Below are 444529 nucleotides of genomic sequence, written 5' to 3'. Positions count from 1 at the left end.
AACTCGGTGGGAGGGGCGTGAGGGGGCCTTGAACTGGAAGGGATGGAGGAGGGTCTGGAACTCGGGAGGGAGGGAGGGGGCGTGGGTCTCAGAGGGGACAGAGCGAGGGAGGGAGGGAGGGTGGGGGATTGCCTTGCTAGCGCCTGTTTCATTGCCTACCGAAACAGGCCTTCTTTACTAGTTTGTTATAAATCGTAATCAATGTGTCATTTGGAGGGGCTGGTTATAGAGACTTCCTAGCATGTGTTGTATTCATGCTTTTTTTTTCTCCTGGTAAAGCACCACTAAAACAGACATCATGTTATTAAAAACAGACATTATGAGTTTCTATGTATTTCTTTATGACATTTATATCCCACATTAAACATTAATTAGGTTGAAACCTGGGAGCATTTAAAATCTTGTTTTCTCCTGTGCCTAGATCAAAAGAGAAAGATGGTTTGTGGGAACTTAGTCCTTTTGATTTGTGGAATGCAATGGTAAAAATACACAATATTGTTTATTACTACTATTTATAAGAGAGATATTAAAGTATATAGATGCATCGTGGGAATAATGAAGGCTAAAGGAAAGCATCAGTAAAAGAGTTGGAGCTGAATGACAGGAACAAATATGGTGGAGTGGAAATGAGTCAGCATGAGTTCAGCAAACACATTCTAGGCTTAAAACTCTTAGCTGGTTGATATTCAGCAGACGTTATCCAAGTTGACTTCAAGCTTCCTAATATGATTTGATAACAGCATTTTCTCAGTTATTACCCAAATGCGAACACAATTATAATGTAAATTATATGTCCATGTCGGCCTCTGATGGTGGTTAGAATAACCCATACAATAATAGGCACAGTTCACAATTTGGTAATTGTCACATGTTCTTTACTTAGGTTTCATAAGAGCCCTTTCTTCATCAGTGTTGAATTACTGCTATTCGATGTAAAGATTTTGTCCCTTCACGAACTGCAGTTTTGTGCTCAAAGCATTTCAGGGAAGAATACTTTGACAGAAGCAGCTTGGTAGTTGTTCGTTTGCATACAGGAGCTGTGCCAAGCATATTTGATGCTTTTTCATCTTATCTTCAAACAGTCAAAAAGACCCAAAAACCTCCAAAGTCACACTCATCTAATACACCACCCAAACCAAATCCTGATAAAGAAATACACTTGCCACTTCCTGAACCTGCCACTACAGAGGTAGTTCTGTTAAATAATCAATATATGTCCCAATCATCTAATACACCAGCCATACTAAAAACTGATAAAGAACTACACTTGCCACTTCCTGAACCTGCCAATATTGACCCTGGTTTGTTAAATAATCCAGATACACCATAAGTACATAAGTAATGCCATACTGGGACAGACCAAAGGTCCATCAAGCCCAGCATCCTGTTTCCAACAGTGGCCAATCCAGGTCACAAATACCTGGCGAGAGCCCCAAAAAAGTACAAAGCATTTTATGCCACTTACCCCAGAAATATTTTCCCCTAGTCCAATTTAATAATAGTCTGTGGACTTTTCCTTTAGGAAGTCGTCCAAACCTTTTTTTTTAACTCTGCTAAGCTAACCGCCTTTACCACATTTTCTGGCAACGAATTCCAGAGTTGATTTATGCGTTGAGTGAAAAAAAAACTTTCTCTGATTCGTTTTAAATTTACTACTTTGTAGCTTCATCGCATGCCCTCTAGTCCTAGTATTTTTGGAAAGCGTAAACAGACTCCACTCATTATTTTATAGACCTCTTTCATATCTCCCCTCAGCCATCTTTTCTCTAAGCGGAAGAGCCCCAGACGCTTTAGCCTTTCCTCATAGGGAAGTCGTCCCATTCCCTTTATCATTTTCATCATCCTTCTCTGTACCTTTACTAATTCCATTATATATTTTTTGAGATGCGGCGACCAGAATTGAACACTATATTTGATGTGCAGTCGCACCATGGAGCGATACGAAGGCATTATATTGTCCTAATTTTTGTTTTCCATTCCTTTCCTAATAATACATAACATTCTATTTGCTTTCTTAGCTGCAGCAGCACACTGAGCAGAAGGTTTCAACGTATCAGTGACGACACCTAGATCCCTTTCTTAGTCAGTGACTCCTAATATGGAACCTTGCATGACGTAGCTATAATTTGGGTTCCTCTTTCCGGTATGCATCACTTTGCACTTGCTCAAATTAAATGTCATCTGCCATTTAGACGCCCAGTCTCCCAGTCTCGTAAGGTCCTTTTGTAATTTTTCACAATCCTCCCGTGATTTAATTACTTTGAATAACTTTTGTGTCGTCGGCAAATTAAATTACCTCACTAGTTACCCCCATCTCTATGTCATTTATAAATATGTTTATAGCAGCGGTCCCAGCACAGACCCCTGGGGAACCCCACTAACTACCATACCCTTCTCCATTGAGAATACTGACCTACTCTCTGTTTTCTATCTTTTAACCAGTTTTTAATCCACAATAGGACACTACCTCCTATCCCATGACTCTCCAATTTCTCTGGAGTCTTTCATGAGGTACTTTGTCAAATGCCTTCTGAAAATCCAGATATACAATATCAACCAGCTCACCTTTATCCACGTTTGTTCACCCCTTCAAAGAAATGTAATAGATTGGTGAGGCAAGATTTCCCTTCACTAAATCCATGTTGGCTTTGTCTCATTAATCCATGCTTTTGAATATGCTCTGTAATTTTGTTCTTTATAGAAGTCTCTACCATTTTGCCCAGCATCGATGTCAGACTCACCGGTCTATAATTTCCCGGATCTCCTCTGGAACCTTTTTAAAAAATCAGCGTTACATTGGCCACCCTCCAATCTTTATGTACCACGCTCGAGTTTAAGGATAAATTACATATTACTAACAATAGTTCTGCAAGTTTGTTTTTCAGTTCTGTCAGTACTCTGGGATGAATACCATCCAGTGCAGGAGATTTGCTACTCTTCAATTTGTCAAATTGCCCCATTCATCCTCTAGGTCTATAGAGATTTCATTCAGTTTCTCTGACTCCTCAGCTTTGAATACCATTTCTGCCACCGGTATCTCTCCCAAATCCTCCTCAGTGAAGACCGAAGCAAAGAATTAATTTAATCTCTCTGCTACAGCTTTGTCTTCCCTATCGCCCCTTTTACCCCTCGGTCATCTAGTGGCACAACCGATTCTTTTGCCGGCTTCCTGCTTTTAATATAGCTAAATAAAAATGTACTATGTGGTTTTCCCTCCAACGTAATTTTTTTTCAAAGTCCTTCTTTGCCTTCCTTATCAGCGCTTTGCATTTGACTTTACATTCCTTATGCTGTTTATTATTATTTTCAGTTGGTTCCTTCTTCCATTTTTTAAGGATTTTCTTTTAGCTCTAATTGCTTCCTTCACCATTAATGCAAGCTCTATAACATGCAGAACCAGATCTTTCTTCAGCACATAAGAAAATGTAATTACTGCTGCAGGCCAAATGTAGTTCACAGAAGAAAGCAACTCATTCCAGTGCAGTCATATCTGATCTTAAGAAGTATGATATGCCAGTCTGCAAATCCTTTAAAACTGTAGTGGTGGCATTGGAAATTTGCTTAAAAGACAGATAGCCTAGATTTTATTATGCAGGCAAACAATACACCACAAACATACAAAATAGCAAGCAACACAGTATTAGCCGCCAAGTTCATACAAAGTTAATTATTTCCAGAAGAAATTAAAGCTATTAAACACAAAGGCAAAACCTAAGAGTGGTTAAACAATTTGGTATAAACTGTGTTGCTTATGACTTTACTTCTTTTGTAATGTTACAGCATAGAAGGCAGCCATGTTGTTGTGCAGGGCCTGGGGGGGTGATGGGGAAAGTGATGTAGTGAGAGGTGTGAGTAAGGAAAGCATCCAGGAACTGAGTGAGACAGTTTGAAATAGAAGCCTGGGTGAGGCCTGTGTTAACAGCTAATACAGACTGGAAATTATCACTGGCCAGAACAGAGAGAGATGCAGTGATTTTGAGGTGGGCAGGGATGGGGTTATTCCTACGGGTCCGGGGCTGAAGGAGGGGTTGCAGCTGCTCACAAAGCTGCTGAATGGTCGCCCTATCGAATTGGTACCTTGTCAGACACTGCTGGTCAGTGAGATCTAGGAAGGTGGTGCGGGCCCTGAACACTCGGGACCGTGAGTACCTTCTGCAGTGTGTGGCCTCTTCCTCTAACATGCAAGCCGCCAGTGAATTTAGTGCCTCCATTTTCCCACCAGTGCAAGTAGTAGTAGTCAAACAACAGCACCACACAGAATCTCACTCACCAAACACGAACACACAGCTGCAGCAGTACAAGGAACACAGAGACAAACGGAGGTAAGGGAATACAATATAAACTTGGGAACAGTAAATGGTGAAGGGAAGGCCTGAAAGAGGAAGGAGTATGGAGGTTTGGGGGCTAGAAAGGGGTAGGGAAAGGTGAACAGGTAAAACAGAAACGAGGCAGGTGAGGGAGAAAACTTTCCGACCAGGGCACACAAAGGTAACAGGTACTCAACACACTCAGCTTTCTCTGGAACCAACAATTCAGCTCTCCCAACAACGATCTTGCCACTCTCCAACTCCACACAATCACTAACGGGTCTAAAGACGACTTCCCCCTTACTCTGGACGCTTTTATTTCGGGTCTACCCAATGACGCCCATGTTCGCGCCCATGCAAAACCATTTCGCTATCCGTTATATGTTGGAGGCTGCCCCTAACACGCCCCTGACATGCCCCTTGATAGGGCATCCATAGCTGGGTGTACGCGCGCTGAGGATGCACTGAAAGTCGTGTTTTGATTATTAGCTTTGGGCGCCCTTTGCTCATGGAAACGTCTATATGCCTTTTGGGTCAAAATATGGGCGTCTTTAACTTTCGATTATGAGGCGGATAGTAATCTAGTGTTGTCAGCACCATATCTAGATTTTATGAAACCTACTTGATCTCTATGTATGAGCGAATTATGTTCTCCAACCTGCAGCATAAAAGCTTTGTATAGAATTTATAGTCTGTATTTAACAATGAAATTGAACTATAATTTTGCACTAAGGTACAATCTCTATTAGATTTAGGTAAAACTATAATGTTGGCATCTAGAAAATGACCTGGGGAGGATGATTCCAATAAAGCATGGTATTATGTTTTCAAATGAAGCAATAGAGAGGTAGAGAATGATTTGTATAATTCCACTGGTAGTCCATCTGGGCCTGGTGCTTTTGCTGATGGTAATTTCTTGATTGCAGAGATGATCTCATCATGGGAGATGGGTTGGTTTAGTAGTTGGTTAGTTTGCTGTTTGGAGAGGCGGGGGAGGTGTAGTGATGTAAGAAACTTGGAAATGTCGAGATCATTAGCTGCGAATTCTAAGTATAGAGTAATGTGTAAAATGTCTTTAAAGCTTCAAGGGTTTGAGGTGAAGTTAAGGAAATGCCTGTAGATGATTGAATTGTAGCTATGTGGTGTTTTGTTCTTTTACCTTTAAGATAAGATGCTAAACATTTCCCAGCTTTATTCGATTCTAAATAATTCAAAGCACTTTGTTTAAAGGTGATGACATTAGATATGCTTAACAGTAGAGAGTTATGCTGCATCTTGAGAGATCTGAGTGTGGATGTGTTTAAAGTCAATTCAAGTTGGTGAATTTCCTTCTCAAGATTAATAATAGTAGCATTGTTGGTTTTATGAAGATGAGATGCATAACTAATTATTTCACCTCTCAACCATGTCTTAATATGCTTCCCATATTGTTATGTAGGATGATACAGAATTATCAGTGTTAGTGAAGAATTCAGTAGATTTATGGGAAATATGTTGCAAAAATGCTGCATCAAGTAAAAGATTTCTTATTGTTAGAAGACCATGTGAAATCACATGATATTGCTGCATGGTCAGAAATAGATATTTCATGTATCTTTGCAGCAGATAACATAGGAATCAAGTCTTTAATGCTCAAAAATAGTTTATTCTAGAAGAGGTGCAGTGAGGGGCTGAATAAAAGGAATAGTCTCTAGATGTTGGGTTAAGTAGTCTCCATAAGTCAGACCAACCATTGGATTGCATAAGCACATTTAAAGCTGTGTGAACTTTAAGTTTAATAGGTCTGCAGTTTGAAGATCTGTCCAAGTAAGGGTCAATTGGAAAATTAAAGTTTCCTTCAATGATGGCATGACATGTAAGAGCAGTAGATCCTAAGGTACTACTCTTGTGAAAAAAGTAGGATCATCAGAGTTTGGGGCATATGCATTGATTAATATTATAGGTTTGCCTTTTAAAGTGCCTTCCAGTCTAGACCATCTGCCCTCATTGTTGTGGACATGAGAAACTAGTTAGAAAGGTAAAGACTTTCTGATAAGCATGATAACACCATTTTACATCCATTTGCAGGGCCCACAAAGTACTGGTGGAACCATTTGCCTAGAAGCTTGGAACCTTCCTGTTCATCTAAATGAGTTTCTTGAAGAAAGCAAATGTCGGAGCTTTTCTTTTTCAAATATAGTAGGAGTTTCTTCCTTTTGATAGGGTTGGAGATCTCTTTGATATGAAGGGAAATCATTCGTATTTTCACCATTAAATAAAGATAAATTTTGCATCCAGCGAATCAGATCATTATCAGCAGTTATATGCATGGTGAGAAAATTATATATGATTGGCAAGTTTGTAGTCCTCAAGAGCGGGGAAAAAAAAGGCTGGAGCATAGAGCAAAATAGACAATCTCAGTAGACGTGGGAGAGAAAACATAAGAAAAAGGAAAAAATAAATACAATCCAAAAAAAGGAAGTGTAGCCAGTTTTGGGGCACATGCAACCAGAGCAGACACTGGGAAAGAGCTTAGGCCAGCATATAATAACATGGTATTGAAAAGACAGTACATAAAGCAGTAAGTAAATTCTGCGTTAAGTAATTAGCCAGAGAATGTTAGCGAAGTGCTTATAAGCGTACTGAGCAGAAATAGTGTCATGAAATACCAGAAGCGCTTTTGTCAAGAAATTTCTGCAGGGTTGGTATAATGCTTGGTATTATTTTGAAAGGTTACGTGCATAGTTGCAGAACAAAAGAGTCCATACTGAGCACCTATGGCTTTTAGCTTGGGGCACATTTCTAGAAACATTTTTCTTTTCTTAGCAGTAGGCTTGGAGAAATCTGTAACCAGGAGAATGTTAGCTCCAGCATACATTATTGGAGATTTTGATCGAGCAGTTGTTAATATAGACATCATTTGATCATGCCTAAGAAATGTAACAATTATAGGACATGGACATTTTTTTCCTGGTGCAGACTGTGACGCAATGCGGTGAGTGCGTTCTATGTCTAGAATTGTGTCAGTTAGGAGAGCAGCGATTTTTACAAAAAATGTGCACAGAAATTGAATCATGCCCTTACCCTCAGTGTTTTTGGGCACTCCTAGTATTCGGAGATTATTCCTTCTCATTCTATTAGATAAGTCATCGATTTCACGCTGCATGATTTCAACTTTGTTCAACTTACGGTTCATCTACAGGTGAAGTGCATCATGGGCTGACATGCGGTCCTCAAGAAATTAAATTCTGGCAGTAAACTGAGTAAGTTGAGTAGAAATTGCAGTTAATTCTGATTTAATTTTGGAGGTTGCACTTAAGTTTTGTTGTATAAGGATATGAAGAACTTTAATATTGTCAGCAAAAGACTCGGCTTTGTTGCATGGTAATGGCGATTTCAAGGCCTTCTCTGGTATGGTAGGATCGGTTTTGTTCCTCTTCGAGACAGAATGAATAGAGAAAGAACCTTCATTCCTGTTGGTTTTTGATGCCATCTTGTTTAGGTATGGTGGGAAGGAGGTTACAGCACAAAAGAATGATAATGAGCTGCTATAATTCAATATCAAGAAAGCCGGCAGGAAAAAAAGCTCTAAGCGTCCATGCTGGATGAGGTCACGTGACAGCCCCAATAGTTGGCTTAAACAAATTTATCCCTCTGTTTACTAAGCCACAAGGCAATGCCGACACAGCCCATACAAAGTGAATGGCCTCTGTCGGCATTAGAGCACAGCTTAGCAACTTAATACATTCACTCATGACTGAAGTTGTTACTCTTCCATATCAAACACTTGTGACTTTGTACCTTTATCGCATTCAGTTACATTTTTGCCTATTGTAGCATACCTTTATCTTGATTATTACATTTTTAGACTAATTGTCCATAAAATGAATTAACTTTTGGACAAATTAGACTGTAGACAAATTGTATCCTTAAACCAACTATCATTAGACCAATTGTCCGTTAGACAAACTGTAATTAGACCAATTCTATCAAACCCATTGAGAAGCATAGTGGGAAGGATATATGTGTCTTGAAAGATGTAATTCTTCATTAGCTGTTTCAATCTCACCCTCTCATGTCAACCTTCCACAGTAAAACAACAATTATGTTGCCAAGGGTCATTATCTGAGCATACTGACCCCGTTTCTGGTTTGCAAACTTGTTGATGAAATTCTTATTTTATTCCAGCAAGCCACATTTAGCGATTTTCCATTCTTTCTTTGGAGATATTTTAAATAAAGAGACAATATTTACATAATTCTAATACAGCAGATGTTGGAAAACATAAAAAAATAACAATGTCACACACACACACACACACACACACAGCACCATGGCATCGAAATACCCTCCCAGGCTTGCAGTCTGAGTCTCAGCACTGTGATGCTTGTGGCCTTGGACTCTATAGTTTTTAGCTTTTAGGCCTTGTTTCTTTCACTGAATGGACTCGTGGAAGCTACTTGAATCTGGAGTTTACCCCAGCTGAGGTTAAAAATTTGATCATGGACTTCTTTGGAGAGGAGTGCCAGAAATTATACAAGCTTGTCTGAGTCCTTGTGGCCCTTAATAAAATTCTGATACTACTGTAGCAGTGCTCCACCTCATAGGAAGGGTCTAAGCAGAGAATGCATACTTTCTATCTATTGAATAGTCCATTTTCTTATTAAAGCAGGGTAACAATTCATATGTTTTTATGGATCCTACACATTCAGAGTGCTTCGTTGCTGATAATATAGAAGTTTCTAAATCTAATGTGTAAACAAGTATTTCAGTAGGGGTCCAAAATATAGTAGCCTACATATTATAGTTTTTTTCTTTTTTTCCTTTTTGTATTTTTCTTTATATTTGCTTCATTTGGTTCCTCGTAACATGGGCTAGTGGGGATTAATGTGTATTTTATATTTTTTTCCTTTGTTATTCATGATTTCTTTTCCTTTTCCTGATAAGGTATTGTAACAAATGTAGACATTCTGAATAAAAAAAAAAAATTTCTCTGAGGACAAGCAGGCCATCGTATTCTCACAGCTGAGTGACATAATCTGCCGGAGCCAGATGCAGTGAGATCAAGAACCTTCTAGCAGTGTCCCACCACACATGCACTGGTGCCTTTCTGACCAATGTGCAAGTGTGGGAGCCTCAGTCTTTGTCTTTTTTTGCGGAGCAGGGAGGATACATCTTTGTGTTCTCCACAAGTGCGATTTGTGCTTTTTGTATTGTGCCTTCTTGTGCGGGTTTTCAAGTCCCGCACAGCTTCCATTTTAATTTGTTTTAGTTTTTCCACCCTTGAAGTTTCCTTTATTTTTTCATTTATTACTAGACCCTCCCAATGTAATCGGGTGATTTCAGTGATGGACCCACACAACTAGTGCATCAGGTGCCTTGGACCTGACCATGAGTCCAACTCTTGCTCTCTGTTTGCAAATGCAGCTGAGAACACAGAAAACACAGCAGGTTCAACAGGATAAGCTTTTTTTTTGATCCTTGAAGGCTGATACATCAACATTGGCACCGGCAGCATCAACCTTGATGACTGCCAAGCCTTCAGCATCTACTGGGAATGTAACAGCATCGAGGAGGTCTCCACCTCTTTCAACATCAGGCGGAGAGCCTGGTCAGCATCAGATCTGACACAGAGGGCATGTAGGGGTTCGTCGTTGTCCTAATTGCCACTGAAGAACTGCAATGCTGTGCATCAGGGGAAGCCCAAGAAGCATAAGCATTTCCAATTTTAGTGCAGGTTGTACCCAATGAGGTGAATACGTAGTACTGTATTCAAAAGGCTCTCGGATTTGAGAGGGCTCAGCTGCCACACCATTCTCTGTTGATTGAATCTGCTCTCAAAACAAGCTAGGAGCTCCAGGACTCATGCCTTGGTGCCCCCAGGTAGAGGCCAGGACACTAGACTCGGAGAAAAAAATTTTCAGGCCTCAATGCTCGTTGTCTGCATCCAATCCTACCAGCTGTACACCAGCCTTTACTTGCAGTATTTGGTCCCCAGTACACTAAGGGGGAGATGCTCAAAACTCTGACACTGTTCTCTACAGTGCCTGAGGGGTGCACCGATTTGTAATTTTTGTTAGCGACCACTGCTCACCACTAACAGCATGCAAATTATATACATGATGTTAATTTTGAGCATTGGTCGGTAAAGGGCTCGAAACTTCCTGGCACATGTCCAAAAGAACTATGCAGTAGACACAGCTCTTGAGCTTATGTCCAGTGAAGGGGGGGGGGGGGTGGGGGGAAGCAAGCAAGAAAACTTTTCAGCTGTGGCTGGAAGTGAAGAGTTAAGTGTGCAGGGGAGAGAAAAAGCTGCTACTGCCAGAGGGGAAGAGAAGTTATGAGGCAAGAACAACTGTAAAGGTCACCCTGCCTAACAACTAAAAGCTACTGTCAGCTCAGGAGCTGTCAGTAGGTTTTAGTTGTTAGGGCAGAGTTTCCGCGTGCCGTTGTTCAGTGCATTGCACAGACTTGCCAATGAGCACATTTTAATACAAGCAAACTCATTAGCATAAGAGTGTTGGTCACTGCTTCCATGCACGGTAAAGAAGGCTGAAAGTCTCTATGCATTAGCAGCAAAAAACCCATTTAATTTAGACTGGCTAAAACCAGTCTAAATGAAATGTTCCAATCCCGGTTTCCATTGAGCATCAGACCCTAAGTCTTGCGGTTCTCTCCTACAGAAGCAGGCTGAAGAGCTCCACCAGTTGGCCAGCAAGCAGCTGAAGTGTAGAAAATATCTGGCCAGGGGTGCGTATGATTACTTTGATATAGCGTCAAGACTCTCTACTTTGGGTATGGGGACATGCAGACTCTCATGGTTGTGTGTCTCCGATCTAGAACTGGCAGCTCAGGAGATGTTGGCAGATGTTCCTTGCAGGGGTGATAACTTCTTTGGAGATAAGGTGGAGGAGGTCGTCGATCTTAAAGAAACATACAGACATCATCCAAATTTTGTCTCAGCACCCTCTTACTCACAGAGGTTTTTGAGCTGGCCTAGATGATGAACTTACTACTCTCAAAGATGTAGGTTCATGCTGCCTTTCCACTCTGCCCAGCAGCCCCAGGCCCAACGTTCACGGCCTTGCCAACACCATCCTCAGAAACCCCAGTCGAAGTAAGGGACGAGCTTCTGACTGGCTCCAAGAGATCATAGCAGTATTTTAAAAGTAACTATCCCAGACACCCTACCAGTAGGGGGGAGGCTGAAATTTTCCATCAGAGGTGGTCCCTTGTAATCTCTGACCAGTAGGTTCTTCAAATAGCCTGTATTGGTTATGTCCTGCATAATCATCAAAGACCACAAAATTGCCCACTGAGAGCGTCATCACTCAGCTCTCACTAGAAACAGGTACTTATAGAGGAAATCTCTGCCCTTCTACAGGCCTATGCAGTCGAACCAGTGCCACCAGGGAAAGAAGGAAAGGGTTTCTATTCCAAATACTTCCTTGTACCCAAAAAGATGGGAGGATTTCATCCCACCCTAGACCTAAAACCTAAGGAGTGTCCGAGTGGTTACAGCACCAGTCTAGCAATCCAGAGGTGGCCGGTTCAAATCCCACTGCTGCTCCTTGTGATCTTGGGCAAGTCACTTAACCCTCCATTGCCTCAGGTACAAACTTAATTGTGAACCCTCCTGGGACAGAGAAATATCCAGTGTACCTGAATGTAACTCACCTTGAGCTACTACTAAAAAAGGTGTGAGCAAAATCCAAATAAATAAATAAAGGCCTTGAACAAGGTCAAGGAAAAGTTCAGGTTTATTTCCCTGAGCATCCTTCTCCCAATGATTCAGGAAAACGATTGGCTATGTTCTTTGAACTTAAAGGATGCCAACACCCACATTTCAATACTTCCAAGTCACAGGAAGTATCTCAGATTTCGAATAGGGAAACACCATTACCAGCATCATCTCCCAGGGTCTTCATCAAAAGTCTAAATAGAGGTGTATCTACACAAGCTGTGAGTGTACGTCTTTCCCCGTTTCCCCATCTGACGACTGACTGGTCAAGAGCACACGATAGGAGGAAGCATCAGAGTCAATGCGCCTGATTATTTGGGTGTTGGATTTACTAGGGCTCGCCAAACTACCCCCAAGTCCCATCTTCTCCCAATATGATTGGAATACATAGGAGACTTGCTCGATACATTGCAGACTCAGGCTTTCCTTCCAAAGCGAGAGCAGAGACTTTATATCAGTGCTTACATAGCAAGTCTGAAGCGCAGGTCACATCAACTAGGAGAAAATGATCAATAATCCCAAAGACACTGGATTGGTGGTCAATAGGCAGCGGAAGGTAGTGGTTGTTGGCAATTCTCTTCTCCCCGTCGGTTGTAAGAGAAGTTTAGTCAGCTTGAGACTGATACCCCTGACAAGTATGATCCAACTGAGTGGTTCCTGATGAAGCCCTGTTATGGGTGAAACGAATTGGGCCCCGTTGAAAATCAGCAGTTGAAATGTGGGGTTGTCAAGCCAGCATTTATTAAGCTAAGTTGATGCATGCTACGCTGTAGCTTGAACCGTTTTTGTTATTCAGTTGCTCTTAAAATTTGTGCTCTACTATGGGCAATTTTGTATGATGCTCCTATATGGGCAACTTTGAATGAGTGAAGCAGGGAATATTTACCCCATGAAAGAAACTAGATCACGGGCACAAAGTCTTTTATAGATAATAGTGTCTTGTTAACCAGACCTTGGCGGGAGCTTTGGTTTCTGAGGGTATTTCCCACTTTACTCTTTTCTTTACATTCATTTTACACAACCCTTTGGATTGTGTTTGGCTGTTTTGTCAGTTCTCTGGAGTATTAGATTACCTGATTAGGATCAACAGCCCATACTGTTTTTTTTTCATCAGAGGGTAAAGTACCCAGATGCTCAGGCAGCATTTTCATCAATCTTTCCTACTGAAATAAAAGTCTGAATAAGGGAAGCTCGCATCCTGGAGCTAAATGTGTGGCTTTGTGGATGGTGCTGACATGAGAGTCTTGGTTTCTTAGACCACGGGGTGATTTTCCAAGAGCTACTGGGCAGCGATGGTATCTATCTTTCAAGGAAGGGACGAAGTGTCTTCAGTAACAGACTGGCTAAAAGTATTAAAAAGGTCTTTAAACTAAATTTGCCGGGGATGGGTGAGAAAAGCCCTAAGGGAGAAAATATTAACATCTGGCGAGCCTTGTATACCAATATCCGTAATATGGGAAAGAAGTTTCTGGATCGAGGCTGCAATGATAAAAGCTGACTCGGATTTAGTAGTGGATACAGAGACGTGGTTCAGAGAGAGCCATGACTGCCAACACCAACTTTTTTGAGTTGCGCTGAAAGGGGGGGGGGGGCTTGAGAGGGGGTCCACCAGACCCTATCTCAAGGCCCCCATGCAACTAAAAAAAACAAAACAAAACTCCATGGTGGCCTAGCTTCCCTTCCAGATATTCCCTGGTGCTCCAGTGGACCCTGACTCCCCCTGAACCACCTCCCAGTCCCCCTCCAGCAAAAATCACCCTGGTGGTCTATTGACCCCCCACCCTGCCCATACATATATCTCTGTTGGAGGGAGGAGGGCTGGAGCAACAACTCTTCACTCCTGCCTCCACCAGAGGTATGTATGTGAGGAGGGGAGGAAGTCACTAGACCAGCAGATATTTTTTGCTTAGGGAGGCCAGGATCCACTATACCACCAGGATACTTTGCTTGGGGGGGCACCTATTGAAGAAAAGGCCCTGATGAAACCTGTAAAGAACATGTGACAATTACCAAATTGTGAACTGCGCAGTGGCGTACCAAGGGGGGGGGGGCGGTCCGCCCCGGGTGTCGGCGGGTGGGGGGTGCTCCGTCGTCTCCTGCTACCATCCTGCGTTTTTTTTAAAAATCCATGCAGCGACGCAGGCAGCGCCTCGTGTCTGCCCTGCAGTGTGCTGTCAAAAAAGAAAATCGCTTTGCCGGCGTCGGGCCTTCTCTCGCTATGTCCTGCCCTCGAGGAAATAGGAAGTTCTCCAAAGACAAGCAGGCTGATATTCTCACAAGTGGGTGACGCCACGTCGGCCCCGGAGGATTTTAAAGCAAAATCTCAAAATCTCTTTACGGCGTTCCGTCACGCGAGCGATCGTACTGCGCATGTGCGCACACCTCTTCCCGCTCGCTGTGCGGACACGCCCCTCAGTTTTTCTTTTTCCGCGTCTGAGGAGACACGGAGTTTGTTAGGGCTTCGTGTTTTCATCAGGTCCTCAGAGTAAAATCTCTTTTTTTATTTTACCCTTTTGGGTGTTCTTTATTTTTCATTTGTACTTTTCATGGCAGGCTCATTGTGGCTTATATTTATACAGGTTCTTTTTGTACCTGGGGCAAGAAAAAGTTAACTAATTGCCAGAGTCACAAGGGGCTGTGCCTGAAATGAAAACAAAGCTTATAAGCTTCTCTTTTCTTTTTTCTTATAAAAGTGCTGGTATATTGTTATCTGTGGGCTCTCTCTCGCCAGCAAATAAAACAAGCCCACATTTTTAGATCCATTTATTAAAACTTAAACAAATGGCTCTCGAGAGCTGTGAGAGCCTGCTTCAACACAAGTGGTGAAGGTGTATGTTAAGCAGGTGCATCCCTGCTCAGCCACTGAATGGGCAACCTGGTGACACAAAATCAGTGGTGTCACCTTTGAAGCGAGTCTCCACCCGCCTTGGCGTCTCCTGCTCTGCAGGTTATTCGGGCGCATCGGTGGACGTGTCTTGGGCCGGATCATCTCCCTGTGAAGCGCAAGTAGTGTCTCAAAGACGAGACTTATGCTACTTGTCAGGGATGCCCAATGGAGATTCTGGCGGATCATCTCCCTGTGAAGTGTAAGTAGTGTCTCAAAGACGAGACTTATGCTACTTGTCAGGGATGCCCAAAGGAGATTTGGGCGCATCGGCGGATGTGTCTTGGGCCGGATCATCTTCCTGTGAAGCGCAAGTAGTGTCTCAAAGACGAGACGTATTCTACTCTGCCAGGGATGCCCAAAGGAGATCATTCTGGAGTCCGACAGAGACCGATGCACGCTGGGTATAGTTATGCATCGAATAGGTCTCCACCTGCCTCGGCGCCTCCTGCTTGGCAGGTCATTCGGGCGCATCAGCGGGTGTCGGTACCATCGGTGCCCAGAGCTTTGCTCCCTCTGTTATGGAGGTATCGGGGCTTCACATCAGTCGGTGCCGAGAGCGTTGCTCCCTCTGTTATGGAGGTATCCTGGCATTGGACGTCGATACCGGTACCAGGTATCAACGGTGCCATCGGTACCGGGTATCATCGGTTCCGTGGATATCATCGGTACCGGGTACCATGGGTGCCGTCGGTACCGAGTATCATCGGTGCCATTGGTGCCGTCGGTGCCGAATGTCATCGGTGCGTCGGTACCGAGGAGTATCGGTGCCAGGAACATTGGTACATGGGTCCCGTCGGTACCGGGTGTCATCGGTGCCGTGGGTCCCGTCGGCACCGGGTATCATCGGTACCATGGGTACCGTCGGTGCCGAGTGTCTTCGGTGCATGGGTGCCGTCGGTACCAGGTGTCATGGGCACCATCGGCACCAGGTATCATGGGCACCATCGGCCATCGGTACCAGGTATCATCGCCCATCGGTACCGAATATCATGAGTACCATCGGTATCGGGCATCATCGGTACCATGGACAGGTATCATGGATACCGTCGGTACACGAGTACCATCGATACCAGATATCATGACCAGGTACCATCGGTACCATGAGTGCCATTGGTACCAGGTGTCTTCAGCACCGTCGGTACCATGTGTACATCGGTACCGTCGGTGCTGTTGGTGCCGGATATCATGGGTACCATCGGTACCACATGTCAAGGGTACTATCGATACCAGAGTATCGTGGGTAAAGTACCATGGATTCCATTGGTACCGGGGGTCATCGGTACCATGTGTATCATCGGTACCGTTGGTGCCATGGGTACTATCGATACCATCGGTCGCATCTCTGTTATGGAAGTCACCTGGCAGTCTGGTTTCGATTCCCTTGCATTTCCAGATTTTGTCCTTGGCTTTGGGACCATGGGTACCATTGGATGCCATGGGTGCTACCGCCTCCTGCGGCATCTAGCTTTTCACCTGGTCTCCTTCACCGATGCTGCCTCTGGTATGGGTGTTCGCAGCCTACTGGGGCAACTTCTTGACCCCGTCGTAGAACTTACCGCGCCTCCATACCTTGGCTTCCAGGCCCAGAAATGCATGTTAAGAACAGCCAGTTTGCCTACAGGAGAACATAATTTTCCATAGCTGTTCTGGTATAATTGTATGTATGACAGTTGCTCTATACTGGTCAATGTTTGGATCTGAGCTGCTCTGTTTGAGTAGTTAGCTCAGTTCAATGATGGTTCATCTGATGAACATGAAGGTCATGGGGTTTTCTCTGCTGAGAATCCTCTAGATCTTCTATCTGTCTTGACATTACAGTCGAGATTGTGAATCAACCCAATGCAGATGCTCGAGGTCCTGGACTACCATCTTCATCTGAGTCTTCTGCCACTCAGAACAGATAGGAGTTCTAAGAACTTGCTTCGGCGCCCCCGGGGCCAGAGCATACATCCTTAGCCTCCTTTGGGGAATGGCGTACCAGGCTGGCATGATCGCGTCCAAAACCAAGTCCTGCCAGATCTATATGAGCATTCCCACCGGAGTAGGCTACACCTTTTCACCAAGTGGTCAGGTGGCACACGGTGTGTTGCAAGTTCCTGTCCAATGGCATTTCGACACTTGTAATGTAACACCTAGATTTCTGCTCTAGGTACAGTGATGCGCAGACTCTCATGACTGTGTGCCTCTCACCTGGAGGAGGAGACTCAGCAGAAAATTGTAGATATGCTGTGCTTACACTTCCTCATCTCGGAAGTTCTTTGAAGAGAAGAGTAGTTTTCCTTGTACCTTAAGGGGTCGTACGTATACTCTTACTTCTCGACAGCCGGTTTAGGCTATGCCTCAGCACGCTCATTCTAGTTAGCAGCGTGCACCTAATCAGACTCCTGCAGCTGTTCCGCAGGACATCACGTACTTCCAGGTTCGTCACAAACAGCACTGACCAACCACAGGATAGCAGCACGAGGCACAACCTCAACGTCTACAGCCTTCCCTTCGAGTTTGTTCCCTCAGAGTCCCGCCCTCGCGGAAAGAGGAAATGACGTCGGCAGGCAGGAGGGAACGAAGTCGAAGGGAAGGCTACAGACGGGCAGGGCTTCAAAGGTGCGGCCGCTTCGACGGAGGTAAACAGGGGAACATAAATTCTGTTGGAGGGGGGGGCAGGGGGGGCAAGGACAATCTCTGGGTGGCTGGAGGGGGGCAGGGGGGCAAGAAGAATCTCTAGGTGGCTGGAGGGGGAGCAGGGGAGAGAGGACAATCTCTGGGTGCCTGGAGGGGGGGCAGTGGAGAGAGGAGAATCGCTGGGTGGCTTGAGGGGGAGCAGTGGAGATAGGACAATCGCAGGGTGCCTGGAGGGGGGGCAGGGGAGAGAGGACAATCGCTGGGTGCCTGGAGGGGGGGCAGGGGAGAGAGGACAATCGCTGGGTGGCTGGAAGGGGGGCAGGGGAGAGAGGAGAATCGCTGGGTGGCTGGAGGAGGGGCAGGGGAGAGAGGAGAATCGCTGGGTGGCTGGAGGGGCAGGGGAGGAGACTCGCTGGGTGGCTGGAGGAGGGGCAGGGGAGGAGACTCGCTGGGTGGCTGGAGGGGGGGCAGGGGACAAAGGAGACTCGCTGGGTGGCTGGAGGGGGGGCAGGGGACAGAGGAGACTCGCTGGGTGGCTACGGGGGGGGCAGGGGACAGAGGAGAATCGCTGGGTGGCTGGAGGGTGAGAGGAGAATCGCTGGGTGGCTGGAGGGGGGGGGGCAGGGGACAGAGGAGACACACTCGCACCCAGCGGTCTCACTCTCTCTCTGTCACACACACACTCGCACATTCACTCTCTCTCACACACTGTCACTCTCATACACACTCTCTCAAACATACACACTCTGAGAAAAACCTTGCTAGCGCCCGTTTTATGTGTGTCAGAAACGGGCCTGTTTTACTAGTAAATAAAGAAAGAAATACATAGAAACTCAAAATGGTTTTTCCTAACATGGTGTCTGTTTTAGTGGTGCTTTACCAGGAGAAAAAAATGTCTGCACAAATGCAACACATGCTAGGAAGTCTCTATAACCAGCCCCTCCAAATGACACAATGATTACGATTTATAACTATGCTACCTGTGAAAAGCTATTCCATTATCATACTTCCTCTGTGTGCAGCTGTATCATGCACAAGTTGGCATGTTTGAAAATATAAGTGAAATTAAATAAAAATGCTACCAACAATAAAGAACAGCTTATAGGTTTGTTTGTTTGCCTTGCTTTGAATGGACACAGAACAACGGCTGCACTGAGAAGGGGAAACACAGACTAACCTAAGTGGCTTCTGAAATGAATCTGACTGGGTGATCAAAGAACTGGATGAAGGACATGTGCTAGATGTAATCTACTTGGTTTTCAGCAAAGCCTTTTGATACAGACCCTCACAGAATACTGAGGAATAAGCTGAGAGGGCTGAACTTAGGACCCAAGTGGTGAACTGGACTGGAAACTGGTTGACCGACAAGCCACAGAGGATGGTGGTAAATGGAATCCGCTCTGAGGAAAGGAAAGTGAGTACTGGAGTGTCCCAAGGGGCCGGTGCTGGGGCCGATTTTGTTTAATATATTTGTGAAAGACATTGCTGAAGGATTAGAAGGAAAAGCTTGCCTTTTTGTGGATGACATGAAGATAGGGAGTAGAAACCATGAGAAGAGATTGCCAAACGTTGGAAGAATGGTCAAGGATCTGTCAGTAATAATTTAATATGAAGAAATGCAGAGTGATGCACTTGGAGTGCAGAACTCCAAAAGAGATGTGTCAGATAGGAGGGGAAAGATTGGTAAGCTTGGCTCAGGAGAGGGACCTGGGGGTGATGGTTTCTGAGGATCTCAAGGGAATGAAACAATGGGATAAGGCGGTGGCTGCGGCCAGAAGGATGCTAGGCTGCAAAGAGAGGAATATAACCAGTAGAAAAAACAAGGTGTTGATGCCTCTGTACAAGTCGTTGGTGAGGCCCCACTTGGAGTATTGTGTTCAGTTTTGGAGGCCATATCTTGCTAAGTCTTGAAACAGTTCAGAGAAAAGCGACAGAAATGGTATGGGGTTTGTGTAGCAAGACGTGTGATGAGAGACTTGCTGACTTAAACATGTATACCCTTCAGGAAAGGAGAAACAGGGGTGATATGATACAGATGTTCAAATATTTGAAAGTTATAAATCAGCAGACAAACATTTTCCAGAAAAGGGAAGGAGGTAGAACTACAGGACATTGAGGTTGAAAGGGGGCTGACTCAAGAATAATGTCAGGAAGTGATTTTTCACAGAGAGGGTGGTAATACCTGGAATGCCCTTCCACAGGAGTTGGTGAAGATGCAAACGGTAATGGAATTCAAAATGCATGGGAGAAACACAAAAGAATCCTGTTTGGAATGAATGGATCCAAAGAAGCTTAGCAGAGATTAGGTAGCAACACCGCTAATTGGGAAGCAAAGCCAGTGCTGGGCAAGACTTCTATGGTCTGTGCCCTGATCATGGCTGAATAGATTTGGATGTGCTGCAGTGGAGCTTTTCAGGGGCTTTGAAAACAGAAATTTAGAACAAGGACAGTGCTGGCCAGACTTCTGTGGTCTGTGCCATGAAAGTGGCAAGAACAAATCAAGATCAGGTATACATATGAAGTATCACATCACACCATACATGTTTATCTTGTTGGGCAGACTGGATTGATCATACACTGCCTTATCTTTATCTGCCGTCATCTACTATGTTACATACGTATCCTGATGCTGTCACAGTTACTAGTTTCTTTTGCCAGTGTGGCATTTGGGGAGACAAAATTCACTGGGGAATTATGGGGGAAATTTCCTTTAATCATTTTAGTGGAGCGTTGCTCAACAGCAGCTGTTTCCAAAATTCTAAACATGCTTGGTAGCAGGAGTAACTCCCAATGTCTATTTTTTAGGACATAAGACATTAAGGTCCCCGTTTACTAAGCCGTGCTAGAGGCACGTTAGTGCTTTTAGCGTGTGCTAACCATTAGGGCACGCTAACTGTGTAGGCGCCCACAATATTCCTATGGGCACTTACACAGCGTGTGCTAATTTTGTGCATGCACTAAAAACACTAGTGCACCTTAGTAAACAGGGCCCTTAGTCTGCTTCTGAAATGGGGAATGTCTATTGACTCAACATACCCAGACCACACCCCCTTTCCATTTGCACACACTTGGGTTTGATATGTACATATCTCGGCTTTGTAAAACATAACTTACACTAAAGCTGTAATTTGTAAGAAATATAAATAATATGCAAGATAAACATTTGTGCCAGTTTATGCATGTATCAAATGTGCGCAAGGCTTATAAAATGAGGGCCAAGATATGTAACATCTAGAAAGGCACAGTACTTTTTACCAAATTAAGCAATCAATCTTATTTTCAAACTTTAGAACTCTTTATTTAGTAGGACGAAAGCACATTTACTTAAAAAAAATATATTAATTTTACTGCTGAAAAAGGTCCTCTGTTAACATGGCCAATAAAATTTATTAAACATATTTACAAATATTTACAAATCCTTTTATAGGAAAATATTAAAATAGATAATTTAAATTTTAGAATTTTCATTCAAAGGTATTTTGTTAAAAAGAAAAATAGGCTTTACGACAAATTCAACATTTAAGATCAAATATTTTTTTTCTTTTTTAGTTTAACAAAAATATCTCAAGCAATAATAAATCATAGGTATATAGCATGTGCACAGACTACTATAAAACTTGGTTCTTATAACTGGTTAAAATGGTTTGAGTAAGATTTACTAAGTAACAGGGTGGAGCTGAGTGAACCATGCAGCACGATTTTGTTGTAAACCTTTATAGCCATGGTAATGACACAGACCAGTTAAAACACATGCCTTAATTAAAACAAACGAACACCCCCCCAAAAAAACAAAACGTTTCTAACTAGAACACACACCACTCAAAAACTACAACTTTGGTCCATTAAAACAGACAAAAATGATTTTACAGTTAAAATATCCATTTCTTCTGTACAAGCTTTAAACAATAATTACAAAGATATGTACATTTGCACAGTATGTATAAAATAAATTATTTAAAAAATGAACACAATATTGCATCTGATCCAAAAAGAAAGCTGTACAATCCATTTACACATTACTATGAGCTGAACTTATGCATTTTTGTATATATGTGTGTTCATCCATTAAGCTTTTTGGAGATTTTCTGAGGGGCTTCCACAATAAAAGTACAACTGTTACAGCCCTTGGTGAACACTTTTAAAGGCTAGCTTTATTAAAAGGCGCTGTCATGTAACATGCGTTAGTCCCATTTCATGCACTGGAACCTATTTACTAATAATGCACCTTAAGAGGTGCTAGCGTGCACTAACACAGTAGCACACTTTAGTAAACCTAACCCTTGCTTTTGTGGCTGCCTTACTTCTTGCTAGCAGCTTCCCACACTGTTAGCTGCAGATCAGCACCTTTAACCGAATGCCCGAAATATACTGACTTTACACTAAAGCTGTAATAAATATAAATAATGGTATTCAGCAAGAAAGGACCCTCAGAGCTGGCATCCAAACCATGGATGGGGTAGGGCTAGATTTAATAAACCACACTAGTCCCATTAATATGCACTATTTACCGCAGGCTCCTTTGTATGCAATGGGACTTAATGTTCATTAACAGCATTAACCTGTGCAAGCATATGCTAATGCAAAAGCGCACTTTAATGGATCTAGCCTTCTGTGTCACTACATGATAAACTACATATAGAGTTCATTTATCACCCTGAACAAGCCAAACTCCTGTTCCTCCTCCCCATCTCCTGCCAATGAAAGGATGACCAGCATCAAGAAGGCGGCAGACTATTCATTCCACATAATTAAGTGCTTTAGTAACAAATGTACCACTTCTCATTAGACTAAAAAAAAAAAAAAAAGGAAAAAAAAAAGTGCAGATAGCAGTTGTCATATAGGTGTCAATTCAAAGTCGTCATTGACATCAACAAGGGGAACAGAAAACTCTTGAATTTCATAAATACTAATAGATTTATATGTGGCAGGTTCAAGTTCCTGTAGTTTAAGTTGCCATTCTAGTCTCTGAACAGCGTTTAAAGCTGCTGCTTCATGCTGCTGCCGCATCAGAAGGCATGTCTGAAAATAAGAATGAAGATTTAATCAACATTCATAATGACAGAAGAAATACTTACTATACTAGACAGGATAAAATTCTTAGATGCTTGAGAATGACAAAAAATATTATCTATATACACACACATTATATATATATATATATATATGTTATATTTTACTTATAGATTTATAGATTCTCCAGCTAGATATGTGACAATTTGCTCATTAAGAACATTTATATCAATTAGAGAACCCAAAGGAAAAAATATATTGCCCATACCCTGAGCCACTGCTGCCCCATCCCTTGCACATGCTGAGTTTGCATGCGCAGAGGCTAGCTGTGCCAGCAGCTCGGGGACACTCCCACCAATTGCACAGGGTATAAGCGTTCCTTCTGCCAGGAGGTCTTTGGCTGGTGGGGCTTGTGAATCTCTGCCAGCTCAGGTGTTCTGGTTTTGGAGGGTGCGAGAGGGGTGAAAGAGGGCAGGGAAAAGATGGAGTTTTGGACCAACCCTCTTTGGGCTTAGGTACACCCTAAATCAGCCATTAGGCTGCTGGCCTACGCCACTGATACAGATGATACAGAGATAATACCACAAACGGAAAAAGTTGTATGTCTCCAGTGTTCTGGAAACCCTTCTTTAGGAGGAGGAAGAGCGGGGGCCACCTTGGAAGACTAGGTAGGTGAAAGGTTGATGGTACACTCCTCGGCCGTACTCGGGGGAGGGGGGGGAAGACTAGGATTTGCAAGTGATATCAGACACTGGCTTGCATCTGATTGGGCCCGGACTTCCAGTCCCAGTTCAGCTGTTTCTGGGAATGGAATTTTGGACCCAATCAGCTGAAAGCTGGGTCTGACTGACATCGCCTGTAGAGAAACAGAGGTATGGAAAATACTTTCTAAATTTGTACTTCATTATTAAGTTCAAAAGTACAGCTTACTTATAACTCGTTACAAGTAACAAGTAATGTAAAAAACAAAAAAACCCAACCAGTTACAAGTAAAACTACTGCCAACTACATCTCTGCCTGAGGGGTGGTGCCACATATTCAGTACAGGTTTGTGCACTCTGACCCATCCTATGATATACAGTTGCTGGGACAAAGTTGTCTAGTTCACATTACCCTAGCTCTTGGAATAACAACTGCGCTTTGCTGTATAACAAATATAGTATAACAAATATATGAATCCACTGTATTACAGCAGATTTGGTTTCACTGTAATAATAATTTGCAATGCAATCATTTAAAGAATGTGCAGTTTCTGTTAGGGAAACAAGTTACAGTGTGATTCCTCTGACCTTGGGATGAATAGAAAAATAAATGTTTAATGCTGCTGTGTATTATGTTCAACAACAAGAGAAAGAAAGAAGCACAACTGGGCTGGACTGTGACAAACAGTTTAAATGAGCTCCCCTTCCTGTACATTTTTATTAAGAAGAACATATATAGCTTCACCACAACGGTATATAGGAAACCTACTGACAAGAATCATTTTCTTAATTTTCAAAGTTATCATAACAGGAACCTTAAAGAAAATCTGCCTTATTCTCAGTTTTTGTGGCTAAGACTGTGCAGCAATTACTCTGAATCTGAACAACAGGTGGTGCCTATGCAGGGCTTTTTTTGAGGGGGTACTGAGTACCGGCACCTTGTTTATTGTCTGCTAAAATTGACCCATGGTCCTCAAGTTTTAATGAATGAGCTCAGGCTCTACACACCAATTCTGCCTTGTTATAGATTCTGTGACTGGTTGCAGGGGGCCTGGCTATTATGGGGTGGGTCCCTCAGTGATCACCCCATCCCGAAGGGTGGCCTGGCATTTGAGTACCGGCAAATTTATTGCTAGAAAAAAATGCACTGTGCCTATGGCTACAAGATTCCAAGATAGAGGTTACCCTATGAATTTATCACCAGGGATATATTTAAGGCTAAAGCTGCTGATAGGGATGAGCTACTTGCAAAGCATGAAGAGCGAAGGAAGCCTGATATTGTCTGTAGCCTGAGATTTTCAAACCTCTTGGTAGATATAAAGAAAATATTACAAAAACATTGCCACATATTGGAGGGCATCGCTGTTTCAAGATAAATGGCTGACTGTTGCCCATACTCATAGTAAAAGCAGTAAAGAGATTGTGGCCCCCTCTGCTCTTCCTCCTGTACTGCCAGCAGTACCACCAACTTCAGGACATAAGCCCTGCAGGTCTTGTTCAGTATGCTCATCATCTATGTCAATTACTGTGTTTATTCATCCACGTACACAGAAAGCTTATCCCTTGAGACATAAATCTGATTGTAATACAGAAGGTGTCATAGGAGCCAACTTTTCAAAATTATTGGGGGAGGGGGGGGTTAAGCCCAATGGAAATAACTCCTCCCTGGACACAAACAACAAATTTTCTCAATATTGGGGATGCTCACGCACCCACAGAGTTGGCACCTATGGAAGGTGTATAATATGTCTCATCCTATGTCCTTGTATGTTGGTAAAACTACCAGGAAGATTAAAACAAGGATGATTGAGCACAGAAGCAACATCAGGAAAGGCAATACGATAGCACCCCTAGTAAAACATTGCTATAATTTCTCCCACAGTTTTACAGATCTGATTTTTTGTATTTAAATTAGTGAAAGCACCATGGCGGGGAGGAGACATTGATAATATTTTACTACAGCAGGAATAAAGGGTTATTTTTGAATTGAATACTGTCCCTCTCGCAGGTCTAAATGTGGAACTGGATCTATCAGTATTTATATGATTATTAGACATCAGAAACTTATCGCTTGAGAATACCTTGGTTATCATTTCCAGTATTTCCCTGTAGATTTTTACACATATAAGACCCTATCTCATCAGACCATTCATTTTTATAAGAACCTTGTTTTATTAATGCAATATTAACTGAATTATGTATATGCATGATAGAGGGCATCATACTACTAGGACACTCAATTCTGGTTATTTATAGAACTATAATATGTTATTTTACACCTTTAAGCGCTCTGTTTGTGTATCCAATCTAATCTTATCTCAGCCGGTTTTTCTTATTTACAATCATAATGTATACTTATTGCTGTTTGGTTTGATGTACAGCATATTATGATATTTTTGATTTATAATATTATATATATATTTTTTAGCGCTCTCTCTTCATATGGTGCCATTACAATGAATCCACCTGTATATCTTCTGACAAATGCTATATCGCTCAGTACTCTTTTATATCCTATTAGTTCCCCTTTTTTCTACTATGGTTTTGAGCACACATTAGGTTATTATATCACTCACTTACTACGTCACTCTATGACGTTCCAGCATGGGTTAAAAGGCAATCGACTGCGCATGCACACTTTCACTTGGTGTTTTTTTTCTAACAGTGTTCATCACGAAAGCTGAGTATAAGCGTTTGCTTTTCTTTAGGTAAGCCATTTAGTATTTCTAAAATGTTTTTATTGTTACGCTCTTGTACATTTTTGGGGCATTGTTCACCTTTTAAATATTGTGCTTCTTATATGCAGCATTAGCAGCCCCAGTAACAGTTTATGAATATGCATATCACATTTGGTTTTATAGTAGTACTGACGCTTTAGGCTTATATTTTAATCTTTTTATTGAGATGTTCTTATTCTTATAGCTGTAACCTACATAGCAGTAGGTCATAGATATTTTTCAAGTTTTTACTAATGAGATGCTATATCACTGAGGACTGCTCTGACTCACTTCTATTATTTTATATTATGGTTCCTTTGTTGTTTCAACGTTACAATATATTATAGATACCCTTTTTCTTCTTCTTTCTTTTACTACTGAGATATTATACTATGGAAGTTCACTCCAACGCTCTTTCAGTATATAACACAGTAAACCGGTGTTTTCAGAGTTTGAGCCGGGCTTATCAATCTCTTTAACAAAAGTTGAGCGATACATGGTTCGCTCCATGAAATGATCTCTGGTTGATCTTACATTATACATTATCCCTTGTTGACAATGCCTCTTCATTTTCTGTCTAATAATGAATGCGCCCTTGTTTCATCTATATATACACATTTTTGCCTGTTGATATAATGCCTCTTCACTTTATGCCTATCAATGAATGCGTTTTTGTTTCATTTTTTTTTATACCAAATGAACAGCTGCCACTTTTGATTATTTTCTTTTTCCTTTATTTTAATCAGTAGGAGACATGGAGGGGCAATTTCGAAAGAAATGTCTAAATCAGAATTTGGACGTTTTACAAAGATGTCCAAATTCCGAACAGGGAAGAAGGTCATTTTCGAAAAAGATGGACGTCTATCTTAGAGCTTGTCCTATCTGTCTCCAAATATAAGCCTTGAAAGAAGAGATCAACAAACTCAAGAAGGAATTAACTACAATTAAAGAAGCGTCCAGGATTACTCATTTCCCAGCTAATTTACCACCACGACTGCCTCAGAGAATGAAACATCAGAGGAACAGATGGGTCACAGTAGGCTCTGGTAGACTAAGATCTGTGACACAGAAACACTCACCCTTCCAAGCTTTGCCCCTGTCAAATTTTTTGGCTATGCTCTCTGGACTTAAAGGATGTTAAAACCAATTAGGCCAGTCTCAGTTTCCCCTTCCCCGTGCAGCTGTCATCGCTGCATTCCCAAAAGAAAGCAAGCAAACCTATGAGTTGCTGCAGCCACGTTGTCACTCTTTATTATTGGTAGCATTTGTATTTAATCTCACTTATATTTTCAAACATGTCGATTTGTGCAGTATACGGATGTGCACAGAAGTATAACAACAGAATAACTTTTCATAGGAAGAGTAGTAATTTGTTATAAATCGTAATCAATGTGTCATTTGGAGGGGCTGGTTATAGGGACACTCTAGCATGTGTTATATGTAAGCCACACTGAATCCGACTTTGCTTGGGATAATGTGTGATATAAATGTAAAAAAAAAAAAAATCCTTTATCCTCCACGACACTGCCTATCCTGCTGGATAGTGATGGCACAAGGAAAGCGAGTTTGGTCCAGTGAAGACTAACTCAAAATAACTTGTTCCTTAGCTGGGCCCTAGTATTAACATATTAAAAATGCAACCATACCATGCCTCTGTGGCTATGTTCCACTAATGTTAAACAATTAAATGGATTTCTTGAAAGGACTATATAAACGTAGGATGCATGACTAGGGACACAAACATATACTTATTTATCCAATATCACTATTCCTCATGTACTGCCACAAAACAACTTTTTGGGGGTGGATTGTGTTCCTTTTATTATCAACCAGATAGAGGTAAGAGTTTTCAGTTTTGGCACAGTATAAGTCATCATAAGAACAAAATATAAGAAAACAAATGAACTGCATTAGGGGCTTATTGCCCATTTATGTTTAAACAAAAGAGATCTGCATGAAACAAAATATTTAATTTTATTTATAAAATCACATGCCCCTGAAACATGTTAAAAAAATAGAATAATCCATTTGTGTATCTAAAAGATAAACTTCTACAACACAGATGAAGATGTGATTCCATTTGCCCCAATGAAAGGAGAGTTTAATTCTACTTCCATTTAATTTCAGTATATTCTATCATCTGAAACAGCTTTAGCATTTTTACAGATGGACCAACAATAAAGAATGACAACATGTATGCAGCAGATTGTAAGTTTGCTTGCTTTGAACGTCAACAACGGCTGCACAGGGGGGGGGGGGGGGGGGGGGGGAGTGGAAAGATTACCAAAATTGGCTTCACCCTATCTTCTGCCCGTCTCTCCCGTCCTGTCCGCGTGGTCACTTTTTACATCCCTGAAGCCTTCTCCGTCTCCCTCCTGCACAGCACCAGCGATTCGATTCATAGTCAGCCTTCTGCCAGCGTCGGGGCCTCTCTCTCCTTAGGCGTGTCCCGCCTACTCTATTGCAACTTCCTGATTTCCGCAGAGGTGAGAACACTGGGCCAGGGTGTTCCGCTTCAGGCTAAACAGGGAAAAAACTCATTGTCTCATCCTCTCGTCCACGCACGCTCATGTATCTGACACAATGCTTCCAGTTCTGGGCTCTGCCCTCCCGCTTGCCAACAGCCTGCGGCTTTTAGGAGTGCATCTGGACTCGCATCTCCAGCTGGTTGATCATGTACACTTGGTCTCCAAACTAATGTTCCAGGCCATGTGGAGGCTTCGGCGCATCAGATACCTCCTTCCCAGAGACTTGTTTCGTACCCTTGTCCACTGGCTTGTCCTATCCCATCTGGATTACTGTAGTGGAATTTATGTGGGTTGCCAGGCCTCCTTATTGAAAACGTTCCAAACGGCTCAGAACAGTGCGGCGAGGCTCATCCTTAGAGAAAGGCGTTTTGCACACGCCGAACCCCTGCGCTTTAAACTTCATTGGCTGCCTGTACAGGAGCGCATTGCTTTTAAGATCTGCTCCCTAACACATAAAATCATCTATGGGGCTGCCCCGGATTACATGCTCCCCTTGATCGACCTTCCGCCTAGAAATGCCAACCCTGCTGCTCGGACCTATCTCCACCTCCATTTTCCGAATTGTAAGGGTGTCAAGTACAAGAAAATCTTCGCCTCGTCCCAAACACTGGAACACGCTACCTCGTCACCTTAAAACTCAAGTGGACCATGCCCTTTTAAAGAAGTTGTTAAAGACATTCCTCTTTGCTAAGACTTACCCCCCAACTTACCATGTTGATTGATGCTTCCCTTGTCCCTTACCCTGCCTAGTTCACGCTGTTAGTTTCTCCTCCCCTATTTGCTTCTTTTATGCTTGCCTAAGCTTTTAACTTTGTACTCTTATTTAATTCTCTGTAAGCCACATTGCGCCTGTATGAGTGGGAAAATGTGGGATATAAGTAACCCATAAATAAATAAATAAATAAATAAATTTGGAAAATAGAAAAATTGGCCATTTTACCTTGGCAGCAAAAATTACCTTAGCGCGCAGGAATGACCCAAATAAGGATGTGCTAAGGTCACTTTTTACTGCAGTTTGTTAAAAGAGCCCATATATGTGTAAATGGTCTCATAAGATCAGGTCATGCCTAAAATTACATGTGGTGCAAGCAAGTGCATACTTGTAGAGTAGGCAGGCTCAGAGCAAAGTTTGGGCAGTGTATATATTAAATGCTAGTATTTAGGTTTGCTTCGAAGGAGGTGTAAATGTCAGTGCCCATTATCTAGGCACTATTTCTGCAGGATCTATGCTAGTATACAGAAAGACACAGGCACTTGTGTGCCTTTATAAAATAGGTGCCTTCTTGTCCTATCAACTTAGGTACCTTGTTATAAAATTACACTCAAAGTGTCTGTGTTTTTACAATCAAGTAATTTTATAAGCAGAAAGGCAATCTACTTGTCTTGGCAGTTTTCTGCATAGTGGCTACTACTTTGCTCCATAAATTGTACAATGTTATGACAATTTATAATGTACAAATTTTCAACTGTTGGGATATAACACTTTGTGATGTCTTCAAAAGCCATTTAGATACATACCTTTAACTTGTCAAATTTGTCATCCACATCTTGTAGCCAAGACATGAACTGTCTTGCATTGAATCGATCCCTAACTGATGCTTTACCATCATCCACCTGCAAGAGACAGGACAATCATTATAAACATCCACTGATTATATCAGTTTCTTACAATCTAATATACAGGCCTGTACCTACATATCTGGGTCTTAATCATATATCAGGTAGGGCTTATGATCTTGGATATTTTGCAAGGGTCAGAGCCTGACAAGAATTTGAGAGGTGGTAGCACCACAGACTCTTCAGAAATAACTCATACACCTGAACGCAGCTCAGATTTGGAAGGAGTACTAAATATGAAATCCAAAAGAAGATGCCAGTAGTTTCAGCAGCATTACGATTTTCACAGTTCATGGATCAACAGAATCTTTTAAATAAAAATCCATAAAAATCATAAGGTTTATCATCTGGGTGTAAAACAGTGGCTTGCATATTTACTTCTCTTCTTTTCTATAGGGTAGTTAATACAATTTTTTTCTGTAGCTATGAGAAAAAATGTTTTCATGAAAATATAAATTATGGTTGAGCAGAGACAAAAATTCACTACAGATTAGAGGCATTTCAGAAATATTCAACTAAAGTAAGTTTGTGTCTGTTTCAATTTATTATTTCATTCAGGTACTGAAGAAACAAATTACCAAATTACACAAACCAGTATTAACAGTGCTTTATAGATAAAAGTATGAAAACTTATACATGTAAGATACTGCTATAATGTAACACAGTTTATTTGAAATGCCCTGATGCCATAACTCCTAAAAATGATGCATACATGTGTGCTGAACACAAGTGGATTTTCTGAATGGTGTACTAGGACTATCATCCTATAGATCAGCAATCAATCAGCTGGATCAGATGTCAATATCTACTGCAGATAAGACTACTGGAATACCATCAGATCAGAGAAAATCTGTATCCACTATGATGTGCTTCACTGGAATGCTGTCTATGTATACCCTCAAACAACAACAACAACAAAAAATAACTGGTAGAAAAATGAATATGCTTAAGAGTACAGGTCTTTATCTGCCGTCATTTACTATGTAAATCTTTTCATAAATAAGTGTTTTTTAAAAATTTGCTCAAGTCATTAAAAAAAGAAGAAGGTATTTCCTTTTCTTAAATTGAGCATTTAAGATCATATTCCCAGGCTTTGCATAAGTTTTAATGTTTACATTTCTCTGTGTTACTAGGGAAGGGTTAATTTTGCACAGAGACACTAAAGTTTTAAATTCTTACTTTGCATTGCCATCCTAAAGAAGACCTGCAGATATCCAGATCAGTGTTTTTTGTTTTGTTACATTTGTACCCTGCACTTTCCCACTCATGGCAGGCTCAATGCAGCTTACATATTGTATACAGGTACTTATTTGTACCTGGGGCAATGGAGGGTTAAGTGACTTGCCCAGAGTCACAAGGAGCTGCCTGTGCCTGAAGTGGGAATCGAACTCAGTTCCTCAGTTCCCCAGGACCAAAGTCCACCACCCTAACCACTAGGCCACTCCTCCACTTTAAAATAATCCCTTATTGATACTGTAAACATAGCAACTGTTAAAAAAACAAAACAAAACATGATATACAGAAATTCTGAAGGCCTATGTCCAGTCTTCTAGATTGATAACTCTGTTTCATACTTTCCACTTTGTAAATAAACTGAGGGCAAAACATTTGTTTTTCAATAAAACTGAACAAAATTATAAATTAATGTTATAAACTTTAAAAAGTACAGTTGATTACCTGTAACTGATGTTTCATGTGTGAACAATGTAATTCAACAGTGCCAAGGACAGCATGCTACTAGCTAGAGTTAGAAAAGCCAAGTAGGGCTTTTTTTGCTCATGTTTACAATATATGGATTGCAATTGACCTTGAGCTCAGATTTGGAAAAGGGCACGTAATTAAATCTAAATGACAAAGAGCAACCCCTGCACAGCTGCATCTACCACAAGACTTCCACAGGCATATAATCAGAGCTTATAAAAAAAAAATTAAACGCCTACAAGAGGTGGGAGGGTATGTAAAGCCAATTTATTCTGCTCTCCACTGAAAGCATCAATTAAGGAAAAAAAACTGTATTTTTGCATGGACAAGAAGGATGAATCACATATTGGGATTCTCAGGCCAAAAGTCATCTTCAAGTCCCTTATTCACACTTTTAAAGACAGCCCAAACAAATGGGTTTTGGCAGGACAAATATAACAAGTGTAAAACAGCTAACTTTTTTCTTTTTTTTTTTTAACAACATTGTGTGTTTTATATGGCCATCTTACAAGATGCCTGCTTTGTTTAACAAATAGAAATATGGAACTAAAACCAGCCAATGTAATAATGTTAATTTAAACAGGATTTTGTATAAAAGCTGTAATCTCGGAAGATCTGCAATTTGGAGATTAAACTACAAATACCACCCCCTATGTAATGGTTCTGATTCTCTACCTCTGGCCAAAATATCAAAATTGCATCCATACTTAAGTACTAATAATTTTTTATGGTTTATTAAAAGTTTCTAGACAGCTTGACAAGAACAGACCACAGTGGTTTACAATAAAATGAATACAGATACAGAAGAAAGGAACTCCACTGGCAGAAAAGAACTTAATACAGTCAAGACAAATATTTATTTATTTGTAACATTTGTACCCCACATTTTCCCACCTATTTGCAGGCTCAATGTGGCTTACATAGTACCGTGAGGCAGTAGCTACCTCCGGTGGTGAAACAAATACAGAGTGATGTTGTAGTCAGTGAGATAAATATATTACAGACACCTAGAAGGAGAGCATCACCCTGGTGAAGTAGGAAGTACTCCTGTAGCCAGGACCTGCCCACCAGGGGATGTATTATCCTTTCGCACCGAGGATATATCTCCAAATGTTGCCCGGGAGGGAAAGGTTAGGACAGCTGTTGTACTTGGTGATTCGATCATTAGGCATATAGATAGCTGGGTGGCTGGTGGACGTGAGGATCGCCTGGTGACTTGCCTGCCTGGTGCGAAGGTGGCGGACCTCACGCGTCACCTAGATAGGATTTTATATAGTGCTGGGGAGGAGACGGCTGTCTTGGTACATGTGGGTACTAATGACATAGGAAAATGTGGGAGAGAGGTTCTGGAAGCAAAATTTAGGCTCTTAGGTAGAAAGCTGAAATCCAGATCCTCCAGGGTAGCATTTTCTGAAATGCTACCTGTGCCACGCGCAGGGCCCAAGAGACAGGCAGAGCTCCAGAGTCTCAATGCGTGGATGAGACGATGGTGCAGGGAGGAGGGCTTTAGATTTGTTAGGAACTGGGCAACATTCTGGGGAAGGGGGAGCCTATTCCGAAAGGATGGGCTCCATCTTAACCAGAGTGGGACCAGGCTGCTGGCATCGGCGTTTAAGAAGGAGATAGAGCAGCTTTTAAACTAGAAATGGGGGGAAGGCCGACAGTCGCTCAAAAGAGCATGGTTCGGGATAAGGTATCTTTCAAAGATATCACCATAACAGGGAAGATAGAGTATCCTGATAGTGAGGTTGCAAAAGAGATTGTAGTAGATCGGGTATCTTTAAATAACAATAAAAATCAGACAAAAGATTGCCAATTAATACTGTCAAGTACTAAGCATGATGTACTTAGGAACAACAAACATAGTTTGAAATGTCTATATGCGAATGCCAGGAGCCTAAGAAATAAGATGGGGGAGTTGGAATATATTGCACTAAATGAAAAATTAGATATAATAGGCATCTCTGAGACCTGGTGGAAGGAGGATAACCAGTGGGACACTGTCATACCGGGGTACAAATTATATCGTAGTGATAGGGTGAATCGGATTGGTGGAGGGGTAGCATTGTATATTAACGAGAGCCTTGAATCAAATAGATTGAAAATTCTGCAGGAAACAAAACACTCCTTGGAATCACTGTGGATTGAAATTCCATGTGCAAAGGGGAAAAGGATAGTGATAGGAGTGTACTACCGTCCGCCTGGCCAGGACGAACAGACGGATGCGGAAATGTTAAAGGAAATCAGGGACGCAAACAAACTGGGCAACACAATAATAATGGGGGATTTCAATTACCCGCATATAGACTGGGTTAATGTAACATCTGTACACGCAAGGGACATAAGATTTCTTGATGAAATCAAGGACAGCTTCAAGGAACAGCTAGTTCAGGAGCCGACAAGAGAAGGAAAAATACTAGACTTAGTCCTTAGTGGCACTCATGATCTAGTGCAGGGGGTAACGATACGAGGGCCGCTTGATAACAGTGATCATAATATGATCGGTTTTGATATTGGCATTGAAGGAAGTGAAACTAGGAAATCAAGTACGCTAGCGTTTAACTATAGAAAAGGTGATTACGACAAAATGAGAAAAATGGTGAAAAAAAGACTGAAAGGAGCAGCTCGCAGAGTAAAAAACTTGCATCAGGCGTGGATGCTGTTTAAAAACACCATCCTGGAGGTTCAGGACAAATATATTCCACGTATTAGAAAAAAGGGAAAAAAGACTAAACGTCAGCCGGCGTGGCTAAACAGTAAGATAAAGGAAATCATTAGAGCCAAAAAACAATCCTTCAGAAAGTGGAGAAGAGAACCAACTGAAAGTAACAGGATAGATCATAAGGAATGCCAAGCCAAATGCAAAGCGGAGATAAGGAGGGCAAAAAAGGACTTTGAGAAGAAATTAGCGTTGGAAGCAAAAATACATAGTAAAAATTTTTTTTAGATACATTAAAAGCAGGAAACCGGCCAAAGAGTCGGTTGGGCCGCTGGACGAAAATGGTGTTAAAGGGGCGATCAAGGAGGACAAAGCCGTAGCGGAGAAATTAAATGAATTCTTTGCTTCGGTCTTCACCGAGGAGGATTTGGGGGGGACACCGGTGCCGGAAAGAATATTTGAAGCGGGGGAGTCGGAGAAACTAAACAAATTCTCTGTAACCTTGGAGGATGTAATGGGTCAGTTCAGCAAGCTGAAGAGTAGTAAATCACCGGGACCTGATGGTATTCATCCCAGAGTATTAATAGAACTAAAAAATGAACTTGCGGAGCTACTGTTAGAAATATGCAATCTGTCTCTAAAATCGAGTGTAGTACCGGAAGACTGGAGGGTAGCCAATGTTACTCCGATTTTTAAGAAGGGTTCCAGAGGAGATCCGGGAAATTATAGACCGGTGAGTCTGACGTCGGTGCCGGGCAAGATGGTGGAGGCTATTATTAAGAATAAAATTGCAGAGCATATACAAAAACATGGACTGATGAGACAAAGTCAGCACGGATTTAGTGAAGGGAAGTCTTGCCTCACCAATCTAATGCATTTTTTTGAGGGGGTAAGCAAACATGTGGACAATGGGGAGCCGGTTGATATTGTATATCTGGATTTTCAGAAGGCATTTGACAAAGTGCCGCACGAAAGACTCCTGAAGAAATTGCAGAGTCATGGAATCGGAGGTAGGGTATTATTATGGATTAAGAACTGGTTGAAAGATAGGAAGCAGAGAGTAGGATTGCGTGGCCAGTATTCTCAGTGGAGGAGGGTAGTTAGTGGGGTCCCGCAGGGGTCTGTGCTGGGTCCGTTGCTTTTTAATGTATTTATAAATGACCTAGAGATGGGAATAACTAGTGAGGTAATTAAATTCGCCGATGACACAAAATTATTCAGGGTCGTCAAGTCGCAGGAGGAATGTGAACGATTACAGGAGGACCTTGCGAGACTGGGAGAATGGGCGTGCAAGTGGCAGATGAAGTTCAATGTTGACAAGTGCAAAGTGATGCATGTGGGGAAGAGGAACCCGAATTATAGCTACGTCTTGCAAGGTTCCGCGTTAGGAGTTACGGATCAAGAAAGGGATCTGGGTGTCGTCGTCGATGATACGCTGAAACCTTCTGCTCAGTGTGCTGCTGCGGCTAGGAAAGCAAATAGAATGTTGGGTGTTATTAGGAAGGGTATGGAGTCCAGGTGTGCGGATGTTATAATGCCGTTGTATCGCTCCATGGTGCGACCGCACCTGGAGTATTGTGTTCAGTACTGGTCTCCGTATCTCAAAAAAGATATAGTAGAATTGGAAAAGGTACAGCGAAGGGCGACGAAAATGATAGTGGGGATGGGACGACTTTCCTATGAAGAGAGGCTGAGAAGGCTAGGGCTTTTCAGCTTGGAGAAGAGACGGCTGAGGGGAGATATGATAGAAGTGTATAAAATAATGAGTGGAATGGATCGGGTGGATGTGAAGCGACTGTTCACGCTATCCAAAAATACTAGGACTAGAGGGCATGAGTTGAAGCTACAGTGTGGTAAATTTAAAACGAATCGGAGAAAATTTTTCTTCACCCAACGTGTAATTAGACTCTGGAATTCGTTGCCGGAGAACGTGGTACGGGCGGTTAGCTTGACGGAGTTTAAAAAGGGGTTAGATAGATTCCTAAAGGACAAGTCCATAGACCGCTATTAAATGGACTTGGAAAAATTCCGCATTTTTAGGTATAACTTGTCTGGAATGTTTTTACGTTTGGGGAGCGTGCCAGGTGCCCTTGACCTGGATTGGCCACTGTCGGTGACAGGATGCTGGGCTAGATGGACCTTTGGTCTTTCCCAGTATGGCACTACTTATGTACTTATGTACTTAAGTAGGGGATTGTAGAGAAGGGGAGTTATATAGAGTTCATTATAAGTTTTTGTTTCTTTGTGTTGCTGGGTTAAGGCATTTAGGTGCGGTCAGTAGGGTATGCCTTTTCGAACAAGTTGGTCTTTAGTGATTTCCGGAAGTTGAGGTGGTTGTATGTTGTCTTTACGGCTTTTGGTAGTGAATTCCAGAGTTGTGTGCTTATATGGGAGAAGCTGGATCCATAAATTGATTTGTACTTAAGTCCCTTGCAGCTAGGGTGGTGAAGATTTAATATACATGTCATTTGAAACTAAAAGAGAAAATAAAAATTCCCAAATTCTAGAATTGTAAGGGAAAGGAGAAAGAATTTGATATACCACCTTTCTGTGGTTACAATCAAAATGGTTTACCTGTATATTGTATACAGGTACTTATTGTGTACCTGGGACAACAGAGGGTTAAGTGACTTGCCCAGAATCACAAGGAGCTGCACTGGGAATCGATCCCAGTCTCAGGCCACTGCACTAACCATTATACAGTGGAGGTTACTCCTCTACTGTATAAGTCTGTAGAATTATAATTTTGTAATTTCTGCAAGTACCTAAAATGAAAACCATCTCAGTTTCCAGGAACGGGTAAACTGAAGGCATCCATAAAATAGAAGGCCATTAATAATGATTTAAATTTTTTTCAGCAAGCTCTCAGCCCTAATTATACTAGGCAGATTATTTCACCTGCCAACCCCCCCCCCCCAAAAAAAAAACCCCACTCTGATTGGCAACACCAATCTATAATGTGTGTGTGTTCTTAACTTTCTATGAGGTACCTGGGGTATGACCATTGTTGCCAAGTAAAATGATTCACCCTCACAGTACGTCCTATGTGCCAAGACCTATAACTTAAACTGATAACTAACTGGATGCCAATAGAAATGAATAAAATATGATGATAGACGACTGTACTTACAGACATTGTTTAGCATCCAAATAGCAGTATTCTGCAGTGTTTGTAATTGCCCAAGTTTATATATTTCAAAACCAGCATATACAATATTCCCAAAGTATAAACACAAGATTACAGGAACTTGCATCAAAGTATGTAATGCTTAACAGAACAAATCTGATATATGACATAAAAACCTAATGCGCAAGAAAACTGTTCAGAGTAAGTTTAGAAATCAATCAGAACACTCATATGAAAATACTCATAACTGTCACTGGTATACCCAGTAATATTAGGAACCACTGAAGGGCAAGGAAAATGTTCTATAATCCATCAGGCAGTAATCTTAGCAATATTCAACACTAAACGATGCGTATGAAGCCAACAAGCTCTAGTATTAAGGCAATTCTGCAAGAGGCCATTGTCCAATGTATCTGAGGAGACCTTGATCACCAACAAAGTATCATCTGCGTAAGCACAGACACCAATTCCAAAACCCTGTATGATGGTGAGGTTTAGAAATGCATCCCACTGCAACTGATAAAGTACATTCGATTAAAGAGGTAAACCATTTTAAAATCGTACTCTCAATTCCAATAAAGCTAAATTGAGACAAAAGTTCCATCAAATCAAACACTGATGCTTGATTCAATGAAACAGTTAAGATTATCTGACCATTATTTAATATACTAGTAAATCAGGCCCGTTTCTGACACAAATGAAACGGGCGCTAGCAAGGTTTTTGTTGGAGTGTGTATGTTTGAGAGAGTGCATGTGAGAGTGACTGTGTGTGAGACAGGGAGAGTGAATGTGTTTGTGACAGAGTGAGACTGCTGGGTGTGAGTGTGTCTGCTCTGTCCCCTGCCCCCCCCCCCGTCACCTAGCGATTCTCCTCTCTCCCCTGCTCCCCCTGCAGCCACCCAGCGATTATCCTTTTTCCTTGGCCCCCGCCCTGTATCCACCCAGTGATTCCCCTCTCTCGTCTGCCCCCCCTCCAGCCACCCAGCGATTGTCCTCTCTCCCCTGGCCCCCCTCCAGCCACCCAGCGATTGTCCTCCCTCCCCTGCCCCCCCTCCAGCCACCCAGCGATTGTCCTCCCTCCCCTGCCCCCCCTCCAGCCACCCATTGATTCTCCTTTTTCCTCTGTCCCCCCTCCAGCCACCCAGCAATTCTCCATTTTCCCTTGCCCCCCACCAATGCTCTTCTCTCTCCTGCCCCCCCCCCTTCCAGGCACCCGGCGAATCTCCTGTCTCCACTGGCCCATCGATTCATCGCTGTGCATCCGCCCTCCCACCTCTGGTTTGTCAGCTGTTGCGTCCACGTACGTACCCAGAAGTACGGTACGTCAGACGTCACTTCAGGAGCGCAGCGCACGGAGGCTTCAGGCTTCAGTTCGAGACGTCACTTCAGGAGCGCAGCGCACAAAGGCTTCAGCTTCAGTTCAAACGTTGGAGGTGTGTTTTATTATATTAGGATTGTGAATCTCACTTAGAGATGCTGTTAACAGAGTCTCTCTGCTGTGACCTGCATGAAAACCCGATTGCCTAGGGTGTTATATTGTAGATTATTCCACGTGTGTCAATTATTTTTAAACTAATTTTGATAGAAAGTATGTGTCTATCATTAGCAGGAACATCTGTAGGACGGACCAATGCACATTTCCAAACAGAAGGCCCTAGCCCAGAAGACAAACTGATTCATCATTACAAGCATCAGTGGTAACAATGAATTGGTTATCTAAGGAAAGCAAAGGATCCAGCAGGCAAAATGTCCCGCTCATGGAAGAAAACAACTTAGATAAGAATATCAGTTCAACTGGCTAGAAAGATTGCCAGCTACATCTGACCTGGTTAATCTCCCAAGAAAAAATGCCCGACAAACTTCAATCATATTAACTGAATCAGTCTTTTCCAATCACATTAGCAAACAAGTTATCTTCTACAGAGGTGATTCAAATGGTGTGTAGAGTTCATTCTCAAAGGACAAGCAGCAAAATATTCTCACGTGGGTGGTGTCATCCATGGAGCCTGGTGTGGACTCTGCCACAGAGCACTGTCACTTTAAAACTTTGAGGCAGTGTCCCCACTGCACATGCATGGGTGCCTTCCTGCCTGATGCGTGAGCATGGGACCAACAGTCTCTCATTTTCTGCGGAGCAGAGAGGTTGTTTTTCTAATCTCTCCTCAGCTCGTCAAACTTTTGCCTTTTGGTGACTTCCCTTTTTGTGAATTGTTTTCTTCACATTCTTGTTTTTCTATATTAATTTTGTTCAATTTATTCATTTTTAAAATTATTTTTAATTTTTTTAGTCTTTAGGGCCTCTGAACCCTTCCTTTTGCCCCAGAAAGCATCAACCATTTTTGAGTATGCGACTACTTGAGCTACCCGGGCCATAGAGCCTTTTGATCTTGTGTTGGTCATTTTTCCCTCCATGCCAACAAGGGAGGTTGTGGTTTTAAGAAGTGTAGTCAACGCAATAGGACTATTTCAGGCACAGACCTGCATAACTGGTGTGTTCAGTGCTTGGATCCAGAGCACCGGCACATATAGTGTAGCTTCTGCCTGTGCATGCGAGGACCCTTAAAGCTTGAGTCCAGAGTGAAAAACGTTTTGGTTCTGCACAGGGGATTCGGCACTCAATGTGGAGCCTGAATTGGCATCAGCATCAACATTGGATGTACCGATGCAACACAGACGGTCCAACATTGGAATCGGTACCGCAATCACGCAAGGGACTCTACATAATTTTCATTGGTGCCATGTACCTTAAGACCTTCAGTGTAAAAACCTAAGAAGCATCACAATCATTCTCCTTCCAAGCACTCTGCCAACACCCTCCCATTCATAGACATCCTCAATGCATGGGAAGAGTCCATGTCAAAATGACCACTCTCCTTCTCTCTAACTTATTTGTCATTGAGAGCCTTCTAGGTCTTGGTGTTTTTAGATATTTCTGCTGCATTTGATACCTTGGAACATGAAATATTGTTACAGCATCTACATAGTTGTAGCCTTGCAGGAGTTGTCTTGAAGTGGTTTGTATCTTTCCTCTATGGCCATAGACAGAAGTGCATGTTGAGGATAAAATTTCCAAGGCCCATTTGTTGCATACTGGGGTGCACAGTATTCGTCTTTGTCAGCATTACTTTTAAATGTATATCTTTTGCCTTCGTGTTGTTTGTTAAGTTTTTTTAGGGATTCATATTACATATATGTGGATGACATCCACTTTTTCGTTCCACAGACAGTTGACGTTCAATCTGTAGCTCTCAAGTTGCAGACTATTCTGGACAAGGTTTCAAATCAGTTGAAGGATAATCAGCTTTCTCTGAATGTTGATAAGACTGAGTTATTGTTTTGTCTCAGCTGATGAGACTTTTGAAAGTCGTTCTGAAGTCTCTATTTCAGGGAAACATGTTCAGATTTTTAAACAGGTGTGTAATTTGAGGGTATTTTTAGATTCCAGCTTGTCTTTTAGAGCTCTGCGGTGATAAATTCTTAATTATGTTTGGTAAGTTCTGCCCTTTGTTGGCGTGTATTCAAGCTGCTTTATGGTCAATTATTATGATCAGTTTGGACTATTGCAATATATAGCATACCTGGGTTTGCCAGCCTCATGTTTTCAATCTTTGCAGATAGTCTAGAATTCTGGAGTGTGATTGCTGAATGGTTTGTCAAGGTTTGAATATGTTGCCCCGTATTTGATTTCACTGTATTGGCTACCTGTAGCCTACTGAATCAAGTATAAATTACTGCTGCTTGTTCATATGTGTTTATACCAGGACATCTTGCTATTACTTGCAAATCAGTGGTTCTGGATTTTTGTGCTTTTCGCCTTGAAAGCACGAGAAGGAGTATTTTCACTGTTGCTGGCCCGCTGGAGTGCAACACACTGCCATTGGTGATTCGGCATGGGAGAAACCTGACAGCTTTCAAGTGTTTGTTGAAACAGCATTACGTCTGGCATATGGTTTGTCCTGACTGGGCTAACAACTGCCATTTCTGATTTATTGTATCTGTAATTCTGCTTTTTGTGAAGATTGTCTTTTATTGTTGTTTGTATTGTGTATGTTTTGCTTGTTCTCCACTCTGGATAAGGGCGGATTATAAATAATAAATCTAAATTTAACCTCCTACACTTGTACAGGCTATAACTCAGGCTGCGTCCTCAGAGCTTTCTCTACTGTTACAGACGCCTACTCTACAAGAAACCAGGGCTATGCTCAAGGAGAAGTTCTCAGGGCTACTGCATTCACAGTCTATACAGGCTTACAGGGTGCGTGTGCCAGCCTCAGATCAGCCTGTCGATACATCCAAGTGACAATCATGGAAGAGGTCCTATACACTGGCTTGGTACCAAATCTCGGGGGCAGCAAGAACCCAATCGACACATGCATCGACATCGGCAGAGGAACTTTTTCCAAACTCAGAGACTCATCTGCCTTGATGCACCACCGATGCTCTAGTCAAAACTTTTTTTCACATACCTCCCAAGAACAGTACTTTGAAGAGTCAGAGTTAGACCTCTCCTGCGAGACAAAACAGGACCCACAGGACCTCTTAGCTGAGGAGTCCTATGTCATCCCATCTGATCCTTCTCTGCCACCTGAGAGAAGTATGTCTCCTCCAGAAAGTGTATCTTTTCCTGGCTTTGTCCATAACAAAAAAACAAAAAGGCACACAACTGCTTACAAAACAGTAGATAAAAAACAACAAAGCAGTGGAATCAAATGCATTTATTGGAACAATACCGGACGTGGCCACGTTTCGCCCTCAGGCTGCGTCAGGGGTACAAACTATCAAAAGTGTATATAAATATATCATATACACTAATAGTGGGATGAGAACCGTTATTCCAAAAATCTAGTTCCACTTATCTGCTACTTCCAGCTGAACTCCACTGATAGTTCAGGTAATCCCAAAGAGAATTGATATAATGTACAGGATATAGAAATCCAATGGATTTGAGAAAACACAATTACCCCATCATTGCCTAGTTGTGGAATCTGCTTTAAAATGCACTTACATAAGTATATAAGTATTGCCATACTGGGACAGAACAAAGGTCCATCAAGCCCAGGATCCTGTTTCCAACAGTAGCCAATCCAGGTCACAAATACCTGGCAAGATCCCAAAAAAGTACAAAACATTTTATGCTGCTTATCCCAGAAATAAGCAGTGGAGTTTCCCCAAGTCCATTTTAATAATGGTCTATGGACTTTTCCTTTAGGAAGCTGCCCAAACCTTTTTTAAATCCCGCTAAGCTAACTGCCTTTACCACAGAAACATTTTCTCCAATTCATTTTAAATTTACTACTCTGTAGCTTCATCGAATGCCCCCTAGTCCTAGTATTTTTGGAAAGAGTAAACAGAAGCTTCACGTCTACTCTTTCCACTCCACTCATTATTTTATAGACCGCTATCATATCTCCCCTCAGCCGTCTTTTTTCCAAGCTAAAGAGCCCTAGCCGCTTTAGCCTTTCCCCATAGGGAAGTAATACCATCCCCTTTATCATTTTTGTCGCCCTTCTCTACACCTTTTCTAATTCCATTATATCTTTTTTGAGATGCGGTGACCAGAACTGAACACAATATTCGAGGTGTGGTCTAACCATGGAGCGATACAAAGGCATTATAACGTCCTCATTTTTGTTTTCCATTCCTTTCCTAATAATACCTAACATTCTATTTGCTTTCTTAGCTGCCGCAACATACTGAGCAGAAGGTTTCAACGTATCATCGACGACGACACCTAGATCCCTTTCTTGGTCGGTGACTCCTAACATGGAACCTTGCATTACGTAGCTATAATTCAGGTTCTTCTTTCCCACATGCATCACTTTGCACTTGCTCACATTAAACGTCATCTGCCATTTAGACGCCCAGTCTCCCAGTCTCGTAAGGTCCTCTCGTAATTTTTATAAACCTCTCACGATTTAACAACTTTGTATAACTTTGTGTCGTCAGCAAATTTAATTACCTCACTAGTTACTCCCATCTCTAGGTCATTTATAAATATGTTAAAAAGCAGCGGTCCCAGCACAGACCCCTGGGGAACCCCACTAATTACCCTTCTCCATTGAGAATAATAACCATTTTAACCAGTTTTTAATCCACAATAGGACACTACCTCCTATCCCATGATTCTCCAATTTCCTCTGGAGTCTTTCATGAGGTACTTTGTCAAACGCCTTTTGAAAATCCAGATACACAATATCAACCGGCTCACCTTTATCCACATGTTTGTTCACCCCATCAAAGAAATGTAATAGAATGGTGAGGCAAGATTTCCTTTCACTAAATCCATGTTGGCTTTGTCTCATTAATCCATGCTTTAGAATATGCTCTGTAATTTTGTTCTTTATAATAGTCTCTACCATTTTGCCCCGCACCGTGAGGCTCACCGGTCTATAATTTCCTGGATCTCCCCTGGAACCTTTTAAAAAAATCGGCGTTACATTGGCCGCCCTCCATCTTCTGGTACCACGCTTGATTTTAAAGATAAATTACATATTACTAACAATAGTTCCACAAGTTCATTTTTCAATTCTATCAGTACTCTCGGATGGATACCATCCGGTCCAGGAGATTTGCTACTCTTCAATTTGTCAAAGCCCCATTACATCATCCAGGTTTATAGAGATTTCATTCAGTTTTTCCAACTCATCATCTTTGAATACCATTTCTGACACTGGTATCTCTACTAAATCTTCCTCGGTGAAGACCAAAGCAAAGAATTCATTTAATCTCTCCGCTACGGCTTTGTCTTCCCTGATCGCCCCTTTTACCCCTCGGTCATCTAGCGGTCCAACAGATTCTTTTGCTGGCTTCCTGCTTTTAATATACTGAAAAAGTTTTACTATGTGTTTTTGCCTCCAACACAATCTTTTTTTCAAAGTCCCTCAGCGCTCCTTATTATTTTCAGTCTGTTCCTTCTTCCATTTTTTGAAGGATTTTCTTTTATATCTAATAGCTTCCTTCACCTCGCTTTTTAACCATGCCAGCTGTTGTTTGGTCTTCCTTCCTCCTTTTTAATACGCAGAATATATTTGGCCTGGGCTTCCAGGATGGTATTTTTGAACAGCACCCACGTCTGATGTAAAGTTTTAACCCTCAAAGCCGCTCCTCTAGGGTTTTTTTTTCCACCGTTCTTCTCATTTTATCCTAGTCTCCTTTTTGAAAGTTAAATGCTAACATATTGGATTTCCTACGTATACTTACTCCAAAGCTAATATCAAATCTGATCGTATTATGATCACTGTTAACAAGCAGCCCCAGCACCATTACCTCCAGCACCAGATCATGTGCTCCACTAAGGACTAGGTCTAGAATTTTTCCTTCTCTTGTCAGCTCCTGTATCAGCTGCTCCATAAATCAGTCCTTGATTTCGTCAAGTAATTTTAACTCCTTAGCATGCCCTGATGTTACATTTACCCAGTCAATATCGGGGTGATTGAAATCATTCATTATTATCGTGTTGTCTAGTTTGTTAGCGTCCCTAATTTCCTTTAACGTTTCTACATCTGTCTGTTCATCCCGGCCAGGTGAAGAGTACTACACTCCTATCACTATCCTTTTCCCCTTTACACATGGAATTTCAATCCATACGGATTCCAAGATGTGTTTTGTTACCTGAAGATTTTTCAGTCTATTTGATTCAAGGCCCTCCTTAACATATAGTGCTACCCCTCCTCCAATTCGATCCACCCTATCACTATGATATAATTTGTATCCCGGTATGATAGTGTCCCACTGGTTATCCTTCTTTCACCAGGTCTCAGAGATGTCTATTATATCTAATAGTACGAGATCTCATGCTTCTGCTCCTCCAGGCAGGGAAGCTAGAACATTGGACTCTTTTGGCAGAAAAACATTTCAAACCTCAATGCTAGCCAATTGAATATTAGATTGTTAACTTTAATCTGCAATATACTTGAAATCACTAATACAGAGTACTCTCACCTTTGAAAAATGTTTTAATCTGCTGTCCCTTGTCGTGGAGATAATTTGTTTGGTGACAAAGTCAAGGAAGTGGCTGACCTAATTAAAAAATATTCAGGTACTAATAGCTCTCTGGTCGCCTCTTCTCCTATAGTTATCATCCAAGGAACCACTGAGCTTAGATCCTTTCCCAACCCTAACACAGAATGAGGGATCCTGCCTCCATTCAGACCCTTACTCTCTAGCCCTGACGGTTGGTTTCTGGCAGAATTACACCTTCCTGACAGAGTCTCTAGGATATTCCTAGCTTCTAGGAAACTGTCTACACAGAAATGTTACTGTTTCAAGTGAAAAAGATTTTCCCTTTAGTGTGCAGCCAGGGCGCTTGATCCTGCTAGGAGCTCTCTGCCTACCCTTATGGAGTATCTCCTCCATCTTTCAGATTCTAGCCTCAAAACTAACTCAGAGTACACTTGAGAGCCATTAGCATATTTCAGTTAAAAGTTAATAAACCAGTTTGTTCACCCCTTGATAGTAAGATCCATTAAAGGGTTACTTCATACCACACCTCCTCCTGTGCTTTGGGATCTAAATGTAATCCTCACAGATCTCATGAAGCCTCCATTTGAGCCACTTCATTTCTGTTCTCTGAAGTTCCTCACATATAACAATGTTCGTCACATATAACTTGAAGCCCTTGTAGCAGACCACCACCTTACACTAGATTCTACCACGACAGGGTTGTATTCCGAACCCACCCCAAATTCCTCCCTAAAGTAGTATCTGAGTTTCACCTCAATCGGTCCATTGTAATATAGTAATGTAGTAAATGATGACAGATAAAGGATAAAGACTTGTACGGTCCATCCAGTCTGCCCAACTATGTTACAATGTTAGCTTGGTAGCTAGTGAATCCCTCATGTGAGAATATTATACTTGCTTGTCCTCGGAGAAAGCTAAGTTACTTATCTGTAGCAGGTATTCTCCGAGGACAACAGGCATATATTCTCACATCCTTCCTGCCTCCCCTTGAAGTTGTCTTCTTAGCTTTAGTACTGTACAGCTGGTCCCGTGCTCAAGCCTCTGGCAGGAAGGCACCTGCACATGTGTGATGGGAGCACGGTCCCTAAGTTTTAAAATGCACTGTGGCAGTGTCCACACAGGGCTCTGTGGATGACATCACCCACATACGAGAATATATGCCTGCAGTCCTTGGAGAACACCTGCTACAGGTAAGTAACTTAGCCTTCTCTCCACAAAATGATTAGCTAGAATATTTGCAGTTGATTACCCACTTAATTTTGATTTTGCACCATTTCTTAAATCCAAGACCATGGAGGAGAATAACTTTTGTGCTGGATTGTCTGTTGAACAAGATTGGGTGGCAGAGCTGGTGGTTGGGAGGCGGGGCTAGTGTGGGCAGACATATACGGTCTGTGCTGGGGCTGGTGGTTGGGAGGTGGGACTAGTGCTGGGCAGACTTATACGGTCTGTGCCGGGGCTGGTGGTTGGGCGGCGGGGATAGTGCTGGGCAGACTTATACGGTCTGTGCCAGAGCCGGTGGTGGGTGGCAGGGATAGTGCTGGGCAGACTTATACGGTCTGTGCCAGAGCCGGTGGTGGGTGGCAGGGATAGTGCTGGGCAGACTTATACGGTCTGTGCCAGAGCTGGTGGTTGGGAGGCGGGGATAGGGCTGGCCAGACTTATACGGTCTGTGCACTGAAGAGGACAGTACAAATAAAAAAAAGTAGCACATATGAATTTATCTTCTTGGGCAGACTGGATGGACCGTGCAGGCCTTTTTCTGCTGTCATCTACTATGTTACTATGTATATTGGAATAGTAGTTTTTTGGCTTTCATCAACACGTTCTAAGCTCCGACATATGATATTTTTGCAAGAGCAGTTCTACACGTCTTGCTTGTTTATGCAACACCAGAAGACCACTATGATACCATCAAACATATAAAAGGCGAGTGTCGTACTCACTCGCAAATGCGCAGTAGAGACTTCCCTCTCTGCCCCGCCCCTGCATCAATACGTGATGAGGGGGGCGGGACAGAGCGGGAAGTCTCTACTGCGCATGCCGCAGACGTACTCGCAACCGCTCCGCCCTCCCCCTCCCCCCCGAGGTCACTGCTACCGCTCCCCCAACCCGGCCCGAGCACTGTCTTTTATTGAACTTACATCGTACCACGCAGACGCAGCAGGCACATCAGCAAAGCTGCCGTCGGGACGGACTTCCTTCTCTGCCTGTGTCCCGCCCTCTCCGCTTTACGACACACGAGGGTGGGACACAGGCAGAGAAGGAAGCCTGTCCCTATGGCAGCTTTGCTGATGTGCCTGCTGCGTCTGTGTGGTGCGATGTAAGTTCAATAACAGAGAGTGCTTGGGCCGGGGGGGGGGGGGGGGGTGGAGCAGCAGCGACCTCGGGGGGGGGGGGCCTCGGAACTCCCCCCCCCATTCCAAAACTAGCCCGTTTACACGGGCTCAACGGCTAGTCTTTTAGATTTTCTCAAAGAATAGGTATTCTTATACCTAGGTACCACCTTAACCAATGCCTCACCCAGAACTGGTTTTCTCCCGGACCTGTCAAACCTAAGCCCACCTCCCCCAAACACTAAAAAGACCCCAGTGGGACCCCTAGTCCCCACCCCCAACACTGAAGAGACCCTGGTGGTCCAGCAGAACCACCCTCCTCACCTGCACCCCCCCCCCCCGCAGCCTACCTCGAAGTTGGAGGGGGAAGGGACTATCACTCCCTCGCTCCTCAAAATGGCAGCGCCCTGCCCAGTGTATCCTGGGATACTCTTGGTGGGCTTAACTTCCATATAAGGGTTACGCCCCACCCAGCTCGTTCCAGGCTGTACCGAGTAGGGGACCGCCATTTTGAGGAGAGTAGGAGTGCTAGTCCCTCCCTCTAACTTTGAGGTAGGCTGCAGAGGGGGGTGCTTGAACCATCAGCCAAGTTTAGCTGAGATGGTGTTGAAAGAGTTGGTGAGTGAAATTATTATTATTTTTTGTTTATAATTTATTAGATTTTCAAAACTTAAACAGGTTACATCTGTCAAGTGAAATACAGCCAAAAATTTTTCAAATCAATAGATAATACATTACCAAAATCAATAAGGCTTTCTTAGACCTCAACAATTGGAGGAGGGGTAGGAATTAGTGAAGATTATAAAGCATATTTAACAAAATTTAACAAAATTATGGCGCCATATTTCTCAATATTTTAAATTCTCTCTCTCTATTGCTGTTTTGAGTCAAGAAAAGATTTCAGCTGTTCAGGGATATAGAAAACGTATTTTATCTGATTTAACAGGAAAGTCCCTCCTAATTCTAATATTCTTGCCTTCAGAGAAAGAAAAACTGTCCTCCTTTGCTGAGTTGTCTTTGTGACGTCAGGGCAAAGCCAAATTTTTTCACCTCCGAAGTTATAATTAGCTGATTTAAAATAAAGTCTCATAATTGAGTTTGGATCTTGCTCAAAAACAAAGGAGACAATCATTGTGGCTCTTTCAGTAACATTATCAAGTGATTGTTTTAATATTGCTGTAATATTGTCCACATCAATATCGTCTTTCCCATTGTCTTTTCTAATTCCATCTGCATTTTTAATCTTGTTTGGTATATATTTTATTTATTGGCGGTATAGCTTCTTGCGAATATTTTAAGTTTGCCTTAAGGAATCACGTAAATAATTCTAATGGAGTCACCCCAAAAGCTTAGGAAAATTTAGCAGATGGAGATTTAATCTTCTATTATAATTCTCTATTTGTTCTATCTTTCTTCAGATGTCCATATTGTCCTATATTACTGTTGCTTTAAATTCTTGTATATGTTCTACCTCATTTTGTAAAGCAGAAACCTTTGAAGAAAAATCTTGTTTAACCGATTCTACGGTATCTTTCAGTTCTTGAATTTTAGAGTTTAAAGCTTTTACCTCTCCTGAAGATTGGAGTAAGGTCTTGTCCATTTCAAGTAATTTCAACCAAATCTTTTCTAGGCTTGCCTGCGATTCTCTTTCCAAGGACACAGAAATCTTCTGGTCCTTGGGCCTCAGCGACGTCTGCATCGAGCCGGGTTCCCGCTGGGTCTACCTACAGACGCACTTCCGGAGTCTGTTTGGATTACCTCTCGGCTTGCAGATGTTGCTGGGCACGGAGGAACTGTGGAGATTGGTGGTGGTGGGGACAAAGATGTTTTGTTTTCCCGTGGAGGATCTGCTTCACCGGGTCCAGCCGCAGCGGGATCTACCCCTCTCGCCGTTTGAGAAACCACGGGGAAAAAGCGCTCCAGACCTGGTCAAGTCGGCGTGGAAGTCACGGTAGGCGGGGGTACTACCCGTAACGTTCCTTTTCTCTTAGAATGTGGCATTATTAATTGAGGAAACCTCTCTCCCGGTCAAGACTCACTGGAGCAGCTTGCAATACACCCGTTCACGGTGCCATCTTGACACGCCACCCCCCCCCCAGGAGTGAAATTCTGTTGTTTTTTTCGATAAAAGAAAACCAGGAATGTGTGTGGGTGCTGAGAAATACTGGTTCATGAAAAAAAAAAAGAGAGAAGAAGAAAAAAAAACATTCTCCTTGGACAGGAAAGGTTTCTGATTTGTGAAAACACATTTTGCTTCACTGAATTTGCCAAAGGTCAGAGTGAGAGATTTATCAGTGAGGGATAAATATATAATCCTCACATATTGAAATTTGATTTAAATTTATGTGTCTATTCTGACCCTTTTGAAATCTGTGAAGCTGTGGGCTATGAGAATGGGGTTCAGTTTGGGAAAGGCAGGGGAGATACTAGTGAGGAAGGAGAAAGAGGGAGCAGTGGAGGATCCAGCCTCGACTTGTAAACGGGTCATAGCATTTTTGGACATTTTCAGTCCTAAAACTGACCTTGACTTATACACGAGATCAACTTATAGACAAGTATATACAATAAATAAAGGGTAAACAGCAAGTCCTTGGATAAATCCTTGTGTGATTGCTACTTAAAATCACACTAACAAGAACTCTGATTACCAAATTGGACCTGCTAAGACCATCCAGATAAATATGGTCAGAACCACACCGTACATCAGAACCAATTCCAAAACTGTTAAGTCTGAATAGAACAGCTACATGTAAAACTTGAACAAAATGTAACAGATACATTTAAGCATGTTACAAACATCTATGATTCTATACTCAATAAATTGTTGGAATTTATTGCAGTCTGTTTAATAACCTTAACCAGAAACGGAAGACTTGAAATCAGCTGATAGCTATCCAACTCTGGATCAGCAGCTGCTTTCTGTAATGTTCATGTTTATTAAGATTTACTATACCATCTCATCTGGCCACAGGTCCAGGCAGTTTATAAACAAAATAAATTTGTGAAAGGAACTACAAGATGATAAGAAAGAAAATAGCATTTGCATTCTTTCATCCAGATCAATACTTAAAAAGCCTAAATAAAATGAAAACAAAAATTAACTACAATTATACAGTTAAATACAAGACTAACAAACGTAAACAGAGAAACAAAAAACAAACAAACAAACAAAAAAAAGGCAACTTATCAAATACATGCTAAATCACAGCTCTCTTAAGAGAAGGGATTAAATAACCTTGAATAAAAACTGTATTTATCAAATTAGAAAGTTTGGCCAAATACAACTTACTACATTTTAGAACACCTCTGTACTATATACCATCAATGTTTACTATACTGCCATTTTTCCAGAGGGATTCAAAGCGGTTTACAGTAAGTAGAAAAGGCTCCAATAATAAAGAGAAAATAATAATCTAACAAAATTACAACAATATAACTACAAATTAAAAATCCCAAACTTTATTGTTCAAATACATAAGGGGTCCCTTTACTAAGATGAGCTGAAAATGGCCTGCGCTGGTGTAGATGCGTGTATTGGACGTGCGCAGATCCATTTTTTCAGTGCACCTGCAAAAAAGGCCTTTTTTCTTGCCGAAAATGGACGTGTGGCAAAATAAAAATCAGAGCGCGTCCATTTTGGGCCTGAGACCTTGCCGTAACCCATTGACTTAGCAGTAAGGTCTTATGCGTTAACCGGGCAGTAGTCGTCAGCGCACGCACACTGCCAATTACTGCCCAGTTAGTGCCATGCGGTAGAAAATAGAAATTATTTTCTGCTGCGCATATTGGATACATGTAGAAATTAGAATTATTCCCAGGGGCATGCGGTAGCTGGGCAGTAATTCTAATTTGACGCATGTTGTACACGTGTATGTGCCTACACATTTTAGTAAAAGGGCCCATAAGTTTTTAACATTTTCCAAAAGGAAAAATAAGAAGGGGCGAGCTTCAGTTTCAGAGGTTGTTTGCTCCATATTCTGGCCCCGATAAAAGGAAAAAGATGCCTCAAAAACAGATTTAAATAGTATATTTTTTAATGAAAAAAAACAACAACCCAACTTCAAAGTTCTCAAGAAGCCGAGGTTTCTCTCTACAGATGGAAATACCAGTAGCTCACTGAAACCCTCAGAATTCAACCCAAATATTGGATTTAAAAATCAAGCAAAAAGTCAGTATGTTTACTTATCATTAGCCAGTATGCTACTGCGGTGAGAAGACTAGGAACAGTTGGAGACAGGGTCTGTGAAAATAGAGGATGAAATTGAAGATACTTGCAAACAGTCTTAACCTGCTGCAGGGTGAAGGGCGCTGCCATAGGATAGAGAGCAGGAGGAGGGAAAGACCGGGAGGCCAATAGGAGCGGAGCAAGGGAAGACAAAAGAAAAGAAAAGAAAAGAAAGACACTGATAGGCCAGGCGAGGGGAAATAAGGAGGATCCAGGGAAACTTGCCGGGGCATCCGATCCCATGCGGGACAGGAGACGGGGTGGAGAATCCCGGAGCGAGCCAGAAACCAGGTAATGCAAGAGACACTGCAGCGCGAAAGCGCCGAATAAGCGCAGGCCTAAGGGAACCAGCAGCACGCGCTGTGCTGGTCAAGAAGCGGACGCCGCGTGCATTGAGGTAAGGAACATGACACATCTGAGTAGTTTGACAACTTAATACCGAAATGTATAATCTGAACAACTTAATACCAAAAAAAAGAATTTGAATAAAAAATGTCTCAAAAAACAGAAAGACACCAAAAAGGCAAAAGTCTGACATGCTGAGGAGAGATTAAAAAGTCAACCTCTTTGCTCTGCAGAAAAAGATAGACTGCTGGTCCTGTGCTTGAGCGCTGGGAAGGAAGGCACCATCGCATGCGTGGTAGAGGCACTGCCTCAAATATTTAAAGTGACCGTGCACTTGGCAGTGTCCGCACCGGGCTCCATGGATGGCATCACCAATATGAGAGAATATTCCGGCCAATAGTCAGTTTTAAAATATACTCGCTCTGTCTGCCTGTCAGCTCTAAACCCAGATATTCAATGCCCGGCTGTTTCCAATGACCGGCGTTGAATACGTGGGGGTTTTCTTGGCTGGCTTAAACTTAACTGGCCATGTAATAATCAGTGCTGGCCAGTTAAGTTTATAGCAGCCAAACATAGGCCTACTATTTGGGTGGCCTAATTTGGTTGCCAAAGTTAGTCTGCGATACGCTGAATATTCCTGGCCAGTTAAACAGAGCTGAAGATTGGGTGGATTATGCCTACTTGGCCTCGGAGAAACAGAGATTAAATGGAAAATAGTACATAAAATCAGAGTAAGGCTAACATTGACAGCTCATTCCATAAGAAAATATTTCTGAAATAATCATGTCTTCAATAATCAATGGTATAAGTTTGACATCATAGTTTTTATGGTTCAGCATTCCATATTTATGGATCAGTACCAACCATACAAAACTTCTTCATAGACTGCTAACTGAATGATTTGGTACCAGGTAATACTGCTCTAAATTATTAACCGAGTGTAACTGTCAATTAAGAATACACCAATCTACATATATAATGGAACCAGGCCAAGCAAAATCTTAAACAGAAAATTTAATAGTTTAAATTGAATCCTCACTTCAACAGGAAACCAATGAAGAGATAGTAAACAAGGACTGGCTCTATCCCATTTTGATTTATGAAAAATTAATTTTGCGGCAACATTTTGTAAGGTTTGTAATCTACAAAGTTGATAATCCCATAACCCCACCAACATAACGTTCAATGATCAAATGTAGATAGCACCACAGCCTGAACAACTGATCTTAATTATTATTCAGCGAAGTAGGCTCTAATTTGTCTTATTTGCTGTAATTGACTATAAGCCTTTTTACTTAAAAAGTTTATATGAGGTTCCATTGCCAAGTATGGATCAACAAGTGCTTTCAAAAACTTAAAAGGCTTAATGGGACTGTAACTCCGCCAATCAAAAGAAATTCAGATGGACACATATCCAAGTTTGTCTCCCACTCTTGGTTTTTCCTAGATTTATCCTTAGACCATGATTCTGCATCCAAAAGATGGATATAAAAGAAAATCAAATCTATAAATCTAAGTTTCAACAACAGAAGCTGGCATAAGAAATATCAAAACACTGCATGTTACTTTTATGCTGCTGATATTTTCATACTGTTGAATAAGTTTCCTCAAAAAGCGGAAGTAAACATTCAACAAGATAGAAGAGAGCGGAGATCCTTGCTGAACTCCATAAAACAATCTCCGATCTTTGCAAGCTCTCCTTTACATTTTATCCTCATATCATATAAAAAAAAACCCCTAAACCATTGTAATACCTTAGAGTTATGCTGTGGTACAACCAAAGTAGTTTACATATTATATATGGGTACTTTCTCTGTTCCTACTGGGCTCACAATCTAAGGCAGTGTTCCCAAACCTGGTCTTGGAGGCACCCCTGCCAATCAGATTTTCAGGATATCCACAGTGAATATTCATGAGAGAGATTTGCATGCAGTGGAGGCAGTGCATGAATATTCATTGTAGATATCCTGAAAACCTGACTGACTGGGGTGCCTCCAGAACTAGGTTTGGGAAACAATGATCTATGAAGAGTCAAGTGAGCCAAAGTGGAAATACGTGTCAGATTAGATCATATTTATCTGATGATGAAGTTGATGGCACTGTGCCAAAATAAGTTGGATATGTTTTGACAAATATGGGAACCCCTCAGGAAATAGTGGGATATTCCAAGGACTAAAAGGGGGTAGAAATGTGTGTGTGAATGCCTGAAGAAAAACTGAGTTTGGAAAACTTCTGGGACTGTGGAGGGAGAAGGGAGGGAGAATGAGGAGATAAAAAGATACATTGAAAAGGAGGACTGTCAGGATAGAATCCTGATAAAGCTTATTTAGTTGGTTTTATGTTCAAGGTTGAGATGTTGAAAGGTTATGCTGTAGCATGGATACTCTTTGGAATATTAATAAAAATTAGCAGATGGATACAATCATATGGGAGGAGTGAAGTGGCCAATGTTTTCCTCCTCTCTTGTTCCCAGCAATACTGCTATGACTTCCAACTCTCCCTCTAACCTTTCTCCCAACCTGTCCCACCACTTTCTGCTATATCTCCCATTCCATCACTCCTACTTCCACTGTCTCAAACTCTATCCTTCATCCAGGCATTGACCTGCTGTTCTCTACTTTCCCTCCCAATTATCTATTATTCCACTCCTACCTCTAGCCATCATAGTCCCTCCAACACCAGATGCCTCTAACCAGCTGACTTTCTGCTCTCTTTGCTCTATCTAGGTCCTCAACCCTCCCCACATCAACCATACTACTTCAAATCACATTCCTGATGGCACCATCTTGCTCCTCTACATTCTTTTCTGTGACACATCCACCTCCATTCTGCTGCCACCAAACTGAAATTGTTTGCTGTATATTGCTATTTCAGACTCCCTCTGTTATCACTTATTTTCCTTCTCTCCCCTTTTCACCACCAAGTATCTCTCTCCCTTTGCAGGATCTCCATGCATCTACTATATACGTAGCTTTACCACTCTACCAGTGTTGCTGCACCAAAATCCCTTCTATTCATTGTTCCAAATCCCTTTGCTTATCATTTACCCCAGCCTTATCCTATGTTTATTAAGCAAACCTCATCCCCTTCTGAGATGTTTCTACCTCCTCTACATCCAATTCCATGCTATGAATTCACCCTTTCCTACCATTGCTCTTCCACACATCCAAGCCCCTTAGGAAACAGTCCTGCATTTGACCTATTGTTTCTATACCTCTGATATTTCCCATAGTCTGACATTCTCATCCTCATACATCTTGCCTTCGCAACACTCCCTATTCCCCCTGCACACTTCCGCTTATCCATGCCTACTCTGCACACTGCTATCCATCTTATTCCCTTGAAAACTTCCACTTATCCACATTCACCTTGCATACTGAAGTCTTCCTATCCAGCTTTCTTTCTTGCATGATTCTACTACTCCATTTTCTTATACCTCCCCCAACCACACATCAACTTTCATTTTTTTACATTGCCCTAAAGGGTTGTGTTAATACTAGCATTTGCTTAAATTTAAAACCACTGAGACCTCAAAATGTGTCATGTCTACTTTATATATGTTTACCTGAGAATCTTGTGGCACATTATATACTTCTGCATCAAGCAAAACAGTGCAAGCACTGAAAGGTAAAGACTGATTAGCTAATGTTCTTGCTGCTCGGTAATGGACACGCAGGACTTCTTGTTCATTAGACACAATGAGCTTTTCCTAAAATTTAAAAAGAAATTATGTTATTCTTTCTAAATTACAATTATTTGAATTTAGAGAACAAAGGCAACATCATGTTACTACAACAAAAATAAATTTGTTAAAAGAAAAAAAATTTATAGTATACAGTACACTTTTAGTCTTTTATTGCAAAAATACTGAAAATGCTGGTTTGCTAATATTTCCATATTATTTTCTAAGTTGCTTATCTTTTCTGTGCTCTTTTCTCCTCTTCTGCATTTTCAAGTAGCAGCAGCAGGCTGAGAACTGGGAAAGCTAGAGTTCAAATCCTGCTTCATCCACTGATATGCTTTTATGACTCTGGGCATGTTACTTCTGCCTCTATTGCTTCAGGTACAACAAATTGTAATCTCCATATAGCAGGGAAAACACTATATACCTGTTCAAAAGTTAAAGCCAAGCTACTTTCAAATACAGTAGGTTTTTCTCTATCTCCAGAAGGCTTATAATCTGTTTGTATCCGAGACACTGGACATTTTAGGGCCCCTTGTACAAAAGGTACGCTACTGTTTTTAGCATGCGCTAAATGATAGATATGCCCATATATTCCTACCGTCTTTTGACAGTTGGTAAATTGTGTCACACTTTTGGTTGTGTGCCTACAAGACAGTTTTTGGTGATAGCTATTAGAAACATAGAAACATGACAGCAGAAAAGGGCCAAATGGCCCATTCAGTCTGCCCAGTATCAGTAGCCACTAACTCTTTTTCCTAATGGATCCCATGTGCCTGTCCGACGCTTTCTTAAATTCTGACACAGTCCTCGTCTCCACAACCTCCACTGGGAGCTCATTCCATGCATCCACCACCCTTTCTGTGAAAGAATATTTTCTCAGATTCCTCCTAAGCCTATTTCCTCTTAACTTCATCATATGTCCCCTCATTCCAAAGTTTTCCTTCATTTGAAAAAGGCTCACCTCCTGTACATTAATGCCATTGAGGTATTTAAACGTCTCTATCGTATCCCCTCTCTTCTGTCTCTCTTCCAGTGTATACACGTTGAGGTTCATAAGCCTGTTCCTATATGTTTTATGACCAAGACCACTTACCAATTTTATAGCCGCACTCTGGACCAATTCCATCCTGTTTATATCTTCCTGTGGGTGTTGTCTCCAGAACTTGCACACAGTTCTCTAAATGGGGCCCCACCAGAGACTTATACAAGAGCACCATCAACTTTCCTTGCTGGTCATCCCTCTCCTTATGCACCCAAGTATCCTTCTGGCTTTGACCGTTGCTTTTTCTACCTGTTTGGAAACCTTAAGGTCATCAGACACAATTACCCCTAAGTCCCACTCTTCTTTCTTACACAGAAGCACCTCACCCCCTATATTGTACCGTTTCCTTGGATTCTTGTGACCCAAGTGCATGAGCTTGCATTTCTTGCATTAAATCTTAGTTGCCAATTATTGGTCCATTCTTCAAGCTTTCCTCATGCCATCCACACCCTCTGGGGTGTCCACTCTATCATCCACAAAGAGACAAACCTTACCAGACAGCCATTCCGCAATATCACTCACAAAGACGTTAGAAAAGAGCCGGCCCGAGGACCGACCACTGATTACATCCTTTTCCTCAGAGCAAGCTCCATTTACCACCACCCTCTATCTCCTTCATTTACCCAGTTTTTAACCCAGTCAATCACTTTAGGTCCTATACTGAGGGCACTCAGCTTATTTATCAGTCGCCTGTGCAGAACTGTGCCAAAGGCTTTGCTAAAATCCAAGTACACCACATCTAGGGTCCCTTCCACATCCAACTGTTTGGTCACTCAGTCAAAGAAATCAATCATATTTGTCTGACATGACCTGTCTCTAGTGAATACTCTAAATGATAAGTTAGGGCTTGGATAATCTTCAATAATTATCAACGATAAAGTGTATATCTGATATCCAAATAATAATTGAGTGATCTGACATCAGGCTTCATAAAGGAAGCCATGTTGGCAGCACCTACAAAGAATAAGAACTGCAGCATTTAACGTAAGGAATATGTAACGTTACAAATGGAGGTCGCCGTGAGTGAAATGAGTGATACGATTATATCTTATCATGTGTTTTCTAGCAGTACAGCTAGTCGGTTGATACCACGGGCCCTGAGGCAGTCACTGAAACTCGGGCCGAAGTCGGGCCGTGGACGGTGGATACAACTTGATAGCTGTCCTAAGATAAGTGCAACTTAGAGCCATTAAGATTTAATCATCAGGTTCAAGTGTGAAATTACAATTGAAGAGGTTTTTTTAGCCCATGATGATTGGGAGGTGGCTCCCTTAAGTTGGCTGTCCAACATAGGAGTTCTCCTCGGTAATTGAGGCTTTTTCCTCATTCAAAATTTTGCATCACTCATAATTATTATTTGGATATCAGATATACACTGTCTCTAGTGAAGCCATTCTGCCTTGGGTCATGCAGTCCATTCGATTAGAGAAACCTCATAATCTTCCGCTTTAGAAGCGTTTCCATTAGTTTGCTCACCACCGAGGTCAGACTGACAGGTCTGTAATTCCCAACCTCCTCAATTCCACTCTTGTGCAGAGGGACCACATCTGTCCTTCTCCAGACCTGTGGGACCACTACAAACTCTAAGGAAGCACTGAAGAGGTCAGACAGTGGAGCTGCCAGAACTCAGAATTCCTTGAGTACCCTCAGATGTATCCCATCAGACACCACTGCTTTGTCTACTTTTAATTTAGCTAGTTCCTCACGAGTAGTCTTCTGAGAATCTGTCCTGGTCTACTATACATCCATCCCCATTAGCATTTGTTTTCTGTGGTTCTATCCCTGGCCCTTCAACCGTGAAAACATAGGCACCCAGAGGCTTGCCTGACAAGTCTTGCTGGGGCAGTAGAACACTATGCATGCAAGCAGCATAGTCAGCACAGAAACAGAATTAGATGCTGCAGCCAGCGGGACCTGTCACTACCTTACTGACAGCCAGCCCCGGGACTCCTGTTGTTCCCTCTCCCCCCAGCTCCGACTCACATACTAGTGCTGCCCGCCGCCGCTGACAACGGTCTCCACTCTAACAAATACTAGCAGGGCTGCTTCGGGACTCGGCCTTCTCCCTATGATGCGTTCCACCTCCTCTGATGCAACTAACTTCCTGCTTCTATGAGGGCGGGACATGCCACAGGAAGAAGGACGAGTTTCGAAGGCAGGCCTGCTATGATCACTAGAGTGCATACCACAGCAGAAAAACATCAAGGGCTCAAGGCAAGTATTTCCACTCCCCCGCGAAGTCGTTATACAGAACACTCAAAACAAAGCAAGCAAACCTATGAGCTGCTGCATCGACTGTCATTCTTTATTGTTAGTCCATCTGTAACAAGTCTAATAAAGCTGGTTCAGTTGGATAGGCAGTGGCACCTTAAAAGGTGAAGGAGAAAAGTTTTTTTTAACTTATTGGACAGCTTTTTAATTTATTTGAAAGCTTTCCATATGTAGAAATAAATATCATTGCTATAAATCACTGCCAGTTTGTAAATAAAGCCTGTATTCTCTCACAGTTACATCAAGAATGTAATTCTTAAACAAAAGAAACCTCAAACCTTCCCTGTGAGGCCATTCAATATTGAATAACTGTACCATTTCTACTACTACTAATCATTTCTATAGCGCTACAAGGCATACGCAGCGCTGTACACCATACACAAAAAAGACAGTCCCTGCTCAAAGAGCTTACAATCTAGATAAGACAGGCAGACAGATTGGGTACAACTCAACTGCATGTGGAGCAAGATCATATCATTGGCTTCTATAATAATGATAGGGGAAAAAAAGAACCAATGCAAAAAAATCCTCCAGAGGAGGTTTTTTTAGGAACCAAAGCCTTTTCTCCTTTGTAGGAGTGTTTTGCATTGGTTCTTTTTTTCCCCTTTTGATATTATGGCATGCTGTGGTCACATTTTCAATATGGTAATACTAGGGCCCAGCTAAGGAACAGCTTATTTTGAGTTAGTCCACTGGATCAAACTTGCTTTCCTTATGCCATCACCATCCAGCTGGAGAGGCAGTGTCTTAAAAGATGGAGGATAAAGGATTTTTTTTCACATTTATATCACACATTATCCCAAGCAAAGTTGGCTTACATTTTAAAATACAATGAGATACATAGGCGGTCGGTGGTCCAACTGTTTGGGGAGGCTAAAGGGGGCGTGGTTAGGGGTGGGGCTTAAATCCATGATTGTCTGATAACACACAGAAAAAAATAAATTAAATAAAAATAAAAGTCACAATTAATACCTTTTATTAAATTTAGATATTAGATATGCATCATATGTCAAAAAATAAAGTGGTTGCTCAAAGCATATTCTAAGCACAATCGCTCAACTGCAAAACACTGCACAACTTTGTGCAAAAACACACTCAGAACCTTACTGTACCATAAACATTACACTGGGCAGAACCTAATACACCAATATACCACCCATACGGAAAATGCAGACTGTCAAAAATATGAAACAAGGGATCATATCATCACAATTCTCATGTAGAGCCACAAAACACCCTAATTCATGTTTAATGTGGGATAAAATGCCATAAATAAGTAATAAATATAAACTTTTAATGTTGAGCACCTGATTCTCAAAGTGGACATATTCCAAACACTATAATGAAAATAAAATGATCTTTTCTACCTTTGTTGTCTGGTTGTCTGATTCTGCTGCTATCTGTTCTCAGTGCAGGTCAGGAAGTCATCCTCATTAAATATCTCCCTGGCAACACAGGCCACCTCCAGCCACCCCCCCTCCCCTGCTCTCCCCAGCAGTAAGGTAAACAAACCATAAACCAATTTCTACAATTGGTTACACAAGGCTAGAGGGCTTTCACTGCAGCTCCTGCTGTGAGGATGGAGGTAAATCAACAATTTAAACCTCTCAGAGCATAGCAGGGGAGGCTTAGCCTGTCCAAGCCTCTTATACCGGGCGCCTATGATGAGATAGAATGATAGAATTCAGTTATATCATGGGAGCAGATAGATATGTCTGAAACATTTAACATAACTGAGATTAGCATATATACCCGACTGGGCATTTAAAAGTTTATCCTTTAATGGAAATGTAGACAAAACAAGAAGAACATAATTCTCACAAAGTAGTCAATGTAACAAAACAGCGCTTTGAATGCACTTCTACTTGAAAAAAATGTGTTTTATTAATGTATACTATGAGATTTTTGCATTCATCCTTGGACTACTCTGACTCTTTCTAGGTCATCCTTGCTGTTTTGTTCTATTAGCTTTTGGAAATGTGTATTCTGATCTTTTGGATTTGTTTCTGTACATATAGTATTGCTGTATGCAGAGTCTGACTTCATGAGGTTTCTAGATCTGTTTTTTTTTTTTTTTGCCTTCATATCTCTATTACTGATCTGTGGTCCCTTGCTCATATTGTTAATCTGTGTTTTGCATATGCTATTCTGCTGAGAAGTTCTGAGAGAAGAGGACATTTCTCTGGTAAGTGAACTCTAAATTGCTTTATGCTTTGGGAACTAAAAGATTGGGGTTTAAAGGAGGAATTGTAGGTTATTGATAGGCAGAATAAAAATATAAAAAAGCAAATTTTATCAACTAATCTCCATAGTCTTTCCCCCTTAGTTTTAAAACTTGAACTTTGTACCACAGCATTAACAGATAACTAGATCCTGCAGTGCCTGCTAGAGGCTTAGTATTAAGGGGGGAATAAAAAGAGAGAGGTGGGGGGAAGCAAGCAGGATCTAGTTTAGTACTAAGGGGGAATAGAAAGAGAGAGAAAGAGAGGAAGAGAAAAGCAAGCATTATTAACCAGTTGCTATACAGTACAACCCTTTCCCCATAGTTTTAAACTGAAACCTTTTCTAGAGGTAGAAACTTAACAGCAAAAAACTTTAAAAGGCTCAAATCTTGTTCTAAAAGACAGTTATTTTCTGTTCTTTGGTTGCTGGAGAGGTAGCATGGCCAATGACCTCAATTAGGTGTTAACTAAGGTGTGAGGAAGTAGAATATTTGCATAGGTTGCTGAGTTAGCTTCAAAGAGTCTGTTTTGAAAAGGTCCCCTTAGATTCAAAACTATATAAAGAGGAAAGGTTCCACTGAACTTTCTTTCTGAGAAGTTCTGAGAGAAGAGGACATTTCTCTGGTAAGTGAACACTATTTTGCTTTGTGCTTTGGGAACTTAAAGATTGGGGTTTAAAGGAGGAATTGTAGGTTAATGATAGGCAGAATAAAAATATATAAAAAAGCTAATTTTATCAACTTTGTACCACAGGCACTGCAGGATCTAGTTTAGTCTTCCCACCCACCCTCCCCAATACCCATCCACCCCTAGGACAACTCTTCATTTATAGTCAGTTATTGTAACAGCAAAGAGTGCTCTTACAGAGTTTTAAACAATATTTCATTACCATCTAAGCGAATGCTACATACCTGTAGAAGGTATTCTCCGAGGACAGCAGGCTGATTGTTCTCACTGATGGGTTGACGTCCTCGGCAGCCCCCTCCATCGGAAAGTTTACTAGCAAAGGCCTTTGCTAGTCCTCGCGCGCCCATGCGTACTGCGCATGCGCAGCCGTCTTCCCGCCCGAAACCGGCTCGAGCCGGCCAGTCCAGTATGTAGCAAGACAATACAGTTCAAGGGAAGACTCAACTCCAAAGGGGAGGCGGGCGGGTTTGTGACAACAATCAGCCTGCTGTCCTCGGAGAATACCTTCTACAGGTATGTAGCATTCGCTTTCTCCGAGGACAAGCAGGCTGCTTGTTCTCACTGATGGGGTATCCCTAGCCCCCAGGCTCACTCAAAACAACAACCAAGGTCAATTGGGCCTCGCAACGGCGAGGACATAACAGAGATTGACCTAAAAAATTTACCAACTAACTGAGAGTGTAGCCTGGAACAGAACAAACAGGGCCCTCGGGGGGTGGAGTTGGATCCTAAAGCCCAAACAGGTTCTGAAGAACTGACTGCCCGAACCGACTGTCGCGTCGGGTATCCTGCTGCAGGCAGTAATGAGATGTGAATGTGTGGACAGATGACCACGTCGCAGCTTTGCAAATTTCTTCAATGGTGGCTGACTTCAAGTGGGCTACCGACGCAGCCATGGCTCTAACATTATGAGCCGTGACATGACCCTCAAGAGCCAGCCCCGCCTGGGCGTAAGTGAAGGAAATGCAATCTGCTAGCCAATTGGATATGGTGCGTTTCCCTACAGCCACTCCCCTCCTATTGGGATCAAAAGAAACAAACAATTGGGCGGACTGTCTGTGGGGCTGTGTCCGCTCCAGGTAGAAGGCCAATGCTCTCTTGCAGTCCAATGTGTGCAGCTGACGTTCAGCAGGGCAGGAATGAGGACGGGGAAAGAATGTTGGCAAGACAATTGACTGGTTCAGATGGAACTCCGACACGACCTTTGGCAGGAACTTAGGGTGAGTGCGGAGGACTACTCTGTTATGATGAAATTTGGTATAAGGAGCCTGGGCTACCAGGGCCTGAAGCTCACTGACTCTACGAGCTGAAGTAACTGCCACCAAGAAAATGACCTTCCAGGTCAAGTACTTCAGATGGCAGGAATTCAGTGGCTCAAAAGGAGGTTTCATCAGCTGGGTGAGAACGACATTGAGATCCCATGACACTGTAGGAGGCTTGACAGGGGGCTTTGACAAAAGCAAACCTCTCATGAAGCGAACAACTAAAGGCTGTCCCGAGATCGGCTTACCTTCCACACGGTAATGGTATGCACTGATTGCACTAAGATGAACCCTTACAGAGTTAGTCTTGAGACCAGACTCAGACAAGTGCAGAAGGTATTCAAGCAGGGTCTGTGTAGGACAAGAGCGAGGATCTAGGGCCTTGCTGTCACACCAGACGGCAAACCTCCTCCAATGAAAGAAGTAACTTTTCTTAGTGGAGTCTTTCCTGGAAGCAAGCAAGATGCGGGAGACACCCTCTGACAGACCCAAAGAGGCAAAGTCTACGCCCTCAACATCCAGGCCGTGAGAGCCAGAGACTGGAGGTTGGGATGCAGAAGAGCCCCTTCGTCCTGCGTGATGAGGGTCGGAAAACACTCCAATCTCCACGGTTCTGCGGAGGATAACTCCAGAAGAAGAGGGAACCAGATCTGACGCGGCCAAAAAGGAGCAATCAGAATCATGGTGCCTCGGTCTTGCTTGAGTTTCAACAAAGTCTTCCCCACCAGAGGGATGGGAGGATAAGCATACAGCAGGCCCTCCCCCCAATCCAGGAGGAAGGCATCCGATGCCAGTCTGCCGTGGGCCTGAAGCCTGGAACAGAACTGAGGGACTTTGTGGTTTGCTCGAGATGCAAAGAGATCCACCAAGGGGGTGCCCCACTCTTGGAAGATCTGACGCACCACTCGGGAGTTGAGCGACCACTCGTGAGGTTGCATAATCCTGCTCAACCTGTCGGCCAGACTGTTGTTTACGCCTGCCAGATATGTGGCTTGGAGCACCATGCCGTTCCGGCGAGCCCAGAGCCACATGCTGACGGCTTCCTGACACAGGGGGCGAGATCCGGTGCCCCCCTGCTTGTTGACGTAGTACATGGCAACCTGGTTGTCTGTCTGAATTTGGATAATTTGGTGGGACAGCCGATCTCTGAAAGCCTTCAGAGCGTTCCAGATCGCTCGCAACTCCAGAAGATTGATCTGTAGATCGCGTTCCTGGAGTGACCAGCTTCCTTGGGTGTGAAGCCCATCGACATGAGCTCCCCATCCCAGGAGGGACGCATCCGTGGTCAGCACCTTTTGTGGCTGAGGAATTTGGAAGGGACGTCCCAGAGTCAAATTGGAGCAAATCGTCCACCAATGTAGGGATTTGAGAAAACTCGTGGACAGGTGGATCACGTCCTCTAGACCCCCGGCGGCCTGATACCACTGGGAGGCTAGGGTCCATTGAGCAGATCTCATGTGAAGGCGGGCCATGGGAGTCACATGTACTGTGGAGGCCATGTGGCCCAGCAATCTCAACATCTGCCGAGCTGTGATCTGCTGGGACGCTCGCACCCGCGAGACGAGGGACAACAAGTTGTTGGCTCTCGTCTCTGGGAGATAGGCGCGAGCCGTCCGAGAATCCAGCAGAGCTCCTATGAATTCGAGTCTCTGCACTGGGAGAAGGTGGGACTTTGGATAATTGATGACAAACCCCAGTAGCTCCAGTAGGCGAATAGTCATCTGCATGGACTGCAGGGCTCCTGCCTCGGATGTGTTCTTTACCAGCCAATCGTCGAGATATGGGAACACATGCACCCCCAGCCTGCGAAGCGCCGCTGCTACCACAGCTAGGCACTTGGTGAACACCCTGGGCGCAGAGGCGAGCCCAAAGGGTAGCACACAGTACTGGAAGTGGCGTGTGCCCAACTGAAATCGCAGATACTGTCTGTGAGCTGGCAGTATCGGGATGTGTGTGTAGGCATCCTTCAAGTCCAGAGAGCATAGCCAATCGTTTTGCTGAATCATGGGAAGAAGGGTGCCCAGGGAAAGCATCCTGAACTTTTCTTTTTCGATAAATTTGTTCAGGGCCCTTAGGTCTAGGATGGGACGCATCCCCCCTGTTTTCTTTTCCACAAGGAAGTACCTGGAATAGAATCCCAGCCCTTCTTGCCCGGATGGCACGGGCTCGACCGCATTGGCGCTGAGAAGGGCGGAGAGTTCCTCTGCAAGTACCTTCTTGTGCTGGAAGCTGTAAGACTGAGCTCCCGGTGGACAATTTGGAGGTTTTGAGGTCAAATTGAGGGTGTACCCCTGCCGGACTATTTGCAGAACCCACTGATCGGAGGTTATGAGAGGCCACCTTTGGTGAAAAACTTTCAACCTCCCTCCGACTGGCAGGTCGCCCGGCACGGACACTTGGATGTCGGCTATGCTCTGCTGGAGCCAGTCAAAAGCTCGCCCCTTGCTTTTGCTGGGGAGCCGCGGGGCCTTGCTGAGGCGCACGCTGCTGATGAGAGCGAGCGCGCTGGGGCTTAGCCTGGGCCGCAGGCTGTCGGGAAGGAGGATTGTACCTACGCTTGCCAGAAGAGTAGGGAACAGTCTTCCTTCCCCCGAAAAATCGTCTACCTGTAGAGGTAGAAGCTGAAGGCTGCCGGCGGGCGAATTTGTCGAATGCGGTGTCCCGCTGGTGGAGAGACTCTACCACCTGTTCGACTTTTTCACCAAAAATATTGTCCGCACGGCAAGGCGAGTCCGCAATCCGCTGCTGGATTCTATTCTCCAGGTCGGCGGCACGCAGCCATGAGAGCCTGCGCATCACCACACCTTGAGCAGCGGCCCTGGACGCAACATCAAAAGTGTCATAAACTCCTCTGGCCAGGAATTTTCTGCACGCCTTCAGCTGCCTGACCACCTCCTGAAAAGGCTTGGCTTGCTCAGGGGGAAGAGCATCAACCAAGCCCGCCAACTGCCGCACATTGTTCCGCATGTGTATGCTCGTGTAGAGCTGGTAAGACTGGATCTTGGACACGAGCATAGAGGAATGGTAGGCCTTCCTCCCAAAGGAGTCTAAGGTTCTAGCGTCCTTGCCCGGGGGCGCCGAAGCATGTTCCCTAGAACTCTTAGCCTTCTTTAGGGCCAAATCCACAACTCCAGAGTCATGAGGCAACTGAGTGCGCATCAGCTCTGGGTCCCCATGGATCCGGTACTGGGACTCGATCTTCTTGGGAATGTGGGGATTAGTTAATGGCTTGGTCCAGTTCGCAAGCAATGTCTTTTTCAGGACATGGTGCAAGGGAACAGTGGACGCTTCCTTAGGTGGAGAAGGATAGTCCAGGAGCTCAAACATTTCAGCCCTGGGCTCGTCCTCCACAACCACCGGGAAGGGGATGGCCGTAGACATCTCCCGGACAAAGGAGGCAAAAGACAGACTCTCGGGAGGAGAAAGCTGTCTCTCAGGAGAGGGAGTGGGATCAGACGGAAGACCCTCAGACTCCTCGTCAGAGAAATATCTGGGATCTTCCTCTTCCTCCCACGAGGCCTCACCCTCGGTGTCAGACACAAGTTCACGGACCTGTGTCTGCAACCTCGCCCTGCTCGACTCGGTGGAACCCCGTCCACGGTGGGGGCGTCGAGAGGTAGACTCCCTCGCCCGCATCGGCGAAGCTCCCTCCGCCGATGTAGTCGGGGAGCCTTCCTGGGAGGTGGCCGCGGTCGGCACCGCACGCGGTACCGACGTCGGGGACCTCAACCTGGGCGATGGGCCAGCCGGCGCCGCGCTCGACGGTACCGGAGGCGCAAGCACCGCCGGTACCGGAGGGGTAGGGCGCAACAGCTCTCCCAGAATCTCTGGGAGAACGGCCCGGAGGCTCTCGTTCAGAGTGGCTGCAGAAAAAGGCTGAGAGGTCGATGCAGGCGTCGACGTCAGGACCTGTTCCGGGCTGTCCAGAGTGGAGCGCATCGACACCTCCTGAACAGAGGGTGAGCGGTCCTCTCGGTGCCGATGTCTACTGGGTGCCGAATCCCTCGGCGACCCAGAGCTCTCGGTGCCGACACGGGGAGGAGACCGGTGTCGATGCTTCTTCGACTTCTTCCGAAGCATGTCACCGGAACTCCCCGGCACCGACGAGGAGGACGTAGAATCCATCCGTCGCTTCCTCGGGGCCGAGACCGAAGAGGGTCGATCCCGGGGGGGCTGTACCGCAGGAGCCCTCAGGGTAGGAGGAGACCCACCCGAAGGCTCACCGCCACCAGCAGGGGAATGGACAGCCCTCACCTGCACTCCTGACGATGCACCTCCGTCCGACGACATCAGCAGACGAAGTCTCGGTACCACCGACGTCGATGCAGTCGCCCGATGCCTAGGCGCCGATGCAGAGGTCCGATGCCTCGATGCAGTCGATGGAGCGGCAGCCAAGGGAGATGGTCCGGACGCTGACGACGTCGATGCACTCGATGCCTCCGGTGCCGATGCCGACGAAGAGCCCGAGAACAAAACGTTCCACTGGGCTAATCTCGCTACCTGAGTCCGCCTTTGTAACAGGGAACACAGACTGCAGTTCTGAGGGCGGTGCTGGGCCCCTAGACACTGAAGACACGCAGAGTGCCTATCAGTGAGCGAGATTACCCGGGCGCACTGGGTGCACTTCTTGAAGCCGCTGGAAGGCTTCGATGTCATGGGCGGAAAAATCACGCCGGCGAAATCAAAAGCCGAAATGGCGAAAATTGAAGCACCAAATTTAGAGGGAGAAAAATCTCGACCGAGGCCAAACTAGGCCTACCCCGACAACGAAAGAAAACTTACGGGGCAAAACTTGAAAAATACGGGAAGGGCAGAAAACCCGACAGGGTCTTCCGGAACACTTCCGGAGCGCTTCCCAAACTTTTTTAGAAGAAAATACACGAAAAACACGTCGAAAAGGACGCGCGAGGTCGACTCTCTGGGGCACGAACGGCGTAACACGACCGTACCGAGCGCGGACGAAAGAAGACTGGCCGGCTCGAGCCGGTTTCGGGCGGGAAGACGGCTGCGCATGCGCAGTACGCATGGGCGCGCGAGGACTAGCAAAGGCCTTTGCTAGTAAACTTTCCGATGGAGGGGGCTGCCGAGGACGTCAACCCATCAGTGAGAACAAGCAGCCTGCTTGTCCTCGGAGAAAGAAGGAAACACTAAATAAATCACACAATATACTATATAAACTAAAAGACATTTTTATATTGGGCTAATATCCTTAATACTTTAGCAAGTTTTAAATTACTGGAAAACTCAAAAATACTAAGATGGCGTTAGCAGTCCAGCAGTGAGAGGGGTGCTATCCAGTCTTTTGCATTCAGTGTCACATGTATGATTATCTCCCAGTTGGTGAGATGTCATATGTGTGTGCCCGATGCAAAGAGCTCCTAGCTCTCAGAGAATGTGTCCGTTCTCTTGAGGCTAGAGTAGCAGACTTGGTGGAGCTGAGGGAGATAGAGAGGTACATAGAGGAGACCTACAGGGATGTTGTAGAGAAGTCCCACCTCCAGTCTTTTAGCCCCTGTGCTACCTTGGAGAAGGGAGGTCTCCTAGAAGGAGAGCATCACCCTGGTGAAGTAGGAAATACTCCTGTAGCCAGGACCTGCCCACCGGGGGATGTATTATCCTCTCACACCGAAGATATGTCTCCAAGTGCTGCCCAGGAGGGAAGGGTTAGGACAGCTGTTGTAGTTGGTGATTCAATCATTAGGCATATAGATAGCTGGGCGGCTGGTGGACGTGAGGATCGTCTGGTGACTTGCCTGCCTGGTACGAAGGTGGCAGACCTCATGTGTCACCTAGATAGCATTTTAGATAGTGCTGGGGAGGAGCTGGCTGTCTTGGTACATGCGGGTACCAATGACATAGGAAAGTGTGGGAGAGAGGTTCTGGAAGCCAAATTTAGGATCTTAGGTAGAAAGCTCAAATCCAGAACCTCTAGGGTAGCATTTTCTGAAGTGCTACCCGTTCTACGCGCAGGGCCAAAGAGACAGGCAGAGCTCCGGAGTCTCAATGCGTGGATGAGATGAAAGTGCAGGGAGGAGGGTTTTAGACGTTAGGAACTGGGCAACATTCTGGGGAAGGGGAGCCTATTCCGAAAGGATGGGCTCAACCAGGGTGGGACCAGGCTGCTGACATGGGCATTTAAAAAGGAGATAAAGCAGCTTTAAAACTAGAAACTGGGGGAAGGCCGACAGTTGCTCAAAAGCGCATGGTTCGGGATAAGGTATCTTTCAAAGATATCACCAAAACAGAGAGGGTATCCCGATAATGAGGTTGCAAAAGAGACTGTAGTAGACCAGGAGGCATATTTTCAAAGCACTTAGCCTTCCAAAGTTCCATAGAAACCTATGGAACTTTGGAAGGCTAAGTGCTTTGAAAATATGCCTCCAGGTGTCCTTAAATAAAAATAAGACAAAGGATTTCAAATTAATACTGTCAAGTACTAAGCATGATGTAAATAGGAACAGCAAACATAGTTTGAAATGTCTATATGCGAATGCCAGAAGCCTAAGAAATAAGATGGGAGAGTTAGAATATATTGCTCAAAATGAAAAATTAGATATAATAGGCATCTCTGAGACCTGGTGGAAGGAGGATAACCAGTGGGACACTGTCATACCGGGGTACAACTTATATCGTGGTGATAGGGTGGATCGAATTGGTGAAGGGGTAGCATGAATGTTAAGGAGAGACTTGAATCAAATAGATTTAAAATACTGCAGGAAACAAAACACGTCTTGGAATCTCTATGGATTGAAATTCCATTTGTAAAGGGGAAAAGGATAGTGATAGGAGTGTACTACCGTCCGCCTGGCCAGGATGAACAGATGGATGTAGAAATGTTAAAGAAAATTAGGACGCAAACAAACTGGGCAACAGAATAATAATGGGTGATTTCAATTACCCCGATATTGACTGGGCAAATGTAACATCAGGGCATGCTAGGGAGGTAAAATTCCTTGTAACAATCAAGGACTGCTTTATGGAGCAGCTGGTACAGGAGCCGATGAGAGAAGGAAAAATTCTGGACCTAGTCCTTACTGGAGCGCATGATCTGGTGTGGGATGTAATGGTGCTGGGGCCGCTTGATAACAGTGATCATATTATGATCAAATTTGATAAGCGCTTTGAAGTAAGTATACATAGGAAATCCAATACGTAGCATTTAACTTTAAAAAAGGAGACTATGATAAAATGAGAACTGTGAAAAAAAAAAAACAAGAGGAGTGGCTTTGAGGGTCAACAATTTACATCAGGTGTGGATACTGTTCAAAAGCACCATCCTGGAAGCCCAGGCCAAATATATTCCACGTATTAAAAAGGAGGATGGAAGACCAAACAACAGCCGGCGTGGTTAAAAAGTGAGGTGAAGGAAGCTATTAGAGCTAAAAGAAAATCCTTCAGAAAATGGAAGAAGGAACCGACTGAAAATAATAAGAAACAGCAAAAGGAATGTCAAGTCAAATGCAAAGTGCTGATAAGGAAGGCTAAGAGGGACTTTGAAAAAAAGATTGCGTTAGAGGTAAAAACAAATTATTTTTAGGTATATTAAAAGTAGGAAGCTGGCAAAATAATCGGTAGATGACTGAGGAGTAAAAGGGGCGATCAGGGAAGACAAAGCCGTAGTGGAGAGATTAAATGAATTCTTTGCTTCGGTCTTCACCGAGGAAGATTTGGGTAGGATACCGGTGCCGGAAATGGTATTCGAAGCTGACGAGTCAGAGAAACTTAATGAATTCTCTGTAAACCTGGATGATACGTTGAAGCCTTCTCCTCAGTGTGCTGTGGCGGCTAAGAAAGCAAATAGAATGTTAGGTATTATTAGGAAAGGAATGGAAAACAAAAATGAGGACGTTATAATGCCTTTGTATCGCTCCATGGTGCGAACGCACTTTGAATATTGTGTTCAATTCTGGTCACCGAATCTCAAAAAAGATATAGTGGAATTAGAAAAGGTGAAGAGAAGGGCGACGAAAATGATAAAGGGGATGGGACGACTTCCCTATGAAGAAAGGCTAAAGTGGCTGGGGCTCTTCAGCTAGGAGAAAAAACGGCTGAGGGGAGATATGATAAGAGGTCTATAAAATAATAAGTGGAGTGGAACAGGTAGACGTGAAGCGTCTGTTTACGCTTTCCAAAAATACTAGGACTAGGGGGCATGCGATAAAGCTACAAAGTAGTAAATTTAGAACGAATTGGAGAACATTTTTCTTCACTCAATGTGTAATTCAACTCTGGAATTTGTTGCCAGAAAATGTGGTAAAGGCAATTAGCTTAGCAGAGTTTAAAAAAGGTTTGGACGGCTTTCTAAAGGATAAGTCCATTGACCATTATTTTAAATTGGACATGGGGAAAATATTTCTGAGATAAGCAGCATAAAATGTTTTGTACTTTTTTTGAGGATCTTGCCAGGTATTTGCGACCTGGATTGGCCACTGTTGGAAACAAGATGATGGCTTGATGGACCTTTGGTCTGTCCCAGTGTGAACTTATGCAAGCACGTATTATCTTTGTAGAGATCTTGTTGCAGTTCCGTTTGCTCCGTTTTCTTATTGGGTTGTGTAATGGTGTATTAGGGTCTGCAAAGTGTAATATTCACAGTGCTGCCTTTTCATGCATAACTTTATTGCTCTTTGAGTCCTCGGAGTTAGTGTTATGGTACAGTAAGGTTCCGAGTGTGTTTTTGTACAAGTTTGTGCATAGTGTTTTGCAGTTGAAGGATTGTATGTTGGCCTTAGTGAGGTGACATTAACACTTTAATTTAATTTTAGTCAGTCATAACATCAGACATAGTTTTAAAATACTTTGGAGGATCTGATGTTGAATTGATCCATAGATGTGTATGCGGTTTAGTGCTGGTAAGTGCTTGAAATAATTGAGTTTAAAATATATGTCATTTATTATATCTAAATCCATTTTTATACACATAGAAGCATTACTTATCAACAACCAGCAGCCCTTCCTTGGGACTTGTCTCTTCTCCACCATGACAAATTTATATACACTGCAAGAAATACACTGCAAGAAGTCTTTCACCCACTAACCTTCAAGGTTTGAAAGATCTTGAGCAAGAGGTTGCCATGGTGCCAGGAAATTGGACCTTCAGGAATATGAATGGATCAAAATACACGTCTCATCTTGCTACTACTCCAAGACAGCTGCTGCTAGAGGTCACAGCAGCTATTTGTATACAGAGCTGTGATGAGCAGGAATGAGTGGGGATCACTCCTGCCCCAATGACCTCCATGGATCCCAAAGATAGACATTGGGGGTAGGGGGAGAAGGGAAGTAGGGGGATCAGAGCGGCAATGGGCCTTCGCTTTCTGAAAGGGAGAGTGGGGCAGGGACGGGCAAAGCAGGCCATAAACATTTCTGAGGGTTCTGGCTCATATTCAGCAACAGGACAGCAAATCTGCTGAGACTATTCTGCAAGAGAAAGGAAGCAGCCTGTTGAGCAGTAGCATCCCTCTGCTGTACTGGGCATTTGTTTAGGAGTGATGTAAACATAAGTGAACAGCTAAGAGAAGCTGCAAAAAGGTGTTCTCTTAGGTTAGAATCTCTGCACTGTAGAAGGGTTGTGTACCTGGAAACAGGCTTGGTGACAAAAAACAAATGTATGTTGCTCTATGTAGAATTGTATAATAATGGCACAACTTTGGTATACTTTGTTGCCCAAGTGATCCTGGATTGCAGGTCCCTTGCCAGGGAGCACTATATGTGTAGATGTGATAATACTTTCTGAAGTGAAACCCCACTGCTTTCACATCATGTTGAAAAGATTTTGGGTATGCACTATCATTAGCTTGTAGAGATGAGACATGGTGAATATAATCTAGTACTAGAAAGTTCTTGATGGTTTGAACAACCCCTTAGCATAAGGAGGATTATGGTAACAAATAGCCCTACTAAGATGTTGAATGTAAGTTTAGAGTATGTTGACTCTCAGATCTTGAGGAGAGCAGATCTCTATGAGCAGGAATCACACTTATAAATGGTGGCACTGAACTGGCATGTTGATGTTGAAATATCCCTGCAGTATTATTTATCACAGTCATTGACCAAGATACAGAAAGCACTGCAAAACCACTGGTAATGAAATCAATGCTGAAGGTCTGGAGGTTTGTACCACTGGTGGAGGCCTAGGGGAGGTCTGAGGATTCTTTATATAAATGTGCTGCCAGTTAAGAAAACCATTTTGTACTGAAGAAACATACAGCTAATCTGCACTGAGAGTAAGGAGGGAAGAGCGCACTGGCAGAGACTGCCATTCTGTACTGATATAAAGGAGACAGTAACACTGACAGGTCACTGTACTGTTGTGAGGATGGGCTTGTTGGGCAGACTGGATGGACTGTTCAGGTCTTAATCTGCCGTAATTTACTATGTTACTATGTGAGTATATGCATTCAGGATGTCACCTGGAAGACTGTAAAAATATGACTACAGTGATTCTTAGGTACTGAAAGGGCTACACAGGACATCTAAGATTCTGTGAGAATGATGGGGACTAATGTACTCCATGGAGCTTTTCTGAAAAGTAGCTGGTGCACACTCTTGGTCCTTTGTTACTGAATCCGAGAAGCCACAACACATGGATATAAATAGAGATGTGATACTGCTATGTTTACAGGGATATGGAAGCACAATATTCATACACTATTTGGTATGGTCAAAGCCCAGACAGCTTGAGCAAATGGTGTGGATATCAGCTTTCTGGAGGTTTCCGCTACAACACAAGTGGCAGAAAACCCTCAACTCTGACCAGAATATGACAAAAAAGTAACCTTAATTTAAGATAGATGAAAAATAGTGAAGAATACAAAGAGGAAAACCTATTAATATTTGAGAAAAAAAACTTTATATTTGTATCTGTTTAGAAGTAGAAAACAAAAACAAGGAGCCGAGGAGACTGATGTGCCCATCAAAGTAGTGTTTAATGTCTATGTAAATGCACTGTAGCTCAAAACTCACTGAAGTAAGAATCAGCACTACTGGCCTGCGACTACGAGGATGGCCACCAATGTAGGACTGTAATGAAAGAAAGAAATCCTGATCTGATCTGTCCAAGCTAGAATCTATGCAAATATTCCAGTCACACTTTCAAAAGATGATTATTTTGCATGCCCATCAATGCGAAAAGCAGCCTGTTAAAGAATCCTGTATGTCCTATATTAGATTCAAAAACATTAGCAATCACCAGTTTTTAACAAACCCATATGTCATCCAAGCCCTCAGCCATTCTGGCTATCAGTGTAGGCAGGAATTTGTGGATAAGAACGCAAACCTCCCTACTTCAGGTACTGAAGAATACCTGTCCCAATCAGGACTGGCTCTGGTGTTGGTGGTACTCTAGGCAGAAAGTAGATGTGTTCCCCTTAGGTCCCCATGGACAAGAAATGTACCATCTTCCCCTGGAAGCAAGTAGAATTCTTGCAACCTCATTTGCCATTCTGTGTATGTGTGGCAGTAGTAGTGGCATCAAAAAGTATTACAACTGCAAAAGAGTATTACAATATATCATAAATCTAAAACTATATCACTCTTCTATTCACTATGCAGTGGGACTAGAAACCTCGACCCTTAATGAGTCCTATATAAATGTAAAATAGCCTCAGCGGCCCAGGGAACCTCACACTAGGACTCCACTGAAATGGCCAACATCATAGGCTCCTACCGCCTTCCAAAAAAATTCACAGAAATCAAAAAACTCCCTAACATTACATTCTTACTGGGAGAAAAAGATTCTGTGACCAAAAAACGGAAAACGGTAATGCTTGCATTAACAAAGTTTAATCAAAGTCGCTAGTCCACACTACTGTGGGAATTGATGGATCTGAAAAACTGCAGAATCCTTCCTTAAACTTCCTTAGAAAATAATAGACTAAAGGAAATAGAGGACAACACGCACAGATGCACTGTCAGGCGTTTATCATGTGACAAAAATTTAAAAAAAGCTCAAAAATATGTAACTTAGCTTGAAATGTTATTTTGTAGCTTCTCCACAATCATGCTCAATCGAATTGTATCCAATTTTGATAGTGATGTTCAAAGTTGATGCCTCCATCTAAACAGTCACATTTCCAGGAAGTTCTTCAGATCAGTATTGGCTTCTCATACCGATCTACAAAGTGGGTATTATATTTTCTGTTCTCAATATTAATTGTTTTCTCGACAGCAAGGGACCCCACTGTTTCGCAATCTTCATCAGGAGAAATCCCAAACACGCAAAGAAATGCTTTTTTTTTTCTCTTTAATCCATCGCGAACAATGCCCCAAAAATGGCGGCCGTTCATATAGGACGCCGACTTAATGGCTCCACCCTTTCAGTATTACATAGCAGGCCCTCTCGTCCAATCGCACACCCGTGCATGTGAACGCACCAAAATAATAATACTGAAAGGGTGGAGCCATTAAGTCGGCGTCCTTTATGAACGGCTGCCATTTTTGGAGCATTGTTCGCGATGGATTAAAGAGAAAAGAAAAAGCATTTCTTTGCGTGTTTGGGAAAAAAAATGTTTACATAACACATTATCAGCTTCCTTAGACCACTATAAATGTAGGGACTTGATTGTATTAATAGTTGTTGTTAAGTAGGAATTAAACAATTTAGGAAAGACTATGTGTGATCTCCCTCTCCGTATTTATAATCCAAATTTAAATCCAACATTACTTTTTCAAATCCAAGAATGCTCTTAATTGTTCAGGTGAATAAAATATATACTTTACATCAAGATATCGAATCAGACATTTACACGGATAGGCTAAGAAGAAAGTACCCCCAAGTTCCAAAACCTCTTGTTTCATAGCCAGAAAATTTTTTCTCCTTTCTTGGATCGATTTTGTGACATCTGGATAAATCCAAATCCTATTTCTTTCCACCAAAAGGAGTTCTTGACTGTTTGAAGTAAAGTCTAAGAATAGCCTTGAGATCTTGTTCAAAAACAAATGCCACCAAAAGAGTAGCTCTCTCAGTACAATTTTCTAGTGATTGTTCCAAAATAGCTGAAATATTATTCACATCTATATTCGAATCTATACCTCCTCTGTTTTCTCCTTCATTAACTGGGTTTTTAGGCAGGTAATAAATCTTATTTATGGGAGGAATTGCTTCTTGAGGAATTTTCAAATTCTCTAACAAATATCTTTTAAACATATCATTTGGAGAAGTCCCAGGAACTTTAGGAAAGTTTAATAAACGACGATTCAGACGTCTGTTATAATTCTCTCTTTGCTCAATTTTTTTGTGGAGAGCCAATTTATCTTTGACTGTTATAGAGTTAAAATCTTGAATTTGTTTTACTTCAAATTGTACTTGTTTAACCTGGGAAGCAGGGGCGTAGCTAGATACCCAATTTTAGTTGGGTCTGGGTCCAATATGGGTGGGCAGAATAATTCTACCCTGTCCCACAAGTGATTTGGTCTCTCCCTCTCTCGCCTGCATGCCATATGGACTCTCTACCAACCCCCTCCTCCACATACCTTTTAAAAAGCCGATTTTCACTGGCAGCTAGCAGCAACTAATACACACCGTTCATGTTGGCCCCACAGCCTTCCCTCTGATGCAACTTCCTGTTTCCGCATAGGCGGAAATACATCAGAGGGAAGGCTGTGGGGCCGGTGCAAACAGTATGCATCAGTTGCTGCTTGCTGTAGGTGAAGATCTGCTATTTACAAGGTATGCAGGAGGGACAGTTGTTGAGAGTTTTCTGCTGGTGGGGCTTGGGGATCCCTGCCAGCCACATCACAGGTGTGCTGCTACTGGGTGGACCTGGGCCCACCCAGGCCCATCCTTGGCTATGCCACTGCTGGGAAGACAAATCTTCCTTAACAATATCCACTTTACTTACTAATTATTTTTGATGCAAGGTAGATATCTCACCTGATGATTTTTGTAGAATTAAGTTCATTTCGTTGAGCATTTCCCATATTTGTCCAAGGTCTACCTCCTTCGTTGTTTCCGGGGCTGTGGACAATCCACAGACCTCATTTTCCAGGCGCCATTCCTGCAACGATATTCCCCCATTAGGAAGCTCAAACGCTGCACTTCCGGTAGCATGTGTGCTTTCCTTTACCGAAGCAGTAGAGGCCGGACAAGGAGGATTGGAGTCTGAGGGAGGCGATAATGATGTTTCTTGTCCCTGCGGGGATTCCGCTCCTTCGGTACTCTCCGCTACGGGATTTGCCCTCTGATTCACCGGAGAGGTTCCGGTGAGGAATCGATCCAACCTCTGCTGGACAGGGGACGATGTCGAGGTAGGAGGGGGAACAAACCTCACGTTCCCTTTTCTCTTAGTAAGAGGCATAAATTTTTGCCAAGGTAAACGTCGAGCAGCAGGCTAGCTTTCTCTCACCGAAGCTCACACTGCCATTTTGCCACGCCCCCATGGATTCTCTTTTCCAGTTTGTGTGCTCTCTCTCCTACTTTCATGGCACCAGTCCCAGCTCAGAGCTTTCAGCAGTACCCCTTTATTGTACTACACCACATGAGATTGCTTTACTTGCCCTATCCTAAATTCATTCACTGCCTCACCCTGTTCATTTTGAGTTTCTGATGCGCAACATTAGTCAAGTGAGTCTCTTGAAGCATTGTTAAATGTACTTTTTTCTTTTTGAATAATTGCAGATTTATTTCCTTTACACTGGAGATGCCATATCCCTTATATACTTTTACTCTCATTCTCCCATGTTCATATAATCAAAATATATTCATGTGGTGACTCACTCAGTGCCTGGACTAGCTTGTTGCATACCCTGTAACTTAGACCACTTCTTCATATCTTTTATTTTTAATTATTATATTTATTAGTTTATCTTTTTACCAAGCATACACTTGAAATTTGCAATACAGGAGTAAGAAAAAAAAATAGTAAGGCAAATTATTAAATTTAAGTACAAATTTTCCTTCTTTAGACCACAAAATTGGATTCATTAACAGGGGGAAGAGACCATATTCCAGGAGAGGAAATCAATTAAAATAAGGAAAAAAGAAACAAAAAGCTTAATTTAGCATAGCACTACGCTCAGCATAATATTATTATACAATCCATTTTTCATTAGACAGTAAACTACCAACTACTTTAACACTTTTTTATGATTAATGAAAGCTTTCAGTTGTTCTGGTTGAAAAAAAGACATATTTCAAGCCTAGATATTTGACCACACATTTGCACGGATAATTCAGGTAAAAAAAAAGCGCCCAACTCTAAAGTGTCTTTTCTCAGTGCTAAGAAAGCTTTCCTTCTTTCTTGTGTTTGTCTAGTTACATCAGGATATAACCATACTTTATTCCCATAAAATAGGGATTGTGAGTTTTTAAAGAACAATCTCTTAACAGCATCCATATCTTGTTCGAAGACAAACGAAATGACCAAAGTTTGCCGTTCAGTATCTTCTGTTATTGTAGATTCCAAGATCTCTGTTATATTCAAAACATTTTCCTTTAGATCTTTTTGTGTAGAGGGTATCTCCACAGTTTCTCCATCCTGATTCTTTTTAGGAGGCACATAATATATCCGGTTTATAGGGGGAATGTGTTCTGAAGAATAGTGCAAGATTTCCACTAAATATTTTTTGAAGATATCAAAGGGAGCATATCCCAGACATTTAGGAAAGTTTAAGATTCGCAAGTTCAATCTGCGATTGTAATTTTCTATTTGCTCCAATTTTCTATGAAGAATAGTTTTATCTTTTATAGTCACTACAGAGAACTCTTGGAGTTTCTTAACATCATCTTTTATTATCGACATCTGAGTTGAAGATTCAGTTTTAAATGATTCTAGCGATTTTGTTAATGAATCAACCGTTGCCACTAGAACAGATATTTCTTGCATAGAATTGGATAGTTTAGTATCTAAACTTTGGAGAACTTGCCATATTCGCTCCAAAGTAACCGGCTCCTTAGATGGAATAGTTCTAACAATAGCCTGTTGACCCAGGCCTCCGCATGCATTTCCCCCAACAGCGCCTCTTACCTGAGGCCATTCTACTCCAACTTCGGGATTCGAAGACCTCAACTGCGACGGGGAAGCTGCGGGTGGAGGTGGTAGATTGATTTCCGGGGGGGAAAGGGTGACATCTAGCCCCTGGACGAAGGATTCTCCTCCTCCTAAGTCAGCGGGGTCACTCCCGGTTTTAGCGCTGGGCGTCACCACCGCGAACCTTTCAATACTCATCTGAGAAGGCGACGAGGTTGTAACCGTTGAGGCTCCGGTTTTAACCAAGCCTTTTCGTTTAGTATGCGGCATAGTCGAAGAAACAAAAGCTATACTTCCAGATTGAGAAAAGAGGCTTTCAAGCGAGTGAAGTGCGTGCCGCCATCTTAACTCCGCCTGTGATAATTCAACCCAGTCCCTACCACTTCTTCATATCTTGTTTAACTGTACATATTAATTGCTTTGAGTTTAGCCATCCATCTTGTTCCCATCTATATATCTGCACTTGGACCCTGGCTACATAGTTAGATGTTATTGTACTACAGGAATAGAATTGGTATATCTATGTTATTCGAATGTTCTAATGTTTGCTTATTAGGTGTTACACTGCTAGTACACAGACATCATATTATATCTATGTTATCTGAATGTTCTACCACGCTATTATCGTATTGTTTGTATTGTACTAGCATTTATCATACCCCTGGTATCACTGTTCCATAGTGCTATTAAATATGTATATTTCTGATACTGTTATATGTTAATTTCATTATTAGGTTTCAATTCACTGTTTCCAAGTTTACCTCATTGATTGTACTTATGCTTTTATTTGGTCATTTTACTACTGTCATGCTGTTAACAAAATTCTAATCCAATAACCTGGGTTCTGGCACACAGGTGCAGGAGAGTGACAGATTGAGGGAGAAGCAGACGCAGCAAGGTATGGGGGCAGGGGTGGCGGCTGCCCATGTGTGGGGGAATGAGGGGCAACAGCGGTGGCCTGTATGTGTGTGTGTGGGGGTCAGGGTAGAGGCAGCCCAAAGGGGAGGGGGGCGCAGCTGTGGTGGCCTTGCCCAGGCCTGGCTCCATCTCTTGGCGGCCCTGGTTAAAATCCTAGGCAGGCATATTCTCCCAGGCTCATCTCATCTCTTATTACCTTCACCTAGGCCCAAGCTGAAAAAGTGAGGAGGGGGAGAAACCCAGTTATTGTTGAGCCCAGAAAGTCAAGTTATTTACCTGTAACTGGTGTTCTCCATTGACAGCAGGCTATAAGTCTTCAGAAATGAGTGACATCAGATGGAGCCCACATCAGAAAAAGGTCTCTCCAGCTAGAAAAATTCTAGAAGCTTTTGCAAGCATACAAGTTCCTGCTTCTTGTTGTTTGGCAAGACCTCCTCAGTCACTGAGGGGGAGAAGCACAGAACTCCAGCGATGTTCCCTAGAGTGCCGGAAAATACTGGCTCTCACAATGAGAAACAAATAGCGACCACTGCTCAACACTAACAGCATGCAAATTATATGTATGATGTTAATGTTGAGCATTGGTTAGTAAAGGGGTTGGAACGTTCTTGATACATGCCCACCAGAGCTATGTAGGTAGACACAGCTCTTGTGCGCATGTCCAGTGAATTGAGGGGGGGGGCTCCCAATGTGCTTAACTGTCTGCTGCTCCTGACTCCCCTCTACAAAAATTCCCTGGTGGACCCTTCCCGACCCTCACCCCCCCCCAAAACAAAAGATAGCCTGTGGTCCAGTGGGCCCACTGACCTGACCCAGCAGGACACCGGTCAATCTGGGGCCAAGGCTGACCCCCTAGTCACCATCAACCCTGGTGGGTCTAGTGGAATGCCCCCACCCCTACTTACCTTTAGTAAGAGGCAGGAAAGATGCCTACTCTCTCCTGCCTCTGCCCAATGAATTTTGAAGAGGGCGGGCTGGGTCAGGTCAATTGGCCTGGTGGACCACCAGGCTATTTGTTTTTGGGGGGGGGGGGTTGGGAGGGGTCCACTGGGGATTTTGTTTTAAGGTTTGGGGGGGGGGGGGGGAAGTGGTCCACTGGAGGTTTTTTGGTTGGGGGAAGCGCAGGCTTGGGGAAGGGTTTGGGTGTAAGCAGCCACAGCATGCTGCCATTTTGACTTTCCTGTCAGTGCCTGAGCCAATCAGCGTTCAAGCACTGACATGAAATTTAGCACAGGACCCATTAAATGCTGCAAGCCCAGTTTGCTTTGAGCATCTTCTCCTGAAAAAAAACTAAATTAGGAGCTATTCTCAGACACTCAATACAGGTAAACAACTTGGTTTTCTCCAAGGATAAGCAGGATAAGTTCTCACAGATGAGACTTTCTAGCTATAGACTGACTTCAAGAGATAAAAGGGGAAACATACATGAAACAGGCAGACACCATACTTGTTTTTGGTGGCTGCCAGCCTTTTTGATTTTATTGATATCTTCTGGAAGGCAGCCTGGAAATGAAGAAAATAGCTCTATGGTGGACAGAGTTGGATTTGAAACCTCAAGGAATTCTAAACAGCAGACTGGGCAATACAGCAGTAGAATCAGGATTAACACAGATGCAACACAAGCAGTATGGCAAGCAAATTGGTTTATTCTTGTAGAAACACCGGCCGTCGTGTTTCAGTCACTGACTGCATTAGAGGTACAATAAAATCACTAAACTTTGTTTTAAGTTCTAATACAATTCAGTTCTTGTAAGCACTAGTGTTCAGACAAACACAGAGTAAAAATGTCCCTCTATGCTGAGAACGCATGACATCTTGTAAGCTTAAATACATGCCTTCCTGCCCTATCCTAGGTGCTCTGTCATAACATTACCACTTTTGTTCACAAAATTGCATAACATATGGGAATCCTTAGACAACGTCAGCTCAGCAGCTGAATGCACTATTCCTGTTAACAAATCTCTGGTACTAGACAGTATAAATCCGTAGGCATAGTGCCGAAATTTCTCTCTAAGGCGGCTCTGACTGCATTATTCATATTGCCTGTACAGACAAATACTTACAGGAGGAAGTAAACTAAAAGTGCTGTCTGGCAAACAGAATATAAAATAGTTCTTACCCTTTCAATGCTGTGCTGCAAACGCAGTTTCATTCTTACAACTTCCTGCTGCCTAAAAAGTTCTTTTAGTGGCTCAGACAGTGAAGGAGGAGGTGTAATCTAAAAAAGAATACAGAGACATATTTTTGAAAACATGTCTATATAAATATTGCATACATGAGTTATCCTGCACAGTGGATATGAAACTGTACAATGTAACTGACTGATGAGAAAATTCCTTTTTTGCTACAGAAAATAATTGTTAGTCAAACAGGTGAAAATGTTGGTGGGCTCTAAAAAGAGCAGTGTCCCATAAGCTCTTCTGATTTTCAACTCCAAGTGAAAATGATAACAATAAATATATGCCTTCTCTTCGATCCCCAAAATATAATCTGTCAACAAATTTACTACAAGCGCTATTTTCATACTGCTTGCATAACTGCAAAGTCCACAAGCAATTCTGTACCAGTTTTAAAAATTAAAGTATGTACAAGAAAATGCCTATAAAGTCCTTACGCGGTGGTACTACACACCGGAGAGGTTGAAAAAAATGTATCCAGGGACATCAGACGGGTGTTGGAGATGCAAGACACAGAAAGGCACATTTCTTCATGTGTGGTGGACTTGCCCGGGGGTGGTACCATTCTGGCAAACAGTGATGAAAGTACTAGTCCGGATTATGGGGACCTCCATGGTGTGTAGTCCGCAGGCATGCTTACTGGGAATGTACAATGAACGAGAGGTGTGGGAAGAGAGCAAAATGCTGTGCTGGGGACTGGCAGCGGCTAAGTGTCTTACTGCGCGCTGCTGGAAGTTAGTGGACCCCCCAGATATAGCGGATTGGAAGGTTAAAGTACGACAATTGTGGTACATGGAGCGGCTGACGGTCTATAGAAGGGAGAGTGAACTCAAACACAAGAAGGGATGGACAAGAGTACAACACATGATAGAGCAACTCTAAAAGGGTTGGACACGCATTCCAGGGAAGGGGGAGGGGGGATAACCATATATTAGTAAAAAAACATTTGCATGACTAATGAGGGGGAACACATAGGGGGCATTAAAGATGGAGGAAGGGTACTAGGGAATCAGGGGGGGATTACTGAGTTGAACATGGGGAGAAATTCAGCAATTAAGGGAAAGTTTACCTGTTGCAATAAAGTTAAAAGACAAAGATAAGAAGAACGGAATATGTTATGGGTTGATGGTTGTAAATGTAACTAAATGGAAAAGAAGTAATTTGAAATAGTTAATCAGTTTGTATGTAGAGGTAAACTTGTGAGATAGCCATAAAATTGATGTTTATTCAAGGCTAAATGTTATGAATGTAAATATATGACAAAATGCAATAAAAACTTTAAAGTTAAAAAAAAAAAAATTAAAGTATGTGTGTACTTAAGTCAAACATTTCTTACTGCAAATGTATGTGTACTACTTGCACCTCCTTTTGCTATGGGTATGCTTCCTGACCATATAAGTTATAGAAGGTGGTTTTCCACAGTAAATAATAAAACAGTGTTTTTGCACCAATTAATTCTGTAGAAGAAAATTTGTTGTCTAATTGTCATTCCAACCAAACTATTTTTCCAGATTCTATCATTGATCTACACAACATGCTCTATACTTTCAATAAGAAAAGATTATGCACATATTAAAAAAATTAAGAAATCAAAATCTTAACTATATAAGTATTACATAACCCCAACTCAATACTTTCTGAAGCCTCTTTTGCAGCAATAGCAGCTTTGTAGGGTAAGTGTCCAACTTTGCAAAGTAAGATAGTGCAGTTTTTGCCCATGCTTCTTACAAGAGCTCATTTTCATTCAGGTGTGATGGGAATCATCTGTTGACAGCAATCTTCAAGTCTCGCCACAGATTTCCTGTTAGATCCAATTTTAGGCGCTGTCTTGGTCACTCAAGGACACTAACCTTCTTCATGAGCCACTCAGTTGTTGCTTTTGCTTTGTGGTTATGATCACTGTTCTGCTGAAAAGTGAATCTTCTCCTCAGTCCAGGTCTATGCCAAACTAGAACAAGTTTTCTTCCAGATTCTGTTTGTACTTTGCACCAGCCATCTTGTCCTTGACCTGCACCAGCCATCTTGTCCTTGATTTTCACTAACTTTGCAGACCCTGCTGCAAAGCATTCCTACAACTTAACACTGCTCCCACCATGCTTTATTACAGGGCTGGTCTTAGAAGGGTATGGGCCAGGCACAGCAGAAGGAATCAGCAATACAAAGTCGTCACAGGAACTAGAGTGTGGTGGGCCAAAAATGGACCAAAAGATAGAGGAAGCAGTATTTAATAGAAGACCTGACAAGGTCTGTGTTTTGGAAAGGTGCCTGCATCAGAGGTCTAAACATGTAAAGAAATAATAAAATAAAATCAATCTTCAGTATAAGAACTTGTGTGTATATATATATATATATATATATATATATATATATATATATGTGGGCACTAGTGGCTTCTAGCGCTCACATTTACTTTTGATCATTGGGACCCAAATGTGGAAATTCAAAGCCCCGCCCACTCTACCTCCTCACCAGAGATGACATCATCAGTTTAAATCTATTACATTTCTTTGGAGTGCAACCCAAACCCTTGATCCAACTAAGTATATTTCCTCCGATCCCAAAGTAATCTAGGAGTCTTAGTAGTATATTATAGTTTACCATGTTGAATGCACTAGACATGTCGAATTGGAGGAGAAGTATGCTTTTACCTGTTGCTATTTCCTGTTTGAATTTGGCTAGGAGAGTAATTAGTACTGTTTCAGTGCTATGGAGGGGGTGGAACCCTGATTGTGATTCATGTAATACTGAGAATTTGTTTATATAATCAGTAAGTTGTTTGGTTACCATGCTTTCTATCAATTTGATTACCAGTGGGATAGATGCTACTGGGCGGTAGTTGGTGATTTTGTTTGTATTTTTCTTGGTATCTTTTGGTATTAGGGTGAGTAGGATGTTGCCATTTTCCTTAGGGAAGACACCTTGTTGAAGCATGTAGTTTAGGTGGGATGTGAGGTCTGCTATGAAGCGGTCAGGGGCGGATTTTATTAGGTATCTAACAAATACTTTGAGAAATCAATGTAGAAAATGTGCAGAATTTTTATAACAAGTGAAAACATTCAACCCCCCTACCCCAAAAGACAAAAATCCCTTACTGTTCTGATACCATTAGCAATGATGGTAATTCAACTTGTAAACTGTTTTGTACAGTTCATGATTCATTGTAAAGTTCACCCCCTAGTGATAACAATGCATTACCTACTGTCAATGGCGTAGGAAGGGGGGGGCGGTCCGCCCCGGGTGCACGCCGCTGGGGGGTGTCGGCTTCGCGCTGGTGCACTGCCCTCTCTACCCCGGAACAGGTTACTTCCTGTTCCGGGACAGAGAGAGCAGTGAACCAGCGCGGAGCCGACACACCCCAGCAACGTGCAGTCGGGGCGGATCGGCCCTCCCGCCCGTCCCTCGCCGCAGGTATGCGCTCTGGGGGGGGGGGGGGTGCGCAGCGGCGACCCGCCCCGGGTGTCAGCTCCCCTCGCTACGGCTCTGCCTACTGTTGATGCTTTGATGAAGAGTTTTTCCATCTAAAATAGATTTTCAATGTTCTGTTGTTCAGGAGGACATACTGAGGAAGCTGCAGCTACCTAAGACAGTAGCTCTGGAGGGTAACAGACTAATTGGACAACAACGTTAGCTTGACGGAGTTTAAAAAGGGGTTAGATAGATTCCTAAAGGACAAGTCCATAGACCGCTATTAAATGGACTTGGAAAAATTCCGCATTTTTAGGTATAACTTGTCTGGAATGTTTTTACGTTTGGGGAGCGTGCCAGGTGCCCTTGACCTGGATTGGCCACTGTCGGTGACAGGATGCTGGGCTAGATGGACCTTTGGTCTTTCCCAGTATGGCTGTACTTATGTACTTATGTACCCATTGGCTGTTGGCAGTCATTTAAATTAGCACCTTTAAAATCCAGGGTGTACTCTGATGTGACTAATACCTATTATTTGGATACCATGCCATCAACTTGGATCAGATGTTCAATTGATGGTTTATTGCCTCTGTTTTCTATGGTGAATCAAAGTTTGTCTTTAGTTGTGGTACCATCTTATTGGAAGCATACAAGGATTAGACCAGTATGAAAGAACACATCATTAAATCAATCAGCAGATAATATAGTTATAGGTCTAGATCAAATCTGTACTTTGCATTTAAGTTGGTAGAGAGTACAGTTGTAGAACAGATGATCACTTTTGTGCAACTATGAATGTTCTACATCTAAAACAGTTTGGATTTCATACTGGGCAGAGCACAGAGACAATCTCAGCTGTGTTCCTTAGAAAGGTCCATTCTGTTTTGGATAGCAATAATTGTTAGCCGTGCCATTAGATTTGGCAGACCACTGTTTACTTCTCTTGAAATTACAATCTATAGGATTTAAGGTTACAGTACTGGGATGGATTCAATCATTCTTACAAGAATGACTTATTTGCTGTTTCTATGGGGTCATTGGTATCAAACTCATACTCGAGTTTTGGAGTCCTCAAGGATCAGCCCTGTTGCCTATTTTAATACTTTGTTGAGTCCTTTAGCAGCTTTGATTTAGAATGCTGGGATTTGTGCAGACTTTTATGCTGATATCTTATCAGTAGCCAAAGTCTCCCCTCAAACCTTACAACATTATCTCAAAGTTATATTTGATTGGATACAGAACAGCGTTTGGTGTTAAATGTTTCTAAAAGGGCTGCATGCCGGATTACAGGTCATGCTTGTCACCCAGATTTGGTACCAGTTTTGCTTGGATCATCAGTAAACATACCTAATCTGTCACAATACCCAAATATTTGAAAAAATCACCAACTGATTTTCTCAAAAAGATTTCTAACATGTCAGAGAAAGGTTTTTACGTCCAAGGCAATTATGTTCTTTAAGGGACCTGTTAGATGCAAGTGCATTACACTCAATTTCGCACATGAATTAACTTGAAACAACTACAAGCTTTACAAAATGCAGTGGCAACATTGTTGGGCAAAGCTAGACAATGGGATCATGTGATCCCTTTGTTTATACATTTCCATTGGCTACCAGTACATTATAGAAGTGATTTATTAGTACTTGCACATAGGGCCTATTATGATCAAACTCCTATCTGCCTTCTACTGCTACTACTTATTTCTATTGCGCTACTAGACGTATGCAGCACTGTACACTTGAATATGACGAGACAGTCCTTGCTCGAAAGAGCTTACAATCTAATCAGCACAGACAAATCGGACAAATAAGGGATAAGGGAATTAATAAGGTGGGAAAGAAAAAATATACAAGTGAATAAAATCTACAAGTGAATAGGGGTTAGGAGTTAAAAATAACATCAAAAAGGTGGGCTTTTAGCCTAGATTTGAAGACGGCCAGAGATGGAGGTCACTTTCAGATCACAGGATCGTTATACTTAAGCCAACTAAGATCCGCTGGGAGACAACTAGGGAAAGTGCATTTTTCTGGCTTTTGCCTTCACTTTTGAGTATGTTTCTTATATCTATTTGTGCAGAACCATGTATAAAGAAATTGAAGGCATTATTAAAGACTCATTTATTGATAAACCAAAAGGTCCTACTACAAAACCAAATTAGAACCGGACTACAAAGATATGAAGAAACTATTCCAACTCATAAATAAGATGCTAGACACCACCCCTATCACCACAACCAACACAGACATCCCACCTGAAGACAAACTTGCTAACTACTTAACGAAAAAATAATAAAACTACGCAGCACACTTCCTCATCACAATACCGATATCAAAATCTTCTTCAACGATCTGGATCCATCCTCCAAAGGATACCCAGCTGACCACATTTGGACAACATTTAATCTCCTCAGCACCGAATCAGTTACACAAGCGACTCACAGGTTCGCCCCAAGACCCACTGCAAACTGGACACATGTCCCAATCATCTACTCAAGTCTGCCCTAGACCTCTTCATAGCAGACCTTACATCCCATCTAAACTTCATGGTGGGTCTGAAGTATACAGTTCTTTAAAATGTTCCTGCAATAGCTGTATTATCTTATCTGGAGCGTTTGTGATTATCCCTTCTGTCTCAGTGGTACCTGCCAGTGAATTTTTGCCCCTACTAACTGCCTCAACCAGACTGGCAAAGACCGTAGAACAAACAGAACTGTCCAGGCAAGGAGTCCTGCCAATAGTTCTCATACACATAAGAGAAAATGCCAGTGCTAAAACTGGACTGAATCTTTGTAAATCATGTTTCTTTGTTCTCCGTCAACTCCGTTCTGTCCGTAGATATTTTGAACAATCCACACTTCATTCTCTTGTTCTCTGTGCTTTTTTTATAGGAAAAAAAGGTACCGGTACTCATTATGGGCGGAGTCACTATCTATGGCTCCATCCCTACATTAGCCACACCCACAGTAGCCACACCCCCTTTACCAGCCATGGCGCATATAAACAGGCAGCATTGAAAATATTACACCAGTACAGAAGAAGAAAAATAACTTGTGACTTTTTTTAAATTATAATTTCTGTAAACTGTTATAGCTCCAGTATACCCAAAATGACACAAACCAAATTAGCACACAGATCAGGAATTAGGAGAACAGTCTTGCCAAATCTGAAACACGTTACCAAAATCTCAGAACCACAAATAGATCCCTATTCAGACACTACCTTGCAGTCACACACGCAGAACAGAGATAGCCTCTCTTCAAAATCTTCAAAAATCAAACTGAAATCCTAAGAAGCTAGATGCTGCATGCAGCAAAATTCCAGGAAAACAAAAAGAAATATGATTCCTCCTATACAGTGCAAAATAAAATGGCAGATGTAACTTCTCAAAATGGACATATTCCAAAGACTAAAATGAAAATAAAATGATTTTTTTCTGCCTTTGTTGTCTGGTGACTGTTTTTCTGATCATGTTGGTCCCAGCCTATGATTCTGCTGCTCTCTCTCTCTGTTCTCTTAACTCTGTTTCTAGGGCTTCCAGTCCATTTATTTATTTAACTTTCCTCCTTTCTTCTTCATTTCATGCCCTAAATCCATAAGTAAAAGCTGGGTTCTCCGCGGACTTGATTGGAGGGAGTATACAGTTGATCCAGCTTTTGCCTATTTTCTCCATTCATGTGCAGTTTTTCTCCTCTCTTCCCTTTCCCTCATCTCTATCCATGTGCATCTTCTTTTCCATGTCCAGCATTTCTCCTCTTCCCCTGCCATCCCCTCCATCCATTCATGCCCAGCAATTCTCCTCTGCACTCTCTTCTCTATCCATGTCCAGTTATTCTCCTCTCTTGCTGCCCTCCATCCATCTATATCCAGCAATCTCCTCTCTCCCCTGCCCTCCCTTCCATCCATGTCCAGAAATTCACCTCTCTCCCCTTCTCGCCTCTCCATCCATGTCCAGAAATTCTCTCTGCCCTGCCTTCCCCTCCCATCCATCCCTTCTCTCCCCTGCCCTCCTCTCCATCCATTCATGTCCTGCAATTCTCCTCTCCCCTGCCCTCCCCTCCATCCATGTCCAGCAATTGTCCTCTCTCCCCTTGCCTCCATCCATATCCAGCAATTCTCCTCTCTATCCATGTCCAGCAATTCTCCTCTCTCTCTGCCCTCTCCTCCTATCCATGCCCAGCAATTCTCCTCTTTCCCCTGCCATCCTTTCCCATCTATGTTTAATGAATCTCCTCTGACCCGTCCTCCCCTCCCATCCATATCCAGTGATTTTCCTCTCTTCCCTGCCCAACCCTCCCCTCCATCCATGTCCAGCAATTCTCCTCTCTCTTCTGCCCTCCTTTCCCATCCATGTTCAGCTATTCTCCTTTCTCCCCTTCCTTGCTGTTTTTACAATACCCTACTTTCCTGCTCATCTGCTCTATAAATGGTTCTCCCTACCCCTAAGTCAGCAAAACTTGAATCCATTCACCACCATGCTTTCTTTGTTTACTGTGCCTTTCTACTGGAACTCTCTTCCGGCAGAACCTTCTTTGAAGAACTTCACGACAGACCCAAAAACTTGGCTTTTCAAACAGGCCTTTTCACTAGAATAATCTGCCACTCAGGAATTACATAGATTGTCACCACTCCTCTTCCCCCCTTCCTTTCCTCTCCCACTTACTTCTTGACCCCTCCCATTCCCTCTGATTTCCTCTCTCTCTCTCTTCTGTTTGTCTTTCCTTTGTTGACATTGTCCTGGCACCACTGGTTTTACCCTCTTTCCTACTGAATTTTGTAGTTCTTTTTTACTTGTTTGTTTTTATTGATTGTCAACTGCCCAGTTCTACGAGTCAGCTTGGACAGTATAGCAAGTTTTAATAAACTATTTGAAATAAATCACAGTACTCAGACTTCCCACTGCAGACTTAAAGAAACACAGTTATACTTTTTAAGTGACTTTGGGGCTCATTTTCAAGAGAGAAAAATGTCCCAAAAGTGGCATAATTCTGCAATTGGACAGTTTTCTCACAAAAACATCAAAATTAGTATTTTCAAAACCAATTTTTAGTTGTTTTTTGATGAAATCCATCAGAAGTGTGTTCAAATCACAAGAGGGCATGCCAGGGGCATGTTAAGGGCTGGATCTGGACGTTCCTAACACCTGGGTGTTTTTCTGCCGAAATGGAACAAAACAAACATCCAGGGCTATAAATTGACATTTTAGTCTAGACTGGTTTAATTAATAAATAAATCTAAAAAAAAAAAGTGCTCTAAATGACCAGATGACCACTGCAGGAATAAAGGAATGACACACCCTTACTCCTTCAGTGGTCACTGACAACCTCCCACCCCACAAAGATGTAAATAAAACAGTACATACCAGCCTCTATAACAGCTTCAGATGTTATGGACAGGCCTATTAGAGCAGCAAGTAGGTTCCTAGAATAGCCTAGTAGTCAGTGCAGTACACTGTAGAGAAGGTGACCCAGATCCATAATTCACTCTAACTATTACACTTGTGGTGGAAAGTATCAGCCCCCCAAAACCTATTGTACCCACATATAGGTGATACCTGCAGCCATAGCGACTACTGTAGTGGTATATAATTGAGTACAGTAGGTTTTTCATGGGCTTTGAAGGGCTCATCATACAATATAAGGGGGGTAATTGTGGGAAATATGTACCTACGACCCTTTATGTGATGTCCACTGCAGTGCCCCCTAGGGTGCCCCACTGCTTTGCTGGGATGCCTGTGGGGTCAGTCTACTAGGAAAGCTGGCTCCTCTTACATCCCCCAATGGCTTGATTTTGTGCGTTTTTTTTACTTGAACGATTTTTTTTTTTTTGGGGGGGTGGGGGGGGAGAATGGTTCAAAAAGATAGATGTACTAAGCACATTATCTAGCAAATGGTCATTTTCAAAGGAAAAAAAAAGACATTTTTCTGGTTTGAAAATGGTCATTTTCACTACTTGATTTTTGGACATTTTCAGAAAAACATCCAAAGTTGGATTTAGAACTCATATTGAAAATGCCCCTTTTTGTAATTATAATGTTATCAGCTTACTGGCTGCTGCTGTGTCATTTCAGAATAGGTGAAAAAGTGCAGTTCCTCCCTCCTTCCCAATATGAAGAACTAGCTCATCCCTTGGAACTTGGCAATTGGATCTTGGATCCAGAAGTTTGGGCCCAATATTCAAAAAAGCTGAGCGCCTGAATTTATATTCCTAAGGTAGCCTCCTAAATTTGTGACCTATTTCAAACTTAGGAGCCTAAGCTCTCAGCTAAAAATGTATCTTAATTTAGGAGCTTAAAAATTATACTGTTGAATTTAGGTCTGCCATTCATTTACTTAGATTTATGAGCCTAATTATGAGCCTGATGTGGAAAATCAATGCTAAGTTCCTAATTTGTTTCCACCCTGTTATCACTCTACTAGTGTTACACAAACAGTATCACCCCCCCACCTCAAAGGTTTGTATGTATTTTTCCTTACATGCAGTGGCAGGTACAAAATATCATAACAGTCAATTATCTTTCCTACTAAACCCTCCCCTATCCATTCCCCCTTCCAAACAGTTAGAAATAAGGTCAAAAGAACATCCTCAAGCATGCCTGCTGTGAAAATTAAGGAATTAACAATAACTGCTTATTTAACAAACATGTGATTTAGCCAAAAGTGTTTTAGTAAGACTCCTAAATGGATTAGTAGTTTTTCCACTGTAAATCCCTTTTGACATCTACTGCTTAACATTCTATATCTAATAAGGATGTCATCTGTATTCACCAATGGAGCAAAGATGGTGCTTCTAGAAGTGTCCAAATGCTTTCCTCAAAAGCTTCTGGATCCCTTTGGTTCCAACTCGGAAGAACTCTATTACCAAATACTAAGCTAACTATAAATATTATATTAATATTAATACTTAATATTCCCCCATAGTGAGTACACAATTCACAACAGAACTGTTGAACGAAAATTGTGACCAACACACATGCTTGTCTCGGTTAGTGATGTGTGTCCAAGTAAGATCAATGTGGTGAAATTGATATAAGCCTACAAGTGAATTTTATATTGAAGTAAAACGTCATAGATTTGATATGGGAAAATTAGGTTCTTACCATGATAATTTTCTTTCCTTTAGTCATAGCAGATGAAGCCATTACGTATGGGTTGTGTCCATCCACCAGCAGGGGGAGATAGAGAGCACTCAATTTTTCACAGTGCCTCATGGCCAGCTAGCTCCAAAGACTCTTCAGTATTTGAAGCTTCCAAAGCAGTATGACAAACCGCAATGGGAATAACATGAACTTTCCTCACAGCGAACGATGGCCCCTTAACAAGGGCATAAACTCCAAAAAAAGGAGGGAATGAACTCATCCTCCTGGAGGGAATAAACTCGTCCTCCACTTTGTATAAACGGAGGGAATACTTGCATCCTCCTGGAGGGAATAAACTCATCCTCCCAAAACATGAACTGGAGGGAATGAACTCATCCTCCTATAACTGTAACAAGAATCCTGATGACTGTTTTCTGACTCCCCAAGGAAGGAATATAACTTCAGGAAACAAGAACAGCACCTAAAATCAGAATCACTGCAATACAGACAATCATACAGGGAGGGCTCATGGCTTCATCTGCTATGACTAAAGGAAAGAAAATTATCATGGTAAGAACCTAATTTTCCCTTCCTTGTCATCAAGCAGATGAAGCCATTACGTATGGGATGTAACAAAGCAATCCCTAAATAGGGTGGGAACAAGCCACACCACGCGCTAGCACCTGTGCTCCAAAACGCACATCCCTCCTGTAATGTCGGGCGAAAGAGATGTTGCAGCACTGCAAATCTCATGAAGAGATAGTGCTCCAGTTTCCACCCAGAAAGAGGAAATCGCTCTTGTGGAATGTGCCTTAAAGGCTTCAGGCAGAGCCCGGCCAGAGATATGCTGAAAAGATAGCTTCTTTGAGCCAACGGGCAATAGTGGCTTTAGACGCTGAAGACCCTCTGCGAGGACCTGCAAACAGCACAAAAAGATGATCAGAGGTCCTGAAAGAATTTGTGATTCGCAGATACTGCAACAGAGTCCTGCGCACATCCAAAAGGTGCAACTGCCCAAATGAATCTGGAAACTCCTCCTCAACAAAGGAGGGAAGAAAAATAGGCTGGTTTAGGTGAAACGCTGAAACCACCTTAGGCATGAAGGAAGGCACGGTCCGAACCGTGACCCCTGAGAATTGCAGAAAAGGGTCTCTACAGGACAGCGCCTGGAGCTGACACCCGTCTCGCTGAGGTAATGGCCACTAAAAAGACGGCCTTCAGTGTCAAATCTTTCTCTGAAGCACGCCGAAGCGGTTCAAAGGGAGCCCCCTGAAGGGCCTTCAATACTAACCCCAGGTTCCAAGCTGGACAAGGTGCCCGCACGGGAGGACGGAGCCGAAGCACCCCTCTAAGAAACCGTGTGCCACATCTGAATGAGCAGCTAAGGACACGCCTTCAACCTTTCCACGCAGGGAGGCCAATGCTGCCACTTGCACCCGCAGGGAATTATAGGCCAAGCCTTTGTGTACACCATCCTGCAAAAAGTCCAGAATCGGTGAGACAGGAGCCCACAATGGAGAAAGTGCTCTTGAAACACACCAGACTTCAAACTGGCGCCAAATCCTGGCATAAGCCACGGAAGTGGAGCGCTTACGGGCCTGCAGGAGAGTGGAAATTACCTTATTTGAGTAGCCTTTATCTCTCAATTGCGCCCTCTCAATCGCCATGCCATAAGACCAAAGCGGCAGGCATCCTCCATGGCCACCGGATCCTGTGACAACAGGTGCGGAATCAGAAGTAACGGAAAGGGAGCCTCCAACAGCATCTGTCGGAGGTCCGCATACCAAGGCCTCCTGGGCCAATCCGGGGCGATGAGCACCACTTCTCCTGGATGCAGCCGAATCCGCAGGAGCACTCGCCCTATCAAGGGCCACGGAGGGAAGACATACAGCAAGCCCAGGGGCCAGGGTTGAGCCAAGGCATCCAACCCGGCAGAGCGAGGATCCCTCCGTCTGTTGAAGAAGCACGGGACTTTGGCATTGGAACTGGTCGCCATAAGATCCATCAATGGCTTGCCCCATTTGGCACATATCTGCAGGAATACATCGTCTGCTAATTCCCACTCCGCTGGATCGATCTGATGCCTGCTTAGATAGTCGGCTTGCACGTTGCTCTGACCTGCAATGTGAGCTGCTGACAGGGGCTGTAGATGCAGCTCGGCCCAGTGGCAAATTTGTTCGGCCTGCGCGGCTAGAGCTCTGCACTGAGTGCCGCCTTGTCGATTTATGTAGGCCACTGCTGTTGTGTTGTCCGACATCACTCGGACAGCCAATCCTTCCAGGGTCACTTGAAAGGCCAGAAGAGCCAGAAACACCGCTTTCAACTCCAGGCGGTTGATAGACCACTTCGACTCGTCGGGCGTCCACAGACCCTGGGCATGCTTCCCCTGGCAATGTGCGCCCCAGCCCTTCAGGCTGGCATCTGTCAACACTAGGCACCAATCGGGGAGCACCAGCGGCATTCCCTGCCGCAACATGCTGTCCGAGAGCCACCACTCCATACTGAGGCGGGCCACAGGGAGCTAAGAAAGTCTGCACTGATAATCCTGAGATACTGGAGACCATCGTTGAAGTAGAGAATACTGTAGAGGTCTCAGGTGCACTCTCGCCCATGGCACCACTTCCAAGGTGGCCGTCATCGATCCCAACAGCTAGACAATGTCCCAAGCTCGTGGGCGGGGCATCCTCAGGAGCAGACGGACCTGATTCTGAAGCTTGCACCGCCTTTGCTTGGGAAGAAACACATAGCCCGAGGCTGTGTCGAACCTGGCTCCCAAACATTCTAGAGATTGCGAGGGGGTCAGGTAACTTTTGGCCATATTGACGACCCAGCCCAGAGATTGAAGGACTGAAACCACTCTGGCTGTAGCGAGATGACTCTCTTTTTCTGAGTCTGCTCTGATGAGCCAGTCGTCTAGGTACGGGAGAACCCGGATACCCTCTCGCCTGAGAAGGTTCGGGGAGCTGTGGCGAGGCCAAAAGGCAAGGCCTGAAACTGGAAATGTTTTCCCAACACCACAAACCGCAGAAACTTCTGGTGCGGGGGCCAAATTGGTATGTGCAAGTAAGCTTCTTTCAGGTCCAGAGACGTGAGAAACTCTCCTGGCTGTACTGCCGCAATGACTGACGGAGTGCAGGGTTTCCATGTGAAAATGCCGCACACTTAAGGACTTGTTTAGCTCTTTTAAGTCCAGGATCGGGCGAAAAGACCCGCCTTTTCGTGGCACCACAAAGTAAATGGAGTAGCGGCCTAGACCTTGTTCGGCGGGAGGCACCGGGGTCACAGCCCCTATCCGGCAGACTGTGCAAAGTCTCCTCTACCACTGCCCGTTTGGCGGCAGAACCGCATCGGGACTCCACAAACATGTCTCTCACCGGGGCATCGAATTCTATTCGGTATCCGTCTCTGATCAGGTCCAAGACCCACTGATCTGCGGAGATTTTGGCACACTCCTCGAAAAAGAGGGAAAGTCTTCCTCCGATGACAGGAAATGAGGAGGGGGCCGGCGCACCATCATTGAAAGGGTCGCCCCTGAACTCCAGGCCTTGAACCGGCGGCTGCGGAACGTTTTTCCTAGCGAAAGGAGTTTTTCTGCTGAAAGTGGGCACGCGAAGGTCTGTAAGAGAAGCGGACCGCCTGACCCTTAGAGGAAGGCTTCGGCCTATCTTCGGGCAAGCGGTGAGGTTTGGAATCCCCCAGGCCTTTAACAATGTTTTCCAGCTCCTCACCAAACAGGAGAAAGCCTTGAAAGGGCAACTTCACCAACCTTTGCTTAGAGACCATGTCCGCCGCCCAATGTCGTAGCCAAAGAGTGCGGCGAGCCGCCACTGCTACAGCCATTTGTTTAGCTGAAGCTCTGACCATATCATAAAGGGCGTCAACCAAAATGGACAAGGCCGACTCCATCCACGGAGTCACTTCAGATAAGGTCTCCGCTCCATCACCAGGCTGTTCCACTGCCTGCTGTAACCAAGCCAGGCAGTCTCTAGCAGCATAACAACTGCTTGCGGATGCCCGAACAGTGAGACCTGCCAAATCAAAGGACCGCTTCAGAGCTGAATCAAGCCTGTGGTCTTGCCTATCCTTCAGGGCAACACCTCCTTCAACAGGGAGGGTAGCACTCAGAGGTTACAGTCTGACCCAGAACAACAATGGTCCTCCAACGTGATCATAGCAGGTCTCACTGGTTCAAACACAGCTAAGGCATTTCCAAACTGAGTTTCCATGCCTGAGGGTTCTGCTAGCTCCAGTTTGCTCACCATACTTTGGATGGTGTTCTTTACTCTGGGCTAACTTCCTGCTCATGTATAGCCCTGGTGGTGGGGGGGGGGGGGGGGGGGGGGAACAACCAGGAAAGGTGGAGGAACACTCAATCCCTATGATTGTAGTAAGTAAAACAAAAAGTAGGGTAGAAGGAATGGCACTTCCAAAGGACAAGGGAGACTGGATGATCCTTATGTGTGATCTTTATTTGAAATACACCCAAAAACTCGATATGGCTGCTGTGTTTCGGCACATAGGCACCCACCTCTGGAATCTCTTCTTCTGCGACTTGATGTGATTCTTTCATTGGCATTGGTGTAGAACTCCAGTTGTACAGTACCTGCATATATAAATATGCAAACACTTGTAGACTCCAGAGGCAGGCACCTATGCACCAAAACACGGCAGTCATATCTACTACTACTACTTATCATTTCTAAAGCGCTACTAGATGTACACAGCGCTGTATATCACATCATCTTGACACACTGTCCCTCCTTTGGGTTCCAGGGCCCTGTCCTCTCCTGGTTCTCCTCTTATCTCTCCCATCGTACCTTCAGAGTATACTCTCATGGTTCGTCCTCCTCCCCTATCCCGCTCTCTGTCGGAGTTCCTCAGGGATCTGTCCTTGGGCCCCTCCTTTTTTCAATCTACACCTCTTCCTTAGGCTCCCTGATCTCATAAGTACATAAGTACATAAGTAGTGCCATACTGGGAAAGACCAAAGGTCCATGTAGCCCAGCATCCTGTCACCGACAGTGGCCAATCCAGGTCAAGGGCACCTGGCACGCTCCCCAAACGTAAAAACATTCCAGACAAGTTATACCTAAAAATGCGGAATTTTTCCAAGTCCATTTAATAGCGGTCTATGGACTTGTCCTTTAGGAATCTATCTAACCCCTTTTTAAACTCCGTCAAGCTAACCGCCCGTACCACGTTCTCCGGCAACGAATTCCAGAGTCTAATTACACGTTGGGTGAAGAAAAATTTTCTCCGATTCGTTTTAAATTTACCACACTGTAGCTTCAACTCATGCCCTCTAGTCCTAGTATTTTTGGATAGCGTGAACAGTCGCTTCACATCCACCCGATCCATTCCACTCATTATTTTATACACTTCTATCATATCTCCCCTCAGCCGTCTCTTCTCCAAGCTGAAAAGCCCTAGCCTTCTCAGCCTCTCTTCATAGGAAAGTCGTCCCATCCCCACTATCATTTTTGTCGCCCTTCGCTGTACCTTTTCCAATTCTACTATATCTTTTTTGAGATACGGAGACCGGTACTGAACACAATACTCCAGGTGCGGTCGCACCATGGAGCGATACAACGGCATTATAACATCCGCACACCTGGACTCCATACCCTTCCTAATAACACCCAACATTCTATTCGCTTTCCTAGCCGCAGCAGCACACTGAGCAGAAGGTTTCAGCGTATCATCGACGACGACACCCAGATCCCTTTCTTGATCCGTAACTCCTAACGCGGAACCTTGCAAGACGTAGCTATAATTCGGGTTCCTCTTACCCACATGCATCACTTTGCACTTGTCAACATTGAACTTCATCTGCCACTTGCACGCCCATTCTCCCAGTCTCGCAAGGTCCTCCTGTAATCGTTCACATTCCTCCTGCGACTTGACGACCCTGAATAATTTTGTGTCATCGGCGAATTTAATTACCTCACTAGTTATTCCCATCTCTAGGTCATTTATAAATACATTAAAAAGCAACGGACCCAGCACAGACCCCTGCGGGACCCCACTAACTACCCTCCTCCACTGAGAATACTGGCCACGCAATCCTACTCTCTGCTTCCTATCTTTCAACCAGTTCTTAATCCATAATAATACCCTACCTCCGATTCCATGACTCTGCAATTTCTTCAGGAGTCTTTCGTGCGGCACTTTGTCAAACGCCTTCTGAAAATCCAGATATACAATATCAACCGGCTCCCCATTGTCCACATGTTTGCTTACCCCCTCAAAAAAATGCATTAGATTGGTGAGGCAAGACTTCCCTTCACTAAATCCGTGCTGACTTTGTCTCATCAGTCCATGTTTTTGTATATGCTCTGCAATTTTATTCTTAATAATAGCCTCCACCATCTTGCCCGGCACCGACGTCAGACTCACCGGTCTATAATTTCCCGGATCTCCTCTGGAACCCTTCTTAAAAATCGGAGTAACATTGGCTACCCTCCAGTCTTCCGGTACTACACTCGATTTTAGGGACAGATTGCATATTTCTAACAGTAGCTCCGCAAGTTCATTTTTTAGTTCTATTAATACTCTGGGATGAATACCATCAGGTCCCGGTGATTTACTACTCTTCAGCTTGCTGAACTGACCCATTACATCCTCCAAGGTTACAGAGAATTTGTTTAGTTTCTCCGACTCCCCCGATTCAAATATTCTTTCCGGCACCGGTGTCCCCCCCAAATCCTCCTCGGTGAAGACCGAAGCAAAGAATTCATTTAATTTCTCCGCTACGGCTTTGTCCTCCTTGATCGCCCCTTTAACACCATTTTCGTCCAGCGGCCCAACCGACTCTTTGGCCGGTTTCCTGCTTTTAATGTATCTAAAAATATTTTTACTATGTATTTTTGCTTCCAACGCTAATTTCTTCTCAAAGTCCTTTTTTGCCCTCCTTATCTCCGCTTTGCATTTGGCTTGGCATTCCTTATGATCTATCCTGTTACTTTCAGTTGGTTCTCTTCTCCACTTTCTGAAGGATTGTTTTTTGGCTCTAATGATTTCCTTTATCTTACTGTTTAGCCACGCCGGCTGACGTTTAGTCTTTTTTCCCTTTTTTCTAATACGTGGAATATATTTGTCCTGAACCTCCAGGATGGTGTTTTTAAACAGCATCCACGCCTGATGCAAGTTTTTTACTCTGCGAGCTGCTCCTTTCAGTCTTTTTTTCACCATTTTTCTCATTTTGTCGTAATCACCTTTTCTATAGTTAAACGCTAGCGTACTTGATTTCCTAGTTTCACTTCCTTCAATGCCAATATCAAAACCGATCATATTATGATCACTGTTATCAAGCGGCCCTCGTATCGTTACCCCCTGCACTAGATCATGAGCGCCACTAAGGACTAAGTCTAGTATTTTTCCTTCTCTTGTCGGCTCCTGAACTAGCTGTTCCATGAAGCTGTCCTTGATTTCATCAAGAAATCTTATGTCCCTTGCGTGTACAGATGTTACATTAACCCAGTCTATATGCGGGTAATTGAAATCCCCCATTATTATTGTGTTGCCCAGTTTGTTTGGTCCCTGATTTCCTTTAACATTTCCGCATCCGTCTGTTCGTCCTGGCCAGGCGGACGGTAGTACACTCCTATCACTATCCTTTTCCCCTTTGCACATGGAATTTCAATCCACAGTGATTCCAAGGAGTGTTTTGTTTCCTGCAGAATTTTCAATCTATTTGATTCAAGGCTCTCGTTAATATACAATGCTACCCCTCCACCAATCCGATTCACCCTATCACTACGATATAATTTGTACCCCGGTATGACAGTGTCCCACTGGTTATCCTCCTTCCACCAGGTCTCAGAGATGCCTATTATATCTAATTTTTCATTTAGTGCAATATATTCCAACTCCCCCATCTTATTTCTTAGGCTCCTGGCATTCGCATATAGACATTTCAAACTATGTTTGTTGTTCCTAAGTACATCATGCTTAGTACTTGACAGTATTAATTGGCAATCTTTTGTCTGATTTTTATTGTTATTTAAAGATACCCGATCTACTACAATCTCTTTTGCAACCTCCCTATCAGGATACTCTATCTTCCCTGTTATGGTGATATCTTTGAAAGATACCTTATCCCGAACCATGCTCTTTTGAGCGACTGTCGGCCTTCCCCCCATCTTTATGCTGACGACACCCAGCTGTATCTCTCCACACCAGACATCACTGCGGAAACCCAGGCCAAAGTATCGGCCTGCTTATCCGACATTGCCGCCTGGATGTCCAACCGCCACCTGAAACTGAACATGGCCAAGACTGAACTTATTGTTTTCCCACCCAAACCTACTTCTCCTCTCCCTTCACTCTCTATCTCAGTTGATAACACCCTCATCATTCCCGTCTCATCGGCCCGCAACCTCGGTGTCATCTTCGACTCCTCCCTCTCCTTCTCTGCGCATATCCAGCAGACAGCCAAGACCTGTCGCTTCTTCCTCTACAACATTAGCAAAATTCGCCCCTTCCTCTCTGAGCACACCACCCGAACTCTCATCCACTCTCTCATTACCTCTCGCCTTGACTACTGCAACCTACTCCTCACCGGCCTCCCAATTAGCCACCTATCCCCCCTTCAGTCCATCCAGAACTCTGCCGCACATCTTATCTTCCGCCTTGACCGATATACTCATATCACCCCTCTCCTCAAGTCACTTCATTGGCTTCCGATCAGATACCGCATACAGTTCAAGCTTCTCCTACTAACCTACAAATGCACTCGATCTGCAGCCCCTCCTTACTTCTCTACCCTCATCTCCCCTTACGTCCCTACCCGTAACCTCCGCTCTCAAGACAAATCCCTCCTTTCAGTACCCTTCTCCACCACCGTCAACTCTAGGCTCCGCCCTTTCTGCCTCGCCTCACCCCATGCTTGGAACAAACTCCCTGAGCACATACGCCAGGCCCCCTCCCTACCCATCTTCAAATCATTGCTCAAAGCCCACCTCTTCAATGTCGCTTTCGGCACCTAATCACAACACCTCTACTCAGGAAATTGAGACTACCCCAACTTGACATTTCGTCCTTTAGATTGTAAGCTCTTCTGAGCAGGGACCGTCCTTAGTTATTAATTTGTACAGCACTGCGTAACCCTAGTAGCGCTCTAGAAATGTTAAGTAGTAGTACTGTACACTTGAACATGAAGAGACAGTCCCTGCTCGACAGAGCTTACAATCTAATTAGGACAAACAAGAGATAAGGGAATATTAAAGTGAGCAAGTGAATAAGGGTTAGGATTTAAAAGCAGCATCAAAAAGGTGGGCTTTTAGCTTAGGATTTGAAGACGGCCAGAGATGGAGTTTGATGTACCGGCTCAGGAAGTCTATTCCAGGCATATGGTGCAGCAAGATAAAAGGAATAGAGTCTGGAGTTAGCAGTGGAGAAGACGGGTGCAGATAAGAGAGATTTACCCAGTGAACGGAGCTCCTGGGGAGGAATGTAGGGAGAGATGAGAGTACAGAGGTACTGAGGAGCTGCAGAGTGAATGCACTTATAGGTCAATAAGAGGAGTTTAAACTGTATACGGAAATGGATAGGAAGCCAGTGAAGTGGCTTAAGAGGGCTAATATGAGCGTAACGACACCATGATTCTCAGGTAACACTAATGAGTCACCCTGATAGGAATGTGAAGCCAAGGTAAGCCTCTGTGAGATCTAAGGAAGTAAGAAACGCTCCCTGCTGAACAATGGCTATCATGGACTTTAAAATCTCCATTGAAAAACTCGAGACCTTCAGAAACTTGATGAATACTTTGAGATCTAGAATGGGTTGGCAGGTCCCTTCTTTCTTTGGGACTACAAAATAAACCGATTAACAACTTGATTTCTTCCCAAGGTGGAACTGGGAGAAGGTGGAAATCCAGAGCCCTGATCAAGACTCATTTGTTTTCCCAGGCTTTTCTGGGATACCCGAAGGACTAGTTAACCAGCATATAGTGCTTTGATCCACTACCTTACCTTTCTTGTCTCTTCCCACATCCTCCACACCCACAACTCTGTTGCCCTCTCCTACTATGCTAGGCTCGCCTTTGACTGGTGGCATTTTATTTTGTTCACTGCTTTGATCTGCTGTGAAAGGCAGTATATTAAATACCTAACAAACAAAAAAATACCACTTGTAACTGGACCAGCCTTTGAAGAGTCTGACAGATCGCATTTACTTTTACATGGGATAAAAAAAAGGAGATTCCAAAAAAACTTCAGGAACAGGGTGAGCAAACGCCAAAGCATAACCATCACAAATTACTTCCAAGACCCAAAGATCTCTCTCTCCTCTCATATGAGGAAAGACTTAAGCGGTTAGGACTCTTCAGCTTGGAAAAGAGAGACAGCTGAGGGGGCATAAGATAGAGGTCTACAAAATCCTGAGTGGTGTAGAATGGGTAAACATGAATCAATCATTTACCCCTTCAAAAAATACTAGGACTAGGGGCACTCAATGAAGTTACATGGTAATGCTTTTAAAATGAATTTGAGGAAGTATTTTTTCACTCAATGAATAGTTAAGCTTTGCAACTCATTACCAGAGGATGTGGTAACAGCAGTTAGCATATCTGGGTTTAAAATAAAGAAGGTTTGGACAAGTTTCTAGAGGCAAAGTCCACAGTTCGCTATTGAGATAGAAACGGGGAAAGCCACTGCTGTCCCTGGGATCAGTAGCAAGGAATCTTACTACCATTTATACCAGGTACTTGTGACCTGGATTGGCCACTGCTGGAAGCAGGATACTGGGCTAGACAGACCATTCGATCTGCCCCAGTATGGCTATTGTTATGTTCTTATTTTGGCCCACTTCTAGTAAAACAACAGTTGTCCCTCTATAGGAGGTAATGGAGAGCAGGCCCACTAACCTTCATTGGGAGGTCTTGTGATTTAATACCAAAATATGCAGAGACTCTAGAAAACAAAACTTCAAAAAGAAGTGCGCTAAAGTGGAGAAAAACCCTCAAAAACCTGAGGCAAACTGTTGATACTGCAATTTGTGTTGTCTTTTCAGGTCTTGTGATTTCCTACAGAGGTGACTGAAAAACCTCTGCCAATTCTACAGGAGAACTGAAAGGACTGTCCCCAAAAGGAAAATCTTCATCATGGAGTAGCACTTACTCTGCCAGGTCTATATCTTCTAGTCTCAGTAAAATAACCCCAGCTGGGGAACCCTCTAGCTGTAGAAGGGGCAGACTGACCTGGGCAACCAGGCAGTACCCAAGAGCCCAGATGCTCTGCACGGTTGCCTGCTGCTGCCATAGCATATTGCAGCCCTCCCCTGACCTATCTTGAAGGGCCTAGTGGTCTAGTGGCCTCTGTAGGGCAGGAAAGAATCCCACTATTTCCTGCCTGCTGCTGCTACTCTGCAAGGCAGTGCCGGCACTGCCGTGTTTTAAAAATGGCTGCCGAGACTACAGTGGTAAGTCTCGGCAACCATTTTGAAAAACATGGTGGCGGTGGCGCTGCCGGGCACAGTAGCAGTAGCGGGCAGGAAACAGTGGGGTTCTTTCCTTCCCCCCAAAAATCCACTAGACCACCAGACCCTTCAAGGTAGGACCGGGAAGGGCGGTAGCGCTGGTGGTACGGGAGGGGGGGGGGGGGGTGGCAGGCAGTGGCCAGGGGCCCAATGACCTTTACTGCTCGAATGCCCTGACCACTGTCAGTCTGCCCTTGAGCTGTAGACACTCTAGTATGATTTTCTGGCAACCTTGGCACTTCTGACTCAGAGAGTCTTAATCAACTTATCCAAATAGGAAACCTCCTTTAAAAGGCAACTTACTGAGACTTATCAATATCTGCCGACCAATTACAAAGCCACAATGATGAATGGCCATATTCTTTGCAGAGGCCCTAATCAAGTTATATAACATAGTATCCAAATCCAAGACGGTAGAAGGAGCAGCATCTCAAGAAGAAGACTGCAAATAATTCGCCATCAATTGCTCCACCAATCTAAAACAAGCATGTGTGACACCTCAAAACAAGGAGAGGAAGATACCCAACTTAGTATCAAATACCAGTTAGCAAAGAAGTCGATTCACAGTCAAACTTGGCTGCCTTTTTTTTTTTTTTTTAAGTTCCCCATATAAAAAGCCCCTTCTTAATTTCACTTTTTAAAAATTAGAAGTACAAGACAACAGTCCTACTGGATCACCACAACTGACCAAGATATCCGACGTCTTTACCTGCTGGCAGAATGATATACCTAAGCATCTGGACTGGTCTGGTGGGATGAAAAGGAACCTCTATTACAACAGGGCTTAGCTTCAAAGTTTAAGAAATGTCATTTTCCCTTTCTAATTAAAAGAACAAAGAAACAAACAACAACTTTGCTCCTTAATTCCCTAATAGAAGGGAGTTGGGTATCACCTGGGAAAAAATATACTCAATTATTAAAAAGAAAAACTTTCCCTAGGAGTGCCATATGTAACCCTGGTCTCAGTCACTCCACTCACAAGTACCAGCTAAGCTCCTCAGATCACGCACCCCGGGACCAGGATGTACAGAGATCAAGATGTCGAGCTGGGCATAGGTCGTGGAGTAGTCCGATTACAGGGCACACACCGATTCATTCACACACAAAATAGGCAGCAGTCTCTGTATTTCAACTTCAACTTGCTTTACTAACAGTAACTTGGGAAAACAGTTCATAAACTTGTCAACTTTGTCTGTACATTTCAGAGCTTTTCAGATGGTCAACACAGCGTCAAACAATCTCCAAATAATACCAGGATATTCAAAATCAGTTTGGTTCTATCTTAAATCGCTTCCACTTGTGAACCAGAACACAGAACTTGGTTATCTCCCACTAAATGTCTTATAGTTTCTCAGTCATCTCCACATGATTATCTCAGTTCTCTCTCTCCTATCCCTTTACACATACAATGAAAGCCATGCCAGAAGTGAGGCACTCCTGCTCCCACTTCCCCTACTTGGAGTGTCCTTTTCCCCCAAGCACTCTTATTCATTCCTAAGTCAGGAACACTCTACAGGCACCCTCTGCCCTGTGGCAGGGGCTTCAGTCACCACCCACCATAAACGCCTCTTGCCTTGGTTCCCAGGAATTCCCTCTCATTGCTCAGGGTCTCGGCGGGGATGGGCAACCAAAGACCAGAATTTTCGTCATACGATCCCTTTCATTACCTCCTGTCTCTGCTAACATGGCTGGCCCTTCCCATATCTATCAACCAGGCCTACTGTCTTAGTGACCTTCCTGAAAATCCTCCCACCTTCCGCCTGTAGCTGAGGCATTTTTCAGATGGGGGTCATCTCATATAGACTGAACAATAAGGTTGATAGCACTGAACTGTGGGAAAACCCTCAGTGCACAGGAAAAGCTGCAGACAGCTTATTATTTACTTTCACTACTTGAATTCTGTTCAGCAGATATGAGGTAAACTAGGCATTCAGCAAATATGAGATAAGTTAGGAATTCATATCTCCTCTAACACATTTCTTTCATTCTCTTTCAAAGCAAAATTAATTAAATGGTGTGAAATGCTGCACTTAGATCTAGTATAATCAAGGGAACATATGACCCCAGATACTACTGATGATTCAAGATCATTACAAGTACAACTTTTTCTCCAATAGCTCTCTGTGAGGGAGTGGATGGTACATGACTGTTTTCGTAGGTTCACTCCCTCACAGGTGGTCAGAGGGTTGGGGATCAAATACCCTAAAGCAGATCAGTTCAGGGAGGTCCAGAGTGAAGAGATTTCTGGGAAAGAGGCCCTGAGTCGAGAGGTATCTAAACAAGTGGCAACTGAGGCTACAGTACCTGAGGGGAGTGCCAGAGCCAATATTTCTGGGGGGGGGGGGGGGGGGGGGGGGGGGGGAGAGAGAGAGAAAGAGAGACTGCTTAAAAGGACTAAGCCTGTGAAGTAACAGAGTTGACTACAACCTCTTTTATGCACATAAATAAAATAAAGTACTTTTGACTTTTACCTGCAACATGTGTGTAAGTATGCCACATTCCTCTTGCTCAAAAATCTTGCAGTTGAAATAAAACTATGTTTCAATTATTTTAGTAAAATTGCTAAAATCTCAATTGGGCTACTTCAGCAATAGTTTAATCATCACCTTCAAGAGATGAAAAGTCCCCCCCCCCCCCCCCTTGAAAGGTAGTCAAATTTCTCCTCCCAGCTTCACTAGACATGAGGGGCAGGGGCATAGGAGCCAACTATTCAAAATGATTGGGGGTGCTGGACATAACCTAATAGTCTCCCTCCACCTGCCACCAAAGAAGAAATAGTCTTAGATTGCATTAAAAGATAACATGAGGCTCCATTTCCTGAACTTTAGCTTGCACACTATTCCTTATTCCTAAGACATTACAATCAGAGTGGAGGAGTGGCCTAGTGGTTAGAGCATCGGTCTTGAAATCCAGAGGTGGCCGGTTCGAATCCCACTGCTGCTCCTTGTGATCTTGGGCAAGTCATTTAACCCTCCATTGCCTCAGGTACAAACTTAGATTGTGAGCCCTCCTGGGACAGAGAAATATCCAGTGTACCTAAATGTAACTCACCTTGAGCTACTACTGAAAAAGGTGTGAGCAAAATATTTTAAAATCCAAACCACACCTTAAGACATCTTTAACACTGTACACAAACTGGGAACAAACACATTCAGAACCTTACCATACCCATAACAGTGCTAACTCCCAGGACATGCAGCGCTACAACCTCATGTGTGAAAAGGCGGAACTATAAATACACCAAGACAACAAAACAAACAAGATCTCTACACAGATATTACATGATAGCAGAATACTGCACCATGGTCACACATGAAAAACACACAACACAACAAATATATCACAAGGGACCAAAGGTCAATATGAAGGCAAAAAAAACTGAACTGGAAACCTCAAGGAGTCAGAGTTGGCATACAGCAATACTAGAGTAATTGCAACTAAAATGCAAAATATCAGCAATGTGCATTTCAAAAAGCTGACATTTTCTATTTAATACATAAAGTACTTTTTTCTACTTTTGTTGTCTGAGAATTTTATTTTTCTGTTCCCTTTGCTCCCAGTATCTTTTGTGCATCTATTATTTTCTTATCTTTGCTATGGTCTGACCATTTGACATTTCTTCTCACTCCATGTTCACCTTCCTCCTCCTACATCCTAACATCTCTCCTCTGTGTCCTTGTCCCTTACCTTTCTCCATTTTCAGCATCTACCCTCTTCAGTGTCCCGATCCAGTCCTTATATTCAGCATTTCCCCTCTGTGTGCGCCTTACCCTATCCTGCATTTCCCCCTTTGTGTCCCTGTCCCTCCCCCTCTTATCAGCATTATCCTCCACCCCAGTGTCCCTATCCAGTCTCCCTCCATGCCCAGCATCCTTCCACCCCTTGCGACAGGATTGTGAAAAATTACAGAATGACTTTATGAGACTGTGAAACTGGGCGGCTAAATGGCAGATGACGTTTAATGTGAGCAAGTGCAAGGTGATGCATGTGGGGAAAAAATAACCCGAATTATAGCTATGTCAAGCAAGGTTCCACGTTAGGAGCTACGGACCAAGAAAGGGATCTGGGTGTCGTCGTCGATAATACACTGAAACCTTCTGCTCAGTGTGCTGCTGCGGCTCGGAAAGTGAATAGAATGTTGGGTATTATTAGGAAAGGTATGGAAAACAGGTGTGAGGATGTTATAATGCCGTTATATCGCTCCATGGTGCGACCGCACCTTGAGTATAGTGAATGATACATACCTGTAGCAGGTGTTCTCCGAGGACAGCAGGCTGATTGTTCTCACGACTGGGTGATGTCCGCGGCAGCCCCCACCAACCGGAAGAAGCTTCGCGGGCGGTCCGCACGCGGGGCACGCCCACCGCGCATGCGCGGCCATCTTCCCGCTCGTGCGTGACCGTTCCCGCCAGTTGAATGACAAGCAAGAAAACAACATGAAAACGCAACTCCAAAGGGGAGGAGGGAGGGTAGGTGAGAACAATCAGCCTGCTGTCCTCGGAGAACACCTGCTACAGGTATGTATCATTCACTTTCTCCGAGGACAAGCAGGCTGCTTGTTCTCACGACTGGGGAATCCCTAGCTCTCAGGCTCACTCAAAACAAGAACCCAGGTCAATTGAACCTCGCAACGGCGAGGGTATAACAGAAATTGACCTACGAAGAACAACTAACTGAGAGTGCAGCCTGACCAGAATAAATTCGGGTCCTGGAGGGTGGAGTTGGATTTACACCCCAAACAGATTCTGCAGCACCGACTGCCCGAACCGACTGTCGCGTCGGGTATCCTGCTGGAGGCAGTAATGTGATGTGAATGTGTGGACAGATGACCACGTCGCAGCTTTGCAAATTTCTTCAATAGTGGCTGACTTCAAGTGGGCCACTGACGCTGCCATGGCTCTAACACTATGAGCCGTGACATGACCCTCAAGAGCCAGCCCAGCCTGGGCATAAGTGAAGGAAATGCAATCTGCTAGCCAATTGGAGATGGTGCGTTTCCCGACAGCGACCCCTAGCCTGTTAGGGTCAAAAGAAATAAACAATTGGGCGGACTGTCTGTGGGGCTGCGTCCGCTCCAAGTAGAAGGCCAATGCTCTCTTGCAGTCCAATGTGTGCAACTGACGTTCAGCAGGGCGGGTATGCGGCCTGGGGAAGAATGTTGGCAAGACAATTGACTGGTTAAGATGGAACTCCGACACCACCTTCGGCAGGAACTTTGGGTGGGTGCGGAGCACTACTCTGCTGTGATGAAATTTGGTATATGGAGCATGAGCTACTAGGGCTTGAAGCTCACTGACCCTACGAGCTGAAGTAACTGCCACCAAGAAAATGACCTTCCAGGTCAAGTACTTCAGATGGCAGGTATTCAGTGGCTCAAAAGGAGGTTTCATCAGCTGGGTGAGGACGACGTTGAGATCCCATGACACTGCAGGAGGCTTGATAGGGGGCTTTGACAAAAGCAAGCCTCTCATGAATCGAACGACTAAAGGCTCTCCAGAGATGGCTTTACCTTCCACACGATAATGGTAAGCACTAATCGCACTAAGGTGATTCCTTACTGAGTTGGTCTTGAGGCCAGACTCCGATAAGTGCAGAAGGTATTCAAGCAGGTTCTGTGCAGGGCAAGAACGAGGTTCTAGGGCCTTGCCCTCACACCAAACGACAAACCTCCTCCACTTGAAAAAGTAACTCTTTTTAGTGGAATCCTTCCTAGAGGCAAGCAAGACACGGGAGACACCCTCAGACAGACCCAATGAAGTGAAGTCTACGCCCTCAACATCCAGGCCGTGAGAGCCAGGGACTGAAGGTTGGGGTGCAGCAACGCTCCGTCGTTCTGCGAGATGAGAGTCGGAAAACACTCCAATCTCCACGGTTCTTCTGAGGACAACTCCAGAAGAAGAGGGAACCAGATCTGACGGGGCCAAAAGGGAGCTATCAGAATCATGGTGCCGTGGTCTTGCTTGAGCTTCAGTAAGGTCTTCCCCACCAAAGGTATGGGAGGATAAGCATACAGGAGGCCGGTCCCCCAATGGAGGAGAAAGGCATCCGACGCCAGTCTGCCGTGGGCCTGTAGTCTGGAACAGAACAGAGGCAGCTTGTGGTTCGTCTGAGAGGCGAAAAGGTCCACCGAGGGGGTGCCCCACTCTCGGAAGATCTTGCGTACCACTCTGGAATGAAGCGACCACTCGTGCAGTTGCATGACTCTGCTCAGTCTGTCGGCCAGACTGTTGTTTACACCTGCCAGGTATGTGGCTTGGAGGAGCATGCCGAACTGGCAAGCCCACCGCCACATGCCGACGGCTTCCTGACACAAGGGGCGAGATCCGGTGCCCCCCTGCTTGTTGGTGTAATACATTGCAACCTGATTGTCTGTCCGAATTTGAATAATTTGGTAGGACAGCCGGTCTCTGAAAGCCTTCAGTGCGTTCCAGATTGCTCGGAGCTCCAGGAGGTTGATCTGCAGATCCTTTTCCTGCAGATCCTTGCCCATCGACATGAGCTCCCCACCCCAGGCGAGATGCATCCGTCGTCAGCACTTTCGTGGGCTGCGGAATTTGGAATGGACGTCCCAGGGTCAAATTGGTCCGGATGGTCCACCAGAGCAGTGAAGTGCGGCAACTGGTGGAGAGGCGGATGACATCTTCTAGATTCCCGGTGGCTTGAACCCACTGGGAAGCTAGGGTCCATTGAGCAGATCTCATGTGAAGACGAGCCATGGGAGTCACATGGACTGTGGAGGCCATATGACCCAGAAGTCTCAACATCTGCCGAGCTGTGACCTGCTGAGACGCTCTGGTCTGCGAAGCCAGGGACAAGAGGTTGTTGGCCCTCGCTTCGGGAAGGAAAGCCTGAGCCGTCTGGGTATTCAGCAGAGCTCCTATGAATTCCAGAGACTGGGTTGGCTGGAGATGGGACTTTGGGTAATTTATCACAAACCCCAGCAGCTCCAGGAGTTGAATAGTGCACTGCATGGACCGGAGGGCTCCTGCCTCCGAGGTGTTCTTGACCAGCCAATCGTCGAGATATGGGAACACGTGCACTCCCAGCTTGCGAAGGTACGCCGCTACCACCACGAGGCACTTTGTAAACACTCGTGGGGCAGAGGCGAGCCCAAAGGGCAGCACACAATACTGAAAGTGCCGTGCGCCCAGGCGGAATCTGAGATACTGTCTGTGAGCTGGCAGTATCGGGATGTGAGTGTATGCGTCCTTCAAATCCAGGGAACATAGCCAATCGTTTTTCTGAATCATTGGCAGAAGGGTGCCCAAGGAAAGCATCCTGAACTTTTCTTTGACCAGGAATTTGTTCAGGCCTCTCAGGTCTAGGATGGGACGCATCCCCCCTGTTTTCTTTTCCACAAGGAAGTACCTGGAATAGAATCCCTGCCCTTCTTGCCCGGGTGGTACGGGCTCGACCGCATTGGCGCTGAGAAGGGCGGAGAGTTCCTCTGCAAGTACCTGCTTGTGATAGGAGCTGAAGGATTGAGCTCCCGGAGGACAATTTGGTGGCAGAGAGGCCAAATTCAGGGCGTATCCGCACCGCACTATTTGGAGAACCCACTGATCGGAGGTTATGAGAGGCCACCTTTGGTGAAAAAATTTTAACCTCCCTCCGACCGGCAGATCGTCCGGTACGGACACTTTGAGGGCGGCTATGTTCCCGTGGATCCAGTCAAAAGCCCGTCCCCGGCTTTTGCTGTGGAGGCGCAGGGGGCTGCTTAGGCGCACGCTGTTGACGAGAACGAGCGCGCTGGGGCTGTCCCTGCGCCTGACGAGGCCTTCGGGCCGGCTGGGTGTACCTACGCCTTGCAAAGGAATAGGGCACAGCCTGCCGGGCCCGGGAAAAACGTCCACCTGCTGAGGTGGATGCTGAAGGCGCCCGGTGGGAGAGCTTGTCGAGGGCGGTTTCCCGCTGATGCAGTTGGTCCACTAGCTGCTCGACCTTCTCACCAAAAATGTTATCCCCCGGCAAGGGACATCGGCCAATCTCTGCTGGGTGCGGTTGTCCAGGTCAGAGGCGCGCAGCCATGAGAGCCTGCGCATCACTATACCTTGGGCCGCAGCACGAGATGCCACGTCACAGGTGTCATAGATACCCCTGGACAGGAACTTTCTGCACGCCTTCAGCTGCCTGACCACCTCCTGATAAGGCCTGGACTGCTCCGGCGGGAGCTTATCGACCAGGTCCGCCAGCTGCTTCACATTGTTCCGCATGTGGATGCTCGTATAGAGCTGGTATGACTGGATGCGGGTCATGAGCATGGAGGATTGGTAGGCCTTCCTCCCAAACGAGTCCAGAGTGCGAGACTCCCGCCCCGGGGGCGCCGAGGCGGTATCCCTCGAACTCCGTGCCCTCTTGAGAGCAGAATCCACGACCGCCGAGTCATGGGGCAATTGTGGCCGCATTAACTCTGGGTCCGAGTGGATCCTGTACTGGGACTCTGCTTTCTTGGGGATGGTGGGATTAGATAATGGTCGCATCCAGTTCCGAAGCAGTGTCTCCTTGAGGACATTGTGCAGCGGCACTGTGGTGGACTCTCTAGGTGGTGATGGATAGTCGAGGACCTCGAGCATCTCAGCCCTCGGCTCATCCACAGAGACCACGGGAAAGGGAATGCAAATAGACATATCCCGCACAAAGGAGGCAAAAGAGAAACTCTCAGGAGGCGAGAGCTTCCTCTCTGGTGAAGGCGTGGGGTCCGAGGGAAGACCCGCAGACTCCTCGGAGGAGAAATATCTGGGGTCCTCCTCTTCCCCCCACGAGGCCTCTTCCTCGGTATCGGACATAAGCTCATGTAGCTGAGTCCTGAACCGGGCCCGGCTCGACGTCGAGGCACCGAGACCTCGATGTTGTCGAGCGGTGGACTCCCGCGCCGGCGGGGACGAAGCTCCCTCCATCGACGTCGACGGGGACTCCACCTGCGTGGCGGTCGAGACCGGCGCCGCAAGCGGTGTCGACGGCCTCGGCACCGGGCTAGAGCTCGCCGGCGCCACAGTCATCGGCGCCGAGGGCGCAAGCACCCCCGGCGCCGGCACAGCCTGGCGCATCAGCCCTTCCAGGATCCCCGGAAGGATGGCTCGGAGGCACTCGTCCAGGCCCGCTGTCGGGAAAGACGTGGGGGCCGGTAGAGGCATTGGTGCCGGAAGCTGCTCGGGTCCAGGAGACTGCACCGAAGTGCTGGGACCCTGACGTGGCGGTACCTCCCCCACCGAGGGGGACCTCTCCTCTCGATGCGGATGCTTCGGCGTCGACTCCTCTCCGGTACCGAGAGCCGGATGCGTCGAGGGCGACCGGTGACGGTGCTTCTTTGCCTTCTTACGGTGCCCGTCACCGGTGCCGGGTGGTATGGAGGAGGAGGAGGTCGATCCCCCTCGGTCCCGAGGAACCGGGTCAGACAGGGTTCGGTCCCGAGGGCCACGGGCTGAAGGAGTGACCGGGGCCGACTGCCCACGCGGTCTCTCACCTCTACCCTCACCGGAGGACCGGCGGGCCGACGGGACCTGTTCTCCTGGGGTCGATGCCATCGATGCCGATTTTTCGGGCATCGATACCGGTACCGAAGGACCGGGCGTCGATACCGATGCCATCAAAGTCGACGTCGAGGGGCCGGCGCAAGTTCCAAAAAGACGGTCCCGCAGAACTTGCCTCGCAACCTGAGTCCGTTTCCGGAGATCGAGACACAGAGAACACGACTTGATATTGTGCTCCGGCCCGAGGCACTGGAGGCACCAAGCGTGGGTGTCGGTCTGCGAGATCGGCCGGCTGCACCGACCACACTTCTTAAATCCACTCGGGACCTTCGAGGACATCGACGGAAAAATCGCGTCGGCGAAGTTAAAGTCGTCGATGGTGGCGGAAATCACACCTCGAAAAAATAAATCGATCGCGCGGCCACAAGGCCGCAACGCGACGCCCTCGCTAGAAACGAGGGAAAAAGGAGCGCGTGCTCTTTTTTTTTTTTTGAAGAAAAGAAAACTGGAGCGCGCGGCAACCGAATAAAACAAAAATTAAACAAAATCGCGTAAACGCGACGGTCTTTCCGGGGCTGCGAAGGGAGAGCGGCGACGGCACGACTCTCCCCAGGCGCGGAAAAGAAAAGACTGGCGGGAACGGTCACGCACGAGCGGGAAGACGGCCGCGCATGCGCGGTGGGCGTGCCCCGCGTGCGGACCGCCCGCGAAGCTTCTTCCGGTTGGTGGGGGCTGCCGCGGACGTCACCCAGTCGTGAGAACAAGCAGCCTGCTTGTCCTCGGAGAATGTGTTCAATTCTGGTCGCTGCATCTCAAGAAAGATATAGTGAAATTGGAAAAGATGCAGCGAAGGGCAACTAAAATGATAGCAGGGATGGGACGACTTCCCTATGAGGAAAGGCTAAGGAGGCTAGGGCTTTTCAGCTTGGAGAAGAGACGGCTGAGGGGAGACATGATAGAGGTATATAAAATAATGAGTGGAGTGGAACAGGTGGATGTGAAGCGTCTGTACACGCTTTCCAAAAATATTAGAACTAGGGGGCATGTGATGAAACTACAGTGTAGTAAATTTAAAACAAATCTGAGAAAATTTTTCTTCACCCAACGCGTAATTAAGCTCTGGAATTCATTGCCGGAGAACGTGAAGGCGGTTAGCTTGGCGGAGTTTAAAAAGGGGTTAGACGGTTTCCTAAAGGAGAAGTCCATAAACCGCTACTAAATGGACTTGGGAAGAATCCACAATTCGAGGAATAACATGTGTAGAGTGTTTGTACGTTAGGGAAGCTTGCCAGATGCCCTTGGCCTGGATTGGCCGCTGTCGTGGACAGGATGCTGAGCTCAATGGACCCTTGGTCTTTTCCCAGTGTGGCATTACTTATGTACTTATGTGCTGCAAACTACCTTGATCGCTGTTGGTAGAGGCACCATGGCAATTGAAAGGTGCTGTCTTGGGGCCGTGAGAAGCAGGAGAACTGCTGGAAGTGGGGCAGTCACAGTGCATGAACTGAGAATCAGGAGGGGTCCTCTTGTGAAGCGCTGCACTTAACTGGCAGCAGTGAGACAATCACACTGCATGAACTGAGAATCATTGGGGGGGGGGGGGGGGGGGGGGTTCCTCTTGTAGAGCGTTGCACTTCCTGTGCCACCTATGTTAGGCCCCAAAATATTGAGAGTGCTCAAGCACCCACAGAGCTGGCGCCTCCTAAATTTCATTGTCTCAAACACCATCCTTTTCTCCAGCCATAAATATCTTTTCACCATCTGTATATACCAATCTACCTTCACCTTCTTCACAAACATTTCCTCTACTGCAGGATCAAATTCTTTCCACAGAGTGATAAAAAAAGATAAATTCTGCAAACACATCACTACTCTATCCCCCATTAATTCTCATAAGCTCCCCTCGGAAGAGCAGAGGGAGGGGAAGGACACACAATGTCAAAACCTTAAACACTGTCACCCACATTACTAGATGTCTCAAGGTTTTGGAAGAAAACTCTTTTCTTTTCTACAATTTATTAAGACACTAGTAAAAAAGGCCCGTTTCTGACAGAAATGAAACGGGCGCTAGCAAGGTTTTCCTCAGAGTGTGTATGTTTGAGAGAGAGTTTGTGTGTGAGAGATGGAGTGTGTGTGTCAGAGAGAGAATGAGAGAGGCAGAGACAGAGTGTGTGTGTGTTTGTGTGAGAGAGTGTGTTAGAGACAGAATGTCTGTGTGTGTGTGTGAGAGAGACAGACAGACAGACAGACAGAGAGACTGTGTGTGTGTGAGAGAGAGATAGAGTGTGATAGGCAGACTGGTCTGTGTGTGAAAGAAAGAGAGAGTGTGTGATACAGAGTTCACTCTCTGTGTGTTGTATTTTTTTTTCTGTTGTGTTGTGTTGCACCCCGTTGTCCTTTGCCTGTCAGTCTTGATTGATGTCTCTTTCCGGCTCACGGGCTCCCTGCCATGTAATTTTCCTGAATTATAATAATGTCACTGTTTGTGTTTTTTTTCTATTCTGTTGTTTCCTGCTTTTGTGTGACATAGTGAGAGAAAGAGAGAGTGTGTGACACATTCTGTGTGTGTGTGACACAGAGACAGTGTCTGTGTGTGTGTGTGTGTGAGAGAAACAGTCTGTGTGTTTGTGAGAGACAGAGTGTGTGTGTGTGTGTGTGTGTTTGAGACTGGAAAAGAGAGTGTTTGTGTGTCTGACAGAGACACAGTGTGTGTCTGTGTGTGAGAAAGCAGTGTGATAATTACCTATTGATAGGATAACTGGCCCATCGTCTGACGCAGGTTTAAAAAAATGTATGTCAATATTTTTACCTATTAAATAATTCTAACATTCTGCAGTGACAGAAATTAAACCTCAAACAGATTTATTAATTTCAGTCTACCCTGCAATGCTGGATTGCTGTATACCTGCAGCTCCACTTCCTGGTTGCCTTTGATCAGCTGACTTTCAGTGACTCTGATCTCATGACCTGCTTCCCCACCTCTCTGTCTGAGTCTGGTTCCTTCAACCAATCTTATGAATCTTACAGCCGGTATGGTGGGGATGGAAGGAGCCAGCAAGGAAGTTTAAGCAAGGGTGTTGAATTCACCAGTAGCCGATGTCATAAAGCTGAAGCCAGTTTGGTTAGTCACTGTTTCCCATTCCCCGCGTGCAGGCAGAGAAGGAAATCTTCTAGTTAAAATTAAATTAGAGGTGATGATATCTTTATTTACATAAGTACTCTCAGTTTTGAAACACGCAGTGTCTTTACCTGAAGACTTCAGTAAAGCTAATGGAGACCGCTCCTTTTTCTTAATTGGGATTATGTAATTATGATCGTTGAAGTTATTGTGAGCTTTGGGGAAATGGAGAGGAAGGACTGCCAATAAATACAGTAGCTGGGCAGCATTTGAAAGGAAAACCCTGTAAAACTCGTTTTATTATTTAGTGGTGGCTGTTTCTTAAAGTTTTTACCTGCTGCTGCGCCAGCAAAAGTGAAGGGGAGCATTGACGGACGCTGCTTCAGAGTGCCTTCCCTTTCGCTTCAGTGTCAGCTGTTTGAGGGGCTGAATCTCGAGTGCTGTAGTGGCGAGAGCAACGTCTTTGTTATTGTGGTCGCGCGCTTCCTACCTCCCTGGTAGTCGCCTCCCTGCTGGACAGTGACGTCAGGAGTTGTCTTATTCGAACGTTGGAGGAGCATGACGTTGAGGGCGGAGCGATGCGATTGGTTGAGTGTCATTGCTCCGCCCTCGACGTCATCACGTTTGACGCGTGGGCGGGGCAGACACAAAGCGATCTCACCCCCTTCACTTTTAGAATAAGTGAGGCTTCATTAGAACGTTGGAGGTGCGTTTTATATAGAGAGATAATTTATATACCCTCAAATTGTTCATGTTGAAAGTATTGTGTACATTACCTTATGATCACAGACTGTGCAGTGTGTGAACTTATGACCTGCTACTTTGTGAACTGCATTGCGGGTGTAGCCAGCAGTCTATTTTTGAGGCGGCCCCAGGGTGGACTAGGGAGGTGGACCTACACAGTTTTCTCTGCTCTCTCCCACCCTCTTTTAAGAATTTTATTTCTGCTGGCAGGGATGCCCAAGCTCTACCTGCTCAAAAGCCTCGCGGCCCAAACCTCCCCCACTGCAAACAGTGTGCTTTCCAGCCTCCAATGATGCCACTCCTTGTACATGCGTGCAAACTGAACATGCACAAGAAATGCCAGTGTCTGCCAACTCCTCACACCAGGGGACGTTTGAGCCATGGAGCTCTTTGGGTGGTGGGGCTTGAGCATTCCCGCCAGCCATTCATGGTACTGCAGTTTGGGAGATAGCCCAAGCCCAAAGTGGGGGGATGGTGGCGCAAGGGGACTACGCCACTGAACTGTATATCATGAACAAAACTAATACCAAATTTCTAAAGCATTGATTTTTGGGTATAGTTACACCACAATGAGAATGGAAAATGTTGCTATAAGAGACGTTGTTCTTTGTTAAATACTATCGACAATGTATATGCAAGGCCCTGCTATTGAGACATTGGGACCACCGCACTTAAAGCAATTACTTAGTCACAAAAAAATGAAAGATGCAAACAAGTTCTTGTCCCCAAAGCCTCTCTCTCATAGTAACATAGTAGATGATGGCAGAAAAAGACCTGCATGTGCTACTTTTTGTGTATACCTTACCTTGATTTGTACCTGTCCTTTTCAGGGCACAGACCGTGTAAGTCTGCCCAGCACTATCCCCTCCTCCCAACCACCAGCCCCGCCTCCTACCACCGGCTCTGGCACCTAATTCTGCTGTGAATACGACTGGTTCATGAAAGAGGATTTACGATTCATTTAGCAGGTAGTAATAAGCTTTGGTACTTGCCAATCAAAGGGACCATTTGTTAGAATCCTAACTTCTGCATCTTAGCAGGATAAAGTCATGGGAAGTTTTAAAAATGAACGGAAAGACAAAGGCTGGGCTTTTACCCCTTCTACAAGGGCTTATGCCACACAATGCCCTAAGATTTAGTGCAAGCATTCATGCTTTGTACTCTCTCTCTCCCCCCCCCCCCATCGTTTGCCATCCAGTGGCATAGCCATGGGTGGGCCTGGGCTCACCCACTGTGGGCTCGGGCCCACCCAGTAACAGCAGACGTATGATGTGGCTTGCGGAGATCCCCAAGCCCCACCAGCTGAATATTCCCACCTGCATACCTTGTAAATAGCAGATCTTCGCCTACAGCGAGCAGCGACTGATACATACTGTTCACACCAGCCCCACAGCCTTCCCTCTGATGTATTCCTGCGTATGTGGAAACCGGAAGTTGCATCAGAGGGAAGGCTGAGGGGCCAAAATGAGCAGTGTGTATTAGTTGTTGCTCGCTGCCGGTGAAAATCTGTTACTTAAAAGGTGTACAGGAGAGGGGGATGTTTGATAGAACATATGGCATGCAGACGAGAGAGGGAGAGACCAAATCACTTTTGGGACAGGGCAGAGTTCTTCTGCCCACCCAAAACTGGGTGTCTGGCTATGCTCCTGTTGCCATCCTGTGGGTCTATGTACAGACCCAGCCCAGCTTGTGGTTTTCCAGGAAATTAAAACCTGCTGGAGCTCTGAGGCCCAGATGCACAAAACCTAACGAGCCCACAACTTGCATTTTAAACTGGTTCCAGCCAGTTTAAAACGCAAGTAGTTCACCCCGGGCATGCACTAAGGGCATTTTCCCTGCCACGGTAGCAGGCAACGAAAACGGAATGCAAATGATTGAAAAGCTATTATAATGAGATGCACTACCGTTTTTCCGATTCCCTTACCGTAGGAACCCTAACGAGATGTCTGACCTCTTGTTAGGGCTCCTGTGAGGGAATCAGAAAGGAAAAGGGCCCCCAAAAAAGGTAAAAAAAAAAGCAGGGAGCGCTTGTGAGGGGCGTCCTTTAAGGACGTACTCTCCCTGCGCTTGTGAGAGACGTCTTTTTTTTTTCCGCAGTTTTTTGCTCTGCCGGCGCTCGTGTTTTTTCCCCCCTTCTATTTAGTCTTCGCCGCGCCACTTACCCCTCCACAGCGAAATGTTTCTATTTTCCTGGTTGCCGGAGAATCGGGACGTCCCTTTAGATTAGGCTCCTCTTCCTGGTCTCTTCAGCCAATCAGAGCGCGTTTCGCTGACAACAGCCAGCTAAGCCCGCTTTGATTGGCTGAAGAGACCAGGAAGAGGAGCCTAATCTAAAGGGACGTCCCGATTCTCCGACTCAGGTACCGAAGGACTAGAGAATGCAAGTGAGCTACAACGAGTAGCTCATTTGCATTCCCTATCGTTGATGCATTCCAGTTCCCTACCGATTCGCTATGGAATCGGTAGGGAACGGGAATTACCAATGTCTTTAATGCATCTGGGCCTGAGTACTGTAAATTCTGCTGCAAATCTTGGAGTGAAAGCAGCACTGAGGACAGATGTGTCTTCTTTTGTGACAGCTGTCTCCAAAAAAGATTAGATAAGGTTGTGTTTAGTTACCTTATGGCTTTGGAGTTAGCTAGAGAGATTCCTGCAGCATTCCCAGTATTGTGATATGTTGTTTCACATTTTCCTAGAGAAGTTTATATTGGCTTTATGATAACAAAAGTTTACTTGAAAACAAAACTGCTGCTACTATTATCTCATTCTTACAGATGCTAGCAGTGGCAGCAAACACATTTTTCTAATACATCACAGAGAAAACAGACTTATAGCTTTCTCATTGCCATACAAATACAGATTACATAGAAGAGAGATGTGCCGATTCTCCTAGGCACAGACACCGTACCGTGTCTTCCATACATTATACAGATCATTAAAAAAATCTTTCTACTTTAATGCATTTTGAATTGTATGCTTTAGATAGCAGAATGTGAAAAATACCAAGAGTGTGATGAATTTACAAGGCACTGTAGTCATGTATGTCAAAGCAACAAAAATTCAGTGTAATTATTTTGTCCTATATTGTACCTCATTAACTGCATCATACTGCATAAAACAAAGTTACTTACAGTTGGAATGCAAAGCTTGCTTAGAGGATTTCCATCCAAAAGATAGGACCCATTGAAAGTCACATATTCATCATAATACTGAGGTGCTTGGGGAATGACACTGCATAACAATTTACGCCTGTCTTCTATTTTTTTCCTTATGTGTAAGTATTCAAAATACGGATTTGCTCTTTCAGACTGATATGGCTGAATGTCTTCTAGTTTCAAAGAATCAACAACAGCAGCAAGAGTCTGTTGAGTCTTCTCTTTAGCTTGCAATAATGAAGGGCTTACAAGCACAGGCTGAGGCACACGAGTTATTTTCCTCTTCCGTGGATGGTGTACCTGACCATCCTCTTCCTCCGTCAATCTTATCCTGCCTCTGATAGATGCTGCTAATTCTGCAGCATCTCTGTCAGACGCTTGCGAGCAGCCTGTAAGAATCTGCTTATTTTGGCTGGCCAAAATACTTGCTCTATTCCTTGTAATTCTTTGGGGAATTTCTTGTTGTCCTGTTTTATCGTCAGCAGGGTCTTCCAAGTCTAGCTTTACTGGTTGACTAAATCTTTGAAGCTGTTCTTGAACAGAGTGCTGTGAATAGTTTTCCAAATGAGATGGAATAAAGGCTGGGTTCTCATCTTCTCTTGACATACTTGTTTCATAATTATTCTGCAAGATGGCTGACTTAATCCTACTTGTTTTCAGTGCCCCTCCTGTTACATTTACATCCAGTGCACCAGACTCAAATTTATTACCAAGGGGGATTGAATCTAAACATTCAAACTTGGTTCCATTTCCACTTGGGCTGCCTTGAGTGTCAGTAGGCTCTTCATTAGTTTGAGATATCTTAACTTTAAACAGACCAGGATTTCCGTGTAGTTGTAAAGAATCATAACTGGCAGCAATGTTCTTTTCTAATAGCAATGGTGACGATGATGTACTAACTCTTTCAGAATCCTTTAAGTTACCCTTATTGGGGCTTTGAGGATACACAGTAGAACCCACATCTGTCATTTGTTTATCTGCAGGAAATACAATGGTTTGAGTTTCTTTTACACAAGAACTTGCAGTCAAAACAGAACTAAGGGCCTGAACAAGATTTTGATGTTTTAAGATTACTGGCTCTTGGTTAACAGCATTTTCACTTGTGTTTGACGACACACATCGTGTGTCTGTAACCGAATGGGCAAATTCTGGTAAAGGGATGGGTGAAGATGGTGGCAAAACTGTGTGAGATTCTTGTGGCCTAGTTATTCCCACATCTGCATGTTCTTGAGGTAAAATTCCAGAAAAGTTTTGTTCCTTCAATTTCTTGTATTCAGAGTCTTGGTCACTGATGTTCAATGAATCAGCAGGCATAACCAAAGCTTTATTCTGTTGATTAAGATCAATCTGGTCACACAAATCTGAATGTGAAGAGTGTGCACCTGTTGGACCAATTTGAGAAACAATGCTAACATTTGCATCAGGCAAAACATACTTGCAGTTGAGAGATGTAACTGTAGAAGATGAAAGTGTGGAATGTAAATTAGAAAGGTTGTGAAAATCCTTTTCAGTCATTTCAGATGAAGATAATTCTGACTTTGAAGAAGTAGACCCTGCCAAAGCACTCTGACTATTTTCATGCAAACTACTTTCCGACATCGATTGACTTTGTTTAGTATGTTCCAAAGAAAGAGTTGGCATACTGCACCGTCTCATTTCTACTACTGGTTGGCACTCATTTATAACCAGTTTAACATCTTCAGTGCAAGCTGATCGGAGACAGGGTAGTGGGTGTTTGCTACTCACAGGTGATTTAATGCGATCAGGCAATTCAGCTAAGCCGTCAGATTCTTTTTCATGAACAGCAGGAGATTTGGCACTTGGTAAAAACGGTGATTGAGAAAAAGACATTTGGGAATCAGAGCCTTCCAATGCAAAATCAGAATCATACTCAATTACAGGTCTGGGAGTTGTCATGGTTGTATGACAAGAGTCCTCTGAACTAGCAACTGAAACCATAGACACTGACCTGGAACTTAAATCTGGCTTTTCACTTTCAGATCTAGGAGATCTGGTTAAACTATTATCCATAACTACCAAAGGCTTTGCAGAATATGTCATATTCTTTATGTCCACTGATTGTGATCTACTACTTGTGGCATCCTTCAGCTGTTTTTCCTTTGGGTAAGCATCTGACAATTCAGAGCTTTTAGACCGAATCAGTTCTTTGTTTTTTAATTCAGTTAGTGACTGTTTTGATTTATCTTTATCCTTTATCTTACTGGACTCTAAAGAAGATTGGTGCCTTAATCTTTCTTTTTCTTTTTGTTTTATTTTTTCTTTATGTTTCCTATGCCACTGTTCTATTTCCAGATCTTTAAGACTTAACATTCTTTCAAAGCTTGTTTGCATCAAATCATCATTCACTAGTCGCTTCTCTTTTGGTCGAGCATCTTTTGGTGATGGGGACAATTTAGATTTAAGTTTATCAGTTTCAGAGGCTTTTAGTTTCAATACTGTTAGCTGTATTTTATCTTTGTGCCTGTCTCGCTCTTTATACCTCTCTATATCTTTATCTTTTCTATCTTTCTCCTTTCCCTCTGGTGTTTTTAATACTTCCTCTCTTGGCTTCTCTTTTATGGAAAATAGCTTTTCATGGATTACCTTATTACTTTCTTGCATACTGAGCCGTCTTTCTTCTTGAATATGTTTTACAACTGTTAAATTGTCTCTTTCTCTATATTTTTCCTTTCTCTTATGCTCCTTTTCTTTCCATTTGCCTTTATCAAGTCTACTACATTCATAATCTTTTTCTAACAATTTAGCTTTCTTCTCTAAAGAGTGCTTCTCCTTATTTTCCACTATGTGCCGTTCCCTATCACACTTTTCTTTATCAAGTTTTTTATCAAGTTTATCTTTATTTCTTTCTTTGTCATTTTTTTTAACACCAGAAACATTCTTTATCTTATCACTCTCTTTATGCGATTTTTCTGTTGATTGAAAACTTGTTTTTAGTTTTTCTGAATATTCATTTGTTTCAGGTTTCTCTTTGTCTAGTTTATGCTCATGTTTTATCTTCTTTTCTTTCTCTATAATTTTTCTGTCAAGTTTTTCAGCATCCTTTTCTTTATCTGAAGATTTCTTTTCCGTTTTGTCTTTACTTTCTTTTATGTTTTTTCCTTCTGTTTCATTATCCATTTCATTCTCTGTTAAGTGCAAGTCAATATGCTCCTCAAGTCCGATATTCAAAGATAAAGGTTCTATTTCTTTTTCTGTAAACATGTTCTCTTTTACATCTTTCCCCTTTTCATCCTTGCAAAATTTCTCATGGTCCTTTTTTGTTTTTTCTCGTTCATCTTTTATATTTTTTTCTCTTTGGATGTTGATTTCTTTTGTTGACTTTTCTTCTTTTATTGGCGCTTTATCTAAATTGTTTTTTTCTGAAGGCATAGACTCTGATTCTGCATTCAGCAATTCATCTTCAACTTCATCACTTTTAAAGAAGTTCTCTTTCCAAAATTCTCTGTCAAACGCTATACTCCTTTGCAAATCTTTCACACTGATCCAATACTTAGCCTTCTCTTTTTCCATATCTTGGTCTTTTTTGTGTTTGTCTTTTTCTTTGTGTTTCGGTTTATGTTTTTTAAATATTTTACCTTCCTTATCCATCTTCAAGACACATTCTGAATTTTCAAACACAGGGCTAAGCTCATCATCTTTATTTTTGGGACTAGACTTTTCACCAAATTCTAGTAGCAATTCCTTCTGATGATGTTTACTTTTTTCTTTGTGCTTGCAAGATTTGCTAGTACAACTTTCCAGTGCATATTCAGAATCTGGGTTGTGGTCATACCGCTCTAGCTCAGGCTGCAATGAAATTTCAGAAGCTCCTGGTAGCAAACATGTTTTAATGTTTTCTTGTTTTAGTGATGCAGAAACCTTTTCACTTAATCCATAAGGATGCTTTGAAGATTTTCCAGCTGTGATATGAAACAAATGCAATGAGGGCTCATCTTTTGAGCAAAAGGACTTCCTAAAATGCTCCTCTTCTCTAGTTTTCTCTAAACCATCTAACCCAGAGCCGAGTGCTAAGTTTGACACCTTATTTTCTTTTCTGTCCTTTTCTTGTTTTACTTCTTGATTCTCTTTATTTTTGCTCTGGTTCTTCAGCTTCTTTTTAACCTTTCCCCTTTCTTTTTGTTCATTTGAAATACTATGTTCCTTTCTAGTTCTCAAACTGGAATGGCAACCTTCAGTGACAGAACATGTGGGAGAGAGGACTTTTTTGTCTTGAATACATTCTTCATCTGAACTTTCTGAACTTGAAAATAAAACTCTAGAAGGTTTCTGTTTTCTACTTTTATACACTTTTGGAAAATCTACTTTCTCTTGTTTCATGAAGACAACATCATTTTCCATTTCAGAATCACTTTCCTTTCTGATATCTCGTCGAAGAATGTGTTTATCATCAGTCAGCTGACTTGTTTCACTTTCATCTTCATCATCTTTAAACTCATATTCATCACGGGCAGATGCAGGCATTTTTCCAGGGATACTGTGTTTACATTCACTGATCACAGATTCTTTTTCACCTTCAGAATCTAAATTTTCATCTACACTGGAAGGGTTTACAGATGGAGGTTCTTCAGAATCTGAATTAAGAAAGAGAGAAAATTAAGAAAATGAACAAGTTTGAAAGAAAAGAATGAGTGTGCAACAATAACAGCAGTTCCATGTCGACTGAACTGCTCATCTATCAAATTTTACGGTATGTGAAGCAACAATATACTTATATGCAAGAATCATCTTTTTGTTCTAAGCTAGATCATTAATTATTATTTGAGATCACTTGCACAGTAAATATGCATTCAAGTTAGCAGTCACAGGATTCAATACAGGTTAATACCATAGCAGCTGATTTAGCACATGCTCCCTTTTGGATTCAATATTAACCAGAGGTCTCAATTACTTTATGACCATTAAAGATTTCATTGCTTTGTTGTCAATGCAAGACTGACTATTCTTCCTTTGCATCTCCTGGTCATAAAGCAATTGTTAGTACAAGTGCAAATCACAAATTACATTCTAATTATGTAAAAATATATTCCCTGGTTCACATATGGTGATATTTTCTAAACTTGCTCTCAACAACACTAACCACACCCCCAGTAAATCAGAGAACTCAAATAGGAAGCAGGGCAGAATTCAACATGACTTCTCCAGCCAGGTGAAAACACCCTTTTGTATGGACAATGCATTTTCAACTGAAGTAGATTATGTAACTTCAAGCCTGACCTAAATATGGGAAACAGGAGTCATGGTTTACGCAATTTACATTTGAATTTATTGTTGATATTGTATTTAACCTGAGGAAATACCTCTTCACGAAAAGGGTGGTGAATTTGTGGAATGGCCTCCTGGTGGAAGTGGTGGAGATGAAAACAGTATCTGAATTCAAGAGAGCTTAAGACAAGAATAGGGAGAATAGATGGCATGGATAAGCAGATTGGATAGGCCATATGGTCTTTATCTGCCTACAGTTTTCTATGTTTCTATTATATTTTATGTCTTTGTCTTCATATCATCAGTTTGTTGTTATCCTCTGATAACATGGCCATCAAAAGAATAATTATGGTCTATAAATACTTTAAATAATTAAAAAAAAACATTTTTTAAATGAAAAAAATATCATTACTGATGTACCACAGCATAAAAGATATGCTTCATTCTTAAAGGAGCTAACACATATTGCTTTCATCAACCAATTTTCTTCTGGCTATGTAACAAACTAATTTTTTAGCAAGAATGTTGCCCTTCATAAAATATTAGTATCATATAGAAGGTAGGTCAGATACTAAATATCCAGCTGTTTCCTTATGCTTCTTTGGACCTCATAGATCAACCAGAACAAAGGTTGGGATCCTGGTGTCATGAATGTTCATTCAAGATGACTCGGGGATTTTTCTCTATAATATATATTTCCTCCCCACCCATAACATATGTAATCTGATCACTGCTGTAATGGTCCCATGCTCAGAGCCCTATACTACAACTCTTTCTGGAAGTCTACAATCATGGGCCTGGATCTGGCTACAGATGTCACTCTTGAGTGATGAACATGACTCCTTGCCCTTGGGGGCTCTGAACTATGCTCCAGAAGCAGTGACAACCTCAGCTGACTCAGGTAGCAAATGAAGTGACTAGACCATTGAACCAGGGATATTCTGCATAGCAGTGTGCAACACTGTCACTGAGTCATTAGGGCAGCCCAGGTTAGAATGGTGCATAGCACTTGAATTAAACCAGAGTTTCTCCTTAGGAAATAAATCTTACGTATTTGTAATGCAATTTGATTTAATAGTACAATAAAATTTATGTTTCAACCTGTATAGCTATCTTCATCTTCAGAAACTGGCACCTTCTTTTTCAGCAGCTGTGCCAATTCTTCTGTCTCAGCTACATCAACTGGTCGCTCTCCATGTTTGTTAGCCTGATATGCATTCCCACCATGCCGAAGTAGTAGCTTGACAATCTGCAAAGTTAAGTAATAAACAAGTGGTGTTTTTTTTTGACACAGCAATTTCCTCCTATCCCTCTGTAATTCCCCACGGAGCTATTGTGTCATGATACCACATTCAGAATCATCTAGGGTGTTTCTCTCCTGTTCTTATATTCTGCTTCTCAATGATAATCATCAGCCGGGGTCACAAATCCTGGTCCCTTATGAAATTGACTGATTGGCTAACTCTGCTCACAGGGCATCACCACACCACACAAAGAGACTGCCTCCTCCCAGCAGGCTGTGAACACTGCTTCCACAGCACCCCAATCTCTAACTGGCTGAAAAGCCTGGTTCAGGAATGAATGCGGGTGTTCTACATGGCAGTGCACACCATGTGTCACGGAGTCACTGGGCCAACAGTATAATTTTTGCCATGTTCTCCATAAAATGCATAATTTTTCTGGTTTAAGAACATCACCTACATTTCAAATTTATACATTAGACTAAGAATTCAAGGCTTCCGGATAACTGCAGTGCACAGAAGTCATATTGAATCCATGACAAGTAACAACTCACAAATAAATTAACAAGACTAACTACTGCAGTTAAAGAAACATGTCATTGAACTGAAAAAGGGTAAAAAGCATAAGTGACCTATACAGAATTACCTCCTAAAGCTAGCACTGGGATGAAATGCACTGAACACGAATTCAATAAATGGCTTATCTTTAGCTGCGAGCACTTATGCTAACTCAATGGCTGGCAAAAATGTTCATACCTAACTGTAGGCAATTAGAATACTAACATTTACTTGCCTGTCACCTATGTACTTAACTGCCCGACTGACCCATGCCCAGTGGTGTGCTGGTAAAATTTTAACAACAGGCTCTCTCCCCGGTCCACCTCAGCGCCCCCCGTCCACCACTGCACCCCCCCCCCCCCAATCCACCTCTGCGCCCCCCCCCCCCCAAAAAAAAAAAAAATTGCAGAGCTAGCTATAGCCGGGGAGAGAACCTGGGGGGGGGGGGGGGCAATGCATTACTCTCTCCAGGAAAAAAAAATTAAATGATCCCAGGTTCCAATCTAATTCATGTTTAATATGGGATAAAATGCCATAAATAAGTAAATAAATATAAACTTTTAACGTTCAGCACCTGATTCTCAAAGTGGACATATTCCAAACACTATAATGAAAATAAAATTATTTTTTTCTACCTTTGTTGTCTGGTGACTTTGTTTCTCTGATCATGCTGGCCCAGTATCTGATTCTGCTGCTCTCTATCTGTTCCCTTGACTCCGTTTCCAGGGCTTCCTTTCCATTTATTTCTTTTCTTTCCTCCTTTCTGGTCCTCCGCACACTTGACTGTACAGTGGATCCAGCTTCTGCCTATTTTCTCCATCCATGTGCAGTTTCTCTCCTCACTTCCTTTTCCCTCATCTAATCTCCTTCCTCTATCTTCCCTCCATGTCCAGCATTTCTTCTCTCTCCCTTCCCTCCCCTCCATCCATGTCCTGAAACTCTCCTCTCTCCCCTGTCCTCCTCTATCCATCCATACCCAGCAATTCTCTTCTCTCCCCTGCCCCCCTACCGATCCATGCCCAGCAATTGTCTTCTCTCCTCTGCCCCCCTCTATCCATCTATGACCAGCAATTGTTTTCTCTCCCCTGCCCCCTCTACCCATCCATGCCCAGCGATTCTCCTCCCACCCCTGTCCTTCCCTCCCGCTCCCATCCATGTCCAGCGATTCTCCTCCCTCCTCTGCCCTTCCCTACCGCTCCCATCTCAAGTCCAGCGATTTTCCTCCCTCCCCTGCCCTTCCCTCCTGCTCCCATCCATGTCCAGCAATTCTCCTCCCTCCCCTGCCCCCATCCATGTCCAGCGATTCTCCTCCCTCCCCTGCCCTTCCCTCCCGCTCCCAAACATGCCCAGCGATTGCCCTTCGCCCCCACCGTCCCCTCCCGCTCCCATCCATCTTTTTTAAATACCTCCTCGCCGTTGAAGCGCCGCGTTAAAGTCCTGCTGCCCGTCTCTAGCTTTCCCTCCCTGTTTGCTGCAGTTCGCGTGAACTTCGTGCCCTTAGTCCCGCCTTCTGACGTACGACGTCATACGTCAGAAGGCGGGACTAAGGGCACGAAGTTCACGCGAACAGCAAACGGAGGAAAAGCTTGGGCAGCAGCAGCAGGGCTTTAATGCGGCGCTTCAACGGTGAGGTATTTAAAAAAGATGGATGGGAGCGGGAGGGGACGGTGGGGGCGAAGGGCAATCGCTGGGCATGTTTGGGAGCGAGAGGGGAGGTAAGCATGGCGCCCTCCTGCCATGCTTACCTCCTGCAATGGAGCCGGCTTGCCCCGAACAACAACCGGCTCGCAAGAGCTGTCAAAATTTAACAAGCGGCTCTTGCGAGCCGGCTCCAGCACACCACTGCCCATGCCCCTCCTTGGTTCACATCCCCCTTGGAATTTGTATGTGCAACTTACAGAACACCAGCTAAGGGCAGTTATGCATGTATGCCAATTAGCACCAGTTAACATCAATTATAGCCAATTGGTCATTAAGGCCAGTTAGCAGCAAATTCATTCATTGAGTCAACACATGCAAATGACCCAAATTCTATAAGCTGTGTGTACAAACTTGTGGGTTAATCAGAAATTTGGGATCACAACTTTCTAGAATGAGGGGGATAAACGGCAATTCTATAATTGTGCACCAGTGATTAGGCACCACATATGCGCTTGAATGCCACCTTGAATGCCACTTACATGCGTACTTACAAGGGCATGGGTAAATGACACTGCACATCTGTGAGGGGGGAGTACACAAAGGCAGAGCTTGGGGCCCCTCGGACCACCAACACACATTGACGCATGCACTGTATAGAACAAAGTGGCCTTTTTATGTCAGACAATGACTTGCCTTATGTTTCAATAGTTTTTATTGACAGCGTATCAAGTATAATAACATCTCTTTGGAAATTACATGGTAAGTCTATGCTGTCTAACATTATATATCTATGAACTTCTCCCCTTTCCCCCTCTTCCCAACCCAGCCTGCCCCCCTCCCATTTCCCTTTTTATTAACTAATAATGTAACAATGACAACAGCAAGGAAGAGTATTTGGGTTTAGTTGGCAAGTAACTGTCTCTTTGCTGACGGTTGCAGCGTATTCCAGAGTCTGCCCCAAGTCTGTCGCAACCGCCTTCTGTCTTCTAGATTTTGGTCTGAGACCGCGCATCGTTCCAGTTTGGATAGATCAATCATCAGTATTCTCCATTGGGTGATATTCGGTCCATTCCGGTCCATCCATCCATTTAGGATCACCTTCTTTCCAATCACTATCGCGCGTTGCAGAAATCCACGGTATCCCGGCAGCGCCGGCTTGGCATATTTGTATATTCCAAATAAGAGCAAGGGCTGTAGCACTGTCTTTCTGTGCCAACATGCCCATACTGCTTCAAGCACTTGTTTCCAGAAATGTTGCACTCTCCGACAGGCCCAAAACATATGTCCCAAAGTGGCCTCTGGTGCATTACACTTCGGGCAGTTTCCAGATGCCCCATATCCTGCTTTCTGGGCTCTGTATGGTGATATATGTAAACGGAGTACAAATTTGTATTGTAATTCCCAGTATCGCGTGAATGGCGAGGTGTTGAGTATAGAGATCAAATGATTTTGTATCGTACTGTCCGTCACCTCTGTTGCCAAGTCTGCAGACCAGTCCTGCGCCCTCTTCTTGTAGTCTATGTCCTCTGTGGTATCTAGCAGATATCTGTGGTGGTACCTTAGCGGAACTTCATTTTGAGATCCCAGTGTTAAGGCTGTACTCAATGTGTCCTGAACATCTTCACATAGATTAATCCAGCCTACTGATGTGGCATAGTGTTTCACTTGAAGGTAGGCAAACACGTCTGAAGCTGGCAAGATGTATTCTCTTTGCAGATCTGTAAAAGGACGCATTTGTCCTTCATCATTTATTATTTGGTATAGGAATTGAATACCTTTTTTCCGCCAACGAGCAAACACTCCTGAGGTTGTTCCCACCGGGAAGTCTGGATTATGATATATTGGCAGGAACGGTGTTGAACTCGCTAAAAATCCATGCCGTCTGCATAGCCATCTCCATGTTGCTCTGGTTGATGTCACAAACAAGTTCTTAGATATTTTGATGTCTGAGTTTTGTTTGCCTGTATGTAACAGCCAACCGGGATGCAGCGCTGGGAAGGCAGATGATTCTATGGGAGTTGCTGTGAATTCCTGGCCTCCCACCAGCCAATCTCTTATATGTCTCATGGAGCATGCTATCGTGAGGTACCTTATACTTAATAAACCCATTCCTCCATGCGTCCTAGGTTTGTGTAAGACACCTATTGGGAGCCTCGGTCTCTGGCCTCGCCACAAGAAGGCCTGGATTGCTCTAGACAGGACCCTCTCCTCCCTCTGTCTTAAGTATAACGGGAGCATTTGGAAGGTATATAACCAGCGAGGGGCCACCATCATATTGAACAGGGCAATTCTGGCTGTAAGGGAAAGCGGAGCCCTCCCCCATTTTTGAAGCGTACATCTGGTTTCAGTGAGCAGTGGCATTACGTTTTCATTGTAAAGCCGCAATGGGTCAGTGGGTATCACTACCCCCAGGTATTTCAACCGTTCATTTCCCCATTTCAGAGGAAACTGCCCCTGCCACTCTGTTTGAACCTCTTCCCTCGTCGGCATGGCCAGAGACTTTGTGTGGTTGAGTCTAAAACCTGATATCTCTCCATAGTTCCCCACCACTTTGAGCAGGGCCTCTAGTGATGCCTGAGGATCATCTAGGAGAAGCATGAGATCATCTGCATATGCCAGTAATTTAATCATGTGTTCAGGTAGTTGTGCTCCTTTGATTTCTTTTGTGTTTCTTATTACACATAGAAGTGGTTCTAATGTGAGCACAAAAAGTAAGGGGGAGAGCGGGCACCCCTGACGCGTCCCCCGCTCAATCCTAAACTCTTCTGTCCTAATGCCGTTGACCAGAATGGAAGCTGTTGGCGATGTATATAGAGCCTGAACTGCCTCAAAGAACCAACCCTGAACTCCCACCCAGCGTAATGTCTCAAACATGAACGGCCACCTGACTACATCAAATGCTCGTTCTGCATCTAGGCTAACCAATAGTCTGTTTGTATCTGTCTCTTTTGCATGCATCAGTGCCGCCAACAGCCTCCGCACATTAAGTACTGATTTTCTGCCTCTGACAAACCCCACTTGGTCTGTATGTACAACCTGGGGTAGGCTTAGGGCCAGCCTGTCCGCCAGAATTCGGGACAAGATTTTGATGTCTACATTGATTAGTGATATTGGCCTATATGAGCCGGGCTGCAAGAGGTCTCTCCCTGATTTAGGGATCAAGCTAATCAGAGCTGAATTTGCATACCGGGGAAAGGCACCCTGCTGGACCGCTTCATTGTATACATCTATCAACGGCCCAATCACCTGGCTTTGAAGCATCTTATAGAACTCGCTTGTATAGCCATCCGGCCCAGGTGCAGTATGAAGTCTAAGTGATTTGATACCTTGTATAATTTCTTTTGCAGTTATTGGGGCGTTTAAGGCCTCGATCTCCCTTGTTGAGAATTTAGCCATTCCCGATCTTTTTAGGTATTCTGCTGTTTTGTTCTCTAATGATTCTTTTTCCCCTGTTTTTTTGTAGAGTGATTCAAAGTGCTCTTTAAATAGTTTAGCTACCTCGTCAATGTTGGTTGCAGCCCTACCTTCTGGTGTGCGCAAAGCTGTGATAAAGTGTTGTTTCCTAGTATTTTTAACTACTTTGGCCAGATAAGCACCGGCTTTGTCTCCAAATTTCTGGAGCCTAAATTTCCGATATACAAGGGAACGTGTCATTCTCTCATGTAAGAGGCTGTTCAGTGCTGTTCGAGCTACCATAAGGGCATCATAGCATGCTTGGGTAGGTGTTTTGGTGTACGCTCTCTTCGTCTCCCTCAGCTTGCGTTCAAAGGCTATAACTTGTTGGTTAATTCTGTGGTTGCGCCTACACACATACGCTATTATATCTCCCCGTAGTACTGCTTTTGCCGCTGACCAGAATAGGCCGGGGTCATCTAAATGACACTCGTTATTCTTCTGGTATTCCTCCCATCTCTCACATATGTATTTCTTAAAGTCTGGGGAGGAATAAAGATATGCGGGGAACCTCCATCCCGAGGGTTTCTGAAAGAATGCCTGTGCTTCCAAATCTGCCCATATCATTGCGTGATCGGAGATTTCCTCCGGGCCTATCTGGGCATTTAGCACCTGGGGGAATAGCGTTGGGGACAAGAGAATGTAATCTAACCTGGATTGTGTTCGATGCACTCAATGACTTGCCTTATATGGGCACTGGTACATTTTGCCATGCCAATGCTGGTTTGCACTAGTATTTTATAATGTAATCTAGGCACCCAGATACTGATATAGAATTGGCATGAACGGGGTGCCAAAATCTAGGTACCAATTTATAGAAATACCACCATATTTACAATAAATCCATGCATGTAACAGGTTACAGAAAACAATTTAAGAAAAAAAGCAAACTTGGAAGAAAATATTATTGTAAAAAGTAGGAGGCAGATTTGTCTTTTATTGATGAAGTTTACCACTACGTTAGACCACACTTACCTCTCTATGCCCACTGCTTGCGGCATCATGTAATGGAGTATCATCATCCAGTCCTTGCGTGTTCACATCTGCTCCTGCTGCTATTAAAACCTTGGCTACATCATAGTAACCCATGTTACAAGCTTCATGAAGTGGAGTCCAACCTAGAAGAATAAATCACAGAACAATGCAATTACATTTTGTTTATAGGTTACCACATTTGATTTTAATAAACAAATATTTTTCCCCCAAAATCAAGAGTGGATTTCTATAGCTTTCGTTTGTTAAGGGATGTAAGCAGACAATCTATAGATTTGATGCCCTAAATCCTGCTACATAATATGGGAATTCGGAGATAAAAGGGAATTTTCCTTGGTGAATCTGAGCATTGTGGGGTATATCCAGGAGTGCATGACTTTTGGACACCGCCATTTGGGCACCCAAATTGTACACTTTGGGTGCCTAATCATTTGAGCGTCCAAATGCAGGTGTCTAGGGTCAAATTCAATAAAAGGCACTCAAACTTAGGCACCTAAAGTTAAGGTGCTCAGCTGGTATTCTATAATGGCACAATGGCGCACCTAATCTGTTATAGAATACTAGTGTGTTGTCATGTATATGCCCAACTTTAGGCGCAACCATTTATGCCATGTCTTTGGCTGGTATAAATGAGCATGCCTAAATGCTGCAGTTGGTGCACAAATAGAAGTATTCTCTAAAGTTATGCATGAGAGCACTCAGGCACCCTTAGGTGCCAGCTTGGTACTTGAGTCCCAAAATGGAGGGGGGGGGGGGGGTTTAAAACAGCACATAGGTGCTATTTGTTAATTTAGGGAACCCTATATATAATTACCCCCTAAAATCTGGCTCAATTCACTAAAAACACTGCTTTTAGGTACCCCTGCTAAAGAAAAGTGCTGTAAAACCCCAAGTTATGCGTACCAATATAATTAACATGAAAGATTACAATTTGTTCCTCTCCATTTGGGTGCCCCAAAATATCAAGTTCTACTACCTCCAGTACTGTAGGAAGTGAGTGAGTGAATCGAGCTGGACTTTATAGATACCACCATTTGGGCACTTAAATACAGAACAGCAAATTGCAGCATACAAATGGTGGTACCCGAATGTCACGCACCCTGCTTAAAAACTTTCAAGAATATTTATGAAGCATAATGTAGTTAACTGTAACTTTTTAATTATATTGGTAGATATAACTTGGGGTTCTATAGTACTTTCCTATAGCAGGGGCACCTAAGAGCAGTTTTGGGTACCCAAACGTGCAGGAGGTGAGTGAATCAAGTCAAACTTTAACCACCACTATTTGGGCACCCAATTGGGCACCCAAGAGTCCAGCACCAATAGGTATTGGTATGTGTTAATCAGAGCACCTAAGAGCAGTTTTGGTCACGCAAAAGTGAAGGTGGTAGCGAATCGAGCTGGACAAATGTTCTTTTTGGGGGGAGGGGGGCTTTGGGCACGGTCAGAGAATGGGCAGGAGTGAATTCCACCAAAACTGCAACAGAAGATATTGCTCAATGCTGAAGCATTTCCAGTGGACATTGCAGCTCCTGGATTCTTTGATGCCAATGCCTTCAGTGATGATAGCCAATGGGCTGGACATCTCTGGCAGCAAACCCTCAAAGTTTCTAATGCTAAAACCTGATGACCTTGGGCAACACCTTTCAGCAGATGTCACTTGCGAGTAGGGTTGTACCGAACATTCACATTGGGCCCCAAATACAAATAATCCGGGGCTCTACTGTGCTAAATCCTACTGAACACTTGATCTCCAATTTAACGTTGCTTCTTTTATTATTTGTTGTGTTAAAAGCTCAATGATCATTATTCATATTTGGCTGAATAATATTTTTCATTATTTGTAATAGTAAAATATGCTATTCAGTACAGCTCTACTTGCGAGATAATGTATGAGCCCCAAACAGCAAAGGCAGATAGCGTCCCTGTCTGTAACAAACATTTTCAAGTTAATTTGGAGAAGTCTGAAATTGTTGGACTTTTTCCTTGGCCATGGAGAATAAAACAGCCTAAGCAAAATTAAAATCTGTACTAAAAAAAAGGCCAACCATGTTCACAAAAAGTACACTAAAGTAAAAGAAATATCACCTTAGGGATGGCATAATAAACTTAATTAGAGCTATGGGATACTTTAAGAAGTCCAAATAACTGGAGAAAACACACACATATGAATATTTGTATTTGTTACATTTGTATCCCACATCTCCCCACCTATTTGTAGGCTCAATGTGGCTTACATAGTACCGGAGACGCCTTTGCAGGCTCCGGTGTGAACAAATACAGGGTGATGTTGTGGTAAGATCAAGTTCATGTGGCATAGCCATATTAGGGAATCGGAGAACGGAAGGTAAAATTATGTATCATACCTGATAATTTTCTTTCCATTAATCATAGCTGATCAATCCATAGACTGGTGGGTTGTGTCCATCTACCAGCAGGTGGAGATAGAGAGCAGACTTTTGCCTCCCTATATGTGGTCATGTGCTGCCGGAAACTCCTCAGTATGTCGATATCAAAGCTCCATCCGCAGGACTCAGCACTTAGAGAATTACACCCACAAAGGGACACTCTGCCCAGCTCACCACCGCCGAAACGGGGGAGGGGAATTAACCCAGCTCATCCCCACACAAGTGGGGGAGGGGAATCCGTCCAGCTCATCCCCGCGGAGCGGGGGAGGGACACCACACCCGCCGATGCGGGGGGATCTGGCTTATCCTGCAACTGCAACCGCGGGAGGAGCTGACTGACCCTAACACCGCCGAAGCGGGAAGGGTACAAAGCTGCCCTACAGCCGCACGAAGCGGGAGGGAGTGCCGGCAGAATTTAAGTCTCAATCCAGCCCCGTAAAACGGAGGGGAGAGGAATGCAGCAGCTCACTGTAACACAAATTCGTCTCAACTCTTGAAGAATCCATTGAAAAACTTGAACACGAAGCCCTCCTGAACAGGAACTGAAGACTAAACTTGAACCTGAAATGCAACCAGAATATAAACAATACAGATATCTGGGAGGGACTATGGATTGATCAGCTATGATTAATGGAAAGAAAATTATCAGGTATGATACATAATTTTACCTTCCATATCATCATGCTGATCAATCCATAGACTGGTGGGATGTACCGAAGCAGTACTCACCCAGGGCGGGACATTGAAATCCCTGACCTCAACACTGAAGCTCCAAACCGGGCCTCCGCCCGTGTCGCCACAGTCAAGCGGTAATGCTTGGAGAATGTATGGGCCGATGCCCAAGTTGCCGCCTTGCATATCTCTTCCAAGGAGACGGAGCCGGCCTCTGCCATCAAGGCCGCCTGAGCTCTAGTGGAGTGAGCCTTCAGCTGGATAGGCGGCACCTTCCCCGCGGCCACATAAGCCGCTGCAATGGCTTCCTTGACCCATCTTGCCACTGTAGGCTTAGCAGCCTGCAGACCCTTACGAGGACCTGCAAACAGGACAAACAGATGATCCGACTTCCGGAAATCATTGGTCACTTCCAAATATCTGATGATGACTCGTCTCACATCCAGATATTTAAGAGCAGAGTATTCCTCTGGGTAGTCCTCCCTACGAAAGGAAGGGAGACAGAGCTGCTGATTCACATGGAAGCGAGAAACAATCTTGGGCAGGAAGGAAGGCACTGTGCGAATAGTCACTCCTGCCTCAGTGAACCGCAGAAAAGGCTCTCGACATGAGAGTGCCTGGAGCTCGGAAACTCTTCTGGCTGAAGTGATAGCCACCAAAAAGACTGCTTTCAACGTCAAGTCTTTCAGAGATGCCCTCGACAAGGGTTCAAAAGGCGGCTTCTGTAATGCTCTTAGCACCAGGTTGAGATTCCACGCAGGCACCACCGAGTGCAGAGGAGGGCGCAGGTGATTAACTCCCTTGAGAAAACGCACCACATCTGGCTGCGAAGCCAGGGAAGCACCCTTCAGGCGGCCCCTGAAGCAAGCCAGGGCCGCTACCTGGACTTTAAGGGAACTGAGCGACAGGCCTTTCTCCAGACCTTCTTGCAGGAATGCCAACACTGAAGAAATTGGAGCAGTGAATGGAGAACATGAGCCTGCTTCACACCACGCTGCAAAGGTACGCCAAACCCTGGCGTAAGCAGTAGAAGTAGAGCGCTTCCTCGCTCTCAGCATAGTGGCGATGACCTTGTCTGAGAAGCCCTTCTTCCTCAGACGCTGCCGCTCAATAGCCAGGCCGAAAGACCAAAGGGGGAGGGATCCTCCATCACCACGGCACCCTGATGTAACAGACCCTGCTCCACTGGCAGCCGCAGAGGATCGTCGACTGAGAGCCTGATCAAGTCCGCATACCAGGGACGTCTGGGCCAATCCGGACCCACCAGGATTACCCGGCCCGGATGCTTTGCCACCCGGTCTAGCACCCTGCCCAACATGGGCCAGGGCGGGAACACATAGAGGAGCTCTTGTGTCGGCCACTGTTGGCGAAAGAGCATCTACTCCCAGGGATCGAGGGTCCCGTCCTCTGCTGAAAAAGCGCGGCACTTGGCAATTGGCCGATGACGCCATCAGATCTAGGCTCGGCTGGCCCCAGCGCTTCGTGATGCCCAAGAACGCCTGAGCAGATAGCTGCCACTCTCCGGGCTCCAAGGTATGGCGACTGAGAAAGTCCGCCTTGACATTCATGACTCCGGCAATGTGGGCCGCTGACAGCTGTTCCAGGTTCGCTTCCGCCCACTGGCATAGATTCATGGCCTCCTTGGCTAGAGGGGCGCTCTTGGTACCTCCCTGGCGGTTGACATAGGCCACAGCCGTGGCATTGTCCGACAGGACCCGTACTGGCTTCAACGCCAGTACCGGGATGAACTCCAAAAGTGCCAACCGAATGGCTCTGAGTTCCAGGAGGTTGATAGACCACTTTGCCTCTGCAGGAGACCAGAGCCCCTGCGCTGTCCTTCCCAAGCAGTGGGCTCCCCAGCCCGACAAAGAGGCATCCGTCGTGACGACAATCCACTCCGGGGTCACCAGAGGCATTCCTGCAGACAACTTGTCTGTCTGCGTCCACCAGCTCAGCGCCTTGCGCACTGCTGGGTCCAAGGGAAGGCGCACAGCATAATCCTCCGACATCGGAGTCCAGCGCTGCAGCAGAGAGTGTTGTAGTGGTCTCATATGAGCCCTGGCCCAGGGCACTACTTCCATCGTGGCCGTCATAGAGCCCAACAGCTGCACATAGTCCCAAGCCCGAAGAGGAGAGGCTACTAGGAACTGGTCCACCTGAGCCTGAAGCTTGACAATCCGATTGTCTGGCAGGAACACTCTGCCCACTTGGGTGTCGAATCGAACTCCCAGATACTCCAGGGACTGAGTTGGGCGCAGCTGGCTTTTCTCCCAGTTGATGATCCACCCCAGGGAGCTCAAAAGAGCAACCACCCGGTTCACAGCTTTGCCGCACTCTGCATAAGAGGGGGCTCGGATCAACCAGTCGTCCAGATAAGGATGGACTTGTACTCCTTCCTTCCTCAGGAAGGCCGCGATGACCACCATTACTTTGGAGAAAGTCCGCGGAGCAGTAGCCAACCCGAACGGGAGGGCTCTGAACTGGAAGTGTCGGCCCAGTACTGCAAAACGCAGAAAGCGTTGATGAGGAGGCCAGATGGGAATATGCAAGTACGCTTCCTTGATGTCCAAGGATGCCAGGTACTCCCCTGCCTTCACTGCCGCTATAACAGAGCGGAGAGTCTCCATGCGAAAGTGCCAAACTTTCAAAGCCCGATTGACCCCTTTGAGGTCGAGGATAGGCCGTACAGAACCTCCTTTCTTTGGTACCACAAAGTAAATGGAGTAACGTCCCTTGCCAAGCTGATTTTCTGGCACCGGAACGACCGCACCCAGGCGGATCAGATTGTCCAAGGTTTGCTGCACTGCCACAGCTTTGACCGGAGACTTGCAGGGAGAGAGTACAAACCCGTCTCTTAAGGGTCGGCAGAACTCTAGCTTGTAGCCGTCTCTGATGACTTCCAGCACCCAAGCGTCTGAAGTTATTGTGGTCCACTCGCTCAGAAACGAGGACAGCCGTCCTCCAATCTGCACTGGGGGGTGGACCAAGGCCCCGTCATTGGGTACGAGACCCTGGGGGAGGACCGGAGGGAGCACCTCCAGGACGGCGGTCTCTGCGAAAGGAATGCTGCTTGGGGGAGAAGTTCCTCTTGAAGGAAGAGGAGGCAGAAGAGCCCGACCTGCCCGGGCGGTACCGACGGGCTTCCTGAAACCGTCCTCTGGAGGTACCGGGGCGAGTACTAGCCCGAGCCCTGACCTCTGGTAACTTCTTGCCCTTAGACGTGCCGAGATCGGTCACGATTTTGTCCAGCTCAACCCCAAAGAGCAGCTTGCCTTTAAAAGGCAATTTAGCCAGGCGGGATTTAGAGGCGTGGTCAGCAGACCAATGCTTCAGCCAAAGCCACCGCCGCGCAGAGATTGTCTGAGCCATGCCTTTAGCTGAGGCCCTCAAGACATTATACAGCAAGTCTGCCAAATAGGCCAAGCCCGATTCCAGGGCCGGCCAATCAGCCCTCAAGGAATGATCCGAGGGGGAAGCCCGCTGCACCATAGTCAGGCACGCCCTGGCCACATAGGAGCCGCAAACTGAGGCCTGCAAACTTAAAGCAGCCACCTCAAAGGACGACCTTAAGGCCGCCTCCAATCTTCTGTCTTGGGCGTCCTTTAGGGCCGTGCCACCTTCCACCGGCAACGCCGTTTTCTTAGTCACCGCAGTGATTAAAGAATCCACGGTAGGCCACAGATAGGCCTCACGTTCACTTTCAGGCAAAGGATAGAGGCGGGACATAGCCCTAGCCACTTTAAGGCTCGCTTCCGGGACATCCCACTGAGCCGAAATTAAGGTGTGCATAGCATCATGCACGTGGAAGGTTCTAGGCGGGCGCTTCGTCCCCAGCATAATGGCAGAACCAACAGGGGCTGAGGGAGAGACGTCCTCCGGAGAGGAAATCTTCAAAATGCCCATGGCCTGCACTAACAGGTTGGGCAAATCCTCTGAGCTAAAGAGCCGCGCTGCAGAGGGGTCATCCGCTCCATCCGAGCGGGGATCCGTCTCCTCCAAGGAATCCGCAAAGGACCGTTGGGAGAACTCAGAAACGCTGCCCTCATCTACATCGGAGGAGACAAAGTCCTCCAAGGCCTGGGAATCAACCCGAGGGCGTTTACCTCCGGGGGCCTCAACCTCTTTACCAGACGAGGGAGCAGGGGCAGCGTTTTGCATAAGGAAGGCCTGATGCAGCAGCAAAACAAACTCGGGGGAGAAACCCCCCAGACTGTGCACTTCCGCAGCCTGGGCTACAGCCCTAGACGCACTCTCAACCGGCGCTCGCAAGAGCGGGGGAGAGACATGCTGCGCATCCAAAATGGCGTCCGGCGTGACACTCCGCGAAGGAGCCGCGCGGGAAGAACGGCGCTTAAGTTTAGCTGCTTTTGTGCCGTCGCCCAAATTAAGGGCGTTCATGGCATTAACATCTCCCACCTCAAGGGCGGCCCAAGAAGAAGCCGTCCGAGCCGCGTGGCCGGCCAAGATGGCGGAGGCGAGCAGCGGAGGATGGGCGTTTATGGCGGGAAAAACCGCCACACCGGAGGAAGGACCGGGACACTCATCGGTCACGAAACTGTCACCCAACAAGGGCGAATCAGACTTTAAGACCCCCGCATCCCCTCTAGAAGCGCACAAGCGATCCGGGGAGCGACTCTTTGCGCCCTCGCCCTCCGACGCCATAGGCCACGTGGAGATCAATCGAGGAACCCCCTGCCTGCTATAAAAAGGTAAAAATTACCTGCTTTCCGCTCCGAGCTGTAACGACCTGGTGTCCCAGTGAGTAGCTGCAATAAACGTTTAAATAAACGTCGAAATAAACGCCTTTAAGGACGTTCAAAAATTTTTTTTTTTTTTTTTAACGGAGCCAGCGGGAGGGGGGAGAAAAGGAGGGACCTGGCGCCACCAGGTTTGCACTTGCTCAAGAAGAGCCCTCAACCCCAGGCACTCAACAAAACCTAAAAATTAGGCTTGGAGGCCTAGCCAGAGCTGCTGCTGTGTGTGACCACCACCTGCTGAGATAGAGAACATACTGAGGAGTTTCCGGCAGCACATGACCACATATAGGGAGGCAAAAGTTTGCTCTCTATCTCCACCTGCTGGTAGATGGACACAACCCACCAGTCTATGGATTGATCAGCATGATGATATGGAAGAGTTGTGTTATGTCCATTATATGCTTTAGTTTGGTTGTGTTGCAGAGATTAGGCATTTAAGTTGGATCCGTGGGGTATGCCTTTTTAAACAGGTTAGTTTTTAGTGCTTTCCATAAGTTTAGGTGGTCGTACATCGTTATGGCCAGTCTATGCAGCAATGGGGCTTATAATGAAAACTTCAGTTTAGCGAGCGGGGGGCATCAGGGTTGTGCTTTACTGCCACTTTTATTTGCTCTGGCGATGGAACCCCTGGCCAAATTGGTACGTCAAAATGAGAAGGTTTGAGGCATCACTTATGGTGGTCTCCATTAAAAAAAAATCCTACTTTTTGCTGATGATGTTTTTACTTTTACAAATCCACAGGTTTCCTTGCCAGAGATTATGAATATTCTACAGGATTTTGGGGTGGTCTCTGGTTTTTCGATAAATACAACCAAATCTGAGTTGTTCACTTTCAGCCCAAGATCAACTAGCAATCAAAAGAACTTTTCCCTTTAGATGGGATATCAACCACATTTGATACTTAGGGGTAAACTTAACCACAGGTTTAGATACATTATACCAGGGAAATTACCCCTCTCTATTGAAATCCCTTTGTGAAGAGTTGGAGAGATAGAACATTTGAATATTTCTTGGGTCGGATGCATCCAAGCGATTAAAATGGTGGTTCTCCCTAAATTATTGTATTCGTTCACTGCCCTACCAATCCCTCTGGCTGATTCCTTTTTCAGGCAACTTCATAAGAAAGTCTCTGGCTATATCTGGTGAAATAACCACCTAGGGTGCAAAGAAAAATGTTGTACTAGTGGTGGTGCCCAACTTTAAATTTTCTTACCAAACGACACAACTTAAAATATCTTACTAGTTCGATACAAGATACTCATAAAAGCTGGGGACGGATGGAGCAGAGTTTGCTTGGGGTGATTTCCCTGAGGGCCCTCCCCTGGCTTAAATTGGAGACACTGAGGCATTTGAAAGAAGTTGGGAATCCTATTCTTAACTCTCAACCTTTGGCTCAAAACCCGACTTAATCTCCTATAGTATAGGACCTATTTTTCTGCCACATCAATTTCTCATGCTGAGACTTTGTTCTGGAACAAACAGGATACAGCTTATGTCAAGTGGGTGGGGAACGGTTTAGCTACTTTAAGTCAATTGGTGGACTATGGGGCTCTAGTGTCCTGTGATGATTTAAGGGAAGAGAGTTTGGCCTCACACAACAGGATTTCTTTTTAGATTTTATCAGTCGTTAAGTTTGGACTGAACTGCTGATGGATACTTCCCTCCTACAGCGGGCAGTTCAAGGAGGTAGCAGTAGAGGGAGCATCGCTAGATTCTATAGAGCTTTAATGCTCCAGATTCCTTCACCAGCCCAATATAAAACAATTTGGGAGAATATTTTAGGCACTATTTGAGGCAAAAGATTGGGAGAAACATCTAAACTCCTTATTGAGTGTTTCTATAGTATCTAATATGCTAATATTCTGCTTACCCTTTGAGAAAGAAAATTTTCTCCTCAGCAATACAACCAGTGCTTGGAAGGAAGGAGATCATCCAGAAGATGTTAAGAGGCATCTCTCAAAACAATTGCCTCACACCATCAAGTAGTGTTATCTTTCTAGGACAGTATGGATCAGACTGCTTATCTACTATGAAAAACAACTGGCAAGGTTTCACAGTGTCCAGCAGTTTCAGACAAATCTACTACTGACCTGTGGAAACTGCCTTTACTGGAATATTCAAATACACTGATCTTCAATAACTGACTGCCCCACACTTTCAATTCACTTTGCTTTTTGGGTGTAATATGAACATAGCGTACAGATGCATCCATTAAGGACTTCCCCATGTTGCTCAAACAAACAAACATACACTGTGATAATTCCCCAGACCCAAATACATTCTGTGCACTAAACTTCTCCAACTGAAAAAACTAAATGCCAAGGACATAAAAGCAATACAGTATTGAGAAATACTCATCACAAAACCAAGTTACCTGCAAAGTCTTTTACATTCACATTTGCACCCAGGCCAATCAATTCTTTCACTTGTGTGACATCTCCACGAATAGCTGCCATATGTAAAGGAGTTTCACCGCGTTCATTTCTTTTGTTAACCTTGTCTTTTTGTCGAGTGGATGAACTTGGAGTCCTTTTTTGTGTTGGTGTTGTCTGCAAAGGGTGATTTGGGGTAGAATCTGTAAGCAAAAAAAAATAATGTTAGTCAGCGCTTTACTTTAAAATGTGCTTTGTCTAAATGTTTCCAATGGAGGAAATAAATAGCAGCCAATTTTTTAATTATTTAAATAATTTTTCAAGTTAGCTTCAACATACTACATCTCTACTATAATAAAAAGCACCTCCAACGTTCTGAAGCTGACTCCGTGGCTTCACTGAAGTGAAGGGTTTGTAAGGTTCATCAGATTCGTGAGTCTGTCACCATCTCTCTCGGCCCCACCCTCGTGCCTCTGATAGGTCCGCTGCCCTCGCCGTCATCACGTGATGACGTCGAGGGCGGCGGCCCTATCAGAGGCGCGAGGGCGGGGCCGAGAGAGATGGTGACAGACTGACGTATCTGACGAACCTGACCAACCCTTCACTTCAATGAAGGCACGGAGTCAGCTTCACAACGTTGCAGGTGCGTTTTGTTACACTACACAGCTCCCTAATTTTTCACTTAAACATCGCAGGGTTGCTGGGGGGGGGGGGGAAGAGGGGGGCAACTAACCTGGAACTGGGAGTGAGGGAGAGAGGGGGGCAACGACTCTGGAACTGGGTGAGTGGGAGGGGGCAATGACCCTGGAACTGGGAGGGGGGCCAGGCAAACCCTGAAACTGGGAGGGGGTGGGCGGACCCTGAAACTGGGAGGGAGGGAGGGGGCCCCTGGCACACTCTCTCATTCTCACACACACACACTCACAGCTCCCTAATTTTTCACTTAAACATCGCAGGGTGGCTGGAGGGGGGGAGGGGGCAACTACCCTGGAACTGAGAGAGGAGAGGTGGTCAGGAGCGGAGGAGTCAGCTGTTTTCGTGGGTCCGCTTTGAAGAGAGGAGAGGTGGTCAGGAGCGGAGGAGTCAGCTGTTTTCGCTGCGGCGGCGGCGGCAATGACAGTAGTGGCACGTTTAGTTGGGGGGCGTTTTGAGGTGTTCTTGTGGGCCGGTGCGGGTCCTCTCTCCTTACCGTTTTTCCATACTTCAGCGCGATGGCCAGCTCAGCGGTAACTGTGGAGGGAGGCTGTTGAGTATGTCACTGCCATCAGGCAGTCTCGAGCCTTTTCTGTTGCTTTCGTGCTCAAATTTTTTCGCGAGCCATTTTTTTTTGGGGGGGGGAAGAGTGGATCAGCTGTGAGGTTTTTTTTTCCCACCGGGATCACATCATAATGGGTCTAGTGACGTCAGCCAGGGCGTCGGAGCCTAGCAGACCAACTCTGGAGAACGTCACGGACACAGGCAGGCAGACCCATAGAACGTTGGAGGTGAGCATTATTTTTTTGGGGGGAGGGGGGGTTGCCAGGTTCTTGAAGCCTGGATTGGCCGCTGTCAGAGACAGGATGCTGGGTTTGATGGACCCTTGATCTTTTCCCAGTATGGCAGTGCTTATGTGCTTCTCCTCTACTGCTAACTCTAGACTTCGTTCCTTTTCCCTCGCTGCACCTTATGCCTGGACTAGACTTCCTGAGCCTGTACGTCTAGCTCCATCTCTACCTGTTTTCAAATCTATGCTAAAAACCCACCTTTTCACCACTGTTTTTGGATCCTAGCCACTACTCAATTTGCCCTCCCCTTGTTCCTTCTCACCCAGTACTTCCCTTGTCCTTAATTGTCTTGTCTGTCTGTCTTATTTTTAGATTGTAAGCTCTTTTGAGCAGGGACTGTCTCTCTCTACGTTGGATGTTCAGCGCTGCGTGCGCCTGGTAGCGCTATACAAATGTTAATAATAACAATAATATGTCAAGCTGCCCGTATAAATCTGGCCAGGCACTGGAAGAAGAGGTCTGTGCCGCCCTTGTTGGGATGGATTTCTAAATTATGGTATATTTGTGGCATGGAAAGATTGACTGAAATTAGGAGACGAACTCAGGCAACATGGGAAGATATCTGGGCCCCTTTTATACAAGCATGCTCTGTGTAATATTTAAAAAGAAAAATAGGGGGAATTTCACTTAGGTTGATATGAAACTGTTGGTTGAATGGTATCCTCATCCACGGGGAAGGAGGGGGGGAAGGAGGGGGCGGGAGGGGTATTACTTTGGGCCCGTTTTAAAGTTGAGAGAATTGTCTTATTGTAAAGTGTTCTTATCTCAAACAAAAATATGGAAGAATGGACTTTCTCAATTCAGTTGGTGGGAGTGGTCAATCAACAAGTTCTGCTTTTGCTACTACTACTACTTATCATTTCTATAGCATTACTAGATGTACGCAGCACTGTACACTTGAACATGAAGAGACAGTTCCTGCTTGACAGAGCTTACAATCTGATTAGGACAAAGAGGACAAATAAGAGACAAGGGAATTACTAAGGTGGGGATGATAAAATAAGGGTACTAAACAAATGAGTAAGGGTTAGGAGTTAAAAGCATCATCAAAAAGGTGGGCTTTTAGCCTAGATTTGAAGACGACCAGAGATGGAGCTTGACGGACTGGCTCGGGAAGTTTATTCTAGGCATATGGTGCAGCAAGATAAAAGGAACGGAATCTGGAGTTAGCGGTGGAGGAGAAGGGTGCATATAAGAGAGATTTACCCAGTGAACGGAGTTCCGGGGGAGGACTGTAGGGAGAGATGAGAGTGGAGAGGTACTGAGGAGCTGCAGAGTGAATGCACTTATAAGTCAATAAGAAGAGTTTGAACTGTATGCTAACTATATGTTTGATGTGCTTGTTGGACAAATGTGTATTGATTTCTCAATAAACTACTTCTACAAAAAAAAAAAAAACAAACTAGGTGAGTCTGCCCCCTACCTGGACCAGAAAACGGACCCAGCTGATCCTCACTGGAGACCCTTGGAGGAGCCGGAGGAATGACAAATATGTCTCACCCTCCCCTGTACCCTGAAAGGGCCCTTCAGGGACTAAGGCTCAAATGTCAGGGCCCTGTGAGGATCACTGCCAAGTGCCTCATCAAGCTAAAGCCCATGGGTTATAGCTTGAAGCAGTGGAGGATAATCACCTCTGTACTGTGCTGGAGGTAAGAACCATAGTCAGAACCCCAAGAGATTTCAGTCCAAGGATTCAATTTCAAGGATGAAGACCTTGGAGAACTCCAGGTTGCACCTGTCCTTATACCAGATGATGTTACTGGAATAGTTTAGTAGCTCTACCTCCATCTGCTGGAAGGGGGACTCAACCCACTTGTCAGGACTGGTCTAGCAGAGAAGGAATGGGTACATTTTGTTTTGCCAGGTACTTTAGCCTACAGAAGCCACAGCTTCAAAGAAGGATTTTCTCAACAGAACTATACTATTGACATCCATAATACTATGTGTCTTAATGGGAGGTTTCAAATAAAGCAATCTCCACAAGAATATAGCTAAAGGCAGCATAGAAATCAATCTCCACAATGGTTCCAATATAAGAAAACATGAGCACAAAAAATTTACTGATATGTTAAAAAAAAAAAAGTTGATGCCTGATGTAGTAATATGCAGTGCATCAGGTGTTTAAAAGTGCCTTTTAATACTTAAACAAAATTTGTGCTAGACCTGGTGTACATTTTTACATTGGTTGCAAGTTAAAAACTACCTCCACTTAAAAAACAAATGGAAGATTATTAGGCTTGATGGAAAGGTGCCCCTGAACTCCTTGTAGCAAATGGGCCCTATGGAGGAGCTTCCCCCAAGCCCAGAGATGCCCATCAGAAACCACTGTTAAAGGGGGCTGTTGACAGAGGTGTAAATGCTATGTAGCTAAAAAAATTAAAAAAAATTAAAAAAAAAAAAAAACTTAGGAGACAAAAACAAAACATTAAGTTATAACACGCTGCTTAAGACAGGAAACAAAATCATTTGCCAAAAATAGTGTAAAGAGGGGCAAATTAGTACAGCTGAGGAGCGCAATAGTTCCAATGGAAAAAAAGATAAATTGGGGAATGCCATGAAGCAGTGGAGAAGATGTGTTTCATGTTTGGGCTATCAAACATAATCATATATCTGTGCAATTTAGCAAATTGCTTGCTTTCAGGTTAATAGAATTTCCAAGCTAGTTTCAACCTAACAGACTATTATAGATATTGTCAAGACTTATTAAAAATTAATGCTGCATTCATTTACCATAGGAGGATAATAAAAAAACCCCAACAAGTTTACACCAAAAGCTGTGCAAAGTATAAGGAATTCCCGCTATTCTATAATTTCTAAAGTGATAGTCCTGCAATCTTACATTTGATTGTACATGATTGCTGTAGCAGGCCCCAAGGTCTAATGAGAAATGCTCCTTTCTGAACTTTCTATCAAAATAGAAGAATTTTTACTTGTTCTAGCAAAGTATTTATGGTAAATTTCACCTAGCTCTGCTAAACCCAGAAATGTGAATTGCTGTTATTATATTTGTTATGCTGCTATATATTATGTTGCATATTTAAACTGGTCTTATTGATCGGGAGTTGGCATTTTTGGGAATGTTATTGTCTACTTATATGATGTGGCTGAATTTATCATCTTCAGAACTGGGTCTTGTCTGTATTTTGTCATTACACCGTGCTCTTACTACCCTTCTGCAGTCAGAGTGCATGGCAGTGTTTTTGGCAGTGCGACTTAGTTCCACCCATTTTATGACATCAACGTAAGAACATAAGAGTAGCCATACTGGGTCAGACCAATGGTCCATCTAGCCCAGTATTCCGTTTCCAACAGTGGCCAAGCCAGGTCACAAGTATCTGGCAGAAACCCAAATTGTGGCAACACTCCATGCTACCAATCCCAGGGCAAACAGTTGCTTCCCCATGTCTGTTTCAACAGCAGACTATGGACTTTAATTCCAGGAACTTGTCCAAACCTTTTTTAACCTCAGATACGCTAACTGCTGTTACCACACCCTCAGGAAAGGAATTCCAGAGCTTAACTATTCACCGAGTGAAAAAATATTTCCTCTTATTTGTTTTAAAAGTATTTCCATGTAACTTCCTTGAGTGACCAACTAGTCTTTGTACTCTGAGTGCAAGTGTTCCAAGATCTGCGGTAGCTGTACTGCATTTACCATCTTCAGAACTGGGTTTTATCTGCAGCTTGCAACTACTCAGTGCTCTTACCATATCCTGCAGTCAGTGTGCACAGCAGTGTTTTTGGCGATGTGGCTTAGCCCTGCCCACTTGATGACATCACTTTCTGCCTGCTCTGAAAGAAAAGCACACCACAAACAGAGACACGTCACCAATGGGGTGTGCTCTGCCCTTTACTGTGCATCCCTTTGAGGGCATTAGTAGGGGCATTATTTGGGGGACCGTTTTAGACTTTGAATTTTGTGAAGTGATTAATATGTAATAGGAGATGTAAAATGTGAAGTTTATAATTTTATTGATCTGGCCTTTGAGAAGGTTGGAACTAAAGACATTAGATATTATAGTGTGGGATAGGCACTTTTTCAGATGAATAACCAGCTTATCCCAGTTCTACGGGACAGTTGGGGAAGTAGTAGACAGGGTAAGGACAGGGGCTTAACTTGTGGTACTGCAAATTTGATTGTTTAGAAATTAGGAGATCTATTCCAATATTATGGGTAATGGTAAATGAGAGAAAGGTTAGGAGTGACCAGTCTTGTAAAAAAAAAAAAATCCTATTAGAAAAGGAACCTTGGGGGAGGATATTGCTCCAGTGCATGTGTTACCTTAATGCATGATCATTATGTAACAAAGTTGAGATTGTTAGTGATTTCATAGAAAATAATTATGGACTATTATTACAGAAACTTGGATGGTAGACAGTGATATACCTCTAATGAATATGCTTTGCCCCCCAGGTTATTTGATAAACTATGTAAATAGGAAGGGGAAAAAGGAAAGAGGAATTGCTGTCATTTCTCATATTACCATTGCAGTGGAGAAATGGAAGCAGAATTAGAAGGAATGTTACTGAAAGTAGAGTAGTACTGAATAGCATATTTTACTATTTGGCCTGATATGAATAATGAAAAATATTATTCGTCCAAATACAAAAACTGAATACAAATGCAGAGGGAAATCAGGATGGATTTAGGAATTTAGAACAGTAGAGCCACAGATTATTTCTATTTGAATTTAAATCGCTATTCGTCTGAATTCCAATGAATTCAGGGCACTATTCGGGACCAAATCAAATATGAATATTTGGTACAGCCCTAATTGAAAGTAGAAGTGCCACTTGGCAAGGAGACATTGGGACTATTGATTTTTGTAAAGGTCATCTGGAAATTGGCTAGGGATTGTGGACAAGTTACAAGTATTGATTTCCCAAGTGATACTTTGTTGTCCCTCCTTTGTGACTATAGAGGATTTTATTCTTCATTTGGATGACTGGGAGGATCAGAACGTAAGATAATTTTATGATTTTTTTTAATTTAGTTTGAATTTATATGTGTTAAATAGGGAAAGTACTCTTGTGGGGGGACGACGACATAAGTTGGATGCAATCACAGCCCCAGTTGTTGAAGAAAATTACTAGTAGATATGTATACTTCTACTACACTAATCTGGTCATATCATAAAATTCTCAAATTTACAATTAGGCTTCAATTTCAAGGGAAGCTATCCATCGCTTGTTGACTTCCAGGCCATCACACTCAACTCCTTGCTGTGGAACTGGATTCAATCATCAGAAAAAAAAAACATAGTAGGGGAAGTATCCCCATACCAGCAAGGTCATGAATTTTACTCAAAAAATTTGTTATCATTCCCCCCAAGACAGGGAGACTTGGCCCATTCTTTACCTCAGGGGTCTCAATGTGTTTGCAAAAAGAAAAATTTAAAATCTCCTAAATCAGGGCAACTGACTAGTTTCTCTCAATCTCAAGGCTGCTTACATTTGTATCCTCATCCACTCAAACCATTGGCAATTTCTTTGTTTCACCTTCCTAAATTGTCATTATCAATATTGGGTACTATCCTTTGTGAAGATTCTAGGGGCAGAGGAGAGGCCAAAGTGTCTAGCTGTTAGTTTCTGCACATTTTTGAAAGAAGGTACGCTATTTATCCTTATCTCAAAGACTCCCTGCTCATCTCAGGACCCTCTGTGGGTGGTAACAACTTCCTAAAATCATAACCTTATCTACCTTAACAACTCTGGGGTTCACCCTAAACCCAACTTAACCTTTGGCTATCGTTGTATTCAGATATGCACCTATGAATGTTAGATGTTATCTTCCTCAAGACCGGTGCTCTAGATTTGCTTCACTTGCTCTAAAATTCTCCTATCTTAAATCTAGCTTGTTCATTTTTACAGCTGCTGGGACACATGGCAGCCTCTGCCAGATTAAAAATGAGAGAATTTCAGTGGCATCATAAGCTGTATTGCAATCAACCCATTCATCTGCTGTCAAAAACAATAACTTCCACCAAACATCAAATGCTCCCTGCAATGATGATGGATAGACGCCAATCTAAAATAAAATGTTTTTTTCTAAATTACTCAACTGCACTCAACTATGGATAAGCATAGGGAACACACAATGAAGGTTTTTTAAGGAGTGGTGTGACTACGGCATGTTTGAAGGCATCAGGAACAGTTGCAGTGGACAGTGAAAGATTGAGGATATGACAGATAAAAGGGATGACAGTAGGAGAGATAGTGTTAAGTATATGGGTGGGAATATGATCAGAGGAACAGGTAGTTGGTTTTGAGGAGGAAATAAGATGTGTAGTTTCCTCTTCAGTGATTTCAGAAAAAGAAGAAAAGGAGGAAGGTTGGAGGGTTGAGAGAATGGACTAAGGGAAGGCAAGGTGGAGGTGACCTGGTTGAGAATTCAAGTTTAATCTTGTGAACCTTATCATGAAAGAACTAAGCCAGGATCTGGGAGGAAAGTGAAGGGGGGGTTGGAGGTGAAGGCACTTTGAGGACAGAGTTCAGTATGGCAAAGAGACGTCGAGGGTTTGAGCCAAGAGAATGTCAACTGGATGTAATAGTCCTGTTTGGCAAGTAAAAGAGCAGACTGGAAGGAGGTCAGCAAGAATTTGAAATGTATGAAGTCAGCATGGGCACAGGATTTCAGCCAAAGGCGTTCGGCAGAGCGGGCACAGGAACGTAGGTAGCATATTCTAGAGGTCAGCCAAGGCTGGGGTTTGGTACATTTTACAGAACGGGGAATGGGAGGAGCAAGAGTATCCAGAGCAGAGGAGAGAATAGTATTATAGGAAGAGACAGCCTCATTGACAGACTTGGATAACAGTCGCAGAGAAGAGATTTGAAACACCGGAGGACAGAGTAGAAGGGTCAATAGCCTGAAGATTCCTAAATGTATTGGTTAAGATTGGATGGGACTGGGGAGGAGGATGTTTAAGTGTGAAAGTTATCAGATGATGGTCAGAGAGGGAAAGAATTGAGGCACAGAAACTGGAGAGTGAGCAGTTTGAGAAGAGGATAAGATCAAGACAGTGGCCATTCTGGTGAGTGGGGGCAGTGGAGCACAGTTGAAGATTGAAAGAGGATGTTAAAGCAAGAAACTGAGAAGCGTAAGAGTCATAGGGATCATTAGCATGAATGTTAAAATCCCCAAGAATGAGGGAAGGAGATGAAGGTTCAAGAAAGGAGGAAAGCCAGGCATCAAAGTCAGTGAGAAAGGAAGAAAGGGACTTATCAGGGGGTCGATAAATGACTGCTACTCGGAGAGGCAGAGGAGCAAATAGACGGATGGAGTGGACTTCGAAGGAAGAAAAACAGTGAGACTGAGGTGGAAGAAGAGGTTGAAATCTACAAGAGGGTGAAAAGTAGTAGCCCGACATCACCTCCGCGGCCAACCGGGCGAGGAGTATGGGAGAAAAGATAACCTCCATGGCATGGGGCCACGACTGAGGCAGAGTCTTCAGGGTAAAGCCAAGTTTCAGTTAGGGCAAGCAGATGGAGAGTACAAGAGATAAAGAAGTCATGGATGTAGGAAAGTTTGTTACAGACAGAGCAGGCATTCCACAGAGCACAAGAGAAAGGCAGGGAAGAAGGGGGGGGAAGGAGAGGAACAGAAATTAGATTGGAGATATCACAGTGTGACCTGCACAAATAGGATGAGAGCTGATGTGGAGGATCAGGATTGGGATTAATGTCCCCAGCGGAAAGCAGGAGCAAGAGAGTACGGAGAAGAGTAGGAGAGGTATGATGAAAGGGACGAAGGCGAGATGTACTCAGATAGAAAAGAGATGGATGAATGGAAGGAAGGAAATGTTGAAGACTGAGAGCTGAGAAAAATGAAGAGAAAAAAAAGAGATGGTCAGATGATGAATACAGAGGGTGGACAATGTGTTCCTGCAGTGTAGAGTGGTTTCAGATGGAGAAACAGATTAGGAAGGGACAGTACCAAGAAGAAAAAGTGTACTGGAGCCATAAGTAGTAACTGGGAGAAAAATAAATGTAAAGAGACAAATGCCCCGGCGCGCGATACCTACAGTGGAGGCCCTGAGTGGATTGGAGTGGACCTGGGAGTCACCCTGGAGAAGGCTGTAAAGGATATGCAGATGAGCTGCAAGTCCTCCACAGCACCTGAAAGACAGCCGGTGGTAAAGCTGGGCACCTCTCAGCTGAGGAAAGGCTTACTAGGGGTTAAGCCAAAGCCAGCATTCCTCCCCCTGAGGGTTGCCTGATCCTAGCCAAAAAGCACCTGGAAACCCTGGGCACCTGGAGCAAGGGCCCTGGGAAGATAGGGGTGCACTGGGAGTCACCCCAGATACAGCTGTGAGGATGTGCAGAAGGGCTGCAAGTCCTCCACAGCACCTGAAAGGCAGCCAGTGGTAGAGCTGGGCACCTCTCAGCCGAGGAAAGGCTTACCAGAGGTTAGGCCGAAGCCAGCATTCCTCCCCCTGAGGGTCGCCTAAAAAGTATTTGATTATAACCTTGAGTTATTGAATATCATTGAAGTATGTGAACTAAGAAAGTAAAAGTTTTGAAAGCCTTGAGAACCAAAAATGAAAGATCAGAGATACTGTGATCTGCTGTTTTCCCATAGCCAACAAAAGGTGTGCTTTCAATATTTCTATTAATGCAACTTCTGTGCTCTATAATTCTGGTCTTTGTTGCTCTGGTAGTCTTACTGATATATAGCATAGGGCATGGACACTGAATAAGATAGATAACACATGAGGTATTGCAGTCTGAGGTATGATTTAAGTAATACTTTCTGGATGTATCTGGGTGTACAAAAATAGTGGTATCCACTGAATGACTGCACACACTGCATTTACTACAGTGATGGTGTCCTAGATGGGTCAGATTGTCTCCAAGTTCTGGTAACAGTGATGGGTGGGTGGACTGATGCCAGTTTATCTATGGAAACTCATGTAAATATGGTTGTTCGAAAGTTGTTGTTTTTTTTTTCATTTGAAGTTAATTAGAATACATTTACAAATTTTTGAAATCCTAAACATTTGCTACTGGTTAATATTATGCTCTTGGGCTTGCCTAATAAGCAGCGTTGTAAGTTACACGTTTTTTAGAACATGGCAGTAAAAATAATATGGGGAGGGAGTGCAGTGGAGCGTGTTACGCCATATTTAATCAAGGACCACTGGATGTCTGTAAAGGCTAGAATAGAGTTCAGAGTTTTAATATGTTTTAAAATTTTATATAGAATGGCAACCAAGTGATACATCACATTTTAGTAGGGTTTGTATTCCAGGTTCGTGGTCAAATTCAATTGGTGGTACCACATTCACGTGTGATTCATCTTCAGTCTAAAAAGTACAAAACTATCATAAATTACGGTCCTACTTTGTGGAATACTTTACTGAAACAGCTTAGGATGATTTCATCTTTTAAGCTTTTCAGACATCTGAAAACAGGGCTTCCAAAAGTATTCGTTGTTGGATTAAATTGATTGAAGGCAATACATGATTTATTGTTTTAGTGAGTTTTTAAAATAAGATGGGGAATATGAAGGAATCTATTGGATTGCTTTGGTTTTATTAATTTAAAATTTGTTTATAATATTTTATTATGTAATGCGCCTTGAACTGAAAAGGTAAATCAGAATACAAATGTCCACTTCAAATTAAATTCATAGTGGGTAGAAATATATTGTTTATTTAAAAGGCTTTCATTATTTTTATAATATATGCTATACCAGGGGTTCCCAAACCAGTCCTCGACACACCTAACCAGTCAGGTTTTCTGGATACCCAAAATGAATATGCATGAGATAAATTTGCATGCACTGCTTCCACTGTATGCAAACCTATCTCATGCATATTCATTGTGGGTATTCTAAAAACCTGACTGGCTGCATTTGTCCCAAGGACTGGGTTGAGAACTCCTGGGCTATACTAATAATTCTGAGGTAAACTGCTTTGGCCCATATTTTGGGGATAAATTGGTATATACATGAAAGAATACAATTATCACAATTCAAGGTCAAACGCGTACACAGGTTGATTATTGAAACATATGACATTTACAAAATCAGTTTCCTATAGTAAGTGATTATAACATTTAACAGCTTAAAAGCCATGTGATTTCTACCTCCTACATTCAGAATATTAACAATCCTTTTTTCACTGGCAGTATGCACTGCTTAGAGCCCCTAGGGGGTCTTTTACTAAGTCGTGGTAGTGTTTTTAGCTTGCGGTAGAAATCAGCTGGCGGTAAACACCAAGATGCCCATCAGAGTTTACCGCTAGCTGATATATACTATGAGCTAAAAATGCTACCAGAGCTTAGTAAAAGACCCCTTAGTTAACTGAAAATCATTTGTGAAAGAATTAAGTAAAGAATTCACAGAAAAGCCTGTAATGCATGAATGGTAAACTCAATGATGGTTGGTATCACCTGGACTGTTGTCTCTTGCTGTCATCTGCATAAGAAGAGCCATCTGCTTGCGCTCAGATAAAGGATAACCAAACAGGATGCTGACTGGTGTGGACTTCTTGTTTCCGGCTTCCTTTTTCATCTTTTTCTTCTCTGGGCCTTCTCTCTCTGGAAAGATTGTATTGTAAGGTTCTGAAAAGTACTCAAAGAGAACTAATGGGCATTTAAAAAACATATCAAAGTATCTGTCAGCAATCATTGCCCTGCTCAGGGCACTTCTCTCTGTCCAGGGGACTACGTCTCTCTCTGTGCAGCAGAGCACAGAGCTCTGCTTGCACTTCTCTCTCTTTCTTTCCCTCTGCCCACCACCATCTTGAGCCCCAGAGCACAGGGCTCTGGGGGCTGGCAGTTTTTCTCTCTTTCCCTCTCTCTGCACATGGCTCTGCTGGCTTAGCTGTTCTTTCTCTAAACACACACACAGAGACAGCCTTGTATCATTTACCTGTACTAAGTTCTGTGAGCCTAAACATATATGCAAATATAATATACTTTCTATATCCAAACTCGAGTGGATTGTGTATTCTTTGGGAACCTACTGCCTCTACAAACTGGACCCCGGGACCAAACCTAGACAATGATTGCTGACAGTATCATTCAAAAAAAAATGCTACGAACCTATGGAGCATTAATTCTACTTTTTTACTGCACTTGAACATAGACAGTTCTGAATAAGTGGCACAATACTTTTCTAGGACACTTGAAGTCACCTACCCTCCTCTCTTCCTTCCCGTTCACATTAATTGATTTGATTTGCTTACTTTATTTATTTTTTGTCTATTAGATTGTAAGCTCTTTGAGCAGGGACTGTCTTTCTTCTATGTTTGTACAGCGCTGCGTATGCCTTGTAGCGCTATAGAAATGCTAAATAGTAGTAGTAGTAGTAGTGATTTGCTTGAAAGTTCGACCAGCTACGTACAAGAGTGGTCAGTACTTTGCAGGCCAGATAATTTCAAGAAGTGGACAGTAATATGCTTAAACAATAAAAATAAATACATAAATAAAATGCAATGACTATGAAACAAACTGTTCAGTGGTTGAAAAGGGAGCTTACTACAATGAAACACGTTTGGAGTTTAGGTGGAGATACAAGTATAATTTTCTCACTCACACACAGCCTCACTTCACTTAGAGTTAATGATTCTGCCAACTGAAGGATACCCAAATGCTACAAACAAAACCTTTTCAGCAAAATACTGGCAGTAAAGTGCAAAAACATATAAATTTAATAAACCAGGTTAAAACAAACCACAAAATTCAAAACAATTCAGGAGGGTCAGATTTTAACTATGACAGACTGACATTTACTCTCGTGTGAAATATCTACTGTACCTGAATGTCATTGCCCTGAGCTACTACTGAAAAAGGTGCAAGATAAATTGAAAAAAACCCCCAAAATTCCCTTCACAGGTTTACTCAAAAAGAAACTTTGTAAGGTACTTGAAATACATACACACTTTCCTGATACTACATGCAATACATGAGAATTTCACAACTGGACAGCTGAATATTCGTAATGGAACCCAATCAGCTCCGATTAGAACACTAAGGTGCTCATTTTCAAAACACATAGACTTACAAAGATATGTGGAGCGGCATTTTCAATATAATGTCTAAGTTGAACTTTGGACATTTTGCACTAAACATCCCAAATCCGAATATAGACATTTTCGAAACAGCAAAAGTCTTTTTTTCCTTTTTTTAAATGGCGACATGCTATATAGCTTTGTGCTGTGTGTGTTTATCTTTTGGTCCATTTTCAGGAAAAAAAAAACATCCAAATACAAAATGCACAAAATCAAGTCATTGGGATATAGAAGGGGCCAGTAATCTCAGTAGACTGGTCACACAGAGATCCAAGGAGAGCAACAGGGCACCCTAGGGGGCACTGCTATGGACTTCACATATAAGCACCCAGGTACACATCTCACCGTTACCCCCTTACCTTGTCTGCTGAACCCTCCAAAACCCATCACCCTCAACTATACAGCACTACAATAGCCCTCATGGCTGAAGGGGTCACCTATATGTGGGTACAATAGGTTTTTGGTCAGTTTCAGAGGGCTCACACTTTCCACCATGAGTGTGACATGTACAGCGAGATATAGGCCTGGGTCCCCCTTCTCTACAGTCCACTGTACCGACCACTACACTACTCCAGGGACCTGCTTGCTGCTCTAATAGAACTGGCTACAACATCTGAAGCTGTCATAGAAGTACTATTTTTATTCACATCTTCGGGGGGGGGGGGGGGGGGGTCATCTCTGATTCTCTCCAGTGGTCATCTGGTTATGTAGGGCAACTTTTTGTGCCTTATTCATTCTAAAAACAGGTTTAGATCAAAACATTGAAGGTTTAGAACAAAACGTTGACGTTTTAGACCTTTTTTTTAAATTTGTTTCATTATGGTTATAAAACATCCAAGTGTTAGAGCACCTAAACATGTCCCCAAAACGCTCCCTTGCGATTTGGATGCACTGTAATGAATTGCATAGATAAATGACTGCAAAATAGGCTTAGAAAATAACAATTTGAACGTTTTAAGAAATACGTCCAAACGCCACTTTATGACACTTTTTGACGTTTTTCTATTTCTAAAATGAGCCCCATAGTAACCTATGTAACTGTATGTGTATTGTATTGGGTTGGGTTCTTAGATAAACCTGCGGAATGAAAGGACCTGTGCCAGCCAGGAATGGAACTAATGGATGTCTCCGTTTGCTTACTTACCAATTACAACATGATGACATCAAGTTTTGTTGGTGTTCCATTCCTTTTTCCCTGGCTCCTTAGGGGGAGGGGTGGTAACAAAGTGGCCCAACTTAGGTTGATATGAATATTAATAAGGACATTAATATTGATATTCGTTATCAATATTGATAATACATTTTCAAACGATCATTTTTCAGAAAATAAAAAGTATAGCTTGCTCTGTCTCCATCACAGATAAGAGAGTAACAGGAACTTAGACAGAAAATTAAGAAAATTAAGTGACAAGTTGCATGACTAAACAAAGAAAAAAACAGAGTCATAAAAGATGGGATCACACAGTTTATACCTAAACTGTGCAACCACCCTTTTCCTTTGGGTTTAAAAAGCAAAACCATGTGCATGTAACGGACTGGATAAACTAATTAAGACAAAGTTTAAAGCAAATGCCCTTAATATGTAATACTTGGAAGCAATGATGAAACAGTAGTGGCATATTCACATAGGAAGCAGCCTGAGCCAAAAGATTTATTTTCCACTGAACATAAGAAAGAAGGAAAGAAGTCCTTCCCTCATTATTCAATATGTCTCTGTGAAACAGAGGCAAGTGCATTTTTACTGCATTCCACAAAAGATGCCATCTTTTTCTTTTTGATGTAGGTACGGGAAAAAAAGAAGTAGGCACAATAAGTCTGATGATTAAGCACCTGATTCCAGGCCGATTTCTGAAGCCTAGAACAGTCTACGAGGCTGCAGAAATCTGCCCGGGCCTACATGGAGCAGGAGGGCAGCAGGTTTTCTCCTCCCTTCACCTTGCTGGCGCTCACGAGTATCCTCCTGCCCAACCGCCCAGAGTAGCAGCACTGCCCCGTCGCCCTGCTCCAGGATTGCAGCGCACAGCGCGGGAAGCAGTTACTTGAGTGTCCTGTCATCGTTCTGGGCCATGGCATTGGATCCTTTCACAGGCTCCTCATGCTGCTTCCCTTCCCCTACTATCTTCTCCCAGTCACCACCAAGAGGTGATGAGTTGAACTGCTACAGAAGGCTATTTTAGGTGCTAGACACGGAAGGACTGGTTGGTTGCTGTGCAACAAAAGTAAAGTCTGCTCATGCTCTCAATCTAACCTCTTGGTAAAGACAATGGCATGGCGGGGCGGAGTGGAGCAGGGGTGTTCTGAGGGGGGTTCAGTGAGACAGACTGAGAACAGAGCTGACGTGTTGTCATGTTGGGGCCATGCGGGGCCCCTGGAAGCATGAGGCCCTGTGAAGTTGCCCCTGCCTAAGACTGGCCCTGTGGGAGAGAAAACACTTGTTTTGCCCTTTTTTTTATACCTGGTCAGTCCATTAAATTTGTTTCTCTAGGAGTCAGTACTTTCAGTAGAAAGCTAACTACACTTCAGGAGATGAATTGTGTTATCCCTCATACATCAGTGAGCTTCTTTATGTGTAATGTCAAGTGATGTACATCTTGCTATGCATTGTACCAGATTAATTTGCTTTAAAAGCTGCATCAATGTGATTCAAGCCCAATAACATATGTTAAATGTAGCTTAGCAGCTTAGCTTACTAACAGGGAGATTGGATCATTTTTGTTTTGAAACTTGGGAGTGCTCTAGAGTGGCAGAAAAGGGAGTGCCAATGAAAAGGATTTAGATCTAACCTCAATTTGAGTCTCATGTTACTTCAACTATATTGTGTAAACTGCTCTATATCATTAATATAAATCATTTAACGTAACATAATTCTGGGGATCACTGCCAACATAAACTAGTCTAGAGTGACTGAGATACCATGTCCTTAATTCATTTCTAATTTAAGTTTTATCACTTAATCTCTTATTAAAAGGTAATCACTAGATACTCAAGTCCTCTGTACATCCATAGGGTAGGCATAGTAATCAACATATTGCCACAACAGTTTATCATGACTAAGACTGAAAGAGTTGTTTACTATCAATACAGAATATGCCTGTAACTATAATCATTGGTAAAAACTCTGACAATGGTATTATAGTGATGTACAGGCTAACTATATGGCTATACAGGAACAGTTAGGCAGTTCTGACTTTTCCCCACAACATTTAAGATGGCATAACTCTGCTTTTCTTTGGACTATCTGAATTCAGGTACCTGTGGCACAAGGGACTATGAGTATATGTGGACACCTTTCTTCAAGCTTGAGAAACTGAGATAAAATTATTTAAGGATCTTAAAAGAACTGTTCAGCAACAAAAAATTTACAAGGCAATTATCAGTGTGCCTATGGAGCTTATAGGTTACATGCTAATTTTCTCTTACTTGAAAATTGTAACCTAAATGACAATTTTAATGAGATTTAGACTAAGCCAGTAACATCACTGGTGATATACTACTTCATTTAGGGTCTACCACTCCCCTATGTATTTTCCCTGGACTTTAAAGAGAGAAAAAAAAGTTTTCAGAAGCTGTATTTCCACAGGTAAATTACCTTTTGAAAATTGCCCTTCTTAAAGTCCACACAGACATTAAGAAAGCATCAAAACAGCTAAAATTCCTAGATCCAGTCGTGCCACAACTGCCATAGGACAGTTATCCACATTTTCTCTTCCCTATCTTCTCCATCCACCTCTTACATTCCTCTTCCCTTCCATCTGTGGATGCATCTGCTTGCTATTTTTCCTCAAAAATGGTCACTATATGGAAAAGGTTCCATCCTCATACCCAATCTTCTTCCTATGCCAGTGGCTCATACTACTGATGCTTCTAGTTTAGGATCCCAGTCTCCCAAGCCAACTATCCACATAGTCGTCCTTTTCACTTTCACCTTCAGCTGTCTTGGGAAAAAAATAATTCCATGCAGAAAACTAGTATTGGTTTGAATCCTCCCCCATTCAAATACAGAGCCATTGTCTTCTGGTCCTTCTTTCCATTATCTTATCCATGGTTCATACTAGAAAGTGACACAGTAACGGGGAATTTTAAATTATATGGTAGCATAGCAACACGGTAATGGGGATTTTTAAATTATATGGTACTATGGCATCTGTTCATGCTTTCCAAAAATACTAGGGGGCATGCGATGAAACTACAGTGTAGTAAATTTAAAATAAATCTAAGAAAAGGTTTCTTCACCCAACGCATAATTAAACTCTGAAATTTGTTGCCGGAGAACGTGGTGAAGGCGGTTAGCTTGGCAGAGTTTAAAAAGGGGTTAGACGGTTTCCTAAAGGACAAGTCCATAAACCACTACTAAATGGACTTGGGAAAAATCCACAATTACAGGACTTACATGTATAGAATGTTTGCACATTTGGGAAGCTTGCCAGGTGCCCTTGGCCTGGATTGGCCACTGTCGGGGACAGGATGCTGGGCTTGATGGACCCTTGGTCTTTTCCCAGTGTGGCATTACTTATGTACGGCGATAACAGTAAGACATTACACAGTAGTGCTGCAGGAGCAGGGACTGCTGTTACTTCATCCCTGCAGTAATGGGGATAAAGATCTGGCCACCCTGCCCTGTCAAACAGAGCAGCAGCAGCGCTACTGGGCAGGCAGCCAGCCAGCAAGCCCTTTATCCACACTACTCCCTTGGTGTTTTCTGAGAATGGCAACACTGGGCAGTGGGTACAAGGCGGGGCTTTTTTTTTTTTTACTGTTTCTTCATGGGTTATAAAAATGAACTATATTATTATGTTTCATTATGATTTTTAAATATTGTCTTTTAAACAGTCCTAAGTTTTTAATTTACAGTGTTTGTTAGTCTCATAAAATTGCATCAAAATCTTCCTTTGAGCAAGAGAATGTGGGAAAGAAAATTAAGACTGTGGAGATGGTGAGGGGACAGAGAATAAGGGGATAGAGTTAGAAAGTCTGCTTGACTGCAGGGATGGGGTGGGGATGGGGAAAAAAACATTTTGGTTGAGGGGAGGGAATGGGGACGAATTTTTGTCCTGAAACATCACTCTCTAGTTCATACTAGCCTCCATGTTAGTCAGCTATCTCCTGTTGAAAGCAACCATCACCGATTACGAAAGCAGTTCTCTTGACTCGGTACTTGCTTCCAGTTATCCTGTGTTGAATCTCTTGCATTTCTAAAATCATATCCAAAAATCACACAAAAAGTAATACCTATGCAACTCACTTCCTTTTTGACTATCTCTCACATTATGCATCCAAATCAGATGAGGTTCTGTTAGACAGTACAGAAACCCTCCTGACCTCATTGCTGAACAATATGCACACTAATCTCCACTAGGATAAACTAGCATATGCGTCACCCTCATGTATAAGCCATATCCTAAATTTGAAGCTTAAGCAGTGAGAAAATGAGATAAACACATAGGCTGCTATAAAAACACACTGTTGTACCTGATTTGCTGAATTTCATGGGCCACAATTCAAAAACATAAATAGAAAAGTGCTAGTCCAATTCTTAGAGAACTTCATTGTCTACCAGCTAGGAAATGTTTAAGATGATGGCTTTGATTTTCAAACTATTATAATTATCAAACACCACCTATATACCAAAGATTTTCACCAGTATGAATCATCTTGCATTCTTAGATCTTCATCTCAAATATTAGAAACCCCAAACTTAGCTTCCTGTCCAAGATTAAAATGGAGGAATAACGCTTTTAGTATGACAGGCCCAAGATAAAGGAACAAACTGCTACTGTATCGCAGAATAAAGTTACATTAACTTTTTAGGAATGGTGAATATTTTTTTTTAAGTGCATGATGTTATTCTTTTTTTAGTGGTTTAACTATGGAGTGGGTTGGAGCTAAAAGTTTCTGGCTTGCATTTTCCTGTGTTCTCCCTTTTGTTGTATTTTGTTTATGATGTAAACCACTTTGAATGTTTTGTTCAAAAAAAGTGGTATAAACCTTTACGATGATGATGGTAACCGTTATGTTCTGATGGCTATCTTATGCCTAATCAAATGCTGCTTATACTGTAAGTATACTTATTATGTTTACAGAAACAGGTTACTTATGTATGGTAATTTAATCATACCAGATTGGCTGGGTGTGTCCCAAGGACTGGGTTGCAAACCCCTGCTCTAAAGAATAAGTATGATTACAACTTGCATATAGTTCACAAAATTAAAGTTCTGCTAAGTGTCCTTGTATTGATAATTTTCTGGAACAAAAACATGCAAGACTACACAAATCCCTCAAATTCTGTGTTACCAAAAAGGCATATTGTGTGTCTTTTTGATACTTCAGGAAAATAGACATCACAGACATCTATCATGTCACTGTTCACTTCCATCCTCCTGTTCTCTATGAATTCATAAACTGCAGAATCTTGGCTTCCATCCATTGTATTGCTCGTGCTGCATTTTTGAGTTGATTGTTAAATCACTTCTGCACAAAAATCAACTGAACCATTTGCAAACTAAAGACAACTGATTTTTCATCATAATTGACACCTATAGTGAGTTATCATCTGGCCTAAAGTCATCCAGTTCATCTGTTATACTGATGTCAAGCCACCAGGGGATGATGCATACTTGTGTCCAATCCCAGACTCTATCAGATCAGAATGAAACATATCCTAGACAAGCAGGCATCTTTTTTTTTTTTTTTTTTACTACTGCACCTTGTATTTCAGGCTTGCATTAACCAATCCTTTGTCCCATCCTTGCTCATCCATCCCTTTGGGTGCGCTGCAACAATGACCTCCACCCCCCATGTATACCATACCTTATAGCAGCGCTTTTCTTTTAAAACTAATCACAGGCTTAATTTTTGTGCCATCTGCCTTATGGCTAGGAACTACAGTGAAGTGTGTGCTTTCAAGGCTGTTGGTTCTTACAAAAATGGTTTTCTCCCCCTAGCATAAAACTGTGATTCCCTGGCATACATCATTGGAGCTTTTGAGAGAGATAACAGTTGTGCTTTCTTCGTGTTGTAATTACGTACTTAAAAAAAAAAAAAAAAAAAAGAATCCACTTTTCCTTCTAAAACCTTAGGCAGCTTCTGGGAAATTTTGGTACACTGATGCAGCACAAGCCAATATCTATCCATAAACAAAGTGCACCATCCAACAGGCACACAAAAAGTAGGCCTACAACATCCTTTTCCACAGACAAACCGTCGGTAGAACTAGAGGACACAAATTTAGGTTGCATGGGGACAGACTCAGGAATAACATCAGGAAGTACTTTTCTTTTATTTTCAAGTATTCACAATAAATCAAGAAAAGTCTTGATATGAAAGATACAGGAACATAGGCAATATTAAAGTCATATTACACAAATAAACAAATAATTGAAAATATATTATTTTCCTCCAATCTCTAGTACACAATTTAAGGGAGAAAACAAGGTACAATTCCATGAAATATATATTCCACTAATTAAAGCTAGGAAATAAAAGAGAAACTCAATGTACCACATCTATGATTATGGAGTGGATGATGATTGTACTGCTGGCTGTAGAATGGGAGTTATGGTAGCCCTTGAATCTAAAAAAAATACTTTTTCATAGAGAAGGTGGTAGATGCTTGGAATGCCCTTCTGCAGGAAGTGGTAGAGATGAAAATGGTAGCAGAATTTTTAAAAAATGCATGGAACACACACAAAGGAATTCTGTATGGAAAGAATGGAATCAAACTTAGTAGTGCTTAGATGGCAACTCCAGTAACTGAGAAGCAAAGCCAGAGCCAGGCAAACTTCTATGGTCTGTCCCTGATCATGGATGGGCAGATTTGTATGGGCTGGAGTGCGGCTTTAATGATAGCTCTAGTAGTGGGAGAACAAGACCAGTATCGGGCAGACTTCTATGGTCTGTGCCCTGCAAATGGCAAGGACAAATCAAGATCAAGCATGCATATATAGTTATCACACCATACCTTATACCAGTGGTTCCCAAACCTGGTCCTGGAGGCACCCCAGTCAGTCACTGCATGCATCTCTCTCTCACAAATATTCATTATGCTAAGAGTTTTTATTGGGCAGACTGGATGGACCATACAGATCTTTATCTACTGTCATCTACTATGTTACTATAATGGTTGAGTTATTATATAGTTTTAGTGGTCTTTGATGAATGACTGTTCTTGATACAATGGATCTGTTTTGTCTAAGCTCAAATACCCATTATGCCATGGCCTTCTCCTACTTTGGCATACAGGATGATCACCATACAGCACTTTATTTGTTTTTGGTATCTTAAATAATACAGTTTTCTGTTTTCACCGGTCTCTTATGTTTTTTGAGATACGGCAAACTCATGTGCAGCTGTATCATTGATTTTGGCTTCAGCACATTGTACTATTTTATATTTAAAAACAACATCACACAATGATCATTTCTGCCTATTCTTGGCCACGATACAAACTCAGCCATGAACTGAAGTGCAGCTAAACTATGAACTACAAAGTAGGACTAGCTCCTGCCACTAGGTGGCTAGGTGTCTATCTAGGGCGTTAACATTAAGGGGAGGCCAGCAATGGCAGGAAAGCATAACTCCTCCCTAGTCTTCATCCAGTCTCTCTCCACCCCACTTTCACCAAGCCCAGCATCTCCCCTCCCCTTTAGGGTCCAGCACCTCACCTCCTGTGGCCCCGTCCCCACCTGCAGCCAGCATCTTGTTCCCTGTCCCTTCTTCATGTGGCTGTTATCCCCCATACCTCTTCCAGTGCTCTACAGTTGTTCTGTGCCAGTGCCAAAGCCTTCCTGTACAGGTTACTTCCTGTTCTGTGGCAGAGGGAGCAGCAGGGAGAGAACGAGCGGACTCGGAGCTAACAGGCGCACGGCACCCCCCCCCCCCCAAGCAGGTAAAAACGCACCCGGGGGGGAGGGGCGCATCGGCGATCCGCCCCAGGTGTCAGCCAGGCTAGGAACGCCACTGGGTTGGGAAGAGTTTGTGCATTGAACAAAATTCTGTCAAAATTGCTATATTTGTTTATGGTGCTGCTGAGACAGATACTCAGGAGATTCTTTCAGAAACTCACTAGGAAAGTGTTTAGTTATATCTGGAAGAAAGAGCTCCTTAGAGTGAAAAGTTTTATGTTCTACCAATTACAGGAATATAGAGGGATGGGAGTACCCTGCTTCCAGAAATACTGCAACCTGGAGCTGTGCAGCTTCATATCAGCATGGTTACACCCTCTGGATAAACCATGAGTACAGATGAACAAACAACAGTAGGTGACTGCCCGTTTTGGGCTATCCCATAGCTACCCAAACCGACTCACAGAATGCTTGAGAAAAATGAATGTTTTTAATGCAGGTTCCCTTCTGTGTCTGGATACGGCAGTGCCAAGCTTGGTTTGTCAGCTATTCTCTAAGCACTGGGGTTTACACTGGGAACTTTAGATACAGCCTTTAATAGATGGGCGTCTGCTTCCTTAATACTCCTGGCACAGGTATGGGATGAAGGCACTGTAATCTCTTTTATGGAACTTGCAAAAGAATTTGGACCGATGCCAAAAGATGCCTTTCATTACTATCAAGACTTTATGCAACTCAGGACAAGTGGGGAAGTTGGCTTAAATTGTTTATTGGTTTTGAATATTTTTACTGCTGTAATTGTCTATTGCTCATGTTTGATCTATTCTTACTGTACACCACCTTGAGTGAATTCCTTCAAAAAGGCAGTAAATAAATCCTAATAAATAAATAAAATAAAGACAGCTTTGAAATTGGGGTGTGGCAGAGGAGATATCACTCAATTATATTGTGCGTTACTACGCAAATTTTACAAATTAAACAATGTACAAATCAATGGGAAGCTGACTTGGGACATTCCTACCAACATCCCCAGAGGAAGAAGGCATTTTGATATCTTCTTAAGGTCTCTCTCAAGCAGATTAATAGAAAATGGATGCAAATTTATATATAGATGGTATTACACTCCTCAACGCCATATATAAAGCAGGATCCTCCCATGCTGGCAGCAGTGTGGTGGACAGAGAGACTTCTATCAATTGGGTGGACTTGTTTGAAAGTGAAGGCATATTGGAGAGATATGATGGATATTCTACAGCAGATTACGCAAATAAACTTATCCTACAACAGCAGATTGTTGTTTATTACATTTTAAGCCTTCTGTGGCCTCAGTGCTGACACAGATTTGCCACCCACTTATTTGCAGCTGCTAAATTAACATTAGCACAATACCGGAAACAAAATTGCACACTGACAGAGGAAGAAGTTTTATGTAAACTAGACTTTAATTTGTCTAATGTCAAAAGCTTACAGTACAAAACAATGGACATGTAATGGCCTTTCACAAGATATGGGACCCTTGCACAAAGTGGAGATCTCCACAACTATCTAATACACAAATATCTTTGATGCACTGGTGGAAATGAGAAAAAGTTTTTTTTTTTTCCTATGTTTTTATACGCTTTGTACAAATGACAATAATATGGACAAAGTAAATGTTAAGTGTCACTTTATGATGGATTTAAAACAAAAATATGTAAAAAAAAAAATACAGCACCTAAGGCCACACTTTTTTGATATATCCTTCTGACAGTCTGGCTGAGGATCACATGGGATGGTTTTATGTACTCTACCCCTGATGCTTTCCTATTTGTTGTACCTTAATTAAATTTGTATGTTATAAGTTACTTTGCAGTGGTGTAGCCAGAAGGCAATTTTTGGGTGGGCCAACAGGTTGGATGGGTGGGCACTAGAGTTGCCAACTTTTTTTGAAAGAGAAAAAACAGCAACCTGATGCACCCATGCTCGGTCCCCACCCCACCCCCTGTAACTTCAATGAGGGTTGCAGTGCAGACTTCAGTGGCTGCAGGCCAATTGAGAGCTAAGGGAAGTACAGCAGACTGCACTCTTCAGCCCCATTAAGCCATGGTCCTCCATCACACATATGGTATATAGAAGCCAAACACATTCTGCATCCAGAGAACCTCCTGGCCCTCCACCAACAATGGATACAGTGCAGAGCAAGGACATTTCCCCATAAAACTCACCATACAAAGAAATTTTGGTTTCTAGTGTACTCTCAATAACAGACATATTATAAATTAAAAAAAAATATCTATAAAACAAAAGTCACTCAGAACCTAGGGCAAATCTAACATACTAGCATTAACTTCCAAAACAAAGATCCTACCTATGAAAAGGCAGTGCCTTAAATATTAGAGTGGGGTCCTAAAATACAAATACATTTATCAGGAAAATTGAAAGATCCAAATTACTACAGAATGCTACACAGAAACTTCATGCTAACAGAATACCTCAGTTACACACACAGAACTCATATGCCAAATACAGAATAAGTGCCCACACTCTAGAAACAAATTAAACAGAAACCCCAAGAAAACAGACCTTGCAAGTAGTACAACACCAGAGAAACAAGAAAGAAAGGCATTTCCTCCTGTGCAAAATATAAAGATGGCACATACCAGGGATGGTGTTAGGGGTTGCAACTAGGGCAATTGTGCTTGGTTCCCTGGCCAGAGAAAGACCCAAGCCTGCTGGAAGATGAAGGCGCAGCCTGGAAATGGACTTTGGGGTCCTTTCCTAGACTTCTGCCCTGGACCCCTGCCATGTTTAGCATCAACTCTGGCAAGATGTACATTCCAAAACAAACATATTATATTCACAACATTTATTATTTAGATTTTGCTCACACCTTTTTCAGTAGTAGCTCAAGGTGAGTTACATTCAGGTACACTGGATATTTCTCTGTCCCAGGAGGGCTCACAATCTAAGTTTGTACCTGAGGCAATGGAGGGTTAAGTGACTTGCCCAAGATCACAAGGAGCAGCAGTGGGGTTTGAACCGGCCACCTCTAACCACTAGGCCACTCCTCCACTCCACATAAAATAATTTTTGTACCTTTTTATTGGTCATTTTATTTTTCAAATCATATTGGTCCCAGTCTCTGGTTTCTGCTTCCCTCTCTTTTCTCTTAACTCACTTGCCAGGGTCTCTTGTCTATCTGACATTTCTTCTTTCTCCATATCCATCATCCATCTCCCATCTCTGTTTTCCTATATTTCCTTGTCCAATATCTCCCCTGTGTTCATATCCCCTCATCCATCATCATTCTTCTGTGCACCAATGCACCCCATGCCTAGCATCTCTCTTCTGTGTTCCTATTCTCCCCCTTGTCTGGCTTCTGTGTCAATATACCTCCTTCTCCAGTGTCCAGCATTGTATCTTTACTCCATATCCCACTCCCCACCTTGCAAGGCATTGCCCCTCTGTGTCCATATGCCATCCCCATACAGCATTTCACATTTGTGACCCTGCCCCCATCCTCCCACCTAATGCACATCATCTCCCTTCTGTATCTGTACACCTCCCTATGTCCCCCCTTTCTTCCTCCTCCACACCAAAGTGTCTCCCTCCTCTCTGACCCCACCCCAACCAGCCTTTCTTCCTCTCTCTTCCGTTCCCCATACGCATCTGGCTCTTTCTCCCACTGTGGATTAAACATTTGACGCCCTCTTCCTTTATCCCCTTGTCCAACATCTCTCTCCCTTCCCTCTAACTCCTCCCACTCCCACAGGTCCAGCACCTTTCCCCCTTCGCTCCAGCCCTCCTTGCAGGTCCACATCTCTCTCCTTCCCCTTCAGCCATCCTCTGCATATCCAGCAATCCAGCACCTCCCTTTCATCCAGCCCCCCTCCACATATCCAGCAACTCTCCCCTTCACGTCAACCTTCTGCATATCCAGCACATATCCCCTTTCCCTCCAATCCCCCCTGCATATCCAGCACCTCTTCCCTTCCCTCCAACCCCCCCTACAAATCCAGCACCTCTCTCCCTTCCCTCCAATCTCCCAACCTCCCCCCTTGCAAGTCCAGTACCTTTCTCCCTTCCCTCCAGCCCCCTGCCCTTCGCAAATCCAGCACATTTCCCTTCAGCCCCCTACAGGGAAAGCACCCCACTGTCTTCCTCACCCTCTCCCATCTCCGTCGCAGCACTTGCATTTAATGCTATCGGCACTGCCAGTGGCAGCAACTCACAAATGCGGCGTCCAGCTCCTGCACCTCAGTCTCCCACTCCCGCGGCAGCGCTAGCACTTTGCTATCAGCGCTGCCTGGCAGCAACTCACAGACGCAGCATTGACGTCCTGCTCAAGGACCTTCTCTCTGCCACGTCCCGCTCTACATAAACAGATGCTGGTGCCGTGTCTGAGTTGCTGCCAGGCAGCACCGATAGCAAAGTGCAAGCGTTGTGGCGGGAGAGGGTGAGGATTGGAAGCGTTGTGGTGGGAGAGGGTGAGGATTGGAAGACATGGAGGTGTTGGAACTGCAGAAGGGACTGCGCTTCTGGGTGGGCCTGAGGCAAAACTGGGTGAGCAGAACTTCCCTGCTGCTTTGATACTCGTTTGAACGGTAGTTAAGCAATCAATACAAACAATACAACTAGTTCAAAACAGGAAAATGGCTTTTGCTGGCCAACCAGAGCCAAGGATGCTGTGGAGACAACATTCAAAGTTCTACGTGGCAGTAGTTTCACCATCACACCAGCAGTGATGTCTTTAAGCCAGACTTCGGATGCAAATGCAGTGGGTTTCTGAATAAGCAGTGGTTTATAGACCCCACAAAGGATGAGTTAGATTAAGAGAAGCATTTTCATCAAATGGGAAAATAACCCTAGACAGTTGTGAATTAAGGCTCATGTGCTGTAGCATAAAAAAGATTCAAGATTTCTATTCAACTGGAGGCCCAAAAGCAGGAGGAATCTGTAGAGTGATTTATGTAGTCAATACCTATACCTGAAGTGTTCATGTAATACTAAAGTCTGTCTTTACCGACTAAATAATTAAAAAACATAAAAATTTAGATTACCATATAAGACAATGCAATAAAATACCACACTGAACTGGATACCCCTTTGTCTTAAAGAAAAAAATTATCCTAACATATGTTCTTATGAAATGCCACTTAGCATGTAAATTGAAAACCACAACACAGAACTTCCTGCTCTCAATAATAATGAAGCAAAGTGAACTGGCAACCGCATGCATCTCAATAATAGGAAGGAGGAGGGGCAGGGGAGCAATCAGGATAATGTGGAAACCTGAAGGTTGTATGGAAGCAGTTGGAAACATAATGCAAAATACTGCATTGTAGGAGTTATTTTTCTATAAAACACACATTTTTGAAAAGAGTAGATGAAAAAATGTTCCACTCTTTGCAAATTTAGTATTTTATATTAGCAGCATCACTAGACTATCAGAAGCATCTAGTGGCCCATTTTACCTGAATATGCTCTGTAAGGAGGAATTAATCTTTCTCCCCAATTTTCACTTGTGTGTCCTGGATCTGAATCTAGAGGACAGAAAAAATGGGAAGAAGGAAAAGAGAAACAGAAGGAAGTAAAGCATACAGAACAGTTAATAGCACTAACAGAAGTGAAAAAATGGGGAAGCATGCACTGCATGGTTCATGGAATTCTTTCCAACCACTCTGTATGGGTATGTTTATGTTTGTGCATGTATTTAACGGTGTCATCTTTTCTATCTCTCTGGAGGAGAGAGAAAAAGCGAATAATAGAATGGAGCTGTACCCCCCCAACATTGTTGGTTTGAAAAAAAAAAATGAAAAAAAGTATGATAATATATTTAACCACTAGATGTCACTGTCAAAATTTCATAGGAAAAAACAAACACAGGATACCACTGTTCCAAGGAAACAGCTATTCCTGTGTTTTTCTACCACTAGGCTGCCATAAACCCAGCAACCAGTAGCAAAGTAAATGGTTGACTCATGTTTTAGATAGCAGCCATTAAAACATTTGGTTTAGACTGAATAGAATTTATCAAACATAAATGACAAGTGACCGACTCACCCGCAAATGCGCAGTAGAGACTTCCCTCTCTATCCCGCCCTCGCGTCAAGACGTGATGACGTCAGAGGGCGGAACAGAGAGGGAAACGGCCGTTGCAATTGGAGCCAGTGGAGACGAAGGAACATCGCTGGCGCACCAAACTCCACCCCTCCATCCCCGACGTTGTCGCCGCCGCTGCCGCACCCCTCCCCCTCCGTATCGGGCCCCCTGCACTGACATGACAGCGCCTCTCACCTCCGTGTGGAAGCGCTGCAGGCAGTAGCACAGCGATCTGCTGCTGCCTGCAGCGCTTTCACATGGAGGTGAGAGGCGCTCTCATGTCAGTGCAGGGGGCCCGGCACGGAGCGGGGAGGGAGCGGCGGCGAGGAGGGTAGCTGGACATGGGGAGAGAGCAGGGCAGAAAGGAGAGTTGCTGGTCATGGGGGGAGGGCAGGGGAGAGAGCAGGGTGGGGGGGAGGCCAAGGGAAAGTGGAGGGTTGCTGGATATGGGGGGAGGGCAGGGGAGAGAGGAGGGTCGGTGGACAGGATGAGGCCAGGGGAGACAGGAGGGCTGCAGGACATGGGGGGAGGGCAGGGGAGAGAGCAGGGTTGATGGACATGGGGGGAGGGCATGGGAGAGAGCAGGGTTGGTGGACAGGGGGAGGCCACAGGAAAACAAAAAACTAGCCCGTTGTTACGGGCTTAACGGCTAGTAACAAAGAAAACCAAGTTACTCACCTATATTAGGTGCTCTTCACGGACAGTAGGATACAAGACCTCACAACTGAAGAATATCACAAATGGAGCTTGTGTGAATAAGCCTATCCAACTCGGTTAAAACTTCTAAAAGCATTTGCGAGGCATTACCACTCATGTACCTGACTTCTCGCCTTGTGCCGTCATGCAGTGCTGGGCTCCCGGCAGCGATCGGATGCGTAGTGGCTAAAAGAATAAACCGAATCAGTTATCTGATGCTAGGGTCCAACTTGGGGGTCAGAACTGAAGAAAAAGATCTAGGTGTCGTTGTAGATAATACGCTGAAATCTTTTGCTCAGTGTGTGGCGGCAGCCAAAAAAGCAAACATGATGCTAGGAATTATTAGGAAAGGGATGGTAAATAAACCGAAAATACTATAATGCCTCTATCGCTCCATGGTGCGACAGTACCTTGAGTAATGCGTTCAGTTCTGATTGCCGTATCTCATAAAGCAAAGATACTTACTTGTAGAAGGTATTCTCAGAGGACAGCAGGATGATCGTTCTCACAAGTTGGTCGACAATCCGCATTGGCCTGGGAACCGACATTATGCATAGCAAAAAAGTTTGCTACAGTCTTCTAAACCACTCTGCATGCCTGACCGCACATGTGCAGAGTGCCTTCCCGCCCGCAGTTGAGTAAAAAGCAAAAGGAGAGAATGGAAGACAACACCAAGGGGAGGTGGGCGGGATTGTGAGAATGATCAGCCTGCTGTCCTCGGAGAATACCTGCTACAGGTAAGTATCTTTGCTTTCTCCGAGGACAAACAGGTGACATCATTCTCACAAGTGGGGTATCCCTAGCATCCAGGCTCACTCAAAATAACCCCCAAAAAACAATGATTAACTGGGCCTTGCAACGGCGAGGATGTAATGTAGATTAACCTGAAACTATATACAAACTAGCTGAGAGTGCAGCCTGGAACAGAATAAAACAGGCCTAGGAGGGTGGAGTTGGATTCTATACCCCAAACAGATTCTGCAACACTGACTGTCCAAACCGAGTGTCGCGTCGGATATCCTGCTCAAAGCAGTAATGTGATGTGAATGTGTGGACTGAAGACCACATCGCAGAACTGCAAATCTCTTCAATGGATGCTGATTTCAAGTGGGCCACTGACGCAGCCATGGCTCTGACATTAATTATGAGTCGTGACGTGGCCCTCTAGAGTCAGCCCAACTTGGGCATAAGCAAAGGAAATGCAATCTGCTAGACAACTGGAAATGGAGCTTTTACCGATGGCGGCTCCCCTCCTGTTGGGATCAAAGGAAACAAACAATTGGGTGGACTGTCTGAAGGGCCTCATCCGCGCCATATAAAAGGCCAATGTACTCTTGCAGTTCAAGGTGTGCAAGCTGCTTTCACCAGGGTGGGCATGTGGATGGGGAAAAATTGTTGGCAAGTCAATCGACTGGTTCAGATGGAACTCCGACACCACCTTCGGCAGGAACTTAGGGTGCATGCGGAGGACTACTCTATTGTGATGAAACTTAGTTTAAAGTGCATCCACTACTAAGGCCTGAAGCTCACTGACCCTACGAGCTGAAGTAACAGCGATCAAGAAAACAACTTTCCAGGTCAAGTACTTCAGAAGGCAGGAATTCAATGGCTCAAAAGGAGCTTTTATCAGCTGGGTGAGAACGACGTTGAGATCCCATTACACTGGTGGAGGTTTGACAGGGGGCTTTGACAAAAGCAAACCTCTCATGAAACAACTAAAGGCTGTCCAGAGATAGGCTTACCTTCTACATGCTGATAAGCACTGATTGTACTAAGGTGAACCCTTATGGAGTTGGTCTTGAGACTAGACTGACAACTGTAGAAAGTATTCAAGCAGCAGGGGTCTTGAGCAAAAGCTGTTGATGAGAATGAGCGTGCTGGGACTGAGCCTGAGCAGGCTGGCGAGACATTGGAGTGGAGACAGTCTCCATTCAGGTGGAGGAGAGAGTTCAGAGGGAATCCCATAGGAATCATCTGAGAAGTACCTGGGATCTTCCTCTGACCCCCAAGAGCGTTCCTCTTCAGTGTCAGCGAGCACATCCTTCAGTGACTTTCGAGACCGAACCCGCCTTAATGCTGAAGACCCATGGTCTCGAGGGCTATGTTGAGGGGCCAACTCCCGCATGGACTGCGGTGAAACTTCCTCCATTGACGGGAAACTGGCCTGGGTGGTAGCTGACACTGGAGCCACAAGCGGCGCCGAAGTCATATACTACATCGCGGGTGGAGAGCCAGACATAGCTACAGCAGATGGCATGGTAGGCGGAAGCACCCCCGACACTGATGAAACGTGTCCTTCCAGAAGCTCTGGAAGCAAGGCCCAGATCCACTTGTCTAGAGCCGCCATCGGAAAAGGCTGTGGGGCTGGTGGAACAGCCAGTTGCAGAACTGCCTGGGGCTTGGGAGCAGGAACTTCACTGCTGGGAGACCGATGCGCCGGCACCTCTTGGAGGGGGAACTGTCCTCCCGGCGACGATGCTTCTCAGGTGCCGAATCTCTCAGTGCTCCGGAGCTCCCAGCACAATGCATCGATGGAGAACGGTGGCAGTGCTTCTTAGCCTTTGTTCAATGCACCTTACCTAGACTGCTCGGTGCCAACGAGGACAACGTCAAATCCCCACGTCGCCTCGAGGTTGGGTCAGACGATGGATGGTCCCGACAATGGACGGTCCCGGGGGGCCTGCATAGCAGGAGGCCTCGAGGCAGGTGGAGACCCACTCAATGCCTTGCTGCCCCGAGTGAGTCTTAGCCTCTCAACAGCCTCCACTCCCGATGTCGCCGACCTCGATGCCGATGCAGACGTCAAAGGACCGGACCGAACCCCAAAAGGTTTCTCTCGTTGGGCTTCTTGAGCAAGTTGAGTCCTTTTCTTCATGCGAACACAAAGGGCACAAACGAGCTGGGCTATGGTTGGGCCCAAGGCATAAATCGGAAGATGGACATCCAAATCGGTATAATTGAAAGCCGATTTTGGATGTCCCCAACTGCTTTCTGTCACAGGGACAGCTAAAGTTCAAGGGGGCGTATCGGAGGCGGGACTTGGGCGTGCCTAACACTTGGACGTCCTCGACCCATAACTGAAAGAAACAAGGACCTACCTGACGAACACTTGGATGACTTTACCTGGTCGTGTTTTTCTTACGACCAAGGCACAAAAAGGTGCCCGAAATGGCCAGATGACCACCGGAGAGAATTGGGGATGACCTCCCTTTACTCACCCAGTGGTCACTTACCCCCTCCCACCCTCAAAAAATATCTTTCAAAATATTGATTGCCAGCCTCAGATGTCATACTCGGCTCCATCACAGCAGTATTCAGGTCCCTGGAGCAGTTTTAGTGGGTGCAGTGCACTTCAGGCAGGCGGACCCAGGCCCCCCCCCCCCCACCTATTACGTTTGTGGAAGAAACAGCAAGCCCTCCAAAGCCCACCAGAAACTCACTGCACCCACATCTAGGTGCCCCCCTTCACCCATAAGGGGTATGGTAGTGGTGTACAGTTGTGGGCAGTGGGTTTTGGGGGGGCTCAGCACACAGGGTAAGGGAGCTATGTACCTGGAAGCAATTTATGAAGTCCACTGCAGTGCCCCCTAGGGTGCCCGGTTGGTGTCCTGGCATGTCAGGAGGACCAGTGCACTAGAAATGTTGGTTCCTCCCACAGCCAAATGGATTGCATTTGGTCGTTTCTGACATGGACGTCCTTGGTTTCGATTATCGCCAAAAATCAGAAACAACCAAGTCTAGGGACGACCCTGACCGTATTATCGAAACGAAAGATGGATGTCCATCTTGTTTCGAAAATACTGGTTTCCCCGCCCCTAGATCGGGACGTTTTGCGAGGACGTCCTCATCAAAACTTGGCCGTCCCTTTCGAAAATGCCCCTCAAAGGCTCATTCCTGGGTGAAAACAGAGCAACAGAAAAACCTGCCGCTCCCTACGTGGAAAAAACCGAACTGAGCACGGTCCTGCGGTGGGCGGGAATGCATTCTGCACATGCGCAGTCGGTCGCACAGTGTGCTTTAGAAGACTCTAGCAAACTTTTTTGATATGGCCATTGTGGATTGTTGACCCACTTGTAAGAATTATTCAGCCTGCTTGTCCTCGGAGAAAAAGATATATCGGAATTAGAAAATGTTCAAAGAAGAGCAACCAAAATGATAAAGAGGATGGAACTCCTCTCCTTTGAGGAAAGGCTAAAGAGGTTTGGGCTCTTCAGCTTGGAAAAGAGAAGAATGAGGGGGGATATGACCGAGGTCTACAAAATCCTCAGTGGTGTAGCAGGAGTAGAAGTAAATCAATTTTTTAATCGTTCCAATGTACACAAACTAGGGGACACTCATGGAAGGTACATGGAAGTACTTATAACACAAATAGAAGGAAATATTTTTTCATTCAACAAATATTTGGAACTCTGTGCCAGAGGATGTGGTAACAGCGGTTAGCATATGTGGGTTTAAAAAAAGGTTTAGACAAGTTTCTGGAGGAAAAGTCCTTAGTTTGCTATTGAGACAGACATGGGGAAGCAACTACTTGCCCTAGGATTGGTAGCATGGAATGTTGCTACTAATTGGATTTCTGCAAGGTACCTGTGAACTGGCTTGGCCACTGTTTGGAAACAGGATAGTGGGCTAGATGGAGCATTGGTCTGACCCAGTATGGCTACTCATGTTCTTATGAAAAAAGTTTATTTTAAGAGACAACACAGGTATGTGAGGACTTGTATCCGGCTGTCTAGGGAACATCTGCTACAGGTAAATAACTATTTTCTTCAGAGCCAAACAAGATATCAAGTGCTCAGTTGGGATTCTAGTTATAGGCTGCCTCCAACAGAAAAAGGGAAAAATCAGAGGCACAGCCAACGGGCAAACACAAAAATTTGCTTTTTTATTTTTATTTAATGGCAAATCATTTCTAGTTTTGAATCTTTTCTTTAAATTTGAGAGCAGCCAGAAAAAAAAAAATCAAGAAAATGCGCATTATGGTGAATGAGCTCAGATTCTGGAGAATAAACTGGCCAAACCTACCACTATGCCGGGAATCCCTTTTTAAAACAGTGAGATGTGAATGTACTGAATCTCCTCCATAGGGACAGACCATAAGTTGTCTACCATAGCTCTGACATTATGAACCCAACATAACACTAACATTGGTTTCCCTCCGAGGTCTCAATTGATGAATCGCCGGAAGGGAGAGCATGAGATTTGAGAAACAGCTACAGAATCTTATCAATCAGTTTCACAGAACCATCATGCCATGGAAAGATTCAAGCCAGCTTCTCATCAATTTTCCTGTCAAGCTCCACCTTGAAGGCTATTGAGGCCAGCAATAAAGAGTGCAATAGGAGAGGCCATGTTCTTCTCGATCACTTGAGTGCATCAATGGCCTGGTCCAGAGTCCTTGGAGACTAGCACAGTACATCTGATATGGAGGAGGTTGAGCAGACCTTTGACTGGGGGCACCTTTAGAATATGGTAGCCAGCAGTACCTTGGAGCTAGACATTGTGCTCCAACAAGGTTCTATGTTGATATTTCTGGGTCTCTGCTCGACAGTGTGGCTTTAGAGCCAAGACGATGACAAATCCTTCCTCCTCTTTGGGTGTGAACTGGCTGATGTCCATCTCTTCCGGCCTCAACTGATACTTTATGTCAAGGGAGACTGATGCTCTCTTGATGTGGATGCATCTAATGCAATTCCATGACTTCTTGAGCCAGATGTCTCATGCTGATAAGACCAGATGTTAAAAATGTTGAAAATCTTTGCATGCTGCTCTTCATGATAATGAGTTTCTCTTAGTTAACTATGAACACAAAGCACAAAATTCACAACTGGGCCAAGGCACTGCACGCACCATTTCTGGATTTGGATCATATGCATATTTCTTAATATTATTTGCCTAAACAAGTGACACAGGTTGCTCAAGGGGAAGGTGAATCAGAGGTGCTATCTGTTGAAGATTCCTTTAATTTGCCTATGTTTCTTGAAATGTCTCAGGACAACATCTCTGAACGTGCAACCCTTTTGGTAATTTAAATTTAAAAAGCGGGGAACCAAACATGTTCAACTTTGGCTCAGGTGAAAATCCTCCTTAAGATAATAAAAGCTTCTTGGAAGAACCAGGAAGAATTGAGCTTATTATGCAAATTTGAATATAATAATTCCCCAGTCATCACAGAGGGAACAGAACCCGGAAATGAACAAATGGGAATTTAAAAATGATTTTTATATGCCCAATTGCCATATTGCACTCCTTCAATCGAGGAAAGGGGGGGGGGGGGGGGGGGAGCAGAGATCAGGAGTACTATCAAGGACAATTGAAATCTAACTAACTAGATATACTACAGAACTCTAAAGTCCATACCCAGAAATCTCTCTGCCCCCTCTACCACACAGGGTAGACACATTGCATTATATGCAGTGCAAGATAGCACTGAAGCACCCATCTGGCACTGCATATATTACAGTGCCAACACATTCCAAAAGATAATTAAGAAATCACACACGCCTTCCAACACACCTGACATCAGACCCCACCCTCCATCTCTCCTCCCAACTCAAGAACAAGCCTCGCTCTCCAAGAACAAGCCTCTACCTCACAGCCCTACCTTTCTCCCACCCCCCCCCCCAATACCACCACCCGGGTTGCCATTGGGGCCCAGTTGCCCGGGCAGAAACAATCTCCCTCCACTCCCACTCAGTCTGGGATGTGACCCAAAATGGAGACAACGCCTCCTCGTGTAGTCTTGCGGTACTGCTGCTAGGGGGCATTATTCTATATCAGCTCAGCAACGCAAAGCAAATGAACCCTTTTACTCTCAGCTAAGTCACTGGTACAATAGATATTTAATATTAGAGACATCAACTAGGGCAAACAGCAATATGTTTGTAAAATAAACAAAGTGTCAGACAGAAGTGCAGCTATTTTAAATCAAAAGATACCCTTCGTACTACACAAGCAACTTGTGCAAGATTCAGATGGCAGATATTTATTAAAAGCAGGACAAATACAGAATTACAGCATAGTACTGTGTGGCATGCATGCTTCAAATATATGGTTATGTATTTTTAACTCCTAGATAACAGCAAAACTGTTCAATGATTCATCTAATTATGGTTGGTTATTTTAACACAGTAATGGATCCAGCTTTTAGACTGTAACCCAGCAAAGACAGCCATGAAAAATATTGATCTAGGATCAATACTATAAATATGAGAATTGAGTGTAGTGTCTAAGGCTAAGAGAAACCGACTAAGTTTTCATATTTTAACATTTTTTTTAATACTTTATATCTTTTAACATTTACATATCCACATAAATGTAATGGAAATGTACAAGAAATATAATAATTTTAACAATAAAAAAGGAAATTTCTTTCTCCATAATTTTGTCCACAAATCAAATCTATGATCCAAGCACTAGGAAAAAAAAGTAAAGGAAAATTAATACAAATGAAATTCAGAGATTAAACAAAATCCCGCAAGCCTACATAATAGCATTTTCCTCACTGGGAGACAGTTAAAGGCTTTTCCACACATTCTTGTGCCTCAATAAATTGTAATAACTTTAAGGGTTCAAAGAATATATAATTGTTTTCATTGAGAGATACAAAACATCTACATGGAAATTTCAAAAAAAACTAGCACCAAGTTAGAGAGTTCTTGTTTTATATGACAAGAATTCTCTTCTTTTCTTCTGGGTATCTCTCGCAAAGTCTGGAAAAATCTGAACTTTTGAACCCATAAATTCTGTATTAATATGGCGAAAATGAAGTCCGAAATATATTATTTCTGTCCATCTCTAGTGCAAAGGTAACTAATAAAGTTGTCCTTTCAGTCACTATCTCCAAGGAGCTTTCTAGGAAATGGGTCAAATCCAGGACCGGCGCAGCTTGAGGTTGTCCATCTTTATATCTTCCAGTTATGTACTGGGCCCTAGCAACAGGTGGAAAAGCTTGCTGCTGGTAACCCCAATACATCCGTGAAATACTTCCTCAGCATATTCAAAGGGGAGATCAAAGGAGATTTGGGGAAATTTATAAACCTCAAGTTGTTCCTGCGACTCTGATTTTCCAAATATAATATTTTACGAGCTTGAAATTCTCTCTCCTTGATTAAAGTGGCTACTACATTCTGAGACTTAGAAATCTCTGTTCCCAAAGTCATTACCTTATCAATATTCCCTTGGACTTTTTCAGCCAAATCTTTATGTTTTTCTTTCAAGTCAGTTATTTCCCCTTTAAAAGAGGAAGAAATAAGTTGTAAAGAAGTGTGTATACCTTGAACTGAGTCCCAGAGCGCTTCGAGCGTTACCACAGCTGGTCTTGCAAATCCTCGGTTTTCTTCAGGAGCAGAGACGCCATCCAAAGACGAGGGGACAGCTTCCTCCGTTGTTGGTTTGGTTGGCGTCGAGGATACAACGGGCCCTCCCAAAACAGTTGGCAGGGGCGGTATACAACTAATCGCACCAGCCTCCTGTATCTCCGCCATACCAAAACCTGCTCCTGGTCGCGGGGGGGGGGGGGGGGGCTGTTTTAGGAGGAGGACTAAGTGAAGCCTCCTCAATGCTATGGTCCGCTTCAACAACAGCGGACCCTTTAGAAACGGGTTGTTTCTCTCCGAGGATCGTCACTCCGAACGATTCCAAGACGGTCTGTCGAGCAGCAGGGCCTATAGCTTGGCTCGGGGAGGTAGGAGCTTTTGCTTTCCCCTTTCGCTTCCCCATGTTGTTTAATAGGAGAACTGACGCACGGTCGTCCAGGAAATCAGGAGCAGCGATCTTCGCGTCCTTTCAAATCGCCATCTTGGATCGCCTTGTCATATTTTAACATTTTAATGGACATTCTATTTGTGTACCATATTGAGTTTTCCTAACTTAGATTGGTCATTGCAAAATGAATCTGTCTGTACAAACATAAAATTTGTGAGTTTCTTAGGCAATGACACCAAAATTACATACAAGACAGCAAGGAAAATGTGATTAAATCACATACGTTGTGGGGAACCAACATTAACGTGGAGGGGGATAATCGAACGGCGCCGGCAAAATACATGGCTGGTGATGTATTTTGGCGCCGCCGCAAACAGCTGGCCAGACCCGTATTTTTGAAAAAGATGGCCTGCCATCTTTTGTTCCAATAATACGGTTCCGGCCAGCCAAATGCTTTGGATTTGAGATGGCTGGCGTTGTTTCTTACCGATAATGGAAAGTTATGTCGGCCATCTCAAACCCCGGCCAAGCCAGCATTTTTAGTGCACTGGCCCCCCTTACATGCCAGGACACCAACCGGGCTCCCTAGGGGTCACTGCGGTGGACTTCAGAAAAGCTCCCACGTGCATAGCTCCCTTACTTTGGGAGCTGAGCCCCCCCCCCCCCCCAAAACCCACTACCCACAAATGTACCGCACCCACTAAAACTGCTCCAGGGACCTGCATACAGCCTCTAGGATTTATTGCTGCTGAATAACTTTGGCACACCAGTTCACACCTGAAGACTAATCTCTTTGAAAAAGTCCTTTATTTGAATAAGCACGTTTACTCACAGTTAACTGCAGATCAGAGGTTGTGCCCCATTGGCAAAGAGTCCCCTGGTACTAAGATGAGCAGTAGGTCAGAGCTGGCACAATGGTGTACAATGCCCTCTTTCAGCACCATTCAAGGTAAGAACTACGTTCTCTAACGTGGGTAACACAGGAAAGGGAACTAAAACTGGCTTACAAAAATGGCCACTACCGCATGGACTACAACAGAAAACAAAACAGGGCACACTCTGACCCAGTAAGCAGGGGGAAAGCACCAGGGGAGTAGAGCCTACCAACTACCAATACCTACACCCACAACAATGCATTGCTGATGTGACTCTGCAGTGCAAATAACAGAAAAGGTGTCACACTCGCCGCAGAACCACATCACAAGCAGGAAAAGGCTGTCGGAGGACAGAACACATTCTCTGCTGTTGTGGAGGTGGGTACGGCATTTGAGGCTGGCATACAGGCTGGAAAAAAAAGTGTTTAAAGGGGGTTTTTTTTGGTGGGAGGGGGTTAGTGACCACTGGGGGAGTACGGGGAGGTCATCTGGTGAGTTGGGGCACCTTTTTGAGGCTTGGTCGTGAAAATAAAAGGACCAAGTAAACCTGGCGAAAAACTGCTTAACGCCGTTTTTTTCCCATTATTGGCGAAAGCCGGCTATCTGGTAGCCACGCCCATACCTGCCCATGTCCTGCCTTCCCTTCGCCGCCGACACGCCCCTTTGAACTTTCGCCAGCGAGGGCGACGGGGAAAGCGGCGATGCTCTCAAAAAAAGCAGCTTTCGATTATACCGATTTTGCCGCTTTTCCGAGATCACCGGCCATCTCCGATTTGTGTCGGGAAATGGCCGGCCATCACTTTCGATTATGAGCTGGATAGTAACTTAGTAGATGACGGCAGAGAAAGACCTGCACGGTCCATCCAGTCTGCCCAACAAGATAAACTCATATGTGCTACTTTATGTGCATACCTGACTGATTTTGTATCTGCCATTTTCAGGGCACAGATCGTAGAAGTCTGCCCAGCACTAGCCCCGCCGCCCAACCACTGGCTCTGCCACACAATCTTGGCTATGCTTCTGAGGATCCATTCCTTCTGAACAGGATTCCTTTATGTTTATCCCACACATTTTGGATTCCGTTACCGTTTTCATCTTCACCACCTCCCTCGGGAGGACATTCCAAGTATCCACCACTCTCTCTGTGAAAAAATACTTCCTGACATTTTTCTTATTTAACTTTGTTTATTAATTTTCATTATATACAAAGATATCATCTTTGATTAGATACACCAATATTGCCACCTTTTTACAAAAAGTAATCAAATATAGTACCACTATTCCATAATTATATTAGTTTATAGTCCACTAAACAATGTGAGAATTCAAGATGGTTTGAAAACCAATGGAAGTTGGAATTTAAACATAACATAGAATTTAAAAAAGGAAAATAAGCAGGAGGTTACCCTTTTAATTATACAACCTTTGCTTCATATATGGACTCAACCTTTATCACCTTGCGCATTAAGGAAAGTACGTAATTGTTCTGGGTCAAAGAAAATATATCTTTTTTCGTTTAAAGTCAACAGACACTTGCATGGAAAGCGTAACTGAAAATTTGCCTTAATAGCCAAGGATTCTTGTTTCATCTCAAGAAATTTCTTTCTTCTCTGCTGAGACCAACGAGAAATATCTGGGAATATTGAAATTTTACTACCTTTAAATTCCGGATGAGTATTTTTAAAATATAGCCTCAACAGAGCTTCTTTGTCTTGTAAAAATATAAATGAAACAATTAAAGTAGCTCTGAACTCAATATTTTCTTTCGATTGTTCCAAAAAGTCTGTTAAATCAAGTGCTTCAGGTGTTTTATCTTGATTTCCTGGAACATTCTGTTGTGATTTTGGCATAGTTTTCAGATAATATATTCTTTGCAGAGGTGGAAGGGATTGATCCGAATACCTGTATTCCTCCTTCAGAAATTTTACAAACATATCTCTAGGAGAAATGAGTTGATCTCTTGGAAAATTTAACACACGTAAGTTTAAATTTCTTGAAGAATTTTCTAGATTTTCTATCTTTCTATGTAATATCATTCTGTCTCCAGAGATTTGTGCTTGTTGTTCTAAAATCTTAGCAGTTTCAGTCTCAAGTTTAGTCTGTTTCACCGAAATACCTTCCATCTTCTCTTTTAAATTATTTATTTGAGAGGAATTATTTAAAGATACGGAAATAAAGGCATTACAGACCTTGTGCAAGGATTCTAAGGCTGTCCATATAGACTCCAAAGACACCTCTTGGGGCTTTACCAGCGGTTGAATCGCCATAGCACAAAGATAAGATTCTTGTGTTTTTATATCTCGAGTCGAGTCTTCCGTTGAATCCCCAGTTGCCATCTCCGGTGTTCGTTGGACTCCCGCAGCCTGCCCTGATTGTATCGCGGGTGCCGCTCCTTCAGACGGGGTTCGCCACCCCTTCGAGGTTCCTGTTTCGGGCCTCGGTACAGCAACGCCGTCTGTTTGCGGAGGCGGCGGGGTCAAAGGTCCCAGCGGGCTGAGCGAAAGATCGCTCTCCTGGACGGGACTCTTCCCAGACGCGTCAACGGATATGCCCGAAATTGGGGTCGACACCAAAAATGAGGACATTGGCAGTTGTCCCGGTAAGGAGGGGATCTGTTTCGGGGGAGGTGGTCCCTTCGTCTTACCCTTCCTTTTCGGCATTGTTAAGAAGGAAAAAGGAAACTTTGTAAAAGCTTTTTAGGAACAACCGCCGTCCACATCCTGCTCGGACGCCATCTTGAAATTCCCCCCCCCTGACATTTTTCTTGAGCCTGCCCCCCTTCAATCTCGTTTCATGTCCTCTAGTTCTACCGCCTTCCCATCTACAGAATAGGTTCGTTTGCGGATTAATACCTTTCAAATATTTGAACGTCTGTATCATATCACCCCTGTTTCGCCTTTCCTCCAGATGACTTCCTCTATTACAAACAAAAACAAGTTGAATACTTACAGTGTGATAATGGCACAGTTCTTCCTCCTTCATTCACAAACTCAGGTATATCCATGATGGCGCAAGCACCCCCGGTACTGGAACAGACGGTTGCAGCAGCCCTTCCAGGATCCCTGGAAGAATGGCTCGGAGGCGCTCGCCAAGAGTGGCTGCTGAGAAAAGCTGTGGAGTCGGTACAGGAGTCGAGGTCAGAATCTGCTGAGGAGGAGGAGGCGGTACCGGGCTGTCCGGAGACCGACAATTCGACACCTCTTGTATGGAGGGTGAACGGTCCTCCCGGCGTCGACGCTTCACAGGTGCCCAAGTCCCTCGATGCCCCGGAGCTCTCAGTACCGTGACGAGAAGGGGACCGATGCCGATGCTTCTTTGCCTTTGCTCGAAGCACGTCACCGGTACCCCTTGGTACCAACGAGAAGGACGTGGAATCCACACGCCTCCTTGGTGTCGGGTGCGAAAGGGGTCGGTCCCGATGGGCCTGTACTGCAGGAGCCCTCGAAGCAGTTGGAGACCCACTCAATGGTTCACTGCTGCCAGCTTGTGATGGTCTCTGGACAGCCATTACCTGCGCTCCTGAGGTCGATGCACTCTCCGGTGCTGACATCGATACCACCACCGACCTCGGTACCGCTGTTGACGCTGAAGTACCGGGCAAAACTCCAAACAGGCGTTCCCGTTGAGCTTGTCTTGACGCTTGTGTCCGCTTTTTAAGGCTAAGACATAACTTACATGCATCTGGGCGATGGTCGGGCCCAAGGCACTGGATACACCACGCATGAGGGTCGGTGCCTGAGATTGCCCGATTGCACCGAGTGCACTTCTTGAAGCCGCTGGCCGGCCTCAATGTCATTGATGGAAAAATAGCGGCGGAAAAATCAAAATTTGCGATAGTGCCAAAGGAAGAGCACAAAAAAGGGAGAAAACCCGTACAGGCGGCCAAAATGGCCGCACACGACGATGAAAGGAAACTTGAGGGCAAAACTAAAGAAAGTAAAGGAAAACTTTTTCTTTTTTTTTTAAAGAAATGAAAGAGCTCGTGCACGACGAAAAAGAAAAAAAACGTCGAAAAGCCGACTAAAACGAAGGCTCTCTGGGGCACAGAACCGCCGTAAACAGCTGCTCTTGACCGCGGAAAAAAGAAGACTGAAGCGGGTCTCTCGCGCGATGGGCGTGGAAAATGGCCGAGCATGCGCGGTGTGCGCGCCCGAAGGCTTTAGCAACTTTTGTTGCTAGGAAGATTTTCCGGACCTGGGGCTGAAGTGGTCGTCACCCATATGTGAGAACAAGCAGCCTGCTTGTCCTCGGAGAAATCCATGTACAGGTCTCAAGAATGCCAGGGACTGGGAAGGCAGGTGAGGTTAGGCTTATGGGGAATGTGTTGTGTCCATGAATGCTACATCTGAGTATTTAGATTTTATTCTTTTTGCAGCAATATACTCTAAATTAACACTAGTAGTCATACAGAGTAGACTAAGGCCCCGATGTTCTCCTACACTGTTCAAATAGTGCTGTAAAATTAACGCCAGAATAATGCAGGGAAATAAAGCCCGATGATCAGAGCTAATAGCATGAAAATTTAGGCTCATTATTAGCTCTGATCATTGGGGTACTTCTGCAAAAGGACTGTGCCTGGGCATGTGCCCAAGGCACAATCCACCCACAGAAGTTGTTTGACAGGTACAATATGTCAAAAAAAATAAAAAGCCCAGACTTGTTGAGCAGGACATTCCCCCCCCCCCCCCCCCCCCCATATACACTGCAAGCAAGGGGCTGGAGGGCCTCTGGATCTCCATTCCCCCTAACCCCCCCCCCCAAGACAAGTTTCTCTGATGGTCTAATGGCCTTCTCCCTCCCCCTGACATGGGGGTGGGGGGCTGAATGTCCGGTGACCTCCAGCCCCCATAACCTCCCCCCCCCCCCCCCCACACACAATAAACTATCTCTTGTGGTCCAGTGGGCAACCTTACCCCCACCCCCCCTGGTGGCCTAGTGACCCCCAAACCTCATTCGTACCTTCAGAAGGGAGGAGGGAGTAGCACTCCCTCCTCCTGGGATTCCGTCTTCAAAACGGCGGCACCCTGCCTGGTGCATCCCACGATGAACTAGGAAGGCTTCAGTATCATATGAGGGAGTTTCCCCTTCATATGGTATTGAAGCCCTGCCCGGTGCATCCTAGGATGCACCGGGCATGGCGCTGCCATTTTGAAGGCAGCGCCCCAGGAGGACAGTACTACTTCCTCCTCCCTTCTAAAAGGTACGGGGGTGGGGTTTGGGGGGCACTAGGCCACCAGGGACAGTTTTTTGTGGGGGAGAGGGAAGAAGGCCACTGGGCCACCAGGGAAACTTATCTGGGTGGGAGGGGGCCTGTAAGCATGCAAATGCTCCGCAAACTGTAACCTAGCATATGGTTTGCTGTGCACTCAAGAGGAATACCTAATTAACTGCTTTGCATGCTACTTGTGATCAGAGCCAGCGAATTCATCGTTTCACACACTCTTCAGCTCCGAGCAAGGGGCGGGATCAAACGCAGGTGCTAGTATGGAGTTCATAGCCTCTAGCACTTGCGTTTGCTTCTGATCATCGGCCCCTAAATGATGCTCAAACTCCAACCCTCACAGTCTGGGACTTCAGAATGGTGGTTTCTCAACCTTTTTTTCAGTCAGAACACACCTGAAAGATTGCTCACACATGTGACAGAATGCATACATGATCCTCATGGACCTTTGATCTTACGCAGTATAAAACAGTTCAGATTAATTAAATGTAAACATGCTCTGCATCCACAAGAACCCTATCCCCCCCCCCCCCCCCCCCCCCCCCCCAGACAAGGTACAGAAAAGAACTAGCACATTTCTCCATGGAAGATACCATACAAATACAAAAAAAAAAAAATCCCAAAACCAGATTCTCATGTTATCTGAGAATTAGCAACAAATCTCTCCACTACCATGCAGGTTGTGAAATACAAAATGTGCCCCATGCTGCTGCAACATGGGAAAGGTATAGCTCATAGCAAATTAAAGAAAAACACCGTGGCTTGTATGGCTGCATGTTATGCTATCAGGCTCTGCCTCCCTGCTCTTGTCCTGCTTGTGCCAGCCTCACAAGACATCTCATGGGTCCTTGCAACACACTATGGTTGAGAATCACTGCTGAAGAACATCCTATGCTATGCCCAGAATCTCAAATATCATGGACAAAGTGGTTGAGACCAATACAACTCTCCCCTGCAACCAAAGAGCTACAAAAAGCCAATTTACTGTTGCCTTGTTCCTGTGCATTCTTTTTTAAAATCAGACCCAAAATGATATGAAAAATAATCCTCAAGGGGACACTTGCCCAAAAAGATGTATCATCCAGAATTAATTTACTGTATAATTTGAAAGGAAATACATACATTTTTTTTTAATTTTGAGCAAATGTCCAGTCTACATGGGATATTTTTGGTTATTTATTTATATACTTTTTTTTTTGTTTTTTTTTTTAAATACAATGACACTAACTCCCTTGTCACATTTTTTGTCTTTCAACTCTTATTAATATGTACTAGCCGTTGAGCCCGTTAAAATGTATTGAAATGGGGGTTTTCCAAGGCCCCTCCCCCCCCGAGGTCGCCGCTGCCCCCTCCCCCCCCAAGGTCGCCACTACAGGTACCCCCCCCCCCCCGGAGTCGCTGCCACCGCCACCCCTCCCGGGCCCTCTCTTCGCTATTCAACTTACATCGCTGCAGCACGCAGATCAGCTGAGCTCCCGTCGGCCTTCCTTCTCTGCCTGTGTCCCGCCCTCTTGTGACGTAACATCGGCGAGGGCGGGACACAGGCAGGGAAGGAAGGCCGACGGGAGCTCAGCTGATCTGCGTGCTGCAGCGATGTAAGTTGAATATCGAAGAGAGGGCCCGGGCCGGGTGGAGGGGTGGCGGCAGCGACTCTGGTGGGGGGGGGGGGGGATCGGTAGCGACCTCGGTGGTTTCCCCTCTCCCTCCCCTTCACGCAGTTTCCCTCTCTGCCCTGCCGTCATCACGTATTGACGCGTGGGCAGGACAGAGAAGTAAGTCTCTACTGCGCATTTGCGGGTGAGTATGGTCACTCGCAATTTATATGACTGATGGTATTCTATTAACATAGTAGAATCTACAACTTGGAAGGGTCTCTTCGCAGCAAAAATGGCTCACTTTTCTCAGTCAATTAGGAGTTCTGGTAAGGCCTCTCTACCCCCTCTGTTATAACAAATTCCACAAATTCTACCTCTTCTGACTTGGGCAGAGTAAAGGATTCTGGTGATGGTACTCCAGGAAATTAGAGGGGCGAACACAGACTGTGCGGTATCTTAGTGCCAGGTCATATTATGTTATCATTGGTCAAAAACCTCCATACATAAATTTTTTAATTTTGCTATAATTCACTGATGGTTCAGTTCTTTTAATCATTTTTATTTAATGATGTATCTTGCACTGTAATTTCTCAAAATGACTTTAAATCCTAAAGTTACTTCTCTGTCTTCTTCATCAATTATTATGATTGAATGCAAAGGCACTTAGCTTGATTCTTGTACCCAACAGGGCTCCGTTTCACTCTTATATCAAGCTTCATCAGGGGATTAAGTGCTGTTAGGACTACACTCTCCTACATGTCAAACTTCTAATATGACCTGGCACTAAGATACCACACTTGCTGCTAAGCCAAGACATGTGAGGTATTTTCCTCCATTTAAATTTAGTATTTCACAGTTCGAGATACATGATATAACTTTGGTCCTTGGATTTCACAGACACTAGAATATGGTTGAATTTTCAGTTCATTGTTTCACCACTGACGTGTTGTCGCTGAAATAGTGCCTGCATATAGATTTTGAAAATTGTTAACGGGGCCAGAAGGTTTCTAGCATGGCAGTTGCATAAGCAGAGGAATAAGGGGTGGGTATGTAAACTTGCTACACAAAGGGACCATGAAAGTTTCTCATAATTAGGGTATAGCAGACAAGTTTAGAAAATTTTATGAGAATTTATATAAAGCAGATGGGATGCCCTCTAAAAGAAGATCTAGAAATTACATTTTTAATGCTGACCTTCACAGATTAGGAGAGGATCAGAAAAATTGGTTAACATACCCTTTTCAGAGCAAGAATTAGATCAAGCTATTAAGGATCTCCCAAAAGGCAAAGCAGCAGGGGTGACTGGTACCTGGGAGAATTTTATAAATGTCTCCAAGAGGAACTGACCCCTTTCCATGTAGAGTATTTAATGATATGCTGAAGGGAGTGACATTACTAGCTTCTATGTACCAAGCGCAAGTAGTGGTTCTCCCCAAGCCAAGTAAGGATCCATCAGAAATGTGCCAGTTATAGGCCTTTAGCGCTCTTGAACCTTGATATGAAACTCTTTGCCAAGGTGTTGGCTAATAGGCTGGAAAATAGTGTTTCCACAGCTGGTACATGATCAATCCTGATTTTATTAAGGGGTGGATGCTGGGATATAACATCAGAAGAGTGGTGGGATTATTTCATTATATACAAAGGAAAAAGCTGAAGCATTATGTTTGGCCCTGGATGCAGAGAAGGCATTCAGTAGGGGTGAGTGGCCTTTACTCTACCAGGTGGTAGACAGGATGAGTTTGGGAGTCAGTTTTATACACTGGGTAAAAGTACTTTATGTCTCTCCCAAGAACAGAATATTTGTAAACACTACTATGTCTAGAGAATTTTCTCTTCATAGAGGGGTAAGACAGGGGTGTTCAATGTCCCCCTTGTTGTTTAAATTGGCTATGAAGCCATTTGCTGCTTACATTAGACAAAATGCAGCTATTTAATTTATCTAAACAGGGAGGGGGGAACAGCATGAGTCTTCTATTTGCTGACAATTATCTTTATTCCCTTCCTCATCTGCTGGAAGAGTTGGAAAGATCTGTGGGAATGTTTGGGTTTAAAGTTAACAAAGACAACGGAAGCTACCATTTTTAACTTGGCAATTTGGGATATTTCAGATGACTTTCCGTTCAACAAACTTTCGATACTTGGGTATTCAAATTTCTACAGATCTAACTCAATTATTCGCCCCTCACTGAGGCAATCCACAAAGATTTAGAAGACTGGAAAACTTTGATGTTATCTTAGTTGGGCCTTGTGGACCCTGCTTCTCGTTTCTTTTTACAATGTTACCTATCCCCTCATACCCAAAACTTTATTTTAAAAAAATGGAATGTCATGCTGTCTAAATTTATCTGGAGGGGAGGGGGACCTAAAATCAGTGTGAAGCGGTAATGTAAACTTGAAAGGGGGGAGGGCACCTAACTTGTATTTATACTATAAAGCTGATATCCTTAAGGCCCTGAAGGGTCATTATGACAGGGTAGAGAACTACACTGGTTACTTATGGAAAGGGAGATATTGGGCAATACCTCAGTTTTTGACTTCCAGAGAGGCAAAGTCAAAGAAGGGGATATAACACTTCAGGACTTAAACACACCCTTTTCTAGAACTACTATTACAACATTGGGATATGTTTGAAGAGCTTGGGAAAGGTTGTAGGTAATGTTCCCCTATAGTAAGGTAAGAGATTATAAACCATCTTCCTCTACTTATTACCTCTCACTGAGACAGTAGAAGAGATAGGACTGCCACTATGCACAGATCTCTTGAGTAATGGGTCACCGATTTCCCTTGGGCAAATAAGCGACCTGAAAGGGGACTCCATTCCATTTTATCAGTACTTTCAAATTAGGCATTTCCTAATGAGTTCAAATGCTACTAATAATCTCAGTAGAAAACCCCTGGGGGTAGAAATAATACCATTTAAACAAGTAACTAAGTGAAAGCCAAGTCCAATCTCTGCAAAGAGCTTATACAAGGGAAACAGGTAGTTTACAACACATATTCAAAAATGGCATAAAAGATATGACTTGCATGAGGAATACTGGGTCAAGGTACATTTATATCCCCATAAATGGTCATTAGTGACTAGTTATAGACAAATTCAATATATTTATTTTATTTATTTATAACAGCATTTATATCCCACATTATTCAGATAAATCTGGCTCTATAAGGCTTACAAAGATAGCGGGTTTCAAGGTTAAACAAATGGCAGTTCCATGAATATATAAGGTTGTAGCGTTAGACCGTTTTGGACTCCTGCCAGAGAAGAGAAATGTATGAATGATCATGGAGATGCACAGACTGGGCTCTGTTGGAGACAATGTGGTCTCAGAGGAGATCTGGATCATATGTGGTAGGATTGCCCACACATCTGAGTTTTCTGGGAGGTAGTCTGGTACCATATTAGAAAATGGACTGGATATGACTGGAGATCAGATGAGAGCCAACTTAAATGCCTAAACCCTGCAACACAACGAAACCAAAGCTCATAATGGACATAAAATAACTCTTCCTCTCTACGATTCCCTAATGTGTCTGTTACACATGAACCTTATTCTACCACAACATCACTTTGTATTTCTTCATACCGGAATTGGCGAATGCCTTTATGGTACTATGTAAGCCACACTGAGCCTGCAAATAGGTGGGAAAATGTGGGATACAAATGTAACAAATAAATAAATTTATTGGGGTTAAATTACAAGGGGCTAACAGAGGATACTTTAATTAGTATTGTATACATTTTATTATTAGGCACCTTCTTATATTATTTTTCGTAAGCAATTAAAAACATATTTGTTTCAAAAATATCTTTTAGCCTTGTAATAATTTCTCTTTTTTTATTGTAATTTATTCTCTTTTGTAAACCGCTTTGGACCAATTGTTGGGATTAAGTGGTCTTTAATAGATTTGATTAGTTAGCTGCAAATATGGCAATAGCGAGGGCATGGAGAGCAGTCCGAGCTCTCACTAAGAAGATGGCTCGACATGTGTGTACAGCTAAAACAAATCTGTATATTACAGCTTTGCTGAAAGGAATCAAACAAAAGCATGAGAAGAGATGGAGTGTAGTTCCCATATGAGCATTTTTGGTCTTCAGACAGTGTTTTTCCACAGTAGCCAATAATACTGTAAACCATTAGAATGGATTAAGTTGCAAGAATTAATTATTGTATGCTCTCAGCTGTCTGTATATGTTTTCTTTACCTGGACATGTTTTGCTTATCCATACTAGTCAAGTTAACTTTTCTAAACATCCAGGGCTATCTGCCCTACTTATTATTCTATGTAATTATCTAATCACAGATAGATATGAAGTTCTGTTAAGGTTTGGGGAGGAGGTATATAAGGGATTGGTGTATTTGTTTAAACCAGTATTCCATCCATTTGAAGTTAGACAACTCTCTCATAGTTTGGATTGGAGATTAATTTGGTTCACTTTATTTGTTGGTCTTGCGAATGTGGATGAAGGTGATCACTGTACCAGAATGGATATGCTGAAAAAATTAAATTAAAAAAAAAAGGCATGCGGTGTTTTAAAAAATAAAACAATCTTGCCTTCAAAATGAGCTCAGAGACAATATAAATGCCTTGATGGTGTGCTATGCCATCCTACCTTCATACGCTACTCTATCCTCCCTTTCACTGTATTTTTAATTTTTTTACTTTCTGTATGAAGTGAGAGAGACACATTAGAAATCTTCATAACAGTAACAATGCTGTAGCAGTGTAAGTTTTGTTTACAGAATACCTTTTAAGTATAAAAATGTTCCTACCTGTCTCTGAATCGTGTTCTTCATTTCTGGATGGGCTTATTGTAAAAGGAAGTTTGCGTTTCATAGAAGACTTTTCTTTCATCACCTTTCCCGCATCATTCCTATCCAGTTTTGGAGTTCTGCTATAGGATGCAATCTTGTCCTTGTTCTGATAAAACACCCAAAAAGTATTTTAATAAAATCTATACTACAAAAATACAATTTAACACAAATCAAAAGCTTCTATTTTCAAATATCTGTTTGCTTAAATTGAATTAATCATTTTCTATCGACAAGCCACATTGAGTTAAGCACACAAGTGGGTGATACATCAAACATTATCAGAACAAACTGCTCTCCTGAAGCTCAGAATTTTACACTAGAGTTCGAAGGATGTATGGTCCTTTCCATTTGTAGTAACCTCCTTAGTTTTGTTTTTTTCTTCTCAGTCAGACAGACATGAAACAAAAAAACTCTCACATTTTTTATTCCTGCTGTTATTCCGTTTACTTCAGATTTTTTTTCTTGTAGAAGACAGAAGATTTTTGCCGAAGTCAGAAAAATCCAAAACAAATACTAATATTATGTATGTGTACTTAACCACTGAGAATTTTTAGATCATGCGGGTTATATTTTAAAATTAAATATCTATTGACTAAGCAGTGTGCTGAAATGTCATCAAGAGCAAAAAGGGGCCAATGCACAAAGCTACTGTGGGTTGAACAGAGCTTGAGTGCAGGTGTTAACATGTGTGGAATACATGGACGCACACTGCATTACAATGAATGCTGAGGCCATTGAGTATTCTGTGGCAATGCAGAGAAGAAAACAGGGGCTGTTGGCATGCAGTTTCTGCGAGAATTTGTACAAGAGAATTTCATGCCATTTTTTTGGAGCCTTAACTGCCAGTTTTGTTTCTTTTTGCAATCAGAAGGAAGCCCCTGCAAGGTTCAAAGGCAGATGGGAGGTGACAAACGTGTGCATCTCTGAACAAAATCAAAACTGGAAGAACACATTGGTGCATACTGTTCTGCACTTAAATATGAGCCTCACAAGAAAGAGAAAGAGAGAGAGAGTGAGTGTGTGTGGTACATGATTAGTTTCTTTTCTTTAGTCAGCATCACTGTTCTGAACCAGTGGGTGTTCTCTTCCCACCAGCAGATGGAGGTAGAGAAAACTGAACTCATCCATTGACATCACCAGCTATAATCCGTGATGCTCTCTGGAACAATCTAGTATACATCTGCACAAGCAGCAGAACTACCCTTTCTATAATGCACCCAGGCCCACCAACCACTGCAACTGCAATAAACAAGCAAAATACCCCAGAGTGGCACTTGCTTCCCTTTATATATCAGGGAAGAGCCATATCAAAGGAACGCTGTATGGCTGCTGATCAGAATCAGATCTTACTCTTCAACTACTTCCAATAAGAAAGAAAACACAGCGTATCCAGAACCTTGTGCTGAGATCTTCTAAGAGTGGGATTTCAGAACACCAATGCTGATTAAAGAAAATAAAATTATCAATTAAGACAGTTTCTCCTCTCTTAGCATCAGCTTACACTGTTCTAAACCAGCAGGATGTACAAAGCAGACCTAATGGGTGGGGGAAGACAAGCCCCCCCCCTCAAATGACTGCTCTGCCAAAGTCCAAACAGACCCTGGCCACAACATCCAACCACTAGTGCTTAGCGAAGGAATGAAAAGAAGAGCATATCGCTGCCCTTTAAGTCTCCTGAGGCAAAACAGCCTGGGACTCCACCCAAGATGCTGTCTGAGCTCTGGTCAAGTGGACCTTGGTGGTGGGAGGGAGGTCAGGATTTGCCATGGCACCCCTGAGAGTTTGCTGCGGCGCACAGTTTGGGAACCGCTGCGATAATATATGCACTACAAATACAGTACTGTAGTTTGTAATTTTTTCACACTTATTGTTGAAAATAAAACTAAATGTTCAACACACAATGCTCTGTTGTGTGTAAGTATGTCCAATCATCCAGATTTATGATTACCCGGACCACCCCCCCTGCAGAAGATAGTCCAGATAATCGAAGACATAATGTATTAGAAGCACTGGATCAAGGAGTGTGACAGGGCTGATAAGGAAAAAAGAGCTTTCAAATACTGAGGCCTTATGTCATGAAGTGCTCTGAAAAACAAATAAAACAATTTGAAATAGAAACAAAATTCAATTGGCAACCAGGCATGAAGTAACATGATCCCACAGTTTATGAAAGGTAATCAGATAGGCCACCACATTCTGAATGTGCTATAATTTCCATAGCACATACTTAGGAAGATCTACAGGGTGAGGCAAAAAAAAAAAAAAAACAACAAAAAAGTGACCCCCTAGAGATTTTTGCTGTTTTCTCAGCAACCTCTTGGAATTTCAACATGAAATTTTACAGCTTTATTTGATGTTACTATCTATGTTTATGTACTGAGTGGAATGATATCTTTAAATACAGCAAAGCTACAAACTTTCGCATGTTCAAAAATGTTTGCACTGTAAAATCACCATTAGGCCTCTAACATTGCTCCCCAGACAAAAGTGTATCACAAGCTCCACCAAAAGTCATTAAAATAATCGCCGAATTCAAGGAAACGCTGCAGATGGTCTGGGACAACCTGATTGTCCGCACGCGTCTCCAGGAGGTAGGCTCCAACAGTCCTCATGTCTAGCAGGGTTCCTATGAACTCAATTGTTTAACAGGATGGAGATGGGACTTCGGGTAGTTTATAATGAACCCTAGTAGATCCAGCACCCGAATAGTCATCAGCATGGACTCCCAAGCACCTACCTCAGAGGTGCTCTTCACCAGCCAATTGTCAAGATAAGGGAACACATGAACTCCCAGTCTGCGTAGCAACGCTGCGACTAATGTTGGAGCAGACACTGGGAGCCGACACAAGGCCAAAAGGCAACATGCGGTACTGAAAGTGATGTGTTCCCAGCCGAAACCAAAGATACTTCCAGTGGGCTGGAAGTAACAGGATGCGTGTATATGCATCCTTCATGTCCAGAGAGCATAGTCAATTGTTTTCCTGAATCATGGGAAGAAGGGTACCTAGCTAAACCATCCTGAACTTTTTGCGGACTAGGAATTTGTTCAGAGCCCTTAGGTATAGGATGGGACACATCCCCCCTGTCCTTTTCTGCACAAGGAAGTACCTGGAATAGAATCCCTGCCCTTCTTCCCCTGGTGGAACGGGTTTGACTGCATGGACCTTGAGAACGGCGGAGAGTTCCTCTGCAAGTACCTGCTTGTTCTGAGAGCTGAACGAATGGGCTCTCGGTGGACAATTTGGAGATTTGGCAAGCAAATTGCGGGTGTATCCAAGCCGGACTATTTGAAGAACCCACTGATCAGAGGTTATGAGAGGCCACCTTTGGTGAAGAAACTTTAACCTCCCCCCAACCCACAAGTTGTCCGGGACGGATACTGACTGCTGTTATGCTCTACTGGAGCCAGTCAAAAGCTCGTCCCTTGCATTTGCTGGGGAGCACCAGCAGACTTTGGTGCATGATGTTGATGAGAACGAGCGCGCTGGGGCTGAGCCTGAGCAGGCTGGTGAGCCACAGGAGTGTACCTACGTCTAGAACAGTAATAGGGAGCACTCCGCAACTTGCCAAAATACCTCTTGGATGAAGAGGCAGATGGAGAAGACGCCCGGCGGGAGACAGAAAATATAGTATATGTATGCTTCTTGATTTGGCCAGCGACCTCTTCAACCTTTTTTTTTTTTGTTACATTTGTACCCTGCGCTTTCCCACTCATGGCAGGCTCAATGCGGCTTACATGGGGCAATAGAGGGTTAAGTGACTTGCCCAGAGTCACAAGGAGCTGCCTGTGCCTGAAGTGGGAATTGAACTCAGTTCCTCAGGACCAAAGTCCACCACCCTAACCACTAGGCCACTCCTTCTCTCCAAAAAAGGTTATCCCCCCCGGCAAGGGGCATTCACCAACCTCTGCTGAACAGCATGTTCCAGGTCAGAGACACACAGCCATGAGAATCTGCGCATCGTTATACTTTGGGCAGAGATCCTGGATGCCACATCAAAAATGTCAAGTGCCCCTGGTCAAGAACTTACGACACGCTTTCTGCTGCTTGACCAACTGACAAAAAGGCTCGGCCTGCTCCGGAGGGAGCGCATTGACCAAGTTCGACAAGTAGATGCTCGTGAAGAACTGGTATGACTGGATATGGGCGACCAGAATAGAGGTCTGACACATCTTTCTCCCAAAAAGTCCAGGGTTCTACCTTTTCTGCTTGGGGGGAGCAGAAGCATAGTCCCTAGTACTCCTGGCTCTCTTGAGAGCAGAGTCCACCACCATGGAATCATGAGGTAACTGGGACCTCACAAACCCAGGTTCACCATGGATCCTATACTGGGTGTCTATTTTCTCTGGGACCACAGGGACAGCCAGAGGGGAAGCCCAGTGCCTAACGAGGACTTCCTTGAGTACCTCGTGGAGAGGAGCCGTCACTGCCTCCTTAGGAGGGGAGGTGTAGTCCAGGACCTCGAGCATCTTGGCCCTGGGCTCATCCTCCTATGGGGAATGGAATGGACTCAGCCATTTCCCGTACAAAAGAGGTGAAAGAGAGGCTCTCAGATGGAGATATTCTCCTCTCAGGTGAAGGGGAGGGCTCAGAAGAAATCCCACAGGACTCGTCGGAGGAAAGGTACCTGGGATCTTCTTCTGATGCCCATGAGTACTGCTCCTCTGTGTTGGATAGCACTTCCCTAAGGGATGTCCGAGACCATGCTCAACTCGATGCCAAGGATACATGCCCTCAAGAGCACCATTGAGAAACTGGCTCCCGTCTCAACTCCGACAAAGCTTCCTCCACCGACGTTGAGGGGGTTAACGGCCTGGGTGGCTGTCGACAGCAGTGCTGCAAGCAGCGCCTGCATCGGAGCTGAACTGCAGGCCAGATGGGGCCACAGCAGGAGGTACCCCAATACCAACACACATCGCTGGATTAGGCCATCCAGAAGCTCAGGGAGTAAGGCCCGGATACACACATCAAGAGCAGTCAACGGGAGGAGCAGGCTGCAGAATCGCTGGGGCCGGTAGGAACAGGATTTTGGCTGCTTGGAGACACATGCATTGGTACTTCCTGGATGGAGGGGGAGCTGTCCTCCTGGCGTCAACGTTTCTCGGGTGTCGAATCCCTCGGCACCCCGGAGCTCCCGGCACCATGCATCCAAGGAGATCAGTGTCGGTGCTTCTTGGCCTTCACCCGATGCAGGTCACCCACGCTCCTTGGTGCCAACGAGGTTGTTGAATCCTCCCACTGCCTTGGGGTCGGGTCCGACAATGGACAGTCCCGGGGGGCCTGCATAGCACAAAGCCTTGAGACAGGTGGAGACCCACTAGATGTCTCACTGCTCCCAGTGTCACTGGGTCTCGAAGCAGCCAACCCTACCTGGCCTCCTGGTGTTGATACGATCCTCAATGTCGATGCCAACACCTCTGACCTCGATGCCGAGGAACCAGACCTGGCTCCAAAAATCTTCACACGTTGAGCCTCTCAGGAACCTGTGTCCTCTTTCTCATACGAAGGCAGAGGACACAGTTGGCAGGGCTGTGGTCAGGCCCTAGGCACTGAAGACACCACGAATGGGTATCTTTCCCCCGAAATGGTCCGGTTGCACCGAGTACAACACTTGAAGCCACTGGGAGTCTTCGTGAACATGGAACGAAAAATCGCATCAACCAAATCAAAAGACTTGATGGTGCCTGAAAAAGGGGAAAAAGGCACAAAGGAAAGAAGCCTGACCGGGCAGACCTGAGAACGGCCCGCGTTGAAAAATAAAGGAAACTTATACATGGGGAAAAAAATAAAAATTAAAGGTTTTTTTTGTTTTTTCAAAAAAGAAAGCGGGTAAAGAAAACCTCTGAAGGCACTCAAAAATGAATAAACGCTCTGACCGGGCGTGTGAGGAACCACCACAAAAAGCAGCTGTTCCTCACACATGTGGGGCCATTAATAAAGCGTGGGCGGGCTAGGGCACTTTCTACTACCATTCCACAATTATGGAATAAATTGCCCTTAGAAATAAGTTCAGAACTGAAAAAATTCAAGGCTCACCTCTTCCCAACATAGAGAATTTTGATGGGCATTCTCAAAATCCCAGCAACTGAATAAAAATAATAAATCTATGACTATCTTTTCTTGGTCTAATTGCTGATGCTGAAAATATCAATATTGTACATATGTTGTTTTAGATGTTTGGTAATTGATAGTACAGTTCAAAATGTTGTATTTTAATTATTTATAATAAACTACCTTGAATAATTTTGAAATCAAAGCTGTCAGTATAAATAACGCACTAACCATATAAACAAATATTTTCATGAAAGAGCAATGCTGTCTGACCATTTATGTTTTATCTTTATACCAAATATTTTAAATGACATTTTTTCTATTACCTTTCTTCCAGTTGGTTTTTCCACCATGTTGTAATCACTGTCAGAATTTTCAGTATAAATGGCTTTTGTGGACCCAGATTTGGGCATTTTACAGCTGTTCAACAAGTTGAGCCCAGGATCAGTCTGTTCATCATGTATCTAGAAAAAATGTAAAATCAAAATAATACATCTGAATGGAAGTCTCATAAAATTACAGGAATGTTTAAATCAAATCAGGCCAGACACCTACTTAGCATTTAAAAGGTGGTATTTATTTATTTGCTGCATTTGTACCCCACATTATCCCACCTATTTGCAGGCTCAATGTGGCTTACATTATATTGCAAAAGATATAATTATGAACAGAGTGAGAGGTTTGTTCTAATTTAACATATTACTATGTAAGAAATAAGGAAGATATGTAAATCATTCTACAGACATAACACATAATAAAAAGCAGTAAAATATAATGACCAATAATGATACAATGATTAATATAATCAATTCAGAGGGATCAGTAAGTGGTTGGTTTAGATATAGAATAATCAATCGTTAAGGAGGATTCTTATTGTAAGTTTCTTCGAACAAGTGTGTTTTCAATAATTTCCTGGTATACTAACAAAAATTAAAAACTAAAACTCCTTGTACTCACAGAAAGCCAATATACTTTGCAACTGCAGTTAAGTACTGTATTAATTAGCTCTAGGCACTTAGCAATTTTGAAGAAAAAAAGTCATACCCAAAGTATAGTAAAATAATTCTCATACTGATGTAGTGGTCAAACCAATGAACATATTAACACATTCCAGAGTATACTATTGACAACTGTTATGCTGGAAATACAACAGTAAGATTCTGAATAAGTGATGTGTTCCTAATAAAATACTTAATTTTATGTTTGAACAATTTTATTAAAGACAAATTAAACATACAATCTACTATAATAAAACTCACCCTCAACGTTCTGAGGACACTGACGTCAGTGAAGCCAAGCCCTGAATTCCTTCAAAAAGGTTCGAAGGTTCGTGGTGGTGAAGCCACCAAAATTGCTCCGGGCCCCGCCCTCGAGGGCGGACCAATGGCAGAACGAAGGGGTTGGCAGGGAGGGAGGGGGGGGGAAATCGCTCCAGGCCCCGCCCTCGTGTCAAACATCATGACGTTGGGGGCGGAGCAATGGCAGAACAACGAAGGGGTTGACCACGGAGGGAGGGAGGGAGGGGTGTTGGCCACGAAAACCTTGCTAGCACCCGTTTCATTTGCTCTGAAACGGGCCTCTTTTACTAGTCTTTTATAATAGGTGCATGTTACCCACACAGCCTGTACCCAGCAAACAACACCTTAGTATACATAACATCATCTTCAAACTTTTGAGTCCCCCCTCCCCCCATCATAATATGAAACTCCACAGATTCTTCCTCCATTCCTTACTCCTCCCCATTACCCTACCTCCCTTCCACCTACTCCCACCTATATCCCCCACCCCTCCCTTCCTCCCCGCCCTCCCTTTTAGGTTACACTGTGTTAACTACAAATCTCTAACATTAGATACCATTATGGCCTATCATAGCTTATTAAGTACAAGACTTCTACCACGGTGTGTAAGGGTATTTATAAAAGGCCCCCAAATCTTTAAGAATCGATTTTTCCTTTTGTAAGAGCCTTTGGCTTCTTTCACCTCCCACATCAACAACTGGTGTATTTGGTTCCGCCAGTGCTAAAAACTCAGGAGGTTCTGATGAAGTCCATGACTGCAAGATACACTTCCTTGCGAGCAAACAAAGTTTACAGTAGAGCAGTTTTTCATACGCTTTCAGACCCCGAAATCATCCAGGGAAAAAAATACTTAATTTTAAAAGGTGGAATTTATTCTTACCTAATTTCCTTTCATTGAGACCACAAGACCAGATCACATGAGTGGATCCCCTTACCAGCAGAGAACACTGACAATTCTGTGACACCACTACCAGCACAAGGAGTAGTGCAGCCCTGGAACTTGCCAGCACACTACTGACAATATGGATCTGCAACACTTGAACAACATGATAGCTTATGAAACATCTAAATCCTTTCCCAACATATCAATACACATACAGGGCTGGCTCAACCTGTGGACACTGTGAGGCACTGGCTCAGGGTGCTGGTGATAAACGGTGCCAAAATCCTATTCCAGCATCTTTTTCTTCCCTTCCCCCTGCAGGTGGGATGGGAGGGAGAGACACTGGTCCAGGATTAGAGATTTTGGAGCTATTAATCACAGCAGAGGGAGGATGACGAGAGAGAGGGGAGCTACCAGATCTCTGGTGAGGGGAAGGGGTGCCGATACAAAAGTTGGCTCAGGGTGCCATAGTCCCTTGAGCCAACCCTGTACACACAGCACAATAAAATAACACAGTGCAGTGCCATTGCAAATTCTCATAGAACCATGCCATAGATCAGTTATCTAAAGTAACCTTAAACTCCCCGTTCTGGCAGAATTGACAAACATTTTCCTCTGGAACCATTATGAAGAACCAGAGGGGTGCCTTCAGACCCTACATGATGCCAAGAGGAAAAATTCAGTGGCAGTCTTCCCAGGTAGATCCTAGACGTGTTCTAGGAGGACTAAAGGAAAGGAAATTGACAGGAAAAACAAATTTCATATTCCTTATATTTCTAGACCAGTGCAGAGGGAGACATACCAAAGTTCAAAAAGACCCTGGGTGGAAAGAAAACCAAGCCACAAAACACACCATCCACTTACAGTAAACAACCATCTGATCTTGAGAATGTTGCTGGAACAGGTCACAATGAGAACAGCAATATCCAAGAGGATCTAATGCTCCTAGTTTCATGACTATTGACCTGGGACAACCCAGAGGCAGCATTCAAGCAACTGTCAAGGAGGAACCATAACCATTGCCCCTCTTGACCAAACTGAAACAGCCAATGCTTTGGCATTTTCCAAACAGAAATAAGGAGAAAAACTGGCAGTGTGGCCACATGCTTGGGGAAGAGGGGGAGGCATTATCAAAAATGCATCATCACCTGAGCACAGTGCTCCAAGGGAGGACTCTCCATCTCATGGACCAAAGACCCTTAACCCCAAAAAGTTATTTAATGGAGCAGAAGGGTATCTCAACAACACCCTGTATAAACTCATTAGCGCCACTAGCACTCAGCTGTGTACCTAATGTGGTGGTCACAGGAGGGATGCTAGAACCCTTTGCTGAGAGAAAGATATCAAAGGAAGGAATATTGTATCCAGAATAAGCAAACTTCTCTGGACTGGTGTAGCAGGACTCAAGAAAAGGAAACAAACAAATTTCATCTTGCTTATCTTGCAAGAACGGTCCCGGGGTGGGGGGGTGGAGTGTAGGACATGACGTTTGGGTCCAGTCACCCTTTTTTGAGATCTCCCCCCCCCCCCCCCATCAGAGGGACAGATCTGGTAGCCACAGGTTGGCTGGGCAGTGGTTTAATTGTGGGAACACACTAACAGGACTGCAAACCTGTTGCACACTCAGGCTGGTCACAGGTAGGGTATGCAGCCACAAATGGGACAAAGCCACGATCTGTGCCACAAATGAGACAAGTTCTGCCACAAGAGAAAGCAACTGCATTGGAGCTCTTGAGGTTCTTGACACAGCTGGAAAGGGAGGTATCTTGTGGTCAGGGAGTGTCTTAGAAGCAGTGGCCTCAGCCAACAGCAACACAGGGAGATGCCACATGCCTTGCTACAGCCAGTCTTTTCCTTTGTCATGGGAAGAGCTCAGTTATGGAAACTACAAGTGCATGCAAGGTTCTGGTGTGGCACTTATACGGTCTGTGCCAGAGCCGGTGGTGGGAGGCGGGGCTGGTGGTTGGGAGGTGGGGTTTGCTTGGTAGACTTATACGGTCTGTGCCCTGAAGAACACAGGTACAAATCAAAGTAGGGTATACACAAAATTAGCACATATGAATTATCTTGTTGGGCAGACTGGATGGACCGTGCAGGTCTTTTTCTGACGTCATCTACTATGTTACTATGGTGTGGCACTTCACTGAAGTAGTTCCCTCAGTGTAAGTTTGTGGTCCTGTTGGTGTGTTCCCATCATTAAAACTACTGCCCAACCAACCTGAGACTACCAAATTTGTCCCTCTGAATGGGAGGTCTCAAAAGGGTGACTGGACCCAGAGGTCATGTCCTGCACAAAGCTTAAACAGGCAAATTGGAGGGTCCACCAAAAGAACACATAGCAGCACTCTACCTTCATCATTTATTTATTGGTCCTCTTGTATCCCACATTTTCCCAGCTTATGCGGGCTCAATGTGGCTAACAAAGTAACAATAAAATACAAAGTACAACAGCAAAAAAAATAAAAAATAGATCCAGTAAAAGAGCTTGCAAATTAAGTACAGAGTAGCAAAGATAAGAGAAGCTGACAGAGGGGAAAGAGCGGATAAGCTAACAAAGCGGGAAAAGAATAAGGGGGTTAAACAGCATTGTTGACTTCGGGGTAGGCTTTGTTAAACAAATATGTTTTTAGCAGTTTTTTAAAAGTTTGATGATCCGATGACTCTTTCCGGGGCCTCGGCAAAGCATTCCATTTTCATCATGCAATTCTCACCCACTGAAAACCTGTGTGTGTGTTTGGGGGGGGGGGGGTAGAAGATCCTACTTAGGAGTGTAGAAGCCCTGTCGCTCCTGTGTACCATCACTTGCTGGAAGGTCCGGCAGGCATCACCTGGAGAACACAACAGCAGCAGAGCTGGCATTAAACAACTACCTACAGCTGCCAAGAAGTCTATAGAAGATAAATAATGAAACAAGAGCTCCAGACCTTAAAAGTCTAGAGGTCCCTGAGGCTACACTTCCCTTTAATTGTGGATTATAAAAGAGACGCCCACACAAGAGCCCTGCAACTAGGCTATACCATGCTACTGAGAGAGACATGGGGAAGCCACTACTTGCCCTGGAATTGGTAGCATGGAATTTAGATTTCTGTCAGGTACTTGTTTCCTGGATTGGCCACTGTTGGAAACGGGATACTGGGACGGACCACTGGCTTGACCCACTATGACTATTCTTATGTTCATATACCAGAAAGGGAGCATGAAAGACCTGGCCTTGACCATGTTGATGTTGGGTCCCACCCTTCAGCTAGATGAGGGGACCTATCCTCAATTGACACAACAATCCAGAACCTAGACTCATCAGCCCTAAGCTTATTTGAGCCCTGCACAGTCCCACGCAGGGATGCTCGATACCTCTCTCTACTGCACCTTGAAACTACTAAGGTACTCTAAAATCAACAAGGGAGACCTTACCCTACCTTGCAAGTACCGCAAGCTGGCTGCCCCAGACCCCAAATAGGAGGGGAGTGGGAAGAGCGTAAAGAGGGCTAAACTCCCAACAATTACAGTTTCTATGGTCGAAGAGAGAAGATACTTACTTCTTACCCTGGGCTCTTGTGTAAGAGCCTCAGGACTACCCAGAGGTGTTCTTCTGAATTAAATACCCTGCCAACATGAGGGGTATCCAAGGGGCTTGGACCCAATATTCTGTGGTCCCCAGCTCCAATTTCCACCAGGTATCATGCCTTCATTAGTAACCCCCCCCCCCCCTGGTGGAAAGCCCCTCAAGTAACATTATGAAGAGGAACCCCTTCCCCAGGATTTTAACTCACAAAACAGATGAGCCATCTCAAAGGAAGTCTATGCTACTTGAGGCTCCTTCACAGCCACATCAAATAAACAGAACTGATGGCACAAAATGAATGCTGGTCCCATACACAGGAGCCACCAAAAAGAGAGCACATACCATACCAGCTTGACACTACTACGTATGCTAAATCTCTCTACCACATTGCAACCTGTTAAGCATCAGAAATCCAGTGGCAGCTGTTGTCAGAATGTCGTAGTTACATCAACCTCCCTACCCAGACTGAAGTTTCCCAGCCCATATGACTAGCTGTATCTACCAGTACACTGGAAATCCTCCTCCCATGGCTGCTTGACACTGGAGCTGACTGCTAGGCACTAGCCATGGCATGACAGCTCTGTCAGGACTTCCTCACATAGCTGGCACTGCATTGCCCAGGATCTCTTAGAGCTGGGGAGCAGGAGGCAAAAATTTCCTTGCTCACTTCTACCAGTCCTGGGATGCTCTTTCCTGGGTTTCAGAGTTCTGTGTAGTGCACTCAGAAGACAATGGTCAGGGAGCACCTATATATGGGGGGGGGGGGGGGGGGGGGGGGGAGGGATTGGATCCCGGTCTCCAACTAGCATTTTTTAAAATTAAGTCGGCAGCCCCCTCTCCTCTGGAGCACCCAAAGCCCTTCTAGCAGTTTGGGGGGGGGGGGGGAAGATGGGCAAGAAAAAAATGGAGAACAAAGAAAGCTAAACACTCATCAACCCCCTCCAAAAAAGGCTTGGGGGTTCCCTGGATGCCCTCCCCCCACTGGCAAGCCCCATTGAACCACCTCACCATGACAACAGGCCAAGGCTCGAGACTCTCATAGGAGCAAGAGTTCCTTGTACTCAATTAGGGGAAGGCCCCTAGACCAATCCTTGAGAACTTTCATAATTGACTCAACCACAGGACTATATGCTATATACATGCCCTTGGGAGTCGGTCCAAAAAATAAACTTTTTCCACTACACCAGTTTAATCAGCACCTCCTCCTAGAGGCAGAAAAAAATACTGGCAAGTTCCAAGGCAGTACCACTCTATGCTGATGATGTCACAGAATTTCCAATGCTCTCTGCCTCCATCTGCTAGTAGGGGACATAACCCACTCAGCTGACCTGGTCTAGCAGGATAAGAAAGTTGCATTTATCCTCCCTCTCAGTTGAGATTTACAATTATATTGAGTGGTTTCAATTCAGATTCTCAATGAGCAGTTAACGTGTAAATGTGCAACATTTTACTAACACATGTTGAGACTAAAGATTTTAAAATAAAAAATGTCCAAACGCCTACAACATCAATAGTAAATCTATGGGTCGAATACTGAAAGTGGTGTTACCTGCCAATTCTACTGGCATTCAAGGTAAACAAATCCCAGTTGGAAATGATTTCAGACACTGGCAACCAGTGACCTGGTAATTTAACATTGGCATTTTATGGTACTGGAGATTACTAGAAAAAATACACAAGGGGTAGCAAACTTTCAAAATATCCTCAAAAAGCATAAAACATGAAATTTGCTAACAAAATGGCTAACAGACTATGAGAGGGCTGCAAAAAAAAACAAACAAAAAAAAAAAAAACCTCTAAAATTTAAATAAACAAGGACTCAAAACTCAAAGAGTATCGATCTGACCAAATGTGTCTGTTTTCCCATATATTATCATTAGACTCAACAAATCACCTCCAGAAAAAAAAAAAAAAAAAAAGAGCAACCAAGAAACTTCTCAAAAATGGAGAAAAAAGTTGCTCACCAAAAAAACCAGAGAAAAATAGCCAAAATCCACACAAACAAGAATTAAAAAAAAAAAAAAAAAAAATCATGTTAACCAATTGGCTGAAGGAGAAAAGCATTTCAAATCTGGGGAAAAAGGACTTTTTCAAAGGGTAATTTATAGCTTCTCAACTGTTTTCCCTATCCTTTCAGTAGCAATGCATTTCAAAACAGATTTAATTTTGACAGAATATTAGGACACATTTTGGCCTTTGCTGTTCTACTATCAAAAACAGATTTGATATAATTCTAACATGGAAGTATACATGACCAAAATTAATTTCTTATTTGATTTAGATAATGTTCTGCCCCCAGCAGCCTTATACTAGTTTTTACAGTGTAGCTCTAAAATGTGTTTAATGCCTTTACTATTATTCTCACTTCTAAAAATTTTTACTGCTGCAGGCACCTCTTCCAAAAGATATGTGATCAAGGCATTGTGTGTAATGTAGTCTCACATGTACTGTAGCCTCTCCTGCTTGTTTGTATAAAGTCTATTACTAGTGGTCTATTCTGCTCCTCCCTTTCTCAGCAGAGCTCGATTCCTTTATCTACTGTCATTTCCAGATTATTTCTACTATCTTTGTCCTGATGGGTCAGCTAGAGTATGACCTCTCTCTCCAATCGAGGCCTGCCCTCTAGGACCACCTCTACTACCTGGTCTCAGGCTCTGTCCCCTTTACTTCACCCTACCTGGGCTTGTGTGTCTTGACCTCTGTCTTCACGAGCCAGACATTCTCCATTTTGTCTGGATGTACGTGTTCTGCTGCTCCACAGTGAATTTGTCTTTCTACCTCTGCTCGTTCATCCTTTCTCACACAATACTGCACGAATCAGCATCCCATCTCTGAATCATATTCATCTACCTGACAACTCTCTCACCTCTGGCATAAAGCTTCCTTCAAATATCCATCTCCACTCACTGATTGTCACAGTTGTGGCCATACCCTTGCATCCAGACTCACCTTTTTCTAGTGATCTGACTCCGAGGCTTCACCGGACTGCTTTGCTCCTGCATTGATGCATCTGCTATCCAAGCCTCGCTTTGGTGTTCTTGCTATTCAAACCTCATTCCAAGTTGTGACATCATCAGTAACGTCCTTTATAAAGCACCTTGGAACTCTCAAGCCTTTGCAACAGGTCTTTTAACCTTGTCTTTGTGTTCCCTCTTTATATCCAGTCCTTACTTGGCTTTGTTCCTGCATGCTTTGATTCCAATCTGGCTTTGTTCCTGTGAGACTTGTCCCTGAAGGTTTGTTTTTATGTTTCTGAGTCTTGCTCCTGAAAGCATTGCTTTTATAAATCTTGTTCCTGAAGTTTTACTCCTGTGTAGTCTTGTTCCTGCCTACCTGTGTTTCTATGAGTCTTATACCTGAAAGTATGGCTTCTGTAAACCTTGTTCTAGAAGCTTTACTCTTGTTCTTGTTTAACTGTGTTTCTACGAGTCTTGTACTTGAAAGCTTTGTTTGTGTGTTTTGTTTCTGAACCTTGTTCCTGAAAGCCTGGCTCTATAGCCACATCCTGCTCTTGTTGTCTGTTATAGTTTCACTCTACCCTTGGCTCCCGCTTTCAGTCTAGCCCTACTCTTGACTCTTGCTACTGTTAAACCCTGCTTTCTGCTAAAGCCAAAACCCTGTTCCTGCTTTCTGCTAAAACCAAGCTCTGTTCCTGGCCCTGCTAAGCCAAGTCTGTCCCTGAATCCTGATCCTGCCAAGTCTGTCCCTAAATCCTGTTCCTGTTGCCAAGCCAAGTCTGCTCCTGAATCCTGTTCCTGCCAAGCCAAACCTCAGTTCCTGGTTCCTGCTAAGTCCTGTTTCTGCCTTATTTTTAGTTTTGCTTCTGTTCTTGTTGCCTAGTTCCTGCCCCGTTTTGTCTGCCATGTTTTGTGTCTAGCTTTGCCTTGCCTTGTCTCATTCAGTCTAGTCCTGTCCAGATCCAGTCCTTGCCCTTTTCTGGACCCAGTTTTAATCTAGTTCCATGTCTTGCCTCATTCTGCCTTGTCTTATTTATTTTATTTATTGCATTTGTATCCCACATTTTCCCACCTTTTTGCGGGTTCAGTGTGGCTTACAATAAGAAATGAATGATGGAAGTACAATTTGTTACAGATTGGTTATGGATTACATTGTGCAGAATTATGCGAGACAATCGAAGTGTCATTAAGGAGTGCAACAATGGAACACAAACATTGAACATTGGAAGGAGACAATGGGAGCTTAAAGGGCAACATTAAGGCATAAAGACATATGGTATACATATTTCTGTGAGTAAAGGTATGAGTGATGTAGGATTACGGGGGATGAGAGTTCAGAAGTGGATTTATAGTGCATTACTAAACAGTAAGTGTGGATTTTATGTGTTTTGGCTCTCTCTGTAAATTTTTTCAAAAAGATGGGTCTTCAATAATCTGCGGAAGGAAGCTTGCTCGTGGATCGTTCTTAAGTTGCGCGGCAGTGTATTCCAAAACTGCGTGCTCATGTGAGAAAAAGTTGACGCGTGTAGCGTCTTGTATTTCAAGCCCTTGCAATTGGGGAAGTGGAGGTTATTGCCTGGGTCTCAGTCCAAGTTTTAATCCAGTTCCGAGTCTTGCCTTGTCCTGTCTGGGTTCCAGTTCTAGCCCCTTTGCAGCTGTCTTGTCTGTTGTACTTTGTTACCTCTGCCTTGTTTTGTCTAGTCTACTGGTTTATTCTAGTCCTGTCTTCTCTAATCCAGTCTTGCCTTGACTCCTGCCTTGTGCCAGCCCAGGTGTCTTGTCTGCCTCAGCTCCAGCTGCGGTCCAAAGGCTCACTATCCCTGAATCTGTGACACAGATACAGCTCTCAGAACTACAAGGTCTCTTGTCTTGGGGCAGTAGCTTCTGAGAATTTACTAACTGTGAGTGAATTATCTACATTACTTCAATGAAAGTAAATTTTAGAAAAATATGAGAGGCTTCTAGTGTTTCCTGCCGTGCTGAGGTTATGCTGTCTGGTTATTTTAGTACATATCTACTTTAAGAAAATATTAAGCTTTAAGAGATCAGAAACAGATAGTTCATTCCCTGCCTACAAACTACATTTGGTGGAAAACCTCAAACGTTACTGATGTTCTCTGAGAACAGCAGGAAAAATCAGTCACATGTGCCATGATACTAGATAGCACCACATATGAAACATTTATTGGCTTGAGCTAGAAACACCTAGAAAGCCTTTCTGCTTATGCAGGGTCAGCACTGCACAGCCACGCACTATAAATCCCAGTCGGTCATCAGAGCTGACAAGAAAAAAAAAACAACAACAAAATAACCTTTAAAATCAGAAGAGAGAGGATGGCACAAGTGCCCAATTATTCTTCTGTCCAGGAAACATCCACTTACAAGTAAGAAATGTATTTTTCTCCACTGGATTTATCGACTGCCAAGTTAAGAAAATGTAAGATTGTCTATAGACCAAAGATGAATATTTTACTTGAGACAACCTGGACAAAAAAAAAAAGGCTTTTGTCAGATGTAGCTGCACAAAATGTTGCTACATATATTTAAAAAAATAAAACTAAAATTACATAAATTCAAAATAATAATATCAAGAAACCTAAACACACCCTAACATCGACTAAACACATACTATTATGTCATGAGTTAGCCTCTTAGCCAGGGGTTCTGAACCCTGTCCTAGGGACACACCTAGCCAATCAGGTTTTCAGAATAACTACAATGAATATGCACGAGATAAATTTGAATGCACTAACTCCATTCTATGCAAGTCTATTTCATGAATATTCATTGTGGATATCCCAAAACCATGACTGGCTAGGTGTGTCCCGACAAGGTTGCGAACCTCTGCTCTAAATAACAGTAAAACAAAAGTATGGACAGAATTCTAAAAACAGCTGCTTAGCAAGTCTCAATTAAGACAGAGCCAAGAGCCAAGGTGAGGTCTATAGACTGCAATGACTCTTAGATTACATGCTTCTACATAGCTTTGCAAAGAGGAAGAGATTTGTCCTTAGGAGACAAATCAAAAATCTAACTTTCGGTAGGGATGTGCATTTATTCCAAACATTTCCTATGGGGCTCATTTTCAAAAGAGAAAAAAGTCCAAAAAGTGACACAAGTCTGCATTTGGATGTTTATCTCACAAAAACGTCCAACTCAGTAATTTCAAAACTTCATTTTAGATGTTTTTCTCTGAAGTCCGTCTCGGGGGCGTGCCAGGGGCGTGTTCAAAGCAGGACTCGGGCGTTCCTAAGACTTGGACGTCTTTCAGCCATAATGCAACAAAACAAAACGTCCAGTACTAAAACTTAGACGTTTTGAGCTAGACCTGTTTTTATAATGAACAGCTGCAATAGAACCCACTACCCCAGGTCAAAGTCCACTGCATTAACCACTAGGCTACTCCTCCACTCCACATAAAAAGATGCCCTTACTCCCCCTAGTGATCACTAACCCCCTCCCACCCCAAAAAATGGGATTAAAAATATTACTTTGCCAGACTCTGATGTTATACTCAGGTCCACTAGAATAGCATGCAGGTCCCTGGAGTAGTCTAGTAGTGGTGCAGTGCACTGCAGACAGGTGGACCCAGGCTTCTACCTCCCCCTACCTGTTACACTTGTGGAGAAAACTGAGTCCCCCAAAACCCACCAGAAACCCACTGTACCCACATATTGGTGCTCCCTTCATCTGTAAGGGCTATGGTAGTAGTGTATAGTTAGGGGTGATGGGTTTTGGGGGGGCTCAGCAGACAAGGTAAGGGAGCAATGGTGAGACGTGTACCTGAGGGCATTTTATAAAGTCCACTGCAGTGCCCCCAAGGACGCTATATTGCTTTCCTGGGATGTCACTTTTCCACTATTCTACCTGATGCCAAGCTTTCTATTTTTTTTTTAATAACATCTGAGTCTTGTGTCTATTGTTTAACAGTACATTTGGGCTTTGAATTCAGATCTATAGATAAAAAGGGGGTCTCATTATACATACCTAAATACCAGAGTGCTATTTTTCCATACTTCCTAGCTGTGCATTCCCTAATTACCTGTTCCAATACAACTGAAGCTTTTACCTCCTAAGTGCATGTAAATGGTTTCATCCCTGTGTGGATTCTCTGATGGCGTGTGAGGCTTTCTTACCAACCAAAGCTTTTACCATACTCAGGTAAATGGTTTCACTCCTGTGTGTATTCTCTGGTGCATTGTGAGGTTTACTTTCTGACCAAAGCTTTTACCAGACTCTACACATGCAAATGGTTTCTCTCCTGCATGGACTTTCTGATGTGTTTTGAGATTTACATTACAACCAAAGCTTTTACCACATTTACAACATGTGAATGGTTTCATTCTATTGTAGATTTTCTTGTGTATTTTGTACGTTTTGCATTTGGACGTTTTTTGTTTGAAAATGGACCAAACAATAAAATGTCCAAATCACAAAATGTTTTTCCAAATGGCATTTTCAAAAGGAAGAGAGATTTCTTTTTTTGTAGAAAATGACCTTTCCTGTTCTGATTTTGGACGTTTTACAAAAAAACGTCCAAATTCAGACTTAGATGTCATATCTAAAAATGCCCCTTGTGCATTTGATTTGCCCAAAGTCACAAGGAGCAGCAGTGGGAATTGAACCCATGTTGCCAGGATCAAAGCCCACTGCACTAACCGTTAAGCCACTCCTCCTCTGTTTTGGACATTTTGCATTTGGACATTTTTTGTTGGGAAATGGACCAAAAAAAAAAAAAAGTCCAAATCACAAGACATCCATAGTATTTTCAAACACAAAATATAGACATTATCTTTTTTGAACATGACCTTCTTTCCTGTTCAGAATTTGGACGTTTTTGTAAAACGTCCAAATTTTGATTTAGACGTTCTATCGAAAATGCCCCTCTATGTCACCTATCACTCATCCCATGGCGAGTTGATAGGTAAAGGGAGCGTCAGTTGGATGGGCACCTAATTAAAAAACTCTAATCATTTAATGTTGGTACGTTTCTTTACAACTAGAGTAAGATCTTGGCATTTGGATCCAAAGGCTACAGATACTCAGCTACAGATTGCAAATGAGGGTGGTGTTGTGCAATCTCTGGTGTGGGAATTTCCTCCCTGTTATCAGGTATCTGATTACACTCGTTGACAGTCAGTAGATGAGTCTTGTTGCTGCCATCTATCACTTCTCTCACATATCCACTTGCTCTTCTCCCCTTTCTTTGTCATTCCTGTACAGGTCTTGAGGTTGTAGGGATAGTGATCTCCCTGGATGTCAAACAAGTTGAATTCTGTCCTTGCCAGGGACTGGTAACTTTGCTTATCTATGACATACATCTTTACTGCCTTTTCTGGTTGCTCTTTTGGATATACTTTAGCTACACAAATCTTGGTGCATGTGGACCTTCCACTGTGGCCTCCTCCGCACACTTGTGTACAGTTTGGAGTAACGTTCGGTGGCAACACTTTACTCTGCCTATTTCTCCCTGCCGTGGCTTGCCTGAGGCTGGGGTTCCTGGAAAAGTAGGTTTACTCTTATCAGGGTGTAAGACATTGACATGCTTGTTTACTATTGCACTCTGTATACTTGATGGCTGCTTTAGTCATATGCTTGAATGAAGATCAACATTCGTAACAAATTCTGTACTTTTTCAACAGTTCTTTACATTCACTCAAGGGTTTCACCCTAAATCTTCGACATTTCTTGAGAAGATGAGGTTCCTTATGCATAGGGCACTGTCAGTTTAGATCTTCTATTTTCTCTGTGGTAGGAGGATAAAGTGAGGTTGCTGTGGGCAACACATCTATCATGTGTACAGCTATAGGCTTCCTGGCGTTGTCATACTTCTTGATCCGCCTTTCATTCAGGAAGTAACCTATCTTGTCTGCTTCAGATACATTATAACACAAAGCTGAGATCATTTTGCCTCTTTGCCATAGCTCGGATAAACTTCATGAAGACTGTGAAGGGAGGAATCCCTTGGTTGGCCTCTTTAAACTTTATGTCTAAATGAGGACAATTTCTCTCTTATGTCGCACAGCAGCTTTATTATCACATCTATGCCCGAAGCAGTATCCAAGTAGGTTCGGACCAACTTTGATGAATTCCAGTTCCTGAAGGAGATCTCTTAATTCTTTTAACTTGTCATTATCTTTACTTATAATCTTTGGAAAACAACTTACTCTCTTCATCAGTGCCTTTTGGATAGCTTCTCGGCTGCCATAGTGCTGGTCAAGTCTTTCCAATTTTTCTTTCAAACCTCTGGTGGGGTCATGCAAATATACATCCTTTAAACTCTTTACATGATCAGCTGACTCAGTTCCCAGCCATTTCATTATCAGGTTCATGAAATGGGGCGGGTTTCATAATTGCTATGGCATCCTTAAAGTCAGATTCATCCTCTATAATTTTTCAGACAGTCATTGAACTGGGTAAGCCCCAACTTTACAATTTTTTTGCAAGCCATACATGTTGCTAGATCTTCTTTCAGAAGTTTCTAGCCTAATGGCAGAAGGTATCTGTGGCTTGCTGCAATTTGTCTGGAATCAGGCATGGAATGTGGCTGGCTGGGTGCCTCTTGCTTAATCTCAGTGTGTTTAGCTGGGCCTAACTGCTCAACCTTTGAGTCTAGTTTCTGTGTGGTGCCAGAGTCTGTGGTTGAAATGAAGAGTTTCCCTTGGTGTGCTTTCCTAAAGTGACAGCCAGTGGTAGTGCATCTGTATGCGTGCAAGCGTGTGGATCACTATGGTGGTGGTAGTTGGCCCCCGTGACATGCTCTGCCTTAGGTTTGCTTCTCTTAGGTGTACTAGATTTTGGTGTGGAGGGATGTACTTTATCTGACAACTCTTCTGAGTCAGACTGTGACTGTGCCCTTTTGTGTGCTAGGGTATGAGCCATCACATAGGCTGCAGTTTGCTTCTCACGATCTTCAAAGGCTACGTGGTTAAACTCTCCTGCCATCCTGCCTTGTGGTTTTTCAAGTACCTTAATTTGGACCTCAACGGCAGCCATTTCTTCTTGCTGTTGTAACACTTCCATGGAAATACCTAACTTCACCTTCTTATGCACAGTGGCAAGAGCGGCCTTCTCTTTCTCCTTTTCTAATATGAGCTTCTCAAGCTTCAGGGCTACTCCTTGATCACTATAAAGAACACATGATTTAGCAGCCTCTGCTTCCATTTGCAATTTGATAGCAATAGAGTCCGTAGGGGACCTGCTGGAATGGCTTGTCCTGTGTGATTTTGAAGTGATAAAACTTCTACAGGCTCTACAGCTAAGCCTAGAGGTGCCAGAATACTGGGATCCAATTCTTCCCTACAGGATCTGTACGAGGTTCCGTGTCTTTAATTGTCTCTGTCATCATGGCCTGGTGTGCAAGATCAGTAGCTTGCTAAGCTATCTGCTACCGTTCCTAGTTAAGAATTGACAATATTCTTCTGACTTTTGCTGGTATTGCTTATATTTACTTATTTAGAACATTTATATCCCCCAGATTCCCACCATGGTGGGCTCTATGTGGCTAACAACATTTATGAAAAGAACATCATACAGATTCAAGGTTGGGTCAGAGATTAAGGAACAGCTTGGGAGAGGCGCAAACAACAGGAGGAACAAACGAGGGCCAGCAGGAAGTTAAACAACAGAAGAGTATGATTTTGCACATAGATAAGTCTTAAAGGATTTCTTGAACAGACTGTGGTCGGTAGTCTCCTTTAATGTAGATGGTAGAGCATTCCAGAAATGAGGACTCACAAAGCAAAAGGAGGAGGTGAAGAGCAGTTTGTATCTCAGATTCCTGCAGTTAGGGTAGTGGAGAGCGAGATAGGTACGAGAAGGCTTCTTGGAATTCCTGGAAGGGAGGTCAATCAGGCAGAACATATAAGCTGGTGCTTCCCTATATACGATCTTGTGGGTGAGTGCACAGATTTTTGAATTAGATACGCTCTTTGATTGGGAGCCAGTGAAGTTTCTCCCTAAGGGATTTAGCTGCTTCAAACCTCTGTTTTCCAAATACCAATCTCGCTGCTATAGTTTGCGCCATCTGGAGTTTCTTTAGGATGTGTCCTTTGCACCCAGTATAAATCCCATTGCAGTTGTCGAAATGGCTCAACACTAGACAGTGGATTAGAGTCCGGAACAGGTCACACAGTAGGAATTGCTTGATGCGTTTAAGAGACCACATGGAGATGAACATTCTTTTTGTAATAGATGATACTTGAAGGTTGCAAGACAAGTATATATTGACTGGGGTCTTTAAAAACACCGTGATAGAATCCAAAATGTGTCAGAGCAATCACGGTCTTTTTAAAGACCCTGGTCATACTTATTTGCAGCTGTTCAATACTATTCTTTGGACAAGTAACTGCAAGACTCCTGAGACAGGCACTCTGAGGCTAAACGCAGTACCATGCCAATTCTTCTGTAACAGCACTGAAAGAAGAGTGTTTAGCATAACTCAAGGATTGTTTTATGTGCAATTATTGTTTTACCTCAAGTCCCATTGTCTGCTGCGTCTCCTTCCATTTCCCACTACCTTGTCTCCTAAAAGTCTGGAGCACAAGATAAAGGATACAACTTTCCTGTTTTTGTGAATTTCAGTTTAAAAAATTGCTCTTACAGGCTTTATAATTCTCTGTTATTCACACACTGAATGCCTTAAGACAATATCATTTTTAGCATTGATTAACTTCCTCAGAGTGTGCTTTCTTCATTCTGTATTGAAATGAACTGGCTTCAGAGCCAAGTATGCATCCTCTGAAAGCAGCACACACAGTGTAAGCTAATGATAGCATTCCTCTGTCACATGTATCTGATGCTTTGAGTAAATGCACTGAGACTTTATTAAATTGAAGTCCACTGAAGAATCCCAAGATTTTACTGTTCTGCCCTCTCAGTGGGTACAATTGGCATGCAGCTTAAACCAGAGTATAGAACATGACTATCAAAAGACTCTGAACTCTTGAACCAAAATCTTCTTTAAAGCAGTAACCCAAACATGGAAAAAAAAGCTTACAGTTCAGATGTGTTGGACAAGAGAAGCTGGGATTAATCCAACAATATGCAGTGTAATGATGCTCTTTATACCTTTACACTAGTAAAATCTTGAAAGCGTCACTGTAGCTTCAACGGGATCATACAGCAAAAACACAGCATAGGCAGTTTCAGTTCACAGAGGAGATATGCTGCACCCTAACTCTTACAGACCTGACTGAGAGAGAAGGGGGGGGGGGGGATAATTTGCCCCATTTCCATAGGAAAATCTCTTTTGTTAAGTTTACAGCACTCGTGAAAGCTAATTTTTTTTTTTGAGCTGGCATTTGCCTCTAATATACTTGAACCCAGAATGAGTTTAGACTTTTGGTTTCAAATCCTGATTTTATTCTATATTTTTTTTAATAGCTGTATGATTGTCTTCTCTGTCTTATTCTGATGTTGGCATTCTTTTCACCTACTTTATTTTGATTTTGGAATTGTAAACCACTTAAGACCCAATTTTTGGGAATTTTGGCAGGTTATCAAATATTCAATAAACATAAACAAACTACCAGGACGACAGAGAACAAGGCACACCAATAGAAAGAGTCTCATAATACACAAGGAGCTGGACATGTGCTCTGAAAGAGCCTATTACAGGAACTACTTGATTACAGGGATTTGTAGTCTTATTATATATTGTTTATATGGCACATGCATGTCATGAACCATGAAATAACTTTACAACAGTAATTGAGAATTATGAGCAAAGCTAGGCCTCTGTGAACAGGCTATGAACAGGTTAACAGTCATTGAGGAGCTAAATAATAAGAAATACACAATGTGAATCTCATGTCAGCTTGCCTTTCTGCTGAAGAGACATGCAGATATGGAGTTATAACAAAGATGTGCAGCGAGAAAATATTGTAAATGAAGTAATGTAAGGGGAAATTTGCTGCTGACCATGAAAAGCAGATAATGGAAGAGACACAACTTTAGTTGCTAGGAAAATGGTTTTTGCAAAGTCGGATAACCTTACTTATGATAAGCAAATATGTTATGGAGAGCTTTGCTTCTGTAAGATAGAACTTACTAGAATATGCTGAATATGCTGACTTTGTACTTCCAATACTAGCCTATGGGAGAAAAGAGTATAAAGGGGAGAATCATTGGCAAAGGCAGAGAGCTAATGTCAGAGGTCATGTTTGTGTCCCGGTTGCTGTCGTATCATATGAGAATTAATTATATTATGTAATCTAATTGTATTCCTGATTGGTAAGTGTAACAAACAATTATTGATTATTCACATATTATTACTATAGCCTTCTGTGTCTTTTCTGTCTCTCCGCCTGGTGGTGTTAGGACCATATTCTCTGGAGTGCTGGACATTCCAGCTTGCAGGTAAATAGTACCTTTATACTTGGGAGAGGATTTTATCTTACCCCGCATGCTGACAGAAGTGGGGAATCCCTCTTCTAAATTGTTAGCAGCTTTTATTTTTTTTAATTAATTTGTCATTCAATTTTTTTTCTTAATTCTTATACCTTACTACAGATTAAGTGTATCCGCCTTCGGGCGAGACTAAATTTTGAGGTGTCTTTAATTATACTTGTACCCGTCTATTGACGTGGTATCTGCCTTTGGTGAGACTAAATTTTTGATGTCTTTCTTTATAATGGTATCAGTCTACAGACGAGACTAAAAACATTTTTTTTATTTACTATAGTATCCTTCTAAGGATGTGATATCCGCTTTCTAGCAAGACTAAACGTGATACTGTTAACAGGTAGGAAATTGACTTCAATGTTAACAAAAATTTTTACTGTTTTGTGGTTAAGCTAAGGGTCACCAAAAAAGTTTTACTGTTTTGTGGTTAAGCTAAGGGGTCATAGGTTTTGTTTGGGACGCCAATGAAACTGCCTCTTAAGGTTATTTGTGTTTGGAGAACATCCAAGGTCTACTGCGAGACTCTTGGGTAAGACCATTCGGAGATTGCATCCAGTCTCATTCACAAGAGTATTGGATAGCCGTTCTACATTTGGGTTCAGATCGATTGGTACATCGGGTGGTAAGTAACATAATTTTTGGTTTTGTATACTTAACTGGTAAGGTATAGATATTATCATGACCTCCCATTACCCAACTCCTCCGCTGGCACCTACGGCGCCTGAGACTCCACCACCATATGAGAACCCTTGTCCGGGTTCTACTACGGTTATGACCTGTGGCACTGCTATGGGTTATTCGCAGTTATACCCTGAGATCCCTGTAGAACCCTTACCCACTGATGGGTCTGTTGCACCCGTCTTAGAGAACAAACCTATCATATTAGCAAAGCCCCTATACGTCCAGATTTCGGGCAATGTAAACCTTACTCCGATAATAAACAATAGCCTATCATCTGCCACTATGCAAATGGGGGGCAAAACACACATATTGCTCTCACACCAAAAAGTAAATAAAAGATAATTCCATAAGGAAAGGATATGAAATCAATTTTGGGGCTTCACATCTTAATTTTCAACTGTGCATTTTGTGACTACTAGTCCTGGTCTGCTAGGATCAAAAGAAATGGCTGAACATACCATCTTATTCCTTTAGTTCCATCAATATAAAAAGATAGCATGTTTGTACAATTTCTAGTATGCAAGATTTAATCAGCCCAGTGGATGAGCAGGGTCAACTACACAGCAGTGTGAGCAGAGTGGCTGCATGATAAGGGGAGATACCAGAAGCCTCTATCTTCAAATCACTCAGCAGAGTTTGTAGACATTTTGAGCAGCTTGGCGGCATGAAAAGGAACCAGGCAATGGGCTACCCACTGGGGTTGGCCTCTGAAGAGCACAGGAAGTAGTTCAGCACACTGTACAGATGACCTCTTTTTGGACAGTGCAGCCGGTCTAAGGACACAAGCCAGATAAGGCTTGCAAGAGCTGTTCCTAGCTCCTTGTGTCAACTCAGAGAGATTTCTTTTCTGACCCAGGGGGCTATGAAGAGGGTTTGGTCCATCTGTACCATCATAGCACCCAGTAGGAGCAGGCTCAGGAGACTGGGTGGATGCTAAGATTCATCAACATGGACTAGAGTCCTACTTGGTTGCACATATACCCTCAAACCCCCTGCCTGAGGACTTCATTTGCCACTACCAGCTATCACAGAGTCCTGCATCATGACATTATGCAGATACCAAGAAAACATTCCCCCTCTCACCAAAAAAAAGTGGGTTGTGGGATGCTATCAACATCCTCAACCCAGATCACTCCCTGACTGTGAAGCTCAGAAAAATAAGCTAGGCAAGACACTGGACTGTTCAATGTTGGAAGTCCAGAATACCTCTGGTATAGGAGTTCAACCCAGTTCTCAAGATATACCTAGCCAGTCAGGTTTTCAGGATACCCATAATGACTATACACAAGATAAACTTGCATGCACTACCTTCACTGTATGTAAACCTATGTATATTCATTGTGGGTATCCTGAAAACCTGACTGGGTAGATATGACTCAAAGACTGAGTTGAAAACACCTGCTCTGGTAGAAACTTAAGAAGTGCACGAGTAGAATTTTGTGTAAGGTGGATAGATTACTAATTCCTCCATCAAAAATTATCAAACATTACTTGAGCTGCTTACAAGTGAGTGAGTAATGCTCATATATGTTGATTAGTACAAAATGATCAGCAAAAGTATGGAGAGGAACAAACTGTAATGCATATTTACTTACTCCTGTCAAGTTATGCAATAAAACAAATTATTTGTAAACACTGGCCCATTTGTACTTACATCAATTTGCTAATATTCCTCAGTTTGCATATACAATATACAAGAGCTTGCAATGTGGGAGAGATGCTGTCAGTGTTTAGGCATTCAGATTCATTGATTACAGGGATGGTGGGGCATACATGTCACAAGTGTGTGTACTGTAGGTCTGCCGTGATTACACAGTCTGTTACTAAAATTTAAGTTGAAATATCATACCGACTGTGGTTCAAGCCCAGGTGGTATATGCAATTCAGTGCCCATGCCAAAAGTGGTATATAGGTCAGACTAAACGTAAGATTAACCAACATACAGCTGAACATTTGAATAACTTGAGAACACATAAAAAAGAAGTACCTGGGGCATTTCCAAGATGGCGACTCTACTTTGTTTGTGAACGTTCGAGCATTTCTGGATACAAGATATTTTTTCCTGTTTACCTTCTAAAATGCCACACTCTAAGAGGAAAGGGATGGTAAAGAACCCACCGCCATCGGTTCGTACCTCCTCGCCGATCCAGATAACGCTCGAGCCATTTACAACAAATTTTACACAAGAAGCCGGAATGCAGCAGACCGCTGTGGGCCCCGATGAAGGAGCGTGGGCCCACTTGGCAATTGAAACATCACTTTCGCCACCGGAGGTTAATCACCGACCTTGTCCAGCTTCTCGGAGGGAGAAAGGGTCAGATCCAGTTGCCTCGGAAGGCGAGAGTGATGGATCGGTTCATGGCGGCCCCCACCCAATGAGGGCAGAGGAATCATCGTTGGAGACCCAGGCTCCCCAGGTGGTTACGCTGGAATTAATCTGGACAGCCATTCAAGATTTGACTAAAACGGTCGCGCATACAGCCCAGGAGACCTCATTTCTTGTAAGTAAAGTTAATACTTTAACCGAAACTATGGAAAACCTAAAAACTGATACCACAACTAGAATTGACTCGATTCAATCAGAAGTTGTGTCGCTGAAATCGGTTAATGCCGCTTTGATTAAAGATAAAACGGTGATATTGAGGAAAATTGAACAAATTGAAAAACGTCTGAACTTAAGGATATTAAACTTTCCAGTAATAAATGGCCTGAGCTCGATGGAACTTTTTAGAAAGTATTTGATTGAAAATTTACAATATTCCCCCTCTCTGATACCTCCAGTTAACAAAATTTATTATATTCCTATGTCTAAAAATAAAGAGGGGGAAACGAAACAAGTTCGATCTCAGACCAATCCTCAGACCAGTGATCAGGATTTACAAGATATTTCAGCGTTTTTGGAACAATCTTTCTCAGATATAACCCAGCGACGAACTTTACTAATATCACTGGTTTTTGAACAAGATCTTAATGCCATCATGAAACAATACTTTAAAAATGCTATGAAAAATTTTGTGGATCAAAGGGTTTGGATTTATCCGGATGTGACTAAGATGACTCAAGAAAAAAGGAAACTATTTCTTTTACTTAGAGAGGAAACCAGGGCAATTGGAGCTAGTTTCTTGTTATCTTATCCATGTAAATGTATTGTGAAATATGTTTTCTTTGATCCTGACCAACTTAAAAGTTTTTTTAGATCAAAAAAGGCTCTCCAGTGTAACTCCAGTGAGAAGTATAACATCTGGTTAATATTTAAGATTATGTAAATAGAGAAACACCCTTAATTATTTTGATATATTTCCTTTGATCTCCTTGTCTATGTTGAAACGACCCCCAATTATTGAGGTCTAAGGAAGAGAAAAATATATGTTAATGTTAATGATTTTGATAATCATATGTTTAAATGATTTTCTAACTCTGTGTTTCTAATACAAGATGTAAGGCTTTTTTAAGTTAATAATATATAAATAAATAAAATACAAAAAAAAAAAAAAGAAGTACCTTTAATGGATCATTGGGAGTCCTGTAATCATTTAGATAGTGATCTGAGATTTGTTGTTTTAATGCAGATTCATTTACAGTGGGGTGGGGATGTCACTGCTATTTTAATTCAAAAGGAGCAGCGTTTCATTTTTAAATGGGCTACGGTTTCCTAGAAGGCTTGAACAGAGAAACTGAGTGGATCACTTAGTGCAGCGATTTTCAACCAGTATGCACTGGGACTCTCAGTGGCTGTGGTGGCTGGCAGGAATCTCCAAGCCCTGCCAGCTGAAGATACCCCCAAATGTGCCTAAAAGGTCCTATGCACAGCTTGGCTCAGGAAGCAGCTACTGACTACCAGCAATGCTGGTTCTCTGTGCATGCTCAGTTTTCCCGCAAACACAGAGTACAGGCGTGGGGTACATCTTCTGATGTTAGTATAGTAATTCAGCTAGTAAAAGAGCTCTCCTTCATTCTTTTGCACTTTGTCTAAAAATTGCTTTTCTTCTCTGGCTCAGAGTAAATGAAGTGCAAAACAAAGCTATTGTTTTAGCCTCCTTCTCCTGCAGTTGACTGCCGGATTTTTCTTCCTTTTTTTTCTCTCATTTCTTAGGAGATCTTAAATATTTATCTTGCCTTTATCAAACAATATTATAGACTAGTGTTTTGAGGGTTGTTTTTTTAAGTTACGGGTATGTGTATGTGGGGGGAAAGAGCAACTCAAAAGGGTGGGGAAGGGGTGGAGAGGACATATATCCTTTAAAAACTGATGGTGTGGCTTGACAATTTTAGCACCTTGTCAGTGTGCCGTATGATGAAAAAGGTTGAAAATCTCTAACTTAGTGATGACAGCAGTATGTTCCTATCATCTTAAGCATTGGCGAGTTAAGTATAGATATAGCATCACCTTAATGCACATGAGTTGGCATTCTAGTGCAGAAGGGAGGAGAGCGAGTTAAAATATCCTTCCCGTAGGTAGCTGAGAACTAGATATAGAATTTATTTTGAAACAGGTTAGTATGATATTTTATTTAGTGGTTTTTAAAGTGAGTTTTACACTAGGGTTTAGGTGGGAGTGTGTTAGTAATTTCTATTTGGTTTACAGTTCTGTTCTCCTGAAGATACTGTTGAATGCGAAACATGGTTCTGCATCGGGAACAGATGCAGGAGCTTGAGATTGAAATTCGTGGCGTTGAACATTCGCAGACCTTACACCAAAGTTATTGTGAAGAGCAGTGACAAGAGTGTTCCACATTGGATTTGTTGCCTCCAGATAAGTAGTTGTGGAACTAGCCTGTATATTTTGGGGACTTCAATATTAAAACATTTTAGATTTTATTTGGAATCAGATATTAATTTGACTATATTTGGAAGACTTTTGTAGAAACTGGCATTTTGAGGTATCTGGATTCCAAGGACATAAAAACTTTTTATATTATCCCTGTGCTAATACAGGTTTTTGTACCTCTCGATAGATGGCATCCGGTGTGATGTTTTCCAGTTAAGTATACTGAATGGTATATTTATACCTTTGGTGTAAGGCTTTTACATTCACACTGAGCACCAAAATAATTTTTTAAAAAAAATGTTTAAAAGTTTTTTTAATATAAAATAATTTACAATCAAGTCTGATATTTAAATAGGTATCTTCAGTTTTGTAATTTGAATATTGTAGCAATACCTGGAAATTTATATAAACCTTGAATAGTAATGTGTGATTAAATTTTAACTGCCAGACCCTTGACCGTTCTTCCAATGCCTGGAGATCCCTTCTCATGGTTTCTACTCCCTCCAGTGTATCCATTCTATTGTCGTTGGTGAGGCCCCACCTGGAGTATTGTGTTCAGTTTTGGAGGCCGTATCTTGTTAAGGATGTAAAAAGAATTGAAGCGGTGCACAGAAAAGCTACGAGAATGGTATGGGATTTGCGTTACAAGACGTATGAGGAGAGACTTGCTGAACTAAACATGTATACTCTGGAGGAAAGGAGAAACAGGGGTGATATGATACAGACGTTCAAATATTTGAAAGCTATTAATCCGCAAACGAATCTTTTCCGGAGATGGGAAGGTGGTAGAACGAGAGGACATGAAATGAGATTGAAGGGGGGGAGACTCAAGAAAAATGTCAGGAAGTATTTTTTCACGGAGAGAGTAGTGGATGCTTGGAATGCCCTCCCGCGGGAGGTGGTGGAAATGAAAACGGTAACGGAATTCAAACATGCGTGGGATAAGCATAAAGGAATCCTGTGCCGAAGGAATGGATCCTCAGGAGCTTAGTCAAGATCGGGAGGCGGGGCTGGTGGTTGGGAGGCGGGAATAGGGCTGGGCAGACTTATACGGTCTGTGCCAGAGCCGGTGGTGGGAAGCGGGACTGGTGGTTGGGAGGTGGGGATAGTGCTGGACAGACTTGTACGGTCTGTGCCAGAGCCGGGGTTAGGAGGCAGGGCTGGGGAGGTGAGGATAGTGCTGGGCAGACTTATACGGTCTGTGCCTGTGCCGGTGGTTGGGAGGTGGGGCAGACTTATACGGTCTGTGCCCTGAAGAGCACAGGTACAAATCAAAGTAGGGTATACACAAAAAGCAGCAAATATGAGTTATCTTGTTGGGCAGACTGGATGGACCGTGCAGGTCTTTTTCTGCCGTCATCTACTATGTTACTATGTATTGGCTATCTCTGTCAGCCACAAAAAGAAAAATATTTCCTTCTAAATCTTCATCAATGTCTCTCACAAATATATTAAACAGAACCGTCCCCTGAGGCACTCCACTACTCACCTGCCTTTCCTCAGAGCAGATTCCATTTACCCCAACATCCTCTGTCACCTGTTGGTCAACCAATTTCCTATCCAGTTCACCACTTTGGGTCCTATGTTCAGCCCCCTTAGCTTATTCATGAGTCTTCTGTAAGAGACCGTATCAAAGGCTTTGCTGAAATCCAAGTAGACTGCATCCAACGCATGTCCTTTGTTTGGCAGGATTTTCCAGTTACCTCAGATCCTGTAACCCATTGGCTTCTAGAAAGTCAACTATTCTTTCCTTCAGCAGCTACTCCAGTATTTTTCCTACAACAGACATGAGGCTTACTGGCCTGTAGTTTCCCACTTCTTCCAAGTCTCCAAGCCTGCGGAACCTCTCCCATCTCTAAAGACCTATTAAATAAATCCTTATGAGGTCCCAACAGGATTTCTCCGAGCTCTCTCAGTATCCTGGGATGCATCCAATCCAGCCCCTTAGCTTTGTCAATTTTTAGATTCTCAAACTGTTTATAAACCCTTTCTTCTGTGAATGGCGCAATATCCACTCCATTCCCAAAACCTTTGTCCTTCTTCAGGATTTTCTTCTACAAACACTGAAGAGAAGTACTTGTTTAGCATCTTTGCTTTATCCTCATCACTCACTACAGAGCTATTCTCAGCACCCTTCAAGTCTTACCAGATACATCAGAGAAGGTGAGTGAGTTGATCATAAAACATGATATGCAGGTAATGCTTACTGACTTAAAAAACAAACTTGAAATGAGGTCAGCGCTAGTGTTCAGGAAATTAAAAAAAAACCTTCGCCAGGAGTTTTGCTCAGATTTAGCGGATACAGGTGAAGAACATTGGATAATAACAGTTGGACTTTGATGGCTTGGTAAGCCGAACAGAATGTGAAAAACCAAATGAGATCATTACTTAACAAAACTGAAGATTCAGAAAATCTCTTACCGGAGAAATTTGTGTATCCGTAAAGAGGGAGGGGGCACGCCAGAAGTGCAAATAGAATGTGCATATCACATCCTGGGCACCCATCGCGGCATGAGACATTTTGGCATGCTTACACACATATTTGATCAAAGACACAATGTCGGTCCTGATCTGTCTCCTAGGAGAGGTCCGAATCTGACTCCTCAAAGTACCAATCTTGAGAAGTACGTGGAAGAGTGTCGGCTCTGCGTCGAGGCAAATGAGTCTCCGAGGTTGAAAAATGTTCCTCTGCCAATGTCGAGGTGGTGTGCGGGACCTCTCCCATGATTGTCTCTCTGATGTATTGATGGGCTGGGCTGAGGTTTGTGCAAGCATCCTGTAAACCTGTATAGACTGCTAATGCAGTAGCCCTGAGAGCTCCTCCTTGAGCATACTACAGATTTCGTCTTGTAGAGAAGGTATCAGTACCGGCTGAGAAAGCAGTGTGGACACAGCCTGAGTTATTACTGTGAGGGTCGTAGATCTCGAAGACCTCGAAGGCTCTTGATGAGAAATTAGTTGGTGAAGAGAACGATCACTGTGGTATGGCTTCCCGTGCATAAAGATATCCATACAGGGGAAGTGTTGGCAGAGTGCCTGAAAGGAGACCAATAGCAATGCTTCTTAGTTTTTTTACACTGCAAGGCCCTCAATTCCTGCAGCACTGATGAAGAGGACAGAGTGCTTAAGAGGCCATGGAATCAAGTCCAACACTGGACCTTCTCGACTGTTGCATCCCCGATGTTGATGCAGGTTCCAAGTTGAGTACTGAACCTCCTGCCACATTTGACATAGATGTTGATGTCGATGCAGAACCAAAAGGTATTTCATCTTGCACTCTGCTGGCTTCAAGGGTCTTCGCTTGCACGCACAGGCAGAGGCTATAATGTATATCCCAGTGCTCCGGACCCAAGCACTGAACACACCAGTTATGGGAGTCTGTCCCCAAGAAGGTCCAATTGCATCAAGAACACTTCTTAAAAGACAGTCGGTGCCATTGTTGACATGGAGGGAAAAACGGCTGAGGCAAGGTCAAAAGGCTCTATGGCCCAGGGAGCTTGAGTAGTCACATACCCAAAAATGGTCGATGCTTCCCGGGCAAAAGAAGGGCTCAGAGAACCAAAGGTATGAAAAAATGAAAAATAAATTTTGTTCAATTTGTTCATTTTTTAAAAAATTAACACAGAAAAAGAATATGAAGAAAAAAATAATGTAGAAAAAGGGAAGACACAAAAAGGCAAAAGTCAGACGTGCCAAGGAGAGATTAAAAAACCCTTCTCTGTTCTGCAGAAAACAGACTGCTAGTCCTGCGCTCGAGCGTGGTGTGGGCACTGCATCAAAGTTTTAAAGTGACAGTGCTATGTGGAGTGTGTTGTGGAAAAGGCATAGTGTGCTAAACACACACTTCTGTTTATAGCTTATTCATAGTCATGGCTTTTTATGAGGGGGTACCGAGTACTGGCACCTTTTCCATTGTCTGCTAAAATTAGCCCATGGTCCCCAAGTTTTAATGAAAGAGCTCAGGCTCTACATACCAATTCTGCATTGTCATAGATTCTGTGACTGGTTGCAGGAGGCCTGGCAATTGTGGGGTGGGTTCTTCAGTGATCACCCCACCCCTAAAGGGTGGCCTAGAATTTGAGTACCGGAACCTTTTTCGTTAGAAAAACAAACACATTGTTCATAGTTTGTTCAAAATTTGCTACACCACTTTGCTTAAAAGATCTCGGCACTGTTCTGTGTTCAAGGAGAAAGATCCTGGAGGACCATGGATATCTGTCAAGGGTATATATGGGAATGGAGTGGGTATCACACTGTTCACAGAAGAAAGTGCTTATGAAAAACTGAAAGTGGACAAAGCCATGGGCCAGATGGGATACACCCCAGAATATTAAAGGAGCTCAGAGAAATCCTAGCAGGACCCCCAGGGACTTATTTAATAGATCTTTAGAGAGTGGAGTGGTTCCCCAAGACTGGAGAAGAATGGATGTGGCCTGGGAACAGGGAAGAAGTGGAAAACTACAAGCTGGGAAGCCTCACTTCAGTGGTTGGAAAATTAATGGAAATGCTGCTGAAGGATAGTGAACTTCCTAGAAGCCAACGAGTTGCAAGGCAACATGGTTTTACCAAAGGAAAATCATGCTAAATGAATCCAATTCATTTCTTTGACTGGGTGACCAGAGAACTGGATGTATGTAATCTACTTGGATTTCAGCAAAGCCTTTGATATGGTTCCTCATAGGAGGCTCCAGAATAAGATGAGCGGGCAGAAGTTAAGACCCATGGTGATGAACTGGATAGGAAACTGGTTGACTATTAAACTCGATTCATCACCACCCTGTCATCAGTCATAGGAAAAGAAGGTGAACAATGGAGTGCCTCTGGGATCATAAGTACATAACTATTGCCATACTAGGAAAGACCAAAGGTCCATCAAGCCCAGCATTGGGTTTCCAACAGTGGCCAATCCAGGTCACAAATACCTGGCAAGATCCCAAAAAAGTACAAAACATTTTATACTGCTTACCCCAGAAATAGTAGATTTTCCCCAAGTCCATTTAATAATGGTCTATGGACTTTTCCTTTAGGAAGCAGTACTGGGACCAATTCTATTTAATATATTTCTGAGTGACATTACCGAAGGATTAGAAGGAAAGGCTTGTCTTTTTGCCGATGACACAAAACTTCCAGAGTGGACACTACAGAGGGAGCAGAACACAAGAGACGGGATATTTGAAAATTAGAAGAATGGTGTAAGGTTTGGTAGTTAAAATTTAATGTGGAAAAAACCCAGAAGAAAAGGATGACATAGGGCAGTGATGGCGAACCTATGGCACGCGTGCCAGAGAGGGCACACAGAGCCCTCTGTTGGCACGCGCGCCGTCGCTGCTCCATCCGCCCTCCCTCCCACCGAGCACCAGGGTCCCCCCTCCTCCGAAATTTAAAAGGCATACCTGGTTGGGGTTAAGGCGGTGTCGGCAGCAGCAGCAAAAAGTGTGTTTGCTCAGCGCGCCTTTGGCCTTCCCATCTGTCTCTCAAGCTCTGGTCCCGCCCTCCGCCACCTTAACCCCGACCAAGTATGCCTTTTAAATTTCGGAGGAGGGGGGGCCCTGGTGCTGGGTGGGATGCCTGATGCTTGGTGGGAGGGAGGGAGAGAGGGAGGGAGGGAGGATGGCAGGCCTGGTGCTTGGTGGGAGGGAGGCAGGACATGGATGGAGGGCAAGAAATGAAGAAGAAAGGAGGAAAGTAAAGAAATAAATGGAAAGGAAGCCCTGGAAACGGAGTTAAGAGAACAGATAGAGAGCAGCAGAATGAGAGAGCAGCAGAATCAGAGACTAGGACCAATATGGATAGAAAAACAAAAAAAAAACAAAATCATCAGACAACAAAGGTAGAAAAAAAAAATCATTTTATTTTCATTTTAGTGTTTGGAATATGTCCAATTTGAGAATTTACATCTGCTGTCTTATTTTGCACTGGGTATACTGGCGCTGTAACAGCTTACAGAAATGATTTATAATGAAAAAAAATCATGTTACTTTTTTCTCCTATACTAGTATAATAGTTTCAATGATGTCTGTTTATATGCACCATGGCTGGTGTAAGGGGTGTGGCTATCATAGGGGTGGAATCATATGTGGTGACCCCGCCCATAATGAGTACCGGCACCTGCGATAAATAATTAGATTTTGGGTTGCTGTTTGGGCACTCAGGCATGCCATCACTGACATAGGGGATGAGAGACTGACAGGTCAGTAAAGAGACCTTGGGGCGAAGGAGTCCAAGGATCTGAAGGCAGTGAAACAATGTGACAAGGTAGTGGCTGTGGCCAGAATATGCTGGGTTGCACAGAGAGGGGTTTAAATCAGCAGAAGAAAAGAGGTGTTAATGCCCCTATGCAAGTCCTTGTTGAGGCCCCACTTGGAGCACTATGTTCAGTTTTAGACGCCATATCTAGCTAAGGACATAAAAAGACCTGAAGTGGTCCACAGAAAAGTGACAAAAATGGTATGGGATTTGAGCCAATAGATGTACGAGATGAGACGAGGACCTGAATCTGTATACCCTAGATGAGAGGAGGGATGGGGGGACATGATGCAATGTTTAAATATTTGAAAGGTATCAATACAGAAATATTTTCTAGAGATGGGGAAGTGGTAGAACTAGAGGACATAGATTGAGATTATAGGGTAGTAGATTTAGGAGTAAGAACATACAGTGGGGGAAATAAGTATTTGATCCCTTGCTGATTTTGTAAGTTTGCCCACTGACAAAGACATGAGCAGCCCATAATTGAAGGGTAGGTTATTGGTAACAGTGAGAGATAGCAGATCACAAATTAAATCCGGAAAATCACATTGTGGAAAGTATATGAATTTATTTGCATTCTGCAGAGGGAAATAAGTATTTGATCCCCCACCAACCAGTAAGAGATCTGGCCCCTACAGACCAGGTAGATGCTCCAAATCAACTCGTTACCTGCATGACAGACAGCTGTCGGCAATGGTCACCTGTATGAAAGACACCTGTCCACAGACTCAGTGAATCAGTCAGACTCTAACCTCTACAAAATGGCCAAGAGCAAGGAGCTGTCTAAGGATGTCAGGGACAAGATCATACACCTGCACAAGGCTGGAATGGGCTACAAAACCATCAGTAAGACGCTGGGCGAGAAGGAGACAACTGTTGGTGCCATAGTAAGAAAATGGAAGAAGTACAAAATGACTGTCAATCGACAAAGATCTGGGGCTCCACGCAAAATCTCACCTCGTGGGGTATCCTTGATCATGAGGAAGGTTAGAAATCAGCCTACAACTACAAGGGGGGAACTTGTCAATGATCTCAAGGCAGCTGGGACCACTGTCACCACGAAAACCATTGGTAACACATTACGACATAACGGATTGCAATCCTGCAGTGCCCGCAAGGTCCCCCTGCTCCGGAAGGCACATGTGACGGCCCGTCTGAAGTTTGCCAGTGAACACCTGGATGATGCCGAGAGTGATTGGGAGAAGGTGCTGTGGTCAGATGAGACAAAAATTGAGCTCTTTGGCATGAACTCAACTCGCCGTGTTTGGAGGAAGAGAAATGCTGCCTATGACCCAAAGAACACCGTCCCCACTGTCAAGCATGGAGGTGGAAATGTTATGTTTTGGGGGTGTTTCTCTGCTAAGGGCACAGGACTACTTCACCGCATCAATGGGAGAATGGATGGGGCCATGTACCGTACAATTCTGAGTGACAACCTCCTTCCCTCCGCCAGGGCCTTAAAAATGGGTCGTGGCTGGGTCTTCCAGCACGACAATGACCCAAAACATACAGCCAAGGCAACAAAGGAGTGGCTCAGGAAGAAGCACATTAGGGTCATGGAGTGGCCTAGCCAGTCACCAGACCTTAATCCCATTGAAAACTTATGGAGGGAGCTGAAGCTGCGAGTTGCCAAGCGACAGCCCAGAACTCTTAATGATTTAGAGATGATCTGCAAAGAGGAGTGGACCAAAATTCCTCCTGACATGTGTGCAAACCTCATCATCAACTACAGAAGACGTCTGACCGCTGTGCTTGCCAACAAGGGTTTTGCCACCAAGTATTAGGTCTTGTTTGCCAGAGGGATTAAATACTTATTTCCCTCTGCAGAATGCAAATAAATTCATATACGTTCCACAATGTGATTTTCCGGATTTAATTTGTGATGTGCTATCTCTCACTGTTACCAATAACCTACCCTTCAATTATGGGCTGCTCATGTCTTTGTCAGTGGGCAAACTTACAAAATCAGCAAGGGATCAAATACTTATTTCCCCCACTGTAAGTGTTGCCATACTGGTCCATTAAGCCCAGTATCCTGTTTCCAACAATGGCCAATCCAGATCACAAATGCATGGTAAGATCTCAAAGAGTCAAACAAATTTTATGCTGCTTAAGAAATAAGCAGTGGATTTTCCCAAGTCCATCTTAATAATGGCTTATGGACTTTTCTATTAGGAAATTATTCAAACCTTTTTTAAACTCTGCTAAGCTAACTGCTTTTACCACCTTCTCTGACGACAAATTCAGGAGATTAATTACATGTTCAGTGAAAAAATATTTTGACATTTTAAATTTACTACTACTTAGCTTCATTGAATGCCCCCATTTTTGGAAAAAGTAAATAAGTGATTCATGTCTACCTGTTCCACTTCACTTAGTATTTTAAAGACCTCTATCATATCTCCCCTCGGCAATCTCATCTCCAAGCTGAAGAGACTTAGCCTCTTTAGCCTTTCTTCATAAGGAAGTCATCCCAGCCCCTTTATCATTTGTCACCCTTCTCTAAAACTTTACTAATATCACTATATATTTTTTTCTTTTTTTTAATAATCACATTACTACAGACTACTAACTCCCCCCCTCCTTTTTACAAAGCTACGCTAGAGGCTGTCATGCGGTAATGTCGACACAGCCCGGTCGGCATTACCGCACCAGCAGCCACTTGCACTGCTTTGTAAAAAGGAGGGGGGGGGGGGAGGAATATCATTAAAACAATTTTTTAAATACATTTTTAAAATGTATTTTTTATTTTAAAAAGTGAAGCAATGCTCAGTATTTATAACTTTTTCAGATGCACACATTTGAGGTGCAATACAAAGGCATTATAATATTCTTTTTTGTTTCTCCACTCCTTTTCTAATAATTCCTAACATTTTATTTGCTTGAAGGCCTGGAATGCCCTCCCAGGGGAGGTGGTGTAGACAAAAATGGTGACAGAATTCTATAACATGTGGGATAAACACAAAAGGATCCTCGTATGGTAAAAGGAAGGAATCAAAACAAAAACTTGTTGGTGCTTGACAGCAGATCTAATAATAAGGCCAGTACTGGGCGGACTTCTACAGTTTGTGTACCAAATATGGCAAAACAGGGCACACTTACGGTCTTGTGTCCCAATTATGGATGGGCAGGAGTGGGCTTTGACAGCAACTCCAGCGACTGAGATGTAGGACCAGTTCTGGGCAGACTTCTATGGTCTTGTGACCTGAGAATAACAGGGATAGATCAAGAACAAGTGTGCATTTTTTGTATCACATTCACCCAAGGGTTGATAGTGAGTAAAATATCAGTTTGCAATATTGTTAGATCGCTGTTTATTCAAATATTGACGATAGGGCTATCCAAAGTTAAAAAAAATATATATATATATATCACTCGTCAAGTCTCTACTTCCATGATTGTGTGACTACCCTATCTGTTATGTCAGTATTTGATCATGACAGAGTGTAACCTGCATGGAGGCATGGAGTAGCAGGTGTGGCTCTGGCCACCTTTTTGGGCAGACTAGATGAACCATGTGGGTCTTTATCTGCTGTCATATACTATGCAACTGTGTTACTAGGGGCACAGAGTCCTCATTAGACGAAGCCTCTCTAGAAGAGAAATCATTTACCCCCGCCAGACTTCCTCCATGAGAAATAGGACAAGAGAAGCCTGGACAGGCCAGCAGCTCCTATCACCTTCAGGGAACATGGCTGCTCTGTCTGGAGGCTAGAGGTCCCTAGAGGCCCCAGGGATGGCTCCCTACTGGCTGTGCCCTTCGAGCTCCTGGGGTGTCTGCCTAAAACACAGTCAGAAAGGCCAAAATCTCCACTGAAATCCCAAGTCCAGCAAATGAGTTCCTTCCCAACTGGGAGAATCCTATTCACCTCAGACCACTTGTGTGCAAAAATATAGTTCAGGAACAAAATAACCACTGTTCCCACCAAAGTTAGTTTAGCTGGGCAGGAATGGAAATTTCAAGTATGTGCTCCTGCCCCCAGGAAGAGTCCTGGACACTGACTGAAGCTGCCCTGTGTAATGCAATGCCATCCTTCTCACAGTAGAAAAAGGACTGGCTGACATGCTTGTGCACTGAGACCAACAGGCCCCAAATTGCTGGCTTACAGAAGCTCCAGACACTACCGCACCCGCTCTTCACAATTCCTGCCTTTTTTCTTTTTTAAATGTACTCCCTGTCATGGAAGAAATAGCACTAGCCCCCAATGTTTTTTCTTCCCTTGTGCCCTGGAGGGGGGAGACGTACCCCTGTTGCTTAGCCCCAACAGACCCCGATGCAATCCAGGTCATGGAGTGAAGACCCAATGGTTGCAGTTCCGGCAAAAGAGGAAGAATTGCCCTCGTCTACCTCAACCAGTGGTCTGGCCGTTGCTCTAATCCTGGGAGAGAATCCATGCTGAGATTTCAGAGACTGAGGTTCAGGGAGTCTGATCCAAAAGGTAAGGGGGGGGGGGGGGGGGGGAACCCTGCATCAGCCCACCTATATTATCTGCTGGAGGTAGAGAAATACCATAGTGTTCCTAGTTGTACCACCTGTTATACTGGTGATATCATCAGAATCTTCAAGTCTCTACTTCCATCTGCAAGTACATAGGTCTGAACTGATCTAGCAGGATAAGGAAATATGAGCTGGATTGTTGGCATGTATTCATTAGTAAGTTTTGTTTTTAATGCCATGAGACAGAGTTGGTTAAAAAACTGAATGTAAATGGGGTTTCTTAATTTAAAATGTGTGTTTTGATATGTTTATTTTCTACATTGAATTAAAAAAAATAAAATAAAATAAAACATTTTGGGCCCAATACTCAAAACTATTTAACCAGTCAGGAATAGCTTCTGGATGGTTAAATAGCTCTTTAGCGCCTAACTGCAGACATTCAGCAGGAGATAACCTGTTATCTCCTGCTGAACATCCGTGGTTAACAGTTAGCTGCTAAAAGATAATCACACGACATAGCCAGGTAGGCATGGATATTCAGTGCCAAACAGTCTATGTTTAGCAGTTAAAATAGGCCACATACATAGCATTTAACCAGTTAGCGTTGAATATCAGCTTAACAAGTTAAGTTGTTGTGGTGAAAAATGAAATCGGTTTTTCAATGCTGGTCACCGGAAACTGCCCGGCATTGAATAACTAGTTTGTAAATAGACAGTAAAACTCTGAAGACCCAACTAAATCTCATTCCTTACCATCACTAGGAAATTGGTTCACTGAGTCACTTTTATAAAACAGGGAAATGTCAAGACAGAAATAGAAAACTTTGTACCAGTTTCATGCACGATCCCTGAGATAGGTTAAGCTTGAACCTCAATGTGTGGCTGAGAACACTGCAGGGAGGAGATTCACTAGGAAACTTTTGGAAATGGGAAGCCTGTTTCAACTGGATGGCTTTCACTACAACCAAAATGGAACCCAGTCTAAGCTAAATACTGGTCGAAAGCTGACAACTGCTTAAGAGCATCCAGTTCCGTGTCTATCTCTGCTGCCTATATCTCCATTTTGTTTGAGTGTGACTGTGTGTTGGTTCTCTGTCTCTTGACAAAGAGGAGAGAGAGGTAAAGGCTGTTGTAATTCTTTAAGCACTTTTATAGTTATCAGTGCTTGTACGCTGCAGCTGTTGGAATTGATTTCACCATATAAATGCACTGAGGCTTGTCTTAACTGTTTTGGCAGAGTCTCCTTGTATATTTGGCACTTCCTTTCTCTTCATGGCCATCATCCATTTTCTCTCCCAAGTCCAGCACCTCTTTCCCTCTCCGTGCCCTCTCCCTTCCTTATTCCCCTCAATGAATCTTTCTTCCTATCCAGCACCTCTTCCTCATTGCTTCCCTCAATGCAGTACCACTCTCCCTCCCTGCCCTTCCTGATGCAGCACCTCCATCCTTCCTTGCCCCCACCCCGATGCAGCGCCTCTGTACCTACCTACCCCTTCTGATACAGAACCTCTCTCCCTCCTTGCCCTCCCATGCAGTGTCTCCCTCATGTTGTTGCCCACTGCCCTAATGCAACACCTCTCTCCTTCCTTGACCCCCATCATGCAGCACCTCTCTCCCTCTCTGCCCCCCCAATGCTGCACCACTTTCCCTCCCTGCCTTTTTTGATGCAGCACATCTGTCCCTTACTCCCTCCCTACCCCCCCCCCTCCCATGCAGTACCTGACTGGCTATCTGTGGTCCCTTGTTGCCACCCCCACCACAATGCAGTATCTGTCTGCCTCATTGCCCCACCCAAAACATCACCTCTCTGCTCTCCCTCTTTGTCCCCCCCCCCCCCCCAGAACCTCCTTGCCTCTTCTGCCACAATTAATTTTTTTAAAGCAGTGCTGGCACACATCAGCAAAAGCAGATTGCATCAGGCCTTCCTTCAGCATGTCCTGCCCTCCAGGGCTGAAGGGAGGCCCCTTGGGATTGGTTGAAGCAGCCTGTTCCTGCTGATATGTGAAAGCACTGCTTAAACAAAATTAATCACTGCAGAAGACAAGGAGGTGCACGCGGGGGGGGGGGGGGGGGGGGGGTAGGACAGAGATAGATCAGAAAGGTACTGCATGAGTGGCAGCAGCAGAAGACAGGAGAAGAGGATGCCACACCACTGCCAGGAGGGGACCCAGGTCACCCGACCCCAAATTTTGGGAGCCGATTGTTGAAGCAGCTTCACCAACCAGTTCCCAAAATTCATAAAAAAAATTAACAAACAGCTCTTGCGAGCCAGTGCAAGCTGGCTCCAGCACACCACTGGATATGGTGTATCTTCAATGCAAATTATAATCCTACAGTATATACATATTTACAGCTCCTCCTGTCCATATTCATCCCTTCTGGGTGAATCAATCTAAGGCTGCGTCTGTAGCACTTTTGCATCAAGCAGATCTTCACTCTGGATCAGACCTTCCTGTCTGTCCACACTCCTCCAAAAAAGTGTACCTCTCTGGGCTACAAACTTTTCTCCAAACATGCCTGGTACAAAATAAGTACCTGAATATATGTAAACCGCTTTGAATGTAGTTGCAAAAACCTCAGAAAGGCAGTATATCAAGTCCCATTTCCCCCCCCCCCCCCCTTTCCTGTTCCCGCTCCCAGGTTGAAATCCCCTATTTCCTACCTGGAGCACTCCTTCCTCTGTCTCATGGTTAATACTGGAATTTGCAAAAGATACCTCATTGGTCAGTCTTAGTGTCTATAACCCATCCAGGACTCCCCCCTCTCTCCTCCAAGGGTCAATGTTGGGGGGGGTACAGGTAACCAAAGACACTGTGCACTCATCAACAGACAGTACTTATTAACTCCTAACTAACTCCTTCTGTCACTCAACAACCAAAGCCATTTTCCTCTGCAACTTATCCAGGAACCCACCCTCTTGGGCTGGATCCTTTACCACCCACAACTCCAAACCCTCAGAGAATTCTGGAAAGTTCTACATTCTGACACTAAGTAATCCTCATTATAATGGGGGATTACAGAAGACAGTTGAAAAGGGGGGGGGGAGGGTTTAGGGAGAGTGGTGAACAGGGGAGAAGCAGTTTGACAAGAATTCCATAATTAAATGTTTCACTGTATTTAAGTTTTTATGCCACAACAGCTGGGACTACTTTTCCCATGGACAAGCCCTGGGCCAATATTTTGGCAGCTTATTTCTCTGGAAACCCCACACCAAAAGGGCCAATCTTCAAACTTGGTGTCTTTTCACCATTTTTTTCCCCCTATGCCAAGTTATAACACATTCTGTTGAGTTTCAGGGTTATTTTTCCACTCAGGACACACAGCTACCTATTCAATTACAGGCGTGTCAGAGATATTAACTTTCCCCTCCCAATGTTTTCTTATTAGGTCAAGGGGGCCTCTCACCCTCTGGCCATAAAGCAACTCAAATGGAGAGAACCCAGTAGACTACTGAGGTACTTTCTCTATGAAAAAGTCTTTAAGTTATGCTTTAATGTCCCATTAAATCTTTCCACCAACTCATTAGTTTCAGGGTGATATGGGATGTTATGTATAGATTTCACTCCACAGTGCCCACAGATTCTGGATCAGCTCAGACAAACTGTGTCCCTTGGTCTGAGAGAATTTCTCGTGGATATCCTACCCATGAAAATATTTCTAGCAGGGTAGTGGCAATTTTTTTCTGATTCTATGGAGGATAAGGCTATCACTTCAGGATATCTGGTAGAAAAGCCCACCACTGTCGATATCTTTTCCCAGTCTGGCTAGGGATAGCTAGAAGCCACACCATATCCACAGCTATTCTCTCAAAGGGCTCACTGATAAAGGGTAAAGGTTTCAGGGGAGCTTGGGGGTGATCTTGGGTCTTACCCACTTTTTGGCACGCATCACCAAAAAGTGATGTGAGCTGTATACAGATGTGGTAAAAGATAAAACAGAACTTGAATTTACCTTGTGAGCTGTCTGAGCTATGCTAGGCATTTTCAGACTTGGCTTGATTGTAAACTGATGTTACCTGTGTCTTAATATCGTCCTGATAAACTGCTGACTCTACCTGCTTCAATTCTATCGTATTTAAAAAAAATAAGTAAAAATACAAAATTTAAAAAAAAAACACACCCTGCCTTTTCACTTGCAGAGGGTCCGACTCTACAGTCCCACCCACCCCTAGGTGAACTTCCTTTATATAGGGCAATCAAGGGACAAGTATCTTCTTCTTTATACCGCTGCTTGATGCACCCTCCCTGGCTCCTACCCTGCTAGTTCACCCTGTTAGATGCTTCTCCCCCTGCATACTCCTTGTATATTCTTCTAAGTTTTCCTATTCTGTATTTTATTTAATGTTTGTAAGCCACATTGTGCCTGCATGAGTGGGAAAATGTGGGATATAAGTGAACAATAAATAAATAAATCTCCGAGGACAAGCAGGCAGAGTTGCTCTCACAACTGGGTCAAGGTCCGCGTCAGCCTGGGAACCAGCATTTGCAATAGCAAAAAAGAATTTTTTTTTTGCCAGAGTCTTCTGGTACACATGCAGTACACACCACGCATGCGCGGACTGACTTCCCGCCTGTCACCCAACCGCGCTCTTCAGTTGTCTTTCTTCCGTGTGAAGAGCGACAGCGTTTTTTTGTGGCTCCTTTTAGTGCCCAGAAAGAGTCCTCACTGAAGTGTTTTCTTTCTACTTCGGTTTTTTCATTTCATTTGCTTTAAAAAAAAAAAAAATCATTCCTTTAAATTTTTTAGTTTACTTTTTCCCTGTTGAAGTTTCCTTTCTTTTTCACAGCAGCCCTTTCTCCCTTTTTTCTTAGCACAAAATCGAGCCGTTTGAGTTCACCGGTGTAGTTTTTCCTTCTATGTCATCAGAGACTTCAAACGTTGTACTTGGTGCAACCGGACCATCTGAGGTACAGATACACATTCTTGGTGTCTCCAGTGCTTAGGCCTGACCATAGCCTGGCTCGTTGTGCCCCTTGTCTTCATATGAAAAAGAAGACACAACTTGCTCGAGAAGCCCAGAGAGAGAAACGTTTTGGGGCTCAGTCACGTCTGCATCAGCACCGAGGTCGGCGGAATAGACATTGATATTGAGGGATACATCGACGTCGTGAGTAGAGGTATGCATGGCTGCTGAGAGGCCACGGCACGCTGGTAGCAGTGAGGCATCGAGTGGGTCTCCTGTCTCAAGGCCTTCTGCTGTGCAGGTCCCCTGGGACCGTCCATCGTTGGACCCGACCCAGAGGCGACGTGAGGATTCGACCTCGTCAGCACCGAGGAGCCTTGGTGACGTGTACCGAGCGAAGGCTAAGCAGCGTCACCGTTCCCCCTCGACACATGGTGCCAGGAGCTCTGGGGAGTCAAAGGATTCGGCACCCAATAAGTGTCAGTGCCGGGAGGACTGCTCCCCCTCCATACAGGAGGTACCGACATGTCAGCCTACCAGCAGTCCAGTTCCTGCTCTACTGGCCCCGCAGCCTTCTCCGATGGCGGCTCTCGACGAGCGAATCCGGGCCTTACTTCCAGAACTTCTGGAAGGACTGCTGCGCCAGTCTGCTTTGGTGTCGGGGGTGCTTGCACCTGCCATGCCGTCTGCTGCAGCTGCGTCTGGCTCTTCACCTGCAGTGAGGTCCCCGACCTCAGTGCTGCTTGCGGCTCCGGTGTTGGCTGCCACCCAGGTTGACTTCCCATCAACATCGGTGGAGGAAGTTTCACTGCAGTCCATGCAGGCGTCGGCCCCTCGACACCACCATCGAAAACGTCGGTCTTCGGCATCGACACAGGCTCAGTCTCAGACAACTCTAAGGGAAGTGCTTTCAGATACTAAGGAGGAGCGCTCGTGGGAGTCAGAAGATTCCAGATACTTCTCCTCCGATGAGTCCTTTCGGATTCCCTCTGATCCTTCCCCCCACCCAAAAGGAGACTCAGGAGGAGACAGAGTCTCTCCTTTTCCTCGTTTGTACAGGAAATGGCTGAGGCCATTCCATTCCCTGCTGAAGTGGAGGATGAGCCCAGTGCTGAGATGCTCGAGGTCCTGTACTACATCTATCCACCTAAGGAGGCAGTAGGCTCCTTTGCATAAGGTACTCTGGGAAGTCCTTGTGTGAAACTGGTCGTTCCCTCTGTCTGGCCCCGTGATCCCTAAAAAGACTGAGTCCTAGTATTGGATCCACGGTGAACCTGGGTTGATGAGATCTCAGTTAGCCCATAACTCCATGGTGGTGGACTCCACCCTCAAGAGAGCCAAGAATATTAGATATGCTTCGGCGCCCCCAGGCAAAGAAGCCAGGAACTTGGATTCTTTTGGGAGGAAGACGTATCAGGCTGCTATGCTCACTGCCCGTATCCACTTGTGGAACTCTGTGAGGCCGCTGCCAACCTTGGTCAATGCCCTCCCTCCGGAGAAAGCCGAGCCTTTTCGCCAGGTGGTCAGGCAGCAGAAGGCATGTCATAAATTCCTGACCAGGGGCACTTACAACACTTTTCATGTGGAATCCAGACTCTCTGCTCAAGGTATAGCGATGCGCAGACTCTCATGGCTGCGCGTCTCTGACTTAGACCATTCGATCCAGCAGAGGATGGTGGATGTACCTTGCTGGGGGGATAACCTTTTCGTAGAAAAGGTGGAAGACCTGGTTGATCAGATCAAGAAGCACACGGATGCTATGGCTTCTCTCTCCCACCAGGTGTCTTCTGCTACACCCTCCTCATCTAGGAGGCTTGTTTTTTTTTTGGGGGGGGGGGGTCACGGGGTGCTCCATATTCCTGTGCTAGGTGTAGGTACACACCAGCGGGACCGCCAGCCTACTCAGGCTCAGTCCCAGCGTGCTCGTTCTCATCAACACCGTGTGCCAAAGGCCCCTGCTGCTCCCCAGCAAAAGCAGGGGACGGGCTTTTGACTGGCTCCAGCAAAGCATAGCCACAATAAAAGTGTCCGTGCCGGACGACTTACCAGTTGGGGGAAGGTTAATGTTTTTTCACCAAAGGTGGCCTCTCATAGCCTCCAACTGGTGGGTTCTTCAAATAGGATACACACTCAATCTGGAATTCATACCTCCACATTGCCCATCGGGAGCTCATTCATACAACTCCAAGCATAGGCAGGTACTTGCAGAGAAATTCTCCGCCCTTCTACAGGCCCATGTGGTCAAACCGGTTCCACTAGGGGAAGAAGGGCTCAGATTCTATTCCAGGTACTTCCTTGTGCAAAAGAAAACAGGGAGGGATGCATCACATCCTAGACTTAAGGGCCCTGAACAAATTCCTAGTCCGAGAAAAGTTCAGGATAGTTTCCCTAGGCACCATTCTTCCCATGATTCAGGAACACAATTGGCTATGCTCTCTGGACTTGAAGGAGGCTTACACACACATCCTGATACTTCCAGCTCACAAGACGTATCTTCGATTTCGGCTGGCAACGCAGCACTTTCAGTACCGCGCACTGCCTTTTGGCCTGGCGTCTGAACCAATAGTTTTCACTAAATGTCTAGCAGTAGTCGCAGCATCACTAGGCAGACTGGGAGTGCATGTGTTCCCTTATCTTGATGATTGGCCGGTGAAAAGCACCTCGGAGGACGGTGCTCAGGAGTTCATGCGGATGACTGTTCAAGTGAAGGGACTACTGGGGTTTGTAATAAATTACGCTAAGTCCCATCTCACTCCAGAAACTGGATTTCACTGGAGCACTGCTGGACACGAGAACAGCTTGAGCCTATCTCCCCGAGGTAGACATGGGCAATTACATTGCTTCATGAAATCCATTTAGAGGAGGGGTGAGACAGTTCTCACAAATATATTCCTCATATACTCCCTAGCTATTAGTCAGCTCGACTACTGTTAACACCCTCTATACCGGCCTTTGAGTTAAGGATCTACATTGTTTGCAATTAGTCCACAATACTGCTATCAAACTCATCACAGGTCACCGTAAATTTGACATTATCCTTCTTCTAAAAAGCAGCACAGTGGCTCCCAATCACCTACTGTATTACTTATAAGATCCAGCTCCTTGTCTACAAGATTCGCTTGACTGGCGAACCAGGCTACTTGTCCAATTTTCTTAATGTATATTGTCCATCCAGAACACTCGTGTCTTCTCAGCAGAATCAGCTTGTCATTCCTACCTTCCATGAAATTAAACATGCTACCATTCGGTGCTCTATATTCTCTGCACAAGCTCCTACCCTTTGGAATGAGCTACCAAACAATCTAGGACTGTCTTCCTCTCTGCAATATTTCAAGACTGACCTGAAGACTTTCCTATTCGTGAATCCCTATAACTAATTCCTCTTCTCTGCTCCATGGGAGCGGTTATGCCCTGGAAGTCACCCCCCCCCCCCCTTGTGTGCTTCCCCCTTTTTTTTGTCTTCTTGACATATTGTATTTCTCTCCCTCCGCCATTGTTTTCCTTTCTCCCTATTCTTTCCATTTTCGTTCCACTTTCATTGTAAGCTGCCTAGATATTTCTTGATGGGCGGGATACAAGCCTTTAATAAACTTGATATATTGCCATTCACGTTGGCTAGGATCAAGGACAGCAGGGGTGGCAAATATGCTTAGGAGGGATTTGTAGTTTAGTGTGGAGGGACAGCTTAGGAATGGAGAAGGTAGATGGGTTGCCATTAAAAGGAACATATCAAAGTATGGTAACATGACTTTCAGCTGGCTGCTGGACTCACAGACATAAGCAACAAGGGGTATAAGTAAGCAAGAATTCTTCATTACTGTATTCTACTACACAAAAGTCTGTTGCATCACAGCTCAGTGCAGTGCTAATCGGTGTTCTTGTAGAACTTAAGGAAGCAGTCTCACTATGGCTGGCTTCTGGCTATGCCCAATACAGCCACAGTTTGACACAGGTTTGTCTTCAACCTGGACACACAACATACGAGTCCTCCAATTGAGTCCTACCTTGAAAAGCTTTCCCACTTAAGACTATGGAGATAAAAGTTTGAGGGCCACTCTGCTTCCCTGAGCCTCCTCCAGGTACTATAGCCCAGCCACCTCCTGGGAGGAATTCCCTCAGGGTCTCTCCTCCTCCTCAGGAAGAAACCCCCGTTAGAGACCTTTACTTTCAGCCTCTGTAGGTACTATACGCAGTCACCAAAACTCCTCCAAGCCTTAACATCCTAAAAGTACTAAGTGTAATTTTCAAATACAGCCTCTCCTTATTCAGCCATCTTCCCTACCAAGTACTCTTGCCGTTGCTGATGTGGCTTCCTATTGGCACTGCTACTCTGATTGTAGATTACCCTCCCCCCTACCACACACGCACACAAAAAAAAAAAAACACCTTATGTAGATGGACAAACCTTATAGCTCCTTAGGTTTCCAACTTGCCTGCACCAAAGAAAATTGAACACTGGATTCCCTCAGAGAACGAAAAAAAAAACAGGTCACTGCCTAGTTTTCCACTCTGGAAGTACACCAAAGGACTCTGATTGGGGAGCCTCTTCTGCTAGAAAAGTTTGGTCTTAACTGCTAATTTTCCTTCCTAAGTCCAACCAGACCAGAACACATGAGTTATGTCCAATCAGACAAAACATAAGAACTATGATCTCTATCCTATAAAAAGGAACCACAGAAACACAGTTCACCAGTATACCTATAACAAAGAAAATACCGACTACCTAAACCTCATTCCAAAATACAAGTCACCATAGGATAGACTCTAGAGTTCTTCTTCATAGATGTGCCCACTCGAGGAACCCTTTAGAAGTCCTATCACATCCTCCAACTTAAACTGAGGGAGAAAAAAAACCCCCCACCAACCTCAGGCGACGGGGTGGATATGTAGACTGGTCTGGTTAGACTCAAGGAAAGAAAATAGTAGGTAAAACCAATTTTTCCTTCCATCAGATCAGTCCAGAATACATTGGCCATATCAAAAGCAACCCGACAAGACTGATACCAAAAGGCAGCATCTCCTCTGGCTTGAACATCCAATCTACAAAACTTAGCAAACACAAGCTAGACCAAGTGGCAGCCTTACAAAAAAGTCACCTGGGCTTCTGTACAAGATGCTCCCATATCCCTGATCAAATAAGCCCCACAACTTTTCAACCATTAAGCGGATAAGCAGTGGTGTGCTGGAAACTTTTTAACAGGCTCTGTCTCCGGGCATAGCCAGCTGTATAATTTGGGGGAGGGGGCAACACATTCCTCACTCTCCTCTCCCCATGCGGGCATGGTAGGCATACCTTTGCTGGCAGAGATGCCGACTATCTCTTTTGATCTAGGCATAGGAAAAAAGAAAAAATTTTAAATGCTCCCAAGTTTCAACCTAATTCATGTTTAATGTGGGATAATATAAATGTAATAAATAACTTAAAATAGGTAAATAAATAGATAGAAACTCTGGATGTTGAGCACCTGAGTCTCATAACATGATGCCTGTTTTATTGACCCTTTACCAGGAGAAAAAAAATCTCTGCACAAATACAACACATGCTAATGATAAGTAGTAGTAGCAGTAGTAGTAGTACAGTGTCCCTATAACCAGCCCCTCCTCCAGATGACAAACTAGTTACGATTTATAACAAATTATTACTCTACCTATGAAAAGTTATTCCACTATTATACCTCCTCTGTGTACATCTGTATGCTGCACAAGCTGGCATGTGTGAACATATAAGTGAGATTAAATAAAAATGCTACCAACATTAAAGAACGACAACATGGATGCAGCAGCTCAAAGGACTGTTTGTTTTGAACGTACAGGGATGACGGCTGCGCAGGGTAGGGGAAAGAGACAAACCTCTGAAGTTACTTGACTTCATGCGCCTCCTATTTTCAATCTAACCTTGAGCCACAGTCCTGCACCTGCTGCTGCCAGCTTCCTTACTGCGGCAGCCTGAACGGAACCACAAGCTGCGATCGACACGCTGGCGGTGGGCAAAACAAAAAACCAGAATGAAAATATGTGTGGGGCCATAGCCCTGTGCGCGCCGCTGCCAGCTTCCTTCCTCCTCCCTCCCCTCAGGCTGCAACTTCCTGTTTTGGAGAGGGAGGAAGACGGCAGGGGTACATGCAGGGCTGCGGCCCCATGCATGGTTTTTATCAGCTGTTTTTTGTTTTGCCGCTGTGGAGAGAAGGAGAACAACGAAGAAGTGAGACTTCCAAGCCACAGGCAGCTGGAGCTGACGCTGCCAGAAAGGGCCCCAAGCCACCCCAACTCAAATTTTAGGAGCCGGTACTTCAACAATACTATAAGGCATGGCTCAACAAACCCCATGTGCCAAGTTACCATGACACCTTAAAAAAAAAATTCTGACCTGGCGCCTGGGTTTTGCACTCAAAATATACCGTCTCTGCACGCAGTAACTCTTTCTTCCCTGCTGCGTCCAGCCAGTGACTCCATCTCCCCCCGTCTCAAGTCCAGCGTTTCCCCCCCCCCCCCCCAAACACCTCTCCCTCCCGGATCCTCTAATCTTGCCTGATCACCAGCACTGATTAAGACACGGCATCAGGGCCTTCCCTCTGCCGGGTCCCGCCTTCTATTAGGTAACTTCCTGCTTCCATACAAGTGGGCCCGGCAGAGGGAAGGCCCCGACGCTGGCCAAACTGCAATGTCTTAAACAATGCTGGTGATCAGTCAAGTTTAGAGGACCCAGAAGGAGGGGGGCGGGGGGGGGGGGGAAAGAAGATGCTGGAATAGAGGCTGTGAAGAGGATAAGGGAGAGAGGAGCTGGCGATGCACTGGACTGGGAGGGTGCTAGACCTAATAGCGTGGGGAGCATGGGAGGAAGAGAGACCAGTTTGGGGAAGAGGGGGTGGAACAGAAGAGGAAGTTATGCCAGACTACAATGGGGAGGAAGAGGAGAGAGAGGAAGATATGCAGAACCCTGGTAAGAGGAAGGGAGAGAAAGGGGAGGTATAGGGCACAGACAACAGATGCTATGCAGGGAGAAAGAATAGACACTGGGCAATGCTGGAAAAGGGGTGAGATAGGAACACAGAGGGGCATTGTTGGTCACAAGGAGAAGGATAGGGACACAGAGGTGCAATGCTGAACATGGAGATAAGTACATAAGTACATAAGTACATAAGTAGTGCCATACTGGGAAAGACCAAAGGTCCATCTAGCCCAGCATCCTGTCACCGACAGTGGCCAATCCAGGTCAAGGGCACCTGGCACGCTCCCCAAACGTAAAAACATTCCAGACAAGTTATACCTAAAAATGCGGAATTTTTCCAAGTCCATTTAATAGCGGTCTATGGACTTGTCCTTTAGGAATCTATCTAACCCCTTTTTAAACTCCGTCAAGCTAACCGCCTGTACCACGTTCTCCGGCAATGAATTCCAGAGTCTAATTACACGTTGGGTGAAGAAAAATTTTCTCCGATTCGTTTTAAATTTACCACACTGTAGCTTCAACTCATGCCCTCTAGTCCTAGTATTTTTGGATAGCGTGAACAGTCGCTTCACATCCACCCGATCCATTCCACTCATTATTTTATACACTTCTATCATATCTCCCCTCAGCCGTCTCTTCTCCAAGCTAAAAAGCCCTAGCCTTCTCAGCCTCTCTTCATAGGAAAGTCGTCCCATCCCCACTATCATTTTCGTCACCCTTCGCTGTACCTTTTCCAATTCTACTATATCTTTTTTGAGATACGGAGACCAGTACTGAACACAATACTCCAGGTGCGGTCGCACCATGGAGCGATACAACGGCATTATAACATCCGCACACCTGGACTCCATACCCTTCCTAATAACACCCAACATTCTATTCGCTTTCCTAGCCGCAGCAGCACACTGAGCAGAAGGTTTCAGCGTATCATCGACGACGACACCCAGATCCCTTTCTTGATCCGTAACTCCTAACGCGGAACCTTACAAGACGTAGCTATAATTCGGGTTCCTCTTACCCACATGCATCACTTTGCACTTGTCAACATTGAACTTCATCTGCCACTTGCACGCCCATTCTCCCAGTCTCGCAAGGTCCTCCTGTAATTGTTCACATTCCTCCTGCGACTTGACGACCCTGAATAATTTTGTGTCATCGGCGAATTTAATTACCTCACTAGTTATTCCCATCTCTAGGTCATTTATAAATACATTAAAAAGCAACGGACCCAGCACAGACCCCTGCGGGACCCCACTAACTACCCCTCCACTGAGAATACTGGCCACGCAATCCTACTCTCTGCTTCCTATCTTTCAACCAGTTCTTAATCCATAATAATACCCTACCTCCGATTCCATGACTCTGCAATTTCTTCAGGAGTCTTTCGTGCGGCACTTTGTCAAACGCCTTCTGAAAATCCAGATATACAATATCAACCGGCTCCCCATTGTCCACATGTTTGCTTACCCCCTCAAAAAAATGCATTAGATTGGTGAGGCAAGACTTCCCTTCACTAAATCCGTGCTGACTTTGTCTCATCAGTCCATGTTTTTTTATATGCTCTGCAATTTTATTCTTAATAATAGCCTCCACCATCTTGCCCGGCACCGACGTCAGACTCACCGGTCTATAATTTCCCGGATCTCCTCTGGAACCCTTCTTAAAAATTGGAGTAACATTGGCTACCCTCCAGTCTTCCGGTACTACACTCGATTTTAGGGACAGATTGCATATTTCTAACAGTAGCTCCGCAAGTTCATTTTTTAGTTCTATTAATACTCTGGGATGAATACCATCAGGTCCCGGTGATTTACTACTCTTCAGGAACAGGGAAAAGAGGAAAAAAGGAGGACAGGACAGATAGTGACAGAGTGAAGACGGATGGCAGACATGGAGAGAGAGGAAATGTGAGACCCTGGTCAAGCAGGAAAACCAAAGAAAAGCAGAAAAGATACGGACCAAATCAAATGGAAAAATAAAATGCTCAGAATTCAAAAGGTAGGGGGAAAAAAGTTTATTTTGAATTTATTAACTGGATCATGTCAAATTTGGGAAAAGTGCGCTTCCATTTCTGTTTCTCTAATATTGATGTACATGCAAAGTCTGACTCCTTGAGGTTTCCAGTTTTTTGCCTTCATATCTTTATTACTGGTCTGTAGTTCCTTATTTCATATTTGTTGAGGGTCTGTGTGTTTGCACATGTGAGCAAAGTGCGGTATTCTGCTACCATTTAGTTTCTATGTAGAGATAGCAACGTTACATGCCTGTAGAAGGTGTTATGAGGACTGCAGGCCAAGTATTCTCACAGATGGATGATGTCATCTGACAAGCTACGTGTAGACCTTTCTAGCAGCATCACACCGCATGTGCATGGGTTCCTTCCCGCCTGACACAAGAGCACCATTACCTCAAAAAACTAAAGGATACAACTCCAAGGGGAGGTGGGAGGGTATGTAAGAATACTTGGCCTGCTGCCCTCAGAGAACACCTGCTTCAGGTAAGTAACTTCACTTTCTCCAAGGACAAGCAGGCTGTTGTGTTCTCATAGATGGGAATCCCTAGCTACCAGGTAGCCTGGCAGTCAACTAACCTGAAACTATTTACTTAGTAGATGTGACGGTGCAGCCTTGAAGAAAATAGAAACTGGACCTAGGTGGGTGGAGTTGGATTCTAGATACCAAACAAATTCTTCAGAACTGCCTGCCCAAACCTGCAATCACATCAGAAATCCTGCTCTAGGCAATAACGTGAATGTGTGGACAAAAAGCAATAATGAGATGTGAATGTGTGGACAAAAGACCAAGTCATAGCTTTGCAAATTTCCTCCTTAGAGGCTGATCTGAAGCAAGTGACTGACACCGCCATGGCTCTGACATTATAAGCCTTGACATAACCCTCTAAAGTCAGCCCAGCCTCAGCCTGGGCATATGCAAAGGAAATGCAATCTGCTAGCCAACTGGAAATAGTGTATTTGCTGATGGCCACCCCCATCCAGTTGAGGTCAAGAAACAAAACTGGGTGGACTTTACTGCACTCCAGATAGAAAGCTAAGGCTTGCTGGCAGTTTAAGGTATGCAATAGGCATGTGGTTTGGGGGAAAAATGTTGGAAGAACGATTGACTGATTAAGATGGAACTCTGACACTACCTTAGGAAGGAACTTGGTGTGCGTGCGGAGAACTACTCTGTTGTAGTGAAACTTAGTGTAAGGTGGATCCACTACTAGAGCCTGAAGCTCACTGACACTGCAAGCTGAAGTGACCGCCACCAAATACACAAGTTTCCAGGCTAAATACTTCAGATGACAGGAATCAAGTGGCTCAAAAGGAGCTTTCATCACCTGGGTGACAACGTTGAGATCCCATGACAGTTGGAGGTTTGACAGGGGGCTTTGTTAATAACAAACCTCATATGTACAGAGATGGACTTTCTCCCTACATGATAAGCAGCAATTGCACTGAGTTGAACCCTTACAGAATTGGTATTCAAACCAGACTCAGAGAGGTGCAGGAAGTATTCAAGCAGTTTTTGTGTAGGACATGAGAAGGGGGTCTAGGACGTTGCCCTCACAGCAGATGGTAAACCTCCTCCATTTGACAGAATAACACCTCTCCATGGAATCTTTTCTGGAAGCCAACAAGATGTGAGACACCCTCTGACAAATCTAAGGATATGAATTCTACGTTCTCAACATCCAAGCTGTGAAGGCCAGGGATTGGAGGTTGGGATGCAGAAGGGAATCATCGTTCTGCGTGATGAAAGTTGGAAAACATTCTGATTTTCATGAATCTTCAGAGGATAGCTCCAGTAGAAGAGGAAATCAAATCAAATCTGCCTTGGCCAGTAAGGAGCAATTAGATAATGGTCCCATGATCGTGCTTGAGTTTCAAAGTTTGAGATATTGCGGGAAATGTATACAGAAGATCCAATGAAAGAGAAAGGCAGCCAACACTAGTCTGCCGTGTGATCCAATCCTGGAGCAAAACTGAGGGAGCCTTGTTGAGATGAGTGGCAAAAAGATCCCCCAAGGGGGGGACCCATGCTCAGACGATCTTGCATGCTATGCCAATATTGAGAGACCACTCAAGAGGTTGCATCACCCTGCTCAGTCTGCCCGCCAGGCAGTCTCTTTCATGGGCAAGTATGTGACGCAGAGATCCTTTCCTTGACAGAGGGCTCACTGCCACTAGACACAAGGGGTAGGATACTGTACCCCCCTCCCCGGTTGCTCACATAGAACATTACAACCTGGTTGTGTTTGGATGAAAACAATTTGGTTCTGCAGTTTCACAAACTGTGCTTTGTTTTCCATCTATTGTGACTGTGGGAGATTTCAATCTTTATTTAGATAATATGGTAGATTAGGATATAAAAGGATTTTATGAATTTTTATCCAGTTTAAGTTTACATGTCATCAATAAGGGAAGCTCTCATGTGGGAAGATATCAGGTGGATGCTACCACAGCACTAATTTATTGAAATGGGGTACAGTTAGTGGATATGTACACTTCTACCAAGTTGCTTTGGTCAGATCATAGTTTCTAGAAGTTAAACTCAGATTTTTAGATAAGGATGAAAAGTTGAAGCAGGACAGACCAATAGTGTTTAGAGGTAAGATTGATGTTGAATATACATACAGGTGATTTCAGACCAACTGGATGCAATAGAGGGTTAATCTGAAATTATATTCCTTACAAACTGGTCTGAGATGGTACAAAAATTACGTAAAACAACCAAGAAGGGACAATATGGATAATTCTTTTTACAGAAGAAAAAAGAAATGTAGAGAATTGGAATGCAAGAGGTTACAATCAAGAGTAATGGAAAATAGAAATCAATGGTGTAGTTTAATAGGTGAATATAAAATGAAAAAATAAAGTCAGAATAATAGTTCCCCTTTACCTCTTCGTTAACTGGGGAAAACCAGAACTCTATGAAGAAACTGAGTAAGGACATAGTTAGATTAGAAATTGTCTCAGATCATGTTAGATGGGGGGGGGGGGGGGGGGGGGAAGAGATACTTTAGGAAGAGCAGGAGATGATAGGAAGCTTGGTCCAAATTCAATCAAATATCAGGCAGAACTTTTCAGAATCTTGTTCAGAAATATGTCAAGAAAACAAATAAATATGCCTGACATGGATCTAAATTAGGTTACTCTATTACAAAATGGAATATTTGTTTCTAAAGAATTGGGATTAATTAATTCTTTATTTTAAAAAAAGGTGATGATTTGGATAATAATGCATGTGTAAACTATCGTCTGGCATCTCACGCTCTAGTTCTTACAAAAATAATAGAGGGAGTGATGGCTTTTAAATTGCAAGATTATTTGGAGGATAATAAGTTGGGTGGATGATTCTCAGTCTGGTTTCTGTAGTTTATTTAGTACAAAAACTGTACTAGCAACAATACTGATGGAATTGTTTGTTGTGTAGTTGAATTTTATCTGCTGCTTTTGATTTAATCAATCATGACATTATGTCAGTCATTCTGTTTGGATGAGACTGGTATTTCAGGAACTGTGAAAAATTGGTTTGAGGGTTTTCCGAAACAGAACTTGAAAGTCACTTGGAGAGATGAAAGTAAGTGGCCAATGTTATGTGGGGGTACCTATTTTATTCAATGTATATTTAGCCGCACTGGTGAAATTGAGTAACATGGGTATTATGCATTTTATGTATGCAGATGTTATTGTTGGTATTTATGATTAAGGATTCCCTGCAAACAAGTGTAGAGAGGTGTGGTAGCCGTGTTAGTCCACTTTTAAAGTTTTATTTCTATTGATTACCTGCAAACAAGAGAAAGTTGTGAGAAGGAATTAAACATAAAGAGTTAAGAAAGCATGAGTTGGAGTGCTAGTCTGTTAAATTGAATGGCCTCGGTGTCAGCTAAATCTTTAATTTGCACTCTCTCACACAAATCCAGGCGATGGTATATATGATCTAAAATATAATTAAAGAAAAAAAAAAAAAAAAAAAAGAGGCAAAGACATAGAAAGCAGGCATAACCTATTTCCTGACAGGAACATTAACTTTCCTGATCGGACCAATAAACTGGGCCATTACGTCTGTTGCAAGTGCCACTATCACTGTCTGTTTTAAACATATTCCACCTGTAACCAGAAATACCTCTCCCAGGAACAAGAACCTGACTAGCCTCAGCACTCCCATGTGACCAGGCAGCTCACCTTTTGGAACCACATGAGAAAATTAGGTTCTTACCTTGGTAATTTTCTTTCCTTTAGTCATAGCAGATGAAGTCATTACTTATGGGTTGTGTCCATCAACCAGCACGGGGAGATAGAGAGCACTCAACGTTTCACAGTGCCTCACGGCCAGCTAGCTCCACTGCCTCTTCAGTATGGCAAACCGCAATGGGAATAACATGAACTTTCCTTACAGCGAACGATGGCCCCTTAACAAGGGCATGAACTCAAAAGGAGGGAATGAACACATCCTCCTGGAGGGAATAAACTTGTCCTCCTTATTGTATAACTGGAGGGGATACACGCAACCTCCTGGAGGGAATAAACTCATCCTCCAAAACAAACTGGAGGGAATGGACTCATCCTCCTATAAGTGAACATGAATCCTGAAGACTGTTTTCCAACTTTCTCCCAAGGAAGGAACTTCAGGAAACAAGAACAGAACCTGAAACAGATTCACAGCATACAGACAATCATACAGGGAGGGCTCATGGCTTCATCTGCTATGACTAAAGGAAGAAAATTACCAAGGTAAGAACCTAATTTTCCCTTCCTTGTCATCAAGCAGATGAAGCCATTACGTATGGGATGTAACAAAGCAATCCCTATATAGGGTGGGAACAGGTCACACCACGTGCTAGCACTTTGTGCTTCAAAACGCGCATCCCTCTTAGCAGCCACATCCAGCCTGTAATGTCGGGCAAAAGAAAGCTTAGAAGCCCATGTTGCTGCACTGCATATCTCTTGACGAGAGAATGCTCCAGTTTCAGGCCAAGAGGAAGAAATCGCTCTGGTAGAATGCGCATTAAAGGCTACAGGCGGAGACCGGCCGGCAAGCAGATAAACTGAAAAGATAGTTTCTTTGAGCCAGCGGGCAATAGTGGCTTTAGACGCTGGAGACCCTCTACGAGGACCTGATAGCAAAACAAACAGATGATCATAGATCCTGAAAGAGATAGTAACTCGCAGATACTCCAGCAGAGTCCTGCGCTCATCCAACAGGTGCAACTGCCCAAAAGATTCTGGAAACTCCTCCTTATCAAAGGAGGGCAAGAAAATAGGCTGGTTTAGGTGAAACACTGAAACCACCTTAGGCAAGAAGGAAGGCACGGTCCGAACCGTGACCCCGGACTCTGAGAATTGCAGAAATGGGTCTCTACTGGACAGCGCCTGGAGCCTGACACCCGTCACGCCGAAGTAATGGCCACAAGAAAAACGGCCTTTAGTGTCAAATCTTTCTCCGATGCTCGCCGAAGCGGCTCAAAAGCCTGCAGGGCCTTCAAAACTAGCCCCAGGTTCCAAGCTGGACAGGGTGCTTGCACGGAAGGCCGGAGCCCAAGCACCCCACTAAGAAACCGTGCCACATCTGGATGAGCAGCTAAAAACACGCCCTCAACCTTACCACGAAGGGAGGCCAACGCTGCCACTTGCACCCGCAGGGAATTATAGGCCAAGCCTATTTGTACACCATCCTGCAAAAAGTCCAGAATCGGCGAGACAGGAGCCCGCATGGGTGTGATCGCTTTTGAAGCACACCAAGACTCAAACTGGCGCCAAATCCTGGCATAAGCCACGGAAGTGGAACGCTTGCGGGCCTGCAGGAGAGTGGAAATGACTGTGTCTGAATAGCCTTTGTCCCTCAATTGCGCCCTCTCAATCGCCATGCCATAAGACCAAAGCGGCAGGCGTCCTCCATGGCTACCGGGCCCTGTGACAACAGGTTCGGTACCAGAGGTAAAGGAAGGGGAGCCTCCACTAGCATCTGTCGGAGGTCCGCATACCAAGGCCTCCTGGGCCAATCCGGGACGATGAGGACCACTTCTCCTGGGTGCAGCCGAATCCGCAGGAGCACGCGCCCTATCAAGGGCCACGGAGGGAACACATAGTAGGCCCGGAGGCCAGGGCTGAGTCAAGGCATCCAACCCTGCCAAGCGAGGATCTCTCCGTCTGCTGAAGAAGCACGGGACTTTGGCATTTGAACTTGTCGCCATAAGATCTATCACGGGCTTGCCCCATTTGGCACATATCTGCAGGAATACTTCGTCTGCTAGTTCCCATTCTGCTGGATCGATCTGATGCCTGCTTAGATAATAGGCTTGCACGTTGCTCTGACCTGCAATGTGAGCTACCGACAGAAACTGAAGATGCAGCTTGGCCCAGTGGCAAATCTGTTCGGCCTGCGCGGCCAGTGCTCTGCACTGAGTGCCGCCTTGTCGATTTAGGTAGGCTACTGCTGTCGTGTTGTCCGACATCACTCTGACAGCCAATCCTTCCAGGGTCACTTGAAAGGCCAGAAGCGCCTGAAACACCGCTTTCAACTCCAGGCGGTTGATGGACCACTCCGACTCCTCGGGTGTCCATAGACCCTGGGCATGCTTCCACTTGCAATGTGCGCCCCCGCCCTTCAGGCTGGCATCTGTCACTACTAGACACCAATCGGGGCGCACCAGCGGCATTCCTCACCGCAGCATGCTGAGAGCCACCACTCCATGCTGAATCGGGCCGCAGGGAGCCAAGAAAGTCTGCATTGATAATCCTGAGAAACTGGAGACCATCTTTGAAGTAGGGAATACTGTAGAGGACTCAGGTGCGCTCTCACCCAGGGCACCACTTCCAATGTGGCCGTCATCGATCCCAGCAGCTGGACAATGTCCCAAGCTTGCGGGCGGGGCATCCTCAGGAGCAGACGGACCTGATTCTGAAGCTTGCACCGCCTTAGCTCGGGTAGGTATACATAGCCCGAGTCTGTGACGAACCTGGCCCCCAAATATTCTAGAGATTGCGAGGGGGTCAGGTGACTTTTGGCCATATTGACGACCCAGCCTAGAGATTGAAGTACTGAGACCACTCTGGCTGTAGCTTGTGTTGAGAATTTAGGGGTCCCGAGCCCCCCCAAGAAGGCTAGAGTGACCTTAATCTGACTCCATCTCTAAATAACACTAGTACTGGGGTAATCAAGGAGTTATTGCCTCTAAGGGAGACGTTAGGTCTAAGGAAAAGATACCAGCCTTATGACAAACTGGATTTAGATTACAAGTTATACAATGCATTTATACTTACAGCCGTTGATCATTAAGTGAAGCCCACGAATCATCATTTGGAATGAGGAGTTTATTTGCCAAGGTATAAGTCAAATCAGTGATTGACAACAGGCATGTACAATCAATTAATTATAGGAATATAATAAGCTGCAAACAGGTGTTAATTATTTGCTAATGTTTTATAATTTCTTTCACCAATTAGAGGTTTTACAAGGGAAAGCAATTAGGTAATTTGTCAATTCTGCTGGACACATTGGTTTCCCTTGGAGAGAGAGTGCCAACCCTTTTCTCTCTAACTCAAACCAGGAAATACCCTGATTTTTATAGGTGCCCTCAGGATATGGGTAATATGACAGTAGATATACCTGATTGGATCTATGCTAATGATATGGTTGTCACTGATTGGCTCATGCTAATGAGTAGCTTCTATCTTGCTACGCCTTTCCTTTCTCACACCAGCTGACCACAATCCTGCTCACAGGAAAGTCTCCCTCCTCTCTTGGAACAGCTAGTTCCCTATTTTCTTTGCACCTGCTATGACTCACTTATTTCTCAACTTGTTTTTCTAACTTACATTAGAGAAAATTCCACTTTGTAACAGATACGGGCTTCCATTTTGTGCTGAAATCCTCCATTTTGTTTCCATATCTATTTACCTAACTTTTAGGCCTGAATCTGGGCTACAAACTAGGTCATACTTTTCCAGTAAGCTCCCAGTTGTGTCAGCCATCAGATTTCTGACTCAGCCAAGGTCTGTACTGGCCTGAGCTCTATGACTGGGCCCTCCACCATTCCAGTGGGGGGGTCTCTGGCTGTACCATAATTATACATTCCCCACTTGTCACCCCCTCTGGGGAGGGGTGACACAAAGCTCGTCAAGCTTGTCATCATCCATTCCAGAAGGTAGCAAGCTATCAAACGAGAGGGCGAGTTTTGGTCTTACAAATTGCTAGAAGGTATGGTGCAAGACAGGAAACTTCATTCTCAGGTTATATATTATTTGGGCATATGGAATTCCCTTTATATTACCCAATCCCTTGGGCCTTAATCCTGATGTCATCTCTCTTGAGACTTACTCAAACCTGTAGTGAGAAAGGTTTTATGAATGGGACAAATTCATGAGTTCATCTACAAAATCTCATGAAGTATCGGTATGTGGGTAATAGCAATTTCAGGTGGATCGTACTAATAAACACTTTCAGGTCTTTCTATGGCTTCTAGTGTATCTGTTGCATAGTGCATGGGGAGATAATCTAATGTATCTATCTCAGTGGGCTTGGGAAGGAACAGTGGTTTTGATTAAGCATTGTTATGGGCTCAACAAATATATGGTTAGTACTCTGATTGCAGGCTGTTTAAGGTTGTAGGTATTCAGAATCCTTAAACAGGTCGGAATTCCTGGACCTTACTATTACTCATCATTAGCATCCAATCATGAGCACTAAAAAGTGGATAGCAAGTATGAGGTTGCCTCATACAGCAAAAAGGGTCAAGCCTAGGAAAATTTATATTAACAAAGGTCATGCATGGATCTTGACATATGCATAATGACCTGGAAGTATGGGAAGCATTTTATATATCCGTTACCCCACTTGGAGCTTAGTCAAACCTACAGAAAGATATGCAGCTTAAGTAAGCCTATACCAGAGTTAAACAATTGCATAACTGGTTGATACTAACAGGGTTTACACCTACATTATGATATCATAGCCAGTATTAGGGTTTGATGTTACCCCTGTGTCTGAGCAATATCAACTTCAATTTAAATTACATAAACAGAAATGGCAGAAAAGAGTTTCAAAACCAATACAACAAGAGAAAATAAAGACAATTACAGTCCAATTCTGACTGTCCATTCATAATAGAGAGTCTGTCAAGACGGATTATGCTGCCTTTTCATATCAATATTTATCCTTTAGCTGTTTTGTTTGAAGATGCTTTAGTCCTTGGTGCTGTCAATGAGACTGTGCTCTATGACTGTTTCAGCATGCACAGCAGTGCAGTGGAACATTTGGAGGTCCTTTTTCCTTTTTGTATTGTGGAGAGGATCTCTCAGATCTACCTCCATCATATCTTACGCCAGCTGTTGGTCAGGAACTTGGGTGAACAGGCCTTGCTTTTAGCACACTCCTGTGCCGCTTTACCTTATTTCCCTCATGTGCTTGATAGCACTTGATAGCTCTCTGTTACAGAGTCTGCTCTGATGAGCCAGTCATCTAGGTACGGGTGAACCCTGATACCTTCTCGCCTGAGAAAAGCAGCTACTACCACCATTACCTTCAAAAAGGTTCGGGGAGCTGTGGCAAGGCCAAAAGGCAAGGCCCGGAACTGGAAATGTTTTCCCAACACCGCAAACCTCAGAAACTTCTGGTGCGGGGGCCAAATTGGTATGTGCAAGTAAGCTTCTTTCAGGTCTAGAGACATGAGAAACTCTCCTGGCTGTACCGCAGCAATGACGGAGCACAGGGGTTCCATGTGGAAATGCCGCACTCTCAGGGACTTGTTTAATTCTTTTAAGTCCAGAATAGGGCGAAAAGACCCACCTTTTCGCGGCACCACAAAGTAGATGGAGTATCGGCCGTAGCCGTTTTCGGCGGGAGGTACCGGGAATACGGCCCCTAACTGAATCAGACTTTGCAAAGTCTCCTCTACCGCCGCCCGTTTGGCGGCAGAACCGCATCAGGACTCCACAAACACGTCTCTTACTGGGGCACTGAATTCTATTCTGTAGCCATCTCTGATCAGGTCCAGAACCCACTGATCTGAGGAAATGTTGGCCCACTCCTCGGCAGAGGGAAATACGTCCTCCGATGACAGGAAGCGAGGAGGGGGCCGGCGCACCATCATTGAATGGGTCGCCCCTGAACTCCAGGCCTAGAGCCAGTGGCTGCGGAACGCTTGTCCGAGCGAAAGGAGTTCCTCTGCTGAAAAACGGGCACGAGAAGTGAACCCAGCAGAACGCCCCGGGCGGGACCTTCTAGCTTCACGGAAGCGAGGTCTATAAGAGGAGTGGACCGCCTGGCCCTTGGACGAAGGCCTCGGCCTATCTTCGGGCAAGCGCTGGGGTTTAGAATCTCCCAGGCCTTTAACAATTTTTTTTCCAACTCCTCACCAAATAGGAGAAGGCCTTGAAAGGGCAACTTCACCAACCTTTGCTTAGAGGCCATGTCCGCTGCCCAATGTCGTAGCCAAATAAGACGGCGAGCCACCACTGCTACTGCCATTTGTTTAACCGAAGCTCTGACAATATCATAAGAGGCATCAGCCAAAAAGGACAAGGCCGACTCCAGCCGCGGAGCCACATCCGAGAACGGCTCCGCTCCATCTCCGGGCTGTTCCACTGCCTGTTGCAACCACGCCAGGCAGGCTCTAGCAGCATAACAACTGCATGCAGACACCCGAACAGTAAGACCTGCAATTTCGAAGGACCGTTTAAGTGCTGCTTCCAGCCTACGGTCTTGTATATCCTCCAGGGCAACTCCTCCTTCCACAGGGAGGGTAGTTCTCTTTGTCACCGCAGTGACTAGGGCATCTACTTTAGGCATTGCAAAGCGAACCAAATGCTCCTCACGCAGAGGGTATAATTGCCCCATAGCCCTGGAAACTTTCAAAGGTCCCTCGGGGTCAGTCCACTGAGCGGGAATAAGCTCTTGGATGGAGACATGCAAAGGAAAGGCTCGAGCAGGCTTTTTGGTACTAGCCATCCTAGGATTCACAGAGGAGGCCGTGCCACTGTCAGGCTCTTCAATAGAAAGGACCTGTAGGGCATCTGAAATAAGCGCTGGCAGCTCATCAGGGTGGAAAATCCTCACCGCGGAGGGATCATCCAGATCCTGTGGTAATTCTGCACCTGACTCTGGCTCCTCAGACCACGAAGGCCTGCCAGAACTCTCCAAATCCACACAGCCCGACCACGGGGGGGGGGGGGGGGGGGGGGGGGGGGGGGGAAGGAGGTGCACCACAATCTGAAGGGGAATCAGCCCTTCTATGCTTTTCTTTATGCCAATTATCAGGGAAAATAGACTCAGCGGGAAGTCCCAGGCCAGAATCCACCGGTGGGGGAGGGAAAATAGAAGGGGCCTCAGACGACCCTTGAGGGAAAGCTCTTTTCAGCATGTATGCTTTATGCAATAACACAAAATCAGGGGAGAAAAACTCGCCCTGGGCACCCAGATCCCGTCCAGGGCTAGCCACTCCCTGAATAGCCTCAATTCGAAGTTACCCCCCCCCCCCCCGGCCTCAGGGCTCTCCATCTCAACGGAGGCCGCGCCATGCGGAGAATTCAAAATGGCGCCCGCTGCCAGCTCTGAGCGGGAAGAATCATCGCTCGCCATGCCAGGGCCGGCTCTTACACCTGTACAGCACGATTTACAGAGCCCCGCTGCTGATTTGCGCTTGCCACACCGGGAACAGCGCTTTACATTCTCTGCAGCCATCGCCGAAAACGGCGGGAAAATTCAAAGTGGGCGGTTTCGCGCCAAAAACGCCCCGATCGTGGGCCCACCCCGGAGGAGTTAGAAAACACTCTTACCTCACCGGACTGAGTATCACAGCTCCGGTCCCATAGAAGAATCAAAGGAAAACCTCTGTTCCAATTTTTTTTTTTTTTTTTTAATGCTGTGAGGAAAGCAGAGGTAATAAGAACTCCGGAGGCTCAGATGAGTGGGAAAGGCAGGGAAAGGCGAACCAATGTGCCTGCTTCCACTGAGTGGGAAAGGGCTAACCTATGTGCCTTCAAAGTGAAGCTGCTATAGCCTCTAACACCCCGGTTAACAACTGGCAAGCCAGGAGCCACCCCCAGGCAGATTTCTGATGGAGCTCGAAGAAGCTGCAGCCACCCTGCTTGGGGAGATAGAGAATACTTAAGAGGCAGTGGAGCTGGCTGGCCATGAGGCACTGTGAAAAGTTGAGTGCTCTCTATCTCCCCCTGCTGGTTGATGGACACAACCCATACGTAATGCCTTCATCTGCTTGATGACAAGGAAATAGGATTTCAAACCTTGTCAATTAATCATTCTTAAGTCTACAACTATGCACTGGACTATTCCCCAGTGGGCCCGTTCTTTTTAAGATTTTCATAAGCGACATTGCAGAAAGGCTGTTTGGAAATGTTTACTTCTTTGCAGATCATACCAAAATGCGCAACAGGTTAGAAAACATAAGGAGGATCAAATGAAATTTGAATAATGGTCTTGAATTTGGCACAGTATAGGAGCCGAGGTACTTTTATGCACCAAAGAAGAACAGGCCTGTGGGTGACTGTATATGATGATCTTAAGGTGATCCAATGAGTAGAAGAGACAACAAAAGCCAAACCAAAGCTTGGGTGAATGGAGAGATGAATAGCCAAGGGTGGGGGGGGGGGGGGGGGAGAGAGAGGATGCCTCATTTGGAATACTGTGTACAATGCTGGAGAGTGCATCTTCAAAAATGATATAAATAGAATGGAGACGGTCCAGAGGATGGCTACTGAAACAGGCAGTGGTCTTCACTGTAAAGCATATGGGGACAGACTTCAAGATCTCAATATGGATACTTTGTAAGAAAGGTAAAAAGGGAAGATGATATAGAAGAATAACTCTGTGCTATAAATGCACAGAAGGCAGGTTTGTATCAATGGAAAGGAAATCTGTAATGGGATCAGAGGAAGGTGAAAGGGGGTAAACTTAGGAGTAATCTAGGGTTTGGGTTTTTTTTTTTAAATCCAGAAAGGGTGATGGGTGTATGGAAAAGCAACCCAGTGGAGGTGGGTGAGATAAGAGCTGTATCTGAATAAAAAAAAAAAAAAAAAGCATGGGACAAGCACAGAGAATCTAAAGAGGAGGAAGGGATTATAAAGTTTAGCAACTGAGAAAACTGGGAGAGACTGGATAGGCTGTATGGTCTTTAACTGCTGTCACTGTATGAGATAGACCTCAAAATTTTCAAAGAAATATTTGTGAGGAGCTAGACAATTAAAAGTAAAACACAGCTTATGGGATTAGATAGGATGCCTCTAAAAATATTAAAGGAATTTTGACAAGACACTAGCTCCTCTGCCTGACCTTTTTAATGCTTCCTAAGAGTCAGGACTGGAAATGGACGACAAAAATGATAAAGGGGATGGAATGACTTCCCTATGAGGAAAGGCTAAAGTGGCTAGGGCTCCAGCTTGGAGAAGAAACTTATATGATTGAGGTTTATAAAATACTGAGTGGAGTGGAACAGGTAGATGTGAATCACTTGTTTACTCTTTCCAAAAATACTAGAACTAAGGGACATGCAAAAATGAATCAGAAAATATTTCTTCACTCAACAAATAATTAAACTCTGGAATTTGTTCCCAGAGAGCAGGGTTTTAAAAAGGTTTGGATAATTTCCTAATGAAAAGTCCATAAGCCATTATTAAGATGGACTTGGGAACATCCACTACATGTTCTGGGAACATGTTCTGGGATCTTGCCAGGTACTTGTGACCTGGATTGGCCACTGTTGGAAACAGGAAACTAGGCTTGATGGATCTTCGGTCTGTCCCAGTATGGCAATGCTTATGTTCAGATGTGATGAGTCAATAGAACCCCTGCTAAAAGAGGAAACTGGGGACTTCTGGATGCCAACCGATTCCTGGATTTGAGGCAGCATTGTTTTACCAGAGGTAGGTCTTGTCAGAAGAATCTGTTCAATTTCTTTGCCTGCGAGACCAAAAAACTGCATCAGAGAGCAGCACTCAAACATGGTATACTTATATTTCAGCAAGGCTTTTTATATGCTTCCGCACAAGGGGCTTAAAGACATCTAAAAACCCTTTGTATGGGTCCTAAGTAAGTGATTGGGTTAGAAACTGATTCAATAGGAGGAAAAAATAAAGAATAGTAAATGGAATTCACCGAGAAAGGGGCATTGCTAGCAATGCGCTACAGGGATCAGTCACTGGTCCAATTCTTTACAACTTAAGCAATACTGCAGAGAGTTTATCAAGAAACTTTTGCCTTTTTCTGCAGATACCAAAACCTGCAACAGGATAGAAACTCTGAATACCAAAAGCATAAGAAGGGATCCAGCACAGACCAAGAAATGGTCTGTGGCAGCTAAAATGTAATGACTGGAATTCAGAGTTATGAATTTGGACTGCAAAAATTCCAGTTGCTTTCGTAGCTTCCAGAAATCAGTGACTTACTCATTGCTGTAGATCTAGCTACACAGAAGAGCAACCAAAATGATAAAGGGGATGGAACTCCACTTGTATGAGGAAAGGATAAAGAGGTTAGGGCTCTTCCGCTTGGAAAAGAGACAGATGAGGGAAGATATGAATGAGGTCTACAAAATCCTGAGTGGTGTAGAATGAGTAGAAGTAAATCAATTTTTTACTCATTCCAAAAGTATGAAGACTGGGGGACACTTGAGGAAGTTACATGGAAATACTTTTAAAACAAATAGGAGGAAATATTTTTTCACTCAACGAATAGTTAAGCTCTGGAACTCTTTATCACAGGATCTGGTAACAGCAGTTAGCATATCTGGGTTTAAAAAGAAAAAGGTTTGGACAAATTCCTGGAGGGAAAGTCCATAGTCTGGAATTGAGGCAGACATGGGAAGCAACTGCTTGCCCTGGGATTTGTAGTATAGAGTGTTGCCACGATTTGGGTTTCTGCCAGGTACTTGTGACCTGGCTTGGCCACTGTTTGAAAAACAGGATACTGGGCTAGATAGACCATTGGTCTGACCCTGTATGGCTACTCTTATGTAGCTAATTAAGATTATGTATATCAAGATCTCTGTAAACACCTATAAACAGTGGCATACCATGTGCTTGCAATGTAATAGTTGAGAAGAAAAACAAGATATCCTGAAAATGAGTTTACAATTTTCGATTAGACAGTTTCTGAGAAACCAAAAGTAAGTGAAAGATGTGCATAGAACAGGGTACAGAATCAGGTGATGCCTTTATCATAGAGTACTGCACAAACTGTACTAAAAATCCATACAAAATACAAGATACACATGCACAGATGTAGAGAAACAGTAAGTCTATTTTACAATTTGCTGTACTGCTCTTCATACATACATCAGAGCAGTTTACAATACAGAACTATGGTTCAGCTTAGGATCCCAAAGAAAACCAATTTATTCTGAAAAAAGCCTTATGCCTCAAATTTACTAAGAGCAGAACCTGAAATAATAGCATAATATGTACCAGATTTACGATATCTATATATCTGTATTATAATACAGTATACAATTTTTCATTTATTTAAAAAAAAATGCTTTTGACACACCCACTTAAAAGCTTCACCTCTTCAGACATCCCCACAGAGGAGCTAAAGAAACTATGGCACTTATTTACTGCAATAGCAACCAAAATAGAAGGTTCATTTGCTTCACACACACAATATTAAATTTATACTAAGAAACTAAACCACCATCAGTCAATTCTAATTTACATTTCTGCAGTTTATACTGTACCCATAAAGAACAAAAAGCTTTTACTAATCATGTCAACTAATTTCAGTCTTCTCTCTTAAAATTATAGCCCACCAAATCAAATGGCTAGGACTCAAGATAAGTTACATTTAAACAGAGAACCCGATGCACAGAAGTGTGTGTACTAGACTTGTTGATATATCTTCGATTTTGTTAGTCATTTACATATATTAGAGCCTGCACAACAAATCAATATATAAAATAAAAAAGGGCACATCCACTGCTCACTACCTCTATACTAATGAAAATAATTTTTTAGAAAGCAACATTTTACCTATAAATTAGCAGAGTTTTCCACACGGCTTAACATTTTTTTTACAAAGTGTTTAACTAAAGGCTAATTATGCTAATCACACTAGTAAACTCACACCCACTTTGAATTGGTCACTTGTATGTACAGCGCTGCTATGCAATACAGAAATTCATAGTGGAAGTAAAGCATGTAGTAGCTGTTATTTCCCCTTTCCCCTTCTGCCTAACTGGGGAATATATGCCCTTTAACTCTTTCCCTTATATTCAGGCACGCGTATTAAAACAACACACACGTCTAAAGTAGACGACGTTAAAATAAGAATTTGCATTTGCAATAAAATTTAAAAACATACACACACCTAGCCGTGATTCCGGGTGCTTTTTCTTTTCAACTAGAACCGAGCTGACGCAGACCCCAGAGCTGTCAACGAGAGTGCGCTCACGCCCCCTTCCCCCCATGGACAAGGCCTGCTCGTGGCAGAGCCAGAGAAACAACCTGAACCGAGTCCCGCCAATCGGACTGATTTCAGAGTCGGCTCAGAAGACAAACAAGGTTTCAATATTAAAGCACCGCATAGAATTCTTACCCGGAGGAAACACGCCTCGCCCTCCCATGGAAACGCTACGCGCTACAGCAGCACCACAGCAAAACCGGCCCGACCGAACTCTCGTTTTTTTTCTTGGAGAAAAGATCCAAACTAGTACTAGCGGAGAAAGCAAGGAAAATATGGGGGGGGGGGGGGGGGGGGGAGCGCCGCACTGACAGCACGTCCTGCTTTATTCCCTCTGCATCAGCAGAGCCCCGCACTCGATCTACTCCCGAAGGGGAGAATGCATTACAGCAGCACGGAACTGCCCTCAAGCAACCTCCGCCCGCATTGGACACGCACGCACACATGCAATGCACTGTCACACACTCGCGTCCGCGTGCCCTAGCGCCCCCTCTTACCTCTGCCAAGAAGGGTTCGGGACCCCACTTGCCTTCTGCAAAGGGCTCCTCGGGCTGTCAAAGCACCACTATCGCTGTCTGGTTTAAAAACATTCCCTCTCCGTCTCTAACCAGAAATTCCTCTCCCGAGAACAAGAAAGAAGCTGATTGGCCTCAAGACTCCCGCGTGACCAGGCAGGTCGAGACGGACGTAACGGCCCAGTTTATTGGTCCGATCCGGAAGAATGTTAACGTTCCTGTCAGAGGATAGGTTATGCTTGCTTTCTGTGTCTTAATGTTTGCCTTTTTTTTTCCTTTTCATTATCGCATACAAATTGGGGGGGTTCTCTTTCTCATTGTTTAATCACAGGCTTCCATGACTTAGTTTTGTATCTTATAAACCATATATATATATATTTTTTTTTCTATAATAATACATTCAATAAATTATTATCACGTACTAACTTTTTTTTTTTACAGACAGCGCAGAGGAGTGACGCACTCACTGACGTCATCTGATCGTCTTCCTGTGTGTCTGTGTCCGTGCGCTGCGGCTAGAAAGTTCTGGAAAGCGGGGATGAGTTGGAGGAGCGACCGCAGTGTGAGAGGCTTGAAGAGCGTTTGTATTCGTATATAAAATTGTTGTAGTGTTGAGGATAGAAATTAGATGTCGCTTGGAGAAGCTGACCTTTATTGTGAAAATTGTTTGGTGTTTTTATTTTTTTTCTGAGTACCTGTGTGTTTTTATTTTATTATATTATTATTTAAGTGATTGCGCAGTGACTTTTAGAAAAGTGGCTAAGGCGCATGCGTGTGGAGTAGGAGGGCGTTGTGCGGCAACAGTGACAGCTGGCTTCTATAGCTTAGGGCTGGAGGGAGGGGGTTATTAGGTGTAAAATGGGGTGGGTGGGGGCACGTTTAACATTGTGTGCTTTAATAAGAGCCTTGTGTTTGGTTGGTATCTTAAAATACGAAAAAATTAAGCAGCGATACATTGAAGAGTAAACGTGTGGAAATAAGATTTAGCTAAACAAAATGGGATGTTTGGAAGAGTCGTGTTAGTATTAATAAACGTACTTTGTACCAGTGTGTGTGTGCGCGCACTTGTGATTGATGTGATACTTTGGTTTCTCGATCGGTATTAAAAAATATATATCCCGCCTGGTAGTATTTAGTCATATAGTTTTAGGAGCACCTACGTATTCATACTTTATTTATTTTTAGATATTTTCTTGATCACGTATCTGATAGCCTAAATCACCTGTTCCTAGGGGACAAGAAAAATGGTGAAGGAACGTGATTGTTTTAAATTCCAGGTCACTACTGCCAGAACTGGAAAAACGGTGGGGGGTAATCTATTTTTAGCTAGGATTTGTTCTTTTAGGTTGGGAATATGGATCAGCTTTTCTGATTTAAAAGTTGAGATGAACTGTGGGCTTATGCTTAAAGTACAGTACTGTAAAACTTTAGATGTATATGTACTCAAGGAAATAGCATCATTAAGGTCATACAGTATCAGAGAGAAAGATCGGCTTCTCAAAGCACTGGTTAGTCACCATTTTCATTTAGATTTTATTATTGATCTTGTTTTTTTTCTTGTTAATATTTTTTATATAAATTATTGTGTATTTGATATTTGCAGTCAGAGGGAATTGATGGCCTGATGCACAAAGGCAGCTGTGAAATACGACTGCCTCATTAAAATTTAGTGAATCGCAAACGGCGCACCATGCACAGAGGGGGATTGCATTCAAATGAGCTGCACGGATCCCCCTTTGGGCATTGCTCACTGGTTGCAAGTCCAAGCTGTCAAATGCATTTGACAACTCTAATGCACTGACCCTACACTTTTTAAAATTTCCTTGGTGGTCCAGTGGACTCTCACGTCCCCCAAAATCTTTTTTTTGTTCATTTCCCTGATGGTCTAGTGGACCCTGACTCTTCCCCCCCCCTCCCCCTCCCATGGGTTCTTCAAATAGTCCGTCTCAGTTACACCCTACATTAGCAAGGGAGACCACCAAATTTGCCCCTCCCCAAGAGCATTTTTTTTCCCAAGCGCTCTTTATAAGGAAGCATTTGCAGAGGAATTCTCTGTCCTTCTAAAGACCCATGTGGTTGAGCCTGTTCTACCAGGGAAAGGAGGGAACAGATTCTATTCCAGGTACTTTCTTGTGCCAAGAAAACAGAGGAATACATCCCATCCTAGACCTGAGGGCCCTGAACAAATTCCTGGTCATAGAAAAGTTAAGGATGGTTTCCTTGGGCGCCCTTCTCCCAATGATTCTGAAACAAGATTGACCATGCTTTCTGAATTTAAAGGAAGACTACACACACATCCCAATACTTCCAGGCCACAGAAGGTATCTCAGATTTCAGGTGGGAACATATCACTTTCAGTACTGGGTCCTGCCATTTGGCCTCATGTCACTTCCCAGGGTTTTCACCAAATGTCTAGCAGTAGTCATATCATTGCTGCACAGATTTAGAGTCCATGTGTTTCCTTGCCTGGATGACTGGCTGGTGAAGAGCACTATAGAAGACAGTGTTCAGTATCTATGCCGAGATCTATTCCGGTACTATACTACTAGGGTTTGTTTTAAACTACCCCAAGTCCCATCGCCCTGTTCATGGTTATGGGTTTTTCTCCTGGTGCCAAGAGCAGAAACTCTAGTTGATCTTGCCACTCTGTTCCATGCCAGCCATGGCTCAGCAGATGCTGAGGGTTCCTATATGTGAACCTGTGCAGCCAGCTGAACCTCAGTATTTTCTCTAGCAGGTAGAGGGACATCTCTGTGAAGGTAAGAGACTTTGTTTTTAATTAATCATACGGAGGAACTAGACGTTCTGCCGAGTCAGTTTTGGGGCAGGCGTTTGTGGAGCATGTCAGTGCCTTCTGAGGTGGTTAAGCGCTGCTCCCAGTGGGGGGGGGGGGGGGGGGTGAGTCCTGCCGCCATCTTCCCGCAGCGGATGTTCAGTGTGATGGGGGTTTCCCTCAGGTGTCCAGTGAGTCGGAAGCGCAGGGGATAGTTTTGGCGGTTTCCTTGGAGCAGTTAGTGCAGCGTACGTTGGCGGGTGCCATTTTGTCCTCTCAGGCGCGACCTGCTCCGCACGTGGCAGTTGATAGACAAGAGGCGCAGCGCTCTTCTGTGACAAGGCTCCAATGGAGGGAAGTGATGTACAGGGAGCAGGGGAGGCCCTTGCAGTTCCTTTTTCCCCGGATTTTGTTTTATTAATTCACAATACCTTTCTTTTGAAGAAGTCAGGAACTTCTCTTCAAGCCCTGTCTCTTCCTCAGCAAACTTAGGTTGCTGCAGCCTCTCAGTTTTTCCTGCCAAAATGTCCCCGGGTGGAGATTTTGGATCCCAAGGAGCCATCTGACACAGATTGCGCGGTTTTGTCTCCGGGCTCCCTCAGAATCTTTGGATATGGCAGATGAGGTCACCCTGCACTCTGAGGAGGGGGATGATCCGACAGCTGCCAGCCTTTTTCGCAGGGGAGAGCTTCCCTCCCTGATAGGGCTTTTTAGGTTTTGGCCATTTCTCCCCTGAATAGTCAGGGGGAACAGGTCCGGTGCCCTCTATTATGTCTGGCACCAAATGCCTATCTCATTCCTTTCATGTTCATGAGGCCATGAAGATCCTTATTTTGGCGCAGTGGGATAGCCGGACAGTGAGCTTAAGGTTGCTTAGAGCTATGTCGCGTCTTTACATGCTACCTGCTCCTGACTTAGATTAGGACCCTCAGGATCATAAGTTGGAGACTTGCTTGAAGCTGTCCTTTGAAGTAGCGGCCCTTTCCCTGCAGGCCTCAGTTTGTGGCTCCTATGTGGTGCGGACATGCTTATCGTGGGTACAGAAAGCCTCCTCTCCAGAAGATCTCGTGGCTCTTTTGCCGGCCTTAGAGTCCGGTTTAGCCTTCCTTGCGGATTTTCTTTATGATCTCTTGAGGGCTTCGGCGAAGGAGGTTTCCCTAGTGGTCACCGCGCGTCGCTGGCTGTGGTTGCAGCATTGGGCTGCAGACGTGGCCTCTAAGTCACGTTTAGCTAGGCTTCCTTTTAGGGGAAAGCGTTTGTTTGGGACAGACTTAGAACAGATTGTGAAGGACCTCGGTGACTCTAAGGGCATTACCGTCCAAGTCGTGGGGCCTCTTTTCAGAGGACAAGATCTTCTCAGAGGCCTCAGCCGTTTCAAGGTTGGGCAGACTAGATGGACCGTGCAGGTCTTTTTCTGCCGTCATCTACTATGTTACTATGAGGTGACAGGCGGGCCTTCCTTTCCGGTAACAGAAACCAGCCCGCAGCCAGATCCACCCAATGATGTGGCCCTGGTCCATATCCAGCCGGTTATTGGGGACAGACTGTCCCTATTCCTGGTGGAGTGGACCAGAGTAACATCCGACGAATGGGTCTTGGAGGTTATCAGAGACGGCTACAAGTTAGAATTGGCTCGTCTGATAATAGACTCTTTTCTGGAATCTCCTTGCAAATGTCCCTCCAAGGTGCGGGGCCGTTCGACACACCCTCCTCAACTTACAACAGCTGGGTGCCATCCAGCCTGTACCCCCAACAGAAAGAGGGTGCAGTCGATACATTTATTTTGTGGTGCCAAAAAAGGGCGGTTCTTGGCGACCCGTCTTAGATCTCAAGTGTGTCAACAGGTCCTTACGGGTTCGGCTTTTCCGCATGGAAACCCTCTGTTTGGTGATTGCAGCGGTACAACCAGGGGAGTTTTTGACCTCTCTCTCTCAGAGGCCTATTTACACATTCTAATCTGGCCTTTCCACAGGCGCTTTCTTCGCTTTGCAGTGCTCAGTCGTCATTTTCTATTCCAAGTGATGCCCCTCGGCCTAACCACAGCGCTTCAGACCTTTTCCAAGGTCCTGGTAGTAGTGGCGGCCTATCAGGAAGGAAGGGATTCAGGTCCATCCCTATCTAGACGACTTGCTTGTGCGGGCGTCTTCTTTCGAGGAGAGTTGGCGGGCAACCAGCAAAGTGGTCGGGTTGCTTCAGTCGCTTGGTTGGGTGATCAACTTCCCGAAGTGAAGCCTAACACCTTCCCAAACGCTGGGATACTTGGGGGTGTGCTTCGATACCCGAACAGGGATAGTTTCCTTCAGCTCGAGCACAGCTGTTACCGGCTTAGTTACGAGCGCTGTTTTCAAACTCCGAACCCGCAGGCTTGGGACTATGTATAAGTTCTAGGTTCCTTTGCCTCCACCTTGGACGTGGTAAAGTGGGCCAGAGCTCACATGCGCCCCCTCCAGTGGCACCTTCTGAGCCGTTGGTCTCTGCTCTCGGAGGATTATGAGGTTCGGGTGCCATGTTTGGCCCGTCTTCACACAATCATGCACTGGTGGTTCATTCAAAAGAATCTGGTGTCGGGCATTCCTCTGGCAACCCTGGACTGCAAAAAGATAGTGACCCCGGATAGAGGTATATAAAATATTGAGTGGAGTGGAACAGGTGGATGTGAAGCGTCTGTTCACGGTTTCCAAAAATACTAGGACTAGGGGGCATGCGATGAAACTACAGTGTAGTAAATTTAAAACAAATCAGAGAAAACTTTTCTTTACCCAACGTGTAATTAAACTCTGGAATTCGTTGCCGCAGAACGTGGTGAAGGCAGTTAGCTTAGCAGAGTTTTTAAAAAGAGGGTAGACTGTTTCCTAAAGGGCAAGTCCATAAACCACTACTAAATGGACTTGGGAAAAATCCACAATTCCAGGAATAACATGTATAGAATGTTTGTACATTTTGGAAGCTTGCCAGGTGCCCTTGGCCTAGTTTGGCCGCTGTCGTGGACAGGATTCTGGGTTCGATGGACCTTTAGTCTTTTCCCAGTGTGGCATTACTTATATACTTATGATGTGTCACTGTCTGGCTGAGGTGCTCATTGCCTGCAACAGACAGACCAGGGCGTTTGGACTTCGACGGAGGCGTCATGGTCCTTCGACTGCTTGGAGTTACGGGCAATTTGTCTGGCCCTTCGGGAGTTTCTGTCTCTCCGCGGTTGCCCAGTTCGAGTTCTTGCGGACAATGCGACAGCGGTTGCCTACGTAAACCGTCAGGGGGGGGGGGGGCGCGAGGCGGCTCTGATCTGCCATTGGGCAGAGACTCATCGCTCTTTCTTGACAGCAGCTCATATAGCAGGGTCACAGAATGTGCAAGCGGACTTTCTCAGTCTCCACCAGTTGGAGCCAGGGGAGTGGACACTCTCCCCTCTGGGCTTCGATCAGATAACTGCCCGTTGGGGGATGCCAGAGATGGACTTAATGGCCACCGCATTCAATGTGAAGGTTCCCCGTTTTTTTCAGCAGGGGATGAGAGCTGTGCGCCCTCCTCGTGTGCCAGTTCTGCCATCCTGGAACCTTAATCTAGTTCTCAAAGCGCTTCAGCATCCTTTCAAACCCTTATCAGGGATTACAATTAAGGATCTCACCTTGAAGGCAATTTTCTTAGTAGCCATTCCTTCTGCTCGGAGAATTTCAGAGTTGCAGGCCCTTTCTTGCAGAGACCCCTTCCTGCGTTTTACGGAGGCGGGGTTATCGATTAGGACAGTTCCTTCGTTTTTGCCCAAGGTGGTTTCTCGTTTCCAGTTGGGGCAGTCCCTGCATTTGCCAGCCTTCCGCCGGGAAGATTACCCTGAGCAATTTTGTTTATTTATTTAGATTTGTACCAGAGGCAATGGAGGGTTAAATGACTTGCCCAAGATCACAAAGAGCAGCAGTGGGATTTGAATCGGCCAGCTCTGGATTGAAAGACCGGTGCTCTAACCACTAGGCCACTCCTCCACAATTCCAGGCTCTTCGCTACCTCATCGTGAGACGGGCTCTTCTCAGGTATTTGGAGGTGACTAATGAATTTCATCTTTATGAGCATCTCTTCGTCCCTTTGTCACATTTTCAATGCTGGAACTAGGTTTGTGAGCCCTTGGGCCAGTGCCGAGGAGCGGCAGTGGCAGGCAAAACCACCCCATACCAGGGGCAAGGCAGAACTTAGACAGAAACAGGTAACTTCACCTGCACTTGGCCACCCTTCACCAGGAGTTGAGCCCCTGGGTCTAGGCGGCCGGCAGGACTTGCAGGATGGAATCTCCACTAGGCTGAACAGGCTGAGGGTCAGAGGGGAAAGGAATACACAGAGGCAGCAAGGCAGGAAAAGAATAAGCTGAAGGACAGGACGGAAAGCTGCCAACAGACGCTGCAGCAGGGAACAAAGACAGATAAACATGACACAGAACAGAAGAATAAACCAGGGTACAAGCTGGGTCTGGGCAGGCAGCAGACAAAGAATAACCAGGATACAGGTCAGGGCAGGCAGCAGGCAATAGAGAAAACCAGGATACAAGCCGGGTCAGGGCAGGCAGCAGACAAAAGAATAAACCAGGATACAAGCCAGGTCAGGGCAGGCAGCAGGCAAAAAAGAAAACCAGGATACAAGCCAGGTCAGGGCAGGCAGCAGACCAAAGAATAAACCAGGATACAAGCCAGGTCAGGGCAGGCAGCAGACCAAAGAATAAACCAGGATACAAGCCAGGTCAGGGCAGGCAGCAGGCAAAAAAGAAAACCAGGATACAAGCCGGGTCAGGGCAGGCAGCAGACCAAAGAATAAACCAGGATACAAGCCAGGTCAGGGCAGGCCTGAAAGCAGCCACTAGAACAGGGAACCAAACACTGAAAAACAAAAGACAGACTGAAAGCTGCCAGGCAGCCACTGAACAAGGAACACAGAGAACCCAGAACCAGACACAGTAAATACAAACAAGAGTCAAGACTAGGACAGTACAGGCTAAGCTACACATAAACTAAACAGAATCAGGCAAGGAACTAGAACAGGAATCAAACTAGGCTAAAGTGCAACAAGCACCAACATACCAGGGTCTTAGGCGATGCAAAGGCAAGGCAGAGAGGTTTCAAAATGGCTAATAAGCCCAGCAACAGCAGAGACTCAGCTGCAGCAATTGCCAGGCAACAACGGATGCTGTGCAGGGTCAAACAAGACAGACAAGTCTGGCAGCCTGGAAGATCCGGACTGGACTCGGCTAAAGTCTGGAACGGGTGATAGTCCATAGCAGCCACCGGTTCCGGCCACCAGAGGGCAAGGTGAGCATAGACGTAACTCCTTTTTGGAGGCAGTAAGAAGGGTCATATGGCGTCCAATTACACCATAGCCCGTTGGTTACGGGAGGCCTTCTCTTTGGCATATGTGGCATTGGGCAAGCAAACCCCTTTGCAAGTGCGTGCTCAAGCTTCCTCCTATGCAGAGTCCCGTTTGGTTTCTCTGGAAGATATCTGCAGGGCAACTACATGGGCTTTGGTCCATACATTCACTCGTCATTATCAGGTGGATGTGGCAGCTCGTCAAGATGCGGTGTTTGGCTCATTGGTGATTTCTGCCGGGTTAGGGGTGTCCTGTCCTACGTGAGGACTGTTTGGGTACATCCCTCAAGTCTATGGATCTGTGGGACGCCATGGAAGGAAAAATTCTTACCTGATAATTTTCTTTCCATTAGTCCCAACAGATCAATCCAGAGGCCCCCCTCCCTCCCAGGGTTTACTGTCTGCGGTTTTGTTGCGGTTGGTTAGTTTTTTTCGGGTTCCGTTCTGAATGTTCCTTCGTTTGATTAAAAATAAATAAATATAGAAGTGGTGGAAGTATGTTGGGCAATTGGTCTGACAATGTCAGGATAGTTTTCTATTGTTTCCATTCCACTGCTTTGGTATCATTCATACTGAGGTTCAGCTGGCTGCACAGGTCCACATATAGCAAACCTCTGAGGTTCTCTCTATCTCCACCTGCTGGTAAAGGGACACAGCCCACAAGTCTCTGGATTGATCTGTTGAAACTAATGGAAAGAAAATTATCAGGTAAGAATTAATTTTTCCACGTGGTCTTCAGTCCACACATTCACATACCACTATTGCCTTGAGCAAGATACTCAACGTGACTGTCTGTTTGAACAGACAGTTCTGCAGAATTTGGGGTCTAGAGTCCAACTTCATCTTCCTGGGCCCATTTTATTCTGTTTCAGGCTGCATTCTTCACAGTCAACCTGAAATTGTACACATACTGACTTTTTTTTTTTAATTCACCAGTGCGAGTTTCTATTATCTTAATGTTGTTTTTTGTGTGCCTGCTAGCTAGGGATACCCACATGTGAGAATCAACTGACCTACTTGTCCTCAGAGAAAGTGAAGATACTTATTCTCAGAGGACAGCAGGCCATTAATTATTACATACCCTCCCACCTCCCCTTGGAATTATCTTCTGTTGTTATATTACTGTATTGATGGTCCCACACTTGCACTGTGAGCAGGAAGGGACTCCCACCTGCTCGTTGGGGGAGCTCTCACAAGCTGTATTACGCTAGGCAGCATTCAGTACTAGACGCCGTGGACGGTGTTACCCCACAGGTGAGAATTAATGGTCTGCTGTTCTCGGAGAATATCTACACAGTTAAGTATCTTCTCTTTCTTGCACTTTCAAATGATGTTAAGCTTATTATTGTACTACCTGTCCCACATAATAAAAATTACCTTCGAAGTGGACTTAGAGTATGACAATTTTCAGTGAGGGATATCGGGAAAGCTATGGATTCCAGCTGCACGAAATAACACATTTCTCATTTTAACCAGTCCTATTAACATATAAAATATGAAAACTTTTCCTTTAATATATTTGGCATAGTGGTTTGCTGAAAGTGGCGTTTTGTTACTTGAGATTTAATAAAACCCCATTTTTGACATTATCTCAGAAACCATGTGCCCCAATGGGTTGCAGTTTATGAATCTACACACAATTCTGAATTTGTGGTGCAAATATTACAGCTGTAGGACACTTAATGGCAGAGTTATTAAGACCTAAACAATGCCCAAACTTTGCTGTGAACTGTGGTGCCCACCCTCTGAGTTGGCTAAAAAGCCGATATCTTGAAAAGAGTTGAAGCTGACAGTCTGAAGTGTTGCAGTTTTCCATCTTATATATTGGTCTCCATTCTGGTAGATAATTATTAATTTCTAAAATGGTGAGGTGGGAACCATTTGTTGTGGAGGAGCGGCCTAGTGGTTAGGGTGGTGGACTTTGGTCCTGGGGAACTGAGGAAGTGAGTTCGATTCCCACTTCAAGCACAGGCAGCTCCTTGTGACTCTGGGCAAGTCACTTAACCCTCCATTGCCCCATGTAAGCCGCATTGAGCCTGCCATGAGTGGGAAAGTGCGGGGTACAAATGTAACAAAAACAAAACAAAAAACCATTTGTTGTGACATGGAATGACTAAGCTAAGACATTATTTGTTATTGCACGGTCAGTTTGCCACAGCAGCTCAAGGGGGTAGGGGGCCCAGCTCTGGTAAAGCGCTTCCAGAGCGGAGCCATTGGACTTGGTGCTGCTGGTCAGTGACCCTGCAACAGAGGCTGGAGGCCTGAGACCTAAAGGCAAAAGCCTACCTCTCTCTGGCTTACCATTTCACCCTGTCCTGCAGGCACACCACTGACTTTCCCTTACATGTCAAAAATGCTATAACATTTTTTTTCCAATGAAAACAGATGCTTTCCTTAGCATCCCTCCGGACCGGACCAGGATTGGACTGATGGGTTGTGCTCGCCTACCAGCAGGTGGAGACTGAGAAAAAACTCTGACTCTAGAGAGCCAATAGGAGCCCTGGCCATGTGACCTTAGCCTCAGTATTTTCTCAGTCTCCCAGCAGGTAGGAAGTGAGCCCATTAGTCTCTCTCCTTTTCTCTTTAGATATTACAGATATTTGTGATAATTCTTCTGTGCCTGGAATCTTATTTAGAGGCTTGACAGGGTTTCCTTTCTCTTCTTTCTTTGACAGCCTCGGGGGTGTTAAACTCGGGTGTCTCGAGTCCACCCCCCTTCCTCCCCATCTCCCTGGCTTAGCAGGGAAGGGCCGTCCCTTTCTCTGGAAAGGTGTACCGTCTTTGGGAGAGGCAGCCACTTTTAACAGGCAGCTGCTTTAAAAGAATTAAATCAAATAAAAGGAAATTCAAAGAAGCAGCCTTTCTTTCCCCAGACTTCTAACGAGCAGGCAGCTCCAGTGTTTTATTATAATTGAGGGGTTATAAAAAAAAAAAAAAGAAGAAAATAATTTAGTGTCTGAGACTTTAAACAGCGATTTTTCTCGTCAGATTTAATTTCCTCCATTTTCTTGCGTTTTGGCGGCGGCAGTTTAAACAAATGAAAAAAAGAAAAGAAAGGTGCGAACCGCGTAAGCGCAGCCACCTGTTTTTTCCGATATGGCTTAAAAGTTCAAACAGCTGCTGTCGGTCAGCATCGCGCAGTTCACGCAGCCGGAACGTGTAAATTTTACTCTCCCTTCTAGGTTTCTTCGGGTCCGGTGCTGCCTCCGGTTTTTTCGGGGCCTTTTTCGCCGTTCCACTGGGCTCCACTTGTTCGGAGGTGTCGGGCGCGCTGTCGATCGCCACGGGGCCAGTGGCGCAAACGGCGGCCATTTTGTTTCTCCCTCCATCTTATCAGTCGGGGATCTCTCTGCTGAAGGTAAGGCTGCAGTTCATAGAGCAGTTCGGCTCCAAGATGTGTACACTTTTGTATGTGCTGAACGGCGTATTCTAAAATGCTCTTCACATCAGCAGGCAATATTTGGTTGAAAGGGGGCTCCTTTCATATATAGATATATAACAAGCTTTTCTTCTTTTAAATTTCTATGTATCACGGGGCTGTTAACACTAGTTTTTTCTGGTGCTCGGTCATTTTTCATTGCCTGGTGGAAAATCTACATCTTATCATAATATCATAATTCATTTCAAGCATTTTCCTCAATAGCTGTAGTATTATACAGTGTTTTAAGAACTTTAGAAACTTTCTCTATAGGCATAGAGTAAATTTCTGTCTTTCTCATTCCCTGGTGAATAGGACTACATTGTCTAAGAGTCAATTGATTGGTACTTTGCAATTCTGACCATAATATCTTAGTTCCTTTCAAGCATTTTACTCCATGCCTATGATGTTATATAGTGTTTTAAGAACTTAACAGACAATCACTCTCAATGGCTGTAGTGTTATACAGTGTTTTCTTTTTCCGACTTTAAGAAGCCTTCTCTAGAGGCATACAGTATATTGTTCAGATGCCATGGGGATATATCAGCTCTTTCATATTCTCTGAGGGACAGTCCTGTCTACCAAGCTCCCAATCACTCAGCTGCCTTAGCAGGCATGCTTTATTCATGTCTTCCCTTCTTTTCCAACTGCCTTGAAGCCTCTCATATTTCATTTTAGCTTTCTTCTGGTTTTTACGGGACATATGGTCACTTAGAGAATAAAGTCATCCTTTCACTTAAAGATAGTGGACGGTCCTCAAACCATCTACTCGTGTTTGTCTCTACTCTATCAGTTCAGCATTGGCAGATTATAAACATCCTGGTTTGGTCCAGTATGCCTATACATACCATCTGCTATCTCTTCCTCTTCCTTAGAGACCTGATGTTATATCAAGCTTTCTTGAATTCAGATACAGTCTTGTCTACACTGCCTTCACCAAGTGGCTGTGGCACAACTTCACTTTTTTCGTTACAGGTAATTTCCAAGTTTGTCCTTTGGAGTGAAGGCGCATAGAATGAAAATGAGTGTTCTTTCAATTGGAAGGGGATTCACTCACTTCCTGTGTATTTATGCCATAGGTACATAAGTATGGTTATGCTGGGTAAGGCCTAAAGTCCATCAAGTCCAGCATTCATATCTAATGGGCATAGGTACATAAGTTTTGCCATTCTGGGGAAGCTCAAATGTCCACCTTTCTACAGCCAGAACAGCATTAGAGAAAAAAAAAAAAAACCTCTCACGAGAGTATCGAACAGAAATCTCTGCTCCAAAAGCAAAGCTTTGCAGTAATTCTGCAAACTAACGCATACAATATTTGCCATGGCTGTTCACCACTAGGAACACCGGGGACCCTGGGCCTAGGTTCAGTGTTTTAACCTGAAACAAGCTCAACATTCATATCTATTGGGTGTGAGTCTGGTACTACTACTACTACTTAACATTTCTAGAGCGCTACTAGGGTTACGCAGCGCTGTACAAATTAACAAAGAAGGACGTTCTCTGCTCAAAGGAGCTTACAATCTACATCTCAGTGAGGGAGGACGCATGACCGTGGTACGTGGATTACTGGTATGTGGATTAAGAAATTACGTTCATACTGGGACAATTCTTTTCTGTCCGGAGCGTACTACCATAGCATCTATATTCAGAACTTACCCAACTATGGAACGCCATAGAGATAGGGTTGGAGTTTGTAGCCCTATTTAACTGGTGTCCTTGGTCACCCTTCCTCTTCTCCTCAGGATCCAGAGAATGGCTAGTTTTTTGCTTATGCATTAACCGGTCATTTTCAGCAGTACTCTCTCTTCCGTTCTTTTATAGATCTAAGAGGATGTTCATTGCGCTCTTAGGGTCATTTTATTCTTACCTAGACGACTACCTAATTGGAGAAAGTCTTATCAGCAGAGTTCTCAGGTCACGCACCGGGTGTTGCATTTCTTACAGTCTCTAGGTTGGGTGGTGATTGTAGCCAGGCCTCTCATTTGATCTCTCATCAGATATCTCTGATTTTCTCTTTGTTTAGTCAGGTTGGCGCACAGTCTTTTGTCTCCTCTGCAAACATCCCAGTTTATATTTTTCTTGGTGACCTTGGGCCTTCGGCCATTTCCTCGCTCTATTCTGCAGAATGCAATTTTACTTTCTAATGCCCAAGAAGGAATTTTCCTTCATCCTATTGCGAATCTCAGGGTCATCAATCACGCTATTTAAGTGTCATCTAGTTATCTCAAGAACCTTAGTTCTGGCATTGGGATGCTTCGTGCAGTACACTTTTTGGCAGAAGCTTGTTTGTATATATTTTTTTTCTGGGGGACCTCAGCAATTCGTTTTACCTTTGGGTGAATTTTGTTTTCCCTACTGACAAACAAGGCGGAGAGAGCTATGTTGGTCCTTGCCATGGCAATGGGTTAGGTCATCCGCCAAGGAGGAGTTAAGAGTATACTCTTGAGTTTGTACTCATTTTTTCTTAGTTGTGTCACCCTGCATTTAGGTGAATGGACTCTCATTTTTTCAGCCTTACTTCCTCACTGCGACACTTCAGGGCTATCTTTTTTTTTTGCCTTCAGGCTCACGAACATTTCTTGCTTCTTCCGTTCAGCAACAGTCTTGACGGAGACAGGGACAGATGCCAACGTCCAGCAGGGGTTTTTCAACCTTCTTTATGCGTTTCTTCCGTCATCTCACTAGGTGTTTACGCAGAACCAAGGCACCCTTCTACATCCGGACCCCCAGTCACTCAAACTTATGGCGTGGTTACTGGGTCCGCAACATCTTTGATATTTTCGCAGGAAGTACTTCAAGTTTTAATTGCTTCCAGACAGAAATCTACATTAAAGTCCTATGAATCAAAGTGGCGACGGTTCACTCTGTGGTGCTCCTCTCTCGCCACTTCATTCCACATACAGTATCCATTTTGCATGTTTTGGAATATCTTCTGCATCTTGCGAAATCTTGTCTGTCTTACTCATCCATTAGAGTTCATTTGGCAGCTCTATCAGTGATGCATGATACTGTTGACAACCGCACGCTTATGCAGCATCCACTGTCAAAGCGGTTTCTTAAAGGAGTCCTGCACCTGTACCCCCCGCTTCTTCCATCAGCTAGGTGAACAGACTCTTAAAGTTCTGTTTTCTAGTAGCCATAACGTTTTCTATAAAGTTTTCCTCTTCAAGCAGTGTATCCTAGTAGCCATTGCAGCAAGTAGATCTATGTGTGGAATACTTCTACGGTTGGTAACTTCTTTTCGGTCTGCTGTAGTTTAAAGTTTTCACCTTTCCCAATCGGTTTTTTCTTATTGGTTTTGTCCTTCTAGCCAGTAGGTGTAAAAGTTTTTCATTGTTTCTAACCCGCTATATCGCGAAGGATCAAGGAAATGAGAATGTCTATTTCTCTTCTGGCTGAGAGGGCAGTTCCACAGCGTATTACAACATATTCCACAACTTCAGAAGCGGGCTCTATTCTTACTACGGCGATTTTTGGTGCTCTCGGTGCACATTGGTAAGTTGGCAACTTAGTCCTAGTTTCATTTTATTTTGCTCATTGGGACACACTACATGTTAGTTGTCGCCAGGTGGACTATGCAGCATGAACATTTCTCTGCAGTTTTCATAGGGTCCCTCCCTTCAGATTACTGCTTTGGTACTTCCCATCAGTCCAATCCTGGTCCGGTCCGGAGGGATGCTAAGGAAGGAGAAATTAGATCTTACCTGCTAATTTGCTTTCCTTTAGTCCCTCCGGACCGGACCAGGCCCCTCCCATGTTCTCTCTACTCTTTAGCTTCTTTTATTAAGTAGGAAGTGTATTCAGTAGGAAGTGTATTCATTCCTTTACGATTCGTGGAACAATACTATATATATACAGAACTTTACGTGGTCTATACCACTTCTCTGGTGGTTGCTGGTGAGCTCAATTGTTGGAATCTATCTATAAAACCTTAAATACGCCATACCACTTCTCTGGTGAGAGTTGTGGCTGAGCTCAGTTGCTGGAATATCTATAAAACCTTAAATATGATTTACCACTTTTCTGGTGAGAGTTGCTGGTAAGCTCAGTTGATGGAATATATATAAAATCTTAAGTGGGCCATACCACTTCTCTGGTGAGAGTTGCTGGTGAGCTATAAGACAAGTGAGCCATACCACTTCTCTAGTGAGAGTTGCGGGTGAGCTATATTATACGTGAGCCATACCACTTCTCTGGGGAGAGTAGCTGGTGAGCTATATTACATGTGAGCCATATCGCTTCTCTGGTGAGAGTTGCTGGTGAGCTATAGTACAAGTGAGCCATACCACTTCTCTGGTGAGAGTTGCTGGTGAGCTGTAATACATATCGGGCCATACCACTTCTCTGGTGAGAGTTGCTGGTGAGCTCTGATACTTGGCATTGCCGAGTGCTTTGTGGCTGCTAGGATTCCATACGGCACAGAAGGTCTTTCTTTCTTTCCTGCTTTGTTATTCAAATACTGAGGCTAAGGTCACATGGCCAGGGCTCCTATTGGCTCTCTAGAGTCAGAGTTTTTTCTCAGTCTCCACCTGCTGGTAGGCGAGCACAACCCATCAGTCCAATCCTGGTCCGGTCCGGAGGGACTAAAGGAAAGCAAATTAGCAGGTAAGATCTAATTTCTCCATTCTCACTACAGGTGGGGGTCCTTGAGCAGAAGAGAGATATAGTCTGCCTCGGGGTACCTGTGAGGTAAGGACAGAACATGCTTCCTGAAGAACTGTCCTTCACAGGTACCACTCAGAGCACCCACATCTCCCTTCTGCCCAAGGATCCCTAGCTGCAGCAGTGAGCAGGCAAAGATCTTGCTACTGACAACTACTGGAAGTCAGTGTATGGGGGTGGGGAGGGAGGAGACATTGGACACTTTGCTGTTTGGACATCCAGAATTCCTGGTGCCCAGAACTCTTGCGCTTAAATAGTCATGTCAAAACGGCTGTGTTCAAAGCTCACATACCTTGGGCTTGCCTGGGCTGCCTCAGTGCAAGACAGGGTCCCTGGGTATACTCCCCTTGTAGGGTTTCCCGTTTGTAGGGAAGACCTGATGAGCTTTGAAGACTTTGGAGCCTTCCTCGGTTCTGGCCCCTTGTTCCCCACCCCTCATCCTGAGCAATATAGTCAAATTGTGCAGCTTAGGGTAATCCTATTCGAGCAGTCTGCTCTTATTCAGAGTGGGTAGTTCAGGGCAAAGGTTTGGCTGAAGAGGGATCCTTCGGCATGCTGTAGAGTCAAAATCTGTCCTTGTCAAAAACTTTTGGAATCTCACTGGTTATGGAGGCACAGTTCAGAGGACCGGCTTCTGTATTTTTTTGCTGATTTCAGACTTTGCTAATCTGCTGTGTAGTGCCATGAGTTTGATCTCATGTGACCGTTCTACTCCTTGCTGGTTGCGAGCATCCTTTCTTTCCGGTGGTTCCTCCAGGGTTTCAGCCGATAACTTCTAGGTTGTCTTCAGCGATCATACTCTAGTAGCCTTGCCCTCCATTCCAAAAGGCTGCCCGGATTTTTATTCCAGGTTTGTCCAAGTTTATTTGTTTGTTACATTTGTATCCCACATTTTCCCAGCTATTTGCAGGCTCAATGTGGCTTACATAGTACCGTCAAGGCGTTTGCCTAGTTGGTTGATAGCAAATACAAGGTTGTATAGTGATCGAATGAGGTGTATGTGGAGGGTCAGAAGTTCAGTCCTTGAGGACTGCAAGCACTAGTTCCTTGTCATCAAGCAGATGAAGCCATTACGTATGGGTTGTGTCCATCAACCAGCAGGGGGAGATAGAGAGCACTCAACTTTTCACAGTGCCTCATGGCCAGCCAGCTCCACTACCTCTTCAGTATTCTCTATCTCCCCAAGCAGGGTGGCTGCAGCTTCTTCAAGCTCCATCGAAAATCTGCCTGGGGGTGGCTCCTGGCTTGCCAGTTGTTAGCCGGGGTGTTAGAGGCTATAGTGGCTTCACTTTGAAGGCACATAGGTTAGCCCTTTCCCTGCCTTACCCATGCCCCCGTGGATGTGGACATATTAGCTTGCTTTTCCCTGTCCTTTCCCACTCAGTGGATGCAGGCACATTGGTTCGCCTTTCCCACTCATCTGAGCCTCCGGAGTTCTTATTACCTCTGCTTTCCTCACAGCGTTAAAAAAAAAAAATGGAAGAGGTTTTCCTTTGATTCTTCTATGGGACTGGAGCTGTGATACTCGGTCCGGTGAGGTAAGAGTGTTTTCTAACTCCTCCGGGGTGGTCCCGCGATCGGGGCGTTTTTGGCGTGAAACCGCCCACTTTGAATTTTCCCGCCGTTTTCGGCGATGGCTGCAGAGAATGTAAAGCCCTGTTCCTGGTGTGGCAAGCGCAAATCAGCAGCGGAGCTCTGTAAATCATGCTGTACAGGTGTAAGAGCCGGCCCGAGCATGGCGAGCGATGATTCTTCCTGCTCAGAGCTGGCAGCGGATGCCATTTTGAATTCTCCGCATGGCGCGGCCTCCGTAGAGACGGAGAGCCCTGAGCCGGGGGGGGGGGGGGGACCTCGAATTGAGGCTATTCAGGGAGCGGCTAGCCCCGGACGGGATCTGGGTGCCCAGGGCGAGTTTTTCTCCCCTGATTTTGTGTTATTATTGCATAAAGCATACATGGTGAAAAGAGCTCTCCCTCAAGGGTTGTCAGAGGCCCCTTCTATTGTCCCCCCCCCCCCCGGTGGATTCTGGCCTGGGACTGCCCGCTGAGGCTGTTTTCCCTGATAATTGGCATAAAGAAAAGCGTAGAAGGGCTAATTCCCCTTCAGATTGTGGTGCACCTCCTTTTTCCTCCCTGTGGTCGGGCTGTGAGGATTCGGAGAGTTCTGGCAGGCCTTCGTGGTCTGAGGAGCCAGAGTCAAGTGCAGAATTACCACAGGATCTGGATGATCCCTCTGCGGTGAGGATGTTCCACCGTGATGAGCTGCCAGCGCTTTTTTCAGATGCCCTACAGGTCCTTTCTATTGAAGAGCCTGACACTGGCACGGCCTCCTCTGTGAATCCTAGGATGGCTAGTACCAAAAAGCCTGCTCGAGCCTTTCCTTTGCATGATTCCATCCAGGAGCTTATTTCCGCTCAGTGGGCTGACCCCGAGGGACCTTTGAAAGTTTCCAGGGCTATGGGGCAATTATACCCTCTGCGTGAGGAGCATTTGGCTCGCTTTGCAAGACCTAAAGTAGATGCCCTAGTCACTGCGGTGACAAAGAGAACTACCCTCCCTGTGGAAGGAGGAGTTGCCCTGGAGGATATACAAGACCGTAGACTGGAAGGAGCACTTAAACGTCCTTTGAAATTGCAGGTCTTACTGTTCGGGCATCTGCATGCAGCTGTTATGCTGCTAGAGCCTGCCTGGCGTGGTTGTAACAAGCAGTGGAACAGCCCGGAGATGGAGTGGAGCCCTTCTCGGATGTGGCTCCGCGGCTGGAGTCGGCCTTGTCCTTTTTGGCTGATGCCCCTTATGATATTGTCAGAGCTTCGGCTAAACAAATGGCAGTAGCAGTGGCGGCTCGCCGTCTTATTTGGCTACGACATTGGGCAGCGGACATGGCCTCTAAGCAAAGGTTGGTGAAGTTGCCCTTTCAAGGCCTTCTCCTATTTGGTGAGGAATTGGAAAAAAAAATTGTTAAAGGCCTGGGAGATCCTAAACCCCAGCGCTTGCCCGAAGATAGGCCGAGGCCTTCCTCCAAGAGCCAGGCGGTCCACTCCTCTTATAGACCTCGCTTCCGTGAAGCTAGAAGGTACCGCCCGCGGCGTTCTGCTGGGTTCACTTCTCGTGCCCGTTTTTCAGCAGAGGAACTCCTTTCACTCGGACAAGCGTTCCACAGCCACTGGCTCTAGGCCTGGAGTTCAGGGGCGACCCTCTCAATGATGGTGCGCCGGCCCCCTCCTCGCTTCCTGTCATCGGAGGACGTCTTTCCCTCTTTGCCGAGGAGTGGGCCAATATTTCCTCAGATAAGTGGGTTTTGGACCTAATCAGAGATGGCTACAGAATAGAATTCAACGCCCCAGTAAGAGACGTGTTTGTGGAGTCCCGATGCGGTTCTGCTGCCAAACGGGCGGCGGTAGAGGAGACTTTGCAAGATCTGATTCAGTTAGGGGCCGTGTCCCCGGTACCTCCCGCCGAACACGGCTACAGCTGATACTCCATCTACTTTGTGGTGCCACGAAAAGGTGGGTCTTTTCGCCCTATTCTGGACTTAAAAGAATTAAACAAGTCCCTGAGTGCGGCATTTCCACATGGATACCCTGCGCTCCGTCATTGCTGCGGTACAGCCAGGAGAGTTTCTCATGTCTCTAGACCTGAATGAAGCTTACTTGCACATACCAATTTGGCCCCCGCACCAGAAGTTTCTGAGGTTTGCGGTGTTGGGAAAACATTTCCAGTTCCGGGCCTTGCCTTTTGGCCTTGCCACAGCTCCCCGAACCTTTTCGAAGGTAATGGTGGTAGTAGCTGCTTTGCTCAGGCGAGAAGGTATCAGGGTTCACCCGTACTTAGACGACTGGCTCATCAGAGCAGACTCTGTAACAGAGAGCTATCAAGCTACAGCCAGAGTGGTCTCAGTACTTCAATCTCTAGGCTGGGTCGTCAATATGGCCAAAAGTCACCTGACCCCCTCGCAGTCTCTAGAATATTTGTGGGCCAGGTTCGACACAGACTCGGGCTATGTATACCTACCCGAGCTAAGGCAGTGCAAGCTTCAGAATAAGGTCCGTCTGCTCCTGAGGATGCCCCGCCCGCGAGCTTGGGACATTGTCCACCTGCTGGGATCGATGACAGCCACATTGGAAGTGGTGCCCTGGGCGAGAGCGCACCTGAGACCTCTACAGTATTCCCTACTTCAAAGATGGTCTCCAGTTTTTCAGGATTATCAGTGCAGACTTTCTTGGCTCCCTGCGGCCCGACTCAGCATGGAGTGGTGGCTCTCGGACAGCATGCTGCGGAGAGGAATGCCGCTGGCGCTCCCCAATTGGTGTCTAGTAGTGACAGATGCCAGCCTGAAGGGCTGGGGCGCACATTGCAAGTGGAAGCATGCCCAGGGTCTATGGACATCCGAGGAGTCGGAGTGGTCCATCAACCGCCTGGAGTTGAAAGCGGTGTTTCAGGCGCTTCTGGCCTTTCAAATGACCCTGGAAGGATTGGCTGTCAGAGTGATGTCGGACAACACGACAGCAGTGGCCTACCTAAATCAACAAGGCGGCACTCAGTGCACAGCACTGGCCGCGCAGGCCAAACAGATTTGCCACTGGGCCAAGCTGCATCTTCAGTTTCTGTCGGCAGCTCACATTGCAGGTCAGAGCAACGTGCAAGCCGATTAAGCAGGCATCAGATCAATCCAGCAGAATGGGAACTAGCAGACGAAGTATTCCTGTAGATATGTGCCAAATTGGGCAAGCCCGTGATGGATCTTATGGCGACAAGTTCAAATGCCAAAGTCCCGTGTTTCTTCAGCAGACGGAGAGCCTCGCTCAGCAGGGTTGGATGCCTTGACTCAGCCCTGGCCTCCGGTCCTACTATATGTGTTCCCTCCGTGGCCCTTGATAGGGCGCGTGCTCCTGCGGATTCGGCTGCACCCAGGAGAAGTGGTCCTCATCGCCCCGGATTGGCCCAGGAGGCCTTGGTATGCGGACCTCCGACAGATGCTAGTGGAGGCTCCCCTTCCTTTACCTCTGGTACCGAACTTGTTGTCACAGGGCCCGGTAGCCGCTTTGGTCTTATGGCATGGCGATTGAGAGGGCGCAGTTGAGGGACAAAGGCTATTCAAACACAGTCATTTCCACTCTCCTGCAGGCCCGCAAGCGTTCCACTTCCGTGGCTTATGCCAGAATTTGGCGCCAGTTTGAGTCTTGGTGCGCTTCAAAAGCGCTCACACCCATGCGGGCTCCTGTCTCGCCGATTCTGGACTTTTTGCAGGATGGTGTACAAATAGGCTTGGCCTATAATTCCCTGCGGGTGCAAGTGGCAGCGTTGGCCTCCCTTCGTGGTAAGGTTGAAGGTGTGTCTTTAGCTGCTCATCCAGATGTGGCACGGTTTCTTAGTGGAGTGCTTGGGCTCCGGCCTTCCATGCGAGCACCCTGTCCAGCTTGGAACCTGGGGCTAGTTTTGAAGCCATGAGCCCTTCCTGTATGATTGTCTGTATGCTGTGAATCTGTTTCAGGTTCTGTTCTTGTTTCCTGAAGTTCCTTCCTTAGGAGAAAGTTGGAAAACAGTCTTCAGGATTCATGTTCACTTATAGGAGGATGAGTCCATTCCCTCCAGTTTATGTTTTGGAGGATGAGTTTATTTTGAGTTCATGTCCTTGTTAAGGGGCCATCATTCGCTGTGAGGAAAGTTCGTGTTATTCCCATTGCGGTTTGCCATACTGCTTTGGACGCTTCAAATACTGAAGAGGCAGTGGAGCTGGCTGGCCATGAGGCACTGTGAAAAGTTGAGTGCTGTCTATCTCCCCCTGCTGGTTGATGGACACAACCCATACATAATGGCTTCATCTGCTATGACTAAAGGAAAGAAAATTACCAAGGTAAGAACCTAATTTTCCCATCTTTTTTGAGATACGGTGACCATAATTGCACACAGTATTTGAAATGCGGTTGCGCCATGGAGTGATATAGACATTAACACTGTCATTTTTGTTTTCCATTCCTTTCCTAATAATTCCTAACATTCTATTTGCTTTCTTAGTTGCCAATGCCCACTAAGCAGAGGGTTTTACCATTTCATCAACCATTACACCTGGATCCTTTTCCTGGGCAGCAATTCCTAATGTGGAACCTTACACTATGTAGTTATTGTTAGGGTTTCTCTTTCCCACATGCATCACTTTGCACTTGCTCACATTAAACATTTGCCACTTAGATGCCTAGTCTTTTAAGGTCCTCTTGCAATTTTTCACAATCTTCTTGCGATTCAATAACTGTGTGTCATCAGCAAATTTAATTACTTTACTAGTTATCCCCATGTCTAGATCATTTTTAAATGTTAAAAAGCAGCGGTCCTAGCACAGACCCCTGCGGAACTCCACTATCTACCCTTCTCCATTGAAAATACTGACCACTTAACCCTACTCTCTGTTTTCCATCTTTTAACCAGTTTTTAATCCACAATAGGACATTACCTCCTATCCCATTAATTTTTAACTTCCTCGGGAGTCTTTCAGGAGTTACTTTGTCAAATGCCTTTTGAAAATCCAGATACACAATATCAACTGGCTCACCTTTATCCTAATTGTTCCCCCTCTGGTCGGTTGCTCCATAAAACAGTCCTTGATTTCATCTAGGAATTTTACCATCCTGATGTTACATTTACTCAGTCAATATCAAGGAAATTGAAATCGCCCATTATTATTGTGTTACCCAGTTTGGTAGCTGCCCTAATTTTTGCTAACAATTCTGTGTCTGTCTGTTCATCCTGCTCGGTGTACACTCCTATCACTAACCTTTTCCCCTTTTCACATGGAATTTCTATCTATAGTGATTCCAAAATTTGTTTTATACCTATTTGATTCAAGGCCCTCTAAGGGAGTTCCCCAGGTTTAGACAAGGGAGCAGCTAACATTGGCTGAGAAAACCAGGAGTCAAATAGAGGGTGGGGGTAGGGGAATGGAAGGAATAAGGAGTGAAAAAATAGGGTAAAAGGAAGGTGAAAGAAGTAGAGGATTAGAAGTTAGTGTTGCTATGGGAAAGAGTTTTGATTGGAAGATGAAAGAGAGGGGTGGGATACTGCAATTTGGATTGTTGGGAAACAGGTTGATTTGGTCAGGAATAATCATATTCTGGGTGGGTGCAGGTGGTGAATGGTTGTTGGGAAGAAGTTTTTGTCCCACCCTCCCCATCCCCTTTTTCTTGTTGTGGGAACAGTGTAGGATATCTGTTAGTTTAGGGAGCATGGAATAATGTTTTGTTGATGACTTGGGTTTGGGATAGATGTGGTCATAGCTCGGGGAGCGGGAAAAATCATGGGGTAATCTAAGAAGGGTTGTGAATATGTTGCTAAATAAGTATGACTCAATGAAATTTATGTTTAGTTGTGTTTGTGTGCGTCACCAGCACAACTGGGGAGTTAACTCCTGTAACACCATGGAGTGAGTGTTGGGGTAATTAAATGATAATGTTTAATGGGAGGGTGTAGCCAGTTCGATATTGACTGGTTGTGAGGGGTGGGTAGGGGTTGGGGTAAAGTTTTTATGATTATGTATTATTAATAAGTGAAATTTGTATAAGCAATAAAGCTGCAGCCAATGTGTTTGCCACTATTTGAGGGTGTTGTGAATTTAACTGTTTTGAATCTTAAAGGAGGCGAGAGGTTGTGCGAGTGCCAATGTTATGTACAATGCTACCCCTCCTCCAATTTAATCCACCCTATCATTGCAATATAATTTTTACCCAAGTATGACAGTGCCCCTTTGGTTATCTTTCTTCCACCAGGTCTCAGAGATGCCTATTATATTACATTTAGTGTAATATATCCTAATTCCCCCATCTTATTTCTTAGCCTTTTGGCATTTGCATACAGGCATTTCAAACAATGTTTGTTCCTATTTACAACTTGCTCATCAAGTTGACAAGGATAATTTGCAATCCCCCCACAGAGCTTTCTCTCTCTCACTCCAGCCCACAATCTCCCACAGCTCTCTTTCTTTCCAGTTTTTGATATACTGTCATTCTACTCTAGCAGACCAACTAAAATGGTTTACAAAAAATATATAAAATTGTAATATATTAACAATTAACATTAAAAAAAACCGTGACAATAATTATACAAAATAAAACATACAATCATACTAACAATCTCAGACTATTAAGTCCAGTTGTAGTCATTGCACCTAGGCTAATTAACAATTTGGAAAAGCCTAGGAAAAAGAAAAATGTTTTCAACCCTTTTAAAAGTAAGTCTGTTTCCAGGCAAAGACAATTTAGAAGGGAATTCCATAGTGGAGCAGCAAAAAAAAAAAAAAAAAAAGGAAAGTAAAGAAGCTGAATTACAGGTGAAGTCCAATCTCGCTTGAGAGGGGGTGGTATTACCAATCAGTTTGGTTCCAAGATTTTAAAGTACGGGAAACACAATAAGAAATCAATAAATGTGAGAATCAGAAGTTTAAATTTTTTTTACAGTAGTTACATGGAAGCCAATGTGCATCACGTAACAGAGGAGAGACCCTATGTCTCTCTTTCTAGCCCACAATCCCCCCCACCACTCTCTTGCCTCCTCTAAGCCCACAATCTTCTACAGGTCTCTCTCTGCCCCCCTCCCCCAGCATGCACATCAAGAGACAATAGTCTCTTGATGACCATCACCCCATATACTTTCCTGTGCCATAAATTCCCTCTCTTGCAAATGTCTCCTAATGACCACTTCCATAACTGAATTTCTTTTTCTCTCTCCTCCGCCTCCACATACTTCTCCAGATCCTGCATCCCAGCACAAAGCTACCCAGCTCTCTCTCCCACAGCACTCAACCATCTCTTGCTCCTACTCCCCCTGGCACATACACACCTACTTCCTTCTCCCCCTTCCCCTTCAAAACAAAGAAACCCACCTCTTGCTTCCTCCTGCTCCCCCCACTCAGATCAACCACAAGGTCCTTCAGTTTTGTTCCAGGCTTCAGGCTCACGGCAGACTAGCATCAGATGCCTTCCTCCTCGATTGGGGGACAGGTCTTCTGAATGCATATCCTCCAATACCTCTAGTGGGAAAAACTTTGTTGAAACTCAGGCAAGACTGTAGAACCATGATTCTGATGCCATTCTGGCCGTGGCAGATCTGGTTTCCTCTTCTTCTGGAATTATCCTCCAAAGAACCATGGAGATTGGAGTGTTTTCCGACCCTCATCACGCAGGACGAAGGGTCACTTCTACATCCCAACCTCCAGTCTTTGGCTCTCACAGTTTGGATGTTGAGAGCCTAGAATTCACTTCCTTGGGTCTTTCAGATGATGTCTCCCGAATTTTGCAGGCTTCCAGGAAAGATTCCACTAAGAGGTTTTACTCTTAAATGGCAGAGGTTTGCCGTCTGGTGTGACAGCAAGGCCTTAGATCCCCTTACTTACGCTACACAGACCCTGCTAGAATATCTTCTACATTTATTAGAGTCTGGTCTCAAGACCAACTCCGTAAGGGTTCACCTTAGTGTAATTAGGGTTTATCATCAACACGTAGAAGGTAAGCCCATCTCTGGACAGCCTTTAGTTGTTCGTTTCACGAGAAGTTTGCTTTTGTCAAAGCTCCGTTAAACCTCTCCCATTGTCATTGGATTTCATTGCCATTCTCACCCAGCTGATGAAAGCTCCTTTTGGGACAATGAATTCCTGCCATCTGAAGTACTTGAACTGGAAGGTTGTTTTCTTGGTGGCTGTTACTTCAGCTCATAGGGTCAGTGAGCTTCAGGCCTTAGTACTGGATGCACTTCATACCAAGTTTCATCATGACTAGTCCTCCGCATGCACCCTAAGTTCCTGCTGAAGGTGGTGTCAGCGTTCCATCAAAATCAGTCAATTGTCTTGCTAACATTCTTTCCCCAACCTCATGCCCATCCTGGTGAAAGCAGCTTGTACACCTTGGATTGCAAGAGAGCATTGGCCTACTACATGGAGTGGACAAGGCCCCACAGACAGTCCACCCAGCTTTTTGTTTCTTTGGATCTCAACAGTATGGGGGTTGCTGTTGGGAAACGCACCATTTCAATTTGGCTGGCAGATTGCATTTCCTTCACTTATGGCCTTGGAGGGTCATGTCACGGCTCATAATGTCAGAGCCATGGCTGCGTCAGTAGTCAACTTGAGGTTACCTGATGCGACAGTCGGTTCAGGCAGTCAGTGCTGCAGAATCTGTTTGGGGTCTAGAATCCAACTGCACCCTCATTCTGGTTGTATATAGTTTCAGGTTAATCTGTGTTATGTCCTCGCCATTGCAATGCCCAATTCACCAATGTTTGTTGTTTTGGGTGAGCCTGGATGCTAGTAATTCCCTCTTGTGAGAAGACTGAAGCCTGCTTGTCCTTGGAGAGAGCGAAGATACTTACCTGTAGCAAGTATTATCCAAGGACAGCAGGCTTCATATTCTCACGTTATTTTTACTTTAGTTTTTGCTTTAGTATTAAACTGAAGAGACTCCATTCACTTGATGGGCGGGAAGGCACTCACGCATGTGTGGTGAAGTGCTCTTTTTTTTTTTTTTTTACTATGGCAAAAGCTGGATCGGGTGACGCAGAAATGTATCACTTACCTGCTACAGGTAAGTATCTTCTCTATATCATCTGCACTCCAGGTTTTTTTTTATTTTTTTCAATTTTACGGAGCTTAAAACCTCAAGTGTGGTACAACTCTGCTCAGTTGATGCCCAGTTCTCCAACTCGGTCAGGAGCTGCATCAGTAACCAGTCCAGAGGTTGTATGGTCTGCTTATCACTATCCCCTTGAACAGAGAAATATTGAGCATTCTAAGGCTGCATTGTACCCTTAAGAGGTGAATCACTAGTCAGAGTCTAACTCGGAAACAATTCTTGGTGGAATCGGAGTCAGTCATAAAAAAATACCGACTCCAGCTTCAAAATAACCCCCCCCTCCCCCCCAACATTATAGCATATGGTAAATTTATCAGTTTATACTTATACATAGTAACATAGTAGATGATGGCAGAGAAAGACCTGTACGGTCCATCCAGTCTACCCAACAAGATAAACTCACATGTGCTACTTTATGTGTATACCTGACCTTGATTTGTATTTGCCATTTTCAGGGCACAGACTGTAGAAGTCTGCCCAGCACTAGCCCCACCTCTCAACCAATGGCCTCTCCTCCCACCACCGGTGCTGCCACCCAATCTCCACTAAGCTTCTGAGGATCCATTCCTTCTGAACAGGATTCCTTTGTTTATCCCACGCATTTTTGAATTCCAGGTTACCGTTTTCATCTCCACCACCTCCCGCGGGAGGGCATTCCAAGTATCCACCACTCCGTGAAAAAATACTTCCTGACATTTTTCTTGAGTCTGCCCCCCTTCAATCTCATTTCATGTCCTCTAGTTCTACTGCCTTCCCAGCTCCGGAAAAAGTTTTGTTTGCGGATTAATACCTTTCAAATATCTGAATGTCTGTATCATATCACCCCTGTTTTTCCTTTCCTCCAGGGTATACATGTTCAGGTCATCAAGTCTCTCCTCATACATCTTGTAACGCAAATCCCATACCATTTTTGTAGCTTTTCTTTGAACTGCATCAATTCTTTTTACATCCTTAGCAAGATACGGTCTCCAAAACTGAACACAATACTACAGGTGGGGCCTCACCAACAACTTGTACAGGGACATCAACACCTCCTTTCTTTTGCTGGTCACACTTCTCTCTGTACAGCCTAGCAGTCTTCTGGCTACAACCACCGCCTTGTCACACTGTTTAATCGCCTTCAGATCCTCAGATACTATCACCCCAAGATCCCTCTCCCTGTCTGTACATATCAGATTCTCACCACATACATCTCCTGTGGATTTCTACTCCCTAAGTGCATCACTTTGCATTGAATTTTAATTGCCAAACCTTAGAACATTCTTCTAGCTTTTGCAGATCCTTTTTTATGTTTTCCACTCCCTCCAGGGTATCCACTCTGTTATAAATCTTGGTATCATCCGCAAAAAGGCAAACTTTACCTTCTAACCCTTCAGCAATGTCACTCACAAATGTACTGAACAGAATTGGCCCCAGCACCGATCCCTGAGGCACTCCACTACTCACCTTTCCCTCATCCGAGTGAATTCCATTAACCACCACCCTCTGGCATCTGTCCATCAACCAGTTCCTAATCCAATTCACCACGTCAAGTCCTATCTTTAGCCTGTCAAGTTTATTCAAGAGCCTCCTGTGGGGAACCGTGTCAAAAGCTTGCTGAAATCTAATGTCTATAGCACGTCCATGATTCAATTCTCCGGTCACCCAATCAAAGAATTCAATGAGATTCGTTTGGCACGATTTACCTTTGGTAAAACCATGTTGTCTCGGATCTTGTAACTTATTGGCATCATGGAAATTCACTATTCTTTCCTTCAGCATCGCTTCCATTACTTTTCCAATAACTGGTGCTGAAGGAAAGGATAGTGAATTTCCAGGAAGCCAATAAGTTACAAGATCTGAGACAACATGGTTTTACCAAAGGAAAATCATGCCAAACGAATCTCAATGAATTCTTTGATTGGGTGACCGGAGAATTGAATCATGGACGTGCTATAGACATTAGATTTCAGCAAAGCTTTTGATACGGTTCCCCACAGGAGGCTCTTGAATAAACTTGACAGGCTAAAGGTTTTATTTCCTACTAGCCAAAGGTTCCGAAGGTTATTTCAAACTGAGTTTAAATTTGACCAACCACTTAATATCATTGCTAGGGTAATACTGGAGTCACAAACCGAACCCAGATGTCCACATTTGTGGTGTAGATCATTCATTAAACAGTCAGCAGAGATTTAAAGCATCAGACTTACTGACAGTAAAACCAGAAAACTTAAGTCTTCTCTCATGTTTTTCTTGACCTTCTGTTACAATTGACACTTTCACAGTGCAGATATAAAGCACATTGTCAAAATGGACTGATTATCAAGAGGGTTAAGATTTTATTCAACTATATCACTGTAGTTCAAAGAATAGAAAACTCGTACACAATTCACTTCATTTTATACAGTTAATGCATAGACATTTAAAGGTCTGCTCGAACTCCAAATCCAGGTCCTTTTGGCGGTTCTGTCAGTGAAGTCAGTCCACCAGCTGGTTCACAAGAGAAGCGTCCATTCCTAAAACAAAGATAAAAAGCAGACAACTGACTTTCTCCATTATTTTAATTTCTTTTCCTAAAAAAAGGTTATCAATAGAAAACAAAATAAAACATGGAAAAGAAAATACCTTTTTTATTGGACATAATTTAATACATTTCTTGATTAGCTTTCGAAGGTTGCCCTTCTTCGTCAGATCGGAAATAAGCAAATGTGGTAGCAGATAGTATATACAGTGGGGGAAATAAGTATTTGATCCCTTGCTGATTTTGTAAGTTTGCCCACTGACAAAGACATGAGCAGCCCATAATTGAAGGGTAGGTTATTGGTAACAGTGAGAGATAGCACATCACAAATTAAATCCGGAAAATCACATTGTGGAAAGTATATGAATTTATTTGCATTCTGCAGAGGGAAATAAGTATTTAATCCCTCTGGCAAACAAGACCTAATACTTGGTGGCAAAACCCTTGTTGGCAAGCACAGCGGTCAGACGTCTTCTGTAGTTGATGATGAGGTTTGCACACATGTCAGGAGGAATTTTGGTCCACTCCTCTTTGCAGATCATCTCTAAATCATTAAGAGTTCTGGGCTGTCGCTTGGCAACTCGCAGCTTCAGCTCCCTCCATAAGTTTTCAATGGGATTAAGGTCTGGTGACTGGCTAGGCCACTCCATGACCCTAATGTGCTTCTTCCTGAGCCACTCCTTTGTTGCCTTGGCTGTATGTTTTGGGTCATTGTCGTGCTGGAAGACCCAGCCACGACCCATTTTTAAGGCCCTGGCGGAGGGAAGGAGGTTGTCACTCAGAATTGTACGGTACATGGCCCCATCCATTCTCCCATTGATGCGGTGAAGTAGTCCTGTGCCCTTAGCAGAGAAACACCCCCAAAACATAACATTTCCACCTCCATGCTTGACAGTGGGGACGGTGTTCTTTGGGTCATAGGCAGCATTTCTCTTCCTCCAAACACGGCGAGTTGAGTTCATGCCAAAGAGCTCAATTTTTGTCTCATCTGACCACAGCACCTTCTCCCAATCACTCTCGGCATCATCCAGGTGTTCACTGGCAAACTTCAGACGGGCCGTCACATGTGCCTTCCGGAGCAGGGGGACCTTGCGGGCACTGCAGGATTGCAATCCGTTATGTCGTAATGTGTTACCAATGGTTTTCGTGGTGACAGTGGTCCCAGCTGCCTTGAGATCATTGACAAGTTCCCCCCTTGTAGTTGTAGGCTGATTTCTAACCTTCCTCATGATCAAGGATACCCCACGAGGTGAGATTTTGCGTGGAGCCCCAGATCTTTGTCGATTGACAGTCATTTTGTACTTCTTCCATTTTCTTACTATGGCACCAACAGTTGTCTCCTTCTCGCCCAGCGTCTTACTGATGGTTTTGTAGCCCATTCCAGCCTTGTGCAGGTGTATGATCTTGTCCCTGACATCCTTAGACAGCTCCTTGCTCTTGGCCATTTTGTAGAGGTTAGAGTCTGACTGATTCACTGAGTCTGTGGACAGGTGTCTTTCATACAGGTGACCATTGCCGACAGCTGTCTGTCATGCAGGTAACGAGTTGATTTGGAGCATCTACCTGGTCTGTAGGGGCCAGATCTCTTACTGGTTGGTGGGGGATCAAATACTTATTTCCCTCTGCAGAATGCAAATAAATTCATATACTTTCCACAATGTGATTTTCCGGATTTAATTTGTGATGTGCTATCTCTCACTGTTACCAATAACCTACCCTTCAATTATGGGCTGCTCATGTCTTTGTCAGTGGGCAAACTTACAAAATCAGCAAGGGATCAAATACTTATTTCCCCCACTGTATAAGTGAAACATCCAAGCATTACTTTGACAGGGTGGGGGTGGGTAGGAGGTATGCATGGGGACATCAAAGCATTTCATTGATATTCTAACAGGATGGGTGTGGATAGGTGAGAGGAGGGTGATAAACTGAGAAATACAATTCTATGGTTTATAATGGGCTAGAAAACCCAGGTCCTTGTTAAGTCCCGTCTATTGGGTGTCAAAATATTCAATCATTCTGACTTCAAAGGTCTTACGTTCCTGTATTGTTTGTTACCTTTCAGGATTTTACTAAAATCACTGGTGCAGTGTCCTGGTCTTGTAAAATGCTGGCCCACCGGGGTGGGAACCTGACTGGCACCGGCTATCTTCATGTGGTGTCTGTGCAGATTAAATCTTGGCTTAAGCATTTGGCCTGTTTCTCCAAAATAGCATCCTTCATTACATTTTTTTACACGGAATGATATATACCACATTGGAAGATGAGCATGTGAAAGATTCCTTTGTTGAATATTTTTCCATTGTGAATGACTGTGGGGTCCTGTGAAATGTTTTGGCATAGCTTGCAGCTGGATATATTGCAGGGAAATGTGCCCTTCTTTTCCTTTTCAGTCTGTGTTGGGAGTTTTTCTGATTAGCTTGTGTTTTAAGTTGGGTGGCTGTCGGAAGGCCAGCACTGGTGGGGATGGGAATATCTCCTGCAGAAGAGGCTACAAGTGTAGGTCTCATGATTTTCCTCAGTTTTTCCAGCTCTGGGTTGTATGTCACTACAAGGGGGATTCTGTCTGTGGCCTTTTTTTCTTTGTACTGTAGCAGATTTTCCCTGGGTGTTTTGAGGGAGGAGGCAATATTCTTGGAGATTTGGGGGTTGTAGCCTTTGTTTGAAGGATGCTGTCAGGGTTTCAAGGTGTCTCTCTATCCCCTGGGTCCGAGCAGATACGGTGGTATCTTGTGGTTTGGCTGTAAATAATGGATCTTTTTGTATGTGAAGGATGGAAGCTGGAGTTGTGGAGGTAGCTGCATCTGTCTGGGTTTCTTGTATATAGATGTTTGTATACAGCCATCACTGATAGAGACTGTGGTGTCCAAAAAATTGACTTTTTCTGGAGAGTAGTCAATTTTGAATCTGATTGTAGGATGGTATGTATTGAAGGAATAGTAAAATTGTTTCAGAGTTTCTTCCCCTTCCATCCAAATCATAAAAATGTCATCGATGTACTGGTAGTATTTTAGAGGTTTGGTCTGGCATGTATTCAGAAATGTCTTTTCCAGCTCAGCCATAAAAAGGTTGGCATATTGGGATGCTGTCCTGGTACCCATCGCAGTGCCCATTATTTGTAGATAGATATTGTTAAAGCGGAAGTAGTTGTGAGTTAAAATAAATTTGATTAATTTTGTAATAGTTTCTGGTGAGTATTGATGGTTCAGTGTGGATGTTTTAAGGAGTCTCCCACATGCAGCTATGCCATCCGCATGTGGAATGTTGCTGTATCGTGATTCTACATCCATCGTGACCAGAAGGGTGTATGGTGGTAATTGCTTGATATTTTTCAATTTATTCAGGAAGTCTATGGTGTCTTGTATGAAGCTGTTTTGTGTACGAGAGGTTTCAGAATTCCCTCTATGAATCCAGATATTTCCTCCGTGAGTGTGCCAATACCTGATATGATTGGTCTGCCAGAGTTTCCAGGTTTATGGATTTTGGGTAGCATGTAGAATGTGCCCACAGAAGGCTGGTTTGGTATAAGTTTCTTCAGATGAGCTGCGCTTGTGTAGGAAATGTCTTGATAAGGTCTTTTAGCTGTTTTGTATAATCCTGTGTGGGATCTTCCGTTAGTTTCCTGTAGTATTTATTGTCTGAGAGCTGTCTGTGCCCCTCTTCAATGTATTTTTGTGTGTCCATAATTACCACTGCGCCTCCTTTGTCTGCGGGTTTGATGATAATGCGTTCATTAAGAGTGGACTAACATGGCTACCACACCTCTCTACTTTTCCTAAAAAAGAAAGCCAAAAAATGGTCTTTTCTGAATTCTTTCATGAATGCCTGCAAATTTGAGGAGGAGTTTAGGGTTACTTTCCAGGGCCCTATTTTCCCAATCAGCTCTTAACCCAATGGTACCTCTGTTTTGTAAAATACCAACTACAAACAGTTTGCTCTAATTTATATGGAAAGATTTTCTTTTTAGCTCATGTTTAATATGATAGTCTAGTTTACCGCATTTTCACTTGTGCCAGTCACAGGAGCCAACTTTTCAAAATTGAGGGTGCTAAACCCAATGGAAATTATCCCTCCCTCGATAGAGCCAATGGCAGAGCTGGCTCCTATGGTGCCAGTTACTGCTCCTGAGGAGTCTATATACAATTTTGAAGTATTAAACTAAATAAAGCTGCCCAATTTATTGCAAATGCTTCACATTACTCAGTTTATCACGTGTAAGTGTTAAAGTGCTAAAATGGTTATAAAATATTCACTCTGAAATACAACTACACTGTCCAACTTAATAAGAAAAAAAAATGTAGTACCTCAGTCTGTGGTTCATACATTTTACGTGACCCATCATGATGTAAACGTTTAGGTGTGTGTTTTTGATAACTTGAGAAAGGCATGCTTTTTGTTGGCACAGGCACTTTATTGCACTGCTCTCAGTGAACTCTATCAGCACAGAAGCTCTTGCTGTATCTGCACAATTCCTTCTCAACACTCAAGAGGAACAGCACACTTTTGATATGTTCTTTACAGTTTCAATAATACACACTGATCTTTATCAATTTCCTACACATACCACACAGTGGTAGTTTAATGACTTGGAGAAGATGATGTCTACATTCTTAAGAGTGCATAATACAAAAATGTAAATGAGAAAATACTATATTGTAGAAATGCCTATAAATACTATAATTATCAATTGTGAAAGTGGATGCTCAGAATTTCCAATCTGATTTAGACTCCAACTGAATCATAAGATATCAATCATCGTACCAGTCCATGACAATATTCTAGCATCCTATCAAATACTCATAAGTCAGTTCTTCAAACTAATATAGGTACTTAGCTTAACCGAAGGATCCTGATGCAGGCTCAAATAAATCTCATAACTTCTCTGAATCGAGATAGGAGAGCAATTGTGCAATGGTGACGGTCCTTCATGATATACAAAACTCTTCCTGCAAAGTTGAAGTCTTTAATAAACAATCACTGTTTTCCAGTCTTCACTGTAGATTGAAGTAGATTTAAATTTTTGGCTTTTTTTTTTTTTTTTTTTTTGCAATAAGTGCTGTGCCTGATTTATTTATTTTAGGAAGTTCATTTAAATGTTATATTGCTGGGAAAAAAAAAATGTTCTCATCTTAGTACTTAAAGAGCTTCTTTGCGCCAGAATTTATTACCTCAACTTCCATTTCAAAAGGAGAGGTGACCTAAATAATCTATTTTGAACTTCTCACAGTTCTGAGGCTTAGACCTTACACAAAAGAAGACAGCTGCTTACTTTTTGCCTATGGGACAGCTAAGGAAAAGCTAGGGGACTTTGGTAGGGCTTTTTCTCTTTTCTTTCTACAGCTGTAAATACTTCAACTACAGTATAGTTGGGAAACCATTCACCAAAGCTGTTACTCCAGTTACAGATTCTGCCTCTGTGCAGACAGAAAATGTGATTCCAGGAGTGGGGCTAGTTCTATGTACAAGATGTCTCCAGCTAGAATTCCTCATGAAAGAGCAGAAAAGAATGGTAAGGTAGAGAAGATCTGAGAAAATGAGAAATACATCTAAGATATGCTTCATAAAGCATCAAAGCTTTCCAGCAGTGGGGAAGCAGCAGATGTAGTACAAATGGATTCAAATTACGAGATCCTGCAGAACGGATACCACGATTCCACCTGCCCTCGAACTGATAAACAGTCCTGGAAGTAGAGGAGGTGACAGCATCCCAGAAAAAGGAGGAATCAGAGCTCAAAATTCCCAAAGTTAGTGGTCACTGATCCAGCAAGAGGCAAAAGGTAGTGGTGGTTGGAAATTCTCATGGACTTTGATCATGACAACCTGGGTTTGATTCCCACTGCAGCTCCTTGTGACCCTGGGCAAGTCATTTAATCCTCCATTGCCCCAGGTACAAAAGGACTCTCTTCATGTTCAAGTGCACAGCGCTATGTATGTCTAGTAGCGCTATAGAAATGATTAGTAGTAGTAAAAGGAAATATAAGGAAGAAGGGATTATAAAGAAAAATACCTTTAAAAATATGAAGAGGAAAGGAAGAACTACTGCAGAGGAAGGCACTGCAAAAATGAGAAAAAAATACGCCCCGTGAAGAAAAGACTGACATGTCCTCTCAGCTCCGCAGAAAAACAAACTGTGGGACCCAAACTTGTGCATTAGACAAGGAGGCACCAGTGCATGCAGAGTAGGACTCAGCTAGAAAATTCTTCACCTCGCTATTCAGTGTCCACACTGGGCTCCGATGGATGACCACAATAGCCCGTTTGTCCTCAGAGAACCAAATTCATCCTAAGATAGCACGATGCATCCCATTCTGCAGCAGATAAATTTTTAGAAACAAAATGTTTACACTGTTCCAACTGAGACATATCTTTTAAAACTAAGTCCTTAAATGTCAATAAGGCTGCATCTAGAAGTCCAGGAAGAACTTAAAGACTGTCTCCCATACAACCGAGGACTCCAAAGAATCACTCTGGGGACTCCCAGAAAAATAATTTTAGCTGAAGAGAATGTATAAATTTCTACAAGTCCACAAGAAATTGAAAAGTATAACTCATCTATGAGGGGAAAAAAAGAAAAACCCTTTCCAATAATGCAATTTCAGGAGAAAATTAACAAAAGATAAAGTAATTAATTATAGCAGATAACTGTATTCTGGGACCATGTGCAAAGTCTCTAAGTCTGTCCTTCACAGTGGTCCCTAGTCCACTATCCACACCTGCCTCGGCCCTTCCTGGGAACTTGCTCTAACAGTGACAATTCTTCCCCAGGATAGTTTGCCTTTTTCCCAGTTCCTCCAGTTTCGGAAAATTTGTTCTTCCACTGATGATTAAGTCTGGCATCTAAACGTCTAGCACAACTGGTGGACAGGAGTTATCCCTTGCGGGTGGTGAAGAAGGCGCAAAAGAATGCTAAATTCTTTCACAAATTGCAGGACATGGTGAGACTGGTTGAAGATGTGTCAACGTCTTTTTAAGTTCACTTCTATGTCTCATAAAATTGCCAAAACTATTAAACATTGGTCAGTTCTGCAGGTGAATGATTGTTTTTCTTCTTCACATTGCTGTATGGCGTATTGATGCACTAAGCACTTACAGGATTATTTACACCATTCAGATGTGTGGACTGTTTCCTTTAATGAACGAAGCAGCCATGGACTGTGTGGCCACCGCTCTGTTTGTACTATCTGATGACTACTTCTGTGTTTGTGCACTCTATTTTGCGTCGTCAATATTGCCTTTGCTTTTGTACTGCATGTGCATCCTCTTATGTGGTTTATGTTTTTGTGCCCATGTCCTAAACTGCATGTGGGGCAGACCTCTAGACACTTAAACAAGAATCAGAGCACAAAAATCCTGTATTATTACAGGGAAATTGAAAGCATATCTAGTGCAGCACTGTGCAACATTTAAAAAACATTTTGGAGGATTTTTCCTGTTATTGATGGAATTGCCTCCAGTCTGGGACGTAGTGATTTGGAAAGGAAACTCAAGATAGTGAGAGCAGTTTTGGATTTACAGGATTCAGACGCTGAAACCTATGGGGTTAAACTCTGACTGAATGAACACCTTCTCTTGATGATGTTGCCATATTAAAGAACTTCCTGAGCGTCTGGCAGTCTTCTGCATATAAATGGCGGGGATTTGCGACTGTGGTTTGCCTGAAAACTTCTTTACTCCTGATACACAGCTTCAGCGAAACGAGGGGCCCCTTGTTGGGTTTTTCATCTGTTGCCAGCCCGATTGCATGCATGCGAGGACTTTTCAGTTAAGTTATATTTGCTGTATATTTTATGTTTACTTATGTTTCAGACCATTCCTTCAGGCACCATTGTGTTTTTTGTGCTCATGCTGGCTTTGAGTGACTGACATACTGTGACTGTTCACATTTTTGGGGTGTTTTTTTTTTTTTTTTTTTTTAATGCCTGTTGGCTTTTTTTCTTCACCTGTGCCACATTTTGTGTTAGTGACAGGGAATGGACCAGCGATGGTTTCTGCTGTACTTCCTTTTGTTGGGTCCAAAATTTATGCACATACTTTTCTGTATAAAGTTGGAAATATCTGGTTAGTACTGCTGCTTTTAAAATTTTTATTTGAATTGCTCCCCTCTCCCAATAAGAAATGCATGTGTAGGGTTACTGTTTGCAATTATATTTTGTCCCTTATTAAAGTAGTAAGCATTACTATAGTTCCTCTCAGTGAAACATAAGAACCATGTCGAAATTAAGGTTTTGGTTAACAGGTATTAGGTTTGTGCTTAATTTTTTTTTTATATTTATTACATTTGTGTCCTGCATTATCCCACCAATAGAACAATGGGAAGGTACAATGGGGTAGTTACAAGATAAGAAGTGGGGTTAACAGTTGTTGGGTAGACCGAGGATCTATTTTATAACACTGTGACAATCATCACACACCCATGAGGGGGAAAAAAAAATCTAAGCACAAGATATAGTGGTAAGATACTATTTGAATTGTGTTATCCTTTCCCCACTGGCAGTGAGATAAAAAGCTGCTAATGCAACCTGATACTGCTTCAACTCTAAAGGGGGGGGGAACCCCTCTTCATCTAGATGTTCAAATTTAAACATTTTCAAGCATTTCTAATTAAAAAAAAATCTCAAATTCCATAAATCTATATTTTATAATTAAAAGATTAGATGTGCTAAAGCTGCTTATCAATTCACTAAAAGGCAGGCAAACAATTTTTAATTTATGCACTTTATTACATTAAACGTTACCTTGGACCTGGTTTTGGATCCCCGCCAGCTTCTAGTTCATCAATTATATTTTCAATATCTTTTGGTGTCAAGTCTTCCTGTAATAGAAAATATTTTTACTAACAAATCAGATCTATAAAAACTTAAAGCAATTTTTAAATTCAAATGTTGCACCACCAACCTAAATTAATCTTTGATATTTATATTTTTAAAAAAGTGATTCATTTTGATCATAAAGATAGGCTGTGTGACATGTTTTTAAAGCTGAAAACAGAATCTAGCAACTTGAAACAACTGTAAGCTTTAACAAACTGATTTTGAACTAAGCGCTTGCAAAATAATCAGATGCTAAAAGGTTACACACCAATGTACACCATGCCCATTGGCACGCAACTCGAGGTCAGTTGTACTCTACCTAGATCATATGAGTCACATCAGTACTGAATCAGATTAAAAAACCTTTGTATGCTTAAGTTTTAGGTCTATAACCCCTTAACATTTTTCTAGTCTCAAAGTAGCATTGATTCATTTGGTAATTTGTCTATTATATTTGCTCTGTTAATATGAGATGGTAGGCATTTACCTAGCATCAAATTCCAGATAAACCTGGCAGTTTCCTGCAAAACCCTGAAAGCCCTTGACAGTCTGACCATAAAAACTATAACACCTTTTTTTTTCCTCAATTTAACTAGCTCAAGGAGACTTAAAGTAAACCTTAAAAGCAGAGATGGCCTATGGGGGATGTGATGTGATATATACAGAGGCAGAAATGATAAATAGTAGCAGTAGTATTGTGGGGCCTCTTGTGTAAGTCAGTAAGGGTTGTAAGGCAGCGCAGAAACCAGGGGCCATGTGTGAAAAACAGTCGCTCAGTGGTAGGGCTGGCACTGCTGAAATAGGTCAGAGATATAAGTACCAAAGAGTATTACAGAAATTAAATATATATAGTTTTAAAACATACAGAAGATAGATTAAATAAAGCCACAGCCTTCCTCCTACTAGTTAAGTCAAGCCTCATAAAGGCAAACATTTTTACTTACAATATCCCAACCAATCCCCATCTACTAAACTCTTGATAATTTAACTCAGGGCTTGACCAAGTTTCTTAGTATCTAAGGAGTCAACCTTGGAACTATTGAAATTTGTATAAATGTGCATATTCATAATGTGCTCAAGATGATGCAGAGCAAGTTATTTAATACAATAGCCATAGAAGAAGCAGCAGATAAGAGACAACTGCTCTCCCCATCGTCAACTCACCTGCAGCCTATCTAGCAATGGAGAGAAGATTTAGGCCGTGGTTGGTGGGTAAATGGGAGGGAAACCAAAGCTGCAGCTACTAAGGGTGGATGAGGGGTGCACCCATCCACCTATCCTCAGAAGCTACAGACTTTGCCTCTCTCCACTTCTCGCAAGCCCTCGGCAGAGCTGCAGTTTTAACCCCTCCCACTCACAGCATAAAGCCACTCATCATCACCTACCCAACCTCTTCTTCTCCCTCAGTCTCACTGTTTTTCTTCCTTCAAAGTCTACTCCATCTATTTGCTCCTCTGCCTCTCCGAGTAGCAGTCATTTATCGACCCCCTGATAAGTCCCTTTCTTACTAACTGATGCCTGGCTTTCCTTCTTTCTTGAACCCTCATTCTTGGGGATTTTAACATTCATGCTAATGCTCCCTTTGACTCTTATGCTTCGCAGTTTTTTGCTTTAATATCCTCTTTCAATCTTCAACTGTGCTCTACTGCTCCCACTCACCAGAATGGCCACTGTCTTGATCTTATCCTCTTCTCAAACTACTCACGCTCCAGTTTCTGTGCCTCAACTCTTCCCCTCTCTGACCATCATCTGATAACTTTCATACTTAAACACCCTCCTCCCCAGTCCAGTCTTAACCAATACATTTAGGAATCTTCAGGCTATTGACCCGTCTACACTACGCAGTCAAATGCTTTCTCCATGTCAAGAGAAAGCAGCAACATAGGCTCTGCGGTTGTACACGCATGATAGATAAGATGTATAGTTCAGCAGACATTATTAAAGGTAGGTCTCCCTGTTAAAACGCTCACTTGGTCCACGTGTATCAGGAAAGGCATGTACCACTGCAGGTATTTGGCCAAGATCTTTGTACAGATTTTATAGTCAGTATCTAAAAGCAAGATAGGCCAATAGCAACTGCACATAAGAGGATCCTTGCCCAGTTTCTGGAGAAGCATAACCAAGGCTAATCACCATGAATATGGAAGCTCCTCACAAAAAACCCTAAGGAGCAGAGAAGACAGATGCCCCACAAAGCATTTATAAAACTTTTAGAAAAGCCAACTGGCCCCAGCGCCTTCCTGTTGGAGAGATAGCCCCCAGAATCTCATCCATCTCAATAGGTCATGAGAGCATAAGCCTGTGCTGCCATTAAGTGGGGTAGAGTAATACGTAACACCACCAACGTATTGTGCTATATCAAACATAGCCAAGCAATCCGAGCTATAAAGGTCGGTATAGTATTGCAAGAAGATGTCTCAGATCGACAGTGTGGTAACAAAGGACTTCCCGTCCTCATTGCAAATAGTACAAATAGGATTTTGTCTGGCCTGCTTCATTAGTTTGTTGGCCAATAAGCAATTGGCCTTGTTACCATGCTCAAAATAGGTCTGCCGAACCTGCTGTAGTTGCTCAGACAGCTCCGCTAACTGCAAGCCCTTATGTTTTAAACATAAGAGGTGAAACTGATGTAACTTCGAAGCAGATATACTCCCCTGCTTCAATTGTTGCTCTAAAACAGCCATTTGAGATTGCAACTGATCCTCTTCAGCTTGTTGTATTTTTCACACATAGGCCTGCAGGGCAATTATTTTCCCGCTCATGACTGTCTCCAGCTCCTCACACAAAGAGGGGTCACAGAGAGGTCGTCGTTCAAGTGGATATATTCTAGGCGCTCCTGTTCCAATTGTGAGAAATGAATCGGATCAAACAAAACAGCATCATTAAGACACCAATATTGAGGTCCCCCTGGGATCAGGCCACATCACAAGGATGAAGCATACAGGGGCATGGTCTGACCATGTGAGAAAATGAATGGATCAAGACTGTGGACCACACAGAACAAAAGCATCTCTCAGCCAAAAGTTAGTGTGAATATGTATGGTGTACCTGGGAATAATATGTGTAATCTTTTTCTGTAAGATGTCTCCACAAATTGACCAATTTTCAGTGAGCAAGAAAAGGGCTTAAATATATCCTGATCCCAGGCAGCATGATACACTATACTAGCCATGCTATCCATGTGAGGGTAATAAACTGAAATCACTCCCCAGGATCAACATTCCTTCCACATGACTAAGAGCTTTCAAAAATTCCCCTTGTTCCTCACTGGGGGCATATATGTTAACCAGAGTGTAAATTGTGTCATCTAAAAGGATTATAAGGAGCAGATAACGGCCACCCTTATCCTGCACAACCTTCACCTTCCAGGGATAATCAGTAGCCAATACGATTAATACCCCTGCTGATTTTCTGTGATAATCTGAGGCATAATATGTTATAGCAAAGTGTTTGTGTATACAGAGCGTCTCATGGGAAGCAGTAGGCGAGTTTCCTGCACAAAGCAAACACCATCTGGGAGTGGTGCAGCTCCTTAAACAAGAGTTGACACTTAAATGGTGAATTAAGGCCCCTTGCATTTAGGATAAACAAAAAAAAAGTAAGACCTGCCATTTCAAGTCAAGAGAAACACCACCCAACCTGTTGTGACTAAAGAGGGAACCTCTTAAATAAGAGCAACCCAAGGGACCCATGATAAGCTGAACCCCCTGCCTCAAAGACCATCCTGTGCACCTGACCCCAACTCATCCCATTCCACTCCCTCTCCCCTGTCCACCCTCGAGCAAATAAGACAGCACCTCCACGTAGAGGAGATGATACCTGTGAGGAGTAGTCAAAGTTAAGCCCAGAACCTTCTTTAAACTTGAACCTGTAACTAGCACCCAGCCATACAATCAACACATGAGTGCTCTGCACACAAATAAATGAGTAAATGAATGCCAAATCAAACAAAGTACAGATGGTTATAATGTTCAGATGGCCTCAACTTCTGAGAGGGCTGTCTCAGACTGTTAGCGCCACAGTCATCCCTTTCCTTTCATAACCTGCTGCCATTTTGGACAATCCCGCAGCTCCATGGAAGCCTTGCAAGGTCAACAGAAATTCCAAGCTTGTTTCTAGAAAGTGTTCCCGCGCCTCCACCAGAGCACAGATTGATGTAGATTTTCCATCTTTGTAAAAAGATAGGGCAAAGGGGTAGTGCCACTTATATTGGATGCCCAGAGCCCGCAACTGAACAGTCACTGGTTTTAGTTCCTACCTTCGCTGGAGCACAGCAGTTGTCTAATCTTGGTATACTGAAAGAGTGGGAATCCCAAGTGAAACGCTCCAGCGCTCGCATCTTAGTAAGTGCCTATTCCTTAAGCTTATAGCTGTTGAAACATGCCCCTATGTTGGTTATTTTTTTGGGTACCCCAGAGCCCAGTGGACTCACTCCAATATTACAGTGCTAGGATGCATCTGTGATTGGCCCTCAGATAGCAAGGCAGTCACCAGCCACTGAATGACATGCTCACAATCCACGTAGGCCGGCACCTCCTGGAAACGAAGATTCCGACAGCGACCCCAATTCTTGAGGTCTTCGACTTTATCTGCCAGCATCTGCGCCTTGTCCCAGGTTTCCTTAAGTTGTTTGTCCAGTAAGCCTACGGCATCCTGATGGTCATCTGGGCGCATCTTCACCTCTTCTACCCTATGTCCAAGCACACTGATTTCACTGGGAAGATCCGCCCCCTTGCAAGGTAAGCTCCTCACATACAGCTTTCAAGTCTGCTTTGATCTCATAGAATCAGGTTCGAAGTTCAGTGAGGGGGTCCACTGCGGAGTCTTTTACTGTAAAAAGGTCCGGAGATGGCAATGGGGACAACGTGACCGCCTGCTGAGGAACGTCAGGGCTGGTTGCCATATTGTAGCTTGCCATGTGGTCTGCCGCCATTCCTTTTATGTATGCGAATGTGTGCAAATTCACCCGAGTGCCACTACTCATTAAAAAAAAGTCACTGCTTTGCAAGGAGAGAAGAGGACGCTAAATAAAGTGCTGGAAATTACTAATTTGCTATTGGGGTATCTAGAGCTAACAACATACTGTCATTCCTGGTAGTGACGTCACTTCCCCTCCATGGTCAGATTTTTATGTAACTGAAATCGCTCATTACTATGTTGCCAAACGTGTTATTTTTCTTACCTTCTAGTATTTCATTACCCGTCTGTTTTGTCTGTCTAAGGGAATGATAGTATATCCTCCACCACTATTCTTTTTCCCTTCTTACATGGAATATCTACCCATAATTCCACAATGCATTCTTTTCCCAGTAGAGTTTTTATTCTGATTGACCTAACACCCTCTTTAATGTATAGCAACACTCCTCCACCAATCTGTCCACCCCTAGAATGGAGATATAATTCGTACCCTGTTAACACAGTACCAGGTCTCTGACATGCCTATTTTAGCTACCTATTCATTCAGTGCTATATATTCTCACTCTGTCTCTTCCATTTTATTTTTTTTCTAATAGTTTTCACATTTTTCATATGAGGAGCTGGATTAGACAGGATACCAGTTGAAAGGTCATCCCTGTCAGGAGACAGTCATATGCTGGTGACTGAGGTTATACAAAATCTTACAGAGTGCCGAAAGAGGAGACAGAAGTAAAAGAATGCTGTTCTTGATTTTCAGTCAAAGAGAAACAATTAATGAATCCTATTAGTTCAGCACAAAGAGAACCACACACAGTTTTCAAATTGTAGATTGGACTCTTAATCTTGAAAAACCGTATGTATGAACAAAAAAACTCGTCCATGGGCTCATTTATAAGAATCAGGATATACCCAGACTGTACATTCCCTGAGCCAAAGGAGGAATGCGCCTCACCAAAATAGACTATACCTATTGATCCACTATCATAGAGGCTCCAGGCTTACTTAACAGCATCATCAGATCCAAATATGCAAAACATAATGAAGCACTAAAATAAATGTCTACTCAGTACACCTAAGGAAGGAAGGAAGCAATAGAACTTGCAAGACAAGAAAGAAATTCTTCAAAGATGTTGTAGAGAAGTCCCACCTCCAGTCAGGTAGCCCCTGTGCTACCTTGGAGGAGGGAGGTCTCCTAGAAGGAGAGCATCACCCTGGTGAAGTAGGAAGTACTCCTGTAGCCAGGACCTGCCCACCAGGGGATGTATTATCCTTTCGCACCGAGGATATATCTCCAAATGTTGCCCGGGAGGGAAAGGTTAGGACAGCTGTTGTACTTGGTGATTCGATCATTAGGCATATAGATAGCTGGGTGGCTGGTGGACGTGAGGATCGCCTGGTGACTTGCCTGCCTGGTGCGAAGGTGGCAGACCTCACGCGTCACCTAGATAGGATTTTATATAGTGCTGGGGAGGAGACGGCTGTCTTGGTACATGTGGGTACTAATGACATAGGAAAATGTGGGAGAGAGGTTCTGGAAGCAAAATTTAGGCTCTTAGGTAGAAAGCTGAAATCCAGATCCTCCAGGGTAGCATTTTCTGAAATGCTACCTGTGCCACGCGCAGGGCCCAAGAGACAGGCAGAGCTCCAGAGTCTCAATGCGTGGATGAGACAATGGTGCAGGGAGGAGGGCTTTAGATTTGTTAGGAACTGGGCAACATTCTGGGGAAGGGGGAGCCTATTCCGAAAGGATGGGCTCCATCTTAACCAGAGTGGGACCAGGCTGCTGGCATCGGCGTTTAAGAAGGAGATAGAGCAGCTTTTAAACTAGAAATGGGGGGAAGGCCGACAGTCGCTCAAAAGAGCATGGTTCGGGATAAGGTATCTTTCAAAGATATCACCATAACAGGGAAGATAGAGTATCCTGATAGTGAGGTTGCAAAAGAGATTGTAGTAGATCGGGTATCTTTAAATAACAATAAAAATCAGACAAAAGATTGCCAATTAATACTGTCAAGTACTAAGCATGATGTACTTAGGAACAACAAACATAGTTTGAAATGTCTATATGCGAATGCCAGGAGCCTAAGAAATAAGATGGGGGAGTTGGAATATATTGCACTAAATGAAAAATTAGATATAATAGGCATCTCTGAGACCTGGTGGAAGGAGGATAACCAGTGGGACACTGTCATACCGGGGTACAAATTATATCGTAGTGATAGGGTGAATCGGATTGGTGGAGGGGTAGCATTGTATATTAACGAGAGCCTTGAATCAAATAGATTGAAAATTCTGCAGGAAACAAAACACTCCTTGGAATCACTGTGGATTGAAATTCCATGTGCAAAGGGGAAAAGGATAGCGATAGGAGTGTACTACCGTCCGCCTGGCCAGGACGAACAGACGGATGCGGAAATGTTAAAGGAAATCAGGGACGCAAACAAACTGGGCAACACAATAATAATGGGGGATTTCAATTACCCGCATATAGACTGGGTTAATGTAACATCTGTACACGCAAGGGACATAGGATTTCTTGATGAAATCAAGGACAGCTTCATGGAACAGCTAGTTCAGGAGCCGACAAGAGAAGGAAAAATACTAGACTTAGTCCTTAGTGGTGCTCATGATCTAGTGCAGGGGGTAACGATACGAGGGCCGCTTGATAACAGTGATCATAATATGATCGGTTTTGATATTGGCATTGAAGGAAGTGAAACTAGGAAATCAAGTACGCTAGCGTTTAACTATAGAAAAGGTGATTACGACAAAATGAGAAAAATGGTGAAAAAAAGACTGAAAGGAGCAGCTCGCAGAGTAAAAAACTTGCATCAGGCGTGGATGCTGTTTAAAAACACCATCCTGGAGGTTCAGGACAAATATATTCCACGTATTAGAAAAAAGGGAAAAAAGACTAAACGTCAGCCGGCGTGGCTAAACAGTAAGATAAAGGAAATCATTAGAGCCAAAAAACAATCCTTCAGAAAGTGGAGAAGAGAACCAACTGAAAGTAACAGGATAGATCATAAGGAATGCCAAGCCAAATGCAAAGCGGAGATAAGGAGGGCAAAAAAGGACTTTGAGAAGAAATTAGCGTTGGAAGCAAAAATACATAGTAAAAATTTTTTTAGATACATTAAAAGCAGGAAACCGGCCAAAGAGTCGGTTGGGCCGCTGGACGAAAATGGTGTTAAAGGGGCGATCAAGGAGGACAAAGCCGTAGCGGAGAAATTAAATGAATTCTTTGCTTCGGTCTTCACCGAGGAGGATTTGGGGGGGACACCGGTGCCGGAAAGAATATTTGAAGCGGGGGAGTCGGAGAAACTAAACAAATTCTCTGTAACCTTGGAGGATGTAATGGGTCAGTTCAGCAAGCTGAAGAGTAGTAAATCACCGGGACCTGATGGTATTCATCCCAGAGTATTAATAGAACTAAAAAATGAACTTGCGGAGCTACTGTTAGAAATATGCAATCTGTCCCTAAAATCGAGTGTAGTACCGGAAGACTGGAGGGTAGCCAATGTTACTCCGATTTTTAAGAAGGGTTCCAGAGGAGATCCGGGAAATTATAGACCGGTGAGTCTGACGTCGGTGCCGGGCAAGATGGTGGAGGCTATTATTAAGAATAAAATTGCAGAGCATATACAAAAACATGGACTGATGAGACAAAGTCAGCACTGATTTAGTGAAGGGAAGTCTTGCCTCACCAATCTAATGCATTTTTTTGAGGGGGTAAGCAAACATGTGGACAATGGGGAGCCGGTTGATATTGTATATCTGGATTTTCAGAAGGCGTTTGACAAAGTGCCGCACGAAAGACTCCTGAAGAAATTGCAGAGTCATGGAATCGGAGGTAGGGTATTATTATGGATTAAGAACTGGTTGAAAGATAGGAAGCAGAGAGTAGGATTGCGTGGCCAGTATTCTCAGTGGAGGAGGGTAGTTAGTGGGGTCCCGCAGGGGTCTGTGCTGGGTCCGTTGCTTTTTAATGTATTTATAAATGACCTAGAGATGGGAATAACTAGTGAGGTAATTAAATTCGCCGATGACACAAAATTATTCAGGGTCGTCAAGTCGCAGGAGGAATGTGAACAATTACAGGAGGACCTTGCGAGACTGGGAGAATGGGCGTGCAAGTGGCAGATGAAGTTCAATGTTGACAAGTGCAAAGTGATGCATGTGGGTAAGAGGAACCCGAATTATAGCTACGTCTTGCAAGGTTCCGCGTTAGGAGTTACGGATCAAGAAAGGGATCTGGGTGTCGTCGTCGATGATACGCTGAAACCTTCTGCTCAGTGTGCTGCTGCGGCTAGGAAAGCGAATAGAATGTTGGGTGTTATTAGGAAGGGTATGGAGTCCAGGTGTGCGGATGTTATAATGCCGTTGTATCGCTCCATGGTGCGACCGCACCTGGAGTATTGTGTTCAGTACTGGTCTCCGTATCTCAAAAAAGATATAGTAGAATTGGAAAAGGTACAGCGAAGGGCGACGAAAATGATAGTGGGGATGGGACGACTTTCCTATGAAGAGAGGCTGAGAAGGCTAGGGCTTTTCAGCTTGGAGAAGAGACGGCTGAGGGGAGATATGATAGAAGTGTATAAAATGATGAGTGGAATGGATCGGGTGGATGTGAAGCGACTGTTCACGCTATCCAAAAATACTAGGACTAGAGGGCATGAGTTGAAGCTACAGTGTGGTAAATTTAAAACGAATCGGAGAAAATTTTTCACCCAACGTGTAATTAGACTCTGGAATTCGTTGCCGGAGAACGTGGTACGGGCGGTTAGCTTGACGGAGTTTAAAAAGGGGTTAGATAGATTCCTAAAGGACAAGTCCATAGACCGCTATTAAATGGACTTGGAAAAATTCCGCATTTTTAGGTATAACTTGTCTGGAATGTTTTTACGTTTGGGGAGCGTGCCAGGTGCCCTTGACCTGGATTGGCCACTGTCGGTGACAGGATGCTGGGCTAGATGGACCTTTGGTCTTTCCCAGTATGGCACTACTTATGTACTTATGTACTTATGAACTAGATCAGCAAATGAAATCGCAAATGCTTAAGTACAGTGGGAACTACAAAAATGCTACTCCAAGAACCATTCGTTGATCAAAACTGGACATGAATGTATAAGGAGAGATGAACTGAAACCAGACTATGAGCGACAGATAGCTGCAGCCCAGCCAAGGACAGCAGATTATAGAAGAGAAAGATCACAGCAAGTATAGAAAAAAACTGGCATAACATATCTTTAGGAAAGAGAACAGAGTTAATTAGGAAAGTATTATTACAAAAATATGTCTAAGTATCAGGTATCCCTGTTTCAGTATGTAGAACAGAAATGGGCAAAGAGTACAGAAAAAGAATATACTAAAACTGACTTCTTAGAAGGAGAGAAGGGAGGAGTGTCTTTAAGGGAAAGTATTCAGCTGAAAAAAGTGCATTTTTAAGATTTTACAAAGAACGTATATGCATCTACGATGAGCGACTAAAATCAAGGTTGCAGCATCCAATTACTACCCAGGTGTGATAGCTTGGAAGGAACATACATATATTGCTTCTGGCAATTCCCAATGATTAAAGAATTATTGGGATGATTTGGGGTACTAGCAGTGTACACCCATCTGTGAAGGCTGGCATCCATAACTACTGTCCAATGCAACGTTGAGGAAGACAGTCCTCCTGAAGATGGGAAGATTGAATCCACCATATATTGCTGGCTCTCAATTGGCAGGTGCACTGAAAGCAACTAATCATAGCTGTGAGAGACTGAAATCTAACAGTACAGCCATGTTGCTTGCAACAGCCTCATGTGGGTTCTGGCCCACAGAACTACTTCCAGAGTAGCTGCCATCAATCCAAGCACTTGCAGGCACGGAATCTGCAGAAGCACCTTGACTTGACACTGGATCTTCTGGATGCAAAGTTCTGGGAGAAAACCGTCTGCTAGTATGTTGAACTGGACTCCTAGATACAGAGACAGAGTTTGATCTTGTTGAAATTGAGCACCCAATCAGTCTGCAACAATTCAACAACTCTGAAAGACTCTCCTAACAAGCCCCACAATGGGAGCAACATTTTGCATATTCTACTGATGCTTCTGTTTATGCCACCATGAGGTTGATTCCCCCTCCCTTCAAGGACAGAATCTCCTTCCCAAGAACCGACAGAGGATGCAAAAGGACAATACAGAGAGCATGGAGACTGAATATGCACAATAACCCCCATGACTCTCTGGATAAAGCAGCAGGGAAAGAAAACACATACAGCTTACCAGATCAGATCTCCACTATCTGAAAGCAAAGCTCAAACTAGGAACTGTCTCAGAGTAATGCTTCTGCTGTAATGGATACACAACCTCTCTTCCTTAAAACATGTACTACATATTGCACTTGTCTGTCTTTTCTTTCTTTCTTCTTTCCCTCAGCGAGAGAAAGGAGGGAGGAAGGACCCATATTCCTCTGGGCAACCTCAACTCATTATGGAAGCAGACTAGCTATCCCCTCGTTCAACTGTACCCAGAATACTGAACAGGAACAAGCCTCAGCCATCAAGCCCAGAGCTGCACACCACCTGCTGAAGATAAATACTGAACTGCTACAGCAGCACTGTGTCCTTATATAGCAGAGCTCACAATTCCGTGGTCTCTATTTCTACCTGTTAGTCGATGGATACAACCCACAGGTTTCTGGTCTACTCTGATGCTGACAATAAAGAGGAGTAGTGGCCTAGTGGTTAGGGTGGTGGACTTTGGTCCTGGGGAACTGAGTTTGATTCCCACTTCAGGCACAGGCAGCTCCTTGTGACTCTGGGCAAGTCACTTAAGCCGCATTGAGCCTGCCATGAGTGGGAAAGCGCGGGATACAAATGTAACAACAACAAAAAAAAAGAAGAAGTAGTTTTCAAATTCTGACTGTTGGAATGCATACTATTTGGCGGTTCTAAATTACACCAAGTAGAAGAGAAAATGATTTTGTTTGAGTGTGTTGGAAACAATGAGTACATTTAGCATTTCTACTAATATGTGTTTATCTTCAGCTCTCTCTTATTTTAGTAATAACTCCATTAAGGTTTTGTCTCACATACCTCAGAGGGCTTCAAGATTTTACTACGTATACACTATAACCAGGACTGCGCTAGAAAGTCCAAAACACACACTCAAATTCAGGCAAGTGCACAAGCACGAGTTTCATTTCCCAGCTTATGCCCCAGGTTCAGCACCTTCAAAAGAAGCATCCTAAGGGAAAATTAGGTTCTTACCTTGGTAATTTTCTTTCCTTTAGTCATAGCAGATGAAGCCATTACGTATGGGTTATGTCCATCAACCAGCAGGGGAGATAGCGAGCACTCAAACTTTCATAGTGCCCTCTTGGCCAGCTAGCTCCACTGCCTCTTCAGTATTTGAAGCTTCCAAAGCAGTATGGCAAACCGCAATGGGAATCACAAGAGCTTTCCTCACAGCGAACGATGGCCCATCACAAGGGCATGAACTCAAAGGAGGGAATGCACATCCTCCTGGAGGGAATAAACTCATCCTCCCAACACACTGGAGGGAATGAACTCATCCTCCTATTTATAGAACTGGAGGGGAACACACGCGCCTCCTGGAGAGAATCAACACATCCTCCAAAAAAAAAACATGCTGGAGGGAGTGAACACATCCTCCTAAATTTAAACTGAACATGAATCCTGAAGATTGTTTTCCAACTTTCTCCCAAGGAAGGAACTTCAGGAAATTAGAACAGAACCTGAAAAACAGATTCACAGCATACAGACAATCATACAGGGAGGGCTCATGGCTTCATCTGCTATGACTAAAGGAAAGAAAATTACCAAGGTAAGAACCTAATTTTCCCTTCCTTGTCATCAAGCAGATGAAGCCATTACGTATGGGATGTAACAAAGCAATCCCTAGATAGGGTGGGAACAAGCCACACCACGCGCTAGCACTTGTGCACCAAAACACGCATCCCTCCTGGCAGCCACATCCACCCTGTAATGTCGGGCAAAGGAGAGCTTAGAAGCCCATGTTGCTGCACTGCATATCGCTTGAAGAGAGAGTGCTCCAGTTTCAGCCCAAGAGGAAGAAATCGCTCTAGTAGAATGTGAGGAAAGCAGAGGTATTGAAGACTCCGGAGGCTCAGATGAGTGGGAAAGGGCGAACCTATATGCCTGCATCCACTATTGGTGGGTAAGGACAGGGAAAGCAAGGCAATATGTCCACATCCACAGAGGTATGGGTAAGGCAGGGAAAGGGCTAACCTATGTGCCTTTAAAGTGAAGCTGCTATAGCCTCCAACACCCCGGTTAACAACTGGCAAGCCAGGAACCACCTCCTGGCAGATTTTTCTGGAGCTCGAACAAGCTGCAGCCACCCTGCTAAGGGAGATAGAGAATACTGAAGAGGCAGTGGAGCTAGCTGGTCAAGAGGGCACTGTGAAAGTTTGAGTGCTCTCTATCTCCCCTGCTGGTTGATGGACATAACCCATACGTAATGGCTTCATCTGCTTGATGACAAGGAAACATATATTCAGGTACAGGCAGAACACATATCAGACTTCCCACGTTATACAATGCTACACCCTTGAATTAGAGATCCTATCTGCTTCTTTCACGCTACATCACTTCCTGCTAATGATGGCTCCCATCACCACGGTCTTGTCTGACCAGCCCTTGCTCCTCAGCAACAGTCTTCCTAAGGACATCTTTCCAGTATGCCCCAGGCAGTATGCACTGCCATTCTAAGCATATTGTGGAGCTGTGGGTCCTGCAAGGCTTCCTTCATATCCCCTTGCCTCCTAGTATATCCAGTTATGTATGGTCCTGACTGATCAACCCTAGCTCCAACAGCTGCATGATCTCCCTGGTAGCACTCTGGATTTCTAGTAGTCTGCCCTGTTCCATCTTTTTCCAAGAATTTTGTTCTTGTTGCAAATTCTAACTACCCACTCCTGCATTCAATTATGTCATTGATCATGATCTGTGCCCCACTCTCCTAGAACACCGAGAAGCTTGCTGTGTATCTTAGTAATGAAGAAAGCAAAAAAGTATGGTTTCGCTCAACATACAGTGCAATGTGTAGCTCCAGACAGCTACCTTTCTCCTTCTGACCTGACAAGAGTTCTCAAAAAGAGAAGCCAAAATATGTCAATAAGGTCCTTTTATTAAGGCGCGCTAATAAATTGAGCATGTGCTGATGATTAGCACGTACCAAATACCATGCAGCCCATTATATCCCTATGAGTTGTATGGGATTTAGGGCACATTAGCATTTCTTAGTAAAAAGACACAATATTTCCTAGATTATATTCTCCATTGTTTCCCTCCGTTAATCTCCTTGAGCATTCTTTATGGAAACATTGACAAAACAAACATTTTTTAAAAAGCAGAAATTCTAAATAAGGGCTGATGTGAAAAAAAATACTCACATAATAGTTATCATTGATTTGCACCATTGGTGCATTCACACAGGCACCAAGACATTCCACCTCTGTCAACGTAAACAGTTTGTCAGCAGTAGTTTCTCCAACTTGTATACCTAAGAATAGTGAATATTAGGTAAATTAACAAAGTAATTAATAGAGCATTAATCTTCTTAAAGGTAGATAAATTCTAGTAAATAAAATTGAGAGCAAATTATTAAATGTTTTTACAAAAGTTGGCTATGTGCCTCTTCGCCTAATCACTACTATCCAAGATATAAGAACATAAGAATAGCCATACTAGGTCAGACCAATGGTCCATCTAGTCCAGTATCCTGCTTCCAACAGTGGCCAATCCAGGTCACAAATACCTGGTAGAAACCCAAATAGCAGCAACATTCCATGCTGCCAATCCCAGGGCAAGCAGTGGCTTCCTCGTGTTTACCTCATATGACCATTCCAGATTTTGTTGCAAGAGAAGTGGTGCCACAGCACTTAGAGGCAGCAACAGGGAATAAGATAGAGAAAAGAGCTACAGAAAAGCAAGATAGCATGATAAATGAGGGACAGGAACAGAAGTCAACTGAAAATGAAAACCCGCTGTGATCTACTAATTTAGATAAGTGGTAAATAGTATAATAAACATAATTCAAACAATCCTCACACTTACCACAATTACAGCCTTATTGACTGATGTAAGCCACATTGAGCCTGCCCATGGGTGGGAAAATGTGGGATATAAATGCTAAAAATAAATAAAATAAATAAAGCATAAGGAGGAAAAATCCTCAGTAGACCTAGACCTGCTTACATAGCAACGGTCTATAAAGATACTGTTACTTGATCATTGGCATAAAAAAACCTCCTTAGCTCAATGTACCTCATTTACAGTATTTAAATACAAAATTAAAAAAAGAAAAAAAGCTTGGAAGCTTGAACCACCACACTTCGTCCAACAGTGGCCAGCATTTCAAGGTCTGCGTCAGGGACTAGTGATGTATAAACTGTGGAGTCAACAACTTCACAAATTAAGGAGCTCAGGTACGCTGATTACAGCAGGACAAATATAAGTACAAAATGATAAAACAAATTTTTTACCATATTATAATGGTTTTCTTTTTTTATTTTGAAGCTGAAGTCGGTACGGGTACATTTTTACTGATTCAGACCATCCAAAACTGTTTCGACTCCATAACCCTGCTCAACCGAGAAAAGCTCCCCTGACTCAGAGAAGATAGCCCCAGTCAAAGAACCATTGCCATTCGAGGGAGGAGTAGTCTAATGATTAGTGCAGCGGGCTCTGATCCTGGCAACTTGTGTTCGATTCCCACTGCAGCTCCTTGTGACCTTGGGCAAGTCACCTAACCCTCCGTTGCCAAAGGTGCAAAAAACTTAGATTGTGAGTCCCCTAGGGACAGAGAAAGCACCTGTAAAACACGTGTACAGCGCTGCGTACATCTAGTAGCGCTACAGAAATGATTAGTAGTAGCATTCTCTTTAAAGCAGATATCTTCCAAGGAGGACTCTGGGCTGCCTCCTCCCCTGATTCAATATCTCTGCAGGGGCCTCTTACCAACCACCCTCGAAAAACCTCTTACTGTGATCACATAGCCATTACAGGGTCCCATGGGGCTGGGCTATGGAGACATAAAAGTGCCCAACCTCCAAAATTATTGTGGGCCTCAAGGTCCAGTGGGTGAGGAAGGCTCTCTGCAGCACCACATCCAGATTGTCTGGCCTCCCTCAGTCCAATATCAAAATAGCTGTTCTCTCCAAAATGGAATCAGCTGCAGCTGTACCTGCTGACACAAAAGGGCACCTCCAATACTGTACCTCCTGATAAGGATGGCTCTGAGGAACAACCTGTGTACACAAACCAGGACTCTTAGCCACCAACTTCAAGAAAGTGCTAGAAACAGTTCACACCAGTATAATATAACAAATATATAATTTATGTGTATAGAGTACCCTCAGATATGAACCACTGTAACTGCAGTCAATGAATGCTGCTAAAAAGTGGCATAGCACTTTTTTCATTAGGTAACTCTAACAATTTTTTGGGAGAGCAAATTATGCTCATTTTTTTATGCATCCCAATCACCACAGTGCTATAAAATCACTTATTACTTTTAAAATAGTATATACTAGGTGAAAACTGTGCACTTATCTTATAGGTTCTTGCCTCCCAGGCAGAACTGTCTTGCCTTGCTGAAACATTTATCAGTTGCCTTCCCCTGGAACTGCCCGACTGCCGCGGGGTTGCAATTGCTTTCCTCAGGGACAAGGGTTAAGGCTGCATAGATCTTATCTTCCTCCTTCTTTATTGCTTCTTTTCTTTGTTCAAGCAATCCACAAAACAAGGCCCTGAGGAACAACCGGCACCGATATCCACCGAAACAGACACTTCCCTATCACAAAAATGGGGCAGTAAGAGATGGTAGCAGTAATAAGTTGCTGGCTCCAGCATGCCCCACAGCACCTGCTACTTGGAAGATCAATGCAGACTGACCACAAATGCCAGTGCCACCCTCCCCACACAACCTCACAAAATCTTGCAGCCCTTACCAGGTCTGGGGAATTCCCCAACCTGCTCCTCTAGCACTATCACTTTCCTTTAACTATCAAGCGGTATGGCTATAAACTTTGACACACCAGAAAGGACTGTGGGGTTAAGAGCAAGGAAAGAGGCCCTGGGTGTGGGCAGGGGAAATGAGCTGAAGGAGGCAGCCAACGGCAAAGGCACTGAATGAGAGGAATAGAACTTATGCACCCAATGCAGGTCGAATGTTGAAATATAACCAACCATGTTTGGTTTTTAGGAAGTTTAACAAAGTATTTAGTTTTAAATTTGCAAGAATATTTTTTATACTGTATTTGTCTTATTCATTGGATTGGTGGCCCATCTGCAAAATAACCTTTACAAAACAGCAATATCCCTGGTAGTGGACGGAATTTGTGGTGGTGTTGCTAAGATGACTTCAGAATCAGAACCTATCATATCTGAACGTAACACGCCTCGAGCTACAACTGGAAAAACAAGAGCTAAAACCACAATTTTTTTGTATAGTGAGTTGTGTGGGGAAAAGGAGAAATTAGGACTTACCTGATAATTTTCTTTCCATTAGTTCTTCACCCTATTCCAGGACGAGTGGGTAGTATGTCCATTAACCAGCAGGTGGCGAAAGAAAATACATAACTGAGCACCACTACATAGCTCCCTGCTAGCAGCTCAGCTCCTCAGTATCAGTCCTCAAGCAAGGAAGAAAGAACACCCAATCAGGCGCATGGTCAGCAACCAACACATCCAGCCCCAAGAACCATCCGAAGACAAGGTCCCTAAAAAACAAGATACAAAGACCGTGCATAGAGCCACCAATCAGGGCATCGAACCATGGGAGGGCTCCTGGAATAGTGTGAAGAACTAATGGAAAGAAAATCAGGTAAGTCCTAATTTCTCCTTCCATTACGTTCATTCCCACTATTCCAGGACGAGTGGGATGTTCAAAAACTATCCCTACGAGGGTGGGAAGCCGAACCTGCCACAAGCAGAATTGACACCCCAAATGCAGCCGCTGCCTGTATGGCCCCCCCCACTATACCATCATGCTACTGAAGGACAGCTGAGAAGCCCATGCCTCTGCCCTACAAATATCCATCAGAGAAGACAACTAAGCCTTTGCCCGAGATGTAGTCACTCGCCCAGGAGTGTGTGCCTTCCAACATGAGGAGGAGAAGAGCCTCCCAGAATATAAGCAAAGACCACGGCCACCTTCACCCACTGGGCAAAGGAAGCGTTGGAAGCCATGAGACCCAACTGCTGTTTACCAACCTGCACAAAAGGTCTATACGAAAGGCGGAAGACATTGGGAACCTCAAAAAAAAAAAAAAAACACGAGAGGCCTGTGAAAGTTCAGAGTCCAACATCTCCTCCTTCTGGAACCAGAGAAAAAGGACGGGCCACGGTCCTCCCAACCTGTAGGCCTGTGTCAGATGCACTCCACCTTGCGGCAAGCAGGACCCGAATGTCCAAGTGAATGGAGAAATACCAGAGGCTCTTCATAAGGCTAGCCTCTGAAATCAGGGGGCCGCCTCCTAGCAGCCCAACTACAGCGAAATCTGAGACCAAGTCTCCACGGGGCAGCAGTCGTGATCCCCTGGGAACAGGCAGGGATATCCCCATCTCCTCTCTCTCCCCGGAGCTGCCAGGCCTGTTGGAGAAAAGGCTCCTAGCACCAGCCCAAGGCCTGGTAGAGCAGAGTAAGGGTTGGCTCTGACCCAGCCCCCCCCCCCCCCCCCCCGAAGGGACCATCACCTACACAGCTGCCAGCGCAGGGGCGTCGCTTCTGCCAAAAAACCCAAAATAGACACTATTCCCGCCTCCTTCTGAGGCAAAGCACCAAGGCCCTGCACCAGGGACCAGAGCCAAAAGAAACGCGCTGCTATGACCAAGCGCGCCCTGTATGTGTGAGCCCCGAATCAGCTCCTCTACTTGGGAATCAGACTGCACACCGTGCAGCGGCCCAAGAAGGAACACCGCTCACTGCAAGAGTGGCAGCAGGTCACACACTAAGTGGGGGTTGTCATGGCCAGAAACTGAAGCTGCACAGGAAAACATATGGCGTACCGCACTACACACCCGCTTTTTTTTTTTTTTTTTTTTTTTAACTGGAGCACAGCACAAGAAAGCAAAAATATGTCCTTTTTTTTACATTCAGGTAGATTAGGTATTTTTCTGTCTTCGGAGGAATCACAGTCTGTTTGTATCTGCCAAAGACCTCAAGGAGCAGTTGTAAGATTTCAACCAGGCTCCCCTGGTTCTCACTCCACTGATCTAATCATTAAACTGCTCCTCCACAGTTTTTTATTTATTTATTGTAGCACCGATACACAGTGCTCCCATCGATGTCCCAAGGCCTGAAGCACAGCAGAAAAGACCCACCACCTTGGGTCCATGCTACCCGGGGACACAGTCACCTTCCTCTTTCAGAGCAGGGCACGGCAGCAGCAGGCCTGCCAGACTCACTGTGTTGCCTGTGACGACTCATCTTCTGAGCAGACTGGTTGCTGAGCAGGCTCTCACACAGAGGGAAAACAGGGAAAATGCGCAGAACACCCCGGGGGAGGCACGACAGGGACCCAGCACCACCAGGTATGTCTGCTCAACTGCTCAACTGGGAACCAGTTGACCAACTGGACCAGGAGCAAGGCCTCAGAACCAGAGGAAGTCTGTCCATCCACCTGGAGATAGAAGATACTGAGGAGCTGAGCAGCTAGCATGGAGCTATGTAATGGTGCTCAGTTCTTTATTTTCTATCTCCACCTGCTGGTTGATGGACATAACCACCCACTTGTCCTGGAATAGTGGGAATGAACATAATGGAAGTCCAAGTTCTGCTCCCCATCCACTCTTAGCTGACCTACACTATACCAATTTGAAGATAGTATGTTTAGTATTTAATGCCTTGCAGTTAGAGGGTCCGGTATACATAGCTAACTTAAGGCTTCTCTTACAAAGCTGCACTAGCAACTCCCACACGGCAAATGAGAAGAAGCCCATAGGAATTGAATGGGCTTCCTCTCATTTGCTGCTCTGAGAATCAGTAGTGCGGCTGTATAAAAGAAGCCCTTATTGCAGCAATATAATCCAACTACAAATCTTAGGACAGCTTCTCAAGGTCTCTTGGTGAGACCAAGTAAAGCGAAGATACTTACCTGTAGCAGGTATTCTCCGAGGACAGCAGGCTTCATATTCTCCCAAGTGGGTGACGCTAATCCATGTCGCCTGGTCTGGAATTTACCAAAGCTAAATAAGAGCTTTGTGGAGCACGAGAGGCGTTCCACCATGCATGTGCGAGTGCCTTCTCACCTGCTGCAAGAACACAATCTCCTCATACTATAGCAAAAAATAAAGTAAAAATAACAGAGGAGACAACTCCAAGGGGAGGTGGGAGGTATTGTGAGAATATGAAGCCTGCTGTCCTTGGAGAATACCTGCTACAGGTAAGTATCTTCGCTTTCTCCGAGGACAAGCAGGGTTATAATTCTCAAGTGGGGAACCCCTAGCATCCAGGCTCACTCAAAACAACACTGGTCAATTGGGACAAACACAGATTAACCTGAAACTATATACAACCTGTACGAGAGTGCAACCTGGAACAGAATAAAATGGAGTCAAGAAACAAGGCAGTTGGTCCACCAAATCCAATATGGAAGATAAAACAATGAGGCAGACCTTGTAAAGAAAAAAAAGAAGTCTTTATTAGTAGATTAAACGATCCTAGATATTTAACATAAAATACCTGACATGGCCATGTTTCGCCAGTATAAAAATGGCTGTATCAGGGGCGGTGGGTCACTGTAAATGAAAATAAAATCATTCAGTATCTAAAAACAATATACTTTAAAACCACAATAAATTATAAAAACACAGAAGGAACATTCAAAGGAACTCTTAATACCAGCACCATGCTAAAAACAAAAACCCCTAAATGTCTAGGTGCTAAAACAATGTGCCAATATACATGAAGGTAAAATTATGTATAATCATACCTGATAATTTTCTTTCCATTAATCATAGCTGATCAATCCATAGACTGGTGGGTTGTGTCCATCTACCAGCAGGTGGAGATAGAGAGCAAACTTTTGCCTCCCTATATGTGGTCATGTGCTGCCGGAAACTCCTCAGTATGTCGATATCAAAGCTCCATCCGCAGGACTCAGCACTTAGAGAATTACACCCACGAAGGGACACTCTGCCCAGCTCACCACCGCCGAAACGGGGGAGGGGAATTAACCCAGCTCATCCCCACACAAGTGGGGGAGGGGAATCCGTCCAGCTCATCCCCGCGGAGCGGGGGAGGGACACCACACCCGCCGATGCGGGGGGATCTGGCTTATCCTGCAACCGCGGGAGGAGCTGACTGACCCTAACACCGCCGAAGCGGGAGGGGTACAAAGCTGCCCTACAGCCGCACGAAGCGGGAGGGAGTGCCGGCAGAATTTATGTCTCAATCCAGCCCCGTAAAACGGAGGGGAGAGGAATGCAGCAGCTCACTGTAACACAAAGTCGTCTCAACTCTTGAAGAATCCAAGTGAAAGAAGAACTTGAACACGAAGTCCTCCTGAAGTAACTGAAGGCTAAACTTGAACCTAAAATTCAACCAGAATATAAACAGTACAGATATCTGGGAGGGGCTATGGATTGATCAGCTATGATTAATGGAAAGAAAATTATCAGGTATGATTATACATAATTTTACCTTCCATATCATCAAGCTGATCAATCCATAGACTGGTGGGATGTACCGAAGCAGTACTCACCCAGGGCGGGACATAGAAATCCCTGACCTCAACACTGAAGCTCCAAACCGGGCCTCCGCCCGTGCAGCCACAGTCAAACGGTAATGCTTGGAGAATGTATGAGCCGAAGCCCACGTTGCCGCCTTGCATATCTCTTCCAAGGAGACGGATCCGGCCTCTGCCATCGAGGCCGCCTGAGCTCTCGTGGAGTGAGCCTTCAGCTGGATAGGCGGTACCTTCCCCGCGGCCACATAAGCCGCTGCAATGGCTTCCTGGACCCATCTTGCCACTGTAGGCTTAGCAGCCTGCAGACCCTTACGAGGACCTGCAAACAGGACAAACAGATGATCCGATTTCCGGAAATCATTGGTCACTTCTAAGTATCTGATGATGACTCGTCTCACATCCAGATATTCAAGAGCGGAGTACTCCTCTGGGTAGTCCTCCCTACGAAAGGAAGGGAGACAGAGCTGCTGATTCACATGGAAGCGAGAACCAATCTTGGGCAGGAAGGAAGGCACTGTGCGAATAGTCACTCCTGCCTCAGTGCACTGCAGAAAAGGCTCTCGACATGAGAGCGCCTGGAGCTCGGAAACTCTTCTGTCTGAAGTGATAGCCACCAAAAAGACTGCTTTCAACGTCAGGTCTTTCAGAGATGCCCTCGACAAGGGTTCCAAAGGCGGCTTCTGCAATGCTCTTAGCACCAGGTTGAGATTCCACGCAGGCACCACTGAGTGCAGAGGAGGGCGCAGGTGATTAACTCCCTTGAGAAAGCGCACCACATCTGGCTGCGAAGCCAGGGAAGCACCCTTCAGGCGGCCCCTGAAGCAAGCCAGAGCCGCTACCTGGACTTTAAGGGAACTGAGCGACAGGCCTTTCTCCAGACCTTCTTGCAGGAACGCCAACACTGAAGAAATTGGAGCAGTGAAGGGAGAAAGTGAGCCTGCTTCACACCATGCTGCAAAGATACGCCAAACCCTGGCGTAAGCAGTAGAAGTAGAGCGCTTCCTCGCTCTCAGCATAGTGGCGATGACCTTGTCTGAGAAGCCCTTCTTCCTCAGACGCTGCCGCTCAATAGCCAGGCCGTAAGACCAAAGGGAGAGGGATCCTCCATCACCACGGGACCCTGATGTAACAGGCCCTGCTCCACTGACAGCCGCAGAGGATCGTCGACTGAGAGCCTGAACAAGTCCGCATACCAGGGACGTCTGGGCCAATCCGGACCCACCAGGATTACCCTGCCGGGATGCTTTGCCACCCGGTCTAGCACCCTGCCCAACATGGGCCAGGGCGGGAACACATAGAGGAGCTCTTGTGTCGGCCACTGTTGGAGAAGAGCATCTACTCCCAGGGATCGAGGGTCCCGTCCTCTGCTGAAAAAGCGCGGCACTTGGCCATTGGCCGATGACGCCATCAGATCTAGGCTCGGCTGGCCCCAGCGCTTCGTGATGTCCAAGAACGCCTGAGCAGATAGTTGCCACTCTCCGGGCTCCAAGGTATGGCGACTGAGAAAGTCCGCCTTGACATTCATGACTCCGGCAATGTGGGCCGCTGAAAGCTGCTCCAGGTTCGCTTCCGCCCACTGGCAAAGACTCATAGCCTCCTTGGCTAGAGGGGCGCTCTGGTACCTCCCTGGCGGTTGATATAGGCCACAGCCGTGGCATTGTCCGACAGGACCCGTACAGGCTTCAACACGAGTACCGGGATGAACTCCAATAACACCAAGCGAATGGCTCTGAGTTCCAGGAGGTTGATAGACCACTTGCCTCTGCAGGAGACTAGAGCCCCTGCGCTGTCCTTCCCAAGCAGTGGGCTCCCCAGCCCATCAAAGAGGCGTCTGTTGTGACGACAATCCACTCCGGGGTCACCAGAGGCAATCCTGCAGACAACTTGTCTGTCTGCGTCCACCAGCTCAGCGCCTTGCGCACTGCTGGGTCCACGGGAAGGTGCACAGCATAATCCTCCGACATCGGAGTCCAGCGCAGCAGCAGAGATAGCTGTAGTGGTCTCATATGAGCCCTGGCCCAGGGCACTACTTCCATCGTGGCCGTCATAGAGCCCAACAGCTGCACGTAGTCCCAAGCCCGAATAGGAGAGGCTACTAGGAACTAGTCCACCTGAGCCTAAAGCTTGACAATCCGATTGTCTGGCAGGAACACTCTGCCCACTTGGGTGTCGAATCGAACTCCCAGATACACCAGGGACTGAGTCGGGCGCAGCTGGCTCTTCTTCCAGTTGATGATCCATCCCAGGGAGCTCAAAAGAGCAACTACCCGGTCCATAGCTTTGCCGCACTCTGCATAAGAGGGGGCTCGGATCAACCAGTCGTCCAGATAAGGATGGACTTGTACTCCTTCCTTTAGCAGGAAGGCCGCTATGACCCCCATTACTTTGGAAAAGGTCCGCGGAGCAGTAGCCAACCCGAAAGGGAGGGCTCTGAACTGGAAGTGTCGTCTCAGGACTGTAAAACGCAGAAAGCGTTGGAGAGGAGGCCAGATGGGAATATGCAGGTACGCTTCCTTGATGTCCAAGGAAGCCAAGAACTCTCCTGCCTTCACTGCCGCTATAACAGAGCGGAGAGTCTCCATGCGAAAGTGCCTCACTTTCCAGGCCCGATTGACCCCTTTGAGGTCGAGGATAGGCCGGACAGAACCTCCTTTCTTTGGAACCACAAAGTAAATGGAGTAACGTCCCTTGCCAATCTGATTTTTTGGCACCGGAACGACCGCACCCAGGCGGATCAGGTTGTCCAAGGTCTGCTGCACTACCACAGCTTGACCGGAGACTTGCAGGGAGAGAGTACAAACCCGTCTCTTAAGGGTTGGCAGAACTAGCTTGTAGCCGTCTCTGATGACTTCCAGCACCCACGCGTCTGAAGTTATAGTGGTCCACTCGCCCAGAAACGAGGACAGCCGTCCTCCAATCTGCACTGGGGCGTGGACCAAGGCCCCGTCATTGGGTACGAGACCCTGGGGGAGGACCGGAGGGAGCACCTCCGGGACGGCGGTCTCTGCGAAAGGAATGCTGCTTGGGGGAGAAATTCCTCTTGAAGGAAGAGGGGGCAGAGGAACCCGACTTGCCCAGGCGGTATGGAGGTATCGGGACGAGTACTAACCCGAGCCCTGACCTCTGGTAATTTCTTGCCCTTAGACGTGCCGAGATCGGTCACGATTTTGTCCAGCTCGACCCCAAAGAGCAGCTTGCCTTTAAAAGGCAATCTAGCCAGGCGGGATTTAGAGGCGTGGTCAGCAGACCAATGTTTCAGCCAAAGCCACCGCCGCGCAGAGACTGTCTGAGCCATGCCTTTAGCTGAGGCTCTCCAGACATCATACAGCAAGTCTGCCAAATAGGCTAAGCCCGATTCCAGGGCCGGCCAATCAGCCCTCAAGGAATGATCCGAGGGGGAAGCCCGCTGCACCATAGTCCGGCACGCCCTGGCCACATAGGAGCCGCAAACTGAGGCCTGCAAACTTAAAGCAGCTGCCTCCAAGGACGACCTTAAGGCCGCCTCCAATCTTCTGTCTTGGGCGTCCTGTAGGGCCGTGCCACCTTCCACCGGCAACGCCGTTTTCTTAGTCACCGCAGTGATTAAAGAATCCACGGTAGGCCACAGATAGGCCTCACGTTCACTCACAGCCAAAGGATAGAGGCGGGACATAGCCCTAGCCACTTTAAGGCTCGTTTCCGTGACATCCCATTGAGCCGCAATTAAGGTGTGCATGGCATCATGCACGTGGAAGGTTCTAGGCGGGCGCTTCGTCCCCAGCATAATGGCAGAGCCAACAGGGGCTGAGGGAGAGACGTCCTCCGGAGAGGAAATCTTCAAAGTGTCCATGGCCTGTAACAACAGGTTGGGCAAATCCTCTGGGCTAAAAAGCCGCGCTGCAGAGGGGTCATCCGCTCCATCCGAGCGGGGATCTATCTCCTCCAAGGAATCCGCAAAGGATCGTTGGGAGACCTCAGACACGCTGCCCTCATCTACATCGGAGGAGACAAAAGTCCTCCAAGGCCTGGAAATCAACCCGAGGGCGTTTACCTCTGGGAACCTCAACCTCTTTATCAGAAGAGGGAGCAGGGGCAGCGTCTTGCATGAGGAAAGCCTGATGCAGCAGCAAAACAAACTCGGGGGAGAAACCCCCCAGACTGTGCACTTCCGCAGCCTGGGCAACAGCCCTAGACGCACTCTCAACCGGCGCTCGCAATAGCGGGGGCGAGACATGCTGCGCATCCAAAATAGCGTCCGGCGCGAAACTCCGTGAAGGAGCCGCGCGGGAAGAACGGCGCTTAACTTTAGCCGCTTTTGTGCCGTCGCCCAAATTAAGGGCGTTCATGGCATTAATGTCTCCAACCTCAAGGGCGGCCCCGAAGAAGCCGTCCGAGCCGCGTGGCCGGCCAAGATGGCGGAGGCGAGGAGCGGGGATGGGCGTTTATGGCGGGAAAAAAACCGCCACGCCGGAGGAACGACCGGGACATTCATCGGTCACTAAACTATCACCCATCAAGGGCGAATCAGGTTGTAAAACCCCCGCATCCCCTCTAGAAGCGCTCCAGCGATCCGGGGAGCGACCCTTTGCGCCCTCGCCCTCCGACGCCATTGCCACGAGGAGAAGAATCGGGGAACCCCCTGCCCGCTATAAAAAGGAGAAATTAGATCTTACCTGCTAATTTGCTTTCCTTTAGTCCCTCCGGACCGGACCAGGATTGGACTGTTGGGTTGTGCCCGCCTACCAGCAGGTGGAGACTGAGAAAAAACTCTGACTCTAGAGAGCCAATAGGAGCCCTGGCCATGTGACCTTAGCCTCAGTATTTGAATAACAAAGCAGGAAAGAAAGAAAGAACTTCTGTGCCGTATGGAATCCTAGCAGCCACAAATTCCTCGGCAAAACCGAGTACTAGAGCCCACCAGCAACTCTCACCAGAGAAGTGGTATGGCCCATTTGTATTAGAGCTCGCCAGCAACTCTCACCAGAGAAGTGGCATGGCCCATTCATATTAGAGCTCACCAGCAACTCTCACCAGAGAAGTGGCATGGCCCATTCATATTAGAGCTCACCAGTAACTCTCACCAGAGAAGTGGTATGACTCACTTAAGGTTTCATATATATTCCATCAACTGAGCTCACCAGCAACTCTCACCAAAGAAGTGGTATGACCCATTAAGGTTTTATATATATATATTCCAGCAACTGAGCTCACCAGCAACTCTCGGCAGAGAAGTGGTATGACATATTTAAGGCTTTATATATATTCCAGCAACTGAACTCACCAGCAACTCTCACCAGAGAAGTGGTATGACATATTTAAGGCTTTATATATATTCCAGCAACTGAACTCACCTGCAACTCTCACCAGAGAAGTGGTATGACCCATTAAGGTTTTATATATATTCCAGCAACCGAGCTCACCAGCAACCACCAGAGAAGTGGTATGGACCACGCAAAGTCTTTTTTTTTTGTTTGTTTTTGTTTTTTAAACATTCCACGTGTGGTAAAGGAACGAATACACTTCCAAACTTAATAAAAGAATCTAAAGAGTTGATAGAACATGGGAGGGGCCTGGTCCGGTCCGGAGGGACTAAAGGAAAGCAAATTAGCAGGTAAGATCTAATTTCTCCTTCCTTAGCATCCCTCCGGACCGGACCAGGATTGGACTGTTGGGAAGTACCAAAGCAGTAATCTTACGGGAGGGACAGACATTGAGAATGTGGTAGAGTCCCTGAAGACACCCAAACTAGGATGAATACGAAGCCAAAGCTTGACGATCCAAGAACCGCCAATAAACTAAATAGAATGACTACAAAGCAAAAAAGCTGAAGCTGAAAAGTCCAAGCGACGCTGAACATTGTCCCCTACCAAGTGGCCGCTATATATTGTCCCCTACCGCACTATCAGTGCAGCGCAAAGGACAGAGAGACTCGAGAAAAAACGACTGAAAGAAGGATGACAAAGGTAGAAGCAGAGCCGCCTGGCAACAAAAAACTGCAATGAATCTACCTCAGCTGAGAATGTGGAAACCGAAATCCTGAAGTACAATACTCCAGATATTGTAGACTATTGCTGACCTAGCAACAGATTGGAAGTATGTAAAGCCTGTCAGTGAAAAAGTACCTGATCACTAGAAGCTAAATAGGTAAAAACAAGAATGCAGTTAAATACTATGCAGAAGAAGAAGGTACCTAAATCCTTGCTGCAAACTAGACTGAAGGTCCAAATAAACTGACAGCCGCTGCAGTTACCCAACATGAAAAAAAAAACATATCTCAGAGCGCAATTCAACTGAGAGAGAAAGAATCATCTGTAGCTGTTGCCTCTGCAAGCCAATCACCTGAGACTCTTGTCGTAGACCCCAATTAGTGAAAACGGGAATAAATCAACAGTAGACACTTGTTAGTACCTTTCATCTGTTAGAAACATATAGAAGTCCATAAAACACTACACAGTTCCAGGAATAACATGTATAGAATGTTTGTACGTTTAGGAATCTAGCCAGGTGCTCATGGTCTGGATTGGCCGTGGACAGAAAGGTGGGCTCAATAGAACCTTTGAGCTTTTCCCAGTGTGGAATTACATATGTACTTATGTAGTAGAACTATAAATATACATATATATTTTCACAGATGCAGCCATCAAAAAACTGGTCACTGTGTATATGCTCCCGGCATACCTGCAGGAAGAATGCTCAATCTCAACCACCAGACCACTAGTGAGAATACAGAGGCCAACTGAGCGGAGGGATTCCATCAGAGATAAATATCTGGATACGAGAGGGCATCTATCTCTGCCGCTGACATGTCTTTTTAGCAAGAGAGTAAGCGAGGCACATGGAAGGTCAGAGCGAAAAGAAATAGTTGTAGAACTGGGACCTCCCCTTAAGGTACTATCCACTGAGAACTATTTTTTTTTTTTTTTTTCAATGGTCACGAAATTGACAGAGTGAAAAGCTGCCCAAAAAAGACTACCGAGACTCCAAAGCGAATGAAGAAAAAATTCCTTCTTGGGAGCTAGAAAGTAAAATTTTACTCTGCAAAATAGAGCAAGGTAATGGCCGAAGGCCCAAGAACATCCAGAGAAAACAGAAAGTGGGACGCTTATAGAGAAGACAAAAACAGTCTGCACCAACTTGACTAAACAAAGAGAGAAAAAATAGAAACATGCTATGAAATCTAATGAGATCACACGAGAGCTCAAATGAGAGACCTGGCTACATGCACCCCATAACCTAGGGTGTGCCCGAAATGCACCACCCGTTGCTTGACCTGACAACTCTGCCAATAAGACTGTCTGTAATGAACCAGACATCTATGGAAAGGATGAAACAACGAGACGTAGTTTCATGAGCGCCGCTGCTACTACGACCATAACTTAAGAAAAAAGTGCGCGGAGCCGACACGAGACCGAAGAGCAGGGCAAGAAAACTGGTAATGAGGACCTTATCATCCTCGTATCGTGGACATTACTCCTCCTATACTGAGATGTACTAAGATGTACCGACCCACATCCATAAGAAATGAATGTGGTACTTGCAACCTGGATTGACCACAACTGAGAACAGGATGCTGGGCTTAATGGACTCTTAGACTTTCCCCGTATGACCATACTCATATACTAATAGCAAAAATGCACAGGAAGTGAAAGAATCCCCTTCCAATTGAAAGGAAGGTCTGGAATGAGGACATATAGAATGAAAATGAAAGGATCACCATATGTTGAGCGTGGACTGAGACACACTGGCCTTTAATTTTACCGGATCTCCCCAAACCTCGTATCATGTCATGCCTCCTTCCTCACTGAGATGTACAGAGATGAACAGATGCACACTCACAAGATATGAATGTGGTATTTGCAATCTGGATTGACCCCATCTGAAAACAGGATGGGGACTCTTGGCCTTTCCCATTATGGCAACACTTATGCCCTTATGGCAAAAAATGCACAGAAAATGAGTGAATCTCCTTCCAAGAGAAAAAAAACTCTGGAGAGAGGAAGAATAAAATGAAAATGAAAAAGAATAGACTTGGAAAATACCTATTACGGAAAAGGTGGTAAATTTGTGCCACAGGAGACAAGACTGTACCTGACGTCAAGAAAGCTTGAAACAAGACCCTAAAATCTGTAAGGAAGAGAAAGGGATAGCAGATGTTATGGATGGTCATACTGGACAAAACCAGAATGTTTACCATGTGCCCAGGCTGAATAGATAGGAGGAAACAAAAATACAAGTAGATGGCGTGAGGACCTCCCACTATCCTTAAGTGGGAGAAAATGCAAATTGACCTGATAACTTTACTCCCTAAGTGGACATATATCTTGTAAGTCCTAGAAGAAAACTAAGATAACACATGAGAAACTCCAAGACAGTTGGAAAGTAGAGAAGACGTGAATAAAACATGCCTTCTAAAGCAGCTGAGAAAACTGGGTGCTCGGTAGACAGGACTGAGTCTCCTAGAATATAAGAACCATCTGAACCATGTAGCCTATGCAGCTGTCATCTGCTATGCCAAAGAGAACGCATAGCCATGAAAGAAAATTGCTGAAAGGAAGTAAGACCTTATGTCTAGAATTGCAAAGTACGCAACAATTGAGTATCAGACAATGTATTTCATTGCACATGGCATCTGAACCATATAGCCTAGGCTCTAGAGAACGTTTGTTAAGATCTTAAAACACTGTATAAGAACATAGCCACGGAGGAAAATTTCCTGAAAGGAATTAAGATCTTATGTCCAGCATTGTAAAGTACCAAACAAACAATGGCACCTGAACCAGATAGCCTATGCCATAGAAAATGTTTGTTAAGTTCTTAAAACACTGTATAACATCATAGCCATAAAGGGAAATGTTTGAAAGGAACTAAGATATTACGGCCAGATTTGTAAAGTACTAATTAATTGACTATTAGACAATGTAGTCCTATTCACCAGGAAATGAGAAAGACACAGAGTGACACACACTGGACCTCCATAAAAACTGCGCTAGACAATAGCAAAGACCTTTCCTCCAAACATCACACACAAGGGAAAGGAATAGGAAATTGGTTATTTTGGAGCTGAGATATAATTTAATTCTCCCCATTGTCTAAAACAGAGAATTCCCGACTGAGCTGCACTTTGAATCGGAGTCTTGCCAAGAACAAAGAAATCGCCAACTGAGCTGCACTTTAATTCACAACATTGCTAGCAACCAAAAAGTCCCCGACAGAGAAAAAACAGAGGGAAAAACAAAATGAGCGCCATTCGCATCGTAACATTTCGTTTTTTTTTTTTTTTTTTTTAATAGCTTGAAAACTACATGTAAAAATTAATTGCGGGGAAAATATACTACCAATTGCCCCAACTACCGGAGAAACAATATCTCCTTTCCATTGCACAAACAGCCAAACACAGTAAAAGCAGAAAAACGCTGCCGCGTCAAGGGAAATTGCAGCTGCAGGCAAAACAATGGCGGCCAAGCGCGCCAAAATGAGAAGAATAAAGTTCAGGGGAGAAAACCACTGACCAGACCGACGAAGAAGCAGGAAATCCGTGCCGCTGAAAAACAGATAACCTCCGATGCCGCACAAAACATGGTTTAGCCTCTGGCCCGACAGGAACCGTCAATACAGCTCCCAAGCTATACAGACCTGTCCAAGAGCGAGCACGCGCTTAACAGTTCGCGCCTCTCTCTCTCTTTTTTTTTTTTTTTTTTTACAACTACCGCCGCTAACAACGCCGGATAGCAGAGGAAAAATAATGAAGATAACAAAAAACCGCCGATTAAAGTCACCGACGCTGACTTTTCACTTTTTTTATTTTATTTTTTTTTTTAAATAGCTCCGCCAGAAAAGAAAATAAAGACTCTTCAAACAGAATAAGACAGAAGAGCTACCTGCTCGTTATAAGACTGGGGAAAGCAAAAACTACTTCCTTTAAATTCCTTTCATTTGAATTAATTTTTTAAATTTTCTTTTACTTGATTTAATTCTTTAAAAACAGCTGCCTATTAAAAGTGGCTGCCTCTCCCAAAGACGGTACACCTTTCCAGAGAAAGGGACGGCCCTTCCCTGCTAAGCCAGGGAGATGGGGAGGAAGGGGGGTGGACTCGAGACACCCGAGTTTAACACCCCAGAGGCTGTCAAAGAAAGAAAAGAAACCCTGTCAAGCCTCTAATTACGATTCCAGGCACAGAAGAAGTATTATAAATATATCTGTAATATCTTATAGAGAAAAAGAGAGAGAGAGAGACTAATGGGCTCACTTCCTACCTGCTGGGAGACTGAAAAAATACTGAGGCTAAGGTCACATGGCCAGGGCTCCTATTGGCTCTCTAGAGTCAGAGTTTTTTCTCAGTCTCCACCTGCTGGTAGGCGGGCACAACCCAACAGTCCAATCCTGGTCCGGTCCGGAGGGATGCTAAGGAAGGTAAAATTACCTGCTTGCCGCTCCGAGCTGTAACGAACTGGTGTCCCAGTGAGTAGCTGCAATGAACGTTTAAAGAAACGTCGAATTAAACGCCTTTAAAGACGTTTAAAATTTTTTTTTTTTTTAAACGGAGCCAGCGGGAGGGGGGAGAAAAGGAGGGACCTGGCACCACCAGGTTTGCACTTGCTCAAAAGAGCCCTCAACCCCAGGCCTCAACAAAACCCAAGGATTAGGCTTGGAGGCCTAGCCAGAGCTGCTGCTGTGTGTGACCACCACCTGCTGAGATAGAGAACATACTGAGGAGTTTCCGGCAGCACATGACCACATATAGGGAGGCAAAAGTTTGCTCTCTATCTCCACCTGCTGGTAGATGGACACAACCCACCAGTCTATGGATTGATCAGCTTGATGATATGGAAACATCCTTTAAAAGCATAATTTAAATAAATAAGCTATAAAAACATCAAAGGAACTTCTAAAAGAGCTCTTAATAACAGCACCATTTTAAAACACAAAATATCTAGGTGCTAAAACAATCTATAAAGGTGAAACAGAAAACAACCAGGGAGGCTTACCCAGCTGATTTAAAACTCCAAAAATATCCAAGCTAGTGTGGCTGTTAAAACATAGAAAACTCTAAAACACCACAGATAAAAGCTGCCTAACAGGGCTAAAAAAGAAAAATAAATCCATTAAAAGTTCTCAATTTACTTACAGATTCTGGGAACAGTCTCTCAAAATAAACGCTGTGATTGCAGTGAAAGCAAGCTTGCTGTATCAACCAAGCATATATGTATGCTGAGGTCACGCAAACAAAATTAGTGTAAAAGATAAACTTAAAAACCAGTTCAAAATAAATAATCCTAGGTTAAAAACTAGTAAAAACATATGCCTGAGATACAGAATCACTAAAAGCAGCTTGAGAGTGTCCTTAAACCAAGAAATTGCCAGTGTTTACATCCGTGGAAGATCGCTAAAATGATTGAAAATAAAAATACAAAATGAGCATCCTGAGATGTTTTAGGATCCATAATAACTAAAACTGCTGCAAAGCCCTCCCCCCCCCCTCCAAAAAAAAAACTCCTTAAAATGTCTTTAAAACGTTAAAAATTATAAAAATCATGGTGGAACGTAAAGAGAGCTTAATTATGCGTTCCAATATCAATGCATTTCAATGTATTCCAACCTCAAATGAAACCTCAGAGTGTCAGAGATTCCTTAAAACACATGTAGGACATCTTAAAAGTTTCTAAAAAGGTACAAAAACCACTGGAAATTAAATAAAAAATAAGAGATAAAGAAAAATCACGATTAAAAAACAGGGTAAGCCACCTCCTACAATCATACTAAAAATGGCAATACATCTAAAATGCATTATACATATTAAAAATTGTTCAGTCAAGAAAGTCCCAAACCATATAAGCTGTAATGCTATGTAAGCAGTTCCACACATAGGTTGCATACTAAGTCCATCAAATTTCACAGAAAAATGGTGAATCAAGCTCTTGGTTCAGACCATGTGGTGTTACTGTATTAAACTTAAATATAAACCTTTGTTCAGGCTGTAATAAAAGCTTGTCCAAAATCACCCCCTCTCCATGAGGAGTGTGGCATGCATAGCAGAAAAAAGTGACACTCTTCAAATGTCTGATTCTTTTCTATGCAGTGCTGCACTAGTGGCTTCTCTAGTATTTTCCTTTTGAGTGCAATTTTATGTTCAGCAATCCACTTATTCAATGGTCTTATGGTTTTCCATATATACAGTAGTCCACATGGGCATTGTGCAATGTAGATAACACCTGAGCTTTTTACAGTTGGTAAAACTTCTTAGTTCAAATCTCTCAGCAGTTGCTGGATGGACAAATATCTTAATATTGATGTTTACATTGCATAAAAAGAGCATGAACCCAAGTATCGGGATGTACCGTATTTTTCAGACTATAAGACGCACTTTTTTCCCCCCAAATTTGGGAGGAAAATGGGGGGTGCGTCTTATAGTCCGAAGGTAGAGATTTCCCTCCCTCCCTCCGAGTTCGGGATCGCCCTTCCCCCGGCCCTGTCACCACTTCTCCCTACTCACGTCACGCGATCTTCCCTGGTGGTCTAGTGACGTCGGGGCAGGAAAGAGCCCCCTCTTTCCTGCCCAGCGCGCTGCTCTCCGTCCTCCTGTATGCAGCCTGACGGTCTCGGCGAGATTCAAAATGGCCGCCGAGACTTCAATTGTCGGCGGCCATTTTGAATCTCGCCGAGACCGTCAGGCTGCATACAGGAGGACGGAGAGCAGCACGCTGGGCAGGAAAGAGGGGGCTCTTTCCTGCCCCGACGTCACTAGACCACCAGGGAAGATCGCGTGACGTGAGTAGGGAGAAGTGGTGACAGGGCCGGGGGGAGGGCGATCCCGAACTCGGACAAGACGCACCGGAGCACCTAGGTTTTAGAGGAGGGAAAAAGGAAAATTTTTTTTTTCCTATTTCCCTCCTCTAAAACCTAGGTGCGTCTTATGGTCCGGAGCGTCTTAGACTCCGAAAAATACAGTAATTATATGCATCCTTTAAGTCCCGAGAACATAGCCAATCGTTTTTCTGGATCATTGGGACTAGGAATTTGTTCAGGGCCCTTAGGTCTAGGATGGGACGAATCCCCTTTGTTTTCTCTTGCACAAGAAAGTATCTGGAATAGAATCCCTGCCCTTCTTCCCCTGGTGGAACGGTTTTTACCGCACAGGCCTTCAGAAGGGCTGAGAGTTCCTCTGCAAGTACCTGCCTGCGCTGAGAGCTGAAGGAATGGGCTCTCAGTGGGCAATTTGGAGGTTTGAGATACCAACTGAGAGCGTATCAGAGACGGACTATTTGAGGAACCCACCGGGTCAGAGATTATAAGAGGCCACCTTTGGTGAAAAAAAGGTTATCCTCCCCTGACCGGCAAGTTGTCCAGGACAGACACTTTCTGCAGCTATGCTCTGCTGGAGCCAGTCAAAAGCCCATCCCTTGCTTTGCCAAGGGAGTCACAGGGGTCTTAGGAGCACGCTGTTGATGTGAACAAGTGTGCTGGGGTTGAGCCTGAATAGGTTGACGAGCCTAAGGGTTGAACCTACGCATAGGATAGTAACAGGAACTCCTTTTTGGCTTGCCAAAAGTCCTCCTAGCTGAGGAGGCAGATGCAGAAGGAACCTGGCGGGAGACAGAAGAGACCGTATCAGATTTGGACTGCGACCTCCTCAACCTGCTCTCCAAAGGTTATTCCCCCTGGCATGGAGCATCTGCCAAACGCTGCAGAACAGAATGTTACAAGTCAGAAACACACAGCCATGAGAGCTATACTTTGAGCAGAGATCCTGGATGTCACAACAAAAGTATTGTAAGTGCCCCTGGCCAAGAACTTGACACGCCTTCTGCTGCTTGACCAACTGGCAAAAAGGCTTGGCCTGCTCTGGAGGGAGCATATCAACCAAGTCCGACAGCTGCCGTACAGAGTTTTGGAAGTAGATGCTCGTGAAGAGCTGGTAAGATTGTATATGGGAAATGAGCATTAAAGCCTGCTACATCTTTCTCCCAAAAGAATCCAGGGTTCCAGCTTCTCTGCCTCTTCTGAGAGTGGATTCCACCACCAACAAATGTCACTATAATGGTTGGGCTAAAAACATGAGGAAAATACCCCAAGCAGCCATTGCTCTTATAAGCTGAGAACAAAGAGGAGAAGCAAACCAGAGCAGTTGAGAAATAGATGCACACTGAAAACAGTCTGTGTAACTGCTGATTGAGTGTTGATCATTTACTTTTAAGACCGAGATCTGGTATAGTCACCTAGGACATTAAGTCCTTTCTGTGTGCAAAGCTGAAATTGTAGTTCTGATGCAGGCAACTGCGATAACGTGGCCACGTCAGGTCTACTGTCGACTATTACGCTGTTTTGGCATACAAGTTTTCCACCGTTTTCAGTGTGCTCCTACTTCACGACTGCTACTGTATAAACTGCTACTGACTGAGCTGGGTATCCAAAGAGAAAGAAGAAAATACCCTCATAAGTTAAATACTGTGTGAAAAAAAGGTAAGGACAGTAAAGTTTCAGAGTGTATCCAAGCTAAGGAGGAGAGGTTCTGGAAATACCCCTGGGTTCTCCCTCAGTTAACAGAATGCTGGGTAAAGCTAACCTAGGAGTTTTAGTTCAGTAGGATAAAGTCATCATGAGTAATGTTCTAAAATCAAACATGGGAAAGGACTGCAACTGTTACCTTATATTACAAAGGGATGTTTGTGTGTGCTTACAGGCAGGTTTGATTGGATATACACAGGAAAATTTGGGATCCCTACCTCAAAAGTATAATTGTTAACTGTGTGTTTATGTAATCTATTTAAAAGTAATGTCAACTGAGAAAAAAGAAAATACACATCTCTGAACGTCCTGAGCAAAGTCAAACTGCAGAGTAAAACCAAGGTGTTTCAGAACTGAAACCAATCCACAAAGCCTTCTGAAATCACGATAACCCTACTGCAGATAGCTGTATCAAACTAACCACGAGAGCCGATACAGAAAGGCATGGCAGCAGCTAACAAGGGAAAGACATATACTTCAATACTATAAACATGTTCATGTCTGCTAAAATTACTTGACCAGACCAAAAACTCTCTTGCTCTTTAGCACAGAGCATTATTTTTTTTTTTCTTAATAGGCACCAAACACTTAATTTTTTTCAAGTCTGAAAAGAGATTAGCCAAAAATCTGTGCAACTATTTTTTTCTTTTAACTTGTACAAATCTTCCTGAGGGCTCCCAATTTGGGTGCTTTCTCAATAAAATAATGATTGTTTATGCCTGGCTGCTGAAAGTTCTTTCGTCCACCTCTACTCCTTCCTTCAAGGTGTTCTTTCCCTTTCTCTCCATTTTTGGAACTTGGTGTTGGCTCCCAATGAAGACCAGGTCCAGGAAGAGTCTCTAGCTGTAGAGGACACATGTTGAAAACATTTCGCCCACTTCTGCCTCCCATAATCAGCTGTAACATCCCATGAAAAATGTGCCTTCCTGCATTTATTGTTTTGAATACTTTTATTCAGTTGTAATCATAAACCCTTTAGAAACCAAGATTAGAGAGAGATACTACTATTTGGGTTTCTGCCAGGTACTTGTGACCTGCATTGGCCACTGTTGGAAGCAGGATACTGGGCTAGATGGACAACTATTCTGACCCAGTATGGCTATTCTTATGTTCAAACAAAAGGCAAGTTGCTTTCATGCTACTGGTCTATTAGGGTCAGAGGTTCCATGATCTTTCTTCTGCATAATATGTTTAAGAAGTCATCCTTCATGACCCTAAAGTAGAAAGTAATGTTAATCTACCACAGTGAGACATTTCATACAACCAGTATAACAGTCATAAATGGTCATCTTAATTTTGTTTAGACAGACTTTAAATGCTGCAGCGTTGAAAGAAAACAACCAGAATAATTGCTCTAAAAACCCTTGACAAGTTTCAAGAGATATTGAGGTATAAAGTCAGCCTATGGCTAAACTACGTCAATGTGCTCTTTAGGAAAATAATGCATTGGAATAAGCATAAGAAATTAAAACTGCTCAGGTCAAAATGTATTTCCAAAACAAATGTCCTATTGTAAAAATTAGAACAGCGATTGACTGAAAATATAAAATGTAACAACTTGCTACCTACCAAGTTTTTTCTTAATAGCTTCTAGTATACCATCAGAGTCTCGAAGCATGCAAGGTGTTGTCGTGCAGATCTGAATGTGGTATTTTCCGACTGGCTTGCGATTGAACATTGTATAAAATGTTGCCACTTCATATACTCTCATGGGTGGCATTTCTAAAATCTCAGCAACCTAAAACAGTGCAGAAAGGAACACGTGTCTTGTTTAGCAAACAGATTCAGAATCACTTCTGTACACTGTGTAAAGCACCCCCTTGCCTCTGAGGGGAACTAAACACTTCAGAGATGTCAGAAAGACCTTCCGGCAAAGGAAACACAATCTAGAGTATATTTTTTATCTTTTATAATAATGCTAAAATTTATTAGAGTAAATAAATGATTACAATAAAAATTATTTAATCCCAGTGTTACAGAAAATTGATTTATATAAATCTAGATTTCAGCATTAAGTAAAATAAAATGTCCCTCTGGTCTTCTGTGTTTCCCTGGAAGCTAACAGATCCAATCTGCTACAAAACAACGTGCTTGTCAGATTACTGAAGCTTCTCTATGTCTAATCTCTTAATGCCTTTTATATTTTTTTCTCTTTATCTGTTATTCTCCAACCCTGACCTCTAAGGTCACCTTAACATACCTCTGCTTCTTTGGTATTTTTCCATTATTCATCATGTGCCCTTTGTAACTTCAAATCCCCCCCTGAAAATTTACCACTCCTATTTGTCTTTCACGGAAAGAGTTTCTCTGCTTTATGTCCAGAGCTTGTTAAAGATTATAACTCATTACTTAGGCTAAGCCGGCCTGTCCTGAAAAGGTCAAGGAAACACAGGCTAGCTCTTTGCCCTGCTAGATCATATATAAGGGAATAAGTTACATAAACAAAGTAGGCTGATCTCTGTAAAAAACAGACAGCTCTATACTACACAACTGATTTCTTTTACACTATCATGTGCAATTACTGAATTAGTAGAGCCCCCTTTTTCCCTTTGAAATAAAACAGAAAAAGTTACTGTGTGCTTTAAATATGTTTTTTAAAATTATTTTTAAACACCATTAATATTTTTATAATGGGAAATATTTTCCTTTACATATAAATTTGAAGGCATTAATGACCTTATTCTATAAATTGTACATGCAATTTTGCACAATATGGGCAAGATTCAGTAAATGGCGCTTAATGCTATTCTATAATGGGCACTCAAAAATGAGAGCCCATTATAGAATAGCACAGAGTATCGATTTTGGCACAAATTTGAGCACCAGGACTTATGCTTGCTGAAATCATGTGTAATTCCCAGAGCCCAATACGAGAGCATATCCCCACTATTTTATAACACTGTGTGCAAATTTTAGGAACGCCCCTGACCCACCCATGTACCTCCCATGGTCATTCCCCCTTTGGGTTGCGCACTATGGGATTTGGGTGCACATTGTTACAGAAAATACGTAGCAAAATGTGCACCCATTTCCAAATTATTGGCACTAATTGGCTCCTTAGTCAATTTAATTGGGCGCACATCTTGGACTGGCTAAGTGTGTCGGAGGCTAAGGTATTAACCAAGGAGTGGGTTTGCCGGAATCAGCCTCTATGGCACAAAGTTTTCTTTATACTACTGACTAGTTTAAATATTGTTGGCATAGCTTCTTGGGGTTTTGTTTTTGTGACACAGTCTGCACGACATTACAGACATCACAAAATAAAATCAACCATCTCTGTGAAGTACAATTAAGCTTCACAAAATATTGTGATTTGCAAAATTTTTCCTATGTGAACACAGGTATTGAGCTGCATTGCATACACAACTTTGCTTTACTTTAAAGTGAAAAAAAAAAAAATGCTATGTCAGATGATCGAGAGAGCCCCATGAAGGGTCTCTAATCCCAAAGCAAAAGAAATATGACCGTATATGCTGAAAACATACTTCTTATTCCTCCCTGCCTGTTGACATAACACAAAGCGATCCTAACTGCCCTGCATGACAACAGAGGCTGAAAGAACTCCAAAGACTCTCTGTATAGATCTTATCTCCAGGTAGTTTACTGATCAAGATGCCTCCATTTTCAACCACTGGATCTCTCCCTTTCAACCCTTGGGCCATCCAACCCTATCAAGGGTACGTCAGCCACTCAAGCTGGCATCTGATATGATCATCCAAGAGGGAGTCTCTAATGCCATGCCTTTCTCCAACTTCTGTGCTGATAGCCACCACCTCAGACTGGCTTGTGCCAAAGTAGTCCATGGCAGATGTCCACATATAGGTAGACCAAGACTCCTTCTCTGTGAAGCAAGCTGTCATGACCACCATCACCTTTGAGAATGTGTGGAACTCTGGGTAGGGTATGAAACTAACAGTGATTATCCAGACTTGCCAAATTCACACTTCTGATATTACTGTCAAATTGGTAAGTGAAGGAATGATTCTTTGAGATCCAAGGCTGTAAGAATTTTCCCTTAGTGCATGGCCATAATGACTGATCTCAATATCTCCAACCAAAAACATGGAAACGGAAGAGTTCAATTGGCCACTTTTAGATTGATAGAGCAGAAGAAAACTTCCATCATTGGCACAGTGAAGTAAATACAGTATTTTCTTATCTCCCACTGTTCTCTGACGACAGGAATCACGACCCATTCCAAAAGCCTCAATAAGGTGCCTCGAACCACGACCACCTATGTAGAACCCAGCAGGGTGACACTAAAAAGGAGTCTAAAAGCTAGAATTTTTCTGCTACCTTGTAAACATGCTTGACCACATCCAACACACACTGGTCGGACATTATCTGGGCCCACTCCTTGAAGAAGCTAGCCAACCAATTTCAATTTGATTAACATCTGTTTCCACTCCCCCGCTCAGCTGTCGCCGTTCACTCAAAACACAGCAAGCAAACCTGTGAGCTGCTGCATCCACGTTGTCGTTCTTTATTGTCGGTCCATCTGTAACAAGTAGAGGCGCTGCCGGCCCTCAGAAAAAAAGGTGCCGGTACACCGTAACGGCGCGTACCGGCACAAAAAAAAGCACTGGTTTTATTCTTACACTATAGAGTGACCTTTCAAACTTCTTTTTTACCTTTGGAGTTTTTTCCTACTTTTGATTTTACAGTTAAAAAAGAACTGTATTCCAAAAAAACTGGACACACTATGCTAAATAATGACGTCTCAGGTCCTTCAGCTTAAGGTCATATCAACAAGCTATACCAGTTAAATTCTTACTCATTTAAAATTGCTATTAAGTCATTGTAGATCCTACAGCTTAAGGTCAAGTCAGCAAGCTATACCAGTTAAATTCTTACACATATAAAAACTGTTATTAAGTCACTGTATGCCTGGGTGCATCTTGCATAGGAAAATATTGGAAAAAGGAGCGAGAAAGAGAAGAGCAAAAGCAGGACTATTTTGCACAGGTTAGCATCACTGTACATTTGTCCATTTTCCTACACAAGCATTCGGATTAAAGGTATTAATACAGAATGCTAGAAAAATAATTTAAATAACGTACAAAAAATTTGGTCATTTTTGTTTAACAGTGGAAAAAGATCAGATATTTCAGCCAGAAATTAGTTCAACAGTAAAACCAAACCAACCATTTGCACCATACCTTGTTCATAGCAGAAATAGGCAGCCATCCATTCTGCCTTTGTGCCAAATCCAGTACTGGAATCACAGCAGCTGATTTATGTCCCTCTGGGTAGTTTTTTATAATAGCCTCTACTCTCTAAGCAGAAAAAAAAGACAGTGCATAGAAAAGAAGTACCAAACACACACAAAAAAATCCAACTTTTTATTGGAGTAACTTAACGAGCAAAAGATGACATTTGCCAGAAATTAACCAATTCATAAAGCGCATTCCAAATGCGATGGGTAATGGGTCCGATGGGTAATGATGTGGGGAAGAGGGAAGATAATGAAGGGTGATCAGAAAGTGGAAGACAGAACTATGGCTTATAAAGCATTAAAAAGTCCCAATTATGGGGGTCTTTTCTAATCAGTATATGATCATTTTAGCTTGAAATGTCTAAGTGCCCAGATTGTTTTAAAATTTTCTATTAAGTATCCTGATCATACCATCACAAATGCAGTAGTCTGATCCCAAAAATTGTTCCTCTACAGAGGTTTCATCTTGATATGGTCTACAGCAAGTTTATGATTATTAAAATTCTTATATACTGCTATATAATACAAATGAACGATTGATTTAAGTGGTGATTGTGTGTGTTATATTTATTCTTCTCCAATATTTGGCCCATTTCACCACTGTAGCATCCTTCTTCAAATTTCTGCTTTAAATAACATTTTACATTAGAAGAGAACATACAGTAGTGAAGAGCTGTCACATCTCTCGGGCTCCTATGGCTTATGACATTAAAAGACCCTCTTATGCAGGCTGAACATGCAAAGCTGGGTGCTGCAGCTCCATATAACTAAAAATTGGGGGGGGGGGGGGGGGGTCAAATGTGCTTATTCACCAGTCCCTCTCTTTGCAGATACAGAATAATTTGGTAGATGCTAATAGATGAAGTTGCTCTGACTGGGGTACAGTTTATGGTGGTGAATGTGTATGATCCTAATGCAGAAAGAGAAGTTTTATGAGAGGTTAATGTGCCAGCTCTCAGACTCTTGGCAGCCTCCCCATGTTGTTGGGAGAGGACTGGAACACATGTACAGAAGGGAAGCTGGATCTTCCTAGCCTAGGGGTAGAGAGGAGGGGAGAGTCTAGTACTTTAAGGGAGCTGGTGTGTGGCAAGGAGGATGTGTGGCAGGAATTTCACCTTGGGCATCATGATTACACATCCCCCCCCCCCTCTCCCAAGCACTAGTCTTATACCATCACCTAATCACTTTGGAGGTGCAGGTGGGAGAACATACCCAACATACAATCATATGGAGACTGAATGACTCATTGAATGGTAGAAAAGGATTTGTAGAGTAGCAACACAAGGAAATTCATGAGTTTAATGAGATTCACAGCCCCAGTATGACAGTGGTTGCATTGAAAGACACTGAATGGTGATGTATGGTCAACTTATTAGCTATGCCAGCCATGTGGCTCAATCAAGTAGGGTGGCAGTGGCTAAACTGGGGGGAGAGGGCAGTTGCTCTCTGGTATGCCCTGGGGGGAGCCCGAGTGTTGCAAGCAAATTCTAAAGATTAAGAAACAGTTGAGAAAGGTGCAAATTCAGAAAGAGAGCTATGAAATTTACTAAGCTGCAGTATTATGAACATGGAAAGAAGACGTATGCCCTGCTCACTACAGCAGTATGTCACAGGGAGGCTCAGAACATCATTTTGCAGTTAAGAGACAAAGTAGGAGTGGTGCATTCTGCCTCACATAGTTGGAATGGATAACATTAGAATACTTTCACAAACTTTATTGTGTGGGGGGGGGGGGGGGGGGGGGGGGGGTGTAGTCATAAATACAAGTTTTCCTCCTGGGGAGGCTGGCTCTGCCCAACCTCGCTGAGAAGTGTGCAGGGCCAGGCAACTATTCCATTGATAGTTACAAGTACTTTGCAAGATTTTTAATACTCTCCGGGAACAATGAAACACACGGGAATTATTAGATACTACAGTGGTGTTGTTGCATAAGAAGGATAAGGAGAAACAGGATGTAAACCAGTACTATTTCTTTACTCAATGTGGAAATAAAGATTCTTGCAAAGGTCTTGCAGCTGTGTCTAGAAAGTTATAGGACTGAACTACTTCACCTGATCAAACTGGATCTATAAAGGGCAGAGTGTTTAAGGGGCAGGGTGTCCAAGGATAACACGCCAACTATTCAATATTCTACAGTTGGCTGTTAAGCAACATATGGAGGGAGCAATAGTGGCCCTTGATGCAAACAAGTCCTTTGATTGGTTGTGGTGGCCTTTATTTGCAGTGCTGTGTAAGCTGTGCCTGCCAGAGGAATTCATTGCCTGAATACACGTCTTGTATATTTTTAGAGCTATATTGTTGGTGGATGGGAAACTTATAATTTTGTTACATTTGTACCCCACGCTTTCCCACTCTTGGCAGGCTCAATGCGGCTTACATGGGGCAATGGAGGGTTAAGTGACTTGCCCAGAGTCACAAGGAGCTGCCTGAAGTGGGAATCGAACTCAGTTCCTCAGTTCCCCAGGACCAAAGTCCACCACCCTAACCACTAGGCCACTCCACTTATAAGTTCTTTAATATTCAGGAGGGGGGAACAAGACAGAATTGTCCCCTTTCACTATTTGCTCTTGCACACAGCCATTGGTGCAGGCTATTTGAGAGTTGATGGCTGTGAAAGGGTTTCAAGTGGAAGGCCAAGAGCACAAAGTTTCCACTTATGCAGATGACATGCTCTTATTTCTAAACAGCCTGGCTACCGAGTCTGTGTTGATGCACTTGGTATGAAAGTATAATAGGGGTCCAGGTACCAAGGGACCTTTGAGAAATCATAACTCTGTTTGATTCATCTACAACAGTGCATGCCATGGGCTATGTGTTGTCTTTGTAGTGTGTCCAAATTGAACTACTTAGGGATGGTGGTGTTCCCAAAATATGTTATTTTACTTGAATTACGATGCAGTATTGGTCTGAATAAAGATGGACACAAGAACCTGTCAAGGCCTGCCGATCTCTAAGAGGGATAGGATAAATCTGATTAAGATGAACGTGTTTCACCTGCTTGTTGTATTTCTTTTAGCACTTACCATATGCAGTCCCTCGCTCTGTCTTTTGGCAACTGAGCAAGGATCTGTCTAGTTTTGAATAGCACTATAAGGCTCCAGCATTAGTTATAATACTTTATGCAGGTATAAGACTTAAGGGGAATGGGGTTCCCTGGAGTGGTATTTTTGGACTACATGGCTAGCTAGACAGGTAAGATAGTGAGCTTTAGCCCAAAAGGAGGAAGAACAGGTGGAGGGATATATCTTGCCTTTGCTTGTGGTGTCTTTGAAGGAGAACCCAGGTGGTGAGGTAGTTTTCCAGGAGATGACCAATCCTGATGTGCAATAGTGCTTAAAGGAGAAATATGGGGTGGGGCAGGACACCCATCATTTATACTTGGCAAGTGAATTGCACAAGCCTACATTAAGAGACTTAAGCCCATTTCTCTATTGTATAGCATATTTCAGATCTGGACCTGTACTGAGTGTATACTAAAATTAACAGACAAATGGAAAGTTGAGTTACAGACATACCTAGGTGATACTGACTGGACAGCTATTTGGCAGTCTGCCCATTTGGTCTCCATGTGTGAAAGGCAGGCAAACTGATGGTCCTCTTGATGTATTTATCACCACCCCCCTTTTCTATCGTTGGTTGCTGGGGGGAGCTATCCTCTTTGCTGGAGGGGGTGTGGATAAGATGGATATCATTTAGAGGCATGGAGTGGAGGAGTAGCCTAATGGTTAGTGCAGTGACCTGAGAATCTAGGGAACGGGGATAGATTCCAACTGCAGCTCCTTGTAAATCTATGCAAGTCACTTAACCCTGCAATACCCCAGGTACAAAATAAATACCTGTATATAAAATTGTCATGGTGGTTTTTTTTTTTTATTTTAAAAATTGAATTATTAGTCTGTTTTGTTATATGTTCTGTGATAAGAATAATATGAATGTTCTTTCGGAAACCATCTAGTTATAGGTGGTATAGAAATTTTTCTCCGAGGACAAGCAGGCTGCTTGTTCTCACTGATGGGTGACGTCCACGGCAGCCCCTCCAATCGGAATCTTCACTAGCAAAAGACTTTGCTAGCCCTCGCGCGCATGCACGGCCGTCTTCCCGCCCGAAACCGGCTCGTGCCGGCCAGTCTTCTTTTGTCCGCGCTCGGTACGGTCGTGATTCGCCGTTCGTGCCCCGGAAAGTTGACCTCGCGCGTCGTTTTCGACTCGTTCTTTCAAAGAAAGTTTGAGAAGTGTTTCGGGAAGATACTTTTTGGTTTTCCCTTCCCGTACTTCGAGCTTTTCACCACGGTAAGTTTTCTTTCGTTGTTGGGGTAGGCGTTAGTTAGGCCTCGGTCGAAATTTTCTTCTCCCTATTTTTGTGGTGCCAATTTTCGCCATTTCGAGTTTTGATCTCACCGGCGTGATTTTTCCACCCATGACATCGAAGCCTTCCAGCGGCTTCAAGAAATGCACCCAGTGCGCCCGGGTAATCTCGCTCACTGACAGTCACGCGTCGTGTCTTCAGTGTCTGGGGGCTGGGCACCGCCCTCAGGCCTGTAGTCTGTGTTCCCTTTTACAAAAGCGGACTCAGGTAGCGAGGTTAGCCCAGTGGAACATTTTGTTCTCGGGCTCTTCGTCGGCATCGGCACCGGGGGTATCAAGTGCATCGACGTCTCCAGCGTCCAGACCTTCATCCTCGGCCGCCAGTGCATCGAGTGTATCGAGGCATCGACCCTCTGCATTGGCGCTGAGACATCGGACGACTGTATCGACGTCGGTGGTACCGGGACCTCGTCTGCTGATGTCGTCGGACGGTGGTGCTTCGTCTGGAGTGCAGGTGAGGGCTGTCCATTCCCCTGCTGGTGGCGGTGAGCCTTCGGGTGGGTCTCCCCCTACCCTGAGGGCTCCTGCGGTACAGCCCCCCCCCCACCCGAGACCGACCCTCTTCGGTCTCGGCCCCGAGGAAGAGACGGTTGGATTCTACGTCCTCCTCGTTGGTGCCGGGAAGCGCCGGTGACGTGCTTCGCTCCAAAAAAAAATCGAAGAAGCATCGACACCGGTCCCCTTCCCGTGTCGGCACTGAGAGCTCTGGGTCGCCGAGGGAGTCGGCACCCAGCAGGCATCGGCACCAAGAGGACCGCTCACCCTCTGTCCAAGAGGTGTCGATGCGCTCCACTCTGGACAGCCCAGAACAGCCTCCACGCCCGGAACAGACTCTGACATCGACACCTGCATCGACCTCCATGCCTTTTTCTGCAGCCGCTCTGAACGAGAGCCTGCGGGCCGTTCTCCCAGAGATCCTGGGAGAGCTGTTGCGCCCTACCCCTCCGGTACCGGGGGTGCTTGCGCCACCGGTACCGTCAAGCGAGGCGCCGGCTGGTCCATCGCCCGGGGTGAGGTCTCCGGCGTCGGTGCGGTACCGACTGCGGTCGCCTCCCAGGAAGGCTCCCTGACTACGTCGGCGGAGGGAGCTTCGCCGGTGCGGGCGAGGGAGTCTACCTCTCGACGCTCCCACCGTGGCCGTGGTTCCACGGAGTCGAGCCGGGCACGGTTGCAGACACAGGTTCGTGAACTTCTGTCTGACACCGAGGGTGAGGCCTCGTGGGAAGAAGAGGAAGACATCAGATATTTCTCTGACGAGGAGTCTGAGGGTCTTCCTTCTGATCCCACTCCCTCTCCTGAAAGACAGCTTTCTCCTCCCGAGAGTCTGTCTTTCGCTTCCTTTGTCCGGGAGATGTCTACGGCCATCCCCTTCCCGGTGGTTGTGGAGGACGAGCCCAGGGCTGAAATGTTTGAGCTCCTGGACTATCCTTCTCCACCTAAGGAAGCGTCCACAGTACCCATGCATCATGTCCTAAAAAAGACATTGCTGGCGAACTGGACCAAGCCACTAAGTAATCCCCACATTCCCAAGAAGATCGAGTCCCAGTACCGGATCCATGGGGACCCAGAGCTGATGCGCACTCAGTTGCCTCACGACTCTGGAGTTGTGGATTTGGCCCTAAAGAAGGCCAAGAGTTCTAGGGAGCATGCTTCGGCGCCCCCGGGCAAGGACTCTAGAACCTTGGACTCCTTTGGGAGGAAGGCCTACCATTCTTCTATGCTCGTGGCCAAAATTCAGTCCTACCAGCTCTACACGAGCATACACATGCGGAACAATGTGCGGCAGTTGGCGGGCTTGGTGGATGCGCTCCCCCCTGAGCAAGCCAAGCCTTTTCAGGAGGTGGTCAGGCAGCTGAAGGCGTGCAGAAAATTCCTGGCCAGAGGGGTGTATGACACCTTTGATGTTGCGTCTAGGGCCGCTGCTCAAGGTGTGGTGATGCGCAGACTCTCATGGCTGCGTGCCTCCGACCTGGAGAATAGAATCCAGCAGCGGATTGCGGACTCGCCTTGCGGATAATATTTTTGGAGAGAAAGTCGAACAGGTGGTAGAGCAGCTCCACCAGCGGGACACCGCATTCGACAAGTTCTCCCGCCGGCAGCCTTCAGCCTCTACAGGTAGAAGATTTTTCGGGGGAAGGAAGACTGTTCCCTACTCTTCTGGTAAGCGTAGGTACAATCCTCCTTCTCGACAGCCTGCGGCCCAGGCTAAGCCCCAGCGCGCTCGCTCTCATCAGCAGCGTGCGCCTCAGCAAGGCCCCTCGGCTCCCCAGCAAAAGCAAGGGACGAGCTTTTGACTGGCTCAAGCAGAGCATAGCCGACATCCAAGTGTCAGTGCCGGGCGACCTGCCAGTCGGAGGGAGGTTGAAAGCTTTTCACCAAAGGTGGCCTCTCATAACCTCCGATCAGTGGGTTCCTCAAATAGTCCGGCAAGGATACACCCTCAATTTGGCCTCAAAACCTCCAAATTGTCCACCGGGAGCTCAGTCTTACAGCTTCCAGCAGAAGCAGGTACTTGCAGAGGAACTCTCCGCCCTTCTCAGCGCCAATGCGGTCGAGCCCGTGCCATCCGGGCAGGAAGGGCTGGGATTCTATTCCAGGTACTTCCTTGTGGAAAAGAAAACAGGGGGGATGCGTCCCATCCTAGACCTAAGGGCCCTGAACAAATATCTGGTCAAAGAAAAGTTCAGGATGCTTTCCCTGGGCACCCTTCTTCCCATGATTCAGGAAAACGATTGGCTATGCTCTCTGGACTTGAAGGATGCCTACACACACATCCTGATACTGCCAGCTCACAGGCAGTATCTGCGATTTCAGCTGGGCACACGTCACTTCCAGTACTGTGTGCTACCCTTTGGGCTCGCCTCTGCGCCCAGGGTGTTCACAAAGTGCTTGGCTGTAGTAGCAGCAGCACTTCGCAGGCTGGGGGTGCACGTGTTCCCATATCTCGACGATTGGCTGGTGAAGAACACATCCGAGGCAGGAGCCCTGCAGTCCATGCAGATGACTATTCGCCTCCTGGAGCTACTGGGGTTTGTGATAAATTATCCAAAGTCCCATCTTCTCCCAGTGCAGAAACTCGAATTCATAGGAGCTCTGCTGGATTCTCGGACGGCTCGCGCCTATCTCCCAGAGGCGAGAGCCAACAACTTGTTGTCCCTCGTCTCGCGGGTGCGAGCATCACAGCAGATCACAGCTCGGCAGATGTTGAGATTGCTGGGCCACATGGCCTCCACAGTTCATGTGACTCCCATGGCCCGCCTTCACATGAGATCTGCCCAATGGACCCTAGCTTCCCAGTGGTTTCAGGCTGCTGGGGATCTAGAAGACGTGATCCACCTGTCCACGAGTTCTCTCAAATCCCTGTATTGGTGGATGATTTGGTCCAATTTGACTCTGGGACGTCCTTTCCAAATTCCTCAGCCACAAAAAGTGCTGACCACGGATGCGTCTCTCCTGGGATGGGGAGCTCATGTCAATGGGCTTCACACCCAAGGAAGCTGGTCCCTCCAGGAACGCGATCTGCAGATCAATCTTCTGGAGTTGCGAGCGATCTGGAACGCTCTGAAGGCTTTCAGAGATTGGCTGTCCCACCAAATTATCCAAATTCAGACAGACAACCAGGTTGCCATGTACTACATCAACAAGCAGGGGGGCACCGGATCTCGCCCCCTGTGTCAGGAAGCCGTCAGCATGTGGCTCTGGGCTCGCCGTCACGGCATGGTGCTCCAAGCCACATATCTGGCAGGCGTAAACAACAGTCTGGCCGACAGGTTGAGCAGGATTATGCAACCTCACGAGTGGTCGCTCAATTCCCGTGTAGTGCGCCAGATCTTCCAGGTGTGGGGCACCCCCTTGGTAGATCTCTTCGCATCTCGAGCCAACCACAAAGTCCCTCAGTTCTGTTCCAGGCTTCAGGCCCACGGCAGACTGGCATCGGATGCCTTCCTCCTGGATTGTGGGGAGGGTCTGCTGTATGCTTATCCTCCCATACCTCTGGTGGGGAAGACTTTGTTGAAACTCAGGCAAGACCGAGGCACCATGATTCTGATTGCTCCTTTTTGGCCGCGTCAGATCTGGTTCCCTCTTCTTCTGGAGTTGTCCTCCGAAGAACCGTGGAGATTGGAGTGTTTTCCGACCCTCATCACGCAGGACGAAGGGGCGCTTCTGCATCCCAACCTCCGGTCCCTGGCTCTCACGGCCTGGATGTTGAGAGCGTAGACTTTGCCTCTTTGGGTCTGTCAGAGGGTGTCTCCCGCATCTTGCTTGCTTCCAGGAAAGATTCCACTAAGAGGAGTTACTTCTTTCTGTGGAGGAGGTTTGCCGTCTGGTGTGACAGCAAGGCCCTAGATCCTCGCTCTTGTCCTACACAGACCCTGCTTGAATACCTTCTGCACTTGTCTGAGTCTGGTCTCAAGACCAACTCTGTAAGGGTTCACCTTAGTGCAATCAGTGCATACCATTACCGTGTGGAAGGTAAGCCGATCTCAGGACAGCCTTTAGTTGTTCGCTTCATGAGAGGTTTGCTTTTGTCAAAGCCCCCTGTCAAGCCTCCTACAGTGTCATGGGATCTCAATGTCGTTCTCACCCAGCTGATGAAACCTCCTTTTGAGCCACTGAATTCCTGCCATCTGAAGTACTTGACCTGGAAGGTCATTTTCTTGGTGGCAGTTACTTCAGCTCGTAGAGTCAGTGAGCTTCAGGCCCTGGTAGCCCAGGCCCCTTACACCAAATTTCATCATAACAGAGTAGTCCTCCGCACTCACCCTAAGTTCTTGCCAAAAGTGTCGGAGTTCCATCTGAACCAGTCAATTGTCTTGCCAACATTCTTTCCCCGTCCTCATTCCTGCCCTGCTGAACGTCAGCTGCACACATTGGACTGCAAGAGAGCATTGGCCTTCTATCTGGAGCGGACACAGCCCAACAGACAGTCCGCCCAATTGTTTGTTTCTTTTGATCCCAACAGGAGGGGAGTGGCTGTAGGAAAACGCACCGTATCCAATTGGCTAGCAGATTGCATTTCCTTCACTTACGCCCAGGCTGGGCTGGCTCTTGAGGGTCATGTCACGGCTCATAATGTTAGAGCCATGGCAGCGTCGGTAGCCCACTTGAAGTCAGCTACTATTGAAGAGATTTGCAAAGCTGCGACGTGGTCTTCTGTCCACACATTCACATCTCATTACTGCCTGCAGCAGGATACCCGACGCGACAGTCGGTTCGGGCAGTCAGTGCTTCAGAATCTGTTCAGGGTTTAGAATCCAACTCCACCCCCCTAGGCCCATGTTTGTTCTGTTCCAGGCTGCACTCTGTTAGTTGGTAAATTTTTTAGGTCAATCTCAGTTATGTCCTCGCCGTTGCGAGGCCCAATTGACCATGGTTGTTGTTTTGAGTGAGCCTGGGGGCTAGGGATACCCCATCAGTGAGAACAAGCAGCCTGCTTGTCCTCGGAGAAAGCGAATGCTACATACCTGTAGAAGGTATTCTCCGAGGACAGCAGGCTGATTGTTCTCACTGATGGGTGACGTCCACGGCAGCCCCTCCAATCGGAATCTTCACTAGCAAAAGCCTTTGCTAGCCCTCGCGCGCCGATGCGCATGCGCGGCCGTCTTCCCGCCCGAAACCGGCTCGTGCCGGCCAGTCTCATATGTAGCAAGACAAAGACAAGGGAAGACACAACTCCAAAGGTGAGGCGGGCGGGCGGGTTTGTGAGAACAATCAGCCTGCTGTCCTCGGAGAATACCTTCTACAGGTATGTAGCATTCGCTTTAAAATAAAGTAAACCAAACCGCTTTGATTGTAACCACAGAAACCAGTATACTAAACCCCATTCCCTTTCCAGGAACAGGAGACTGGGACAGTCCTGAATACAGTGATATGCCTGTTGCAATACTGGCAGACTGGCAATTTTCTGAATAAAGATGATCCTATATAATAAAACTCACCCTCAACGTTCTGAAGACACTGACGTCACTTCCTTCAACACAGGTTCGAAGGGTTCGTGGTGCTGAAGCCACCGAAATCGCCGGGCCCCGCCCTCGCGTCAAACGTGATGACGTCGAGGGCAGAGCAATGGCGTACGGTGCGTGGAGCAATGGCGTCTGAACGACCAAGGGGTCGGTAGGTAAGTAGGGAGGGAGGGAGAAGGGGGGTGTTGGGGAGGAAAACCTTGCTAGCGCCCGTTTCATTTGGTCCAGAAACGGGCCTCTTTTACTAGTGAATTAATGAATCATACTGCTAGCTGTACAGTGACATCCTGAAGGGAACGCCTGTCTTGGCTCATTGGGATCAACAAGTTTATGAGATTGCCCTGGTAGAGAAAGTATCATTCACTGACAGGTAAAACTCACATCTGCAAGAGCATCTGGGAGAGGTACTAGAAAAGAAGGGAGCAATAGCCAGATAAGGGTCTGGGATGGATCAACAGCTGGGTCTGACCTCTGTCTGTTCTAGGGATAGAGGAATGGGGATCTGTGACAGTGTATAATTAATGAAACTACGTACACCCACAGGATTCAATGGGACAATTTTATTATTAGGATTTATTTACCGCCTTTTTGAAGGAATTCAAAATTGTTAAGTAAATTCAATTATTAAGTAATGTTACGTTGTTTAAATGAAGAACTTAAAAATTTTTTTTAAAGAGAAGCACAAGTCATTCTATCATCTGTCACTTCCAGATCACCCCAAAATCTCCCTCCCTCAAAATCCCATTTTTCCCTTCATACTATCTTTGGAATGCTTCTGATTATTCACCTAAATTATCTGATCGTGTCATCGTCTGCTCCTTCTATTCTGACCTGAGAAAGGATAAATTTTACCTACTGTTTGACCTGGTCTTACCCAAAGGAGATGCCTATTGTCGGAGATGGTCACCTTTTGGGACTCCTTCACCCCGGCGGCACGTAGCAGGGTTCTGAATGCTTGAGCGGTATGCCATGGAGACCTGGGGGTGGGGAAGGGCTTCTGGCATGGTTACTGTTAGGTGGGGAATTCGGCGATAGAATTAGTATCGAGAAGTGGTTGTTTGCCTGTATGTGGTTCATTTATGTTAGGTTTGTGTACTGGGTTAAGGGTAGCTTGGTAGGAAATGGGGAAGTTATTGCTGCAGTACGGGGAGATTGATATCATGGCACCCAGCAGGTCCCGTTGTTGGTGAAGCCATGTTGTAACCTTCATTCCATGAACGGTGTCTGGTTTGCCAGTTGAATTGCATTCAAGCCATTTTAGGGGGTGTTGGATGCGCCTGGATAGTTTGCAGACTCGTTATTACCAAAGGGATTATGGTGCTCTTGGAATACTATGGTTAATTGTACAATAGATTGGTTAAGTACGTGTTACGGAAGGCCCACCGGGGGGTTATAAGAACAGGGACGCCTGGTGGGCATCTTGATTTTGGGTATGCCGATGCAGAAGTTTGTGTACCAGAGAAGCTGAAAGCTATATAATGGGGAGTATTGAATTTGGGAGGGGGTTTTAGTATTAAGGCCGGGTAGGGGTGGGGTGAGAGGAGGGGGGGGGGGGGGGGAAACTTGGGGAAAAAATGTTCGATGGCTTTGTATCTGTTAATTTCGACATCTGGTATTGGAGTATGTTTATGGTACCATGTCGTGTATTTGTTGTTGTTTGCGTTAACCATCAATAAAAATGATTGAGATTAAAAAAAAAAAAATTTACCTACTGTTTTCTTTCCCCAAGTCCTGACAGACCAAATGGGTGGGCATTTGCCCTCCCACCAAAAGAGAGAGAAAAAGACCAAGACATTCAGTGATATCACTTCCCCATATGAAAGCATGGTACAGGAGAAAGCACCTTGGTAATCCTATGACAAAAATAAGTTCAGAAGAAATAATTCAAATCAATTTGGATTGCGTCAAAGCACTCCTCAGACATGTCACTAGCTATCTGAATGCTCCTGGCGAGGCAAAACTCTCCTGTGCCATAGACCTTGAACAAATTTATTTTACATGTTCCACCCCTGTGACAACGTCCCATACAATACCTAGGCCCTTCCAGGGTGGTTATGGTCTGATCTGTCAGGATTAGACAAAAAAAAAAAAAAATTAGCATGTAAAATTCCTCCATCCTAATGGTCCTGGCCAGACCAGACTAATGGGATGAACCCAAATTCTCAAGTTATAGGTGGGAGAAAACCAAGGCTGCTCCAAGGACATGCCTCAGCCTGCACATCCAGTCAATAACATCTCAGAAAGTGCAAAGAGATCAGCGACTTCTCTGCAAATCTCTAAGTAGAACAGACCTGTGCGTTCTAGTAACATGGGCTCTCAGTCTTGTATGGATATATACCAATTGCAAGCAACTGCATCCATAATGCCTCTAGATAGGGAAGCTTATAATAACACCCCCCCCCCCCCCCCGAGATGAACTACCAAACAGAACAAAAATTCAGTCTGACAGCCTCAACAGGTCAGTGACTTAAGTACACCTCAATAAAATCCTGTGAACTACCTTGACTGCTTTTCCTACCTCCAAAATAAAATCAAACAAAACAACAAAATCAATGCAAAGCTTTTCCCCTTTCAGGAAAACCCATCCTTCTGAAGGTCAGGAGTAAAAGATTGATTCAAGTGAAAAAGTGTCATTACTTACAGGAGAAAGTAAACACCCTTTGCTCAAGTGCTTCCTGCTGCAACACACCCTTATAGGGAGAAGTGATATCATTGATATCAGTCTCTGTCTCCATCTGCTTGTAGGAAGGCAAATAACCATCCATTTGGATTGGTCTTTAAGATAATTAGGAAGGGGTGTTAACATTTTTTTCTTTTCTGGACAGACTTTCTAGCGCAATTAGACTGATGAAAAGTTATTGTATCCTTTTTGTTTTTATCAAACTTATTTCTATGCATTCAAGTAGATTAACAGCAACCATGCTATTTTATCCATAGTATATAACTAGTGCATATATTCCTTAAAAGTTCTTAATTATTGGACCATATTTTTTTCATACCGTGTAGTTTTCTGCTGTGAAGTCAAATGGCGTACTTGGATTGTTCTCAGGTGTATCTCTGTGCTAAAGAAAAAAAAACACAATGTAATGGCACCAAATTTTAACAGAAGTGAAATCACCTTATATACATTTTCTATTGAAACTTCTCAACCTTATAGGTACAAACAAAGATTATAAACCCTCCAGGGACAAGAAAATACTACTGTCACTTTCAATAAGGTAGGTACCAGGTCCACGCTCCATCCTTCACTTATGTTTGAAATCAATAAATAACTTTTTGCAAAAGCTATGCCTATGGATGACGGACAGACCACAAGTGCTTTTTTATTTATTTTTTTAACACGAGTTCAGACTTGCAAAAAATGTTTATGTAAAATACAGAGAAAACAGCTATCAGTTTTAGATATTACTTTGTCTCTTTAGCTATCGAATTGCTATATGTTTTCTGATAGTTGCAAATGACTCACATATTTGTAGTTTATCATGAAGACTATTTTCGTCCTTTTTCCTACCAAATTCATGACTGTACATAGATACCATACAGTTTATCCAATTTTCCCAGTCACCCTGCTGCTCAGCTCTACAATCCTTTCCTCTCTCTGAGATCCTCTATGCTAGTCCTATGCTTTCTTGAATTCAGATACTGTCCCTGCCTCCACCACCTCCACTGGGAGGCTATCCCTTGCACCTGCAACTCTTTCTGTAGGAAAATATTTCCTTACAGTACTTCTAAGACTACCTTCTTTCACCCTCTTCCTACGACCCTCTTAGTACAAAGCTTTCTTGTTCTACTGAAAGAGCCCGTGTCTTGTGCATTTACACAGATGTGAAAAGTGAAGTTGCTCACCTGTAGCAGGTGCTCTCCGAGGACAGCAGGATTAGTATTCTCGCATGTAGACAACATCTTAGATGGAGCCCCAGTCCGAACGCCGCCCAGCGTACTGTTCCTTTAAGATGACTGTCAGACCTGCACTGCACATATGCAAGTGCATTCCTGCCTGGAGTTGCGCAAAACCACCAGTCTGATCTAAAAGCACACAGAAAGAATTTAACTACAAGGGGAGGTGGAAGGGTATGTGAGAATACTAGCCCTGCTGCTACATGTCAGTAACTTCACTTTCTCTGAGGACAAGCAGGACTGAGCATTCTCACATGTGAGAATCCTTAGCTACCAAGCTCACCAAAAACAACAAACAATGGTCAATAGGAACCAATAATACTAACATCCAAAACAGGCCAGTTGTAAAGGTGCAGCCTGGAACAGAAACAAATGGGATTAGGAAGATGTAGTTGGATTCTAGACACCAAACAAATTCTGCAGGACTGACTGACCAAACCAGCTATCACGTCCGGAACGTTGCTCAAAGCAGTAATGAGATGTGAATGTGTGGACTGAAGACCATGATACAGCTCTGCAATGTCCTCAATGGAGGCTGACCTCAAATCGACTACCAACGGAGACATGGCTCTAACATTACGAGCTATGATAGGGCCCTCAAGAGTCGGCCCAGCTTGGATATAAATGAAAGAGATGCAGTCTGCTAGCCAATTGGAAATGGCGTGTTTACCAATGGCTGCCCCATCTTGTTTGGATAAAACGAGACACAAATCTGGGTGGACCATCTATGACAGGGGTGTCCAACCTCAGCCCTCGCCAGTTGGGTTTTCAGGATTTCCACAATAGATAATCAAAAGATATATCTGCATACAATGGAAGAAGTGCATGCAAATGGACCTCATACATATTCATTGGGGAAATCCTGAAAACCGACTGGATTGTGGTCCTTGAGGACCAAGGCTAGACACTCCTGGTCTATGGGCTTTACTCTGCTTCAGGTAGAAGGCCAGGGCTTGCTTGCAGTCCAAGGTGTGCAGTGTGCTTTTGCCAGAATGGGCATGAAGCTTTGGGAAGAATGTTGGCAGGACTGAGTGGTTAAGATGGACCTCAGACACTTCCTTAGGAAGAAACTTGGGATGCATTCAGAGAACTACTCTGTTATGATGAAAACGTGTGCAAGGTGGACCCACCATTAGGGTCTGAAGTGACCGCTATCAAAAATAATAACTTCCCCCTCCGGAGGGACACCACCTTGTAGTGGTGGAGGGGCTTCTGTGTTCCAATGACTCAGAGGGCTATGCTGAAGGGTTACCCATATCAGACAGGCCTCTGAGGAGAAACCAGACAAAGTGTCCCGAACTGGGAGAGTGATAAGATGGCGACCTGTAGTTCATATGCCCAACGGCCTAGCTGCCCTCTGAAGTTTTGTCTTCTCTACATAAATTTCCTCTCTGCAATTGCAGTTACCTTTAATGAGAGGAAGGGGACAACCGGCAGTCAGCCGCCACTGGCCAGCGTTTTGTCCCCTGAGCAAGTGCGGGACCGCTGCGCGACAAACTGCCAACAGATGAAAGGGTTGGCGAGTCCTTTGATTAGCGCCTGTGAAGGAGTGTCGACGCTCTTGGACCTGGAAAAAACAACTCCATCGCTCCCGAATTATTCAACCACCATGTCCAAAGGAGTGGAGGAGTGAGTTAGAGGCATATGCTGAAACGGAAGACATTTACAGCAGAACCCGAATCGGCGGAACCACTCTTAAACACCTAAGAGAAATCAGCTTGGAGTTTTTGGCTCCCGTGGAGGTTACATTGAATACCATCTGGAAGGCGCTTCAGGAGCTAACGGTGGCAGTAAATAATTTTGTTTCAGATATAATCTTATTAGAGAGTTACATGGACAATTTAACTGAACCCTTTGAGAGTGAAAAATTGATATAACAAATTAAGTTCTACACAAGCAAGAAGTGGTTATGATCTTGAAAATGATAATGGACCAGAAACTTTGAATAAATATTATTATAGATTATTAATATTGAGATTATTGTTTTTCCCAGAGTTCCAGGTATGACTCCTAAAGTTTTCCTCAGAAATATTTCCTCAATTATTACTTTAAAAGGAGTGAAGCCTGTGAAAACTAGGATTACTTTAATCAGTGGGATCTGATTTAGAGACTTAAGTATATGTATTGTTAAATAACTTCTGGTTTTTAAAAGAGAAAGAATGTTAATCAGATGTATTATTTCTAACTAATATTGGATAATAAGTATGTTTTCAATTAAATGAATTGACTATACACCATATTGGGCTTGAAGAAGCCAACCAGATGATCAATGTGGAATAATGAATTAGATGAGTAATATCTGGCGATAAACAGGTTAATACCATGGTTTTTTTTCTGTTTACTGTTTTATTGATCTCCTTGTCTTGTTTCACTCTCCCTATTTAGTGGTCTAAGGAAGAGAATAGAATTACCTGATTTACATAATTCCTATATATTACCTTCTCTGTATTTCTGGCAAGTTGTTTTATCACTTGTAAAAATTTAAATGGTTATAAATAAAATAAAATAAAAATACCTTCAAGGTCAAGTAGTCAGGTCAGATGACTGGAGTCAAGCAGCTCAAAAGGAGCTTAGTTGGGCGAGGACAACATTGAGGTCCCATGACTCAGGTTGAGGCTTGACTGGAGGCTTTGTCAGCAGCAAGCCTCTCATGAAGTGAATTAGAGCAGTGTTTCCCAAGTCCAGTCCTGTAGTACCCCTTGCCAGTCAGGTTTTCAGGATAACCACAATGAATATGCATGAACTTGATTTGAATACACTGCCTCCATTATATACAAATCTCTTTCATGCATATTCATTGTGGATATCCTGAACACCTGACTGGCAAGGGATACTCCAGAACAAGACTTGGAAACATTGAACTAGAGGCTGTACAGAGACAGGCTTACCTCTCTAACTGCACTGATGTGAACCCATCAAAGCAGACTCAGAGCTGGAGCAGGTACTCAAGCAGATTCTATGTAAGATGAGTGACAGGATTTAGAACCTTGCCCTCACACCAGATGGTAAATCTCCACTTGAAAGTAGACTACTTCTTGATGGAATCAAGGATTTGGGAGAAACCTTCAGGCAGCTGTAAAGTATCAAATTCTATGCTCAATATCCAAGCCATGAGAACCAAGGATTGGAATAAAGGGTGCAGAAGTGACCCCTTGTTCTGTGTGATGAAGATCGGAAAGCCGTCCAGTCTCCACGGTTCTTTAGAGGACAACTCCAGAAGAAAAGGGAACCAGATCTGTCTCAACCAATAAGGCACAATGAGGATCATGGTTCCTCAAGACTGCTTGAGTTGCAGCAGGGTCTTCCCTATAAGAGGGATAGGAAGATACTTATACAGAAAGAGGGAGGCATCCAAGGGTAGTCTGCCGTAAGACCCGAGTATGGAGCAGTACTGAGCAACCTTGTTGTTGAGGTAATAAAGAGGTCCACCAAGGGAGGTGTCTCACTCTCAGAAGACCTCACAGACTTGATGCTCTTGGTGGGCAATTTGGAGGTCTGCATTGCCAACTGAAAGGGCAGCCTGCCCAGACAATCTGGAAAACATACCAGTCTGAGGTTACAAGGAGCCACCTTTCCTGGAAAGAAAATTCAATCTAAACACAACCTTAACAGCATTTTCCTTAAAGGGTACAGAAATAGATACCTTCAAAAGCGCTCTCTCAAGGATTTACACTAATTCTCATCTAACCCCAGCCAACACCCTACATCGTTTGCAAATTCAAACGATATAGAGTGTAAGCTGGAGTTAAAGAACAAAAAATATTTATATAAGCAGGTTATTCAACCACAAGCACTTTGAGAATATCCACATAGGTCTTCCAAATAAGAGTCCTCCTGGAGATCTTCAAGTAAACAGAAGCCGAGGAGAGAAAATGGGATAATTGAAGATATGCAAATCTATCATGCCCTTGTGTGAGCCGCTCTGTAGTACCAGAAAAGGTTAGGTACTCTCAAGCCACCCTGCCTGTTTTCCCGATAAAGGTAGGAGCAGCCTCTTACAGACCAAATAAAATGAATAATACGATCTTGCAATTTCAAGAGGAAACCTTGAGACAAACGAAGGGGAAGGGCTGAAATAGATATAACAGTCGAGGCAAGACATTCATTTTAACTGTCGCTGTCTGACCAAACCACAACAACTCCAGACCCTCCCAACGCTCCAAATCTCAATAAATAAATCTTTTGATCTAGGCTAACTATCCTACCTTGGCTAAGGATATTTGTTACATTTGTATCCTACATTTTCCCACCTATTTGCAGGCGCAATGTGGCTTACATGGTACCATAGAGGCGATCGCCAATACCGGTTATAACAAATACAAAGTGTGGTTGTGGTAAAGTTCACATGTGACAGACACATTGTGGAAGAGTTAGGTAATGCCCATTATGTCCAGTATGAGCTTTGGTTTTGTTGTGTTGTTGGGTTAACGCATTTAAGTTGGGTCGTTTGGGTATGCCTTTTTGAACAAGGTAGTTTTTAGTAATTTCCGGAATTTCAGGTTGTTATATGTTGTTTTCACAGCTTTTGGTAATGTGTTCCATAGTTGTGTGCTTATATAGGAGAAGCTGGACGCATAGGTTGTTTTGTATTTGAGTCCTGGATGGCAGACTGGATGGACCGTGCAGGTCTTTTTCTGCCGTCATCTACTATGTTACTATGTCCTTTGCAGCTTGGGTAATGGAGATTATGGTATGTTCGTGTCGATTTTGATGTGTTTCTGGTTGGTAGGTCTATGAGGTCTGTCATGTATCCCAGGGCTTCTCCGTAAATGATTTTGTGCACCAGGGTGCAGATTTTGAACGCGGCGCGTTCTTTAATTGGGAGCCAGTGCAGTTTTTCCCGTAGGGATTTGGCTCTTTCGAATTTCGTTTTTCCAAATATAAGTCTGGCTGCTGTGTTCTGAGCAGTTTGGAGTTTATGATTTGTTCTTTGCATCCCGTGTAGATACCGTTAAATCACTTGACCCTACCAGTCCCTCCAACTACCGCCCCCATCTCCCTCCTACCCTTCCTCTCCAAAATACTTGAGCGTGCTGTTCACAGCCGCTGCCTTGATTTTCTCTCCTCTCATGCCATCCTCGATCCGCTTCAATCTGGTATTCGCCCTCTACACTCGACAGAAACGGCACTCTCTAAAGTCTGTAATGACCTGTTCCTTGCCAAATCCAGAGGCCACTACTCCATCCTCATCCTCCTTGATCTATCCGCTGCTTTTGATACTGTCAATCATGATTTACTTCTTGCCACACTGTCCTCATTTGGGTTCCAGGGGTCTGTCCTCTCCTATCTCTCCCACCGCACCTTCAGAGTACACTCTCATGGATCTTCCTCCACCCCCATCCCGCTCTCTGTTGGAGTTCCCCAGGGATCTGTCCTTGGACCCCTTCTTTTTTCAATCTACACCTCTTCCCTGGGCTCACTGATCTCATCTCATGGTTTCCAGTATCATCTTTATGCTGATGACACCCAGCTATCTCTCTCCACACCAGACATCACCGCAGAGACCCAGGCCAAGGTATCGGCCTGCTTATCCGACATTGCTGCATGGATGTCCAACCGCCACCTGAAACTGAGCATGTCCAAGACCGAGCTTATCGTCTTTCCACCAAAACCCACTTCTCCTCTTCCTCCACTCTCTATCTCAGTTGATGGCACCCTCATCCTCCCCATTTCATCTGCCCGCAACCTCAGAGTCATCTTCAACTCCTCCCTCTCCTTCTCTGCGCATATCCAGCAGATAGCCAAGACCTGTCGCTTCTCTCTCTTTAACATCAGCAAAATTTGCCCTTTCCTCTCTGAGCACACCACCCGTACTCTCGTCCACGCTCTCATTACCTCTCGCCTTGACTACTGCAACCTACTCCTTACCGGCCTCCCACTTAGCCATCTATCCCCCCTTCAATCTGTTCAGAACTCTGCTGCACGTCTTATATTCCACCTGAACCGATATACTCATATCACCCCTCTTCTCAGGTCACTTCACTGGCTTCCAATCAGATACCGCATACAGATCAAGCTTCTCCTTCTTACCTACAAATGCACTCAGTCTGCAGCCCCTCATTACCTCTCTACCCTCATTTCCCCTTACGTTCCCGCCCGTAACCTCCGCTCACAGGACAAATCCCTCCTCTCAGTACCCTTCTCCACCACCGCCAACTCCAGGCTCCACTCATTCTGCCTCGCCTCACTCTATGCTTGGAATAAACTTCCTGAGCCCTTACGCCAAGCCCCCCTCCCTACCCATCTTCAAATCCTTGCTCAAAGACCACCTCTTCAATGTTGCTTTCGGCACCTAACCTTTATACCTTTCAGGAAACCTAGTCGGCCCCTATTTGACTGACTGTACATTTGTCCTTTAGATTGTAAGCTCCTTTGAGCAGGGACTGTCCTATGTTAAATTGTACCGCGTTGCGTAACCCTAGTAGCGCTTTAGAAATGTCAAGTAGTAGTACCATAGATTGTACCAGGTTGCGAAATATTTTTCTCGGGGGAAAAAAAAAAAAAGGTTTCACTCGTTTGGCTTCCACATTGAGTGGAACATTTTCTTCGTTATAGTTTTCACATGGCTCTCTAGTGTGAGGTTTCGGTCGATTATGACACTGAGAATTTTCAAGCTGTCTGAGATGGGGAGGGTGTAGTCTCAGGTGGTTATGTTGGTGGGTTTGTTCGTGTTATATTGGGATGAGAGGATAAGACTGTTTTTTCTGCATTAAGTTTTAGTTGAAATGCATTTGCCCATGAGTTCATGATGTTTAGGCTGAGATTGATTTTTTTGGTGATTTCTGTAAGGTCATGTTTGTATGGGATGTAAATTGTGACATCATCTGCATATATGAAAGGGTTGAGGCCTTGATTGAATAAGGACTTGGCTAGTGGGGTCATCAATGTTATAATACAATACAAATTAGGTTGAAAAGGAGTGGTGTTAGTGGCGATCCTTGAGGTACTCCACAGTCTGCTTTCCAGGGTGGTGATATGTTCGAGTTCAATTTCACTTGATATGTTCTATTGGTTAGGAAACCTTTGATCCAGCTAAGTACACTTCCACCAATCCCGAAATATTCTAGGATGCTTAGTAGAATGTTGTGATTTACCATGTCGAACTGTAGGAGAAGTACGCTTTTGCCTGTTGCAATCTCTTGTTTGAATTTGGCTAATAGGGTAATTAGAACTGTTTCGGTGCTGTGGTTGAAGCGGAAACCTGATTGTGATTCGTGAAGTATTGTGAATTTGTTTATGTAGTCAGTTAGTTGTTTAGTTACCATGCTTTCCATCAGTTTGACTACTAGTGGGATTGATCCTACTGAGCGGTAATTGATGAAACATTTGTTTTTTTTCTTGGTATCTTTTGGCATTGGGGTGAGTAGGATATTGCCGTTTTCCTAAGGGAAGAGACCATGTTGTAACATGTAGTTTAAATGGGATGCGAGGTCTGTTGTGAAGCAGTGGGGGGCAGATTTTAATAGGTGACTAGGGCAGATGTCCAATTTACAATGAGTCTTGAAGAACTTATTAATCACTTGGTTGACTGCTTCAGTGGTTGGTGGAAGGAAGCTTGTCCAGAATCTGTCCACTGGATATTCGCCGTGGACTAGGTCCATACAGTCAATGAAATTTCCGATGTCGGTGCTGTTCTGAGGTAACGTGATGTGTAGGTTTACAATTTTTTCTTTGAAGTATTTTGCAAATTTATCTGCAGGTGGGATATCTGTGTTGGTTGTGGTGACAACAGTGGTGCCTAGTAGTTTGTCCACTAGTTGGTATAATATTTTCGTGTCTTTGTAGTCCGGCCCTATTTTGGTTCTGTAGTATTGCCTTTTGGCTTGTCTTATTGTGTATTTGTATTTTCTTTGATTGTGTTTCCATGCAGTGAGTGTTTGTGCATCTTTCATTTTTTTCCATGCTCATTCGAGTGGATTGTGTTTTCAGTTTTTTTTAGTTCTTCGTTGTACCATATCACGTTGTGCCTGCGTGAGATGGTTTGTGGAAATGTGCTCCTTTTGTTTTGAGAATGCAGTGGTATAATAAAATGCACTTAATATTGTTTATTACTACTATTCAAAAGACAGAGATTCAATGAGGGCAAAGCAACCTTCATGCAAAAGTCCAAAGTCAGTCTAAAAGTGTCAACATTTTCCAGTTCTATGATATATATTTCTTTTTCAAGTCAGTTTTCAACTGCATTTTCTCAGTTATTACCCAAATGCAAACAATTATAATGTTAATAAGTTTTAGATGTTACTGAATTCTGTATCACTGTATTTCCAGTTTTGGTACCGTATAAGTCATCACAAGGACAAAATATAAGAAAAATCAATGGACTGTATTAGGGGCTTATAGCCCATTTAGTTATGTTTAAATAAATGAGAGATCTGCATGAAAGAAAATATTTGTATTATTTTGATTTATGAAAACCACTTGTCCCTGAAAAGCTCAAAACAGAATAATCCATTTGTACAAAAGAGATGAGGTGAACATGTGATTCCATGTTCCCCAATGAAAGAAGAGTTTAATTTGACTTCCAATCTTCAGGCTTCCCAAGGCAGATTACAACAACAGTTAAGATGAATCCAACAGTAAACAAGATATCCAACTCACTGAAATTTGACCATGTTTTACTGTATTGTATAGAACAGTGTAGAAAACTTAATCGCAAAATACAGCCTTTATTAGTGCTGCTTCCACCAGCTACAATAATTTTTTAAGCTGTTTTAGTGCTATTCAGTTTTTATTTTATGACTAGTAAAAAAGCCCCGTTTCTGATGCAAATGAAATGGGGGCTAGCAATGTTTTCTTCTGTGTGCATGTGGGAGTGTGTGTGTCCCTGCCCTCTGGCCTCTCTCCCCTCCCCCTCTGAGTCCTTCACTGTTACAGAGCCAGCGATTTGATTTCGTGCTCTGCTGTTTTCCTTCACTGACTGTGTTAGAGAGGGCGGGGCAGACACTCATAGGGAAACCGGATATCTCGCCCCCTTCACACTTCCGGCTGGAGGCTTCATAGAACGTTGGTGTTGCTTTTTATATAGAGAGATAATTATATCTACATATGGAAAACTTTCAAATAAATTAAAAAAGCTGTCAAGTAAAAAGAAAAAATATCTTTTGCCCTCCACTTTTTAAGGCACTGTCTATTCAACTGTAACAGCTTTTGACTTTTTACAGATGGACAACGCATAGGCCGTCCATATTTCTAATAATCTTTTACTATTGCTTTCAATAGTATTTGCTATTGTTTTGGGTGCACCACTGCCAGTAAGCTTCGCCTACAGGCTTCTATCCATACAATGGGATAGATAGCAATCCTGATAAATAAAAATAGCCTTAGCCTGTACTGACTCCTGTTCTCAGTCTAACCTCCTTGCTCAGCAGTACTAGAGAGCAGACTCTTTTACTTTGCTTCCTGCACCAAGGACCATTCTGACCGATCAGCACTAAAAGGAGTAGAGCCAACAAGAAAAGATTTTCTCAACAGGCTTAGCTCTCAGTCTAAAGCGCCACCCTATCTTTCATGATGCCATCAGTCTGTGCAGAACAGGAGGTGGAGCCTTCTCTCATTAATTTGCAGATTAACAAGAAACTTCCAGCTTTAAATCTCATTTTATGCCCTTTTATCTCTTCTCCCAGCACTGCGAGACACAAATCTTCAACTCCTCGCTGCCAGAAAAAACTCCAAATTCATTTCTAATCCTGCAAAAGATGAGGAAAATGCCTGCAGGAGCTTTTGCTCAGGTAGTAGACTGCAACAAGATAAGAATTTGGGGGACAAACAACAGCTGCAGCTTTCTAACCTGGGACAGTGCACTGTCAGCATGCCAAACATTTGAGAATTTAAAGGCACGAGGGGGGGGGGGGGGGGGGGGAAAGAGACCAGCAAAAAAAAAAAAGCAGAGAAAACATGCTGGATCTGTGTGCTGGGATGTGAGCGAGGCAGGAGGACATGCTAGTTGAGGAAGGGTGTGAGTGAGGCAGGAAAAAGTGTATTATGTGCTGGTGTGTGTAAGGTAGAAAAACCTGTTGTCTGGGGAGGAGGGAAATTTGGCTTTGTGTGTGGCTTTGACTTATACACGGGTCACACCAATTTTGGTCATTTTTAGCCTCAAGACCCCAAGCCCTCTGAAACAGAGAAGACCACCCTAGCATGGAAGAAAATTTGATAATAAAAATAAAGCTGAATAATCAGGGGCACTTGGGAAGGGGAAGTGGGGTACCCTTATATCCCCCCCCTGCTGGCAAGGGCCCCACAGGGATCTGTGCCAGCACACCTCAGCCACGCGAATACTCCTGGGCTCCAGCTTGGGACTTCAGAGGAATAAACCCCACCAGGCTCAATCAGGTAAGGACTGTGTCCCAAACACCAGCCAAGGCATTCAACCACAGAGGATGCAGACCATGGATTGCGCCCTGGGAAATCAACCCTGTATAGGAAACATACTGCACTAGTCTAACCTACACCATGACTGGATCTTTGATCATGCGACTCCTTTGGTTATTAGGAGTAGGTTTAAGATCATGTATATAGCACACATCACATCATTAAGGGAACAAAAAACCACCATATCTAAATAGGTGGACAATTTTGTATACAACTGCAAGATGTCTTAGATCAAGGCAGTACTATAGGATGTCAATGCCTTTTCTGTTTAAGGCGCACTGGACTGCAACAAGGGAAAGGGCCTTCTTATGGCTGGCTCCAAAACTATGGAATGAGTTACCTAAAGAAATTTGCTCAGAAGTTAACTACAAAAGGTTTAAGACGTTATTGAAAATCCATTTCTTTAAGCTGGCTTTTCACCTGTAACCTGGGGTGAAGGGAATAGCGGTCATTTATCGTCCCCCTGATAAGTCCCTTTCATCCTTTCTCAGTGACTTTGATGCCTGGCTTGCCTTCTTCCATGATCCTTCCTCCCCCTCTCTCATCCTTGGTGACTTTAATATTCCTGCTAATGATCCTTCCAACTCTTATATTTCCAAGTTACTCGCTTTAACGTCGTCCTTTAATCTCCAACTATGCTCCACCTCCCCCACTCATCAAAATGGTCACTGTCTTGATCTCATCTTCTCCTCCAACTGTTCACCCTCTAGTTTCCTTGCCTCCGATCTTCCCCTCTCTGATCACCATCTTATAACTTTCACACTTAAATCTCCTCCCTCCCAGTCCCGTCCTATCCTATCTAATTTATCTAGGAATCTTCACGACATTGACCCTTCATCTCTATCCTCCCATGTTTCAAACCTCCTCTCTACTGTGGCACCATCCACGTCTGTCAACGAGGCTGTTTCTTCTTACAACAATACTCTATCCTCTGCCTTAGACACTCTTGCACCTTTGATGACCCGCCCTGTAAGGCGTACAAAACCCCAACCCTGGCTGACTTCTAATATCCGCTACCTACGTTCCTGTACCCGCTCCGCCGAACGCCTCTGGCGGAAATCTCGGGCCCTTGCTGATTTCTTACACTTTAAGTTCATGCTGACCTCCTTCCAATCTGCTCTTTTACGTGCCAAACAGGATTATTATATCCAACTGACCAACTCTCTTGGCTCTAATCCTCGACTTCTCTTCACCACATTGAACTCTCTCCTCAAGGTGCCCCCTCCCCCAACTCCCCCTTCATTATCTCCTCAGACCCTTGCTGAATTCTTTCACAACAAGGTTCAAAAGATAAACCTTGCTTTCTCTACCTCACCAGCTCTCCCTCCACTAGTCCGTTCCCCTCTCTCTCCTTCCCCTTCCTCCTTTCCTGAAGTTACTATTGAGGAAACTACACTTCTCCTTTCTTCCTCAAAATGTACCACCTGTTCCTCTGATCCCATTCCCATCCACCTTCTTAATGCCATCTCTCCTACTCTTATTCCTTTTATCTGTCACATTCTCAACCTCTCACTTTCCACTGCGACTGTCCCTGCTGCCTTTAAACATGCTGTGGTCACACCTCTCCTTAAGAAGCCTTCACTTGACCCTACTTGTCCCTCTAATTACCGACCCATCTCCCTCCTTCCTTTTCTCTCCAAATTACTTGAGCGTGCTGTTCACCGCCGCTGCCTTGATTTTCTCTCCTCACATGCTATTCTTGACCCATTACAATCTGGTTTTCGCCCTCTCCACTCAACCGAAACTGCGCTTACTAAAGTCTCCAATGACCTATTACTGGCTAAATCCAGAGGTCAATATCCATCCTCATTCTTCTTGATCTTTCCGCTGCTTTTGACACTGTCTATCACAGCATACTTCTCGATACCCTGTCCTCACTTGGATTCCAGGGCTCTGTCCTTTCCTGGTTCTCTTCCTACCTCTCCCTCCGCACCTTTAGTGTTCACTCTGGTGGATCCTCTTCTACTTCTATCCCTCTGCCTGTCGGCGTACCTCAGGGTTCTGTTCTTGGTCCCCTCCTCTTTTCTATCTACACTTCTTCCCTTGGTTCATTAATCTCATCCCATGGCTTTTCCTACCACCTCTATGCTGATGACTCCCAAATCTACCTTTCTACCCCTGATATCTCACCTTGCATCCAAACCAAAGTTTCAGCGTGCTTGTCTGACATTGCTGCCTGGATGTCTCAACGCCACCTGAAATTAAATATGACCAAAACCGAGCTTCTCATTTTCCCCCCCAAACCCACCTCCCCGCTCCCCCGTTTTCTATTTCTGTTGATGGCTCTCTCATTCTCCCTGTCTCCTCAGCTCGAAACCTTGGGGTCATCTTTGACTCTTCTCTCTCCTTCTCTGCTCATATCCAGCAGACCGCCAAGACCTGTCGTTTCTTTCTTTACAACATCCGTAAAATCCGCCCCTTTCTTTCCGAGCACTCTACCAAAACCCTCATCCACACCCTTGTCACCTCTCGTTTAGACTACTGCAATCTGCTTCTTGCTGGCCTCCCACTTAGTCACCTCTCCCCTCTCCAGTCGGTTCAAAACTCTGCTGCCCGTCTCATCTTCCGCCAGGGTCGCTTTACTCATACTACCCCTCTCCTCAAGACCCTTCACTGGCTCCCTATCCGTTTTCGCATCCTGTTCAAACTTCTTCTACTAACCTATAAATGTATTCACTCTGCTGCTCCCCAGTATCTCTCCACACTCGTCCTTCCCTACACCCCTTCCCGTGCACTCCGCTCCATGGATAAATCCTTCTTATCTGTTCCCTTCTCCACTACTGCCAACTCCAGACTTCGCGCCTTCTGTCTCGCTGCACCCTACGCCTGGAATAAACTTCCTGAGCCCCTATGTCTTGCCCCATCCTTGGCCACCTTTAAATCTAGACTGAAAACCCACCTCTAACATTGCTTTTGACTCGTAACCACTTGTAACCACTCGCCTCCACCTACCCTCCTCTCTTCCTTCCCGTTCACATTAATTGATTTGATTTGCTTACTTTATTTATTTTTTGTCTATTAGATTGTAAGCTCTTTGAGCAGGGACTGTCTTTCTTCTATGTTTGTACAGCGCTGCGTATGCCTTGTAGCGCTATAGAAATGCTAAATAGTAGTAGTAAGGGAGACTATTGTGCCCTCTGGTTTATACCGAGTTTGCTTGTTAAAAAAAATGCGTTGGGAGAAAGAACAGTCTTTGGAACCGAGTGTCAGGTCTGTCCTTTCATTTTATCTGATTTTGATTTTATTTTTTAAACCACTACGATCTGGTAAAGGTGAGCAGTACAACAAGCTTTTTAATAAAAATAAACCATCTGCTTGAGCCTTGGCGCTGGCAATGTTGCTGGGAAAGTTTAGTATCTGTACCTCCATTTGTTGGTAGGGTTCACAACCCATTGGCTGGACTGGTCTAGCAGGAGTTTAAGACTTCATCAAAAAAGGGATTCTTGTGATCTAGGGAGCGTATCATCCTCCTTGGAAAACCCTCATGCTAGTCCAAGTTATCATCATAACATTTATGATAGCTCTAGGGGCATGTCTATAATAAAAGAATAAATGTAGCTTACCCTATTCATTTTCACTTACAATACAATTCACTTTTAATTCTTTACAAAGAATATCTGCATGATGACTTACCACAAACAAGGCTCCTTCGCCTCCACTGCACAAAGCTGTTTTATGGAAGTAGCGGACCTGTTTCACCTGCAAAACACATATCCATAATATCTTGCACCACTGAAAAATGTACAGAAACACTGTACAACAACAAAAGGTTAATAGCTGATAATAAAAAAGACACACAATTTAGCATATAATGGACAATATAAATTTTTCATGACTATGTTTGCTTCAAATGAAAATATTCCCCCAATGTCTTACAGCTAAATTTGACATACACTACTCTAGCACATTTGTGTATGAACTACACCGAGTTCTTTTCCCACCTTTCACAACATTAAACCAAATTATAATGAACAGCAGCCAACTCGGAGATGACGTTAAGGTTTGCCAGCAAGGGAGGAATGGGGAGACCCACTGAAGAGGTTTGACAGGCCTGGGATTTTCTCCTGGACCTGTCAAACCCAAGCCCACTCCCCCAAAAACAAGGCCTTAGAGGTCTAGTGGACCCCCAGACCCCCCACCCCCAAACACTAAAAAAACCCCTGGTCTAATGGGACCACTAGCCCCACCCACCCAACACTGAAGAAACCGGCCTGGTGGCCTAGTGAGACCAACAGACCCCCACCCCCACTTCAGCTCACCTCACCTTGAAGAAACTGGCTTGATCACTATCCTTCCACACCGGCACCCCCCCCCCCTGCCATGGCCTACCACTTCGTACTTGGAGGACGGATAGACTAGCACTCCCTCCCTCCTCTTTGGGCACCTCCTCAAAATGGCTGCACCCTGCCCGGTCCATCCTGGGAAGCACTGGGTGGGGCTTAAACCTTATATGGAAGTAAGTCCCCATCCAATGCATCCCAAGATGGCCCAGGCAGGGCACCACCATTTTGAGGCGGCACCTGAAGAGGAGGGAGTGCTAATTCCTCCCTCCTCCAACTACAATGAGGTAGGCCGGGGGGGGGGTGTCTAGTGGTCAGACTGGTTTCTTCAAGGTGAAGTGAGTGGCTAGCGATCCTACTAGACCATCAGGCCAGTGTCTTCAAGGGTGGGGGTCTAATGGTCCCGCTAGACCACCAGGCCGGTTTCAAGAATGGGTGTGTGTCTAGCAGTCCCACTAGACCACAAGGGCCTTGGGGGGGGGGGGGGGGGGCGCTTAGGTTTGACAGGTCCGGGTTTTTTTTTTTTTTTTTTTTTTAACAGCCCTGGCCTGTGTAACATCTAGATTTGCATGCTATTAGTTCTGATCATAGGGCCATTAATGCCCAGCATTGTTCCGGCATTAATTTTAGCACACGGGGGCGTCTGCACCTGTGTTACTAAAAAAAAAAAATGGAAGAGGAGGAAGCACCAGTGCTGCCCAACTTAAAGGATCATATTCAAACAACTGCCATCCTATTACTGCTGATACAAAACAAGACAGAAGTTATAACGTGAACAAAAAGTACAGAACTTATTCCAAAAAGAACACCACCATCTAAGAAACAAATTCATTGGCACAAAATAAAACTGCCCAGATCAGCAATGAATTTACAAAAAACCTCTTAAATACAAATAATCCTCAAAAATAACCAATCCAACATCTTGCCAATGCCAAGAAACCGTCCTAAAATGCACCTTAATGCAATCTAGACATCATATGAACACATACCACCACATCATTTATATGCCCCTTGCAATGGAAGGTACCCCTGTTATTTTTATGTGACTCAAAAAAGTAGTTTATCTTTGTAAATTGAAGAGCACAACAGACAATTTGATATTTAAACTACCCATGATTCTAGTAACTAAAGACGAGGAAATGTAACCTAGCTAAGTACAGCTTGTTTACAACATGCCATACTTCCAATTGTATTCTGGGTTAACACCCTGTGCATTATTTAAGCACAAATAAGAGCAACCGACTATCTGTTTAGCTGCCAAAGAAGCTGAAAGGTGTTGCTGTTTACTTCTTTTGGCAGTTTTTTTTTAGTTCACCTTTATTTTTATCCACCCAAGTGAAGTCACAGAGGAACACCACAACTATATTTTGAAGTTTAAATTCTTTTTCTTGTCACACAGACTTCAGAGTTCTTTTGTAAATGATATGCCTACTAAAAAATTAGCCAGCACTCACAAATCAGACCCGATTTTCACGAGCTATGCACATGCGATTAAACTTTAGAATGACAACAAGGGGGGGGGGGGCAGACTCGGGAACAATATTAGCACAACCTCCGTAGGTACATTCTCGGAATTCCAGCAGGCCTGAGGATAAGCTGCAGTTAAACCTGTAAGACAACCTACTGTGGCGCATCACAGCAACTAGGTCTTGCGGTTGGCAGCTAATCTTTACATTGGTTTTCGTGTGCCGACACACAGATCCTGATCCCCCTTCTCCAGTGACTCCCACCCCCTCCAACAAACACCCTACACAAAGGCTAACACCAGTGCCGGTAACTTTTCCAACGGTGCCTCTCCTCTCTTCGAATCCCGTCACTGCCCCCTGCACAAACACCTCGTGCCTAGAAGGGCGCTGGGGACAAACACACACATCCATCCAACCAACCAACCAACCAACCGCCTCTTTCCTATCCTTGGAGCAGTCATGAAAGGTGGGCGATTAACTCACCGAGCGCTGCAGGACTGTCCGGAGCATGGCGGTAGTGGCAGATCGGCCTCACAAGGAAATGTAGCGGTGTCGCTCATATACAACAAAACTCAACCGACCTGTGCTGTTGCTGCAGCTACTGAGTTACCCCGAACATATATATGGGCAGGGCGAACCTAAGCAAAGCAGAACGCATGCGCCGCCCTCCCGGCACTGCGACGCAAGAGGGAGAACGGCATGACGTAAAACGTTGAAGTCAATTAGTTTATCATCCCTCTCCCTCACCTCCGCCCAGCCGTCATCCCCATTAACCCCAAACAAAGCAAGCTGACCAGTGGCGTAGCCAGACTGCCAGTTTTGGATGGGCCTGAACCTAAAGTGGGTGGGCACAAAATTTTCTCTCTACCCCCCCCCCCCCTTCCCCAGCAAAATGTAGTCACACTAATCAGATGCATTTGTAACACAGGGGTAAAGTACTGCTTTTCAGTGCATCAGGTTTCAGAAAATAATTTATTTAATAGCCTAACACCCCTTTCAATGAGCTTTCAGAGGCCAAAACCTCCTGCCTCAGGTCAGTATAACGCTGTTATGGTATCCTCTCCTGACCTAAGGAAGGAAGTATTGGTCTCTGAACCTTTATTAACACAGGTACCATATTACTTTATCCTAAATTAAAAATAAAATTATTTTCTTTACCTTTGTTGTATGGCCATTTACTTTTTCTCATTGTGTTGCTCCCAGTCTCTAGATTCTGCTTTCCTTCGTCTTTCTCTTGCCAGGGTTTCCTGTCCATTCGTCATCTATGGCTTTTCATCTTTTCCTCACCCTTGATCTCCACATGCCCCTTTCTCTTATTCTCCAGTCTTTCCCTACTCTGTCCTCTCCCTCTTTCCATCCAGCAGCTCCCCTCTTTCTCTCCCCATCCTTCCAGTGTCTCCCCTCTTTCTTTTGCATCCAGCGTCTCCTTTTTCTCCCTACCCTTCCATCCAGTGTCTTCCCTCTTTCTCTCCTTATCCTTCCACTCATCTACCCTCTCTCCTGATCCTTCCATCTAGTGTCTCTATCTCCCCTATCCAGTGTCTATCTCTCTACCCTTTTCTGTTCAGTCTCCTCCCTCTCTCCACATCCTTCTAGTTTCTCCCCTTTCTCTCTGCATCCTTTCATCCATCTCCCCTCTTTCTCTCCCTATTCTCTCATGTCCAGCAGCTCTCTCCCCTCTAGTCCCTTCTTCCTCTTCTTCCCTTGTCCAGCAGCTCTCCAGCCCCTTCCTCCTCTCCCTCCCATGTCCCAGCAGCTCTCTCCCTTCCCTCCAGTCCCTTCTTCCTCTCCCTCCCATGTCCAGTAGCTCTCTCCCTTCCAACCAGCACCTGTCCCTTCCCACTCTCCATTCAGTAACTGTCTCTTCCAAATCTTCCTCCTCCCCTTCTTTCTGACTCTTTCTTTCAGGATCCCATCCAGCCCCTCTCTTCCTCCTTCCAACCAGCACATGTCCCTTCCCTTTCTCAGTCTGACCCTCCCATCCAGCTCCTGTCCCCTCTGCCATCTTCCCCTTTCCTTCCAGCATCTGACCTCTTTCCCTTCCCCTCCCTCTGACACCCCACTGCTGCTAATGCTCCATCTTAAGCACCTCGCGTCTGCTGCTCTGTCTGCCCTGCTCTGCCTGCAGCTGTAAGCGATTTGCTCGTCGGCCCTTCCTTCACCGTGTCCCCCCCTCGCGGAAATAGGAAGTTACATCAGAGGGCGGGACATGGTGAAGGAAGGGCCGACGAGCAAATCACTTTACAGCTGCAGCAGAGCAGGGTAGAGAGAGCAGCTAACGCGAGGCGCTTCACCATCCGATTCATCTTTTAAGGTTGGGTTTCGGGTGGTCTGCTCCTCGACGGAGCTGCGACGCTGGCGGGGCGGATCGCCCCGCCTTGGTACGACGATGTTGGGGCAGGCCTGGAGGGAAAGTGGGTGGGCCTGGGCCCGTCCAGGCCCACCCGTGGCTACGCCCCTGAAGCTGACACTGCTCTATCCACGTTGTCGATTTTTTTTTTTGTTACATTTGTACCCCGCGCTTTCCCACTCATGGCAGGCTCAATGCGGCTTACATGGGGCGATGGAGGGTTAAGTGACTTGCCCAGAGTCACAAGGAGCTGCCTGTGCCTGAAGTTGGAATTTAACCAGTGGTGTGCTGGTAAATTTTTAACAACAGGCTCTCTCCCCGGTCCACCTCAGCGCCCCCCCCCCCCCGTCCACCACTGCGCCCCCCCCCCCCGTCCACCATTGCGCCCCCCCCCCCGTCCAACTCTGCACCCCCCAAAATTGCAGAGCTGGCTATAGCCAGTGGGTGGGGGGGGGGGGGGGCAATGCATTACCCTCGCCAGGACAAAAAAAAATTAAATGATCCCAGGTTCCAATCTAATTCATGTTTAATGTGGGATAAAATGCCATAAATAAGTAAATAAATATAAACTTTTAATGTTGAGCACCTGATTCTCAAAGTGAACATATTCCAAACACTATAATGAAAATAAAATGATTTTTTCTACCTTTGTTGTCTGGTGACTGTTTTTCTGATCATGCTGGCCCAGTATCCAATTCTGCTGCTATCTGTCCTCCTAACTCCGTTTCCAGGGCTTCCTTTCCATTTATTTCTTTTACTTTCCTCCTTTCTTCTTCATTTCTGGTCCTCAGCTTCTGCCTATTTTCTTCATCCATGTGCAGTTTTTCTCCTTTCTTCCTTTACATAAGTACATAAGTAGTGCCATACTGGGAAAGACCAAAGGTCCATCTAGCCCAGCATCCTGTCACCGACAGTGGCCAATCCAGGTCAAGGGCACCTGGCACGCTCCCCAAACGTAAAAAACATTCCAGACAAGTTATACCTAAAAATGCGGAATTTTTCCAAGTCCATTTAATAGCGGTCTATGGACTTGTCCTTTAGGAATCTATCTAACCCCTTTTTAAACTCCGTCAAGCTAACCGCCCGTACCACGTTCTCCGGCAACGAATTCCAGAGTCTAATTACACGTTGGGTGAAGAAAAATTTTCTCCGATTCGTTTTAAATTACCACACTGTAGCTTCAACTCATGCCCTCTAGTCCTAGTATTTTGGATAGCGTGAACAGTCGCTTCACATCCACCCGATCCATTCCACTCATTATTTTATACACTTCTATCATATCTCCCCTCAGCCGTCTCTTCTCCAAGCTGAAAAGCCCTAGCCTTCTCAGCCTCTCTTCATAGGAAAGTCGTCCCATCCCCACTATCATTTTCGTCGCCCTTCGCTGTACCTTTCCATTCTACTATATCTTTTTTGAGATACGGAGACCAGTACTGAACACAATACTCCAGGTGCGGTCGCACCATGGAGCGATACAACTGCATTATAACATCCGCACACCTGGACTCCATACCCTTCCTAATAACACCCAACATTCTATTCGCTTTCCTAGCCGCAGCAGCACACTGAGCAGAAGGTTTCAGCGTATCATCGACGACGACACCCAGATCCCTTTCTTGATCCGTAACTCCTAACGCGGAACCTTACAAGACGTAGCTATAATTCGGGTTCCTCTTACCCACATGCATCACTTTGCACTTGTCAACATTGAACTTCATCTGCCACTTGCACGCCCATTCTCCCAGTCTCGCAAGGTCCTCCTGTAATCGTTCACATTCCTCCTGCGACTTGACGACCCTGAATAATTTTGTGTCATCGGCGAATTTAATTACCTCACTAGTTATTCCAATCTCTAGGTCATTTATAAATACATTAAAAAGCAACGGACCCAGCACAGACCCCTGCGGGACCCCACTAACTACCCTCCTCCACTGAGAATACTGGCCACGCAATCCTACTCTCTGCTTCCTATCTTTCAACCAGTTCTTAATCCATAATAATACCCTACCTCCGATTCCATGACTCTGCAATTTCTTCAGGAGTCTTTCGTGCGGCACTTTGTCAAACGCCTTCTGAAAATCCAGATATACAATATCAACCGGCTCCCCATTGTCCACATGTTTGCTTACCCCCTCAAAAAAATGCATTAGATTGGTGAGGCAAGACTTCCCTTCACTAAATCCGTGCTGACTTTGTCTCATCAGTCCATGTTTTGTATATCCTCTGCAATTTTATTCTTAATAATAGCCTCCACCATCTTGCCCGGCACCGACGTCAGACTCACCGGTCTATAATTTCCCGGATCTCCTCTGGAACCCTTCTTAAAAATCGGAGTAACATTGGCTACCCTCCAGTCTTCCGGTACTACACTCGATTTAGGGACAGATTGCATATTTCTAACAGTAGCTCCGCAAGTTCATTTTTTAGTTCTATTAATACTCTGGGATGAATACCATCAGGTCCCGGTGATTTACTACTCTTCAGCTTGCTGAACTGACCCATTACATCCTCCAAGGTTACAGAGAATTTGTTTAGTTTCTCCGACTCCCCCCGCTTCAAATATTCTTTCCGGCACCGGTGTCCCCCCCAAATCCTCCTCGGTGAAGACCGAAGCAAAGAATTCATTTAATTTCTCCGCTACGGCTTTGTCCTCCCTGATCGCCCCTTTAACACCATTTTCGTCCAGCGGCCCCACCCGACTCTTTGGCCGGTTTCCTGCTTTTAATGTATCTAAAAAAATTTTTACTATGTATTTTTGCTTCCAACGCTAATTTCTTCTCAAAGTCCTTTTTTGCCCTCCTTATCTCCGCTTTGCATTTGGCTTGGCATTCCTTATGATCTATCCTGTTACTTTCAGTTGGTTCTCTCTCCACTTTCTGAAGGATTGTTTTTTGGCTCTAATGATTTCCTTTATCTTACTGTTTAGCCACGCCGGCTGACGTTTAGTCTTTTTTCCCTTTTTTCTAATACGTGGAATATATTTGTCCTGAACCTCCAGGATGGTGTTTTTAAACAGCATCCTGCGCCTGATGCAAGTTTTTTACTCTGCGAGCTGCTCCTTTCAGTCTTTTTTTCACCATTTTTCTCATTTTGTCGTAATCACCTTTTCTATAGTTAAACGCTAGCGTACTTGATTTCCTAGTTTCACTTCCTTCAATGCCAATATCAAAACCGATCATATTATGATCACTGTTATCAAGCGGCCCTCGTATCGTTACCCCCTGCACTAGATCATGAGCACCACTAAGTATTTTTCCTTCTCTTGTCGGCTCCTGAACTAGCTGTTCCATGAAGCTGTCCTTGATTTCATCAAGAAATCTTATGTCCCTTGCGTGTACAGATGTTACATTAACCCAGTCTATATGCGGGTAATTGAAATCCCCCATTATTATTGTGTTGCCCAGTTTGTTTGCGTCCCTGATTTCCTTTAACATTTCCGCATCCGTCTGTTCGTCCTGGCCAGGCGGACGGTAGTACACTCCTATCACTATCCTTTTCCCCTTTGCACATGGAATTTCAATCCACAGTGATTCCAAGGAGTGTTTTGTTTCCTGCAGAATTTTAATCTATTTGATTCAAGGCTCTCGTTAATATACAATGCTACCCCTCCACCAATCCGATTCACCCTATCACTACGATATAATTTGTACCCCGGTATGACAGTGTCCCACTGGTTATCCTCCTTCCACCAGGTCTCAGAGATGCCTATTATATCTAATTTTTCATTTAGTGCAATATATTCCAACTCCCCCATCTTATTTCTTAGGCTCCTGGCATTCGCATATAGACATTTCAAACTATGTTTGTTGTTCCTAAGTACATCATGCTTAGTACTTGACAGTATTAATTGGCAATCTTTTGTCTGATTTTTATTGCCCTTATCTTATCTCCTTCCTCACTCTTCCCTCCCCTCCATGTCCAGCATTTATTCTCTCTCCCCTCCTCTCCCCCTGCCCTCCATTCACCCATGGCCAGCGACCCTTCACTCCCCTGCCCTCCATCCACCCATGGCCAGCAGTGACCCTCCTCTCCCCTGCCCTGCATGCACCCATGGCCAGCGACCCTTCTCTCCCCTGCCCTCCATCCACCCATGGCCAACGACCCTTCTCTCCCCTGCCCTCCATCCACCCATGGCCAACAGCTCCCTTCTCTCCCCTGCCCTGCATGCACCCATGGCCAGCGACCCTTCTCTCCCCTGCCCTCCATCCACCCATGGCCAACGACCCTTCTCTCCCCTGCCCTCCATCCACCCATGGCCAGCAGCTCCCTTCTCTCCCCTGCCCTCCATCCACCCATGGCCAGCAGCTCCCTTCTCTCCCCTGCCCTCCATCCTCCCATGACCAGCAGCTCCCTTCTCTCCCCTGCCCTCCATCCACCCATGGCCAGCAGCTCCCTTCTCTCCCCTGCCACCCCCTCCCGACTTGTTCCGCAAATTCTCCTGCTTCCTCCCTCCCTCCCTCCCGATCAGGTCCCTCACCGACCCTACCTTGGCCATCAAATTCTTCGGGGCAGGCAGTGTTGCCTGCCCGCTGCCATCGCTGACTTTGCTCCGCCGCCCGATCGCGCTTCAAAATGGCCGCCGAGACTTACAGATGTCTCGCGAGGCCGCCTCTGGAAGTCTAGGCGGCCATTTTTAAAGCGCAAACAGGCGGCGGAGGAAAGTCAGCGATAGCAGCGGGCAGGCAACACTGCCTGCCCCGAAGAATTCGATAGTCAAGGTAGGATCGGTGAGGGACTGGATCCGGAGGGCGGAGGGAGGGAGAGCCGGCTCGCCCTTTCCAACAACCGGCTCGCAAGTCCGGCCAAAATTTAACAACTGGATCTTGCGAGCCGGAGCGAGCCGGCTCCAGCACACCACTGAATTTAACTCAGTTCCTCAGTTCCCCAGGACCAAAGTCCACCACCCTAACCACTAGGCTATTCCTCCACATATTTGATTTCACTTATATTTTCAAACATTCTGGCATGTGCAGCATACGATGTACACAGAGCATGTATTGGTTTCATCGGTTAAAGTAGTAATTAGTTCTAAGTTGTAATCATTGTGTCTTTAATTTGAAGTAGCTGATTGTATGGACTCCCTGTATTCGTGCAGAGATATTTTCACGTAGTAAAGGGCCACCAAAACAGACATGGTGTTATGAGAATCAACTGTTTGGGGAGGCTAAAGGGGGCGGGTTAGGGGTGGGACCAGGGGTGGAGCTTAAATCCATAATTGTCTGATAACACACAGAAAAAACTAAATAAATACAAATAAAAGTCACAATTAATACCTTTTATTAAATTTAGATATTAGATATGTATCATATGTCAGAGAATAAAGTGGTTGCTCAAAGCATATTCTAAGCACAATCGCTCAACTGCAAAACACTATGCACAACTTTGTGCAAAAACACACTCAGAACCTTACTGTACCATAAATATTACACTGGGCAGAACCTAATACACCAATATACCACCCATATGGAAACTGCAGACCGTCAACAATATGAAACAAGGGATCATATCATAACAATTCTCATGTAGAGCCACAAAACACCCTAATTCATGTTTAATGTGGGATAAAATGCCATAAATAATTAAATAAATATAAACTTTTAATGTTGAGCACCTGATTCTCAAAGTGGACATATTTCAAACACTATAATGAAAATAAAATTATCTTTTCTACCTTTGTTGTCTGGTGACTTTTTCTGATCATGCTGGCCCAGTATCCGATTCTACTATCTGTCCTCAGTGCAGGTCAGGAAGTCATCCTCGATACATACCTCCCTGGCAACCCAAGACACCTCCAGCCAACTCCCCCTCCCCCGCTCTCCCAGCAGTAAGGTAAACAAACCATAAACCAATTTCTACAACTGGTTACACAAGGCTAGAGGGCATTCACTGCAGCTCCTGCTGTGAGGATGGAGGTAAATCAACAATTTAAACCCCTCAGAGCACAGCAGGGGAGGCTTAGCCTCTCCAAGCCTCTTATACTGGGCGCCTATGTGCTTAACAATAAGACTTACTGTTTATAAGTACAATTAAGTTGAAACCTGGGAGCATTTAACAGTTTATTTCCTGTTCCTGCATCAAAAGAAAAGATGGCATGTGGGAACTTGATTCACTTGCCTGTTTTATTACTACTATTTCACAGGGGGGGGGGGGGTATTTCATGATGTGGGAAGGGCTTCCTTCTTGCAGAAGTTCTGTCCAGAGTCAGTCTAAATGTGCCAACATTATTTATTTATTTATTTATTTATTTATTTATTTATTTATTTATTTATTGCATTTGTATCCCACATTGTCCAGTTCACTACACTATTAGCCACCAAGTTCATACAAAGTTAATTATGATAAATGAAAAATAAATCTGTTGGCTCAGGCTGCCTGCTATGTGAATATTCCATCACTGTTTAATTATTGCTACCAAGTATCATTTATTAAGGGCATTTGCTTTAAACTTTGTTTTAATTTGTTTATCCAGTCCTTATATGCACAGTTTTGCTTTTTAACCCCAAAGGTGAATCCTAAGGGTAAGTGAACAATTAGGTATAAACTGTGTTGTTTCTGACTTTACCTGTTTTAGACTGTTTTGGGTCACACTGATCTGTACATCTGCTGTCCAGAATTTTGGAAGATGGAAATGAGAAATGAAGTTTTGGATGTACTCTGTAGAAGTTGTTTACTTTTGCAATGTGTGTATGGATGCCTGTTCTGGTGTGTGCATGTGATAATGTTTGAATAACTGTCTATACTTATGGCTATGATTTCTGAACATGCCACTTCATTAAAGGACAGACTTTTTAAATGCCCAGTCGGGTATATATGTTAATCTCAACTTTGTTAAATGTTTCAGACATATCCATCTACTTGCTCCCATAACTGAATTCTATTATTATGTCTCACTGTATTTTCAAATGTAAGCCACATTGAACTCAAGTTTGCTGGGGATAATGTGGAATATAGGTGAAAAAAAATCCCTTATCCTCCACTTTTTTTAAGACACTCCCTAACTAGCTAGATGGCACAAGGATAGCAAGTTTGGTCCAGTAGCTCAAAATAACCTGTTCTTTAACTGGGCTCTAGTATTACCTCTCTCTCTCTCTCTCTCTCTCTCTCTCTCTCTCTCTCTCTCCTTGTCCCCCCCAATGCAGCTATCACTTCTTTCCCTCCTTCCCCCCCCCCAATGCAGCTAGCACCTCTCTCCCTCCTTGTCTCCCCCCCTCCACAATCACGATACCCTGATGGTCTAGGGTAGGTCAGGCAGCAGCAATCCCCAGTTGGTGCTGCCTGTACAGGGTCCAAGGCTCAAAATGGCGGTTGTGACCTTTTGCGGTAGTTTCACAAGAGTTTGCAACCACCATATACAACTGTGAAGCCCAGAAGAGAAGAAGCAGTTGGGGGGTCGCTGCTGCCAGACCTACCCTAGAACACCAGGGCATCATTCAGGAAGGTCCAGGGACTCCAATGCGTGAGGGGAAGGGACTTTGGCGTGTGGCCTAAAGTCCGGGGTCAAATACATGTGTCACATGGCAGATGCATGTGACTTGGTATGTCTGCAATCCTGATTTTGAATTTACACACCACAGCAGTATGAGATATAGTCCCTGATTTTATCGCTTGAAATTCATGCTGCAGGTCCCAAACAATGTTATTGGATTAACAGGGGTAATTTCAATATGACGTCTAAATCCAAAAATCAAGTGGTGAACATGGCCATTTTTTAACCAATGTCTATCTTTCTATTTCAAAATGACCATTTCCTAGATGTTTTGTGCTCAATGCATTTTTCTTTGTGACCATTAAAAAAAAAGTCCAAGGGAAAAACGCACAAAAACAAGTCATTGAGACATCTGAGGGGGCCAGCATTCTTAGTAGACTAGCACCATAGCATTGTTGGGATTTATTAACTGCCTTTATGAAGAGATTCACTCAAGGCGGTGTACAGCAGGTATAGTTTAACATAAAACTTACAATTTTGTTAACAGCATAACAAAATAACTAAGAATAAACTAAATACAATAAATGAGGTAAACGAAACCTAATAATAGAACTACAGTGAAACATTTTCAAAAATATACACATTTATCAGCACTGGAATTCAAATACCTGAGATATAATACAATGTTAGTATAATACTAATGATACACCTAAGAAGCATGCATTCAACTAACATAGATATGATGCTAAAGATTTTCTACAATATGGCTTACCATATAGCTGAGGGACCAAAAGCAGATATATGATGGGAACAAGATGCGTGTTACAGAGTCAGTTGGGATAATTTGATGGTTAGCTAAACTCAAGGCCAATTCTTTGTTTAGTTAAACAAGAGATAAGGAAGTGATCTAGGTTACAGTGTGTGTAGTAAGCTAGACCAGGTACACAATCAGTGTATAGTCAGTCACCCTATGTATTAAAGGCTTGGGAGAAGAACCAGGTTTTCACCTGCTTCCTAAAGTAGAGGTAGTCTCGAGTTACATGTAGCCCCTCTGGGAGTAATTCCAGAGCATGGGGGGCTACTCCTGAGAAGGCTTGCTGGCAGGTATCACATCGTAACATTTATTTTGATGAGGCTACAGATAGTGATGATCCTTGAGAGGACCTTAGAGGTCTCAAATGTGTGTAAAGAGCGGGGCTGGTTTTACACATGCTGGGGCCCAGGGCAGAAATTAAGGAGAGGGCCCTTTCCCCAATCTCCCCACCCACCATTACTGCCACACATAAAACAACTTTAGATGACTTATTCACATACGAAACACAGACAGACCTTCACCAAATACAGAACAAGGGATCAGAAATTAAAAATATAATCACCAAAATTTAACTAGGAACCCCAAGAACTTAAACTTGGCAAGTACTGCAACACTGAAGAAATAAAAACAAAAATGCACTTCCTTTTATATTGAACACAATAGGTGGCATAGCTGCGGAGGCCCCCCAAAATTATCCATTACCCTGGCTGTAGCTGGCAGGGATCCTCAAGCTGTTCCAGCTAAAGATCACCTCCTCTGGTCTGACAGCCAGAGCTCTCCAAGCTTTGCAGCTGCTGGCTGTGTCCTCAAGCTGCTGCTGCTGCCACTGCTGGCCCTCCCATGCATGCTCAGCTTTCAAGTATGCGGAAAAACCAAACATTCACAGAGTTGGGTCAGCAGTGGTGACAGAAGCTTGGGGGCATTGCCGCTGGCTTCAGAGTTTGGAGAGTTCTGTTTGTCGGAGCGGCAAATTAAGAGGAGGTCTTCATCTGGAGATCCCTGCTAGCTCAGGTATTTATATTTTGCATTCAGGCAGGGGGCAGGGGGAAAATTGGTGCCCACCCACTTTTGAGTTTAGCCCAGCCCTGCTCCCCCCTCCAGTGAACACAATACAAAGACATCTGTGATACATATATCCCAAAGTTAACATATTCCAGTTAATAAATTCAAAATAAAACACTTTTTTCTATCTTTGTTGTCTGGACATTTTATTTTTCCATCATGTTGATCCCAGTTTCTTCATCAGTCTTTTGATAATTCTCTTTCTAGAGGTTTTGTCCATTTGTGTTTTCTTCTCTCTCTCCAATCTTGTTCTATTTCTTCACTACACCTGTCTGGCATATTGATCCTTCCTTTCTAGGTCTTTTTCTTTTCTGCCTCTCTATCCACTCAAATTTCACCTTCTTTCTCACCCTTCTCCTTCTTTTGACTTTTCAGCTACCTATTAACTTTCCATATTCTTCTCTTATTCCCTAGCTGTCCATATTCATCTCTTATTCTTTAGTATCCCATTTCCCATCTTCCCCAGCCTGCTATTCCCTTCCATCTTTCATCTACCCTCCATTGCTACATTTCTACCTCTGTATCTACCTCTCTGCCTATCACTGATTATGTTGCCACCCCTTCTTGGCCTCTTCCACATGGTTCCACCATTTCCACTATTTCCCTTCCCTCACCCTCCCTCCATTCTTGTAGCTCAGTATCTCCTTTCCCTGTCCCTTTTCCTCCACACCCTCATCATCTTCCTGTCTCATCTGTCTTCCCATCTGCTACCTCCCCCCTTTTTCCTGCTGTTGTTCCCCCACCCCACCTCACCCAACATCACATATCAAATCAAATGAGCCAGCATCTCTCACTCCCACCCTCCCTTTGTTTGCCACCTGCATCTCTTTCCCTTACTTACCTGGGTCCAACATCTTTCTTCTTCTTTCCAACTGCCCTCCCATCCAACATTTCTTCCTACCTCCCTTCCCACCACTCCTGGGCCCAACATCTTTCCCTCTGTCTTCTTCCCTCCACCCCATTGTCTGTCATCTCTCTCTCTCTCTCTCTTCCTCCCCTCTGTTTCCAGGCCCTCCATTTCTTCTGCCATATCCTCCTCCAACTCCCAATATGGCAGGCATGTCCCTCTATCTCGAAATCCCTCCTCCAGTCTACCTTAAAACAGATCCAGGGGGGTAGGACAAGGCCTCTAAGAAGTTTTCAGCAGTCAGATTTCTCATGTCTCGGATTTCCTTCCAAACTTTGATTGGGCCCATTTGTTTTATGTCTGCAGATGTCACTTAAATGTGGGTATGAAGGAGCAAAAGGCACTATATGAAGCACTACATGCCACTATATAACAAAGTTATATAGGATTATAATATATGGCTAGCCAGTATTACCAACCTGACATTGAAATGCAGACTTTGATTAATTTAATCTTTCACTGCTAAGGCCTGTTGCTTGTTAGGCCTCAGACTTGCATGCAGATAGCAAGGACTGCAAAACATCACCAATGTTACTAGGGGACAAGGAGAACAACAACCACATTAAATCACCACAAGGGGAATTCACAAACTTGTCATTACAGACTTTGAGGCTTTTCCTCACCCAAGAAAAACACACTGTTTACTGGAACAATTACTTCAGAGTTAAGATGCCCCTTCAACATGGTGCCAGTGGGGCAACATTGTAGCCCCTCAAGTCACAACATCTGAAGACAAAGTTTGTTGTGCATTACACCAACTCAGCTGCAGCCTTCAATTTCTGCATAAAAGAGGCTCATATCTGAGGCAAATAGTTGTTTGCTTTACATCTGATCTGAAGTACTGCCTCTGCCTGCATGCTTTAAGGAGCCTGCCTGAGGAACACTCTGCCACCTGCCAGACATCATGTGCCATCACTGTCCAGGTTGTATAGTTGCAATGTAATTGCTGTGCGATTGCTGTACTGGGCTAGGGTAGCTGACTGAATTAGAATCCTGCCTTAGGATCTGATGTGCATTTACTCTGAGCTGTTTCTATGATGAGACTATCTGTGTCATTATTCTTGCCTTTTCATTTTGTTCTTGCTGCTATGTAAATAAATAAGCAATCTATTTTATGATACCCTTGGCTGCAGTGTCAGTTTTGTTATTATGTTTTGGGCATTATGAATTCGGGTCTATAATAAAAAGGAACAGAGTTGCTTTCCAGACACTACACTGGGGCTAATTTTCAAAACACTGAGACTTACAAAGTTCCATAGGTTACTATACAACTTTGTAAGTCTAAGTGCTTGGAAAATACACCTCCCTGTCTAATATCAAATTGTGCACGTGTCGCATCTTTCAATAATTTACACTAGTGCCACATTCCCCAATTATACCCCCAAATAATGTGTTGTATTGTCATTCTATAAATAAATCCAAATCTATAAATGGTCAACGAAACCAATCATTTATTTTTAGATTTGCATTGCTTGTTAACAAGGAGAAGGGACCAGTAGGGACATTAGTCTCTTCTAAACTAAAATTCAAAATGGATGCATTTTTATAGCCTAACCCACAGTTGAGGTAATGAATCCATTCTATTCAAGGATAATAAAATACAAAGAAAAAGGTTAGACAGACTGCCTTTCTGAGGTTTTTGCAACTACATTCAAAGTGGTTTACATAATTCAGGTACTTATTTTGTACCAGGGGCAGTGGAGGGTTAAGTGACTTGCCCAGAGTCACAAGGAGCTGCAGTGGGAATCAAACTCAGTTCCCCAGGATCAAAGTCCACTGCACTAACCACTTGGCTACTCCTCCACTCAGAAAACATTGTTAATTAGGCATGCTTAATCTTCTAGGTATGCAGCTGGTGCCTGGGGTCTTTCAAACTGTCATTAAATGCCTAGCCATCCACCTGGGGTTACCCCACGACCACTTAGAGGATCTATCCCCAGCACAGTTCAGGTCCACCTGCACCTGTCACTTGTGCTCTACACTAGCACCCTTCTCTCACCAACTGGGTCATAACCGCCTCTGGGCAAGTCTCCCACTCCCAAATTATCCCCAGTGATTTCTAGGTATCTGTGGCCACACTCCCAGTGGTCCCAAAGTTCCTAGAAAGCACTCACAGACCCAACACACAAACCACCAGGATTCATTATCAGACCAGACAGACAGAAGGAACAAAAGAACAATTGTATTTATTCTCAGAACTTGGAACAGTGTACAAAAATGTGCAATTGGCAAACAATAACAGGTAACTGAAATATGAATCAGTTATAACACTAACTAAACATTTGCATACTGGCTTAACAGTACCTGGGAAGATCAGGATATATAATTGTTCCCAGAACCTTAGTGAAGAGATTTGTCTTTTTCTTTTTCCAGGCTAAGACTGAAGCAACAGTCAGAAATACTGAGTAATTTCAAACTCCAGACCAATCAGAGCCCAGTTTTAAATGTATACTGCTGTTGCTTCCGGCTTGTGTTAAAGAAAAAGAGTACTCAATTCCATATAACAGCTTTAAGCATAAACATGCACCATCTGCTGGCCAAATAGAAGAAATACACTTCGACATGATTAAAACAAGAAAATATCCAATATATTTTACAGTCTTAAAACACACTGTTTCTTCACACCTCCCCCCTTAAGAAAGCAACCCTGGACTGCAGCCTCCACAGACCGCTGATTGAGTCTCAATAGTCCAGTGTCAGGGTGGTTCTGGCTCTTCCTTTCTGGAGAGGCTATCAGCATTACCGTGTTCACTGCCTTTTCAGAACTGTATGGTGAAGTAGTACATTTGCAGGGGCAGGATCCATTCTCTCCTGAGACCCTCTTGAGCCAGACTAACAGATTGTGATCTGTGATGACAGTAAAGTCTCGCCCATACAGATATGGTTGTAACTTCTTGAGGGACCACACTAAGGCCAGGCACTTCTTTTCAATAGTGGCATAGGCTGCCTCTCTGTCAAAGAGCTTGTGACTTAGACACACAATGGAGTGTTCCTCCCCTATGCTATTCACTTGACTGAGTACAGCCCCAATGCCATATGCCGAGGCATCAGTCTGTACCACAAATCTTTGCTGGTAATCAGGTACAGCTAGTACTGAATCGGTAGCTAATGCTGTCTTTCATGACTGGAAGACCACTTCACAATCTGGCGACCAGGGTTAGCCTCTTTTTAGTCAGGTCAGTTAGGGACTTGACTATGGTGCTGTAGTGAGGCACAAGCTTCCTGTACTACCCCGCTGTCCCAAGGAAGGCCAACAGTTGCTTTTTAGTTTGGGGAGTGGGCCAAGTTTGTGTAGCTTCCACCTTAGCTGGTTCAGGCTTCAGCTGTTCACCTCCCACTCTGTACCCTAAATATTGTACTTCTGCCATCCCCACCTGGCATTTGTTGGGTTTTATAGTCAGGCAGGCCTCCCTGATGCGGTCCTGTACTCCACTCAAATGGATCAGGTGCAGAGGTGTAGCCAGGTTTTGACATCAGGGGGAGCAGACTTTTGTAAAATAGGCACCAGTGCAAGGCTGAAGGGCCGGGAGAGAGGAAAGGGTTAAAATCCTCATAGGCATATATGTGTGGTCAGTGACTCAGTTGTTTGGGGAGGCAAAGTTTAAAATAAAATCCATGCTGCTGTGTGGCGGCTCAGCAGCAGGTGAGGTAGGCGCCATTTTCATTTGAAATCTGATTGGGGGAGCGGCCGCTCCCGTTGTGTCCCACCTAGCAACGCCACTGATCAGGTGGTCATCCCAAGTCTGACTGTACACAGCAATATAATCAAGATAAGCCCTAGCATGCTCCTGGAGTCCATGTCACAGATGATTCACTAAAGACTGAAATGTACCAGGGGCATTTTTCATTCCAAAAGACATTACAGTAAACTCATACAAATGGGGTAATAAATGCTGATCGCTCCTGAGCAGCAGCTGTTGGGGGGGGGGGGGGGTCTGCCAGTACTCTCAGCTAAGGTCCACTGTAGTCAAGTACTGGGCCCCAGTCAAATTGTGTAGTAACTTGTCCATCCAGGGCATCGGATAGGCGTCAGATACAGTACAATGATTAAGTCTCCTGTAATCCACACAGAAACGGGTTGTGCTATCTTGCTTGGGAACAAGAACTACAGGAGAGGCCCAGGGACTATGAGACTTATTGATAACACCAAGGGCTAGTATTTTCATCAATTTTCTGCTTCATTTGCCTCCTTACCTCAGCAGATATTCGATAGGGACCCTGCATCAGCGGGTCATGGCCACCTGTGTTTACATTGTGATTAGCCAAATGGGTAAATCCTGGTTTAGTGAAAAACACATCAGCATACTTTTGCAATAGCGCTTCTAACTGCTATCTCTGGGTGGGGGTTAATTGCTCTCTCACTACAATTTGTTGTATAGATCCCTCTGGTAAGGTCTCTGCTAAAAGGTCAGGTATGGGCTCACTCTTCTGACACTCTGCTGGTAGACTGCATACAGCTAGCACCATAGCTGTGCAATTTGCGTAGGCCTTTAACATATTTACATGAAACGTACCCTGCTTTCTTTCTTGAGAGTCCATAGATATAACATAGTTTGTACCATTCAGGCACCTTATGACCTTATAAGGTCCTGCCCAATTAGCTTGATGTTTATTCTGATGCACTGGGTCTAAAACAAGTACCTGCTGGCCCTCATAAAACTCTCCATTTCGGGCCTTACAATCATACTGAAACGGGTTCGGAAAACAGGAGACGAAAGGCAAATTGGTTCCAAAACAAAACAGCTTTTATTGCTAGCAATGCACAGCACCGAGTACAGTCTCAGAATACTGTGTGTCAGAAATCATCTGACACTTACATTTATACATCCCTGCTGGGCCTGCGCACTAGGCACTTTATACATCACACTTAGCATGCGCAGTAAACCTGAGTAGTTCTTACAGTACACACTTGTAGTTCACAGCACATACACACGTCATAATACTGAAACGGTACTGGCCAGGGAAGCGAAACCTAACATTCTTCTCTACACACACACACATTAGCACAATGCCTCTTTATGGCTGAGGAGATAAGGTTCGTTAGGCTCAGAGATGCAGGGTGGGGGTTGGCAACAACCTCCACAGCTATCTATTTATGTGGCTCCTACTTGCAGGCGGAGAGTCTGTGTGCAAGCCTTGGCAGTTACTGTTACAAGCAGCTTATCTAATGCACCTGCATCCTGTCTCATACAGATAGGAACAAACACAGCCGTAGCTGACAGCTTGTGGTTAAGGCACAGTGAAAGTTCACTTCATTAAGTATAGAGCATGCCAAAAAGGCAAAAGCTGAGGTATTGTACAGACAGCAAAGTCCATGTGTATTATCCATAAAGCTTGAGCTGGTCCTGATGGTCCAGTCGTGTCCAAGGTCCAGTGGTGCACTCCTACAATTCCCCCCTTTTGATACTTGAACATCCATTCTGGTGGAGAGTATCACCTCCACGAACCCTGGAAAGAAAAGAAAAGACAGGGGTCACTAAGTGGGGAAGGCAACACCCGGGCCCTAAGCCCTTGCGCAGCCGTTGATTGCTTCGCCGGGGTTGAGACGAGGGGTCCCTATGGGAGCCCCCCCCCTTTGTAGCCGGACTTGTGCTGTCACAAGGGCACCGGCCCATCTATTGCCTGCAACCAATCAGGGTTCTGCGTCGTCTTGTGGTACGGGGGGATGCATCTGGAGGGCCATAAGCTGGGCCGCCGCCCTACGATCGGCAATACTTTCCATGGTAGTGCGGAGACACCTGAAAACAAGGGGGAGAGACAAAGGTATTATTAAGCAGGATAATAAGAACAGACCACCCATGATAAGGATACTTTTGAGACTCCCGGAGGTCGGGAGCCAGTCGGTCAGTGAAGACGTCCAATCCCAGGCGCTGTTCCATGTTTGGACAGGGACATGGGCCAACTTCACCATGCGGTCAGTGATCTCCTTGATGACGTGACTCTGGTCATCGATCTGAAGGCAGCAGTTGCTGAGATTGAATTTCCCGCACACCCCGCCCTCCTGGGCCAATAGATAATCCAACGCGAGGCGGTTCTGGTAGACCGCGGTGATCAATTTGGTGTTCTGCCGTGCCAAGACGTTGAGAGCGAGGGCCGACTCGTTGGTGAGTATTTCTAGCACGGCCTGTAGGCGGATGATGCGGTTCAGCATATAGATGGGGGTGCGGTACCCATACGTGCCATCTTCGGCCCACGTGGCTGGTCCATAATAGTGAATGATACGTTCTGGTGGCCACTCGTTGTCCTTCCAGTCGCCTATCTGGACTTTAGGCTTACTGTCCCAAGGGGATCGCTTCCGTCTGTTAACGTTTCCAGGCCCTTGTTCCATGTAGAGAGGTATACCTAATGTCTCGCCTACCCGCAGGGGCAGGAGGAAGAAACTAGGTCGGACGGTACCCAAAAGACAGGTGCCGTACCAGCGGTTTGGGAGTTGCTCGTAGGCCCTGCGACCGCAGATGTAGTAGTAGCCCTCCGGGGCTATCCACTTGAGGGAAACGTTTCCTCCGTAGGTCCATGTTCTGTTCAAGGTGGGTTCAGTCCAGATGGGTTCCGGGGCGGGCAGGTTGTCCGTCTGCCACCAGGTATCTCGGCTTCCATTAAACTGAAGGACCCCCGTGCAAGCGGACTCTCCCACTGGGACGGTATAGCGCTTCGAGGGAGCCCGGCTAGCGCAGAGGGTACCTATGATGTTGGTCCTCAGGGCCCATTCGTAGGGCTTCGGGCGCCGAGGAAAGGTGATGTTGGTGACGTTCAGAGCGTTCCACATGTGCTGATGAATTTCCTTTGCTTCCCAGGGCCATTGTTCACCCATATCGGTTCCGCCACAGACGAAACAATTAGCAATCCCTAAAGAGAGAGCGATGTTCTCGGCCAGGTTGAGGAACATGTTCCGAGCTTCGTGGGAGATGGGGAACTTAATCGCAGCCTCCTCAGCACGAGCGATTTCATCGAATACCTCCTGGTACCCCACAACCGTGGTCTGGTAGTGCGTGGGAGACTTTGCTTCCAGGCTTTGGTGTATGGTAATATACGTCATCGGATCCATGCCGCTGCCGTCAATGCCGAGGCCCCACGTTCCTCTCCAGGACATGTCGTGGCCTCGGATGGGCCAGTCTAGGGACACATCATTACCAGAGCCTCGACGAAATTCGCCCAGGCCGGTACATCCGGGGTATCCTCCACCCGTGTAAGCACATACTCGTTCCCAGCCCGAGGCCCGCGTGTCGCCGGCACATGGAAGCCAAACCCAAGGTGAGCAGCATCTCATGTCTGGGCTGAAGGGACAGACATACTTGTGAGCGTTTACATATGCCTTACGCCAACTCTGGCTTCCACACTTACGGGACCAAGGGTGTTTGTCCATGGCGGCACAGACGTCGAAGGTGAGAGTAGCCACAGTTTGAATACCACCGGCCACAATGCGGGTGGAATTGATGTAGTACAGGATGCCATCTCCCTCGACTCCCGGGGGCCCGGCGACATACGCAGGGAGCCCTACACTGAGGGTGACGTTGTAGTACCTTGGTCTTGCGGGGCTATGGCAGACAGTGAGGTTGCCCTGGAGGCATCTGTGGAACTGTTGGAGTCCGGTCGGGGTCGTAATGGTGCAGGTCGGAAGGGGCCTACACCCGCCTTCCGGGGGTTGGGATTGGTGGATGAGGGTGGAGACCAGACGATAGCCTCCTTCCACACGTTGGCGCACTGAGCGCACACACTCAGTGCAGTTCTGGCTTAGGGCGGCATGACAGATCGGAGCGAGGGAAAGGAGGAGGATCAGGCTCAACATCATATATATGGTGGGAGGTATCCAAACTTTTGCAGAAGGAGGATAATGAGGCCCAGAATGAAGGCTGCGATAAACACGGAGCCAAAGACGCAGTGGGTCCAAAAGCTTGAAACGGGTTCCTGGGCGGGCATGAACTCGGCTCACTTCTTCGTCAGGGTCAACCGCAGAGGAGCGTCGGGGTGTTGGTGGGCGGTCCAGCCCTTGGAGGTGCCGCCGGTAGGTGCGGCGGGTTTCAGCCTGGTCCAATGTATCCACACGGGGCTGCCTGCAATTTTAACAGCAGTTGAGGAGGTTAGGAGAACAAGGGAGGGCCCTTTCCACTTGGGCTTTAGACAGTCGGATTCATCCCACTCTTTAACCCAGACCTCCTCCCCCACCCTAAACTGATGCGTAGGGCTAGTAAGGACCAGGGGACCTACGCTCTCAGTGTACTGTTGGATGTCCTGCACTACCTCGCGTAGGGCCCTCATCTGTTTTACTAGGGAACTCTCGCCCTGTATCTGCAAGGAGTCGGGGAAGGAAGGTAGTGGTGGTGGCCTGGCGTACATCATCTCGTAGGGAGTAAGGCCTGTAGCCTTGGGGGTGCACCTAAGGTGTAACAAGGCCAGTGGGAGTAGGTCGGGCCATTTGGCTTTTGCCTCTTGGCACAGCTTGGCTAGCTGGTTCTTCAGGGATCGGTTAGCTCTCTCCACTATTCCACTGCTCTGGGGTCTCCAAGCACAATGCAGCTTCCAGTCGAGGCCCAGTCTTGTACTGAGCTGTTGTGTAACTTCGCTGGCAAACGCAGGGCCGTTGTCGGAGTTTATCTGCTTGGGGAGCCCGTATCTCGGCAGGATGTGATGGATCAATAAGGAGGTGACTTCTTTGGCCATTTCCGTTCTGGTGGGCTGGGCTTCAATCCATCCGGTGTAGGTGCACACGGCGACAAGGATGGCTTTATAGCCTCGCGCTGGGGGCATATGCGTGAAGTCAATCTGGCAGACGTGGAACGGGCTAGTGCCTCGGAGAACATGTCCTGGCGTAGGACCGGGCCCCGTTCTTGGGTTGTTCCGAGCACAAGTTACGCATTGACTGGAAGCGTTTTTTGTCCATAGAGATAGTTTGTTAATGTAGTAAGTCTTCTCGAGTAGCCGGCCCAGAGCGCCCTTGCCCAGGTGTGTGCGGTCGTGAGCTTCCTTGGCCACAGTCCAGGCCAAGGCTTCGGGTATCCATATGCGCCCGTCTTGTAGTATCCACCAGCCATTGCGTGACTCCAGGCCCTCTTGCCGGGCCCACTCCGTCTCTTGCGGGGCATAGATAGGGGTCTCTGTGGGGAGGTGACCAACGAGTACAGGGTCAGAGGAGTGAGAAAGGTAAGGGAGTTGACTCGCCCTTTTTGCAGCGTCGTCGGCCCGCTGATTTCCCCGGGCGATAGGGTCCGTCCGGCCTGTGTGGGCCCTGCAGTGCATCACAGCCACCTTCTTCGGTTTCCATACTGACTCGAGTAATTGGCAGATCTCAGTGGCATTTGCAAGTCCTTTCCCCTCAGCTGTCAGAAATCCCCTCTCTTTGTACAGGGCTCCGTGCACCTGGAGGGTGAGGAAGGCGTATTTGGAGTCGGTGTAGATGTTAACAACTTTTCCTTCAGCCCACAGGAGGGCTTTGGTGAGGGCAATCAGTTCCGCCTTCTGGGCTGACGTCCCGGGCGGCAGAGCCATAGCCTCGATCACATGGTCCTCAGATACCACAGCGTAACCAGCACGTCGAATTCCCTCTATCACTTGGCTGCTCCCATCGGTGAACAGGGTTATGCCCCCTTGCCAGGGTTGGTCCTTGAGGTCAGGTCTGCTAGAATGCACAGTGGCCATTACCTCCTCACAGTCGTGGAGTGGCGGTTCAGGGGCCGGAAGGAGGGTGGCAGGATTGAGGTTGGTTGTGTCCAAGATCTGCACCTCCGGATTCTCGCATAGGAGGGCTTGGTACTTGACCAACCGGGAACTGGTCATCCATCTGGGCCCGTGGCTCTCGAGTAGGCCGCGGATGGTGTGGGGTGTAGTTACAAAGAGGGTCTGGCCAAAGGTGAGCTTATTGGCCTCGTGTATCAGCAGACAGGCCGCCGCAATGCTTCGGAGACAGCCCGGCCATCCTCGGGCCACGTTGTCCATTCCTTTGGAGAGATATGCTACAGGGCGTTGCCAAGTGCCGACCAGTTGGGTGAGGACTCCGAGTGCCAATCCCTTCTTTTCGTCGACGAACAAGTGGAACGGCTTAGTCACGTCTGGCAGTCCGAGCGCTGGTGGGGTTACAAGGGCTTCCTTGAGGTCCTGAAGGGCTTTCAGTTCGTGTTTCTCCCACTGGAGGTTTTGGCCCTCGAGTTCAGGTCCTTTCAGTTTGGCGTACAAGTCTTGGGTCAGGACAGCGAAGTTGATGACCCAGATCCGGCAGTATCCAGCGGCTCCGAGGAGTGCCCGTAGTTCCTTCTTATTCGCAGGGGTGGGTTGGTTGCGAATGGCTTGGGTTCGGGGGGTACCGAGTCTTCGGGTTCCTTCTCGGAGGCGAAACCCCAGATACTCGACTTCGATCTCGCATATCTGGGCCTTTTTGCGACTGGCTCGGTACCCCTGGGCTTCCAGGGTTTTCAAGAGATAAAGGGTGGCTTCTGCACAGTCCGCGTACGTTTCACGGGCCACCAAGAGGTCATCCACGTATTGGACGACCGGCCCATACTCGTCCTGGTACGTCTTCAGGTCCTGGGCAAGTTGGTCACCAAAAAGGGTGGGCGAGTTTTTGAATCCCTGTGGAAGTCGGGTCCAGGTAAATTGCTGCTTATTTCCCGTCTGTAAGTCTTCCCACGTGAAGGCAAACAACTTCTGGCTGTCGGCAGCAAGGGGGATGGAGAAGAAGGCGTCCTTCAGATCAATGACGCTGTACCACTTGCTCTGGGCAGGTACTTGGGCTAAGATGGAGTAAGGGTTTGGCACGAGTGCAACTATGTCGGCTACCTGGTTATTGACCTTCCTTAAGTCCTGGACGGGCCTGTATTCGGCTGTTCCTGGTTTCTTCACGGGTAGGAGCGGGGTATTCCAAGCAGACCTGACCTGTTTGAGGACTCCTTGTTGAAGGAGCTTCTGTAGGTGTGTTTGCATGCTATGCCGGGCTGCATAAGGGATGTGATATTGTCCTTGGTTGACGACTTGAGCATTTGGTTTGAGTTCAATCCAGATGGGGATGGCGTTAACGGCCAGTCCACCGGGGTTAGTTTCTGCCCATACATCGGGTACCCCCTCCATTAGGTCTCTCCTCTGCCGTGCAAAGGGGGTGTCAGTTGGCTGATACTCATCCCTTCAAATCCTTCAGTTCTCTGGAGTTTTCTTCTTATGTCTGGTGCTGACTGGCTAACAAAGCTCAGGACCACTGTAGGGGCGTTTTTGGGATCCTCAGGATTTATCGGGCTATGTCTTCTAAAGGCGTCCATAAGGCGTTCAAGAAAGTCTCCCGGGCTTTCGTTTTTTTGTTGGACGATATTGTGGATTTTTCCCATATTAGTGATCTTCTGTTTCCCCTTTCTTAGGGCTGCCAGGTATGCCTGCTGATACCGGCCAATGATGCCTTGGCCTTCTTCGGTTCGGTAGTCCCACGCCGGGGCCGCGGTGGGTACTTCCCTATTGAGAAGGGTCGGCAAGTCCTGATGGCCCGGATGAGCGTCCCGGACGGCTTGTTCCATATTCTGCTGTAGGAGGCGGCGTTCTTCAGAGGTCAGAATGTGGGCGCTTAGCTGCCTGAGGTCACCCCATGTGGGATTATAACTATATATGATGCCTTCCACTAATTCTATCAGTTGTTCGGGTTTCTGGTCATATGAGGGCCCATGCAGTTTCCAGTTATACAGGTCGGCGCTGGAGAAGGGGACGTGACTATACACAGTCGATTGGATGGGCTCGGCTCCCACTGCCGGGTTAGGGGTATAGGTTGTAGACTGCCGGACCGGATATAGGTCGGTTACTCTCCCCCTCCGGTCGGAAGGAAGGTGCCTTGGGAGGTGTCTTAGTGGACTCGATTGGGGAAATCGAGTAATAGGCTTTACTGTCCTTTGACTCTTCCTGGTGGTCGCAGGGCCCCCACCGGTAGTCTCGTCTTCAGTGTCCGACTCGGACTCGGAGGCCTCGGCGTCATCCTGGCCCTCCACCAAGTCTGCGAGGTCGGGATATATGGGGGCGTAGGGAGGGGGCGCGGCCTCATCCTCGTAGGCCTCCGTCGTAGCAAGTATCGGGGCATTCGGGGACTTCGGGGGCATCTTCTCGGGCGAGGCCTTAACTTTCCCTTTTTCCTTCTGGGGTTTCGTTCTGCTACGGGTATGAGTATTGGTAGTGCTGGGCGTGGTCCTGGCTCTAGTGGTGGTAGTACGGGGCGTGGCCTCTGGGGCGGTCGGCCTTATGGGGGCGGTCCCTGCGGCCTTCGGGACGGCAACGGTTGCCGGGGTTTGGAGAGCGAAGGCAGGGGTTTTCAGGGCTTTGAGTGTAGGTTTTCGCCCTTTCCTCTGGTGAACCACCATGAGGGCGGCCTTTTCTACCTTACGTTGGGCCCAATCCGGCGGGTCCCGGACTACATCTAACCACGCCTCTATATACGGAATGTCCTCGGGACAGCCTGGGTTGCCCTCAACTATAACAATATTCATGACCGCCGTCACCTTCTCGTACTCAAACGACCCTTCCGGGGGCCATTCAGCAATCCCTAGTCCGGGCCACATAAATTGACATCGCTGTATCATCCCGGCCAGACTGCATTTATCTTGGTCGAACACTTCACTAAAGTGTTCCGTCATTAAGCCTAGCGGTGTGGATCCACCCCCGCCCATCCTAACCTGAGTGCCAAAGGATAGGAGACAGACAAAGGGGGAAAAGGATGGTGGAGGAGTAAGGGGTCTCGTTCCACCGGACACGGAAGGGTCAGCACCCGGCCTGACCAGGACGCGGTCGCCCGGCCTGGAACTGCAAGCCCAATCACACAACTTTCATACGCCACAAGAAACCCTCCCGTACGGTTTCTTCGCCCAAGCCTAGTGAGGTTCCGGTACCTAGTCCGTATTAGTCACTGGCTAAGAGGGTGATCAATCCTCTTCTTCGGCCCTTTACCGAGCCGGTCACTACGTTGAGTATACTCGCCTGTCCGTCGTTTCTGCAGGCCGCGCCGTTGTACGCGTCTCTCCGGAGAGGAAAAAAAGGGAAAAATGGGAAAGCTGTTTTGTCGGAACCACACAGTCCCACTTCCAGCCGGTCGGAAGCGATCGGCCCTCCCGCCGTGAGGTGGACGCTGAAGTCAGCGGTGGCCACTAACCACCTTCCCGGCTGGGGGAGCCGGTGACCCGATCCGCCTGCAGTGGGGAGGGGAAAGAATATAATCCGATTTCCCTTTCTACTTCTGTCCCATCTGGGTCGCCAATGAAACGGGTTCGGAAAACAGGAGACGAAAGGCAAATTGGTTCCAAAACAAAACAGCTTTTATTGCTAGCAATGCACAGCACCGAGTACAGTCTCAGAATACTGTGTGTCAGAAATCATCTGACACTTACATTTATACATCCCTGCTGGGCCTGCGCACTAGGCACTTTATACATCACACTTAGCATGCGCAGTAAACCTGAGTAGTTCTTACAGTACACACTTGTAGTTCACAGCACATACACACGTCATAATACTGAAACGGTACTGGCCAGGGAAGCGAAACCTAACATTCTTCTCTACACACACACACATTAGCACAATGCCTCTTTATGGCTGAGGAGATAAGGTTCGTTAGGCTCAGAGATGCAGGGTGGGGGTTGGCAACAACCTCCACAGCTATCTATTTATGTGGCTCCTACTTGCAGGCGGAGAGTCTGTGTGCAAGCCTTGGCAGTTACTGTTACAAGCAGCTTATCTAATGCACCTGCATCCTGTCTCATACAGATAGGAACAAACACAGCCGTAGCTGACAGCTTGTGGTTAAGGCACAATGAAAGTTCACTTCATTAAGTATAGAGCATGCCAAAAAGGCAAAAGCTGAGGTATTGTACAGACAGCAAAGTCCATGTGTATTATCCATAAAGCTTGAGCTGGTCCTGATGGTCCAGTCGTGTCCAAGGTCCAGTGGTGCACTCCTACAATACCAGGTTTTTTGCTTAGTCTGGGCTGCCTGCAAGTTACCTCAGACAAAGCCCACAAGTTCTTCTAATCTATGCCACACATTAACTACATATTCAATTACAGGGGTGTCAGACGTAGCAACTTTCCCCTCCCAATGTTATTAGGTCAAGGGGCCCTCTCACCTTTTAATCATAAAGCAACTCAAATGGGGAGAGCCCTGTAGACTCCTGAGGTACTTCTCTGTATGCAAACAGTAGGTAGGGCAAGTATTTCTCCCAGTCATGGTCTCCTGTTTCTACGAAAGTCCAGGGCCGCCGAGAGACTAGGCCGGGCCCGGGGCAAGGCCACCCCGCCTCCCCCCCCCCCCCCGCTGCCCCGCCTCCGTCCCCCCTGCTGCCGCCCCCCCCCGTTGCTCTCCCCGCCGCTGCAGTCCGCGGTCTCACCTGCCTGCCTCCACGGCTCCGGGCCCCCTTCATTCAAAGCGGCAGTCGCAGATCGCATTTCTTCTGGCCTTCCCTCCCTGTGTCCCGCCCTCGTCTGATGTAACTTCCGGTTTCTGCGAGGGTGGGACACAGGGAGGGAAGGCTAGAAGAGAGGCGATCTGCGACTGCCGCTTTGAATGAAGGGGCACTGGAGCCTTGGAGGCAGGCAGGTGAGACCACGGACTGCAGGGGTGGGGGGAGCAACGGCAGCCTGACCCCAGCGCCGGGCCCCCCTTGGAGGCCCGGGCCCAGGGAATTTTGCCCCCCCTCTCGGCGGCCCTGTGAAAGTCTTTAACATGTGCTTTAATGTACCATTAAATCTTTCCACCAACCCATTAGGTTAAGGGTTATATGGTGTGGTGCATACAGATTTCACTCCACAGTGTGCCCACAGATTCCGGATCAACTCAGACATAAACTGTGTCCCTTGGTCTGAGAGTATTTCTCATGGATATCCTACCCATGAAAATATTTCTAGCAGGGCAGTGGCAATTTTCTCTGATTCTATAAAGGATAAAGCTACCACTTCAGGATATCTGGTAGCAAAGTCCACCACTGTCAATATACATCTTTTTCCAGTCCAACTAGGGACACCTAAAGGCCCCACTATATCCACAGCTATTCTCTCAAATGGCTCACTGATAACGGGTAAAGGTTTCAGGGGAGCTTGGGGGTGATCTTGGGTCTTACCCACTCTTTGGCATGCATCACAAGTTCAAAAATAGTCAGCTACAGCTTGAGATACTCCCAGCTAATAGAAGTTCTGGGTCAATCTAGTGAGTGTGCATGTCTCCCCCTGATGTGCAATCTGTAGAAGCTGTTCTCTGTATGCTTTGGGCACTAAAAGCTGCTTGCCTACTGTCCAGGTCCTATTAGGATCAGCAGGATCAGTCTCTCTGTACAACAAGCCCCCTTTCCATAGGATATGATCTTTACCAGTCTCATTGGTTGACTGACCAGCCCTCTGCCTCAGGGCTTCCAGGTCAGGGTCAGAGTGCTGTGCTTTCTGAAAAGCATGTCTCTGTCCTATATCAGTATCCATATCTGGAAGGGTCTCTTCTGGTGACTCTGACAAATCAGGGTCATCAGTACATAAGTACATAAGTATTGCCATACTGGGAAAGACCAAAGGTTCATCAAGCCCAGCATCCTGTTTCCAACAGTGGCCAATCCAGGTCACAAATACCGGCAAGATCCCCAAAATGTACAAAACATTTTATACTGCTTATCCCAAAAATAGTGGATTTTCCCCAAGTCCATTTAATAACAGTCTATGGACTTTTCCTTTAGGAAGCCGTCCAAATCTTTTTAAAACTCCACTAAGCTAACCGCCTTTACCACATTCTCTGGCAACGATCAATAGGTGTGACAGTTAAGTCAGGTTGTTCCATGCTCACAGCCTCGGTCACCTCTGGAACTGGTGCTGCTGGAAGCCCTGGAGCGCCTCCTCCTGTCAGTTGGTCAGCTGGAAACCAGAAAGTAAGTGAATGAAAGAAAGATGTCCCACGGGACAAGCAACGATACACAAAAAAGTGGGAACAGAGGAAGATTTGACAACCCCCAGGAACAAAACAATTAAAATTATTAAAATGTATTACTTACAATTTGTATAAAACCAATACAAAATAAACATTCAAAAGGAAGGAGATATGTGCACATTAAAATAAAAGTCCAATAATGTGCATTAAATAAATCTACTGAAAGTCCAATAGTTTACGTTATAATTGATGTTAAAGCTCTTGAGGACCGGATCCAGATCAAACAAGGAAAGAAAGGCCAAGGGCAAGAACCGGAACCCAGGCAGAGCACGGCAAGACATGGAACTAGGTTAAAACTGGGTCGAGAAAAGGCAAGACAAGAACCAGATCCAGACAGGACTGGACAAGACAAGGCAAGTCTAGGCACAACTGGACAAAGCAGAGAGGCAAGACAGGAGCTGGATCCAGACAAGGCAACAGAGCTAGTACTGAACCCAGACAGCAACAAGGCAAGACAAGGAAACAAGGCTGGACCTGGGTTCAGACAAGGCAAAGCTAGGCAGGGCAAGAACTGGATCCAGACATGACAAAGAGCAAAACAAGACAAGGCACAAGGCACGGCAGACAAAGCAGGGCTGGAGCTAGGCAAGAACAAGGAAGGGCAACAGGAATAAAGAGGGAAGACTAGAGGCAACAGGAACAAATGGAAGCAAGGCTAGAGACAAGGCAGGAACAGGGCTTGGCTGTAGAAGCAGCCAGGAACAAGGCTTGGCTGTAGCAGAAACCAGGAGCAGGGTTTGGCTATAGCAGGAGCCAGGAGCACAGTTTGGCTATAGCAGGAACCAGGAACAGAGCTTGACAGGAACAGGGTACACAGGAACACGACTCAAGGGGACAAGGCTTCAGTGTCATGTCCCCTACCTCAACGGAAGCTACATAAAGGTCCTCACTGATGATTTCAGAACCTCTGGTGCCCTGGAATGAGGCTTGGATACATGAAAACCAGAGTGAGTCTTCGATAGACTCTGGAGTGAGGCTTGGATGCAGAACATCAGAGTGAAGCTTGGATAACAGGGAAACAGACAGCAAATGCATGAATGCAGGGAGAAGGCAGTCCAGAGAAGCCACAGAGCCTGACGACTGGAGTAATATGTAGGTCTGGATGCAGGGGCATGGCCATGGCCATGGCAACTTATTTGCAGCAAAATATCAGTATAACAAGATAGCTAGCAAAATGGTTGGTCAAGAAATCTTTATAGAAAAATCTGGAAAATATGTTAGAGATAACAAAGCTGGTCATTTATTGTCTCGGTGTTTAAAAGGTAAATGTAATAAAACTCAAATCTTTTCCATTTGCCAACTCACAATTTGTATAATTCAACCAGATATAGAACATTCTTTTGTTAGTTTCTTTTGAAAGTCTTTTTCAATCTGAATTGTGTTAATTCTGACACAATTGACTGTTCTCAAAGATTTAGATCATCCTACCCTTACAAATAAACAACAGGAAATTCTAGGAGCTCCCATTTCTGAATAAGAACTTAGATATACTATTAAATCACTAGCAGTGAATAAACACCAGGGCCAGGTGGTTAATACAGATAATTTTTTCAAAAACTTTCAATCTATGCTGATGTCCATTCTGCAGGACTACTATAATTCTATGTATCATGACCCACTTAATCAACGCAATTTTGCTACTGCTGTTATAAACTTTTATTCCAAAACCAGCTAGGGATCACATACTGCCATGAGTGGGAAAGTGCGAGGTACAAATGTAAAAAATAAATAAATAAAAATACTGCCTCAAAACTAACGACCTATCTTTCTTTTAAATTTAGATCATAAAATTCATACTAAAACATTGGTACTTAGATTAAATATATCACGTTCAGTCATACAGCCTAATCTAATAGGATTTATGAGAAACAGATTCGTGGGTGATAATCTTAGGTTATTTCATTCTCTTAATTATATAGCCTCTAAAAATCAAAACCCATATGTGGCTCTCTCCTTGGACACAGAAAAAGCTTTTCATTGCATTGAATGGTCTTACATTTTCAAAATTATAGATTGCTTTAATTTAGGACCTAATTTCTCCAACTCTCTTAACATTTTACACAATAATCCATCTTCCCAGATAGTAGTCAATAACAGAATGACTACACCAATTTAGTTGATGCCCATTATCTCATCTCCTTTTTAATTTAGGACTTGAACTGTTGCAGGAATTGATGCATGAATTTATGATACTTCAGGAGTCAGACAGCACACACCAGAATGAGAGAGTAATCTTCTTTATTTGCCAGCAAACACAGTAGGACATCAGTTCTAGCTCTTTTCTTCTCTTTCTCAGCTCTCTGTGTCTTTGTGGCTTCTGTCTCAGCTGCTTCTCTTCTTCTGCTGTCTTCTCCTTCTTCTGTCTGTTCCTTCTGTCCTTCTCTTTCTTCTGAGCTCCTTCTGACGTAAACTGCTTCTTCTCCCACTTAAATACTGTTCTATCCCCCTCCTAGCCTAGCCCCCCCTTACTCTCCAATTGGTTAAGGAATAGATTAGCTACCTTGCCTCAACCAATCATTACTTTTAAAATATCAGTTACATAGGTTTGATATTTCTCAAACTGACCTCTGACCTGGGGCCCCTCAAGCCAGACAATATGGCACTAGAACTCTTACATTTCTCATTATGATTGATTTCTCATCTATAGCTTAAACTGGGTTCCCTTAGAGACTAAGAGGCCCAATCTGACATTGGTTATTCTCATATTCCTAGTACTAACTGCTAACTAAACTCTGGCATTCATTAAAGGGGTCAAGGGCCAATCTTACTTAATAGCATACAGCTATAATTTGTTATTACTTTCAGGACCATTCCTACATTTTACCTATAATTAATCAAGGAGAAGAGAGCTGACTAGTCCTGACCTCTTTCACCTATCAGCTTCTTACACAGAACTTGCTAGGACCACAGAAAACTCAAAACACATGTTGGCCTCTTCACTGCAGTCTTTGCTTAGAAAGTCAGACAAAGAATTGAACAAATATTCTACATAGAAATTACAGAATAAAACATATTCTAAAATAAGCATCCTTATAAAACATATTCTAAATATCAAGAACTTCTAAATTCTAATCTATTGCCTCTCTCTAAACAGTATTTCTGCCTAATCTTTAAACTACAATATGTCATATGTCTGGCTCATGCCTGCTTGCAAAACTATTCAATATGCCTAATAGTATACAAATGTTGAGCTAGCCTTCATCATTCACAAGGGACAGAGTTTCATTTCTCACTGACCTTTCTAACCTTTGGCTTAGCCAAGCTAGACATTGAAAATAATCTGAACCATCTGGCATTCCTTCACTTTAGTTGCAAGGTAAAAAATTGAACTTTTTAAACACCAGACTTTTAATATCATTTCTTTGTCCACTGCCTCAGAACCTCTATTAATAGCAATACGTCAAAATCCAAATATTTTTGGTATTGGCACAGGATGCAGCTTATGCAGATGATTTGCTGTTATTTTTAGCTTAACCACAGGTTTCAATTCCACACCTAATGGATAATGTTGAAAGATATTCTTCCTTCTCTGGATATAAAATCAACTGGGAAAAATCAGAAATAATGCTTTTGTGAGGAAGTGGATGATATAGTAAAGAGCACTCCCTCATTGATGGTGCAGTTCAGCCACCTTATAGCAGGTGGTGCTAGTGTGTTGAGGCTAAGTCAGAGGGCGGGGCATCAGACCAGGCTGGAGTTAAATGCCCTGAGGTTGAACAGATTAGAGAGGCCTCAAATGCAGAGGATTCCCAAATTGCAGTGACGTACCAAGAGGGAGCAGTGGGGGCGGTCCGTTGGCGCTGCAGTCAGCCCTCGTCTCCTGCCTCAATCCTGTGCCTTTTAAAGAAAAATCTGAAAAGCGGCAAGGCAGGCAGCGCTTCGCGTCTGCCCTGCTTGTAAAAGAAAGCAGCAAATCTCCTCGTCGACGTCGCATCGGGTCTTTCCTCACTGGGTCCCGCCCTCGCAGAAATAGGAAGTTACCTCAGAGGAGGGCGGGACCCAGTGAGGGAAGACCCGACGCGACGTCGATGAGGAGATTTGCTGCTTTCTTTTACAAGCAGGGCAGACGCGAAGCGCTGCCTGCCATGCTGCTTTTCAGATTTTTCTTTAAAGGCAGGGTGGAGGAAGGCAGGAGACGAGGGCTGTCGTCTCTCGATGAAGGTGGTAGGTGGGTCGGGTTGGGGGGCTTAGATGGGACAGGGGGATCTCAGAGGGGAGAAGAGGGGAGAAGGGGACTGGGGTGGGGAGAGGGATATCAGATGGGAGAAGAGGGGAGAAGGGGACTGGAGTGGGGAGGGGGATCTCAGATGGGAGAAGGGGACTGGGGTGGGGAGGGGGTCTCAGAGGGGAGAAGGGGTTGGGGAAGGGGCCATGCGAGAAAATGGGAGCTATGCCTAGAGCTGGTGGGAAAATGGGTCTGGGGCTGAAAAGGGGTCCCTAATGCAAGGCATTTGGATGAAGGGGGCTGGAACTGGGGGCTGAAAAGGGGACAGGGAGAAGTGGCTGGGGCTGAAGCTGCAGACTGGTGGGATAGTGGGGCTGAAAAGGGCGGGCAAGTGGGAGATGTGGGCTGGGGCTAGAACTAGGGGCAGGTGGGATAAGAGGTCTGGAACTGGGGGCTGAAAAAAGGGGCAGAGAGAGAGGGGGGACAGATGATGGATGGATGGCTGGATGGATGGATGGAGGGGGAGAGGGGAGGGCAGACCCTGGATGGATGGGGGAGAGAGGGAGGGCAGACCCTGGATGGATGGGGGGGGAGAGGGAGGGTAGACCCTTGATGGATGGGGGAGAGAGAGAGGGCAGACAGTGAATGGAAGGGGCAGGGAGAGAGGGCAGACATTGGATGGAGGGGACAGCAGAGAGGGCAGACACTGGATGGCAGAGAAAGAACGAAGACAGATGCTGGCTGGAAGGAAGACAGTGAAAAGGAGATGAGGAAAGCAGAAACCAGAGACAACAAACTGTAAATAAAATATATATATATTTATTTTTTTTGCTTTAGGATAAAGTAGTATTGTAGCTGTGTTAATAAATGTTTATAATAGAACATGTAAATAAGGTAATCTTTTTATTGGACTAATTTTAATAAATTTTGACTAACTTTCGGAGAACAAAACCCCCTTCCTCAGGTCAGGATAGGACACTGTAACACACTTTACTGTATTGACCTGACCTGAGGGAGAAGGTTATGGCCTCTGACAGCTAAATGTATTAGTCCAATAAAATGGTACTTTATTTTCTATATTTGTTTTATTTCTATTTGTTAATTTATAAAGTGGTGATTGGTATTTGTTATTTTTTTTTTCAAATTTACATCTGCTGTCTTTATATTTTGCACAGTACTAGGGGACATTTTCTGTTTCTGTGGTGGTGCATTGTATGCAGAGTCTGGTATCTTGGGGGTTCAGTTTAATTTTTGTCTAAATAGAAAGTTTATGATTACTTGTTCTATAGTGGATTAGGGTGTATGACTTTCAGTTGGAATTGACTGTGCAGGATTGACGATCTGTACTATTCTGTGGTTTCGTTTTACAATAGGTGAATTGATGTTCTAGTGCTCACTGTAGTGTTTAAGATGCTTTCTTTTTCCTTGTGTGACTCGTAGAAATGACTGCTTATGGTATGGTAGAATTGCTCTATAGGTCCTGAGTGATTTGTATTCTCGGTATGCCTAGTACTGGATTTTGGAGGGGGGTGTTAAAAAATGACCAGCCCTGGGTGTCAACTACCCTAGGTACGCCACTGCCAAATTGACTGTAGTACCTGGGGAGAGCCTGGGGTAGAGGTGCAGCTCTCAACAGATATTATTACCCTGTAATTGCCAGAATCAGAGGCTTTAGTGACCTAGGAGACGTTTCCTTGAAACTCCCAAGTTAAGAGAGTAAATGTTGACTAACCTTGTGAAGCTGTGTCAGAGGCAGGCAACACGAGCTTGCGTTAAAAAGTGACTGTGTATTTAGTGTATTATTATGTGGAGCCTGTTAGGGACAATGTAGTTCAAATAAACTTGTTGTTCTACTTGTAATCCTCTGACTGACTGTATTTGTTGAGGGCTCTCTGCCTGCTTGCCAGGTCACATTTCCACAGCCCCTTAATTCATTCACAACCCAGTCCAATATTGGACACTATGGACTAGATTCTATATATGGTGCCTGAAAAATTTGCATGGAATACATTTCCGCCTAAGGGTATTCTGTAAGGGGCACCTAGATTTAGGTATATAGAATACACTTAGTTGATATCCCAGTGCCTAGAACTATGTACATCCATTTACACCAAGGAAAATATGGCGTAAATACCGGTGAATAGATTTAGGTGCAGGCAGTCATATTCTATAACAGTGTGCGTAAATTTTGGAATGCCCATGTAACACCCATTTCCCCACTCATAACCATGCCCCTTTTTAGCTCAGCGCACTAGAATTTAGGCGCTGTACGTTAAAGAAAACACTTAACGAGTTGTGCACATACATTCTAGTTATCGCCAATTGGGGCTCATTCTTGCTTGTTAAGTGCTCTTAAAAATGCTGATTGGCTTGTTAAGCCAATTAAGTTATATGTGTTGCCATATAATATGCTTGGATTTTGGCGTGTATTGCTAGGCGCGATATATAGAATCCGATGGTATAATTGCAAATGGTCTCCATTACAATTAAAGTATTTGGGTATATAGCAAAGATCCAGAGCAGATTATCTCACTTATAGGGCCTTTTACTAAGCTGCGGTAGCGTTTTTGGCACGTGCTAAAAATAAAAGCATGTGCTAAACGCTAGAGATGCCCATATATTCATATGAGCACCTCTAGCGTTTAACATATGCTAATCATTAGTGTATACTAAAATCGCAACCGTGGCTTAGTAAAAGACCCCCCTCAACATTTAAAACAATTCTTAACAATATAGATGATGCAATTAATAAATGGCCTCCTTTATTCCTCTCTTGGTGGGGCAGATTAAATACTATTAAAATGGTTCTGACTCATCAAACAAATTAGCCATTTTCGAACCTGAAAAAGTCTATCTTTTTTTTTTTTAATGGCCATTTGCTAGATGTTGTTGTGCTCAGTGCATCTATCTTTTTGGACCATTAAAAACACAAAGTGCAAATGAAAAATGCACAAAATCAAGCCACTGCGATATAAGAGGAGCCAGCATTCTTAGTAGATTGGCCACACGACATCCCAGCAGAGCAGTGGGGCACCCTAGGGGGCACTGCAGGGGACTTCACATAAAAGGTCCCAGGTACACATTTCACCTTTACCCCCTTATTTTGTATGGTGAGCCCTCCAAAACCCACCAAAAACCTACTGTGCCCAACTGTACACCATTATAATAGCCCTTATTTCTGCAGGCGTCACCTATATGTGGTCACAGCAGGTTTTTGTTGGGTTTTGGACAGCTTACACTTTCCACCACAAGTGTAACATAAGAACATAAGAATAGCCATACTGAGTCAAATCAATGGTCCATCTAACCCAGTATCCTGCTTCCAACAGTGGCTAAATCAGGTCACAAGTACCCGGCAGAAACCAAAATGGTAGCAACATTCCATATTACCAATCCCAGGGCAAGCAATGGCTTCCCCATGTCTGTCTCAATAGCATACTATGGACTTTTCCTCCAGGAACTTGTCCAAACCTTTTTAAAACCCAAACACGCTAACTGCTGTTACCACACCCTCTGGTAACGAGTTCCAGAGCTTAACTATTCATTGAGTGAAAAAATATTTCCTCCTATTTGTTTTAAAAGTCTTCCATGTAACTTCCTTGAGTGTCCTCTAGTCCTTGTACTTTTTGAAAGAGTAAAAAAATTGATGCACTTCTACTCATTCTACACCACTCAGGATTTTGTAGACCTCAATCATATCTGCCCTCAGCCATTTCTTTTCCAAGTTGAAGAACCTGAACCTCTTTATCCTTTCCTTATATGAGAGGAATTCATTCCCCTTTATAATTTTGATTGCTCTTCTTTGAAGTTTTTCTAATTCTGCTATATCGTTTTTTTAAATATGGCGACCAGAGCTGAATCTAGGAGATATTGCACCATGGAGCAATACAGAGGCATTATAGTATTCTCAGTCTTATCTATCATCCCTTTACTAATAATTCCTAGTATCCTGTTTGCTTTTCTGGCTGCTGCCACACACTGGGCAGCAGATTTCAGCGTATTGCCTATAATTACACCTAGGTCTTTTTCTTGAGTGCTGACTCCTAAAGTGGACCCTAGCATTAGATAACTATGATTTGGATTATTCTTCCCAATGTGCATCACTCTGCATTTGTCCACGTGAAATTTCATCTGCTATTTGGATGCCCAGTCTTCCAGTTTCCTAAGGTCTTCCTGCAAATTCTTCACAATCCGCATGCGTTTTGACAACTTTTTTGTGTGTCATCCACAAATTTAATCACCTCACTTGTCATTCCAATTTCCATATAATTTATAAATATGTTAAATAGTACCGGTCCAGTACGGATCCCTGTGGCACTCTACTATTCACCCTCTTCCATTGAGAAAAATGGCCGTTTAATCCTACCTTCTGTTTTCTGTCCACTAACTAAATCCTAATCCATTCCAGAACCTTGCCTCCTATCTCATGACTAATTTTCTCAGCAGTCTCTCATGAGGAACTTTGTAAAAAACTTTCTGAAAATCTATCTACACTACATCGACTGGCTCACCTTTATCCATGTTTATTCACGCCTTCAAAGAAATTAAACAAATTGGTGAGGTGAAGTGGCAACTTACATGAATGCAACTTTAGAATCTTACCAAGGGCATACTTCTCACAGACAAAAGACCCAGCAGGGGCTGCCGCTAGCTCTTCCTGCACTAAATGTGGGGATGCAGAAGGTACTTTTTCACATGCTTTATGGAGCTGTTCACAGATACACTTTTTATTATACACTAGTTAGAGGCTTTAATTGGGAGGCAAATGATTAGATCCCCCTTGGGAATTTTGTTTGGGAAGCTAGCAGCCTGTGGTTTCTTGCAATAGGAAGAGAGACTTTTATTGGGCAAGGCATGTGTATTATGGAAAAACTGTATTATGCAATGTTAGATGGACAACAGCCCCCTTAGTAGCAGTGGAGAAATGCTCTATACATTTTATTTTCCTTCCTTGTCAAAATTCCCATAAAGTAATAATAAAATCAATATTTATGTACTTATACACTTTGTTTTTAATATATTTAATGTGCTCATACATTTTCGTGAGGGCTGTCACAGACTGCCAGGTCTTAAAAACATCCACCAGGAAACTAATCATCGCACATTATTATGTTTAGTGTTCTTGGGCAGTTTGGTTTTCCTGAACTCTTTCTTCATATGCTGCACTTATTATATTAATCACCTTCTGCACGAATTGCAGCTAATGGAGAACTATCTAATTCATTTGTATTGCACAGAGGCACCAGACAAGGTTGCCCTATCTCTCCATTATTATTCAATCTGGCTCTTGAACCCCTTTTAGTGGCTATTCGTACATCCTAAGATAAAATTGGAGTTTCCTTGGGTAAAGAGAAGTTCAAACTTAGGCAAATTAAAACTGCTTAAATTACAAGGTGGAGTTAGATTCCCCGACCTCCTGCTATATCATAAAGCTTTTATTATATGTCAGGGTATGGAATGGATTAGTCCCCTGAATGATGGCTAATATTTGAACAGATTTAGACCCATTAATACATTCTCATCCAATTGGCATGCGCCTTCCTAAAAATATTATCTCCAATCCTATCATCTATGTTACTCATACATTATTGTCATCTTTTGATAAATCGTTAGGCACTCCTTGGTTCACCACAACATTCATGCCTATATGGAACAACTCCAAATTTAAAATTGATAAAAAAACATGTTTCTTGGTCTCAATGGCAACGTATAAGAATATGGGCCCTTAAAGATTTTATTGACTTAAAAAACCAAACCTGGAAATCTGAAATCTGAAAACTGAATTTTTATTAATAGATTTTCAATTTTATGAGTGGCTACAGGTTAGCTGTATGTTGTAAAAAAGTAATCTACAAATTCAACAAATGTCTCAAACCCTAGAGCTTATTGATATAAATATGCAACTCCAACATACAGGTCATGCTGCTTCCCACATATATAAATATATTCTAAATAAATCTCCTATTAAATGTATAGGTTTACGTAAATGTTGGGAGGAAGATATTCAACAGTCTATTTCAGATAAGTTATGGGAGCAGTTATGGAGTTCCTTATTTAAATGTTCCAAATCTTCATCAACATTACAATCCCTATATTTCTTTATGCATAGATCTATGTGGACACCTCTTAAATTGCATACAATTGATCCCTCTAATTCTAATTTATGTTGGTCCTCCCAATCTCAACAAGGTAATATTAAACATCAAATATTTGATTGTGTATGTATTCAAAAATATTGGAAAGATATATGGTTATTAATGGTAGATATATTCCATCTTCCTGGTTCAATAACTTTTAAATATGTGGTACTTAAAGACCAATGTTTTAAAAGCATTCTAAAATCTAATGAATGTATTCTTGTTAATACCATGTTGACCTTAGCTCTGAAAGTAATTTTTTAGCATTGGAAGACCTTATATCAAGTTTCCTACCAAGAATGGTGGAATTTAATGTTTCAAACTTATAAATATGAAACATATTTTGCTAAAAAAAATCATTTCATTTTGCTTTGCATGAGAAAAAATGGTTTCCATTTATATCACAGTAACATAGTATTATAGAAATAGATATTCTGAGCTACAATAGCTTCAGTCAACGGAGAGTAGTCAGAATAAAGAACTCCTGATCCACTATAAACCAAGATAAAAATAAAAGACATTGAAGAAATTAAGGGCCCTGTTTACTAAGCTGCACTAGAGGCATGCTAGCATTTTTAGCGTGTGCTAAGCATTAGCATGCACTAACTGTGGGTGTCTACATGGTTAGCGCGCATTAATGTTTAGCATGTGCTAAAAATGCTAGCGCACCTTAGTAAACAGGGTCTACAATGTTTTGATATTATCAGACATTCATGTGGCTTATATACAAAATCAATATAACCTGCAGATTTATTAAGCACTCAAGTCAAATACATAGACCATCTGCTGTCATCAATAATTATAATCGTTATAGACTAGGCGATTATAATTATTGATGACAGCAGATGGTCTATGTATTTGGTTCGAGTGCTCAATATTATCAGATACATAAAAAAACTTTCTTTTGAAAATCTAAAGACTTCTTAACAATAATGAAAAGCCTGCCACCCCCACCTCCCCTTCCTGATCTTAACGCTTAGAAAAAGCATGATATTCAAATGGGCATAACTGACTCACAACTATGAAGCCAGAATCAGTTAGCCATGATTCTGTAATACAAACCATATCTGGCTTTTTAGAACAAATTAACACCTATGTTTACTAAGGTGCGCTAGGGGAAAGTTAGCATTTTTAACATGTGTAAATGGTTTACGCGTGTCAAACGCTAACATGCCCATAGAAATATATAGGCACATTAAAGTTTCATGTGCCTTAAATTTAAAGGTGCGTTAGAAATGCTAACGCACTTTAGTAAACATACCCCTAAATCAAAAAGAATAGCTATCTTATTTTTTACTGATCAAGCATTAAACAGACATAGCCCCCCTTCAGAAATGCTTGATGCATCACCATGACATCACACTGGGTGGAATCAGGCTTTAGTCCAGGGAGAGAATCCTAGATGATGAACCTGGGTTACTGCTAGTACTTGACTGGGGCAGAGTCCACAGGCATGGAATCCTCTGGTATAGGAGCCCTAGAGAAATGCTCAACGTATTATTGTGATGTCACAGTGGGTGATGTCAGGCATTAGTCCAGGGAGGGGAGCCTGGATGATGAACCCGGGGTACTGCTAGTTCTTGACTGCATTTCAACATGTACCATCTCAAGTGAGTTTATGATGACATCTGCTATAATTTATTTTTTAAAATGTTACCTGTTCTTTGTAAGCCACTGGCTTAGTAGGGTATGAAGCTCATTTGGCTAATGTGACATATTTACATCATTTGTACAAAAAGGGGTGTGATACTGCCAACAGCCACAAAGGGGTGCTACATTTCTTTCTTTAACTCCTCTCCCCAAGTCCAACAGAGAAACAGATGAAAAGTTTCCTCCTGGGGGCAATGTCTCCAAATGGGTTTTTTTCCTTGAGGAAGGAGGGGGCATTTTGATGAACCACCTCTGGAATAAGAAAAATGAATAAAGAGAGAGACGTAGGGATTCTCTGTGTCTAAGCAGAAGAAAAGAAAGCTTGTGGATCTCATGTGCTGAGGACAAGAAGCATGTGAATGAAGTGGAGCAAGGCAGAGATTATAAGAACATACATAACAATAACCATACTGGGTCAGACAGAAGGTCCATCTAGCCCAGTAGTCTGCTTCCAACAGTGGCCAATCTAGGTCACAAGTACCTGGCAGAATCCCAAATAGTAGCAAGATTCCATGTTACAGATCCCAGCGACAAAGAGTGACTTCTTCCGTTTCTATCTCAATAACAGGTGATGGACTTTTCCACCAGGAACTTGTCCAAGCCTTTTTTTTAAACCCAGACATGCTAACTACTTTTATTGCATCCTCTGGCAAGGAGTTCCATAGCTTAACTATTCGTTGAGTGAAAGAATATTTCCTCCCATTCACTTTAAAAGTATTACCATCCAGCTTATTTTCGAAAGAGAAAAACGCCCAAATTCCGACCTAAATCGGGAGATGGACGTCTTTCTCTTGTGGGTGCCCAAATCGGTATAATCGAAAGCCGATTTTGGGCGTTTCCAACTGCGCTCCGTCGCGGGAACGCATAAAGTTGATGGGGGCGTGTTGGAGGCATGGTGAAGGCGGGACTGGGGCGTGGTTATCGACTGAGGAGAGATGGGCGCGCTCTGCCGATAATCGAAAAAATAAAGGCGTTTTTAGCCAGAATTTAGGACACTTTTTCTGGACCCTGTTTTTTCACGCAGAGGTCCCAAAAAAGTGCCCTAAATGACCAGATGACCAACGGAGGGAATCGGGGATGACCTCCCCTGACTCCCCCAGTGGTCACTAACCCCCTCCCACCAAAAAAAACGGAACTTTAAACACTTTTTTTCCAGCCTCTATGCCAGCCTCAAATATCATCCCTAGCTCCATGACAGCAGTATGCAGGTCCCCTGAGCAAATTTAGTTTAGTTGGTGCTGCCCAGACCCATGCAGAGAGCAAAAATCGGAAGAAAAAAAAACATGCAAGTGCAGTTGGGGACGTCCAAATTAAAAAAAATAGTAAAAGGAGAGATATGAACCAGCCACCTTCTGATTCCCAGGCCAGTGCTCTAAGCACTGCACCACACGAATCAGCTGTTTAGATGTTCTTCCCTTTCCATTAAGTCCCTCCAAGTTTCTGTCAGCCAATCACAGCTGATTCATGTGGTGCTAAATTTGCTTGGGGGACCTGCATACTGCTGTCATGGAGCTTGGGATGATATTTGAGGCTGGCGTAGAGGCATCTCAGGGGGACCAGAACACTACCAATGCTGGCCCCTCCCACGAACAAATGCCTTGGATTTGTTCGTTTTTGAGCTGGGGCGCTTTGGTTTCGATTATCGCTGAAAAACAAAAACGCCTAGCTCAAAAAACACGCCCAAATCGTATGCATTTGCCCGGCACAAACTGTATTTTCGAAACCAAAGATAAACGTCCATCTTTTTCAAAAATACGATTCGGCCCGCCCCTTCACGGACCCGTTCTCGGAGATGGACGTTTTTACAAATGGGCGTTCGCGTTCGATTATGCCCCTCCATGTAACTTCATTGAGTATCCCCTAGTCTTTGTACTTTTTGAAAAAAATAAAATAAAATAAAAAATGGATTCACATTTCTAATTCTACACCACTCAGCCATCTCTTTTCCAAGCTGAAGAGCCCTAACCTCTTAAACCCTTCTTCATATGAGAGGAGTTTCATCCCCTTAATCATTCCAGTTGCCCTTCTTTGAACCATTGCTAATTCTGCTATATCTTTTTTGAGACACAGTGACTAGAATTGCACACAATATTCAAGGTGAGGTTGCCCATGGAAAAAGAGGCAACATCTGGAAAGCAGTATATACTAATGCCCAAAGTATGGGAAATAAGGTTTTAGATCTTGAGGCTGTGATGGAAGAAGCTTATTTGGATTTAGTGGTGATCACAGAGACATGGCTTACAGAGAACCATACCGGGCTATAATCTGTTCAGCAAAGACAGGGTGGGAAGAAAGGAGGTGGCATTATATGTTAAAGATAATATTAAAGCCACACAATTGCAGGACCTAGAGGGTAAGAAAGAGACACTGTGGGTTAATCTGGAAAGAGGGAATATAGTAACATAGTAGATGACAGCAGAAAAAGACCTGCACGGTCCATCCAGTCTGCCCAACAAGATAAACTCACATGTGCCATTTTTTGTGTATACCTTACCTTGATTTGTACCTGTCTGGCAAATGTATTTATACTGGTGTGAAATACAGGCCTCCTTCACAGACAGAAGTGGACAGAGATTTTATTGAAGACATTTAAAATATAGCTGAGTGTCACACTGCCTTACCTCGGTGGTGTTCCTGGGAGCCATCAGCCTTCCTGTTGGTGGTGCATCTGCTGCCTTGTGGCTGTCTGCCAGTGCCTTCTCCAGTTTTCCTCTCAGTGGCGCATTCCACAGCAGTGTGGCTGTCTGCCAGCATCTCCCCTGCCTGTTTGGATCCGTCTCATGCTTCCGGGGTGTGGCTTGGCGCCAGGGCAGTGGGGTGACATCAGACGCCCTCAGCCCTTCATCTTCTCGCTTCACGGGCAGCTGAACGCTTCCGGTGTCTGTGCTTGTCTGCTGGTTCTCTTCGCTGTCTGCGCTCTTTGCTGCTTACCTACCTGACCCAACCTCCCACCAGGACGTGACTTTGCTGGATTGCTGCCTGAGCTGGATTCTCTATGGAGGGAACTATTCCAGCAGTTGGTAATGGAACCCACATGGGATGAGGCCATACTGGACATAGTGCTTACTAATGGAGAGAGTGTTTCTGATGTTATGGTAGGTGATCATCTGACATCTAGTGATCATCAGCAGAGGCGTAGCTAGGGGGGTGCCAGGGGAGTGGCTGCTCCCTCAAACGGACTTCTGCTGGTGCCTATTTTGTACATGATCTGTCACATTTAAAACACGCGCTGGCGCCATCAGCAGTCTGCTCTCTGCTCTCCTGTGCCTTCAACCTGGCTGTGCTTCTGATCACCAGATGGTGTGGTTTAATATTAAGATAGGTGTGGAGAGGTTAATTCAAAAGTGAGGATTACCTCAAGGAACTGCTGTCTGGACGGGAACATCTGGAAGAAGTTGGAAGCAGTGGGCAAAACTGAAAACAGCTATTGTAAGGGCAACAAATCTTTTTTGTAAGAAAGGTAAATAAAAGTAAGAGGAAAAGGAGGCCACTTTGGTTCTCAAAAGTAGTAGCTGAAAAGGTAAGGGAAAAGAAGTTAGCCTTTATAAACTACAAGAGATCTCAGAAAAAGGAAGACAGGTGCCAATATTTGGAAAAGCTAAAGGAAGCTGGTAGAATAGACAGGAAAGCAAAGATGCAAATGGATGAAAAAATAGCCAATACAATAAAATGGGGGGGGGGGGGGGAGACAAGACATTTTATAGATATATTAGTGATAAAAGGAAGTGGTAAAGTGTCATTGTGAGGCTCAAAAGGTGAAGGGGAGGAATATGTAGAAGCTGATACAGATAAGGTGGAATTGCTTAACAAACATTTCTGTTCTTTCACAGCTGAAAGGCTGAGAGCAGGAGTGCAGAAGACAAACACAAATAGGACTGGAGAGGTGATAGTCCCTGAATGATTTTCAGAGGAATGTGTCTGTGAGGAGCTGGCTAAACTAAAGATGGACAAAGTGATAGGGTTGGATGGCATACATCCAAGGGTACTACTACTACTACAAATCATTTCTATAGCGCTACTAGTTGTACGCAGTGCTTCACAATTGAACATGAAAAAAAAGACAGTCCCTGCTCAAAAGAGCTTACAATCTAAACCAGGACAGACACTGAAAGGGAAGATGTCGTGGCTCTGCTTGCTGACCTTTTCAATGCCTAGAGTTGGGAGTGATCCTGGAGGCAGGGCCGTGCCTAGGGTCTCCGGCGCCCCCCCCCCCCGTTGGCACTGTGCCGCCCCCCCGTTGGCACTGTGCCGCCCCCCCCGAAAATGATCGCTACACTGCCCGCCCTCTTCTCCCCAGATCTTTTTCCTTTTTATTTTGTTTAAATTTACCTCTGTCCGGCAGCAGCGTAGCGTCAGTGAGAAGGAGGCGGCGCTCCCCCGCCTCGACGTGTCTACTAGTCTTCTTCCCTTCGCTAAGTGTCCCGCCTTCTTCTGACGTAATTTCTGACGTCAGAAGAAGGTGGAACACAGCGAAGGGAAGACTAGTAGACACGTCGGGGCGGGGGAGCGCCGCCTCCTTCTCACTGACGCTACGCCGCCGGACAGAGGTAAATTTAAAAAAAAAAAAGGAAAAGGATCTGGGGAGAAGAGGGCAAGGTAAGCATGGTGCGGCGGGGCGCCCCCCAGAGGATGGCGCCCTCCTGCCATGCTTACCTCGCTTACCGTGTTGGCACGGCCCTGCCTGGAGGACTGAAGAAGAGCACATGTGGTCCCTCTCCACAAAAGCAGAAGTAAGGAATATGTTGGGAAATAGAGGCCGGTAAGTAAGTAAATTATATTTCAACATTTTTATTGATGAAGACAAAATTAACCACATCCAATATCTGGTTTAACCATAAAAACCATCATCAAACTTTCAAAATAGAAATACAATAATAAAGTCCATCATCAATCTTTTTGACCTTTTTTCCCATCCCCCCTAACCCTCCCTCCTCCCCTCTACTTTAATAATAACAGTTTTTATTGATGATAAATCAATACAAACATATTCTCAACAGTAACCATACTTCCCTCTCTATCTCACCTCATACATTAGTAGAGTTTAACTCGTATAGACAGTCATCATTTTATACCCTACATATCCCCATCCTTATCTGTTCATCTTCATACATTTTGTTCTAAATATTCACACATATTCACGAGGCAAAACAAACACAAGTCCCTTCCAAAGTAACACGTTAGAACATAACTCTTTAATATTATCACTGTTCTTTACCCACTATAACAGTCCCATCCCAACTACTCCCCTCCCCCCTCCCTCAGACTTTCTGCTCTTCCCCCCTTCCCCTCCATCCCAGTATGGTTACTGAAGTTCATAGGTTCTATGCATCTAGAACATTCTTAACACATTGCATCTAACATTAAGACCTTCATTAACATAACTGTATCATCAAAATCTCAGAGGCTTTTTATTGATCTTCCCCTTCCCCCCTCCCTTCTCATGCACTCTACCACTTAGCAATGATGTCTGACTTAACAATTAACTTCACGCTCTTTCCACTCTCGTTCAAGCACTCCAGCTACCCTAAAGTATTCAGGACTTGACTCCTTGCTCGTGGGGATATTTTATTTATATACGCCTTCCAAATTTTTATAAATCGCAGCCGCCTCTTTGGCGTGTTGCGGGCATCTTGCATTTCCCATAACATGAGCTCGTGCACCTTATTTCTCCAATACCAAAACGAGGGACCTTTATCTACAGTCCAACAGTTTAAGATGCATTTTTTCCCCAGAATACAGAGCTTACTAAGAAATATCTTTTCTTCAAGCGTTCCCTTATTCCATACCATCATAGAACTCAGTATCATCCCCTCAAAGGACAGGACCACTTGACGCCCCAGAACCCAGCTTATAAATCGGGAGAGAGCTGACCAAAACCCTTGTATCTCTCCACATTGCCACATGCCATGGTAAAATGAGGCACCCACTGTCGCACATTTAGGACACTTACTTGTTTCCACCGCCCCTGCGTACCAAGCCTGCTTCATCGAGAAATATGCCCTGTGTACAGTTCGAAAATGACATTCCTGCAATTCGGCACTGTTCACCACCCTCACACCTCCCTGAAGCGCTGCTAGTATCTTCCCTTCTGCTATTCGACTTCCCACCTCCTGACTCCATCTTTCAGCAACCAACTTAACATCTCTTTTGGGTTGCTTCCCCTCCAGTACTTTATGAAACCAGGACACTGATATCTGTCCTGCTGTGTCCCCAGTCAGGAAGTCCTGGATTTCCTTTTCAAATCCTGGCAAGAGGCTTACAGTGGGGAGACTACGCACATAGTGAGAAAGTTGATGATAAGCTAATTTTGCTAACAATCCTCCCGAGTAGTGTTTCTCAAACTCAGAATAAGGCATTATTGTCCCGTCTTTTAATAAAAAATTCCCCAACAGTATCACTCCCCGCTTCCCCAAATCTCTGAAAATTTTACTTTCCCGCCCCGGTGAGAACTCCCCATTACCAACAATGGGCAACATCACACTACTCTCTGCGCTATGCCCCCACAGTTTGGTTATCACTTTCCATAAATGTCTTAAAGGCTGTAGCAGTAGACTGTGTTTAACCTGTTGAGGGAGATTTCCAGTTTTTGCGTGTATTAAGTAATTAAGGTGCCAAGGACTAAAATACTTATTTTCTAACTGTAAATCTGTATACGTACTCGTTCCTAAGATCCAGTCTCTTAAATGTCTTAGGAGACACGCTTGATTATATAGTCGCATGTCTGGCATACCTAACCCTCCGCTCCCTTGAGTCCCCTTAAGGTATTCCCATTTAAGCTTTGCCTTCTTCCCTGCCCAACAAAATCTAGCTACCTGCCTCTGGTGCGCCCTCAAATCTTTTTTCCATAACCATAAAGGCAGTACTTGCAATATATATAACCATTTTGGAAACACCAGCATTCTATATAAATGAATCCTACCGCAAAGTGACAATGGTAGGGAGTTCCACTTGGCCAATTGCTCCCTCGTATCTCGCAATAACTTGGGAATATTAGCAGCATAAAGCTGCATAGGATCCAATGTTAATTGAATACCTAGGTATCTAAATGATCCTGTCGCCCACCGTAACGGGAACTGTACCCAGGCTTCCCTCCCTATCTCCTGACTCGCCAATGCCTCCGATTTCATCAAGTTTAAATGAAATCCAGAATAATCCCCGTATTCCTTTATGCTTTCCATAAGGTGTCTCAAAGAAGTCATGGGGTTCGTCAACAGGACTAATAGGTCGTCCGCAAATGCTGCTATTTTAAATTCCCTTTCCTGGATATGGACTCCCGTTATATCAATATTGTTGCTTATCTCTCTTATCAGTGGATCAAGTGTTAAGACAAAGAGAAGTGGTGATAGAGGGCATCCCTGGCGCGTTCCTCGACCTATAGGGAACCAATCCGAGACTATACCATTTACCAGGATTCTCGCTTTAGGGTCAGTATACAGAGTTTTAACTGCTTGCAGGAAGAATCCGCCTATACCATATGCTTTGAGTGTTTCAAAAAGAAATCCCCAATCCACCCTATCAAATGCCTTTTCGGCATCAAAACTAATTAACATTGTTGGTAACCCTTCCCTTCGTGTTTTTTCCAACGCTAAGATTATCCTCCTCATATTCTTTGCTATTTTCCTGCCCCTTACAAATCCCACGTGGGTGTTCTACTAAGGAGGGAAGGTATCTAGCCAGCCTATTAGCTAGCAGTTTGGCCAAAAATTTTGCCTCCGAATTTAATAGTGAAATGGGCCTGTAAGATTCTGGGCATTGCGCCAATTTACCCGGCTTCAACAATACCGTTATATGGGCCTGATTCATATGTAGCGGCAGTAATTCTCGTTGGACTGATATGTTAAAGACCTCGGTCAATACTGGGCCAATTTCTGTCTGCAATAACTTGTAGAACTCATTCCTCAGTCCATCAGGACCTGGTGCCTTCCCTAAGGGGCTTTGTTTAATTACCCACATCACTTCATCTATAGTGATATCTGCATTCAGCACCCTCAGTTCCTCATCATCCACTTTGGGTAACTCAACACTAGCCAAATAAGCCGCACTAGGTGTGACCAGATCTTCCTGTGGTTTATATAATTTAGAAAAGAACTCTTTAAAGATTCCCGAGATTTCACTATCTTTATTTGCTAGTAATCCTTGGCGGTCTTTTAATGTAAGTATCTTCTGATAACCTGCTTTCCTACCCATGATCCGTGCCAAAAAACCCCCTCCTTTATTAGCGAATTTGTAAAGGTGGTATTTATAATAGGCCATAGACCTCTGGACTGTACGATGCATCAATTCATTTAGACTTTGCTGCGCCTCTAATAGTTGCACCCTTATTCTCTGTGAGTGGTCTACACTGTATTGCCTCCGTAAGTTAGTCACCCTCTTCTCCAATCTAAGGATTTCCTGTTTTCTCGCTTTCCGTTTAAAACTTGTGTAAGCTATGATCTCCCCCCTAAGTACAGCTTTAGCTGCCTCCCAATAGAGCACTGGGTCTGTCCTGTGACTCTCATTATTGGCACTGAAATCCTTCCAACATTTTATCAAGTGAGGTAAAAATTGATTGTCCCGGTACAGCCAAATTGGGAATTTCCATACAAAAGCCTCTCTCCTTTCCCCTTTTATCTGCAATCTCACCATTACCCAGGCGTGGTCTGAGATCATTATTGGCCCAATTTTTGCTGTTTCCACCTGTGTAAACAAGTCCCCAGTTACAAGTATATAGTCTATACGAGATAAAGAGGCGTGTGCTCTCGACAAGTGGGTATAATCCCATTCTAACGGGTTCAAGGTTCTCCACACGTCCACCACCGCAAACGCCTCTTCCAACCCTGCTATACCTCTCCCGGGCCTGGCCAGCTCCCTCCTCGATGGGTTGGACCTGTCCAATGATGGGTCCGCTGCCTCATTGAAATCTCCTCCCATTATAATCTGGGCCTCTCCTAGTCCTTGCAGTGCTCGAGTTAATTGTAGATAGAATCGCTTTTCATACGTGTTGGGAGCATATATGTTACATAACACTACTGGCTGTCGATCTAATATTAGGGATGCCAGTACATATCTACCATGGGCATCTTTTACAATCTTAATAACCTTCACATGTATGCCTTTGCATACCAGTGTGATCACTCCTCCTTTTCCCCCCACTGCCGGAGATTCAAAAATTTCCCCAACCCACCAGCGCTTCAGTTTGGCATGTTCTGCTCCTGTTAAGTGTGTCTCCTGCAGAAATGCAACTGATGCCTGTTGATCATTAAGTGTTTTTAAAAATTTTTGTCTTTTAACAGGCGAGTGGATACCCCCCACGTTCCAAGTTATAATTTGTAAAGAAGTCATGTAATCCCAATCTGTCGGTCAATGCTTCCATGCAATCTTCCAGCAATCATGCCAGGGAGGCGTCCCAGCCACCACCTCCCCAGCACTAACTTCCAGTCCTTCCCCATTCTCCCATCACTCCAGACATCCCACTCAGTCTCCTTACATACACACAAATAGCTTGTATCCCTCCCATTCCCTACCCCTCTCCCCTGCCTCAAGCCTCTTCCCATCCCTCCCTTCTCCCCTCGTCCCCGTTTGTCACACTTCCAGGTCCCCTTCATACCCTAGACTTCTCTCGCCCCATAAAGCCCCTACTTTAGCTATGATCTTCTTATTTCTAAACCCCTCATCCCTCAAGGGAGTATCAACCATTAGCCCAAATAGACCCAATTCCGGGCGAATATCAACTGCCCCCTGAGTGTATATCATAACATCTGCAACTACTATACATCAATGATCCAAATCTCGAATAGAGACTTTGAATGCAACTCTTACCACATCCATTTATCCAGGCCCCTCACCCCCTCTCCCCAAGTTGAGAATCCCGGGGAGGAGGGGGGGCCTCAAATGTCCTGCTCAACTCACAGTCCTTCCCAAAGTCATGTATCTGGCTTTTTCATTTCTACATCCAGAAACTGCTGGGCCTCTTGTGCGTTTTGAAAGGAGCGCCATTGACTTCCATGTTGGATCTTTAGGACGGCTGGATAAAGTAGCATAAATTTAGTATTCTTGGATACCAGTGCAGAGCATATTGGGTGAAAACGGCGTCGTTGTTCTTGCACCCCCGCCGAATAGTCCTGAAAAATCTTAATCAGGTTCCCCTCATATGCAAGTGAGTCCCTCTTCAGTCGAAAGCCCCTTAATATCTCTTCCTTATGCAGGTAATTGAGCACTTTAATGATGACTATTCTTGGCCTTTGCAGGTTGGGTTGCCAACGCCCCAACCTGTGGGCTCGTTCAATGCACAGCTCTCCTCGGCTATCAGAGAGAGCCAGTTCTTTTTTTAACCATTGTTCTAACAGTTGCCCAAGTGCTTTTTCAGGAATCTTTTCCGGCAGCCCCACAATTCTCAAATTACATCTTCTGGCACGGTTTTCCATGTCTTCTATTTTTTCCTGTTGCGATTTAAGCTGTGCCCGAAGCCTGGTTAATTCCTGCGTATTCTGAGAACAAGAGTCCTCTGCGGCTGCAATCCGATTTTCGGCTTCTCCCACTCTCTTCTCCGTTTCGGCCCCAGACGATTCAAGGTTTTTTAATTGTCCAGCCAATAAGTCAAATCGTGGATTTAGGGCAGCACTCACCGCCGCTGTTATTTGCGCCAATTGTTTGTCCGTGAATTCTCCCTCATACACACTTTTCGAGTCCGCCATTTTGTGGCCAGTCTTAAAAGGTGATACTTTTTCCTTATCAAATTTTGTTCCTCTGCGGGTAGTCCCTGGTGGCATGGGCTTCAAGTATTGCTCCATACACAATTAAATAAGCCACTTATGACCTCCTCGCACCTTTAAGTCTCACTGAACTATTATTTATTGCGAGGCCTCTACCAGCACTGCGTCCCGGGCCCTCAAGTTACCTTGTAGGTATATCAGAGTCTCAGTTCATGTCCCTCGCATCTGGTATGATATTTCTAAAAAGTCCTCCTGGTCAGGGCACCTAGGTAAACTACAGAATCATCTCCCAGACTTGCGGGCGTAATTATAAATTCCTCAATCTCAGGGGGTCGAAATTGGTCTTGCTTTTGATCCTTGGCTATTCCGCCCTGCGGGCCCCTCAAGCTCTCCTTTCAAAAATTGAAATTGGGCTTACCAGCTCTCCCGCCCCACCTCCGTGAGGGCGCCACCCTTACTCGGGTCTTTTTCGTGGTCCTCCCCGTTCGCCGTCGCTGCCTTCCACAGCTGGTTCAAGTTTCCTCCTCCCGTCTGGTTGATCCCTTCTCACGCTTACCACCAAGGAGGGCCGTTATGAGCCTCGTGATTCGGCCTCCGCCGCCATCTTGTACAGGCACTCATTCAGTTAAGGTGTTGTTTGCCCTTTCGGTGAACGGCCACGGCGTTGTTAATTTCACTATTTATGTTCGTTTGTGTTCTTGCTACTCCCCGATATTCATTTGGCGTTCGGGCGCGGGTTCAGCAGCTCTAAAGTCGGGGGCTCCATGCGGGCGGATCGGAGCTCACACCGCGACGTCCATCCCGCTGCTCAGCTCCACCGGAAGTCTAAGTAAGTAAATTAATGAAAACACTTTTATATTTAAATAAATAAGCAAGAAACAACAAAAGAAGTTAAACAGCATTCAGAACAGTGGTGATACATCACTCAAACAAAAACACAGAGGGGCTTTGTGTCCGATAGCCCCCCTGAAAGACAAAGAAAATCTGTCCCAAGACAAATTCAACACCCTAACCATCTACTCCCTACAAAAAAAAAAAAAAATCATACAAAGTATTCAAAATCAGACTGCGGGCTCTAGGAGAATGGGAATGTGTATAAGGACCCCACATAGATAAGAACTGCTTTTTACTTTTTAAGGTTACTCCCCACCCTCTGCTTCTCCATCAACATAAAATGGTGGAAAACATTACGCCAGTTCCAAAATGAAGGAGGGTCAGGAATAATCCAAACCTTTAAAATAATCTTTTTACCCAAAAGGGCCACCTTGTAGATGAGCAGACCTCTACCCCCACTCTGCAACAAAATGGAAACACTTTTAAAACAGTGAATAATAAAGTTTTTGGAATCCAATGGATTATAGGGCCCAAGACAACATGATTTCACTATAGGAAGGTCTTGTCAGACAAATCTGATTAATTTCTTTGACTGGATGACCAGAGAGTTGGATTGAAGGAGAGTGCTAGATGTGGTGTATTTAGATTTTAGCAAAGGCTTTGACACAGTTCCACATAGATGATTAATAAACAAACTGAGATCTCTCAGTATGGGCCCAAAAGTGACTGCCATGACAAAGAGACTGGTGAGAGAGCCACAAGAGTGAGAGGGGAGAGTCTGGAGCACAGAGATGGATGCGAGAGTCAATGGAGCAAAAGCAACAAGAGCTAATCCACAGTATGAAATCCAGATAGAGATAGAACAACAGAAAAAGAGATTTTAAGTGGAAAAGAAAGGCCATCCCTCAGAGATAATGAAAGATGACAGGACACAGTGTGCCATTTCAAGCTACAGTGTGCTACAGAGTGACCAAGAGGGTCTCTGACAGAGACAGGAAGACATCTGTTGAAGGACTGAAAGAAAAAGAAAATTGCAGGGGAAGTGATATCATCCTAATAGCAGCTTGAGACTCCATTTTACCATGATTCCCTGTGAATTCCTCCTCCCCCCCCCACAATTGCAGCTTTTGAGTAGAGTTCCATGGCTGGGAAACAAAGACGCGGGACCTCGATTAACGTATTGGAGCCTAACAGCCAAAAGGCTGTGCCAGAGCCACATGTCACATCAATGCAGGCCCCAGAGCAAGACTGCACTTCTGCCTCTGATCCAGCCATTGATAGGGGCACTAACCATTGCACTGCTCCCCTGATAAGCAATGAGCGGCATGGACTGCTAGGTGAACTTAAGCAAAAGTTTTCAAGTGTACTCATTTATTGTATTTATGTGTATTCTTGGTTATTTTACTATTGTTACTCTGTTAACAAAATTGTAAGTTTTATGTTAAATTGTACCTGCTGTTTTGGTGTCTCTGGATTTCAGCTTTTGAAATACTGCCACATTTTATCCCTTGTTCCTGTACACACTAAAACCTCATTTTACCAGGCACTTGCTAATTAATATCATAGTCCCTAACTAACGTGGAGGGGCATTTTCAAAAGGGACACCCTTGCAAAACGGTGAAATCCAGGGGCGGGGAAACCCGAATTTTAAAACAAGATGGACGCCCATCTTTCTTTTCGAAAATACCATCAGGGACGTCCAAATCCTTAAATTTGGACATCCCTAGATTTGGTCGTCCCTAGACATGGTCGTTTCTGACTTTCGGCGATTTTCGAAACCAAAGACGTCCATGTCAAAAACGGCCAAATGCAAGCCATTTGGTCATGGGAGGAGCCAGCATTTCTAGTGCACTGGTCCCCCTGACATGCCAGGATAACAACCGGGCACCCTAGGGGGCACTGCAGTGGACTTCATAAATTGCTCCTAGGAACATAGCTCCCTTACCTTGTGTGCTGAGCCCCCCAACCTTCCCCAAAACCCACTACCCACAACTGTACACCACTACCATAGCCCTTACGGGTGAAGGGGGCATCTATATATGGGTACAGTGGGTTTGTGGTGGGTTTTGGAGAGCTTGCTGTTTCCTCCACAAATGTAACAGGTAGGGGGGTATGGGTCTGGGTCCGCCTGTCTGAAGTGCACTGCAGTACCCACTAAAACTGCTCCAGGGACCTGCATGTACTGTCATGGACCTGAGTACGACATCTGAGGCTGGTATACAGGCTGGCATGACATATTTTGAAAGGTGTTTTTTGACGGTGGGAGGGGGTTAGTCACTACTAGGGGAGTAACGGGAGGTCATCCCCGATTCTCTCCAGTGGTCATCTGGTCATTTTGGCCACCTTTTTGTGCCTTAGTCGTAAGAAAAACAGGTCTGGGTGAAAACGTCCAAGTGTTCGTCAGGGACGTCCTTGTTTTTTCGATTATGGGTCAAGGACGTCCAAGTGTTAGGCACACCCAAGTCCCACCTTTGCTACGCCTCTGACACGCCCCCTTGAACTTTGGCCGTTCTTGTGACGGAGTGCAGTTGGAGACGTCCTAAATCGGGTTTCGATTATACCGATTTGGATGTCCCTGGGAGAAGGATGTCCATCTTCCGATTTATGTTGAAAGATGGATGTCCTTCTCTTTCGAAAATGAGCCCCCTAGTGTCAAGAATTACAGGAGAGCTAAGCATCTAAATTGTAGATTAAATTTAATGTGGTAAGTGGAAAGTGACAACCACAAAGCGTGATGAAAATCCTGCTTTGGGAATGAAGATGCAAGAGTCCATATAGGTTGAAATTCTTTATTGGGGTTTCAAAGATATGCTCATTCATGATGACCCAAATGTGAGACAATCTCACTGACTCAACGTGGCCATGCTTTGGCAACTATGCCTGCATCAGGGGTCCGAACTGAATTAATACAGTCAAGGGCATGTGCGTAATATGTCAATTGACTGCTTGATAATTACTCTAATAGCTTGAACATTCATATCAGCTTAATATACTGGATACATATGTTATGAATTATTTTTAAATGAACAGAGCAGAGCTTTTCATTGTAAAGCTCAGAAGCCAGTGATGACTCCCCATTGATCCTAGGCACAGCTCCCTTGCTTTCTTCCCCCACTACAGGGCCACTATCTCTTAAACAGCTGTTCGTTCAGTGTAGCTCTCAGTGACTTTCAGCTACATAGGCCCTGAACTCCTGTGTTATTCTCATAGTCTTGTGAGAATGGTGCAGTTGTTGGCGTCACAAGCAACTTAAAGAAACCCAGAGCCATGATGTGCCAGAGCTGTTCCAGAGTTGGTGCTGGCAGCCAGCTTTCATTTAATTTTAGTGTGCACTGTTTTAGTGCACACTTAAACAAAAAGACATAAAAATGCACATCCCTAAGGCTCACTTTCATAGTCTTCCTGGTTAATAATTGTTAACTTCAGGAGCATAGCTATCATTGAGTAAGCCCGGCAGAATGCCTAGGGCTTCCCCAGGTGGTAGTGGCCAGCTGCAGTTGAATATCTCCCCCCCCCCTTGCAAGTCCAGCATCCCTCCCTTCTTCTGCCCCCACATGGGTCTGGTATTTTTCTGTAGCTCCCCCAAACCGGTCCTCCAAACACTTAGCAGGACATTGGTAGAGCAGGCGATGAAAACAGGCTGCCTCCAGCTGGTCCCATCAAGGCTTTTTCTATGTGGCATCCCACCTCTCAGATGCAACTTCCTGCATCGCTGCCTCTGCTGGCAACTCACTGTGTATTAGAAAGACCATGGGGAGGGAGGGGGTGATGATCTGCAGGGTAGAGGAAGAAGGAGAGATGCTAGACCTGGTGGGGAAGCAGAGGGAAAAGAGAGAGAGAGAGACCTGGAATAAAGGGAATGCTAAAGAGAGGGGAGAGTTGCTGGACCTGAGGGAGGAAAAGAAAGGAGAGTGTCAGACTTGTGAGTTCTTGTACCAAGTAGAGCGCTGCTAAGCCCGGTACTCGAGCCAGGTTCTGCTTGGCGGCTGGACAACCCCGAGTTTCACCTGCACTGACCGCCGTTCACCAGAGGTTGAGCCCCTAGGTGTGGGCGGCCTGCAGGACTTATGGGACGGAGCTGGAAGCGGGGTGGTGAATGTATCGGCCAGGCAGGCAGCAGGTCAAGAGAGTAATCCAGGTACAAGTGGCAGTCAGTAGGCAGGCAGCAGGCAAGAGAGTAACCCAGGTACAGGCAAATCAGTAGGCAGGCGGCAGGCAAGAGAGTAATCCACGTACAAGCGAAAGTCAGTAGGCAGGCAAGAGAGTAATCCAGGTACAAGCGAAAGTCAGTAGGCAGGCAACAGAGTAAACCAGGTACAGGTGAAAGTCAGTAGACAGGCGGCAGGCAAGATAGTAATCCAGGTACAGGCGAAAGTCAGTAGGCAGGTGGCAGGCAAAAGAGAGTAATCCAGGTACAGGCGAAAGTCAGTAGGCAGGCGGCAGGCAGAAGGGTAATCCAGGTACAGGCAAAGTCAGCTACGAGGGACCAGTAGATAAGAAGCAGACTACAGAGTTAGAAACACCTACCAAAGTAGAAGCTGAAGCATGGAGTCCAGGGAGAGCTCAGCTGATAAAGTGCTGGCGTCTGATATCAGCAGGGAGAAGGGGCACAACCATAGGACAAAAGCAGGGAAGACCAATAGGAGAGAAGCAAGGGAAGCCAGGCAGAGGAAGAGCAGACACAGGTGGGTGGAAGCAAAGCAATTAAGGAGCATGGAAGCCAGGCAGAGAGAGAGAGAGCAGAAACAGGTGCATGGAAGCAAAGCAATGAAGGAGCCTGCAACCACAGCTCTCTGAACAAACCCAGAGAGGACTACACACACATGGCTCAGGCAGTGCCAGTTAAATGAGCGTGTTGACGGGACCCTGCACAGCCTGAGGACGCCGCTTGCGTTGAGGTAGGGGACATGACAGAGAGAGAGAGAGAGACCTGGAGCAAAGAAATGGGGATAGGTGTTAGATTTGAGTGTGTGGGGTGGGAGGAAGCAGAGAGAAGAGAGAGAGAGACACACACACACACAAAGGAGAAGGGAAGAGAGAGGAAAAGATGCTGAACTTGAGGGGGCGAGTGGTGGGAAGAGAGAGAGAGAGAGAGAGAAAGAGAAAACAAATTACTTAGAGAAGACATATATGCTCTCTCTCTGAGACAGTTGGCTTACTGCATTCATCACAGTAATGAAACCACCTTAGTGGCTCTAACAAATGAGCAGCAGCTTCAGCTTGAAGCTGGGGAAAACACTATTGCAGTTTTTCTTGTTCTCAGCACCATATATTACTGTTATCATGCCAGACATGTCTTAGTTTAAACTGAACAGTTCTGGCCTGGTTTGTCTCCTACTTGAAGGACTGTAACTTCCAAGTCCACTGCAATTCAAACAATTCTGAGTCCCATAACCACCTATGTGGGGGTACCTCAGGAATGCATTCTGTTGCTGATGTTATTTCATGTCTTCTTGGCTCCACCAGCTCTCCTTCAATTTTTGGGAGTCTGTGCATATCTGTATTCCAATGGCATACAACCTGTAGCCTTTATTAATCCATATGTCGCAGATTTGGCCACACACTTGGACAGAGCTGCACTTTGGCCTTAGCAGAAAAGACTCAAGCTCAACCCTTCCATTTCATTTTTGAGAAATATCGCCTTTCCCACCACCAATCCACGAATTCAAAATGTCCTTGAAACCATTACAAACCCTTATTTCATAAACCATGTTAATTCATAAAATGCTGATTTTTAGACATGTAAATGGACTCATATGTAGAGGCATTCAGGTTCTCTAGTGACTCTACCAGGTTATTATAGTGTTGACCTTTTGACTTAGAATACTCTCAAAGCTTCTAGAACAGAGGGCTGGCTAGTCTACCTATGAATGAAAGTGGTAGGAAGAGACACACTTTGGAGGAAAACTGTGTTGGAATAGATATCAAGCCAAGTGGGAGAAGCCCTGTTTTGGACTCCACAGTTCACACTTTTACTGCAAGGAGAAGAAACTTAGCTCTTGCCTCTATAAATAACAAAAAGTAGGAATGCAGAAGGTCTGTGATCTCCAAAGGGAAAGAGAGTCTCTGTTTACCACAGTCACTGCACCAGGAGAGATAAGGAGTGGGGTGTAGCGAACAGAGCCTACACAGCTGCTGAATCTGCATAAGGAGAAGCTGCAAGCCCTGATGTTTGAGGAAGACTTGGATTATGGTTGCCGTTACAGACATGGTTCAATGATTCCCATGAATGGGTTGCAACCATACTGAGCTATAATCTTTTTAAGAAGGATAGGGAGGGTTGAAGAGGTGGAGGAGTGGCACTGCATGTGAAAAATAATATCAAAGCAGCTGAAATGCAGGGAACTTGAGGAAAGGAAGAAGCTATATGGATTATCCTGGAAAGAGAAGATGGAATATGTGTGTTATATACAGACTTCCAGAACAAATGGAGAAGCTGGACAAAGATCTGATCCAAGATATTTGGTTATTTGGACATGAACTCACAAAGCTTGGAATGAAAGGGGAAGCACTATTGCTGGGAGATTTCAACTTGCCTGATGTGGGTTGAAATGTCCCATCACCAGAATCAGAAAGAAATAGGGAGATCGTGGATGCCTGTCAAAGTGCTTTGCTCAGACAAATGGTGATGGAACCCACAAGAAAAGGGTCGATGCTGAATCTAGTGCTCACAAATGGAGGAAGTGTTTCTAACCTGCCCACCTAGGCAATAGTGATCATCACCTGATATGGTTTGATATAATTGCAAAAGCAGAGTGCAGACGCACAAAACTCAAAGTACTGGATTTCAGACATGCTGATTTTGGTAAAACGGAGGAATAAGAAGGTGATGATGGCATGGGTAAGCATAGAAGTGGAAGCGCAGTGGTCCAAGCTGAAAGCTGCTATAAATATGGCAACAGATATTTATACAAGGAAAGTAAACAAAAACAAGAAAAACAGGAAGTGGAGGAGTGGCCTAGTGGTTAGAGTGGTGGACTTTGGTCCTGGGGAACTGGGTTCGATTCCCACTGCAAGCACAGGCAGCTCCTTGTGACTCTGGGCAAGTCACTTAACCCTCCATTGCCCCAGGTACAAATAAGTACCTGTATATAATATGTAAGCTGCATTGAACCTGCTATGAGTGGGAAAGCGCGGGGTACAAATGTAATAAAAATAAATATATAGCTCTCCGAACAAGTGGATGAAAATATAAGGGCAAAGAGCCTGTGTTCAAGGAATACAGAAGAATGCAACAAGAGGATAATGGAAAAGATTACTGGGTTAAACTCAAAGAATCGAAGAGGGAAATATGGCTAGCGAAAATGTGGAAGAAAAATGGTTAATGGTATAAAGAGAGATGAGGAGATCTTTTTTAAGATATATTGGGGAAAGGGGAAAAGCTAGCAGTGGAATTGCAAGACTGAAAGATGCTGAGAATAGCTATGTAGAGAGTGATGAGTATAAAGCAAATGTGCTAAACAAATACTTCTGAAGAAGGGTTGCAGTTGGCAGCCAAGGGTATATTTGGGAACGGAGTGGATATTGCACTGTTCAAGTCCGTTTATAAACAAATTGAAAATCTGAAAGTTGACAGAGCTATAGGGCCAGATGGGATACATCCCAGGATAACTGAGGGAGCTTAGAGAAGTCCTGGTGGCACTTCTTAAGGATTTATTTAACAGAACTTTAGAGACGGGAGAGGTTCCACTGGATTGCCAAAGGGATAGAAGGAAAATTTTGCCTTTTAGCAGATGACGTGAAGATGTGCAACACAGTGGACACTCCAGAGGGAGCAGACAACATGAGAAGCGATCTACAAAAATTAGAAGAATGGTCTATTGTTTGACAGTTACAATTTAATGCACTTGGGGTGTAGAAAGCCAAAAGAGTTGTATGTGATGGGGTCAAAGCTGACATGCATGAACCTGGAAAGGGACCTTGGGGTGATAATGTCTGAGGATCTCAAGGCAGTGAAACAATGTGACAAGGCCGTGGCTGTAGCCAGAAGGATGCTAGGCTGTATAGAGAGAGGTATAACCAGCAGAAGAAAGGTGTTAATGCCCCTCTACAAGTTGTTGGTGAGTATTGTGTTCAGTTTTGGAGACCATTCGCCCGATATTTAAAACTATTTAACCGGCTAGGAACGGCTCCTGGTCGGTTAAATGGCACTTAACTAGCTATTCAGCAATATTCAGTGGGAGACCGCTTGTTATCTCCTGCTGAATATTGCCGGTTAGCACTTAGCGGATAACCGGTTATATCACATGATGTAATAATGTTCAGCACATCGCCGGCTAAGTTTGGCACCTAAATTAGGCCGTTGAAATAGGAAGTATATATTTGACCAGTTTAAACTTAACTGGCCAGCGCTGAATATCAGATTGGCTGGTTATGTTTAAACCAGTCAAAAATAAACCAGATATTCAACGCCAGTCACTGGAAATCGCCCAGCATTGAATATCCGCACCTAACGCTGACCGTGGGAGGCAGCCCAGCTAACTCTCATGGTCTGTATATCAGACCCTATATCTTTCTAAGAACATAAAAAGACTTGAAGTGATTCAGAGAAAAGTGACAACAATGGTATGGGATTTGCACTAAAAGAAGTATGAGAAGAGACTTGAGGACTGAAATATGTATATCTTAGAGGAAAGGAGGGACACAAGGGAGATATGATACAGACATTGATGATACAGACATTGAAGTGCTGAAAGGTATTAAAATTCAAACAAATCTTTTCTGTCTTAGGTTTAGCAGGCTGACTGTGCTTATCACACACATGCAGAACAATTTCTTTTGCACTTTATTTCTTGTCCAAGTAAAATTACGTAAAAAACATTTCTAATCACATTCCTGATGCAATAAGTACAAAAATGACCCCCCCCCCCATCTTTGTTGGCAAAGAAAACAGGATTACAGCACACACCTGGAGCCACAGGGAGATAAAGAATTTCCACTATTATAAATTGTAACAGAGAGAAGTAAAAAAAGAAATATATATTTCCAAAATACAAACTCTGTTATAGTGTATGTTGAACATGTTTCTTGTAAAATGACTCTAGTATGGTTCAATAAAGTACTTCATTTTTTAAGTTACTTCATTATTTATTAATGTTCTTTTATAGGAAGGAAAAAGCCTCAGAACCCAGGTCAGGTGTATTAATGCAACCACCTGACTCACTGAGGGCACTTACCTCATCGGCAAAAAACCTTCCTTAAGAGTCAATGTTCTATCAATGTTCTCAGTGAATCGAAAATGGCATCTCATGGGTTCTCCTGGGCCAGCCGGCACTGCCACCGCTGCTGCAACCTCCCCTCCTCCCCAGAAGAAGGCCAGCTGGCTGGCCGGCCACCCAACCCCCAGCCCCTCCACCCTCTCCTCCAACTGAAGGCCCTCCTTAGGCCTACCTTTTGCTTTAAACAGCCTGGTGGTCTAGTTGTTTCTTCTGGGCAAGAGCAATCCCCAGTCGCTCTTGCCCCTGCAGATTCCTCAGCCAAAATGTCTGCTGAGACTGCTGTGGCCATCTTGGAACTGGAAGCAGCACAAGCAGGAGTGACCCTTTATTAAGATATGTAGGATGGTGTGCAAAAGACATTTTTCTTTTCAGTAATGTCTTTTGCACACCATCTAAAGTTAGTTTAGTTGGGTTTGAGCCTTGCAATTCCTCTACTGTTGTGCAATTCTTATGGACCTTAACCAGTACGTTAAGAACTGCAAGGGAAGTACAGAAATCGCAGAGCTCAAAATTACTGAGAGATGAGCAGAACCAGATCAGAAAAGCAGTGGAGGTGGCAGGGCAAGGATGAGAATGGGGTTGTGCAGCTCAGGTACTGCCATATTATAACCAGTAATTGATTGTGACTGTAAAGTTTACACTTTGCTAAAGCATTCCTTTTCCAAGTCATGCTGGAAACATTCTGTCCTGTATTGCACATCTTGTTGGCAGTACATCACAAAAAATCATTATTGTTTGGCCTGGTTACTTACATGTACTCCCAGCTAAATTTGGCCTGCCCTATGGCATTGTGAGCCTTCATTCAGAACTACTTGGGCCTTTTCCATATTTTATAATCCCTTTCTTATTCAGCTAAACTCAGCTGTCACACCCAACGGTCATCAAACACAGGCCACAAACCATGGCTCTCTTCATAACACACCTACCGGGGGGGGGGGGGGGGGGGGGGGGCCCTAAGCCCAGCCAATAACTGTCACCACTGAGCGAAAGAGCTTAGATTCCCTCCCTAGAGTGTGGGAGCTTCTCATCTTCAGCTGTTATTTTTTTGCACTTTCACCTACAGACAACAGACTCCAGCATGAGGCTGGAGATCTGACAATTCTGTGCTGTGAAGCCTAAGAGAAGGGTAGATGGGAAGAGGTCTTTCTTCTTCTGATCCTGAATTTACCAAAGCCAATTGGCTAGTGAAGGATGGGGCAGCAGCCATACAGAACAGAAAGCAAGCTGGCTTTGGTCTGTCCTACCTTGCCAGTTGAGATGGGAGGAACTACTGAAGGAAAAAGAGATGAGCAAGGGAAAGTAAAGTCTCCTAGAGGAGTTGTAGCCTGTGACTCAAGGAGGTAAAGGTTTTAATCCTGCTTTTCCCACTAATGCTGTTTGCAACCTTGAGCAATAGGAGTCTGCTCTGTGGGTGCCTATGAGTGCAGAGCATCATTGTGCCTATGAGTGCAGCTCCATCATTATGCACAGGGAGAGGTAATTTGTATTGGGTTTGGTGCCCCCCCCCCCAAAAAAAAAAAACAAACCCATTTTGAAATGTTGGTGCCAGTATCTTGACTGAGAGCCAGATGCACAAAGGTCCTGTTAAGAATCCGTCTGCATTTCCAAATCGGTAAAAATTTACATATTTAGAAACACAGAGGGATTCACAAAGAGAATCGCATGCAAATGAGCTGCTCATTGCTTTTGCGACCAAGTTCATTTGCATGCGATATGGGGGAAGCCAGTCGGTGAGCTGATAATGCGCAGAACAGTCAATCGCTATGTGTGGCTGCTCTGTGCATGCTACAGACGGCTCTCATACATGCAGACAAGCTGCGTATATGAAAGCAGTAGATGTAGCCCCCTTTTTTTTTTTGCAAGCACAAAAGCGCTTTTTTTTTTTTGGATGGACAGACCTGTGTTGGGGCTCCCTGCCTCCCCGCTGCTGGAAAAAAGTGTGAAAAGCCTAGAATATGCTCTCTGCTGCTATCGGCTCCGAGGAATCAGCATCAGGGCTTGGTTCCACCCCCAGCTGTTCCTGCTGCTTCCTTCTATTGGCTGGCTGACATCCTGGAACGCCCATCTTCCTGAAGATGGACTCTCATTGGCTGGCTGCTGTCCCAACTCCTCCTCCCTGCAGGGCTTCCCTGATGACATCACTCTAGATCTGTGAGCTGATTGGATCCGAACTTCCTGGTGTCCCCCTCCAGTAGTCAGTAGGTGGGACATCCCAGGATGACACTGTCCAATTGGTTAGGCCCTCTCTGTTGTGCTTCTAGCACAGGGGATGCTGTTTCCCAGCACAGGCTGTTTGACCCTTGTCTTCCTTGCATTTTTGGTAAGTCACTATTACTTTTATGCTTTACATTTCGGTACTGCCCCCCCATTTCTTGCCAGTAAAATGTAATTTGAAAAAAGAATCATGGCACAGCTTTCATACATGCAAAGAAGCTGCGTGTAAGCCAGTGCACTTTCTTTTTTGTGCTCCATCTTCCCTGCCTTGTTTCTCCCCTTCTCCTACCTGCGACAATGAAGAACCGACAGCTCCAGACCTCCCGTTAAAATTTCCACGGTAAAGGTAGGGACTGCTTTTGTGCATGGGGTTGGAAACAGCTGTGCATTGCCTTGCATGCACATTATAATAGTAATTAGCTCATTAAAATAGCTTTGCATTCCGTTTTTGTTAGCTGCTACCATGACAGGAAAATGGCTCGGAGAACCCTTTTGTGCATGTCTCGTTTTACTACTTGCTCACTAAACCGGCTAGAACTAATTTAAAAAACACATTGCTGGCTCATTAGGTTTAGTGCATCTGGCCTTGAGTCACTTCACTCTCCACTGTCTCTGGCAAAGATACAAAATGCATGAATGAAAGTACTATAGAGTAATACTGAAGAAATGACAGGAAGATAGAAAAAAAAGTTTTAAAAGAGAAAGAATGAAGAACTAAAAAAAACAAGCAGAAACAAAGGAAAGAAATTAAGCTACAGATAGAAAGAGATCAACTTATCTACTTGAGTTCCCCTAGTTAGACCACTGCAAAAGTGATAGCTACTCCTCACTGTAGTTCTCTTTTGTGTGGAAAAAAAAGCCGTGAATGTAATTTTTGCGCATATTTTAAGACTGCAAACTGTTAATGAGTTGCTTTGCATGAGTCTGTGTCACAGCAGCTCAATATACTTGATTATTTATGACTTTTTTGCAGGCTAAACTTACCTGCATAAGGTTACGAATTAAACTAACATATTTCACAAAGTCTGCTTGGCACATCAATTTTATTTATTTATTTATTAGTATTTATTTACTGCCTTTTTGAAGGAATTCACTCAAGGCAAAGTACAGTAAGAATAAATCAAATATAAGCAATAGACAATTACACCAGCAAAAATATTCAAATAACAATACAAAGTATGGTATAGTATGCTATTTACAATGTCAACACAATATATAATAGAACATTTTAATAGACTGCGTAGGGTACAAGCAAAGGTGGAACATATAGATAGGTAGGAGAGTAAGAAGAATTAGAAAATAAGGTGACTAATTTAAAGAAAGGTGCACATGAGGTCATAGAGGTGATTAAATATTATCTCAGATAGGGCAGGAATGGATAAACATGTCCTGCTGCAGTATGTGCAGCCCATGTCACTCCTTGTGTGTGTGTGAGAGTTTGTTACTTCTTCCATTGAAGGTCTGATTGAAGAGCCAAGCTTTCATCTGCTTCCTGAAGTACAGATAGTCTTGTGTTAAGTGGAGCCTTTCAGGAAGTGCATTCCAGAGTGTGCGCATCATCTGCATAGATATAGAACAGAGTGTCCATCAACTGGAATATAATGCAAGAGGACTGTGAAAAATGACAAGAGGTCCTTATGAGACTGGAAGACTGTGTGTCTAAATGGCAGATGACGTTTAATGTGAGCAAGTGCAAAGTGATGCATGTGGGAAAGAGGAACCTGAATTATAGCTACGTAATGCAAGGTTCCACATTAGAAGTCACCGACCAGGACAGGGATGTAAGTGTTGTTGTTGATGATATGCTGAAACCCTCTGCTCAGTATGCAGCGGCGGCAGCTAAGTAAGCAAATAGAATGTTAGGTATTATTAGCAAAGTAATGGAAAACAAAAATGAGGATATTATAATGCCTTTGTATTGCTCCATGGTGCGACCGCACCTTGAATATTGTGTTCATTTCTGGTCACCGAATCTTAAAAAAGATATAGTGGAATTAGAAAATGTACAGAGAAGGGTGACAAAAATGATAAAGGGGATAGGACGACTTCCCTATGAGGAAGGGCTAAAGCGGCTGGGGTTCTTCAGCTTGGAGAAAAGACGGCTGAGGGGAGATATGATAGAGGTCTATAAAATAATGAGTGGATTGGAATGGGTAGACATGAATTGCTTGTTTACTCTTTCCAAAACTACTAGGACCAGGGGGCATGCAATGAAGCTGCGAAGTAGTACATTTAAAATGAATTGGAGAAAACCTTTCTTCACTCAACATGTAATTAAACTCTGGAATTCGTTGCCAGAGAATGTAGTAAAAGCAGTTAGCTTAGCAGGGTTTAAAAAAGGGTTGGACGGCTTCCTAAAGGAAAAGTCTATAGACTATTATTAAAATGGACTTGGGGAAAATCCACTGCTTATTTCTAGGATAAGCAGCATAAAATGTATTGTACTTTTTTGGGATCTTGTCAGGTACCTGTGACCTGGATTGGCCACCGTTGGAAACAGGATGATGGACCTTCGGTCTGTCCCAGTATGGCAATACTTATGTACTTGTGTACTCATAATGCATCTAAGCCAAATTACTGTTTTTATGGCTAAATGAACTTTGTGAAATTTTACACACTTTACTATATTGTATTTAAAGACTAGAAAATGTTTTAAAGTTTGGTTAAGATTGTGGTGCTAGATGATCTGTTTCAAGGAAGGGAAAGGGGGTAACTGTGGTAGTGGGAGTAAATGAGGTATTTAATGGAAGGATGGGGAAGGGGAGAGCTTCAGATTTGGGGGTCCTTTTTACTAAGCTGCACTAAAAGGTGGCCTGCGCTATGACTGGTGGGCGGGTTTCCCCACTTGCTGAGGCCACTTTTAGCGCTGTAAAATGGTCAGTTTTTAATTTCTTCAATTAATGGTCATGTACTAATTTTCTAATTAGTGTGTGGCCATTAGTGGCCTGGTAAGGGCTCCCATGATAACCATGCTCATAGGCGCCGGCTCCGTGGGTGCCCGAGCACCCCCAATGTTTTGGAACCTGAGCAGTGGCGCTCACACCTGCTCATGTGAGGCGTTTGTTAATTTTCTAAGAATTTTGGGAGCCGGTTGTTACAGTAGCTACTTTAACAACCAGCTCCCAAAATGTGGGCTTGGGTCCCCTCTCGGCATCATTGTCCTCCTCCTTCCCCTGTGGCTTGTTTATGCATCTTTTCTCCCCACTGCCCCCCCCCCCCCCCATACAGCACCTCTCTGGCTTGTCTCTGTGCTTGCTCTTTTTCCTCCCTCTGCACCAGTACTTGCCTTTTGTTTTTGCTGTGATTAATATTTTTTTTTAAGCAGTGCTGGCACACGTCAGCAGAAACAGGCTGTTTCAGCCAATCCTGGAGGCCTTCCTTCAGCCCTCGGGGGCAGGACAGGCTGAAGGAAGGCCCCTGGGAAGTGACTTGCTCTATCCACGTTGTCGTTCTTTATTGTTAGTAGAATTTTTATTTGATCTCACATGTTAAACATGCCGGCTTGGGCTTGTGCAGCATAGGGGTGTACACAAAGGAAGTATTGGTTTCATCAGTTACAGTACTAATTTATCCTAAATTTTTAAATCAGTGTGTCATTGGGAGAAGCTGGCTACAGCGATTCCCTGTATTTGTGTAGAGATATTAACAGAGATGATGTTATGAGAATCAGGTCCTTAACAATCCAACTTACTATTTATAAGTACAATTAAAAAACAAACAAACATTAGGTTGAAACCTGGGAGCCTTAACATTTTTTTCCTGTGCCTACATCAAAGAAAAAGATAGCATGTGGGAACTTGCTGCTTTTGTTTTGTGGATTGAAGTGGTATATTATAAAAATGTACTTGCCTTTTTTATTACTACGATTTTAAAGACAGGTATTGAATAATGAGTGAAGGGCTTCTCTAATGCAGAAGTCAAGTCAGTCTAAATGTGCCTACATTGTCCAGTTTACCACACTGCCAAGTTAATAATTTTACTTTAATTTTAAATTGTACGGGAAAATGTGGGGTATGTCATAAATACATCAAACATATAAACGGCGAGTGACTGACTCACTCGCAAATGCGCAGTAGAGACTTCCCTCTCTGTCCCACGCCCGTGTCAATACGTGATGATGGGGGGGGGGCGGGACAGAGGGAAACTGCGCTGCTGAGGTTGCTACTGCTCCCCCCCCACTCGGAGTCGCCGCCGCCACCCCTCCACCCGGCCCGGGCCCGCTCTTCCCTTCTGAACTTACACATCCATTCGCCCAACGCAGCAACGCACATCAGCTGAGCTGCCCCTTCCTTTTCTGCCTGTGTCCCGCCCTCTCTGACGTTACATCACAGGAGGGCAGGGCCACAGGCAAAGAAGGAAGGGCTCACGGCAGCTCAGCTGATGTGCGTTGCTGCGTTCGGCGAATGGATGTGTAAGTTCAGAAGTGAAGAGAGGGCCCGGGCCGGG

At 44.5% G+C, this 444529-nt stretch overlaps 2 protein-coding genes across 4 annotated transcripts; both read right to left on the bottom strand.

The window, feature by feature from the left end:
* Positions 1 to 20888: 20888 nt before the first annotated feature.
* On the bottom strand, positions 20889 to 267036 carry ANKRD12 (ankyrin repeat domain 12). 3 transcript variants are annotated; one of them, XM_030213385.1, is made up of 13 exons: positions 234793 to 234891; positions 201215 to 201352; positions 194797 to 194944; positions 172304 to 172372; positions 156389 to 156535; positions 144455 to 144655; positions 134226 to 134368; positions 127459 to 127606; positions 121111 to 125726; positions 82636 to 82734; positions 56027 to 56170; positions 30008 to 30103; positions 20889 to 22552 (listed from the first exon to the last, which is right to left on the bottom strand). In XM_030213385.1, the coding sequence occupies exons 2-13, from the start codon at positions 201299 to 201301 to the stop codon at positions 22367 to 22369; spliced, it is 6084 nt and encodes a 2027-aa protein (XP_030069245.1). In that variant the 5' UTR covers positions 201302 to 201352; positions 234793 to 234891; the 3' UTR covers positions 20889 to 22366. The 3 variants fall into 3 exon arrangements, with proteins under 3 accessions (XP_030069245.1, XP_030069241.1, XP_030069237.1); XM_030213381.1 differs by lacking the exons at positions 172304 to 172372; positions 234793 to 234891 and adding an exon at positions 266887 to 267036; XM_030213377.1 differs by lacking the exon at positions 172304 to 172372.
* Positions 267037 to 296006: 28970 nt separating this feature from the next.
* On the bottom strand, positions 296007 to 377342 carry NDUFV2 (NADH:ubiquinone oxidoreductase core subunit V2). The gene is made up of 8 exons (XM_030213372.1): positions 377189 to 377342; positions 374593 to 374658; positions 359691 to 359753; positions 346308 to 346424; positions 342718 to 342886; positions 319368 to 319477; positions 304950 to 305026; positions 296007 to 296209 (listed from the first exon to the last, which is right to left on the bottom strand). Exons 1-8 carry the CDS (start codon positions 377213 to 377215, stop codon positions 296116 to 296118), a joined length of 723 nt encoding a protein of 240 aa, XP_030069232.1. The 5' UTR covers positions 377216 to 377342; the 3' UTR covers positions 296007 to 296115.
* Positions 377343 to 444529: the final 67187 nt, after the last annotated feature.

The sequence above is a fragment of the Microcaecilia unicolor genome, chromosome 1 (assembly GCF_901765095.1).
Source record: "Microcaecilia unicolor chromosome 1, aMicUni1.1, whole genome shotgun sequence".
NCBI classification, from domain to species: Eukaryota; Metazoa; Chordata; class Amphibia; order Gymnophiona; family Siphonopidae; genus Microcaecilia; species Microcaecilia unicolor.
Note: the sequence above shows the minus strand (reverse complement) of the source record. Positions and strands in the feature narration are given on the sequence as shown.

What these genes read in the sequence shown, in the direction of transcription:
- NDUFV2 (XM_030213372.1), bottom strand. Translation starts at nt 377,215, where the DNA reads ATGCTCCGGACAGTCCTGCAGCGCTCG. An exon ending in CTATTTCTGCTATGAACAAG is followed by an intron (nt 342,887 to 346,307) that starts GTATGGTGCAAA and finishes GCACTGTTTTAG; the next exon opens with GTTGCTGAGATTTTAGAAAT. An exon ending in GATCCAAAACCAGGTCCAAG is followed by an intron (nt 296,210 to 304,949) that starts GTAACGTTTAAT and finishes TCTTTGTTTTAG; the next exon opens with GAATGGACGCTTCTCTTGTG.
- ANKRD12 (XM_030213385.1), bottom strand. Translation starts at nt 201,301, where the DNA reads ATGCCCAAATCTGGGTCCACAAAAGCCATTTATACTGAAAATTCTGAC. An exon ending in GCAAGCTTTGCATTCCAACT is followed by an intron (nt 82,735 to 121,110) that starts GTAAGTAACTTT and finishes ATTCTTTTTTAG; the next exon opens with ATTACACCTCCTCCTTCACT. An exon ending in TGCAGCACAGCATTGAAAGG is followed by an intron (nt 56,171 to 82,635) that starts GTAAGAACTATT and finishes TTTAAATTTTAG; the next exon opens with GAAAAGCTCATTGTGTCTAA.